General features: G+C 42.4%; 5 protein-coding genes, 1 long non-coding RNA gene and 1 other non-coding gene across 11 annotated transcripts; 1 reads left to right on the top strand and 6 right to left on the bottom strand.

Moving 5' to 3' along the window:
- Window positions 1–21,458: 21,458 nt before the first annotated feature.
- Window positions 21,459–279,321, top strand: Kiaa1549l (KIAA1549 like). 4 transcript variants are annotated; one of them, XM_077797483.1, is made up of 21 exons: window positions 21,459–21,705; window positions 171,017–171,361; window positions 173,942–174,547; window positions 176,503–176,618; window positions 181,226–181,445; window positions 182,384–182,517; window positions 187,879–188,041; window positions 189,451–189,510; window positions 195,079–195,230; window positions 200,055–200,226; window positions 208,180–208,343; window positions 214,845–215,029; window positions 221,428–221,552; window positions 230,736–230,917; window positions 233,745–233,962; window positions 240,148–240,277; window positions 256,061–256,411; window positions 268,590–268,687; window positions 270,989–271,137; window positions 273,169–273,320; window positions 278,122–279,321. In XM_077797483.1, the coding sequence occupies exons 1-21, from the start codon at window positions 21,459–21,461 to the stop codon at window positions 278,401–278,403; spliced, it is 4,251 nt and encodes a 1,416-aa protein (XP_077653609.1). In that variant the 3' UTR covers window positions 278,404–279,321. The 4 variants fall into 4 exon arrangements, with proteins under 4 accessions (XP_077653609.1, XP_077653608.1, XP_026260410.2 ...); XM_077797482.1 differs by having other exon boundaries at window positions 221,425–221,552; XM_026404625.2 differs by having other exon boundaries at window positions 171,017–173,512; window positions 221,425–221,552.
- On the bottom strand, window positions 228,915–293,986 carry LOC113193845 (uncharacterized). Its single transcript, XR_003302191.2, has 3 exons — window positions 293,753–293,986; window positions 246,881–246,975; window positions 228,915–229,126 (listed from the first exon to the last, which is right to left on the bottom strand). It is a non-coding gene; the product is annotated as an uncharacterized LOC113193845 (long non-coding RNA).
- Window positions 293,987–299,568: 5,582 nt separating this feature from the next.
- On the bottom strand, window positions 299,569–302,730 carry C4H11orf91 (chromosome 4 C11orf91 homolog). Its single transcript, XM_026404787.2, has 2 exons — window positions 301,219–302,730; window positions 299,569–299,917 (listed from the first exon to the last, which is right to left on the bottom strand). The coding sequence occupies exons 1-2, from the start codon at window positions 301,706–301,708 to the stop codon at window positions 299,832–299,834; spliced, it is 576 nt and encodes a 191-aa protein (XP_026260572.1). The 5' UTR covers window positions 301,709–302,730; the 3' UTR covers window positions 299,569–299,831.
- Window positions 302,731–314,529: 11,799 nt separating this feature from the next.
- Window positions 314,530–334,773, bottom strand: Cd59 (CD59 molecule (CD59 blood group)). The gene is made up of 4 exons (XM_026404736.2): window positions 334,681–334,773; window positions 325,736–325,820; window positions 321,782–321,883; window positions 314,530–315,652 (listed from the first exon to the last, which is right to left on the bottom strand). The coding sequence occupies exons 2-4, from the start codon at window positions 325,800–325,802 to the stop codon at window positions 315,426–315,428; spliced, it is 396 nt and encodes a 131-aa protein (XP_026260521.1). The 5' UTR covers window positions 325,803–325,820; window positions 334,681–334,773; the 3' UTR covers window positions 314,530–315,425.
- An 8,222-nt stretch (window positions 334,774–342,995) lies between these two features.
- On the bottom strand, window positions 342,996–374,776 carry Fbxo3 (F-box protein 3). Of its 2 annotated transcripts, none has more exons than XM_026404192.2 (11): window positions 374,652–374,776; window positions 370,484–370,573; window positions 367,983–368,146; window positions 359,830–359,944; window positions 358,401–358,605; window positions 357,680–357,725; window positions 354,145–354,229; window positions 353,194–353,316; window positions 350,902–351,017; window positions 348,933–349,123; window positions 342,996–344,166 (listed from the first exon to the last, which is right to left on the bottom strand). In XM_026404192.2, exons 1-11 carry the CDS (start codon window positions 374,753–374,755, stop codon window positions 343,993–343,995), a joined length of 1,413 nt encoding a protein of 470 aa, XP_026259977.2. In that variant the 5' UTR covers window positions 374,756–374,776; the 3' UTR covers window positions 342,996–343,992. The 2 variants fall into 2 exon arrangements, with proteins under 2 accessions (XP_026259977.2, XP_077654284.1); XM_077798158.1 differs by lacking the exon at window positions 342,996–344,166 and adding an exon at window positions 347,694–347,835.
- On the bottom strand, window positions 363,338–363,476 carry LOC113194214 (small Cajal body-specific RNA 21). The gene has a single exon (XR_003302250.1).
- Window positions 374,777–463,656: 88,880 nt separating the features above from the next.
- Lmo2 (LIM domain only 2) lies at window positions 463,657–474,377 on the bottom strand. Its single transcript, XM_026404426.2, has 4 exons — window positions 474,337–474,377; window positions 473,985–474,213; window positions 469,124–469,339; window positions 463,657–464,632 (listed from the first exon to the last, which is right to left on the bottom strand). The coding sequence occupies exons 1-4, from the start codon at window positions 474,341–474,343 to the stop codon at window positions 464,413–464,415; spliced, it is 672 nt and encodes a 223-aa protein (XP_026260211.1). The 5' UTR covers window positions 474,344–474,377; the 3' UTR covers window positions 463,657–464,412.
- Between the last annotated feature and the right edge of the window lie 229 nt (window positions 474,378–474,606).

The raw sequence follows: 474,606 nt of genomic DNA, 5'->3' as shown, positions 1-474,606 counted from the left end.
GTCTCATACATACATAAAGTAATAATGTCTGTTTCATTCTGCTATTCTTTCTATCCCACATCCCCTCCCCTCCCCTCTCTTCACTTCCCTCTACCCAATTTGAGGTAAAACGCTATCCTTCTCTAGAGCCCCCTCCCTATTGTGAATTAGCATCTGCATATTAGAGAAAACATTTGGCCTTTGGTTTTGTGGGATTGGCTTATTTAGCTTAGCATGATTTTCTCCATCTCCATTTACTGACAAATGCCATAATTTTATTTTTCTTTAAAACTGAGTAATATTCCATTGGGGGAATATATATATATATATATATATATATATATATATATATATATCTCGCATTTTCTGTATCCATTCATCTATTGAAGGACACTTAGGTTAGTTCCATAGTTTAGCTATTGTGAATAGAGCTGCTATAAACGTTGACATGGCTGTATTACTGTAGTATGCTGATTTTAAGTCCTTTGGGTATAACCCAGGAGTGGAGTAGCTAGGTCATATGGCAGTTTCATTCCAAGTTTTCTGAGGAATCTCCATACTGCTTTCCATAGTGGTTGCACCAATTTGCAGTCCCTTTTTTGTGTGTACCTTTTTCCCCCACATTCTCACCAGCATTTATTGTTGCCTGTATTCTTGATGATTGCCATTCTGACAGGAGATGAAATCTTTGTGTAGTTTTTATTTGCATTTCTCTTATTGCTAAAGATGTTGAACACTTTTTCATATATTTGTTGATCGATTGTATTTCTTCTGTGAAGTATCTGTTCAGTTCCTTAGCCCATTTATTGATTGGGTTATGTTTTTGTGTGTGTGTGTGTGTGTTAAGCTTTTTAAATTCTTTATATATCCTAGAGATTAACGCTTTATCAGAGGTGCATGTGGTAAAGATTTTCTCCCAATCTGTAGGCTCTCTTCTCACATTATTGATTGTTTCCTTTGCTGAGAAGAAGCTTTTTAATTTGAATCTATCCCACTTATTGATTCTTGATTTTACTTCTTGCACTTTAGGAGTCTTGTTAAGGAAGTCAGATCTTAGGCTGACATGGTGAAGATTTGGGCCTACTTTTTCTTCTATTAGGCCAAGGGTCTTTGTTCTAGTGCCTGTCTTTGATCTGCTTTTTTGTTGTTGTTGTTGTTTTGTACTGGGGATTGAACTCAGGGGTACTTGACCACTGAGCCACATCCCCAGCCTTATTTTGTATTTTATTTAGAGACAGGGTCTCACTGAGTTGCTTAGTGCTTCGCAATTGCTGAGGCTGGCTTTGAACTAGCAATTCTCCTGTCTCAGCCTCCCAAACCGCTGGGATTACAGGTGTGCAGCACCACGTTCGCTAATCCACTTTTGATTAGCATTCTTGAGTGGACCTCACTGAGGCATTCTGTGACCTGCTCCCCCTGTTACTTTTTGGCTGTACTCTATTTTCTTCACTTACCCTAGATGAACTTATTTAGCTGTTTTATCATTCCCACCATAAGATCCATAAGAACAAAAGGATTTTCTGTTCTGTCCACTGATAAATGTCCAGTATATAGTGCTCAAGACATAGATAGTTCATAAATATTTCGAGTAACCTATGACTTAACTATGAAGCCTGTCCTAGTGCCTGTGTTTAAAAATCAGTCCACTATCCCAAGGGGAGTAGTTGCAGGGTGGGTGGAAGCTGGAAGACCAGTAGGCTGTTGTTAAAGGAGTCCACCTGACAGATGGAGGAATACCAATCTTTGTTTAAGAGGCTTGTTTATATTATGAATATTTTCTTTCAGTTGTGACTTATCCTTTCATTTTCCTGACATAGTGTTTGAATGAGCAAAGTTTTGAATTTGGATAAAGTTCATCTTATCAATGTTTCTTTTTATAGTTTGTGCTGCGTGTGTGTCCTAAGATATTTTGCCTGTTGCAAAGTTACAAAATCATTCTCCTGTATTTTAGTTTTATTATTTTTGCTTTTATTAGGTCTGTGGTCCATTTCATGTTAGTTTTTGTGCCAGACTTTTATTGTGTTATCTGAGACTCTACACAAATCTAATTGGAAGTAGGGTTATTTGGAATAGAAAAATGAGGTGTTAATGTTTCATATTATGCCAACATAAAAATAATACATGGTTACAACATGCTTCGAAAATTCAGAAAAACACTTTCAAAAAGTCACAAAAGTTTTCAGGTAGTTAATATACAGGCAAATTAGCTTCCAATATTTTGTACTTTAGTTTATAACATAAGCATTTTGCATGTTTTACAAATTTCAGAAACATTTGAATGCCCAAATACTCAATTTAAAAGGGATCTGCTTTGTTCCCATAGCTTGTTTCTTGAGTGATGATGGAGAATTCCAAGAACTCACTTTTTTCTCCCTATACAGATTTTCTATACCTTTGACAATTTCTCTCTTCCTTCCCTCCCTCCCTCCCTTCCTTCCTTCCTTCCTTCCAACCTTCCTTCCGTTTTTTCTATCCTTCCTCTCTTTGTAGTGCTGAGGATTAGAACAAGGGCCTCTTACATGCTAGTCAAGTGCTGTATCACTGAGCTATACACCAAACCCTAGTAATTTTGTATTAAATAAATACTACAGCAAACACAAATGACACCACCTATGTTCATCAGCTCACATTGCTTCATTAACTTTATACATTGATATGTAGTTTTCTAATTGAACATTTATGGATAATCACACTTCTCAAATTCTTCAGCATGCATTTGTAAGAATAATGACATTCTTCAACTAACCATGAAATCATAACCTCTAGGAAAACTAACAATGCTGTAACATTTGTCTGAATTTTCAGTCTGTAGTCAAATTTTCCATGTTGTTTCAAGAATATCATTTATAGTCTTCTCCCCCCACTCCAGGAGCCAGTCAAGTTTCACTCACCGCATTCAATCATGGCATGTCTCTTGACTGCTTTTTAAAATTTTTTAAAAAATTTCTTCTACTTAGTTGTACATGACAGCAGAATGCATTTCAATTCACTGAGACACAAATGGAGCACAACATTTCAATTATCTGGTTGTACACGATGTAGAGACACAGCATTTGTGCAATCATACATGTACCTAGGGTAACAATGCCCATCTCATTCCACCATCTTTCCTACCCCCATAACCCTTCCCCACCCTCCCTTTTGCCCAACCCAAAGTTCCTCCATTCTTCCCATGCCCCTCCCCGCATCATAGATCAGCATCCACTAATCAGAGAAAACATCCAGCCTTTAGTTTTTTGGGATTGGCTTTACTTCCCTTAGTGTAATATCTCCAACTCCATCCATTTACCTGCAAATAATCTTGACTACTTTAAATTCAGAACTGTCCTCCATCTTTTTTTCTTAATGTCATTTTTAAAGAATTCAAGCTAGAATATTATACATTCTGGATTTGTCTGATATTTTTTTCATGCAAACCAGCTCTGTGTTTTCTATAAAGTTGAGCTGGGTCTCCAGCCTTGATGAGTGTGAGCATTCATTTTCAAGGATAGTTGCAGGAGTTGCGTCCTTATTGCATCAAGTTGGGAAGCACATGATGTCAAGTTGTAAACTATCAGGGATGATACTTGGCTCAAGAGGTTAGTAGTGAATCTCATTGTCATCCTTGGGGCAATTTAGACAGCATCAGTAACATTTTATTCAGGGTTTTTAACATCCATTGAGGTCTGAATTGATTATTACATTGGAGGTTGCAAAGCGGTGGCTTTGAATTGTGTCATTGTATGTTCATGACCTCATGTTATCTACAAAAACAGACTTCTGGCTTTTCTCCTGTGCATGTGCTCTCTCTCCTTTTGCTCTCTTTTTCTTTTATCATTATGGATTCCTGAATTTTGTTTTATTCAATAAAGTACTAATTACCTTTGGCTTTTCTTTTTTTTTTTTTTTTTCTGGTACTTGGGTTGAACCCAGGGGCATTTTACCCTGTGCTACATCTCCAGCCTTTTTAATTTTTTATTTTGCAACAGAAGCTCACTAAGTTGCCCAGGCTGGTCTCGAACTTGGAATCCTCCTGCCTCAGCCTCCCAGGTTGCTGGAATTTCAGGTGTGTGTGATCATGCCCAGCATGACTTGAGTTCTTTTCACACCACCTACTTAGTCTGAATATTTCCTTGTTTCTGGCCCAGTGAGGTGTCTTAGACTCCTCTTAAGCATTTCTTTCCTCAATTCTGGAATCAATAATTTCTTCAAAGAGCCCAAGTTTCAAAGGATGAAGTTTGAGAATTTTTATGAGTTACATATAAAGGTAATTCTTTTCTCTTGTACTTGTGTCCAATTGGGGTGTCCTGGATATCACTGACCAAGATTAGCTTCTACTCTTCTCTTGGTTTAGTTTTATTTATTTTTTTTCTTACTTTTTTTTATTGTTGGTTGTTCAAAACATTACATAGTTCTTGATATATCATATTTCACACTTTGATTCAAGTGGGTTATGAACTCCCATTTTTACCCCGTATACAGATTGCAGAATCACATCAGTTACACTTCCATTGATTTACATATTGATATACTCATGTCTGTTGTATTCTGCTGCCTTTCCTATCCTCTACTATCCCCCCTCCCCTCCCCTCCCCTCCCCTCTTCTCTCTCTACCCCCTCTACTGTAATTCATTTCTCCCCCTTGTATTATTTTTCCCTTTCCCCTCACTTCCTCTTGTATGTGATTTTGTATAACCCTGAGGGTCTCCTTCCATTTCCATGCAATTTCCCTTCTCTCTCCCTTTCCCTCCCACCTCTCATCCCTGTTTAATGTTAATCATCTTCTCATGCTCTTCTTCCCTACTCTGTTCTTAGTTACCCTCCTTATATCAAAGAAGACATTTGGCATTTGTTTTTTAGGGATTGGCTAGCTTCACTTAGCATAATCTGTTCTAATGTCATCCATTTTCCTCCAAATTCTATGATTTTGTCATTTTTTAATGCAGAGTAATACTCCATTGTGTATAAATGCCACATTTTTTTTATCCATTGAAGGGCATCTGGGTTGGTTCCACAGTCTTGCTATTGTGAATTGTGCTGCTATGAACATCGATGTAGCAGTGTCCCTGTAGCATGCTCTTTTTAGGTCTTTAGGGAATAGACCGAGAAGGGGAATAGCTGGGTCAAATGGTGGTTCCATTCCCAGCTTTCCAAGAAATCTCCATACTGCTTTCCAAATTGGCTGCACCAATTTGCAGTCCCACCAACAATGTACAAGTGTACCCTTTTCCCCACATCCTCGCCAGCACTTGTTGTTGTTTGACTTCCTAATGGCTGCCAATCTTACTGGAGTGAGATGGTATCTTAGGGTGGTTTTGATTTGCATTTCTCTGACTGCTAGAGATGGTGAGCATTTTTTCATGTACTTGTTGATTGATTGTATGTCCTCCTCTGAGAAGTGTCTGTTCAGGTCCTTGGCCCATTTGTTGATTGGGTTATTTGTTATCTTATTGTCTAATTTTTTGAGTTCTTTGTATACTCTGGATATTAGGGCTCTATCTGAAGTGTGAGGAGTAAAGATTTGTTCCCAGGATGTAGGCTCCCTATTTACCTCTCTTATTTTTTTTTTGCTGAGAAAAAACTTTTTAGTTTGAGTAAGTCCCATTTGTTGATTCTAGTTATTAAATCTTGTGCTATGGGTGTCCTATTGAGGAATTTGGAGCCCGACCCCACAGTATGTAGATCATAGCCAACTTTTTCTTCTATCAGACGCCGTGTCTCTGATTTGATATCAAGCTCCTTGATCCATTTTGAGTTAATTTTTGTGCATGGCAAGAGAAAGGGATTCAGTTTCATTTTGATGCGTATGGATTTCCAGTTTTCCCAGCACCATTTGTTGAAGATGCTATCCTTCCTCCATTGCATGCTTTACCCCCTTTATCAAATATAAGATAGTTGTAGTTTTGTGGATTGGTTTCTGTGTCCTCTATTCTGTACCATTGGTCCACCCGCCTGTTTTGGTACCAGTTCTTGGTTTAGTTTTAATCCCATATTGCCATTGCCCAAGCTCATATGATTCCCGTGTCTATGGGGAGACATTGCTTGCCCTGCAACTACTGTGCACGCCTGTGACTATTACTGATCTAGACCTCTTCTTGACTCCAGAGAGTAATTACAAAGTCAGCACGAATGGGGGAGGGATGTGTGACAATTTCGGAGGGCATCCATGGAGGAAGTAATCTAATAAATGTAGTGTTTAGTACTGTTTCCCCACTACTGAGCACTTATTTCCAATGAATGCCAAATAAATGTGTACCCCTAGGTTTGAGGGCATTACTTAGTAATTTTTTTTTCCTTCAGTACTGGAGATTGAACTTAGGGGCTCTCTACCACTACAAGGCCCTTCTTTTTATTATTATTTTTTAGTTGTAGATAGACACAACATCTTTATTTTTATGTGGTGCTGAGGATCGAATGCAGTGCCTCACATGTGGAAGGCAAGTGCTCTACCACTGAGCTACAATCTCAGCCCTTTTTATTTTTATGTTAAGAGAGTTTCTTCCTAAGTTGTTCAGGCTGACATGGAACCTGCAATCCTCCTGCCTCACTCTCCTGAATCCCTGGGATTACAGGCATGTGCCACTGCACCTGCCTATTTGGTAAATCTTGGTGATATTTGTATTCTATTTGAAAGGATGATGAACTTGACCTAGATGAGGAGGAGAGAGTGGGACCTCGAGAGTGCATCACCACGATGACCCCCCTCATCCCTTCTTTCAGCATTTTCACCATGTTTCTTATGATTTCCTATCTTTTCTATTTTTCTCCTGTAGAGTCTGTGTCTTTGACATTTTGCTATGTCTGAGCACAGTAGGTACTAAAGCACTCATTAATAAAGGGATAAAATCATGCTTCATATGTTGGAATTTAGGAGGCCCAAGTTGAAATCTACCTTGCTGTTAATTAGGTAGTGTGATTTTGAGCAAGTTTGGGCTTCAGTTCACTCATTGGCAAACCAGAGAGCTTGAGGTGACAAATTTAGCAATACAGCCAGGCAGACCAGTGAAGTGAAGCCAACCCAGTAGGGACCATAGCAGAGTAGAGAGTAAGCCTGGTGCAAGGGAATCTGGAAACGCACATTGAATGGCAGATTCAATACACACCAACTTTTAGATTTTTAGAAAAAACAGAAACGTTGGCCATCAATTCAAAGTTTCAAATATTAAAAAATTTGAAGACAGTGTATACCAAGCAAGTATCTTAAGGCCTGAGTTGGTCTGTGAATGTCTCATTTGCTAGCAACTGAGTTTCCTTTATGTTTTGGCATTTGGTAATTCTGTTTAATCCCCTTCTGCTCTGCTGTATTCTGGCCAGCAGGGGGAGAGAGAGTCCTCTAATTTTTCTTACAAGTTTGATTACTTAGAAACTTTGAGGAAAATAACAAAGCAGAAATTCAGGCAGTGTAAGCTATATTCCATGGGCAATATGAGAAGTTTCTAATTTTTATAAATATATTTTGAAAGGTGAAAGTATTACGAGCCTCAGAAATTTCAGGAAATTCTTAAATTACTACATAGACTGATTGTTTTGTCATGGAATCAAAGGAAGACATCCATTCATCCAATCATTCCTCCACTGCCAGGTAGTCAAAATGTGTAGATCATTTTTATTTCCAGTAATGGAAATAAAACGTAGGACTTGACAGCTTTGGGAAGGGAGGCCTAAGGTAAGAGGAACAGAGTAACAGTCATTCAATACCTAGATTTACCAGACAGAGCCTTTGATATATACCTTATACCCTTCCTGTGCCAAAATCTTTTTTTTTCTGTAGTTTTAAAAAACTTTACACAAGAAGAAAAAGGCTTAGAGACACTCAGTAGTTGATTTATGAAGTACATAGAAAAAAACTTACAATGTTGAAATTTTGGGGCTCTGAATCCAGTGGTGGTCTAGGGGCTATCCCAGTAGGGATGGGGAGGGAGGGCTATATGCATATGTGCTTACATGTTGTTATAAATTCTATTCATATAGAGAATATGCTAGCACATCACTTAGAAATGAAAATAGAGTATTTGACAGTTTTTATTTCAAATCCATATTCTCATAGAATGAGTCAAAGGAAATTGATTGAGTGTTTGTATCTATAAGCAAGGTTATAACTCAACCATGATTTGACAAAATCAGGCAAATGTTTGGTTACTATCAGATTTAACAAAGTCGCTCATATTACTGATGAACAGGTGTAGTCCTGACATGAATGTTCCCTGTCATTTTCCTTTACATTTATGATCAAAGTGAAGCCACAGAGACATATTGGAAGTTCACTTGTTCATCAATGACATGAATGAATTCTTTGCTCAATCTGATGATGGCGTTCAAATATTGGAAGCATATGCTTTCCCTCAATTTTTTTCCTGTTTGTAATGTACAGCTGCTGATAAACACTTTTACATTTAATTTGCATTAACATTTTTCTCTATCATTTTAAGTCTAGACAATCAACAAACCATAAATCAATTTGCAGTGATTGCCAGTTTCCAGGTTTAAAAACTCCCATCATGCACAATTTCAGGCTGTCTGGGTGTTGTCACTGAACATAGAGTTGAAAAGAGAAGTGCACCATCACACAAGACACAGCAGATATAAGTAACTGCGAGAGCACACCATAGTAGCAAAATGAACATACTAACTAGAAAGAGAATAGTTTTGAGCACAAGCAGGCCTCACTTTGGACAGTAGTGTGGAACCATAAAAGAGACTGTGCCAGCTGAAGCCCTTCAAAGTTATTGTCATCAACAGAAAAAAAAAATCACAATTGTTCTATGACCTTTAACATTTTCCCTAAGGTATTACAAAGTCTCTTATTGTTGGTGATAAGTGTGGAGGGAAATGAAAAAATAATAAAACTAATTTTATATATTATACTTATTTAAAACACTAGAAATAAAGTGTTCTGTTTCTTTTTTAAAAAAAACATATTCATAGTTTAAACATTGTATTCTCACCATATAACTTGAGATGCACCTTTTCTATACTTTGGCAAAGTGTCACACTCTTTTCTAAGTTTGGATCAACTCCTTTGTGTTTTGAATGTCATTGAAACAACTCTGGGAAGTCCTTTTACGGGAAGTTGTTTTTTCAGGATCACTTCCTCTCTGGGATAGCTCTATCCTTTTTGTCAAAACCACTTTGCTCATTTACGTTGATAGGTCTGCCTCCCCTGAGCTCCTCTGGCTGCATCTGTCCAGTCTCCTGAACAGCACACGTGTCTACCTTTCCACCATCAGCTATTACTTCTATAAATCCATTTACTCTCGGGTCCAGTTTTACTGCCAGCTTTATCACTTTTCATTTCTTTGTTGTACTTTCACCTTGGTTGACCAGTTCTCTCTTTTGGTTATCCATTTTTGTAAAACGTTGTGTGGGCTTGTCACTGGAAGATAAGAAAGTAACACAGCCACCCGCTTTGCTGTCTTCGTGAACTGAATGACAGATGATCCGTCTTTAGAAGACTGTCCATGAAGCATGTCTTTTATTAGTGATTTTTGGCCTGCAGGCTTGTAGTCAAGTTTGTGCTTTGTGCAATCATTCATGGTTACTAAGCTTGGTAACTAAAACTTGAGTTGTAGGCAGACTGATATTACTTCACTAAATTTGTGCGTATTGGAACCATGTAAAGTGAGGGCTGCCTGTATTAACTATTGTTTCAAATATAATTTAATGGTAGCTTCATGCAGTTTACGTAATGACTCTATTTAACAACCAGTTCAAAAAATTCCTGAAAATGTAGTGGTCAGCTCTCCCAAGGTGGTACAAGCCAGATCCAGCCCTTTCTTGGAAAATCCCATTAAGTACTTAGTATTTCATTATGTTGATGGTGGAGGGGCTGTGACTTGAGTTCACAGAAAGACTAGAATCCTCCCAAGGTCTTTCGATGTTCTTTAAACACTTCTGAAAACTTACCTTAAAATAATCTAAAGAATTACAATGAGTCTACAGCCTTATTTTATAGCTTCTTGGTATACATAAAGAAGATGTTTGAAAATTCAATAAGTTTTTTGGCAGGGGCACCAGGGATTGAACACAGGGATGCTTAACCACTGAGCCACATCCCTAGCCCCTTTTAATGTTTTATTTTGAGATAGGGCCTTGCTAAGTTGCTGAGGCCAGCTTTGAATTTGTGATCCTCCTGCCTCAGTCTCCCTAGATGCTGCAATTGTAAGTCTGTGCCACCACACCTGGCTCAAAAATTCAATAACTTTTAAAGTACAACATTTATCTTAACTATACTATGTCTGTCCTAGCCTTATTTCTTTTCATTAATAGCTGATAGAATTCATTAGTCAGCTTTTGCCTAGGTGATGCTACAGTGACAAATAAACCCCAAAGTCTGAGTAGCTAAAACCAACACAAGTTTCTCTATAGAACTTAATATGTTGGTTCCAGACTAGTAGTAGCAGCTCTACTCCTGGTGACAGGTCACTTTAAACTTCATGGGGTTTATTCATTTTCGGATTGTGATTGAGGAATCCTGACTGTTGGACATACCCTCCTAATGCAAGAGGGAAAGGAAACAGATTTGGACCTTGCAATGGTTCTTAAGGCTTGTGAGTAGAAGTGGCCCACTGTCCCTTTTGTCACATACCATTAGCCCAAAATACCAAGCCTAACATCGGTGACTAAGGAAGAACTATCAGGACAGGATACACAGGGTAATTGTGGAGAAGTGCAATCATCTTGTGTGGAAGTAAACAGTAGAAGTGCTGAGGGCCATTGCCAAGTAGGAATGACGCATCAATATTTCCTTGCCAGCGTACCCCATGTTAAATGGACTTGCCTTGGAAATTTGCTGTGACCTTGCATGTGTGTTTGAGAAAGGTGACCCTGCTCAATGACCAGGGTGGATCCAGGATTAGGGTGTATCCTGCAGGTTTTAGGAAGTATCTGGGTTTAAGATAATTTGGGTTTAGGGCGTTCCCGGTTTAAGACAAGTTTAAGGCATTCCCGGTTTAAGACAATAGGGGTTTTCAGGAAGTTGGAGGTTGAAGATTATTGCTGCTGGGATTAGGGTGTTCCTGCTGCTTGTTCCCGTTGAGTTCTCGTGAGATTCAAATGGGATTTGGAAAAAAGCCTTGTGGAGTAGGTGAAGCAGGCGGGCAGATTTTGATTTTCCCCAGAACGTGTTTGTGTAGAGGCCGGTGTGAGTTCGGGAATAAAGAATTGCTGTTTGAATCTACAAAGTTGTGAGTGGCTCGTGATCTTGTGCCCAGCCAAGACTGCGGCATTCATTAGCCCAATGTCTCCCTCTACGGCATCGTGGGCAAATACCTGGTATTCTATTCCTTTGATTTCTAGTTTTGTTAAACCCTCCTCTTATGGGGCAACTCCTTTTAAAATGTCCTGTTTGTTCACAATTATAGCATGTTTCTGGCCTGGCATCTAAAGCCTGTTGTACTGCAGCTGCCAAGACTTGCCCTTGTTCATTAATATCTCTACATAATTTAATATATGTGTTTAAATCTTCATGTCTCCATGGTCTAATAACCTCTCTGCAGCAACGATTTGCTTGGTCATAAGCCAGTTGTTTTATTAATGGCATTGCTTTTTCTGTATCCCTCAAAATTTTGGCAGCTATTTGAATAAGCCTATCTACAAAGTCAGTGTAAGGTTCATCAGGTCTCTGTATTACCTTACATAGCTGACCTTGTAAATCTCCATGTCCTTGTAAAGTCTTCCATGCCCTAACTGCGTCTGCAGCAATTTGTGCATATATAGCAGGATCATATTCAATTTGTTGCCGTTGACCCTCATAAGGTCCTTTTCCTAACAACATATCTAGATTTCTTTGAGGGTAACCGGCTGCTGCATTTCCCCTAGCTGTCTCCTTGCAAAATTCCTCATTGGCAACCTTCCATAACAAATATTGTCCTCCATTTAGCACAGATTTACATATGTTAGCCCAATCTGCTGTCGTCATGTCCATGTTAGTAATGGACTCGACCATGCTTACTGTAAAGGGAGCTTGGGGACCATAGGTTGTTACAGCCTCCTTTAACTGCTTCACTGTTTTAAAATCTAAAGCACGGTGAACTTGCTGCCCTCCTACCTGTTCAAGTACAGGGCATGCTAATCTTTGAGGTCCTGTCTCAGGATCCCACTTATCAACTATGGGGTTTGAGGGCCACTCAGCTGTCTCCATCGGTGGGGCTGTTGGTTGAATTATGCCCTCTGGTAATAAAACAGAATTAGTAACAGCCTCCTGTTGTGGCCTTTTTCCTAATAACCCCTTTTCCTTTAAATTTTCTTCCTCTGTCTGACTAGCTCGAGAGACCTTCTCTTTTGCTTGATCTAAAATGTCTTTCTCCATGGTCTGAACCTCTAACAATTTACTTAACACCTTTTCGGTTTCTTTTTTACTAATTTCTAATCTTCTATAAAGATAATGCAACTCAATAAGATAACACAAAACAAAACCGAAACTGAATGAAACAAAAACGGAATAAAAATTAGCTGTATCAATTTTCTCTTCCTCAGGGCTGACAAACTTCAAACCTTGAGCCAACCATTTTTCCCAGTTTGCCTGAGAAATTTCTAGGGATAAGCAGCTTGAAACCAAAACGAAATAAATCAAAACAAGAACACATTGTTTTTTGAAATGGTCACCCATTCTCTCGCCTTCTCTCAGGGGCGAGCAATTTTACTCACCTCCAAGTTTCAGACGTTCCGCATACGGACCACCAAACACAAATAGGACATTTTAAAAGGAGTTGCCCCATAAGAGGAGGGTTTAACAAAACTAGAAATCAAAGGAATAGAATACCGGGTATTTGCCCACGATGCCGTAGAGGGAGACATTGGGCTAATGAATGCCGCAGTCTTGGCTGGGCACAAGATCACGAGCCACTCACAACTTTGTAGATTCAAACAGCAATTCTTTATTCCCGAACTCACACCGGCCTCTACACAAACACGTTCTGGGGAAAATCAAAATCTGCCCGCCTGCTTCACCTACTCCACAAGGCTTTTTTCCAAATCCCATTTGAATCTCACGAGAACTCAACGGGAACAAGCAGCAGGAACACCCTAATCCCAGCAGCAATAATCTTCAACCTCCAACTTCCTGAAAACCCCTATTGTCTTAAACCGGGAATGCCTTAAACTTGTCTTAAACCGGGAACGCCCTAAACCCAAATTATCTTAAACCCAGATACTTCCTAAAACCTGCAGGATACACCCTAATCCTGGATCCACCCTGGTCATTGAGCAGGGTCACCTTTCTCAAACACACATGCAAGGTCACAGCAAATTTCCAAGGCAAGTCCATTTAACATGGGGTACGCTGGCAAGGAAATATTGATGCGTCATTCCTACTTGGCAATGGCCCTCAGCATAGAAGCAAGATGGTTTTTGTATTTGTGAGAAGATAGGAAATAGCTTCTCAAAAACCTCCAAACTCAAGAACTTTTTAAAAATTCTTTTACTGAGATAAAGTGTATGTTCTCTAAGATTACTCAAGCATGGTCTGTTGATTAGCATGGGCATCCCATGGGAGACTGTTAGAGACACAGTCTCTTGTGACTCCAAGGTTCAGAATCTTTATTTTCAACAACAACCCCATGTAGTCTGCGTGCAGACTAACTTGACCCAGTGAACATCACCTCTAGCTATTTAGCTCTCGTATTCATTTCCCCTAAAGCTACTTTTTATCCTCCCTGTCCTCTCTCCTGTCCTCTCTTCTCCTCCTTGGCATCATTAGTTACCCTCTCAGAGCCAACGTGCTTCCTGCCTCCTCACCATCCTCATTCAGTTCCAACCCAGAAACTTGTCTGAACTGGATTCACTTCCTTGCTTCTGGTCTACTCCTCCTGCATGCTGGTGATCTTTCTGGAATTCAGTTCTGATCAGGATCATAGCAGTGGAGGTGACAGGAGATGCTTCGGGTCATGGAACAGGTGCAAGTAAATATACGATATAAGCAAAAGCAGAGGTCTGCATATCAAATCAGCTTCAACACAAGTCCTTGACAAGTTTCCCTAAAGCTCAGAAATCCTGACTACCGTGGTGGTGCACACCTGTAATCCCAGTGACCAGGGAGGCTGAGGCAGAAGAATGGCAAGTTTGAGGCCATCCTGGGAAACTGAGTGAGACCCTCCTCAAAAATAAAAAGGAGGATGTTGGGAGTATAGCTCAGTGATAGAGTGCCCCTCAGTTTAATCCCCAGTACCAGGGAGGGAAAAGAAGAAAACCCCCACAACCACAATAAAAAACCCAAAACTCCACTATCACTTTCAGATCAATGTCCAAATCTCCTAGGAGGACACCAACTTCTCTGTGATGTCCCTCAGCTGCCTCATCAATGGAAACTTCCAATGCTCCTTACTAAACAGCTGTGTTAGCAGCCTGGTGTCATTTAAAGATATCTGTGGACTTATCATTCTGCACATTTGCAAGGCTGGAACACCCTCTTTCTTGCCCTCATCTTGTCTGCTTGTCATGTCCCAGCTCAAGTGTCACCTCCTCTGCAAGCCTTCTCTAACCCAGGAAGAGATTTATTATCTCTTCCCTGATGCCATTTTACCTGTGGCATAAATAATTCCTTAATAATTTTATTTTCCTCTAGCTCTATCCTGAGACCCTTGAGGATATGGATTTTGTCTAATTTATCTTCATAGCCCCATGAGCCGAGTGTTGGACATACAGAGTAATGAATGGAGGAAGGTGGAAACAATGGCTCAAGTTAGGCATTATGAAGAAACGATAGGTGTGATTGGGTTAGTACACAGGGAGTATCTGCTGTCTGGCACATAACAGGTGTTGGAGGATGGAAAATGCTTCAGTGTACTCATTGCCTCTGGAGGGGAATGATTTAATCCAATCTGAAGGGGCATCCATTGGGCCACCTAATTAAATGGAAGTGTTTTTGCGAATGAAAAGGGGCCTTGGTAGTCTGAGGGAATGACATTTATTGCTAGTGTGCCAATATGTGTTATCTATAATACACTTCTTACAGACCTTTAAAAATGATAGAACTTTAAGACAAAAATTTAATTATGAAGTCCTTTTCCTTTTATATGCTTGAGGAAGACTTTATATGACAATAATATCTAAGATTTATTGAGCACCTTGTGCAAGGCTCAGTTTTTGATTTTAGAACAGCTTTCTTAAGACATGATTTATATAATATAGAATTCACTGGCTGTAGGTGTACCATTCAATGAATTGTAGTATATTTACAGGGTTGTATAATCATTGCCACAATTTAATTTTCGACCATTTCTATCACCCTCAAAAGAAACCATTTAGTCACTCTCCATTTTTAAAGTTATTTTATTTATAAAAATATATATTTAATTCAGGTATAATTTTATATGTTCTTTTTTTTTTTAAAGAGAGAGTGAGAGAGGGGAGAGAGACAGAGAGAGAATTTTTTTTTTTAATATTTATTTTTTAGTTCTCGGCGGACACAACATCTTTGTTGGTATGTGGTGCTGCTGAGGATCGAACCCGGGCCGCACGCACGCCAGACGAGCGCGCTACCGCTTGAGCCACATCCCCAGCCCAATTTTATATGTTCAATCCCATTTTTGCCCCAGACAACCATTGATAATCTACTTTTGGTCTCTTTGGGTTTGTCTTTTTTTTCCCTTGGACATTTCAAATAAGTGAAATCATATAATATGTAGCCTTGTGTGATTGGATTGTTTAATTTGGTATAATATTTTCAAGATACATCAGTGTTGTAGCATGTATCAGTTCTTTGTTCCTTTTTACTGGGGAATAATATTCTGTTGTACCAAATTCATCTTTTCACCAGTTGACGTATATTTGCATTATTTCCACTTTTTGGCTATTGTGAATAATGCTGTTTACAAATACATTATGTCCTCACAATAGATAGATATCTCTGGATTTCTGGAAGGGATACTGAGATACGAAGTTTTAAACTTTTTCCAAGGTCACTAATTATTAGGTGATGGAATTAGGCTTGAACTCAGATTGGACATCAGTGAGATTTTCAATGGCCAATCCTAGCTCCTAGCCTACAGAGCCAGATTACAAGACTAAACACAGTGAAGTAGGAACTGAAGAGTGAAGAGATGGTAAAAATGAGGTAGCCTCCTAGTGCCCAAGGCTGGACTAGAATCCCTGCTCTGAATGAGCCCTAGAATTAGCAGAAATATTAGCCAGACATATTGGTCCTTGATCACTTAAAAAAACAAAAACAAAAACTTTCTCCTCCTACTGAAGGATTTAGAGGATAATTAACTAGAACCTGGGGGAGTTGGAATGTCATCAACGGAAGTTAAGTTCAAGTCAACAAAGATGAATTGCTAGGCTGCGGTGGGATCCTCCATGAGGACTGAAATGAGCCTCACCCACCTGGAGACTGGCAGCTGGTCCAGGTGGATGCTGTCACTGTTTTTGCTGGACCTGTTGTCCTGAGCCTTGGGACAAACGTGGGAAACTGTTTTTAAGGGAAACCAGGAAACAGAAGATTAGGGTCGAGGCTCAGAGTAGGGTGCTGGCCTGGCATGTGTGAGGCACCAGTGCCTCAGCTCCCTTCCCCCATGGGAAGTAAGAATGACCTACATTTCTGCAGTAACCTCCTCTATCTCACCCTCCTGTAGCCCATTCTATTAAGAGGCCAGTGCCATCTTCCCAAGAGTCACACTCGCGATTCCTCTGCTCAGAACTTTCCCATAGCTCCCTGCTTCCCTCATTAATTCAACATTAATTCAACAGCATCTTCTGGCTCTCTAGGGCCATTCTGGTGTTTAGGGCACCCACATGGCTATGTTAAACACTTTTCTCAGACCTAGGACAGTGAGACCCAGTGAGTGCTTCATCCCAGTTATATCCAGAGTTTTCTCCAGGGCACTGGAAGCAAGGAAAACCATATTTAAATTTCATTTTAATTTTCTTCTTTTAAAAAAAAAAAAAGCTGGGCGGGGTGCCGCAAGCCTGTAATCCCAGCAGCTTGGGATGCTGAGACAGGAGGATTGAGAGTTCAAAGCCAGCCTCAGCAAAAGCAAGGTGCTAAGCAACTCAGTGAGACCCTGTCTCTAAATAGAATACAAAATAGGGCAGGGGATGTGGCTCAGTGGTTGAGTGCCCCTGAATTCAATCCCTGGTACCCCCTGCCCCCAATAAATAAGGAAACCATAAGATGCCTGAAATATACCCCATGACACTGAGACCACCATGGTTTTTAAAGATACATTTTACTTCCTCAGCATGGTGTATGACTCTTGCTTGCCTCTGCAGCCCCCTCTGTCAGCACTGTCGAGCCTACAGAATCAGCATCCTGCGGGCAGATGAACAACTCTGTGTTTACTCCTCTTCCCCATTTGACTGTAAGAATTAAGCTCAGTGAGTACAGGGGCAAAACCTCACTCACTGTTGGAATCCTAGAGCTCAGGACAGACCCAGTAACATGCAAGCAGGAGTTCAGCGTAGAGTTTCAAGGAGAGTCAGTATGTGATTAGGACTACAGGAGAAAGATGTGCCTATTACAAAAGGAATGAAAGTAGAGGCCCAGATATTTCCTCCCTATCGTAATGGTAGGAATTTCAAGGGCTGGCCTGAAACCACTGCCTGGAGATTGATCTATCCCCCTCTCCCTGACAAAGAAATGCTTTGCACGAAAGATACTGACTTTTTAGAGCTATATAACAATGAGTTTGCACACAGGGAAAGTCCCCAAGCCCTAGTTAAGTAGACTAAAATGAACAAAGGATTTATGATTTTAGAGGGTTGCAATTCTCATATAATATATAAGACTGAGCGCTTACTGTGTGTCAAGTACATTTCTAAGTGATTGACAGTTACCAATTCAATCATTAAGACAACCCAATGAGGGAGTTGCTCCAATCATTCCAGTTTTATAGATGGGATTTACAGAGATTGTGTGCTTTGCCCAATGTTATATGGCTAGTAGACAGCCTAAATTTAAATCTGCACAGTTTTTAGTGTGTACATTCATTCACTCTTCTCTCAAGGACTCATCTCTCAAGGATCTCATTGAGCTTCCTGCTCCAGCAGAAAACCCTTCCAGAATTGTTCCTAACTGGATGAGCATAAGGAACAACCTTCAGATAGATCTCTGGCTCTTTGTATCTACCTCCAACTTAGCTCTCCTGCCTTGAAGCAGGATATTCCCAAGGTCCCTCTTGCTACCTTCACCAGGTACTTCCCTTCCCTGCAAAAGGCTGCAAACTGTCATGTCTGTCCACCTGGCTATTTGCTGTGCCTGGAAAGCTTCATTTTTAATGTTTTCTTCTTTACCTCACCTCCTGCTCTAGGCAGAAATAGCGCCCCCCTACCGATCCACAGTGATGAACGACCTGCCCAGATCTCTACTGCCTGCTTACCATGTTGCTCTACAGTTATCCATGTATATGCCTGTTCTGTTTACTCATCTGTGGGCTTTTCAAGAAAAAGGATGGTGTCTGGTGTTGAGGTCAGCCCATCAGAGGGACAAATTTCCCCAATCACTAGTCCAAGTCTGGAAAAAAAAATTGGGGAAGGGAATATCACATTTCCAACCCAGATGAAAACTTTTTGAGATATGCATTTGTTATCTCTCAGCCCCATGGCTGTTACCCCCCAAATCTCCTTCCTCTCATGGAGAACCTGACAGTGGCCGAGTCTTGCCTTTCTTGCTTTACCCACAGACTTCTCCCCTTCTGGGTCTTTTCTCTAAGACATCAACTATGTTCCTTTCAGGTGAACCAGGTCAGCTGGTGTTGCTGGTTACAGCTGTTAAAGGGTTCATGTTCTCCCTTGTTATCTCCACCTTTGTGTCCTCAGCCCTTAAATGAGAGACTGGTAAGGAATTGGTGCTACTGAGGGTCCCCTCTCCATTTCCCTCCCTTTGAAGAAAAGCCCAATGAAAGAACATTGGCTTCCATGTTCTTTCCCCTCTCTGCCTCCTATTCTCCCTCTAATATGAGTTCTAGGCTTCAAACAAGCAGCCCCACTCTGGGCCTGTTTGTGTGTGTGTGTGTGTGTGTGTGTGTGTGTGTGTGTGTGTTTGTACCAGGAATTGAACCCAGGGGTGTTTAACCACTGAGCTACATCACCAGTCGTCCCTCCTCCTCCTCCTCCTCTTCCTTCTTCTTTTTATTTTATTTTTTATTTTGAGGCAGGTTCTTGCTAACTTGCTTAGGGCCTCAGTAAGTTGCTGAGGCTGGCTTTGAACTTGTGATCCTCCTGCCTCAGCCTCCAGAAGTAACTGGGATTACAGGCGTGCCTCAAGCCCTCAATGCCCAGCAAACCTATTCTTTTCTTCCCCTCTTCCCACCTCTGCTCAGCTAGCTTCTCTCTCAGAGGTCCTGGATTCTAAACCCTGTGTCTGTCCCTGTGACTTTCGACTGCCTGCTATCCTTACCCCCATCTTCTTTCTGGGATTATTCTTGTTTTCTGATGCTGCCTGAATCCTTGCCATGAAATGACTTTCTCAATAGTTTCTCAGACCAGTTTCGTGGCTTGCTTTATTGCCTCAACCAGAAGAAAGTTTCTTACAACAAACTCAAACAGCAGAACTAATTTCATCAGAGTGTGATTAAATGATAACCTTAACAAGGCACGTTGAGGATCCTTTATCCAAAATGCTCAGTACCAGAAGTGTTTCAGTGTTTTTTTTTTTTTTAAGTATTTGTGTAAACTTTACTGGTTCAAGTATCTCTAAACTGAAATTTTGAAATCTCAAATGTTCCAAAATCTGAAAATTTTGAGCACTGACATGACACTACAAGAAGTTTCTTCAACAAATCTGAGACTCATTGTTGGACACATCTGACTTCTGAGAAGATAAAAATGTGTCTTAGATGAAATTCTATCTTATGCACAATAAATGAGATAAACACTTTTCCAGATCCCCTAATGGGCTTGCTGGGCCTTGAACACACCCAGCCAGCTCTGCCTCAGGATTTTTGCTCTTATTGGTTTCTTTATCTGAAATGCTCTTCTAGCATGGCTGTCTGCTCACCTCCTTCAGGTCTTTCCTCAAATGTCACTTCTCAGTTAGGCCCCCTTTCACCTTATTTAACATTGCAATATCCTCCCTGCTTTTTATTTCATTTTTTACACTGATTTTCCTCTATAGTATTTATCCCTGTTTGATTTTCTATTACTTACAGAGCTTTTGTTCATGGCTGTTGGCCCAGTGTCTGGAACAGGGCCTGGCAAATAACAGGCATTATTGTTGGATGAATAAATATTGTTGGGTGAATAGAGCTTGTACTTCACCAGGTTGGTGAGGGGATGTTTTTCCTTACTGCTTTTATTCCTGGCGCCTAACATAGTAGTTGGCAAACAGTGGGTGCTCAATAAATATTTATCGACTGAAGGATGTATGAAGTGCCTGCGAATTAGGTAACTTGTGGCAAGAGCAGGAGAACAATTAAACTCACTCTGGCAATTTGTCCCACAGGGTAGTGACTGCCCCAACTCTATTATTTTGGGGGCTGGGGGAGGGACTTTTTGGAAAAGTCTTCTCTCTGGCTTTCCTAATGCCCCGTGCACTGCTTTGCACGTTGTATGGTTGCACCAAATATGTCTAATGTGTTTTAATCCAGTGTTTTATTGCAAGTAGGCCACAGCCGCTTCAGCTCCTCCGGGGTAAAACCGGCATGCAGGTGTCCGCCCGACCCTCAGAGAAGTAGTGAAAGAACAGCACAAAGCGTTCCTGCCCCGCTTCAAAGAGCCAATCCAAAATCTAAGCTGAAGAGCTTTCTGGCCGCTTCAGCATGTTGACCATGACCACATATACCCCCTTCCCGGGTCAGACGACCTCTCCTGCCGACCTTCCCTCTATATGGGGGACTAAAAGAAAAACGAGGCGGAGTAAATCCCCCATGCGGACCTCCGGGATTTGGGAACCGCCGGAAGGGGTCCGATTCTGGACCTGGGGTTCCGCAGGGCGCGCGGGAGCGGGGGGCGCGCGGTGGATCCGCGCGGGGATGCGCGCGCGCGCCTGCCTCGCCTCCCTCGCCCGCTCCGGTGCTACGTGCTTTCTTTGTCAATGAGGCGCCGCTCTGAGCTGCAGTAGCAATCGCGTCCCGAGAGCTGGAGCCGGAGCTGGTCCCCGAACCCAGCAAACCAGCTAGAGAGGAGACAGCGGGGCGGAGAGGCGGCCACCAGCGGCGGGAGGGAAGGACCCGAGCGCGTCCGGCGGCCGCCAGCCCGGGATCTTCACAGCCTCGCCCCCTCGATCTGTAGGAGCCGGCCTCGGGGAGGGAGCCCCGGGCGGCGCCCGTCCCACCCTCGCTTCCCCGGGCGCGCCGGCGTGCGGTGACAGGCACCGTGGGAATCCCGGCCCGCGCCAGCCGCGGCTCCATGCGGCCCCGGCCCCTGCCCCTGCACGGGTGAAGCCGCGGCTCCCCGGAGCCCGCCACGGGCAGAGGCAGGACGATCGAGCAAGTCGCGCCGCCCGGCGCCCCCTCCCTCCGGCGCCCGGGCTATGGCCGGAGATGCCCGGTGAAGACCGGGGCGCCGAGGGCTGGGTTCCCCGGCGCGGTGTGGAGCGAGGCAGCGGCCTGGATGTGTGAAGGGTCCCCATGGCTCTGCAAGAGGCGAAGCCCCGGGGCCCGAGGGAAGCTGGGCCGGCCGCGCAGGGGCCCAGGGACCGGCCCCGGGCGCATGGGCTCGGCCAGGCCGGCTGGGGAGCCGCGCGCTGCCGGGGCGTGAGGAGCCCCGGAGTCCGTGGGTTCCAGGATGCGCCGCCGCCACCGCTGCCGCTGTCACCGTTGCTGCTGGGACTCCTGCTGCTCGTGGCGCTTCCAGAGCATTGCCGGGCAGACCCGGGTAAGCACTTGGCGGCGGTTCCTGGAGTAGCTGGGCTGCCCGTCGGGGCCAGCACCTGAGCGGGTGGCGGTGGTTGGAGAGATCTTTGCGGCACCGGTGCTGGGATTTTCTCCGCCCTTTGCTGCTGCAACAGCGGCGGAAGTCAGAAATCTGTCTCCCGGGAAGGCACCGTTGGGCGGGGAGGGAAAAAAGAGGCGCATTCCTATCTTCTTTCTGGACAAGTTGCATATCCTACCTAGTGGTCCCGCAGGCACGATAAAGACATGGAGTGTTTAGAACACCTTCAAAGGGATGTGTTTTAGTAGGACACGTTTCAGGTGGGGACGTCCACTAGATTTGGGGCTTACTGTTGAGAATGTCCACTTTGTCTTCACTGCATGGAATGGCTAGAGAGTTTTAAGCAATTCCATGTCGGCTTCCCCCAAATCATTCCCCCCCTCTGTGTGGATAGTGGATACCTTTTCTTTTGGGACGCAGGTACCTAAAATAATTGATTGCATCTGGCAAAGGAATTCAGGCATTGTTCAAGTATATAACCCACTGTTTGGAGGAGGCTAGTTAAAAGAAATCATTATTGGCTTCTCGGCTTCCTTTGGACAATCGCTAAGAAATAGATTACTGTAATTCCTTGGATATTTTTTTTTGTGTGTGTGAAATCTATTGTAACTGGGTGGAATTATTCTGCAAAAGTGCTTCAAAACTTATACTGTGTAGTCAACAATTGTCTTTGAAATAAGAATGATTACTATGGCACTTGTAAAGGGCAGGCTTTTGTGTTTGTGATGGAATTCTGGGCTCTTGGTACATTCAGTTTATCAAGGAATAGAGCTCCCACTTCAGGGAATTCATTCCTTTAGTTTTGGGGATTTTAGCAAGGGCTAATGAGGACTTTTTTTTTTTTTCTATGTGTGCCCCTCCCCCAAACTAGATTAGGATTCCTAATGATGAAGGAGCTCACACACTGTCTTAGATAAGAGGGTTTCAGGTTAAAAATATTTCTTTTCTTCAACAGCTTATTTAAGGCCCACTTTCCATGAAACACTTAAAGGGTCACTGTCATGAAGTATTTTTGTGGGTGTGCAAGTGATGGTTAAGGGATTTTCTATTGTGATTATGGTGGTTACAAAGTTCAGTAGTCAATGTGCTGAAGAATTGTAGCCCTCACTGTTTATAGTCTTTAGCTGTTTTCAGTGGTGTGTATTTAACACAATAGTTGAAGAACAAGTCCTGAGTAAGACACATATAAATGCCTTGGTATCCATTGGCTCAGAAATAGACAGTTTTTGTTTCAAATGTATCAGATCCTTGATAGTTTTGTAAATTGTGTATGAGATATTCACTTTTGCATGTTGTTCATTTGAGTGTAGATACCAAAAACTGTTCAGCCATCTGTAATATGTGAAATTTGGCTTTCATGTATTGTTCCTGTTCAGCGTGGTATCAGATGATTTCCTCTGATCACTTTTTCATTTCTGATCTCCCTTCCAACCTTTGTGCTCAGACCCTTCTGAACCTCTGTGATTTTGCGCGGCTCCTCTTTCAGACAGCCACAGTCTGACTTAGGGGACTTCTGATCTACATCTTCTGGTTTTAGCCCTGGTATCTTTTTTCTTTTTTTCTTTTAGGGTAGGGGTCATGGGGACACAGGGCTAAGAAAGACACTTTGATTATAATGGTGGTAAAACTCATGAAATTGATGTTGTTCCCCAAAGTCCTTCATCTTTTCCCTTCTCATTGGAGTGATTTGTTGCTTCCTCTGTGCTTTTTGGGTGTTCTTTTTGCTGTTACCCTTGATGATTAGTTTCCTGTGGTCCAGCCCACCTGTGGATCTACTGAGCTCCATCATTTCCTGTGTGTTTGCTGCTAATTTTATGACTGGTTTCTCAATGAAAGAGTGAAGCAGTGTGTTCCCTGACTTACCTCCTCCCTCTTTCATTTGTTCTCTGATTTCCACTTGCAGCAGCTTCATCCCAGGGTGGCTGAGTCTTGGGCTTCATACAGGCATCTCCAGGGGTTTTGGGAAGGAAGCAATGACAGGAGGAGGGCAAAACAGTTGCCACTTGCCTGGGACTTTGCCTTTCAATAAAGAACCTAGTCTAGAACTTTTTCTGATGGATAGTTGGGGTTCAGCACTATCCTCCACCGCAGAATGTCTAATGCCGAGTTGTGTGAGAAGCCAAACCTGTGACAACTGAGGTCCTACTTAAAGGGCTAGCTTGCTATGGACATGTCATTTGCAATGGCTACGTCACTGCATCATTGCTGTTCCTTCTTTCTTTTCTTTTTCCTCCCTCCTCCCCTTACCCCCCCCCACCCCCACCCCACCTTCTTTCTTTCTTTTTGTGATACTAGGAATTGAAGGAAGGGGTGGTTTACCCAGCTAAATTCGCAACCTTTTTGATTTCTTATTTCCAGATAGTCTTGCTAAGTTGCCCAGGCTGGCCTGAAACTTGCATTCCTTTTGCCTTAGCCTCCCAAGTGGCTGGCATTACAAGTGTGTGTCACTGTGCCTGGCCTGGTCCTTGTTTTCTAAGCAAGGCTAAGCCAGACACTTGTCTTAGTTGAAAAGTGGGCAAAAAATAGATTTGTTTACAGAAAATACTGCTGCAGTTGTTTAGCACCTTTGTGTCCTGGGGCCTCTGCAGTGTGTTCCAAGCCTGCTCCCACCCACACCACCCCAGCCTCTTTGGCTTTAATATCAGAGAAAGTTGAGGTCCTTCTCTTTCCCATACAAAGAATAAACTGCTGTCATGTTCAGTGTCCTCCTTCAGACTCCCTCTCCTAATTCCCTATCTCCACAGAACCCTTGCTTGCAGGCAGTTGCTTCTATTTTGGATGTAGGAGAAGTTTCTTTTTAGCAGGGAATGCTGACGCCCTCCATTCTCTCCTGCCATCCGGGCCTCAGGCAAAATGGTAAAGTTCAGATTTGGCTTTCCAGTCTTCTTAACTACCAACCAATTTGTTATATCCGATTCCTCCTGGTTTCCCTATTGCCTGTTACAAGGCCCAGCATGGGAACAGGAATTTGTTAAATTTTACAGCTTTCTTGTATCATCCCCTGCCTTAGCTGATTCTGTTAGATGCTAGAATATTATTTCATCTAAGTTATCCACAATAAGTTGTGAGTAGCTGCTTGATTTGAGGAATGTATTTGCATTTTGAAAGAAAGTTTATTTATTTATTTATTTATTTTAAAGATGGGTTTGTTGATATCGGGGAAATCTCTTGCCTGGGTTCGATCCTAGGTTCAATCCTCAGCACCACATAAATAAATAAATTACAATACATGGGGGAAACAACTTTTGCTCTGTGATCTCTTTCTCTTTCTTTCCCTCTCCAATTTCTTTGTACACATCATCAACTGGGCTTCCCATTCCACAGGTGCTACGTAGTTCATTTGTTCACTCGTTAATTAGTTCATTAGGCTTTGAGTACATTGATCTTCAGAGGAACAGAAAAGAAAAGCTTCCATTCTCTTGGTAACCAGAAACTAGCCCAGAGCTTTCAAAACTTTACTGTGCATACACATCACTTGAAGATTCTGTAAAAACTCAGGCTTTGATTCCATAGGTCTGAGGTAAGATCTTAAGATTTTGCATTTCTAACAAGTGCCTGTGTGATGCTGGTCAATGGGTCCTTTTTCAGTAGAATTGAAAATAAATAAGTGTAGTCTGGCAGTGGTAAGTTCTCTGAAGAAGAACAAATCTGGGGGCTAGCACCTGCATACGTGCACTTGTTTATAGAGGGTGGTGAGGAGAGGCCTCAAGGATGAGATGACGTTGGAGTGGAGAGCTAACTGGCTATCTTGGGAACAGATATTCCAGACTGAGGGAGAAGCACATGCAAAGGCTTGAGATGGTTGAGGGACAGCAGGAAGCCAGTGTGGAACTGAATGAAGGAGAGAGTGGCAAGAAACGGTGCTGAAGAGGAGCAAGGGCTGAGTCATGCAGCGCGTACTGGCTGTGGAGAGGACTTGGTATTTTATTCCGAGTGAGGTGGTAAGCCATAGGAACTTCTAAACAAGAGCAGACATAATCTGATTTCATAAAGAATCACCTTGGTGGGGCTGTAGCTCAGTGGTAGAGTGTGTGCCTAGCACGTGTGAGGCCCTGGGTTCTATCCTCAGCACCATGTAAAGATAAATAAATAAAAAATAAAGGTATTGTGTCCTTCTACAAAAAGAGAGAGAGAGAGAGAGAGAGAGAGAGAGAATATATCAACTTGGTGCCAGGTGCTGGGGCATATACCTGTAATCCCAGTGGCTCAGAAGGCTGAGGAAGGAGTATTGCAGGGTTCAAAGCAAGAGTGAGGCACTAAGCAACTCAGTGAGACCCTGTCTCTAAATAAAATATGAAATAGGGCTGGGGACATGGCTCAGTTGTTGAGTGTCCCTGAGTTCAATCCCCAGTACCTATAGTGGGAGGAAAGACTATAAGGCCAAGCAGGATACAGGCAAATCAGGTGGGAGGCTAGTATGGAAATCCAGTGTGCCAGTAAAGATGGCTGAGACTGGTTGTAGCAGGAGAGGTGGTAGAAGTGGTTAGATTTTGGACACGTTTTGAAGATAGAGGTGATAGTGTCATCGGATAGAGTAAGAGGGTGGGAAAAGAAGAGAGGAACCAATAGAGCTCCCAGGGTTTTTGGCTCAAGGAACTGGGAAAAAGTTACCATCAGTTGAGATGGGAAGGTTGCAGTTGGCTCAGTTTTGGGGTAGGAAGTACAGAGTTCATTTAGGGCATGTAAAACTTGAAATATTTACTAAGCAAAGATATAAGGTAATCAGTTGAACAAAGCAGTCTGGAATTGTAGGGAGAAATCAGATATAGAGATATAAATTTGGGAGCTATCATCAGGGAGCTGGAGAGTTGGTATAGAGAAGAGAGATCTGTAGTAAGCTCCCAAGTGCTGCAGCGTTTGTGGGTTCAGGGAGAAGCAGAACCAGCCAAAGAGCAAAGAAATGACCCGAGAGAGGTAGGAAGAGAAGAAAATGTATTCAGTGTCCCAGAACCCAAGTGAAGAAAGCATTTGAAGAGGAGAAGTCTATCAGCTTCCCAGATGCTGCTAAGAGTGGGGCTAGACCGGTACTAGCAATGCACATTGGGTTTCCAGACGTGGAAGTGTTTGGCATCACTAAGAGAGATGCAGACACAGCCTGATGGCAGTGGGTTCAGGAGAGCAGGGAAGAAGAGAAATCCAGACAGCAAACAGGACAACCCTATTAGAGTCTTTTCTACTAGAGAAAAGTAGAGTAATAGGAGAAATGGGTCCATGGAGTTTTAAGATGGGGGAAATGATTACATATATTCATACTTTCTTATTTTTTAACACTAATGTCATACAGCAAGAACATTTGAATGGTATTTTTTTTTCTCCTGAAGATACTTGCAAAATGTCCCAAATCTTGCCTCTCCCTACTCCCCACTTCCCATAAAGTAAAGATGATTTGGGAACACGATGCTTTCAATATTGATCTAAAATAGAAGTTGGATATCCCTCCCTGCCACGCATCCACACTGCTGTGGAAACCCTGAGATCCTGAGATTCTGAAGATGAGCGGAGAGCCCCTCAGAAGGCCCCTTATCCCAAGTCTTAAATTACTAGAATATGACCTGAGAACGTGCCAGAAGAACGTGCATGTTTCCCTTTTCATTTTCATTAACCTTGGAGCTCACATTGTGGTTTTCTTTCGTTCCTTTCCTACCCCCTCCCCTTTTAGAACAACAACTCTACTCTTCTCAGACAAAAATGAATAGTTGGAATGACCCTAAAACATTTCATTGCTTGACAACATCTTAGAGGGGATTTCTAAACACACAGAAGGACACATTATTCTAGGCTATGGGATGGCTGCCACAGATGATGACTCTCTTTGAGGACTTCAGGACCAAAGGAGCGGTCAGCAATCTGGATGTCGTAGATATCAGTTATTGAAGCTGGTGGGAAGGTGGCGAATGAGTCACATGCATTTGGCAGTATTTGCCATGCACCTGGCATCTGCCAGGCTCTTTGCTAGATGCCTGGTATTTAGTGGAAGATAAGCCCAGCCTGGCCCCTGCCCTCAAGCAGTCAGTAACCCAGGACAAGAAACCCTTACCCAGGTGGGTGGAGAGGCAGGTGGCAGTACCTCCATGAAGTAGGTCAGGCAGGGATTTGTGGCAAGACAGGAGGTGCCCACACTTCATAAGGAGGTTGCTCCTGGTTGGCTGCAGCCTGGAAGGATTGGAGCTCAGTGCTATGGTTCTGAATTCTCAAGAAAACTTGGATCTTTATTTAGAACCTCCTTGTTTTCAAGCTCATGAGTGAATTTTGACTTTTGAAATGTCATGCCATACAAAGAGAACACACCCATGAGCCATAAGATTTTTTTTTTAAAAAAATCAAATTTATGAAGGTATAACTTACATACATCACCATCTGCCTTTCCAGGTGTGCTGTATGTTGAGTTTCGACAGAAGTAGACCTCATGGATCCCTCACCTTTATCCAGATGTAGAATGTTTCTATCTCCTTGAAGGCTCTCTCCTGCCCCTCTGTAGTCAGTCCACCCTGCCACCCAGCATCAGGTCTTTGGCAACCACCTTTCTATTTTCTATCCCTGTAGTTTTGCCTTTTTCAAAAGATACTTGTAAAATGTCCCAAATCTTGCCTCTCCCTACTCCCCACTCCCCACTCCCCAGAAGGTCATATTAATGCGATGGCTTAGTAGGTAACTTTTTGTATCCAGTTTCTTTCACTTGGCTTCATGCTCTTGAGCATCATCCATGTTGTTGCCTAGATCTCCAGTTCTGTCCTTTTAATGGCAGAATAATGGTTCATTGTCCCCCAGTTGGCTTATCCATTCACCATTTGGGATGTTCCCAGTTTGAGGTATAATTGTCTTTGCATGGGCAGTTTTTTTTCCCCCTTGAGTAAATACCTAGAAGTGGGATCACTGGATCTTATTTTAGGTTTGTGTTTAACCTTATAAGAATCTGCCAAACTCTTCCAAATTGGCTATTGAGTTTTGCATCCTCATTAGCAAGGTACAAGAGTTTCAGTTGAGCTGAGTGCTGTGGCACATGCTTGTAATCCCAGCAACTTGGGAGGCTGAGGCAGGAGGATTGTGAGTTTAAAGCCAGCCTCAGCAATAATGGCAAGGTGCTAAGCAACCCAGTGAGACCCTATCTCTAAATAAAAATACAAAATAGGGCTGGGGATGTGGCTCAGTAGTCGAGTGCCCCTGAGTTCAATCCCCAGTACCAAAAGAAAAAAAAAAAGAAAAAAGAGTTTCAGTTGCTCTTCTGGATCTTCACTGAGACTTGATATAGTCAGCTTTTCCCCTATCCTTTTATCTTAAATTTCAGCACTCTAACAGTTATTTAGCTGTATCTCACTATGGTTTGCATTTCTCTTATTACTAATGATGTCATTTTGGTGTATCTTTTCACGTTCTTCCTTGCCATCTATGACTGTACTTTGAAGTGTCTGTTAAAATCTTTTGCCCATTTAAACTACTGGATCATTTATTTTCTTGTTATTATTTTGAACTTTCTGTATATCTTCTGGATACAAGTTCTTTTTCAGATATATGTTTTGCACATATTTTCTCCTACCCCGTGGCTTTTCTTTTTTATTTTATTAGTAGTATTTTTCAAAGAATAGCAGCTTTCAGTTTTGATTAGCTTTACTTCATCAACTTTTTAATTTAAGGGTCATGTTTTTTTTCTTTTATTTTTTTTTTTTAGTATCCTAGCATAGAAATCTTTGCCTAACCCAAGATCACAAACATCTACGATTTCTTCTGCAAGTTTTATATTTTAATTTTTACTTAAAGGTCTGTGATCCATTTCATATAATATATTGTTCAAGGTTAGAGTCAAGGTTAATTTGTTTCATGTGATGTTTAATTGCTTTAGTACCATTTATTGAAAAGACTACCCTTGCTCCATTGACTTACCTTGGCACCACATATGCATGGGTTTATTTCTGGCTCTAGTTTGTTTTGTTGATCTATACTTTTTCTGTTATGCCAATATGACCCTGTCTTGATTTCTTTAGCTCAGACTTCTGAACTTCAACATCATTGAAGTTCAAACAAAGAATTTTGAAGTCCAAAGAATTTTGGGCTTCAAAATTCTTTGTTGTGGGGGCTACACTGTGCATTGTGGGACATTTCTTGCCTCTACCTAGAAAATGCCAGTAACTCCCTGCTTCCCCATGGTGACAATCAAAAAATGTCTCCAGACGTTGCTAAATGTCTTCTGGAGAGTAAAATTGCCACTCAGTTGAGTTCCACTATTATAACTTTATAGTGGGTCTTGAAGTCAGGTAGTATAAGTACTCTTTGTCCACCCTTCTTTTTTTTTTTAAAAAAAAAAAATTGTTGGCTCTTCTAGGTCTTATGCTTTTCCACATAGATTTTAGTATCTTCTTGTTCATCTCTATTAAAAAGTCATGCTGCTATGAACATCGATGTAGCAGTGTCCCTGTAGCATGCTCTTTTTAGGTCTTTAGGGAATAGACCGAGAAGGGGAATAGCTGGGTCAAATGGTGGTTCCATTCCCAGCTTTCCAAGAAATCTCCATACTGCTTTCCAAATTGGCTGCACCAATTTGCAGTCCCACCAACAATGTACAAGTGTACCCCTTTCCCCACATCCTCGCCAGCACTTGTTGTTGTTTGACTTCATAATGGCTGCCAATCTTACTGGAGTGAGATGGTATCTTAGGGTGGTTTTGATTTGCATTTCTCTGACTGCTAGAGATGGTGAGCATTTTTTCATGTACTTGTTGATTGATTGTATGTCCTCCTCTGAGAAGTGTCTGTTCAGGTCCTTGGCCCATTTGTTGATTGGGTTATTTGTTATCTTATTGTCTAATTTTTTGAGTTTTTTTTATATACTCTGGATATTAGGGCTCTATCTGAAGTGTGAGGAGTAAAGATTTGTTCCCATGATGTAGGCTCCCTATTTACCTCTCTTATTGTTTCTTTTGCTGAGAAAAAACTTTTTAGTTTGAGTAAGTCCCATTTGTTGATTCTAGATATTAACTCTTGTGCTATGGGTGTTCATAGCAGCACAATTCACAATAGCAAGACTGTAGAAGCAACCTAGATGCCCTTCAATAGACGAATGGATAAAAAAAAATGTGGCATTTATACACAATGGAGTATTACTCTGCATTAAAAAATGACAAAATCATAGAATTTGGAGGGAAATGGATGGCATTAGAGCAGATTATGCTAAGTGAAGCTAGCCAATCCCTAAAAAACAAATGCCAAATGTCTTCTTTGATATAAGGAGGGTAACTAAGAACAGAGTAGGGAAGAAGAGCATGAGAAGAAGACTAACATTAAACAGGGATGAGAGGTGGGAGGGAAAGGGAGAGAGAAGGGAAATTGCATGGAAATGGAAGGAGACTCTCAGGGTTATACAAAATTACATACAAGAGGAAGTGAGGGGAAAGGGAAAAATAATACAAGGGGGAGAAATGAATTACAGTAGAGGGGGTAGAGAGAGAAGAGGGGAGGGGAGGGGAGGGGAGGGGGGATAGTAGAGGATAGGAAAGGCAGCAGAATACAACAGACATGAGTATATCAATATGTAAATCAATGGAAGTGTAACTGATGTGATTCTGCAAGCTGTATACGGGGTAAAATGGGAGTTCATAACCCACTTGAATCAAAGTGTGAAATATGATATATCAAGAACTATGTAATGTTTTGAACAACCAACAATAAAAAAAAAGAAAAAAAAAGTCATGCTGGGGGCTCTCGTTGTAGCTCAGTTGTAGAGTGCTTGACTCGCGTCTGTGAGGCACTGTAAGGCACTGGGTTCTATCCTCAGCACCACATAAAAATAAAAATAAACAAAATAAAGGTATTGTGTTCACCTAAATCTAAAAAAAAAAAATTTTTAAAGTCGTGCTGGAATTTTTCTTGTTGGAATTTTTTTTAGATCTAGGTCATTTGTGGAGGACTGATATCTTAATAATACTGAATTTTTTGATCTGTGAACATATATCTTTCCATGTATTTATATAATCTTTTCTTCCATGAATGTTTTATAGAATTTAGCATATAAATTTGTACATGTGTATTTCATGTGCTTCAAGACTTTGATAAACAGTACTTAAATTTTTTATATTGTATAAACATACCAAAAATCATTTACCTTATAGCACATGACCCGTCTATAAACTCATTTTAGTTCTAACAGCTTTTTATAGAATCTTTGGGATTTTTCTAAGTAGAAAATCATGTTATCTGTGATTAAAGACAGTTTGGTTTGTTTCTTTCAAATCTATATGCTATTATTTCCTTTTCTTGCCTTATTTCCTTGGCTAAAACTTCCAGTACATTGTTGAATATGAATGAGGAAGGTGGACATCCTCGTCTTGATCCCAGTCTTGGGGGGAAACATTCCGTTTTTCACTATTAGTAAGATGTCAGCTATAGTTTTTGTTTTTCGTTTTGTAGAGGTCTTTTATCAGGCTGAGAAAATTCCCTTCTACATCCGGTGTGCTGTGAATTTTTGTCATGCATGGGAATTGCATTTTGTCAAGTGTTTTCTCAGTATCTTTTGAGGTGATCACAAGATTTCTTCAATCTGTAAAAAGACAACTTAGTCTATTTTAGAATGTCGAACCAAGCTTAGTCATGGTGAATATTTCAGCTGGGCCTGACTTTCTAATTCTTTCTGGTAGGAATTTTTAAAGTCTTATGTTTGTGTGAGATATTGGTCTATAACTATTTTTTTTGGTTGAAAAGTTTGTTACAGTTTTATATGAGGGTGATGCTGGACTATAGACAGTACAGAAGTATTTCCTCTTGTGTTTTATGGAAGTATTTGTATAGAATTGGTATTACTTCTCCTTTAGTGTCTATGGTCTTACAGATGAGAATGAAGATCATTCAGGGTTTCTTTAGTTAAAATCAGGGACTTCTAGTACTTTTCTTGTTTCCCAGGGCTACAAGACGCCACAGAGATTTGGTTCAAGGTCTAGAAAGAATAGTTGGGATGAGGAGAAATTGCTTGGGACATGTTCAGGAAGTTGAGATCACTGCTGGCTGATTGTTATTTATAAATTCACTTCATTTTTCAGGGAATTTTATCCCCTGTGACTAAGAGCCTCAAGATTCTCCCAGCTTCTCCCTGTGCCTGGCTGTGTGTTTATGAGCTGTAAGCAGATATCTTGGTGGGATTGCCCATTGGGCTTCTTACCTCTTCCTCCATCCATACCATACACATAATAAAGTGTTTAATGTACTTTATTAAATTTGAGCAATACTCAAGTGAAATGCAGAAGGCCCTGTTGGCCTCATTGCTATTCCCTAGAGTTGTGCTGGGTCCTTCCGGATCTTTTTTCTTGCAAATATTTATATCCATATCCATAGCCTCACTTACATTTTTTTTCTAAGATATAAAGGGTGTAATATTTAACACCTTACATTTTTCACTTGACACTGTATGGTGGCTGTCTTTTCAAGATAGCTAAATCTTGTCATGAGAGAATTTGAACTTCTTCGGGAAACATATCGAAAAACCTTTTGCTATAAAGAGATTAGCTTTAAACTCACAGCTCAGATTCAAACCTAGAATTAAAACATCTCTTTAGACTCTTCCTTCCATTTTCACTACTTCTTGGCTTCTTTCCCTAGAAGAAGCTCCCACAGATGTTTAAGGGAATTCATGGATTTTTTTTTTTTTTTAAACACAGTGGGTTTGAGCACCATGTTTGAACCAGCTAATGTAGATGTAAATAAGGCCAAGCGTTGCCTCTAGCATAGCTCAAGGTCACTGCTGCACCTGCCTCTCTGTCCAGTCAGGCGAGGCCTTGCCTAATGTGTCCTAACCACGAGAGGGGGATTTGATTTATATATGTTCAGTCTATTCTTAGCTTGAAAATAAAAAAAAGCCTCCTGATGCCAGAAACACAAAATGGCTTTGGTATTTATGCAACATCAGTAGACCGGAAGGTCTAGAATATTTCTAAGTTTACTCTCTCCATGTGGAATGTGCAATTATTAAGGGCCTCCAATGAAACTAGGGCCCCCACACCTCAGCCTCTACCTGTGCTCCAGGGAATGAATGCCACCGCTCTGGCACGTGTTTTTATTTACCAAACGACAACAGCAACCTCAAGAAGATCAAAAAAACAATGAGAAGACTGAGAAGAAAAATGTGTTGAAATTAATAGTGCAGCTTATAAGTCCTTGTGGAAAAGAGCTGAGCAAAAACATCTCCAAACCCACCTACTTCATTATCAATGAATGAGTCTTTGTTTTGAGAAGAATAGGAGGATCTGAATCAGGAGCATTATTGTGAATATGATTAAAACTGGATGAAAGTGTATTAAAAAATCAGCACCACAGAGCTGTCCTTGGAATTTTCCTGTTATTAACTTATTAATAATGGAGATGAACACATAAGGCAAGCTGGCAAACCCTACAGACCCTGAACTTTTTTTTTTTTCAACAGAATGGGGACTATATCTTGTGTCTGTTTCAGCAATAAAAGTATCTTAAACAAGCATTTTTTTTTCCATTTTTGTGGCTAATGTAATATATTTACTTTTCCTTACAGGCGGGTAAGGAAAACAGTGCCCAGAGTTTGGTGTAACACTTCACAGTTGTTGAAGCTCCCAGTCTCTTTTCTCATTTGAATCTCTTGCCACTTCTAATGGAGGGCTGAGGAAGTGATTTGCTAAAGGTTGCATGGTGGTCCTGGGATTTTTTATTTTTCCATTATTCTCTGATTCAGGGACCGACGCCTAGCTATACAAACTAGCTCAAGTATGGGCCTCCAGGCCACAGGGGAATCTCTTGTGACATATTCAGAATAGGAATGAAATATAACTGGGCCATGTGGGTACTATAATTAATTAACAGAGATAATAGCTTACGCTTTTGAGTTTTTACTGTCTGTATCAGCTCATTTAATTCTCACAACAACCCTATGAAGCAAGTTCAGTTATTAATCTTCCTGCTTGAGATGAAGAGATGGAGGCAGACTGACTTAATAGTAACTCACTCAGTGTCACACTGTGTCATGGCTTAGATGTGAGGTGTCCCCACAAGCTCATGTTTGAGACAATGAAAGATGGTTCAGAGGTGAAATGATTTGATTATGATACTATAATCTAGTCAGAGGATTAATCCACTGATATGGATGAACTGGGTGGTAATTGTAGGCAGGGAGGGTGTGATTGGAGGAGGTGGGTCACTGAGGGTATGCCTTTGGGATTTATATTTGTCCCTGGTGAGCAGAGCTCTCTCTCTCTGCTTCTTGTTTGCCAAGTCCTGAGCTCTTTCTTCCTCTACACTCTTCTACCGTGATGTTCTGCCACACTTCAGGCCCAGAGCAATGGAGTTGGCTGTCCGTAGACTGAGATCTCTGAAATTTTTACTCCTCTAAGATTGTTTTGGTCAGGTCTTTGGTCACAGCAATGAAAAAACTAACACACACAGCTAAGTGTTGGAGACAGGATTTCAAACTAGGCTGTTGGATCACACTCCTCATTCTGTTTCGTTGTACTCTGTGTCTCAGGGTCCCATCCATCTTCCTAAGGCTGGGCTCATCTTTCCACCTCTTTCTGCAGACTGGCTTTCTCTAATGACCCACATAGCGGGTTCCCCATGACTGAATCTTGCATGGGGCCTTTGCTCGCCATAGCCAGAGTTGGCAGGACTTTTCAGTTTGAATGTCCAGCATCCAGTCTCTGTTCTGCTTTCACATTCCCAGGAGGAGAATCAGGCTGCTGCAGTCTGGCCAGTGGAGATAGGGATCTACCCCTCATCTGATCAGCAGAGGCCAGAGAAAGAAGGAGCACATGTTACAAAAAGGGCCTTCTTAGCCTAACCTCTCTTTCAACCAGAGGTCAGTTTTAAGTAAGATTGAATGGGTGGGACAAACTTCCCAAAGTTGGTTTCCTCCTTCACAGCAATAAAAAAACAGGTTTCCGTGTTGGTTTTATTGCTGCCTTTATGGAAAACAACGAGTGGCTGGATTTATAGGGTTGGCTAATTTCATGGTATAAATATTCCCATGATGACTGATTTCAAGCTACCAATGCAACAGTAGTGCTGGGAAGCGAGGTGTCCAATTGGCTCAGCAGGGGTGTGATCAGGTCCTAGCCCAGCGATGCTCCTATCCACAGATGGACTGCAGGCACGGCAGCTTGCACAGGAAGTGCACCATGAAGCCAAGGGGTTCACAGGCCAACCCACCAGGCGGATTTATCATTCAGTCCAAGAGAATAAGATCTCCAGGTAGAGGGGGTGAAAGCAGCCCCCAATAGCTCGAGGTATATAGTTCTAAGTGTGCAATCTTATAGTCCCACAAAGATGCTTTCTAAAGCATGGCAGTTTCTTTTGATTATAATGTCTCCCTTGTGACATGTAGTTAACCCTTTCACTGACTCTAAGATGCCAGACCTCATTTTCTTGGATGGCCTTTGGTTTTGTTTTCTGGTACTGGAAGGTGTATTTTTTCCTTGCGCTCAGACGTCAGCTACTCCTCCTCACTTGGTGGTGTCAAGAGGAATCTCCTTTCTCCTACCTTTCAAACCAGAGGTAGGAAATCCACAGATGTGACTCAGTGGTTAAGTACCCCTGAGTTCAATCCCTGGTGTCAAATAAATCAAAAGTCTGCCCTGTGAGACTCCTTTCAGTTGGTTACACACTATCAGTCTCAGTTGCAGGCTTTATTTATGATCAGGAGGCCATCTCTTAGTTCACATAATTATACCAAAAGCCAAGACAGTCTTGTGACTACCACTTCTGAAAAGGCGTCAGACGCCATCAGAGCTCATGGCTTGTGTGGTTGGCTCCTTCCCCCTTGCACACTGGCAAGGAGATGGTGAGTCTTGGTTTCCAAGGCCACTTACCATTCCATTGATGTTCCCCATCTTTCCCTCTGATGTGATCGCTGCTGACCCTGGCCAGGTCTCACAAACGGTGGTGTTGGCCACCAGGAGACAGAGTGAGAAAGTATCAGCCATGTGGATCCATCACTCTCCTTAGACATGGAACTCCACGTGTCCTACTGATGGAAGGTCAGGGTCTGTACCTATAAAAATAGCACAATTAATTTATCCTTTTAATTTCCCTTGAGATAGACCAAGAGAAAAATGTTACAAGATTCTTATTTTATGTTTTAGTGAAGATCTGTCCTAGTTTGTGGATATGTTGACTTCCGAATAAAAGGACTAACAATTTATGAAATGATACTGTGATGTGAGGTACTGGATCTAGGATTTTGTCTTGTTTAATCTCCATGACCACACTGTTAGACGGCTCTTGCCCTTTTTGCACGGAGAAAGTTAAAACTGAGAGGACTTTGGAGAATCTCACTGGCCTGAGGGCACCTTGCTGTTAAGTGACACAGCTTGGATTTGAAAGGAGATCTGACCACTGTAAGTATGTTTGCCATTATACCATGCAGTTCTCCTTTCTCCTACCTTTCAAACCAGAGGTAGGAAATCCACATTTTGTGGAATTTTCCAACACCTAAGAGGGTGGAAAGAACTATGGAGTGAATACCTAATACACAGGTATTCACTATATAGGTATAGTTTTCTTTGCCTCATCATCTATCTGTTTCTCTATCCATCCTCAATTCATCTTATTTTTTGATGTATTGAAAAAAAAAAGACCTCAGTACTCTTCACCCCTAAATTCTTCAGCATAAGTGCCATTCATTAGAGTTTAATATTTAGGTTTTTAATTTTATTTGTTTATTTTGATACTGAAGATTGAGCCCTGGAGATTGAACAAGTGTGGTTCCTTCTTGACCAGAGAGAAAGACTGCAGCCTTCAGAGTAACCTGATCCTCTAGCAGAGGTTTTCCTAAAATGTATCTACCCAAGCCCTTCAGTACAGCATCCTCTTTCATAACTTGGTTTACTCCCATTTCGTAGCAATCTGTGTCCTTTATGAACCAGCCACCTCCAATTGGAGATTGAACCCTGGGGTGTTTTACCACTGAACTGCATCCCTAGACCTTTATTATTATTATTATTATTTAATTTTGAGGTTGGGGCTCCCTAAGTTGCTGAGGCTGGCCTTGAACTTGTGATCCTCTTGCCTCAGCTTCCCAAATTGCTGTGATTAAAGGCATGTACTGGGTTGGGACAGTGGCTCAGCGATAGAACGCTCACCTAGCACGTGTGAGGCCCCGGGTTTGATCCTCAGCGCCACATAAAAATGAATAAAATAAAGATATTAACAACAACAACAAAAAAGGCATGTACCACCACACCTGGCTCAATATTTATTTATGGTTCCTTTTTGAAGTAAATATTCCATATAATGAAAGACAGAAATCTTTAAAAAAATAAATATATATTATACATATTTATATATGTCATATAAATATGTACATATTTATATATCATATATATTTATTTATTTGATACCAGGGATTGAACTCAGGGGTACTCAACCACTGAGTCACATCTGCAGCCCATTTTTTAACTTTTAATTTTGAGACAGAGTCTTGCTAAGTTGCTCAGGGTCTCACCAAATTGCTGAGACTCACTTTGAACTTGCAATACTCCTGCCTCAGTCTCTTGAGCTGCTGGGATTACAGGCCTGGCTTAAAGATATATTTCTGAGTATACACCTGTGTAACCTAAATCTGTCAAGATACAGCACATGACCATGACCCTGGGAAGTAAGTTCCCTTTTGCCCCTCTACAAACATTCCACTCCCTACTTCCAGCCTCACAAACCCCCAACCCTGGTGATGTTTTTCTCCATAGGTTAGTTTTTATACTGTTGTTTTTTGTTTTTATATCTTATAAATTGCTAGTTTTCTTTGTTTAATAAATATCCATTCCACATTAACAATAGAGATTTATCACTCCCAGGTGATAATTTCCCTATCAGCATGATATGCCATGCCGTCTTAAATAATGAAGTCTGTTGTTACCAAATTGATTTTCCTTATATGTATTAATTCAGACAGTCTTTATTGAGCACTCGGTATGTGGCAGGTAGTGGGCTTCCCCTCGTCCTGCTCATCTCTGCTGATAATCATATTCATGACATGAGCCAGCTACTCACAGGGATAAGTGCATGATTGATGATTGCCAACAGGATGGTTACTGTGACCAGGAAGCCCAGGGTGTTGAGGGAGGTTAGAGGAGGGGACTGACACTGGAGGGCTGGGGAAGACTCTCCAGGAAGTGGCATTTGAGCCAATGTCAGAAGGATGACTAGAGGATAATCAGGCAGGGATCTGGGACAAAGGGAGAAGCAGGTACTGTCCTCTCTGGTGGGAACAAGTGTGGTTCATTCTTGAACCAGAGAGAAAGACTGCAGCCTTCAACGTAGCCTTATCCTCTATCAGAGGTTTTCCTAAAATGTATCTACCCAAGCCCTTCAGTACAGCATCCTCTTTCATAACTTGGTTTACTCCCATTGGGTAGCAATCTGTGTCCTTTATGAACCAGTCACCTCCAATGTATACTCTGTAGCTAAATCTGCAGTCTCTCCGCCAAAGCCCTTTCATGCCCCTTACATTTTATCCTTTCTGTCCGGAAGTCCTTGCCGGTCCTGTCTGCCTGGGTAACATCAGCTCTTCCTTCAAGATTCAACTCCAGGACTGCCTCCTTCGGGCACCCTTCCCTGGCATCCTCTCTACCTTCACTGTAGGTGTTAGGTGCCATCCTAGATGGTCTAGTGGCTTGTCTTCTCCATCAACCTGAGAACTCCTTAGAGCAGTGGTTCTCAAAGGTAAACCCAGGTACATGGGCACAGGCAACCCTTTCTCAGCTGTGATCAATGTGTAAAGCTATCTCCAATATAGCTGAGGACATAGTCTGTTAGAGCCATGCCTGTTAGAAGAAACAGTGAGCTAGGTGGTTAGTGAGGCCACTTGCTCAGAGCAAGAGGGAAGAATAGAGTGAAGCCAGGCCCAAGAAACAGCCGAGACCATGCTGAGGAGGAAGGTCAGGAAGCAGTGCTGCTTGAACTGATTGAAGGTGGGATAACGGGAGTCAGTTTAAGTTCTAGAGTCGGAAACCTCTAAAGCTCAAGAGTCACTCTCTTGAAGGCCGAGATGGTGTCCTATTTGTCTTAGCACATGGTCTTGCTCATACACACAGGATAACTGAAGTGTACGTAGAGAAAGAAAGTGAATATTCTGGTATGTTCTCACTTCATTAAAAACTTGTAGAAAACCTTCCTCCTTCACATTTTTATTAGTGCCTTATAGTTATACATAATGGTAGAATTTGTTGTTACATATCCATACATGCATACAATATAAATATATAATTTGGCAAGTATATATCATTCCCCAGTCTCTCCTCTTCTTTCCCCTGATCCCTTTCCTCTGTTCTACTGATCTCCCTTTGGTTTTCATGAAATTCTCCCACCTTTCTTCTCTCTAATTTCCACATGTGAGAGAAGACCTACAACCCTTGACCTGAGTTTGACTTATTTTCACTTAACATGATGGTCTCAGGTTCCATCCATTTTCCTGCAAATGATATAATTTCATTTTTTTCTTTATAGCTGAATAAACCTCCATTGTGTATATGTACCACATTTTCTTTATTCATTTATCCATTGGTGGACACCTTGGCTGGTTCCCTAGTTTGGCTATTGTGAATTGTGCTGCTATAAATATGGGTGTGCATATCTCACTGTAGTATGATGACTTTAATTCTTTAGGATAAACATCAAGGAGTGATATAGCCGGTCATATGGTGAGTCCATGCCTAGTCTTTTGAGGAAGCTCCTTGCTGTTTTTCATAGTGGTTGTACTAATTTACAATCCCACCACAAGAGTAAAAGTGTTCCTTTTCCTCCACATCCTCTCCAGGATTTATTATTGTGTATATTCTCGGTGGCTGCTATTCTGACTGGGGTGACATGAAATCTCAGTGTAATTTTGATGTGCATTTCTCTAATTGCAAATGATGTGGAACATATTTTCCTATATTTTTTGGCCATTTGTCTTTTTTTCTTTTGAGAAGTATATGTTTAATTAATTTGTCCTTTTATTAATTGGATTATCTGTGTTTTTTTGAGTTCTTTATATATTCTAGATATCAATCATCTGACAGAAGAGTAGCTAGCAAAGTCTTTCTCCTATTCTGTAGGTTCTCTCTTCACAATCTAGCCTTTTCCTTTGCTGCACAAAAGCTTTTTAAATTTGATGCCTTCCAGTTTATTAACTCAGCATTATTTCCTGAGCGTGGACTTAAAACCTTTCTTGACCATTCTGACAACCAGGTATGACTAGAAGAGTGGTGGGACGGAGTGTAGGGAGCACAAAACCAGGGACCGTCTTCAGTCTACAGATATGTTTTAGAAATTGAACACTTGCCAAATGAAGTAGAAAAAGAAATATGTCTGTGTCTATGTGTGTGCACACACACACGCACTGGGATGCAAACCCGGGACCTTGTGCACACTGGGCAAGTGCTCTGCCACTGAATCCCAAATGAAAAAAATCGTGTAAAAACCAAGAGCTTTTCCATAACACATCAGGAATGACAGGTTCTGTTGAAATGATCGGAAGAATAGCCACCGTGGGAATAGCAACATGGGGCTGAAGCTGAGTTGTGGGGTTTCCTTTAGATAGGACATCTGTCCCTCCGGCTAAGATGGGCTAGCTGTCGCAACAAACCAACCCCAAATCTCTAATAGCTCTAAGTCATAGAGTTTTGTTTTGTTTTGGGTACCAGGGATTGAACTCAAAGGCACTCAGCCACTGAGCCACATCCCCAGTCCTGTTTTGTATTTTATTTAGAGACAGGGTCTCACTGAGTTGCTTAGCAGCACTTCGTTGTTGTTGAACTCATGATCCTCCGGCCTCAGCCTCCTGAGCTGCTGGGATTACAGGCATGTGCCAGTGTGTCCGGTAGCGTGTTATTTCTCACTCACATAGAGACCCAGTGAGAGTCCCTGATTGGTGGAGAGCTCCCTTCTAAGCTCCAATTCTGGGGCCCAGGATCCTTCCATTCTGTGGCTTTCTCATCTTCATTCTGGGGCTTCCAAAGCTGCTGTGCTTGCCCTCAGCCAGCAGAGGGAAGGCAGAAGAGAAGGGGTAACAGGTCTGAAAGTGACGGGCATCTACTCTATTTCATGGATTCAGACTTTATCTCATCCCTCCACAAACCAATCAGCCACTTGACCACATCTACTTGCAGATTGAAGCTGGAAATATGATCTGAGAGGGCGCCCAGAAAGAAAGGAAACAGGTTTGGTGAGCAGCCAGCTGGTATCCAACTCCACTTATTTATTTCATCTGCTTGACCCTTTGGGCATTGGATTTGTAGTTTCTAGTTTAACAGCAACAGACCTTTGAAAAAAAGAAACCTGGGTTCAAATCACTATCATGCCAGCTCCAGCAAAGAAAGGGACTTAATCTGTTTTGTTCATTGCTCAATACTCAGAGCCAGAGCAGTGCTTGGCACATGGTAGATGCTCAGTAAGTCATGAAGGACTGCTACCTTGGGCAATAATGATAGTTAATATTTACTTGGTGTTTATTAAGTATTTAACTGTTGGTAAACTGGATGCTATCTTAAGAAAGAGATGCTAAGATTCGAACAGCATTGGGAGCCATAGGATTAGAAAGAACGAAAATGTGAAGATTATTTGCATTTTTTCTTCTTTTGCATGTTCAGTATTTTTCTGGCATTCCCTTCCATCAATATATTGATGAAAAAAAAATGTAACACATTTGCTTCTTGGTTGACTGCTAGGGTGAAAAACAGCTGCTTCCAATCTCTTGCAGTTTTGGTAGACAAATGGTTTCTACTTCAAGGTAAGATTTTTCTTCCTGTAGGTAACAGATTCTGATTATATTGAACTCAGTTGTACTCCAAATGGATCATGATCTGCAGTCTTCTGTTTGTCAAAAAAGTTAACATTACTTTTCAAAGTCACCTTGACATCTGTCAGCAGTGCACAGCATGGAGGGCAGAAGTCTGATTGTTTTCCTACCTTTTGAGTTCCTGCTTGTGGAACGCTTGACATGAAGTTTGGTTGTTATTGCTGTGACTCTCTGATTTATTTGGGAGCAGGTTTGAGACTTGAGTGGAAGCCATTGATTCTATTTTTCTCCTTTCCCCATAGGTCTACAAACAAAATCCTTCACCCCTTCTCGTGCCTGGTGCTGCATCTTTGCTAGTTATTGTAGCACTGAACAGCTTGAAGACTTCACCCAGAGCAGTTGGGGGTGACAGCGCCCGTGTTTGGGCAGCAAGAAATGTGATTACCTTTGCGAGAATTGTCTTTTATCACATGACCACGGCTCACTTATTGAAGGGGCTGCTGGTGTCACAGGTCTCCTTGTTTCTCCAGACTCACTTCAATTCCTTTTGCCAGAAAAATATCCATGGGAAGATGGGAAAATAATGTAAAAGTAGAGCTATGTAAGCAATCCAAAGAAGTAGATTATTAAGATAGTCCCAGAAGGGTTGTGAGAGGAAAGGGTTAATGTGGATTGTGCTGGTAGAATTTCTGATGGGTTGGTTTAATCAGTAGGACTTCGGGGGTTGACTGGAGAGAACTGACCTGAGTGGATTGTTCTGTCACCCTGGGTAACTCAAAGCCTGAGCCAGGTGTATTCGAGAAACACACCCTTTCTGTCCCCTTTAACTTATTTGCCGCACTAACTTTCTTATTTCTACCTTCAAATAGCTTCAAATAATGAATTATTATTTGCTTTAGTGTTTACTCCCTGTCCAAAACTTCATCATTATTTCTCTAAAAGTGAAAAAAAATTCTCCTGTTTTTACAAGGTATTTCACGATAACATTTACATTTTTTTTTTTAGTTGTAGATGGACACAATACCTTTATTTTATTTATTTATTTTTTTATGTGGTGCTGAGGATCGAACCCAGGGCCTCACACATGCTAGGCAAGTCTCTACTACTGAGCCCTAGCCCCAGCCTTTCAAGATAACATTTTTAATAATATATATTCCCCCCTTTTTAGTACTGAGGATTTAACTCATGGGTGCTCTATCACTGAGCCACATTCCCAGATTTTTTTAATTTTACTTTTTATTTTTTGTATATGGACACAATATCTTTATTTATTTATTTATTTATTTATTTATATGTGGCCCTGAGGATCGAATCCAGTGCCTCACACGTGCTAGGCAAGCACTCTACCACTGAGCAACAACACCAACCCTATCCCTGGATTTAAAAACATTTATTTATTTTTTAAAAAAACATTTCTTTATCTTTATGGTTTCTTTCTTTCTTTTTTTTTAAATTAGAGAATAATAATTATAAAAAGTATTTGGGTTCATTTTGAGAAAATCATTTATGCAAGGAATTTGAATTCAATCCCCATCTCCACAAGGTCTTGCTAAATTGCTGAGGCTAGCCTCGAACTCTTAATCCTTCTGCCTCAGCCTCCTGAGTAGCTGGGATTACAGGTGTGTGTGCTATTGTGCCTAGTTGATAATAAAGTTTTGGAAGGAGAAAAATCACCTAAAGATTGCTTATATTGATGCTTTTAGTCCTACAGATTTTTATCTAGTTTGAACACTAACATTTCCAAATCAGTCAGCCATTAAATAATAACATCAGGGCGTGAGTATATGGCTCAGTGGTAGAGTGCCTGCTGAACCTGCACAAGGCTCTGGGTTTGATTCTCAGCACCAACAACAAAACAAGAAAAGGTAACATCAGACCCACATCCACTCTACAGTTATTCGTCTGCACTGCTTCTTACCAACCTTTGGTGAATGAAGTATTTAGAAACATTTACAGCAACTGCCATAGAATTTTTGAGACATTTGGGTGTAGGATGAGTAGGCTTGTGCCTTAGACTAGCTTGGGTGTGATTGAACTCACATGGTTCATGGCAGATGGTATGAGCTGTAGAATCACAGGTTGGATTTAGAAGGTTGGTTAGAAGGTAAAAACAAAGCAAGAAACTGGTCCTTCCCCATGGACAGGACTCTACACTGCTGGCTACGCCACGGTCACTCACTCCTCCATTCACAAACTAGTTAGAAGAAGAAGAAAAATTTCCCATAATCCCAACATCTTACAGCCCCTGAGAGGATCGATGTCTTTCCTCTTACCCTCTCGTCTTTTCTTTCTGCCTTTTGCAATCACATGTGTAACCCAGTTCATCAAGGTTTCCCACTCCTTGGATACATGTTTCTAGTTTACACGTTATGGGCAATTTTTGTGTTTTATATGTAGTCTAAGTTAAGCATTTAACCATCAATTATGTCTCCTGTCTCTCTTCAGCTCCAGTTAGTGGACACAATACCTTTATTTTATTTATTTCTTTTTTATAATGCTTTATTTTATTTTTTGGGGTGGGGGGTGGGAGGGAAGGAATGGGAAATACCTTTCTTCTCTGTTCTAAAATTTGCAGGTTTATTGTCATGCAACTGAAGGAGAACCTTGGGAAAATAATTCAAACCTCTTTACCTTCTTAGGATTCTATTTTTATTAACCCCAAGGGTTACAGTAAATGCAGTTTCATCTGCTGTTAGTTTTCTCTGTTCCAAGAAGATAAAATTCTTACAAGTCACCAAGTTTACCTGGCGGTTGAGCCCCCAGGAGGTGAGCTGGCCATCTGGTGAAATGGACATCACCTCCTACAAATAGGCATCTCCCAGGGTGGAATGCCATCCAGAGGGCCCTGGTTCTGAATCCCCCTGGCTCTGCCCGCTGCCCACCTGCCATCTGTTCCCCTTGCCCCCCAGGCTTTATCTTGGCTTTGCATGCTGTCTGCTGAGATCTCTTCTGAGTCACCTGAGCCCACCTTGTTTTTTTTGTTGTTGTTGTTTAACTTTTCAAAGAATCTCTTTCCACACCTTGGAAATGGTTCCAGATTATACTCACTCCATGTTGTGAATTCAGAATGACAAAGCTGTAGAAAGAGGAGAATGGCCCTATTTGGATCACATTCTTGCCCTCTAGCTTCATCTACCCAGGAGCTCAACTTTTTGGCTAATGGTGTGGTAAAGCCTAGCCTTTGCTGGAAAGGAGCTAACTCTGCTCATGCTGATAGGAAACCAACTTTTGATTCCTCGTCAGTTAGTCAGTTTTCTCAGCCCATCTTTAAGAAGACATTTAATCATATGTTCTGAATTTAGTGTTAATTAATAGAAAAATAATTTCTAGGAAAGTCTTGTTAGCTTCTGCCTTTTAGGCACTGCATATAGTACAGGGTAAAGGATACCTGCAAGAGTGTAGAAAGGAACCAATCAAATATTTACACGACGTGTTCAATGTGCTAAATAAGACCGCTGCTAGAGGAGGTACCAATAGCACTTTTAAGGAGCATATGCAAATATATGATTGTCTGAAAATAACAAATTGACTAAGGAAGGTAAAGTACCCAGGCACAGAATAAGTGGTGCAGAGAATGAATGTTAGAGGAATTCATCTCATTTTATTCCTATGGATGGGGCATCAAGTTTAGCATCCACTTTACCCTGGATTACAATGGGAATGGACTGCTGGGGTCCCTAATGCTAAGGACTTGCCTGAAAGGGTAAAAAATACTGTGTTGCTGTGATTTGGGACCTTATGATCTTAGGACAGGACTAGGTACCCCAGGAATTCCGATTAGTTGATTTTTACAAGCAGATCTTAGAGAACTGTTCACCAGCCATAGAATCTTTAAAAGAAAAGTTGGAGCTGGACATGGAGGTACATGCCTGTAATCCCAGCTACTCAGGAGGCTGAGGCAGGAATATGGCAAGTTGGAGGCCAGCCTCAGCAACTTAGCAAGAACCTGTCTCAAATGAAAAATGAAAATGTCTGAGGATAAAGCTCATTAGTAGAACAACCCTGGGCTCAACCTCCAATGAGGGGGAAAAAAACGGTTTTTATTTTGCTTCAGAAACATTGGAAATTGTGGAATAAAAGTATCTTTAAAATGTTCTTACTCAAATAACCTTAGAACTGTAGAATATTTTTACCAAACAACTCTGTTATATCTACACCTAAGTTATAACAATAGTGATGGCTTCTTATTCTGTCAGCAGTCACTGTGTTTCTTATACTGTGCTGGGTGCTGGACATGTTTATTGTGGGATTTAATCTTCACAACTGGTTTATGAAGTAGAAACTGTAATTATTCACATTTTACAGATGGGGAAGCTGAGGCTTCGAGGGGTGATCAAAGCCCCAGAACCACACAGCATGATGTCAGATCTGTCCCTGTGAATCCAAGGCCCGTCCATGGCTGTGTTAGGTGTTCTCCTTGACTGTCTGTTCCTTTTCTGTCTGGTGAATTGCATCGCAGACCTAGGGAAAAGATAAGGCAGTTTTGCCTGATCAGCACACATTGTGGTCTGCATTACAGAGGCTGTTGATGTCCGCCATCTTTGTCGTACCTTCTGGCAATGGCCACAAAGTGAGCATGGCTGTGGCCACAAGGATATCCACATTTCTGTCTCCTGGTTTTATATTTCAAACAACCATTAAATGATATTATTTCTAATCTGCTATTATTGGGGATAATGAGAACTGATGAGATTATTCTGCCTTTCCCCCTTCTCCCCATGGTGCTTGAGATTCAAAGAATTCTAAAGAATTTTTATGAACTCCTTCAAAAATCATATATAGATGGAATCAATTATGTTTTGATCTTATTTCAAACTTACACACACACATACACACACACATACACACACACACACAAAAACACACACACACACACACACAGGCCTGAGTCATAGTGTGGCCACATCTAAATAAAATTTAGTTGCTGTGGGATATGGTCCTGAACTTGCTCTTTGAGCTTGGTGAATTATGAATTTGTCCTAGGGACCTGTCATTTTTTCCCTGCCCTTGGTGGCTGCTACATTTCTCATGGTGGCAATATTGAAAATAATGTTTTGGTTTCCAGCTACTTTTTATGGAATTCATATAAATTTATGCCAGAGAACTAGATCTGAGATGGGATGTTAGAATTTCTGCACTTACATACTCAGTTTTTAAATTTCCAAAAAATTTCTTATACCATGCATCTCTTTAATGGTAATTATTGAGTGCCTGCTGTGTGCTGGGGCTGTGCCCCCCTTGACTTAGAGCCGTACCACTTCTTTTATCCAACCTGTTTTTCACGGTGGCCACTAACACCATCTAAGAGATCTGCAGTACTCACCTGTCCATCAAACAGTTACCAGATGCCAGCTAACTGTAGGGATTGTTAGTTGTTAGGGTATAGTCATAAATATCAATAATATGTTAGGCTGAATCTTGGTCTGGGGGAAGCTTGGCCCAAGAAGTGCCTTTGGGCATTAGAATACAGAAGAAATCTCTTAGAGGCAAGTCAACCCGCCAACCAAGCAAATAAGTGAAAAATGTTGGTTGAACAGGTGACCATCATTTCATCCATTTCCTATTTTACAGATAAGATACTAGGATCAAAGAAGACACATTCTGGTCAAATTAAGTAACCAGTAATGTTGAAGTTTTCATTTTAGGGTTTGACAACCTCTTTAAGCACCACCAGTAAAATGAAGGAATAAAATTGCCCTGTAAACCATTTTTTCCTGCTTCGATGATCATATTTTCCTAAAAAAATCCAACTGGGGTGAGTAATATAAGTCTCAGTTTCTAGAAGAATAAAATCAGACACACATGGATTGGATGACATGCTCATGGTTGTTCAACCAGATAGAGCCCTCGTGTCCTGTCCCCCGTCTACATGTCCTGTCTGGAGTAGAGTTCTTGCCTGTCCTTTGGAGGTTCGTGGCATAGGCAGAAGACAAGAAGAAGGAGAAGGGAGAGAACAGATTGTAAGTAGAGGGAGAGGAACACACAGGGTATTTTGGGACTTGATGTATGTATTTTGAGTTCTGTGATGAGGTTGCTTGTTCTCTGGCGTTGACTGGAATGTGCAGGTGGGAAGCTGTTTTGGAATTTTCTGGTTCTCTCTGCGACCTCTATTCTTTCACTTTCATTCAAAGCCTCCTCTTCCACTGGGTTTCTTGCCTTCTCCCTCCTTATTGCTGTCACCACCTGACTTTACAGGTCTCTGCTTCATTTATTGAAGGGCTGATATGGTTCAAAAACCTTTCTCTCCATGCCAACCATGCCCTGCTCTCTGTCCAAGCAACACCAGGATCCATGTTTTATAATCCAGCTCGCTTCTCTAGCTTTAAAATGCTTCTTACTTCTTAACATGAACCATCTTTGTTTTTTTGTTTCAGTTCAGCCACCCTTTCCCAATGACCACTCTCTGGCCCATCTCGGGAACTTGTGCCACTTCGGAAATCTCAGACTCTCCTCACCCACTGTCCTCCCCCCCCCTCCCCCCCCCCGCCCCCAGTCAGCTTTCTTTTTCCGCCCCATCCAGCCCCACTGGCATGCATGTCTCTGCCTCCTTGTCTTTCTGTCCCCAGCCTACATACCCTCAGCCAGGGGCTAGTCCAGCCATTCACTGTTTCTCCTTAGCCCACAGGCTGCTCACTATGGAACATGTAGTTTTGTGACCTTATGGTGGTGGTTTCCAGTAGTCCTTAAGTCAGCTGGTCCAACCCTGCTTACCTCAGCAGGCTGCTCAGTGCCGCTTTCAATCCATCCATGAATTTTGTGTCAACACCATTGTCCATCTCCCCAGATGGTACTTTCACGTGACTCTCTTTGAGCCTTTTAACCTGCTTATAGCCACCCAATTTATCTTCTCAACAAGTGACTTTTGTAGCACCTTCTTCATCTGTTCACCCCTCCAGTGTGGGTGGGTGTGCCTAGGGTTCTGTCCCAGCCTCCTTGTCTTCTAGCTTCAACAGCATCTAGGTGTGGATGACTCAGTCTCCAGTGCAGTATGGTCTGCACTCCGGCCCTCTTCTCCTTTCTTATGGGCTATGGGCATTTCCAGTGAGAAGTTCTCTGTTCACCTCATGCTCGGCTGTATCCCAGCTTGCTCTCCTGACCTGGTCCACTGGCTGCATTCCCATCTTTGTGAATGGAGCCTCTATCTGCTTGGCCACCCAAGCCAGAAACCATATAGCCATCATGGACCTTTTCCTCTCCTTCATCCTGAACATCTCATTGGTCCTGTCAGCTCTGACTCCTTCATATTTCCTGTGTGCACCCCGCCCTCCCACAGCCTTGACTCAGGGATACCATCTCTCATCTGGATGGTTTCTGTAAGCCTCCTCGCTGGCAGTTCTGTCCCTAGCCTCCCTCCTTGTTCCACCTCAGTCCATCCTCCATGGATCTTCTACATCATAAAACAAATCATTATCTTCTTCCTCAGTCTGAGGCTGAAAACTATTCATCCCATAAATAGTTGACTTGACTCATAGTGCTAGTCTGTACCGTGTTTAAAAATATTTTCTTTGGCTTTATTTGCCTATATTAAAGAGCAGAGAATTTCATACAAAGATCTAGATCAGTGGCTTGTCTTTGAAAACCAGAAGTTGCAAAACCCGGGTCCTACATTCTTCTTTGCCCCTTAGATGGGGTGTACTCTTTCCAGGTAACCACAGATTCCACCCTCTCAGGTGCGCTTCTCTCACCTGTGCCCCCCACCTGGCTCCTAAAGCACTTGAGTTTTCAGCCTTCAACTATTAGGGTCCCACTCTGGTCCTCACACCCTGCTCCAGTAGAGCTTAATTTCTTGGAGGACCTCAAACTTAGAGTTCTGTTTCACACTTTCATCTTGGCACATATCCCTCTTTGGGCTACAGCTCACACAAAATCCAGTATTTGTTTCTGAGGTGCTGGGTGAGGCACCAAGTAAGGTGACAGTTTCATCCTTAATTGTTTGTACCCATGGCACGTGAAACTGTAGGTTAGTCTTTTCTAAATTATTTTGATGAAAGTGCACAAGAAGAACTACATTTTAAATTTTGATCAGTATACACACACACACACACACACACACACACACATACACACACACACACACACACACAAAGGTGGGGGGTCCAGGAAATAGCACTTATCTTACCTCTCCTCCCCCTTCCTTTTGCCTTTCTTTCTTTCCCTTTCAAGCTGGGCGTGACCTGCTAGATCAATTTTGTGATCCACTAATGGATTACAATCTATACTTGGAAAAACACGGTGTATGTGGATGTCTATAAATTCTTGAAATTATATGTTTAAATTTGGTGCACACCATACCTGTGTTTTTCTGTGAGAGAGGGACACTTTTTCTGCTGTTGAAGGAGCCTGTGATGAAAACAGATTTCATAACCACCAATTTAGATATTTTATTTTCAATGGCATTTGAAGGCTCCGGGTTCAGGCACCCAGTGCATGGAAATTAGTGATAATTATTTTGAATGTGGGTCCTTTGTGTCAGATCTCTCTGATGTGTCCTATCTTGTTTGTTCTTAAATGAAGCTAATATTTGCAGAATCTCAGGGACAGGGGAATGGATCCTTTAAATCTTTTGTACATACGAGAAGGTGAAAAGCTGGGTGAGGCACATAAAAAGGATTTACTTGGTGAAGGAGTTTTAATAAAACCTTCATTTAAAGCCAGATAAGTTCAGCAATTCACTGAAAAAAAAAAACACCCAACAACAACAGAAAGAAAATGACATGAGGGTCACGAACAGATAATACCTCAGCATTCAGGTTTAACCAACCAAAACTGTACAGAATACTTATAATTACAAGAATCATGGGAAAAGCAGAAGTTATTTCAAAAGAGAAAAAATAAAGTCAGATAAAATAACAACTCAGAAAACACTTTTTCTTGTTTATTTTTTTTTTTGGAGGGGGATTGGATTTGGTTTATATCAAATCATTTATTCCACAATTGTCCTTGGTAATTGGAATGAAGTGAATAGTGGCAAACAGAATAAGCCTTCTTGCCCTCCTGGATCTTTCAATGCACAAAAGAAGAGTAAGAAATAAAAATAGAATATCATCAAAGCATTGATGTAGATAGAACAAATATCATAAATACATCAATGCCAAAATATATAACAGATAAGCTCTCTGTGGTAATGACCATACATAGAGGTAATGGAAAAGATGTTATGGGATGACCAACATTATTTTGAGCTGCATAATTGCTAAACAGTGATTTTGAAGAATATAGGATTTATTTATTTATTTATTTATACATACATGCAATTTATTATAAGGCTACCAAAGAGAATTTCAAAAGCCCTAAGTCTATCCTTAATTTGTCACACAGGCTGAAAATTTTGCATGAGCTATGTCCACCCATAATGGCTAATTTTCACTTTTCCTGAACCATTTTCTTTTTTTTTAAAAAAAATTTAAATTAGTTATACATGACAGTAGAATGCATTTGACACACCATGCATATATGGAATAAAACCTCTCATTCTTCTGGTGGTACACGATGTGGAATCACACTAGTGTAATCATGTATGTACATAGGGTAATAATGTCTGATTCATTCCACAATCCTTCCTACTCCCTTCTCCCCTCTCTGCCTAATCCAAAGAATAGAGGATTTAAATGAAACTTCTGTAATAAATTAAGCAAATGAGCTCAAGAATAAACATCTTTTCTGTTGTACCTCCCTACAGGTGCATTGGGAATAATCTCTTATTTGTGTTGTAGGATTCATTAGCTCCATTCTTTGGGAGAGGAAGCCTGTTCAACAGGCGTCAGGGCCTGGTCTACTACAGGAAGGTTAATGGCTTTTCCAAGTAGGGCTATTTATTATCACCCGGGTGCACCCCTCCTTTGATGGATTCCAGCATTTGGTGCAAAGCGGATTCATTACAGCAAGAGTCAAAGAATGAAAAATGGCCATTGTGATGAGCCTGTCTTTTTCACTTTAGTAACATGATTAACATTTTATTATCATTTTCTGTTGATATTGTTGTGAGTAGGACAAGACCTTGTTGCTCCCCCCAAACAGGCATGCAGGGAAGAGGGGAAAATATCCAGAATCCCATGGCCCCAGCACACCCACTGTTCCCCTTTCTGGTAGGAACCCAGTGTTGCTTTCATTTGGTTGGCTGGCTTGCAGGATGGCTGTGAGGGGAGGGGGCTCCTGCAGGCTCCGACCTGTGCTTCCCACGTGCACGGGCCATATGGCAACACGAATGTGCACATGTAGAGGAGGGGTGGAGGCCTTGACCCCTGGGCTTTCCATTTGGTGCCTCTGTTTTCCAGGGATCTTTGGTCTAAATCAAATGACCTCATATCTTTTAGAGCCAGGTGAATGCAAGCTGGGGAGCCAGGCACGCACTGAAACCCTCTTTGCTAACACTGAGATGCCTGGTTGTAATTCAGGTAGAGAAGCAAAGCTGCTTGGAGTAGGAGTGTGTGAAATTCAGGGCAGGTCCACATTTTTTGTCTGCCCTGCAACTCCTTTTTCTTTAGGCCCTCCAGCCCTAGGCTGCCCCCGAGGGGTTAGCTCCCTCTTCTGTCTTTTTTCACCAATGGAATTGAAAAGAACCCAGCACCTTCCAGGAAGCAATTACTTTGCTACTGATTTTTTGTATTCTGCATTTTCATTTTTTGGAACTCTTTTGTTAACCTTGGCTTTCATATACCCAGCATCAGATGAAGTCTTCTTGCTGGGCAAACCCTACTTAGATTAGTGCCCGCCCTCCTGTGGAGGGATAAGGCTCTAAGACCTCTGCATATTCCCCAGGCCTAGCTCTTGGGCTCACCGCTGCCTTTGAGCTGCTGCTTCCATTGAATTAGCTCTGTTCAGGGTGCTCCATCCCTGTTCTCCCTATATCTAGCTAGAAAGACGTGGAGTTCTGTCCTTTCTCTTCAAACTGTCCACCTTAACATTTACAGGTACTTCAAGGATTGTAATGAGAGAGAATTTGCATTGCAAAAAAGCAACTGGCTTTGCAAAATTAATGCTGTGCCTCTCTTCTGGAAAGGTCTGGAAAATTCTAAGCACCCTAAAACCTGCAGCATTCTGCTCCAATCTCTCCCTTTCGTCCCTTACCCTTAAGTTCCTCATGAGCTTTCACTCAGAGATGTTGAATTCTTTGGTCAGCTTTCTAGTCTGTGTGACCCATGTCTGCAGGGTTACCTTTCAAATCCCAGAGCTCATCAACGCCCCCTCTCCAGGGCTAGGGGTGTGCTCAGTGATAGAAGGTTTCATAGCTTGTGCATAGCCCAGGGTTCCATCCCCAGCACTGAAAAAATACCCTTCCCCCCAAGCAAGATAGTTCCATCCTTAAAGTCTGTTAAGATAATAGCATTTTTTCCCTGTTACTGACATACTTTCTGGGGGGAAAAACTACAATGAATTCTATTCTAAATAAGGAACAAATATTTATTATCTACAAAACAGAAAGATTGGAAGGTGTCTTTCACAACACATTTTTTTTTTTCTAGCAATAAATGAGTTCCCATACATTCTGGAACTGGAAGGGAAGCTATTTTAATCACTTTTTTGGGGGGGAGCAGGAGGCAGTGGGAAGGAGAGATGAAATTCTAAACTAGGGATGTAGTTCATCTAGTTTGCCTTTGGCAGCTGTAGGACCTAGGCTTTGGGCTGATCACTTGCCTGCGTGTCCCCATTGGCAAAATTGGATTCAATGATTTCCAATGTTCTCCAACCCTAATTTTATATGTACTTAAATTTTAGAGCTTCGCAAACTTTCAGGGAAGTTTTCAACACATAGATGGTTATATGAGCAAGTTTCTCTGGCTTTCTGTGCCCCAGCCCTACCTGCCTAAGGTGATTTGGATTCTCCTCCATTAGAGGGCGGCTGCCTCACTTCCTGACCCTATGAGATAGGCATCCCACCCTTAAATGAAATCTGAAAAAGGCCCCAAACTTGTGTAGGAGAAATTTTACTTAAAATAACCCAACAGTCCGAGGTTAGGTAAAGCGAATGCTGGATGCTGGGAGCAGGCAGGTGGCCTGGCATTTGTATTTATTCATTTTTTACTTTTTCTGGAAGGGTTCGTGAACCTTGAAAAGAGTCTCAAAACTGTGCTTCCATCACTAAAACCAAATCGTGTCAACAGTGACACTGCTGACTTTTCAAGGTCCTCAGGTGTGAAAGGATTAGTTTGATGGCTTTACAAAACCCTTCATCAGACTGCCAGAAAGGTGATGGTTTATAATTTATTGTTCTCTTAAGGGCCTTTGATGGGGAAGGAGATGGATGACATTTACCATTGAGAGAGTTTCTGAGTTCTTGTTTTTCTTGTTGGTTTTCCTCGTGATTAAAGTAGATTGCGTTTCTCCCAAGATATTTCCCTCCTCTGTTGTGCTTCATGGACATTTTTGTGAATCCACTAATTTCATTTAGGGCAGGCTCTCCTGTCACACACTTTGCATTGCGATTTTCCCCATAAACAAGCAAGAAGGTGAAAGAAAATCAATAAAGATCAGTTGTTAAATCGAGGTCATTCTGCTTGCTTTCTCTTTTCTATCTCTTCACTCATTTACCCTTTTTTTGTTGGAAAGCACCCCTTTGGGGTGACTCTGTGTGATCATTATCATCCATCTCCTTTCTCAATTTAAAATGGAAACTCCCAAACTTGCTTTTCTGAGGTGTTCTCACCCTTTCTTCCCACCTCTCTCCCTGTACTTTTTATTTCCACGGTAGTTTTCTCTAAGTCCTCAGGGCATTTTGAGATGAGATTTGGAAAGAAAATTCAATGCAATCTAAAGTTACCTTACAGTATCTCAGAGTAGGAAGAATACTTAAAACAGCCAGGAAAAAACCCCGAGGGAGTCTGGGATGGGGAGCCACAAAGAGCATTTTGTCTGTTCTGATATATCTCTGAGTCCGATATCACTGCCTTCCTTTCTGCCTTGTTTTTCTTTGTTCATGGACCTCCCCGGTGTCCCTCCTTCTCCTTTTGCATAGACCTGGGGAATGTTAGCTTTGGAGTCTGGACCTTGGGAATCACTAGGGCCAACGCCCTTATGTTTTGGAAAAGGAAGCTAAGCCGGTGGGAGAAGTTATCATTACGAGAGGCAGTGGATTGTCACTGAGAGATTTCCCACCGACTTTGGGATGTGAAAAAGGGTGGATGCAAATCCTGGTTTAGCCACTTACTAGCCGGGTGGATGCTCCTTGGCAACTCTCTTAATGGTATTGCTGATGTATGCTGTTGTAACTGGGGACGGCCATGTGTTCCTCATGCAGATTTTAGGAGGGTTAAATGAGATATTAATGCCATGGTCCTAGGCAAGTACCCAGGAAATCACTCAAAATCCCTTGCTGTTATCGAAAGCTCTTTAGGGTAGTGCCTAGATTAATTCTTCTAACAGGTTTCTTACTATACGAGGTACTATTAGCCATCTTGATTCTGAACACTGCCGCAGTCCATCTTGTACTCTGTTTTCCAGTGTTTTTGGTCTTCATGACTTTGACCTTGAGGTTGGCTTCTCAAGGTCATGGCTGCTATCGTTTGGATATGAGGTGTTCTCTTGAAGCTCACATGTGATACAATGCAAGAACATTTAGAGGATAAATGATTGAGTTCTGAGTCTTAACCTAATCATCGAAATTAATCCCCTGGTGGGATTAACTGAGTGGTGACTGAAGGCAGGTGGGTGTGGTCAGAGGAAGTGGGCATTGGGGACATGGCGTTAGGGTATGTATTTGGTATCTGGCCTGTGGAGTCTCTTCCTGCTTCCTGATCACCATATGAGCTGCTTCCCTCTGCCACACTCCATGATGTCCTGCCTCACATTGTGCCCTGAGGAATGGAGCTTGTCACATATAGACTGAGACCTCTGAAACTGTGATCCCCTAAATAAGCCTTTTTTCCTCTACAGTTGTTCTGATCAGGTCTTTCAGTCTCAGCATCAAAAAAGCTGACTAAAACAATGGCCTCATCTCACTCCTTAGAATTAATATTGCATCTTAAATTCTACTGGTTTGCTGTGGGCCCGTGCATGGAATGCAGATGGGTGTCGTGAGTTGGTAGCACTTGATCTTGTCCTTGAAGTAGAGGTAGGATTTGGGACTGTGGAGAAGACAGGAGGGAGCTCCAGGAAAGGGAACAACATGAGTAAAACCAAAAGCAGGGACTTGGAGGATGTGTTTAGGGAATCATTTGTTGGGAACTAAGCCATTTGGTGGTTGGAAGACTATTTCAAGAAGGTAGATCTGCCCACCCTGTTAAATGCTGCAAAGAAGTAGAGGTGAGAGATGAAGAAATGTGATTGAATTTGGCTACATAAGATTCATTCATGGGCTACTTTAGTAGGGTGAAGAGGGCACAAACCAGGTTCTAAGGGCTTTCAAAAAGAGTGATAGAAAAATAATAGAAGTAAAAAAATTGTGTGTGTGTGTGTGTGTGTGTGTGTGTAACAATGGAATAGAAGAGAAAGCCCAGAAATGCATCTACACATGTACAATTGATTTTCAACAAAAGTTCCAATAATACAATGGGGAAAGGACAGTTTCTTTAGTAATTAATGTTGAGAGACTCTGTATCAATATGCAAAAGAGTAAAATTGCATCTTTGTATTATACCATATGCAAAAATCAACTAAAAAAAAGGGTGGTGGGCTGCGCGCAATGATGCATACCTGTAATTTCAGGGGTTCTGGAGGCTGAGATAGGAGAATGGTGAGTTCAAAGCCAGCCTTAGGAAAAGCAAGGCATTAAGCAACTCAGTGAGATTCTGTCTCTAAATCAAATACAAAATATGGCTGGGGATGTGTCTCAGTAATTGAGTGCCCCTGAGTTCAATCCCTAGTACTGCCTCCCCCACAAAAAAAAGTGATGGGAAGTACTGCCTGTTGGTGTAGACCAGATGGCCCAAATGCTGGTCGACAGGCTCTTTATCCTAGGTCGTTAGAAGTGAAACAAGAAATGCAACTTAATATAGAGTGTTTTTTTATAAGCCTGATTTCATTTATTTAAAAATTTTTTTTAGTTGTTGATGAACTTTATTTTATTCATTTATTTATATGCAGTGTTGAGAATTGAACCTAGTGCCTCACAGGTATGAAGCAAGTACTCTACGCTGAGCCACACCCCCAACCCTGATTTCATTTTCTTTTTTTTTAATATATATTTTTATTTCTTAGTTGTAGTTGGACACAATACCTTTATTTATTTGCTTTTATATGGTGTTGAGGATTGAACCCAGGACTATGTACATGCTAGGTGAGTGCTCTACCACTGAGCCACATCCCCTGCCCCATTTCATTTACTTTTAATGGCCGTCTTGTAACCTGAAATTAGAACCTTATTTTATTGGTTTTAGAATGCCTTTTCTTTTAGAACCTGATGATGGTTCTCAGTCCTGGCTGCACATTAGAAACAGTTGGGGAGCTTTCAGACACATTGGGGTCCTAACCCCACACTAGAAACCTGAATCAGAATCTTGGGGCATGCCTGCTGCTGGTTGGTGGCCCTCGCTGTCTAGGTGACCCTCTCCAGTAGCTAGATGGTGCACCTCTCTGCTAGTGCATGAGAGTCATTGTTGTTTAGATTTAATGTATGAAGTGACCTTACTTGGCAAAATTAGAAGCTGGAAACTCTTGATCCGTTGCCCAACTTTGTTTATTTTGTTCTATTTTTTTGTTTTTGTGTTTATTTTTTGCCTTACTGATTGGTGTAGTTCAAGTGGCAGGGACCCAGGTGCAGATTCCTTTTTGGATGACAGAGGAGAGTTTGTTATGATGTTGCTTTGAAAGAGTCAGCTCTCCTCTTGTTTTCTGACTGTCCTTGGGTGCGTGTACACTTTAAGAACTTATGCTTCATGAAGGAAGGCTCCCCTGTGTTCTCAGATCAAGTATCACTGAAGATCATTGAGAAACCAAGTTGGAGGCTGGTTGCAAAGTGCATCCTCCATTTGGGTCCCTCCTACCTTCCTCGTTGGGGGCAGGGTTCTTGTGGTCCAGCGGTGCCTCCTGTCCTCGCTGCTCATGGGATCTTGCACTTTCTGACCTTGAAGGTGAAACATCCTCTTCCTGAGAGCTGCGGGTCTGAAATGTAGCATCGGATCAGTGACACATTCTCATTTCTGCTTTGTGGGGCTTCTAGCTGCTTTAGTGTTTAGAGGTCAAAGTAGGAAACATCTCAAATGCAAAGCATTTAATTTCCATTAGAGTTAAAAGTTTCTAAGTCTGTGTTATAGCCAATAAAAGCGGTGACGTTGAAATCAGCTAATGTTCTCTTTCTTACATGAATATTTTATGTGAAGTATACAGGAAGAAAAATCTATGTTTATCCAACAGTGTGTCCAGTAGCTATCGGAAACTTGTCTTCTTGGGTTATTAGATGAATAACTTCTGTTATGTGTATCCAAATTGTGAAAAGAATTACACGCATTGTTCTTGGGGCTTGTTTTGCAGACCAAGTGTGCGGGCTAAATCTTGCTAATATAGGCATTCCCTGAATTACTAACATCCTTAGAGACTTGCTATAAATAAGACTGTGTGGGTTGGACTATGCTGAGGTTACCAGGAGGCAAGCAATGGTGTTTATGGCACTGCTTTCGAACAGTAGTGAAGTGCACAGTGATATAGGGGAGTCTCTTACTTAACATACTTCTACTTAACCAGCTGGTTGCATTAATTGGTGCTGGTTATTTGCTCCATGGCTAATGGCATAGTGTGCTGATTACCCATGGTTGGAAGGCTGATAACTTCTCCCACAGGTGAGGATCAATTGTGTTTGTACCTAAATGTGTTGCTGTCTATCCAACTTGTTATTGTGATTTCTTAAGTTGTTGAAATATTATGTGAACTGGTGAAATGTTAGTATATTACACAGCAGCAGTCCCTTCTGAAGTAGGGGCTACTCTCCTTTTCATAAACAAGATGGCTGAGATTCAGAGAGGCTTAATAACTTGCCCAAGCTACTAAGGGCAGTGACAAGGTTTGAACCTGGAATCTCTGATTCCAGCATTAGCCCTGACCAGTGTCCTCCATTGCCAGGGCGAAACATGATCCTGGTGTATCTGAAGGCTTTCCAAGAGAGATATGAATAAGATTTTCTGGAGCCAATTCTGGGGAAGCATGAATCCTATGGAGTCTCCATTTAAAAGCATCTCCTTTTCAGATGGCGAAGGGAAATGCTGCAGCAGACACCCCATGCTAAAGATAAACAATTCACCCTCACCTCCTAAAACATGAGAAGCTTGGCAGCAAAGAAGCCAGATTTACTTCATTTACCTCAGAATTTCCCAAGCTTATGGAACATGGAATCCTTCTATTAAGAATAGTTTTGAACTTGGCAGAATAGTCAATGGGGGATGAATTTTGTCAGAGGTAGAATAATTCTAGGAGAAGATGCATCCTCTTAACAACCCTAAGTTAGGATTGTTACACATTCACTTAGCAAATAAGTAATTTTTAAAACTTCTGAAAACTTTGCTCTTTTTATTTTTAATTAATTATGGTATAATCTATGAAATTGCTTATTGTTTTAGTCAGTTTTTTTTTCCTGCTGTGATGTGACCAAAAAACTCGTTAAGAGCAATTTTAGGGGAGGAAAAGTTTATTTGGTGCTTACAGTTTCAGAAGTCTCAGTCCATGGTTGGCCAATGCTCAGGTGAGGCAGACATCATGGCAAAAGGGTGTGGCAGAGGAAGGCAGCTCTGGACACGGCACCAGGAAGAGAGAGAACTCTGCTCATCAGGAACAAAATAAAAAAACCCAAATTATGCCTCCAGTGACCCACCTCCTTCAGCCACACTTCATCTGTCTACAGTTACCCACTCGGTCATCTATTCAATGGATTAGTCCACTAATTGGGTACAATTCTTACAATCCAATCATTTCACCTCTGAACATTCTTACATTGTCTCAAACATGAGCTTTTTGGAGACAACAGGTATACAAACCATAACAATCACCTTTACTTATTTGTTGTATAAATTATTTGCCCTTATTAATAGGTCAGGTGCTATTTTTTTAATATTTATTTTTTAGGTGTAGATGGACACAACACAATGCCTTTATTTTTATATGGTGCTGAGGATTGAACCCGGGTCCCACCAGTGCTAGGTGATCGCTCTACCACTGAGCCACAATCCCAGCCCAGGTGCTTTTTTTTAATATTTATATTTTAGTTGGACACAATAGTTTTACTTTGTTTAATAATTTTATTTTTATTTTATTTTTTTTATGTGGTGCTGAGAATCGAACCCAGGGCTTTGAACATGCTAGGCAAGTGCTCTACCACTGAGCCACAACTCTAGCCCAGACAAGTGCTATTTTAGGCACAGGAGAAACAAAGAAAGTGATGCTTATAATGAAAATCTAACAGCTTTGGGGGTCCTCACCAACTGTTGACACAGACTTCTGCACAGCACCGAGGCTCAGGTGTCACATCCATCTTTGCCTATTTGTCCTTTCAGACTGTCTTATTGCAGAGGGTGAGAGTGTGGGTATGTCTGGTGGCTCAGGTTGGGGTGTTCATATTTACATAAAGAACAATTTCCAGGATCTGGAGATTTATGGAAACAGACTATTTTAAATTCCCTGGAAATGCCCTGGAAACTGAGATAGCCATTGGCAAAGCATCTGTAACATTATAATTTCTGAATTCAGTAAATCATGCTACCTAGTATTTTTATTAACCACCACTTTTCAATTATCACACAAGCAAGGAAGTCTGTTAAAATCAATAATTCATAGGTATGAATATCATCATTATGAACTAGTTATGCACCATCCCTAAGTATCTTCAGAATCTTATGAAAAACTATGTGCAGTATAGATTTAGCATAAAGTATTATTCTATAACATGGTAATTTTCTAAATGAATATTCTATGGATGATTTGATAATCTTATAAAAGGACTTTTTAAAAATGATGCACAGGGACTGGGGTTGTGGCTCAGTGGTAGAGCGCTTGCCTAGCATGTGTGAGGTACTGGGTTTGAGTCTCAGCACCTCATATAAATAAATAAAATGAAGGTTCATTGACAACTAAAAAAAATTATAAAGAGATGCATAGTATCTATATAGGCTTAAAATGTAGTTTATTTACTCTTTCTTCCATGGATTTATAGATGACTTTTCTTTACCCCTACTGTAAACATGGGATGAAACATTTCCTATAAATCCTTGGCTGCATCTCTGATTTTTCCTTCAGGATAAATTCCTGGACTAGAGTTACTAGATCAAAGGTGCACATGTTTAAGGCTCCTGGCCCAGGCTAGCCAATTGTCTTCTGGAAGTGTGTGATCAATGCAGAAGGGAGGCCGTCCTCTGCACCTTGCATTGCTGGACATTGTCATTAAAACAACAACAACAACAACAACAACAACAACAACAACAACAACAACAGGCCTTTGCCAATCCAATAGTTGAAAATGACATCATATTGTTTCATGTGCACTTTGAATACCAGTGGACAGCTTGAACTTTGCCTTACCATATGTTTATTATGTATTTGTGAGGACTGTGTGTGTGTGTGTGTCCTTTGCCCATATTTCTGTTAATGTACTTTATGTTTATAGAATTGCAATATTAAGTCTTTATCGTATGTTGTAGGCATTTTTCCCAATTGATAGGTAGCTTTTCACTTGCCTTTTAGTTTTTATGTTTTGTTTTGCAGATAAGACAATGACTTTTTAAAAGCAAACTTTTTATTGAAATATAACATAATGCAGATATGCAAATAATTCACGAAAGTGCAGCACTGAATTTTCAAAATTTCGGAAGTGAACACACTCATGGATCCAGCACCCTCGTGAAGAAATCAAACATTTTTGTCTCCCCAGAAGTCCTTTCCATGCCTCCCTTCATCACTGCTCCCACCCAGGTGACCACTGTCTTGACTTCTAACTCCATGGACTAGTTTTGACATGCTTTGAACTTCATACAAATGGACTCATAAGCATGCATACTTTTGCAGCTGTGTTTGTCAAACACTGTGTTTCTGAAATGGTCCACATTGTTGCACATGTGACGATTTGTTTAATTTTTATGTTCTTTTTAATGTCTACCACCAACAAATGTTTAATTTTATGATTTTTTTCCTCTGTGCAGAGGAAGTTGGTGAAATATCGGGGAAGGCAAGACTACCTTACCCTGTGTCTTATTCCATTTCAGAAGGAGAAGTTGTAGCTCTATTGGGTTAGTCCAGGGTGTTACACATTTCCTATACAATCATTCATCTATTTCTTCAAAAATATCGAGTGCTCATCGTGTCCTGGGCATTGTATTGGGCACTGGATTGCACAGTATGTAGCTGGATTATATGAATATGGTGTCCATCCATGATGGATTTTCACAAACGGTTCCAAATATTCTACCTCGTTGTTAGTTTTAGGCATCCGACAGCCTGTTTTGAATTTGGCTTCTGAATGTATGGTGTGCTGTCCTTGGTTTGCATGCTCAGTGGTGGTCCTTCTTTGGCTGCCTCTACCTGAACCAAATACATCATCCAGATCTGCAGCTGGAAGGGACTAAGGTCCTGCTGCAGTGGGAAGTATGAACATTGCTCTTTCTGGTTGTGACCAAGAGGGAGCAGCTTCTGTTTGGGGTTCTCCAGTGGAATAGCCACATCCCCATCTGTCTCTCTTCCTGGCTTACACTGCTCATGTTGGCCCAATTATTTTGTCTTTGTAACCTCAATGACAAGTCAAAGCCCAGGATAGGACCCTCATATCCATGGACTTCTTATTGTTACATGTTAAGTGAGCAAAAGTGAAGAAGCCAGCCAATGCTAATGATTCTTCTACATTTAAAAGACCCCTTTCAAGCAGCAACCAGCCCCAGACCCCACAGACTGAGGACCCTTCCTGAATGAGGGTGGCCATCCCTGAGCTAGGTGTCATAGTAACCCTCCCTCTGATGGGTCATTGCCTTCTTGGACTGCAGAACTTCTGATGAAAACATTGCTAATCCTGAGAGTCCAATGTGGCAATTTTACACCTTCCTTGGATTTGGTTTTAGCCTTTGCTCAAGGGCTGGAAATGAATTTTTAAACGTCCCACTATTGGCTGTCCCCAATCCTGATATGCTGTTCTTTGGGATTCCATGAATTTTGTATTTTTTTCCTCCTATAAGTACTTCTCACTCAAGATCAACAATGTGTGGGTATTTATTAATAGCTACTTTATGGAGCAGGACCTCAAGGCTGACACTTAACAGCCTGTGTGTATGGCTGGTGGATGTTAGTTTTCAGTATATTTTGGTTTTAACTGCAGCTGGATGCCAGCTGGGTTGTGGGACAAAATAAATTCAGAGCCTTCTATTCAGATAATCCATTCATCTACTCATTGTGGACACACTTGTAATTCCATCAGGGCACATTAGAGAGCTCACAAACTCCGAAAGAGAATGTCAAGTAACTTTGTCCTTCAAGAGTGCTTTCATTGTTCTAATGGAAATATTTTAGGGTTGTTTTATCCAGTTAAGTAGCTACTGGCTACATGGGGTTATTGAATATTTGAAATGTGGCTAGCACAACGGAGGCACAAAAAATTTAAAATTTGTTAATTTAAGTTTCAATAGTCACTTGTGGTTAGGGGGTGTTGGGTTGGACAGTGCAGATCTATAAAGTGCTGCATTTATGTTTTTCAAACTTTCTGATTGCAACTCACTGTAAGAAGCATGGTGTCTATGGCACCACAGTATGGATGCGTGTTTGTGTGAGCACCCTTCATACACATATTGCCAAATAATATTCAGTTAGTGTAGGGAGTGCACACTAGTCTTGACTTTTCTTTTATTTCTTTTCTTTCTTCCTTCCTTCCACCTTTCCTTCCTTACTTTCTTCTTCCTTCTTGCCCCTCCCTTTCCCTTCCCCCTTTATTTTTATTTTTCTTTTTTCTTTTTTTTTTTTTGGTACCAGGGATTGAACTCAGGGGCAGTCTATCACTGAGCCACATCCCCAGTCCTATTTTGTATTTTTATTAGAGACAGGGTCTCACTGAGTTGCTTAGCACCTCACTTTTTGCTGAGACTGGCTTTGAACATGCGATCTTCCTGCCTCAGCCTCCCCAGCCTCTGGGATTACAGGCCTGCATCACTGTGCCCAGCTACCCCTTTCTTTTTAGATGGTACTCTCACCATGTGATGCTAGAGGAGAAGGTGGACAAGCCCCCATCCTCTTGGAACATTGATTTGTTTTTTGTGTCTCCGCTGTGTCTGGATCCAGGAACGATGCTCTGGAGGTGGTCTCTGTGCAGCAAGTTCCTAACTTGTCAGAGCCCACTGAGACCAGAACATCCATGCATGTAAGAAGTGACATGAAGGGACAACAGGAGTCTAGGAGTCATTGTCAATCAGTCCTCCAAGGCTCAGGAAAGATACCTGGGGTGGAGGAAGTCTCTTCTGTGCACACCCCCCACCCCAGCACTGCAGCTGGGGGCCCTAGAAAGCAAACTGTCCAGGGTTTTATGTCTTCCGGGAGGTGCAGCTCACTGAGCTGAAGCACTGAAGACCAACCTGTCCCTAGGGGGCGCTAGCCTGGGCCCTTCTTGCCAGTGCTTTCCTATTTCAAGATGTTTCATTCCCAGCCTGTGCTCCAGCTATTCCTGAGAACAATAAGTGAGAAAGGGGGAGATCTGGGTTGGTCCAAGTCTATCTGGAGAATTGTCCTGTAGTCTGGATAGACATGAGTCAACTGAGCAGTCGTGGGGAGATTTTGTATTTTTTCAAAAGTACAAGCAGCCCTCTGGTAGCTGTTTGCAAGTCCAGGAAAACAGCTTCAAACAGAATTTTACATGGAATCGCAGGTGTGTTAGCAATGGACCTAAGCTTAGCTTATTTTGTAAACACTAGGAGAGTCTGAGACTGGAGTTCAGGTATCTCATCTCCATGGCAGAAATTCTCGCTTCATCTCTTTAAATTTTCTTCTCAATTTAGAAACTAAAGTGGCCAGCCAGAAAATGATCATGACTTCAGTGCTGGGTGGCAAGTTTATGAGAACTGAGTAATGGGTTTGGGGGATAGCTATGTAATTATCATCATACTCTGAAATTTTTATTAGTCAGTCTTTATACGTGATGGATTCTGCTTACGCTACAGATATCTCGGTGGTTCTTAAATCCATTTTGAAGACTCCAAGTGTTTCTATTCTCAGTCTATTTTCTCTCATCTTTTCCTTATAGCCAGGATTATTATTCCTTGAGCTTTCTCTGGTCCTTTGTTAAAGAGTTATCAGAATGGTGCTATGTTTTTTTCTCCTTTGTTGAGTGTAGACATTAAATATAATATGGTGAAAGATTTGTTTGGTTTTATTTTTTTTCTCATCAGGAAGAACCTATCATAATATTAGGCTTCTATGAATTAAACAGTTGTGCTGGGCCAAGAAGTTCAGAGCCTCAGAGCCATCTCTTTATATTGTACACTCAAGCTTTTAGCTGCATAAATTTTACAGTACCTCATCTGACGCTATTTGTGATAAACATTCCCTAGTGATTAAATCATCATTTTATGATCTTGTGCACAGAGAGAGCATTTTCACCGCTCCTCCCTGCACTCTGAGCTCAAATGTTCAGGATCCAGATTTGTGTCTCAGAAATCTTTTTATTAATCTTAGTAGAGCTGTTCTAAAGAGGTCATGTGGATTTTCATCAAACAACTTTATGTAATAACTACCTTTAGAGGGAAGGATGAAGACAGTGGAGACTGAACCACCTTGCAGAGAAAAACCAGAAAATGGAACCTTCAGGCAAAGAGAAGGCTGAGTCTTGATGGCTATGGTTAGTCCATATTTACAGCTGAGTCTCAAGCTGCAACTCTGCAGGTTTCTTTGCATAAACGTTTCATAACCACAGACTATTCAATGAGCTTGTGAAATGGGCGACAGGTACGTTGTACAGCAGGTTGAAACCGTTCTCCACTTGTTCGAGAAGTGCAGAATTCCAAGCATTACTTTTTTTTTTTCCCTCACTGAATTAACGCAGTGGTCCCAGCTGGGATTTTGTCTGTTCTTGTCTGATGGAGGGTGACAGGGGTCCCTCTCACCCTGGGGAATGCCTATTGATTTGCAGCCTCAGATGAAGCTAAAGCTAATAGATTGTTTTAGATAATGGATAGTTAGCTCGGCAAACAAATGAGCTGCATCTTCTTGCCTGGAAAAGTCCCTTTGGAGGTGGAAGGAGAGTACTTGGGGAAGTGCATTAATTCCCTCTGAAGGCATTATGGGCATAGGATGCTCTGCTGCACCCTCTTCTCACTCGGGATTGAGGAGCAGACTGCACTTATGGAGATACCTACTCAGCGGCTAAGAGAAAGAGGAGTGGGGGCAAGGGGGCGTGAGGGTGGGGACTGTGAGCAGAGGAGCTGTTACAACAGACTGTGGGGCTGGGGAAACAGACCTGAAAGGAAAGCCTAGCTGATGGAGAGATGATGGCCCACAACAGAGACTTAGACTTCCAGAGTCATGAAGATTCTTGCTCCTCACGGTGTGGACCATAGACCAGCGGCACAGGCTTATCACCTGGGTACTTGATAGACATGCAGAATTCTAGGCCCAGCTTCAGACTTAAAGCTTCAGATCTGCATTTTAGCAAGATCTGCAGGTGATTTGTGTGCACACTAAAATTTGAGAAATACTGACTTAACACTTTCACTTTAATACCTTACAGACCTTTGGACAGGCATTATTTATTAATGATTTATGAAGCAGATGAGCCACTCATTTCAATATATACTTGTCTGCAATCAATCCTTTCTGTTGTGGGGAAGAGGCTGGATAACAGCAATCAATGATAATGTGAATTTGGCTGGGAATGGAATTGGTGGGAGTTTTGATAAAATTTGGCCTTCACCTAACACCACCAGTCTGAACCAGTGGTGCTGCTCCAACCTGAATAGGGATCAGAACTACTGGAGGGCTTGGTAAATCAGATTACTGGATCTCACCCCAGAGTTTTTGATTCAGTGGATTTTAGAATTTGCCTCTCTAAGAAGTTTCCAGGTGACACTGCTATTTCTGGTCTGGGGACCACACTTTGAGACCACTCTCCTCCAGGTATAATATAGAGGAGGAAAAGTTTATTTGGCGCTCAGGGTTTTGGAGGTCTCAGTCCACAGATAGCCGAATCCATTGCTCTGGCCACACATGGTGGCCGAAGGGTGTGGAGGAGGAAAACAGCTCAGGACACAATAATCAGGAAGCAGAGAGAAAGCTCCACTCACCAGGGACAAAATATATACCCCAAGGACCACCCCCTCCAGGTACACCCTACCTGCCTACAGTTACCACCCAGTTAATCCCTATCAGACTAATGCACTGCTTAGGCTGACTCTCACAACCCAATCATTTCGCCTCTAAACTTTCTTGCATTGTCTCACACATGAGCTTTTGGGAGACACCTAATATCTAATATCTAAACCATAACACCTGCTATGGGTACTAATGAGAAGGACAAACAGAAGAGAATCAAGCAGGAGAATGAGGATCTTCATCCAAGCTTTAAATGTACAGTGTGACCCACCCCCAGTAGCCATCACAGAACCGACCTGCTTCTATAGAATCCCAGATTCTGTGAACTCGGGATGGGGAGTGTGGGTGGGGAATGGGGTCGGGGGAAGTGTTGCCTTTCTGGACTTTGTGAGAAGAGCAAAGGAGAAGCCTAAACTCCTTCAGTCCAGAGACTGTGGGTCTCCAGTATCTCTGCACCCCCCAGCATAGAGAATAGAAAGCAGGAGGTAGGGGAGAGTCAAAGCTTTTCAAATGAAAGAATGAATGAAACCTTGACTCTGAATTTCAGTCTAGTCTCAAATCTACCTCTTTATGTCTCATTTGCTTCATTTGGTAGGGCAGGGATATTAAAATGTGATCCAATTCTATCTCGAGGAGCTTGTGAGAGACTAAGATGAGTTAACTGATCTGAAGACGTGCTTACGGCTGTTACCTAGAGCAGAAGAGAAGTTTCCCTGTGTTTCTTAGCGCTCTTCTTCTTGATTCTCAAGGCCTCCTGAAGAATTTTATTGATCAGGAGGTTCTTGGTTCTCCTGGTTAGCTCAGTCTCTGCTGAGGTGTTCTCTGTATCTGCATCAAGTGAAGTGTGGGCTTGGAACGTGTCCCTGGGTCACCATCATGCATCAGGACCTTCCTGCTAGTGTCTGTTTCTCTGATAATCGTGTTTTTTACTTTGCATTGTAGTTTTCATTGGAGAAACTCTGGGCTTATAAGAGTGATTTATTATAGTATTTCCTCTTAGAAAGTAAGCTTTGGAATAAGATAAATACAAGAGGGACATCCAGGAGAAGTCATGAGAGTGGAAAGAAAATAGTGTTTGGACTGGGAGCACCCAAGTCTAAGTCCCAACTCCACACCTCACTGGCTACATGTGGATAGTAACATCTACTGATGTGTAGTTGATGACATCTACTTGTTTTTATTTACTATTAGGAAGGACTGGGATTCTGTTTCACTTTGCATCAGATTTGATCTAGGTGGAGAAACCCAGCAAACACTGCCTTGGCCAAATTAGTGAAGGTTCTATCACCAGTAATAAGAGGTGACACATAGGATAAAACATCATTTCTGGGGGATTTTTATTAAAAATGCACAATCTCAGTCTAACCACAAGGAAACATCAGACAAACTCAAATCAAAATACCTGACCAGTCAGTCCCTTCACCAGGAGTCAAGGTCAGCAAAGACCAAGACTGAGGAACTGTTACAGATTGGCAGAGGCTAGGGAGACTTGGTCACTAACCGCACTGTGGGACCCTGGATTGGAGCCTCCAGAAAAAGTCCACTAGAGGTGATGCTGGTGTCGTTGAAATAAGGTCTGTGGAGCCGCTCGTAGTAACTGATCAGTGTTATTTTCTTGGTTTTGACAATTGTGTTGTGGGTATGTCAGATGTTAACACTAGAGGAAACTGAGGGGAGGGTATTGAACTTTCCATGCTGATTTTTTAATTTTTCTGCAAGTCTAAAATTCCTTCAAAAGTTAAAAACACGTTATTGGGCTGCATGGGAGAGTTTTGTGAAATGCCCTGTTTTATAGGCAGTTGAGGGGGCTTCCTTTGTCGCTCATGAACTTAAGAGCTAGAAACACAAATTTATTCTGGAGCTCAAGTAGTCAAGCTGTATCTTGGGTGATCAAATCCCTGGCGGTACATTGAGAGCAAAGAGTGTTAGCTCTGAGGTGGCCTTGCTGCCACACATGGGGCGGGGTGCCTGGATGTGAGGGTGTTTTGGACCTATCACCTTTCACTTGGTCCATCTGGCCCAGCTGACTGGCTAGTAATGACGATTCTGCCTCAAATCGAATTCTTTAATATGCTAGAAACGGAGTGCTAAGTGCTTGATCGTCATTAATCCTCATGGCATCCTTGAAGGGCAGGCAATATTCCCCCACTTTATTCTACAACTCAGAGAGATTCCATGATTCAAGCTCACTCAGCTGAAGTGCTTTCCTGGCTCCCAAGCTCAGTTCTGACAGCTGGGCCCATTGGGTTCCCTTTCCTCTTGATGGGTGCACCCCAACCCGCCTAGTACCCGCACTGCAGGCGCCCAGCCTATGATCATTTGGATAGAAAAGAGAAATTAAGGGTTCTAGTACTTTCCTATCCCCTGTTATCTGTTTAAGCATAGACTAGCAATTTATGCAGGTTCTTTGGGGCTTTTAGTAGGTTTCTATGGCCACATATGTTTAGGGAAACTGGGGGACAAATCTATTCAGAAGCTCTCCACCTTTACCCAGGCTGTGAGTGTGGCTGGAGGAAACCACAGCTGCCTGGTCTCATCAGTCCATTTCCATGGACCTCCTTGGCTCTCTGTGCTGCCCAGCAATGCCTGTGTTTCCTTAGCTGAGCCACCTGCCCACTCCCCTTGGAGACTGCTTCAGACCTTCTTCTCACTCCCAGAATCTCCCGCTATCTCAGGGAAAGCAAGTAGCGCTTGGAGGATCCCTGCCTTGACCCCGCTGCCTGGTTCCTGCCCTCTTTGGTGCTTGTGCAGGAGATCACACGCCCTCCTGTCCTCAGAGATCCCTGGCAGCCCTTCTCCTGACTCTGTCTTCCTCTTTCCAACCGCAGATAGGCAAAAGGATTTCACTTCCATCTCGAAAAGCCCTCCCTGAACAGCACATCCCCTTCACCACGTCCTGCATTTCTCTTCTCCTTTTTGGCAAACCTCCTTGGAAGAGTTTTCTTACAGACGGTCTCAAATTCCTCTCTTACCAATTTGCCTTTTCTTAATGGGAGTGAAATCTACTTGACATAAAAAGGGCCATTTGGGTGTTGAAGTCTATGATTCAATGGCATTCAGGTCATTTACAATGCTCTGCGACCACCGCTTCTGTGTAGTTTGGGACCTTATCATCTTCCCCAAAGGAACCCCATGTGTGTCCAAGAGTCACTCCCTGTTCTCCCCAGCCTTAAGCAACCACAGCTGTTTCCTGTCCCTGTGGGTTTGTCTCTTCCGTATGTTTTATATATATGGCACCATCCAATGTGCGCTCTTATTCCACTCAGCATAAAGTTTTCAAAGTTCATCCATGCTGTAGCATGCATCTGAATTTCATTCCTTTTTATGGCTTAGTGATATCCCATTGTATATAGCACATTTTGTTTATCCATTCATCCACTGATGGAAGTTAGTTGCTTCTGCCTTTTAGTTATTGCATTTAGCACTTCTGTGAACATTCGTGTTCAAGGATTTGATTGGGTATTCGTTTTTAATACTTATGGAAATGATCCTAGGAGTAAAGTTGCTGGGTTATATGATAATTCTAGGTTTCACATTTTTTTATTGGTGCACTATAGCTGTACATAATGATGGGATTTGTTGTTATATATTCATACAAGCACAGAATAAATAACATAATTTGGTCAATATCACTTGCCAACACTTCCCCTTCCCTCCCTCCTCATCTTCATAGCCCCTAACCACAAACAAAGTGGGCAGCTTCAGACCTTTTCTTATATCTCTATCCATATATACTTATATCTCCATCCTTATATGTTTAAATGTCTCCTTGAAGTCCTCAGCTCAATTTGTCTTTCTGACTTAGTTTCCCCGAGTGACTGGGACTATAGGCAAATGGATCAAGTGTAGCAGCTTGGATCGAGTGACCACACCATTTTGTATCATTGCCAGAAATACATTCTTAATAGTGTTATTTCCTATTTTTAAATTTTTTTTTATTTTTAGAGGGGGAAAAGTTCATTTTGACTCATGATTCCAAATGATCAGTCCATGGCTGGCTGACTCCGCTGCTCTGGACCCGAGGTGAGGCAGAACAGGGTGGGAGGGCGTGATGGAGGAGCTCTGCTCAGTCGCTACAGCCAGAAGGAGAGTAGGGGGAGAAAGGCGGGGGGATAGCCCTATTTTTTAAGTTTTTATTAGGGCCACCTAGTAAATGTGAAGTGGGATCTCATTGTGGTTTAAGCTTGCATTTCAGTAATGACCAAAATGGCCATTTCTGTATCTTTGATGTCTATTCAATTCCTTTGCCCACTTAAAAATAGGTTGGGTTGTCTTTTTATTCTTGAGTGTCCCATTCTCTTGAGCTCACTCTAATCAGGCTTCAATCCCACACAGTTGCCCTCATCCAGGTCACCCGGGCCTCCTGCTTGATCTACGCACGAGTCCATTGTCAGCCCTCATGCCACCGTCCTCCTAGCAGCCTTGAAGGACAGACACCCCTCTCTCTTGAGACGCTTTCCCCCTTCCCTCCAGATGCCACACTGAGTTCTTCTCAGGCCCCTGTGCAGGTCCTTCCCCGTCTTCATGGCCCCTGCCCACAAAAATCCTCAGGGTCCGGCTTTCAGACCTCTTCTCCACTTCCTGGGCGACTCCATCCTTCCCACTGTTCAGTTGACCTTGCCCTCTCTCTTTTTCCTGCTCCACCTGGCTCCAACTTTCCTCATCAGTTCAGACTTTGATTGCTGCTCCCAACCTCCACTGCAGTCACCTAACCACCATCACTTGTCAGCTGGAATTTTGAAGTAGCCTGTGAACTGGCCTACCTGCCTCTTCCCTTCCCCTCCACCGTCTATTCTATGTGTAACACGGCAGCCAGAGAGATTCTGGTAAAACAGGATCAGATCTTGTGACAACTCTGCTCAAAGCCTTCAGTTGTGTCTCATTTTAGAGCCAAATTCTCTATTTGATTGGGCTGTGACTTTCTTTTCCAACTTATCTCCTATCCTATCACCCTCCTCTTTGCTATACCACATCAGCCATGCTAACATTGTGTGTATCAAACCTGACAAATAAACTCCTACCTCAGGGCCTTTGCATATCCTGTTTCCCCCGCCTTTCTCCCTCCCTCTCTTTCCTGGCTGTAGAGACTGAGCAGAGCATCCTCCAGAAAGCCACATGGGGTTTTCTCTTCCTGTCTTGGCTCAAATGTCACTTTGAAAATAGCAATGTCCTCCCCTTACTCCCATCTCCCTTATTTTGCTTTATTTTTCTCCTCAACACTCATTTATCGATTGATTTCCCATATTTGAATGTCAATGATGCCTCCGAAGCAAGGACTCTGGTTTACTTATTCACTGCTTTAGCTGCAATACTGTAGCTTAGCCTGGTGCAGAACATTGATCCTTGGGCTTTTCCTGTCTTGCAATGTGCCAGTGTTTGTTATGAATCTCAAGGGAGAGGATATTTTTGCAATATTCCCCTCCACATTCTTTCCTTCTTTCCTCCTTTCTCCTTCCTTCCTTCCTTCTCCTTTTTCCTTCCCTCCCTCCCTCCTTTCTCTGCTCCCTCCCATATAGGCTATTTTCCACAAAATACTTCTGGGAAATGCTGAAATAGACTCTTATTTGCAATAAGTTCTGTCTTGGGTGATGTAGGTGTGGTGGATATTATGTAATCCAAATCTTTCCCCCAAAACTAATAAAACATCACAGAAGGTAGGACGACTGTGGGTGCATCCAGAAGGCCTGAGCTTAACCTGAGGCTGTTCTTAGGGAAGATCAGGCCAATTATTCTTTGGTTTTGGAAAGTGGTTTTGCATCAGAGTATTTTTGCATAGTTTTATCATCGTAAGCAAGGCAGAGGGAAATTTTAAAGCCCTTTCTCCTAGAAGTGTCGAAACAGTTCTAGTCTGCTCTGTCTTTGCTTTTATCTCTATTTCTTAGGGACAGCAAGGTCCCATAGGTGGCCACTATCATGTTCTAGGACCAGACTTATTTTGACCCTGTCAGAAGCAGCTCTGAAAGAGCAGGGAGTATTTATGTCTTGTTGGCCACAGTACACCCAAACACCCAGCTCCATGCTGTTCACATAGTAAGTGGCCAATTAATGAGTCATTGAAGTGACATCTGGGAGATCTCATTTCATTTGAACCTGCCTCATGATGACTTCTAATTAGGATACAGCTTTGGAAAATTGTATTTGGAAATGTGTTTGGGAATGCAGTCCCAAGTATGTTTTATAAATGAGAATTTAAAAAAAATTTTTTTTTAGTTGTAGATGGACACAATATCTTTATTTATTTTGATGTGGTACTGAGGGTCAAACCTAGTGTCTCACAGTTTCGAGACAAGTGCTCTACCACTGAGCTACAGTCCCAGCCCTATAAATGAGAAATTTTATCTGGTCCTTTCTGGGCACAATGATAATTATGTCCTCTATAAAACTACTGAGATTCTGAATGAAAATCAAAGTATCTTTTCCTTCTATTTCCATTACCTAAGCTCAAAACAATAACATGGGCATTCTTGGAAAGATTTTTTTTAAGGTAATTCAAACAGTTTGTGATCAATAGATTTTAAAAAATGATTCCACTTGAGCATGTAGTTGGAAAGCCTCTAGAAGAGAGAGCCACTTGTATGATGAGTGTTCCCAGAGGAAAGTCACTCTGATGCACTGTCTGTGTATCATTCTGAATTTAGAAAGATAGAAGGAATGATGTCAGCCCACTATGTAAAACTGTAGTTTGATATTTCTTTTACTAGAAATAGTCAAAAGAAAAACCATGCTGTTTCTGGAAGTTGGAAAAATAAAACATCATTTGGAAAAACCCAGGACTTTGGTCTTTCGACCTGTTTTCTTAGGCACAGAACGATGTACCCTTTCCCTGTAGCCTCTCCAAGGGTGTTTCTCTGGTTTGCACAGCAAGAAGAATTGCAATGCCTGTGGCTCATTAACTCTGAGTCCTAATGCCTGATTATTAGCGCCTTCACTTAATCGAATTAAGTTCAGCAAATTCAAAGGCCACCTGAATAGGGATGAGATAGGCATTTGCTTTACAGAGAGGTGGTAAAACCCAAGGTGAGGAGGCAAATGGGGCTGTAATTTAGACCCTGGTATCAGTTCTTTTTTGGTAGTTTTTCTTAGATGTCACCATAGTTACAGTCCCTGTAAATCACACATAGATTATGGTAGGGAAAATGAAGAAACTCGTGATTGCAAGTGAAGTCACCTACATTTTTACAGTTTTGTAGCCTTTAAAAAATGTTTTTCTTCTTCATATTTTTTATGCTTCTTTGTATTTTCTGCTTTTATAATAATACTATTTAAGAATTTAATTATCATATAGTAGCTCTACATACTTATGAGGTATGATTTTCTTCAAAAGATTCATTGGACTGGGATGTTAAATATTTAGGGGCCAAATGTATTTATTAAGGTCTTAAAATGTCTTGGGCTCTTGCCTAACAGTATTTCTAGTTTAATTCCAAAGTAACCTAGAGAGGGTGCATTAGTCTGGGTTCTCCAGAGAAACAAAACCAATGGAATGGAGAATTAGTGATAAAAATTAACATATACTATACAGATGCTCCTCTACTTACATTGGTTATGTCTTGATAAAACCATTATAGGTTGAAATACTGTAAATTGAAAATCATTTAATACACTTGACCCACCCAATATTATAGCTTAGCCTGACCTACCTTAAACATGCTCAGAATTCTTACATTAGCCTAAGGTTGGACAAGAACATCTAATGCAAAACCTGTTTTATAAGAATTGATGAATATTTCATGAGATTCATTGAATACTCTACTGAAAGTAAAAAACAGAACGGCCATATGGGAATTCTTTGCACCATCCTAAAGTCAAAGAATCACAAGTTGAACCATTATAAGTTGAGGACTGTCTGTATATATTATATATAACCAACAGGCCATGTATTATAGCTTATGTATAATATGCATTATTACATTGTTATACATAATGTGTATTAACATGCATTGTAATATTATATATTATATATTATATATTATATAAGCATTGTATGTTATATATATGTTAAGGTATAAGATATTATATATATAACATAATATATGTAACATATATTTCATACAAAGCATATATAAGATATAATATACATTTTGTACAATACACATATAACATATATAATACATATGTAGTAGGTCAACATATAAGATACTGGCTCACGCAGTTAAGGATGTGAGAAGTTCAACAGCTATGGTAGGTGAGCTGAGATTCAGGAGAGCTGACGGTGTGTCATTTCCAGTCTGAGTTTGACCCTGAAGACAGAAGAAGACTGTCAGGCAGAAAAAATTCTCCCTTTCTTGGCCTTGAATTCTACTCCATTCTCCAGTGGGTTGGATGAGGCCTGCCCACAGTGGGGAGGGCCGTCTGCTTTACTTAGTCAAAGGCTAATCGCATCCAGAGACAATCTCACAGATGCACCCAGAAAAAACGACAAGTATCTGGGCACCCTGTATCTGGCCGCCCCAGATTCAGACAGTCTGGCTGGGGAAACTGAGATGGGGAAGGAAGGTTGGGAAAGAGGGAGTGGAGGAGTCCTTTACTGTGCTAAGGGCATCAACTAGTCAAGAGTCAGACCTAGGATTCAAACCTAGGTCTCTCCTGATTCCCGACCCAGCTCCCATGAGTCCTTCAGTCCCACGTGAGATACCCTCTGCATAACATGAAAGGAGAAGGGGGAACTTTCCGTGATACACCTGAATTGTGACAGCTCTCTGTGCAGTGGATTCAGCTGCCCCCACCCCCACCCCGTTATCATGTTGCAAACTTGTGTGTGTAATATTCCAGTCCTAAAATGTTCTCCATTGAGTTGGCCTGCTTGGACAAGTGCAGTAATTATTTTAATATTCTACCCTCCCTTTCTAAAGCACTTCAAACTTTTTAGAGCACTCTCCTATATACACATTATTTTAAAATGGATTAGTTTGACAAAGTGGATTTACTCTGGAGTTGTGGCTTTTCATAGATGTGAACAGGAATAATAGAAAAAAGGCTTTTACCTCCTCTCAGCCAAGATTAGAAAAGAAAAAAATGAGTTATGAGAAGATGCTGGAAGAGGAAAGAATGGATATTCAAGAAATCTGGTCTCTGGGAGGCATCCATCTCTGGTGGAGATTGGAGAGCCTTGGACCAGGAGGTGCAGTCCTAGAAATCAGACATGGAAGCCTGCCTGTTCTGGGTTTGAATCTTGGCTCTGTCCTCTAGCAAAGAGACATATGTGTCACTTCTCTGTACCTTTCCTCATTGGTAAATGGGAAATCACGCTTTGTACCTTATGAGATGGTTGTAAGAATGAGAAACAGTTGTCCACTGCATGGCCAAATGGTACCTGTTACAAATCCTCCCCTCCTCCTGGTAGGGCCTGCTGTTAGAGCCCTGAGCTGAATGTTCACACCGCCTGCTCCTTCCCACCCAGCTCCTGCTCCCATGGTGACCAGACCTGACTAATACTTATTAGGATCCTTTTGTCCTCCAGTGGGCCAGCTGGGAAGTCATCCTGTGGTTATGGGTCAGGTGTATGGAGAACCAGGTGTTTGTCCAGAGTGGATAAAGGGACCTCCTCTCTAGTTCCTACTTGGCATCCTGGATTCCTCTGGACCTGGTCTGCCTGTTGGTCCACTGCCACGTGCCTACTGTTCCCTATTCTGCCATGTACGACCACGCAGACAGCTAACTAGAGGTCGCTTGAGCGAAATTCCTAAGGCATCAGAATAAAACACAGACACACAATTTACCTTTAAATCAAGCCTCAGGGCAGCTTGTCTGCTGTCGGCCTCAAGCTCCCCCAAATGGGAGAGCGAGGAATCTCACCAGAGGCTGGGCGAGAGCGAGCGAGCACGTTTTGGAGTGGACTTTATTGGGAGGACTCTAGATTCTTTAGAAATTTCCATCCAATGAAGGTCAAGAGGGGCAGGGTTACAAGGACAGGTGAGGTAACTCGATCCCTGGGGATGTGGGAAGGCATGCCCAGGCACGAAGAAGATACATTTGTGTTTTCTCAACCCTAAAGATTGGGGTTACTTTCTTTAGTCACCTAAGCAACCAGATCACAGGGTGACGGACTGACCATGCCACACTGATCAAAAAGGGAGGCAAACACTGGTCACATGCTATGTTGGCCTCCCACACTATTCCTGTTCAGACCATTTTCTCCTGAGTGGTCCTGGTCCCATCTCTCCCAACTCTAGACATCAGAATGAGCAAATTTGAAAATCTTTAAAAAAAATTTTCTTTTGGACAAGGAATTGTTTTGCATGGGTCATTTTAGAAGAAGGCATATGCTTTCAAGAGTTAATGGCATCCAATTACTGGTCATTTCTGGAGGAGAATCACTTAAGCTTGTGGTTTACTGACTCTGTTGGCTGGTGGCTTCACGAGTGTGACTGGCCTGTCTAATGGAAACGGGGGAGCTGGTCGCCAATGCAGACTCAGATTTGGTGTCCCACTCTGGTTTTCACCCTGGTTTCTCCTTATTTCGTGCCTGGAGTATAATGGCAGAACTCCTTCGAACCCTGGTCTTGTCTATATTTTTTGATAGTCCTGGCAGTGTCAGCAGATGGAAGCCAAGACTCAGCTGTGGTGGTGGGTGACGGGTGGAGGGCTGCTGCTTCTGGCAGTGCCCCCAAGTGCTGGGCCAGTGCTCACACTGGCCAACAGGCCCAGAAACACAGTGATGCAGATGGTAAGTAGGCCTTTCGTGCCCACCAAGAAGCAGCACATTGAAGCAGAACTTGTGACCTGACGCCATGTTACTTTTTAGAATTGTGTCACTTGAACTTTCTGAGTAGGGATCTGGGTATACGAGTCTCTGCTTTTCATGGGAAAGCCCTCATATCTTGGCTGTACCTCCTGAAAGCACTTTTCATGGTATGAAAAGTGTTCTTCCTCTATTAACTTTCCCCTTTCCTACTCCTCTGTGATCAAAGTGAAGGGAATTGAAGGTCTTTTAAGATGTAGTCTTGGGACTCTTGGAAACTGTGACTCTTGCTTGGTGAAGGCCCATCCGATCCATCATATTTATTTATTTGTGAGAGAAAAAGTCTTGGATAGAAGGTGGAAATTATTTAATATTCTATTATAAAAGAAGCCCGATAATAATATTTCACAAATGGATATGGCGATATTACCATTCCCTTGGAAATTGTAAGTTTGGGTGTTTACCTTGAAGAGTTTTATTTCATTTGCATATAGAATTATATATATTATCCTGTGAGTTGCCATGTAAATTATAACAATTACGGTTTGCATGAAAATAAAAACATAAGTTATGTCTAACATCTCTTAGTTGAACAATTCATGGTTATCCTCGTCTAGCTTTTCCTTTTGGGAATAGTAGGTCCCCAACTCGCCTCCTCTTTCTGACTAGTATAGTTTGGACGTGACTGGCTCAACCAGAGTGGGCAACTGTGTGCCCAAGCCAGCTTTCTGAAGAAGGGCACTTGGCCCCCCATGAACCCTCTTTGAAGGAACACAATTCTGTGGTCAAAGTTTGGTTTTCATGGTCACATAACACCTGGCTGTACCATCAACTGTGACTTTGTCAACCTATTAGCCTCTCTGAGCCTTTTTTTCACCACATGTATAACAAGTGCCTACCTCATAGGGTTATGCCTACCACACAGCTTAACTTGGATTAGTTATTTTCATTATTTTTCCTAAGGATACCTAAATAGTTGTGTGTGTGTGTGTGTGTGTGTGTGTGTGTGTGTGTGTGGTGCTGGGGATTGAACCCAAGGCCCAAGGCCTTTTGCATGCAAGACAAGCACCTTACCAACTGAGCTATATCCCCAGCCCTCTAAATAGTTTTTAAGTAGTCTAAGCTTTTGCTCACTGAATGATGTTAGCGGATTTTTTTTTTTTTTTGTGGTGCTGGGAATCAAACACAGAATGCTGTGGGTGCTAGGCAAGCACTCTGCCACTCTACCCCTCACTGCAGCCCTGTCAGTGTCTTTTAAAGGGTAGAAAATTATATTATTTGACTACTGTGACATGGAAATCATGTTTGCTGTTCAGTAACAATAATGCTGAATCTCCTAAGTTCACAATGCACCTATATATCTCTGCTTTTTGAAATGTCATATAAGAGTGTGTGCATTTGCATTTGTATAGTTTCGAGAAAAATAATTAAATTAATACGTTTGCCATGTGACTTCATGATAGAACAATTCTGGTACCTTTGTAGCCTTCTTGATCCCATTTCCCTTTTTCATCCACAGACAAAATCACCAATCTGAATTTTGTGTTATTTATTCCTTTGCTTTTTCTTTTGATCATTTGATTGCCTGTATATTTATCCCTTACATGCTGTTTTCGCCAGCTTTTTCACTTCTGTGACTAAAGGACCCAACCAGAACAACTTTAGGGGAGGAAAAGTTTATTTGGGAGCTTGCGGGTTCAGAGGTCTCAATCCATAGACAACAGACTCTCCTCCTCTGGGCTCTTAGTAGAAGAATGTGGCAGAGGTAAGCAGCTCACATGTTGATCAGGTAGCAGAGAGAGAGGTCTCTTCTGGCCAGATACAATATATACCCCAAAGCCACACCCCAATTCCCACCTCCTCCAGCCACACCCCACCACTTCAGTTCCTGGTTAATCCCTATCAGGGGATTAATTCACTGATTGGGTTAGGGTTCTCACAACCCAATCATTTCTCCTCTGAACATTCTTGCATTGTCTCACATATGAGCTTTTGGGGGACACCTGACATCCAAATCATAAAAAAAACTATATTAATTTTTGCTTAGAGGGCTGAGGCTGTGGCTCAGTGGTAAAGCACTTGCCTAGCATGTGTGAGGCACTGGGTTCGATTCTCAGCACCACATAAAAATAAATAAATAAAGTAAGTAAGTAAGTAAAGCTAGGGGCTGGGGATGTGGCTCAAGTGGTAGCGCGCTCGCCTAGCATGCGTGCGCCCCGGGTTCGATCCTCAGCAGCACCACATACCAACAAAGATGTTGTGTCCGCCGAGAACTAAGAAAAAATAAAATAAAATGTTAAAATTCTCTCTCTGTCTCTCTCTCTCTCTCTCTCTCTCTCCCCCTCTCTCTCTCTTTAAAAAAATTTTTTTTGCTTGGTTTTCATTTTATATGAATGAAACCACACTGTATGGATACTTCTGTTCCTTGCTCAGCATTATAGTTTTGAGTTCCAACCATGTTGATATGTGTAACTGTCACTCATTCATTTTTAACTCTTTGGCAGTGTTTTATTTTATGAATATGACATAGCTTTCTTATCTATTCTGTTGTTGGTAGAGATTTGAATTTCCAGTCTTACTGTCCTGGACAATGCTGCAAGTACGAGTCTACTGGGGTACGTGTACATGTGTTTCTTGGTATACCCCTCGGTATTGAATTTCTGGATTGTTAGGAATGCCCATGTTTAACCTGATAATGCTAAACTGTTTCAAAGTAGTTGCTTCTGTTTACAGTCCTGCCAGGGTATATGTTACCCTCCATCGTTACTATCACTTGACATTGACATTCTGCTTTTTCGCTTATGGGTGTAAAAGTGGTATCTCATTGTGACTTCGACTCATATTGCTCCTGTTACTAAGGAAGTTGAGCCTCTGCTCACATGTTCATGGGCCACTTATTTCTCCACTTCTATGAAATACCTGTTCGTGTTTTTTGCCCATCTCCCCCTTTTCTTTATTAACTCTTAGGCAGTCTTTATGTCATCTGGATGTTTATTTCTTTTGATAGGTGAATTATAAATATCTTCTCTCAGTTTATGAATTGTCCTCTCCCTTGGTTTCTTGGCATTTTTGGAACAGAAGTTCTTAATTTTCATGTAGCTGAATGAATCTTTTGTATTTTATAAAAAGAAAACCCTTCCCTATTGCGAGTTCATGAACGTATTTCTATGATTTCTTAAATGTTTTAGAGCTTTTTTCTTGTCATGTTTACATCCTTCATTCATCAAGTATTGATTTGTTTGTTTACTTTAGATAAGAACTCCTCTTCCTCTTCTACACCCGAGCCCCATAAAGCCAATGGAATGGTTCATTCTGTCCTCAGTACTGTCATATATGAGATATCTATGTAGTTTCAGATCTCTTTCTAGACTTTTAATTTTCTTCCATTGGTCAGTTTATCCTTGTCCACTACAATTGTATCCTAAATAATAAGCTCTTACTCATGAACGTGGTAGACTCTTCTGTTTCCCGCTTTTCAGAGTACTTTGGCTATATACATTTGAAAATCAGTCTGTTGGGGTTTTATTGAAAATGCACTAAATCTGTAGAAAACATCTTGTACATTCTTTCCTTTGATTTTTCCCATCTCTGTTTTAGGTGTTATAAAAGAGAAGACTTCATAAATCATATTTTCTCATTGTTTGGTGCAACATAGGGAATGCAGTGTGTGCAGACTAATCTTAAACTAGAAGACATGCCACATTCACTTAATGGTTCTATTAATCTGTAGATTCTTTTGAATGTTCAGTATAAACAATATTATCATCCATTGATCCAAGAGTTTTCTTTCTTTCTCTTCAATTCTTTTTGTTATATGATTCTTATATTTTTGTCCTGGCTAGAATCATCCTCGTCATCTTCTTGATTTTAAAGAAAATGGTTCTAATTTTCAAATATTAAAAATACTTATTTTGTTATTAGGTTCTTTTTTTGTAGATACTTTTCATTAGATTAAGGAAGTTCATTTCTATTTCCAATTTTCTAAAAATTATGAAAGGGTGCTGGATTTTATTTGAATGTCTTTTCTTTGCATCAGTTGAGATGAGTACATGGTTTTCCTTCTTCATTGAATTAATGAATGAGTGAACTGCATGGATAATTTTCTGTATTGACCAGGTTTGCATTTCCAGAACAAGCTATCTTGGTCATAACATATATTGTAAATTTCATACATTGCTTAGATTTAGTTTTCTTTTCGTGCTGTAAATAGTACTTTATATTAGGAAGTGGGTCTCTCCTTTAGTAGCGATGAGTTTATACACAACTGGAATTATTTGTTTCTCAAATATTGGTAGAACTCTGCTATAAAATCATAGGCCTGGAGTTTCTTTTATAGAAAGATTTTAAGTTTAATATATTTAATTTAATTTCTTTATTTTCTATAGGATCTTTCAAGATTTCTATTTCTTCTAGAGTCAGTTTTGGTAATTTTTACAATTCTAGAAATGTTTGTATTTCATAAATTCCAAATGTTAGTATACTCTTGTAAATAATATTCCTTAATATCTTTGAATCTATTGCATCTGTTGTTTTGTTCTGCTTTTCAATTCCTAATTCATTTTCGCCTTTTTAATTTTTCTGGATAAATTTTGTGAGAGGTTTGTCAATTTTAGTTTTTGAACTTTAGCTTGATTCATTTCTATTATATCTTTTGCTGGATTTTTTTTCCTTTTCTTTTTTTTTTTTTTTTGGTACTGGGAATTGAATAGAACGTCTGATCCATACTAAGCATGTGCTCTACCAGCGAGCTACACCCCCGGTCTGTTTTGACTTTTTATTACATAAACTTTAGGTATATGAAAAAGAAAAAAGAAGAATATAAACCCTCATGTATCCATCACCCAGACTCTGTATTTTTTCAATTTATGTCCAATCTCACTACATCTGAACCATTCCTTCTAAGTTCTTTTGAAATAAATCCCAAGAATCATATAATTTCATCTGTAAATATTTTGGTATATATATCTAAAAGATATAGACACTGAAAAGACCATAACCACAATATTATTAATACCTAAAACAAAATGAACACATTCTCACATGTTTAGTCAGTTCATATTTCTTCTATTAATTTCACTTAAATTTTTTTGTTACAGTATTTCTGTTTGAATCAGATCTAAATGAGATCCACACATTTGATTGTTGATTTATCTCTTAAGTCTCCAGAATTATAATCTTTCCTGTTTTAATTTTGCTTGTATTTTCTGTTTAATTAATTTCTGGGTTTTTTTTTTAAGTTTTTCTTTCACTTTTGTTGGTATTTTGCTGTTTTTTCCTTATTACTTTCTTTCTTTTCCCTCTCTCCCTTCCTCCCAACCTTCTTCCTTTTTATTACTGAGAATTGAACCCAGGGGTGCTTTACCAGTGAGCTACATTCCCAGTTCATCTTAGTTTTTATTTTAAGATGAGGGTCTCACTAAGTTGCTGAGGTTGGCCTCAAACTCCTGCCTCAGTTTCCCAAGTCACTAGGATTATAGGTGTTCATTTCCATGGTTGGCTGTCCTAACTTTCATATTGGTTGCAGGTTCATTAATTTTAAGCCTTTTTTTTAATATTTATTTTTTATAAGTGGACACAATATCTTTATTTTACTTTCATGCTGTGCTGAGGATCAAACCTAGTGCCTCATGCATCCTAGGTGAGCACTCTACCTCTGAGCCACAACCCCAGCCCTCAGCCTTTTTTTTTTATATCTCTTACATTTAGAATTATAGATGTTCTTCTTAAATACTACTTTAGTGCTAGCCCCTTAATTTTGATAAATAGATGTGTTTTGGTTATTGTTTAGTTCTAAGTATTTTCAAAATTTTAATTTTGACATTTTTAGGTCCCTTCTGTTTTAGCATATTTCAAGACGTGAGCTTTAATTTTATAAGTTATTTATTTGTTAGTGATTTCAGATTTAATTGTGATAATAATTCTGATAATGTGTTTGCATAATATTGAGTCTTTGAAATCTATTGAGATTTTATTTGTTGTGTAAAGCATTGTCAAAATTTATAGTTATAAACACATATGCTTGAAAAGACTCTGCATTCTTCACTTCTTCAAAGTAATGTTATATGTCTGTCTATTAAATGAGGCTTGATACCTATGTTGTTACAATCTTCTAAATTATTTGCTATCTTTTTTCTTTCAGTTACTGAGAGGTATGGTAAAAACTTCCCATGATGGTGGGAATATTTTTTCTTCTGTCAGTTTTTGCTTTATGTATTTTGAACCAATGTTATTGGGTTCATGAAAGTTTAAAATCTTTATTGACCTAGTAATTGATTTTTTAAAATTATGAAATGATTCTCTTTATTTATGCTTTTTTTTACTCAAAATTTATTTTATCTGATATCAAGATAGCCATACCAGCTTTGTTTTGGTTGTTATTTTCTTGATATATCTTTTTGTACCCTCTCCTTTCAACCATCTTATTTTATGTGCTCTTTACCTTACTTTTTCTCTTTCCTTTTGTCCCCTTTCTCTTTTTTCATTTATTTTTTTAACATTTTTTCTATTCTTTTAGTAATTAACTTAGAAGTTTTAACATGAGTATTAATAAGATGATTAAATTAATTAACAGATGTTAATTGAATAGCTTTATCTTCTTTCCAAGTAAGATATGAACAGGCCGTAGAATCCAACTATCCTCATCTTGACTTAACGTGACATCAAGGTTTGGATGTGGTTTGTCCCCGAGGGATTTAGGTGTTGAAACCTTTGTCCTCAGAATGGCAGTGACACCTTTAAGGGGTGGGAGGTTTTAGACTGGGCTGTCCCCTTGCTGAGCATTCCTGTCTTACCACATTGAGGGTCTCACTAAATTGCTGATGCTTGCTTTGAACTTGTGATCCTCATGCCTCAGCCTCCTGAGTAGCTGGGATTAAAGGCGTGCACCACCACGTCTGGTTTTTAGTGATTTTTTGATTGTAAGCTCATGTTCCTGGAAACTTCATCTCTGGGAATTGTTAGAGTCCCCTGTGATTAATTTGACTTTCTCCAGAGAGAATGGATTTGCACTTGTTCCAGCCATGGGACAATGCCAATCCAGGGTTGCTTTAATCACATTTTAGTTCAGGTTGTTGTTATTATTCTTCCAAACTATATTGGCAGTGTAAATTCTGGACCTAAACTTGTATGATTGGGGCTGTTGGTTAGAGATTCTCAGGGGAGACTTTTTCGAAGTAGTTTATTTTTCTTGATGCCCCAAACAGACTCACTAGCAGCCAGAGAATTTTAACTCACTAGGAGCCAGAGAATTTTACCCCTTTTGGGGGCCAAGAGCCCCTGGGCAGTCTAGTGAAGCTCTTGGATCCTTCTTTGAATGATAGTTTTAGTACATAAAACAAAAAAAATCATAGATTTATAAAGGAAACCAACTTTATAAAGTATAACTTTATTCACAGGGGTATCCAGATGATTAAAGTATGTGATGTTATTTAAATCCTATCTCTGTTTGTGATAGAAAAAATCGTTTTGATATAACTGATATCCTCAATTTTTTAGAATAAGAAATGGAGCTGGCACCAACTATACAGGGGCACTTTGGGTCCACAGTCCCATATATTTGAGTAAAGTGTTTCTGCTGTGTTAACAACATGGTACCCTATAAAGGAACATCCTAAGTTCTTACTTTTGTACCCAAAGGGTTTCTGGTATAAAGTTGGACGAGATGGGTTCTACCTGAAGTTATCAACCTTATATGTTAACAGTGGCCTCAGAAATCAACCAAAAAGAAGGGAAAATGAATGAAATCAGTTCATCTTGGAAAGCTGTGATTACTTATTTATTATCTGTCCCAGTAGAATGAAATATTGTTTCTTCATTGTTCCTTTTAGGAGCTAAGAAAACATCAAACTGCTTTAAATAATTGGAAACAACCTAATTGAATATCTTTAGAAGATTGGTTCATTATGTTATATCCATGTAATCAAAATCCTCTGAAGCTATAAAAAGGAATAGATAGATGTGCTCTTAGAGATTGAACTCTGTGTCATTAAGTGGACAAGGAAAGGAGTGGCTTGATACACAGTGTGTCCTCATTTGTGAAAGGCCATCCTTTCCTAAAGCATGTGATGTTTCTGGAAAAAGACACTGGCAATTGGTAGCAGTGATTGTTTCTGGGAAGAGAACGTGAGGTCTGGGAAGAGACGAGACGGGAGAGACTTAATTTTCATTGTGTATCTATTTGTATTGTTTAACTCTTTGGCCACATGCATGTGTTAGTGTTCTAATTAATTCATTAAAAAAAATGAACGGTCCTTGCTTTTAACAGCTATTGATACTGAAACCAAGTGAGAGCCTATAAAGAATGTGCACTCATTAAGCCTGTCAAGTAGCAGATCTCATTAATACCTTAATGAGAAATTCTCAACAGCTATGCCTGTCCCGAATAAGACCAATGGAGGAGGCTGTGAAGAGGGGGAGGCCAAGAGCGCAGAGTGCTCCCCAGGCCTTCAGAGTGTCTTTGGAGGCCTACTCTCTTGTTTATGCTACAGAATCACTGCTTTCTATCTGGCTGTCCTCTCTTCTGCTCCTTTTCTTGGTCTGTGACTCCTGGAGGCATGGGTCTCATTGAGTGGCTGGCACAGAGATGACCTATAATAAACGGTGGAAGAAGAGTCACTCCTTCTCCTGCTGGGAATGAAGGCGAGGAGTGCAGAAATGCACAGAAGGCTGGAGGCTTCCTAGAGTGGAGCAGCCAGCACCACCAGACCTCATGTCCTGGAAATTCTCAGTTGGATGAGAGGCAGAGGGAAGGGCCGTGGGGATGAAGAAAACCCAATAGGCACCGGATCGGATGAGAGCACCGTTCCTTGATATCCTCATTTCCTCCTCGGTCCTCGGTTGTGGGGGCGGCTGCTGGTGGGGAAGACAAAGCCAACAGAACAGTGGGGAGCAGTAGGTGGCAGAGAATCAGAACTTGGATCACAGCCGTTGTTCAGTGAAATTTCACAGGGCCTTTCAAGAATGAAATCCGATTTATATTTAGAATTTGATTTGAAACCAGAAGAAACAGACAAACTGGTTAATATCGAGACTCTGAGAAATAATTTGTCAGTTATTGAGAGGATCTGTAATCAAGTGTGAGTGGGGTGTCTGGTGTTGCTCAGTCATTTACTCTACATTTGTGGTCCCATGAGGCAGGCAGGGAAGAATTAGATAGGTTCTCTGTCCTCAAGTAGCTTATCACCAAGAAATAATTCCACACAATGGTTAAGAGCGATAGGTTGGGTTCAGGTTCCTGAGTTCAAAGCCCAACAAGGGGTTGTGCCACCTTGGCACATTATTTAATCTATTTGTTGCTTAGTTTTTTCTTGTTGTTGTTGCTAACGCGTGTATAGTCGTCTAACAGGATTATAGGATTAAAGTACTTGCAGCAATACCTGGAACAATCAGGACTCAATACGTGTTGTCAGGGTTGTTTTTACAAAATTTCATCGACTCATCAAACATTTTTGGACTCCTGCTCCATGCCAGGATTGCTGTAGGTATTGCTGGGAACTGCTAAAGAAAGAAGGGCCCAATTCCCGTCTCCATAGAATTCAGCTGTTGGTTGATATATTAGTTATTTCTTCCTTTATAACCAATTATTCAACACTTGTTAGCTTGAACCATGATAGCTATTACTTGGGGCTCACAGTCTCTGGGAGTCAGGAATTCAGAATCTGCTTGGCTGGGAGGCTCTGCTCAGCATCTGTCATGAGCTTCCAACCAGGATTGTTGGCCAGGATTCCAGTCCTCTGAGGGCTTGTCTGGGCTGGAGGATGCATTTCCTAGGTGGCTCATTCATGTGACAGAGAAGTTGCTTCTTTTCCATGTGGGTCTCCCCATAGAGCTGCCTGGGGCTCTGGTGACTGGCTTAGAGGGGGTTATCTCAGGGGCCAAGCCAGGAGCCACAGTGCCTTTTAGGACCTAGCCTCGGATGCCAGCCACCATCAGTTTTGTTTTATTTCATTGTTCTCCCAGCTGAGCTCTGAGTTGCTATGGAAGGTAACCGTATGAAGGAGGTGAGGATGGCCGTGCACTCTCTTGGAGGCTTGGAGGGGAAGACTCTCAAGAAGAGAGCTGTAATAGAAAACTTCCACAGGGATCTTCTTTTGGCAGCACAGTCTCTTCAGGAAAGGAGAAGGTGAAACTTGAGCTCAGTCTTAAAGGAAAAGAAGAGGTTTGGCCTCCTGTGTGAGGGCAGGAAGCCTCCAGGGCAGAAGGAACTGCAGGTGGGTGCTTGAAGTACAACCATTGGGGCCTGGGGTAAAGGATTTGGTGGGAAGAGGCCAAGAAGATAAATATATGTTGTTGCTGTCTGTGCCTGTATGAGAATAATTTGGTGACAATTAAGACAGGTCAGGACAGCTGCACATATGCTCATAAATTAATGAAATGATTTAACATTCCGTCAGGATTTCCTCTGTGAAATACGTACGTGGTATTCAGGATAACTGTTATTAACTGTATCTTCAAGGTCTCTCACAAGTCATGTGTTAAAAGATTTTATCACCAGCCTGTGGTGCTATTGGGAAGTGTTGGAACTTTTAGGAAGTGGAGCCTTGTACAAGAATTTCAGGTCATGGAGGATATTGAGACTGCAGCTCCTCTTCTCTCCCTCTTTTTTCTCTGTATCTCTCTTTGCTTCCTGGCTGTCATGAGCTAAGCAGCCTCCTCCACCACATGTTCCCACCAACATGATATACTTTGCTGCCACACACACCCAAAAAACCTTTCTTCCTTTTAAGGTGATTATCTCAGGTATTTTGTTGCAGTGATGGAAACTGACAGATACCTATGCTTCCATTCCATCTAATCCACACATCCAACTAATCAATTTTTATCTATCGTACGTATACATGTGTGTGTGCGTGCACACATAATTTTAGCATCCTCTGCATTACTTTTCCTTCACATCACTAAACCCTACTTGTTTTATGTTTATTGAGTCTGTCTCTAGATATAAATTCTAGGATGTCAAGGATTTTGCATTTACACCATCATACTCCTAGTGTAGAATCATGTTTGGCACGTATTATGGGCTTAACCAATCCCTCTAATCAATACGAGAGTGAAGTGAGGTGGTAGAGTATGCAGAAGATGCTGTGGAAACTTGAGGGGAAGAAATCTCCAGGTCTTCCTGGGGTGAGGGAGGAGGTGATTAGAGAAGGCTTTGCAGAGGATTTGCTGTATGAATCAAGCTTGCCAGGTGGATGATGAATTGAGGATGGGCATTCAAGACAGGATGTCCACGTGCAAGGACTGGAGACGTGCCAGGTCATGGCTGCCTAGACAATGCTCATCTATGCAGTGTGTGAAACCAACTCTAGAATCCCAAGACCCAAAGAGCATATTCTAGCTGCTGCTTTTATTTACTGATTGATATTTAAAAATGACACATGAGGAAGCTTCTTGGGAGCTGTTTTTTAAAACTCTCCTGGTTGGGCTGGGGAGTAGCTCAGTGGCACCGTGCTTGTCTGCATGCCAGGGCAGAGGCTCTGGGTTCAATTCCCAGCACCAAACAGGAAAAAAACTACAACAAAACCCTCCACTTGTTAATAGATGTTCTTTGTGCTGCAGCCATCACAGCGTACACAGAGACATGAATACCAGAGTCGCAGGCCCTTCCCATGATTGAGCCTTGCCCTCAATACTGTCTGTGTTTTATCTCTTAAAATATATTTTCCTGCTTCATTGGCGAGACATTTTAGTTTTCTCTATAGAGTCGACATGAGATGTGGTTTTTGGCATCTCTGTTGACTTGAAGATATTGTTATGTCAGATCAGCACTAAGTAGAGCCACGGTTTGGGATATTGTGAGTAAGGAGGATGGGATGAACGGGGTGTTGCTTATGCTGCTGTGCTCCAGGGCCAGCTGAGAACCTCTGCAGGTCTTGCCCTCCCAGTGCTCTTCCTCAGTGCAGGAATGTTGGAAAGCACTTTCTTGTGGCTCCCTGCTTGCACCTTGTCTGTGAACTTCAGGGAACAGCTGCTCAGAGGAAAGATAAAAACCTTGGTAGATTTCAAAATTCTGCATTTATGAAGTTCCTCCGTGTTCAGGTATTCTGAAAGCATTAACACCACCTTTGAAAACCATTTCAGAGCAAGCAACTTGGCCACAGGAATTTTCATGGCTCTCCACTTTTTACCCATTAGTAACTCACTTGGGTGTTTTTTTCTTTTTTCTTGTTATCCAGCTCTGCTCACATTTATCAATGCAAATGGTTAGAATAGACCTTCATGTTTTACAGAGGCGATTAATTTTTGGTTCTACTGGGAGAAAAAGGAAGTCAAGTTTGACCTTAAGTTAGAATACAAAGTTAAGAGTAGTTATCTTTGTGTGGTAGGATTATGGGTATTTTTTTTCTTCTTTCTACTTTTCATTCCCCACACTCCTAAGACTCCTAAGTAATGAACACACATTGTTCTTTTGTAACAGAGAGTTGAAACCAAGGAACTTTCCAGAAATTTGCTTTTCAACATTTGGACTGTACGTGATCTCTGGAGATTGTTTTTGCAAACTGAATCCTGATTACTCCCTCCTTTTCCTCTTTGGAGTTCACTCTGTAGTGCCAGAAATGGTGGATTGAGTGACAGCTTCAATAGTAGAGGACAGATCTCATTTTGGGTGAAAGATCCCAGGTTTTGGGTTTGATCCCAGGACCTCATGCATGCCAGACCACTAAGCTGCACTCCCAGCCTCTCACTTATTACCTAAAATCTGCCTTGAGAAGGTTGCAGGGCAACGACAGAGCCAAATAAATGAGACCACTTTCATTTATGTCTGATTAGTATTAAATAGAGCCACAGTTGGAAACCACTTGAATAAATCCATTCAAGGATATATCAGACTTCCAAAGAGGAATATTTATTCCATACCTCCTGTCTCTCAGTTCCTATCAAGAAATTCTAGAAATGACAACTTTTCCCCCTTGTATCTCTCTGTTTTTAGCAATTATGAGGCTACCCAACCCAGTTTTGCCCTGGTATGTGTCTGCGAGTCTGTTCATGTGCCTTTTGGTTGGTGCTTTGGACGTATCATCTTCTGAACATGACTTCTGACCTGATGGTCACATCCTCTTCCCACGAAAAACACAAATGTCAGGGGTTTGTGGGGATGCTGTCCATGACTGGGTCAATGTCACCAGATGACTAGGGGACATATCAGTTGAAATCCTAGATCTGGAAGAAAAAGAAGATAGCAGTTTTGAGCAAATATAAAACAAGGTTGAAGATAAATCCTACATGTTTTACCAGCTCACCAATTCCATACCCCCCCACCCCCTAGGCTCTGATGCAGCAGAAAGCATACACAAGTGACAAAGTAGAAGGAATCAGCTTTCCAGACAACCCACTTGCCATGTATCACTGTTTGTCTTGAGCAAATAACTCCTTGCAAAGATGCATCAGTGGCTTCATGGTGGTGTGGCTTAATGGTCTTCTTATAATTTTTCAGTAGATGTTAGTTACACCAGGAGTCTGAAAATACTGGAGTCACTAAACACATCATTAAGTGATAACTTCACACATTTCTTCTCTTGAAGATGAAGAAGGACAAAAATAAATCCTTTGATACACAACCACTTGGGATGAAGATGGGCAAGTATACATGTTTAATCCAGGTGCAATTCACAAACTATCCTTAGGAAACCCTCCGGAGGGCTCTCTGCACTCCTCTGAAGTCACAACATGTGGTCCTTGGCTTTAGCATTGCAAAAATCTCCAGCCCTCCCATGCCTGAGAGGCAGCACATCAGGTCCCTGCTAGCTGTTTTCCAGAAGTGTTATGGACAGACCATGACAACGGTAAAGTCTCCAAGGAGGAGTTCCTAAGCTTCATGTATACAGAACTGGCTGCTTCCCCAGGAACCAGAAAGACCCCAGTGTCCTTGACTGCATGATGAAGAAACTGAACCTCAGCTGTGACGGGCTGTTAGATTTCCAAGAATTCTGTAATCTGACTGGTGACATAGCTGGGGCTTGTCATGACTCCATCATGGCTGGACACTCTGCAAGCAAAGCAGAAGAGTGCTTTGGCATAGCTTCCAGACCCACCCACTGTGTCCAGCCTCCAAACCTCCATTTCTCTTCACTGCCCACACATAACCTGAGCCCAGCTCATCCACCACCCCATACGGGCCACTCCTTCTGGTGGCAATAAAACAATGTATTAAAATACACACACAATGCACGCACATGCTCAGGTTTTAAATCATCCATTAGGTTTCCTGTCCTCTGTTCTTTTAGCAGCTTTCTTTATAGGGACCTACTACATGCACCTCAGTGAGGATTCAAAAAGGATGAAGATACAGAGTCTCCCTCAAGGAAGACATAGCCCTCGCAGGGCAGATGGGACCCACTTACAAGAAGATTTTATGAAATTGAAAGTGGATGTTGCCTCAGGGAAGGTGTAAAATGTTATGGGCCTTCCTTTCAACTATTTACAAGAGGACAATATCAACAACCAACCTGGATTTATTTATAAGCATTCGCGCACACATAAAGAAGCATGTTTATTTTCCTGAAGTTTCTCTAACATATGGCCATCTCCCCCTACATTATTTCTATTTATTGAACATACAGTGGCAAATTGATCATCGTGCATAAATGTCATTAAATTCTGCTCACTCTCCACTTTGAGTTAATTTGTTTGCTTTGTAGCTGAAGGGTTGTTCTGATCTTGTCTGGAAGACAGAAAACAGAAGTGTCTCATTGTGACAAGTCCGCACCCTCCTCTCTCTGTCAGCCTTAGTTCAGCAGAAGCAGACTGAATTTCTCTCCAGAACGTGTTCCAACGTAAGGAACTGAATCAGACAATTTAAAAACACTCAAAAAACCCCCAAAGACCTTCCTCTCCCTTGGACAAATCTTCAAATAACCAATTTCTTTTTCTTTTCATTCTTTTAGACCTTGCTAAACTTCCCCTAGAGTTCACAGGAAGCTAGAACAATTAGCTACCATTTATTGAGTGCTAACTGTGTCCTGGGCATTTATGTTTATTTACCTCCAATTCTCTCACGATCTCAGGTGAAAAAATTGAGGCCAAGAAGGTGAGTAATGTGGACAAGAGCACTTCAGCTAGAATTTGCACCCTAGTCTTCCTGACTCCAAAAATGATGTTTTTCCTATCGCGCTGTGCCATTTCTAAATCAAAGAGCCCAATAAGAAGTTGCCCTCTAATTCAAGCAAAATGAAACAAAACTCCTCCAAACTCCATAGACTAAGGAAAAAAAAAAAGAAGCCTGCATTCACCCAGCTTTCTCACACGATAGTCCTTTGGTTCTCCTGCTCTTCTCCTGTCCAGGAGGTAGGAGAAGGCTGGGCAGAAATAGCAGGAAAAGGGAGACACCCACCATGGCTGCCCCATGTGAAATGGAGAGTTGAGAAGCCCTGTGGGGATTGGCTGTTGATGAGCTGGTTTTGCTTCTTGCCCCACAGCTTAGCCTGTTAGGCGTTTCTCTGAGAGCCCCTCACCCCTCACTGTATGTCCCACCCCTAACCCTTCCTGCTGGAGGCTGGGGTAAGTAGGTACAGGCTGGGGCTAATGCCCTCAGCTAACCTTTTTATGAAGTAGGAGTTTTCCTTCCTATTGCCCATCCTGGTGACTCATTCATGGCCTGAATATACTCATGCTTAAGCTTCAGGAGAACTCTTTCCAGCCAGACTCCCAGTTGTGAGTTCTCTGATGAATCCCATTATTTCCCAGGAAGCCACATGCACTTGGTGCAGCCTCTTAGGTTAGCATTGCTCTTTCAGGCTAAAGCTGAATCCTTGCCGATGCCACAGGATGGATGAAGCCATGCCAGTGAATGACAGAGCTGTCACAATTTGAGATTTTACAGAGTAATAATTTCTGGAAGGAACACCTGTAACGATGGTGGGAGGGGAGCTCTACATTTTTTGGGAAAGAGTTTTAGTTTTAGTTTTTTTCCCAAATTTTAGAATGATCAGCAAGGACAGAAAATAGGGGGTGAATAATTATTAAAGTAAGACTGGAGGGCAAAGCATCTAGTTGATTATGAGTTTAAATGTGCCTCAGTAGTGTGATGGGGCTGCCTGAAAGAACTAATTTGCTCCTTGGCTGCATTCATAGAAATATCTAGAATCAGGGATGTTATTTTTTCCTCATACTTGGTGATGTGGGAAAATGCTGCTGGGATACTGGGTTCATTTCTATAATTTTACTAGTTCAGTTCTGTTTTGCTTAGGGAATTCTAGACTCTTTCCGGGTCACTTTTTTGGGCGTACAAAGCAAGAATTGTCAGGGGTGACAGGCATCTGATTAGATTACAAAATATAATTAAATGTGGCTAAGAGAATTAAGTTTCAACTTGAATTCCTAACAAAACAGATGGAAATGGTTAAGAAATATCCATCCTTAATCTTTGTTGAGCATCTGCAGATTCAGTTTAGAGTAATGTTTATCTTTGAAAACCATTTTTTTTATTATGCATAACCTTTATGAAAATTAAGTCAAGAGTCAAAAACATCATTAATTTCACCCAACATTCATCCAGTTGATTCTTTGCAGGTGAGTAATGCTAGGCAAAATATTGTAGGCAGTAAAAATAAGAATAATCTATTCTTTCTCCTACTTTCCCCAGGTTTTTACTCTTGTTGCCAAAATGCTTATATTCTATTTGGGGAAACAGTAATACTGAGTAAAGAGTTAAATAACAATTAAGAACAAGAATAACATTCCTCCCAGCCGAAAACCAAGACCTAATGTACCTGCTAGGCAACTTCTCTGCCTGAAACTAAGTAAGCAGAGGAGGCTCTGAGCCGAGGAAATAGATATTAAGTGGTCCTGGAATTAAAATTGAAGTTTTCTGATAACGCTTCATACCCTTGTTTATACCCTCACTATTCTTACTTTACAGACACTTGTAACTCCAGGTCTAGCATCTCTAAGTTAGCAAATCAAAGACAACAAATGATAGGGGGAAAAGAGGCCACTATTGACACAAGCAACAACTACCTTTTTGAAACAAGGTAGGCAATAAATAAATATAGGCAGACAACCTGACAGTAATAGAGCTTGACATTAATAGCTAGGCAACAGATGCGACAGAAAGCTATAAAAATCTGTGCCTGGAGTAGGTCTAAATAGTCCCATGGAGCTCAGTGACCCTGAAGCCTTCATTGCATTAAGGTGCATTATAGTAATTGATGTATTTCTTCTGAGTTTGATAGCCTGTGTTCATAACAATGACCCTGAGGCCTGCAGGGAAGATTAAATTATGCTCAGTGGATGCTGTTTAAGAAGGTACATGTGGGTATTGTATTTTTTTCTTAAACCATTTTGGAAAGATATCCATCCTAATGTCTTTAACAGTGGCATGGTCATAGAAGAAATAACTTCTGAAAGGAAAAAAGAAGATGAAAAGGAATCGCTGCTTAGAAAAAACTTTGAAAACCATTTGTCAAAATAAAGGTTTAGTTATTGCTCCTTAGTTTTCCAGAAAACATGATAAGCTACACAACTCTTTCTTCAAGGGAATTCTCTCCATCACCAACAATGACAAGTGATGTCAAACTATACTATCCAAAATGGTTACATATGATGACTATTTGAACTTAAATAAAACAAAGAATGCAGGGCTTCAGTTGCACTAGCCATATTTCATGTGCTCCCTATTCACTCGTGGCTAATGGCTACCATATTGGACCTTGCAGATGTAAAGTATTTCCATTACTACAGAGAATTCTTTTGGATGTTATTGCCTTATAAAGTCAGGAGGAGACAAGATTTTTGAGGGCTGGAGTACATCAACAAGGTTTCATGTGAAGATTAAAGCATTTTACATATATATATACCTTTCAGCATTGGTTTTTTATTTGGTTTGTGTCATTTAAATATTTGAGTGTGGTTCTTTTAGTATCAAAGAAAAATGCTATTCCTGGATGATTTCCTGGGTATAAAGTTTCTGCATAGTTTGGGGGCAACCAGAAAAAGGTATTTAAAATGTGAGGCTTCTAATTGTGTGGAAGGTTCTGGAAGAATCACAGAGGTCACAAGGTTCTCGGTTAATTCCATGCTAAGTAGTTGGTATGCTTCTCTACATTTTTTCAAGGCTCATCCTGCTAGATATATGTTGGAAGGAGTTGGGAAATTTTTCAATCAGGCCTTCCAAACAAACATTTTAAGGTCAAATACTATCATGTTTTAACTTATCTGAGGAGGAAATGTTCTCCAGTTCACCAATGGTGTGCTCTGTGAGTGATGCTCATGATAAAGAAGTTGTCTCTTAGGAAAGGTGAAAGAGCAGTGAGTTATGGAAGAGATAAAGGTATTCAATTACTGACCAAGGGGAGTCCTCTTTAGTTGGTTGATAGTCTTCATGATGTATGTGAATTGAAAATGAAAAGAGGAGGAACAAAAATCAGTTTAATAGGTGACTTACAATTTGAGCAGGGAACAAAGTGACTTTCTCAGTCTTACAAAACCCAAATTGATGACCTAATTTATTTTTCCCCCAAGGGCCTGGTGCAATGTTGGAGGTGGGGTCATGAGAATCTCATAATGATCCATGTGTGTCTGTAGCTGTCTGAGTATTTTATACATGGGAGTTAATGAAAGTCTAATTGGCTTATCGAACATGCTGAACTTGGTAGGGCATGGGTAGACCATTTTGCTGTCCTTATATCCTTCCCTTTTCATCCCTAGGTTTCCTAGGTACTCTCAAAGAAGTCTCTTTGCTCAGATATTAAAAAATATCAATCCAATGTAAACATCAAAATCCAATTTGATTGCACTCATCCAATCTAAAAATTCTCCCCATCTTCAACTCCAGGCTCCCTTGGTCTGGGTATGGGTCCTGGGGTAGGGAGAGGCATGTAGTGGGCTTCATTTCTACTTTGTGCTCCCCAGCCTTCCCTTAGCTGCTGTAGGGAGGGTGTTGGGGATGTGGGAGAGGACAGTCAAGGATCAAGCATGAGGCATGCTCTTCCTGGACAGCGTGGTCTGCTGTCAAGCCTTCTAGTTGTGGACTTGTTCCAGAACACTTTTGAGGGTTCTGTGGGGCTCTCATTGCTGAGCCTTCTTAATTTCCAAAGTGAGGGAAACACTTCATTCCCCTCATCTAGGGGAGATGGATGAGGGTGTGTTGAAATATGAAACGCACTGGTAATTTTCTTCTTAGTGAAATCTTTAACTTCTTACAGAGCTTGGAAGAATTGGCAGCTCAGTTTCCTAGTAAGTTCTGGCAAGGTGGTGCAAGATATGAGAGCTTTGGCATCTGTTGAATGGCTTTGCCCTGCGGAGCTGCAATAACTCTGAGGTCACAGAAGTCTCCTTTAACAGCTATTAAAACTCCGAATCTCCCAGCCAGGGGAGGTCAAATTCCACAGGCCTCTCACTGTGAATCCACTTTGTATGTGTTCGATGGGGAACCAGGAGCTCATGGCATTTCAGCTCAACGTGGCTACTGCCTACAAGGTCTAAGTCTCTTTTAAGAGAAAAAACTAATAATCACAAGTTCAGTCTCTACTATAAGTCATCTGTGCTCACAGGATGTTTCCACAAAATTCATTGAACAAGTAAGTATTCATTAAGCCTATTGAGTGAGGGGCTGTTGGTCAGGGAAGATGTCCCACAGATGGGGATATCTTCTGAGATAGGTTTTGAAAGTAAAACACGAAATGCCCACAGAGGTGAGTGGTGTCATCCTTAGACTTGGGCAGTAGGTGTCCTGCTGTGGCCCTCCTTGATCTGTATTTGCAGAATCAATGGGCCAGTTCTCCCTAGGAACCCACGCCCGACCTTCTAGAATCTAGAACCTATGTTAGGTTCTGGGTATGCAGGACTCTGGAATTCTATAACACCAGTGTGTATACTCTTATGAGCCAATGACAAAGAAATGGCTGTCTGAGGAGGTTGGGATAGAAGTTTAAAGACTGACTCCAGGTCATTATGAAGGAATCAGTATCAAGATAGGATAGAACCTACTTTATTTTAATAATTTGTCTTGATTTATAACTTTTAAATATTTACATTTATGGCAGCTGGGCTGCCATTTGTACTCTTGCCTCAAGTTCTGAAAATGTTAGGAGTAGAACTGAAGGTAAACACATTAATTTGGATGATTGGATGGCTTCAGGTCACAGGGGATAGAAGGTAGGAATCCTAATTAGGATTCTTTCAATCCAAGAATCAGATGAACTTCAGGTAAAATCTGCACTTGCAGGAAGGCTTGGTTTGCTGATGTAGGACTGGCTACTGGTAGGGAGATGAAGGTCTCCTAGGGGAGCTATGTCAAACCTGGCCTATCTTGGATACTTGCACAGAGCAGCACTGAAGAATAACTGTTGGTTGGTAGCTTGATGGGTCCCTGTGATTGTAGGACCAATCACATTCAGAGTACAGGCAATGGAAAAAGAAGAAGGAAGGAGGAGCAGGTGGTACCTATGCAAGTGTGTTTTCCGTTAATGACTGCACCAATGGAGTGACAGGTGCCACTGAGCTGGTGGTCAGGATGAGAGCTCCAGATGACCACTGGGCTGGTAATTTTCTCCCCCACAGGAAATTCTATGTAGATTAAAGGAAAGCAGAGAAAATGAATAGTGTCGAGCATTTGGGAAACTGGTGTTTGAAAGTGATATCTGGGATGGTAGGATTGGCGAGATGAGAAGTCTGAAGCTTCTTAAACAACGTGTTTATTACTTACACTGCTTTTTTATAATCCCCAATCCCCCACGTTTTATTGCAATTGCCAACTGCTATAAGGTGGACTTTTAAAATGGACCGTGAATGAATTTGGGTATTTGGATGTTAGCACAGAACTTAATTCAACTTTACAGCAGTTCAAATTGATCATAGTGGAAAAAAATGCTGGGCTTCACCCAGTAAACCCAGACACTGCTATTTTGACCTTCTTGGGGGGTGGTGGTGGTCACGTCTGTATTCACCTGGATCCGCACTCATAGTCCACCCCTTTAGAGGTCCATTTCCCCATTTTCGTGTGTATGCTTTGGGAGAGGAAGCGAGCATGGCAGGTCCTTTCTGATGGGTAGTTTGTGTCAACTACTTTGGAAGTGATTACACATCTAAAGCCATTATGTGACAGATCTGCCACCTAATGTCACATTGCCTTTGGCTATTTCTTTGTGCACTGTCTCGCATAAGTCCTATCTCATCATGCTCAGCCCAAAGGGGTTTGCTCGGCGCAACAATATCCTATTAACAGCATAACATATTACTTTTATTTGCCATTCTAAAAGGAATGAGGAATTGAGAAAACAGTGTGTGGGAGGATATGGAAAACGATTCTGATTCATGGCCTCCATTCATACCATCTATCAGCCCTTTCCCCTTGTTTGGCTTGTAGAAATAGCCTTCATCCATCTGCCCCTTTTATCTTTATTTCTTCTCTCCCTACAGCACACCTTCTCTGCTCCTCACCATGCTTTCTACTTTTCATGAGAGCAGTTCCTTTCAAAGAGTGTGATTAAAATGTATGAACACTCACCGACCATGGCTGCTTTTGGCAGGGTTACCTGTATTGCTCCAATATAGCAAATAACAATCAGTCCCACATGCTTGCTGGCTTTAGGAAGGGACCCTGCTTCACTGGAGTGGAAATGGAAAATTGGCTTTTCAGCAGGACCTCTCAGTGGGAGATTGAGGTGAGGTAGGGGATAGGGAAGGAGGGTGCATGTCCCTGACTCTGAAGAGCTCAGAACTGGTCGCTATACAACAGTGAAGCTCAAGTCTGCTGCCTGGCATTGTGAGGATGGCCATGTAGGAAGGAAAAGAAATCCATTTGGCAGGATTCACATAGGTGTGTGTATATATATGAGGGCAAGTTAATGGGTTCTCGGCATATTGGGGCCATCTACTGGTTAAAAACATGGAGTGGTATATGGAAATCAGTATGGCAGGTACTCAAAAGACTAGGAATGGAAGCATTATCGTATGACCCAGCCATACCACTCCTTGATATTTATCCTAAAGAATTAAGTCAACGTACTATAGTGATACTTGCATACCCATGTTTATAGCACCACAATTCATAATAGCCAAATTATGGGAACAGCCTAGATGTTCATCAATAGATGAATGGATAAAGAAAATATGGTGTATGTACACAGTAGTGTTTTATTTACCCATAAAAAAGAATGAATTTATGTCAATTGCAGGAAAATGGGTCTAACTGGAGAACATCATGTTAAATGAAATAAACCAAACTCAAAAAGTCAAGGGTCATATGTTTTCTCTCATATATGGAAACTAGAGAGAAACAAGGAAAAAAGGGGATCTTGTGAAAATAGAAGGGAGATGAGTAGAAGAGAGGAAGGGTATGGGGTTAGGGAAAAAGGGAGGTCAACGAAGGTCCTAGGGAATGCAGTTGACCAAATTATGTTACGTGTGTGTATGAATCTGTCATGATGCATCCCACTACTATGCATAATTATTGTGCAACAAATTTAAAAAACACATTTAAAAAGAAAACAAACAAACAAAAAGACCATTAAGTGGTACGTGTGTGCTGACATGTTCAACCATGTCTTTAGCTGGCTTGAGTATGTATATGTCTACTGAATTTGTTCCGCTTTAGCATCGATTTGTGAATATGTGTGTATTTATCTTCCTGAGACCTGTTACATAATGTTGGTGGCAGGGAGAGTTACTCATGTTGGAGAGGCTGTCAGCCTTGGGAGATTATGTTTAATTAAAAATAATTCCCTTACCTATGTGCTTTTGCTAAATAAATATGTGAACAAAAAATCCCTCTTAAGCATTCACATTTTGTTCCTTGCAGAGACTGTGCCAGTGAGGGAAATGGGGTTCCTGGTATTTGCTGTGTGGGATTGTTAAAAATGAGTGTGCATGTATATGTGTATGTTCAGAGAAAAATATTCTGGGAGTGTAGACACCAAAATGCACAGTAGGGTTATGGCACATTACTTTTTCCTCTTATTTACCTATATTTTCTCTCTCTCTCTTTTTTTTTCCTGCTTTTCTGAGGTACTTAAAAGTAGATTAAAATGGCTTGAAAATTGAATTAGAGGGTTGATATACATACATCATTCTGTCTCTGAAAAATAATAAGTTCTACTTCCTGTTTTTACAAGAAATGGTCTTTTGGGTGAAAAAGAAAACATTCTATAGACCACCATTTCAATAAAAAGGAGAATCAATATTTGAATAAAATCTGGTAGACTGGCATAATAATAATATGTATTAAATAATGAACATACACAGTATGCCCAGCACTTTACACATGTCACTCCCAGGTCTAGTGCCTCTGCATGCCAGATGATGTCATCCTTGTTTTATAAACAGGGTGCAAAGAGGTTAATCAGCCTGTCCAAAGCTGTGTAGCAAGTGAGTGCTCAGCTGGGATTTGAGCAAATGCCTGACTCTGAAGTTTGGTTTTCCAACATCCCAGGCTGCCTCCTCAGCATGCAGGCATCCAGGATCACTGGTCTTGTAGGTGTTTGCTGTACCTCGTGATTGCTGTTTGTCCCCAGGCATCTCACTCGGCCTCATGCCTGAATAGCAAAATGGCTCACACCTGTGCAACATTTTCTCCCAAAGGACCTGAGTGTTACTCTTGCTAAATTAATTGTCTGGTAAAAAAAAAAAAATCTACCCCAATAATAAAACCAGTCGACATTTATAGAGTGCTCACAATGTCCCAAATGTACTAAGTTTTCTATGTGAATTGTCTCATTACATTGCCATAGCAGCCTTGGGAGGTATAGTATGCTTCTCACTTTGCAGACGCAAATGTGGGGGCATCCGGAGATTTTTTCTTGTCTAGGACCACCTACCCAGCAAGTATCCGAGCTGGTTTTAGGACACAGGCGTCTCCAGAGCTTGATAACTCATCCGGGCATGCTGCTGAAGGAAGTCTGTGTTTCCTTCTTGCTGTCCAGGGTTGCTGAGCCTCATGTTGGAGACTTTCTGGAAGAGAGCATGGTATGTGCTGAATCCCAAAGAGCGTCTGACTCAGGTGGTGTCTAGTAAATTCCTAACTCAAAAATGGAACACTATGTGGATGGAGTTTATTAGTCAACAGAGCTCTTTGCTGTAGGGTATTTTGAACTATCTAATACATCAGTTTCTAGTATAGGCCAGATGAAAATCAGTGATATTGAGGGAAGATAATTGAAGAAGCCTATTCTTTCTCTAAATGTGGTTAGTTTTATCCAAATTCATAGCAAACCATGAGAGGTGACACTCTTGGACTGCATGATCTTAGTCATGGAAAATTATCTTCATCAGCCTGTGTTTCTATATTAGCCTAACTGTTCTTGAAGGTCTCAATAAAATCATCTGCAAGAAACCCATTACGGAATATCTGTAAGAAATTTCCCTCTTGGGTCTTGAATTAGGAAAATCTTTGGCTTCCCTAAGAAGAGAATTCAACCTGTGTCCATTTGTACCATTGGCCAATGGCCATCTTTATCAAGGCTGGCGGGACACTCAGCACTAGGAAGACACAGTGATCAGGGCTCTGAGCTCTTGGGTGCAAGATCCAGTTCTTGTATTACCAACTGGTAGCCTCGAGCAAGGTTCTTAACTTCCTTGTTTTTCAATTTCTTGCCTGCAAAGTAAAAATGATCATGCCACCGTTTCCTTGATTCTCAGCTGTACCTTCTGTGATATTTTAACATCTCCAAACTCACAGTGGTTTTTTTTTTCATGGTTTAATTGGCAGCTTTTTTTTAAAATGATGCCTTGCATTTATTAAAATGTGGCATCTCCCTCATTGGGTTATTAAAATAACTGCAGGAAGTACCATATAGATACACCACTTGGCATGTGAATGTCATGAAATGTTGTTACCTTCTTTTCTTCTCACTCTGTCTTGGGGAATAGTCATCCTTGTTGACTCATCTGCTTTCCTCCTCTTAATCTTTCTCCCTCTTATATTTCAACATTACTTATTTTGTTTTGTTAGTCTTTTTTGAAAGCCAGTGCAAATGAATTTTTTAAAAAAAGATAATTGGTGCTATGGGATGCATTAATTACAATTGCCACTAGTTGAAACCACTTGGAATAATAAATCATGCTGAGCACCAACTTCTAGTGCAGAAGAAAAACTCATCCTTACTCACATGTTCTTGCATTGCAGGGAAAGAAATGACAACTATCTGTTCTCAGGATAATCCCATGGATACCATTGAAAAAGTGGCTTGGTTGAAATTAAGGACTGTTTTTTTGTTGGTAATTATAGGTCACAGATAGTCTGAGCCTTTTCCTACTCAGCTGAGTATAATTAGGGGGGACGTTTCTATGTCATTTTATATTGCTCTCTATGCCACCCTGCCTAGATGCTTTAACTTATTGGCTCTCAACGACTCTTAAAAATTCCTGCTGTGTGATGCCTCTGTAGCTGCTGTAACAAAGATTGGCCAATTCTTTTATCAACAAGGAATTTTTCAAAAGTGTTCTTTTTTTTTTAAAACAGTATTGAGATACCTTAGAAAACTTGTAATGGAACCACCATTTGACCCAGCTATCCCACTCTTCCGTCTATACCCGAGGGACTTAAAAACAACATACTACAGGGACACAGCCACATCAATGTTATAGCAGCACAATTCACAATAGATAAACTGTGGAAATAGCATATATGCCCTTCAATAGATGAATGGATAAAGAAAATGAAGTGTATACACACAATGGAATATTACTTAGCCATAAAGAAGAATGAGATTATGGCATTTGCAGGTAAATTGATGGAGCTGGAGAATATCAGCTAAGTGAAGTAAGCCAATTCCAAAAAACCAAAGGCCAAATATTTTCTCTTATAAGTGGATGCCGATCCATAATGGGAGGGGGACAAGGGAAGAATGGAGGAACTTTGGATTGAACAGAGGATAGGGGGAGGTTAGGGAGCAGGGAAAGATGGTAGAATGAGACGGACATTATTACCATTATGTATGATATGATTGCACTAATCGTGTGACTCTTCATCGTGTACAACCAAAAAAATAAAAAGTCATGCTCCATTTTTGTAAAAAAATAAAATTTAATTAAAAAAGTATTCTTTTATAAGCACCTCAGGTAAAATCTAAGAATCTCGACTTCAGAGTTTCTCTCTCCTCTGGTTGTACTTCTGGAGCCCTGTACTGTGCCATGGGGAAGGAGGCCAGACAAAGTGGAAAGGGGTGGAAATAAGTTTGTTCTGTGCCCACCATCCTATGCCCCACCCTTGCTTGGGGCACTGTCTCATTTGATTCTTATGATAGTTGTAGGTCATTATCTTCTTTTTATAAGTGAGACAGTCATTGCCAAGTGGTTGAGTAACTTGTTCAGTATCACACTGTCAGTCAATCCTGGATCTATGATTTCAATGAAGACCCACCTGGTTCCACAGCCCATCATCGACCCATTAATACATCCCGGGGGCCTTGGTGGTCACTGGTTCATGCATCCTTCCACCCATTCACGCAGGTACTCAAGCAGACAGCAAACACTTGTTAATTGTCAGACACTGTGCAGGGCCCAGAAGGCACCGAGGAGTAAGACCCCTCTTACATCCTGATGGAGGATGCAGAGAAGCCAGCCGTGATTCACTACAGCTTGAATGCTGCAGCGGTGTGTGTGTGTGTGTGTGTGTGTGTGTGTGTGTGTGTGTGTGTCTGAGACATACCTGGTTATATAAGTTAGCATTCCCGTCTCCCTGTCTCTCTCATGTTCTTGTAAATTCACTCTCTATATTGCAGCCAGAATGATTCTTCTAGATAGACATCTACCCAATCCCTTTCTACTCTCTAATGCCTCTTGATGGCCTCAAGATAAAATCTACGCTTTGTAGCGGGGCTTGCTAACCCCTTCTTAATTGCCCTCCATCTTCCCCTCCTTGAACTGCCTGACTCTGCTCTGTGGAATTCCTGGGATGCTCTTAGGATTCAGCCTGACCCTTAGCTCTGCCTCCTCCTTCCCCCGCAAGCCTCTGATCCAGTTCCAGGGCATGTCTTACAGATCTAGGAAACCTAAGAACAGGTCAGATGTCTCTGAGCCAGAGATGTTCTCCCTACCCAAAACATCCTTCCTCTACCACCCACCCCAAGCCCCCAACGTCAACTTGACCTTCTCGTCCTCCTTTACTGTCACCTCCTGTAGGAATGTGGTAGGGACAGTACCGACACTAATATATGATGCTTCCTGCTGAACATCATACTGCCCTGTTTCTCTGTGAGAGAATCCCATGACAGGAAGAATTCCCTGACTCCAGAGCCTTGATCAGGCCTTTCCTGCATGTGACCCAGTCGGAGCATTTATCACAAAAGTTTTCTGACCCTGGGGAGACTCATCTCCTTCCTCTATTGGCCTGTGTGTGCTTTGCAGGCAGGGGCTTGACTCTTTCTCCATTGAGTTCTCAGTAGCTGGCACCCTGACTGCACGTAGAGGAACTTGCTAAACATTACTGAGTTAGTAGACCATAAATTCATATGCCAATAGGAAGCCAATAGGAACTGCTCATACTTTCATAAAAATATGCATTGAAAAAAAAACCAGTTAGCTTTCCTCTACGTTTTTAATGGCCTACACCTAAAAAACAAAAGAGTACTTGCTGAAATTTTGAGTTATCAGGAGTCAGAGGAAGAGGTTAAGGGTTGGGAAAGGCAGTCTAGAATTTGTTGAGATGAGGATGTCAGCACCTTTTGTTCTACAGCAAAGTGCGTTGTGATGGACGAGTAGGGAACAGGACACAGGCACACCCAGGCCAATGAAGCAGGGGAAACATTTCTGGAGAGAAGCACCTGTCGAGGGAGTGACCGTGGCGCAAAGGCAAGGTTTCACCCTGGAGTGAGGAGAAGGACGTAGGGGTGGTTTTGCAGCGTGGGATCAGTGGTAGGAACAAAATAGATTAGCAGATTTGCTTGGTAAGTGTAGAAGTTCCACGTGGGAGAAGGAGAGTTTAGCCAAGGATCTCAGCTGCCCGTGGAGTAGTTTGCCCTGCTACCCTGGGAATTTGGATGCCCACCCAAGTCCCCAGCGTCAGATCCCAAGAAGAGTTGCCATTTGTATTTTGTCTTCTTTTCATTCTCTGGCTGGGCCACGTAGTCGATTCCATTTTTTTTTTTTTCCTAGATCAGCTTTAATGAAAGTGTACCGTGGGTGACAGAGGATGACTTTATTTTGAGAATGCAGAGAATAAAATAATGGTGACATTTGGCAGCGACACAGGGGAAAAAACCCTAGAAGCCTGGCTTGCTTGTCTCATACCCTCCCCGAGTTCTGGTGAAAAAGAACGTGGGAAGCCTCGCGGTTAGAACAAAACAAAATCCAAACAGAAAAGCGTGTGTTTTGAACTCCTTCGAGCAGGGATGCTGTTTATAGCCACCCTTTCATTAATTCTCTGGGTGTATCTACAGCCTTTTCCAGACGGCCACATTTTTCCAATGACAAAACATTTAATTCTCAGTGACATTTCTCCATCATTATAAATAGCAGGGAGTTTTTAATCATTTTTTAAGTGCCAAAGCATTTTTTTTTTCCTTCGCCCAGTGGGGCTACAGCAGTTTGAGCAAAACCATTTGGATTCTAAAACAGATCAATTGGCACATATTACACTCTCGCGCTCCAAAGAGAACTGCTGATTTTAGCACGTTTGGAAGTTTTACAAGGGGTATGCGTTCTGATATTTTTCTCCTGTCAGTAGTTTCCATGGCACCAAAGATTTTTGTGGAACAGTTGATGCTCCAGGGTAGCTCCAGTGATCTCGAAGGTGTCACAAGGTTTTTTTTTTTTTTTAATCATCAAAAAGAAATCCAATTCATTTTACTTATGGGGAAATACTAAATGCAAGGAAGGAGTATTATGGGCACGGGGCCAGCACTTGGTGTAGCACCTGCCAGGACCCACCCCTGTGTCATTTCAGACCTGGGCCATACCTGTGGACTCAGTTCTATCATTGTCACCTCATCTGGAATGATACTTATCTTCTTCCAGTATTCTGATTCTATGTCCCTTCCTATCTGATTGTCCTCTTTTATGGACTGGTGAGTGATGTGGGTTATTTATAAGACTTGAGTAGAAAATATCATGTATGCAGTGAGAAGATTCAAATTTGTGAGTGTTGATTAGCATTCTCAGCACTGCTTTAAAAATATGTATTGTAATGAACCTTTCCTGGCTAAAATATGGCTTTCCATAATCATAATTCTGGCTTCTGTGTCGTTGTACTTTCGTTAAGTATGCTTTATTGCTCTCTAGTCCTGCATGGAATGAAGAGAGTGAGCTTACTTAAAAAAAATGTTGTAGGAACATCAACAATAGTTTTCAAAATGTCCCTAGGAAGGTAGGAAGTAAGAATTGGAATACAATACAACAAGGTGCCATGGGCCTCCAGGGCTCTGGGCAGAAGGGGGCCCCCCTGGGGAGGGTTTTGTTCATTTGTTTAATTTTGTTCTTACCTAATAGCTCATTGAGATGTAATTTGTATATTGTTCAATTCACCTGCTTAAAGCATACAATTCTGTGGTTTCTAATATATTCCTAAAGTTGTGCAATCATCACCACTATCTAATTTTAGAATATATGCATTTGTCCCAAATTAATCTACCCATGAATCCACCTTCTTGTCTGTGGGTTTGCCTGTTCTGCACCCTGCATATGAACTGAATCATACCATGTGTGGTCTTTTGTGCACAGCTTCTTTGACTTAACGTGATGTTTTCAGTGCTCCTCCATGTTTTAGCAGATATTTATACTTCTTTTTCTTGCGGAATGCTATTCTATTGTATAGGTGCAACACATTTTATTTATCTGTTTGTTGGATGGTGGATGCTTGTCCCCACCCTCAACTTTTGTTCACTTGTGAATAATGCTGCTATGAGGATCCATGTATGAGTTGTCCACATAACACAGAGAGAACACATGTGTTTTCTGTTCTCTTAGGTAGATACCTGTGGGTGAAATTGTTTGGTCATATGCTAGTGATAATTAACCATTTGAGGAAACAATACTAATTTCCAAAGTAGCTCCAACATTATACAAGCTCCCCAGCAATGTGTGGGGTTTCTCATCTCTCCACATTCTCTTCAGCCCTTGTAATTGTCTATCGTTTTTATTTTAGCCCTTTGGGTAGATGTGAAATGGTGTCTCATTCTGGTTTTGATCTATTTTTACATCTTCTCTGGAGAAATGTCTATTTAAACCCTGTGGCTACTTTTTTATTCTTTAGTGCTAGAGATGGAACCCAGGCCTCACGTTGGCCGAGCATGTGCTCTGCCACTGAGCTACCCTCCTAGTCCTCTGAGAACGTTTTAAAATTGAGATGCTCTGGTTTTTTTTCCATTGGTTAGTTGGAAGGGTTCTTTGTATATTCTGAATACAAGTCCCTTATCAGATGAAGAGTTTGCAAATATTTTCTCCCACTCTGTGGGTTCTACTTTCTTGATGGTGTCCTTTGAAAAAAAAAATTCTAGAATTTTGATGGAGTTCAGTTTGTCTATTTTTTTCCTTTGTGGCTTGTGATTTTATTATCATATCCAAGAAACCATCGCCCAATCCAAAGTCATGAAGATTTACTTCTGTTTTTTTCTTCTAAAGTTTCTATAGTTTTATTTCTTCCATTGGGGTCTATCACGCATTTTGAGTTCATTTTTTTTTTCTCTTTGGTGTGAAGGAGGGGCCCAACTTCATTATTGTACACGTGGATACCCAGTTATCTACCACCATTTATTGAAAAGATGATTATTTCCTCCATACAATAGTCTTGGTGCCTTTACTGAAGAGCAGTTGGTCCTAAATGTAAGGCTGTAGTTTTTGGAGTATTTAATCTGTCAAACACTTGTGGAGCATCTGTTAGATGACAAGAAATCAAGGCTTCTAGAAATTCAAGGATGATTAACTATAGTTGCTACCTTCCAGGAGCTTCCATCTGGTGGAAAAGGCAGGAAGCAAACAGAGAATTTGGATATTAAGTATAGTAGAATCAAACTTGGATGCTAGAAAGCACCTCAGAGGGACCCCTAACTCAATCCTGGCACAATCCTACTTCTTGGAGGAGGTGATGACCAAGGCACGTGGTAAAGGTCTTGTAGGAGACAAGTCAGAGTGGATGGGAGGAAGAGAAAGGCAGGGCTCATGGGTGGGGGGCATTATCAGCAGCTTCAAGTGCCCTGAGCTTAGTTATTTTCTCAAAACCCATTTTGTCATCCCAGCCTGAGCCCAGGAGCCTTTTATAATCCCCTTTGTCTAAAAGTGTGGTCCCCATCTCTCTAGTCCTTTGGTCCCCTAGTCCTTCAGTGTTCTTCCTCATTCCCTCAACATATTTCTCCTTCTTCATCTGGGTCGTTCACCTGGAACCAACTTTTTCTATCTCCTCCACTGGTCAGTTCCTGCTTTCTGTTGGGAAATCCTCATGAAGATGTCACTCTACGTGTGAAGCCTTAAATTCACCCCGGATGGGACTTTGCTCATCTCCGTGATCCTAGTGCGAGTGCCTTTCATAATGCAGCATCGATCACATGCAGTCTTATAATCTAAACACACCCATTTTCTTTGCCATTGTTCCTTGAGAAACTTGAGGGTGGGGAGGTGAGGCTGATTCATCTTGATGTCTCGCACCCTGCTGGTCGCATATGAGATTCTAAGAGAGCCACCCGAAAGAGCACCCTCTTTAGACCCGGCTCTGGGTTTGACTCTTTGTCATTAGCACTGTGCCTTGAGGAAGGCCTTTACCAAGCTCCCTGTAAAAAGGAGATCATGATACTAGTCCGTTTGGAGATGGGTCGGACAGTGAAATGAAACGGCGAACGTCAGTGAAGTGTATTGCTTAGAAACTGGCACCCAGTAAGTGCTCAATAAACCTCTGTCAAATTAAATGTTGGCAACTTAATTGCCGCTCGGTTTCTTTTGGTCCTGCTGCTTCCAGGCCAGGGCCTGTCATCTTCATACACACTGAAGGGTAGGGAAAGACATAGAAATCCTAATTATTTAGGGGTTTGACATTTTTTTTTTTTTTTGCTAATTAAGGAGGGCTGCACTATTTTAAACTTTCAGAGGAATATCCAAGGGAATTGGAAGCCTTACAGAACATGGATTTTCAGAGAATGTGATGTGAAAACCCCTGATCGGGTGGGTTTGCTGTGGAGCTGTGAACATGTAGAGCTGTGGGAATAAAGAGGAGGCTCCTCATTCTCCTGCAGGGATCTGCAGAGCAGGAAGTCAGGGCTGAGAATACTAACACCTAATTCCTCTCCTCCTCTTCTTAAGCAGCCTGAATGCATATAAGGAGGGGATAGTTTTGCCTCTTTGGGTACTGTGTCTGCTAGTGTACAGACCAGTGTTTATTTTTTTACTTAGTCTTGTTCAAAAAAAGGATTTGCAGTGATGAGCTTACAAATATAGCCTATTCTCCCCAGCTCCCCAGTTCTAGCGGTCCTTAAACAGAGGTGCACATCAGAATTGGCTGGTGTGCTTTTAAAAAGATTTTCCCTGCCCCCACCCCACTGTGATTCATTAAATCTGGGGTGTTTCAGGAACATCTGAATCCTTCCAAATCTCCCCAGATGTGCCCAACCCTGTGTGAGAAGCTTTGCTTTAGATCATCCCCCCCCACCCCGGCCATAATCTTTTGAAACCTGGCCCTATACAGGTTTCAAAATATTATGGTTGGGCTGGGGATGTGGCTCAAGCGGTAGCGCGCTCGCCTGGGTTCGATCCTCAGCACCACATACAAAGATGTTGTGTCCGCCAAATACTAAAAAATAAATATTAAAAAAATTCTCTCTCTCTCTCCCTCTCTCTCCCTCTCTCTTTAAAAAAAATATATATATTATGGTTTAGGGTGCAGTCCTTGGGAAGGATGCACTTGGGAATCTATTACTGTGCTGAAATGGCAAGATGCCAATTTGGCCACTGTCAAGGAAATGAGAATCTGCAATTTTGTTGAAAGAGAAGTTTACTCTGCAATCAGGGATGTTGCTAATGAGCACAGAGGCCATGCTGATTATGGAATAAGGCAGCAGGATGACTGAATGGGGGGTGTGCTCCTAGTCATCTCTTACTGTGCATAGGTGGGAGACTGGAGCAAGACACGGCACTGGAGAGAATCTCAAGTTTATAAGCCAAACGGTCAAGTCTAGAGAGGTTATCCAAGAGGACAAGGATTAGATAAGATGCTCTAAGGCCAAAATTCAGAGGACTTTTGATGCAGTCTCTTTTAAAAAACTTAAGTCAGAGTTTTGAAACCTCTCCAATGGGTTTCCAATATACTTAGATCCAGATTCCTTAAGATGACCTACTGGCACCCACCCCTCCTGTCCTCTCTAACCTGCCCTTCTAGCTCACGACCCTCTAGTTTCCATGTTGGATTTTATTAAACTCATGACTCTCAGGACCTTGCAGTTCTGTCTTTTAAGTTCATTACCAACCCCCAATCCATATGCACCCCGGCTCCTCTTTATCATTCAGGTCTCAGCTCAGATGTCACCTTAGCGGGGCCTTTCTTCTGTACCCTATTAAAAACAGCCTCATCGACCTCACACAGAAACACATCACCCTGTTTTATCTTTGATTTTTCATGGAACCGTCACTCCATGGGCATCTGTCATTTCTGTGTTTACTTGATTACTGCTTGTCCAGCGTCTGTTCCCTCCCATGGGAAGCAGGTTCCACGAGAACACACCTGTGGGTCTTGTCGGGCGCTCTATCCCTGGCTCCTGGAACAGGCCTAGGTATAGAAGGAGAGCTCAGTAAGTGGGAGAGGGAAGGAATGAGTGCAGATGGCAAATCGGAAGTCAGTTAAGGAGAGCGCAGAGAGCCGGGGTGTTCATGAAGGAGGCTGTCATGCGTAACAGCAGGACGACCGCAGCAGGGGAAGAGCTAAGTCACCCTCTTCCCTGAGGAGTCTCCCCACAACCTCCTTGGTAGGACCTGAGCCCAAGGGGGCGGACGTGTGTCCATCGGAGGAGACGGCCTCCAACTTGGGCGCACTGTGGCGGAGAGGCAGGCAGGCTGGCCCTCCAGAAAGAGCGAGCGGACACTTAACAAGATGTGGAAATCCAGTGAGGCATGACTCACAGAATGCTCCTTCTGACCTTCTGCCCAATGGGACGGAACACACTGCATCTCAAGATGTGAGACGTTTAATGTGAAATTTTCAGAAAGCCATCGCAATGAATCATCGGCCGTGGAGCGTGTCTGCGTGGGGGACCAGGCGCACACACACCTTTGCACACGGTTCTCTTTGGCTAACTTCTCACTTTTTTTTGAGCCCCTCAAAGGTGTCATTTGCTTTGGGAACCACAGGAGACCGGATCGGGATCACTTGGAGGGTGATCCCTTCAGATGGCAGCGTCTGAGCACATCCTACCCTCCTGGGATTGTCACCTCTAAGCTCCTTCCCTTAACTGCCTCCCAGAACTGCGAGCTTCTGTGTTATTCTTATATTCATGTCGCCCAGGATCATGCCTGACCCACAGTAGGTACTTAATAAGTGTTTGCTGAACATATAAATTCACACACAACACACATCACTACAGGAACCTATTTAAGCTCTCAGAATCAGGGAATAGTGTACCTGCTCAACTAAAATACTGTGTGATGCGGAGACCTGTGAACTACAGGGAAGACGGGTGGCCAGTGAGACAGAGGGTCATGGTCCAGCCAGGGGGATGTTGGCTTGTCACATTAGAGGACGTGATTTGAATTTACTTCCTTACAGGAAAAAGGCATGGGGTCAGGGACCCGGGCAACATTGAAATCACTGACTTCTGTGGCCTGTAGATGCTCCTGACCTTGAACTCACTGATGACATGGTATCAATTTCACACCACCTGCCACTCTGCAGCAGCAGCTGCCGGCAGACTCTGTGCTCACGGGCTCCGAGAGGCACGTTCTGTTTCAGCCTGATGGGCCTGGCTGGCTTTGCAGCTCTTGGATGGGCAAAGGTTTCAGCAAATTTGTATCTTGCAGGGATTGTAGTTTTGTCTTGGAAAAAAATCACAGATTGGCCTGAATCAGTTGAGGGGAGGAACACAGAGAAAGAGGTGGTTTCAGGCTTTGCAAAGCTGTCATAACCACATGGAGCAGATTTTCCAAGCTAAGGCTCCGCCTGCAGAAGGCTGCATAGTAACAAGGGAGGAGTTCTCCATTTCTGTCCTTTCAAAGAGCTGGTCACATCTGATTTTTATGTTGTCCCTCATGTAAAGAGTCATCTATGATTTTGCTTTATGCAAACTAATAGAAGGACTACATTCCCAAGCCTTTCACTTGAACTATCTCATCTAATTCTCAAAATATCTCTAGGAGCAATGACTATTATCAGTCACACTTTCACCAATGAGGAAGCTGAGGTTGCATGCTGTCTGTCCCCTGAAGTCACCTGATCAGGAAATGACACGGTCAGTGTTTGAACTCAAGCCATTAATACATACAGAGGATATTTGCAAATCTGCAGATCTTCCGAGTTTTCTTTTTCACCAGGGCTTGCTGAACTGTCTTTGTCCCCTCTGCCTTGGTTTGGGAGAAGCGACAGAGCCCGGGTCAGGGAATTGGGCACCTTCCGTGGATTTGCCAACTGGAGCTGGGCTGGGGGCTCCTGGGGTAGGATCCTTCAGCTGCACTTGTGGTGACCCGGGAGGCTCTGAGGAGAGGCCAGAGGGCATTCAAGACCACCTGGGAGCCACCACCTGGCCTTTCCTCATCTGCGATTGGCCAGCGTCAGGAAGAGAAGCCAGAGCTTGGAGTTTACAAATGGCTTGTGGAGGGAGGGGACTGGGGACATCCAGGGTGAGAGAGGTTGGCAAGGGGTGAAAGGAATCTTCATCCAGAAAGTCGGGCAGCAGTGGGCAGGAGGTCTGGACTGCACAGATGACAAGCTGGCCCTTGATGGGGCTGAGCCAAAGAGAGAGGGTAGGCAGTGCCAGGAATGGAAAATCAGTGGGAAATTTGAAAGTGGCATTCAAAAATCTGAAACGAAAGCAGCCGCGGCGGAGGAGAGAAGGCTTTCTGTCGGGCTGGCCTTGAAGAGGGGGAGTGTGTGGCTCTCAGGCCTTTCCTCCCGTCATGGAGAGCAGGACCTTAGGTCTGGGAGGTAGACCCAGGTGGACGTTTTTAGCAGAAGAACTGTTGGGAGGGGAAATAGGAGCCAGTGTTGGTCACATTTTGATAGAGGATGAAACTGATTTTTCAAAGGGAGAAAAAGAAGGAGAAAAGGCAGAACTCACAGGACCAAGCGAAGGTGGGAGAACAGAGGCTCAGAGCCTCCCTGGGGTCTCCGTTTCAAATCGAGATATGTTTAACAGGCAGGAATTGTTCCAAAAGCCTGGGCTACAAGAATCAGCCTGTTGGCTTGGTTTCCTAAATCAAGTTAGATTTGACTTCAAGCTATTTAAGAAGGCTGGAGGGAGGTTCATATTAATGGTGTCTATTTGTTTAGATAGCTTTTTTTTTTGAAATATAATTCACATACAATGCAGTTCTAGTCCATTTAAAGTATATAGTTCAGTGACTCTTAGTATAGTCAAAGAGTTGTGCAACCACCACCACAATCAATTTTAGGACATTTTTATTGCCCTGAAAATAAACTGTACCCAAACAAGTCACTCTCCATTTCTCCCCAATTCTCTCAGCCCTTAGCCTCTGCTAGTCTCTTTCCTGTCTCCGTGGATTTGCCTGTTTCATGGGTTTCTTTCACTGAGCATATTGTTCGAAAGGTTTATCCATGTTGTAGCATATTGAAGAACTTCATTCTTTTTCATGGCTGAGTAACATTCCATTATATGAATATGCTCTCCTTCATTTTCCCATTCCTCAGTTGAAGGCCACTTGGGTTGTTCCCACCATTTGTCTATTATGTATCCTGCTGCTGTGAACATTAGTGGGCAAGTTTGGTTTTTTTTTTTGTGTGTGTGTGTGTGTGTGAATATGTGTTTTCACTTCTCTTCTTGGTCTTTTGAATCTGAAAACTATCCTTGATCAGATACTGTCCATGATTTTGAGACCTACATATGGCTTTAGTGTAGACCCAGAAGTGTAATTCCTGAGTCAAATGCAACAAAATGTTTCGGATGTTGTTTGTTTTCCCCAGGTAGTAACAGAGTTATAAGAGAGTTCTAGAAATTTTGGGGAAGGATCTCTTGTCTTCAGACCCATGATGCTTGTGGCTCAACTACTACTGTGTCTTCTTATTCCCCCGTTCTGGACTTTGCATTGAGACCATCATTGTTTGCCAAGGCTGGGGTCCTTACGGCTCTGTTCCCTACTAGCATGCCTCCATCAGATATCTGTCTCCCTCTTAGGATGGAAGTAGGAATTGGCCTTCACTGTTACTCAAGAGATGTGGCACCATCTCTGCCCTCAGCTTAATCTACCATCTGCAACTTACTTGCTTTTTCATAGAACAGTGCCAGCACTGAGTTTTATTATTTTAGTTCATTAATATATTAAAGCTGTTTTAGTTTGTTTTTCTTTAGTACATTTCACTTTATTTGTTTTTTGTTCCTGTTTAGACTCCTTTGGGTTCAGTGGACTATTCTTCTCTGGTTCACCTTATGAATAGAATGTGGGCTTTTGGGACACATTTATATACATACTTTCAATGTGCAGTTTTGAGTGGTAAAACTTTTTATCAGTTATGTTTGTTATATTTCTGCCTTATTTCTTATTCATTTCTCAAATCCATTGATCTTGCCTCTTTTATTTCTTTGATAGTAAGAATATTATCTCATCTTTTCATTTTTAATACAATTCAGATGGTTTCTATGCATAATTTATTGCCCTGTTTGAAATTTGTAATTTTGCAACAACAGGAAATAAAGTGCAATAAATCATTTTTACTTATGTTGGAATTTAACCATAGTTCTTTTCTTTGACTGGTTTGAAGGCCTTTGCTTCATAAACTAACCTAGCCAATAATACCATTACTCTGTTATATGAGATCCTTTCTAGAAAAAGGGGCTTGGAGAAGTTCTCCTGGGAGGCCAGAGGTAACAGAGATCTTATTTGACAGGGTGAAGGAGGTTGAAAGTTGTCGAGCAGGAGAATCCTACACTGTTGGTGCCCTTTGGGAAGGTTGGTGTACCAGTCTCAAGCAGAATGACTTCCAGGGCAGATGTGGGCAGAACAACTGTTCAGAGGTTGAGGCAGTAGAGGCCATGACACTTCTAGATGGTGAAAGAGACATCGTGGAGGTGAAGGTGTTCCCAGTTCTAGCTGGGCACAACAGGAAGGATGAGGGACAGACAGATGTTCTCTGCTCTTGCTTATCTTGCTCACTGAGGAAATTTGCTCAGCCATTGATCTTGGTCTTTTGAATCTGGAAACCATCCTTGAACAGATACTGTCCATGATTTGAGACCATGATTTCCAGATTTTTTTTATTTTCTAAATTGTGAAAGTTGCTGTCTTATTTTTCTATTGTTTCTAAAATTTATTTTCTATCATTATTATTTCAACTTTCAATTTTGGGGGCGGTTTGAGAATGTGTTCCTTGAATTTCACATTTAGAAACATGGTAAGTGCAGATCTCTAGACCTTGCTTTGACCTTGATTCTGAGGCTAACTCTGCAGCCCTGTTCACTGATATCTGCCTGTCTTTCAGACAGGGAGTGTTGGCTACCATCACAGCCCTCTTATAATCTTGGGATTGCTGCATTTATTTTCCATTTTCTCCCCCCTTTTCATGTGGTGTGGGTCTTCCTTCTGTCTCTAGTTGTGACCATGTCAGCTGTGTGGAAGGCTGAGCATGATAATGAGGAAGGACTCTGCAGCCAGACTATGCAGGCTCTAAAGCCAGCTCCACCACTTCCAGCCAGGGTGACCTTGACCATTGCACTGAACTCCCGTGTAACTTTCCTTCTCCAACTCTATGATAGGATTTATGGCTGCTGTCATCACAGAGTTGTTGTGAGAGTGAAATGAGATTATTTATATAGCGGGCTTTGTACAGGGAAGAGTAGAGGTGAGGGTAAGTGTGTTCTCCTCGGGATCATTGCTGTATCTCACTTCCCTTTTCTTCAGTCCCATTCTAGATTTTACAAATCTACGCTGGTTTCTTTACTTCACTAATATCGATTTGATAATTTATTCCTTTGTGCTTTTTTAAAATAAGTAGATGTGCGTCATAACCTTCCTGATCTTCAAAAAGTCCCAAGATAATTAATCCAGTTGAAACCATTGTTTGGGACCAACTTCTCATCTATTTGATTCCAGTAGGCTTGGTCCCTTTTCCAACTCCCTCCCAGATTCTTTTACCCCTTGACTTTGATACCTGTCATTAGTCAGGTGCAGAGATGGCTCTTTGCTACTCATGACCTAGCGTCTTACACCTTAGGACCCATGCTGGGGCCTAATTTGCTACAAGAGCAGTGTAGCTTTCCATCCTCTTAGGTAAAGACCCCTAGTCCCAGCCCAGCCTGCCCATTGGAAAAGTTGGAGCAAGAGGTAGAACATTTGGCCATCTCATCAATTGGCTCTGTGGAGTCACACAGATTTTGAGAGTCTGTTACTTTTAAGCTTGGCTTTGGATCATATTTGCTCCAACTGCTTTGTTCTATTATCATTTCTCTTGGTTTAAGACAATTTACGCATTTTTTTTATTTTGGCACATTTGAGTCCAAGGAAATCCCTTGGGGTCCTGCTTCTCAACTTGAAAAAAAAAATTTAACTACTTATGCATATATTTTATGTGTGAAATTATACTAGCCATAGTTAATTTAATTAAGCCTTTGTCAAAAGTGATATTGTATTCAGAATAATATTTCATTAAAGGCTAATTAATGATTTTTGATAGAAGAGACACCACAAGAGCTTTTTATTTGTTATCTCACGAAGGACAAATTATTCTTTGAACGGCTGCCTACATCAAACAATCCTTCTCACATTTTTCAAATATCAAGGTCTTTTCAGATTTAAAGAAAAATATCTGTGAAGAACTCAACCAAGGAGCTTCCCGAAACACTCAATTTCTGGTGGTGTTTAGGTATGTCACGGGAACCGGATCACTGCTGATGGCACGGGTATTCTCAGCCTGTTTAGCCAAGACCTACGTGAACCCATCAGTTCTTGGGGAACTACTACATTGCCATCACACACTTTATGGACCCATGAAAGCAAGTGGCTTTCAGCATTCTCAGCAGAGCCTGTATGTGGTGAATATCAACAAGTATTATATGATGGCCTTAGTCATTAATTATTTATTCATAAATAAGTTGTATTTTTCACTTTGCCTTGACCTTTAGGATGCCCACTGATGAGAAAAGGATAATGTCTCGTAATGGAAAGACTGGTTGTTTTGTTCGATGTCAAGTATTAGAGATCAGCCTCCTGCAAGGACAATCTCATGTGATGAGGCTATTAATTGTCTTTTTTAAGCATCACCTGGAGATGATGTGCAAGATTCTTGTGGATCATAGAGACTCCGACTGGAAGGGCAGGGCTGAGGAGTGGGGAGGTGGTTTGTACTGATCAAGGAATCCTCCAGTTGAAGACGTTTGATAGATGATGAGCTATGGAGGCAGGAGCCATGGTCCCTGGCTCTTGTACCATTGGCATCTTGTAGACAGAACATCTTGAGTGTTTACTGAATGATCGAGTGGAAACCAAGGAGCTTCATGGATTGGGATAGTCTAGCAAATGTCTAGCTTTCAATTTTGGTAGCTATTCTTTTCCCTCCTGCTCTCAAAAGTCCATAAGCCAGAGCATTGTTTTGTAACCATGAATGAATTTTAGAATCACTTGGGAACTTTCCAAAAAGTGATTCTTGGGCTTCATCTTCATGCATTCTCATTTACCTAGTCTGTCCCCGGCATTGCTATATTTCAGAAATCTTCTCCTGTGATGCCAACCTGTAGTCAGGGTTAAGAACCCTTAGAAAGGAGTATGGTGTGAAGCTAAAAGACCAAGACAAGGGTGTGGGATCCACAGTTTCTCAGGGAGGGCTGGGGAGACTCCTGGGGAAGAAGAACTCCATCTTTTATGTGGTTAAAGTCTTGAAAGTTGAATGTCCTAGAATCATCTTTCAAAGAATTTTCATTTGTTTTAAAATGTTCTTTGCTTTCCATTTTCCATAATTCAGGAATTGGGCATTCAGAGACTTGGATTCTGATCCATCCTTTTGTGGTGGTGATCTTATTATCAGTCATCTTGGTCAAATCACCTAACATGTCACAATCTTAGCTTTCTCATTATAAAATAAAGACTTTGCATTTTAGAATTTCTCTGGTAAGTATGGACTTTGGTGTGATCCACTTTTGCAGTTGTGAGTCTTTTATGTTTATGTTACTCACATTCCTTTTTAAGAAAATTAGTCACACTAGTGCACCACTGTAATCCCAGAGGCTAGGGAGGCTGAGGCAGAAGGATCACAAGTTCGAAGCCAGCCTGTGCAAAAGCGAGGCACTAAGCAACTTAATGAGACTCTGTCTCTAAATAAAATACAAAAAGAAAGGGGGGGGAGGGCTGGGGATGTGGCACAGTGGTTAAGTGCCCTTGGGTTCAATTCCCAGTACCCCCCCCCAAAAAAAAGACAGAGAGAGAGATGGAGCAAACGGATCATCCTATGTTATATTTGTTTACCGTCCTCTGACCCACACTATGGGTCATTCATGAATGTGAGACAGTCCATCTACAAGTATGTTCTCAATTTTCTTGAAGAACAAATATTAAAAGATGACAAAAGGACTAAGCCTAATATTTTAGTTGTCAAAAATATTTATACAGCCATCAAATACCGTATGTTTTATTGGGAAGAGAGAATGAAATGGGCCAAGTAGGGATTTTGAGTAATTGATACTTATAATTCTTATGTCCTATTTAATACTAATAGTAAACAATATTTATTAATTGCTTACAATGTACCAGATGCTGTTTTAGGAGCCCTATATTTATCAACTTATTTAATATTCATAAGAATCATATGAAGTAGATTCTATTATTATCCCAATTTTATGAATATGGAAATTGAGACACATACGGGCTAATTAACTTGCCTAAGGTTTCTAACCAGGAAGTAGTGGATCTGAGGTTTGACCTCAGAAAGACTGGTTCCTAACCACCAAGTCACATCACTTTCAGAAGAATCACTTTTACTTCTAGATGCATTTATCTACAAGACTTCATCTTATCTGCCTTAGAGCACTGTGTTTTATATATATATATATATATATATATATATATATATATATATATATATATATTAGATGGGCACATTTATTTGTTTATTTAACTTATATGTGGTTGTTTATTTATTTAATTTTTTATTGTTTATTTAATTTATATGAGGATCAAATCCAGTGCCCCACACATGCTAGGCAAGTGCTCTACCTCTGAGCTACAACCTCAGTCCTATGTTCCTCTTATCTCTATTTTCTAGATCTGTTCAGAGTGTGAATATTTTAGAAGGTCTCCCAGTTGGCATGCAACCATGCTGGGGTTTGAACTTGGTCCTGACTCCTCCATCGGATCTTCTTTTCCATCTCTCTACATATGCACACAGCTCTTCACAGTTTACTATAGAGTTCCACATTTGTTATGCTGTGAAATCCTCCCGACAACCTTGTGAGGTAAACTGTGTAAAATCGGAATGTTGTGCTGGCCAGCTGTATCCACTGTAGGAGATGGACCCTGAAATGTCTGACTTAACATTTCTTTGTCAGGTTGGGTTTCTGTAAGGAAATACCATAGCCTGGCTGGCTGTAACAGCAGGGATTTCTTTCTCAGTTCTGGAGGCTTAAAGTCCTAGTCAGAGTGCCCGCATGGTTCGTTTCTAGGCTCTCCTTGTGGCTTGTAGACAGCAGGGTTCTTGCTATGTGCTTACATGACCTTTCCTTAGTGCATGTGTAGAGTTTTTAACTCTTTTCCATCTTAGACTCCCCCAGCTTCCTGACCTTATCTAATCCTAACTATTTCCCCAAAGTCCCATCTCCAAACACCACCACACTGGGGACTAGGGCTTCAACATATGAATTTTGGCTGAGTACAAAGTCCAAAACAACACAATAGTTTATTTCTCACTCACATATAGTCCAGTCCGTAATGAAGGTACTTATAATGGAGACAATATAGTTTTGCTCCATAGAGTCATTCAGGGATCCAGGCTGGTGGAGATGCTGCCATCTATATCCCATAGTTCCCCAAATCACCCTGGAAATTGACATCTGGTGGCAAATGGGAAAAAAGAGTGGAGGCTCACACAGGAGATTAAATGGGCCAGGCCTGGAAGTGACGTTTGTCTCTTCCTACTGTGTTCCACTGGGCAGGACATTTCTTGACCACTCCAAATAGAATAGAAAATATAGCCTTGCTATGTGATTAGGAAAATGGGTTTGGGGAACAACTGGCCAGAGTCTACTGAAGCAGCTAATAATAATGAAAACATCAAACACCATTGATTGTGGTTACATAGTGAACACTCAGTGATCTAGTAGACAACTTGCACACTATTATCTCAATAAATTCTCATAGTAGTCTTTGAGATAGGTCTTACTTCTTACAGCAGCAGAAATTGAGAGGCAGTAAGAGGAATTAAATGACTTGCCCAAGGTCATTAAGATACATGGTCACTCTGGAGTCAGTATTCATAACCACTCAATAAGTTTTGTATCTTCCCAGGGCAAGTTAGAAGATCAGCGTTTCCATTTCTCTCTCTCTCTCTCTCTCTCTCTCTCTCTCTCTCTTTCTTTCATTAATAGTATACCATCGGACTTGGGTGATTAGGCAGCAAAAAATGTTGGGAAGGACTGATGATCTCTTTTACCCAAGGCTCAGCCTGTGAAGGTTCTGTGTCTGCTGTGGGAGTTAGTAGAACTACTTTATTTACTTCCAAGCAGCCCGATTTTCCTAAATCCTGCATCCATAGACATTCACACAGATGTAAAATGTCTTCCCTCTGATCATTCCTGGCACCTCCTAGTTGCAGCTGCAGTTAGAAATGTGAGCAGGGGACCCAGGTGCCTGCCATTTCATTGACATTGAACACCATGCTTTTCAAACTCCAATACGCCCGTGAATCGGTTGCCCATGGCCTTATTAAAGTGCAGATTGCACTTCAGCAGATCTGAGAGGGGGCCTGAGAGTCTGCATTTCTAACAAGCCTGCAGGTAATGCCCACAGGTAATGCCCACTAGTCTGTCAACCACACTTGGAGCAGCAAGGATCTGGTACTTGCGTAGCAAATAAAGTCAACCTGTTTCCTCCTCCTTTTTATTTATTTATTTTTAGCACTTTGTTCCTATCTGTCATTTCTCTTCCTGTTTTTTTACTGAAGCCAATGGCATAAGTGCCATTTTCCACACCTATAATCTGAGTTGTTTGAGGGCCGAGACCATTTATAATTGAAACTTTTATGTCTGGCTTAGTGCCTGATTCATGAGAGTTGCCGAATCCATGTGTCCTGGGCAGATGACTAATGACCACACAGGCAGGTGTGACAAGAAGCTTCATGGAATCCTGGCCTTGAGGTGTCCACCGTCAAGGGCGTAGCACTGTAGAGTGCTGTATGAAAACTGTCCGCTGGCCGTGGGCAGGTGCACAGGGTGTTAATCCTCTTGGGTGCCCCACTGTTCACTTAGCCCTACAGTGTGATGCACGGCCAAAGGAAGGGATATGTTAGAAAATGCAGGGCTCAGGTTGATTTGGGGGGTGTGGGAAGAAGAATCTGGTCTACACGATCCATAACTTTCCAACCAACCAAGAGTGACTAACGGCAGTTCCTAGATGTCTATTTTCCTGTAGGTCCCAGGCTTTGAACCTGGGAGTGCTTTTGTAACCCCAATAATGTAAACACAACCCTTTTGTCATTTTAACTCTTCTATAGAGAAAGCTCTGTCCCCTTCTCCTCCAAGAAATCGGAATCTCTGAGGTTCATAACTGTCTGAAAATGGAGGGGTATCAGTCCACTACATGAAGACATTCCCTGCCCCCGCCTTGGGCTCCTGAGGCCAGTTGTCTGCCCAGATCTGGCCAGTGACAAACCACTGCCACAGATAAAGAGGACGTGGCTGCCAATGGCTAGAATAGAGAGCTGGCTTCTGTCACAAGTTTGAATGCCTTGGAGACAAAGGCTGTGTGTAGAGGGTGAGGTCCAGCGAAGTGGTCAGAATAGGGGAGGAGGTGAATGTGGAGTTTCCCTGGAGCAGTGGGGTTAAGCACTTTTGTGGGTCCTTGACCGTCTCAAGAATATCTGTTGGGACTGATGAACCTCCGCCCAGGGGACACCTACTTGCAACATTTTACAAATGATTTCAGTGAGTTCAGGATGTCCTTGAGCCCCAGATTAAGGACCCTTGGAATGAAGGGACATGAGGAATAGGGTATGGGTAAGAAGTGGCAGGACTTAGGAACCTCTTTCCTTCTCTTTCTCTCTCTCCCCCTCATCTGATCCCGCATGTAGCTTACATGGGTGGTTGCTCTCCCTCTTGTTATTTAGGTTACTCAGGGGAAGTTTCTTGACTTCTTTTCAAACGTTGAACTGATGTTGAACTGACCTCAGGGACGATTGGCGATGTCAACTGCTGTCTAGCCTAGGTCACTGTGTTAGTTCGGCTTCTTTATCGAGATTAGATTTATTATTGTCCCAGGCCTGGGTACAATGTTTCCTATCAAAAGCTATCCCACACACCTTATTCATTATTCTCTCTGCCTGCAGTACTGTCACCAGATGAATACCAAATCATGCTGGTGGATAATTCCCAGCACTGATCAGAGTAACTTTTTTTCTTCTTTGTTAACATTAGTATTTGCAGAATAATGTGGAGGAAGAGGGAGACATCATACAGCTTGTCTTCATCATCAGGAAAACACAATGCTTCCTCTTAGTGTGAGGCTGTGTGGTTGTCATAGTTTCTAATTTACAGGTAGAAAACAGGATTTCTCACTGTCTGACCTGCATTTCCAGGTTCTGAAAGTGAAGTTGGACAGGTTGGTGCTTCCCCAGGGGCTTGGCTCAGTGCAGCTTGGGGAATTCTGCATTCCAGTTGCAGCTGGGACTGTGCATCTCACATCTATTGCCCTGAGTTCTTGCTCTGTTGAAAGGATGGTTCGGTAAAACACACAATTCCAGAAACATGAGGACTATTTCCCATAAAAGAGCATGTATTTGTACATTAATTACATTACTGCTGTTATATCTGGAATAATGATGGTGAATTGGTGTTTCGGCTGCCTAACATCTATCTTCCTTCCTAAGATTTCTGTCTCTTTTGGAAGAGTTTCTTCTTCCTCAGTCCTGTAGTCCAGGGGATCTGGACACCAGGTGCCTTGTCCTTTTATAGCCAAGGGGCAGACTTATGAATCAAACTAAGCCAATTTAGCTTTAAACATCATGACTCAGGACTGAAGATGATCGGATACAGTCACTACTGATAGTTGAGAGCAGCCATATCCCAGGCCAATGGAACCAGGATCTCAGAGGATGGGGTCAAGATATCAGTATGCTTCAAAAGCTTTAAAATCTCCCCTGGTAATTACAACGTGCAGCAAGAGTGTCAATGCCCCAGCTGCTTCCAGAGCCTCTAGAACTGCACCAGCTTCCATACCTAATTCACTGCTTGTCTCCTTGATCCCGAGTTCCTAAAAGTCTTCCTTGAAATCGTAAGATTATTTAAGTTAACCAGAGTTGATTTTGTTTCTTGTAGCAGATGACCCCAGCTTTGAACCAAAAAGCTATTGTTTGGACATGTTTTACTGTGTGTGTGTGTGTGTGTGTGTGTGTGTGTGTGTGTGTGTGTGGTGCTGGGGGTGGAGCACAGGGCCTCGCACATGCTAGTCAGTTGCTCTACCACTGAGCTCTATCCCCAGCCCTTGGATATGATTTACCATAAACCTAATGCATTGAGCCACATTCCTAAGCAAACCAAGATGAAGTGATTTGAGAAATTCAAGCAAACAAATAGTCTTCCTCTCTTACTGGAAAGGCCAGATCCACTCATGGAAGATAAGCTCATTATTCCACTAATACAAAGGACTAGGACTTGCATGGTATTAGGAAAAATTTTAAAGACTCCCTGGAAGGCTTAAGTAAAAGGACACTCTAAATACCCACGTTTCTTCTCCCTTGTCTAGACCTGCTAGAGGTAAGTTAATATATAGTCGCACAGTTACTTCTTGGCAGCAAAGGGTGAAAATTGGGCACTTTTCAGACACTCGAAGAAGGCTGGCAACAAGGGCTTTCTGGAACTTCCCAGAGTTTCTAAGTGCCTTAGGTTTTCCAGTTGGCATCACAGGAGGGAAAATAGGGCTTTAGAAAATGAGGGTGATAAGTGGCCAGTGAAAAGGAAAAAATTTCCAAAAGCTAGATTTCATTTTGATCATGTGGCAAATCTGGAAAAATAAAGCCAGTTTGACTGGAGGCTCTCACGCCTGGATGCGTGGCTGAATTTCAGGAGCTGAACAGAGGTGCAGAGACATCTCACACAGCTTTTGTGTGAGAAGAAAGAATTTGTAATTTGGTAGGCTATGCCGTGAATAATTTATCTGCATTTAGAGTCTCATCGCTTTTAATCATGGTCAAATGTGAAGCTGAGTGAGTTTGATAGGAAAGAAATACATTCCTTGTTAAGTGCTAAGAGAGGAGAGCTGAGCCTTGTTGTAAAGATGATCCACACTCATCCAGGCCTTGGGGACCCTTGTCAAGTGTATCCACCTCCTTCCTAGGCCACTTTCAGAGATCAGAAGTTAGATGGCAATTGCTCCTTTAAAACTGTCACATCTCTTTCTTCTGTAGACAAACCAACTTGAAGGGGCTGAACTACTTCTGTCTGTGAGGTAGGGGCTTAGGATCCGGGGGTCTCTGGATTGGAAGGCACAAGAGGGGCCATCTGTGGCAGCCGTTTTTATAGTCTGGAATTGCTCCTGCAGACATGCTTTCCAGTCTAATACACGTCTCAGATTAACATGCCCAAAGCACAGCTCTTGAGTTCTACTCCCAGATGGGTTCTTCCTGTCTCCATGTGGATGGCTTCCAAACCCATCCCCTTGTCAGTAGGGCCATGCCATCCCCTGGGTTCAATTACTATACATCTTCCCAGGCCACTGTCACAACTACCTAACAGCTTGCCTCAATTCCACCTTTGCTATTGTCCCCGACTTCATCCCCCCAACACCACAATCCGTTCTTTCCCATATATTCAGGGTGTTTTTCTAAATATGCAACTTTGATTGCCAATCACTACCACTTTTTCAAGTTTTGGAAGCTCTCCATCTCTCTCTTTTTTCTTTTTCTTTTTTTTTTTTTTTTTTTTGATGGTAGGGGTACCAGGGATTGAACTCAACCACTGAGCCGCATCCCCAGCCCTATTTTGTATTTTGTTTAGAGATAGGGTCTCACTGAGTTGCTTAGTGCCTGGCTTTTGCTGAGGCTGGCTTTGAACTCTCTATCCTCCTGCCTCAGCCTCAGGAGCTTCTGGGATTATGGGCATGTACCACTGCATCTGGCTGATAGCTTTCCATCCCAATAAACAAAACCCCAAATGTTATGGTGACCACAGGCCCTGTGATCTGAGCCTTTCCTCATTCCAATATACTTTGTCTCAGTTTTCCCTTTGCAAATCAGGCTCACGACACAGTAACTTGTTTTGGTCCCTTCAACACATCAAGTCTACTCCTTGCAGTGGATGTTCTCTCTCCCTGGACTACCTTTCTCAAATTTGCCCCTTGCTATTCCTTATTGCTGAGATCTCAGCTACAGTGTCATCTCTTCTGAGAAGTTTTCCTTGACTACCCAATTTAAGGTATCCTGACGCTCCTCAGCATATTGTCCTACTTCCTCTTCTTCAGAGACTTACCACTTTTCTGTCCTGTTCAACTCTTTTTCTCCACCAGAATTACACCACCACAAGAGCAGGGACTTTGTAAAAAAATTCCTGTGTCTCCTATATTCCTTTCTAAGACATTCCTGTGTTTCCAGTATTTAGGATGCTTCCCAGAACAAAGTGGGGGACAGCACACCCCAGAGTAAAGCCCCAACATTCTTCAAATGACTTAGGTTGCCACAGCCAAATACATAACCTTATTAAGAAACAAGTGACATTCCTTTTGAGAAAAACTAAAAAGTCATTATTACAGTTAGTTTTAAAGCCGAGATTTCTTGGAGCCACATTTAGGTATGATATCACTTTCAAAGAAATATCAAAACTCCAAAATAATAAAAAAAGGAAATAGAATCTTTACTGAAGTTTGAAGTAAAAACCCCAAAGTACTCTAAAACTTCTTAAACATCCTCTTTATTCATTTTGTTTTTTCTTATTATCTCTAAGGGTGGAGGATTGCAACCTACTTATTAATATTTTCCTTTTCCTCCCATGTACATTACAAAAATACATTTTGAAAATTAAAATATTAAAAACCCCACACAACATAACAAGGCAATATTCCATCAGTATAAACACATTTTGTATTTATTTAGCCTTCTTGCAAAAGCACCAGTGAATTTTGTGCTGAATAAATATGTTCATGGAAAATTAAAGTCCTTTAGAATTTAAATATGCAATTAAGGTAACAGCTGTTGCATGACAGTTGCCAGATCTTGATGTTGATTCGTGAGCTCCAGGCCAGGCTGTCCTGGATTCAAATCCCGGCTCTAACATTTGTTAGAGTGTGATCTTGAACAAGTCCCGAACATGTGTGCTTTCTGAGCCTTGTCTCCTCAGCTAGAAATAGAGATACTAATAGAAATGCTCTTATAATATACTTTGTGAGAATTAAATGAGATCCAGGATGTAAAGGATTCTGGGCTTCTGATAAATCCTCAATAATGGTTAATTTCAGCACAATAAGTTTCTCTTGTCAATGGGACTTAGGAATAATGTCAAAGCATACTAGTATAATCCAGGGACTTCCCAGAAAGCTTCCCTACACCCTCTGTCTCCACCACCACCCACAGAGCTTGCCCCAGATTCACTCTGCCCTCCTTCCCTTTTCTAATCTTTTCTTAGTGTCAACCCAATGACTACACTGAGGATTTTCAGTGGTGGCTCCTGCTCCGGTTGGAATATGATGTATGGTTTGACTCACTCAAGCTGGCTGGGCCCTTCATGCCCTTCTGATATATGTCATTCCTCAGAACCCAGTGGAGATGGCTAGTGTATACTTCATTATGTCCTGGATGGCTTAAACAGCAGAGGACCAGCATGGATAGCTCAACTGGAGTCATGTCACCAAGTTTCTCCATTCCCCTCCACCTGGTCTCTCCTCATGGAAGCTTGGGCTTCCTCAGAGCATGGAGGTTTCAGGGTAGTTGGACTTCTTACATGGCAGCTGACTTCCTTCCAGTGATGAAAGCAGAAGTTGCCAGGACTTTGAAACCCTGGACTTAAAAGTACTGGGATATTTCTTCTATCACATTTTATAAGTCTAAGCAATTATAAGTCCAGCTCAGATTCATGGGGAGAGAAAGAGACTTCACCTTTTGATGGAGCATGTACATATAGGGAAGGGAGAAATTATGGGAGCTTTGGAGGTGATTTACCATAATGTGAAAATACCCATTGCCTCTCGGTAAAGGATTGAGGAGAGGGAATAGATGCTTCACATACAGTGGACTTCCTGCAAGACTCCACTGGTAGTCCCTAGTCCTCTTACTTTAATCGCAGAGGGTAGTGGTGGTGGTGGTGGTGAAGCTGGGTCTTCATCCTCTTGACTACCAAAGAGCCCTGTAAAGAGTCTGGCAGATAGCTGACCTTGAATAGGTATTTAAGCTTCTGAGTTTAAATATGAATATGTAGAATCTTTTTTGCTCATTGTTTTCTGGCCCACTGCACTGAACAATTAAAAGACGAAATCCTGCTTGACACCCCACTGCATAGAAAAGGTCTTCTCCTCCTCTTGGTTGTTCTCTTTATCCAGTTTATTTTGGCAAGTAAGCTGCTCTATCCAAACTCAGGAACTGAGTGGATACAATTACTTATTAAGCAGATCCCTGCCCTCTGAACTTTGATTACTCAAGAGAACTTTTGTTATTCTTTTGATGAAGCTCAGAGAGTAGCCAGTGCTTTGGGTGACACCTCTCACCATTCAGACTTGCATCTGGATGCTCACTGGTTTAAATAGTGAGGGCTGCTTATGGTGTACTTATTTGGGTGGCTTTGAGGGGGTGGGATATGTATTCCTACACTGGAATGTAAACTTTATTGAAGACAGGGTCTGTGTTTGTCCTACTTCTGTGGCTTAGAACCGTGCCTGGCACACCATAGGCTCTCAATGAATAGTTGCTGATTGATTGATTGACAAGAATGACATATGCAGAGGCGTACTCTTCCTTGAAACCAGGGTAAACACCTCCATCTCTCCATCTTAGTTTTGTGCAGTGAATTTTTGGATCAAACTGTAGGACCTTGATTTTCTTTTTAATTTCCACTTTAGATTCTAGACCATGATTGCAGAGGCTACCGTTTTGGATGACACCTCGGTCATTAGCTGCATTCTAAACTTCATCAAAACCATTCTATTGCAGGGTGGCCAGCACCCTGCCAGAGTAGGTTCCTGCTCAGGAGGTATGAGTCTCCTGGAAAGCAAAGAGTCTGAAATAATTAGTAAGAAATAGAGACAGACCCAGAACTTAGATAAAGCAGAGCGCCTGATAGGTCTTCCTTCCAGTCCTGATAGGAGCTGGAACTGAACAACTGAAAAATAGCTCTGAATCTTTATTTAAGGGGGAGTACATCGAAGGCAGAGATAAGGTTTCAGTGGGAGGGGTCTTGCAGTAAACAGGTTGATTGGCATTTTGGCAAGCCATACCCATTTCCGAGAAGTTGTGTGACTCCACTGGGTCACCCCATCTCCAATGCTGTGCTGAACTTATGATGGAGCTACTTAGGAAGCCACATGAGCCAGGCATTCTCAAAGCAGCAGGGTTGTTGCTGGGAGTTCCCGATACCAGGCTTTCCTGCCTAATGGCTTCAGCACCATTTTAGTTCATGCACACTTCACAGAGAGCTCCTGGCACCATTCATTTGATAAATGTGCATTTATCAAGTATTCACTATGTGCCACCCCTATGGTAGTTACTATTGGGCTGAGAGTAAGAAAGAAATAGAAAACATGGTCCAGGCCATTAGGGAAGATTTTTAAGGCTTTGATGTATTTGAATGTTTTGGTTTGACTTTCCCAGCCCTTTGGGATTTGGCTCATGCCCTTCCCCAGCCACATATCCAACCCCTGCATCCTAGCCCTCTCCTTTCCCTGGCACCAGGATAGTATCATTTCCTCTCAAAATTGACACAGTTATTCCTTTCTTGGTGCTTGGCTGCTTCCTACCTCCCACTTGACCTACAGTAAGCAGTTGTTACCCAAATCTACATATAAGGATAAAGAGACATCTCAGGAAGAGGAGTTTTGGTCTGGATTTTCAAGGCTAAAATAGGAAAGAATGTCTCCATTTAATAGATTTTGAAAAGAGGCTTTGGAAGTGAAGTTACTTTCCAAAGGTGAAGTTAATATTTGAATCTAGGGTTTTCTGGCTCTAAATCCACTGTCATTACAGTATTGATATGAGAGTTAAATGAGAACACACACACACACACACACACACACACACATATATTCCCAACACAGTGCCTGGCAAATAACTATTAATTTCCTTATAGAGAAATCAAGTTCGTTATAATAAAGGAAGCAAAAAGACACATATGAATTATTGTCCTTTAAAATTCCACACAGTACTTATCAAAGTAAAGGAATTTGTATGGGGTCTTCCTTCACTCTGAACAAGTGAGTTCCTCATGTTCTGAACCACACAATGAAGTGTTCAAAAGGCCTCCTGACTGTGTGGTGCTGTCCGTGGTGCTGAAGCATCACTTGTCCACTCCTAGGGATTATGCTCTAAATGTCAGGATGGGTGGTAACAAAGAGAGGGGGTAGGGACACAGAACAAAATGGACAGAAATGACTGAAAGGGGCTATTTTCTTGCAGAATTTTTCAGGGAGAAAAATAGAGACCTTTGTTTTCCGTTTTCTTCAAATACAGACATCCTTTGTCATTCAAAAGCAGAAACCAAACAGCTACAAAGCATTTTCAGATGAATCCTTTGCTCTCCAAACTCTGGTTACTGGTGCTATCAGAAAGTCAGGAATTAAACATATTTGGCTAACATGGTATCTTTCAATGTCCAAACTTGCTGTTCAATCTCAGAAATTAAAATAATTTGGATGATGAAGCATAGTTGTAATTGCCCTTCATTTATTCTGGTAATGTTTATTGAGTCTTCTGTGTTCTAGGAACTGTACTTGACAATCAGACATAGAGTAGTGAACAAGAAGTATAAGGTCACTGTTGTCATGGAGATAACATTTTTGTAGAAGATGACTGAAGATAAATAAACATAAATACTTGAGATACTAGTAAGTACTATGGAAACAATAATCAGCAATTATCAAGAAAGTGTTTATCTTTTTACTTGAGAACTTTATGTATGGAAAATATTATATGTAATTAATAATAATAGCAACTACTAAAATCTACTTAGTGCTATGTGCCAGGAACCATTCTGAATATCTTACCTATGTTTACTCATTGAATAACTAACAACTCTATGAGGTGACTCCTACTATTATCCCCATTTTTTTGGTTTTATTTTATTTATTTTTTAAAATATTTATTTTTTTAGCTTTAGGTGGACACAATATTTTTATGTGGGGCTGAGGATCAAACCCAGTGCCTCACATGTGCTAGGCAAGTGTTCTACCACTGAACTACAATCCCCCCTATCATCCCCATTTTATAGGCAAGATAACTGAGACACAGGAAGGCTGAGTACTACTCAAGGTCATTTTATAAGTCAGTGGTAGACTTGAGATTTGAGCCCAGATCGTCTGGTCTCAGAACCCAGCCCAGAATCAGAGATACCCAGAAGCCATTGGTGAGGGAGGTATGGGAAGCTGAGGGGTAGTATGAGAAGACAGACCAGGGAAGCAAACTCTCCAAGCACACTGGCAGAGAAGGATTTCAGAACCTTGAGAGAAGGAGGATTTTCAGAGATGCTCAAACAGAACTTTGCGTCTTGCTTTCCCAGAGGTTAGGCTTCTAGTCTTCATGAATCAATCTTCATTTTCCCACTTGTTACACCAGTGATTCTATTGCTAGGGCATGATTCCTAATGAGATTCTGCTCCACTAGCTTCTGAATAGAACTACATCCCATCACTCATGAGAAGTCAGTTTTAATTGGGAATTTTTATTTTAGTACTTTCAAGCTTGGAGAGTAACTTGAGAGACAGGAAAAGAGTCTGAGTGGCAGTTTGGTTTATGGAATGTTTTTTATTGAAAGTTTTTAACTCTTCTCTAGCTTGGTGATATATGAACTGGTTCTCCCTGATCTGTTCTGAAGCACACTTGCTTTATGAAACTCTTCAGTTTTCCAAGTTGACCTTGGAACTTACTTTATTAGGTGCCATTTATCAAGGAGTTTTAATATTTTTTGGAAAATATCAAACAATAGATAACATTGAATGAGAGTATTAGTATTCCCACTTTAAATACTAAAGAAACCTGATAAAAGATTGTGAGTTGACCCAATCACACCTTTATAACTGGGGGGGGGGAATCAAGATACTCACCACAGGGCTCTGTATCTTCTCTGCAGAAGTATACAACTTATAAAGAGCAAAACATCCCAAGCCCAAACTCTCCAAAGTGAATCTTAACATTTGAACGTTCTGTTCATTTAAGTTTATTAGTTGGTTGCGAGGAGAATCTTCAGTGCATGATTCTTTTTAAAAATAATTATTTATTTGTTCTAATTAGTTATACATGACAGAATGCATTTTGATTCATAGTACACAAATGGAGCACAATTTTTCATTTCTCTGGTTGTACACAAAGTAGAGTCACCCATTCGTGTCAACATACATATACCTATGGTAAGATGTCCGTCTCATTCCACCATCTTTCTTACTCCCATGCCCTCCCTTTCCCTCCCTCTCCTTTGCCCTATCCAAAGTTCCTCTATTCCTCCTGTGCTCCCTCCCACCCCCATTGTGGATCAGCATCCACTTATCAGAGAAAACATTTGGCCTTTGTTTTTTAGAATTGGCTTACTTCACTTAGCATGATATTCTCCAGCTCCATCAATTTACCTGCAAATGCCATGCTTTTATTCTCTTTTAATGCTGAGTAATATTCCATTGTGTGTATGTGCCACAGTTTCTTTATCTATTCATCTATTGAAGGGCACCTAGGTTGCTTCCACAGTTTAGTTATTGTGAATTGTGCTGCTATAAACATTGATGTGGCTGTGTCCCTGTAGTATGCTGTTTTTAAGTCCATTGGGTATCAACTGAGAAGTGGGATAGCTGGGTCAAATGGTGGTTCAATCCCAAATTCTCCAAGGAATCTTCATACTGCTTTCCATATTGGCTGCACCAATTTACAATGCCACCAGCAATGTAAGAGGGTGCCTTTCCCCCCAAGTCCTCACAAATAGTGCATGATTCTTAGCTGTGCCTTTAATCATTGATGGTCAAAACTCTGCAACTGTAAACTCCTAGTCTCTCCTGTCTCCTCTCTCCTTGCTAATCAGCTCAATATTCTGATACCAACACAACCTTTCTCTCCTATTACTGTTACTTGACATTCACATGCTGATTTACAGGGGATTCCAAATCACTTGTAAATTTGTGTGTGTGTGTGAGAGAGAGAGAGAGACAGAGAGAGAGAGAGAGAGAGAAAGAGATAGAGATATATATATATAGAGAGAGAGATCCAGGTTATCCTCTGCTCCTGTCCTGTCCCCTCTCCATTTCCCTCTGATTGTCTCTTGTTCCCACTGTCACCAAATTGAGTCTTCACTTCTTTGTCTTTTCCTTCTCCTGTTATTATTTTCAGTCTGAGCAAAGCAAGCAATGGGGAAGTTTCCTTTCTTTCACTATCTTATGCTCTCGGGGAGGTTAATATACCAATGTTTGAAACACTTAGTGAAAGGGAGTCTTCTTTTCCATACTTCCCACCTGTAGGTACAGTTCAGCATTTGTTTTTTATGGCCAGATTTTTGGCATCTGGAATCTTGATTTTAGGACTACAAACTACTTCTGTAGCAAAGTCAAAGATTCTAATGTTATGCCTCCACAATAATAATAGCTTATAGTTGTTGAGTACTTATCACGTGCTGCTTGCTATTCAGAGCGAATTATGTAAATCATATGACATATTTTATTAACACAACAACCCTGTGAATTCTGTTGTTTTTCACATTCTTTTTTTTAAGAATTTTTAAAAAATATTTATTTTTTAGTTTTCAGAAGACACAACATCTTTTTTTTTTTTTGTATGTGGTGCTGAGGATCGAACCCGGGCCACACACATGCCAGACGAGCATGCTACCGCTTGAGCCACATCCCCAGCCTGTTTTCCACATTCTTTAGATGAGGAAATTGAGATCAGAGAAGTTAAGAAATTTACCCGTGATCATCAGCTTAAAAGTAGCAAAGGATTTGAGCCTAGGCCACCTAATTCTAGTAATTGCTTTCTCATTTTGCTGCCCTGCCCTGATATATTGAGCTCTGGAAAGAGCTCTGTATTTGAAGTTAGGAAATTGGGATGGGCCCTTACCCTACCCTTGATTAGCTGGCCACTTAAGAGGAAGGGATGCTCAGTTCCCTTATTTATAAAACAGAGACGAGTTGAGTTGACATGACTTTGAATGAAGGTATTGCACGTTACAGTGTTTTGCGAGATATAAAGCACAGGTTAGATAGAGCATTATGTGTATTGTCTCATCACAATAGTCTCCTTGACTTATGGTCCCAGATTAGATGTGATTAAAAACACACAATGGAGTTGCAAAGCACAGGAGTTAGAAAACCATGTGATACTCTGCTGCACGGATGGGTTGCTTCATTGCCTTACCTTCACATTCTAAAACACCCAGATTAAAGTCCATTGAAAGGCCACAGAAATGTTTGAAGAGTTTCTGAAAATAGGCTCCATTTGAGATTGGAGTTCTGCTTTCATAAATTTACATTAAGGTAGACCTATGTCAACTTTCCATTGGTTGCAGGAGCCTCACTTCCCCCGACCCCAGAATCAGGGCCAGAAGTACAGATGGAGCCAAGGTGCTAGGAAGGAATACTGGAATATTACTCAACATTAAGGAATCTCCATACTGCTTTCCAGATTGGTTGCACCAATTTACAGTCCCACCAGCAATGGGAGTCCTTAGAGGGTTGGGGCCCCCTAGGGGGAATAGTATGGGCCACCAAATGCTGCAGTCTGGCTGGGCACAATTCAGGAGTCATTTGTCAAAATAAACTAACTTTATTTTTAGAACCACACAGGCCAAACAAAACAGCTCCTCAGGAAAAACCCTCAGAGCCCAACTGCCACCACCGGCTTCCCACACGCCTCTCACACAAACACAAGCCTCTCCACCTCCCACAATCCTCCTGCTCTTGAGGCCGATTGGCTGGGTTGTGTGGGCGGAGCCAAAGAAGTCCCCCAATGAGCATCACTGCAGAGGAGCCAATCAGCTAGATGTTGCTGGGGCCGCTGTGAACCAATCATCAGCTGGCAGCTGGAAGTTTGCTGGGGCCCCTTCGGCTGTGGCTCTCAACAGGGACCAACTCTTTTTAATTTTTCTCCACTAAGCTACTGAGCTACTCAATCCAGGGAAACTGACTAATAGCTGGTTGGTACAGTAAGTAAAAAAGAGCAAGGTATAGTGGGAAGGTCATGGGGACATCAGGCTTTGCTGACCCATGACTCCCCGAAATGCCACCCACTACTCAGGCAAGGCTGGATTTCTTGCTTGCTTCACTTGGGTGAGCCCTGCCTTGATGGAGTCTTAGTATCCCAGAGGGTGGAGAGTTGACTTGCGGCTATTTTAGAGGTTTTGAGGGGGGTCTTGATTAGGATTGGGTGATGAACATGATATAAGAGTTTAAGATTAATGGACACAGCAAGGCAAGTGTTTTAAAAGTCTTGGTTTGATGCTACATATTGAAAAATTGAGCAGTTTTTGGGAAACCCCTAAAGTGAATAATGAGATTACAGTCACATGTCACTTTACAGTGGGGATACATTCTGAGAAATGCAATGTTAGGTATTTTTTATCATAGTGTAAACGTTATAGAGTGAAATTACACAGACTAAGATGACCACATCACTAGGCAATGTAATTGGGTCACCATCATATACTCGGTCCATTGTTGACTGAAACATTGATATAAGATTCATGACTGTGTTTACCACTTTCATCTTGCTGGCCAAGAGTTTCCTGGAAAAGCAAAGTCATGTTGATGAAGACAGTGGAATTAGAAATTCCTGTCCATTAAATCAGCTAAAGATTTACATTGGCATAGACAGGAAGCTGCGTGGGTGTAGATTATTTGTGGTCCACTGTCGGAACCCTGGAAGTATCTATCAGTGGTGTAGCTCAAGTCTTTATCATCCCTATCTTTCAAGGTAATTTTGAGCTTTGAGTCATATGATATGTATAAAATACCTTGAACAGAGGAGCACTTAGCTGTTAGTTCCTTTTCTTCTTATTTTATCATAAACCAGGGCTCATTACAAGCAAAATTTTATTATATTAATATAAGACTCTGTTAGGGCTCACTTTCAGACAATTAAATCCACTGTGGCTAGTTTATACAGGAATGGGATGGATTATAACTGTTAATACTGGGTTTGTTTACTGAATCTTTGGGAGGTCTGAAGAACAGATTCTAAGCTGAGCTTTTAGGAATAACATTCAAAACCATCTCGAGGAGCGAGGCTATCAAGGTAGCTAGCTGACCCCTCTGTAAAGTCTCGAAGCTGCTACCATAGCTGGTGCCTCAAGGATCATTCTGCTGCAGCCACACCCCACAGCAGCAGATGGACGTGCTGTGCCCCGCCTTGCTCTGCATGGGACTTAGACCTAAATCGAAATCTTGAGCAATGCATCTGCTTGATGGAACTCAATTCATACACAAAACCTCAGTTGCCAAGGTCTCTGGTTAATAAGGTTTTTAGCTTTCCAAACGAGAAGGGAGTCGAACTGGTATGGAGCAAGCCCATTCTTGTAATCCACTAAAGCCTCACCCTCCAGGATTGGCGGTTTCATGGATGAGGAGCTGCAGGTGCCCCTCTCTCCTCTTTCCCTTATCATTTTACTGCCCATTAGACTCCTAACCTCAAAGGGAGCAGAGGCAGGGAGAGGAGGAGAAATAAATTGCCCTACTTTGCTCTTCACAGATCAAAGACGAAAGGTGAAGATTAATGGCTGTTGGGATAATACACAGGGCGCCAGAGTCAAGAAATTACACTTGAGTGCTTACTCAGGTTCATTGTCCTCTTTCTGCCTACCCCCGACTTTGGACAAAGTGCTTTCCCCCAACACAGACACAGCTCACGCCCCTCCCCCCTGCTCTCCACCGTGTCTGTGCTCATCCTACTCTTCTTTAACATTTGTTCATCATGCCACATCACACAGCTGCATGGGTACATCTGTAGTGCACCCAGGAGGTTTCCTGCCACCCCCTTGGAAATTCCATGGGAACCACTCTCTTTTTTATTTATTTATTTAGGTGGACACAATATCTTTATTCTTACTTTTCTGTGGTATTGAGGATCGAACCCAGGGCCCCGCGCATGCCAGGTGAGCTCACTACCGCTTGAGCCACATCCCCAGCCCCAAGGGAACCACTCTCTCAATGCAGAGAGAAAGTGTGGTGTCAGAAGAGAGAGGAAACCCACCCCCTGTCTTAGAGCGGCAGCCCATCTCTTTGCTCTTAGGGAAGTTATTTAACCTCTGGCTTAAATTTATTTTCATAATCCGCGTGAATCAAACGTATGAAACATGATATGTCAAGAGCTTTGTAATGTTTTGAACAACTAATAAAAAAAATTTTTAAAAAATTTAAAAAAATTATTTTTGTCTAAAATGAGATGGTTGGGGCATTTGGTCTCTGTGGGTTCCTTCCAGCTCTATTGTTCCTTTGGGGAAGATCTTAAATGACTATTGGGGGTGACTTGTTTTCTGAAGTGAGCCCCCTTCTCTCTGACTCCCCATTATAGATCTCCTTCCTCCCTATTTCTGCCACTCTCCTGGCACTTTCTGTACTCACTGCCTTGTATTTATTATTATTATTATTATTATTATTTAGTATTTTTGTCTCCCCAATGGCAACAGTCTTTAAAAGTAGGACCCCTTTCTTATCTTCTTAGCTTTAGGTCTGAGAGGATATTCCAAATCTCATCTCCATGATTTGCAAACAGAAAATTCCAAAGCCGTCTTCTAGGTCCCTCTTTGGTTTCTGTTTGTGCACTTTACCTCCCAAGAGCCTTGAACCCGTTCCACACTTACCCCACGTCTCACTCTGTTACCAAAAAAGACAGCTTATTTCATTTCCAGAGATAAGAGGACCACATCAGGTAACACTTGAGAAGCACCAGGTCCAGCCAGCTCCCCTTTATTACAAAGATGGAGAACGGTCTTTGCCGGGCAGCAGAAAGAAGGCTCCATGGAAGTGAAGGTCAACGTTCAGCTTCACAGTGAAGTATCAAAAGGTCAGAAGGAACTGTGAAATGTTCACAGTGTTTATGCTGTCTCTTCTCGCTTGGCCCGCACTCTCCATCATCTAAGGCGGGAGGTTTATGATTTAGAACCTTAGCTGATCTGCATAATCCATTAAAATGTCACTCTTTTAATTGCAGAAGTCATTCCTCTGAAGCGCACACCTGCTGCCGCTGGAATTTATAGCCAGGACACGGTGTGATGTGTGTTTGGAATGAATGTAGCTACCTCTGCCATCCCGGGCTGCCCTCAATAATGTTGTTCTGATCATTCTCAGAAACTGGAGGCGAGTCGAAATGACTCCCCACCAGGCTGTTCTGTATTCTTCTCCTGGCACCTTTGGGGACTCGTTTCTCTGCTTCAGTAATTGCTCTGCTGGTGCCGGGTTTATACAGGGGAGAATTCTGTATGTAGCATCAAATGAGAGTAAATTTGGAGGGAGGCTTTGGAAGCCGGCGGCTTATAGCACATCGGTGATCACAATGGGCCAGGAGAAATGCCCAAAGAGTCTTCATGTGTTTGTGTCATGAGGTCTGACTGGGATGATATAGGGCAGGACCGAGTGTGCTGCTAGAATCCAGCCTATCCAGATAATGTACTCAGACTCCTGCGATGCTCACTGAAGCTGGAGGGCTCCGAGAACTGGGGCAGGCATCCCAAAAGCAAAGGTGCAGTGATGCTGGTCAGGAGGTGGATTCAGCAAGAGGAGGGGGAGGCCAGGACACCTAGGAAAACCACCCAACATAGGGGGGCCTGAGGCTTTGAGCTCATGGAATATAAGAAACAAGATAAAACCAGTACAGGGGGTGCCCCCATTGGCCCTTCCTCAAGTGTGGATGGCCCAAAGGTGGACAGTTTGGCCCAGTAGGCAGATGTGAAGCCAAGACAGGCTGCAAACCACCACCACAGGCCATCACCAGAAGCTCCATTTTCTCCACCCTCTTTTCAAGCATGCTTTCCTAGGCCTCCGAAGCTGGAAAGCTAACATTACTTTTTTCCATGGCCTCCGTTCAACAAGGGACCTTGTAGGTCAATCTGATGAGCTTTCATGACAACCAGGAGCAGAGGCCTCTCTTCCTTACCTACTGCTGCTCCTCTAGCAAGTGCGGCCATAGCTGTGTGGCTTCTTGCTGCTGTGTCTCTGGTGCGACGTTGGGTGCTTCCTGGAAGCTTATCTCTTGAGGCTATTTCTTCAGCCTCCCAACCAATTCCTTAAAGTCATTTATTATCCCCAGTAAACCCCTTCCTGCTTACTCTACCTTCTCTGTATCGGAAGGGGATATGTGGGGACAGTAATACCTCACTCAAGGTGCCACTGGAAGGATTAACGAGATAGCATATGTCAAACATCTGTAAGTACTTGGTGCTCTGTAAAATGATTTCCTTTCAGAAAGGGACTAATTTTCCAACTAAAAGATGCTAAGGGAGACCACTGAAGGATCCCCTGTTAATCAGCGAATCCGCCATGCAGTGTTACTGCATGCCTGTGTGCAGTTCTGTCAAACATTGAAACTCACGGTGGCCCAGGTGAATCTGAGCTATCTGGTCATATACCACAACGTGCAAAACCCTAGCGCCCACCATGGAAACTTCTAAAGTCTCAGACCCCAATACACTCTGATATTATGGTGCTCTTGAGAGCCCATGGGCAGAATCCCCTTGGACAGAGCAGAGGTCAAGGGCCTGGGCTCTGGGGACTGAATGCACCATCTCTCAGATAGCACAATTACCCTCTTTAGCTTAGGTTAGTAGCATCACGCCTCTGAACTAGAGCTTTCTCATCTGTAAAATGAAGTATATGGAGGGCTGCTACTTGCAGCACTGCCATGACCTACCCTGGCATATGGTGAGTGTGTATACAGCAAGTGTTAACTATGCCCTAGCTTAAGAATAATCATTTCTCTTGAGCTTCTTTTGAGGAAGAATTTTCCTTCATGTCTTTTTTCCTTTTTTTTAAAAAAGTAACTTTCCTATTTCTTCTGGATAATCTGGTTAATGTACTATACATATATGACAATATCAGATTATTAATTTTAGCACTGTAGATGGTCAGGAAAAATTCTAGCAGCCAGGGCTGTTTATTTTAATGATTAGATCATGTGTGAGAACTTTTCATTAAAAGGCGATCAAATTTATAGCTTTAAAAATAGGCAAATTACAAAGATTGCAGAATCACATCGGTTACACATCCACATTTTTACATAATGCCATATTAGTGACTGTTGCAATCTTTGTAATGTTTTGAACAACCAATTAAAAAAATAGGCAAATTAAGATTATATGTGTAGACTTTCTGATTTTTTCCCCCAGTACTGGGGATTGAATTCAGAGGTACTTTACCACTGAGCCATATCCTCGGCCCTTTTTATTTCTTATTTTGAGACAGGTCTCACTAAGTTGCTTAGGGCCTTGCTAAGTTGCAATGGCTGACCTTGAACCTGTGATAGCCTCCTGTTGTAGCCTCCAGAGCTGCTAGGATTCTAGGTGTGCACCTGGTGAGTGGGTGGATGTTTAAAATCCTGATGGACATAGCAATTATTCTACAGTAAGTTCATTATTTTTTATAAACACAATGAAACTTTTGAATTTGACTGACCTTCTTGACGTTTTTACCTTTCGATGTGCCATGGTGGCAATAATGATTAATCAAGGCAATAGTCGATTTTTTTAAAAGTGGTTCCTAGGAACTAGGCAGTATTCTCAACCCTTTTATGCATCAGGTCCCTTACTTCTCACATCAGCTGAGGGGGCAAGTTCATCAGTGAGAATACCGGAGCACAGAGAGAGGTAGAGTAACTTGCCCAAGGTTACACAGCGAGTAAGGAAAGAGCTGGGATTTTAATCTTTATCTGTCACATTCTGAGGCTCACGTTCATTCTCGGTGAGAACGAAGAGAGAAAAGACAGCTAAGAGAAAATTGCACAGTGTTGAGAAATCTGAGAGCCTGTAACCTTTGTCTGTGTCACACTGGCTCCAGTCCCCTCCTGCCAGTGCTCCCTGGCTGGCTTATGTGGTGTAATCGACCTCAGGCCATGAGGACAGAGAAATCAGCAGCGCCTTCTCCCGGTTTCTTCCCACACTCTGGTCAGAAGTGTGGGCTGGGAAACTTTCCTTTCAACCTGTAGATTTTTTAATAAAACCACATCTGGCATTTTCAAGAGAAGCATAATTTTTAATGTTACCAGGTGTTTGGACTGTACAGAGCTGTTCACAAATAGACTGCAAAGTGGGGTGAAATGGAAATAAAACAAATACCTTTCAACTAAATAGAAAATCCTATGGGAGAGAAGGGAAACTTTTAAAAAATTTATTGTTTCTTTTTAGGGATACATGATAGCAGAATCCATTTTGATAAGATTATACAAGCATGGAATATATCTTATTCTAGCTGGGATGCCATTCTTATGGACGTGCATGATGGTGGGATTCACTGTGTTGTTTTCATATATGTACATGGGAAATTATGTCAGATTCATTCCACTGTCTTTTCCTGTTCTTATCCCTGCTCTCTTCCATCCATTCTCCATTGTCTAATCTACTGAACTTTTATTCTTCCTCTCACCCCAACCCCCTCACTGTGGGATAGCTTCCACATATCAGAGAAAACATTTGACCTTTGGCTTTTTGGAATTCACTTAGCATCATGGTCTCCAGATCCATCCATTTGCTGGCAGATGCAATAAAGTCATTATTCTTTATGGCTTAGTAATACTCCATTGTGTGTATATACCATATTTTCTTTATCTATTCTCTGTTGAAAGGCATTTAGGTTGGTTAAATAGCTTAGCTACTATGAATTGAGCTGCTATAAACATTGATGTGGCTGTGTCACTTTAGTATGCTGATTTTAAGTTCTTCAGGTATATACTGAGTGAAGTCACTAGGTCAAATGGTGGTTCCATCTCACATTTTCTGAGGAATCTCCATACTGCTTTCCAGAGCAATTTGCACTCCCACCAGCCATGTGGGAGCCTCACCAACATTTATTGTTACTTGTATTCTTGATAATTTCCATGCTGGAGTGAGATGGAATCTCAGTGTAGTTTTGATTTGCATTTCTCTAATTGCTAGAGATGTTGAACAGTTTTTCATATATGTATTGACAAATCATATTTCTTCTGTGAAGTGTCTGTTCAGTTCCTTTGCCCATTTGTGGATTGGGTTATTTGGTTATTTTATTTTATTTTATTTTATTTTTGGTGTTAAGTTTTTTGAGTTCTTTATATATCTTGGAAATTAATGCTATAATTGAGGTGCAAGTGGCAAAGATTTTCTCCCATTCTGTAGGCTCTCTCTTCATGCTCTTGATTGTTTCCTTTGCTGTGAAGAAGCTTTTTGGCTTGATGCCATCTCATTTATTGATTATTGATTTTGCTTCTTTTGCTTTGGGAGTCTTGTGAAGGAAATCAGCTCCTGAGCTGATATGTTGGAGTGTTGGGCTGACATTTTCTTCTGGTAAATGCAGAGTTTCTGGTCTAATACTTACATCTTTCATTCACTTTGAGGCTGAGTTTTGTGTAGGGTGAGAGAGAAGAGTTACATTTCATTCTCCTACATATGGATTTCCATTTTTTTCCAGCACCATTTGTTGAAAAAAGGAATTTTCTTTTCTTCAATGTATATTTTTGGTGCCTTTGAGAAAAGGAGTCTTATTATGGAAAAATGGATATTTTTTTTTCCTACAGAGGTGAGGTATGGTGGTGATGGTTTATAAAATTGTATATCATGCTTGAACCACTGGTGTTGCCTGAAGGGAGTCTTTGGTAGCTAGTAACTTTCATCCTAGATGAATCAGGATGGAATTTTATTGGAAGACTTCATGGGTATAGCATGGAATCCCAGAAGAAATAGTGCTTCTGAGATTGGTGAGAGAAGATCCTCATATCCAAGGTCAGTACTATGGTTTAAGTATAGTTTGCATGTGTCCTCTGTGTGTTCATGTTTTGCAGCCTGGGTCCTTAGACTAGTGGGAAGTAGCATTAGGAATTTGGTGTAGATCTTTAAGAGGTTGAGGCCCAGACAATCTGATTTTTGTGAGACCAGAAGCAATTGCCTTCCCTTGGGGGAAACTAGTTATTATTGGACCAGGGGATGATAGTGACCTTCATGACTGCAGGATGAGGGCATTTGTTGAAGAAGGGAATGCATGCTAGAGAGAAGCTCTAAGTAGTGTCTTTTATAGACATAATTGGACACCAGAGGACAAAATGAAGGCCATTTATTGGTCATCTGTCTGTACAAGACCCTTTACCATCTGAAAATTAAAATCAAGACTGGATTGACTCTTCCTAGTTTATTTTACTCATATTCCAATCTAAGGCATCTTCAGGGGCTGGTGTCTAAGGAAGTAAATGAGAAAGATGTTGATGCTCTAACCCTCTGTGCTGGTTCCAAGGGTACTTTGCTTGGGAAGGTTAAGTCTTGTTGCAATGTGAGCTACAAAGCCTCTCCTCACCACTGGAATTATCTTTTTTTTGAGATGTCTGGTCTACTTAAAAACTGACGACCTGGAAAAGCACCAGAGGCTCATCTCTTTGGAGATCAAGCACTAAATGTGGTTTTGGAGCAAACAAGAGTAATAATAAACAATAAAACCAGAGTAGCATTTTATGCAAAATCACTGAAAAAATGTAAAACAATGTAAAATTTCATCTGGGGATAATTTGTCCCCCAGAATTTGTGATGGAAACTAACCCTTTGCAAGCCGCATTCTTTTTACATGTCTACTGTGGCCAGTGCTGGTGACATCGCCACAGATTATTCCCTTCAGTGTTCTCCTTTTCTCTGCCAGATTTGGAAGAATTTATTGAAAATCCAACCTTTACAGAATGTCTTCACCTTTTAAAAGAGCTGGTTTCTCCTGACTTCATCATGCTTTCATAAAAGAAGGCAGTCTTTAAATGGCTTTGCCTGGTGTCTTTATTTAATCACAGTTTTATGAACTCTTCCTATGTCAACCAGCCAACTTTGCAGCCTCAGAATCATGTTCAGGAGACAGACACTGATTTTTTTTTCTGCAGTTGATTTTACAGGCTTTACCATCTGGGATTTTTAGTAACTCCTGAATAGTAACTGGATGCCACATTTTTAGGATTTTGCAGCCTGAACTCTAGGTTCATTGTGTATGAAATGCATGGTAACAATAGAAACTTTGGATTGTGAGGCTAATCATGAAGACAGATTTTATATTGGAGATATCTTATTTAATTTGATTTATTGCCATAATGCTTACTTGATGTAGAAGAGGCATATTTTATTGAAAAGGTATGTATATTAATTTAGATTTTCTGATGTTATGGAGTCCCTAATAGACCACCATTTCTCCTCTCTCTCTCCCCCACAACAGTGTCACTGTGTCTATAGACAATGGAAACTAATGAAAGTTCAGCTGATTTAGCCAGTGGTCAGGGGTTTCCAAGGACCAGAACTGACCTGAGGCATTTGAAACACAAAAACTTAGATTCTGGGAAGCTCGGAGTATAGAAAGGTTCCCCAATAATATGGAAGCAGGGAAGCTAATCTCTCTAGTTTCCTTTCTTAAGGTCACATGTTCTCTTGTAGCTCTTTGTCTCTGTTGCATCCTTCCCTCTCTCTTCAAACCAACATTCTCTATTATGGAACCAACATGGCTTCCCACTTTAGATCACTTCCTTAGTCAAGCACCCAATATCAAATGACAGGTGTCTCCAGGTCCCAGTTTCAAATTCTCAAGGAAAAGTCCAACCAGCCCAGCGTGGACCAAGTATTTATCCATTCCTGGTCTCAGCATCTGTGGCCAGGAAGCCACAGGTATGTGACCAGCAGTCAGTCTGCCCAGCCAAGGCCAAGAGCAGATGCTCAAGGATAGAGGTGGGGATCCAGGTAGATCATTTAGGTGGGTGGACAGAAGGAAGCTGTCAGTAGGGAACTTGTCAGTGTCTTTGATTCGCTAGGTGTGGAAATACATAATTTGTAGAGCAACTGTAGCCTGGAATGCAAGTCTGTTTCCTGGCTCATCTCTATCAATTCTGCTGATTTTTTTCTCTTTTTCATTTAGTCCCTCAATCACTCTTTAACATTTCTCCTTGGCTTCTCCTCTCTTCATTGATCTTCTCTATTTCTTAGTCAATGTATTAGAAAAGTAACATGGTGCATCTATTACAGCAGTGGAAAGAACACTGTCATAGGAAGTTCAAGACTAGCCTCTAGTTCTGGCCCCAGACCTCAGGCAAGTCACAGAAGCACTCTTTGGCCTAGTTTCGTCTTCAAAAGATGAATGGAGCTGGACTAGATTCTGGAAGAAACTTTGGTGATCACCTTGTCCAGGGATGCTAAGTCTCTGTCTACTCATGTTGCTACTCTGCAAATACAGCACCCTTGGCAGGCATGGCTAATGGATCCTTATACCTTCCCTGCTGATATGGAACTGCACTTAGGATCCTTCACAACAGCCCAGGCAAGCCACTGCCTATCAGTTGGAGGAGGCCCTTGAGATAGGATGAATTAGCTGTCTCTAAGCAGGGAATGGAGGCCCACATGTCTACCAGCCCTTCTTCCTCTTTCCTTCCTTATAGGGATGGAATATGTAAAGCCATTGTCCTATTTCCCTGAAATTGTGAAGGAAAACAAATGTTCTCCTCTGTCCTTTTTTTTTTTCTAAAAAATGTCCTACAAATAGTTATTTTTAAAAACCCTGTTTATTTTAACTTTTATCCAGTCCAGCCTTTAATTTCTCCTGTGATTTAAGAATTGAATATATATATATATATATATATATATATATATATATATATAACACCAAGGTGTGAAATCAGCCCTGTGTGCCTGAACTCCTCAGAAGTAGATTGGTTCACTTTGCAACTGTGTGGTGGCAGGCAACAGGGAGAGTTCTTTTACTTTTCAAAAATATGTTTTCTGAGGTTATATTTAGACTGAAGAAAGATCCTTGCATTCTCAGCTCAAATTATCTTCAATGTGCCTAATTGCTGTTACTCTCAAATATGATATGGAGTGAGGTCGCATCTTCAATTCACGTTTCTCGTGTATATTTACAAATGACACAGCTTTGGAACATCTGCTCTGCCCAAGGAACACTCATTTTTGCAGATGATGCAGCTGTAATGGCTGGTGGCGGAATCATTTCTTCGACAATTCTGGGGAACATCCACCCCTTTTCGCCTTTCCTGCTAAATGCTGTTTGTAGAGTTGCCTTCTGGAGTTCAATTTCCCCAGGAGAGATGGGTTTAGACTTCATAGGAAGCCTGTCTCTATCATTTCTGCCACCTTCTGTGACACACCCACCTGTAGGTCTAGGAAGAAAGGAGACTAATGCCAATAGAAGAATGAAGGGAAACCAGACCTGGGATGAAATCCATGTCTCCAGTGCCTAAAGCCCAAAGCTGGCTCCCTTGGTGTTGGTGGAGAATTGTCTGTTACACCTCACAGCCCCTTGGAAAAAAAGTCACACCCTAGGCAAATGAGGAAAAGTGGGGATGTGGCTCATACAATCTGAATATAAGTGCTTGCTGTTGTTATTTACTTCTTACTTACAAACGTTGTAAGTTAATGCAAATGAGGACTTACATGCATCCATTTCTGGAACCAACTTCCTATTTTCAGGAAAGAGAGCACAGAAGGGCATGTTGAATTGCACCATGAACGTGCACCAGCATAGTTCAGACTGGGGGATACTTTCCAGGTTCAAGGCCCAGGTTCTTCGTTGGAAGAGGATAAAGGCATGGAAGGAAGGGGTAAATGGGGGAGACTGACAGATTTAAGAGAGATAGCAAATAAAAATTTTTGTTGAGCAAGATTAATCTATGTCCCATGATAAAAACTACATTAAAAATAATTTCCTGGGGCTGTGCTCCGTGATTGAGGACATGCTTGGCACATACAAGGCTCTGGGTCAAATCCAGCACAACCCCCACAAAAAAGATTTCTTGGTTTGAATCATACTAAGATCAGCAGCTCTTACAGGTGACTCGGTTTCATGTTTTTATGACACAGAGGAGGATCTCGAGGTTCACTGAGGCAAAGTGGTTTACAAGGAAGCAGGTGGGGAGAACCACGGTTGCAGTCTGGATTCTCTGGCCTGTGTGTGGTGTGTTCACTGTTTCCTCCATGTGTGATCCTATACCATACATTAACTTTACCTTTGAGTTCACTGAGGTAGATAAAATCACTGCAGATTGACTACATATTGGAGACTACTTTGTGCTAATCTGTTAATTACTTTTGCAGCAAGATTAGCTCTGGTGTTGTCCTGTCCTAGTGGCTGTAAGCCCAGGATCTGTGAGATTCTCTGACTTTTGGAGTCACAGAACAAAGTTATTCTTTTACTTTCTATTTACTTTTAAGTTATAAAGTCAGATTCATTGTTCAGTGCTATTAAGATGCTCTAAAGTTGTATTTAAAGATATAAGAATAATCTTTACCTTTGTTATTAAATTTCATTTTTCCTCAGTTGTTCTTATGACATTAAATTACTTGTTTTCACATGTGTAGTACTTTTTCTTGAGAAACCCATTCTTAAATAGATTGGATGTTTTTAAAAATAGAAACTGATATAGGATGACATGACAGATAACCAGTTAAAATTTCAGAATCCTGAATAAAGACATCTGCATCGCTATCATGCAAACAATTCAGCCAACAGATTCATCCGACTGAGACAAATTTAGTTATACAGTATTTCAATCCATTTTTTTGGAGAGAAAGTAAAATTTGAAGATGACTATGAAAAATGTTGATTTCTATATGCTTCAGTGGCATATGCTTGACGTTAATTATTTTTATTTTTTAAAAGAGGTAGGATCTCAGACTCAATTACATGTAATTAACAACCCAACCCGTGTGCCACAAGAAACATTCAATTTCTCTTGGTATTTGTAAGAACTCAACAAAACATGCCACTACTTCACCGGTAAATGGTTCTAACAATTATTTACTCTGAAAATAATAGTTAACAATTACTTCGGGGTTGGAGATGGAATTGTAGGTTATTTATCTTGAGGATAATAGACTTAGCTTGAAGAAGCAGAACGTGTGTAAAGACACTGGAGCAAAAGGTGTGGAAAATTACAAGCTGCAAAAACCCTCAGGAGAGCTATTCTTTCGTTAGGGGCCATCAGAGGAGGAGAGCGACGTGACATCTCCTAGAAAGTCTTCACTTAGGCTGTTTGTCCTGGGTCATCCACTGCAGCCCCTCAGAGCCCTTTGAGCCAGAATATTCTATTGAGGTCGCTGTTCCTGTGTCAGGCCCTCCTTGCCTTGCCTTTCAGCCTCCAGTGTATCCACCCAGTGTAAGAAATTGGAGATCCCTTTCTTGTGGTACTTAGCTATCAAAGAAAATGTCATGTCATCATCTTTTTTTTAAAGCCAATTTCTTGACTTTCAAAATGCTGAACATACTTAAAACAGGCACCACTTGTGTTTGGAGGAAAGCACGTACCCGTGAACCATCAAGCCATCATCACTATCAATGCCCTAAATGTATCCATCATTTCCTAATCTCCTTTTTTCCCTGTTGTAGTAGTAGCACTTGACATAGGATCAGCTCTCTTAGCAAAGTTTTAAGTGTATGACCCAGTATGGTTAATTGTAGGCACTATGTTGCATAGACTGACTCCAGATCTTAATCTATTTTGTGTAACGAAAGCTCGGCACCTTTTAATCAACACCTGCCATTTCTTTCTCTCTCCTGTGCCCCTGATAGCCATCATTCTGCTCTCTTCTTCTTTGTGTTTGATGGTCTTAGATTCTACATATAGGTGGGGTCGTGCAGTATTTGTCTTTCTGCTGTAGCTAATTTCACTGAGCATAATGTCTTCAAACGGTTAGTCATTGATTTTCAGACTCGGAAAGCTCGTGGAACAGTAATAACAGTAAAAATTGAAAAACCCAGTGAGATCTGCTAACTTTTACTTTTATCCAGTAAGAGCATAGACAAAACAATAGCTGCACGTGATAACTATTCTTTAGAAAGAAGAGGAGATTTTGACACTAAAAATAGAGGGTACCCATTACCACCCCCGCCTCTCCATTGTAGTTATTTTTCTTGATTGGGTGAGAACATTGCATCAAGGGTTTGAATTTGGACTGGTATTTGGAAACCTTATGCTAAATGATTTGTTTTTAAAAATTCACACCTTGAAAAGGTGGAGCCTTTTCTAGTTCCTTAAGGAAATTGTCAAACACTCAGAGGTAGAGACCTCATGCTATTTGGGGCTCTGTAGTGAGGATGGAAACAGTTGTGGTTAAGAATATGGACTCTAGCCCACCCTAGGCTAATATCACAGCTCCACCATGTGTAGGCTATATGACTTTAGGTAAGTCATACCTTCCTCTGCATCTAAAACAGGAGTATTAGCACTATGCTGATAGCACTGTTGTGAGGTTTAAATGTGTTCACAATGGCAAACAGAGAACTGCAGGACCACAGGAAATATTCAGTAGGTGTTCCAGCCTGGCATGTGGTAGGCACTCAGCAGGTTTACTGAATCCCTGTAGAAAGCCTGGGTTCATGTATGCGGCAGAATGCTTTGCCTGTGGAGGACTCCTGTCTTTCAAGTACGTGGAAGTTAGGCAGACGAGGGGTCTCCCCCAGATTCCACCAAATGGGTATAGTGTGGTCTAGGCTTTTCCTGGAGAAGAATGGTATCTGTGTTAGCTTTTCATTGCTGTGACCAAATTACCTCACAAGAACAACTTAGTGGAGAAAAATTTTACTTTGGCTCATAGATTTAGAGGTTCAGTCCATGGTAGGACAACTCTATTGCTTTGGACCAAATGTAAGGCAGAACATCATGGTGGAAGGGTGTGGCAGAGGATTGCTTCTCTACTCATGGTGGCAAGAAAGCAGAGAGAGAGAGAGAAGTGGGAAAAAGGGGTCTCAGGGAAGATGAGCCCTTCCAGGGCACTCCCACAGTGACCCACCTCCTCCAGCCATACCCCATCTGCCTCCACGTACCATCCAATCAATCTATTCAAACTAGGATAGACTGATTAGGTTACAGCTCTCCTAATCCAATCATTTAGAACATTCCTGCATCAACAGGAGCTTTACGGGGACAATTCATATTCAGACCACGACAGCATCTGTATTGGTTAACCCAAGTAGTGAAAGCAACGGTATTCTGGCTCCTTCTCTATAGACACACTACTTCCAGCCAGACATCTTGAAACTCAGTTTCTAGTCACAGATTGGCCTGAAGGGGACTAAAGGTTTGGGGGAAAATCCATTGCCAATATGGGCTGGATTGTGTAATTCAATCGTGTCTAATGGTATTGGTATTACTGTGTAAGATGAAGCATTGAGAGACACATAGAAATAGAACTTTTTGATGAGATTTTAAATTTAACATATTAGTTTATACTAAATAAGAGAAAAATGTAGCCTCCACTAGTGAAGTATCTGAATTATAGAATTTTAAAAGTAAATGCTATTTTGAGATGACCACATATGTAACCACCTAGGGCAAATAAGCTGTAAATAAAAAGTATTTTCTAGGAGCACATTGGATATCTTTTTGAGTTTGGATGCTTTTAAATGTCTTAAAATTATTTGCTTAAATGAAATATTTAATTTATTTTTTATCTTAGAGGCAATCAGTTTAATTATTATTCAGTCCTAATAAAGTTGCACTTTAATTTCTTTTTATAAAAAAGAATCTGAATTAACACATCCTGAAATAGTGTTATTCATATTAATGGAATTAGGCTTCTGTAGTAAAACTGACACCTGATCATCACCAATGAATATGGAATTAAGAATTATTAATAATTTTTATTAATATTAGCAACATATTTTGCTTCTTTGGCCCCGAAATGGATACTTTCAGCCTTTAGTGTCTAATTGCAAGAAGAACACCAACATCCATGAAACATCCCTTAGACTTCTTTAGCGGATCATTTTTCTTGTGTCTCTAGTCAGAGGGGAAAACAATCAGGTATTGCTATTATCATCTTACCTAAACGGACTTAATGCCACAAGAAATGTAGGCCCCATCCGTGTGCTAATGCTGGTCCTTAACATCCTAAGTTATAATATATTACAGATTCCTTTGTGTTCATCTGTATGCTGACTCAGTGCATTAATAATTCACGAACAAGCCTGATAGAAGACACAGTGAAGCAAGCAAATAGAAGACTGTCAGCTGTAGAGTGACAAAGAACATGTTTCTTAATTCCACAACGGATTCGGTCCACCCATCAATTCTTTGCTTTTCCTCTCTTGATGTCTGATACTGCTCACGGGCAACAACTTTGACTCTGAAATTATCTAAGCTGGATTCTCTTCAGGTGTTTTTCAGAGCCGTGGTTCCTTGGGATGTCAACTGGTATCACACACACAAAAAGACAAAAAGAACAAAGAGTTCCACAGTCAACTCCTTTGGGGATTTTCTGGGTTCAACAGAACTTTTGTTTACCACAAGGTTTTGCAGACTTTCTTTATTGTGCTTGCACCACGTCCCTAATATAAAAGGGTTGTTTTCAAACCACAACATACTCTGAAAACCAGACTGAATAAAGTTCTCTGCCTATCCTGTAACCATGTACATGATACAAGACAGGGGTTACACAGGATAACTTTTGGGAAAACATTAAGAGTCCAGAGTTGGTCTAGGATCATACTACTTGGTCCCCTAAGTATGTGACAAGTCTTATATTATCCTTGTGTGTGTGTTTGTGTATATGCCTATGTATGAGTTTGTGTTGATTATTAAATTGTTATTATGTAATTGACAAGATACATATTATTAAATAATTTACTATTATATACACACATAATTTTTTATATACTTGCAGAAATGTAATCTTAGAGTGTAATAGGTTCTGGTTTTTGTTGCAATCCTTTGTACCCTGACCACACTTTTTTTTCTCTTTTTTATTGGTTCTTTATAGTTATACATAACATTAGGATTCATTTGGACATAATTATAAAAGCATGGTATATAATGTGTTCTAATTCAGCCCCAGTACTTCCTGTTTCCCTCCCCTCCTCCTTCCAGTTGTTCTCTTCCCTCTACTTTACTGATCTTTCTGCTATTTGCTTATTAGTGTCCTGTGGATGCACATGATGGTGAGATACACTGTATTTTAATTTGTGTAGATAAGAAAGTCAAGTCAGATTCATTCCACTGTCTTTTCCTATTCCATCCCTCCTCCATTCCCTATTCCCCTTTGTTTACTCCACTGATCTTCTATTTTTTTTTTAACCTGGCCCACCTTATTTTGGTAATATGTAGCTTATATGTAGCTTCTACATATCAGAGAAAACATTTGAATTTTGACTTTTGGGGACTGGCATTTCACTTAGCCCGATATTCCCATCCATTTGCTGGGAAATGCTATGATGTCATTCTTCATTATGTCTGAGTAATACCTCATTGTGTGTGTGTGTATCACATTTTCTGTATCCATTCTTCTGTTGGCTTCATAGCTTGGCTATTGTGAAGTGTGCTGCTACAAACATTGATGTGTCTGCATTGCTGTAGTAGGCTGATTTTTCAAACTTGGATATATATGGAGGAGTAGGATAGCTGGGTCATATGGTGGCTCCATTCCTAGTTTTTGAGGCACCTCCATACTGCTTTCCAAAGTGGTTGCACTAATTTGAAGTCCCACCAGCAGTGTAGGAGTGTACCTTTCCCCCTGCAACCTCACCAACATTTATTGTTACTTGTGTTCTTGATCATTGCCATTCTAACTGGAGCGAGATGAAATCTCTATGTAGTTTTAATTTACATTTCCCTAATTGCTAGAGATGTTGAACATGTTTTTTAATTCCATAATATTTTTTCATATATTTGTTAGCCATTTGTATTTCTTCTGCTGAGAAATGTCTGTTTAGTTCTTTTGCCCACTTACTGATTGGGTTATTTGAGGGTTTTTTTTTTTTTTGGTGTTAAGTTTTTTGAGTTCTTTGTATATCTTGGGGATTAATGCTCTGTCTGAGGAGCAGGTGGTGAAAATTTTCTCCCATTCTGTAGGCTCTGTCTTCACACTTTTAATTGTTTCCTGTGAAGAAGCTTTTTAATTTAATGCCATCTTACTTCTTGATTTTTTAAAATTTTATTCCTTGTACTTTAGGAGTCTTTTTAAGGAAGTCAGTTTTGAGCCCGCATGTTTGAGTGTTGGGGCCTATATTTTCTTTTAAAAGTTGCAGGATTTCTGGTATATGCCTAGATCCTTGATCCATTTGGAATTGAGTTGTGTGCTGCATGAGAGATATGAAATAAATTTCATTCTATGACCTATGGGTTTCCAGTTTTCCCAGCACCATGTATTCAAAAGGCTACCTCTTCTCCTCTGTATGTTTTCGGTGCCTTTGTCTAGTATGAGATAACTGTATTTATGTGGGTTTGTCTCTGTGTCTTCTATTCTATTCCCTTGGTCTTCATGCCTGTTTTGGTGCCAGAACCATGCTGTTTTTATTATTATTATTATAGCTTTGTAGTATAATTGAGGTCTGATGTTGTGATACCTCCTGCTTCAGTTTTTTCACTAAGGATGGCTTTGGCTTTTCTAGTGCTCTTATTTTTTTCAGTGAATTTCACAGCTGCTTTTTCTAGTTCAGTGAAGAACATCACTGGAATTTTGATGGGAATTGCGTTGAATCTGTATAGTGCTTTTGGTAGTATGGACATTTTGACACTATTAATTCTGCCTATCCAAGAGCACAGAAGATCTTTCCATCTTCTAAGGTCTTCTTCAATTTCTTTTGTGTTCTATAGTTCTCATCATAGAGATCCTTTACCTCTTTTGTTAGATTGACTCTCAAGTATTTTTTTTTGAGGTTATTGTGAATGGGACAGTTTTTCTAATTTCTTTTTCAACAAATTCATCATTGGAGTATAGGAACACAATTGATTTGTGAGTCTTGATCTTGCATCCTGTTACTTTACTGAATTCATTTATGAGCTCTAGAAGTCTTCCGATGGAGTTTTTTGGGTCTTCTACATATAGAATCATGTCATCAGCAAACATAGGTAATTTGAGCTCTTCTTTTCCTATTTGTATCCCTTTAATTTCTTTCTCTTGCTCAATTGTTCTGGCTAGAGTTTCAAAGACTATGTTGAATAGGAATGGTGAAAGTGGGCACCCTTGTCCTGTTCCTATTTTCAGAGGAAATGCTATTGGTTTTTCTCATTCAGTATACTTGGGTTTGTCGTTTATAGTCTTTATAATGTTGAGATAATTTCCTTCTATCTCTGCTTTGTCAAATGCTTTTTCTGCATCTACGGAGAGCATCATGTGATTCTTGTCCTGATATCTACTTATGTGGTGTATTACATTTGTTGATTTCCATATGTTGAACCAACCTTGCATCCCTGGGATGAAACCCACTTAATCATGATGCATGCACTATCTTTTAAATGTGTTTTTGTATGCAGTTTGCGACTTTGACAGGGTTCCCTATTTTTCTATTTCATGAAATAGTTTGAGAAGGATTGGTATTAATTCTTCTTTAACTGTTAGAACTCAGTTGAGAATTCGTCCAGTCCTGGGCTTTTCTTTGTTGGAAGGCTTTTGATAGCTGCTGCAATTTCATGACTTGATATTAATCTGTCCTCCTGGTTCAATTTTAGTGGGTCATATGTCTCTAGGAATTTTAACATATCTTCAAGATTTTCTAGCTTATTGTGATATAAATTTTCAAAATAGTTGCTGATGATCCTGTGGATTTCAATAATGTCTGTGGTGACATTTCCTCAAATTAACAAAATTCATCTTGAATTTTGTTAATTTGAGTTTTTCCCTGCTCTATTTTTTTGTTTGTTTGGCTGAGGGTTTATCAATTTTGCTTATCCTTTCAATAAACCAACTCTTTGTTTCGTTGATCCTTTGTATGTTTTTATTCTTGATTTTATTGATTTCAGCCCTGATTTAATTATTTCCTGTCTTCTTCTGGTTTGGTGTTGATTTGTTCTTCTTTTTCAAGGGCCTCGAGATGGAATGTTAGATTATTTATTTGCTATCTTTCTATTCTTTTAATGTATGAGCTCAATGCTGTGAACTTTTCCTCTTAGAACTGCCTTGATACTACCCCAGAGATTTTGATATGATTTTTCACTATTCCCATTTAATTCTAAGAATTTTTTTATTTCTCCCTGATTTCTTCTGCTATCCATTTATCATTAGAAAAAATGTATTCATCTCCAGGTGTTAGAGTAGTTTCTGTTTTTTAATCTTTTCATTAAGTTCTAATTGTATTTCATTATCATCTGATAGAATAAAGGTATTATCTCAATTTTTTGTATTTGCTAATATTTGCTTTGTGGCCTAAACTACGATCTATTTTAGAAAACATTCCATGTGCTGCTGAGAAGAGAGTGAATTCAGTCATTGATGGGAAAAGTATTCTGTAGATGATTGTTAAGTCCATATTATTAATTATATTTTTTTAGTTCTGTAGAATCTTTATTTAATTTACATTTAGATGATCTATCCAATGGTGAGATGGGTGTAGTAAAGTCACTCAGTATTATTGTGTTGTGTTCTATTGATTCTTAATATTGAGAAGGGATTGTTTGATGTACAGAGATGCTCCATTGTTTGGGGCATAAATATTGACAATCATTATATCTTATTGTTATATGATTCCTGTAAGCAGTATGAAGTGACTTTCTTTGCCTTTTCTTAGTCTTGGCTTGAAGTCCATTCTATCTGATATGCTTGTTTACATGAACAATGTGCCTGGTACCTTTTCCCCCATCCTTTTACCCTCAATCTGTGGATATCTTTGCCTGTGAGGTGAATCTCTTATAGACAGCATGTTGTTGGGTCTTGTTTTGTAATCCAATCTGCCAACCTATGTCTTTTGATTGAAGAGTATAGACCATTTACATTCAATGTTAGTATTGAGAGATGATTTTTTATTTCCTGTCATTTTTATTTATTATAATGTTTAAATCAGGCTGGATTCTCCTTTTATTGACTACTCTTCTTTTATTGACTATTCTTCCCTATGCTGGTTTTCATTTCTTCTTCATGAAGTATTTTATTGACTATGTTTTGTAGTGCAGGCTTTCCAGTTATGAATTCTTTTTTAAAATTTGTTATAATTAGTTATACATGATAGTAGAATGCACTTTGACACATTGTACACAAATGGAGCACAACTTCTCATTTCTCTGGCTGTACATGGTGCAGTCACACTGGTAGTGTAATCATACATGTATAAAGGGTAATAATGTTCGTCTCATTCCACCGCCCTTCCCATCCCTACACCCCTTCCCCTCCCCTCACTCCCCTCTGAACAATTCAAAGCCCCTTCATGCTTACCTAACCCCCCATGATGGATTAGCATCTGCTTATCAGAGAAAACATTTGGCCTTTGGTTTTTTGGGCTTTGTTTATTTTGCTTAGCATGATATTCTCCAGCTCATACATTTACCTGCAAATGTCATAATTTCATTCTTTTTTAAGGCTGAGTAATATTCTACTGTGTACAGGTACCACATTTTCTTTATCTATTCATCTGTTGAAAGGCTAGTAATAAATTATTTTAGCTTCTGTTTATCATGGAAGGTTTTTTTTTTTTCATCTTCAATTCTGGAGCTTAATTTTGCTGGCTATAGTATTCTTGATTGGCATCCATTCACTTACAGAACTTGGTATATATTATTCCAAGTCTTCCAGGCTTACATAGGGCCTGGTTTGAGAAATCAGTTGAGATCCAGATTGGTTTACCTCTAAATGTGACCAGTTGTTTTTCTCTTGCAGCTTTTAAAATTCTATCCTTATTCTGTAAGCTAGACATTTTCATTATAATGTGTCTTGGAGTGGATTTATTGCGATTTTGTATATTTGGAGTCCAATATGCCTCCTATATTTGAATTTCCATCTCATTTTTAAAGTTTGGAAAGTTTTCTGATATTAATTATTTGAAAAGATTGAGCATACCCTTAGCTTATATGTCAGAGCCTTCATCTATCTGTCTTTGAAATGCTCTAATCTATTGGTGATGCTTTCCATTGAATATTTAATTTGGTTTATTGAGATTTTCATTTCCAAGATTTCCATTTGGTTCTTTTTCCGAATCTCTATCTCTTTACCAAAGCGATCTTTCACTTCCTGTATTTTCTCTCTAATGTCACTCCTTATTTCTTATTTGAGCTCATAGAACATTTTAACTATGAATTTCCTAAACTCTTTCTCTGACAGTTCCTTCAGTGTAGTGTCAGTTAAGTCAGTTTTTGAAGCATTATGGGTTGTTTGGGAGGGTTCCCTTGCTTTTTCACATTGTTTGTATGCTTGCCCATCTCTTGGTATAGTTCTCATTTCTTCTTTTAGGTGAAGGACTACTTTGTGAGCTTCTTTCTCTTAAGAGCCCTCTCAAATTCTGCTTTTCCTTTGCTGCCTCCTTTTTGCATTGTGAGGAGATTGGGAATCACTGCCTAGCTCACTTCTGCCATCTTCCATAAATGACCCAACCACTCATTTTTTTGCTTGGCTGCCCTGTATTCATTTACATATTTGGATCATTTTTAATTAAAAAACTATTTTTAAAATATCTATGTTGAATTTTATTATTAAAATTTAGCTGGGCACTGTGGTGTGTACCTGTAATCCCAGCGACCTGGGAGGCTGTGGCAAGAGGAATGCAAGAGGAAGGCCAGCCTCGACAACATAGTGAAGCCTGTGTCTAAATAAAAAAGTAAGAAGGGCTGAGGATGTGGCTCAGTGGTAAACTGCCCCTGGGTTCAACATCAAGTACAAAAAAAAAAACAAAAACAAAAAACAGTACTGGTTTTATAAAATTCAGAGGAGATAATTCCATGGACTTCAAGGACCTGAATTATTTTTGATAACATTGAAATTACCTGTTTTTAAACTGTTATATGGAACTCAGCTGAATATACCTGGCCTGGTGCCATCTTCAATAATAGTTTCTTTTTCCTAGTTGGTTGTCTGTTTAAATTTTCATTTCTGGATTAATTTTGGTCATCAACATCATTATTCATTTCCTCTAAATGTTCAAATGTTTTGCCATAGACTTGCATGTAGAATTCTCTTATGATTATTTTTATTTCTTTCTTATTTATGTTTTTTCTCTTTCCTAAAGTCTTATAGTTCTCTTTAGTTTTTTTAATTAAAATTTTTTTTAGTTGTAGATGGACACAATACCTTTATTTATTTATTTATCTATTTTTATGCAGTTCTGAGGATCGAACCCAGTGCTTCACTGTGCTAAGTAAGTGCTCTACCACTGAGCCACAACCCCAGCCCATCTGATTTTTCCCCCCTAATTTGGTGTATGAATGATTTAACTATCTTATTCTTTGTTTTTCCCCTAAAAGACTAAAGGACCAGCTTTTCTTTTCTTTCTTTCTTTCTTTCTTTCTTTCTTTCTTTCTTTCTTTCTTTCTTTCTTTCTTTCTTCTTCTTCTTCTTCTTCTTCTTCTTCTTCTTTTAGTTATAGGTGGTCTTTATTTTATTTTATGTGGTGCTGAGGATGGAACCCAGTGTCTCATGTGTGCTAGGTGAGCTCTCTACCCCTGAGCCACAATCCCAGCCCATGAAGGACCAGCTTTTGAATTTATTTATCCTTTTGACTGTTCTTTGTGTTAAAATGTGTTGGTTGAATCTTTTATTTTTTATTAACTATTAATTTTTTAGGATAGAGAGGATTTTTTTCTCTCTTTCTCATTTTTAAATATGAAAAATAGTTTTCTTTAAGAAAAATCTATTCTAGGCAACATTCTGGGCTATGAACTGTTCTCTAGGTATAGCATTGACTGTTTCAACTGAATGTTGGGGAAATGTTAAGAATTCTTTGAATTAAGAAAATATAAAGGATATGTAAAGTACACATATGTGTATGCATATTTTTCTGCCTCTCTTTCTCCTCTTGGCATTGCAGTTAAAACTGTAGTTAGACTTAGGAGGACTCTTCATGGGGAAGTATTCTGCTTGCAACCTTGCTGTGTAAATCCTCTTCAAAACTACATGCTTGGGGCTGGAATTGTAACTTAGTGGAAGAGGGCTTGCCTCATATGTGTGAGGCACTGGGTTCAATTCCTAGCACCACATATAAATAAGCAAATAAAAATAAAGGTCCATCAACAACTAAAACAAAAACAAAAACAAAACGAAACAAAAAATCTCACATGCTTGCTTGCAGAAATAAGAAGACTTTAGGGAGAAATCTAATGCAGAAGCACAATGCACCTCAGGATGCTTAGAAATCCAGATGGATTACATAGGCACTCATGAAGGTTTGCTGTTGAAGAAGAGGGATCCATTGTAGGAAACAGGAGCAGTTCCAGAGAAGATAGAAAAAAATTGTCCACAAACTGTTATAATTTAGGGAGAAGATACAACTCTAAAACCTCTTCATTAGATTTTGTGCTCCTTGATGAGAATCATAATAACTAACAGCTGACCACATTCTATGAGATGTTCCAAACACTCAACATGGATTAAAGTCTTCAAGTTTCAAAACATTTTTGGGAGAACAGCATCATTCATTTCTTAGAAAGGGGTGAACAGGCACAGAGAGGTCACATAGCTTGCCTGCATTCATCCAGCTGGAGCAAGGCAGTTGGGCCAGGAACCAGGCTACTCTGACTCCAGACCCCACGCCCTACACTGTGACCTTCATGGAGAGGTTTGCAGTCTCAACATCTTTGTGATGAAGTGTCCGAGAAAGCGTTCAATAAGTAGTAGTGGAATAAGTGACCAAGATAATTGAGCAGATAAGGGACATTACTGGCTGTAATATTAAGCAGAAAGGGGAAGGTTCTCTAGTAGAGCTAAAAATAAAGAGTCGTGGGAACAATGACATCTTAATTATGGGATTATCTCTTAGAAGAGGCTTACATTCAAATCTCTACCAAATGTGTGAGGACCAGTCATGTTGGTCTTCTTACCATCTCTCCAAACCCTCTGGCTGCTCTTCTTTAGGTACAGAATTTCCTGTGTCCCTAAAGTCTTTCTTGCCTAATGAATTGAAACAGACTCAACTCCCCGGACTTGGGCCTTTAACATAAAATAGCAAAAATTAATATGAAACTTTGGGAAGGTTTGCTGATAGGATTGTCCCACTTTTGCAGATTGGTTATTGGTGGTTAATTGTGTTTCTTATGATTGAATTTAAACTTATTAATGACCCCATCAAAAAGATACCAGGGGAGGAAGAAAGGGGAAACCTCCCAAATACTATTGTGTTACATTTCTGGATACAGATAATATTCTTCCCCTCAAGTGACCTTCTGTGTGTCTGTCACCCTAGTCCAGGAGACAAGGTCACTTGTGGCTGCCCTATTTGCTGCGTAAGGATTGCAACGCCAAAATTAAAAGGAGATGAGACCATTATTTATCGAACTGAACGTTTATTCATAAGCAACCTGTGTTGTAATAGTTGGAGGATATTCAGCCAAATCATAAGGGCCACATCTTAGTGGAAGTAACATGCAGCCTTACCCAATATGAAAAGATGATTTTAATATAATGTTAAAAGTTTTAAAAAAAGATATGAAGTTGGATGTGCAATGTGATCACAAGTCTATAAATAATAATAATAATTATTATTATTATTATTATAATTATTATTATTATTTTATATCAGGGATTGAACTCGGGGCACTCGACCACTGAGTCACATCCCCAGCCCTATTTTGTATTTTATTTAGGGACAGGGTCTCACTGAGTCGCTTAGTACCTTTTGCTGAGGCTGGCTTTGAACTCATGATCCTCCAATCTCAGCCTCCCAAGCCGCTGGGATTACAGGTGTGTGCCACTGCACCTGGCTATAGATCTATAAATTTAACAAACATGGGCTTTCAAAGCCTGTAAGTAACATTTCCTACCGCATGAATCACGATTTTCTGGATCTGCTAGAACATGCCTGTTAGAGGGGACAAAGGAGGAATAGGACTCTTCTTCTTTCCCCCTACTTTTCTGTTTTTTCTAAATTTTCTGTGATGATCATATAAACCCAGGTTTACAAAGTTGAAAGTGAAATTGTATTACTGGTCTCATGGGAGGGTGGGGATCAGCTTTATTTCTAAACCTGTTTCACAAAGGATTTGAAAGCCATAAACTTTTTTAGAAAGGCAGATAGCTGTGAAAGAGCTTTGAAAGTTAAAATGCTTCTGTCCGTGCCGTGCACAGAACCCTCTCTGCTGGCATGGATTCAAGGAATGGCAATTGGATTCTATTAACTGGTGCATTTCGTTTTAAAGAGCCCCAAGAGGAATCCTCTTCAGCAAGAGCATTTCAGGCACCTAACTCCAGAACTTGCCAGGGTTTGACGCATAAGTGGGTGTCGGGTGTGGGATGGAAGCTTCAGCATAGCAATGGCTTTTAATCCATCTCTTTTGACCTTCTGGGAATCGAAGCCTGACAGGTCTGTGTGATTTAGAGCTGTGCTCAGTAATGTTTGCTGAAGATGCATCATCCAGCTCCGAAGACAGAGGAAGCCATGTGTGGGCTCCATCTGTGGAGGTCACTCTGGGGACGCAGTGCACCACCCAGACCTGCACACGGAGGGAACCTTGCTTCTTGCCATGTGTTGCAGAGAGCTGCCAACCCTGCACTTGACCTCTCTGATCCCTAGTTTCCTCACCTGTAAATCAGGGATGATAATACTGATGTTCGACTTCATGGGTACTGTGAAGAACCAGATGATGGATATGAAATTATTCTGCAAACTACAATCCTGTTTAGATGTGCAGGATTCTGATAATGCAAGACTTTCAGGCATTTCTGAGTTGTGACTAGCATCCAGGTCCTCCGGATTCATGCCTATTCTGGGCTGAACATATAAGGATAATAATACCAATAACAGCTAACATTTTTTTCAGCACTGTGTTGCAGACACTGTTTTCAGACATTATGAGTATCCTTTCATTTTAATCCTTTAAGCAACTTTATGAAGTAGATACTGTTATTGTTCCCATTTTATAGTTAAGGAAACTGAGGCACAGAGAGGTTAAGTAACATGTCCAAGATCACACAGATCACACAGTTAGTTGAGAAGAAGATTTGGATTTAGGCAGCCTCTAGGGCCCCATAGGCAAATACAGATATTTTTCCCCCTCTGATACATAATAAAGGAAGGGTTGACATCGATGTTAACACTCATTCCTTGATTGCCTCAGTCTCTACATTAAAGAGCAGTCGATGACTGGCTGTGTGTTCTTAGTGTTATGATATGGAAACCTGTCGGCAGGCAGTGGTCCATCTCATGATTGTGGTTGGACCCAGCCCTGCTTACACCTGGGGTGACCTAGCAGGACGTTCTTTTCCTTAATGTCTCCATCAGTCAAAGAAAGGAACATTGCTGATTGGGGAAGGACTGTGACTGTGGTGGAGTGGTTCTGAGCAAACCAGCAAGCCGTCCAGGACAGCACTGAACCTGCACGAACACTCCTGAAGTAGCAGGCTCGGGGGGCTTTGGAAAGGAGGGTCTGGGATAAAAACAGCCACAAGCTGGGCACTGAGAGAGCACAAGGGGCGGAGGGAGAGAGGCCTGGAGGGGAGGGACCAGCAACAGAGGAGCTCTGTGTACCCGTGTGCCTTTTTAAGGTTCCAGTTCTGCTTGTCACATGGGGGAAATGGGCATAGCAACACCCCAGCGGGGTCCGCGTCTTGTGTACAAGTACAGACGATGATGAGGTGGCAACGCCAGGATGCTCGGGAAGACAGACACCTGAAGGGTCTGTCCCCCTGCGTCTGGGTGGTACCACGCCGGGCTCTGGGGTCTAGGGGCCCAGGGAGGCAATTTGCCTGGTTTTAGACACTAGTCAATGACAGGCTCTCTGTGTCCAGACCTGGCCCAGGTTCCTCAACTCTTGGGTCAGGTTTCACCTTGTTAATGAACTACTTCCTGACGCTTCTAGTTCAAGGCTAAGTTCTTGGGACTCTATGCAGACTTGCTCAGCTCACAGAAGCATTGCCACTGAACTTGCATGGGCTGGCTTCTGCACGCTGACCCCATTTGTGCAAGTTATTTTTAAAGCTGATGTTCTTCCACGAGTGACTGTTACTTCCTAGAAGGTTTGAGAAGGATGATTTTATTTAAAGCTGGTTCGAAGAAACTTAGCTTAAAATGCACGTGTATAAATTGTTCGTTGAATCGGGTTTTGTAGGACCACCCATTCTTGTTTCCTTGAGATGGAAAAAGACGGCTCATTTTCACATTTCAGTGTTCTGAGAGGCCTCATCTTGCTCGCTTTTGTTCTTATTTCCAACATAAATCCATCTCCTCTCCATTTTCCTAATCCACGTCATTCTAAGAAGAAAAAAGTCATGTTTTGGGGGGAGGGATGAGGGAGGATTGGGGAGTCAGTGGGAGTTTGTTTAAAAAAAACCCAAGAATTTGGTACTTGGAGTAGAATAGCTCAATATTTTTCCCCCTTTGAAAAATGGGACTTTTGAAATAAGAGTTTTCAGCCTGTTCTCAAAGCACTAATCCCAACATGGTTTGCTGCTGTGGCCTTATTTCTGCTCCTGCAGGGTCCTGTGTTCTATTCAGGTAATTTCTCTGTGAGTCCCAGGCTCTGTATTAAACTTCTCATTTCACAACCCATTCCCTTCCATACTCCACTCAAACTTGTGCTTCTTTTTTTAAAATTTTTTTGATATGTAGATGGACACAATACCTTTATTTTTATTTATTTATTTTTATGTGATGTTGAGAATCTAGCTCAGTGTCTCACATGTGCTAAGCAAGCGCTCTAACACTGAGCTACATCCCTAACCCTAACCCTAACCCTAACCCTAACCCTAACCCTAACCCATACTTGTGCTTCTTTTGGACTGTCTGGACGTCAACCTGTCACCATCCTTCATGCTACTTTTTATTCCGGTTATCTTGCCCTCTGTTTCTTCTTCCTACAGACAACCTTCCATAGCTCCTGGCTTCCTACCTGGGTTAGTTTTCTAGTGCTATGTAACATTTTACCACAAACTTTTAGGACTTAACCTTTTTTGATTACCTCACATTTTCCCATGGGTCAGGGGGTTGGGGCCACTTTCCCTGAGTCCTCTGCACAGGGCCTCAGACGGCAGTCACGGAGGTGGCCGGGTCACATTGTCATCTGGAGGCATGGCTGGGGAAGAATCCACTTTCAGCCAGGTCAGCAGCAGAATGTATTTCCCGTGGCTACACACGAGAGTGCCAGCTTCTGTCTGTCAGCTCCACGGGTCTCCTAGAGACCGCCTGCAGGTCCTCCAGGCCGCCCATGGCTCTTTCCCACGAGGACCTTTACAATATGGCCTCTTCCTTCATCAAGTCATCCAGGAGGGCCAGTCTGCTAGCAGGTCCAGGTGACATAATCACACGAGTAACATCCCAGCACCCTCACCACGTTCTACCAGTTAGAAGCAAGTCACAGGTTCTGCTCATGCTCCAGGAGAGGGATCACAAAAGGCATCCTTGGCTGCCCCTGCTGGCCCCTGACCCACCCTCTGTAACTTGACCTTGCCCTGTACTCCAAAATTGATTTTCCCTTCTTAAGAAACACCTCCCAGCTCTCATTGCCCCCTCAAAATTTTTCTTCTATTCTTTTGCTTTTTGTGATTGAACTTTAATTAATACGGATGTCTATTTTACTTAATTCTCATAGATATGATTATAACATCTTGTGCATAAGGAGTATTTTTCATGGAAATTAAGGGTTCCTGACTATTTTTTGACCTCTGATTCCTTTTGAGCATCTGATTAAACCTATAGTGTGTCTCAAAAGGGAGGGACACCGTCCCATGTGTATTAACTTCACTTATTGTATTTCTGTGCAGCCGACCACCCTCGGGATTGTTATGCTCATGGATTGGGGGATTCGTATAGAGTGATGGGGACAAGTGTGTCTCTGTGTCACGATGTCTGGGCCTTCAAGGGGGAAGATTTGAACGGCTGGGGTGATTCAGAGAGTTGGGGGTAGAATGATCTGGAAGCTGCTCCATTCTCTTGCCTGGTGTCTGGGCTGGGGTGCTGGGGAGGCGCGACTGAGCCGGAATGGGGGTTGGAGTGGCTGGGATGGGCTCTGCTGGGGCGTGGGCTGTGTGTGGAGGGGCGTCCTGGTTCCAGGAGGGAGTGCGAGGGACCCTCCCAGGCACCCAAGTGGCTCTTCATGACGTCCACTGATATTGTTTCCGCCACGCTCTGGCTGAACAAACTCAAGCGCATTCAGATTCAAGGAGAAGGGGATATAGTCTCCCCCTCTGAGTGGGGGGCATCAAGGGGAATCTGAAGCCACTTTTTAAAGCTGTATTTATATTTGTAGAAATACAAATGTGAGGAAAACTAAAATGCTTAATTCTGGGGATCAAAAGGGACCATTAGGGATTATCTATTTTCATCTCCCACCCATGGCTCAACTCTTCTTTACGACGTTCCTATTATCTCGTGCCTGGTCCTCTGCATCTTATGACTCCTGTTATTCACTCTTGCTGTCAGTTTTTCACTCCACAGACAAAATGATTCATCCAGCATACCAATTTGCTCCTGAACATCATTTTCCCTCACCCTCTCCATTGAACTAAAACCCGCAGTGCCCCAGTGGTCTGGCCAACCCACCTCTGCAGCCTTATCTTATGCCCACCTTGCTCTTCCCAATCTAGCCGTGGTTACCTTCTTTCGGTTCCTTGTCCTCATACTTTTTCCTGCCCCAGGGCCTTTGCCTATGCTTATCTCTCTATGTGGAATACTTTCCTTTATCCTCTTTGCTTGATTAGCCCTCTATTCATTCTTTGGATCTTGATAGTCACTTCCCCAGTGATGTGCTCCCTCATTTCCTTGATCGAGTCCCATTGCATGCTCTTAAGGATGATGCATCTTTCATCTGTCATTTTTATACTTGTGAGAATGTTTGCTTTACATCCACATCTGCACAAGAACTGTGAGTTCTATGAAGCCATGGACTATGTATGTTTTTTTCTTTATGACATTCCTTAACTCAGTGTCTGGCATACAGCACATATTACAGACGGACAGAAGAAATGGAGGCGGGAAGGAGGGAAGGTGGAGACGAGTCAATCTAAAACATGCCCCTTTGGGTTCTTCTAATGGTAGAGAACTCGCTGACCTGAAGCCAGCTCATTCTGTTCTCCATAGTTTTAATAATTGGAGAAACCTGTTCTTATCGGGTCTAATCTCTCCTTGTGCCTCTTCCCCCGGCTCTGGTTCTGTTCCTGGAGTGCTAAATCACACAGCCCCCTTTCTGCATGGTTTAGACAGATTTGGGTCCTCTCCACTCAGCCTTTTAAAGCATCTTGACTGTCAGAATACTCTCTGAATTGTGGGGAAGGGTAAACTGACTCTCCAGGGTCAGCCTCAGGCGCAAACGTTTGTCCGCATGCCTTGAAGGCCCTAGTTTTCATGTGACTGTTGTATCCTACTCAAGATAATGTTTCTCTTCATAAATAAGATATTCCAATAAATAGGTATTCCAATAAAATGACTACCTCAGCATGCTGATGAAAAACTCCACAAAAAAAGTGAAGAAAAATGGTCTCTAGTGGATTTATTTCTACTAGATTCTGCTGCTTTCCCAATTAGAATTTGGTGCTCCCCAAGATAGCTTTTATTAAAACTCTGTTTCAAACACCTCCCGGGGAAAAGTTTCCACAGACCATTTTTGAAAAGATTTGTATGCTACCCTCCCCTGTGAGAATCCCGGATGCTGTTCACCATGTATTTCTGTTTCCACCTCCTGAGCGGGTGAAGTTGTGAAGTTTCGAGGCTAAACTTCAGGCTACCTTTGGGGTTGGCTGGGACCATGTGACTGGTTCTGACCAATCAGGTGTGGGAGGAAACGGTAAGCTTTGCTTGTGGGGTAGGACACTTAAATGCTGGAGGAAGATCCTCACTTTTTAAAAGGAAAGAACTGTTCTGTCAACAACAACAACAACAACAAAAACCCTAGAAATATTATATTCCTACAGGTTGTTGCTAAATTTGAAAAAAAAATGGAGGAAAAGAAAGAAACTAGAAGTGTTAGACATGATTGCTGGTTTTCTGGTCTGGGTCCCTTGGGGATGAGTATAAGCAAAAGACCCCTCTGACAAAGGATGAACAGGTTGCACGAACAAGAAACTAGCCTGTGCTGTCATCGTAGTTTGGGTATTTTTTGTTATTGAAGCACAATTTACCCTAGCCTATTTAGAAATTGGTTCCAGAGTGGAACTTGATGTGTGTATATTTCCATGTACATCCAGTAAGATCTAAGACTAAGATCTCTGAAATCATGAGAACTCAGATAAACATTTCCTCCTTTATAATTGTTCTGGATGGGTCCTTTTAGTCACAGCAGCAAAAAAGCTGACTAAAGCACATCTCTACCCTCTCTTCTTGTGGGTTAGCATCCATATATCAGAAAGAACATTCAGCTTTTGGTGTTTGGGGACTGGCTTATTTCACTTAGCAAAATAGTCTCTAGATCCATTCATTTACCAGCAAATGCCATAATTTCATTCTTCTTTATGGCTCAATAATATTCCATTGTATGTACACACACACACACACACACACACACACACACACACATTTTCTTTATCCATTCATCTGTTGAAGGGCACCTAGTTTGGTTCCATAGTTTGGCTATTGTGAATTGAGCTGCTATAAACATTGAGGTGGCTGTGTCACTGTTAGTGTGCTGATTTTAAATACTTTGGGAGATGTTTTACATCATAAAGAGGAAACCCGTTTCTAAAGAGGGGTGCTAATTCTCAGACAGGAGTGAGATTCCTGAGGTACTCAAGGCTTCTCAGTTAGATACAAAACACTTACATTATCACCCAATGACCCATTCTTCTTCCATCCTGTTGGCAAGATTTTTGTGCAAGAGTTTGTGAGTCATCTTACTGAAAGCAAAAGGTACTTGGCTTACAGCATTCTTTTTGAGTTACAAGGCTATTTATTTGAAACAAGATAAATTCTTGTTTTGACTCTTGAATCCATGAATTGAACTCATGGTCAAATCTATTTCCGTGAAAGTACAAAAGAAGAAATCATGCATAAATATTACCCAACATCTAAGCAACAAAAATGGACTCTAAAATGTAACTGGAAAACATGAAAATGCTGAATGACCTTATATAGATTCTATATTCACCTATGTTCCCAGACTGCATGCAAAGTGTGAAGCTGAGGCTACGAACAGGAAAGATTGAGGTGTGAAAGCAAGATCGGCCCTCCACGTAACATTGCAACTGACTGGGGGTGAATGGCTCCTTGGGTTGCATGTGGTGATATAGAAGCACATCCATTGCAAACTATGAAGCATTTCCCAGGGTTTGCATGTACTTGAACGCAATACTGTGTACACTTTGGTGTCCTCAAGCTATGTACCTCTTGCCATTGACTTGTGTTTAAGGTGAGCGAGGTTTGGCTAGCAGAGGCCAGAGGGAGCTTTGCCTCTGCAGGTAGGAGCCCTGATGATTCTGATCTGGTTATAAGGAGCCACTCAGGCTAAGTGGGGCTTGTTAGATGGCTTGCCCAGAAGGGTTTGGTATTGCTTACAAAATGGATCATCAACAAATCCTTTAAAGATGGTTATAGTATTGGCTTACACCCCAGCATGTTCTAAAAATGATTTGAGGACAATTTCTTGAGCATCTGTAAATTCCAAGAATGGGAAATTTTAAAAACAAGAAAGCAAAGAGTCGGGAAATTTTTTTTTCACGTGTTTCCTTAATTCAGAGTGAAAGATACTCCTTACTTTTCCAAACCTTACAAAAGGCAACGGAAAAAGATCATTTCAAGGAAAAATTTCTACTTAGCTTTTGGGACTGCAGAAAATCTTGCAGATTCTAAAAGCTCCAATGTAATAAGACTTTAGCTTTAGTTGTTTGCTCTTTTGGTTGGCAGAATGCCATGTGAAGAATAGGTACCAACCTGAGAAAAGCATGGTGGAGAGGAAGCCCCACATAGGAGCGAGGAGCCTCCACATCCAGACCTGCTTCTGTCCCTGATCAGTTATGTGGCTTCCGGCAAAGGGTGTCCCTTGTCTGGACCACAGTGTCCTCTTTCATTGAACACTCAAACATAGGGCGCAGAGCCTGTGACAACAGCTCATTTGTTTAGTGCGTCTCTGGAAATCTGTCCTTCCGCAGCAATTTTACATCATAAAGAGGAAACTGGTATCTAAATAATGATTTCATTTGCTGCTCACCATGGCCCAGAGGGTAGTTTGGATGTGCTTGTTGTCACCATCTCCATGTGACAGTCGTGCAGACACTCACATGCAGCTCCAGGGGACTGAGGATATGAGCAGACCCATAGTTTCTGACTTCACCTCTTGACGTGATTATTTATATCAAATAGCCCTAGGTAGAAGGTTCTAGAAGAATCTTTAAAATATTAATTAAGGACATTTAGCCACTCTGCACCACCAATCCTCAGGAACTGTGGAAAGGGGAATCATCAGACAGGATAGGTGAAGTTCTCAGCTTCCTGAGATTTCATCTCCCCGTTTCCTGTGGAGCTCCCCCCCTCCCCTGCCTAAGGTTTCACACATTAGTTCTGACAGCTCTGGTCTCCGCAGGTGCTTATAGTGACACCAGGCCTTGTGAGAGGTGTCTCCTGTCCTAGGGTGGGTGAGTCATTTTTCTTTCTGAAACAGCCTAATCTGAAAGCAATCTCCTTTGCTACTTGACTCGGTGTGAAGGATAGCATCAGGGATCCTTTTAAACCCAAGAAGAGAAATATGTTTCATCGGCGCCATCATTCCAAACAGGCAACCTCAGATATTTCTCTAAGATGCCTTAGAGACCTAAAAGAAGATCCACGCTCAGATGCATAGTCCTTTAAGAGTGTTGGGCATATGAGTTTCTTGGAGGAGATTTACTTTTGGTGTCATTGGTCATGACAGGTAGCTACCTTTTTTTCTAAGTTGTGAGTTTTATGGTTCAAATCTCATAGGTGCTACAAGCTATTTTTTTAAAAATGTTTCTATGAGTTCATTATAGCTATTCATCATGTTGGGGTTCCTTTGGACATAGTCACATGTGCATGGAATGTCATTTGTTCCCAGTACCTCCTTCCTTCCTCCCTCTCCTTCTTCCCTGCATCCTGTTCCCCCTCTTCTACTCCACTGGCCTTTCTCCCATCTATTTATTGTTTTAATAATTGGTACTTTATAGGTAGGTATGAATGAAGGTAGATTTAAAAAAAATAACAATACGTGAATATCTTTCACATTTTTGCTTAAATATCCCTTCATCAAAGAATGCTCTCACCAACCCCATCCTGTGGATATTTGTAGAGATTTAACTGGTTGTTTGAATAAGCTCTAAGACCAGGAAGGGCCTGTCTTGCCCACTCCCCCAGCACCTTCCTGATTCCAATGCCTTACTGCAAATACTTTGTTTCACAGGAGCAGATAATCTGCAGATCCACGTCACCCCAACCCCGGAGCCATTTCCTCATGGGAAGTTGTTACCAATTTCACCAACATGGCCTTTCTCGGAAGTCAAGTCTTCTTTGGCGGTGGACAGAATCAAGAACGTGCTGGAACAGTCCCCTGATAACACGAGCTTGCTGCAGTTAGCCCGGACACCTCCGCCCAGGGCGCACCGCAGGGCCAGGGCTCACGTGGACTTCTCTCCTTCCCTTTACCAAGGAAGCGGACAGAGCGCCTCCCTGGAGCCCTCTCAAGATTCCAGCGAGTCCCTGGTCCAACCAAGGCCTCCAGGGGGAAGAGAAGCAGCGGACGTGTCAGGTTTGCCTCACGCCCGCATGCTTCCCCCGTGGTCCACAGTCCCATCGGTGACCTTGAGTGCCGTCCCCCCATCTCAGCCGCGGGTAGGGACTCCTTCCCTTTCGGAGCATCCCCTGAGATCAGATATGCTCCCACTTCCTCCTCCACCTTCATCCGCTCCATTGACCTCCAACTCACCTCATTCCATCACCTCCTCTAAGCCAGCAGAGCGTCCCACCCCTGTGCCTTTGTTGCCCCAAATAGCTCCACCCGACTCCTCCTCAGCTCAGACTGTGGCTAATGCCCTAAACCCAGCTTTTGACAAAATGAACCACATTCCATCCCCAAATGCCCAGGGTTCCATAGGTGTCCCTCATCTAAGTTTTTCTGGATCCTTAACAAAGCAGTACTCTGAACTGTCCCCGAAAGAGGGTCCCCACTCTTCAGGCTCACCCACACCTGGGGGTTTGAGCTCCATGGCAGAACTGGCCCGTCTGCCTCCCCTGACCCTAGCACCTGGAGGTCTTCCTGCGCTTCCAGGTGGGACCCCCTCATGGTCCATGATGGAAGTGGCTTCGAATCCTGCATCCACCCACCCAGTCCACACTTCGCGGGCTAAAAGAGCGCACAGTGGGGTGTCTTTGCCAACTTTTAAGAGCACGGCAGCAGCAACCCAGGCGGCTGAGCTTTCATTGTTTCGGACTGCAGAATCAGTGACCATAGAAATGACCAGCAGAAAGCTAGCCCCTGCTACTACTGCAAGTGACCCTGCTAACCCACCACATTTGTCAGCAGATCCAGAGAATTCCAGAAGGCCTGCCCTTTCAGCCGAACACACATCTTTGGTGCCTGCTCTGCTGCCTTTCACTCCTCTGGGTCAAGGGCAAGCCGTCCTTTCTGGGACAGTTCCCGCATCGCCATCAAATGGGAAAGGCAACCTTTCCTCCATGATCGCTGTCCTTCAGCCTGCAGAAGAGCGGACCTTGCCATCCCTTGTACCTGAAATGCCCACACCTCAAGAAGGAGGCCATGACGGGGCCCCTTCTGCAGCCACAGACTTGTTCCTCTCAAGGAACCTTCCTGATCTTCTCTCCACAACTTGGACATTTCCCCTGCAGAAAGAGGTCAGCGTGACAGCCTTTTTAGGGAAAAATAAAAAGGCAAATGTGACTATTCCAAGCAAAGAAGTTTTGAGTCCTCACACTGAAAATGGATTCCGCTCTGACTTTAGCTCCAATCCAATGTCATCTCCCGTCATTACAACATCAGGAACAAACCTCCTTCCCTCAGGTTCACCTCCAGCCTCCAGGCCCACCATTCAGACCACCCACATGGTTTTCCCATCTCCTGGCTTTGCCAGCACCAAGTTGGAGACTGACACAGCTGCTGGGGACCATTCTGAATCGCCTGTTTCTGCTTCCAAGCAGGTGACAGCATCTCCCTCCTCCACTGATGCTGATGATTTCTCAACAATGGGAGACATGAAAAAGCCAACAACCACAGATGTTTTCTGGAGTTCTCTTTCAGCAAAAACAGGAACCCTTTCCAGAGATTCCACAATATCTGGCTTGCAGCAGCAAACAAGTGATGGTCCAAATGGTCACACAATTAACTTCGCCAGTTGGGAAGTTCATTCAGCTGCCACTTCTCTTCCCCGGGGTTTAACTTCAGCTGCCAAAGCAGTAAAATCTCAGAACATCAAAGATACTGCTGGGCAATCAGTGGCTGCAGAAGACTTCAACATCCAAGATCTGGTCCTTAGGACAAGCACCAACCAGCCTGTGCAGCAGTCGGATGTCACCTTGGTGGGAAATCATACAGACCTCTGGCCCACAAGCCATCACAACCGTCCCAGAGACTTCCAAACAGCCAAGGCTGAATATTATCCATCCACAAGTCAACATTCTGCCCAGTCAAGCCTTCCTCTTTGGCTGACCTGGCCACATCTATCTTCTACAACAAGCTTGCAGGACATGCTTTCCGATGGAACGGATACAGGGTCCCACATTTCCAGTGACATCTACCCATCACCCAGAATAACTGCTTCCACGTCATTCCGGAGCAATCTTGGCCCTCAGTCAGCTGCTGAATCTCCTCCTCTGTCAACCAGTGCCTTCCCCAGGACCCCCTCCAAAGTGCTGCAAGCTTCTCAGCACCCCAAGAAATGGACAGGTGCCACCACTAATGCAGGTAGTTTGTTTCTTGGTACCAAAAAAACAGGTATGACTGCTTTCGGGACCAAAGCATCCTCAAGCTCAACACCCAGCTTTGCTCTGAAGGCACATACCTCCCCTTCAGAAGTGAGAGTCAGCAGCCCAAGTAGACACGTAGTTGATCCTCTACCCACTTCATTTTTTTTTTTGTTGTTGTTGTTTTGAGAGTGTTCAGAATTTCTGCCCTTTTTACCAACCATGGCTTGGCTGTAAGCAGCATTCTCATTAGGGTTAATTACCTTAATGAGCCTAAGTTGTTTTGCTTGCCATCCCAGAGAGCTGCCACTCCTCACCCCAGCTAACCCATAGGTTCCCTCCATTCATCATCAGAACAAATGGCGTGTGTATTCCCGGCCAGTGACGAGCTTTGCCTCTTCTCTCTTTACAGTGGACTCCTCGGTGTCATCCAAGGTGGAGCCAACAACAGCAGCAGCAGCGGCCGCGGCCACATTGTTTCTGAGGAAGTCGAGTCCACAGGCGCTATCTGCGGCCCTGGTGGCCAAGGGCACCGGCAGCAGCGGCTTAACCAAGAGCGGTTCCACCACTGCTCTAGCTAAAAATGTCACCAACAAGGCAGCATCTGGCCCAAAGGCAACCGCAGGGGCGATCCATACAGCCCTCCCGTTCACGCCAACCTACATGTTTGCCAGAACAGCACACACCATGAGCACACACACAGCCATGCAGGGGGACACGGGTGCTGCCTCGGGCCTGTTGTCCACAACACACCTCCCCAGGAAGCCACAAGCCATGCACACAGGCCTCCCAAACCCCACCAAGCCAGAGACGCCAAGGGCATCCACCCCTCGCCCGCTGACAGTCACCGCAGCGTTGACCTCCGTTACAGCATTAGTGAAGGCCACCCGCTTGCCCCCTTTGCAAGCAGAAAACACGGATGCGTCTCTCCCTGCTTCGTCCACTGCGGTGGTCACAACTGGCAAAACGGCGTCCAACCTGGAATGTCAGATGTCTGATAAACTCCTGGTGAAGACAGGTGAGAGGCTGCTGTCCTTCCGGTTGGACTTGAAAGCCACAGCCTGGCCTCAGAGAGATCAATGTTTCTCATCCGGGGTGACCTTGTCTTCCTTCCCTCAGGAGACATTTGGCCACATCTGGAGACATTTTCAGTTATTGCACTTGGTGAGAGGGGGTGCTACTGAGCTCAAGTGGGATAGGGATCTGGGATATTGCTAAATACCCCACAATGCACTGGACAGCCCCAGACCAAAAAAAGAAAAAAAGAGAATAATCCAGCCCAGAATATCAGTATGCTGAGGTTGACAAACCTTGATCTTCAACAAGTGTCAAAGGAGGGGAGGAGCATGAGGTGACATGGATTCTAGTTCTAGGATCAGTCCTGACATGAGAGGCCCCTGGGACACAGTGTTTCCCGTAGGTCTAAGAATGCCAACGTACATCGTGTTTTGCCTGCAGAGTGCATCAGGGATGTCTCGCATGAATAAATGATGTGATTTGTTTAATACAAAGTCTTGGAAAGGGCTGCAGAATTCAGAAAAGCTTTTTGTCATGTTTTCTTAATCAGCAGATACAAAAAGCACAGCTACGGTTTACAAGGTGGGAGCCCCCGGATTTATTTTTCATGTTTAAAGGGGAGAGTTTCTTGAAAAAGCTCTGCAGGCAGCCCTAGAACCGTGGGCAAAGCGGGATGCTGTCTTTTTAGCCCCGGTTCCCCGTGATAGCAGAGCAGCCCTCGAATGCACAGGTTGCTTTTAATAGTGCAGTAGTGTCTGCTATAAAAAGCATTAGACAAATTATTTGAGAGAGCATGCCAATGCTGAATGCTCGCATCCCGCCTTCCTCCTCGCCCCGCAAAGAATTAAATGAAATTATATCTTGAGACATATCCTTTTCTAAAATGGGAAATCGTGAAACTAGGCCTAGCAGAAAGTACAGTATCTCTTTCTGCTTCTTAATAAATGATCCCATCTGGTTTTCCGCTCCCCCTGCCCACTCTCTCCAGACCCATGCCTTCTCCTCTGAGGGGCAGCCTCCCACCCCCATGCATCCTCTCTCCTCTCTCTTCTTTCCCTCCCAACAGCCCCAGCCATGTCTAACCAGCCACCAGCTGCTTTCAGTTCTCCCTCCTGAAAAACGCCGTCTCTCATCCTGGTTCACACCACCACTTCCTGGGTTCACGCTGTCGTCCTCATTCACCGAAATTTCTGCAACACTAACCACATTCCTCTCTCTGCCTGCAGAACCCCACCCTCCAATCTGCTTTGGAGTCTGCAGTCAAGGGAACCTTCTCAAATGCATTCCTTTGCTGAGAACTCCTCTTTTCTTGTTGCCCTAAATTTGCACACTGAAGTATTTCACTTCTGTCCCCTGCACCTTTACATTTGGCGTTCCCTCTGCTGGTACTGGGTGGGGGCAGTCCCTCCCCTCCCCTAGCTCACTCCTATGATCCTTTGAGACTCAGCCAAAGCATCAGTTCCCATGGAAACCTTCCCTGATCCCAGCCCCTTGTTCAACTCAACGCTTGGATGCTCCTCTCAGAAGCTCTAAAGCATCCTGGGCTTCCCTTCCAATAGCACGTGTCACATTCAATCACAGATGCCTCTTCCCCATCCTGTATCTCCATCCCTGTCTCCGTCCTTCCCGTTTCAGGGTTGTCTGGGGCTGCAGCATCCAGAGCAGGGCCCCGCCCCAGAGAGCCTAGCTTTCAAGGTCAGAGGCAACACGTGTCAGAGATGAAGTGCCACCAGCGTGATCTTTGTCTTCAGGGCCACACAAATGGCTAGGACCTTCTTTCTTTCAAACTTTAGCAGGACCAACAAAGCCTCTGTCCCAGCCAATCCCCTCATTGGTGGGCCTTTGCTTCTCAGCTTTGTTCAGAATTTGTAGGATATGGTGGCCAGAGGAGGGGAGGGCATGTTCATTATGAGGTTTGGACCTTACTCTGATTACCACGCTTGTTTCCTCCCACAGTTCTCTTTATAACCCAAAGGAGAGGGCAGAGCCTTGAGTCCTTGAAGCTCAATGTAGCCAGAGGGCTCACGCAGGCATTGCGGAAGGCTTTCCACCAGAACGACGTCTCTGCTCACGTAAGCTCCTCACTTTGCACCTAGCTAACCCGTCTCCATCTGCCTCAGGGGTCCAGGTGTTGTTTAGATTGTCTTCATCCTCCCCCCAACACCCACATTTTCCAGAAGTGGAATCTTTCTTCATTTTGGTAAATGACTGTGGCTGGAGACGGGAAACTGAGACTAATTGCCTATGTTGATTTTTTTTTTTTTTTAAAAAAAGCCTGGATATATTGTTTTAAACGGTTCCATTTTCCCATTGTGTAGGGAGAGCATTTAATATTGTCTGTGTAATTTTCAAGAAACCATCCATTGCTTTTTCTTTTATCTTTCACACCATTTTAAATAGTGATTTATTTCTGGACATTTAAAAATCATTCTGGGTCAAATCATGGTTCCATTCCAAGTTTTCTGAGGAATCTCCATACTGCTTTCCAGAGGGGTTGCACCAATGTGCAGTCCCACCAGCAATGTATATGTACTCAATTTTTTGTAAACCATAAAACTGCTTTAAAACATAAAGACTATTTAAAAGCTGGGCGCAGTGGCACATGCCTATAACCCCAGCAGCTCGAGAGGAAGAAGCAGGAGACTCAGGAGTTCAGGGCCAGCAAAAGTGAGGCCCTAAGCAACTCAGTGAGACCTTATCTGTAAATAAAATCCAAAACAGGGCTGGGGATGTGGCTCAGTGGTCAAGTGCCCCTGAGTTCCATGCCTGGTAACCCCAAATAAATAAATACTAGTTAAAGAAGAAATTTTTAAAATGATGGAAATGATTAGAAAAGAATTAACGATTATTGAAGATAGGCAAAAAAGAGTCAAAGTATGAGTAATAGTGATCCCCAACAGAAACTAAAGAGAAATGGAACAAGTACCAAAAACTGTAATTTAAGAAAACTTTCTCAAAATATATTAAAAAAAAAAGTTCTGAAATTATGTTTAAACAGCACACCAACCAGTGCAATGATGCGTGCCTGTAGTCCCAGCTACAAAAAAAAAAAAAAAAAAAAAAATCATTCTGACTTGTAAATTGAGTCCAACTTTGCTAAAATTGCCAGCAGCACACAGGGAAGTAAACATTTCCACCCCCCCTCTGAACACTTCAATGCCAAGTACTGTTTAACAACTGCTGGCTGATTTGGGTGGCATGTCCAAGTGATGGAAGCTTTGTTTTACACTCTTTTGGTTTGACTCCAAGTGTTAGAGCAGTAAATGTGATTGGCAGTCAGTGGACTCCCTTTTATACCACTTAGAAATATTGTTCCGGCTTCTTCCTTTGATGTTCTGACCTACAGCTGTGTTCAGCTCAGTGGTCCCCTCTCCGCCCATCACACCAAGGACTAGCAATGGGTTTGGCACATAGTTTATGGGTCCTTGTCAGTTTCTCCTCTACAATTCTACAGAAGAAAGAGAGAGATAAAGAGGGGGGGGAGAGAAAGAAAGATGGACGGAAGAGAAGGAGGGAGGGAGGGAAAAAAAGGAAAGAAACAATAGAAACATACTCCATGGGATAGTTGTGTGGTTTCTGCTCCAGAAATTTTACTTGACCATTGAAATGTGAATGTTCCCATTTAGTCGCCTGATAAAGTTTTCAATAAGCTTTAGCCGTTCTCCAACTACCCACACAGCTTTCGTCTTTTCTGCACCTCACCTCAGACCCAAATTGGTTCACTTTAAATTTGTTTCTTTCAGTTCTTTAAATATATTTTTTGTTAGTTCTAATTGATTATACATGATAGTAGAATGCATTTTGGCACATCACATATAAATGGAGTATAACTTCTCATTCTTCTGTTTGTACATGATGTAGAGTTAACAGAGATCGTGTAATCATATATGCACACAGGGTAATAATGTCTGATTCATTCAACTATCGTTCTTGTCCCCATGCCCCCTCCCCTCCCTTTACTATCCCCTGTCTCATCCAAAATACCTCTATTCTCTCTCCCTCCTTGTGAATTAGCATCCTCATATGAGAGAAAACATTTGGCCTTTGGTTCTTTGGATTTGGCTTATTTTGCTTAGCATGATATTCTCCAGTTCCATCCATTTACCAGCAAATGCCATAATTTCATTCTTCTTTAAGGCTAAGTTCACTTCAAATTTTTTAAAACTATTTTTTAGTTGTAGATGACCACAATACCTTTTTGTTTTATGTATTTATTTTTACATGGTGCTGAGGACTGAACCCAATGCTTCACATGTGCTAGGCAAGTGCACAGCTGAGCTACAACCCCATCCCTCACTTTAAACATTTTAAATGCATTTCTTTTGAAAGGATATTTGCTATTACCACCAAACGTGGAAATAAGGATCATTTGCCACAAATAAAAGATAGTGGCAAAATGAGAATCATGGGACCCAAACAGCTTGTTAAATCCAACGCTATTCCTCATGTCTTTGTTTGTTTAAGAGAAGAACTAGCAAGGGTCAGGGAGGTGTTGAAAGCAAATCGTTCCTGACCTGGCTTTGGCTTGTTCTTTGAGCTAACTAGAAGGGTTGAAAGGGGAGTGATTCTCTCATTGGGTGAGTTGGCTGTCATTTCAGCCTGTTTACGGTCTGCCCTGAAGCTTCTCTTGTTCCACCTATAATCATCTTTTTTGTTAATTTATTTATTAATTAGGTATATATGACAGTAGAATGCATTTTGATTTATTGTACCAACTACAGCACAACCTTTTATTTCAGTGGTTGTATATGATATAGCGTCACACAATATGTGCAGTCATACATGTACCTAAGGTAATGATGTCCATCTCATTCTATCATTTTTTACACCATCTTTAGTAAAGAACCAATGATAATGCACCTTGGAGGGACCAAACCACACCCATCCTGTTGCAAAATCCATTACCTTGGTTTTTTTTTTGGAAAACACACATGACACTTTTTATTTTTATCTTTTTCTTTTTGTGGTGCTGGAGCTTGAACCCTGGACCTCATGCATGCCAGGCAAGCTCTCTATCACTGAGCCATGTCCCCCACTAGTCCCACATGACTCTTCTGGTGGATATGCAAGAATGAGGGGGAAAGCAGGCCTTGAAAACACCCTGACATGAGAGGTTCTGTTTTACAAGATGAAGAGTTCTGGAGATGGGTGGTGGTGCTGGGTACCCATTATATATATTTTTAATACCATTGAACTGTAATAAGGTAGATGGTATGAGATGTGTACTTTGCCACAGTAAAAAAAAATTGGAGACACTCTGCAAGTGCTCACTAAGGAAAGGTCCCATGAGCACACAGTGAGAAGGCAGCTGTCTGCAGAGTGGGAAAGAGTCCTCCCCAGAATCTGACCATGCTGGCCAACCATGGTCTCAGACTTCCAGCCCCCAGAACTATGAGATAATAAAATTCTTTTGTTTAAGAAAAAGAAATGCCAATCAACAAACAAACAAACAAAAAAACACTGGGGATATAATTCAGCAATAGAGTACTTGCCTATCATGCATAAGGCCCTGGGTTCCATCACCAGCACCACCAAATAGATAAATAAATAAATAAAAGGGGGAAAGAGGAGGTTATGAAGCAATATCTAGAGTGCATGCATATATGTATATACATGCATATATTTATATGTGTGAAATATACATGTATTACTAGGGGGACTGAAAGGAAATAAACTTAGAAGTTGTTGTATAATTATATTACAGTGATGGTAGATATATTAGAGGCAATTGTTATTCTGTCTTCCAGAAATGCTGATTGTATAACAAGCATTATATTTATATATATAAAGAACAAAAACACTCAGAACTCTCATATAAACATCAAAAAAGGAAAACAAAATAAGAATAAATTCTGAAGCCTCCAAATGTTCCTGTTGAGATAGAAAGAGCTCAGGTCATTGGGTGTCCCTTGACTCAGCTGTGAGACAAGGTCTCTGTGACTTGTCTGTGCCCTGGCCTTGAACCAGTGTCCCAGCCAAAGATAGAGCCAAGTCTGAACAAGCCAAGTCTCTCTGCTTCTAGATTAAGGAATTTACTTTGTTTACTTCTTGACCCATCTCCTGAAGATGCCCCACTTAATTTATCATTTCTGCCTTTTAATTCTAACAAATGAAGAGAAACATAATAAAACTGTTTTCCCCAGCATCCCATTCGCTGGAAATTTTGTCTGTCCATTATCTCTTCTCTTCCTTTCAGGTAATAATGAATGCTCACAGGATTATACTGAGGCACTTCAAAATATACAAAAGCAGATTTAAGGACTGGGGATGTGGCTCAAGTGGTAGCGTGCTCGCCTGGCATGCACGTGGCCCTGGGTTCGAACCTCAGCACCACATACAAATAAAGATGTTGTGTCTGCTGAAAAAAACTAAAAAAAAATAAATATTAAAAATTCTCTCTCTCTCTCTTAAAAAAAAGTCACTTTTTAACCTTCATTTTTTTAAAAAAAAGCAAATTTAATTCAGTCCTATGTAGATTTGTTGTAAATTTTATTTTGTTGTATTGTCATACTTCTGCTTTAATCCATGCATGATGTACAAGAGGGTTAGAATGTTTGTGGAAGGAGAAAATCCTATTCCCCTGCCTTGCTAAGTAACAGTTGTGGTTCTCAGAAGCACTAAGAACTTAAAGTACTGCGGAAATAAACAGTGAGTTCTGGGGGGTCCATTTGTTTTGTAGGTGGACATTCTGGAACATTCTCACAACATCACAGTTGGTTATTATGCTACCAAAGGAAGGTTGGTATACTTGCCTGCTGTTGTGATAGAAATGCTGGGTGTTTATGGAGTCAGCAACGTCACTGCAGATCTGAAGCAACATACCCCAAACTTACAGTCTGTGGCCGTCCTTGCCTCCTCATGGAAGCCCCAGCCTGCAGGCTACTTCCAGCTGAAAACAGGCAAGTAACTCAGAAGGAAAGGATTCCTATGCAGTCTAAGGTCAGGGGCGGTACTGAGTGGATACCTGTCTAAAAACTCCATTGCCGTTTTATATTAATTTTCTCATGTGATGCTTCCTTGAGTTTTTCTAATACACTTACTATTTTAAGAATTCAAACTAGAATCTACTATGTAAAATGTATCAAATGTCTCTGCCATCTTTTAAAGTCTCTGTGTACCTTCTTTAAAGTATCCTGCTAATCAAATGTCCAAGTGCTCAATTCATCAGTCTAAACTTTTCTAACCTGAGGTTTATTAGAAATGTCCCATATTAGGAGCTTTTCTTCCCAACTTATAATTAGTACATATGAGCACTGAGAACCATATTGCTTTTTTTTCCTGTATTACCAGTGGACACCAATAAAACTTGAGTCTCCATAAAATCTGTAGTTTGGAGCTGTAGATCCCAAATATCACTGAATCAGAATCTCTGAGCTTAGACCTTGGATTCTTTCTTTCTTTCAAGCTCCCTGGTGATTTCTGATTTGCAACGTTTGTAAACCACAAGAGTGGAGAAACCATTGAAATGGAAACAATCAACTTAGTAATGGAGGTCGATTGATTTTTTTTTCTGTCCCTTCAAAGAAATAGAAGTCATGATCTCTCTCAGGTTATTATTTGTTGGTCTTTGAGCAGACGTGTGTATATTCCATCCAAATAAAATCACAACGTCTTTTGCATTGGAGGGACTCTCAGGTTAGATCATGCTTTAAATTTGTTCTTTGTTACAAGTCACTTTCAAAATCAAACCTTGTCTGGTCTGTTTATTTGCCTAATTTCTCTAACCTGAAATCATACTGTTTTAGATGACGGTTGCAACTAGGAGCTATTAGGTATCCACTCAGAGGAACTGAGATGTAAAGCTTTGGTGAGTGCTGATTTCTCATTCTCATTCTAGTGCTACAGTTTGTGAGCCAGTCAGATAACATACATTCCTGCAAGTTTGCTCAGACCATGGAGCAGCGGCTGCAGAAGGCATTCCAGGATGCTGAGAGGAAGGTCCTGAATACCAAAAGCAACCTGATGGTTCAGGTAGGGAGGAGGGGCTTTAGGCTGTGTAGTTGACAATCAAAATACAAATGTTGGTAAGGAGTGACTTGGGTCCCCTATTTCAAAGCAGTCTTGTGTAAGTGTAACTTGCTACTTGGATGGATGATGTAGACAGTCATGGCATGGGTGAGGCTGTCTGGGGTCTGGCCATGACAGGAGGGATGCTGTGTCACTGAGTACCTGCTGTGCTTTAGGGTTTTATATTAATTTTATCATGTGATGCTTCCTGAGTCTTTCTAATACACTTACTATTTTAAAAAATCAAACTAGAATCTACTATGTAAAATGTATCAAATGTCTCATGTGAAATGAATCCATTTCAAATAGCTAACTCATCAAAGATTTGCCTGTTCTCTGATTTACATTGGATTGTACTCCTGATAGCCACGTGAACAATCATATATCTCTCTCTCTCTCTCTCTCTCTCTCTCTCTCTCTCTCTCACACACACACACACACACACACACACACACACACACACACATACACACACACACACATTTTGTATTGAGGGCTTACAATATGTTGGGAACCATGGTGGGTTTTACAAATATTTTGCTACAAAATACTCAATACATCTTTCTGAGCTATCCTTACCCTCATTTTATATGACAGGGAACTAAGAGAGAGGTTATGAACCTTCCAGAAGGTCATATAGTTGGAAAAGAATGGAACAAAAACTTGAGCCAAAAGATCATCCTCTTATCTACTAAGCTGTACCAGGGTCTCTGCAATATGGCAATGAGGGCCTCCACAAAAGTTTTTGCAAACACATGAATTCTTTCCCAGGGAAATCCCCCTCCTGGTACACCATGTATTTCAGCTTCCTGGATAACAGTGCACAAACCACTGACATCCTTTCTCAGACCCAGTTTCTTCAATTACATAGATATCATCCCACTAAGGACAGATGCTTCTTAATGATATTCATCCACCCCCCAAATTTCTCTAATTAACTCTACTGTTCAATGTCTCTGTTTTGACTACTGACTAAAGCCTTTGCAATTAGACCCAGAGCTTTTGAAATTGACATTTAGCATAAGTGAATTATCAGCAAAGCCAATATGATGTAGAAAGCATACAATTTAATTTGAGTGAGCAGCTTTCTTTTGCTAGTTTCATCCAAAGTGTATAGGGAAGTGTCTCATTATGATTTAGTTCATATTAGACTAGGATCTAAAAATATGTCAGAGACTTAAGATTTATGTAAGGAGTGTGACTCAGCTGTCTTGTGGGGATGCTTTTTCTTTCTGATTGGATTTGTGATTCTCACAGGTGCATGAGCCTAGTTAGATCTTGGCAGCAGAGCATACTTTAATTGTATTCAGGAAGCACAGACTTATTGAGTGCTTGCTATTTATCAATCACTGGGAGGGACACCAAGATAAATAAGCTGCCCTTGGCCTTAAGAAGCCTCTCTTGTGTTGTTAGGTACTAATTATGCACCATTAGATGAAATTTTGTCAACCAACTAACAAAGCTTCCTTGGAAAAGACTATAACAGTGATTTGAACATTGCATCTAATAGATTTTAGATGCTCTTGAACATTTTGAAAACTATTGAAATTAATGGATAATCAAATCAATCATTTTATTAACTATTTTGCTTTTTGATTTGGATGAGAGGTAACCCAGAACCCAATCTGTTGTATAACTTCAGCAACCCTCTTGTCCCTATGTCACGCATAGATAACTGCATGCTAACCACATCCCTGTCTTTTTATCTGTTTTTCTAGGATGTGCTTTTGTAATGAATAACTTTCCATTTTATTGTATTAAATAAAATGTGCAAGGTACCTTGAATCTTTTATGGAATATGATCATGTAAATATTTAATTAAGAGTCACTGAAAAGATGACTTTTAAATTTTGTCTAGCTTTGGTATTATGGGCTAGATTGCAGTTGATTCAATTACGACTGCTTTGTTTGTGACAGAATCCAAGCTTATAAGGCCAAAAAAAAAAAAAAGAGGAAGCAATTAGCTCACACAGCTGAAAAGTTCACAGCTTAATTACTTTAGGCACAACTAAATCCAGGTGCTGTAGTGATTTCTTCATGATGTTCTCTCTTCGTCTCTTGGCTTGTTTTTCTCTGGTTCTGTCTGGTGGCCTCTGGTGCCTCATCCTTACTGCTTATAGTCTTGTGGTATCAAAGTACCATTTTTGGTGTCATTTCAGTCAAACCCCTGGGATTGGTTCTCCTTGGATCCACGGTGTTCATTTCTGAATCCGTGACTGTGGCCAAGGAGATGAAATGTCCCAATCACCCAGGCCTGGCTCAGATGCCCACTCCTGGAGCCCCGGTGGGGCAGCCCCATCCAAAGCACATGGACAGAGAGGGAGAGGAGAGGTGGTTCCCAAAGGGTATTGTGGTGCTGTCCTAGAAGAAGGGAGAATGGGTGCTGGGCAGCCAGAACGACGTCTCTCGGCTCCATCAGCCTGAAGGACTAATTAGCGAAATGAATTGTTGTGTGAGTGAGTGAGAAGTCAGAGACCAGGTCAGGAGCTACAGGCACCTGAGAGTAAAGATGTGATAGGAAAGTGTCCCCTGCAAGAGCTGCTTCTATTTAAGGACAGGCATGACTCTCAGGGACCAGTGCTGTGGCTTTGGTCTCAGACCTATGGACCTCTTATTTTTGGAGCTTGTGTAGCTACCAAGAATGGTCACCATTTTCTTGGTTATAAAAAGTGAGTGTATTCAAGAAGATCAAATAAATGGAAAGGCATCCTATGTTCATGGATTGGGAAACTAAAAATTGATGTCAGTATTACCCAGGGGGATCTATAGATTTAATGCAATCCCTATCAAAATCCCAGTGATCTTTTATTTGCAGAAATAGAGAAACTCATCCTAAAATTCAAGTGGAATTTCGAGAGACCTTGAATAGCCAAAGGAATCTTCAAAGAGGACAAAGTTTGGAGGTTTCACAACTTCTGATTTCAAAACAGAAATCAAAAAGCTATGCTACTCCAAAAAAACATGGTTCCAGCATAGAGACAAACAGAGACCAACAGAATAAAGCAGAGCTCAGAAATAATTCCTCTTGTATATGCTCAAATTATCATTGACAAGGGTGCCAGGACTATTCGGTGGGAGAAAGGTTAGTCTTTTCAACAAGTTGGGAAAACTGGATTTCCACATGCAAAGGTATGGAGCTGGATCCTAACCTATCATCTCCTCAAATTGACTCAAAGTGGATCAAAGACCTCACTAGAAAACCTAAAACTGTAGGACTCAGAGGAAAAACTTCATGACACTGTATTTGGCAATTTGTTGGATAGGTCATCAAAAGCACAGGTAACAGGAGAAACAATAAATAAATCAGACTTCATTAGTTAAAAACTTTGTCCATCAAAAGACACTACCTACAGAGTGAAAAGAGAACCCACAGAATAGGTAAAAATATTTGCAAATCATATATCTGATAAGTGGTTAATATCCAGGACATGTAAGCATGTAAAGAACTCCACCAACCCAATAATAAAAAAACCCAAACAATTCAATTAGAAATGGAGAAAGAACTTGAATAGATATTTCTCCAAAAAAAGATATATAGATAGCCAGTAAGCACTTAAGAATATGGCCCACCTCATTAACCATTAAAGAAATGTAAAGCAAAACCACGAGCTTCTCTTCACATTGATTAGGATGATCATTCTAAAAAACAAGAAAATATTACATGTTGGTGAGGATGGGGAGAAATTGGACCCCTTGTGCATTGCTAGTGAAAATATACATAGGGTACAGCCACTGTGGAAAACCAAATGGTGAATCCTTTAAAAATTAGACATAGTATTGTCTTATGATCCAGAAAGCCCATTGCTGCATGTATATATCAAAAAGAATTGACAGCAGGGAGTCAAATAGTTCTTTGTACACCTGTATTCATAGCAGCATTGTTCACAACAGCCAAAAGGTAGAAGCAACACAGGTGTCCATCAAGAGCTGAATGGATAAATTCTTTTACTTTTTGGTACCTTGGACAGAGGCCTGAATACTTGGGTATTGACTTGATTTATCTTTTTCTTTTCTTTTGGTACTAGGGACTGAACTCAGGGCCACTCAACCACTGAGCCACATCCCCAGCCCTATTTTATATTTTATTTAGAAACAGGGTCTCACTGAGTTGTTTAGTGCCTCGCTTTTTTTTGCTGAGGCTGACTCTGAACTCATGATCCTCCTGCCTCAGCCTACTGTGCCCTCCGCGTCTCCTCAATTTATCTTTAATTGTGGGAATATGGCTCTGGGTTAGAGAATTGAAAGAGAACTTCAAGTGTGGGAAAAAGTGGGAGGTAAAGTGGAGAAACTCATCTCAGCAGCCTTCTTCAGGGTCAAGTTTGAGAGGGATGCTGTCTTAGCACAAAGGTCTGAGAAAGTCCAGGTGTCAATTGGCCCACTGGCCCAAGCCCCCATTAGCCGAAGCCAGCAGGCACAGGAGCCCATGAGGTGGTCCACAAGGGTCTGCCCTGGGGACATGATCAGGACAGACAGATGGGTGGCAAAAATGGCTCTGGAGGGGGAGGGACTGCACGGAACCCAGCAAAAAAAAATGTCTCGGCGAGTCGAATGACTTCCCCTGTGTGTGTTTTTCAAATCTCATCTGGGGATATTTTTGTCCATACATTGACCTAGAAAAGTTCATTTTTCCAGCAACCAAAAAACTGAATTGGACACAAAATATGAAAAGAAAACCATGCCATCTCAGGATTTTTAAAATGTTCGATATTGAATTAGTAGATCACAAGGAGATGTAATTGCTCTCAATTCTGAATCAAGTCTGTTGTGCCATGATAACGTTGGTGACCCGCTCTGTGACACCGTACCTTCCTGGTCCTTTCAGACTTAAAACTCTGCAAATTTGGCTCTAGCTTTCCCTGTCTGAGCAGTTGTGTCTTCCTTATATTTAACATTCTTATCGTCTGCTTTATATTTCCAGAATCATAAAAGTCAATTTCTCATAAATGAGACAAATTAGCCCCCAGGAAAGATAACCACACTCGTTAAGAGTCTGAAGTCAGATTTCCTGGGTTTGAATCTTGACTTTGTCACTTTTGAGCTGTGGGACCCCGGGCAAATCCCTTGGCCATTCTGGGCCTCGGTTTCCTCATCTGTAAGGTTGTGGCGAGGATGAAAGGAACCGATGCTCCCTCAGCACAATGCCTGGCGTGCAGCCAGCAATCACTGTCGATGATGGTTGTTATTCTTGTCTCTTCTTGCTGTTTTCCCTCCTCCCTCTCATTCCTACCCTGACCTTCTGCGTAAACTCCCCCTCCACGGCCTCCTGGAAACAGACCCTCATCTTATCTGCACGTCTCCCGCCCCTTTCCTCCTGTGTCAATTCAGATTGTGAGCACGTCCAACGCCTCGCAGGCTGTCACCTTGGTGTACGTCGTGGGCAATCAGAGCACATTCCTCAATGGCACGGTGGCCAGCAGTCTCCTGAGCCAGCTCTCGGCCGAGCTGGTGGGATTCTACCTCACCTACCCACCGCTCACCATTGCTGAACGTGAGTACATCACGTCACCTCCAGGGGCCCTGTTGCTTCTCTGGAGCCTTTCTCCATTCCATGAACCTCTCTTGTGCCAGACCACATGCTACCCTTACTGTCATAAAATAACCACCCAAACGTGCAATAAATGGAGTCTGAATTGATGAAAAGTATGTTGCACAAGTCTCTTGTCTCATTGAGTTCTCAAAACCATCCTATAAGGCCAGTGCAAATTTAGAAGAAGAAACTGAAGTTCCAAGAAGTCTCACAAGATACCTACTCTCGCATAGCTGGTGAGAGCTGTCACCTGGGTTTGAACCCTGGCAGTCTGCCTTCTGACTTTATCATACTGCCTGCAAGGACAGCTGTCCTTGAGCAAACTAGGTTTCTAGGCATTTCTCCCACTTCTGCCGTTAACAAATGTTCCCGGAACTTCAGGCCCTGCCCTGGCTATAGATATCATAATGCAGCCCATTTGTAGTCAACGTTGTGACTTCACTTGATGAAATCTCCATAGTCTGTGGCCTCACCTCCCTTAATTCTTCAGTTACGTAATCCTCATTACCATGCGGCAGGCATCAACAACAATGCAGCCTACATTCTGTACCGGAACACTTACTCAGGAGTCAAAGGAAATAAAGGTTTGTATTCCTAAATTTAAACCACTCTTACGTTTCACAGGGTCAGTGGGCAAGTTTTTCGGTAAACACATAAATTGTTTCATAAGTTCCTTCTACTGTTGTTTCTGAGGCTATAAATAAATGAGATAATGTGTAGGTGATGTACTTAGCACATAGTAGCCACTGAGATTAGTTTTGAATATTTAATATATATTTGGTGAGCTTCTGCAAGCTTCCATGTGGTGAGGAAAGATGCATTTTATGGGAAAAGACGATGTAAAAGGTGACATTCTGTCACATGGAAGCATGTGAAAATTTGCTTTCTCTCATTCTTTTTATATTCTCATAAAACCACAGCTAAGATTTATTGAGCATGAACTATATACCAGACACTGTACTGATTCTTTTCCACCTGTTAACTCTGAGAGTCATGATACTGGTAAAGTAGCAGGAGAACTTTTGTTACAAGCACTTGGCTACAATGTAAGTTCTTGGCATTGGAAAAAAAATCCATTCAAGATATAACAGTTCCTGATGACTTTGTTGGTAGCTGGATGGTTTTTAAAGAGCAAACACCAGCTAACACAGGTGGCAGCTGCGGCTCTTGATAATGAAGACTTTCCATTGGAGAAGGTTTGGATGGAAAAACCTGAAAGAGTAGAAACTCAAGAAGCCCTAAACACTTTTTATAGGAAAGTTCACCTTTAATGGAGACTTTTCATTTTCTGAACAGCAAGTCAGTTCTCTGTTTTATATTTACATGTAAAACCTATAAAAGTAATTCCGTGTGTTTCTTGTTGGTTTTAGCACTGGAATATCCCAACCTTGATACATCAGAAACAACTAGAGACTACTGGGTGATTACAGGTAATCTCTCATTCTGTTACTCCCCCTCTTCATGCTGTGGGGGTTGATTTGTTTGATTTTTTTTTTTCAGTGAAAGGATTGGTCTTTTTTTTTTTTTTTTTTTTTTTTTGGTCCTGTCTTATATGTCAAGGAGTTATTTCTCCAGGACCAGAAGTATGTGGAAACAAGCCAAGGGAAGCCCTCACACTGATGGTGGTTATTGAACATTTTAAAACTGTTACCTTGGAAGCCCACCTCCAACCCCAGTGCTTCCTCTTTGCAAAAACTCCACCTATCAGAAGTTACCTTGTGGATGCCTAGGACACGTCCTTGTGAATGGCCCTGTGTGTACAGATGGTAGTTCTTTCTGCACTGCCTTGTAAAACCTAAAATAAAATCAGAGGAGGGCTGGATGCTCCTCCTGCCCAGTGGGAGTCCCACCCCACACCCGTCCTGTCCTGGCACACCCTGACAGTGAGGGCGTGTGGATGCATAGGGTGTTTGGGTGGTGTGTCCTTTTTTTTTTTCTTTTTTAACCTTGACATTTTGCAGCTGAACTTTATGAAACAGCCAAAACGTTCCATTTATGTCTTTCAAAAGCCAGACAGTGCCTTCTGAAAATGAGGGAAACAAGAATTGAGAGTAAAGGGAGAGAGCAGATGTTTGTAGGAGGTAGAGTGACCCGCCCAATCATCCAGGGGAGAAGTGTGGAGAGAAGAATCTGGGTGTGCTGCGGCTGCCACGGCAAAGCACGGCAGGCTGGGGGCTTAGACAGCAGGAGTTTGCCGTCTCACAGTTCTGCGGGCTCCAAGTCTGAGATCGGTGTTGGCAGCGATAGTTTCTTCTGAGGCCTTGGTTTTCCCTCTGCCGGTGTCCTAATTTCCTCTTCCTATAAGGACACCAGACATGTTGGGTGAGGGCCCACCCCCATGACCTCATTTTAACCTCATTACCTCTTTAAAGACTTTCTCTCCAGGTGCAGTTGCATTCTGAGGTACCTGGGGTTTGGACTTCAACATGTGAATTTGGGGAACACAGTTCAGCCCATTTCAAGGAGGGGAGAATCTCCTGCAAGGCTTGGAATCCACGTCTGGGGGAGGAGGCTGGTCTCCAACGTCCCCTGCACACTATTGTCCCACACTAGCTGCAGCTGGGCTGTACCTAAAATACCAATTAAGGGGTACCTGCCTCTGCTGGATGTGGCCTACTCAAGACCTCTTCTAAACTTCAGAAAATTCTCCCCACCACGCACACCGAGCCTTCAATATACAGATTATTTCACCTGGTAAAATAGAAGGCAAACTAAAAAGACATGTCTTAAAAGAAAATTAAAAACCCACCCATCGGGGTTTATGCCCATTGAGAGAGACAGTGCTAACCCAGCGACACAGTTTTGGAACCAGGAGGTTATGTAACATTTGCAAAACTGTGTTTCCTCCTCAAGGAATGGTGCCTTTTCATGGACAGCTATTTCCCCCTTCTCTGACTTGAAGGTTTGCCTTGGGTGATAACGCAGCCACTCTTGAACGTGGCCTGTCCTTGACAGCCACCTGCATCACCCTTTCCTCCTCTTGCAGTGTTTGCTCTGCCTTGATTTGAGTGCCATGACATTAAGAGGAAGCCCCCCCACCACCACCAGTGTCCTGCTTCCAGGGCTCTCCTGGGTCATCCCCCTGCCCACCCACTATGCGACGACCCTCTTTCCGTTTTGCTATTTTTGCAGTTGGTGATCAGAATAGAGCTGTCACCATCACTGTGTTTGGGGCTGGTTGGATCAGTTGATTTGTGCTTGGGAAGGGCTGGAGCCTGGTTTCAGCCTGGCCTTCTGCCTTTCCTTCCACCCAGGACTACTTTCTGAATACCTGGGTGTCCACCTCCAATCTGCCCATCACCAACAAAAGGGGAAGGAGACAGGGAGCTGAGAGATGAGAGAACTTTTTAGTCTTTCCTCTAGGGCATTATAGGTGCCGTGTCTTCCACTGATGCTAATAGCCGCAAGTCCCCTTTCTGTTTTTTATATTTTAAAACCCTGACATGTTTTCCAACTAAACTTATATTGAATATGTCTTTGCACACTGTACACTTCTCTCCCAGAGGGTGAATCCCTCCTTGATGGAAAGTCATTGGCTGAGGATGACCCTGCAGTTCCTTTACAGAGAACACAGGGGCTACTCTGCCCTCCAGGGACCCAAGTTCGGTTTGTGTATATGAGGCAAAATAGAAAAATCCAGCTCGATATTGCTACCTAACAGAAGTAAGATTCCATCTCAGGCTGCTTCATCTTTTTAATTCACTCCAGAAGCAAAATGAACAAGACCCAGGAAGGGATGGATCAGTTCTCCAGTTCTGCTCTTAGTTACCCTGGTGTCCTTGAGCAAGTCAGTCAGGCCCTCTGTGCTGCACACTCTCACCTTGAGGATGAGGGAGAGGTCTCAGCTGATCATGAAGAATCTTTGTTCAACCACAAATAAAACAATTCAACTTGAGCACAGGAGGCTGAACAGGGCCTGGTTGTGTGAATCTTAGAGCCTGGTATGATTGTAAATAAAGGAGTAAGAGAACGGTGATGGGAAAGTCATGGAATCTTCTGGATGGAGTTCCTTTGAACATAGCGAGGGACCTGTCTGCCTGCCCTAGGCTGAGTCAGTGGTGGGGGCTGAGGTGGGTGGCCGGGGATCCGGCGGAGGTGCTGAGGTGTTTGAGCTTCTGTGTCACCCTGAGAAAGGTGGGCGCACCTCCCTCACCACTGCCCACAGGGTGGACGGAGAGGCCCAGAGGCCCCAGGCCTGCCACACTCCTCAGGGGAAGGGAGAGGAGCCATATAGTTCCAGTCTTCTCACTTTATTTCTTCCTGTAATAATGAGAAGGGGCCCATTGTGACAAAGGCAATAGCTACCACTTATTCATATGCAGGCAAGTGCCTTAGAGCACTGCGTTAGAAGAATCATCTGCTCTTCACAAAGATCCAATCCTAAGGTGTTCAGATGAGGGACTAAGGCCCAGAGGAACCAAGTGACATACCCAAGAACACTCAGAAGGGGGAGCCAGGACTCAATCTCAAGCCTCTGCATGCAACTCCTCAGCCCTCCCAGCTGCTCCCCCAAGAAGAACCTGTTCTTTTTTAGGGGAGCTGGCATGAACCATGGGGGAACCGTCCAGGTGTTGACTTCTAGACCTCTGCGGCTCCCACAGCCTCCTGTGCTCCTTAGAGGCATTTTCAATTTTTTAGTATAAAATAACTATTTTAACCTCTTTAAGTGTATAATTCAGTGGCATAAGAAATATTCAGTATTGAACAGACATCACAGTATCCATTTCTCCGACTTTGTCATCACCTTGGGGTCTTCGACTCTTGCCTTTATTTAATGTCTGCCTTTGAGTCTTGGCTGAAAGTTCCATAAATAATCCAAAAGGGGTCCCCTCTCTCACTCTCATCCACTGATCAAGGGAGGCCAATGTAGGAGTAAGACTCCAGCAGTTTGATCTGTGATTTTACTAGATGAACTACCTTTGGACCAGAAAGTTCCCATCCCCCAGGTAGGAAGCACCCAAGGAATCCTGAGAGTCCTCTTGGGGCCCTCAATCACACAGCGTAGCAGTTTTGTCTGTGCGGGAATTCAGCTGACAGATGAGCTGGAGTCTCTCACAAGGGCCCTAAAAAGAGAGCTGCTGTGCGCCCTTGGGTGGGGGGGATTATTTGGCATTTATGGCTTCAAAGAAGTAATTTTGGAGACCTAGCGGCGGGTTTATTTCTCTCTTGATCCCTTGCAGCTTCACGCTCTGCGTCTTGTTATTGTGTGTGTTGTGGTGGTTGACTGCGTTGTCTGGCCCCGTGTAGGATGTGATCCTTGGGGTGGCCCCTGGCAGCACCCTGCTGTCCTGGGTGCCATAATGACAACACCCTTTTTATCTACAAGCTATTTCCGTACCTTGGTGGACGGGCGGTGTTAACCATGCTTGGCCACACTGTGGTCAAATGAACTCTGTTAAATGAAGCTCTTCGGTTACATTCCCAGCCCTTGTCAGTTTTGGTCTCTTAAGAAAGTGATCGTATTTTTAGGACTTAGAAGTTTTGGTGTGGCTGTTTGAAGGCTGCAGTCGTTCATCTGAGGTGAAGTGTGCTTCCAAAGGGACATGGAGCAAAGTCTAGACTGGGGAAGTGGCCTCAGCAGTCCTAAAATGGCTTAGTGTTTATTTTTTTAATAACTTAATTAATTAATTAATTAATTTTTATGTGATGCTGAGGATGGAACCCAGTGCCTCAAATGTGCTAAGCAAGTGCTCTACCGCTGAGCCACAACCCCAGCCCCAGGCCTAGTGCTTGTTAAAGCCCCCTCCATGTACTACCCATGACGTGGAACTCCCCTGTCAACACCTACATGTTGATTATAGATACTGAGTGTTGAGAGCCCCAGCCAAAAGGGCCCCAGCAAACTTCCAGCTGCCAGCTGATGATTGGCTCACAGCGGCCCCAGCAACATCTAGCTGATTGGCTCCTCCACTGAGCTGCTCATTGGGGGACTTCTTTGGCTCCACCCACACGACCCAGCCAATCGGCCTCAAGAGCAGGAGGATTGTGGGAGGTGGAGAGGCTGGTGTGGGGGTGAGAGGCTTGTGGGAAGCCGGTGGTGGCAGTTGGGCTCTGAGGGTTTTTTCCTGAGGAGCTGTTTTGTTTGGCATTTGTAGTTCTAAAAATAAAGTTAGTTTCTTTTGACAAGTGGCTCCTGAATTGTGCCCAGCCAGACTGTGGCAACTGAGTATTACCAAAACCTAGCCATGGATGAAGGAATCCACCTTAAAAAAAAAAAAAAAAATCCTGTTTTTTTTAAACCTCAGAGTCCACTAGGAATATGTTCACTGGAAATGTACACTTTTTTATTCCATTTTTAAAGAGAAAAACTTGGACCCAGAGATGCCCAGTGGCTTGTCAAGGGTCCCACAACTGGCAAGAGCCAGTGTAGAGAGTTTATTTTCTCCATTAAGCTGTCCTACTCTTTAGCTGGGAGAGGACCTGGGAGACTCTAGGTAGCTATAGGGGCGGGCATCAACAAGACTCTGCAGAAGAGAGAGAGATGGGGATACTGAATGTGCGGTTTGCCCAGATGTAAGGGGCTGAGTTGCAGGATGGAGTTGAGATTCCTCAGCAAAGCTGTTGAGAGGGAAAACATCAAGGTAGCCCTGAGCCAGGGCTTCTGAGTAGGAACCAGCTCCCAACCCAAGTCGCTGACCTGCAGATCTGATGTGTTCCCATATGGAGGACTCTTAGCAATGCACATCATCTTAAATGAAGTCTGGGTTTGACAGAGCCCTGTAAGAGAGGCCACTGCTCCTGGAGGAAAGAGCCCAGGATTTGGAGTCAGGGCTGCTAGTTATAAGGTGTGCAGACTTAGACAAGTCAATTAAACTTTTCAACATCTATAAGAGGTGGATTGTGATTCCTAACTCCTGGACTGCTGTGAGGGTGAAGTGAGGTAAGGATGAGGTAGAGCAGAGTGACCCTTAGGGCTATCTAGGGCAGATGGTGGTTGTGGTCCCTGGTCAGCAGGGCGTCTGCCCTCTGAGCACCCCCTCTGCCTTCTGCCTCCACAGTGCTGCAGGGCGTGGACAACTCGCTGGTGGGCCTCTACAACCAGAGTTTTGCCCGGGTTATGGAGCAACGCCTGGCCCAGCTCTTCATGATGTCCCAGCAACAAGGCCGGCGATTTAAACGGGCTACCACCCTGGGAAGCTACACTGTGCAGGTAGGTGTGGGAGAACTGTGAGGGACTGTGCATCCTGGGCTGTACAGAGGACATCCACGCTGCCACCAGCTGAGCCATTTACTCTGAGGTTTGGGGGGAGTTGAGGCTCATAAACATCCTCCTACATTGTCGAATAGCTAGGTTATGAGGGAAGGAGATCTCAGAACAGAGTCTGCATACATGGAGATATTTCTGAAATGAAGTTTCATCGTCTGTATTAGTCAATTAAAAAATAGAAGCCACCAAACTGACAGTGAAGACTTGAGCACAGAGTGATTTAGGCAAGAGATGTAGCAGGCTCTAGGGTTGCCCTCACACCCTCTTACCATCATCAGTAAGTATGCCTGCCGGAATTTCAACAGCCAGCCGAGGAACTCCACTGCAGGGATGCACTTGGGATGCTGGAACCCGCCTGCCCAGGCCATGATGGCTGAAGTGCGTGGGAATTAGACATACCCCATCTCCCTCACCTCTTAGAGAGGGGAATTCTGAAATGTTTCTTTAAGAACATTTTCAGAGTTTTCCCACAGAAGAAAGCTTTAGTCACCCACTGCGTCACGGACTCTTTTCCCCATCCATGCATCACCTCTTCACCCTCCTGTCAGTTTCCTGCACCTCTCAGATAAACTAAGAGCATGAAACTCCTCTGTGGGGTCTGTTCAAGGCAGTCGCCATGCCCAAGGTCAATGTTTCTAAGCCTCCCTAGATACCCAGTTCCCACAGGAGTGGGAGTGTCTCTAGCATATTCTAACCCATCCACATATCTTGAATACTCCTGACTTCACCAGTGAGAACCCGTTTCTAACATCTGTTATGCTAATTAACTAAAATTATCATGCTGAGCATGATATCAAATTATAGAAGTGCCTCTGTACACGTGGGCCTCCCTAATTGGAATCTAGCAGGCTGCCCCTGGCAGGTGACCTCCTGATTGATAATTGACCTCATCTAGCCCACTTGCCTAGTGTCACACAATGAGGAAAGTCTTGAAGGAAATTGCAGACACCGTCACAGTCCGCCTGCAGATCACATCCCCGTGCAAGCATAAAAGTTAAGCAACCCATCTTCTCTCCCTGCGTGAGTCAGCATCATGCCCCTGACACCACGCCACGTCCCCTTATTCACAGTTGGGAATCTGGCCCCTTGTCTTATTGGTTGCTGCTTTGGTTCTGAAAATCTTTGTGGTCTGTGACGACCTCATCACAAAGTAAAGGGACAGTTAATTTCACATGCTGGGTTTGTGATTTTCCCTCTGTAGGTTCCATAGAATAAGCCCTATAATCCACACTTCTCCAGATGGCAGACAGGAGGTCGGATGTCTGTGCAGGGAGATTTGTATCAGCCAAAGGAGGAGAAAAGGACCATACAACAGTCCTGGTGTCATTTGTAATCCTAAGAAACCTAACACATTCTGCATGTCTAGAAGGGCTCCAAAGGTGTTTTCTCTCACTTTTATCAAGTGCACAGTGCCCTTGATCCTATAGCTGCCCACGAAGTCAGTGTGAGGCAAGTAGGGGTTTGTTTCTGCAGATCCTCTGACATCACCCCCAAACCCTGGGTAGAAGAAATTGAGTGACGTTCATAGATATCTGAATGATCATTCACCTCTACGTGGTTGCACTAACTTCTCCACCTATCGGGAAAGGAAAAGCATGCCCAAGTTTCCCTCCCAGCATTTACTCTAAATTGCTTCAATCATCCAACTCAGAGGCCTTTCTTCTGTACTCAGAGAATTTTTAAAAATGACCTTCCTTCATGAACATGGAGATTTAGATATCTAGAATTTAAAGGTATTCCTCTAGTTCATATATTGGGAAGAAATTGGATCCTAAGAAGAAACCATATAACCTGTAAACACTTTTAAATGTTTGACTCCATCTGTAATCAAAGCCATGCAGGCCTTAACTACCATTTAGATGTCATTCTTATCTACCAAAGATTAGTAAAATGTCCTATCCAGCATGGGTGAGGACACAGTGACACGGGCACTTCCACACAGAGAAACTGGTATGAAATTCCTGGAGGCAAGTGAGTCACAGACTTCTAGATGTCTTTAGCTAACTCCCAGAAATTTATCTCAAGAAGGTAAAGGTGAGCACAAAGACAAAAAAGTGAGGGCAATGTTTTCCAGGGAGTATCTAGAAAATGGTTCTGTAAGCTAAATAGAGGCAGAGGGGCTCGTTTGCTAGATTGGTCTGAGCAACACTGCAAGACTGCATCTTATAACTCCTTCTTGAAGATTCCCAAAGTATATTTGCATTCCCAAACTCTTAAAAAAAAGGGGGGGGATCTTTTTAATCTCCTTAATTCTGTTCAACATACTTATTTCCAAATTTAACCTGTCAGTAAAACCCTTATTTTGCATAATATCTGTTTTATGAACTCTTTTTCAAACTCACAGCAAAAGTTGAAAAAATTATACAGTGAACACTCCTATACTCATTATAGAGGTTCTAAGATTAACCTTATACTGTTTCCATTTTATATTTGATAACATATATTGTTTCCATTTACTTCCACATACTTTCCACAACACACATGTTTCCATAAAATCCAAATCACAGATTGTTTCTGAAGTTCTTGTGTTTCATACATATGGAATTGTATAGTGTATTACTTTTGTATAAAACTTCTTTGACTGAGTATTATATACTGTTTTTGAGATTTATACATGTTGCAATATCAAATATACTAGAGGAATACCTTTAAACTCTAGTTATCTAAATCTCCGGGGTCATGAAGGAAGGTCACCTTTTAACATTTACACATGTTGTAATATCAGGCTTCTGTATTCATCTACATTGATTCCAGTAGCTGAGAATAGCTGAAATATATTCTCTTGTGTGAATGTAACCATTGCTTATATGTTCTTTTGTTGATAGATACCTGGTCTTTTTCTAGTTTGTAGCTATTAAATGAGGTTATTGCTAATGTTCTTCTATACATTTGTTGTGGTCACACATTTTCATTTCACTTGGGTTAATAGGAGTGGAATTTATGGTTCACGGGGTTTGTTATACAGTAGTTCTATAAGAAACTACCAGACCTTTTTCCAAAATGGTGGTACTATTTTACATACCTGCCAACCAGGCATGGAGTTCCAGTTGCTTCATATGTTCATCAACACTTGGTATTGTCAGTCCTTATTTTAGCCATCCTAGTAGGTAGATAGTAGTGTTTCATATTTTTAATTTTAATTTCCCCATTGAGCATTTTTATGTGCTTATTGGGTATTCAGAAATCTTCCTTTGAGAAGTGTCAGATCAGATGTTTTTGCCCGTTTTTATTGGACTGTAATAATGTCCATTTTTGAATCTTTATATAGAGTCTATGTTCAGAAGAATGTATACTAATGAAAAGAAGTTAGAACCCAAAGGTCAGATCATTACCCTTTCTTACTCCGGAAGGGTTTTATGTGTCTTTGATGATACTCTCTTCCCTCCTATTGGAGTAAAGCATGATTCTGGATTCCATATTAAATTATTACTATATTTTCTGTGTAGATTTTACCATCTATGTGTGTATCCTTAAATAGTGTATCATGTGGTTTGCCTGTTTTGAATTTTATGTTCTGTGATTTGTCTCTGTCACCCAATATCAGGCTTCTATATTCATCTACATTGATGCCAATAGCCACAGTTCATTCATTTTCACTGATCTATAGTATTTCATTAGGTTGCTCTACCATAACTCATTTATCTAGTCTACTAGTGATTTTTGAATTTTCAGTGTGTTCACTATTATGATGAAAGCTGCTCTGAGAATTTTGCAATATCTTTTAATACTTTACAAAATTCCAGATATATAGTATATACTTTGGAAAATACTATGCTTCAGTTTAAATGTTTATTTATTGTTAGTTATCCGGGCAGAAGTTAATAACCTAAATGTGCACTAATAAATGGTTAGTTAAGTTTACCAGGCATGCATACAGTAGAACATTATACAGGCATTAAAATTCATGTTTCTGTACTTATGATTATCAATTGCTAATTACATGAATAGAAAAGTAATAACTATCTAAATTATTAATAATAAGGGATTTGTGAAATAAGTTTATGAGTTAGGCATTTGAGATGCCGTGCAGAAATAAACATTTAAGTTCTTGAAATATTTTGTCACTTAATAATGGAAGTAAAACATAGTGGTACATGATATAGGGAGTATGATAAATAATTTGTAAAATAACACAGAAAAGGTTTGTGTGGAAATAAAGACTAGAAGCAAATACTCCAAAATGATCACAGTAATTAGTGGGTAGAGGAGGGATTATAGATCATTTTTATTACACTCGTTAATGCTTTTTCCATATTTTCAAATTTTTCTATATTGAGTATACATCACTTTCAGAGTAAAGAAAAGCAAAAAAAATATCATTTTAGAAAATGAATTTAGTGTTGTCAAGAATTGCTTTTATCAAAGATAGCTTGGAATGCAGACTTATAGGTCATTTTTTTTTTCTTTCTGGCAATTGCAGATATTTGAAATTAAAAATCTTGTCTGAGAACAACCTAGCGTGCCCTGAATTAACGTGAAGTCCTACTTTCTAATGAGGCCAGAGCTCTGTGGGGGCTGGGAAACATCACTATCGCATGTTTTCATCTCCAGCTTCAAACTGTTCTTTCCAGATGTTCACATCTTCCTTCTCCTCCCAGTCTCCGGCTCCTGCGTTAGCAGACTTCTTGAGGCGCTGGCTGTGGGGAGGTAACAAAGGTGGCTGTGTAACATGTAGGGTGTGGGGCCACTCAGCCTGCTGACCGCCCGGGGGCCTGCAGGAGCCTTGCAAGATGCCCTGTAAACACGTGGCCTCTCTTTTTCTGAAAGATGGTAAAGATGCAGCGTGTTCCAGGACCAAAGGACCCAGCAGAGCTGACTTACTACACCCTGTACAACGGGAAGCCACTGCTGGGGACCGCAGCTGCCAAGATCCTGAGCACCATTGACTCCCAAAGGATGGCCTTGACCCTGCATCATGTTGTCCTTCTGCAAGCTGACCGTAAGAGAAATGTCCTCTCGTTCAGTGTTTTTAATGCCGTTCAGTGTTTTCTGTGAGTCAAAGTGATTCTCAAAACTCATTTTAATGGTGTCAGAGCTAAACGTATTTCTGTTCTGGAAGGTTCTTGTGTGCATGCGTGTGTGTGTGTGTGTGTGTGTGTGTGTGTGTGTGTGTGGTGGAAGGGGGTGCTAGGGATCCATCCCAGCACCTCACACATGCTAGTGCTGCCACTGAGCCACACCCACATCCCTGTTCTGGAAGGTTCTTAAATCAATCAGCGATATTGACTGTGTTATTTGAAGCAATAGGTTTTGGGTAAGGGACGTGTTTTGTAATATCCAAATGATGGAAATGTTATCTCTCTGCCCCCAAGTGCTGCTTACTCTTCCTCCTCGTATAATTAGTGAACAGCTTTGAAAAATTACTACAACTGAGATTACATTTGTGTGCTGGGGGAATTAAAGATAATTTTATACAACAAACATTTATAGAGTCCTGCATGAACTGAGCTGAGTGCTGAAGGACATACAGAAAAGGGCAAGACCGGGTTCCTGCCCTTAAGGAGCCAGGGAGTTCATGCAGGTCCAGAGATGTCTAATGCAGGACGAGCCTGGACCAGGCAGTGTGACATGGGGGTCAACAGAGGGAAGGTTGGTTTTGAAGGGGCATCTGAAATTAAGCAAAAGAGAAAAGAATAAAACAATAGCCACCTCTCTGACCCCCTCCCTGTGGCAGCTACTCTGCTAATTACCTAGATTCCCTTGCCTTCTACTCTCATTGGAGCATTGTTTATTCATCTGCAAAGGAGAGGAAACTGAGACTCCAAAAAAGCAAAATAACCTGCTCAGCATCACAGAACCAGGACTTAGGTACCCCAATACAGATCTGGATCAGCCTGACTTCAAACCTGTTCTTATCTTACTGCACTCCAAGAGCTCAGCACAGGGAGAAGAGGGACTGTGCATTCCGAAAGGAGAACACCGTGAGCAAAAGAATGCAGAGGAAAAGTACCAGCTGAACTTGAAACACAAGGGATTCAGAGGGCCTGGGGGGGCGGGGAGAAACAGGTGGGGGATTTGATGGATTTGGAAAGGTGTATTGATTGGAAAACTTAGGTCTTGAATGGCAGAGGAAGGAGATGGTACCTATTGGGCTGTGTGGAGCTTTTGAAGATTTCTGAGCAGGGTCGTAACCTCCTTGGAACAACCCTTTACTTATGGAGGTTAATTGGTCGGCAGTGTCCAGGATGGGAGAAGACAGGAGGTGGCAGCAGGTGGCAGGATCAGTGAGGAGGTTCCCTGGTGTCTCAGGCACTGGGGACCCAAACCAGTGCTATAATGAAACAGGAGAGGTAGGAAGATGAGAGATTGCATGTGGCAGAAATCTCAGGGCTTGGCAACCCTGAGCATGGAAGGTCATGGAAGGTCATTTCCCACGGGTTTCCTAGCCAGTGTCCATGCTCCTCAAGAACCGGGCATCTGCCTCATTATTTTCCTCTCCTCCTCACCTCCATCCTTCATTGGGGATGACTTTTGCTTCCAGGGTGATGGTGCTGCCCATGGTTGTCATGCTTGGCCAGAATAATCCTCAAGGCACACCTTCGTGTAGGATGAGGATGGTCGCTCTGCAATCTGGTTTTTGAAATGACATTTGGAACAAGATTCTTTTCCTTTGCACCTCTCCCTTTCCTTTTTGTAGGCTCTGTCTTCATCTCTGGTCAACTACCTGCTTTCTCTATTTTGCTGCACCTTCTGTGTGGATTCCCAGGCGCTGCTCACAGCTCTTTCTCTCTCTAGGTGGAGAATAAGCCATAGATAGAGAACAGGTGCCAGGAGACAGTGAAGGTGCTAGAAGCAGAGACTAAAGGAGTAGATGCATTTGGGAAGTGGGGGACGGAGCTGGTGGGGCAGGGTAGTGGCTTCCCTGTGTGGCAGCAGGAGGAGGTGGGAATCAGAGGACGTCAGGATGACTCCTAGTGTTGCCTTGAGCGTGTGTTGTGAGGCTGTTTGGCCAGATGCAGAAGGTGTGGGACAAAGAGGCTCAGCAGAGCTGGAGTGGGAATGGGAGAGATGGAGCTGGGAATTTGGTTTTAGGCACGTCAGGTTTGAGATGTCTACTAGACACCCGCATGGAACTTAGGAGAGATAAACTTGGGCGTCAACATACAGGTGACATTTAGAGTTAAGGGACTAGGTGAGGGTAACCAGAAGAGTCTAGCTCGAGAAAAAAGGATGAAATTGATCTTGTGGAGTCTGCGTGTGGAAGAGTGGCAGGGGGCTGGGAGGACACCCAGGAAAGAGGGGTTCAGAATGCAAGCCCAGAAAGTGAATCTCACAGAAGTGGGGTGGGGGGCTTATCCATTTATATGCTCTAGAGGCAAGGCCCAGTGAAGAACTCTTGGTGATCTTGGCAGGAGAGGTGTCTGGGATGAGGCTGGCCCAGGAGCACTGTGATAGGGAAGTGGTGATGACAAATAGGGAAATGAACAGGGCAGTTGTTGGAGGGGCCCCTGGGAAATGCTGGTGTGAGTTTGGATATTAGTGGGGGTGCTGTAGTAGAGAGGGAGGCTTTGACAATGCAGGAGAGAGAGGAGGGTTGAACCAGCAAAGTCCTTGTGTGGATAAGGGGCTGGGATCTAGCTTACCGGTAGAGGGTAGAAGGGTCCACAGGGGCAGCTCATCCTTTGTAATGAGAGAGAGAGCCGAGTACAAGGGTCTGTTTGGTAACGGAAGCCTGGGGACACATTCTTTGACCATTTCTGCTCTCTTGGGGCATACTGAATGGAGTTGGCGGCCGACGTGGAGGTTGTGTGGGGCACGTGAGCAGGGGTGGCAGAGCAAGCTGGCCAGCAGGATGACAGGTTTCCAGGACACCCCTCCTCGTCCTGCCTGCTCTGTCCAGACCACTTCTTCTATTCTTTCAAAATCCCAGACCTTTCCAAGCTCCTCTTCCTCACTACATCATCTCTAGACACACACACACACACACACACACACACACACACACACACACACACGGGCCCCATCGCTCCCTGAACATTTTTGCACCTGGCCCATTGTCTCTTCCTGTCCGTCACTCCTCCCGTCCCAGTCCATCTACTCCTTTAGCCATGGATCTGAGACCCCCTCATTTCTGTTTCGGGCCTCTGGTACATGGAACAGATGAAGAACTGACCTCATTGAAGGCAAGAGGTGAATATGTGTCCAGGAAGAGGCTGAGGCTCAGGGGACTTTGCTGATGACCATCAATGAGGACAGTGGAAGGAGCTGAGAGCAGGGGTTGGAGAGGGAGGGCATATCAGGTTAGGTGCATGGAGCCTTTGGACGTGAGCCTGGGTGGGGAGGGATGACTCGGAGGTTTGACTGTGGCTCGGATTTCAGACCCCAGCCTGCCCAGCTCCAGGCTGCTTCCCTTTTACTGCTGCTCCTCTATCCCCTTCAAACCCCTCAGTCCTCTCAGCTCCCTTCTCCAGTAACTTGCAAGTCCACTTCCTTTTCTCCAATTCCTCATTCCTTCCTGCTCAGCCTGGGGCAGCAGCTTCCTGAGTGACAGCCTGTCACTCTCCTGGGCAACCACCTGTGGTTATAAGACTCCTGCAGAGGGAGGTGTGCAGAACTCCGAGGTCAGGCTGCGCTGTGCATATAGATCTGAGTTAAGATTAGAATGCCCCCAGAATGTAGGTGCTTGGGAAGGGAATATAGCTAAAGGATGGAAGAGGACAGAGTCTGGGAAACGCCTCCATTCCCAGGAGCCGATGAGGAAGAAAATAGGTCCAATAATAGGAAAATAGGTCCACATTTTTTTAAAACCCTGCCTTCTCAGGGATTTGAAATCAGCCTCCAATGTTAATCCCAGGTCAGATCTCTGAATAGAGGGTCCCAATGTGGAATGCTTTGTCCCACTGAAGAGAGAAGGTTAGCATCCTGTGTTTTAGGGCCTTCTAAATTGCTAGTCCCAGCATCAAGACTGGAATCTGTGATGCCCGCTTGAGCCTCACCACCTCTGGAGATGAGGTGGCATTTGACATCTTAGGAAGCAGCTGATTTCCCTGGGGCAGGCTGATATCAGCTCCATTTACAGATCTAGAGTGAGGAGTTCTTCAAAGCAGTTGGGCAGCTAAGGGACTGGGGAACATTCTTCCCATGAGATGCAGAGTGGTTTGACTTCTGTGGCCATCAGACCGTCTTCTCAGAAATGCCACTTAAAGGACATAGTAGAGTGGAGCGTTGAGGACTCACTTTTATTCATTCCCTCGAGGAATATTTATTAAGCACCTACTGGGTGGCAGGCACTGCCCTGGGCACTGTAGAGTGTTAGTGAAGGAAACAGAAAAAAAAGAAAATCCCTGCGCCTGTGGCCCTAACATTCCTGAATGGGCAGAGTAGTTGCACAGAACAAGAAAAATGTTAGATGCTAGTGACATGGAGAAAAAGCAGGCAGGGATGGGATGGGCAATGGGGAGGAGATACTAGTTGCAATTTTAAATTGTTGGGGGTCAAGAACAACATCAGGGAGGAAGTAACCCTGGAGAGACACCTGAAGAGAGAGAAGGGAGGCAGGGAGCAGCCCTGAGGACACCTGGGGACCAGGTTCCAGCAGTGGAGGGGGCTTCAAGGCTCAGCGAGGAGGTTACTGAGAGGCAGAGTGGTGTGATGAGGTCTGAGGCACAGATGGGGCCACAATCACTAGGCTCACAGGTTGGACCCTGAGTAGGATACGATGCCACCGGAGGCATTGATTAGATGCCACCGGAAGGAGGAGAACGACATGGGCTGAGTACTGGTCCCTGGGCAGAGTCTCCCCGGCATCCACCCACCCAGCTGTGGACTTAAATGGCCACAGAAACGAGCTGCAAACAGTTTTGAGTGGATTCTTCCTCCTTTCAACAGTTGTCCACATGAGAATAGTCTATTCTGTGCTTAGATTATTTAGACCCTTTGACTTCATTCCTTCTGACAAATACTGTGTGTGTGTGTGTGTGTGCACGTGTGTATGTGTGCTCACACTTCTGCTCATATGTTAATTCAGAACCAACTTAAACTATTTGTTTTAGAGAAATGACTTCCTATCAAAGTGTCCATCCTCCCTGGGCTCAGTTTCCTCACCTGCAAACTGGAATAAGAAGAGCTCACAGACAAAGGACCCGTCCCTGTGCCCAGCACAGAGGAGGCACTCAGAACCCAGCATCTCCTTTTCCTTTCTGTCCTCTCCTGAAATTCTTGCAGTTTAAGTAACCACTGTTCCTTTTCATCTCAGTGCATGTCTTTGTACCTTCAGATCATGTGCCAATGAATATATTGGGTTTGGATGACTTCAGTTGACCTAACATTTTGATCATTAAATGAATTTATTAATGCACATAAGATAAGATAAATCTATTCTCTTCCCCACTGAAATAGAGGTGAGGGAATTTTACAATTGCACCAAGAAAAATGGCATCCACCAAGACAATAAAACTGAGTAAGATCAGAGCATGCAAATATTTCATTCTAATGGATGGGAAAAATATATATATATATATTCTATTCCATGTAGATATGTGCTTTTTTGGGGGGCGGGTATGGTATACATTTTTCTCTATCAGGATAAAATAGCCTAGCCAAAAGAAGTATATTGATATTTTTCATAGAAGCTCTGAGTTTTAAAAAATGTTAATGGCACAAAACTCACATATAAATACTGAATTGCTAAAAGCAGTAGCAATTAAGGGTGTAATGTCAACAGAAGCACATTACCTAATGAGCTGTTTTCAGAAGTTAATAATGTGATTAATCACTGATTGATTAAAAACTGTAGACGAAGAAGTTCTTTGGTACTAATAGTACTTGAAGCCCAAGGGCAGCCAGATGACAGGTTCCTTGGTTAACAAGGAACCCGCAGAAATCAGGAGGTGGTTGGACTCAGAGAGAGAGGAGGGCTGGCGGGCTCCTCAGACAGGCCTTCCCCACGTGGTGCTTACCAGGGGGGGTCTTTCTATTCCAGGGTCTAGGTCCTGAGCATTAAAGTCTAGTAGTCTTCAGAGTCGAGGAGGATAAGGAGGATCAGCTCAGGCTAACCAGACTTTACAAGAAATGAATACACAAACTAGAGTTAAAATATGGGCTAGAAATACAATTACCACAGAGATGGGACTTCTCCTTCTAACTTGCTGATACCCTATCTATCTAGTTAGAAAACCTGTTGGGTGGTACCCAGGGACAGCATCACCAAGCTGAATCAGCCCGTGGCAGCCATCTTGCCACTTGCATAGACCTGCCATTGACCAGCTCACCCACATCTGCCATGGAACACATCCCCAGGATGAACAAGTCCTTGCCTACCCTTTAGTTTTTCTCTGGATTCCTACAGACCCCACTCCCTTTCATTAATTTAGACTGTAGACTATTACTTTCTTCTTTTTCTTCTTTTCTTTTTTTTTTTTTTTTTTTTTTTTGGTACCAGGGATTGAACTCAGGGGCTCTTGACCACTGAGCCACATCCCCAGCCCTATTTTGTATTTTTATCTAGAGACAGGGTCTCACTGAGTTGTTTAGCACCTCACAGCTGCTGAGACTGGCTTTGAACTAGCGATCCTCCTGCCTCAGTTTCCCAAGCTGCTGGGATTACAGGCATGCTCCACTGTGCTTGGATGTAGACTGTTACTTTCTTTTAAAGTTACTGTTACTTCAGTTCTGAAAACATATTAGTCCTTTTGATTGGACTGACATGTTTTCCAAGAATCCCCATCAGTGATTCTGGGGGAGACTTCTTCATCTCCTGTTTCTATCATTTTCCTAACCAATTTACCAAAACATTGGAAGAATTGTCAGCAAACACCCATGTACCTACTGCTTGGAATCCACAATTCGAATTTTACTATATTTTTATCATAGATGGGTTTAACTATTCCTCCATCCATCCATCTATGTATTTGGAGGATGCAATTAAAAGTGAGTTCCAAACATGAGGGACTTCTGTCCACTTCAGTATTCCTATCATTGATTAGAGATCAACATTCATTTGTGACTTGCTTTAAGGAAAAATTTACATACAGTGAAATGTATGTATCTTCAAGTGCATTACTTGATGATTTTGGACAAACACAGCTGTGTCGCCCAAATAGCCCTCATGTTACAGAAAACCATCACCCTATAGCCCTTCCCAGGTTCATTCATTCCCGCCCAGCCCCATAAAGACACCTGCTGCCCTCAGCACTTTGTCCCTGCAGACAAGCACTCTGCTTACTTTTTCCTTGCTCTAGTTCTGAGGACAGGCTGATCCTCTCCATTGACTGAGCCATTCCTAAGTTTTCCAGGGGAGATTCATCTGCTCATGTTATATTTTATTCATTGATCATTCATGGAGTGACTTCCCTTCAATATTTAGAGTCATCTCTTGGTGGCTTTTTTTTTAAAAAAATATATTTTTAGTTGTAGATGGACACAATACCTTTATTTTTAAAAATTTATTTATTTTTATATGGTGCTGAGGATCAAACCCAGTGCCTCACACGTGCTAGGCAAGCTCTCAACCACTGAGCCACAACTCCAGCCCCTCTTGGTGGCTTTTGCCTTCTGTCTCCAACACATACTTCTAATTCTCAGATTTTTTTTTCTTCTCCCCTTTTTGACCCTTGGACATGACCACTGAGGAAAATCAATACTGATCATGTTTTATTTTCTCCTCTTTTTAAATAATAGTAGAAGCTAGAATTTATTGAGCACCTACTAGGGAGCACAAGAAAACATCACCCTAACCTATTTTACAGATGAGGAAACTGAGACTCAGAAGACTTGAGTCCCTTGACTAAGGTCACACAGCTGCAGCTGCAGAAGCAGAGGCGTTCTGACCTTGAACCCCTCTTAATAGCGGCGGCTTCCTGCCATCTCCTGACTTGGGGCTGGGAGGATTTCTGTCTGGGTTCCCTCTTCCCAGTGCTCCTTGTCACCTGCTTCCTGCTGGCTCTCTCCACAGCTGTGGTGAAGAACCCCCCTAACAACCTGTGGATCATTGCGGCAGTGCTGGCTCCCATCGCCGTGGTCACGGTCATCATCATCATCATCACTGCTGTGCTCTGCAGGAAGAACAAGAACGACTTCAAGCCAGACACTATGATAAACCTGCCGCAGAGAGCAAAGGTATGTGGGGGCAGTAGGGAGAGGACAAGCACTGGGCCTGCAGAGGCTCTGCCTGCCTTTCCCTCTGGGTTCGTGTGGCCACTGCAAGTGTCTTCAGAGCCATTGTTATAGTCCTTATTTATTTTTATTTTTTTAATTTGTTTTTGGCACTAGGGATTGAACCCAGGGGTGCTTACCACTGAGCTACATCCTCAACCCTTTTTTATTTTGTATTTTATTTTGAGACACGGTCTCACTATTTTGCTTAGGGCCTTGCTAAGTAACTGAGTCTGTCTTTGAATATCTGACATTTCTCTCAGCCTCCCAAGTTGCTGGAATTACAGACAACCGTCACTGTGCCAGGCTATCATCTCATTTTGAAGGAGACCCTTTATTTCATAATCAGGACAGGATAATTAATGTTTATCTGATGCTCGCTCTTGGCCACAAATGCATCCAACCGGTTTTCAGATAGCAATTCTCTAATCCTCACAGCATTGCTTGGAGGAAAGACCATTATGTGACAGATGAGAAAACTGAGACACAGAAAACTAGGAACTAGAGAGACCTGAAAGGACTTTAGAGATGATTTAATCAGATTCCCTTCTTTTACGTGTGAAACGTAATTCCTTCAAGGGTTCTCGAGTAGCAGAACTGACCATAGCATCAAGCGTGCTGTGGTCTGAATATTTGTGTTTCCTGCATTCATACAATGAAATCCCATGCCGTGATGTCGGTAGAAGGACCTCTAAGAGATGATTAGGTCATGCAGGTGGAGCCTCTAGGGATTAGATTAGGTCCCTTGTAATAGGAGTCCTAGAGCTCTCCCTGCCTCTGCTCTCATGGGAGGACACAAGAAGTGGGCTTCTGCAGCCTACTAGAGGGCCCTTGCTAGAGTCCAGCCACGCTATCCCCTTCTCCTGGACTTCCAGCCTCTAGAACTGTGAGAAAGAAGTGTCTGTCACTGTCACTCCCTGGGGCACGTCAACTCTCAAACTGTTCCTTGTTCCGCCCACTGGAGTGACTTCTCTTCAGTGGCTGCCTTGATAGACAAGAAACATGGCCAGTGCTGGATGCCCATCAAGCATCAGTTCCAAGGCTCTCCTGACGCCTGGCCTAGAGTGCCTGCCGTCCCCTCTCTGTCACCTGCATATCTCTGCGAGTCCACATCTGGTGACTGGGAGGGGGCTGGACTGGGGAAGTTCTGAAGGCTGATTTCCTAGTCACGTAGCTGCTTCGTGATGTTCTCTGAGGGAAACAGCCTAACTGTGACACCCGGTGTTTAAATAATGTCTGACAATTTGCTGGCTCTTCTAGGTCTCTCACCCCATGTGTTCCTCACAGCAGCCCTGTGAGGTAGGTCACAGTCAGGGCAGGTTTTATTATCCTCATTTAACTGCCAAGAAGCCCAAGGGAAAGGAAGGCGTTGGGGTTGGGCCAAAGTCGTATAGCTAACAGCGTAAGGGTGGCTGGAGCCCTCATCTGCACATTCCATACCTACCTGACCCCTGATATGGGCAGGGAGCGTTAGCTGCCTGCTGTGAACCTCCGAGCTTGGTCTGTGTGGAAAGGGCCAGTCACCCTTCATGCTTCATATCCATTGGAATGGAGGTTGGCCATGGTGACCATCCTTGCTGGGGGTCATGCATTACATGCCTTCACTTTTTCTTCCTAATCACACCTCACTTCAGCAAATCAAGGGTTTTTTTTTTTTAATTGTTTCCTAAACCCACACACCTGTTGTGAAGCTGCAGCTTGATTAGACACTTTTCCACTGAAAAGCTGAACCCCAAAGAATATTGTTCTGCTTCTGTTGATGCAGAGGCACCTGTTTGCCAGACGCCCGCCGCAGGATGTTGGTTAAGGAGGGTACCAACTGTTCCAAGAAGAAGGATTTCACTCTGTCTTAGCTGGGTTACAACATGAGCCTTTCAGACGTGACAGTAATTACCAGAATCTAATTGCAGCTGGGTCCAGGAATGTAAAACATGCCACGTCGGGGTGGGAAGTGGCATCTTTGTGTTGCAGATTAAACCCAAACCTTACTCATCTGCCAAGATGAGTTGGGCAACACACGATTGCAGCATCCCTTCTGGCTTGGAAGCTGTCTGGAGCTGGGACAGATGACTGTGGCTTTCCACAGCTCCTTTGGTGTCCCATGCAGCATGCTTCCTAAGATACTTGGCTGATGTCAAACACCAAGTCAATTTATGATTGCTTTCTCTTGTGTTTGATGCTGCTGAATGTCTTCTCCCTCGACAAGGCTAGGCGAAGCACTTAAGATCTCCAAAGCCCCTTTGTCATGGGAAAGCAGCAGAGTGGAACTGCTTCTGTCTTACTGCAGTGCTGCTGTTGCAAGCCAGGGACACTGCGGTGTTTGAGAGAGCAGAGAGTGGCTGCATCGCTTCTCACAACCCGGCGCGTGTGTGTGAGCAGAATGCAACCATGCCAAGGGACAAGGAGGAATGAGAAAGCTAGCCTTTGCCACCAATCCATAGGCGAGGTGGGTGGCCCTGGGGACATCACTGCGTCTTTAGCATGCAGGATGCCGTGCCAGAGACGTCCTGGGGACCCTTCCTGAGACTCAGTAATAAACTTAACATGCTAAGCAGAGGAGGTGAGCGTGGTTTTCCTGGGAGCTGAGGCCAGTGCGTGGATCCTGCACCCCTTCTTCAGCGACAAGGTACTTAGACATCCCCCTGGTCACCAGGCCACCAACTGGGCTTCTGCAGGTGGAATGTCGAGAAAATGGTAAATGCGAGCAGGCCAGGGCTCATGATGTTTGTACCTCCCCTCCTCCTAGTTCTCTGTATTCTTTGTCATTGGATTTACAACCTCCCCCACCCCCGCTAACCCCAGTTTCCTCCTTATGTAATTAAAGAGAATATTGCTTCCTGGAACAGACATCCTTGGGAGAAAGTAGTTAGGGCCATTCCTGGTGCAGGATGGAGCTCAGAGGGCCCGCAATGGTTGACATGAATTCCTGCTGGGACAGAACATTCATCTCCTAAGTCAACTGTTTCCTCTTTTTTACATACTTCCTGTGTGAACTCAGGAAAGGTACTTAAAATTAACCTCTTTGTGCCTTGATTTTTTCAATCTGTAAAATGGGGGTGGTAACAATATTCATGGATAGGTTGTTGTGAGGAGTAAGTGGGTTAATATACGTAAACTGCTTTGAGCTCTGCCTGGTACATAATACATATTTCATACAAGTTGGCTTTTATTGTTGCACATGCTTTTTTTAATAGGTCTTGGTAATATGTCTGTCTTTGAAATCATTGGGGATTATTTTTATTTGACAATTTTATAAAACTCATTGCATTAACTATATATACTTCATGAGGTTGTATTACTCAGGTTGGGAGTCACTAGGGTGAGCCCAACAGGTAATTAATTAGTCTTAAGTAACCTGCAAGTTAAAGGTTGGAAGACAATTACCCTGGCGAGTCAGAAAAGTGAGGAAAGAGTCTTCATTTTTCACTGCTTACCTGTGTGATCTTGGGAAAATGACTGAATCTCTCTGAGCTTTTGTATTCCTGCTGGGAAAATTAAGACTGTGACATTTGTCCTGCTTGCCTCATGGGTTCATTGTGAGGACAAAATGAGGTATCAGTGCTTTGAGTGCTGTAAATATTGAACATAGGTAAGAATCTTTATGATGAACCTAATAACAACGGCCACCTTTTAAGATGTTGGTCCCTATTGGCCCTCTTCCCACACACCTGTAATTGAACTAGTCACCTGAAGTATCCAGGGAAGGGTAAGGGGCCAAATCCAGAGAGAGTTGGGAGAGTGGGGAGACAGGACCATAGCCTGCTGTCTCCATTACTAGATGCTTGGAAAATTTTAGCTGTTGGAGGCTTCCAGTGCCCCCCAACCAGAAGTACAGCAGAGCTGCCCAACCAAGATGGTACCTGCAGAAGGGAAGGAGGGGCCCTGGGATGAATCTTCAAGCAACGGGTAGATGTGCTGACCCTGGGTCACATGGATTCATATGCTGCCTCTATCACAGAGCAGCTGTGTGAGCTTAACTCCTCTAAACCTCAGTTTCTTCATTTATAAAATGGAGACTCCATAATACTTATCTTTTTATATTACATTGAGAATGCGTTGAGGTGATTTGTATGATGTGTCCACTCCTGGACCCGTAATAGTAATGAGACTGAAATCATGAGCTTCTTCAGGTGAGGAACCAGTGACTATGATCTTTACGTCTCCGTCCCCAAGCAGAGTCTCTGACACAAACCAGTGTTGCTGGACCAAAAGTGAAGAGGATCATGGGGGCAAGGAGGGGTGGCAGAAAAGGGGCCAACAGAAGATACGCCTGGGCAAGTGCATCTGGCCAAAATGCGAAGGGTCTTGAATGCCTTGCCAGAGAGCTTGGGGGACACAAGATATTTTTATTGAAGGAGTGACGCGAACAGGTATGGTTTTAAGGTAGCCTTGGAGACTTGTCAAGGGTGACTGTGGAAAGGAGTCCTATGGACGCCACCAGGCGGAGGCCAGAGACAGTGAAACAGCTTCCAGAAACATCCAGAAGTTGAATCTGAATGACCAGTTGGTTGTGGGAGGAGCAGGTGATTTGGTATTCTAGGGACTTCATCAAGACACCCAAAGGCTCCTTTGGTTCTGTTTCCTGTAGCACCCAGAAAGGGGAGGGAGGTGCAGGACACAGTCTTCCCTTAGCAAATACTATTTCAGAAACTCAAATCTGGTCCTGGCATCCAAGTGCCACCGGTCACACAGGGGTCAGAAAGTGTGTCTCAGAAAGGGAGACCACTCATCCCAGAGTGAGTTCCCCAGGGAATTGGGGAGACTGTCCACAGCAAAGCGATGGGCAGCCTTCTGTCTTTTCTGTAGAGATTCTGTACCTGGGAAGAACTAAAACAGATTCTGATTTTGCAAAACAGGGTAATGACAGGGATTTGAGTTAACTCTGGTTCATCAAAAAGCTAAGTTGGGCTCCTTCACATGCATGTGGCTGCCTGTCTTCTCTCAATCTTTGCTGGATGCATCAGGAAAACTCTAACCTGTTCGGGGACGCAGTTGTGAAGTTTGACAGGTTCACCACAGTTCTAGACGGTGGGTTGTTAAATCTGGTGTGCTTCTTAGACACGTTAGCTGCCAAGGGAGGAGCTCCTGGTCAGATCAAGTTCTGATAGACTCTAAATGGTAGGGGTTGACTCTCATCTCCAGATTTTCTGGAAGAGAATAGCTAAAGTTCATTTCACCTGAGATATGATTATTAGGAAGGTAGATGGTCATACCTAACACCAATGATTGAGCACTTACTATGAGCCAAGCTCTTAGCTAAATGATGAGCTTGACTTACTTAATCTTCATGGCATGGGGATTATTATCCCTATTATTATCTCCATGTTACAGGTGAAGAAACTGATGCCAAAGAATGTCAGTCACTTCCCTGAGGTCACACAGCTAATGCGTGGTTGGGTCAGGATCTGAAGCCTGCTTTTGGACCTGCCACTCAATATCACACTGTCCCACTTCAAATCTGTACCATACTGCATTGGGGTAAAAAAAATGGAATAGAGATGCTGCAGGAATTGTTTAAACAATCCTCCTGATTTTTCACTACCCTACTAATAGCTGCTTGTTGGATTTTGCCCTCAACTGTCTTATTCACTTGGAATTTCAGATATTGTACAATAAAAGCTTTGCTAACTTCCCAAGAATGAATTATAGCACAGCCAGTCTGCTCAAGGGAGGAGTCTAGATCAAAGAGTGATGCCCTCAGTTCCATGTTGTTATTAATCACATGTGGTACCATGTTTCCCTGTTTCCAGATTTGTGTTCCGCGTTGATACTCGGGGATGGTGGAAGCAAAGCAGATAAGATTGCCTTCATTTTTCACACGAGAAAATGGACATTCAGAAATCAAATGACTTGGAAAAGCCATGCACTTGTTATTACACAATAAATTTATATGGGAGTCGAGTTCAAGGGGAGTCAAATACTTTAAGGCAGGAGATAATAGGATCTGGAATACTTTAATATATCAATTAACAACTGTTCCAAATTATCAGTATCCTTGACTTAAAAGGAATGGTCTAATGCCAGACTTGGGAGGCTGAGGCAGAATCACAAGTTTGAGGCCAGCCTCAGCAATTTAGCAAGGCCCAAAGCAATTTAGTGAGACCCTGTCTCAAAATAAAAAAATAAAGAGGGGTGGAGATGTAGCTCAGTGGTAAAGTTCCCTTGGTTTCAATCCCAAGTTAAAAAAAAAATGGTCTCAAGTCCTGGAAGAAGTTTATTCTCATTCTTATATACCTCTTTGCATCTTGTTTACACTCTTCCTTTTTCTGAGCAAGTCTTTTCTGTAGAGGTTCTGTACCTGGAAAGAACTAAAACAGATTCTGGTTTTGCAAGACAGAGTCATGATGGGGATTTGAGTTAACTCTGATTCATCAGAAAGCTAAGTTGGGCCCCCTCACATGCATGTCGCTGCCTGTCTAGAAAATTTTTCTCTAGAAATATGACAATCCTTTGTCCTCTTTGCAGCCCGTGCAAGGCTTTGACTATGCCAAGCAGCACCTGGGCCAGCAAGGGGCAGATGAGGAGGTCATCCCTGTGACTCAGGAAACGGTAGTCCTCCCCCTGCCCGTTAGAGATGCTCCTCAGGAAAGAGACATCGCTCAGGACGGGAGCACCATCAAGACAGCCAAGTCCACGGAAACCAGAAAAAGGTAGGCACGGGGCCCACTGCTGCTTCTCAGTGTCAGCAAGAGAGATAATGGATGGAGAGAGGGACTGTGTGTCTCAAGTGAATTCTGCTGTTCCCCTTAAAAATTCCCCTCCATGCTCATTTTGAATATTGAAAAGGAGACTAAGGGAGATCACAGAATCTCAACACCTGCTCCACTCCAGCTACCCTTTGTGAGGCTTTATGTTGTGGCTCAACCTCAACAGTGGAGATTCAGCCCCTCTGTTTGCTCTAACAAATTTGGCTGTAATATCACCCTTGTGTTTTTAGTGTCTCTTAAAAAGCAGTGCCTTTGATTCAGGATTGTTGTGTTTTCTCTGATTTCAGCAAAAACTATTTATTAAGTTTTTACTATGAACAGAGCATTTGACAGGCATTTGGAGGCCTACAAGAATGTGTAAGATTGATTCCTGACCCCAAGGATCTCGTGACGGAGGAGACAGAGATAAATAATGGGACACTGAGCATGCTGATGTGTGGGTGCCCGCAGTGGGGTCTGAGTAAAGGGCTGTGGCATAGACAGGAGGGAGAACCTCGTGCTGTGCAGGGAGACAGGGTGGAGCAGGTTGTTTTGGCTCAGCCCTGAGGGCAGGAAGGGTCTGAGTCCTGGAAGAGATCAAAGCATCCATCTGCAAGAGCTGGGAGGGAAGGACAGGGATGTCCTCTGAATGGTGAATATTCCTGGAGTTTAGAGGTCACAGTGATTGGGATGTAGCAAAGGATAAAACCAGAAGATGGATTAATGACTGCCAGACTGAGATGGACCCTTATTCTCTAGACACTGAAAGTTCTCCAGGGAGACAGTGATGGCCAGCCTGCATTTTTGAAGGACTACTTTTAATACAATCTAGATAGATGGGAGAGGTTAGGTTAGAGACCCAAAGACTCATTATTAGGACTTGGCCTTATAAAGAGGTCATGAGCCCCATGGCAGGCACTGTTGCCTGGCAAAACCAACACTCATGCCAACCCCCTTTTCCTTGCCTGAGATCACTATCAAGGTAGAAAAGCCACGTCTTGCCTGCATCCAGCCTTCTTTCCTCCCTTTATCGAACAGTTGCTTATTTGCTGTCTGTCTGTCAGGCACTAGGAATACTTCACCGAACAAGGCAAAGTTCCTATTCTCACAGAGCTTACAACCTGGTGTGGAGAAACAGGCAATAAACAAATAGAGGAATAGAAAAGGTCTATTTCCAGGTCCAGTGGATAAAATAAAAAAGAAAACTATGTTGGCAAGATTTCTGTTGTTTTGACTAACATACCTGAAAAGAACACTCATAAGAAATTTATTTTGTCTTGTAGAAAGACTCTGCCTACAGTTAGTTGGCTCCAAGGTAGACCATCATGGCAGAAGGGTAAGGCCGAGGAGAGCTTCCCGGCTCATGGCAGCCAGGAAGCAGATAGAGCACCACAGGACAGGCCAGGGATAGATGTAGTCCCCAAGGCCAAGCCCCCAGTGACCTACTTCCTCTAGCCGTGTCCCACCTGCCTGTGGTTTTCACCATACCTCTGTAGACCATTCAAATTATTCATCCATCAAGTGAATTAATCCATGGATGATGTGGGATCCCTCATGAGCCAATCTTTTTATCTCTGAACATTGCTGTATTGCCTAATGTCCCCCTAAGCTTTGGGGGGACATTCTTGATCCAAACCATAACAAAAACTGAAATGCAACAAAGGGATGGAGGGAACAGGGCATAGCACTGTTTGAGGTGGGCAGCCAGGGAAGACCTCTCTGATAAATGACATTTAAGAAAGACCTCGCACCCATTGAAATGAGGTGTCAGCCAGGAGGCTGTTTGTGGGAAGAATGTTCTAAGTAGACAGAAGAGTATGTGCAAAGCCCAGAGGAGGGAACTTCTTGATGTGCTTAAAGAAGAACAAGAAGGCCAAGGAGGCTGGTGTGAACTAGGAAGGAAGGAGTGGTGTGAGTCGGAGAAGTTACCTGTGGCTGCTCATGGCAGACTTTACAGACCAAAGTCAGGACTGGGAACTTTATTGAATAAAGGTCAGAAATCATTGGAGGGGTCTGAGAAGAGCAACAACACAACATGACTTAAAGGTGCACTCTGGCTTTATGTGGAAAAGAGACCGCAGGGGTGCAGAGTGGAAGCAGAGAGCCCTGTAGGAGGTTATGGCAGTGGTTCAGGTGAGAAGGCATGGGGACCATTGGGCCATTGTGTGAGAAAGGGGTGGATTCTGGAAATATTTTAAAGGAAGAGCTGACAAGATTTGCTGATAGAATGTTGTGGGATTTGGAAATTGAGAAGAGTGGATTATCCATTTATTCTGTTGGAGACTGAAGAAGACGATTGTTGTGGAGGATGATCACGAGTTTAGATATGGGCATGGAGAGTTTGAGATGCCTAGAGATATGCAGGTAAGTCAAGCAGGAACCTTGTATTTTCTTTCAGAAATTCTTGATACCTCAAAAAGAGGGTTGGGCTTCACCTTGTTCAGGAAAGAAGGTTGAAGGAATGTGCAATAGTTATCTGTTGTTCTGTAACCGCCCACTCCATAGCTTAATTGCTTAAAACAACCACCATTTATTTGGCTTATGATTTTGGTGGTCTGATAGTTTGGGCTGAGCTCCACTGGTTGGTTCTTCAGTCTCAGTTGGACTTGCTCCTGCATCTCCAGTCAGGTGACAGAGATCAAGTCAGCTAGGCTGACTCAGTGCTGATAGCCCTTTCTGGGGGTAGCCCAGGTAAGTGGGACCTCTTTCCACCTCGTCTCTGATCCTCCAACAGGCTAGCCCTGGCTTTCCAAGGTTCCCAGGGCAGCAAGAAAAATAAGCCCTCAAATGTAAGCATTTCTCAAGTCTCTGCTTGCGTCATGTTTGCTACTGGCCTGTTGGCCAAAGCAAGTCACATGGTCAAGTTCAGAGACAGTGTGGGAGAAGAGGCCACAAAACTTGGTTACAGAGAAGTATAAACAAATTGTGACCGTTACTGCAATGGATTAAGCAGGTGGGAGACCCTGAGCAGAGCAGAGTTGAAATGTACAGAGAAGCAATAGATGATTTATCTGAACTGACTTGCAAGTAATATTACCTATAGCAATTACCCTCATCTTTGCCAAGTATGATAAAGACATATTGACAACTTATTTATCACCTAGTCAAAAGATACTGAAAAGAAAGAATTAGTATTACTAAAATTATGATATTAACACTTCCAGGAAGAGGTCTATTGGAGTTAAATAAATTACTGAAAGATTAATTTTTTACAAAATTTTAGAATAAGCATTTTTTTTAGATTAGTAAGGAGTCACCTCTTGCTGAGTTCATTTATTTACTATCAAATTCTTATTAAGAAATATGATCTTATGAGGTAAATATAGATAACTAAAATAATGCCTATACTGCTGCATAAGTTATTAGCTTCATTATTTTACTATAAAAATAGAATTTTACTAAGGATTGACTATATCACTGCCTAGGCTTTGGGAGAAACCTCATTTCTAGTCAAGTCATGGCTCAAGATCATTCAGAAAGATTTTAAACACCAAATCCATGCTTCTGGTTTCCCTATCTTGCCACATCCGTCTCCTCATTCCAGCTTGATAAGGACTGTAGGGCCTCACAGGATGGGTGTGTTCGATGACCAAAAAAAGGTTTGCAGATTAAAAATAGAGGAAACCAATTAATTGGTAATTATTAATATGTTTTTTTAAATTATTTTAGAACAGAAATTTGAGGATTCATTCACTTCTAGATAGCCTGATGTGTGGCAAAAGGATCTTTTTCTTCCATCTAGGGTCTTGATGATGTTATTTTGTTGGTCTCTGGCTGGAATTGATAGGCCAGAATGGAGAACCAACCTCATAGGAATATTCAGCCATTTGCAAAGGGCACTTAAATTAATGACTGGCCATAATTGTTCATCAATTGATTAGTTCCCACCCCAAAGAATTCCTCTCGTGTCCACCTCTACATAGCTTCAGAATGGGGACCATTGAGTTCAATAGTGTAAAACTACAATCCCACAGGTGGTGCATTTGTGCTTTCAAAATCACTTATATTACTGTTATGTGAGTGCCTGTGTGCATAGGAATTTTGAACAGGAGGTTTTTAAAAATATTTTTAAGTTGTTGATGGACCTTTATTTTATTCATTTAATTATATGCAGTGCTGAGAATCAAACCCAGTGCCTCACACAGGTGAGGCAAGTACTCTACCACTGCTCCACAACCTCAACTCTTGACCAGGAGTTTTGAGTCGATGACTTCATGTAAACAGAGCTCTACAAACTGATGCAAAAAATAAAGCAGACTTAGCTTTTCTCTATAGAAATTTGCTCGTTGACACTTTTCCTTGGAATGAGTACAAGGAGTCAGAAAATTGATTCAGCATCAAGGAATGGAAAGGGTATGAAAATACCACCAAAAAATCATTAAGTAATTTGCAAATGTAAAAACAGATTACAAAGAGATTTTTTTCCTTCCTGTCTGGACCTATATGAAAACTTTTTTGCTCCAATAAAACCAATGGGGGGAGTAGGTTCCTTTAACTATGAGATTCTGAAAACAATCCAGGGGCATGAGTCTTCGCTGTGTATGTGAATTTTGACACCCAGCATTCAGTGAACAAATAGTTATTAGATAAATAATAATACATATTCAACAAATTAATACCCGATCCATGTTTTTCTAGAAAATACCTTTTGTATTAGTGTTTTTAAATGATTTTAAAAGGTTTCATGGTGAAAGAGACTTATGGCTAAATAAATTGGGAAATGCTATAGTAAATGCTAATGGAACTAGATGAGCCTATTTTTGACAGAACTGATCAAAGCCTTTTGTATGCTAATGTCATTTAGAATCCCCAAAGGAAAAATATAGTGAACATTTCCCAAACTGAGAGGGGTGTGTGGACCTTTGGCTCTAGTGTTCTATAGAATATTCAACAGATGCTGTCTTGTCCTGTAAGTATCCCAACATTCACTGCAGGTGGCTTTTAAGGTGCTAATGTATGTAGAACTGAGAACTCTAAATTCCTGGGGAAGGAAGAGGAGGAGGAAAATGAGTGTCTGCAGGGCACACAGCTTCTACCTAAGAAGCTGCTTGTCTACAGGTCAGGGGCTTTCATTCTAGTCAATTTTCTGTTGTAGGATCCAGATGCCAGTATTTTGGGCATTAGTTGGACAATTGACAGTAGAAGACCAAGAGGCTAGTCCTATCTAGGTAGCTGCCTGCTGACCATCTTCCACAGAGAGGAGGCAGGCGGTTGGCCCTTGTGCTCCATCTACCCACAGTGGCAGGATCTGAGGGCTCAGAGAGTGCCAATCTATGGGGGACTTTTGAGAGCCCACTTTTCCAGAGTTCCAGAAGGCTGGAGTCTAGCCCTGAGGAAAGGAAAGAAGGCCATGGCTTGCCCTCAATGGGGTTGCTGCTGTAGACAGGGAAGGAGGGTGTTCTGGGGTGTGGGTGGAAGGGCAGCCCTGGTTTCCTGGCTGGTTCACTACTGCCCAACTCTGCCCCAACAGCTCTCTTCAGGGTCATGAGCTTCATGTTCCCCTCTTTGTATGAGGCTGGCCATCACCAAATCAGGGGATCATTCTAGTGACTCTTGACCAGTTCTGGAAGTACTTGGCATAGTCCTTGGCACACAGAAGATATTCCTGATGAGAGTGCTCAATATGGATTGGCACCACTGTGTCTATAGACCTGTTTACCTGGTATGATGCTTGGCACAAAGAAGGGGGACCATACATATTTCTGAAGGGACAAATAGCTCAAGTTGGCAGTTTCAAAATAGAAGTGCTTACTAGTTCCTATAGTTAAATTTCCACACACCCCTCTCAGTTTGGGAAATGTTCACTATATTTTGTGTAAGTGTGTGTGTGTGTGTGTGTGTGTGAGAGAGAGAGAGAGAGAGAGAGAGAGAGAGAGAGAGAGAGAGAGAGACTTGACAGAGTGAAGACCCTGTGGGGTGACTTAGTCTGTAGTTTCTAAGGTCAATACCATGAAGAGAATAGCCAAAGAGAACTGTGTTCTATACATGTCTGAAGACGCCCGGGGGATTCAAACACTCAGCATCAAAAGTGCTCTGTGTTGAAAGGAGGACGTGCTACACAATCACGGTGGCCATTGTTTCCATAGTCACCAGGGTGTTAACGAAACCGCGATGGGACTGAGGGCTGCGCTCCCCTAACTTGTCTGCGGAACCGGGCATGGGCGAGTGCGCTTCAGCACCCCCAGCCTCACCCATGCAGCAGTGTGGGTGGGTTTTGTTGTCTTCTTTTCTTGTATCATTTCTTCTTTGCCGGTAAAACTGGAACGAAAGGCTACAGACATCAACTGTGCAAATAACCTTGAGAGGCGGCTGTTCTAGTCGAAACTTACGGTCTCCCTTGTTGCTATGGTTACCTCCAGCAGGTCGCCCAGTGAGACTGGCTCTGTCATCAGCAACGAATCAGGGAAGCCCAGCTCAGGGAGACGCTCACCCCAGAACGTCATGGCACAGCAGAAAGTGACAAAGGAGGAGGCAAGGAAGAGAAATGGTGAGACGCCTTCCCGCCAAGCACCACCAGCCCCTCCCACGCGTGCCCGCGCACACGCCTGCGCATGTGTCGCACGAACCGGGTCCTCCTCTTCTGCAGGATAAGGACCCCCAGTCGGCTGTGAACCTCTTGGGTGATCACCATAGCTCCTTCTCTGAATTGCCCCGTCCTCTTCTCTCTGCGCTCTGTTCTTAAGGAATTGTGCTGTTCCTTAGAAAATCCCTCTGCAGGACGACTTGATGCTTGCTTAGAGATTTTTCAACTTCTTCAGTGAATCCACATGATTTCTAGCTTCGGGTCCATTAAGGTAGCAGGTCTCAGAAATGTTGCCCTTCTTTGAGATTTTCTTCAATTTCTCGCCCTGATACCCCTGATGAGTTTCAGGGGGTTCAGTCTGTACCAGTGAGTCGAGATATTGCAAATACATCTGGGGCAGGGGACCATGAACAGATCTGTGATTAAAAAAAAAAAAAAATCAGCTTTATGCTGAATTCTTCTGGGAAACTTAAGTGTTTGGTTTCTGTCTCACACAGATCATTTCATTTCCCATAAAGGATGTGTTTGAGGTCTATTTCTGGGTTGCCTGAGCTCCCTTATTGTGCTATAGATCACCTCTGTTGGACATCAATGTGCATTCCCCCTCTCCTGATCCCACCTTTGTTCTGACCCTCATCCCCATGTGGTCCTTCTGCTCGTGAGGCTGCATACTGGAGAGCAGAGTACAAGCGATTGGTGCTGCTGGTTTCAGATCAGGGAAAATTCCTTTTGGATTTCAAAGGGTTATAGGTGGAGCTGTAGAGAAATGCCAGGTGAAAAGCTAAGCAATCTGGCACTGTGCTTGGCTGCACTTTTCTTTTACAGGAATTTGATGAAGTGAAGTTCAGGAACTCTCTCTTGAAGCTAGTGCCAGAATATTATTTTGTTTTCAAATGTCACTTATTTCTTTTTTTCTGGAGAGAGAGAGAGAGAGAGAGAGAGAGAGAGAGAGAGAGAGAGAGAGAAATGAAAAAAGAAAGATAGACACACAGAGTGGATTTGCATTCCAGAGAGAAAACATAGTCTCCATCCTTATTTCCAGTTATTTTGTAAAGCACCTGTTTAAACTGTCATGTCACCTAGAGATGATCTGAAGTACATGGGAAGACATACTATGCCATTTTATGTAGGGGACTTGAGCATCCACAGATTTTGTTATCTGTAGGTATTCTGGAACCAACCCTCTGAGGTACCAAGGGATACAAGTTCTGCAGTGGTCACTGACCCCTAGTCCAGATGATATTATTCTACCCTCCCTCCCCACTCACCCTCCTCAGGCCTCATGTAACCCTGAATAACTCAGTGTATGTCTTTCTCCGACCTTTTTACTATGCATACAATAACATGCACTTATCTTTGTGTTTTGTTATCTTGCTTTGTTTTCTTTTATGAAATGGAATCAATGTACATATTATCCTATGCCCTTTTTCCTGCTCAAAAATGTGCAAAGTACAGACTTCTCTGACAATGAGTAGACATTCATAACATGATGCCCTTTGCCCTCTCCTGTATTTAACCCATGGAGGAAGAGGAAGCAGCCAGTTATTGATCGAGTCACTCCCCGCCCCCCTGGAGACACTGTGACCTGCTCTAAGTGTCCCTGCTGTCCTTCACTGTTCCTGTTTGTTCACCTGCTCTGCCTGCCTCCTTATTATGTTTAAGTCACTGACTATTTAAATAGGTGGTCCATCTTATATGAATACATCATAGTGAATCCCACCATCATGTACATCCATAAAAATGGGGTCCTAACTAGAATAAGATACATTCCGTGCTTCTACATTTATTTATTTATTTATTTATTTTTTCAGATTATGTTACTATTCTTTTTATTTTTTTTCTTATTTATTTATTTATTTATTTATTCATGTTCTTTTCTTTTTTTTTAATGAACTTCCATTTTTACCCTGTATACAGATTGCTGAATCACATCAGTTACATCAGTTACATTTCCATTGATTTACACATTGCCATTCTAGTGTCTGATGAATTCTGCTCTCTATCCTATCCTCTACTATCCCCCCTCCCCTCCCCTCCCCTCCCCTCTTCTCTCTCGACCCCCTCTACTGTAAAACATTTATTCCACTTGTATTATTCTTCCCTTACCCCTCACTTCCTCTTGTATGTAATTTTGTATAACCCTGAGGATCACCTTCCCTTTCCATGCAATTTCCCTTCTCTCTCCCTTTCCCTCCCACCTCTCATCCCTATTTAATGTTAATCTTCTTCTCCTGCTCTTCATCCCTACTCTGTCCTTAGTTACTCCCCTTATATCAAAGAAGTCATTTGGCATTTGTTTTTTAAGGATTGGCTAGCTTCACTTAGCATAATCTGCTCTAATGCTATCCATTTCCCTCCAAATTCTATGATTTTGTCATTTCTTAATGCAGAGTAATACTCCATTGTGTATAAATGCCACATTTTTTTTTTATCCATTCATCTATTGAAGGGCATCTAGGTTGGTTCCACAACCTTGCTATCGTGAATTGTGCTGCTATGAACATCGATGTAGCAGTGTCCCTGTAGCATGCTCTTGTTAGGTCTTTAGGGAATAGACCAAGAAGGGGAATAGCTGGGTCAAATGGTGGTTCCATTCCCAGCTTTCCAAGAAATCTCCATACTGCTTTCCAAATTGGCTGCACCAATTTGCAGTCCCACCAACAATGAACCAGTGTACCCTTTTCCCCACATCCTCGCCAGCACTTGTTGTTGTTTGACTTCATAATGGCTGCCAATCTTACTGGAGTGAGATGGTATCTTAGAGTGGTTTTGATTTGCATTTCTCTGACTGCTAGCGATGTTGAGCATTTTTTCATGTACTTATTGATTGATTGTATGTCCTCCTCTGAGAAGTGTCTGTTCAGGTCCTTGGCCCATTTGTTGATTGGGTTATTTGTTGTCTTTTTGTCTAATTTTTTGAGTTCTTTGTATACTCTGGATATTAGGGCTCTATCTGAAGTGTGAGGAGTAAAGATTTGTTCCCAGGGTGTAGGCTCCCTGTTAACCTCTCTTATTGTTTCTTTTGCTGAGAAAAAACTTTTTAGTTTGAGTAAATCCCATTTGTTAATTCTAGTTGTTAACTCTTGCGCTATGGGTGTCCTATTGAGGAATTTGGAGCCCGACCCCACAGTATATAGATCATAGCCAACTTTTTCTTCTATCAGAGGCCGTGTCTCTAATTTGATATCAAGCTCCTTGATCCATTTTGAGTTAACTTTTGTGCATGGCGAGAGAAAGGGATTCAGTTTCATTTTGTTGCAAATGGATTTCCAGTTTTCCCAGCACTATTTGTTGAAGATGCTATCCTTCCTCCATTGCATGCTTTTAGCCCCTTTATCAAATATAAGATAGTTGTAGTTTTGTGGATTGGTTTCTGTGTCCTCTATTCTGTACCATTGGTCCACCCGCCTGTTTTGGTACCAGTACCATGCTGTTTTTGTTACTATTGCTCTGTAGTATAGTTTGAAGTCTGGTATCGCTATACCGACTGATTCACACTTCCTGCTTAGCATTGTTTTTGCTATTCTGGGTCTTTTATTTTTCCATATGAATTTCATGATTGCTTTATCTATTTCTACAAGAAATGCCATTGGGATTTTGATTGGCATTGCATTGAACTTATAGAGAACTTTTGGTAATATCGCCATTTTGATGATGTTATTTCTGCCTATCCATGAACAGGGTATATTTTTCCATCTTCTAAGGTCTTCTTCTATATCTCTCTTTAGGGTTCTGTAGTTTTCATTGTATAAGTCTTTCACCTCTTTTGTTAGGTTAATTCCCAAGTATTTTTTTTTGAGGATATTGTGAATGGAGTAGTTGTCCTCATTTCCATTTCAGAGGATTTGTCGCTGATATACAGGAATGCCTTTGATTTATGCGTGTTGATTTTATATCCTGCCACTTTGCTGAATTCATTTATTAGATCTAATAGTTTCTTTGTAGACCCTTTTGGGTCTGCTAGGTATAGAATCATGTCATCTGCAAATAGTGATAATTTAAGTTCTTCTTTTCCTATTTTTATGCCGATTGTACATTTATATCAAAATGAATTCTACTGTCAGATATAACTAAAAGGAACCCAAAACAAACAAACAAAAGGCAGGTCCAGAAATAGCAATAGACAGATGTGTGAAGAAAATGCAGTTACTGTACCAGGTTGAGGTTTTTGTTTGTTTTATTAAGAAACTATCCTTCCCAGGTTTAGAGTGCTTATTCGCTCACATTTTACTTTTGCCAAGTAAACACAGTGAATTTTCAGTGATTGTTTCTGTTTTACTGTAAGTTTCCATTCAGTGAGGTTAAAGATTAAAATTTCCAACTAGGAATGACAGAACCAACTCACTCATTTTATATAAAACTCAATCAGTGCAGAACCACATTGGCATTCTAGAATCAATCTTTTATGAAATCCACATTTGTCTTTTTCTAATCAAAGGGCTCCTTTTTATTGTAATACTAGATAAAAGTTAACCAATAAACATCAATAATGTATTTGGATTAGAAGATGGATGGAAGGGAGGGAGGGAGGGGGGAAAACACTGAATGGGATTGTGGAGAAAATAGAAAGGCGTGTTTTTGTCACTTTGCTAGCCTGCAAAAAGTATTGAGCTCTTCTCGTTTGGCCTCTGAGTACAGATTCTTCTGTTGGTGTGGAACATTCCAGTACTGTTGTCTTATGACTTGGTGTGTGTTCTAGAAGCTAGGGTTACAGAGGTTAATTAATGTTAATGTGCTGGGCTGACATTCTAAAGCTAATCTTATTTTCCACCAGTTTTGTTGCACCAGTTTTTGTAGCTTCTAATATTCTTCTTTTGTGAAAATAAGAACTTTAAGAGGAAAAGACACTCTCCTGCTAGCAAACATCACTTCCACAGCTCCTTGTAGCCCAATGGCCTCTTAGTGACCATAGCTGCAATGCAGTTTCATGAAAACGTTGAAATATAAATGGGAAAGTTAGATGTGACAACAAGAACAATTGGATGTTTTCCTCAACCAAATATAAACATTTTCACTTAAACCTAGTGTCACCTTTGAAAGGTGTTTTCCAAAAGAGAGTTAAGTTCAAATATTTCAGTCCCTTTAGGAGGAAACAACCTCCTTAAATCCTGTGTCATTCAGATTTCACTATCAGGCCCAGAATCTAACATCCATGGGCAAATGAGGCATTAGAGTCAATTGCTTTCTCAGCAGGGGTCTTAGGGAAAGGTCTAGAATTAGGACATAAAGGAAGAATGTCAGAGATACTAGCTCAAAAACACAGTTTCAGTTCTCATTTATTCTTTGCTCTCCCAATGATGTGGAGGCTTGCTTTTACTCATTTTGGTTTTCACTGGCAAATGATAATTGTAGATATTCATAGGGTACCATGTGATTTTTCAGTACCTGTATATGTGTGGAATGATCACATCATGGTAATCAGCATATCAAATCACACCAGAGGGCAGTGATTCTAGTTGTAGATTATTTATTTGTCTTTGGCTTTAATGAACATTTCAGAAAGAACATGTTTGAATAGCATTTCTGCCTCCAGTGGGAGGGTTTTCCCCATGCCAATTGAACATGAAGAGTGAAATCTTTTTCTAACTTGATTTACTGAAATAAAAACCAACAATGCAAATAAAGTACAACAAGATAGGAAATGGTGGCGTAGTAGCATCTACTGTATTGATAGCATCCCAAAACCCTTCCTCGGCCTAACTGTGGCCCTTGCCCTTAGCATCCTTCCATGCTTTTTACTTTAGGGACTAATTATGATTTAAAATCCCCATGAACCTTCTGTTATCACACAACATTTAATGCATTAATATTTAACATGATGTCTTTGAATGTATTTTTCTGTAAAGTCTTTTTGGAAAGAGGATAACTAATTAATCTTAAAAACCTAGAGGAATTGTTGTACAAATCTGGATATGACTTTTTTTTTCCAAATTGAAGTAGAAATAGAACTGTAACTTATACAATTTCTAGGATGTCATTTTCCTGTCCTGTTATAATCATGCTGCCCACAGCATGAGGGGTGAAGGTGTCAAACCCAGAAGCAATAAAAATGCTCCATGCCATCTCTTCACCTCTGAATGGTTTAGTGATAGCATGACTTTAACATCCACATTGGCACCTGTTTTTCTGGCCCTCATATCTCCTTTCCCAAGTCAAGAAAACTGAGCCATTCATTCAGTCATTCATTTATTCACCAAATACTTATTGAAAGCCAGATCCATGGGAAACACCATTGAAAGGCAAGAAGCATCAGCCTTTGAAAAGATGGGCAGGAGTTGAGCTTCTGTGCTAGTGGTAGGGCAAGGGCACATTGTCAGTACATCAAATCAGTAATGCTAAGAGCAATGAAGAAAGTATAACAAGGGGTGGTTGTAGGCTGGTGATTAGGGAAAATAGTATTCAAGCTGCAACTTGAAAAAGTAAGAAGGTACTGGGCATGGAAAGATCTTTAGAAATTGCAGTCTGAGAAGGGGAAGGCTAAAGCAAAACACAGAGCAGGTGAAAATAGAAATGCATGGTTTTGTCACTTTGCTAGACTGCAAAAAAGTATTGAGCTCTTCTTGTTTGACTGGCCTCTGAGAAGGTCACTGTGATGGAGCAGAATGGATTAGTGGGTAGGAGATGGGCTCTGTGAGGTGGCCAGCACCAGCTCCCCCCAGGTCCCTGTAGGGGAGAGATGAAGTCTGCAGACGGTTCTGATCAGAGACATAATGTGATCTTGTTCCCTTTCAAAATTCATCCATCCTTGCTGCTGGGGAATATGCATTTAGGGGTAAAGGGATAAGAGTGGAAATGCCAAGGTAGGTGATTGCTTAGAAGGTATACATGTAACAAAATTGCCCCTATACTTAGTGACCTAAAATGACAATCTGTATTTATTGTCTTTCATAATTTCTGTGGGTCTGGAATTTAGCAGTGGCTTAGCTGGGTGATACTGGCTTAGGGTCTCTCATGAGATCATGGTCAAGATGTAGGTGTAAATTGTAGTCAACTAACACCTTGACTGAGCCTGCAGATGGCTCACTCACATGTCTGTTGGCAAGAAGCCTGTGTTCCCTGCCGGATGGACTTTTCCATAGTACTGCTTGAGTGTCCTCCTAACATGGCTGCTGGTTTTCCCCAGAAAGCAAGGTGGAAGACATCATGGTATTTTTTAAATTATTATTTACTCTCGCAGAGTGGTGTGCAATCACCAGGAATTTCTTGCCTGCTCAGAGGGATAATCCTCCTGAGAAATTAAAGTTCTAGAATAATTAGTGAAAAACAAAAGACAAACAGTGAGAAAGGATAGTTTTAAAGATGGAGCCCTATAGGTCCAGTCCACACAGGCGCTGGAGCTAGACAATTAGAAAATGGCTCCTGTGGTTTATTTAAGGGGGTACATCAAAGGCAAAGGTAAGGTTTCAAGGGCAGAATTTTGCTTCATGAGGTCTCACAGTCAGCAGGTTGATTGGCATCTTGGCAGGCCACACCCATCTCAGAGGGGCTGTGCAGCTGTGGTTGTAGCAGGTCATCCCATCTCCCGTGCTGTGTGGGACCTGGGGAAGAGCTTAAATAAGGCTCATGATGTGTCTGGGCAGTCGATCAGAGGAAATGTCCACTGGAAATTCCCAGAGACCCAATTCACCTATGCATTGGGCTGCGGTGCATGATGTAGTCCACACACAGCCCACAGATGGCTTTCCACAATTTACCACCAAGCCTTGGAAGTAACACACTGTCATTTGTGCAATTTCCTCTTGGTTTCCTAGATCAGTTCTATTCATTGTGTGAGAATTAGGAGATGAGAATTATTAGGAGCCAGCTTAGAGGCTGGTTATCTCATATGGTTTGTTTACCACGTGCAGGTGGGAAATGGTAGTGGTGACCAGACAAGAGGTGCCCAGCTAAGCTACCCTCTAAAAATATATACACATCTAGCAACATGTCTGAATAGAGATTGTCCTCTGTCATTGGCTGCTTGGTGAACTACTCTTTGCAAATCAGTCCACAAAACTCTAAAAAAGAAAAAAATCTAATTATAACCCATTGTTAGACTCGGAGGTGTTTTATCCACACTGTAAAATAACAATTTACTTGGCTTAATTTGACAGATCTTCTGTGATTATGATAAGTGACAGAATGATACATACTATGTGTTTCTCAATAATTTAAACATCATCCCAGTCTCCTGAGCAGGCAGGAGGAAAGATGAATACACTTCCATTACATTCATATTTTATATAACACCTATTTTGCTTCTAAACTGTCTGCTCGTGTAGTTGTTTGAACAGGCTTAATTTATCTCTTGCGGAGCCACGCTCAATAAGCTGTCATTCCTATAGTTACTTCCTAGGAATATGCTTTAAGAACAAGGAAATCAGCAAGATACCACTGGCCCCGGATACCACTGTCAAGCTCAGTTGGGAAAACACAAAGCCAACTGGTGTCTTTCAGCCATCACAGCAGAACTATCTGTCAGATGGGAAATTAATTTAACCAAGCATTGGTGGTAATCAGTCTATTTAATTAGTTATTTAATTAATTTGTTTCTCTGGTGGTTATTTTATAGCTTTCTTTTGTTTTAAACAAATGAAAAAACCCAAAACCCAAATTCTCGGAGAACGAGCCTTCAGAAAGAAAAAGAAAAGAAAAAAAAAAAAGTATTAACAAGAATGAGAGTAGCCAGTGGACCAAGAGAGACTTGCCATCTTGGCACCATGCAAAAGGTTGTCACTTTGATGACCAGGACTGCACTGCACGCTTGCCTCTGGTGATGGTAGATGTTAAGAATAGTTGTGGGGTTTGCCCAATTTTTTTTTTCCCATTTCCAACTCAAACAGAAGACAAATTTAGTTTTTATTCATTTTCAAATGTGTTTTGTCACAGTTTTGGAAGAATGGTGTTTGCTGTTTAAATTCAAACTTTTAAAATTCTTTCTTGCCCATGGATAATGCAACGGGAGGGGGCAGATAAATAGCACCGATCTGAAATTTAAAAGAAAACCACAAGCAGCCATGAGCCCTGGACACAAATCCAGATGCTGTTGTCTCTGATGTCGTTTTGAGTCAAGTGGCATCCTTAGGTGCCAAGACTGCAGCCTGTTCTCTCTGGCCACGAAGCGCCCGTACATCATAGTAAAATCAATGTGTTTATGTTATGCTTCAGTGCCAGCGAGTGATGAAGAGGAGGGACCTGTCCTCTTTGACAATTCTGGCAAGGTGGCTGCTGATCCCTTCGACACGTCCTCTGGGTCTGTGCAGCTCATCGCAATCAAACCCGCAGCCCTCCCCGTGGTGCACCCCACCTCGGACAGGAGCCAGGAGACCTCAGCCGTCCTCAACGGGGAGGTGAGCATCCAGGGACCCTGTGCAGAGTGTGGCCAGACCTCAGGGATTCGGAGCTGACCTCAGCCTCTCAAGGTCATTTTTGCCTCTGCACGTGGTAGACTTCCATGGTTGACGCCTTCAGAGCATTTTCTGCCTTCTCTGAAAGCCCAGAGGGAGCCTTTTAAAAAGTGTGGTGATGAAGAGGAACATCAGAAATCCCACTTCCCCTGCCCCTCACGCATACAGCCTTCTGCCTCACACCCCCAAATTGCCATTAAGGATGTCATTGTGATGGTGATGGGAGGGGGGTGAATTGAGAGGGAAGTGGAGAATATATCATTGTGTGGACAGGGATGGGGCCCGCTGTAGGCTCTGAAATGGCATTTATTCGTTCCAGAAAGCTCAAAACAACCCATTGGCTGCTTTGAGGAGAATACCAATGGGTAACATGATATTAATCAACTTTCCTTGGAGTTTGAAAAAAATTGGTAACGTATGTTAGGAAGCGATGATTTACCAAATAAAATTAGATAGAGAGATAACAGATGAGGACAGATGATAAACAGGTGATAGGTAATTGATAGATAATTGATGACTGACAGATGATGGGGGGAGGGGCAGAGCCCATGCTATCTCCAAGGGAGAACAAGAAGTCAGGTAAAAATTACCTGCCATCCTCTGTCTTCTGCAGAAAAATGGTCAGAGGGTTAAAAATGTTTATGAACCTTTAAGAAGGTGTATACGGAACCCGCTTATGAACACTTATGCTACGCAGGGGTGCGGGCATGTGAGCACACACAAGCACTCACACTCTGATGCTTTCCTCTGATGCCAATCCATTGAGATGATCATGCCTTTCATTTGCTTATGCCCTGATGTTACTTCCAACAGGTGGGAGATTTCTGAAGTTTTAAAGTCTTTTTACTACCATACCTCAAGAAAGTGTCGCAGTCCCTGTACCACCGGGTGTTGTAAACATCCATCCGGGGTTGTCCTTATTCCACCATCCAGGATACTTACACGAGCATTTTATGAACCTGATTGAGTAAGTGCCTCTGGGCAGAAAGACTGAGCTGGCGTAAAGTTGTGATCGTTGACTTTTAAAAACAACCAGTTATATAGACTCATAGAGCATCCATTCCACCTTCCTAATTTTTTAGATAAATAAAACTGAGCCCAAGGGATCAGATGGCTTGCTCAAAGTCAAAGTGAAGATTACTGTGGTAGCCATGATGTTCAGGTGCCCTGGCTCCATGTCCAATGTTCCTTCATTCTCTTTAAAAAAAAATTTTTTTCAGCCCATTGGTGAAAAAAATAGTATTGGTCTCTTGAGCTATACCACAATGGTTTGAATCCCAGCCCTTTCATTTGCCATCTGGGTGACCTTAGGCAGGGTAGTTAAATCTTCTGTACCTCAGCATCTTCATCCATAAAATAGGGCTGCTCTGAGGCATTAGGTAAAGCATTAGAACAATGCCTAACTCACAGTAAGCACTTTATTATTACCATCAATCAACAAGGATGGATTAGTTGATCATGTACTTTGTGCCCCTTGGCTCTATAATTTGATAGCTGGGATGCCTTCTCAAAACCCCTGAATCTCCATGGGCGCAATTCTGCCATCAGACATGCAGGGTGCTGAGGCCAATAAGAATTAGCTGCTCTTAATTAGGACCCTCTACCTAATTATGGCTGCTTTGCCTGGGTCTCTTTGTCCCATCTTAATCATAAGAGCATCATGGAGACAGACTCCAAATCTGGGAGAGATGTGATTTACCACTCCCTTTTCCTCCCAGGCCCATCACCCTGTCAACAGAAGGAGAACAGATGAGCATTTTCCTTGTCCAGAAATGAATTCTTGCTACATTTGGGTAGTTAAAGGAATGGACCTTGCTGGCATTTGGATTGGAAGAGAGCCCTGAACTGTTCTCTGTAATTTGCTGCCTTGTGGAGCTTGACACAGATTGCTTTATAATTTTCTTTCTTCTTTTCTCATGGGTGACTGGTTTAAATGGAAAAAAAAAAACATAACCCCAAAGCCATAAATTTTCCTTTTATGAATTACAGGAAATTCTTTTAAAGATTACTTTAAAGAAAACAACCACAAAGAAAGTTCAGCAAAGTGGGCGTAAACTCCTTATCATTCTGTTATTTATTAATCATGGTCATCTGCCTGTATCTTTCACAGGTCAGAGGGACATTAGCCATGTTCCTTTCTAAAAAACCAGACTGGCTTTGCCCCATCCAGCAGGACCTGGTTGGCATTAGTAGCCAGATGAAGCTTCAAAATGGTCTCTCTGATTTACTGAAATGTTCATCCTTGTGCAGTTTGATAGTGTGGCCTCAGGAGCAGGACACTTGTCCACCCTTCCTTCTCCAGTCATCCCAACTCACAGGCCTCAGGGACTAGTGGTCTCATCCAGCTGGGCCTCCAATAGACGGCCAAGGGAGGCCACCGGGTTTCTCAGGGCTGGAACTAGACTCAGAACATAAAAACTAGCTGGTGAACCAGGTCAAAGGTCCCCACATCAAGGAACCAAAAGAATGAAGAAAGAATTAGACCAGCACCACAAAATGAAGCGTGAAGAGTAAGACCTGGGCCTGAGCAGCACCCAGGACAGTGGGTGAAGGAGGTCCTGATGGAAGGGGTCAGGTGACCGAGTGAGAGCCAGGCTGCATGCTATTTGTGGGCTGGTGTGAAAAGGGGACCCAGGTGAGTCTGGTTGGCTCAGAGGACCAGAGGTGAAGCCTAGGCTGGCTTTTCCAGGAGATGTGACCTTCTGGTGAAAGCCCCCCAGATGTTGGGCATGCTGGGTCAGGTGTGGCCTAAGACTGTCTCTCCCTCCAGGTGAACAAAGCCCTGAAACAGAAGTCAGACATCGAGCACTATCGGAACAAACTGCGCCTCAAAGCCAAGAGGAAGGGGTACTATGACTTCCCCCCAGTGGAGGCAAACAAGGGTCTGACTGAGAGAAAAAAGATGTATGAAAAAGCCCCAAAGGAAATGGAGCATGTTTTGGATCCAGACCCGGAGCTGTGTGCTCCCTTCGCGGAGTCTAAAAACAGGTGCGGCTCTAGAGAATCTGCTTTAGGTTGCTGTATCATATGTGGGATGAGGGCTAAGGATGCCCTGGGCAATACAGACCTGCTCCCTTGATCTGGTGCCTGAGGACTGTGATCTTTGCAGGCTGCTGATCTGGGCCTCGCCAGAGTGTGCAAGCAGATGCTCTATGATGAGTCAGGAAGAGTGTAAAATTGAAGCCATTAAAAAAAAAATACCAAGGCAAACAACCATAATTGTCCTTTGCCTTAATGGTATTTTCAAACCAGTAGCCATTTCAGAGCTGGGTGAAAATATAATTATCACCTACCATATTAATGCAACTTCTAGATCAAGGGACATTGTATTTTTCAATTATGTTAGTGGCTGTTGCATAAGAAAAGCAAATTTCATGCTTCACCTTTTTATTCGGGCTTAGTAAGTGGTTATCACATTGCTGCTCAGTGTTCCATGCTGGTTCATCTTGTACACTCATAGATTTGTTCAATTTTTCAACATTTATTGTCACCTGCTATGTATTAGGTACCAGTCAGGATGCTGCATACTGTCAGGACCATGTGTGTTCTCATTTATTCCTTCAATTCCTTCAACATTTTATAGTGGACCAGACAGGCTGATTGCTGGAAATTAAGGTCTGATGGGAGAGAAATATAATTACCCTAAAAATGCTAATCACAAGTCTGATGGGTTTTTGAAATTCGGGCTGTCACGGTGATCTAAAGGGGGCACCTAGCCTAGTGAGGTAGGGCTAGTGTAGGTGGTTTGAATTGGTGTCTGTCTCAATCTGTTCTATGATGCTATAACAGAACACCTGAGACTGGATAATTTTTAATGAACAGAAATTCATTTTGTCACATTTCTGGAGATTGAGAAGTCCAAGGTCAAGATGCCAGCATCTGGCAGGAACATTCTTGCTGCATTATCACATGGCAGAAGGTAGAAGGACAAAGAGGGCAAGAGGAGGCCAAACTCACCCTTCTGTAATGACATTAACCCATTTTGTCCCATTGCCCTTGAAATGGAACACCTATGCATATTTAAATATAGTACATAACATATAATACAATTACATAGGAAGAGTATAATTGTATCATAATATCTTCATGTAGTGCTAATTAATATAATAACGTTTAAGTTCTAGATTATGATTTTCAGCCTATTTTAATGCATCTGTGCCAATTTCATTGAAAGAACTGAAAACTTGGGGTTTCATGGGTTAATGTCATCCACATGGGCAGAGCCTTGGTGGCCCTATCGCCCCCGAAATATCCCGCCTCCTAACATTGCCAAAGCAGCAACCAAATTTCAACATGGGTTTTTGGAGGAAAAAGAACATTTTACCCATAGCAGCTGCCTTCCAAGCTACCTCAGCAGAGTGCCCTCGCATACCTGGGAAGAGGTTCAGGTTAGCGAAGCCAAGCACACCCACCTTTCTCCCCTTCCTGCCTCCCTGAGCCTTTTTTATGGTTCAAGACTGCCTCTTTCCTACACCCACTCTCTCCTTGGTGACTTCCCTCCCCCAGATTTGAACATGCTGCCACTGTCACCTGTCACAGAGCCACTGCAGGTCCATGCTCACAGCTGGGGCTCACTAGGGCAGTTTCTGGCCTGAATGGGGTATTTATCAAAAGGAAAAATGACTACATGACAGGCTTGGATTAAAGCCACAAAAACCAACTTGAGAGGGGGAGTGAAAATTCATGAATAGAATCAGCATAACTTATTCTTTACAAAGAAAAAGAGGAAACTCTCAGCCAGAGCTTAATTCACCATGCTTCCAATTAGGCTTGGTTGGTATGGAAGCTATTGACATAAAGTGACACCATGACAGGGTTCACGATGCATGTGCTTTCCTGCACTTGATGACTGTAGGAAAGAAGAGAAGATATGGATTTTGTCTGGAGGCTGGAGGTTACTTCAACTTTTACTTTGCAGTTTGGGACCCCTTACTCTAGTGGTCTCTTATAGTCTGGGATGAGACCTCCCTTTACTCAGTTTCTTGCTGACACTCAGGGAAAATGAATCAATGATCATGTGCAAAGAAGAGGAACTTAGTTTGACAGTTACTTGAGCAAGAACAATTTCAATGCTGGCTTTTTTTTAATGAAAAGATAATGAACAAAGAATGAATGGACCTGTCTTCTGCACTACCCAGCATAGGTTCAGGCCAGATGCGGAAGGCCTTGGTCGGTGGCCTGCTGCTGCTGCTGGGCATGTGTCACTAATTCTCAGTACATGTTCACTGAAGAAATGATTCAATGACTCTTGAAGCACCAAAAACTAATTTATTTAAGAACTTTGACCAGGTTATGGAACAATAATAATGGATAATCACAAACTGGGTGACCTGGGAATAGGAATGGAGATAGGATCCTTAAGAGATGGGAAGGGGAAGAAAGATCATCAGAAAAGAAGAGGAGATAGACTCCCTGTAAGCTTGAGGGTGTAATTCTTGACACATTCTGCCCTTGACTCCAGAGGCTGCCTACTGTTTATCTGTTTTCACAGGTTAGAGTTACCTGTTAATTGCTATTCTCTCTACAGCTCTCCAGAGACCCAACCACAGCAGGCGCAGGGAGAGAAACATTCTCCAGGCCAGAGGTAGCATCAGTAATTTTACCTTCAGACTGAAGCTCAGTCAAAAAAAAAAAAAAAAAAAAAGGCTACAAAGCTTAGATTCCAAATGTTGACTCATCATTAAATCTTTTAAAAGATTTTTCATGGCTCTTTTTTTTCCTAGAATCAGAGAAACACTCCATTTTATACTATAAACTTTTACCAAGACAAAGTGCACACTAGTGCGTAGGTGCGGTAGTGCAGGCTCCCATCTCGCTGCCCCGGTTCACGCCTGCATTCTATAAACCTGTAGGAATCCCACCTAACAGCTTTTCTCAGCAGTGTGAGTTGTTAATGTGTTATGCAGCATCCTCCGTTGATGACAAATGGGAATTGATGGATAAATAGCCCTGGCAGGGGAACTCTGAGGTGTCAGCTATGCTGCTGTAATAACCACATTTTCTAGTTTCTGTATTCGGTGCTTAGCCCGAGGAGTCTTTGCTGACTCCAGAAAAACCGTCCCTCCCAGGGCTGCCCAGTTCCTAGTGATAGGAGAGGACTTAACCTGCAGATGCACTTGTCATATGCAAACCATCCCATCCAGAACCCACGCCTTGGTCACCTCCTTTAGATGATCTCACTGGCTCCCCCTCTAGGCCATGATCCACCTGACCAAATCACCCCAGGGCCAGGTACCAGATGACTGAGCCCTCTTGCCTTAGGATCTGCCCAAATTATCCAAACTAGCCCACTACCAGCCTGCTCCTTCCCTGCCCATTATTTCCCACGGAAACCACAAGAAAGGCTTTGGCCCATGTTTTCTCCTGACGCCCTTGGCCTCCTCACCAACCTGGTGCTTCCCTCGGTGGCCTCTCCAGGGTGGGGTACATCCCCTCCTCTTGAGATCTGCGAGTGTAACAAGTTACCTTTTCATCATCTCCTGATCTTCCAGCCTTGTCAGACCTGAATAATAACTACACCTACGTTTTAAAGCAACCATCTCCCGCGCACTTCTCCAGTGAGTTTGAGCCCCAGGTACCCAAAACACTCATCTGCTCCACAGTGGATGGCTTCCCTCCTTTTCCTCCCCATTCCTCTGGCACTGCCTCACAAATTAACCCCTGGCACTCAAATCACCATAGAGTGCACATCTGGGGACCCACCTGAAGGCGGTCACCTATAAAGACAGAGTTGCTCTGATGCAACCTCGAGGCCATCTCAGGGTTCAATTTGTGAACTACTTTCTTAGCAACCCTGGGATTAAAAAGCTCTTCAAAAGCCAAATGAAACTCATCATTATCCACACAACAATATTTCCAGAGGTAAAAAAACTTACTTCTCAAGTTTGTTCTAAAATTTATTAACTTTTCTAAAATACCAGCAAAAAATGAGTCTACCTAATGGAACTCCATTTAATCAAATTAGGCCATTTCTCTACCTGAAAGCCTAATTCTAAGTAGCTATCCATATACCAGGCACATATTGGGGATCTGGTCAGTGGAGATCTGTGTTGAACCTCAGGTGGAGCTGTGCATCCTAATGGCACATCTTCTCTGAGGGAAGATTAGACTCCAGTGTCTTGGTTCTTACCCATGTTCAGACTTCTTGAAATGGCTTATACCATCTCCCTATTGTATTTCTAATACTTACACAATAACCTCCTGAAATCTCCGTTGTCAATCCTACTACTTACTTGGCCACCATCCTTATTAGTGAATCTTTTCTCAATGAGTTAATTGGCAATCTCAGGAGAGTTGTGAAGCCTGCTTTTTTAAAGATATCATTTGTAATTAGGTCAGGATGGGAATTCTTCAGGCTCTAAAGTGTGAGTCACTCAGAACCGATTTTGTCTCACAAGCCCACTGAGGTTGGGTGCCTTTCCTAAAGGAAGCCTGTGACTAAGAATAACTAGAGGACACAGTTTATAACATCAGATTGAAGTTCTGATATTAGTCAACATCCTTGTGGTTGCAAATGGTGGAAATCCAGCACAAACTGGTTTAACAAAAAGGGGGTGTAGTATTAACATTGTTGAAAGGTCGAGGTTTCAGTGTGGCTGGATCGAGGAGGACATGCAATGTTTCCTGCATTTGCTCTTGCTCTCTCTTTACTCCTTGGCAGGCTGGTTTGAAGGCAGGCTTTAACCTCATGGTGGCAAACTGGCTGCCAGTAATTCCAGGCTTGTGTCCCTATCTTCTTAAAAACCTCAATGCCAAGAGAATGCCCCTTTTCTTAGTTGCCCTAGCAAAAGCTCAGGGACTCAGTCTCATCAAACCAACTTGGGTCATGTGCCCATCCCTTGACCAGTCACATAGCCATGGAGATGCAGTGCTGTGCTTGGTCCTGCTCATCAGTTGAATTTTCTAGAAGTAGCTGTGTAGAGCCTCTGAATGTGCTACTCCCTGGCCTGAAATACTCTATACCCACATCAGCATAGGGCTGACTCCATTTAGGACTTTGCCTAAAAATGCCACCTCCCACAGAGGTCTTCCCTGACCTCTATCTGAAGTCATCTCCCATCCCAGTCACCCTCTGTCATAGCCCCTGTTTTTCTCTATCACACTGTCCTTCTGAAATTGTCATGTTAATTGTCTCCATCATTAGGATATAAACTCTGAGAAGTCGGGGCTGTGGATGCTCAGCATCTTCCATGGTGCCTGGCACATAGTAGGCACTCATTAAAGAATGGATGGATGGATGGCCCTGTGTTAGCTTCCTGTCAGTGTGACAGAATAACTGAGATGGACATCATGGCTGAACAAAGCCATTCATATCATGGCAGCCTGGAAGGAGAGAGAGAGAGAGAGAGAATATGAAGAGAAGGGGCTGAGATAAAATAGAGCATTCAAGAGCACACTCCCAAAGACCTCTTTTCTTCAAGGAGGCCCCACCTCCTAATTTACCACCACTTTCCAATAGTCCATTAAATTATGAATACACCAGTGGATGAATCCATTGATGGGGCCAAAGCCCTCATGATCCTATCACCTTCCAAAGGCCCCACCTCTGGACACTGCTGGTTTGGGGGACCAAGCCTTCAACACCTGAGCTTTTGGGGGACACTTAAGATCTAAACCATAGCAGGCCCCAAATTGTCTCTCCATTTATGGCTTCTTAAGCCCAATTACTCTGGTAATTGTAGAAAAGAAATTTATCACTAATCACAATATTAAGCAGCCCACTGGCTACAGGGTTTATTGACACATAGAATCCTGCACTTGAATTCAGATTGAGTAAAAGGAACCAGAGACCTGCTCAGTCAACAAAGTCAGCAAAGGCAAGTTGGTTGCGCCAGTGTTAGCTGTCCTGGAGGGTCCAGGCAGAGCCCCTGGTCTTGCCATCAGCAGAATTTTAGATGAGGTTGCACTGTTGCAATTGATTGTAATTACCTAGTCTCCATACGAAAGAACATTTATAATTCAACCATATAGTTCCAGCCTCTGGGGGGTGGGGGGGGGAAATCTTTATTCTACTCTTTCTATAGCCTGTTCTGGCCAGGGAACAAATACCATCAGTTTTGAGATTTGTGAAGCAAATCCAAACCCTTCATTGGTTGCCTGTAGTTTTGGATCAGTGGAGAATTCCATCTGTCAGGGCATTTGCTGCATCATAACAGTTGTTGAAATTTCTTCAGGCAACAGATGAAGAACTCTGTCTACCGAAGCCGGCAGTCTCTGAACAGCCCGAGTCCAGGAGAAACCGAGATGGACCTTCTGGTCACTCGAGAGAGACCCCGGCGTGGCATCCGTAACAGTGGATACGATGTAAGTCTCTGGTGGGCTGGGGTGAGCGCGAGCTTTGCTTTCCCCCAAAAGCAGAGAGGATAGAACAGCCCATAATGTTTCATTTACTACCTGTTTGTAGAATTTTGAAATGCATTCAAATGTTTTCAATTTTTTATTATCTCTTTTCCAAAGTAAGCCTCTTTGGAAATATGTCAGAGTAACAAATTATTGCAGAAAGGATTGATTGCTATAAATTGCTACCCTAATTTCATTTTCCTATCTTACATTACTGGCCTTAAATTCAATGGAGATTCTAAATGTCCTTAATTCTTTCCCCCCCTCTGTCTTTAGAAACTCAGTAAGACCCATGAAAAAGAGTGAGAATTCATTTGAACGTGGGTTTCTTTTAATCCATAGCAGTGATGAAAATTTGGATTTGTTCCTGATTTCATAACTCCTCATATGCCATGGAAACAATGAGATGTCCAACAGAGCGAGTAGATGATTTCATGTGACAAAGCACATGCTTATGTGCTGTGATAGATCCAAACTGCAGAAATTCTGCTAAGCCCTTCAGACTTCCCCAGATGAGAAGCTGCAATTGGATGCCTCCTGTCAAGTATACATCCTGGACCTGGAATTGCACCATGAGCTCATGTGAACAGTTCAATAATGCTTCTCCCTCTCCCACAATTTGAAAGGGGCTTGATATACTCTGAGGTTTTATAGAACATATTTCTTATCAGGCATGGAGGCACTGGCCTATAATCCCAGCAACTCCAGAGGCCAAGGCAAGAAGGTCACAAGTTCAAGACCAGGCAAAGCAACTTAGTGAGGTCCTAAGCCACATAGCAAGACTCTGTCTCAAAAAAAAAGAGGAAGGTTAAAAAAAATAGAAGTGATGGAGGTGTCGCTAAGTAGTAAAGCACCCCTGGGTTCAATCCCCAATATCATAAAACAGAATCAGAATTCTTTCTCATTTCCATAAAATGTTCCTCTGATTACAAATTGAAAAGTTTCTCTAAGAAGAGTTATAATTTAAATATGTCTAGAGAAAGTTGTTACAATTTGAGAAACTTTAATTTGAAAATCACACTCAATTTCTTAAATATATCATACTGATATGTAGGCAAGACTATCTTTTCCTCTTGGGATCAGTCACTGCTTGCCATACTGTCATTCTGAGATTATCATGTTAATTGTCTGTCTCCATCATTAGGATATAAACTCTGAGAGTGTCGGGGCCATGGATGCTCAGCATCTTCCATGGTGCCTGGCACATAGTAGGCACTCATTAAAGAATGGATAAGTAGATGGCTTTGTGTTAGCTTTCTGAGATTGCACTGTTGCAATTGATTATGGTTTGTAGTTTTGCCACAAAGTTTAAAATGAGATTTTTTTAATGGTTTAATCAAAGAATAGGGATATTCTGCTTAATTTCCTTTTCTGGTGATCTTTTTTACACTTAAGCTTGATGTTGTGTTGGTGGGGAGACTCGTTTCTTTCTTTTTTTCCTTTTTCCTAAAATTGTTTGATAGCTTAGTTTTTATAAAATTCTAGAAAATTTTTTTAAAACTTAAAATGGACCTATATTTTATTTATTTATATATGTTGCTGAGAATCAAACCCAGCGCCTCACACGTGCTAGACAAGCACTTTATCACTGAGCAACTACCCCAGCCCCAAATTCTAGAAATTTTGAGCACATCTTTTTTTGTTAGTTTAAACTATCCTAGTAGATCATTTTTTTTTACCAAATTCGTTCATTGATTTGATCATCAATGTGCAATTAAAAATCAGCATAAGTTTCGTGTTTCCAATCAACCTCCGAGAGTGAACAATCTTCCTGGAATGCTTACTGAGTTTGAGGAACTTTTCTTTCTGCTTAAGCACCTGGGATCAAAGATTTTTAGTTTATCTCAAGGTTAGTATTAACAGGTTTCTTGTGAAAGTCTAGGCAGGGGCACTTTTAGCAATGACAAAATGGACCAGAGATTCCCTGAGACTCTTTGTTTAAAAAAAAAAAAATGCTTAAATGAGAATCTGACATGACTTGCAGTACTTACCTGATACCTTTAGAACACTGTGTTAGTAAATTGCCTAGAACAATAGGAGAGAGAGAGAATTTTTAAATTTTTAAAAGGAGACTGCTCACCCCTCACGGACATGTACAGATATTCCAAATACAGATAACTTTAGGGAGAATCTCTTCATTCTAATAGAGTTTTCAAAAATCTACATTTCTTTGAGAAGTATTCATAATCTCAAAAACAGAAATATAAGCTTCCTTAAGAAGAAACAGTTATCTGCAGAACAGCTTTGTGAATTTAGGCTATTGAGGAACAGTTTCAAAATTTAGACTGTTGACCCTAAGAATAGCATTGCTAGCTGGGCAGGGTGGCACATTCCTGGTTGTCCCAGCTACTAGGGAGACTGAGGCAAGATTATGATGAGTGAAGCCAGCCTGGGCAATTTAGTGACACACTGTTTAAAAGGAAAAAAAATGAAATCACTGAATTGTAGCTCCTCTTCTGTTTTTTATACTAAACGTATGAAAAGTAGCTGTCATTTACTGACCGCATGCTATAGACCAAGCCTTATTGACATTTTTTATGTATATTATCAAATTGAATTTTCATGGTTTCCAGGTGAGTAGATACTCTTATTTTGCTTATTGCATAGATGAGGAAACTGATGTTCAGAGAAGTTATGATTTGTCCACCCAGATCCAGGGCCCATCCTCTTAACCATCATGCGATATGGCTTGTATGTACACCTCTCCTTACTACGTGCCTATCCTCATATCCCGTAATATAGGTTCTATATTTCCATACCTCTGAAAGTGACCTCTGTGGGTCTCAGAAGGAGTCCTACATGCATAAGTCACCCAAACAAAAAATAGACCGGCAAATAAAGTAGAAAAAGAAGCAAGTCATAGTTTCAAACAATGCCTTCATTTTCTGAGCTCAGTCGTTTTCTAAAAATAAAAAATGCCAAGGTCCTCCTTCCTGGCAAAAGAATCCATTAGCCCAGCAGTGAACCTGTCATTCAGTTGGAACATGTCATTCTTCCTACTGGGTCTGGGGATCTCAGAAGCAGGCCAAAATACCCAGTCATTTCTGCCAGGTTAGGAAAGATTGACAACAGTGAAACAAAAGCTCCAGAAGGTTTATTTGATTTTGAATTTCTCAAGAGTTGACAACTCCAGAGTTGTCCTAAAGGAAAAGTCTGCGTGTAAAAATGAATGAATAAATACATAAATAAGCAGACAGATACAGCTTCCTAGGCAAATCCTAGCCCCAGGATGGATGGCAGCCTGGATCGTTTGCAACGTTTCCCATAGAGCGAGAGGTGTTCACACCTGCAGAAGAGAGACTAAACCCCAAGGAGTTTGGATTCATTGTGTTTTGCAGCAATAATTCACAACCTCTTGGTCACTCTATCAACCAGTGTATTCCCACTGGTAACTGTGGCCCAGGTGGTAGTAATTTTCTAAGAGTCCACACCCCTGCTAAGAGAATGCAGTATTTTTTTACACAATACCTTTATTTTATTTATTATTATTTTTTAATGTGGTGCTGAGGCTCGAACTCAGTGCCTCACACGTGCTAGGCAAGCACTCTACCTTGGAGCAACAACCCTGGCCCGAGAATGCAATTTAAAAAAAAAAAAAAAATGTCCCAAACTGATTAGTCCTACGAGGCCAGACTATATCATCAAAGTGACTCAGGCACTGAAATGTCGTGGAAAAGAAAATGTCATTCTATGTGTAAAAGCAAAAAAGTATTTTCTAATGTTGTATTCTGAATGCAAATCATGTAGAAAATAACAAAGCAGTGAATAAAAGCCTCCTGATTGCAAGCCGGGGTCCCAGCATGTCCTGAACACCTGTTGGGGTAGAGAAGGAGGCAGGATTGGACAGAGTTAAAAGCTCAAGACCATGGTACAAATACCACAGGGTCTTGGCTAATCCCACAGGGTGCTCTGTGGCCCAGATGGCACTGCAGACTTATCCCAGGTTTGGGCAAAACAGCTGGAATTTTGTACAGTAGTATGGATCAGTCATTGGGTGGCCTTGGGTGAGGTACTCTTTTTAGCCAAGGACAGATACCTAGCAGGAGCTGACATCGGAGACCTGGTGGCTGGCAGTGTGCCCTGCCCCTGGGTGAACCAGTCCTCCAGTTGTGAGCAGCATGACCAGAACTATTAGTTCCTCCCACTCCCTTATGCTGCTTGGTCCACTTGAGGCCCCCAAACCTCTGTAGAAGCCAGAGAACAGTGGACAAAATAAGAATATCCCTTGGGAGTTGCTATCCCTTTCACTGCCTCTAGCAAAGGTTTATTGAGTTTGGTGAAGCCTTTACAGCAGGTGTGCATTTAACATATGCGAATTCACCAGTAGAAAAATAAAAGACCATTAAATCCATGCTAAAAATTAGCTTTTTTCACGTATGCTGTTTGTATTATCCATTGCACATTTCCTTTTCCCCATTACTCCTAAGATGTATCCACAAAAGACATTTGAAGGGATTTCAAGGGTTTGACTCTCCACAACTTTTACCTTCTCCACCAGCATTAGCATCTAAGCACCCCATGGAATTCCACCCTACCTACCTAAGTGAGGCTCTGCGGAAGGACAAGATGTTCGAACTCTATGCCTGCCCTTGGGGGTCACAGATGAATGGAGGAGAAAGGTCACAACCTGCTGTGACCATGAACTTGGATGAGAGGAGGGACTCCTCTTGCAGGTCTCTTCCTCCCTGTCTATCCCAGGGCTGCTGCCTGGTCCAGTCCCCATTACTCACCAAGCTAAAGCTGCCAAAACGCTGCTGGGGGAATCCTGGAACACACCATTGCTGCAAATCCTCCAGTGGCTCCCAGCAGCTTTGAGCCCGAGACATCTAAGCTCCTGACCTGGGACTCACCTGCTGTGGAGCCCAGGCATGCCCTGCAAGCTGATGCTCCTCACTCCTTAACCCTCCCCGTGGCTCCAGGCTGAATGCCCTTCCCCACACTTGGCGTTGGGTTTCCTGTCTCATGTTGGTGCACAAGTTCATCGATCACAACCCCCTTCTCACCTGCTTCATCAGCATCAAGTATTCTCAGCACTCTCACTACTGACACTCGGGCTGTGTATGGAGGGCTACCCTATGCACCCCTGGCCTCTACCCCATAGCTTCCAGTAGCCCCTCCCAGTTGTGACACCCCAAATATCTCAAGACATTACCACATGTCCCCTGGGAGGCAAACACATGCACTTGGTGATGCTTTCAAAACTTGGCTTAAACATCATCTTCTCCAGAATCTTTCCCTAGCCCCCACACCCATGGCCCTGGCTTAGATGCCCATCCTTAGCGTTCCAGTGTAACATGTAGTTCTCACCCCAATCAGTCCCTCACCCCAGCTTCCTTTTATTGGTCTATTTGTTTTATTTCCCCATTTGACTCCTCAAGGGCAGGAATCATGTTTTATTCATCTTGGAAACCTCAGCACTCAGAATAGGAACTGGCATAGAGAGGATGCCCAGTCTCTATTTGTTGAGCAAATGAGCAAACAAGTGTGTCAACGAGAAGAGGTGACTCCTAAGCTGAGGAGTTATAAATGTGCCCCATTTATAACTCTGAGCCACAGAAATGGTTCATTTGATTGACTATCAAAACTGTAGATCAATGTAAATTACTGTTTGGAGTTCAGTTTAAGTGGTAGTTATCAGTTAGGATGCTTTCAATAAAAGTAACAACAACAGCAACCAAAAAAAACCCAACCTGATTCAAACTGTCTTAAAACATAAAGGGAATGTGTTGGTTACATTAAATGCAGACATGGTTCGCCTGAAGATCCAGGCCATTCCCCTGCATTATACAGCACTGTACTCTCTTATGCCTGGGCTTCAACTTCAGGTTGGCTCACTCAGGCAAGAAATGGCTGTAGTAGTCCCAGCTCTCACATCTCCGTCCTGCATTGGCCAACACAAGAGAGAGTTCTCTTTTCCGGATCATGAATCAATGGTATACGGGTTTTATTCTGAGTAAGCCCCCATAAGTCAAATGCCCAACCCTGTATCCGTCACTATAGCAGCAGGGGCTATGCTGATTGATTTACCTGAGTCAGGCCTCACCAATGGACCTGAGACAGTCTTATGCCCACCCAGAACTCCTGGCTGAGACACAAGGAAAGGTGACGATAGATGCTGAGGCCACCACTTGAGGAACACTTGTGGTTGACTTTCTAAGGAGCAAACCCAGTGCACCCCTCCATGTTACCTTGACCTCTGGTGTCAGCCTCTCATCTTTTGGTGAACCTCTAAGGTCACACTTTCCCAAACACAGCATAAACCATAAGGCTTCTTAGTCAAAACAGATGAGATCTTGTGACCTGCTCAGGACTGAAATCCCCACTGCCCAGTTCCAGGGGTAGAAAGACAGGAGCTGGAGCCAGGTCCTGAGACTCCTGCTGCCGGCTGGGGCTGGTTTACTTTAGGAGCGGTAAGTAATCCTGAGAACAGCGAGTGCCTTCTTTTATCCCTGACAGTCCTATCTGCATGTTCTCAGTGTAATTATGGATCATTCTTTGGAAGAAACAGAGTTTGTCCCTCTCTGCTCTCAAGTCTGCAAGAAACCCTCTCATGCCTTTTTGGCTCACCTGAAACATAGAACAGCTGCTGTCTTCATAGCCCCATACCTTCCAGTGATGGAGGGTCATCTTGGAAGACAGGCGGAATGCAACTGCATGTTTTCCTAAGATTAAAAAATAAAATAAAATTTCATTTACACACTTTTGCAAAAGAGAAATCATCAGACCGTTATTTGAACCCCCATCTGTTCTGAAGGGAACCCATCTCCCTTTATTGGTAGAGAAGCTCAGTAGGAAGCTGCTACAAAAGTCTCTCTGCTCCTGTCATCATGATCATCCTCTTCAGCCCACCAGGCAAAGAGAGAACTTCCTGAAATTTGGTTTCCAGAAGCAACTTTCTATATATGCATCTGGCTCCTCAGTGGGCAGCAGCATGTGCGATGGACCCTTTACAGCCAGAATCGGCATTAAGCAGGGAAGCAGCATGGTTTTGTGTGGCTCAGAGGACCCTAATTGGTGGGAAGAGAAATGGACATGGAGCCAGATTAATTTCATCATGGCCAGATGGCCCAGAAATGTATCTTGCTGAAACCCCCACCTGGTCGTAGGGTCCTTGCCAGGAAGTTGCAGATTTTGTTCAAAATCTGTTCTCCTTGCAGGATGGAGCTATGATTAGTACTAAGTTGAAAATCAGGGATTTGGGGCAACTTTTCAAGAAGGCCTTCAGATTTTTTGTACTCTGGAAATGAAGTGCCCGGCTGAGGCCAAGTGACGTTGTGTGTCCTGGGAAGTAACGGCAATGTAAGACATCTGCCCACTTTGGGGCTTGTAATTTAAGAACTTCTAGAATAAGTGGTCTTAAGGGCCCTTCAGCTCTCCTCTCCAACTCCATTCTAGATAAGACTGTCTCGTTCATTACAGACACGTGGACATGTCATTTACCGTTGAAGATCTTGCAGCAGAAATTCCTCGGGCTTTTAGGACTGATTTCCACTCATTCACAGAAAGGAAAGCAGGCACAACTTGGAGAATTACAGGGCTGGTCCAGGAAGCCTCTCTAGGGAGGTGACTTCTGAGCAGAAACCTAAAATGAGGGAGCCAGGCATGCTGGTCCCAAGGGAAGAGCATTCAGAGTGGTAGGAACAGCTAGTGGAAGGGCCCAGAGCAAGATTCGCTCTGGAGGAGCTCAGAGAGCATCAAGAAGACCCGTCGTAGCACGGTTTCCCTTCTTGGTAAGGGGTCTCGGCCTCAACTTCTTCCTTTCCTCCACCTGCCACATCTAATCTATCAGCAAATTTTGTCGGTTCTCTTCCAAAAGATACCTTGAATTCACCCACAACAACCACCTAATGTCGTCTCTTTTTGTGTGGATTACTGCAAGAGCCTCCTAAATGATTTCCCATAAATTCCAATCATACTTCTCTCCTGCTTAAAATTCTTCACTCCTTTCCTCTTATCTGTTGAAAACAGTCCAGTCCTCAGGCCCTTAAGACCTTGGACAATCTGTCCCATCTCCTGACACCTGGGACTTCTGCACAACGTACATGTATTTGTTTGCTAGGGCACCGACTAGGTGGCTTAGACAACAGAAACTTATTTTCTCACAATCTTGGAGGCCACAAGGCCCAGATGAAGGTGTTAGCCAGGTTGGTTCTCCTGGGGGCCACGAGGGAAGGATCTGGTCCAGCCTCTCTCCTGGGTTTAAGATGGCCATCTACCCCTGAGGCCCCACCACATCTTCTCTCTGTACATGTCTGTGTCCAAATGTCCTCTTCTTAGAAGGACATCAGTCACACTGGCTTAAGGTCCACTCTAATGACCTCATTGCCACCTCATTACCTCTGTAAAGACCTTATCTCCAAATATAGTCACATTCGGAGACCCTGGAGACATAACTATATGCAATTCATTCCATAGCAGGTCTTTCTCTTTCTCAAATTCTACTAGCTCTTTCCTACCTCAGAACTGTTTCTTAAGCTTTCCTGTGACAGTTACATGGCCATCCCCCTTCCTTCAGGTCTCAAAAACTAACACCTCTTCAATAGGCCTTCCTTGACCATCCCCATTAAAGCAGCTGTGTTATTTCAGCCCGTCCTCAATGGCACTTGACCACTGAGCCACATCCCAGACCTATTTTGTATTTTATGTAGGGACAGGGTCTCACTGAGTTACTTAACGCCTTGTCATTGCTGAGGCTGTTTGCTTTGAACTTGCGATCTTCCTGCCTCAGCCTCCCCAGCCACTAGGATTACAGACATTTGCCACCACAAATGGCTACCATTTTGATTTTTTTATTATGGCAAGACTAATATATGGGAAGATGTTAAAAAAATATTTAAGCAATACTGAGAATCGAATCCAGGACCTACACTAGGCAAGCACTCTATCACTGAGCCACATCCCTAGCTCTGTTCAAATCTGTAGTGTATACAATGATGAGCTTCAACAAATGTGTATACCCTGTGACCACCAATCCAGTCGAAATATAGAGCATTTTTACCATGGGTTCCCTACTCCCCAAATTTCCTCACTCTTCCTTTCAATCCATCTTTATCATCCCATGGGAATATCTACCATCACGGTTTGGCCTATTCTTCCACTTCAGATAAGTGGAATTATCCAGTATATACTGTTTTGTGCCTGGCATTTTTATTAAAGATTCATTGATACTGTTATGCATATCAATCAATGTATTATTTCTTTTTTTTATTAACTGAGTACTGTTCCACTGTTCACATCTGATACTCTTGGCTTATTCATTATCATTTTGTTGGACATTTGGCTTGTTTCCAATTTGGAGCTATTATAAAAATAAAAAAACTATAAACATTTCCTACATTTTGTGAACATATGTTTTTATTTGTCTTAGATAAATATGTAGGAGTAGAATTTCTGGGTTGTAGAATAGGTTTATTTTTAACTTTTTAATAAACTGCCGTCAGATTGCAAATAACGTGTACTATTTCCCCTCCCTCCAACAGTATGATGGTTCTAATTCTATTCCACAACCTCACCAACATTTTCTGTCATTAGTTTCCTTAATTTTAGCCACTCCACTGAGTGTGGAATGATTCAGCTTCCCTAGTTACTAATGATGTGGAGTACCTATGCATGTGTTTGTATCTTCTTTTACTGAGGTGTCTTTTTAAGCCTTTAACTTAGGATGTCTTCTTGTTCTTCATTTGTAGAAATGATTATGCATGTTCTGGATAATGAATCCTAATATTTTCTCTTATCAGTAGTTTTTATTTTTCATTGGTTGTCTGATCAAAAACTAGTTTTTAGTTTTGATAAATATTGAGGGCTACAAGATATGTCCTGGGACTAGACGATACGTCTGTTTTCCAGAAAACAGACACTGATGGGTTCTCAGCAGGGCTGTGGGTCCTTCAGCTTTGTTCCTGTGGTGTTTCAAAGAGAAGCTGAAGTTACATGGATATGTAGCCATGCTGGGCCATCCTGCTCCTGTGGACTAGTTTGCTCTTTTGAAAACAACATGGAAAGAATAGCAGGTGCTTGTTCTATCCAGTGGGCACCATAAAGCACAACACAGGTATGGGGCCCAGGTGTACATGTGTGGAGAAGGAAAGGTCTTAATTTCTGCTGAATACCATGGTCCTTACTGCTGAGCTACAATGTACCGTAACTACCCCAATCCTTAAATATATGCACATCCTCTGAACAAGTAATTCTACACCTAGAAACTTAGCCTAAGGATGCATTCAAGATTATATGCAAAGTTTGAATCAAGAGGAAATCTCCTCCAGCTTTGTTTTCATAGTAAGATATTGGAAACCACCCAAACAGTGGACTGTTAATTATAATTCTGAAAACTTCATCTATTGGAATACTATGAAGTCACTTAAAGTTCTTCCCTACAAATACATATATTTATTGGTGACACATTGGTTTACAATATTGTTGCATTAAAGTTTTCAAAATGTCGCTTATAAAATAAGCTGCTTTTTAAAAATGTCCATATGTACATACATACATACATACAAATGTGTGTGTTCTATTTCGAAAATCATGACCCAGCCAGGTGTGGTGCTGATACACACCTGTAATCCCAGCAACTCAGGAACCCGAGGCAGGAGGATCACAAGTTCAAGGCCAGTCTCAGCAACTTAGCAAGGCCCTAAGCAACTCAGCAAGAGCCTGTCTCAAAACAAAAAACAAAAAAGGGCTGGGGATGTGGCTCAGGAGTTGAGCACCCTTGGATTCAATCCCTGGTACCAAAATAAATAAATAATAAAGGAAGAGAAAGGGAAATGATGATGACCCAAAGAACTATGACTATGCTAACAAAAGCAATTTTAAAACATCCTATTGCTTTATTCATGGTTTTCATATATGTGAATGCAAATACATCATGCCTGGTAATACATTTAATTCCCTTATTTTCTCTCCCATGCACATGCCACCTAACTGCTTCTGAACCTCTCTGGAAATTCTCCCCCAAAGTCCTGCAACCCATATCACTTCTGTCTGAAGTATCACACCCCCCACTCCCTATTCTCCATAACAAAGCCCAGAGAATCTATGTGGCAAAGGGTGGCCCTCCCTTGGAAGAAGAGAGGCTGACAGGGGCCAAGTCATTGCTCTCTGTTGTGGCCTGGGTGGGAGCTACAAGTTGGGGCAGGGGGCAGGGAGTGGCACTGTACAGCACTCCGAACCTTCATCCTATGTCATAGGCATCAGAAGCATCTGGAGGGACATGCAGGAAGGTCAAAATATTAACAGCAGTTATTTCTGGAGGTTGGATTAGAGTGGATTTTAATTTTCTTCATTTTGCTTATCTATGTTTTCTAATTTTTTTTCATATACAGACATTCCCTTGATTAATTTTTAAAAATTTTATTGAAGTATATCTTGATTAATTTATAAACGAGCTTTAAAAAAAAATCCCCTGGCACTTTTCAAGAACATGAGGTTGGAGAAGCAAGTATGGTACCTTCCAAGGTAAAGAGATTTAAAAATGTATTCTCTCTCCTATGTATGGCCCCAGACATTACACCCAAGCCAACCATCAGCCAACACTGAGGGGTTTTGCTCTTGTCTCCCCAAGAAAAAGGCATATTCAGAAATGTGCAAGTGGAAAAAAAGGGTTCAGAACAAGTTATGTCTATAGGCACGGTTTTCCTTATCTGAAAATGGGCTCATCTGCTGTACGACCCCGAGTGAGGGGACACCCATGGAAACCCCTCCCCCACCCACATGTGGGCTGGCACATCACAGGTCCTCAAATAGATGTGAGCACCTGCTACATGAATTTCTTTCACTGGACAGCCATTGACTGGCTTTAGCTCTGGCCAGGCCCTGGACATCAGGTCTATAAATACAACAATTAACAATACACTGGCCCAACCATAAAGGAGCCCCCAGTCTATGCAAAGAGGCAAATAACAACAATTATAGGCAACATTTAATAAACGCTATGTGCCAGATCTGCATCTGTATTTGGCACATAGCAATTATTCATATTTACATATTCATGATTTTCATCCTCACAGTCATCTCTGAGGTAGACTATCTCAATAATTATTATCTTCTGTCCCCCTGGTCACAGAAATCTGTCTGTCCTTCATCCAGAGCCCACAATGGGGTACAGTAATGGACCTGCTTTGATTTGTACAGTGGGTAAGAGCTTGGGCTTTGGAATCAAACTTTTTGCCGGCTCTGTCAACAATGCGCAACATATTTGATCTTTCAATGCCTCAGTTTCCTCATCTGAAAGGTCAGAATGATCGTGCTTGTTAATATTACCTCATAGGTTATTATAAGGATGGAAAGAACCAAACTCTTAGAATAGTATCTAATTATATAAGCTATTAAGAAAGGTCAACTGGTATTATTATTGTTGTATTTATCTCCTCCTTTAGGGAGCTCGCTGAGAGCTGGGTCATGATATTCTTTCTTACAGTATTTACTACCCCAACTCAGGACTTAGCATAGAGCTGAAACCACCACTTGTCTATTAAGTAAAAGAGAAAACATATACCTCTCGTGTGTTGCAGGCAGGGAGGGTGAAGGGGGTTTCCCTTCACAAGTAGATATCAGGGGGGGTTTTTGTGTTTTTTTTTTTTTAAAGAATGTCAATTGGAGTAGTACTGTAGCACCTTCCAGAGCAGACAGAGCCCACAAGGTGGCAAATATCAGATCATAGTTCAGCCTTCCCATGACACAGATGAGGAGTCTGAGGCTTAGGTCTGTTCATGCTTAGGATCATGCAGCTCATTAGCATTCAAGAAATGTGTTAAGAGAAGGTGAACTTTCTATCTTAACCTCAAGCTCAAGCCCTGGGAAATTGGACAGAATTTTTAATTTCAGGTCAAGTTCACAAAGCTTTGTTGAATGCCAAGTTCTTCCTGCTAAGCTCCCAAGAAACTGGTGCAGTGGGCTCAGGGAGTGTCTAGTTTGGCACAAAACAGATATTAAATGAATCTAAGTGTGATGAGAGGAAGCCAGGGTATAGTGAGAGCTAGTCATGTTTCTGTCTGTAGATACTGAGAGGCTGAAATATCGACAGAGAACAGAAAGAGAATAGGAGTTCTTTAGAATGTGGCTTGAGAAAACCAAATGAGATCATACTTGAGTTGTGACTCTGGACCTTCCAGTTAACGCCCCCACCCGAATGCAGAATGAAAACCCTGTGGGGAGGAGAGAGGTTAATTTCTGTGGAGGTATCATGGGGTGGATGGCAGTGGAAACCTGGAGAATAGTCTCCTCAGGGGCCTCTTCCCACCCACCTTGCTCATATAACCCCTCCCTCTCTTCAGACTCTGAAATTCAGTTCAGAATATTCTGTGCATTATGAAGAAACTTTCTTTGCATGTTACAGAATTCTTTATCCTAGAAGGTACCACCAGGCAAAAAAAGGTGGGAATGAGCATGCTTGTTAACATTATCTCATAGGCTATTATAAGGATGGAAAGAATCAAACTCTTAGAATAATGTCTAGTTGTATGAGCTATTAAGAAAGGCCAACTGATATTATTATTGTACCTATCTCCTCCTTTAAGGAGGAGATAAAGGTTTGCTGGACTTCAGAGACCACACTTCTCAGATAGCAATCACAAGCCTTTCCCTGCAGATCCCCTAACAGCAGAAGTAACAGCACAAGAGCCCAATGTGTCCTCCAGCCCAGGGCCTGGGGACATGCACCCATCGTGACATGTCTTTGAATTCTTGTTATTTCAAGGGTAATTTTATATTTGACTCCCTAATCCAATATAAAAGCAGTACTTTAGATTTCTTACAGTAGATGTTTGTTAATAAATCTAGAAAGTTGATAGAGAACCTTACTTTTGATCTTGAGCTATATAGCCAAGTCCTAACTCTGGGTGATCAGATTACAGGAAACGTCGAATTTCTTTTATGTGTTTTCTGTATTTTCAGTATCTTCTCTAATGAGCATGTATTAATTGAATGCTACACTTTTAAAAATGAAATATTTCACAGTTTGACCTTAATGTGTAATATTTAAGGGCAGAAGAATAGGAATGATTTTCCTAATGGCATTTTCTTGATGTGCTCATTTTATACATCCAATTCTTCTACACAAGGTAATTACAAAAGAATGTCTGCATTTGAATGAGTAAAAGTAATGATGATGATGATAATGACAGTGACTACCATTATTGTGTCTTTACCCTGTGCTACTGTTATAAATCTTTACATGCACATTTATTTTATCTTTATAAAACCCTTAGAGGCAGTATTATCCTCATTTTAATCAAACAAACTGAAACACCAGGCTGGGATGTGGCTCTGTGGTAGTGCTTTTTTTTGGGGGGGGAGGGTCAGGGGGGTCCCAGGGATTGAACTCAGGGGCACTCAACCACGGAGCCACATCCCCAGTCCTATTTTTTGTATTTTATTTAGAGATAGGGTCTCACTGAGACCCTGATTAGGTTCATGCAGCTCTTTAGCATTCAAGAAATGTGTTAGAGAAGGTGAACTTTCTATCTTAACCTCAAACTCAAGCCCTGGGAAATTGGACAGAATTTTTAATTTCAGGTCAAGTTTAGCACCTCACATTTGCTGAGGCTGGCTTTGAACTAGTGATCCTCTTGTCTCAGCCTCCTGAGCCGCTGGATTACAGGCATGCGCCACCACGCCCAGCTGTGGTAGTTCATTTGCCTGGCATGTGTGAGGCCCTGGGTTCAATCCTCAGTACTAAAAAAAAAAAAAAAAAAAAAAAAAAAAAAAGACAAAACAAAGCTGAAACACCAAAAACCTAAAGCAACTTTCCTGGCTGCATCATCTTTAATGCCTAGTCTTCTAGCTTCTCAGTGCCCCTCGTAGATCTGGCTCCTGCTATGGCAAGCACTGCAAAGCAGAGGACGATGTTGCCTGACCATGCCCTTCTCTCTGGCTTTTTGCATTCTTGCATTCTGAGGTTTGTGCAGGGTCACTCTGGTGGAATGGACGCCCACAGGCATCCCAGCTAACAGAGGCAGGGAAATCTCAGAACAAAGGGCAGACACTTACGAGTCCAGCATCCATCAGCAGGCCAGCAGAAGTTGCCAGTCCACAGAGCATGCTCTGGGAGTCGATGAAGTCCCAGCTCTCTGCCCACCTAGGCCCTGCAGCTGTTCCCTGAATGAAAGGACCCATGGGGGAAGGCAGGAGAAAGTTCTAGATCACTGGATCTCAAACTGGAGCAGACATCAGAATCCCCTGGAGTGCTTATTAAAACCCAGATTGCGGAGCCCCATCTCAGAGTTTCTGATTTTTCCAGCACCCCGCCTTGAGACCAGCAATCTCAAAGTAGCGTTTTGTTATTCTCCGATAACTAGCATCGGGCATCCAGAAATTCCCTAACCAATTGGCTAGACGCAGGACCATTTAAAGAGTTTGTCTAAAAGTGCCATCCCTTGGGGTGTTGATGACAGGATGCTCCAGATTCTTATACCCAAAGGTATAAAAGATTTTAGACGATAGGACTAATTTCATCAATGAAAGCCATTTCTAATGGTTATGCTAATCAGCCAAGTCTGCGGCACTTGGGTCTCTGGTTGGAAAGCCCCCATGTACCTTGACCGCTGGAGGGTGGCCCTTCTCACATCATGCGTGCTGACAGCCCCTCTCATGTGAATTCCTGGGGAAGGCACCTAGGATATGAGTTAAATTAGCACTGATTCTAATATTGCCAATCCGAGTGAAGATTTTAGAATAAATCTTACAGGCCACCTTCATGGGAGAGAGCTTCACCGAGGAATTAATGAGCTTTGTTTGGTCCCACAGACTGAACCTGAAATCATAGAGGAAACCAACGTTGACAGAGTTCATGAGCCCCGGGGCTACGCCAGGTCGAGGCAGGTGAAAGGCCACTCGGAGACCTCCACGCTGAGCTCCCAGCCCTCCATCGACGAGGTCAGGCAACAGATGCACATGCTCCTGGAGGAGGCCTTCAGCCTGGCGTCCGCAGGCCACGCAGGCCAGAGCCGACACCAGGAGGCCTATGGCTCTGCCCAGCACCTGCCCTACTCGGAGGTGGTGACCAGTGCACCGGGGACCATGACCCGGCCCAGGGCCGGGGTGCAGTGGGTGCCCACCTACCGCCCAGAAATGTACCAGTACAGTCTGCCCCGGCCGGTAAGTCAGACGTCCCCCTGCCTGCCATCATCTGTGGGTTCCAAGGACTTCTAGTGATAAGCCATCTTGGGATTTAGAAACAAAGATTTTTCTCCATCCCCATCATATTCTTCACCCATGGTCCAAAGCCAAGCCTTTTATTCCTGTTGAGAATCCCTTATGTCCAACCATAACACATTTAAGAATGGATCTTCTTTTCTGCTGTCCCTCCTGGGAAGGCCTGACCTCATTCTTCACTTGCTGGGATCTTCCTACACTTTCAACTGTGAAACCCAATTTAAATGTCAGAAGGCATCACAGAGCCGCGTGTGAAGGGGTTGTGCAGGCTGGTAGCCCAAAGTCTGGGCTTCAGCCAGGTGGCTTGACTTTGAATCCCAGCTTTACCACCTGCTGGCCTCCGGACTTGGGCAAGATACTTACATTCTCTAGCAGTGGGAAAAAAAAAACGAATATGAAACTTAACCTACTTCCTAGAGTTCTCATGAAAGTTAAATGAGTTGATATTTGTGAGGTACCAGAAGAATGCCCACTTCACAGTAACCCTGCAGAAGTATTATTCATAATTATTTCATTTAGTAGTAATTGCTCCCATGATTTAGGATAACAATCTGAATTAGTTTGAATTTCATTTATCACCATACCTATATCTTTATAAGGATCTGTAGTTGGATAAGCCATAGATCATGCTAAGACAATGCTTTGTGCATATATAGATTCCATGCCTCATCCCGGGAGTTGCTCCTAAATAGAGCTTAGTAAATTGTTATTGTGACGTGTACGTGTGCCATGGCTTTACTGATATTGGGTACTGATCTCAGTGTTCCTTGTGTGTTAGTTACTCATTGTGTCCTAACAACAAGCCTCTGAGACAGATACTAGTTTTATGCCTGTTTCACAGGTGAGGAATCTAAGGATACACAGTTTGTTCAAGGCACAGAGCCAGGAATGGGTGGAGCTGGGACCCAGGGCCCAGCAGTGTGGCACCAGAACTCATGTTCTTAACCGGCATGTTACATCACCTCTCCATCCACATTATTTATTTCATTTGTAGTAGTCTACTTAAGGCACCTGTGGGTTTGTGCCGACCTCAACGTCTGCATTTCTCTGGCACTTAATAAATTGCTGTCCTCATAAGCCTGCACCCTAGGGTGAGTTTCCTTACTGCTCTCGTTTGCTCCATGTTCCCCCTTTAAGGCCACTGAGATGTCTCCCCTGGATGCTGCTCTTTGTCCCTCAGTCTCTCTTTGCTGGCATTTTGAGTCCTATCTCCTGCTTGGCACCCTTCTCTGTCACCTGACTATCTTCTCCCACCCTCTCCCCAGTGTGTTAACAGGAGAGCCCTAAGTTTGTTTCAAATTGGACCCCCTGGGGAGAGGTGGCAGTGCTTGGAGTCATGATCCACACAAGGCTTTGTCCTTAGGTTGGCAGGTTGAGCATTTCTGTCTTGTCCCTTCACTCCAGAGGGATCACATCCCAGGAGTTTGATCTGGGCTGATTAAGTTCTCAGCTGCTTCATTCTTAAAAATGTTAACTTACCCACCTGCAGCGAGAGGCAGGAAATGGGGTGGCCCAGGCCTCTCAGGCTCGCTGGTCTACATGAGGTAAACACCAGCTTGGGGAAAATAAGACATGATCAGAAGGAGAATGAACTTGTTGTCCTGATAGTCATCTTCCTAGTTCATGACATGCAAATCCAGGGTATAAATCATAAAGGAAATAAGGTAAACACAGGCTTCTTTTTTACATCATTCTTTGAGATACGGGTAGAATATAGAGAAATTTTCTTAATATAATTAATATATATAATTGTATATAAATATGATTATAATATAATATACAAATATGATTTTTATTTTGATTGTGGTAAAGTATATGTAACATAACATTATTTTAACAACTTTTAGTACAGTCAGTAGTGCTAAGTACATTCACATTGTTGGGCCACCAATCTCCAGAACTCAATTCATCTTGTAAAACGCATACTCTGTATTCATTAAAAAATAACTCCCCTGACCTCCTTTCCCACAGTTCTGGCAACCACCATTCTACTTGTTACTATGAATGCAGCTACTCTAAATATTTCCTACAAGTAGAATCATTTAGTATTTGTCATTTTTATGACTGGTATGTTTCACTTAGCATAATGTCCTAAGGTTTCGTCCTTATAAGCACACACCAGAATTTCCTCCTTTTCAAGCCTTAATAATGTTCTACTGTATGTATACGCTACATTTTGTTTATCCATTCATCTGCCAATGAGCACTTGGGTTGCTTTTGCTTCTACCTTTTAGCCATTGTAACTAGTGCTGCTATGAACCTAGTGCAGGTATCTTATGTCCTTGCTACATGTTCTTTTGGGTATATACTCAGGAGTAGAATTTCTGGGTCATATGGAAACTGTTCTCAATTTTTTGAGGGACTGCCATATTGTTTTCCATGGTGGCTATACCATTACATTTCTACCAAGAGTGCACAAGAATTCCAGTTTCTGTACATCCTCACCAATAGTTGTTATTTGCTGGTCTTTTTATAGTTGCCCTTCTGATGAGCTTGAGGTGGTGTCTAGCTATAGTTTTGATTTGCATCTCCCTAATGGCTAATGATGTTGAGCATCTCTGTTGGCCTCTTCTTTATGTAATTTTTAGGATAAAATAGACCTTGGAGCAATGCCCAGATCTCAGGAACACAAGTTTAAGTCTGCCATCAGGGAACTTTGGTGGGTACATTCAAGAAGCACTGCATTCCAGCAACTCTGAGGCCACCACTGGCCACATTCCCATCGTTCTGAATCTATGCACCCTTTATTTTTTCTCAGAAAGACTTAGAAAAATTCTCACTAGGCTTTACAAATCTGTCATCTCAAAATACTTTTCATGACAGTCATATTCAGTTTCCAAGATTATGGTATTCTACTAATTGCACATTAAGTTGGTACCTGCCTTTTTGCAGGGAGAGGGAATTTCCTCAGTGAGGTTTAGAAAACACTCTAATTTTTTTTTATACCATGTTTATATGTACCTCTTAGGTGGCTGTCCTCTGAAAAAGCTTACCTATATCCATTCTATGTTGATTATCACCAACTTCAATCTCATTGATTCATCCTTCCTGGTCACCTCAGCTCAAAGTAGGATGATGCTTACCAACTGACTGATCTTAATGACTGCAGCTCAAAACCTCAGACTCTTCTCAAGATGAAATGCTAATTCCTGTGAAATGCTTAGCATGGTTTTCTTGCCTCATGAGCACTCAATATTTTTCTTAGGTGGTACTATTCAGAGGGCCTGGTATTGTGACCAGCACATCAAATTTTTCAACAAATGCTAGCCTTATTATCAAATTACTCCTTCCCTTTCCTTGGGCCCACTATGTATATACATTTCCCACATTTCCTAACATTTCTGAGAACACAGCTCCTCCTTTTACTCTGTTCAATTCTTTTGTGCCCTTGGTGCCCCAACTCAGAGTCCCAGAGAAGCTTTGCTTCTCTATGAAGATACTTCTCAAGAGTAACTGGGCTCCTCTGGATGGATGCCAAATTCTGGGAATCCAGAATGAGATCTGGGTGTCAGAGAGAAAAGCTTGGACCAGCAGGACAAGTCTTCCAACCAGTGACAAGAGAGAAAACCCCATACCCCATCACCATTACACCTCGACTTAATAAAACCATCCCCAAAATGTATAGAGGGACATATGAACAATCAGATGCTTCTGCTTGCTATAATAGGGGATTATAAGTTATTCCACGAAGGGCAAAAAATTAGCATTATATATTTTCAAAATTAAGCTACCTTAAATGGAAAAGGACTGAGACATAACACCGCAGAGAGATGAACCGTTAAATGCAAACAACATTGAAGGTGGTTAGGATTTCCTTCTTTGCCAACAACCCATGAAGTCTCCGTGTCCATGAAAGCAGAAAATACCTAACCATACACAGTAAAAGTGATTCTCGATCCAAGTTCTCAAGGAGCCTCCTTGTGCTATGATAATGTGGAAATCAATAGAAAAGGTAGCAATTTAGAATGATAACTATGATTACTTTTCAACTTCCAAAAAGGAAGCGCTTTGAGCTCTGCCAGGGGATAATTGGAAGCTGGTGGTTTCGATGCACTGGGGCAGCCGGATGGCGTTTATATCATGGAAAGAGTTGCTGCTGGCCGCTTAGGATGTCTGTAATGCAGTTCAGGAGACTTTGATCATCTTTCACCGCTTAGTATTGGTAAAGAAATTGGACTCAATGACCAGTCCAATCCCGCTAACAGCCATGATGGCTCTGTGTGAAGTGGAATGAGAACATCCCACCATAACCTTCCTGGGATTCCAAAAAAGGCATCAGAGGAAAACACCCTCCCAACTAGACTCTTTACAGGTGGAATTAACAGTAAAAAATAACCACCACCACAGCAACAGTTGCCATCTGCTGAGCTCCCATGGTTTAGTGTGAAGTGCTGGATGGATGTTATCTTTTCTAATCCAACAACCATCCTTTGAGGTCAATGTTATTATCCCCAAGTACCCAGTGAGGAAATTGAGGCTTAGAGAAGTCAAGAAATGTGCCCAAGTTCACATAGCTATCCCTTAATACTCACAAGGATCCCCCAAGGATACCAAAATAATTGGACACTCAAGTCCCTACTATAAAATAACATCGTCTTTGCATGTCTAACCTACACTCATTGTTGTATAAACTTGAAATCATCTGTAGATAACTTAAGAGTACTTCATACTTAATGTAAACGCTAATGTAAAAGCTGTATAAATAGTTATTGTATTATTTAGGAAATCATGACAAGGGAAAAAGTCCACATGTACTCAGTACCAATGCAATTCCCCCCCCCCCAAATATCTTCCATCTGCAGCTGATTGACTCCTAAGACGTGGGAACCCTGGATACAGAGGGCCAACTGTAGAGCTATCGATGGCAGAACTGGGGCGAGGAGCTAGAGTGGTCTAACATGGAAGCCCGCACCCTTTTCATCCCCTGTCAGAGTGAGTTATAGGGATGCTTCCAGGCTGTCATTGGAGCTGAATCTCCAAACTATTGGAGTATCATCCTATAAGGAAGCTGACCCCCTGTTTAAGGGAATACTGTCCATCCCTGCCATTGGATGAGTAAGGGAGACATTTCCATGAAGAGATTTGTTTTTTCTCTCCTGTCCAAATCAAAATAGTAAGCCCCCCAAAACCTTTGTGAAGGATGAAACATGTAGGCATATCAGGTGTGTATTTGCATCTGCCCCAACATCTGGGCTCTCCCCTCCCCACCTCCCCCTGTCTCCCTTTCTCCCCCACCCTTCCTCCTCCTCTTCTTCCTCGTTCCCCTGAGACCTACCTTTCCTTTCCCTCTCCCCTCTCTGGCACCTTGCTTATGTTTTTCCAAATAAGATTCAAATCTGTCCTGAACACCCTTCTGGCCAGTATGGGTGGGAAATTGGGGTCGGGGAGTCCACACCAGTCACTGCTAATTGTGCATTGTCTCCCTCTCAGGAGGCCTTGAAGACAGGTTCCTCTGTCCTAACTGGCCTCCCTGGGCATGGGCACTTTGCCTTTGGACTGCCCTAAGAGTTCATCCCTGAATATCTGGCAAAGGCACACTCCACTCAACTTAGACACACCACTCAAGTGAATAACACCCACAGTTTACATAGAGATGGGAAGAGGGAGTGGGGAGAAAGCGGAAGTCTAGAGAATACTTAGCCTGTAAACTCAGGTGTGGAAGAAAAGCCACTTTGTCCCTCTGCAGTCCTCTCAGCCAGGCTCAGGCTGTTCCTCTCTGTTCTCCAAGGACCTACATGTGCAAAGCATGGGGGTGGGGTGGAAGGAGGCTGTAGTGCCTGGTCCCAGTTTTCCTCCTCTAACTCCTCTGGTTGGCATCCCTGGAAAAATCCTTGTGCTGTGAGTCCTGGCAGAGGACAGCTGGACCCTCATCCTCCTGATCCTGAATTCTTACCAGACTCCTCTGTTGCTTTGCTTGCCTGCTAGCCCTGGGTCTCCTCTCTCCCTCTTCCCTCCCCACCTCTCCTTTTCTCCCCCACCCTTCCTCCTCCTCTTCTTCCTCGTTCCCCTGAGAGACCCACCTTTCCTTTCCCTGTCCCCTTTCTGGCACCATGCATGGCACTGCCTCATGCCCTCTCACCAGGCTCCTGAGCAGCCTGCTCTTCTGTCCTTCACCCTGTGTGTGGAGGGGTTGGGGACAATCCTGTGCTATTGCGGATTCCTGGGCTTTCCAGAGGTGGGCACCCGTCCTGGTTGGCACATTCCCTAAATCTCTCCTCTACCTCTTCCTTGGGGTGTGAGGCAGGACACAGCCTCTTTTCCAGACCCTTAGCTCTGTGTCCTACCCCCCAACTCTCCTCTTCTTCCTATCTGAAGGGTGTTTCCCAAACACAGGGGCAGAAGAGTCCAAATGTCCCTCACTTCTTCCAGATTTCTTTTTATGGCATCCATCTTAAACCCTGAGTGGTTTAGGACTTAAGTTCTTGAGAGTCAAAATCCTGGGTTCTTTCCGTTTAGCAGGTTTGACTTGTGAGCTCCGGTGAGAATCGACCCTTGGCCAACTTCATTTTGCTATGATCTTCCCTCCCTGGGGCAGAAAGGTGGGCTGTCCCAGTTGCTTGGAACAGAGAAAGGCTCCTAGAATTGAAGAACCATGGAAGAAAAAAAATGAAATCTTAATTTTATCAGAATAATTTTCTGTCTCAGAAAGAAGGGGGATAGCTTGTATTGAGTACCTAGTGTGTGCTAAATATGGCATTAACATATAAATCCTATAAACAACCAGTAAAATAAAATAAATAAATAAATAAAGGCATTGTGTCCAACTACAACTAAAAAATAAATATATATTTTTTTAAAAAAGATATAAATCCATTCTTTTAAACAACTTTGAAATCCAGATACGATGCTATGACTTCGGCTAATAAGAAAGCAGGCAGAGCGGGTGGGGCTGGGGCTCGGCGGTAGAGCACGTGTCTGGCATGTGTGAGGCCCTGGGTTTGATCCTCAGCACCAAAATAAAATAAAAAGGTATTATGTCCACCTACAACTAAAAAAGTCTATTTTTTAAAAAAGAAAGAAAACGGGTTCAGGAAGTTAAGTTGCTTGAAACCGAGTAGCTGGAAAGGACCAAAGTCAAGATTCAGGCCAAAACCCACGGCCTTTGCCTCACTGAACCCTGAGCTCAGACTTTCAAGACAGCCCCCTTAACTGGCAGCATGGTTTTGAACAGGTCAGTTGACCTCTCTGAGCTTTCGTATCCCCATCTGTCAAGGTAAGAGGTCTCAGTGTCTCCTGTTCTCTTCCCAACTTGGACCTTCTTTGATCCCTGAGGCCTCAGAAACCTCAGATAATGCTCCATCAGTAGCTCTTAGGTCGCTGTCAAGGTAAGCACTGGGTTGGTTTGTTTTCTCCACCTTGGAGTTAAGACTTTAATTACCAAGTCCCTGCTTTCAATTAAATAAGAACTGTTTTTCTAGAAGATTCTACCCCTGTACCAGGATATGGAGTTACTTATAGCTGGATTTGAACAAGGTGGATGTTATTCTGCCTGGAGCAGCACACTTGGGATCAGCACACTGCTGTGAAGCCCAGTGTAGCCATTGGCTATGGAAAGACTGGAGCTTCCACTCCAACCTGGGGCTAACTTGCTGGCATCAAACAAGGGCTTCTACTATAGTTTGAATCTGGCCCATGTGTTAATAGTTTGGTGCCCATTCGTGGTGCTATTGGGAGGTGGTGGTACCTTTAAGGGGTGGGGCCTAATGGGAGGTCTTCAAGTTGCTGGAGGTATGACCTTGAAGGGTATGGGGGGATCCCAGTCTTCTTCTCTTTCAATTCCTGGTCATGAGGTGAGCATTTATTCTGTCATGATGTGCTACCATAGGCCTTAAGCACCAGGGCTGATTATAGACTGAAATCCCCAAAACTGTGAGCCAAAATAACCTTTTCTTTTTATAAGTTGATTATCTCAGGTATTTGTTATAGTAACAGAAATTTGACTAATACTGCTTTTCATGAAGGTGGGTTGGCTTTGGCCTGTGGGTCTACTTTCGTCCACCAAAAGCCAAAAATCCCTTCGCTTGTGCCTTCAATGGCAAGCTGCCCTTCAGCCTCACCCCTGAAGTGAGTCCCTTGAAGTTTCTGTCTACAGACCCCTCCTCCTGGGTGGATGCACATTCACAAGGAGGACACAGTGGGTCTTGCCTGGGCTCCCTCTCCATTGAGATCACTAGAGAACATGGTTCTGATCCACTCCTGTCACCCCTCTACTCCAGCATAGTCAGGCCTGGGACTTTGAACAGACTGCTCACCTTCCTTCCTTCGATTGCTGGATTCTAGTCACACCCAGACACCTACTTCCTTGAAGACCCATTTCCAAACAGTCTTCCTTCCAACCTGAGTCTGGTCTTTATCCTGGTCAGAGGCAAGGATCCCAAAAGATGGTGTCCTTGAGCAGCCACTGTCACGGAACAGAGAATTTGGAACCTGGCCATCATTTTGAGTAATGGCTTCCAGTGGGGTCCTAGTCCCAAAGCAGCCAATAGAAGCTAGATTCCAAGTACCTGAGGAAGGGAGCCGGAGTGCAGAGGAGAGAGGACTTGAACCACAGGGAGCCTGTACATGGGAGTGGGGGGTGGGGGTAGGAAGACCCAATAAAGAGGATTCCCTGGGCTGTGAGCACATGGCATGGGCTGCGTCTCTGGTTTTTATGTTCCCAACCCCCCACCAGGCTGCTCCAAGGGTCCAAGGATACAGCCTCAAGGTGACATTCTGGTGTCCTGCTTGCTTTCCTCCTGCAAAAATCTCCCTGGGAGAGCACTCCCTTGGTGCTAGTCAGAGGTTCAGAACTTTTAATCTGCTCTAGGACAGACAGGCACAGGAAGCTTTTTCTTGGCTGGGAAATCATGTTGATTGCAGAATAAACCTTCCAAGAACCAGGGATAAAAATAGGTTGTCTGCCTCCCCTGCTGAGCACCGCAGCAAGGCCAGAAGAGAGGAGAGGGGATGGGAGCCCCTTTCTCTATTTCGGGAAAGGAACACCTCACTTGTCAGTTTATTGATAATTACGGAACGTAGAACTTGAAGGGCATCCAGAAGAATGCTTTTGAAACTGTCTGTGTGACTTTAGGGTTCAGGGACGCCCCCAGGGAGCACCATGAAAATAAGTGAAGGGTCAGATTCACCAAGGAACTTCCTCCCAACAGCAGCCAGAAAAGCTCTGCTTTCATTCTGTATCAGCGTCTTTCAGGATGGTTTTGCGACTGAAGTTAGGTTTGGAAGACCATGAGCCAGGCCAATACCTATTTCATAAGGAAAACAAAACGAAACAACAGAGAGACAAGGTGTCGAGAGAAGGGGTGACCTTTTCTTAGAAAGTGAATGGCTAAATCAAGATGAGAGCCTGGATCTTCTTATTTGTGGTTCACTCAGCAGCATTCAGAAAACAGTAACTTAGCACCACCAGGTGCGAAGCGCTTTGGTCATGAAGGGGTACCCTGAGGAGATGGACACTCTGTCTAGTGGAGAGGCAAGATACAGTTCCCAGATAACAGCCTTTGCATACATAGCTAACTGATTCTCAAAAAAAAAAAAAAAAAAAAAAAAAGGGAAATGCAGCTCAGTAATACAGTTCTCCATATTGATTCAGTCAGTGCTTCCAGATCTGGGCAGATGTTGTCTTTTGTTCTTCTACTGAAAAGTTGGTATTGCTGATACACTTCAAGGTCGACAATGATTTTCTTTGAGCGCTTTTGCCTTTTATGTCTTCTGAGAGCAAATGAGAAGGTATCTGTCAGCCTTGTTGCCATCTCTTTGTGGGTGGGATGCCTCTTCTCTCTGTCTACTGTTAAGCTTTTCTCTTGGCCTTTGGTATTCTACCACTTCACTACAATGTAGTCAGATGTATGTTCTGTTTGAATTTGCTTATGCTGCTTGAGATATAATTGTGCTTCCTGAAAGTGTTAACTTACTTATTTAATCAATTCTGGAAAATTCTGAGCCATGGCTTTTTCAAATATTGCCTGTCCTTCAGTCTCCCACTTTTGTCCTTCAGGACTTTAACTATTTTGCATCTTAGATCTGTTCATTCTATCCTCTGTATCTTTTATATTTTCTATCTCTGTCTCTTCGTGCTTAATTTTTAGTAATTTCCACAATCCTATTTTCAGATTTGTTAATTCTCTCTTCAGCCATGTTAATCTATTATTTAATTCCCCTACATTGAATATCTTATCTCAATAATCACTTCTGAAAGGTTTGGAGGTGTTTTTGTTTTTGCTTTTTGTACTGGGGATTGAACCCAGGGGCTTTAACCACCAAGCCACACCCCCAGCCCTTTTTTATATTTTATTTAGAGATAGGGTCTTGCCGAGTTTCTTGAGAGCTGACTAAGTTCCTGAGGCTGGCTTTGAACTTGCGATCCTCCTGCCTCAGCCTCCTGAGCTGCTGGGATTACAGGCATGTGCCACTGTACCCAGCTAAAAATTGTTTTTCATGTATGCTGGGTCTTTCCTGATAGCATCTCTCTGATCAATTATTTGTTTAAAACATATCTTACATTTTTATTTCTTGTTTTGTATCTGGAAACTCCAGGCCCTGTACATCTGGGTATTTTTTTCCCTACAGTCTTTCATTTTTCTCTCCTGGTTTGTTTTATGGTCTTGGATTATGACCTCCTCTTTGCTTCATCTTAATCTGTACTAATCCTGAGAACCTACTTTGAGACACTTCAAAAAGGACTTACGATCGCTTCTACTTGCCAAAGTACCAAGACTGGACCTTAGTGTCCCCAGTTGAGCTGCCTTGACCTTCCCCTGTTCCAAGGCTTGATCTCTTAATCGATTATCAGAGTGGCATTTATCATCTGGGTAATCTCCCCTTTTATATTTGCTTTCTACTTTCTATCTCCACCTCTAGTTTCAGCTCCTGGTTTTGTTTTAGTTGGCTGAGGTGTTTGGGAAAGGAGGTAGACAGAGGAGGTATTATTGAAGACTTTCCTCACAGCTTGCAGTTTTCACAGTGCATTTAAAAGTACACGTCGCCCAGAGCCTCATTGCTTCTGCCTGGCGTGGCCCTTCCAGGTGGGTAGACTGCCATAATGCTGGAGGGGGAAAGACCTCATTCAGCTTAAAGAATCCTGCTGTGGATTCCCAGGGCTGCAGCTTTTGATGCTGATGCTTTCAGGTTTCAAGTCCTGTCATCCTGTTCTTTGAGAGCTGTGGTAGGCAAGATGCCTGAAGAAAGACATGGATGAGAAGCACTACTTAAGCTTTGTCTTCCCGGAGAGCTTTTCTATATTTTTCTCTTGCTAAAGGAAGCGGCGGCCTGACTCTTTCTGATTCTGTCCATCTCTACCTATCTTTCTTTTATCCCCTCAAATTTGGATGAAAGTCATTACTTTGGTAAGAGTTTCAATCCCTTATCCTTGAATAGCACTTTATAGATTGCAAAATCCTTGCACAAATGCTCATTTGCCTGTCTTCTTAGTTGCCCTCTGGGTAGAGCATCAATGTCTCCACTTCTGAAGAGGATACAGGAGTCCAGAGAAGTTCACCTGATTTGCCTAGAGATGGATCTAATAAAATCTAGTTATCAGAACCTCCACACATCCCTCCTGACCCCCAAACCATTGCTTTTTCCTTTGCTAAACCTGCCTTTCATAAGAAAGTCAATCACATTCATTCATCCAGTACTTACTGCCTGCTGTATACCAGGTACTGTTCCAGGCACAAGGATGTTACTGACAACAAAGCCCTTGCCCTTACAGCCTTTAGGTTACAGTCGAGCCAGTGTCAGGTAATAAATAACCAAGCAACATTACAATACCAAAAAGCGGTCTTTGCCAAAATGAAAGACCTTCTCCAGGGGCAGAACTGCGAGATGAGCATCCCCAGGAGAAGGAACAGCAGGGAGCAAAGCCCAAGGCGGGAAGGAGCTTGGCTAAGGCAGCTCCGAGCTAAGAGCTTGGCTATGTTCTAGGAACACTGAAGGGCTCTTAAAGACAGTGGCCCGAGCAAGGATAGGGTGGTGAGAGATGAGGCAGGAGAGGTAGGGCAAGGCGTTCAGGGAGGAAGGAATGTCAGGCCCTTGGAGCCTCACTTCCTCCTTGCATAGGAGGACCCTGCGTGCCGACTGACGCTGGGTTTTAACAGATCTCACTCCGTTTGTGTCTCTTCCACAGGCCTACAGGTTTTCCCAGCTTCCTGAGATGGTCATGGGCTCTCCCCCTCCACCTGTACCTCCCCGGACTGGCCCGGTAGCTGTTGCTTCTCTCAGGCGGTAACACGCTCCTTTCTTTGCTTTGTTTGGAATATTTGGGAAGGTGTGGTCTGTGGACAGCAGCACCAGGAAATGTCTTTCCTGTTCTGCGCTTTCAAGGCACCCACCTGTTCAGACACCTGTGTATCTGTGGCACCCCAAGTGGGGCCCGGGGAGGGTCGGTGGACCAACTCTCAGGACATCCTAAATATCCTGAATAGAAATCCTTGCACATCTACAGTCAAACACACACACGCACACACACACACACACACACACACACACACAAGGTCAACTGCCCCATACCTTGAAAGCCCAGACCCTGACCTTGAACATCTAAAAATGACTCCAACATGGCTGCCACAGTGGCTGCTACAAGTCTGAATGCCTCCTGCAGCCACATTGGACACTCTGCAGCGGCTGCTCTGCTATTTAATTGTGGTGTCCAGGGAGGAGTGCCTCTGGTCAACTCCTGATGTCTAAGAGGAAGGAGCTGAAAACATAGGAACTCGGATCATATGAGGCATGTGTTAAACCTTTTCTCTGCTCTATAAAGATATAAGAAACACTCATTTTTAATAAATATGGACAAGAAATATAAAAGCCATGAGTAGGAAAGGTTGGGATAATCCTGCTGTCCAGAGTTCTGCCCTGGGGGGTACCCATGGGCCACATCCCTGGCCTTCCCTCCCCAGCCTCCCCGCCAACACACTAGTAACACTCATCTATGGACCACAGGCCTAGATTCTGAAAATACTGAAGAAAATAGGAGTGGCACCCAAAAAAGATCCCGACTCAGTTCCAGTGGTTTAGAATGTGGAGCTGTATAGATGCCACCCCTGGGTGCCAACGGAGACCAGGGTGGGCTGGGGAGCAGCTGAGCAGGGTTCCGGTCCCTGATCTACCAGGAATATGCTGTGTATCCCCAGGCAAGTTGCCTTGCCTCTCTGGCCCCTGTAATGGCCTACATGATTTCAAAAGCTCTGGAATTCCCAGAAGGGGGTCTCAGAAGAGTGTATGGAATAGAACCCAGCAATTTTCCTAGGATGGGGCTTTGGAAATAGTAGCAGAAGTCGGGAACAGCATGTGGGGGAACCCAGGGGAGGGAGGGAGGCCGGAGGGAGGTCTGAGCCACCACCACCCACCCTGCTGGATATCAGATCATTGCAACCCCCACATCTAACCCTCCTGGGGAACAGGAGGGGGCTTCTCTGTTATCCCCAGAGCTCTGGGTTGGAGGGCCTTGACGTCACCATCTGTGCCATGGCCAACGTCTGTTCCTTCGTCCTTCTTTCCACCCCCGTCTCCTCCATCACCCTTTTGCACCATTTGCCATCCTTGCCAAACGTCAGGCGGCCAGAAACCCAGAGAATTAGATCAGGAAGAACATTCGAGGCGGAGTTGTCCACCCCTTTCATTTTACAAAGAGGAAACAGGCTTAGAGAAGAGGCGAACCCAGACCTGCCTCCTGTCTTCTCCCTGCAGTGGCTCTTCTCTGCTCTTACTGTGACAGCCACTCCTCTGTCTGCAGGGGTGGCCCTGTGGGCTGGCAGCCTGCCACCGGCTGTAGCCACCTCTCTCTCCTTCCCATTTATCTGTAGAGGAGCCCAAAGTCCCTTCGGTGACAGGTTGCTGATGAGGAAAGTCGCCTTGGGGATGCACCTTCTGTAGCTGGCGGGACGTCTGTATCCCCCCACCAGGCTGCCACTCTTATTTGCCTACTGAAATAAGATGTGTTAAGTGGACCTGATTCTCTGGTTGTCTGTGGGACCGAAAAATAGAGGGGAGGTTCTTTTATTCATAATGTTCACAAAGTGCTGTTTCCTTGCTCCTGAGAGCAGCCTGAACTTCCCAGTGTCTTGGGCTTCCCACTTCCTGCCATAGTAGCAAATGTGGCCCTGCAGTCACCAACCTGGTCACCTGTGCTAGTGTCGGTGAATCGATGCCCCCTTCCCGCCCCCACATTCTAGATGGAGCCTTCTCATTGGCTGCCAATGATGTCATCACCTCCTAAATTGACCAACCCCAGCTAACACCCAGTGCTAATTGCTTTGCTTCTTTTCCGGAAATTAAATGTTCTCCTGCCCAGAGGCACAAGAGCCACCATTAGAGAAGAACTGACCTTGAACATGTAAAAGGTACTCCAGCTCTGGTCACCCTACGGCTCCTACAAGTCTGAGCTTCTCCTACAAAGCTAGTCCCCAGGACTCCACCCCCTTGGGGCTTGGAGGTCATAGCCTCCTACCAAAGGTATTAGGGATGCTGCACCCTGCCCCCTGAGGTCTGGGGACCATGCTAACAGAGCCCCTCTGCCCTACCCAGGTCCACCTCAGACATCGGCAGCAAGACCCGAATGGCCGAGTCCGCAGGTCCTGAGCCAGCCCAGCTGCAGGACAGCGCCTCGTTTGCACAGGTGTCCAGAGGCCCCGTGTCTGTGACGCAGTTGGATCAGTCTGCTTTAAATTACTCAGGTGAGCAGGAGGAGGAAAGCTCAGGGCCCTGGTCCCTACTGCAGAGCCCCTCCCCATCCTGGCCCCCAAATCTACTCCGCCTTCCACCTGCCACCCTCGGGAACCAGAGCTTCCACATTTCTGAGTCCCCTCATGACTTCACAATCCTGACTAGAAGAGCTACTGATTTTATTTCTTAAAAGATCTGAAACTGTACAAAACACCAAGTTTTGAAATCAGGGTGTATGTTGACATTTTTCCAGTTCTGTGAGGGGTTTCATTTAAAGCATTACAGCTGGGCTCAGTGGTGCACACCTGGGATCCCTGTTACCTGGGGACGCTGAGGCAGGAGACTCACAAGTTGGAGGCCAGTCTCAGGAACTTAACAAAATCCTGCCACGAAAACTAAAAAGGGCTGTGGATGCAGCTCAGTGATAGAACACGCCTAGGTCCAATCCCCAGTATTGAAGGAAGGAAGAAAGGAAAAAAGTAAATTTGATTTATGCTTACAGCTATCCACCCCCTTCTTAATTCCCTTTCCCCAAGATATTCGCAGACCATAAGCAGTGGGTTTTAATCTTTTGCCAAATACATGTCTACATAACAGTATGTATTCATGTCATGCATTTTAATTTTACATAAGTGATATGCTATACATTTCCTTTTGCATTTTGTTTTCTTGATTCAACATTGTTTGCAAGATTTCTCCAGACTGCTACCTACATACTAACTAGCTTATTCATTTAAACTGCCATATGATGTTCTGTGTATGATACGCCACAATCCGGCCTTTCCCTCTTGGTGGACATTAAGTGTTGTTTCCAGTTTTTCACTATGACAAGCAAAGTCCAAATGGAACATCAAGGTTTGTACATGACGTAGTTAGTGTTTTAATTCATTCAAACCATACCTTTTAGATTAAAACTGCAAACACCCATTTGACAACATTTAGTAAAGCCTTCACAACGTTCAGGAATTCCACTGGTGAAGTCCATTCCTTTCAATTCTTTTTCATGGACCTTTAAAAACATGCATTCTCCCGGCCTCTGGGGAGGCTGAGGCAGGAGGATCCTGAGTTCAAAGCCATCCTCAGCAACTTAGCAAGACTCTGTCTCAAAATAAAATATTTTTAAAAAGGGTTGGGGGAATGTGGCTCAGCGGTTAAGCACCCCTGGGTTCAATTCCTCATACCAAACAAACAGACAACAACAACAACAACATAAATCCCAAACATGCATCCTCCTGGGAGGAAATCACCCAGACACTGGGGTGTCATTTCCTCTTGCCAGCAGGTCAGGGTGTTGGGATGGGGATGAGAGAGTTGTAAGGGCTCAGTGGGGGAGTTTGGCCGTTAAAGCTTAGAGAGCCTGTCAGTTACAGGACAGGTTGCTCTCCCCTACTGCAGGTAACCGGGGTTGTCTTGCAGGAGGAGGTTTCCTGCTTTCCCTGAACCCCATCTCCAGGACGTTTTCCTCTCATTCTCTAGCTAGGGCCCATGCCAGAGTCCCCCCTGGCTCCCCAGCTTCCTCCAGTCTGAGCAGAGGCAGGCCCCATGGCTGCCAGCTGGGCCTACCACTCCCTCTTCAGGGGATGGGATGGTGGGAAAAGTTCAGAGCCCAGCAAAAGTCTGTCCTTCCCCCATGAGAGTGCAGATCCCACACCTGGCAAAAGGGCACAGCTGGATTTAGCCCCTCTTTGGCCTCTAGGCCCGGTTCCCTGAGCATGGCACCCCCCTGTTGCTCTGCACAGTGTCTCTAAATAAAATATTAAAAAGGAGCCGGGTTCTACAAAGAAGGAAGGCCTGGTTCCCTCTCCTCTGCCCTGTTACTACATTCCCTGGAGCCTCGGCCATCACAGCTGGGGATCACTGTAGCTTAGATAGAGCTGCACCAGCGTCACAGCCCAGAACAAGTGCCACTCCATCAGATCTGATCTAACAAGACCTCAAGCCCAGCTGACAGCCAGGCGTCCTGTGAAACTGGCCTTATGGTAGGCTCTGGGCGGCACTGGATCCCAGAATCCAGCCTCTCCTGATCTGCTCTTCCACGCCAGGTAACACGGTGCCGGCAGTGTTCGCCATCCCAGCTGCCAACAGACCTGGCTTCACTGGCTACTTCATCCCCACGCCTCCCTCGTCCTACCGGAGCCCAGCCTGGATGTCCTACGCGGGAGAGAACGAGCTCCCAAGCCAGTGGGCCGATTCGGTGAGACCCCTGCTGATGCCCTCATAAAATTCACCATCTGGCACACTTTCAGGAGATGCTGGGGTAAAAGCCTGAGCCCCAGAGTTGGGTTATCGCAGCACCCCCCACACTAACCAGATGGCCAAGCCAGTCACTTAACAGACACAGTGAGGGAAGACAGGGTGTCCTTTGGCAGAGGAACTTGAGACCTGTTTCCACCACAGATTCTACCTCCTAGCAAGAGACCCTAATCAAGTGAATTTTTATAATAATAGCTACCAGGGGTTGAGTATTTTCTATGTGCCAGACACCATGTTAGATGTCATATGTATAGAATCTTATTTAATCTTCACAGAAATCCTATCAGGTCGGTATTATTGGTCCCATGATAACTCCCATTTGGCAGATGAGGAAACTGAGGCCCAGTTAGGTGGTGTGACTTGTCTAATACCTACACAGTGAGTAAGGTGCCGATGTCAGAATTTATACCTGCACCTGTATGACTCCAAAGTATTCATTAAACCTGTTTCTTTTAGCTGTCAGAATTGATAAAATTTTAGATCCAAGGCCAGCAAATGAAGCATTAGAAACCCAAGACTGAAATTACCTTGTATATACATCCTAAGACTTCCTGCCTGACTTCCAGCCAAGGACTGGCTTGTCCTGATCCTTTGGTTTCTTCCTTCTTTACAATTAGGAGTATATGGCACAGTCTGTACCTACCTGGTATTCAAGCCCAAACCTGCCTTCTGGGTTACCTGCAAGGGGGCTTCTATGAGGGGGAAAAAAGCCTAGTGGTGGCCTTTGGAGTGGGTCATCTAGTCCCTGGGTGACACTGCTTACTGTGGATGAGAAAGGCAGGCTGAGCCTGGTGGTTCCCTGGTGCTCTAGGTCATTTTAGGTTGGTCTCAGCATTTGGAGTTAATCCTAGAGTTAGGAAACACCCTGACACCAGGGTCTGGCTCACCTTCTCCCTAGAGTCCAGACTCTCCTCCTACAGCTCCAGCTCAGCTAATCATTAGTGTCTATCCTCCCTCCAGTGGTATGACATTTAAATGACAGCACCTACATGCATTCGCTTTCCTGTTGATCAAAGCTAACTTCTTTGATTTCCAAAACATTGAAAACTGTATGCCATCTTGCATATTTCTGAAATGAATCCTATTCTTTCCCCTTCTTTAAAAGAGGACCTGACATAATTTCGTTTGTCTTCTGTGAACCATTCAGCATCGTTTGGCCTCACTACACCAAGAGAACATTCGTAGGATGAGCTCCAATGGTTGGTAGGATTATTGCCCCTAAGTCAAGTATTTCCAAACTACTCCAATTTGGAGGGTTATTGCCGTCCCTCGTATGGTTCTTCTTTGCCTGATCTTGCTCCCAGCTGGCACTTTATATTGGTGTCCATGTCCCCACTTCCAGTAATACAGATTCTTGAATGTGTTTTTCCTAATGTGCTGTTCTCTGCAAATGAAGCATGTCTGAGCTCATTATAATTGTTTATAAAGTTGGAGTAAATAAGCTCTAAGAGAGGATCTAGAGGGAGTTCCTGCTGCTTCGTCTGTGAATCTTACTGTGGAACTTTATAGCATCTATTTTGGTTGTTAGGGGGCTTCCCCCCCCCACCCCCGTTCTTTTTTCATTCTCTGCTTTTCTGACATCACTGGCTATGATTTGTTTGGTTCAAAGCTTATTTGACTCCATAAAATCGTCTTAAAAGTCTACAAAATAATGTAATACCTTCAGAAAGTAGGTACACACATCTCTAAGTTATACAAGCCGGCAGTAAGCCCACAGCTTTGACAGCTCACTGGCCGTGTGCAGTGTTAACACTGGGTGCTCTGAGAGAATTGGTAAAAGGAAGTATTTTCCAAATCCTTGACCTTGCTCTCAAGACACTTTCAAATGAGAACTTAGCTAGGCTTGTAGCTGTGTTCAGATGCTTAGAGTTCCTTAGATGTTCCTTAGATGTTCCTTAGAGTTGAAGGAAATGGAGCCCAGTAAATGGAAGCCTGACCTTCCTGACAGAATGACTGGATCGTTCTGGGCTCATCCCCCTCAGTGTGAAAGAGAATGAATTTCCTACCAGTTGCTTCTAATGGAGAGAAGATGATGCTGCAGCCTAAATGGTCTTTCTTGGAGCCCAGATACCACCTGCAAAGCAGGGAGGTGTGCCCGGAGCTTGGAGCAAGCTGGGCAGGACAGGATTGAGAGCACGTGAGAAATCATGCAGGAAGCTCAGAGGGACCAGTTGTCAGCTTAAGAAAGATAGTCCCTTGGGGGAGGGTTGATCACACTCTCCACACCAGTGCTAGAAGGAAAAGCAGCCCAAAAGCACCAGCCTGTATATTCTATCATCTTCCCTGCTTCTGGATATTACTAAGGCCACCCCAGTAGACTCAGGTGTCCCTAGCTTGTCCTAGCCACCAGGTCTTGATGCCACAGAGAAAGGGGTCTCAAGAGTCGGACATTGACTCTTTTCACACCAGCATGTGCAGTTAGCTGAATTTAAAATGAGGACGAGGGGATGTGGCTGCTTCCTTCTCCACCCTTTGACACCTGCTGGTCATCCTTCAGTGATTAAGCCCAGGCTCCAGGGGACCCGCTGCTGTGTGATGTGCAAATTATGACCACCAGGGTGCAGTAGTAAGCATGCAAGGCCACGTCCTGCCTTCACAAAGTTGATGACCTGTGACAGGCAATGGCATCAGGAGGGATGACTGTCACAATAGAGAAACTGCAGGAAACACCTAACAGGGGCCTGGGCTAATGTCAGCCTGGTAAAGGTCCCCAAGAGCAAGGAAATTTGAGCTGAGATCTGAAATGTGCTTCCTGTGCCCTGGCCTTGGTTTCAGGTCACCTGTGCATTCCCAGCTCTTGTGGCCCAAAGACTCTGACAGTCCAACTCTGGTTTTCCTCTACGAGGTAGAGAAACCTACAAGTGCTACATAAAGAGACCTGCCATTGCCACCTATTTCCTCCTCTGTATTTCTTTGTTAGGTCTGGGGGGCGGGGGCGGGGAGTGAAAGCCCCAAACACAAACTTAGGATATCCATCCAATGACTTCTTACCCTGCTTGCATCCTGGACCACCGGGTAGCCTCAGAATGCATCACCCCCAGCGGATCCTCCCCAGAGTGTCCTTCCCAAAGCACAGACTCCCCCACTGCCTGACACCCAGCAGTGGTTCCCACGCCAGGGTCAGCTGTGCATCTTTGAAGCTGGCCTTCTTGGTAGGGGTCATCAGAACTTCCAGCAGGGAAGAGAGGGCTCTGCTTTCCCACCATATATTCCCTCATCCAAGATTTCTGATTCATCACCCAACCCCATTGCTATGGTCTGAAAGTCTGTGTCCTCTTCTTCGAATTGAAAAGTAGAATCCTTTCACCCCAAGATGATAAAGGGGCCACACAGGAGGCGATGAGATCACAAGGGTGGAGCCCATGTGAAGGGGATTATAAGAGAGATCCCTCACCTTCTACCATGTGAAAGTGAAAAGATCATTGTCTATGACCCAGGAAGCAGCCCTCTCCAGACATGGATCTGCCAGTGCCTAGCTCTTGGACTTTCCAGCCTTCAGAACTGTGAGAAATAAGTTTCTATTACTTCTAGACACTTCTGTTTGTGAGATTTTGTTATAACAGCCAAACAGACTAAGGCAGACATCCGGCTCCATCTTCATCCAGTGCCCAGATGAGCATGTCTGTTTCGAATGGGAACGGGTTGTGTTCCTCAGAAGTGTGATACAGAAAATAGGTAGAAGCACCAGGGAAGCTCAATGTCATGGTCTGGCATTCAGTGGCTTTTGGACCTGCACCTCCCTGGGGTCATTGACCTCCCTGCATCCCTCCCCACCGCCATGCCTTTGAACTTGCTTTTCCCTGTTCCATCTTCCTGGAAGTAGACTGACCCCTGTGGCCTCTCCCAGAGAGCTGCCCACACATGCCCCCTTCCCCACAGCACCCTATGCTGTGGCAGCAGTGTCACTCATTCTGCAGTGATCCAGCCAGCATTATGGAACGTGAAGCTCTCTGTGGACTAGCCTAGAACAACATCTGCAGCTGTGGCACCCTTTCTGTGGAAGAGTCACTTCTGAATTCCATGTCCTTGCCTTGTCCTTATTCCTAAGAGTTTCCATGTATTTAAGTATAGAACAATGTGTCTTTCATTTTTAAATGAAAAGAGAACATTTTTTTTTTTCAGGAAACTAGATCATATCCTGTATCCAAGACACCATAGTGCCGGGTTTAATTCCCAGCCCTTGGAGCCAGGTGCGGCTGTGCAAAGCATGCCCCAGTGGCTTGCTGGCTTTTACCACTTTAAACTGGGGGCACACTTTGCTTCGGTATTCTCACCTGTTAAACAAGGATAACAGTACCCACCTCCTGGGCTGCTGCCGAGAATTAAATGAGATAATGTGTGCAGATCCCTTGGCACAGAGTTCCAGGATTTGTAGCTATTATAGAGAAGAAACCCCTGCACTCCCAAGCAATAGTTCTAGTGACTGGATTATACTTAAATTAATAAGGAAGCCAGGAGGTTCAGATGGAGACTCAGATATAGTCCTAATGTTTTCAGCAAGATTTAAAACACCTATTTAATTCATCCAACCAGCATATTCAGTGAGTCCAAATGACCTGTTTTCTGAATGCATTCTAGATCTTGTATCCGTACAGTGGTACTTGGCTTCCATTTTTCTGTGTTCTTTTAAACCCCTTTTTCTTGTCCTCAGTCCCCTCCTGCTTCCAGTACCCAGCGTGTCCTGTGACTTGAGCTCCCTCCTAACCCCGGGCCCTTCTCTTCTCTCCCAACGTCCTCCACAGGTCCCCCTCCCCGGGTACATCGAGGCCTACCCCCGGTCCCGGTATCAGCAGAGCTCACCCTCCAGGCTTCCTCGCCAGTACAGCCAGCCCACCAACCTGCACCCCAGCCTGGAGCAGGCCCCCGTGGCCTCCGCAGCGGCCTCGCAGCAGAGCCTGGCAGAGAACGACCCCCCTGACACCCCCCTGACCAACATCTCCACCGCGGCCCTGGTGAAGGCCATCCGGGAGGAGGTGGCCAAGCTGGCCAAGAAGCAGACGGACATGTTTGAGTTCCAGGTCTAATGCCTTAGCCCCGTGGGACTCTGCACTTCTAGACTCCAAGGAAGCAGGCTTTGGGTCACTCACACCCAACGTGTGGGGACTTGAGACATGGACAATGGGTGAATCTCACCCTCAGTTTCAGAAACGGTGAACAGGGGGGCTTCTGAGAAACAGAGGACGTTCATGAACGCCTGGATTCTTGGTTTGTGCAACTGACGGTGGGTCAAGACGTCCCTGCTTGGGACCATGTGAGTGATACTCTGTTAGGCCGAGTGTTGGAATCATCCTTACGGTCTATTTCTCTAAGGAGCCTTAGTCACGAGAGGCACTAGCTAATGTACAGATTCCTGTCCAATGCTACATTTTAATAAATCACCAGAAGGGGGAGAACCCAGCTCTATCTTCGGTGACCTCTGCATGTTAACTCTTTCCGTGTTAAAGGCAATGTAGGAGTGTGAATTAAGCACCAGCCTGTACTCTCTCACTCAGCCACGACCATGATCACTAACGTCATCTCTAGCCTGTAAGGGAGACACCGACTGCAGCCAAGAAACTTGAGTCCCTTTGCTTTTAAAGGCTCAGATTCAAAGTCAAATGAATTGGATGAAAATCAGTACCAGTGGCTATGCCTATAAATAGCCGTGATCTCTTTCTTCCCTGTGAATTCAAGGTGGAGAAAGAGAGAAGATGAGCAGGAAGGGTGGATTTGTGTTGACAGAGTTTTTAAAAGGTGTTGTCATTTTGGAAATAGAGTACCCTCCAAGTTGGGATCTAATGGAAAGAGAGAATCAGTGCCAAGAGCTTTTAGAGTCCTACAAAAGAAAAACATTATTTGTGGAGGGTTTTCTTTTGCAGACTTTGAAGGTGGCACAAGAACAGAGCTTCTGTCTTTGGGGGGGATAATAGATGCATTGACTTTTCCAAGAAAATCTTATCTGTTCAACAGCGATGACCAGCATGTGCTGCCGAATGGTGCAAAAGGAAATAGTCACTGGTTCCTGTTAGAAACTCGAGTCGTAACCTCACAGTCGTCCCAGGCCGCGGCCTCTGTTTATAGAAGCTTCCGAATATAGGAAATCTGTTGATAGGAGTTTCAACATAAATAACTTTTTACAAAGTGTGTGGAGTTTACCAGTTCTCCATAGCTGATGGATGTAGGAAGACACTTGCTGAAGTGACAGGGGTCCTACCTTGTGACCAGGACGTTCCGTGTCACCCTCCCTGGCATGGAGATGTTGATCTCCAGACCTCTGGGTGGAAGACTTCGCCCACAGCACTGGGTGCCAACCACTGATTACCTGTCATGCAAGCAAGACAGCTACTGACTGTGGGTCACAGAGGGACCCGGGGCACTAGGCTCCCTGCCTGACTTTGGGAGCCACGTGTGGTGTTGGGGGCTTGCTTGGTGTCTGTTGGAGAACGAGGTCCTGTCCTGCCTTTACCCATGATCCATCAGCTTCAGCTTGCCCATTCCCTTCTGAGCCCACCTTCCCATTGTCCTCATGAGTTTCTTTGGTCTTTACTGAAGGAAGCAGGTGAAAATAGGAAAGTCGAGGAAGAGTAGGAACAGAACCATATTTGAATGGGAGATTCAAGCTGTCAAAGCACAGGCTTTTTCAAGAAGCTGTTTTTATTTCCCAATGGCAAATAGCCCTTGTTTAGAGATGATGTGTCATGGAATTCCCCAAACAAGACTCTTGTTCGGATGATATTAGGTAGTGTCCTTTTAGTATGCTGGTTGATCTTTCATAGTGTTAGTTTTTTGTTACTTAAAAAGAAATCAGCTATAAATAAAATGTATTTTTGTAATTTCCACGTTGTATATATGGTATATTTCTACCAATGGCCAGTTGTTGTAGTCCAAAACCTAAGTCAGCTTGCAGAACACTGTGGACAGTGCGAGATTTTACTGACAGATTCACACGATGCCTAAGGCTATCCAAATAGGCATCCAATGCACTTGAATGAACAAAGAGCCAAAGAAACTCAGCCTTTTCATGCAAATGGTATGAGTCTGATAAAATCAGCTACATTGTCCTGCTTTATCAATAATATCAATATTTCATCAGTGCAATGATATTAACCCAGTACTTTGTCTGCTTGGTAAATGCCTGGAAATACTGTATGCAAAAATGAAATTTCAAGACCTGAGTGTCGTTGAAATATATGTACATGTTTCAAAAGACAGTGTCTGAGCTTTGGATGTTCCAGTGACACACAGACCATAAATCTATAGTTTGCAGTGGTGTGACTCCAGATGGCTAAGGGGATGAAGCTCTAGATATCACAGTCTTTGCAGAAATAGGTGGTCCCCACTTGAAACGCTTGAGAAAACTCAAATATAGTGTGCTATATCAGACACTCACTTAAATCAGACGTCACGGGTTCAAGAAAAAGTCTTTGAAAGGAAAAACTTACATTGAAAAGAAATCTGTTCATGTTTTCCCACCAATGGGGAAGCAGAGTCATTGTGTGGTTTTCTGAGACTAAGATTGTGGTCCCTTCTCTGAAGAGTCTCCTAACCTTATGGAGATGACAGATGCCTGGGCAGGTGACTCTGAGAAAAGACAGCTAGTCAAAAGTGCCTCATGGAGGTAAAAATAGGATTCCGTGAGAGCTTAGAGGAGGCAGCAGTGACCTCCGTGTTCATCGAGATCCTCCAGGCAGACGCAGAAGCCATCATGGACCTCCATGACTTGGAGGAGGAAGTCTGGACAAGTGGAGGAACTGGCCTGAGGATTCACCATCCAACTTGCTCTCCATTTTCCATGCTGCCTGCACACATCTGCGACACATTCCTTTGTGCCTGCAAGTTTAAAAAATAGACAAGGGTCCTATGAGGGACTTCTTAATGTTCTTGCCAAGGCAACATATGGTGGAGTATGTCAGGAACTTTGGATACAGAGGACAATACCTTTGGGGCCTAATAAACATTTTCTCATCACTGGTTTTGATGCAAGTTTTTCTGCATTCATGAAAAAGAACTGCATTTTGGCTTTCCCCAGAGAGTCCTATCCGGGAAATGGTGTCCTCCACTTTTGTTCAGAACTGGGGTGGGGAGGGGGTGTGTGAATTCTTATCTTGGCACAGGCAGGAGAGCACTGACAGCTTGTCATTGTGAGAGAGCAGATGCTGTGCTCTGCATCTGGGGAGGCCATCCAGAGGTGCAGGAACACAGAGGTCTATTGTGTGGCCTGGCACCTGTGATCTGAGGCATGTGCAATAACAAGACAGCAACTGTTACCTGTGGGGAAGAGCTGCCTCTTCAAGGGTGGATTATATAAGAATCAATTCTCTAGTCCGGGGAGAAGTTATCTTGTGCGTTTGTTATTTTAAGAATCCAGCAAAAGGGCATGTAGTTTCTGAATAATCTTGATGGAAGAAATGAAATCATTTGATATATGATTTAAAAAAAAAAGAAAAAAGCTCTTCTGAGAGAGAGAGCCTGTAGAATAGAAGGGGTGAGGAATCTAAATACCTTCTGGAAGAAATGCTTTTCTAACTTTAAGGCAGAAATTGGAGAAGTGGATCAAAAATTTTAATACCGATTAATACTGATTACATATAAATGAGCTTCTTTTTTTTTTTCTACGTAGCACACAGGTGCTCAAAGTTCAATGAATGCATTTTTTAAAGTTTGATGACAGGATCTGAACTTAACCCTAAATTCCTCCTACCACACACCAGAAAATAATTTGGAGTTCCCCCACAAAATACAGCTAAAGACTTTAAAGAAGGATAATAATTTGGCTTGGAATAGGGACTGAGTGGGGTCTACGTATTGGAAGTTAAATTCTGCCCTTCAGTCCAACCTCAGAGGTATTCTGGTCAAGGAATTTTGCAGGGACGAGAAACCCATTTACACTCGCACAATGTGGAGGTTGACTGAAAGAATTCAGGAACATTTCACAGAAACTAAACGCAGCTCCCTGGCGGCAAGGGATGGAGGCAGCCACCCTGGCGCGCACTCTCTTGCTCCTTCAGGGTCTCTCCTCATGGAGCTCATCCGTTTCTCTCTGCACATCTGCTCGGATCTCTTGCTTCCCGTGGCTTACTCATTAGCAAATATGTAGCTAACGAACCCACCCCAGGACTCACACTACTTGACCTTTTCTTCCTTCCCAGAGCCCACCCCTCTGACTAGCATCTCTGTGCCCCCGAAGGTAAATTCTGAAGAATCTGATTGGTCCAGTTCATCTGGCTCTGGGTGAGCCTCCTTGGGGTCAGGTGCCTGCCTATCCAATCAGCCATGACCTGGGAGTCAAGGTCCTGTCATACAAGCATGGCTTCCTGGGTTGACTCTTTCAAGGGGGAGTTTAGAGGTGGGGAGGATTAGTACCCAAAGGAAGGAGTATGACTGGGCAGGACCTTCTAAGGGAACCTACTGCACACTGGAAATGACGAGTCCTGCTAGAATGCTACAGAGAAGGTAATATTCAGAGGGCAATCCCTATGGATGCTGCCAAAGAGAGAAAGAGCATTCTCACTTTCCTATAGGTGAGAGTACATCCACTTGGGACCCTAGTAGACTGGCCTGAACTGCCCTGGCCCCTCTGACCCCAACACCAGTTACTGAATACTGCTGCTGGGCCTAAGAAGGGATTTCTGACCAAGGCCCAGTTAGCACCATGTCTTGCTCAGCAGACAGTAAATACTTGTAAATTGAATTGCATGATCTTAGCTCAGGTGCTATTAACGTGGCTCATGGCCACACACTTGCATGGATGAGAAAACCAATGAGCCTCTCAATAGAGTCTTTTGAAACAAAATTGGTTTCAAGTGAAACTGATATTATAGTGGCTCTGACCTTCCGGATATAATAAGTTAGTGTCCTGAGAATTGAAAGGTCTCTTGATTTCTTAGGTGAACTGTTAAAGAATGCTAGACTGTTGTGGGCTGAGGATATAGCTCAGTTGGTAGAGTGCTTGCCTTGCATATGCAAGGCCCTGGGTTCAATCCCCAGTACCACAGAGGAAAAAAATGCTAATTGATAAATACTAAAATGTAGGGTGTTTCTGAGAAGGAATATTTAGGAAATATAATTGTGCCAGAAACAAATTCTCTTAGGAGATATTGAGTCACTTTGGTTCTGCAGGTTTTAAAGATAAAGAAATTTTTAGTAAGGCAGAATTTGTCTCCAAAGGTCAGACCCATACTTTAGTGAGAGCCATTATACAATAAAATCTAGATATTGATTATTTTCATTCTCTGACCTTGGTCACAGACTTTTGTAAATCATGGAGGGAGGCCATTGATGTATTTTACATAAATTAACCCTGGGCTCGCCTTACTTTTCCTCAACTCTTCCTTCTGTCTAAACTCACCTCCACCCCCCACACACACAATTTGAGTGGAGAAAAAAAATTGTACCCAAGAGAATCAGAGGAGTATCAATGGACTGGAAATTTTAAAGAGATGTAAATATTCTAGACTTCGAGCAACTCCCTTTGAATTTGTCTTTAATTCCTCATCTATCAAAAGGGTATAACATCTGTACTTCCTACCTCCCGTGCTGGTTGTGAGGAACCCATAGCATAATGTATCTGAAAAATGTCTGGGCATGGTGGCTCATGCCTGTAATCCCGGTGGCTCATGAGACTGAGTCAGGAGAATCATGAGTTCAAAGCCAGCCTCAGCAACAGTGAGGAGCTAAGCAACTCAGTGAGATCCTGATTTAAATAAAATACAAAATAGGGCTGGGGATGTGGCTCAGTGATTGAGTGCCTCTAAGTTCAGCCCTCAGTACCCCCCTAAAAATAAAAGTATCTGAAAAATGGTTTGAGAAATATGTTTGAAGGAATTCCCACTAAAGTATTAGCTTCACAGTTCAGTTTTATCCAGCAAAATAGTTCAGCTCCTCCAACCACTGAATCGATTTTTATTATCATGGGTTCCATGACAAGACTTAAGGAAAAATAAAGAAATTCCTAAGTTTGGAATTGCTCACAAAAGCCAGCCCCGCTTGGAGTTGGAGGGTGTGTAAGTTCGTGTAAGTACGTGTATGTGTGCTTTCACTCTGGGTGAAAAGCCCAGACCGTGATTCTTTCCAATCACGTTAGACACATTGGGCAAAGTACTGAGCAGAAGCTTTGAATGTAGCTGTTGTTATTTTAATGCTTTGCTTTCTAATTAACTTTGTACGTCCTTTGCCTCTGCCGGGAACAGAGTGTTCATATGCTGTTAGAATTTTTTATTGTAAAATAAAATGACAAAGGCTTTCATACCCCACACCTGCCTGCTTCTCCTTCTACCTCCTCCAGATGGTGAGGTGGCATCTCTTTCACACCCCAGCCCCACAACGGGACCTGCTTGGGGGTGCTGAAGAGCAGGGGCAGGCCTGGGGGACCCCTGGTGGTTCCAGAAGCCATCCCACTTGGGGCATGAGCTCATGGACCCAAAACAAAAGTGTGCCCTCGGCAGTTCACAGGCCCCAGAGAGGCAACTGGGACCCCAGGGAGGAAGAAGCCAATGTCTGCTCAGATGTCCTTCTCAGAGCAAAAGTCAGTGGCTTCCAAGGAGACTGGGGGTGGGGGTAGGGAATAGGACACAGACCCCCCAAACCACCTATTCACACCCTGTGCTAGACCCAGCACTTCTGACACCTGCCTATGTTCAGCCTCACCCAGAGGCCATGGTCTAGGCCGCCTGCTCTGCCCTCTGACTTACACTGATGGACAGGAGAGACCCAACCAGATTCTCTCTTTAGGAAATACCAAGATATGGAATCTATTAGCAGCACGTGTCAAAACCGAATGGTCAAAACTCAGAGAAGAGATAAGAAAGTCTGTCTCTTTTAACGAAGCCAATTCTGGAAGCTTCTGAGGAGTCCCTGTGCCTAATGTTGAGTCATAACCTCCGGGCTTTGGAGAATCTAGGAGACTTGGACAGTGGCTTCTCACTCGACCCCAGCTTGCTGAAGCTCTCTAAGTCCTTTAAACGTACCTAAGAGACTGAAGGAACAACTTCTTACTCCTCTCTTTGCTCCTGTGGAAGGAGGAATCAAATATGCACAAAAGATAATCCGAAGCCACTGCCTCTCGGCAATGCTGAGGGCGAAGCTTTTAGTGAAACCCCCAATAGGATGGGGACCATTGCAGAGGAGGTGGTACTGGTGATCCAGGGACTCAGGGGCTCGCTACGCCTCTTTATCCTTCCTCCTAGACCCTAGTGGCTCTTGGCTTTCAGGACAAATGAAAAGATCAAATGAAAGCAAGGGATGATGCCTTCTTTAGTCCCAGGAATGGAAGGTAGACACACACCCAGGGAGCTAGAAAAAGCTCATAGAAATCTCCCTCATCCCTGCTGGGTCCCCTCCAGAGACAGGACAGCAACCTCCATTCTGGACTTCTGTGAGCAAAGTGATGCATCTGACTCATGAGCTCCACTGACCACTGGAACCAGAAAGAATATGCTGTGGAACCAAAGCACGAGTGGAGAGCAAGCACCGGCAACACGTACCCGGAGAGTGAACGGGTGCCAGGGACTGAGTGCTTGTGTGTCCCCTCCCCCAGTTTACATGTTGAGACCTAACACCTGATACGAGGGTATTTGGAGGTGGAGAACTAAGGAGATGAGATTATAAAACAGAGAGATCCCTGCCCTCCTTCCTCCACCTGTGAATCAGAAAGCAGGACCTTGTCAGATGCTATATCTGCTGCTGCCTTGATCTTGGACTTTTCAGATCAGAACTGTGAGAAATAAATTCCTATTGTTTCTATGCCACTCCGTTTATGGCATTGGGTATAGCAGCTCAAACAGACCAAGACACTAGAGGATAAGTGCCCTGGAGTCTCTCTCTGACCTCTTGGAGGTACAGTTAGGACCAGTTTTGGCTTACACAGTTGCTTTCTCAACATCTCAATGTTTGAGTTTGCCTGTGCACAAATCCACATTTGGATAGAGGCCATCTGGCTCATTGGAATGGAAATGAAGTTTTGTTAATGGCGACAGTTTCACTGTGAACTTGATCTGCTAGGCTCTGGACCCTGAAGGGCCTTCACTCAAGGTGTAACAGAATTTGCTTTTCTCACGAAGTCCACTCTATCACCAGCTTCTCGATCCTGGAGGATGAGGCTTTGGAGACACCCACGGAGCCTGTGTGAGTCACGCCCTTGATGCTGCATCCTTACAATGGCAACGTGACCTAAAATAAAAGTTAAGGCTGCCACCAGATGTCTTGCCTATGGAACACCGGAAACAGCTAGACGGGGGGCACGGGGTCTGCCAGTAAGCTGAATGTGGAGCTGGATTTTTTTATGCTTTATCTCCCTCTTCTGGGATTCATAGAGATGAAGCCAGAGGTTGGTTGTGAGCTCCTAAGGAAGTCCATTTTCTGGGTCAAGTTTCAGCAGCATGAATGGAAGGGGCTGGGTAGGTTTAAGACTGTGAAAAGCGAAGAGCCTTCAAATCGCCAAAGTTGCTTTGTGTTTTAACATTCAGGGACCCTGGAGACTAAAAGTTTGCTTCCCTTTTAGCTTAAGCCTTCTTTGTGACCAATTCTTTTAGAAAGGGACCTAGTAAGGGCTGAGACCAGAATCCAGACACCGTAACTGAGCAGACGTTAGCTCTGGAGAAGGGCTTCAGGGTTGTCCTTCTGTTAGAACTGTCTTTCTCCCAGGAACATGCATGCTTATCCTATTGATCTTTCATTTAAATTTCTGGGAAACTCTGATAGAACCTTTGAGGGAGCCATCCTTTTTATCCATCGTTGAGTGAACATTTCCTGAGCGCTATTGTGCCTCAGACTCAGTGCTAAGGGACAGAGATTCAACAGTGAGCAGACGCAGCTCCTGCCTCTTAGAGCTGGTGGTCAAGGAGATCAGTCCTTGTGACCCAAAGCCCAGCACATTAAGGGCTCACCATTCATTCAGAGCCTTTTCCACCCATAAAAGCCAGCCAGAGGAAAACCCAAATCCACTTTTTTCTGGAAGCATTTAGATTTAGAAAAGGACACACTTTGCTGTTGCATCTTCTGATTTCCTTCTCAATTTTATCTTGAACCAATTTGTAAGATGCCCACAGAATCTCCCCCAGGGGGAGAAGGAGAGCAAATTTCCAACCGCCAAGAATCAGCAAATGTTAGTTACAATCTCAAATTTCTGGGCTGTAGCCACCCAATGAAATCAGGAGCCCCTGTGTAAGAGAAGGGATGGCCGTGTGGGAACTATTCTATGCAATCCAAGTGGGAACATTAGGAAACGTATTCTTTATGGATGAAACATAGTCCCCCAAACACCCTCATTTTGCCCGTATACATAACATGCCATTCAAAATGTATCAGATGATTATTTAGCCTCTGAAACATATCATTCTATGGAGCAAATCCAAACAGGCAAACTGGGTCGAATTTTTCACTAATTCTTTTCTTTGCCACACAAGTCCATTTAGCTTAATTGTGCTTATTTCTTGGCAAATTTACATGTGAAATAAAGCACATTGTCTTACTGGTAACCTTACTTCCAAAGTGTCGGCCGATATTTGTGCTTGCAATTTTGTCTTTTCTCACAATATTTCTTTCTCCCATTTCCCCCACAAGAACAATATTTTAACGAGCATTTACAGTGTTCTCAGGGCCTCAGACATGGTCATGGGATGAACCAATGCGGCTTGCTGACTTTGAAATGATAGAATCCCAGGCTCCTTGAGTTGGAAGGGGATTTGGTGAGATTTATCCAACTTTGGGGTTGGATTAAAAGCCATCACCAGGATAAATCTTATATGTGATATCATTTACCTGGTCAGAGATTAAGCCATAATTAGAGCTTCAAAAAAGGCAGGTACTCAAAATAAGAGGGAGTAGAATAGAGAAGTGAGAGAAAGATGGGGAGGGTTTTTGTTTGTTTGGTTTTGGTTATTTTTAAGGGAAAAAAAGGATAGTGTGGTGGTGGATTCAACTTTATTGAACTTCTTTATCCTTATTTTAGCATTTAGGATTGTTTTTATTTTAAATTACATGTAGGATTAAAGGCACCAAAATCTTTGTATTGTGGGACGTGAAATGACTTTACACTGGCTCCGAATCTACGTCACGAGCATGGGGATCACACTTGAGAGGGATCCCTGCTGTGTGACTCAGCTTTTCATCACTGTGACAAAATACCTGAGAAAATCACCTTAAAAAGAGGAAAGGTTTATATGGACTCCTGGTTTCAGAGGCTTCAGTCTATGATCAATTGGCCTTGTTGCTTTGGGGCTGTGGTGAGTCAGCACATCATGGTGGGGTGCACCCAATGGAACAAGGCTGCTTACCTCTTTACCAGAAGCACACATGTCCCATCCCACCTCTTTGCAGAGATACCCCCAATGAAACAAAATTTTCAACTAGGCCACACCCCTTAAAGTTTCCACCACATGCCAAGCTGGGGACTCGGCCTCTAACACGTGGGCCTTCGGCAGCCATTCCAGATCCAAACTGTAACGCCCACCTTAGGATTTGGGGCCTTCCAGACCTTGGTTTGACATTTGCCTTGACCTCATTCTGACTCTGTGTGACTTCAGGTAACTCACATCTCCTCCCTGAGCCTTTTCTATGGAATGAAAAGAAGACCCAGTGACCACAGGCACTGCAGAGGGGGGAGAAGAGAGTGCGTAGCTGACCACTGCACAGCACTGTCCACAGTCAGCACGACAGAGTGCTGATTTCTGTGTAGCCTCTGCTGGGATCCCTCTAGCCATGGGGAGCTCTGTGTCTTCCAGAGCTGCTGCCTCACCCATCGATCACCTAGGAGTGGCTCCTGTACTCAGCCTCATCTGACCCACCCACTGTGGGCCACCTCCTTTTTCAACAGCCCGGGATACCAATAAGCCATCAGTGCAGAGGGCAGCCTCCCACCTGGGCAGACGTGAACAGTGATATGAAAGGGAAGCTCCTCACCTGGCTGAGATGACACAGAGGGGACCCGCCCCCAGCCTCCACATATTCTTGGTGATAACTCCCTCCCACCCTGGGAGCTGTTCTGGGCAATCGACGCCCCAGGACGTAAGGCCCTGGTCCCAGCGTCTCCATAAGATGCACCTGGGCACGGTGCGTTTAAAGGAGTAGCAGCAAGCTTAGAATGGCAGAAACCAACTCCCAGAGTCCTACAGTGAGCAGATGGAAATAAGAGTCCATCAGGGGAAATCCCATACGATTGCCCTCCTGCCTGCAGCTGTGTCCTGAAGGTGGAGGTCACCCCCCTGTGATCGGAGAAAACTTGCTGGTCCTCACTTTGGAGTCCCGTCTCGGTGATCGTCACATTTGCCCATGCAGATGTCCTTCGTATCAGCTCACTGAGGTGGGCACAAGGAAACAGGGAGACAATAATGGTTTGAAGCCAGTTACTAAAAATTGAGCTGAAGGTTTAACACCTCGGGCTTTGGAGCGGCTCACTCAAATCCTAGCTGTGTGCCTCTCGGTGCCTCTGTAAAATGGGGTCGAGAACATCTTCCTCGTGAACAGATGCTGTTCATGGAGTGCTGAGCACAGGGACAGGCACCGGGCAATGCTTCACTGTGGACAGTTGGCATTGGCGGTTGTGGTGTTATGGTAGAGCTTGAGAGAAACTCCACCACCCTCCCATCCTGTGCTCAGACCCCAAGACACTTTTTCCAATGCCCGCTGGCCCTGTTGCAATGGTTGCATTAAGCATCTTTGCTCTGTTCCTAAGGACCATGCAATGACTTCAGTCCTTGAAATGCACCTAAACTGTGATGTGGGGTCTGATGGGCATAGTTCAGATTCTCACATCACCCTCGTTCCTATGTAACAGGCTGTATATGACCTCTGCAAAAGGCCTGCTCATGCACGCATATGTACATGCATGCTCACACACACTGATACACATGCACACTCACACACGCTCACACACGCTCACGCGGAGCACGACGAACAAGTAAGCCTGTCCTGATCATCAGATGACTTGCTAAGTCACCTCCAGGAGGGAGAAGAAGGGAACCTGGATTCCTGGAGGCTTACCTGGTAGAAGGAACTACCACCTGGAGCCTTGGAGATGCAGGGAGGCCACGCCATGGACCCTCCGGGTCACCTTAGGCAGTGATTTTAGTTCTCTGAGCCTTATTATCTTTTTTTCTGTCTGCCCCCACAACAGTGAACCCCAGAAACCCACCCTTCATTAAAACTCAAAGCTTCCCTCTTTCCAAACAGCACGATCTAATCAATCATAGAAAGGGAGAAAATGGACCTCAGCTGTCCATGATGGTAGCTACTAACTCTATGAGGTTATTTGATCTTAATTCTGAACAATTAAAATGAAATAAAATTTAAAATCCAGTTCTCTGTTGCAAATACCATATGTCAAATCTCAATAGCTATGAGGCTAATGGCTACCATTACTAAATGGCACAGATAAAGAATATTTCGATTGTTACAGAGAGTTCTATCAGACAGCACTCATTTAGACCATCCAGCCATTATGGATAATAACAGTGACAGATAATAGTCATTAGTTCTAGTATAGATATTAGATGTACACCTGCAAAATAGGAACTAGGGAGCTAAACAGCAGAAGAGCATACAGTTACTGGGTACCTACTTTAGATAGTGCTGTGAAAGGAACCTGTCCCCACCTTGCCCCTGGTTCCCATACTGAAACCCCAATCCCTAAAGTGACGGGATTTGGAGGTGAATTATTGGGAGATAATTGTGTTTAGATGAGGTCATGAGGGTGGAGCCCTCCTGAGGGATCAGTGCCTCTATAAAAACAGGAAGGGACACCAGAGCTCTCTCTTTTCCATGTCATTCGAGGACACTGTGAGATGTGGGGGCCATCCATAAGGCAGGAAGAGAGTCCTCACCAAGAATCAAATCAGTTGACACCTTCATTTTGGACTTCCGGCCTCCAGAAATAGGAGTCAATGAGTCTGGTCAAGCTTCTGTAATTCACATGAACTGGGTTCTTCACCCTGAAACCAGTTTTGAAAAGAGCACATCTTCCTGGGGGGAATACCCAGCGTGCCCTGTGGCTCTCAGCAGGAGGCCAACTGCAGCCTCTGGGAAAGGCCAGGGCCGTCCCTGTGTTTATTTTTGCAATGAATGTCTTCAGTGGCTGCAGTGTCTCCACCTCCCCAAAGGTTTCCAAATGGATTTTCTTCTAGGTAATGATGAACAGACAGCTAAATGTCAGCCCTGGATGTGAGAAGACTAGAGGGTGGGTTGGGGGGTGGGGGTGGGGTTCCGTGCACTTCTAAATCTTTACTGCCACCTGGTGGTCAGTTTGTATTAGGAGACTGGAAACCTTGATGCAAATTGCTCAGTGCACCCAAAGAGGCAAAGAAGAGGGTGTGAACCTGGGCTGCACCCACATCCAGAGCCAAGCAATGAATGTATGTTATCATCTCAGTCAACTGACAACAGCCTCAGGCAGGGAGAACTTTCCTGCACACTTTCGAAGTGAGAAAAAGGGCTCAGAGAAGCTGAAAACCTATTTTATTTGAAGAACATTTGCATGAAAATTTACATGCATTGTTCCCAGAGCTACTGAAGGTTTGCACTGGATTTAGTTAAACTCTGAGAGGAGATTAATAATCCTGGGTTTATTCATGATTATTATTATCCTTTTTTGTGAAAAGATCAATGGAGTAACAAACATTTATTGAGTATGTGCTTTAAACTGGACGTTATTCTAAGATTCCTGCACATTAACTTACTTAAACTTCATTCTGACCTGTGAAGTTGGGTACTGTTAATCCCCTCATTTTTCAGATGACAGAATGAAGACACAGAAAGGTTAAGTAGTTTTTCCCAAAGTCACACAGCTTGTGTATGCTGGGATTTCAATGCAGTCTGGCCGCAGAGCTAATAATCTTAATCACTACATTATATACCATCTCCCAGACAAGAAGGGATATCTAAGGCCCGTCCCTAATATCAGTTAAAAAAAACTCAAGGCACCGTGAAATCTATACTGTCATAAAGAGCCACCTGACCCAGATGGTCCCTAGGATATTGTTATATCTAGATCATCCTTTCTTGTGACTTTGTGATCATCCTTTCTTGTGATTATGCAAATTAATGTTTCAACAGATTGGGCCATAAGTCACACTGTAAGACCAGGAGCCGTGTTTCCTTTTTTGGTCCACAGCCATCCACATACTCAACAAGCACAGGAGTGTTGTGCAGAAACCCCAAGCTCAGGAGGATGATGATGACAGCAGCCCTTGCCCCAGTCACAGAGGAGCGGGGGAGCTGGTGATAAGTCCCAGGAGGCAGGAGGCTCCGAGTGCAAAGGAAGCTCAGAGCAGGGACACAGAACCCAAGCTGGGGAGAAGAATCCAGGAAGACTCCCTAGAAGAAGTGACACCCCAGCCATTGGGAGGGGAGTACATCTCGGTTTCTGCTTCCTTCCAAGGGCAGGTTCTACCTGGCCTGTCTCTGGCTCTTCTTTCACTCAGCACTCAGAGTTGGAGAGGGACTTATGTGATTCACAATCTGGGGACACATAAACCAGGGTCATGTGACCACACACTGCTCTTCTTTAGAGAGAACCTCCTGCTCACCACTATGTCCACCTGGAACCCAACGTCACTCCTCTGAGCTACCCAGGAGCTCAGTTGTGAGGAAGCTGACTGCAAAAGGCAGGAGGGGGCAGCAGAACAAGATGGGAGGTGAGTGGCCTGGATTCCTGGTGGCTCCCAGGCAGATGCCAATCCACGTGAGGTTCAGGAAGGGGACATGCGGTGGCATTGTCTGCCAGAGTCCTTGTTTGGGTAGGAAACTGCTCTCCAGCTCCGAGTGGTTCGAGGTGGGGAGGGGCTACAACCACAGAACCCGCATCACTCTCCAGCGTGGACAGAGATGGCAGCGTGACACAGTCTGGGCCAAACGCATTTCTCCAAGAAATGGCAGCTGGAGCCGAGTTGGACAGCAGCAGTGTCCCCTTCTGTTCCTCCTAAATGTTGGCACAGCTATTGTTGAAGTTGCCCTTGGTTAGTTTCTATTCTTATAACCAAAGAGCCCTACTGTCCGCCATGCTCCTTACTTGGACGTGAGATGCCATCCTGCCTGGGAAGAATGTTCTGGCTCGCTCTAGTAGAGTTACCCCTGCCCCAGCCTGCCTCCCTCCAGGCACTCACCCCCTCACCACTGGGTGAGGGCTGAGCTCTAGGGTGGGGAAAATCCAGCGCTTCTCCATTCCTGCTGGCCTGGCCTCCCTCCAGCTCATGCCTGGCTGCCCCCACCACTCCTACACCCCTGCAGCTCAACAGTGAGGGCTGTGTCCTCCGCAGACTGGGACTCCCAATTCGTGGAAGTTTCGCGTCTGTCGTCTTATTTGTCGTCCACCCCCACACACAGCCATCCTGGGAGAATGGTCTCCATTCTACAGATGAGGAAAGAGGTTCAGAAAGGTTAGGTAACTTTCCTAAGGTCACATACCTGGTGAGTGACAGAATCAGGATATCACTGAAGGGAAAAGGCCAGTGTCCTGAGGCACCAACATAGCACTCAGTGGGAGAGGAAGCTTTGAAGCAGCCACTGGATCTCTCTTCCTCCTGTTCCCAGAAACCAGGCCTCACAGTCCCTCAGGCCTGACTCCTTTGTCACATGTCATGAGGCAGAGATGACTAAGATAGCAGAAAGTTTTTCCAACATGCTGGAATCTGTATTGCTGTCAGGATTAAGGGTCAGGATGGAAAAGAGAGATCATGATACAAATAGCTGGCTGCATGTTCTATTAGGTTTCATGTTCCATCCTCCCTCAGCTGCCGCTGGAGGGGAAGGGCTCAGCCCTCCTCTACAGGCTGTTCCTCTGCTTACCCTGGTTTCTGGAAGGTAGAAATAGCTAATCTGATAGGTCAGGTCTAGAACATTCCTTGGCCCCATTTCCATCAGTAGATAGTCAGTACCATCCTGCGTTTTTCCATCCTCTCCTTGAGTCTGTATAATAGGCAGACCCAGGTCAGCCTGTCATCGCAGGGAGGCAGGACCAACTTCTTTCCTGCCTGTCCACATCTGCCACTAAGTGGGCAAACCAGGCTGGAAGCAGCTGCAAGCCTCACTTCTATTTTCAGCTCAACTTTGAACATTCTGAAGCAACAGTCTCTCAACTCAGCCATAAAATAAGTGGTGCTTTTGTCCCCCACTTAGCAGGAGTTGTGCTAATAAGTGTTAAACACCCAACTCTTGTTGGGGGGCAAAAACAACACTGATCTGCCAGTTTCCATAATCTGACAATTTCCATATGTACATACTCTCACTGTGGCCAACTTCAAGGTGCCAACACAACATCATTAGGAAGGCATTCACATTGGCATACCATTACGTAGTTATTGCCAACCTACAGATGCATTAGGCATAAGCAGCCTCAAGAGCAGAGATAATAGTAAAGTATAGCAATATACATATACATAGACAGGAAATGATGAACTGTCAATATTTATCTTAGTTTTAAATATAGTTTAATTGTAAGTTAATGCCATTTAATTTTTTAATAATAGTTGTGTTTAACAGTTCACAAAATTCTTGAACATTGGATAATCTGCTCTTGTGAGCCACACATACTGCTTCCTCCAAGCCACCCTGCTTATCCAGTATACCTGGCAATGGGTGTTCCTGCCATCACACTTCCCAGTGCATATTTTCCTTTGGGGGAACAACCTCTTCCATTCCATGTTGTTCTGGAGAAGCTGACAATCACACGATCCCCATCCTACTGGATGCTGATAACAGGAGTTATGACCAAAACTGGGCAAGCTGTGGGGCGAGTGGTAGATGCCAGGACTGGGTCCGTGCATTCCTAGGAACTCACCCCACTCACCCACCCTTACTTGGTAAGTTGTGGGCAGCAACCCAGACAGCCCAAACACATGCCTGCTAGTATTCATGCTTATTAAAATATCCTGGACCTACTCTCCTCACCCTGATCTCTTGCAGGTTGTGCTCCTTCCCGGCAGGGTCACTGGGACTGATTGTGGCTTTATGCAAGGGCCACACCTCCTGTTCTGCAGGGTCTCTTACCACAGAGGCTCTCTGTTCCTCCCTCCCCTTACTCTTGCTGGTGGTTTCCCACCCTACCTTTCATAGTCAAGAGCCTGTCTTTGTCGGTGATGGGGAGTTATATTGGATAGCTTCTAAACAACAGGAGCTTATTTCGTACAATTCTGGAGGCTAAGTCCAAGATCAAGGTGCTGCCAGATTCTGTCTGATGAGGGTCAGGTTCCTAGATAGTGCCTTTTAGCTGTGACCTCACATGGTGGAAGGAGGGAAGGAAAGGCCTTTTGGCTGAGATTGATACCCTTATAAAAGAGTCCCCAGAGAGTCCCCAGAGAGGGGACTCTTTTATAAGGGTATTTATCTCATCCGTAAGTGTCTTACCTCGAGATCTAATCAAACTTCTAAGTCCCTACCTCTTAAAACCATCATCGGGCATAGGTCTCAACATGTAAGAGGCACAGTCAGTCAGTCTGTAATACAGTCCCTTTATTTATTTGAGGGCTGGGGGTGAGGGAGTACTGGGAATTGAACCCAAGAGTGTTTTACCACTAAGCTATATCCCCAGCGCTACCACCCTCCTTTGAGACAAGGTTTTGCTAAATGGGTAAGGCAGGCCTTAAACTTCATTTCAATCCTCCTGCTTCGGCCTTCTGATTTTAGCTGAGATTACAGGCGTATGTCACCGCCCCTGGCCTAGCACCATTGCTTTATTAAACTCTTTTGAATTATCCAATTTTTGTGTGTCACTGTTTCCTGCCAGAACCCAATTTACCGTCACCCACACTTCCTACTCTGCTCTGTTCAGGGTGTTCGCATGGGGGCTTTGTGGCCCAGCAAGTAAGAACACAGGCTCTGGAACTGGCCCCTGTCTGAATTGTACTTACTAGCTGTAATATTGTGGCCACATTACTTTATTTCTTGGTGCCTCAATTTTGGCCACCTATAAAATGAGGATAGCAGTCTCTACCCTACAGGATCATTATAGGTACTAAGTGAAATGGTCCATATATAAACCTTAATGTGTGATGCCTAGAAATTGCCAGTAAGTAGAGATTATATTGTTTTAACATAATATATGATTATTAACTATAGTCACATGCTGTACAACAGATCTCCAGAACCTGAACATTCTTTCTGAAATTTTGTGAACTCTTCTTTGGCCTTTTCCAGATTCTTTTTCCCCTGAAACTGGAAACCCAGAATTTAAACCTGGGTTGAAAGGACATATGCCACATGGACAGCACTTAGGCACCCCTGCCCCACCCATACCCCTGGCTCCCACTGAGCCCACTCAAGGCCTCCACAAGAACTCCCGAGTGCTGTTGGGAGCTGGGACTTTAAGACTAAGCTGTGAACCTATTTGCTTCTCCAGCTCTGGTCTGCAGGAAATGGCAGGTGGGAGTTGGTGGGAATGAGGTCTAATGGCAGCTGCCTGGCTCACCTGTGCTGTAGCAGAGGTTCCTGCTGCAAGTTCATTTACAGCTGTGTGTGTGGGCACTGAGGCATCAGGGCTGAGAAGATATGGGGATCATTGTCCTTGATGGCTTGCCCTGTCACCTGTTATTCCCAAGGCACCAAGAGATGCAAAGGGATCTGAACTTCTTGAAAGAAATGCCAGATGCTTCTGTTTTACAGCTCCCTGGAGCTTCTGCATCTGTACCTCACAGAGGATCATTTGAGCAGTCTTACAGACCTGAGTTCCACCCTGGCTCTGCCGTGTCCTGGCTCTGTGCCTGAGGGTAAGTCACTTGACTTCTCAGAGACCCTACTTCCTCACTTTTAAAACATGCCAAGAATAGGACCCATCTGTCACAAGGTGGTGGGGAGCAGCAGATGAGATCACTCACATCAACTGCTTTCCTTGTGCCTAGCACACGTGGGAACTTACTAAATGGCCACTTTATATGTTCTGGGTTGGGCTGTCTGGACTCTGAGAATGGAAGAACAAGGCCCCCTGAACATATCTGTCTCCATATGATCTCTGAACTGGGTTTTCTCCATGCTTGGTTTATTCTTATTCTCGTTAAGATTTTTCAGCCCCTTCCCATTACTGGTCTGGTGAGCCTGAAATTTTCTGGGAAAGCAAAAGAGCTTCTCTAGCAGCAATCAGCCTGGGCTCGAATCTGGCATCTTCCAGGAAGGAGAGATAGGGCTCCAAATCCCCACGCAGGGTGGGAGGGCTCCTGTAGGCAGAGCTGAGTCTGCCAACTCTAGGGAGAATTTATATAGTCTTTATTTGGTCTATGTACCTGCATAGTGTTTTGCAAACATCTGAAGTCACTGCTGAGATTGAGAAACAAGGAGCCCTTACTTACCCTGTACCCACATTCCTATCTTGGCAATACTGACTGGAGCTAGGTGTCTGTTCCCCATAGTCTCCCTTGGCTTCCTGTCTTCAGTTGCAGGGTTTCCAGACTTGCAAGCATGCGCATTTGCATCCGTAAGCTGGAGGTTGCTGCACATGCTTCTGTGTGTGAATATACAACTCCCAGGGTTCCCACCACCTGACTTTCTCACTGGCATCTACACCCCCATACCATAGATGTAGCTTCCTATCATTGCAGATGGATCATCCGTACTCTCCTCTAAAGCCAATCTCTCTGCTAGGAGCTAAATCCCACCACCACCACTCCCACTATGGTCTGTTCCTGTTCCCTCCAAAATTCACGCTGGAAAATGAATCCTCAATGCAACAGTGTTGGGAAGGGGGCCAACACATAACCTGAAGGAAGTCTTATACCATATCTTAAGTAATTTTGTCCATAAAATACTTTCCTGATGTAAATTTTCCACTATGGTGTCACATATGCTCAAAAAGTTTTTGGTTTTGGAGCATCTTGGATTTGGGATTAGAGATACGCTATAATTGGCTCTCTTTCTTCCTACTCCCTTGCTGGTCTCACTTGATCTCACCCTTCAAATACACCTACACACCCGGCAAATCTGCAACTTATAGCCCCAGTCCAAGCCTTCCTCTGAACTCCAGGCTTAAATAGCCCCCAGCTACATAGCATCTCCATTACCAAGTCTAGATGTCTAGACAGATGAGCCTCACTTATCTCAGACTAAATAGCTGATCTTCTCCCCAAAACCTGTGGTCTCCTGTCTCAGACCTCAGTAACCCTGTATTCCAACCCCCTCATTGCAGCATCATTTTTTTTTTTAGGGCCACTAGTCACTACTGCCTCTTAAATGCTCTTCCCATGTGCCAGCTGAAAGCCCTATGGTCTATTCACAGCGCATAGGAAGAATCTTTAACCTACAAGTCAGATCATGTCACACCTTGGCTGAAAGCCATCTAACCCCTGCCACTTGGAGTAAAGGCTGGTGTCCTCATCAGGGCTGTAAGATCCATGGACCCCTCTGGACTCACCCCCACCACTCTCTCTTCGTGCCTCCTGCTCCAATCATCTGGGCTGTTGGCTGCCTTTCAACAATGCTGGCATGCTCCCCCTTAGGCCCATCTGCCTGGAACATTCCTCCAGGTTCTACATGGCTATGACCCTCAATCTCTTCCAAACCTTGTTGAAAAGTACCTCTCAAGAAACCCTATTTGAGCTGGATACTGTAGCACACCCTGTAATCCCAGCAGCTCCGGAAGCTGAGGCAGGAGATCTAGAGTTCAAAGCCAGCCTCAGCAACAGCAAGATGCTAAGCAACTCAGTGAGATCCTGACTCTAAATAATATACAAAATAGGGCTGAGGATGTGGCTCAGTGGTTGACTGCTGCGGAGTTAAATCCCCAATACCCCTCCCCTCCAAAAAGAAACCCTATTTGAAATTCTACTTTGCCTTCCTCTGATCTCTCCTTACCCTACTTTGTTTTATCCTCCTAAGCATGTTATCTTCTTGATACCATATTGTGGTTTGCTATTTTAAAATACTACCTGTCAGTCTGTCTCCTGACCCCATTCTAAGGAAGGGGCATGGACATACAACAGCACTTGACAAGTATTTCTTGAATACTACACATGAATTTCTAGGAAGAATCATGGCTCTGATAAGACTAGTAGAGAGTTTTGTGTTCCAAAAAAAATATTTTTAAACAAAAAATAAAACACTAAACATTCGTATGGACTAAAAGATGTTTTTAGGGGAAAAACATCTGGTTTTAGTTCTGGTCCTCAAAGAACCTTTCTGAGCCTCTAGAGATACAGCAGCAGAACTGAATATCTATTGCCCTTGGTTTCTTCTAATTCCCTCCTACACATCCATCCTTCTGGTTTGTGTGAATGTGGTGATATTGGGGGGCCCTTCCTCTCATGTCAGGAAACTCTGAATGCTGGCTTAGCAGCAGCTTCAATACCCTATAAGGGACTTCCCCCAGCAGCGGCACAGAGGAGAGAGACCATGAGATTTACCACACAAGTGGGTATTGTATGTGAAGTATGTGCTGGGAGCAACAAGAACAGCAGTAAATACAGAACAGAAAATAACCATCTTTGAAATGACAACAAATGGGAGACATTATCTAAGCACTAACACCTATGGAGGCGGCTGCCCAGCTCTGGAGGGCAGCAGCTCAGGACAGAGAGGCCGACTTCTTTCCAGGTTGCCTGGTCTTCAGTCCTTGTAACTTCTCATCTTTTAGCGCCTTCAGGAATTTATCTGCAGGAGAGCAAAACAAACAGCTGTAGTAGAAAGGAGGACTTTGCCTAACTCTTCCTAAGCAAGCTTCTAGGAAGCAACTGTGCTCCCTACGTGAGCCCCAAACCATCTGTGATCCAAGGCAGGGGTGGGGGATGGGTGGGAAAAACCCAAAAGCCAAAACACATCTAATGGGGAAATACAGTGTCAAGAAATCCAGGAGTTTGGGCTGGAGTTGTAGCTCAGTGGTAGGACGTGCCTAGTACGTGAGGCACTGAGTTTGAACCTCAGCACCACATACAAAATAAAGGTATTATGTCCATCTATAACTAAAAATTTAAAAAAATTTTTTTTAAATAAAAAAATCTAGGAGTTAGATAAACCCAAGTTTTCTAGGGATTGTTTTCCTTCCATGGCTATAAGAAAAGGTATGTTACAGGGTGTCTGATGAATCAGAACTATTCTCATGGCCCCATGGACCTAAGCACTTAGGTTATTTCATAATTCCCTTCCTTGTGTGGCAAGGGCAACCAGTTTGGTTTGTGTGAATGTGGTGATATTGGGGGGCAGTTGGAGTGGTCTTTAGCCAGAACAGGGATGGGAAAGGGCAGTTTATGGCTACTGAACACTCTACTGTGCAATAGGCCCCAAACCATCTTACCCTTCGACATGGAGAAATTGGCTCCCACACCAGAGGATACCTGCCCACATGAGCACACCAAGTCTGGCCTGGTCCATATCCCTAAGACTTTGAATCTAAAACCAGATGGCAAAGTCCACTTGGTGAGGGACTAAAGGGACACAGGGAGGCAGCCCTCCAGCACTGAAAAGTGAATGTCTCTGGGGTTCCCCTTACAGACACTACAACTGATCCTCACCTACTTCCCCCACCTCCCTCCAGAAGACTCCAGTTTAAGAGTGAACATTAAAGGTTAACTTCTCTAGAGATAAGAGCTGTCCGTGGTAGGTGAAGCTCCCTACTCAGGGATGGGGTATTATTGTGCAGGATTAAAGTTCAGAATGCGGGTAGTGGCTGGTGAAGTTTCAGGTGTGAGGTTTAGAATCCAGATTAATAGAATAGTTCAGGATGTAATTTGAGACTAAAGGGTCCAGAAATTTCAGATGTGTGGTTGCAGGGAGGAGTCGGTTGAAATCCAGGATGGGGGTGCGGGTCTGGGTTCTGGGGGACAGATTTTTGGATCAGGGACTCCTGGGGACTGGAGTCTGAGCCTAAAGCCACATTGTGGGGCTCAGCATGGAGCCAACGAGGGAGCCAGGGCAAAAAAGGATGGGCTCAGGTGGCCCCTGAGGGGGTCACGCACAGCGCTGGGAGTCGAAGCCATCCCCAGTGATGGTGAGCAGCTCCAGCTCCTTAATTCGGATCTCCAGCTCGCACAACTCCTCTGGGTGGGAGGCGGAGGCAAGCCGTGGGGTGGCGGGGCCGGGGGCCAGGGGTGAAGCAGCCCCCTCGGGGCCCGGCGGCGGCGAGTAGAAGAAGCGCAGTGGCTCGTAAGGGATGGAGGCCAGGCCGGAGGGCCACGGCGGAGGGCAGGGGCGCTCGCTGGGGGGACCGAGGCCAGGCGGCGGCGGAGGGGCCGGGGCCGGAGGTCCCTGAGGCAGGGGTCGGCCCCCAGCCACCCCACCGGCCGGCGCCCCGCCGGCCTTCAGCGGCACGAAGAGCTTCTTCCAGATGTTGAAGTCGCTGAGCGGGGACGAGGAGATGCCGCGGTCGTAGAGGGAAGGGAAATAGAGGGGCGGAGCCGGCCGCTGGCTCATCGTGGGGCTCTGACTGCCGCGCCGCCCCTTCGGCATCTTTTGAATGAGAGGCTGCGTGGGAGGAACCCCGCGCCCAGAGACTCGCGCCGGGGCCCCGTGTCGCCGGGGTTCTCGGGTTCCACAGGCCACGCCCCGACGGAGCGCGGCCCCACCCTTTCTCTCCAGCCCCGCCCTAGACAGGCGGTGCTCTGAAGTCCGGAGGCCACGCCCCAGAACGTGGCCCGCCCATTGACGTCAGGGCTCGCCTCTATGGTGGGAAGGCCACGCCCCAAGGCCTAACCCGCTGGTTAACGCAGCGCTGCCTTCCAGCCTGGCCGCTTGGCTGCTCCAGCTGCTCTTCGGTTCCTCCAGCCTGTACGTGTCTATTCTTACCCAGAAACAGGAAGCAAGGAGTTGGCCCAGGCTGCGAGAGAAAACCTTTTTCAGCCTTTCTCTCCTTTTATCAGGGAGAGAAAATGTTTCCCAACAGTCTCCCCCTGCGCCAGCACACTTCCCTCATTGCCTTAGTGACCACTCCTCCCTGCAGATCCCCGGAGACAAAAGTGGCTGACTGCTCATTCCCCACAGTGGCGAAGCAAAGGAGAAGAGGATTGGTTGGGAATGGCTGTTAGAACCAATCCATGTTTCTCCGGCACACTTAGCAGTGTCGTAGAAGATTTTGGAAAACAGAATTCTGGTCTGGATTTGTAATGGCCCTGAAGGAAATGATGAAGTTTTGTTCTCTACCAAATGTACAATATCAGGGGCTGACAGGTAACACGATAACCACCAAAGGAAATCCTGCTGGACCCACCTCAATCAGTTCACTTGTTCTTCATGAGAGACCTGGACATTCTGTCCAAGGGACGTGCCTAAGTATGCATATGAATAGCCTGTGAGTATTAGTCATAGACTGGGGGAAATAAATTTTCCTTGAGAGCCTCAGCCTAATGTTCGTTGGTGTAAATGCATAAGGAGTCAAAGTCAGAGTCAGTAACAGCTCTACAAGTGAATGCTATATATACACATGCTGTGTGTGTGTGTGTGTGTGTGTGTGTGTGTGTGTGTGTGCATGTAGCTACAAAGCAAACAGATGTCCAAGCTGGATAACTTTTGGCAAGTTGTTTGACTTCTAAGTAAGTTTTCTATCAAATAGAAATAAGAGAACCAGAATGCCTCCTTGAGTTATTTGTGATTATCAAGCAGAAGAACAGTGCTTCAATGTGTGAAGCACTTGAAACTTAGAAACTATGCCCAAATGCAAGGGGAAACTCTCCCCACAGAGAGGCTTATCTGCAACTAGGGAGCCCCCCCCCCCCACACACACACACACACACTTAGCTGTGAGCTTCTTGAGGGCAAGAATCCAGCCCAAGGATCCTCTAATATTGAGCGTATAATAGGGCCTCTAATCCCAGCAACTCTAGAGGCTGAGGCAGGACATCCACCTCAAAACTTAGTGAGACCCTGTCTAAAAATAAAAAATAAGAAGGGGTGGGGATGTAGCTCAGTGGTACAGCACCCTGGTTTAACCCCCAGTACTACAAAAACAACCAACCAAAAACCTCACAGGGAACTGATAAGTATTTGAAACTTTTTAAACAGTGTTATATGTAATGGGAACTAAAGGAGATACCACCCTAAAATATGCCACTTATGGTGTAAAGAATTATTTTGAGGCAAAAGCAATTGAGAAACAGCAGTCATAAAAGAAACCCTGTCTGCCCCTTCCTGCCTAAAATCAGAGTATAAATTTCCCATTGTGAAGATGTCCTTCCTCCTGTCCCATGCCAAGAAAAGGACAACTCATTACTGAGAAGGTACTAACTTCAGTCTAACAAATCTTGCCTTCCTGCAGTTTCTCCTATTTGTTTACTTTACCATAATTGATTGTCCCTAGAAACTCAAACATTTTCCCCCTTTCTCTGGTCACTTTTCCACAATTTATAACCCTTTTGTAAGTGGCATATATAAGTTCTCAAGCCTAACCACTTCTTTGGGCTTCCCCTTCCTTTCTACCCTATGTACATGTGAGTAATAATTCTTTTCTTCTGTTACTCTCTTTTCAATTTAATTCACAAGCCCCAGGTACAGATACAGGAACCAAGAGAGTAGAGGAAAAATGTTTTTCCATCCTGTAGAGAACCATCATAGTGGTAAGAGCCAGGTATTTGGACTTACACCTGGGACCGAGTCCTGGATTGACATGTACTTGGTTGCGTGAATGAAACTTTTCTGGACCTCAATTTTGTTTTTCAGTGTATTTTTTTAGTTGTTGGTAGACACACTACCTTTATTTTACTTTTATGTGGTGAAGATCGAACCCAGCACCTCATGCATGCCAGGCAAGCGCTCGACCCCTGAGCCACAGCCCCAGCCCCTCAGTTTTTTAATCTATATAATGGAAATAGTAATGGCACCTACTCACTTGGATATTCTAAATGCCTAATCATGATATTTGCTCAGTAAAAGTTAGCTTTTGTTATTATGTATTGAAGGTCCTTAGAAGGGAAAGAGATTTTGCCATTATGTTTTGTAAATGATGAAATATAATCACATTTTTACATTTATATATCCTTTTGAAGAGGAAAAGCTTAACAGATTTCCCACCCTTCCTTAACTCCAAGATAATCTGAATAGATTTTATACTGGATAGCTTAAATTATATCCATGTGGTTATTGCTGGTAGTTATTTAAATAAGAAACTGATGACAAAAAGTGTTTTCTCTAACAACTACACAATAAAACTCAAGTGTCTCAATCAACAAACATTGAGATAACCCCAAATCTGAAGATAAAGTCCATAGGGGGTAATAAGAAATCACAGTAGATAAGGCAAAATTCTATAGGTTGTTTTGTTATGGCAAGATTGCAATAAATCACCGAGTTGATTTTAAAGCAGGAGACAAAACCATTTTTATTCACCAGCCAGCAGTCCAGATTCACCAGCTGGTGGGCCAAGGGGCAAACTGCAAGTCTACACCCTTTGACACCCTCCAAGAATTAGAGTACACCTTTATAGTCGTATGCTATGCTAAGCAACTGTTGATGGGACAGAGGCAGGATGTTCCCACCGGAGAAGCATTTCCTACATGACATGGAGTCTCAGAAAAAAAATAGAGTCTATTTAGTCATTTCCCATATAGCCTGGCACATAACAGTTTGTGCAAATAAATCTTCTGAAAACTCAGGTTGGTGGTGCAGAGATACAGCAGGCTTAAATACAACTTAAATAAAACCCTTCCCTTCTTGGGTTTCAAAGCTCTGTGTCACCTGCCTCTTACTCACATTCCCCATTAAGCACCAGCTGTTGGAGCTGGATCCAATTCCAAACACTCTGAGCCCCACCTTCCTGTGGAACCAATGGAAAGGCCTTTGCAATAAAGGTCAGCTGCAAAAAGTGGCTCTAGATCTGGAAGGCCGTGGGCTTGCTAATAGCACTCCTCTGGACAGAGCCCTCTCACCCAGTGGAGGGTTAGGAAAGCCACAGGCTGGGCTGCAGCCTTTCCTGTTAGAGCAAAGAACAGGCCACGGTCAGGCAGGTGGGTTCTTTCTTCGCCAAACTCATCAGTCGGTTGGAGCATAGAAGTTCCTCTCCAACACTCTGACTTCCACTCTCTGTTTAACTCAGGCTGAATCACTGCCGCTGCAGTTGGCATTTGGAATTTTTGTTTGCAGAGCCCTCTCCAGCCAGGAGGGAATGGAGCTGCTGAGTCATTCGCCTGCTTCCCTCCATCATCCCATTGCTTCCTTTGGAGATAATATAGAACGCCCCCTCTGGCTGGTTCCCCTAGGTTCCCTCCATTGCTTTAGCTCTGCGTCTGGACACCCTGCCAGCCATGGGTGCTTGGCAGTTTTTGGGGGGTCCTGTAGTGTTTGTGGCTTGGAATGCAGGTTGAATAACTCTTATCCAAACTGCTTGGAACAGCCGGGTGTGGCGGCACATGACTATAATCCCAGGGGACTCAAAAGGGTTGAGGTAGGAGAATTGGAAGTTCAAGGCCTGTTCAAGGCCTCACCAGCTTGGTGAAACCCTGTCTCAAAAATTTTAAATAAATAAATAAATAATAAAAATGCTGGAGCTATAACTCAGTGGTACAGTACCCCTGGATCCAATCGCCAGTACTGGAAAAAAAAAAAAAAATTCCCAAATCGCTTCAGACCAGAAGTGTTACAGATTCTGGAGGTGTTTTTTTGTTTTTGTTTTTTGTTTTTGTGTGTGTTTATTTTTGTGAGGTTTTTTAATTTGATTTTTTTTTTTTAGGATTTGCATAGACTACAGATTGAATTCCTCTTAATCTAAAAATTTGTAATCCATGCTCCAAAAGCTGAAACTTTTGGAATGTAGATATGGCTCTCAGGAAGTTTTGGATTTTGGAGAATTTGGGATTTCTGGATTAGGGATATTCATCAACCTAGACAACAGAGTTGTGTTTGAATCTAGGATTCTGTGAACATGGGATTGTCAGATCAGTTCTCTGAAGTTCAACTTTCTTTTTTCTTTTTTTGGTACTGGGCATTGAACCCAGAAGCACTTAACCACTAAGCCACATCCCCAGCCTTTTTGTGTATTTTACTTAGAGATAGGGTCTCACTGAGTTGCTTAGGGCCCCACTACTAAATCACTGAGGCTGGCTTCAAACTCATGATCCTCCTGCCTCAGCCTCCTGAGCACCCAGCTCAACCTCAACTTTCTGATCTATAAACTAAATAACTGCTTCATGGGGGTTGATGTACTTGATGAAAATAGGCATAAGCAGTCCTGGAGACACATAGTAAGTGCTTCCTAAAGTATGGCCGGGGTTTTGATACAGTTATATATAACCCAGTGCAGGGCCTGGTTAGGCAAGCCACAGGCTGGGCTGAAGGCTTGAGCACTGGTGAATTGATGAGGTCAGTGGAGCAGAGGGGGTATACCACCCCTAGAAAACCAAACCCACTCCAGATAATTTGGCAAGGCCCTCCCTGAGAAGCTGAGTATCTCTGACAATGATAATAGGCATAGAGAGAAAGGCCACAATGTCTCAGGTGCTTGTCTTAACTCATATTTTTCTAACCCAAAGCCGTAGGTGCCATTTTTCCCATTTTACAGATAAGGAAACTGAGGCTTGGCAGGTAACTCACCCAAAGTCCTATGGAGGGTTAGCATCAGAGTCAGCAGGCTGGCTTCAGTGGTGCCTCTTCACCCTCCACAGCTGCCCCACTGTCCCCCAGCACCCAAGGCAAGGCTGTGTTCATGACCTCTGGACTGCCACCTCTCTTCTCAGTAGGAGGCTGGTTTTCATTGGAAGTTGTTTGTACCAAGATTTAAGGGCCAATCTAGTCTGAGAAACCCAGAACAGACTTCCTTTATCATTGATTTGAATGAACCATTGTGTGGGTCTAGAGGTGGGAACTCAGGCCCACCTCCCTTTACAAGTTTCTTAAAAATGCAGTCCAGCCCTTATTGCTGTTATTTGGTAGATGTGTTCCTACACAGCTGCAGAGTAAGAAAAAAATTCTTTTTTAGTAAACTGAACCCTGAAAGTATTTTCATGAAATAGTGTGCGCAGAAGCCTAGAAGATAAACAGGCTGGGTTTAAACCCCCTGACCAGCATCAACTAGCTGGGCTACTTTGGGCTGTGTCGCCAACACTTATTGACCATGTACTTACGAGTTCTCATATTGCCGACTGAAAGAAATAGATGTGTCAGAATGTTCTGTCAGTATCCACAGAATTGGACACAGATTTTTACCAGAGGGCTATAAGATGACTCATGGAGTCAAAAGCTTAAGAACTAGCTTTTTTCAATGGTGCAGAGACCAGGGCAACTTCAGGAATTCAGGAACAGGAAAAATCAAGTGCTCAACAAGGTTGGCAGGCTATTCTCATCTACTTAAGGCCCCTTGCTGCTTTCACCCACAGAGGCTGGAATAAGTAAATGCTAGCTTTGCCAACGCCCACCCCTCAAGACACAGCTCCAGCCAGAGGATATGATCAGAAGATAGTTGGGAGTTTTCTGGGGAATATTTTACTTTCCTAGTAAGAGAAACAAAAATGACTGAACTTTCCCCTTCATTTTCTCTTCCTGCCATGAACTTGAATATAATGCAAAAACTTGTGCAGTCATTTTGTGCTCATAGGAAAAAACCAAGAATATCACTGAGATTCCGGCCTAGATATTGTCAAGCAGTTGAGCCGAGGCTTGCAGTTGCTTATCTCTAGATCGGTTATGGAAGAAAATCAGACTCTATTGGATTAAACCATTCTAAGGTGGGCTTTGTATTGTTTACTGTTAAATACCTTCCTGAGAGACTCATAGTCCAACTCCCCCCACCAAAAAAAAAATAAATTTCTTTTTCAGTCCTTGCATAACTCCATGCAAGTCAAATTTTGGGAGAAATTTTGGTTAGAGGAGTGTAGGTTACTTGTATTAACAGTCTCCCCAACATAAAAAGATAGATGTAATTCCCCCAAATTTCTGGACAGAAATTTTTGGTGGCCAGAAACAAACTTTCTCAAACTAGTTCAAGGAATAGAAAAGGGGAGAGGGCATTAGAATAAGGCTAGATCTTACTGAATCCAAGGGCAGGCTTCTGAGCCCCAGTCAGTAAAATTGTGTTGCCATCTATAATCTGTAAGCACTCTTAAAGGTTTGCACTCTTATATTATTCATAATAAAAATTCAGAAAATCAAGTGACCTGGTATATTAACAGTGCTTAAAGTAGGGCCTGGCACACAAGAAGCTCTCGAGTTATGACCACTATGTTCCCTGGTCCCACTAGGTCCATACTGGTGGAGAATATGAATTACAATACAAAATTCCAGTTCCGGCCACAACACCAGATCACACTAAATATGACAGCTACTTAAACCAATAAGGGCCATCCTATTGGTGTAAACACTTTAGGTGGCCTGATCGACCTATCTGTAAGCCCACAACCAGGTTGGTGGGGTCAGTGGAGACAATGAGCAATGATTATATGTAGGCTCAACATACTGAAGCTATAACTAAGAATAGCAAGGGCAAGAACAGCAATGCCCTAGAGGAGCTGATCACAGAAAGGAATGCCCCACCCACAGCTGAGGAAGTTGGAGTTTCCCAGTTTTCTGCAGGGCACATCCTTTCCCTCTTCTCTGGAGACTCAGAGATTCACCCAGCAGCTGGGGAAAAAAGAAAACATCCTTACCGCCAGTGAGCACTGCAGACCCCTACCTAGAAATTAAGGCACTTAGTTGAGTGTAGTGACACTTGCCTGTAATCCCAGCAACTTTCAAGGCTGAAGCAAGGATTGCAAGCAAACAATACACAGTCCAACTTAGAGTAGTATCATCTGACAGAGTCTGATTTTCTTCCATAAAACATCCAGAGATAAGCAACTGCAAGGATTGCATGTTTAAGACTGGCCTCAGCTAAATTGCAAGACCCCATCTCTAAATTTAAAAATAAAATAAAAAGGTTGGGAATGTAGCTCTGTGGTAAAGTACCTTTGGGTTCAACCCCCAGTACCAAAAGAAAACAGAAAAAAAAAAAAGAAAAAAGAAATTAAGGCACTCAGTGTGTTCATTTATCTTGCCCCTAAATAATAACGAATGTATACGAACAGCTTTAGTTTAGACAAATAAGACTATCTATTATAAATTTTTACACTGAATAATAAAAGAAATTTGAAAAGAAGACCTCTAGTCAGTTCCTACTTATGTCAGCCAGTGCAATAAATGCACTATGATTCACTGGAGGTTGAAGACCTCTAGTCACCTGTCCATTGCTGTGACAAAATAACTGAGATAAACAACTTATAAGGAAGAAAAGTTTATTTTGGCTGACAGTTTCTGAAGTACCTGACCATGCTCCACTGCTTTTGGGCCTGTGGTGAGGCAGAACATCATGGCAGGGAGCATATGGCAGGCAAAGCTGCTCACCTCATGGTGGCCAGGAAGCAAAGAGGAAGAGGAAGGGGCCAGAGTCCCAGGATCCCCTTCAAGGGCTGTCCCAGTGACCTAACTTCGTTCTACTAGACCTCTCCCCTAAAGGTTCCGCCACCTCCCAATAGCACCACCAGCTGGGGACCAAGCCTCCTTCTACACAGGAGCTTTTGGAAGACACTGAAGACCCAAACCATACATTCATATATTTGAGCATCTTTATTATTGCCAGACCCTTTACAAGTGCATTCTTTTGAGCCTCGCAATTCTTGAGGTAGGTGCAAAAAGCCAATGCTTAGAAAGGTTTTAAAAAAAAAACAACAAAAAACTTTTAATCAGAGATCTAGCAAATTAGTGTATGATACAGAACCCAATTTCCCAACTACTAAACCCACACACTTTGCTGCCTTCCTTAAATGAAATCTCTCTGAGAAGCAATGGACATTTAGAAACAGTAGCGGACACTGTGTTCTGAAATGATCTTCTGTTTCCAGAAAAGTCTAATGTGGTCCTGTGAAGCTCACACTGTTGGGGAATTTTTCAGTAACAAATGACTGCATTTAATGTTTGCTTTCCTAAGACAGCAATTGATTTTTTCAAAGCACAAAAGCACCAGGGGTTTATTCCAGACTTCCTTTCAAAGTTAGCCTGGAAAGTACATTAAAGTCAGTGTGCAAATGGGTAGGTCAGTAGAGTGGTTTACCTAGGGAGCTGTGAAACTATTGCCTTGGTGGCCTTGAGCCATTCAGCTAACTTCTCCAAGTGTAGTTTCATCTTATGCAAAGTGAGATCATAGTATGGATGAAAAGGTACGTAAGACACTGAGCTCAGCCCGGGGCGATGGCATATGTCTGTAATCCCAGAGGTTTAGAAGGCTGAGGCAGGAGGATCACAAGTTCAAAGACAGCCTCAGCAACTTAGTGAGGCCCTAAGCAACTTAGTGAGACCCTGTCTCTAAATAAAATATACAGAAAGGGCTGAGGATGTGGCTCATGGTTAAATGCCCCTGGAACAAGGGGAGAAAAAGACACAGAACTCAGAGCCCTACACCAAAAAGCTGCCTTCATCGAAATGAATGTCAGGCAGCTTTGCCTTCTCAGCACAAGAATCCTTTAACAAGAAGAACTGTTAGCATTTAATTCAGATCTGTTTGCAAGTAACAGAAACCTATGTGCATCAATAGGTATGAACGCCGATAAAGAGTTGACTTACTGTGCAAGATAAATCATTGGGTCCTGCTGAGGACTAAGATGTATAAAGCTGGTCCATTCTCTCAGAAAGCAGAAGTCCAAAACTTGTGAGTTGGGCAGACTCATATCAGGACACACACCACATGATGTTCAGTCATGGGGCTGACTATGAGGACACAAGAAGAATATACCCATACCTTAAATCCCAGTACGTCCAAGATGAACTTGGACAATGATCAGCACCCTTCAGGACATAAATGAGTTCCACTTACCCACCCATCAGATATACCTTGCACACAAGGCTCATTCCTCAAAAAAGACCCAATGGAGTTGTCACTAGCCAATACTGACACTATGACAGTTTCTGTAAAGCCATGCAAAGATCACTAGATTTAAGATCTTCTAGATCACACTCAGCTCCTCTCTGGCCTTTTCATTGTTGCTTTTGGGTCCAAGACTCAACCTTGGTCTGTGGCATTATCATAGCAATGTTCTACACAAAGAAATCTCAAGGCTTAAGGCAATCTATATGGTGCTTACTGAGTTTAACTGATCAGCAGCCCTCTACCCACCTAGCAGCACCCAGATTCTGCATTAAAGAACTACCTTTTCCCCAATGTACTCGGGCCAAGAAGTGAATACATGTCCCAAGAGAACAGGCAGACAGTCTCGTATTGGAATCTGAATCTTGAGAGAGACTTTTCAGGGACTGTTGGCTTTGGGGAATCTGGAGGCATTTCCCCACAAAGTTCTAAAAATTTCATTTTCTGCATAAGTGAGTCAAAATCAGTTCTTGTTCCTTAAAACTCATATAAGAGACTCAGTCAGTGGGCACTTCCTCAGGCAGAAAAAGGCCTACTGAGGAAAGAGTCCTAACTAGTCATGTCTTGAATAGATGATGTGAAGAAAAACAGTGTTGCCATGGATCACTCAAGGCAGAGGTGAGGAAGTCTCTGCTTTTCAATATTTAGGTAGTGGCATCAACGGATGAAAGCCAATACTGCCCAAATGTCCTTCTTCAATATGTCACCGCTGAGCATACCGCATCTGGAACAATAAACCACACTCATCCATTTGATTATATTCTATTTTCAGAAAAGCAACATTTTTTGCATTACCATTTAAAAGACTACACAATGCATTTCACTTGTAGAGCAGATATAAAATCAAGAATTTTCTAGTTAATCAATAAATTCCTCTTGCATCTGCATAAACCATGCTATGCTATTAAATACAACCAAGAACACAGGAATACACATGTCATTAAGCCTATGGGATCTTAAGAATCATACAGTAACAACCATGGGGAAAAGGGAAACTTTTGTCCTCCCAAAAGGGATATACCATCGTTTAGGAAATAGGAAGAGCTTCCAAAAGCTTCAACATTGGTGACTATGATTGATATGGGTAAGGCTATATGGGCAATGACCAAAGAGACTCCATTTTTCCCTGAAACTCCACGTCATGTAAGAAATGCTTCTCCCAGGGAAAGCCCCACCTCTGTACCCCCATCAATAGTTGCTTAGCATAGCACATTTGGCAACACAAAATGGCAATCCTTATATAATGTAAAAGTGTTCTCTCTTTGGCTCCCATTTTTCTTGGACAATGTACCCTGTCAGAAATTGACTGTCTTTAACTTGTACTCAACTAGGGATGTTTTGACCCACTCTCTTCTCTGCTTATGACTTTAGATCTCATGACATTTGTTTATGGTTTTGAATCATAGCAACAGCCACTTATGCTTTAATATGGTTTTGGACTATAAAACCATATTAAACCCTGGAAGGGGGTGGAAGGGTGTAGACCTGCAGCCTACCCCTTGGCCTGCCAGCTGGTGGATCCCGATGGCCAATTGGTGAATAAAGTTTGTCTCCTGCTTTAAGATCAACTTGGTGATTTATTGCAATCTCGCCTTAACGTGATAATAGCCCACATGAATGTATTTTATATCATCTGGGCTGAGTTAACTAGGAATCACCACACTGAATGCAGACAGGAGGGCAAAATATGCTTCCAGATCTGTTGCTATTAGTGTTGGCATTGGGAAATCACACATGGCTGCTGCAGTCCAGCTGCAGCAAAATAGCCGGGGGGGGGGGGGGGGGGTGACAAAGAACTTGTATACATTGATACAGGAGGAGTGGGAGCCGTTTATTGTAGGACTGGAGGGATATTTATACATTCCACAAAGCTTATCTAATTAACATAAACTAGATACAGCAGTCAACCAATAAGGAATCTCCACATTTGTTACTTCACAAACCACTCCCTCTGGCATTTTGCCAGGCGTCATCCTGACTTGTTTACAGACTCTAACATTTCCCCCTTTTGTTTAATTTAAATAACAACCATAGTGGTTTTTACAGAAACACCATAAATAACCTGCTACAAACAGAAAGGGAGAATACAAAATGCCACAATACCAAGCCAATTGATGGCTCCATGCAAGAAGCCCTTGGAAAAATTATACCAGCAATGACACCGTTAGCAAAGATACTGAGTTACAATTTGTTGTAGATTACAGTTTGTTGTCTCAGTCCAGGTAAAGCAGTGTCTCAAGAGATTAACGCACAGTCCAGGTAAATCACAGTCCAGGTAAGTTTTGCAGGCAGCTAGCTTAAATCACAGTCCAGATAAGTTCTGCAGGCAGCTAACTTGATTTGAAGTCTCGTCCGGTTCTCAGCAACACTGGAAATTCTTCCACCCTCGTTTTCACCGGCACTGGGATGAAGGCAGGAACTCCGGATGGCTAAAGAAAATCCTGTAGCATTCCACTAAGAAAACAACCTTCTGAACAATTTAGTACATTATGCTCAAGGTTTTTTACATTTGAAATAAGCCTTCCTGCTCCCCAGGCGGGGGTGGGGGGGGCAGAGCCGGCTGCCACCGCTTGGAAGGTCCTTGCTGCGCCATGACTGGCTTGCACACGTGGCAGCCGCTGCTCCAATTCATATACCCTCCGGTAATGAAAAGTATTCAGCAATAGCCTTTTGCTGCAACTTTTTTCCTGATAATCCTTCTTCTGAACTTTCTTTTTCTTTCTGACTAGAGTTCCTGGGTTTCTGTCAACACATGCCCTAACTATTCTTGGTTCCACTGGGGTGCCTCCTTCCCTTAGTAATTTACTTCTCACCCCTTCCATATTCTCATCACAAAGACAATACAACATTCCAAGACAAAACAAGACACAAACATAACTGTATCAATCTTCTCCATTTTCTCAAAATGGCCATTTTTCCTCTTGCCCTGTCTGCCTAGGGACGAGCAGATTTGCTGCTGTCCTATCTATGGACGCGCAGCTTTCTTTCGTCAACTTACCCCGGAGTGTCCCGGGGCTCCCCATAACGGGCCACCATCTGCCGCAGCCTGGCTGGCTGGGCAAAATAACTGGGGGGTGACGAGGAACTTGTGTAGATTGATACAGCAGGAGTGGGAGCCGTTTATTGAAGGACAGGAGCAATATTTATACATTCCACACAGCTTATCTTAATTAGCATAAACTAGATACATCAGTCAACCAATAAGGAATCTCCACACTTAATGGCTCACTGGTGTTACTTCACAAACCACTCCCTCTGGCATTTTGCCAGGCGCCATCCAGACTTGTTTACGGACTCTAACACATGGCAGCCCCAAAGGCTATTCCCATTGCATGCATTCCATACATGCATGAGCACACACACATATGCACATGTGCACGCATGCACGCACGCACACACACTCACGTCTTCCTAACAGTAACAGTTAAAATAGGCATATTTAATACTCCCAGCCATGTGGTGTGGAATAGAACGTTTATTCTTAAATTACATGTGGCAAAGTCAAGATATCCCACTTTTCCAAGCAGGGTGAAAAAGGAGGGAATAGAGCTTAAATACTCATTAAGGCAATTAAATCTTTCTAGTGAAAGACAACAATGCCCACACAAAATATATACACATGGAAAACCTCAAGTTCCCCAATTCTCTCTAAAGACAAAGCCTGTGTTTGTACACCCTGCCATCTAGGAATCTTACCCAGTCCCTGCCATATGTCTTCTAGCTGAGAACAGAGCCATGATCCCACTCTTTCTGCATTAAGAACCTCATTGCTCTGGCATCGGGGAGGTAGCTCACTGGTAGAGCACTTGCCTAACATGCGAGAGGCCCCTGGTTTGATTCTTAACAAATAAAAAAAATAAAGAAAGAAAGAAAAAAAATCTCATTGCTTCTTATTGACAGCCAACATCTAGAATATTCAGCGGGCCTACTTGGCAACATAGAAGCTGTGAGGTTTACAGAAGCATTTCCTGTGACGGGGAGTCTTCAAAAGAATCCCCCTGTCCCCTGAAAGTACTGCTCATGCTATTTCCCAAGGAACCAGAGGGAAATGCCTAAGGGTTGCTAAGAACCCACATAAACTATCCCCACACAGCTGGTTCTCCCAAGAGCAGAGGCAGGAGCATGTGACCTACAGAGTTGCACATGCTTCACTCAAACCTCTGTCAAGTGCACCTTCCCTGAGCACAAGTCTCTTGGAGTTCCTTTCTTTTATCCAAACTGTTCCAAGATGGACAATTTTATTCCTTCCCAGCAGGATCCAGTTGAAAAAGAATAAAGGCTTTGGAGGGCAGCTGCCAGGAAATGGGAAAGATAGAGAAGGGGACAGCCTGCAGAATCCTTCCTGGTGTTGAATCAGAGAAAACAGTTCCAGGACGTGACCAGAACCAGCGGCACCACCAGTATGGTTTTCCCTGATAAGGTGACTGTCCCTCCTTTTCCTCTGACTGGTTTTTCGAAGTCGCGGTTACACAGCTTCTCCCGGCAGCATTTATATGTTAGCTCAGGCTCTCCTAATCTTTTAGAAAACTCTTCATAAGTGCAATCCTTATACTTCCAGCACTGGTGATATAATCGTGGCCCTGTGGGGAGACACACACAGGGTAAGAAATCAACTGTGTAGAGTTCTGAATCTGCCCTTGAACCCTCCATTCTACTGCTGGGAACTCACTCTGTGGAATTAGATCTAGTCAAAAAGGGTGCTCACAGCTGGGGCGTCAGAGGGACTGAGAACTCTTCCATAAGACCCATCTTGTCAGAGCCAGTGGAGATGAGTGGGATGGAAGGGGTGGGGAAGAGGGGGGAGGACAGCGTATTTGCACATTTAGGCATTTATATATTTAGGAAAGAAATTTGGTATTATCTGCCAGGATTTTAAACAAAATCCCTTTTGATTCAGCAATTCCACTTTTAGAGTTTACCCTATGAAGTAAAAAGGTTATGGTGTACAAAAGGTAAACAAGAGAAGCTCAGGAATTAATGGTCACTGAAGTACTATCCATAAAGCAAGAAGAAGCTGAAAAGCAAAGAGTCTGCTAATTAAAGAGTGTTTGAAGAAATTATGGAAGGATTTCATACAGAGGTGCTCCATGCAGATAAGGACTAACACAGGCCTGTTGGGGCCCAACAAGTGCCTGAGTTTAAAACAAAACACAACTTCCCTCCTCCCCAAGATAAAAGCTGGTATCACCAACATCTCCCTTCAGTCACCACACCAGGTGGTGATGAGGTGCGTCAGACATTTACCCTGTCTGGGGGACTGCAGATAGGCTGTGCAGGCTGTGCTTAAGGGTGGAGGATGACACAGCAAGAGGGACAGAGGTTGGCACTGGTGAGTCTCTTTTTGGCCGAAAAGCTTCTACTGAAGGCTCGAAGGGTGAAGGTATCTATGCACTGCTATCTCTGGGGTTGATGTGTCATGAACCATCACTTGCTGGAAACCAGCCTCACAGAACAGGCCTATGAGAAGTACATCAGAGATCACATGAAATCCATCAAAGGTAAATTTGAAGAACAGACCAGAAAGAGTAAAACCTTTTTTTTTTTTTTTGAGGGAGGAGGGCAAGTACTCACTCAACCACCGAGCCACACCCCCAGCCCTATTTTGTATTTTATTTAGAGACAGAGTCTCACTGAGTTGCTTAGCGTCTCACTTTTGCTGAGGCTGGCTTTGAACTTTCGATCCTCCTGTTTCAGTCTCCCGAGCCTCTGGGATTACAGGTGTATACCACCTCGCCCAGCCAGAGTAAAACCTTTTATGACAGGAGGTGCAGAACAAATCCAGCACATCCCTGCTTATTTCAAAACTACCCCATCTTTATTGGTAAAAACTTGAATCTAGATGGAAGGTTTGCTCCCTCAGGCTACAGTGAGGAGTGGGTGACCCCATGCATGATTTTCTTTATGGATGCTTTAGAAATGGAAAATGTTAACAAACTTGACTTTGACCAAATTGGCTGCTGCTTATTAGCTGCACAACATCAGGAATTAAGCCAAATGGGGCTGATGTCAGCCCTTCCTTGATTCTGAAAGTGAAAAAAAAAAAACCAAAAACATGTCATTAGGTTGTCTAAAAATAAAACACATTTCAACTTTTAAAAAAAGGATTCAGAAAAATAGATACACCGGACTACGTCAAAGTTTAAAAACTTTGTGCTTCAAAGGGCATTATTGAAAAAATAAAGACAACATGCAGGAAGAGAGGAAATGTTTGTAAATTAAGTGATAAGAATTTAGTAGCCAGAATATATAAAACATCTAGCTTTTAGCAGAAGCACAGAGCTGGGGGAGGAGGAAAGTAGTTTTTTCGTGTGTGTGTTTTGTTTTTAACTCAAGCTGTTTCCAGACCAAACTTACAGGCCTGTGTCATTCCTTATCTGCATGGAATACCATGGTATGAAATTCTTTCATAATTTCTTCAAATGCTTTATAACTCCAGAATAAAAAACCAACATGCCAATGGAAATATAGGCAACAAATAGACATTTCTCTGAAGAAGACATACAAATATAGGCAATAAGCACATGAAACGATGCCCAACATCACGAGTCATTAAGAAAACCAAAATCAGGGGCTGGAGTTGTGGCTCAGAGGTAGAATGCTCGCCTAACATGCATGAGGTACCGGGTTGGAGCCTCAGCACCACATGAATATAAAATAAAAGATATTGTGTCCGCCTATAACTAAAAAATAAATATAAAAAGAAAAAAAAAAGAAATATCACAATGAGATATCACTTCATACCTGCCAGGAGGATAAGATCAAGACAATCAAGAAAACAACAAGTGTTGGCTAGTAAATGGAGAATCTAGAACCCTCAGACATGGCGGGAGGGAATGTAACATGGTACAGAGACCTTGGGAAAGTTTGGCTCTTCCTCGACATTGAGTTATCATATGATCAAGCAATTCTACTCCTGAGTCTAAATAACCAGGAGAATGGAAAGCTATTCTCACACAAGAGCTTATGCTTAAATGTTATAAATATATATTTGGCCATATCAGGAAGTAACATACTGATAGCTGCTCTAATATGGGTGAACCTTGAAAATATAAGGCTTAATAAAAGAAGCCAGTGACAAAGAACAATACTCTATGGTTCCATTTACATAAGTGCCCCAAACAGGCAAATGTACAAAGATCAAAAAGTAAATCTGTAGCTGGCAGGGTATGGGAGGGAGGAATGGAAAGTGACTGCTAATAGGTAAGAGGTTTCTTTTGGGGGTGACAAAAGTATCCTGGCATTAAACATTGGTGATAGATGCACAACCTTGTAAATATTCTAGAAGCTACTGAATTGTACATTTTAAAATGCACAGTTTGTGGCATATGAATATCTCAAAAAAGAAGACGAAGAAGATAGACATGGAAGAATATGTAGCATATCCATTTGCATAAATGAATTATTTATGCATGGGGTAAATGCAATATTTTTTATTTGGAATGATTCCATGTTACTTTCATGGAAGAGTAGTCTTCATTTACATTTCTACATGGAACAAGATTTTTTTTAAATTATCATATGAATGACTTATTTTTAAAATATTTTAAACTTCACTTAAAATCATTATACTACTCAGTAGTATAGGAAAAATTTCCACAAGCATACACCATGATATTTTTAGAAAAATGTCCATGGGCATGTGGGAAACTAAAGGCAGAAATATAAATGATGAGGATTTTATAGTGTTTTTAAAATATTCATAAAAAGCATGTTGAATGAAAAAAATTTATTAGTTGACAAAGAGGTGTTATGGAATATTCTCCTCTTCCAATAAAAAGTGTCCATATGTCAGATTGTGTGCTAGATACTAGGGATTTGCACACATAATAAGGTATCCTCTTTGCCCCAGAATCATTTTCTTATCTTCTATGCTAGTGCCCATTTCCTTATTTAAGATGTGTAACTATTTCATCTATTTTCATTCATAGCTTGGGGTTTAACAAAACATCTCTAGGTTCATAACTGCAGGTATATATAAACTGTCCTGCCCTCTTCCTCAGGGAGGATGGGTACTGGGATTGGATTTTAATGATCTCTTAGTCCAGAAGCAGAAGCTAGCCATCATTCCCAAAATGGCTCTATTTGCTTGAGTCATACCTATTAAAGTAGATGCTTCCAATATTACAGGAGAGGCTAATGTTCAATAGGACAAGATACTGCTTTATGTAATAGTAATTAAGTATCGGAGCTTCAAAAGCATTAAAGTTGCCATGATTTTAATTAGAGAAACCTAATAGCTTGAGAAGAACAGAGAGCAATTTCTTAATAATTGCTACTAATTAATCACTTACTATGCATCCTGCGGCATGCCAAACACTCGAATTATCACATTCGAATGATAAACCACATCAGAACTGCCCAAAGTCAAGTGGATTCTATCAGTCTCACAGCATTAGAGGCTCTCTCTGCTTGCACGACCTCCCCATCTTAAAGACTTGATTCAAACTTACTGAAAGCAATAGTTTCTGTCTTAAGCACCTCTAGGTGTGGCCCTTATTCAGGGCACTGTCATCATCCTCTAAGACTCTAAGTACATTTAACAGGGTTACTACTGTCAGGAGGCCACTGAGTGGTGGCTGAGTTAGCATCCAATGCCTGACTCTCTTCTAGACTTTGCCCCATACTATCATATTCATTCTCTCTTCTAACTGCTCCAGTAACCCTGGAGGTAAACATTCCCATTCTACAGCTGGGGGGAAAAATGAGGTCCCAGGACCCCTTGAAGATGCCCCAAATCTGAGAATGTGCAAGTCCCATACATAAAATGGGGTAGTATCTGCACATAACCCGTGCACACCCTTCTGTATCTCTAGATCACTTATAATGCCTAATATGATGTAAATGCTATGAGAATAGCGTTGTACTGTATTGTTTAGGGAATAATGACAAGGAAAAAAGTATGTACATAGTTAGTGTCGACAAGATTGTTTTCAAATAGTTCTGCTCTGTGGTTGGTTGACTCCCCAGAGGAGAAACTCACAGATATGGAGGAATGACCGTATTTCAAAAAACTTCTGGTTATTACATGTCTGGCTCAAGTTTTGGGACTTATGTTTATGAGAAGAAGAAAAATGTTTGAGATTTACATGACCTTTAAAGAAAATATAAATTGCATTCCTTTGATCACTTTTAAGTTCACAGCAAAACTGGGCAGAAAATAGAAAACTGTGACCCAAACACAACCTCCCCACTAGCGACAACCAACTGGTGTGACAGCACTTGTTATGAGTGATGAACATACACGGACTCATCATTGTTGCCCAAAGTCCACAATTTATGTTAGGGTTTATTCCTGGTGTTGTGTATTGTATTGGTCTGTTTCCCTACTTTAATGAGATGCCTGACATCGGCTGACTTTATAAAGGAGTTTATGCAGCTTACAACTCAAGAGGTTCAAAGTGAAGATTGGGCCTCCTCATTGGTTGGGCTTCTGATGAGGGCCTAAAGGAGGGTGGCATCACATCATGGTAGGGGCATGTGTGGGAGAAAGGTTCATATCTCGAAAAAGGAGGACAGAGAGCTGGGTGGGGCCAGGCTCAGCTAATTTATAATAACCCTCTCATAAGAACTACATAAGAGCTACTTTAATTCCTTTTAAAGGCTCCTACCCAACTGCCCAAGGGACTCTGTACTAGGCCTCACCCCTTAAAGGTCCCACTTCCCAACATTGTCATACTGAAGGCTCAGCCTCCAATACATGGATCTTGTTGGTGGGGGACAAACAATATCCTAACAATTGCATAACTCTGTGAGTTTTGACAAATACATAATGACATGTATCCATTATCATACAGAGTAGTTCATTGCTCTGAAAATCCTCTGTATTTCCCCTATTCATCCCTCCTTTTGCTATAACCCCTGGCAGCCACTGACCTTCTTATTGTTTCCATAGTTTCATCTTTTCCAGAATATCATGTCACGAGAATCAGATAGAATGTAGACTTTTCAGGTTGGCTTCCTTCACTTAGTAATACATTTAAGATTCCTCTGTGTCTTTCCATGACTTGATAACGCATCTCTTTTTAATGCTGAATAAAATTCTAATGCCTGAAAGTACCACAATTTATCTATTCATCTACTATAAGACCTCTTGGCTGCTTCCAAGTTTTGGCTATTATCAGTTAAGCTGTTGTAAATCTCCACAGGCATATTTTTATGTGGGTCTAAGTTTTCAATCCATTTGAATAAAGAATGAGATTGCTGAATCAAAATGGTGCTTTTATAAGGCACTGCCAAGCTATAATCCATGGTTGGACCATTCTGCATTCACACTAGCAATGAATGAGAGCTGCTGTTTCTCCCCCATCCTTGCCATTATCTGATGTTGTCAGTGTTTGGGATTTTGGCCACTCAGAGGTTTTCAAAAATTTTGGAGGCAGCACAGTATCACGGTTTAAAAGCACAAATTTAGGAATCAGATGAATTTCCATGTTCAAATCCTGACTTGGTTACTTGACCTTAGTCCATTACTTAATCTGAGCCTCAGTCTTCTCATTGATTAAATTAGGATAAAAGATCATCCTGAGAGGTAGATGAGAAGTATTCAATAAAAAAATATATGGCAAATGCTTAAAAAAGTCTTATCTATAGCTGGTGACAATCATTGAGAACTTTACTTGTTGAACAGGAGCTGAATAATGAGAGGCACATGTTGGTCAGGCTCCCGTGGGTTCATTGCACTTTGGAGACAGGGAATGGGAAGCTCTTACCAGCCTTAACAATGGCACACGCATCCAAGTCTAAACGACAGCGGGTGGTTTCGTTGCAGAAGGAAACAGGATCAACACAGCTGTAGCACTGCAGGGCACTCTCTACAATGAGAAAGAAAACCTGTCAGGACCTGTTACACCGATACTGACTTCACCCAATAAAAGTTAGGCAGAGGTTTCTACCACCACAAGTACAGAGTGAGCTCAGCACTTTTCCTCCCTGACAATCGGCCTCCATCATGAACCACAAGGTAACCACCCAGACCAGGATTTCATGATCAACAACCTACTTTGGAGGAAACAAATGGTTGTTCATGATCCTCCCTAAAAATATTCTATTCCTCTCATTAGCAAACATACAGTGTATATTTGCAGTCAATTATTACATTGTGAATTTTGTACATCAATATTTTTTGTTTCCTCTCTTGTTACTTATATAAGAGCCCACATAATATACTTGATTTTGTCTCTTAACCTGCAAAGCCTTAAATATTTACTGCCTGGCCCTTTATAGAAAGTGGGACAACCTCTGGGATAGGGTATGATCACTGACCTGTTCCCTACTAAGGTACTAACCCAGGGCCAGCAGTACACATGGTCATGGGCAATACAGCAGCTGCACACTAAACCCTTGTGCATGGGGCAGCAGGTCACAACAGACACACTGGAAATGGAGGTCAGCTTACATGACAGGCCACTGCCCCACTGCCTAATTCAAAAAACTATATTGCTCCACCTCAGGTTCTTAGGACTCATCTTTGCCAGCTAAACCTTGGGTTTTCCTGGGTTATTATTCCTTCTCTATTTTTATCATAAAAGTGACCCCCCCCCAAAAAAAAAGAAGAGGAGGAGGAGTTACAGTCAACATTTGTAATGGGGAGAAGCTGAGGAATCCAGAGTCAAAAGGAAATCTTCCTGAGTCATGTGGATACGCCCTTCTCTAGTACCAGAGAGAATGACCTTCCTGCCACTACTCGGCTTCTGCTATGACCTCAGTATTTAGTGGCGGCTACCTGTAAAAAGACATTTTCAAAGATGAAACGTGTGAAATCTCACAGAAGAAGGTTAGGATTAAACCGGGGTGGGTTTTGGAGCCTGAGAGCTGACTTCTAGTTCTAAGGTCATCTCCAGGGGATGAGGAGATTTTTCCAGAAGTCCAACAGAAAGTGGGTCCTCACTGCCTGAGCACAGTGAAGAGTAAAGCTCTCTATAGCATCTTAAATGGTCAAATCTGCTTTTTCAGGTGTGAAATCCCACCCACAGGAGATCCTGTGGTTTGGGAAGGTTCCAGATAAACCTCTTGAAAAATCAGGGCAAAAAACTCTCCCTCTCAGTTTACAGATGATTGGAGAGGGGAAGTGACCCAACTAAGGACAAGGACACTCTGCTACAAAGCAGCAGAGCTAGAGCAGGCCCCCAACCCTGTGGGCAGGGCTCCATCAGACTGCTCTGCCCCAGGGGTAGCACTAGCCATACCTGGGTGAGTGGAGAAGTATAATAGAAGGCACGTGAACACCATTTCTCATAGTCTCTTCCTTGTGCCCGATGTGTATGTACACATGAGAAGAAAGAATAGAACCGGGCATGGTGGTACACGCCTGTCATCCCAGCGGCTCTGGAGCCTGAGGTAGGAGAATTTTGAGTTCAAAGTCAGCCTCAGCAACAGAGAGGCACTAAGCAACTCAATGAGACCCTGTCTCTAGTAAGACACAAAAATAGGGCTGGGGATGTGGCTCAGTTAAGTGCCCCTGAGTTTAATCCCTGGAACCAAAAAAAAAAAAAAAACAAAACAAACAAACAAAAAAAGAATGGAAGACCCAAAGAGCTGGAAGAGGGAAGGTGTGGTATTCATCTGGCTGTCTGAGGGCCATTTTAAAAGATCACCCATAGGTGTCAATCTTATCCTGGCTGGAACCAGAGCTTATTTGGCTTCTTGACAAACCTTTAGTTAGAGGGGTTGAGGCCCATATTTGGAATTTCTGCAGGGCAGAAATTTTCATATGTAATATATTCATCTAATGTCCAAATGTCTGTGCACTTATGCATTAGGCCCTTCATAGAATTGTTATAAGATGAAGGTGTCAAGGGACTTCAACTCCATATTGCAAGAGAAATCTATGACTAAGATGTCAACTAGCCCACCCAAAGTCACACAGCTGCTAGGTAATGGAACTGAGACGCAGACTCAGGCCACCAGTTCTAACACCCAAGTATGGTTTAACCAAGACGTTCTTCTAATTGTCCCGAGTGGGACAAGTTGGAAAGGGGACATGGTGGGGGGAAAACCGGGATCAAAGACAAGTAATTAGTGGATGGTTTGATATTCTGACTTCTAACCAAAGGCAGACGGGATTTGACCCTCAGGGCCACTGGTCCTGGGACATTTTCCCCTGATTCCTAAAGGAAGTTATCCTATGTCTCAACCTCTGTAACAACAGGCACCTTTGTGCTACTTGATTTGCTTCACTGTAAGGATCAAATGTCATTTTCTGCCAGAGAGATGTTTCTGCTTATGACATAATGGCCTGTGTCACAAAAGTTCCCCCAAGGTTTCACAGTGTCTTGGGCAACAGCAAGAGCACTCTCTCTCTCCCCTCCCCTCTCTCTGTCCGTCTCCCTTTTTCTTCGTCTTCTTTCTCTTCTTCTCTCTCTCTCCCGTGTGTGTGGGTGAACTTCACATTCCAATTACTATTGTAATTACAGGCAATACACTGGGTAGAAGAACTGAGGAAGGAACACCGTGCTGTGACACAGGGGGACCACATTATAACCTCCTTACGGGAGGTGATGAGGAAGGTGGGTGAGGAGGGGAATCCTGACTTCTCTTTTTTCTCAGAATAGGAGAGAGCAGTCAGGTGTGTCCTGGGGCAAATTACTTCTCCTGCTGCAGTCTCCTCCACTGTCCAATTAGCACAAGAGCACGGCCCCTCATGGAGGACTGGGGAGATCAGATGAGGTAGGCTTTGTCCTGGTTCCTAGTACACAGTAAGCCGTCAATATGTGGTAGCTACGAATACACCCAACACTGAAGAGACCTTTTTTTTTTTCCTAAATTATTCATTGTATTGCTACTTCTTTTTCTCCCTTCCACCCCAACCCCAGGAGGAAAGGCATCAGTAGTGGCCAGGATGCTGTACCAACAGGATACAAGCAGGAAGAACGTTTGATCCTTATGATGAAACAAAACCAAGTGGCACCATTGTTCTATTACAGAAGACTCAGGCCAACTTCCTCCAGGAACCAGGGGAAGGGCGGTTCAGAAAGGGGCAGCCCAGGAGAACAGGCATCCCAGGAGGCGGGGCTGGAATAGGTGTGAAGACAGGCACCCAGGGTTCACATCTGGTGAAACACTTCTGGGTGTTCTTGAACAAGTTATTTCTTCTCTTTGAGTCTCAATCTTGTCATTTGTCCAACAGGGATAACACAGTACTCACTCCATTGGGTTGACATGAGGGTTAAACACGTAAATACAAGGACCATGACTGGCAGACTGATCAGCACGGAAGCGCTCTAAGCTTTAGCTGCTGCTCTCACTATGATTATCATCACTGTTGCTAAGGAGAAGCCACAGAGTGGAGGATTGAGCTCAAAAGGCTCTGGGGACAGTGGGAAGGACCTGAAGGGACTTGCCCAGCACTATAAGGCAGACTTCCACTGCAATCCTCAGGTAGCTTGTGGTGAGAAACCATAGGCTTCGGTGAAACCTAAGCTGTTCAGTTCCCCTGCCCAGAAAAAGGCAGCCCTGTAACTCAGGAAGGTGTCCCACTGACAGCAAGGTCACAGCTTAGGAAGGAGGTGTCATAAAACCTCAGACCTGTAACCCTTGGAGGCAGAAAAACCAAAGCCAGGCCTGGAAGAAGGACAGGGGTGGAAACAGGCCTAAGAGGAAGAAAATTCAGGACCAAGGCAGGCAGGATGGTGGGTATCTGTGTCCAGAGACTCTCTACCACTCACCTGAGTGGCAGAGGACAACCGGAATGAACAGGACTCTGAGGAGGGTGAGTCCTCCTCCGCTTCCCATGGTGATGGTCCACAGAGTCTGTAAGGAAAGGACAACAAGAGTTGTTATGGAACCACGAGTGGCTGCTGGTTATCTCAAAACCAAGAGCACAAGGTCAAAGGGGCCTCAGAAAACATGGGAAGGTGCTAACAGACCAATACCAGGAAACTTCCAGGCTAGGATGCCATGAACCCAGGGGTCCTCTTGGGTAGGGCAGTACTGGACCTCTTCTCCCTCCCCAAGACCTCAGCTCACTGGAAAAATGCTGCCCGACTTGGGCAAAGGGGCAGCTATGGGGGAATCCAAGCTCACTGGGCTCAGTCAGGAATAACTGGACCCCACCCCAGCTCTAACCTCAGCTAGAATGTACCCTCGAATAAACCCAGTCCCTACAAGCCTCAGTGTTCCTTACCACGCAGTGGGAATACTACTCTCTTGTCCAGAAGGTTGCTCTGTCCAGTGAAAATACCAGAAAATGAATGAATATGACAACTGCAGTTCCTGCTCTGCTGGCACCACCCCAACCTGCTGGCTGAGCTGGAGGGCCAGACCAGGCCACTAAGTAAAGAGGACCAAGAATGTCCCCACGAGGCAGCAGCATGTGTTCAGCAGCAGAACAGGTGGCAAAGGCTTAGCATGCACGGAAGCTGTGGCTCCCCACCCTAACAGATGCCATGGGGACACGTCCTTGTTCCCCCTGGGGATGCAAAGAGAGGGTCTGGGCAACCACAGTGACTAGTCCTCATTACATAAGTGACTAATAAAGCAGGAAGCATCATCTGAGAAGGGAAGGCTGAGTGCTTTGAGCCCTCTTTTCAGTCAATAAGGAAAACAAGGCACAAAAGCTTTTTAGACTGGCCTAAGTATAAAGCTTTTTGGTAGCAGATTTAGGGACTCTCCCAACACCACCCCTTGACCCCTGGGCCTATCCTGAAGTAAGGAGGTGACAGATGCTGTAAGTGAAGGTGCTGTACATTCTACTCCCCTAAGCCCGATAGGTCTGGCAGACAGATGGGGCCTTGGTGGGGAGAGTCACCTGCCCTCCTCTGAGTCAGGAAGGCAGCTGTCCCTAAAGCTTTTGGACCATAATCTCTCACATCTTTGAAGGGCAGTGCTATGCAGGAAGTGGTAGATGAAGGCCAGTGGAGGACTGAGAAGCTGGACAGGGCAGGGTCTGGTGATGGCCACAAAAGAAAACGCCGAGTCATGCTCAAGAGTGAGGATGTTGGGCTGGGGATGTGGCTCAAGAGGTAGCGTGCTCGCCTGGCATGCGCAGGGTGCTGGGTTCGATCCTCAGCAACACATAAAAATAAAATAAAGATGTTGTGTCCATCGAAAACTGAAAAAGAAATATTAAAAAATTCTCTCTCTCTTCTCTATCTTTAAAAAAAAAAAAAAAAAGAGTGAGGGTGTCAAGGACAACCAGGGCCAAGCCTTTCCTTACAAGTGGAACTTCCTCCAGCTCCCTTGGCACCCTGCCAGCTTCCTGCTTGCTTCCCCATGCTCTGGGGTTTCTGGGTAGAAAGATTTATAGACTCAGGTTAGTCAAGGCACCCAAGAGATAGGGGTATGGATCCAAGGTCCCCAAAGAGCAAAAGCACTTCAGGCACTTTCTAAAAGTTCAGAATAGGTGCTAGGTCAGGATTCCCATCAGAGTAGGAGGGAAGGAGCCTCCTTACTTGGGTTAGGCACCAGCAAGGTGTCAGGTCGCTGGACCTGCTAGCTCTAGGTCTTTGACATAAGTAGCACTGTTATAACACACTGGATCCCTTCCCCAGAACCTTTCTATGACAAAGTGGTGATAAAGTGCTTTAGAAAACACTGGCCTGAGAAGAGAGCCAGGAACAAGACTGTGAACTTGTCAAGGGTGTGGCTTCTGAGACTACTCTGGAGGCTTTTGAACAATGCCTTGAACAGTTCTGGCTCTGCCACTTATTTGCTGTATGTTACTTGGGACCTCCATGGGGACAGTTATACATGCTTCACAGCACGACACCTGGCCAGAGAAGGCACTCCAAAAGCAGCAGACACTCCTGGTATTACTGAGAAATCATGAGATTATCAGGAAGAAGAAATCAGAAGGGAGGGAGTCCTGGAGGGTGAAGTGGCGGGTAGACAGAGGGTAGCACTGGTCGAAGAAGCAAGATAAACTCTCCAGATGGCTCTCCAGATGGAAGGCCCAAACCTAAGGCAGCCTTCAGGTTTCTGGGTTGCAAGGGGAGTGTGAAGCCTTAGCTTGGACTCTGCAATAACTAGCTAGTAGTCACTGGAGCTGCTTCCATGCCGAGGCTGCAGGAAGGCAAAGATGGCAGAAGGAAGTGGCCAGGGTGATGTTGATGCCAGGACTGTGCTATTCAGATCAAAAGGCTGGGTCTTTATTCAGCACTACTAACAGGGGTTTCCCAGAGCAGCATGGCCGTATGGCATGTGTGCTGGTGGGGAGACAGAAAAGGGAACAGCTGATTGGTTAAAGCGATTTTATAAATATCCCAAGATGTTGACAGCAGGTACCATTAAACAGGATTATTTGTGACTTTTTCTTTATGATCCTTTACCTTTTGTCACCCATCCCCCGAATAGTCTATAAGAAACCAAGTATTAGTTTTATCATCAAAAGTATCAGGAAAATACACACGTTGCAGATGTTTCCCTTTTTAAAAAAAAAAAAATATTTTTTGGTTGTACTTGGTCACAATATATTTTTTTTTTTCATTTTTATGTGGTGTGCCTCCCACATGCTGGGCGAGCGCTCTACCACTGAGCCACAACCCCAGTCCAGATGCCCTTTTAATAGTGCCATATCAACTATCTTTTGGTAAATTCATTTCAGAATTTAAAAGAAAACAAAAACTCAATTTGATGGTTTGAACCTCCTCCCTAATCTAAAATACCCTCCATTATTTAAAAAAAAAAAAAGGCACCCATACGTTAAGTGTAGATAACACAGTGGCTAAACCAGAAGTGCTATTAATATCCACCCAGAAGGTGTCAACTTCTCCCTTTTCTAAAAACATCAAGACTCAGTAATAACAGTGAGTCCGTTCCTACGGACTATTCTAACAATACTGACATAACTATTCTAATAATATTGATCTTATTCCCAAAAAGGCTTAGTCCTTCCAAAGAATGCACTACTGACGATCCCCAAATAAGACAGTGACACGTCTTTTTCCTCTGAGGGTAGACAATTCTCAAAAAACAGCCCAAAGGTATTCTGACTGGGGTCCTCAGAATGAGATGGGACGTCTATTGAAAAATACCATTTGGGGGTTGCAGATCACACTTTAAGCCAGCCTTATGTCTAAGGACACATTTTTCTGGGTACTTGACTCTAAAGTAAATTCCTTAACGGGCAATGGAAATAGGCTTTTCATCACAGGAATAAGCAAATAACAAAGTTAAACAAACATTGTTTAAAGGAGCAAAAGTCCAACCTATGGGGTTGAATACACAGAGGCATGAAGAATTCCTGGAATGGAAGGTGCTCACAAGGTTTGATCCAGTTTAAAAATAGCTATAATTTATTACTTTTTCTTTTAAACATATTTATATCTATCTATTTACACACACACACACACACACACACACACACACACACACACACACATATATATACACACACATACCCCTGCATAAAAAAAAATGTTTGGAATAATGTATCAATTCTTCTGAATATTTTGGAAGATGTTTAATAGAGTGGTACAGTTAGGAGCAGTTTGTTCCTGCTTAACTTTTCTTTTTTCTAACACCAAATATTTTTTATACAAAATCTCTCAAAACAAGAGAATTATTTTAATGTACTTATGCATCATTTCATTGCTGGTTTCTTAGCTTCATTTTTCTACTACTCTGCCTGATTAGGTATGAAATAATATATACAGGCTCTCAAAACTGTCTGATTAAAAACCAAGTTTTGTGTGTGTGTGTGTGTGTGTGTGTGTGTTTTCTAGATCTGAAATATAACAGACCATATTTGTAAAAAATGAGGACCTGGGTGATTTTCTAGTCTTTCCTAAAAGTGACACCTATATTATAATATTGCTTTGCTTCCAATTACACAACCTTGAAACAGTCAAATCCTTTCCCTCAGTTCTTAATTTGTAAAGTGGTCAATAATGATTTTATGTGAGGATAGAATACAAAAATAAGATGTGAAGGTTTCAAAAACTCAACCCAGATTATAATGCCCTGTGTCAGTTTCAGAGACAAATAGACGAATGTACATATAGACGAATGTACACACAACCTTGGAGTTCACTCTGTCCTGGCTCAGACTTGACCTGGAAATAATATTTTAGTCAAGATGCTTCATTTCTGAATTTCTTCCAGTTTTACAGAATAGCAAAACAGACAAATAGAATACCCCAAACATTTGCTACTCAAAACAGGACTGTGTTCTATTTGAGAAAGTGTACCAGAGAGAGTTACTGACTCCAAACTGCTGAGGAAGATTCTTTTTTATGGGGGGTGAGGAGGTGAGAGGATTGAACTCAGGGGCACTCAAATATGGAGCCATATCCCCAGCCCTAGTTTGTATTTTATTCAGTTTTATATCTTTTTAGAGACAGGGTCTCATTGCGTTCTTAGCACCCTGCTTTTGTTGAGGCTGGCTTTGAACTCATGATCCTCCTGCCTCAGCCTCCCAATTTGCTGGGATTGTGCCACGGCATCTGGCTCCATGTAATTTCCAAAGACAAAATTAGGATCAACAAGGGAAGCATTTTGGATTTCTTGAACATCAGCTGTTTGCCCTATCTGCCCTGCTACATGCCAGGGTGGGCCCTGGACTAATGGTCAGCACATCTGGAAGGCAATTCTCTTGATGGAATGTAAAAAGCTTCCTATCAGTTGGAAAGACTCAGGCAGCAGAGGTTGCAGATCAGAGATGCTGCAATTAAGATTCCTACAGAAGACAGTAAGAGGCAAAAACCAGATTGCCCAAGGACTGAAGACTCTCATTCTATAATAAAAACTACTTGACAATTATTTATTTCCACCAACCTGAAATGCAAGGGGGAACTAAACAGTGGCAAGATGATTTACAAATATGGGCATCCCTTACTGAAAATGTTTTGAGTAGCAAATGTTTGGGGTATTTAGGTAGAAAATATAGTGTGAGCCTACAGCCCATTGTTTTATTTTATTTAATTTATTTATTTTTTTGAGAGAGAGAGAGAGGAGAGAGAGAGGAGAGAGGGAGAGAGAGAGAGAGAGAGAGAGAGAGAATTTTTTTTTAATATTTATTTTTCAGTTTTCGGCGGACACATCTTTATTTGTATGTGATGCTGAGGATCGAACCCGGGCCACACACATGACAGGCGAGCGCGCTACCGCTTAAGCCACATCCCCAGCCCCAAAGCCCATTGTTTTAAATGGGAAAACAAAAATGTGGCACTGACCATCAGTGCCACAAATAGCACAAATAACACAAACATATGATATCTGAACATATCATTAAAACTGTATGTGTTTACCTAATTTGTATATACCTAAGCAACCCAGAGATGCTTGAGCAGAAAGCACTTAATGCTTTAAATAAAATTTAGTGCTAGGTGTGGTGGTGAACACCTGTAATCCCAGTGCGTGGGGGAGGGGGGCTGAGGCAGAAGGATTGTGAGATCAAAGCCAGCCTCAGCAAGAGCGAGGTGCTAAGCAACTCAGTGAGAGACCCTGTCTCTAAATAAATATAAATAGGGCTGGGGATGTGGCTCAGGTCGAGTACCCCTGATTCAATTCCTGGTATCCCCAAAATGAATGAATTAATGAATGAATAAATAATGATTCAGTGATGGAATGAAGGCATCCACAGGTTGGTATATTTAGTACTAGGGAGTAGGTTCACTCTTGACCTCTGCCTCCTGGTCATCCCTTCAATAGTAATTCGTGAGCCCACTGTGTATGTGCAGGTGCGTGCTGGGCACTGGCTATTGCTGTTGATCAAGGTCAGAGCCTAATACTCTAGTAGGGGTGGGCACCAATGAGGGACAAAAGGAAGAAAATAAAGGGGTGGGGGTTACAGTATTAGTTGTCAATTTCACTGAACATCCAAATCACAGATTGACAGACCCCACCCCACCCTATACCTGGGATCAGTAGGTCTAGTGTAGCGCCCAGGAAGATGCATTTCTAGCCGGTTTCAAGGTGCTGGGCCAGAATTCACACTAGAAACCACTAGGCTACAGTGACCTGGTGCAAGGGCGAGACTACTTTATATAGGGTGTCCCAGCAGGGCTGTAAAAGGAGCTGCTGATTCTGATTAAATAATGAAGAGTTTCTTCTCTTCAGGCTGCATGTGATCACACCATTGAATGCAATGTGTTACCAAATGCAAGCTATTTGGCAAGTCCTTGTTTCTGTGTTAACTTCTATGTAGTGAGCAAATATTATAGGTCAATTGCTATGCTGAGGACTTTTGCCATAGTTACGGAGTTAATCTTCACAACAATGCTATAAAGTAAATGTAATCTCTGCTCCAGTTATAAGAAACTGAGGCTGGAAGAGAGCCAGTTGACACAATTGTGGTATTCAGAATACTACCTCTTGCCCCCAAAGATGTCTGCATTTCTAATCTGTGACTAGAGGCAGCTTTCCATGGCAAGTGGCTGTTAGATGAGATTAAGATTATAGAGATTATTCTAGGTTACCCAGGGGGCCCAATATAATCATAGGATCATTCAAAGAGAGGATACAGCAGATTCTGTCAGAAAATGTGACAACAGAAAAAGAGGGAGGAGAGATGAACTCAACTCCCTCTTGTTAACTGGAAAGCTTCCACGCCAAGGCATACAGGTGACCTCTGGAAACTGACTGATCCTTAACACACACCCAGAAAGGAAATCAGACCTGTCCCCCTCTCACAAGGATTGTATTTGCCAGTAACCTGAGTGTGCAAGCATGTACTTCAGAAGCTGAATTCAGAAGTCTCCCCACCACATCATTATGATTCAGAAAGGAGCACAGGCTGCTGCCCCACTTTGGCCCCCAGTGCCACCTGTGTCAGGCTCTAGACAGAGGACAGAACAGCAAGGTTAATAAGTCTGTATTTTTTTAAGTTGCTAAACTTGTAATTTTGTTTCCGAAGCCAGGAAATACCAATATAAATCAGACCTGGCGGGATACTCCTGTAGTCCCAGCTACTCCCATAGCCTCAGCTACTTGGGAGGTAAGGGTGGGAGGGTGGCTTGAATTCCAGAACCGCCTAGGCTGTGCAGCAGGAACCCATCTCAAAACAAAACAAAACAAAACAAACAAGAAAAAGAAAACTAACATAGCAACCTCATTACTGAAAGGCGGTGGAACACTATTTAAACGGAGATCTGAGCTCAGAATCATAACTCTGTGGTGGGAGACTACCGAGTTCCGCTTCTGAAATACATTCAGTTGAAGGATATAAAGGAAAGAATCCTCTTCTCCCCTCAAATTTTAACATTTGAAATTTCAGTTACTCTCCTGGGAGCCTGGGCCTGATGATCTTCAAGATTAGACAGATTCTAAAACTCCTGATGTCCTCATTTTATAGGAAATTAAGAGAGGCCCCCTCCCAGAGGGGGGGGTAGTGTAGGTGTGAAATTACCTATCCTAGGGTGATAGGAAAGTTGCAAAGCCACATTGGATTCATCTTACCTCTACTCATCAGAGTCTGGTAACTCACAAGGGGCTTAACAGAACCTGGGGTTAGTAGTGTCAGGGACCTAAAACATCTGTGCCCTTAAAACCTTGGACATGCTATTGCCAAACATGCTGAGGCACCCCAAGATCAGTTACTCAGTTCAAAACACTAATGACATCAACAGGGAGAGGGGAAAAAAAAAAAAAAAAAGCACCATCATAATGGAAAAGCCCCTCCCAGCCACGCAAAGGGCCAGAAAGAGCCACCCCAGACCTGAAAGCACACAAATCTGCAGTTTCCCATACAAGGGTACCCCTATAATTTGTTCCAGGAACTCAAATCTCTGGTCTCTCATCCAGGTCCTCCCACCCTAAAAAATCCATCTTTTATCTTCCAAACCTCTCAGCAGAAGGAAATGTTTTCCTTAGAGCAAAGTTTCTACTCTTCACTATCAAAGTACATGCCACACATTTCAGGAAAGTTGGGTTTGTACTGAGGAACTCCTCCTCCTTGCCTCCCCATTATAAATTACCCACGAACTACCAATGGCCATATTGGGGCAAATGTTGCCACCTCCCTGACAGAGATTTGTGTGCTTTCTTCGAGGCAGTAAATTCCCTCCAGTGGGGAATCTGAAAAACTGCTGAGAGATCACAGGGAAAACTGAAAAAAAAATTGCCACAATTACCAGGTGCCAGGCTGGGCCTTTCTGCGATCTCACTTAGTCCTTGCCACCACCAGATGAAGCGAGGTCCACGGTTTTACTGATGAGAAAATGAGGTTAAATAGCTTGCGGCAATTTCCTAGGGAGCACCTGTTCTCCGTGAACCGCACTCCCTAACGTTTTGTCAAAAATTCGACCTTCTGGCTCTAAAGGGGGTGCAGCTGAGCAGATCTGGGAAAACAAAGGTCTCTCCTGTGCAGTTCCAAAATTCAACCTCCAAGGGAAGAAAAGGGCATTGCTCGCGCGGAGGCTGATTCGGGGATCCTCCTCTCTACACGGCCAGAGCTTCTCTGGAGGTAAAGGTCAGGACGGGTGCTCAGCACCCCAAAGGGATCGAGCCTCGGATCGAGGTCCCGCAGCTCCGCCCACCCCGTCCTTTTTGGAGCCACACCCTGCTCTTTCTCGGTGTCCCACCCTGGCCTTTCTGGTTGGTAAACAGGGGCCACCCGCTCACCACGCGCCCTTCTGACGCACTGCCCAGCTGAAAGCCGGGGCGCAGGACAGCGGGCACACCCGCGGGGGCTGCGCACCGGGGACGGAGGACAGCGGGCACGGCCGGGGCTTACCGGAGTCGCCGGGGCGAGGAGGCTGCAGCCAGCGCGGCCTTGGTACTCCGCGGCGCTGCTGGGCGGGCCAGGCTCGGCCCCGCCTCCACCCGCTCCGGGCCGGGCTCGGTGACCGCCTCCTTCCCCCGGGCGAGCGAGCGCTGCCGCAGGGACTCGACTAACGTTTCAGACCCCGGGGGACCCAAGTTCTGAGCTGCCTCTTGGGTTTTGTTACCGAAAATAAACACAAGCTACTCCAAAAGACTTCGGATCCCCGCCCCCCACTAAAAAAAAAAAAGTTTATAAATATATTAATGTTTTCCAAAAGGTGTTTGTATTCAAACTGCTCCTGCCTTGTTCCCACGTGACCTGTCTGGGACTTTGCCCTGAGGCTCCCTCCTGCTTTCAGACTCCGAGTTCCTCAACCACAGCCCCATGGATGCCTATCATCTGGCTAGGAACCTGGACAAAATTCTGCTCTGGGTTTAGAAACTTACAGTTTAGAACTGTAACAGGAGTCCACTTTACCTTTTGAATACAGCTCCTGCTGCTTATTTTAAAAGGGACATGTTTTTCTTTTTGCTTCTTCTCCCTCTCCCCTAACCTGGAGGCAGGGAACCAGATGACCTATTCTCCATAGGAAGGAGATGTCATGAGAAACACTAGGAAGTGACTATCTCCCCAAATTCACAAGTGCATTTCAACACTCCATCTGAGCACACCTGAAAGGTAGCCTTTCAAAAAAAAATTTTTTTATTCTGATTTGTTATACATGATGGCAGAATGTAATTTATTTCGTATTATACATATAGAGCACAATTTTTCAAGACACTGATTGTACACAGAATATTTTCACACCATTGGTGTCTTATACTTAGGGTAATGATGTCTAACTCATTCCACCACCTTTCCTATCCCCTCCTTTCCCCTCCCTCCCCTCTCCCCTATCTAAAGTTCTTCCATTCCTCCCATGCTCCCCACCAACCCATCACCATTATACCTCTGTGTCCTCATATCAAAGAAAATATTTGGCCTTTGGTTTTTTGGGGGGGGATTGGCTTGCTTCACTTAGCGTTATATTCTCCAACTTCATCCATTTACCTGCATATGCCATGATTTTATTCTCTTTTAATGCTGAGTAATGTTCCATTGTGTATATATACCAAATTTTCCCTATCCATTCATCCACTGAAGGGCATCTAGGTTAGTGCCACAATTTAGCTATTGTGAATTGTGCTGCTATAAACATTGATGTGGCTGTGTCCCTGTAGTATGCTGTTTTTTAAGTGCTTTAAGTAAGTGTAAACCAAGGAGAGGGATAGCTGGGTCAAATGGTAGTTCCATTCCAGGTTCTCTAAGGAATCTCCATACTTCTTTCCACATTGGCTGTACCAATTTGCAATCCCACCAGCAGTGTATGAGTGTGCTTTTCCCCCCACATCCTCGCCAACACTTATTGTTTGTATTCTTGATAGCTGCCATTCTGACTGGAGTGAGATGAAATCTTAGTTTTGATTTGCATTTCTCTAAGCTAGAGATATTGAACATTTTTTATATGTTCAAGAAGTGTCTGTTCAGTTCCTTGATCTATTTATTGATTGGGTTATTTGTTTTTGTTTCTTTTTTCTGTTAAGGTTTTTAAGTGCTTTATGTATCCTAGAGATTAGTGCTCTATGCGATGTGCTTGTGGTAAAGATTTGCTCCCATTCTGTAGGCTCTCTATTCACTGATTGTTTCTTTTGCTGAGAAGAAGCTTTTTATTTTGAATCCATCTCATTTATTGATTCTGATTTTAATTTGCCATAGGAGTTTAATTCCTAGGCCCTTGATCCACTTTGAGTTGAGTTTTGTGCATGGTGAGAGATAGAGGTTTAATTTTATTTTGTTACATGTGGATTTCCAGTTTTCCCAACACCATTTGTTGAAGAGCCTATCTTTTCTCCAATGTATGTTTTTGGCGCCTTTGTCTAATATGAGAAAACTGAAGTTATGTGGGTTAGATTCTGAGTCCTCTGTTCTGTACCATTGGTCTACAGTCTATTTTGGTGCCAACAGCATGCTGTTTTAATTACTATTGCTCTGTAGTATAGTTTTAGGTCTGGAATAGTAATGCCACCAGCTTCATTCTTCTTGCTAAGGATTGCTTTGGCTTTTCTGGGTCTCTTATTTTTGAGATGAATTTCATGATTGCTTAATCTATTTCTATGAAAATACCACTGGGTTTTTTATTTGAATTGCATTGAATCTGTATAGTGCTTTTGGTAGTATGGTCATTTTGACAATATTAATTCTGCCCATCCAAGAATAAGATAGATCTTTCTGTCTTCTAAGGTCTTCTTTAATTTCTTTCTTTAGCGTGTTGTAGTTTTCATTGTAGAGGTCTTTCACCTCTTTTGTTAAATTTATTCTCAATATTTTATTTTTCTTGAGGCTATTGTAAACGGGGTGGTTTTCCTAGTTTCACTTTCAGCGGATTTGTCACTGATGTACAGAAATAGCTTATTTCTGTATGGGTGTTGATTTTATATCCAGGTACTTTGCTGAATTCATTTTAATAAATTCTAGGAGATTTCTGGTGAAATGTTTTGGGTCTTCTGGGTATGGAATCATATTGTCTTCAAATAGTGATAAGTTTTTCTTTTCCTGTTTGTATCCCTTTAATTTCTTTCATCTGTTTGATTGCTCTGGCTAGAATTTCAAGAACTACGTTAAATAGAAGTGGTGACAGAGGGCACCCCTACTTGTTCCAGTTTTTAGAGGGAATGCCTTCAGTTTTCCTCCATTTAGAATGATGTTGGCCTGGGCTTAGCATAGTTAGCCTTTACAATGTTGAGGCATGTTCCTGTTATCCCTAGTTTTTCAAGTATTTTGAACATGAAGGAGTGCTGTATTTTATCAAATGTTTTCTCTGTATCTATTGAGATGATCATATGATTTTTATCTTTGAGTCTATTGATGTGAGGAACTTCATGTTGGACCAACCCTGCATTCCTGGGATGAACCCTACTTGATCGGGATGCACTATCTTTTTGATATGTTTTTGAATTTGATTTGCTAAAATTTTATTGAGAACTTTTGCATCTATATTCATTAGAGATATTGGTCTGAAGTTTTCTTTCTTTGATGTGTCTTTGTCTGGTTTTGGAATCAGGGTGATATTGGCCTCATAGAATGTATTTGGCAGTTTCCTTGTGGGAGACCAACCTTGCACATGACTGAGTCACACTCCCCGGCTGGGTGCTGAGGCGCTCAGTCACAGAAATGTGGCAGAGCTTTCCCCACCCTTCTTGGGTTCAAGGGTCAGTGTCTCGTGCATGGGTGTGTCTTGCTACAGCCCCATGGGTGAAGCTATGCTCACTTGTTCTTTGTAATATAACCCCTTGCTCTGTTTAGGATAGAATCTTCCATGGAAGTGCCTTGTGTGTGTGTGTGTGTGTGTGTGTGTGTGTCCCCTTCTCTTACTGTGCCCTTGGGTGTGGCCTATCCAGATGTCAGTCAACCTGCTGACAGTGGACATCATGAAGATAGACTCAGCCCCCTGAAACCTGACCTCTTGCCTCATTTGAATAGCTTCTCCTCAATAAAATGGGTCATCTCATGCTCTCGCTCTCTCTTCCTATGGACCCTTAAGGTAAGAGGAGCCATTACAGCGACCCCAAAGAAAAAGGTATTTGTGTCTCTTGTGTGGTTATTTTGTGCAGCCCAGTCAGCCCAGTTCAACTGGAGTGACCCCTGAGCCTTTTAGTCACGAGAACAGAAACCTGGCATTCCCTCTTTTTCTATTTCATGAAATAGTTTGAGAAGTATTTGGTGTCAGTTCTTCTTTAAAGGTCTTGTAGAAATCAGTTTTGTATCCATCCTGTCCTAGGGTTTTCTTGGTTGATAGACTTTTAATGGTGTCCTCTGTTTCCTTGCTTGAAGTTGATCTATTTAAATTGTGTATATCATCCTGATTTAGTTTAGGCGTACTATATGCCTCTAGAAATTTGTCAATGTCTTTGATATTTTCTATTTTATTGGAATACAAATTTTCCAAATAATTTCTAATTTTCTTCTGTATTTCTGTAGTGTCCGTTGTAATATATCATAGATATTAGTAATTTGAGTTTTCGCTCTCCTTCATTAGCATGGCTAATGGTTTATCAATTTTATTTATTTTTTTTCAAAGAATCAACTTTTTGTTTTGTCAATTTTTTTTCAATTGTTTCTTTTGTTTCAATTTCATTATTTCTAATTTCATCCCATTGTGGTCTGATAGAATGCAGGGTAGTATCTCTACTTTTCTGTATTTACTAAGATTTGCTTGGTAGCATAACATATGGTCTATTTTAGAGAAGGATCCATGTGTTGCTAAGAAAATGTATTTGCACATTGATGGATAACATACTCTATATTAATGTCAGTTAAGTCCAAGTTATTGATTGTGTTATTGAGTTCTAAAGTTTCTTTCTTGAGCTTTTGTTTGGTAGAAAGAGGTGTGTTAAAGTCACCCAGAATTATGTTGTGATCTATTTGACTCTTGAACTTCAGAAGAGTTTGATTGATGAACGCAGATGCTCCAGTGTTTTAGGCATATATATTTATAACTGTGATGTCTTGTTGATGTATGTTTCCATTAAGCAGTATGAAATGTCCATCTTTATCCCTTTTGATTAACTTTGGCTTGAAGTCTACTTTATTTAATATGAGGATGGAAACCCCTGCTTGTTTCCACAGTCCATGTGAGTAATATGTTTTTTCCTAACCTTCACCTTCAGTCTGTGGGTGTCTTTTCCTATGAGTCTTTTGAAGGCAGCATATGGTTGGGTCTTTTTTTTAAATCCAATCTACCAGCCTATGTCTTTGATTGGTGAGTTTAAGCCATTAACATTTAAAGTTATTATTGAGATATAATTTGTATTACCAGTCAGTTTTGTTTATTTTTGGTGTTTTGCCTGACTTGGTTTCTCCTTTGGTTGGATTTCCTTTTATTATAGTTCTTCCCTTCGCAGATTTCATTGTTTTAAATTTCCTTTTCATGGAATATTTTGCCAAAAATGTTCTGTAGGGCAGGCTTTCTTGCTGTAAATTCTTTTAGCTTTTATTTATCATGGAAGGTTTTTATTTCATCATCAAATTTGAAGCTTAATTTTGCTGGATATAAGATTCTTGGTTGGCATTCATTATCTTTTAGAGCTTGGTATATGTTGTTCCTGGATCTCCTAGCTTTGAAAAAATCTGCTGAGATCTGAATTGGTCTTCCCTTATAGGTAATCTGATTTTTCTCTCTTGTAGCCTATAAATTTTATCCTTATTCTATATACTAGGCATTTCCATTGTAATGTGTCTTTTGCGTAGATCTATTGTAATTTTGTACAGTTAGTGTCCTAGGCCTCTAGTATTTGATTTTGCAATTCATTCTTCATGCTTGGGAAATTTTCTGATATTTCATTGAAGAGATTTGCATTCCTTTGGTTTTAATCTCTGAACCTTCCTCTATCCCAATGAATTTTAAATTTGGTCTTTTGATGGTATCTCATAATTCTTGGATGTTCTGTTTGTGGTTTCTTACCATCTTCACTGTGAGGTCAACTTATTCAAGAATCTATATTTTGTCTTCATTGTCTGAGATTCTGTCTTCCAAGTGGTCTAGTCTGTTGGTGATGCTATCTATTGAGTTTTTTAATTGGCTTACTGTTTCTTTTATTTCGAGGATTTTTTTTTCAGTATCTCTCTTTCTTGAGTAATCTCTTGCAACTTGTATTTGTTGTCTTTTCCCTTTGTTGGTGGGATGGATGCTCGCCTGAATTTGTTCCCTTATTGATTTGGTGAAGGCACTCCCCCTCCCACTGTCTTGACAATGTCACAGTGATGATAAGTGCTAGCAAAGCCTCACTGGTGGGAAACCGAAACCATGAGACCCTTTTTATGTAAATTTGACTTTTCATTTTCATGCTCATATTCCTGACAGGAAGCATGAGTATGCTTAATGCCAAGCCAAATTAAATTTCCGATAGCTAGAACATAACAGGAAGTTCATGCCTTGAAAGCTGTTCTACTACTTCTCAGCATATTGAGGACAAAATAGAAGGTTTTTTTCTACTATCTCAGCACATTGAGGACAAAACTGATAATAAACAACAGTCATTCTCCAAAAGGCCATGAGAACTTTAGGCACCTCCTTGATAATTATATCAACTAAGAACCCAAGCCCGTAACTCTGGCCCCTTATAAAGCCTAATTATTATGCTTATTGCACAAACCCACCATATGTAGTTTTATTTGATTAAGGGAAAGTCATGTTATACACTTAGGAAAGTTTAGGCAAATAAAGATACATTCCCCCCTTTTCTATAAATCTTCTTTTACCTCACATAGGGACTTATGATGAGCATAGTTAATATTGGCGGTTAGTGGACTGATGTTCGGAACTTGCCTTTCAGTGAAAGAGATTACAAAGGTATAAGAAATAGTGCACCTTGACAAGAAACTCCTTGAGAAAGTGATCAACCCAGCCTAATTCCCTCTTAAGATTGGGAACCATCTCGCCACAAAGGTATGAAAAGTTAATTTTGGTTTTATTATAAATTACTGCGTTTTCTAAACTTGCTTGGAATGCCTGCACATGCCTTGAACTCACCCATGCCTGGTTTTCCCTGACCAGATAACAACCCTCTCTGAAACTCTAGTGGTGCCTCATAAATTCTTATGTTGGGATCTAAATTTACTCCCTAAGTGCTGGACCATTAAACCTACTACCTGCCTTTGTGTTATGCTTGTCAAAATCCTATTTAAGTTCTCAAGACACTTCCCCCTTTTTGCAACTTTCTGTGCTATAAGCTGCATTCCTAGAGAGCTGCGGGGCCCTGGACACAAGCTTGCTTTGATTTAAATTGGAGTTGGTGGTCTTTTCTTTGTGTTGTGCTTTAACAAAAGCAACTCAACCAATTTTATGAGAATAAATGTAGGAATTAATTAAAGTAGCTTTAAAGACACATTTTTAGAATGTTAGAAATATTATTTTAAATTCTTAAGTTTAGAATTCTTAAGTTTTCTTAGCTGTATGGGTCCTTAAGATGCTGTAAGAAGTTTATAGACTTTAGGATATTTTAAGTGTCATTTAAGGGGACTTCTTTAGATGGGATCTTAGTACAGGTGTACTTTAAAGGTTAACGATAGGTTGGGAGACTTAAATTACGTAGTTTGGCATCTGTTAATAAGAAAATAGTACATCTTGGGGAAATCGAAAAATGCAAATTAGTGACACATTTTATTAATGATTTTGTACCCATAAAATTGATAAGGAAATGTCACATCCTGGGAAAATGTAAACTGATGACACATTTTTCTATACCCATGATGATTGTTAAGGAAATGTCACATCTTGGGAACATCTGGAAATTGTAAAACCAATGATGTATTCTGAATCCATAATGATGAGAAAAATTGTAATAAAAGATGACCCGGAGAAAGCTGCATGAGAGCTCTCTCTGGAGATTGCTCCAAAGGAACGACTCCTTGTCTCATCCTTGGCGCTGACACCACTCATCCTTCAGGACTCCCTGAACCCTGCTGGGGAAGGACCCTGGCAATCATGATGAACTTTGCTCCCTGGTCTTCAATTCAGGTCATTAGAAGTTTCTCTATACCAATAGAAACCTGTCTTGAATTTTTGCTAGTCTTGTTGGCTTCAGTGAAGCAGATCCTTGAACAGCTTCCATCACTTTGTTCTTGTTCTTCAAGATGGTAGCTATGGTGGGATGGCTGACTGGTGAGCAATAACCATTACTGATTTCCCACCTCCATAGTCCTCAATAACTTCATTTGCAGGTCAATCACTTGACATAGATAGCCTCTTATTGGCAGTATTAGTAGATTCTGTTTGCTTAGAGGCCATGGTGAACAAAACAACATGAGATTAAATCAAGCACGAGAGAGAACGCTGTATTCAAGAGATGTGGTAAACACAAGATGTATGAGGCTGCAGACCATTGTATATATGGTCCGTTGTTGACTGAAACATCATTGTGCAGAGTATGATATATATGTGAAAAATAAGCAGGACAAATGACTGGCTGTATTTTATGTTTTGTCATGAGTCAACAGAGAAGGGGAAGTTTTTCTTCATGGTCCCTGATTACAGCTGCTTAGCCTGAACACTACTCTCTCTTTCTACTATTTTCTTTACAAAAGAACCCTTCCTGAAGAAAATGGAAGGTGGAGCACAAGAGGACACAAAGCTAAGAGATGACTCTGCTATACTCTGGCTGCAGGCCAATGAGTGTCAATGCCACCTTCCATCTTAAGAGTAAAGGCTTATTAACTTTAACTTATGGGAAACAGGCAATTACACAAAATACAGGATTGCAACCAAACTTTGTTTTTAAAAGATGAGTTTTTGACACTTAAGGATTTCATTCCAAACTCTCAATTATATAATTACAAAAAAAAAAAAAATCCATGTTTCAGGAAAACATCCTTAATCCTAACATAAAATTCATGTCACTTATCACAAAGTTAGACGGTCAAGTGTATAAATGAGAAACTAAACAGAAGCAGTATTTACAAATTTAGACAACATGAGACATAGTGAAGAAACTTGTGGTAATAACACACTACATACTTTCACACACTACATTTCCAAGTGATACCTTTGTAAATAATAAGATAAACATCAGAGTGTGAGGACTTTAACTTAAATTCAAAGTCATCATGTTGAGGACTTTAAATTCAAGGTTGTAATTATGAAAGCTTTAAATTCAAGGTCTTAGTGACAAAGACTTTAAATTCAAGGACAGATTGTCTAAGAAAGGACAAACCATTAGCATTCAAGTTATTTAGTCAATTAGTTCCCCGTGAGTACAAAATATTAGGAATCACTAAATGAGTTAGTCTAATTACAAATTTTTTTTTCATTTCTAAATATTTCACAACTGTAAGAAGTCTTTTCACAGAATCATTCAGTCACATAGTTTCTCTCTATCCTTGAGTAGGTATTTCTGCTACATTTTAAATCCTTATTTCAAAACAATTCCCTCTCTATTTCTATATTTTTTGTAAGTAGAAAATATTTTAAAACAGAGAACTATCTGTTCCTTAGCTAGAAATGGGAACTACCTGTTCCTTTACTGACTCCTGGAAAAGAAAATTCCCAATTCCTCTTCTACCTCAAAACCACAAAGCAAACCAAAACAATCCAATTCCTAATGTAGTGTCGCCCAGGACTCAGGGCCTGGAACAATATTTCATGCTAGTTTCCTGCTATATGCCAAGCACAATTTAGTTATTTTACATTATTGAGAATTCTATTTAACAGACTAGAGTCATCCAGTGCTTCCGCCAGCAGAAGGCGGGCTAAAAAAGGCGGGAGCAGCGGCGCCTGCGAATGGGAACGTCAAAGACTCTCCTCCTCCTCTCCTCCTCTTCGTCTTCATCTGATTCCTCCATGTCGGCTGACTCATCATCATCTTCTTCTTCCTCCTCCTCCTCTTCTTCTTCCATCTCTTCATATTCATCAGGACCCATTTCCTTGAAAGAGAAAACAATCTTTTGATAAGATTATTGTCCATTAGTTTTTTATAGTAATTTAATGCAAATTCTCATTTATCTAGAATCCATACATGCCCAAATGAGTTTTGACAGACTGTAAGAGTGTAGTTTTCATAATGCACATGCTGATGCAGACTCTAAAATATATATTGTTATGATGGTAGACATATTTCACTAAGACAATACTTACTTCTACACAGTAGTTGTAATTCATACAATATAGCAAGTAGACTACTAACAGTCCAAGATAAAGTTTTACTGAACTTCTCCTACTAATGTACTACATAACAATTCTTGGTTTCTCTATATACTTACAGAAAAGAGGATGTGAAAATATCAGGTATGACCTCTATTGGTAACTTTAATGCACTACCAGAAAGAGGTCTCAAAAGATTTTTATTGAGCTCCTACCAAAAAGACACATCATTTTAATTCAAACATCGGTAGCCTCTAACTTTAAAAAAGTTCTTTATTTTTTTAGTGACTTAAAACAACAACAGTCATATATTATCTCTCCTGGTTTCTGCAGGTTGGGTATCTGGGAAGTACTCAATGGGGTTGTTCTCGCTTGAGCACTTGTGATGTCACAATCAGATGGTGGTTGGAACTGGTGTCACCTCAAGGGTTTCTTCACTCACATGTCTGGTACTGGGTTGGGGTAATCCAAGTCTCCAGACTGAAACAGCTGGGGCTCCTAGTACCGCCTTCTCTCTATGTGGTGTCTCTATATGGTCTCTCCAGCACGGCAGCTTCATGGTAACTAGACTTCTTGTGTGGTGGCTCAGGGCAGCAAAGGCACGTGTTCCAGGAGAGCGAGAACTAGGATGAAGGCGTATTGCCCTTTTCAAAATTAGCTTCAGAAGTCAGTGTCACTTGCCAATTCACTAGAAGTGTACCACTAAGATGGATCCACACTGTGGGGAAAGGGCAGCCTCTGCTCTAACAGTCACTTGTTGGAGGCTCTAGAACAGGACAGGAGTGATGATGAACGTGCACTATCTAAACATCTCTTGGAAATTTCAGTTTTGCTCAAGCAATGCCTCTAAGCAAGCCTTGACTTACTCCTGACTGCAAATTTTCTCTGTCTGATATAACAACTCTTAAATGTTGTTATATCAGACAGAATTCTAGTTGGTAATCTGAGAAAAACTGGAAACTTCAGGCATGATGTCAGCGAAAGTCCTTCCATCAGGGCTCTTATGGCACTCTATGATCCAGCACCCCTCGCCCTCTGACCTCACCTCACCAGTCTGCTCCCCTCCTCGTTCACCCAGCTCAAGCCGTACTGGCCTCCTTGGTTCACATACCCGCCACACAACTGCGTCAGAACCTCCGCACCTGCTGCCCCTTGGCTGAATATTCTTCTTGCACATATCCACCCGGCGCCCTCTGCTCCTTTCATGTCTCAGCTTACGTGTCACCAAGGCCTTTCCTGACACATCTTTACATCAGAGCCCAACAGGACACTCCTTATCCCCTGACTGTTCTCCAGGCACTCGTTACTACTTGACACAAGCACACAGTATTTGTTACAGCTTTTCTTCTAATTGGAATGTAAATTTCAAGGCAAGAATTTTGATTGTATTGTTGACTACAGTACTCAAATATTTGTTGAATGAGAAAATGAATTAATGTAGGAGAAAGGATTTGGGTCACTTAGAATTTTATTTTCATACTAACAATAACAATCCGAAAAGATACACAGATGTGACGTATAAGATATCCCATTATTTGTTTCCGTTTTTTTTTAATCTAAGGAATGACGACTTTAAAATTCAGTAGGTCCCAAAGGCAAGAAGGGGAAGACTTTGAAAATACTAAAACATGAGCTCCAGGTAGTATGATTATTAATTACGATAATGAAGAAAACAGAAAAACTTAAGAGATCCATGTGGCTAAAGAGGGAGATGCTCAGATGAAAGTGCTCGTGCATCAACAGCAGATAGAAAGAGGAACACAGCGACAGAAATAAGTGAGAAGCAGGAGCTTCTACAACACCCTCCGACAAGCACAATAAATGAACAACCTGCCTGCAAGGAAAGATAAAGACTGACCAACAGCATTTTTTAAAATGGCAGAGTATAACGAAAAAGGAAATGTTAAGCCTTCTAATTAATCAGACTGGTAGAGGACAAAAGAAAGGAGCAAAACAATTGAACTTATATAGCAAGAAAACTAATATAGAAACAAAAGGTTGACCAATTCAACCCCCATTGCCTTTTTTATGTCAGTTAGAAATATGTCCAGAATTCTCATTTATCTTTACTGATTTCTCATCCTTGAGAAGAAACGTTTTCCATAAGGCAGGTCAAGATTTAATATATTTATTTGTGCTTAAGAAGAAACTGAAACTCTAAATAAATAAATACATAGTTGAGAGGGTTGAGCATGTAATGGGTTTATTTATTGTAATTTTAAAAGGAACTGCTAAGTAAATGTTGTCAAACTTCTCAGTTTTAGCTTCTAATATGATAATTATCAATGTAACCCATGTAAGCAAGAGTTCTTTGGAGCCCTTACTGAATTTAAGCGTCTGAGAGGGTCATGAAACTGAAATGTTGGAGAATGACTGTCCTTAAGTAGAGAGCACTTTACACTTGCCCCAACGAATACTGAAGAAAACAATCCTCAAAAGGATCAAGATGACCCAACAGTAGCTTAGCTGCCAAACAAGCTTTAGTGCTCTTTAAACTTCAGGACAAAGTATGTTATGGAGATGAAGAAGGAGTTTCATAATAATAAAAGAATCACTTCATTAAAAAGACACAACAATCCTAAGCACATTTGTACACAATTATAAAGCTTCCAAATACATGAGGCAAGTCTGACAGAACGGAAAAGAGAAATAGACAAAAACTGTAATCTTAGTTGGAAATTTCAACAATCATCTCTTCAGTAGTTGACAGAACAAAGGTCCCCCTCCCCCCAAAGCAATAAATATACAGATATCTGAAAAACACTGTTAACCAGTTAGACCTGTATATATTAATATTCCCCTCAATGGCAGAATATACATTCTTTCCAAATACACAAGGATCATTTACCAACATATGTAAATTCTTCACATAAGATTGGGCCATAAAACATTTACAAGTATTGAAAATACAGAGGAAGTTTTCTAACCACAATGAAATTAGGAAACAATAACCAAAAGACAACTGAAAAGTTCCCCAATTTTAGAAATCAACACACTGGTAAAAAAGTCACAGGTCAAAATTAAGTTACAAGGGAAATTTGGGACTATTTTGAACTAATGTTAACAAAAACACACCAAAATTTATGAAATATAGCTAAAACAGTGCTTAGAATTTAAAATCAATAAACTTCTACTTTAAAAAGCTAGAACAACAAATTAAACCCAAAGTAAAAAAAGAAAGATAACTATAGAAATCAATGAAATAGAAAAATGAATAGAGAAAAATCAGTGAAACCAAAAGTTGTTCCTTTAATCAACAAAAATGATAATCATGTGATGAACAAAAGAGTAGATATAAAATACCAATATTAAAAACAAAAGAGGACATATGTGACTACAATTCTTGTAGCCATTAAAAGGATATCAAGGGAATATTGTGAATAACTTTACGCCAATAAATTCAACATTTAGATGAAATGGACAAATTCCTTGAAAGGCACAAATTACCAAAACTGAAACAAGAAGAAATAGAAAATATGAATATTAAAGAAATTAAACTTATATTTTAAATTTTTCCCACAAAGAAAACTCCAGTCCCATATAGCTTCACAGATGAATATCAACCATTTAAGAATAAGATAGACCAATCTCAGACAGATACTGGGCTAGTGAAAAAATGGAAGTCTGTCACAGGAAGTGGCAAATTTCTAGTACTGGAAATACAATTTCTAGCATTCCTCCATCTGGAAGAAAATTAAAATTTCACTTCCAAATCCAGACTATAGTTTCTTTTCACCATAAAACAAGTATCATGGCCTAAGGGCTCATCATCATCCTTTTCTTTCAGAATAGGAGTTGAGACTGTCATCTCAGGGTCAGGTTAATATCACATCCATCTTTCCAGACTTATTTCAGACCCACCCATCAGGACCAGTCCAGGAGATGGGGGCATTATCTGAACATTCAGTCCTACAACTCAGTTGCATTCTGCATATACAATTCATATTTTATTCCTATTGTATAATGAGCTTCATAATTTTCCTTTTATCATTTTATAGTCCATAAAATTGGTTACTTTATGCCTGTTATAAGGTAACCCTAAACATGAGGTTTTAAAAATATACGTGGTTGACTTGAGAAATGGTCCCAGAAAGAAACTGTTAAAAATACAAATCTACCCATTTACCCTCTTTATCATAATTGCTACAGAATATTTGTTTATTTTACTACACAGGGAATTTTAGCAAAAAAAAATTAACTTCCCAGTCTTAATAAAATAAAGTCAATTCTAACTGGTCTAGCATGGTACTTCTCATACTCTAACATATCTAGACCACAGAATTGTTTCTGGAAATAGTGGAAAAGAAGATGACTCTTTAGAACAGGTTAACAGTAGTTTCTCTGGATGAAGAGTAGTGAGTTTAGTTTATCTGCTGTTCATCTCCCCTAACATATTCACCTGCCCAAGATACTTCCATATTTCCCCAGAATGTCCAGGGTTCTGTAGAAACTCACTTACAAATTTCTTGTCTGCCTAACCAAAGATCCTCTGTAGAGTTAATTTTACAAAGTCATATACATCAACACTAGAGGGGAACATTTAACTTACCAGTCGGGCTATTGACACCCTGAATGTCGGACATGCCATATGGAATCGGGGAATGGCAACATTAAAGATCTTGTCTTTAAAGTAAAGAAAATGGAAGGTATAATATCCTTCCATATATCCTGATGTCGTAGAGAATGTGGTACAGCTGGTGTACTCATATACCCGACCTGGGCTGATGATAGGGAATTCACCTGCAGAGAAAACAGTAAAAATACACCAAAGTAGAAAACTTAGCTCCCCATTACAGTAAATAAGGTCTGTTCTCTAAGACACTATGTAAAGTATGTGAAAGTAAGTGCACAATTTAGGGGTTGGGAATAACTTAAAAAGACACACAACAAAATGTTAACAATGAGGGAATTGTAAGCAAATATTTTATTCCGCTTTACATTTTTCCTATATTCTCCAAATTCTCTACAATGTAGCAGATGGGGAATATAGCCTAAATCACAACAAAATGAAAAAAGGCACATAAATTCAAAGTGTTTTACGGCATCAAAGATGAAATATTTAAGACATGAGTAATAAGCCAGGTGTGATGATTATAGGTCCACACCTACCATCCTAGCAACTCAGGAGGCTGAGATAGGGAAATCTAAGTTCTAGGCCAGCCTCTGTAACTTAGTGAGACCCTGTCTCCAAGTTATGAACAAAAATAACAGGAGATGTAGCTCAGTGCTAAAGCATCCCTGGGTTCAATTCCTAGTACCAAAACAGACATGAGTAATGAAAAAGTGTCCCAGATAGTAGCTCAAACAGGGATAAGGGAAATCTGTTTAACAGCAGCAAGAGAATAAAACATAAGGTTGAGAATTTCATCCTAAGTATTCAGAACAGACAAAATGTCAAAGTGTGAGTCTTTACACCAATAGATCAAATAATTAAAAAAAAAATTATGGCCTTAATAAACTTCCTTAGCACTAGATTCAGTCAAAGAAAAATTCACTGTATAAACAGGAAGAGGTGGGTACAGTGGCAGATACCTGTAATCCCAGCAATTCGGGAGGCTGGAGCAGAAGGCCATAAGTTTGAAACCAGCCTTGCCAACTGTCTCACAAAATAAATAAATAAGAAAGAAAGAAAGGAAAAGAAAAGAAAAGAAAAGAAAAGAAAAGGGGCAGGAGGTGTAACTCAATGGTATAGTGCCCCTGGATTCAATCCTCATTATTGCAAAAGATAAACAAATGGAGAATATTTATTCACAGCAATGAATTAGAAAACGTTAAACTGAATGCTATGTACATGCAGGACTAATAATAAGAGTATACAGCTTAGACACTATTTTCCTAAAGCACATATTGAATCCTAAATATTCTGATGGTTCAGAAACTTAGGATAATCTTAATTTTTAAATTTTTTTAAAATTTATTTATTTAGTGGTGCTAGGAATTAAACCCAGAGCCTTGGACATACTAGGCAGGCACTCTACCACTGAGCTACATCTTTAGCCCCCATCATAATTTTTTAAAAAGTTGAATGTCAATAGTAAGCAGAACTAAAGTGAAGAAAATTCAGATAATTAAAACATCTGTGCTATTAATTTCAACATCTCCCTCCAAACTTCAAAAAGATTACCAACATTAAATCTATTTTCTCTGTTTATGCCCTCTTAACTCACAAAATATAATAATGAATAATCAGTTTTTAAAAAAGAACAATGAAAGCAAGAATATTAACCCCAAATGAGCCTCAGGAAGAGAAATCAATGCCTGAACAATGGAGTTTGGTATAATTTTAGAAAAGTTAACTGTGCGTGTGTGTGCGCATGCGCGCGCACGTGTTTGTTTTGCTAGGGATTGAACCCAGGACCTCACACCTGCTGGGCAAGCACTATACCACTGAGCTACACCCCTAGCCTTAGAAAAGTTAACTGATAACAACATCTATACAACACATTTATAAAATGGAGGCAAAGTCTAAAATTCCTTTGAATAAACTGATGTGTAAACCTAAAACTTCAGTTACATACCAACTACTCCAGGTCCTTGAACTTCTTCTACATCACCCTTGGCATTTGTTATTCTCCAATAGCGACTGTCCAACTGGCATGCTTTCTCAGGAAGTGCATCCTTTGACATTTCAATCCTGGAGAAAAATGATAAAAGATACAAATCTGAAATTTGTGTGTTTTCTTTTGTTTAAGAGCTACAGTATTAAGAGTTAATACATGAAAGAAAATTTCCAAAGGAAACTAGGAAACCCAAACAAAAGTCAAATATTATCTAAGTTCTAAGTTTTTCTAAGTTTCTCTAAGTTCTCAGAGATATTGGCTTAAATAGTTTAGTTCCCCCACAAGAAATGCTTTCACTCAATTTATGCACTTAACTTTCAGTGAGGATCAACCTTACAAAGGGCAACATAAATATAAAGAAATACAATGGGGGGCTGGGGATGTGGCTCAAGTGGTAGCGTGCTCGCCTTGCATGCGTGCAGCCCGGGTTCGATCCTCAGCACCACATACAAAGATGTTGTGTATGCCAAGAACTGAAAAATAAATATTAAAAAATTCTCTCTCTCTCTTTCTCTCTCTCTCTCTCTCTCTCTCTCTCTCTCTAAAAAAAAAAAAAAAAAAAAAAAAAGAAATACAATGGCAAGAAGTCTCTCTTGCTGTTCAAATAAAGATCTATTCAGCAAATGCTTTCTAGAGTATATTGCCATTAAAAAATATCCAAAGAAGTGATGGTATTTCTTTCCCAGTTTTGTTTCATTTCCATCAGCTTCTAAAAACCTCAAAGCAAAATGTCAACAGTTAACAGAATTAAACTTCACTTCTGTTTCTTCATATTATCATCTCCCTCTTTCTCTAGGAATCTGCTATCTTTTATTTTCACTTTGAGTGCCCTATAAGTACATATTTTAAGTGTTTCTTAATCCTACAAGGATTTCAATTAAATAAAACAAAAACCACCTATACCTATATTTGAACATTTTAAAGGCTACATGTAATACCAAAATCCCAGGATGCTTTCTCATGGGTATATATTATTAAAATACCTGAAGTATGTATAGAAGCCCTTTTTCTTTGGCAGGGACAGGGTGGGGAGGCAGCCTGGGGATTGAATTGAACTCAGGGGTGCTTAACCATTGAGCCACATCCCCAGTCATTTTTAATTTTTTTTTTTATTTTGAGAAAGGGTCTCACTAAGTTGCTTAGGGGCTCACTAAGTTGTTGAGGCTAACCTCTAACTTATGATCCTCCTGCATCAGCATCCAGAATCGCTGGGATTACAGGCATGCACCACAGTGCCCAGTTTACATGCATTTTATATACTAAAGTATATAAAAAATATATTTTAGGGGCTAGGGTTGTAGCTCAGCAGTAGAACACTCGCCTAGCACGTGTAAGGCCCTGGGTTCAATCTTCAGAACCACATTAAAATAAAGGTATTGTGTCTAACTACAACTAAAAAATAATATTTAAAAAAATACATTTAAAAATTTTACATTTTATATATGAAATAAACAGCTTAATATTTTCTATAGATATATTAAAATGAAATATATATTTAACATATGTAATATATTTTATATATTGTAAATATTCAAATTAAATATTTCCTTTATAAAATACGCATCTTATATTAGAATATAAATATCCATAAATATTTTTCTATGGAAACATACATATTTTATACATATAAAATATACATTTAATGTATAAAATATATAAAAATGTATTTTAAAATAAAGTATCCTTACTCCCTTGGAGATTGTCATAACAGAATACTTCTAACAAAAGTAAGTTAAGATTTGCTTTTAATCAAATCCACAATAACAAGTATAACCTACATACAGCACTCAGGAAATATTTATTAGATTTTTTCAATTGAATATAGACAAGAGAGATGAAACTTAAAATGCAAGGTTTTATGTTTGGCAACTGACAGCTTCTAGAGTTCATTACAATTCTAATATAGAGCTTTGATGATTATAACTCAGTTATAATCACAGTACCTAGCACAATACTTTATACCCAGTATATGGCCAAGAAATAATTTAAATAACTTAGAGGTTAATAATAAAGTCAAAGTCCATTATAAAAACTCTATGTATCTACCTTTCTCCAAATTTCAGCAAGAAATTATCTTTCAAAATGCATTTTAGGGCTAGGGATGTAGCTCAGTAGTAGAGAGCTTGTCTAGCATACACCAGACCCGATGTACAAAGCCTTTTATATATCACATCAAATGGGGCAAGAGCAACCCACTTATTGGATATATTCCACCATGAACTGAAAGGCAGCCCCATTTAAAATTCTCACCTGATGCGGTATGTAAAGAAATAGTGGGGTGGGTGGACAGAGCTGAGTTCTGGCAGAAATGATGTGGAAACTGACACTGTTATATCCCCAGTTGTTGCCACGCACTCCGGATCGTGAACATATCTAGAAAATTTTAAAAATTAAATATGTTAAAAACAATTTCAATTCCACAAAAGGTTTAAAAAGATACAATGCACAATTGCTTATACTTTAGGATGAAAATTTAAATTGAAATCATTAAATTTAAAACAAAATTAGAAACATATTAAACTCTGGCTTAGTAATGACAGCAATCAAGGACAATGACCAGTGGTTCAAATAATGGATTGCATTTGGTAATTATTTTGGAAACTAAAATAAAAAGAAAATTTTGGAAATATCTGAAATCCAGCTACATATGCTAAATGATGGCTCTGACAAGAAAAAAAATGTATAAAAAATATATATAAGTATGTACTGTGAGCCTCTAATGTATAATTAAACTACTGTTCCTGTCCCTATACCAAAGGCATCTAATAAGTAATTAATATTTGTTTCTGCCACAAAAGCTACTATGAACCAGTATCACCTCTAATACTAACTATAACACTTAAATGCTCCAGTTAGAGATAATAAAAAATATTTGCCAGGAGTTGCTGTCTTGCCTTTCATAATAAATCTATTCATTGGCAAAGAGTCTTTTTTTCCCCCAGAGAAACTATATACCTAATATTGATTCACAGCTTCTAAATTAAAGTCAGTTTTCTGTCTGCATGTTCCAAGATAAGAAAAATCCTAACTGATTAAGTATTTAAATGTTTTGGCTTTGAAGTTAAGAATAAAATAGTAAGATTCAAGATAATGAGAGGTTCTGTTATTAACCTTCTTGGGGAAACTTCATCTCATGATCTGTGATAAATGGCTTTTTCTGAATTTTAATCATTTCTATCCAAAAAGCCCCAAATGAAATACCTGAAAATTTGGTCTCTGATGATGGGGAAGCCACCTGATACAACATTGTTGACATAAGAGGTAAACCAGTCAGTAAAAGTAGCACCTATAAGCCAGAAAGGGAGAAAAATGAGAAAAGAAAAAAAAAAAAGGACAAATCATTTTTGCAAAATCTACACAAGAAACAAATAATTATAATTTCTCTTTGCTTAAGTGTGATACTAAAACTGGAACTATTTAGAGATATCTATTCTCTATTCTATCTACATTATTTCCTTAGAATTCTCTCCCTCTCCTTCCTCCCAATTTTTGTTTGGGAATCCCACAGCTATCTTCAAACTATTTTTTAAATGTACTTGATAACACTTTCTGGTACAATAATGAAAAACCTTCGTATAATTTCTAAAACACATAAGACAAAGGAGATACAGCAATGTCTAGGAAGAATCTATAAGAAAAATACCAGTACCTATTCGCAGATGAACAGTATACATACTGGTTCAGTTACATCCTGACTCACATTCAAAATTCTGGCACAAGCCAGGCTTAGTCTGGTCATCTACCAAGGACATGGCATTGTAGAGTTCTGGGCATCAGGCCAATCCCAAAGTGGTCTAGTTGCATACTACTACATATTCAGTCGCTCAGTGACCAGCTTGAAGCAGAAAAGAATTATGGGAACAGCTGAGTCCAGAATGTAGTAACAGGATCAATGACAAGTATTTAGATGAGTTATATTTATATAACTAGGTAATACAACATAGCTCCATCAGACCCTGTGATTTACTATTAATACAGCTCAATACCTAACACACATTAATCCCTTAATGTGTTCAATCAATTTCTTTGTAATCTGGTTTCGATTAACTCAGTTCTGCATCCACCAAACTGAATGTTAAATGCTAAATGTATAGTTCTTATTATCTTATTTAGGGTATGATAGAAGATACAATTTAGCTTAAATCTGAGAATACAAAGCTTTCAAATTTTAAAGGCACTAAGAGAAGGAAAACTATAATAGTTGGCTTTTTTCTCAATGTCTCCTAATGGCCCATCTGACTTGACCCATTATTTATTAAATGCTATTTTGTCCAAAGATCGCTGATCAGCCATACATTTTTTAATATTTATTTTTTAGTTTTAGGTGGACACAATATCTTTCTTTTATTTTTTTAAATATGGTGCTGAGAATTGAACCCAGTGCCTCACGCATGCTAGGCGAGCGCACTACCACTGAGCCACATCCCCAGCCCCAGCCATCCATTTTGAATAAGATATTAGGGAGGTATATGAATAATATCATTAAAATTCACAAAAGACTCTGGGTTTGATCCCCAGGTACAACAAAAGAGGAAAAAAAATCATAGAAGGTATAATTTTACATTTTATTTTTTATTCCTTGCATGTACCTCTTTTCATCTCCTACTAGATATCTTACTTTACATATTTTAATGTATTTTTACTCAAGTTTACGTTTTTAGAACTAGTAATTTCACTGAAGAGTTTTAAAAATCATTTTGTGTACCTCATGAAATGTCACATAAGAAATGAGTTTTTTATGGTTTGCATAAAAAGGAAATTGGCATGATATACTTAAGTGTACTTTAACTTATTACAAAACAAACCAATATATGTTCTTTAAGGTAAGAACAGAGTAGGCAGCATTCACTATTAAGCTCATCTTAAGTATCTATTAATAGAGCACTGAATGCCTAGAGCTATCATCCCATGAAACTGAAACCTAATTGAATTCAGATGCAATTTACATGTTCTCAAGTAATTTACCTTCTAAACTAAGCCCATGTGTGAGTTTCTTTGGTAGTAGTGGGTTTTGCGAAGATAATAAAAGGAAGCTGCTCTTCCCCCAGCACTGACTTCCCACTTCCTCTCTCCTCAGGGATCTCACATCTCTTTCCTTGCTCTCCCATTCTAGGAGAAATCCCAGCTTCTATGATAGCATTATCAAACTATTAGTACTCTATTGCAATGGTTTCTTCTGTACTGTATCAGATGAACACCAAACTAAGTAAGAAACTCAGAGCCACCAGCAGCTTACCTTATTGTTCCAGCAGCCTCTAGTTCATGAACTGAATAGCACTACTGAGCTAAAGCTGTGATGGTCATCTCTGAAGGTGTGTCATGCAAAGATGCCAGGGGTGGGGGGCGGGGACAACCAGCATGTGCACAATCTCCAGAAGGTGCTTAACTTAAAACCAGAGACCACATGAGTCAGAGTGACTTGAAAGCTAGGGCCTAAATTTAAAAGCTTTTTACAACTTACTAGGTAAGGCTTTCTTTTTTTGGGGGGTGCGGGGAGGCAGTACTAGAGATTAAACTCAGGGGCACATGACCACTGAGCCACATCCCCAGCCTATTTTGTATTTTATTTAGAGACAGAGTCTCATTGAGTTGCTTAGCACTTTGCTTTTGCTGAATCTGGCTTTGAACTAGCGATCCTCCTGCTCAGCCTCCAGAGCCACTGAGATTACAGGTAATGTGCCACCACGCCTGGTGAGATCTTCTTGATATTATAAAGAAACCTGGGCTATGTCACAGAATAGAACAAGAGGACACTAATTTTCTGCTTAAGAGTTCAATTAGAAGATATAATTAAATACTAAATACAGACAACTTAACCAGCAAGGCCTTTTTTTTTTTTTTTTTTGCTGGTGATTGAACCCAGAGCCTTGCATATGTTAACCACATTCTCTACCACTGAGTTACCCTCCCAGAACCCCTCTTTACTATTAATATGTTGGGATGTTTAATGTGCCAGCAATGCCTTTAAAAATCAGGACAGTCAGGAAGCTTCTGTTAGATAGATAGAAGGTAAACCTGATAAGACTGGATGAAGAATAAAAGGGTAAGCTGCACTTGCATACCAACTGAAAGGTTCTTAAAAACCATGCATGATGGCACACACCTATAATGCTAGCTACTGGGCTCAAGCAGGAGGATGGCAAGTTCAAGATTATACTGTATAACTTAGCAAGACCCTATCTCAAAATGAAAAATGAAAAAGGGATGTAGTTCAGTGGTAAAGGCCACTGGGTTCAATCTCCAGTACCAAAGAGAAACTGTAAGAAACACCCTTTTATGGCCAAGAAAAACTAGTTGTGCCAAGGAGTTTCTGAAGCACATAATTCATACTGGTCTTGAAGACTGCTGCTTCTTGAGGTCTCTATTGTGATTTATCATTATCTTACTACACCACTAGCACCAAAAGAGAAAAAGTATAAAGTCACTTTATATAACTCTATCTCCAATTATATATTAATATGATCAATGGAAGATGTATGTATGTGTTAAGGAAACTACACATACAGCAATGCCATGTATCTCACTGATCTATAAGAGCATCAAGAGCACAAGATCACATAGGGCACAATATTTTTTTCCCAATGATAGCTGACATGTAGTACTTTATAAACCAAAAAGCCCTAAAACATCCAAGTATAAAACTGCCAGCTGCTCATAACTGTAAAGGTTTTACCAACTCATTTTTTTTTTAAACTGGGAGGAAGAAAGGGAAAAAATGACATTTTTCTTCTCCTACCTATGATAAACATGTCAATAGCAGCTGGGTTCCGAGCCATTTGGTCCTAAATGAGAAAAAGAATGTAATTGATATAAATACATTTATTTCATTACCTGGATCTTTTCTTGGAACAAGGCAAAACAGATAATAATAAAAATTAGTGTTCTAACCAACATTCAGATATTTCTCACACTTTTAGTTCCAGTTCTTATACTTTAGGCTCTTTCTATAAAGTCCTTGGAAGAATGCAGGACACTTCTCAATAAAATAAACTTAGGTAGTGCTAATATTGTTCCAGTGAACTTAGGAAATTCTCCTTCAAGAACATAATTAGGAAGCTGAGGTTATAAGATATATGGCTTGTTAGCCTAGAAGAAAGGGCTTTTGGTTTCAGAGTCAAGAGATCTGAACAATTCTAGGATGTTCTAAAGCTAAATTTATTAAAAATCAGAAGCATATGATACAATTAATTACTTCAACAAGAAGTTCCTCATTACTTTCTCTTAAACTTAAAATGTCTTAACACAAATCACAGCTTTCGGTCTATATATACAATAGCATGCAATGTTTGCCCATGGTAAAATTTTCTTTTGGCATTCCATTCCATTATGTCAGAATATCAGCTCTCTAAAATGCACAATGCTCTGTATCTCTTCTACAACCCTGATAACATCTAAAACACACCTTTGTATGTTTATTAGTATGTATCCCAAAAAACACATTAACACTTCCTACTTACTGGACATTGGTAGAAAACTTCATTTTTGTTTCGGCCCTCCGCAGCTTCCACTGCTATGTACTGACTCAAACCAGTATGTATGCAAAAAGTTAAAGGGAGACAGTATTTCAGCCCCTGCCTCTGCTGGAATCCTCCGGCAGCCGTATCGACATCTAACAAATCTTCAGAACGATAGTGATTAGACAGCGCCATACTTCCCAACAACCTGAGGAGATGAAAATGAAATGAAAAAACTCACAGTGTCAAACAAATAGCTGTGCTTCATATTTTTGATGAGTAGTTTCATACTGATGACTTTATAAGTACTGATTAGCATAATTCTAAACAGGGAAAACCAAAACACTACAGTTCTACATATTCAAACTCTTTTTGATCAGACAGAAGGTTCTGATTTAAATTAAATGTCTAAATTGTCTAAATGTCAGCTTAAAGAAAAAAGAAATGTAATTTTATTTCTTTAAATAATCCATCTTGCCATGATCTATTCATTTGCCAGTGTTTTGCTATATGTATGGTTAATTTAATTTTTAAAGGGATAAATTCTCTGATAACTTTATCTTGATACATCCTTTAGTTTACTCCATAAAACCAGACAGTATAATCAGGCTAAACATTGTAAATCAGATAGACTGGCCTCAGCTATGTCCCAAATTTCACAAACTTGAAATCTGCAAGGTAAAAGAAATCAATCTTGCTTCACATATGTGGACAATAATATAGGTAAAGGGTTACCTGATGGTTCCTAATGTGATTCATCTTTTTAGAAGTCTTAAATAGGCCATTCAATTATATGTTGCACTTGAAAAAGATAAAATAAAACTCTTTTCTTTTTTTAAGAATTTTCTGGTACTGTGATTAAACCCAGGGTCAGGCATGCCTGGGCAAGCATTCTACCATTAAATTACATCCGCAGACCCAAATTATCACTTTTTTTTTTAACATGTAGACTAGATAGAATCCATATCAAACTCTCCAAACAATCTACCTGGCCTATAGCAGGATGAACATGTCAAGAGTTCTTAACAGTTTAATTACAACATATTCACAATTATACTTAAGCCCTCTCCCCTCTTACTCATTTCCCTCTTCCTTCACCAGACTTCACTTTTTTTTTAAGAGAGAGAGAGAGAGAGAGAGAAATTTTTTTAATATTTATTTTTAGTTTTCGGTGGACACACATCTTTATTTTATTTTTATGTGGTGCTGAGGATCGAACTCAGCGCCCCTGAAATGGTATCTTTATGAGATGTATTTATTTTGATAAACTTAAATTCAAGTTATAGATTTTATATAATGACTGCTGTAAGGAGGAAGAAGAAATTCTTATATATGCTTTAACTGTTAAGGGTAACTAGAAATACAATTTATTTACTTTCATTCTAGAAAGTAACTTACATCACTAAAATAACCATAACATTGAACACCTTACCCAGGAACCACTAACTTCTGCCCATTGTGGATTCGGTATGAGCACCGATAGTCATCAGGAAGCTTGCAACCAATCTGCGCTTCCACAGCATCTAGGTCTTCTTCACGAGCTCCCTCTGCAAATGCACACCAAAGAAAGAATTATGAAGATACAACGCAATCTGAAAAGAAACAGAATCTATCTGCTAACCTCTGAAACAATCTCTCAACAAGAGAATTCTGTCCAAATTGTATTACTGAAATATAGGTAAATGATTTGAAATTTATTTGAAGCATGGAATGAGCAAATTCTTTAGTTTCCTCTCAACAGGACTCATTAAAATGTGGAAAGGGGGTACCCATGAGATGCACAATAATTGTATTACAATACAGAACAAAGCTTGGGGTAGATCTTGTTTTTCTAAATCTGATTTTTAAAATCTGTTTATTTTAAATAAAATATTTTAAAAATCTGTTTATTTAAAATAAAAATTTAAAAATTCCAGAAATTCTCTAAACTGATATTGCTCTAGAGTTTTAACACAGTCTTTTTATGTGAAATATGGGAACATAAAGGTGTAGTTCATGCTATGAGGAGGCCACTAACTTGAATTTTGCATATTTAAAAACTTGCCACATATTCTAGATTTTATTTAAAGGTAGGAAGGAATAGCAAACACCTAGAGAAGAAGATACCCACTTTCAACAATGCCCCAAGTTGATCAACACTTTAGGTAGCTGTGCTGCATTGCTCAAAGGTTAAAAAAAGAAAGAAGAAGAAAAAAAGAAAGAATTAAAGAAAGAGAGAGGGATATCTAGTAAACAATAAAAAAAACTGGGTCTACATAAAACCAAGATCTGACTTGAGGTGGAAAAAAAAATATGTATACACACACACACATACACACAAACTGATTTTAAAAACACTAGTTTTTGTTGGCGAGGATCCAGAAGGGTCATATCCTACCGATAGGGGTGAATGAAAATAGATCAGTCCTCACAAAGAATAAAGCCCAGATTCCAATGTCTGATTGGAACGAGGTGATTTGTCCAAGGATGAGCTGCCAATCAAGAGCAGAAATAAATCTCTAGAAGAAAATAATGTTATTCCCCACGCTCAAGTAATATCTAGCAAACAATCAAAAAACCAAGGTCTACATAAAGCCAAGATCTGACCCGAGGGGAAAAAATACAGCCAAATCTATAAAACATCAGTTCCTGAAGTCAGGAAACATGACAATTGATGTACTCAATAAATTAAATGACAGGACTTTCAGGAGAGAACTAGAAATTTAAAACTAAATTGAATGAAAATCTTAGAGCTAAGGATTATAATAACTAAAATTAAGAATACACTGAAAGGGGACTGGGGTTGTAGCTCAGTGGTTGAGCACTTACCTCGAATGTGTGAGGAACTGGGTTCCATCCTCAGCACCATATAAATAAATAAATAAAACAAAGATATTGTGCCATCTACAACTACAAAAAAATTTCTTTTTTAAAAAAAGAATACACTGAAAGGGTTTAACAGCAAATTATAAGTTTAAAGATGAAAAAGGAAAAATAAACTGGAAACTGGATCAGAAGACAAAGAGGTGGGAAAATAAAAAATAAAAATAACGTAATATTTTAATATTATTTTTAATAAATAAAAAGAGAATGTAAGACACACTGGGAGGACACAATGAAAAGATCTGAGATACATGCATTGGAATCCTAGAAAGAGAAGAAGAAGAAAACCAAGAACAGGCAGCATTTTTGAAGAGGCAGTCGCAGAAAATATCCAAAACTGATGAAAATATCAAACCATGATACAAAAAGCACCCTACAATTGTATTGAGACAAATCACTGGTGAAACTGTTGAAAGTCAAAAACAAAGAGAAATCTTAAAAGCAGTTAGAGGAGGGGAAAGGGGATATAATAACTTTCAAAGGAACAAAGTAAGACTGACAACTGAATTCTCAAAAGAAACAATAGAAGTCAGAAGAAGGATGTCTTCAGAATGGTGAAAAAAATTAGTGCTGCCTAGAATTCTATATTCAGTGAAGATATTCCCCACTGGGGAAGATGAAATAAATACATTTCTAGACTAAGAAAATATGAAAACATTCAGAAGTAGCAGTCCCCTATTAAAAGAAAGACTGCTGGGCACAGTAGCACATGCCTGTAATCCAAAGCTTAGGAGGATGAGGCAGATCAGAAGTTCAAAGCCAGCCTCAGCAACTTAGTAAACCACTTAACAACTCAGGGAGACCCTGTCTCTGAATAAAATATAAAAAATGGGCCTGGGGATGTGGCTCAGTGATTAAGCACCTCTGGGTCCAATCTAAGAAAGGAAAGAAAGGAAAGAAAGGAAAGAAAGGAAAGAAAGAAAGAAAGACTAAAAGGAGCTGAGCAAGGTGGCTCATGCCTATAATCCCAGGGATTTAGGAGACTGAAGCAGGAGGACTGAAAGTTTGAGCTAGCCTCAGCAATTTGGCAAGGTCCTGTCTCAAAAATATAAAATGCTAGAGATGTAGCATCATGAATTTAATTCAATTTCTAGTACCACAGACACACACACAAAATTATATAGGGAAAAATAAAATATTCCCAGATGGAAACATGAACATACAGGTAGGAATGAAGAACAATCAGAAAAAGTAAATATGAAGGTTATTCTAAAATAATAGTTAATGTATATAAAGCGTTTTTTATGGATTTTAAAACTACCGAAAATTAAGATCACAAAAATTATAATTCAAGGGACTAAGGTTGAGCAAGGTCCTAACATGGTCAAGGCTCTGAGTTTGATTCCCAAAAGACTATAATACAAAAGGCAGGAGGAAGGTGACTGGAATGAAAGTACTCCAAAGTTCAATTTTAATTGCCCAGGAAGTGGTAAAAACACTGATTTACATTAGTCTTTAATATGTCAAGGATGTACATTTTAACATCTGAGGTAAGCCCTAAAAATGAAATTCAAAAGAGGGAAGGAATGGAACAAAACATAATTAGGAAGAACACAAAGAACAGTGAACATGATATTTAAATTCAAATACATTAGTAAAACACTAAACACAAATAGGCTAAATAATTTAATGAAAAGAAACTGACAGACCAGGTTAAAATGCTTAGCATTCAGGAAGCCCTAGGTTCAATTCCTAGCCCCACAAACAAACAAAACCCTCCAAACAAAAAGACCACCACACAATTATATACAAGAGATAAAACTTTACATAGATACAGAAGGGAAAAAAAATGCTGAAATAGCTCTCCTAAAATTGCACAACTTTAGGGCAAACAGCTTTATTGCAGCTAATGGAGGGCTTTTCTTAAAGACAGAAAGGTTAAATTCACTACACAGGTCATATAATTCTAATTTTATGAACCTAATAACACAGCCTTGAAATATAATTTTTAAAGTGACAGAACCAAAATGGAAAAAAAGACCTATCTACAAGCATACTGGGTATACTTGTTTTTTATTGCTGTTATAAGTAGCAGCTTAAAATACCTCATTTTTTTTTTTTTTTTTTGCTTTTCAAGTAAATGTGAGGCTAGGACAGCCCAGGTAAGGTTCCTTTCTTAAACATCTCTCCCATATAAGAAGACACCTGGCCTCTTTACTTTAGGCTCGACTGAGGGGAAGTGGAACAGGCTGAGTCCACCCCCAGGAAACTGAGCCAAGACATTCATTTATGATTTCAGTTTCTGTAGGTCAGAAGCCCAGCCACGACTCAACTGGATCCTCTGTTTAGGTCCTGCAAGGCTGAGATCAGGATGTCAATTGGGACTGCTAGCTCATTTTACAAATCTTTTGCCTGGGATCTTCATCCAAGTTCACTGATTATTGGTATAATTCTGTTCTTCTGGTGGCACTCCCACTTTGAATCTCTCTGGCTTCAGGAAGGGCCAGTCCTTTTTAAGGGTTCACTTGAATAAATGACACCCACTCAAGATAATTTCCCTTTTGATAAGGTTGAACTCAAATTCAACTAATTTGAGATTATATCTGCAAAATTCCTTTACTTGTTTCATATAATAATGGCCTAATCGCAGGTGTAAGATCAATTATATTCACAGTACTGCCTACAATCAAGGACAGATGACTATACCAGGCTTTGGGCTGCCATGAGCTAAGAAGTTTTCCTCTGTTGCTTCCTACCACTATGATGTTTCTGCCTTGGAATCAGCCAATCATGGACTGAAACCTCTGAAACTATGAGCCAAAATAATTCCTTCCAGGTATTTGTCAGAGCAATGAAAAGCTAACTAATACTACCATTAAACACAATAGCATTTAATCTCACAACCAAAACAAAAACAATTCATATGAAATACATATTTAACCATGCAATTTACATCAAGTTCAAAGAGAAAAAAAATTGCTGGCATTAGCAATCAGGACAGTTGGTTGACTCTACAAAAAAGGCAAGAGATATCAGTAGGCTTCTAGGTAGAAATGAGACTCTTCTTTCTTGATCTGGAGAGTATTACGAGGAATATGTTCACTTTGAATAATTCAGTGAGTTGAGCACCTGTGATTTGTGCACATTTCTGTACATCCATTAACATCATTATTGTACCCATGTATGATATGTGATGGGAGAGGTAGTTCAATTCTGCAAGAATCTTTCTGAACATCCCTAATTCCAGTCTAATGTTGAGTAAAATATCAGACAAAATCAATTTGAGGAATTTTATACAAAATACCTAATGAGTATTTCTCAAAATTGTCAAAGTCATAAAAAGACAAGGAATGACAGAATGAGAAACTGCCATAGACAATTACAGAAACATGACAACTAAATGCAATGTGCTATTCTAGACAAGATCCTGGAACAGATAAAGGACATTAATAAAAAAAACAAACAAACAACAACAAAAAAAAAACCTGGGTAAATCCAAATGAAGTCTAGGCTTGGTTAGTAGCAACATATTAATGATAACTTTTTAGTTTTGATAAATGTCCCATATGGTGGAATATTAGGAGTAACTGAAACTGAGGGTTATATAGAACTATCTTTGCAACATTTCTATAAGCCTGAAACTACTCTAAAACAAAAAGTTTATAAGGCACCAAGCTGAATGCCTGAACTAAATAAACTAACATTTGTAGATATTAGATATTTAACATATAAGATTAAGAAACTAAGAATTTCTTGAAAAGAGAAAAAAGTAAAAACAAAACAATACATAAAAAAGAGAAATGTAAAGAAATAGATATTTACAATATGGTAAAATCAAGATTGAAAGAGGCATACTACTCTGATGGAATTTGGAAGACAGACAGACAGTGTTCTTATCTTGGCTCTACTACTTATTGACTGGAAAGTTATTTCAGCTTTTTTTCTCATCTGCAGATGGGAATAATACCACCACCCATCTGAGAGAATTATAGTGAGGATTATATAAGATTTCATGTGCTTATTTAATAAAGTATTTTACTGGTATTTAACAAATATTCATTCACTTCCCTTCCCCCTTCACCTACTGAAATGAGGAAGCAGTGAAAGGCTACTAGAAGCCAAGAAACCCAGATTGGAGTTCTTCTACCTCCATCACTTACTACTAGTTATAGGGCCTTACACTAGGCCCTTTTTCACCTGCAAAATGAGTGTGCTAGTATAAACTAGGGATTGGCAAATTGTAGTCCACAAGCTAAAAATCCTAGCCTGCTGCCTATTTCTATAAATAAAGTATTATTGGAACCTACCCATACCCATTTGCTTATGTATTGTCTATGGCTGCTTTTCTGAAATAGCAAGGTTGAACAACAGACCATGTGTCCCAGAAAGCCTAAAATATTTACAATCTGGCTCTTTAAAGAAAAAGTTTGCCAGCCCTGGTCTAAATGATCTCTAAATGCTCTTTCAACTCCAAAATTCTAAACCAACACGTAAGATAAATATGAAATTTGAAGGTACGCTTCATAAAATGTGTCCCAAGCCTAATGCCTGTTTACTCACCAATTATCCTTCTTATCTGCCACTTCTATAACTTTGAAATTGAATCAGGGAATGAGGCACCTGAGGTGGGCAGCTAGACTCCTGCTAAAATTGTAAACTTCATATGCCCAGAGTTCCTAGATACCAAGGGTTTTTATCCTGTTCCACTCAAGGCAAGTCCTTGAGAACTGGCACCTGGCAATAAAGCAGGAACTGTCAAGGAGTTCTCTGACAACCCTACCTCCAACTGCTAGGTACAAAACAGCAGAGCCTAGGAATACCAAACTGAATGCAAAACAACAACAACAAAAAAAAAAAAAAAAAAAAAAAAAAAAAAAGAAAAGAGAAGAAGCTGTCTACATTCTCATATTCCAAATGTCCTAATGCTGGACTAGACCTTAAAGAGACTTAAGACATTCTAAACAAAATAGGATAGATCCTCTCTCCCTTCAACCAATTTGGTGGGAGTCAGCCTTATATTCAATACCCAGCTTTACCTTTTGTTTTGTGAAGGAAAACAATGTCATTTTTTTAATGCCTTAGGTAGCTCCCCTATAAAACAAAAATACAGCTGGGCTTAGTGGCTGAGGCAAGAGGATCCCAAGTTCAAGGCTAGCCTTGGCAATTGACTCTGTCTCAAAACAAAAAATATTTTGGGGATGTAGCTCAGTGGTAGAGTGTCCCTAGGTTCAAGTCCCAGCACTGGAGGTCAGGAGCAGGGGGATAGAATTACCTGTCTCATAGGATTTTTGCAAATTAAGTGAATTCTCACAAAATATTAAATTTAGTGCCTAGCTTATACTTAATAAATAATAGCTACTGCAAGCTATTACCTATTTAACTTATCACCACTAATACCTGTTTTTCAGAATTATTGTCCCCTTGAAATATTTCATACCACATACCAGCTGAATAATAATATTATTCTTTTCTTCCTAGCAAACATGTTATTAAAAACACTAACCAAGGTTCTTTTCTTCAAAGCTCTACTCTACCCTCTCTCTACTGAAATAATTTTCTTCTACCTTCTAGAAATTCAGTTTAGACACAATAGGTATGAAAGTGACATTTGCATAGGAAATTATAATGGAAATATGAAAGAGAAAAGAAATGCTATTTCAAAAGAGATATTAGTTCTAAATAAAGGAAAACATTTGAGAATGGATTCCAATTTTAGCTTAATAAAACCAAAAGGTGTACATTTCTTTCATTGAAGAAATCTGAAAAATGTTGGAAGACAAAGCAGATAAGTGGCAATATATCTATGCATTTTCATTGGTATTAATTAACCAATAAAATTACGATAACTTGTTAATATTTCTTGCCAAAATTGGACAATAATAGTATAGTAGAAAGTACACAGAATTCTGGGGTCAAATAAACCTCAGCTGAAATCTTAGTTTCACCACTTTGTGTAAATATCAAAATAAGCATAAAGTTTTATTATACTGCTCTTATATTCTTAAAGACCCAGGATTTTTCCAAATATTAGATTAACATTTACTTGTACTGAAAATAAAAAAATGCCGATACTATATGCAAAGTTTTCAAATAAAAAATTATCTGTTGGGCTGTGGGTAGTTCATTGGCTCACTATTTGCCTAGTATGGGTGAAGTCTTGGTTTGATCTCCAGTACTATAAACACACACACACACAAAAAAAAAAAAAAAAAAAAAAGAAAAAAAACTTTCAAAAAGAAATGATAAGCTGGGCGTGGTGGGGCAAGCCTGTAATCTCAGGCAAGTTCAAGGTCAGCAAGTTCAAGGTCAGCCTAAGAAACTTAGCAAGACCCTGTTTCAAAATAAATAAAAAAATAAGAAGAGCTATGGATGCCGCTCAGTGGTAAAGCATTTGCCAAGCATACACAAAGCCTTGAATTCAATCCCCAGCACAAAAAAAAAAAAAAGAAAGAAATCACAATAGTTAAACAATCTTAGCATTAGCATAGCATTACTAACTTCTTTACATAAAACAAACAAAAAGATGAAAGGAGTTGTTCAGCTTTCTCTTCTAGTAAATAACAATGTGGGTCCCAAGGCTGAACAAAAACAGGGCAGGCTCTACAGCACAGGTGCATTTAATAATATTGGTATTCTGCTTCCTTGGCCGAATGTGACTGGTGAATTATAGACAAGATTAGATTAGCACAGTTGCACAGATAATAGATTCAAAGTTACTTAAAATAATCTATTTATACTAACAGTAACCAAATGGAGGGGAGGGGGACCCTGCATTTCCAGTACCTTTCAGAGATAAGACCATCCGAGGACACCTGGGCTCCAAATATTTCTTGAGATCATCCCAGGCCTTTTTAATAGCAGCATAATGATCAATGTATCTTCCTACATCTGAGTAAGTATCTATGAAGAGAGATTTCCAACACTGATTCTTCCGTGTTTTCTCTTCCCTAAACAGATTTTAAAAATGAGATTAAAAAATCTTTTCACATAATACCAGGATATATTTTCAACACTTACCAACACACTTTATTGGGAGTTTGTGATTTGCCTTTCTTCTTCACTTATTTTAGCCACAATGGGAGACTAGATAACAAAAAGTAATACATACCTCAAAAATTGTAATAGGAATTACTGCTAACATGATGGGATTGAGTCACTATTTTCTTACTTTCTACTTAATTTTTTCTAAGTTTTCTAATCCTTAATAAAATATAATGTGAATAGTACCCCTACAAAATTTAAAAGTATGTTCTATTTTAGAGAACACTTAGAATCTAATGATAATAACAGAATAAGCCAGAGAATCACAAAGGATTAAAATAACTATATATTTAAACATTTCAATTTGGTATAATTCTGCAAACATTTAGCCACTGAAGGCATAAAAAATAAAGACACTTTTTTTGGAAGAAAGAATAAAGTATAAGTGGGAGAGGACAGAACAGCCACAGAGGACCTGAAGGTCACATACTAATGAGCTTTGGCTTTCTCCTGTAGAAAGCGTAGAGCCACTAAAGGAGTTCAATGGGGAGATTTAAAAAGCAGAATTGGGGCTGGGTTTGTGGCTCAGTGGTAGAGTGCATGCCTAGAATGTGTGAAGTACTGGGTTCGATCCTCAACACCACATAAAAATAAAGATATTGTGTCCACCTACAACTAAAAAATAAATATTTAAAAAAAAAAAGCAGAATTGTGGTTTTAGGTTAATAGGGGTAGATTTGAGGGATATAAACTAGACGCATAGAGAGGAATTAGGAAGGTTTTGCAATAGTCCTGATAAGAGAAGATGAACCAAACTAAGCGAGGTGAAATGAATAGGAAGACTTGAGAAATATACAGAAGCTAACCTCAGGAAGGTAACTAAAAGAATGTAAGACAGGAGATCAAAGATGATTCCTAATTCTGGTTTGGATGCCTAGACAGATGCAGCTGCCATGAAGACTAGAAACACAAAAGGATAGGTTTAGGACTGGGAAAAGAACAAAATGAGGTGGGCTTTTTTTTTTTTTTTAATGGGGGTTGAAGAGAAAAGGGAAGCATCTTTTTATCAATCTAAATTATACATACATATTAAAAATTAAAATATACATACATATTAAAAATTAAAATCAGGAACTGGGTTGGGGACAGCTCAGTAGTAAAACACTCACCTAACATGTATGAGGCCCTGATTTCATTCCTAGAGCCACAAAAAATAATAATAACAATAAAATAAAAGTAATTTAAAAGTACCAAAGGACTTGTGGTTAAAAAAAAAAACAAAAAACAAACCTAGTTTCCCATTCTAAGCCCTACCCCTCAAAGGAAATATAAGTTAATATCTCAAAGTGAAAGATAAGGACAGAGCAATACTTCAAATACCCCCTTCCCCGTTCCTCCTCCATACATGAGACAGCTCTGTTATTAATGTTTAGTCTGATAGAACTAAAAGCTTGCAGCTTTAAATAATAAACTTCTACTTCTTCCCCAACTTTTGTTACTATCCTTGATAAGAAAGGTGTTAGTATTCCCATCTTTCCTTTCACCTTTCCCAACTCTCACTGTTTATCTACACTTTTATTCTGTCAAATTTATTAACCTGTGTGGAACAGCCAAGAGGAAAGTCTAGCAGACAACAAGCCTAGAGCCTGGGGTTGGGTGGTGGATGTCAGTGGGGAGACTCAGGTCTGGGAGTTAGGAGCACTCTCAGGTGGTCACCAGGAACTGGAACAACACATGCAGAGTTCACAGAGGGAGAGAATGGTGGGCCAAGAACTGAGCATACCAATATTATTGGCAGGCACAAGAACAGCCATCAGAGGAGATACAGAGATACAGTCTAGAGATATAGAGATACAGTCTAGAGAGAACACAGAATAGTGTTATAAGGATCAAGTTTTGAGAGTGCATGTTCCCTATCAGCTGCTAGGAAGGAAAGAACAGAGGGGAATCAGATGGAGCTGAATGACAGGTACCAAGACACAGTTAAGTAGGGAATAAGTTTGGGTGTTCTATAGCATAGTAGTTTGCAACAATTCATTATATATTTTATAATATTTTATAAAGAACTAAAAGAAGTTTCCAGATACAAAGAAATGATAAATGTTTAAGGAGAGGAAAATACTATTAGCCTGATTTGATTAATATACATTATACACATGTATGAAATTATTACACCACAGCCCATAAACATATACAATTATTACAAATCTATTAAAACATAAGTTAAAATTTTATTCTAAAAAATTTAATCCCCCCACCCCATTCACACATTAAAAAAAAATACCTGATCCCTGAATACTTACTCAGATATCAGCCAGTATTTTTTGCAATGTCTTCTCCACAGTGGATCATGACTTGATAGCTGGCTAAGTCTTCGACTGACATAGCAACAACTGGTGGTAACCAAATTCACAATTAGTACAAAATAAAAATTTTTAAAACATTTTAAAAATAAAGATGAAAATAGTCTATTAAATTGTTTTATTCCTTTTACTTATTTTCCACTTGCTGTCCTTATAAATACAAACAATACTTTCTAAATTTTGTTTAATGTGTTAGTATAACCCCTTGTGAGTAGTAAAATCTTTAACTATTTTGATTCACACATAAATCCTGAAACCACTACAATTGCAATTTCCAAGAGTCTATTAAAAATAAATACATATAAAATTAGAGTTAACATCAAATCAAGGAGCTTTTCTACATTTATCAGAGTAGTAATTATCAGAATAGTAATTATCTCTATGTATTGGAAGAAACATTATTCAGGTGTAAACAAAGTGGTTTTCAGGTATTTTTCAAGATCTGTAAGATGTATGATACTAAATGTATAGGCCCTTTGCTTTGTTCTAATTTTTTCTTAAAGGAAAAAAAATACTGTAGCTAAAAAATATTCTTTCATTAAAGCAACTATTGGATAGTCCACCCCTAAAAAGAATATCTACCTCATTATAGTTCTATTTGGCATTTATGGCTATACAAGTTATCAACTGCCCTAAAACATGAACTACTAGAAGCACATGGTTTTCTTATTATATTGAGATTTCCAACACAATAATGCTCTAATCCCATAATGCTACCCTACATAATTAATTTGTAAAAAGAACTGAATCTAAGATTAGGAAAGTGGATTTCTATCCTTTAGAAATCATAACTTATAGAAAGTAGATATACAAAGATCTCACTTGGGCAATAACTAATCAACTCATGAAATCTTACATTACATGGAGTTTGTCAAAAGGCCAAAAGCAGGCATGTTAAAAACTGATCTATCTGTGATAAACATAACAGCCTTTGATTTTCAAATTTTATAGAAACAGCATCCTCTTCCTTTTCTGTTGAGCTCAGGGAATAACCAAACTAACTTTTGTAAACACAAGAATTCCTCTAGTTTTACAAATTCAGGTTCCATTTTCTCTGTTCTTGATTACTCTCCCTCTACTTGCCCCAGTAGTTAAACAACATAAAAGAATTGGGAATGAGAACCAAAGGTGACTTTGATGCACTTCAAGGTTGAAAACTACTGCTCTAGGGTCTGATTCAGTTGGCTTAAAGTGAGAGCTGTACCCCAGGCATTGGGATGTTTAAAAAGTGCCACTAAATATAGAATGAATCTGACAAAAATTATGCAATATGCATGTATAAACATACCACAGTGAGTTCCACCACTGTTCATATCTATAAATGCCAAAGAAAAAAAATGAGTGAGCCAGGAAGCAATGGCCCATGCCTATAATCCAAGTGGCTAGGAAGGCTGAGGCAGGAGGATCTCGTGTTCAAAGCCAGCCTCAGCAAAAGCAAGGCACTAAGCAACTCGGTAAGATCCTGTCTCTAAATAAAATACAAAATAGGGCTGGGGACGTGGCTCAGTGGTTCAATCCCCAGTACCCCATGTCCAAAAAAATAAGTGAAAGGAAGACCAGTAGAGGATAGGAAGTGGGAGTGGAAAAGAAGGAAGGGACAAAGGGAGCACTGGGTATTGAAATGGAGTAAATCAAATTCCACGCACATATGATTTTGTCAAAATAAATCAAACCATTATAGTTTGGTTATAACTATTATAACCACAATGCATTAATAAAAGAAAAATTTTTATTAAAAAAAACTTGCCACTGGTTATTGTGACACACAATGAAGGTAGAAAATGGTGTGTGATAAATCAACCTGGAATGGAGAAACTATGTAACTGATATTATACCAAGAGCCCAGTGAATTAATCCAATCTAAACCAATACAGTTGAGCAAACACATCCTAGACCTGTCAGTGCTTGGCAATTGGCTGGACATTTGTTAAGTTGGACTATATGGTACAAGGATGAAGCATAAGTACATGGACACGTCTGTGTAAAATTCAATGGTATTCAACTCAACTGATTTCCACAGCATTTATCAAGGGGTCAGGTGCATCTGTTTAAAATTCTGATTGCTACCTAATGCATTTAGAATAAAATCTCCTCCCTCTGGCTCACAAGATCCTACATGATCTCACCAGCCTCAAGTCAGTCTGCCTGTGAGTCACTGCCTACCTCCAACAACACCAGCCTTCTAGCTCCTCCAACAGGCCATGCTGTTAAAGTCCCATCAGTCTCTGAAAACACTGTTCCCTCTGCCAGTACTGCACTATGCCTTGCTTCATATGTGGCAACTCCTTCTGCTGTGAATCGGTTGTCTCTTCTTCCCAACTTTTAACAGAGCAATCTATTTCCTTCCAAGCACTAAGCACCTCTTATGTACTTGTCTTTCCATCTTGCCCATTAGTCTGTAAGCTCCATGAGATACCTTATCTGCATGGTTTGCTACTGTATCCCTAACGTTTAATAGGCTGGCACACCGAAGGTACTCCAAAAAACAAAAATCAGTTGAATACACGATGAATATAAAGATAAAAACATTTTTTACATTTGAGAACATACCATATTTTTGGTAAGGCAAATAAATTCTGTACAGGAAGGAAGAAGGTAAAGGAAGGTCTTAGAGGAATTTCACCTTGTCAGGTTAAGAGGGGAGCAAGATATTTCCAGCAAGGTCAAGAGCTTAAGCCACAAAATGAAAAAGAAGCAAGTACACTGCATTTGCTTCTGCTATCTGAAAGGCCTTAGAAAATAAGCCAGATGATAAAAGCCTTATATGCCCCACAAGTTTAGGTTACAATCTGTAAATAAGGAGTAATGAAGGTTTTTAAGGTTTTTATTCGTACTGAGAATGACAGCCAGATGCCTTGGGACGATCACTCTGGCAGCAATCAAAAGGGGGTGGGGTGTCTAGACAGCAAGAGGTCATAGCAACAGAATATTCCAGATTAAAGCAGTTGGAGCTGAACAGCCTTTCCTGAAGAAAAACGATTTCTCTTCTTTAATACAGCCTGAGTAGGGGAAAAAAAATCATTTTTCTAGAAAAATAAAAGCAGTAGCAGGTACTAGTAGAGGTGCCAGAAAGAAACTAGAGATATCCCTCTGAAACCACTTAGCTAGGCCAACCAACATCTAGCTATCTGTTAACTCCAAGTAATATGTATATCTATAAGGACCCTTAATAACACAAACCACCATCATCAACGGCTAGAACCAACGGTTATCCAAAAAAACAAAACAAAACAAAAATCGAAACAGGCCTTGCCTACCAGTACAGAGCGACTTTGTCTCCTCTGCAAACATTCATGGTAGGTAGCACAAAAAACTCAAAGCCACGCTGTCAAGGATGTAAACAATCCTGACACCCGAGGGTCGAGGAAGCGCCTTTTCTTCCTCCATTCCAGACCATCCCAATTTCTTAAAGGAATTGAACCACCTTTACCAGCAACCGGTGTTTATTTTTGGAACAGATGTTCTAAAGTGGGAAACCCTGCAAAAGACAGTCACCTGTATCGCATCACCGGAAGTCAGAACCAAAACACAAAATTCCAGCGTCCAGTCATAAGGAGGACAGTTGAGAACAAAACAATTCTCAACACACAAGTCCGAAGTAACCTCTGCCAGCGACCACCATGACGGGTGCGCGGCACCTGAGGGGTCAGGGGTCGCCTGCCTCCTCGCGCGTTCTACCTGCCCACGCTGGCAAAGGATTCTGCAGGCGAGGAGGCCAACAGAGACAAGCGACCGCCAGGACAGGGGTTTATCTACGGCGTCCAGGGCTGGGCCAGACCCAGAGGGGCCTCTGCGGAACCAGCGGTGGTCCACGGGTCGCGGCGGGGCGGCACCCGGGCGATACCTCCCTCCCTGCAATTGGGCCTCGGCGAGGCCTGGAAGAGAGAGCTCTTGTCTCTCGGGGCCTGAGGCCTGAACGGGAGGAAGACCCCAGGGCCGGGCCCTCTCCTCTCGGTCTCCCCTGGCCCAGCTGGCTCTGCACGATAAGGACGGCCCTGGCGTCACCTTCTGGTGCCGCCGGGGTCCAGTCCTGTCGGCGTCCCCAGCCTCCTTCCCTCCTGCCTCACCGCCTTTTCTCCCACCCCGGCTATGCGCACCGCCCTATTACTTGATTAGGTCCCGGTAGTCCAAGAAGGATAAGATGAGGAGCAGGGGATCGGTGGGCAGCGACTCCAGGGTCATAGGCACCGTCTCGGCCTCCATGGCCGCCATCTTGCCTGGCCCGGTGCAAACCTAGTCCCGCCCCAACCCCGCCCCGGCCCCGCCCCCGCCGCCGCCCGAGCCGCTCCCCATCGGCTCGCACAGGTTTGTTATGTAACTGCCAGCTAGCCCCGCCCTCAGGGCGGTCCCCGGGGCGGCTCCCGGGGAGGCCCCGCCCCCGTCTCCGCTGCAGGCTGCGGGCGGGCGCTGGATTCTCCGCCGCAGCATTTGCTTCTGCTGATATTCCCACCTACCCAGATCCCTCCTCTCGTTGCAGCTCCTAAACCTGCCCAGCTCTTTGTCAGCCTTTGTTCCCGAGTCCTCTATGGCAGCCCCTCAGTCCCTCATGGGCAAATTTACACCCGGAATCCTCAAAATCTCACACTAACTACTCCCTGCTCTTGGGCCCCGAAACCCATCGCTTCTCTTCGTTTTCCCAACCGGGAACCCTTCGTTTCCCACTTCAGCCTCCCTGGTCGCACGTGTCCCTCCCACACAGCAGGGCTGGTCCCAGGCTTGTCCATTTGATTGGAGCAAGACTAGGAATCAGCCAGGGACGCTGAAGAAGGCTCTTCTCCTCGAGCAACAAGTATTCTTAACACTGACTCAAGTGTCGGCTCTGTCTCTTAATTTGGCTATTTGTCAGCCTATTAGGGCAATGCAAAGTACATAGTAAATGGATTTTAAAAATTCATTTATTTGGCTAAGGTTTAGATCTCTGAGGATTAGAGGGATGCACTGAGACCCCAGGAGGGCATAATGACAGAGGCACAAGATGGCTGTTTCTTCAGCTTTGCCAGGATGGTATTAAAATGGGAGTGGAAGAAGTAAGTGTAACAGATCCTGAACCAAAGAACACATGCCTTGTCGGATTTCTTTCCCGTTGTTTTTCTAGGAGCAGTATGGTGTAGGGATAGGTGAAGGCTTGGGGAATCCATGAAGACCTGGACTTCAAGTACCTGTCATTTATTTGACTGTTAGTGACATGTTGGACGAAGTAACCTTATCTAAATTCTATGAGCCTGCTTCTCATCTCTAAAAACCACCCCTCCTAATGTGAATTAAAGATGATAATAACCCTTTGTTTTTATCAAGTGCCTGGCTAGATACCCAATAAATATTTCCCAAGCTTATACATACAGCAGTCACTAAGTTTGCCGAACTTGTTCTTGAACCAACTTGGATTTAAATTTTCTACTTGTCATGTCCTGAAGAAAGTTTCTCCGATATTTGGAAAAGTGCAAATAAACTCCTTCACTCTCTCCAAAAAAAATGTATTTTCTCAGTTCACTATGTCATTAATGCCTTCTATTTATGGTTTTGTTTTTATAGTTATAACTCCTACCCTTGCCCAGAAAAATGAAATAACCTCTTGCCCATATCTCTGAACTTCCAAAGTATTTATGCATATATATTATTTACTGAATTGGGTTCAGGTTGGTTGTTCTTTGTCTCTCCAAACTGTAAACTCAGACTTATTTATCCTTGTAAACTCAGGACATAGTACGGCATTTGATAAGTAGAAAATTTAAATCTAGGTTGGCCCAAGACAGCAGTCTTTTCTGTTTACTAGGGAATCATGTCTATTATGTAGGTAAATGTTTATAAAGGCAATTGATCCTAATTTCTATTTATTTCTATTTCTCTCTCAGGCTACTTGTTTTAAATCCAAAAGCTGGTGGGGTTTTCAGGTACACTGCATTTGCTTCTACTATCCCATTGCTCTTGTACTTGCTCTAAGCTGTGACCCAATACAGAAGACCAAAAAATGAAGTTATATTACTGTCTTGACCAGGACTAAGGTAAATTGAGAGAGGCACTTGTCTAGGGCATAAAACAGAAGAGAAGAGCCAAAAAAACACCTCAGTAATCAAGAGAAATAACATTTTAATGCCATGTCTTTAAAAAAAATCAAACTTGATGCAAAAAAATTTCCATGAAAACAAAACACTGAAATCTTAAATAAAAACAAAATCAAATAAGGTCATCCAAGCCATAGTAAAGTCTAAAGCAAAAGGGAAGATCTGTATCTCTGAACGCATGTTTTTATTTATTTTAAAATGGTTAATTCTCAGCTGGGTATGGTCATTCATGCCTGTAATCCCAAAGACTTGAGAGTCTGAAGCAGGAGGATCAGGAGTTCAAGGCCAGCCTCAGCAATTTAGTGGGGCCCTGAGCAACTTAGTGAGAACCTCTCTCAAAATACAAAATTATAAAAAGGGCTTGGGGATGAAACTCAGTGGAAAAGGGCCCCAAGTTCAATCCCCAGTACCAAAATAAATAAATAAAATAAAATAAGTTAATTCCCACCATGAATACCACTAAAAGGTGAAAAGCAAGTCAGATGAATGACTTGCTTTTCCCTCATGACTGGGTCCAGAGTTCCCACTATGCGCCTTCAGCCTCTCTTTTCTACACTGCCACCCTCTGCCATTCCTTCTTTGGAAGATACCATTGGATTGCCAGCCCCTTGTGCCACAGACCAGGCCTTCTTGAGGAGTAGCCTCAACCCAGACTTCATTTTTCTCTCCAACATGTTATGAGACAGGTGAAGGAGGTTGGGGAAGCAATGCAGGTAGTTAGGATCCAGGACAGCTCTTCCTTTCCTGGGTGTTGGCTTCCTATTGACCCCACTCTGCCACCAATAATGGCTGGACAAAGGGATAGGAAGGAAGAGCCCAGGACTTGTTAATCCAGGTCTTCTATGCTTTAGGAAGAGGGGAAGGAACTGGGCATGGTGGTGCACACCTGTAAACCCAGCAACTTGGAGTTTAAGGCAGGAGGATCATAAATTCAAAGCCAGCCTTAGCAATTTAGCAAGGCCTTAATTGACTCTTTCAAGCAGCACTATTTATAATTAATCGAGGAGGACTGTCTTTAAATGCAAGCATATATTTGATCACACCAATGCAAACACAGTTAATGCAAAAAGTGTTGGGTGTGCTGGAGCACCCCAACTAGCATTCAATGCCCACTAAGTAAACACTAGAAGCAAATCACACAATCCTAGGGCAACCAGGAGCCTCAAATTACTTCCCGATGCCATGCAACTTCTCTTAACTGAAGAGCAGACGTTGTTGTCTGATGGTTCTCTCCAGCCGACTGTTGGATGTCAGGGAATAGTGGATTCAATCTGGGGACAGACAGCAAGGCGGCCAGTCTCACTGATATCTTCAGAGCAAAGCTCTTTGATGTGGCAGGGCAAACAGTTGAAACATAATTCCAAGTTGGTGTTGTTTGTTGGTTATTAGTTACACCTAGTGAGACATTGGTTTCACCCAATGTCCATTGGTCATGTCCAGTGAGATGATGTAATTACAACAGAGCATGTTCTTTGTGCATGTCCATGGAGCTGGCTCCTTATCAATTGTAACCAATTTTTGCTAAGCATGCCTATGACCAGTGCCCCTTATAACTCCTTATCAATTGCAACCAGACATGACTAAGCATGCCTATGGCTGCTGTTCCTATGTTCGTATGTGGAATTTATTTTTAAAGTTTCCTTTTTTTCCTCTGGAATAGAATGAACAAAGCTTGAGAAATAAATATACTTACATGCTCCTTCAGGACCCCAGTGTCACCTTGACTAGAACAGTCCTTACCAGACAATACCCTACTTCTTGGTAATCACATTGTAGCTTTGGCTACAATGAAGTTCCCAAGGGCCATTCAGTTAAATTCTTCAGATATTAATTCACATTTTATCATGTGTAGCATTTGGGCTCAGGAACTGAGAAGAAAATAGTGCCGGGACTCCTCTTTAGAAGGTGAAAAGTATACTCCCTAAAAGCTTGGTTTGGGACAGACAGATCCAAATGGCCCTGGACCTTCATTTTCCCCCTCGTTTTCATGGTTTGGTAACTGGCTGCCTCAGCAGAGTGAGTGAGCTTGGGGTATGACAGGAAGTCAGGAGATGCTGAGCTCTAGAGAGTTCTTCTAAATAATGGGCTAATGTACCCCCTCCCCATATGTAAAACACAATAGTTCAGGGTCCAGCTCCATTGGCAGCTTTCTGGGATGTGTCAGTCTTACTCTGCCTGATCCTAGGGGGTCCTACAAATGGGACAAGAGAGCTGAGAGCTAGGATGGGCAATGGAATGGACAAGAGGATGGTCTGCATTCTCCTCCTTCTCTGTTGGGCCCTGAATTCCAATTTGCAATTATAGTATGTACCCTTGGATTTGTGTGCCCTCAGCCTCTGAACTGCAGCTACATGTTGGTTGTGCCCCAAGCTCCACATTGACTCAGGGCTAGTTAAATGTTTTTGGAGCCATCTGGGAGTCCTGGAAATGAGGGACGGGAGGACAACATTGAGACCTTAATTTCCCAAATAAGTGCATCTCCCTCCCCAAAAAATTTCAAAAAACAAAAAAATACCTGAGCTGAAAGGCTGCTGGTGATTGGTAAGAAGACCCACCTCTTCAGAGCCCAGGAAAATTCAGCAGTGTGCTGAGATCAGGGAGAAGGAGAAAAGTACTGGGGTGATGAAGAATGGATTTAGCTGCTCCCATGGAGCAAAACCACAGCCAATTTCATGGCCAATGAGAATCATGAAAGGGATGTAAAAGATTTATAGGCACAGTTCTAGCAACTATTCAAACTGAGTTCTGGGACTTAGTTGCTTGCTCCCTTCTTAGGCAGAAACTTTATTCCTGAATTCACCAAATGTCACTTACTTTTTCTTTTGTTCATGTTTTCTTACAGCCCATGAACCTTCTGGAACTGCCATTTGGATATATTTTAAGTGTTCCTTATTTGTGTCTTCTAATATGGTGGACTAAGTGTGTCTACAGCCAAGAATGGCCTGCAATCTCAAAGCCTGCCAAGATTGCTTTATTGAAATAAAGTCTCCCACCAGGCAAAGACAAAATGCACTATTCTCAACCAAGATGTAATACTGACCAGGGTGCTGAACACCACCACCCGCCAGTTCAATAGCGCTACAGGGCTGGGGCCCTTAGTGTCTAGAGTCTGCCTGTGTCCTGTGGAAGCTTAAGCAGTTCAGTGGCCACTGTTGATCTTGCACTGACACTTGTACATAGGCTTGCATGGGCAAGTATTTGCTTTTTTATACTCTACAGGAAGAGAAGAAAAACAGGCTCTATCCCTCTCTGTACCCCAGAAGACTGATCTCTACAATCTCCTTCACCTGGGCTTCCTTGTTAATCAGCCTGGTGGGGCTTAGTCAATGGTAAGCATTGGTGGGATAGGAGAGGCTGCCCATGCCTCACCAGGAGGTCCTTCTTCCTGCCCAGGAGGGTGTAAGCCACCAGAAAAAATAAGTCAGAAATGATTCGTGAAGAACAAAAGAGACAGAGTCAGAAAAATAGTTTTAAAGCAAAGACTCTGATAGATCCAGCTCACACAGGAGCTGGGGCTGGACGATTAAAAAAATGGCTCCTGTGGTTTATTTATGGGGATGCAGCAAAGGCAGGGATACGGTTTCAGGGGAGGAGTCTTGCTTCATGGTGTCTTGCAGTCAGCAGACTGACTGGCATCTTGGCCAGTTACACCCATCTCTGAGAGGTGGTGTGGCTGCAGCAGGTCACCCCATCTCTGGCGCTCTTGCATTTGGGTGATCTATTATGATGGGACTGCCATGGGAAGTTTCCAATGCCAGATCTACCCCCTCACTGGTTATGATGCTGATGTCATCCACACACAGCCCACAGATGGCCCTCAACAGTGGGATACTGGGGAAGGAAAGAGAAAAGAGAAATCAAGGCATTTACTGTCCATCTGTGGAGGTTTGGGTTGTGACTGTGTTCCTCTGTGCAGACTCCTCTGGTTGCCTGGTGCCCAATGCCCTCTTTCCTATCTTCAGATCCCCTGATCCAGATAACACTGCCCCCTCACATTGCTCTTTCAGGATAGTAACAGCTCCCTTCTGGTGCTAACCCCTGGGCACCTCACTATCCTTAGTCTAGCTCAGAGCTCTGTTCGTACTCTCCTCACTGAACACCGTTATGTTCCTTGGAATGCTTTGTCTATTTCTTGAGAGGACTGACATCATTTGCCTTCATCTACCAGGGCAAGTGGTGCTGTAACAAACTCCCCAGTATACCTTATCAGTGAGTTGAACAAATGCCAATATAGTGACAACTGCAGGTTTGGGCCAAACCTTCCACTCTATTGATGACACCTCCACTGAGTGTACTTGTGCATTCCACTGCACCTTATCTTAGAAAAGTTGGCCCAAAATGAATGGGTTTCCCAGGAAGAAGAAGTAATCCTGCCTCCCAGGTGAACTTCTCAGGGACTTCCTATGCCACAGCCCAAAGAGACATCCTGATAATCTATTAAAGACAAAGTTCTTCTCCTGTGGAGGATGGCAGGGATGGAGGCCCAACCTCTCACTGTCCCGTTTTGGAAACAGCACTCTCCATATCTAAGAATTGTACTATAGGATTTGCATAAGAGATAAGTAACTACATTGGGGGCGGGGGCCCGGTGGATACCTATGGCAGAAACCTTGAAAGCAATATAATCATCAGCAAAGCAAACCATGTCCTGGAGTCTTCCATCATCATCTTCAGACCCATGGAGTCACAGATTATAGGGATCAACCTCACAGTGGATTGAGACTTTGGAAGTGGGATTCTACTTTCTTACCAGTCTAGTCCACAAGGGCTTCCTTCTGCTGCCAAGGCTGAAACTAACCCCCTCTGGGAAAAGAGAATATTACTGGAAAGGAAATATGAAGATTCTGACACCTCATATCTTCACCTCATGTTGAGTCATATCTGAATGGAAATACTCAGTTCTGTAGCAAAATGGAAATAGTACCTGCAAATAGAGCTTCAACCTGGTCCCTGATACCTTAATCAACATTAGGAACAGGTGGTGATCTACCCTTCAGACACAGGAAGTTGCACCCACTGAAAAACCTAGCCATTGGGCTCACTGGGGACTCTTTGGTAAGACTTGCATCTGACAGGCATGGCTCACTGATGGCTTGTCTCTGAGATCAGGAAACACACACACCACTGTCATAAATTGTTGGGGCCCACACACTCGATATGCTGAAACATCAGCCAAATGCCAGGTGCTATTTTTGGCTATAGAATAGACAACTCCAAGATTGATGGAAAGAAACCTTCACATTGTATTTCAATTAGAATCCTCCAAGAACTAAATGCCAAGACAGGATTAAGTTCATGAAGGATAAACTGGTACAGGAGTGGGAAGGCTTGTGAGGGACAAAAGGGAGGGAGCAGGAATAGCCTTGAGACCATGACACAGGCCTAACACTTGTTTTTGTTGGGAGGGGTTTTGTTTGTTTGTGGTACCAGGAATTGAACCCAGGGGCACTTGACCACAGAACCACATCCCCAGCAGGGTCTTGCTTAGTTGCTGAGGCTGGCCTGGAACCTGCAATCACAATTAGTGGTGGTTACTTGTTTGTGACTTGGACCTTGGACCAAAGAAAGATTTCTTCCTTTCTTGACTATGAAAACTCAGGACTATCAATGCTCATTTCTTCATTTTGATCTAGCCTCATCCAAATTTGTGGAAAACACCATATGGGATGGTCTGCAGCTTTATGTGGAGATACAATCTTCAGCTATCTTGCATTTAAGTCACTTAAGCTTTAAATGTTGTGATAGAAAAATAACTCTAACTGCCAATATTTTATAATTTATGCAAAGAACAAGCTGAATACGGGGCATGTAGGGTACTCTGGCAAAGTCAATACAGAATACAGGACTCACACACTAAACACTAGACCTCTCCAGATTATAGAGGTCCCTGATAAAGCCGCTCAAAGGGGCTGTCTCCTGGTTGGTACTTGGACCTTTGACAAGGACAATCTCACAGTGGGTGCTTTGGATCCTGAGAGGACACCATCGGGCTGAATATCAGAGCACTTGAGAGCTCTGAAGGGAGGCTGGTAGAACTTGGAAACAAGAGAATCCCCCAACTCCTGTAGCCTTCCAGTCTCCCATTAGTACCCCCCACGGACGGTATGAAACAGAAGTTCAACATCAGAGAAATGTAGTTTTCAGCCCTGCAGGGCTCAGCACCAAACACATTATATAAAGGTAGTTAATGCAAAGCGCAACGCTACCCTCCTCTTTCCTCACTGTGTCTTTAGAGAATGGAGGGAAGGTTCTCATAACTCAGATCAGGGACGGGCTGACTTTGCTTCAGATAAATCCCAGGGTAACTATTCCTTGTTTTATTCAGTTGTTACAGCAGGCTTTGTGAAAAAGCAAAAGTCATCATGAACTAATCTGCAATTTGCATATTTTACAATGAGCTCCAGGCTTCAACAGGACCTTGAATCTTCCTATGTCTCCCTGTTTCTTATATTTCCTTTCATCCAGGCTGTCAGAATAGCTTCCCAATTGTTCTCCTTGAAATACATAATTATATTTATCCACTATGTGGTAAAATATATATATATATTATCACACATAGTTCTTCCCAAAGCAATGATTTCATTCTTTGCCTTTTAAAAAAATCTTCTACAGCCAAATGAGGTGGCACATGCTTGTAATGTTAATGACTAGGGAGGCTGAGGCAGGAGGATCACAAGTTTGAGGCCAGCCTCAGCAACTTAGCAAGACCCTGTCTCAAAATATAAATAAATAAATACAAAGGGCTGGGGAAGTACCCAGTTGGTATAAATAATAAATAAATAAGTAAATAAATCTGCTACAGTGTTAACCACAGAATATTATCAAACCTCTTTAATTTAGCTTTTGAGGTCTTCTACAAACCTCTGTTTATTCAACAAACAGTTCTTCTCATTACATAAGTAATTTGGGGGAGTATAAAAAGGAAAAAAAAGTGTCTTTTCCAAATCTCATTGCATCTTAGTTGTGTATTTTCCTCATACAGGCATATAAGAAATGTTGTGGTTTTTTAAAAGGGGGTTATGCTTATATTGTTGTATAAACTTTTAAAAACAAATTATGAATACTTTTCCTTCTTAGGAGACATTAATCTGCATTTAATACAAATGCCTGATGAGTATTGCTTAATATGAATGCATCATATTGTATTTAATCAGTCTCCTATTGAGATAGTTAGAAATTATCCAATTGTATTGCATTAAACAACACTGTGATAAATATTCATATACCTTTGTTGTTGGAATTGTTTTAGTTGTGTATATTGCACACATTTTAGATGTGGAATTACTGGGTTAAAAGTCATAAGCTTTTTTCATTTGTCACATATTTCTAAGTGGCTCCCAAAATACCTAGAGACAAACATGGAGTTCCAGATATAGCAGTTCAGACCATATTTTCTGGCCCAAATACAGTAAAATCAGGAATGTATAATAAGTACGTGATCCAAAAAGCCCACTGACCTTAAAAAAGTGAATAAAAACATCCTCTTAATTCTTTGGTCAAAAATTTAAAACAGATATTATAAAATTATGTGGCAGTAAGACAGAATGACATGCAATTTTATTTCTCTGCCAACACTGTACCTAGAGCAAATTTAAAACCTTATTTTTTTGAGCAAGAAAGAAAATATATATTAAGCATTTTGCTGAAATTAGAAAAGAACACCATGCGTGGTGGTATACACCTATAATCTCAGTGGCTTGGGAGGCTGAGGCAGGAGGATCGCAAGTTCAACGGCATTCTCAGCATCACATTACCAGACCTCAAATTATACTACAGAGCTATAGTAACAAAAACAGCATGGTATTGGCACCAAAACAGACGATTCATATTTTGAGTCGTCTTTGAAGGAACTTGCGATCCTCCTGCCTCAGCAGAGACAAACCCACATAAATATAGTTATCTCATACTGAACAAAGGCACCATAAACATACATTGGAGAAAATTCAGCCTCCTCAACAAATGGTGCTGAGAAAACTAAGTATGCATATGTAATAAAATGAAATTAGACCTCTATCTCTCACCCTGCACAAAACTCAACTCAAAGTGGATCAGGGATGTAGGCATTAGACCAGAGACTCTATGCTTACTAGAAGGAAAAAATAGACCCAACCCTCCATCATGTCAGGTTAGGAACCAAACTCTTCAACAAGACTTCTAAAACACAAGAAGTAAAATCAAGAATCAATAAATGGGATGGTATCAAACTAAAAAGCTTCTTCCCAGCCAAGGAAACAATCAAGAGCATGAAGTGAAAACCTACAGAATAGGAGAAAATCTTTGCCACTTGCAACTCAGATAGAGCACTAATCTCCAGGATATATAAAAAAGTCAAAAAACTTAATACCAAAACCCAAATAACCCAATCAAATAAATAGGCAAAAAAACTAAACAGACACTTCACAGAAGAAAAAAAATACATATGGTCAATAAGTAGATGAAAAAATGTTCAGAAGCACTAGCAATTAGAGAAATGCAAATTAAAACTAACACTGAGATTTCCTCTCACTCCAGTCAGAATGGTAATTATCAAGAATACAAGTAACAATAAATATTGGTGAGGCTGTGGGGGAAAAGGTTCACTCATACATTGCTGGTGGGACTGCAAATTAGGACAATCACTCTGGAAAGTAGTATGGAGATTCCTCAGAAAACTTCTAATGGAACCACCATTTGACCCAGTTATTCCACTCCTTGGTCTATACCCAAAGGACTTAAAATCAACATATTACAGTGACGCAGCCACATCAATGTTTATAGCAGCTCAATTCACAATAGCTAATCTATGAAACCAACACAGTTGTCCTTCAACAAATGAATGGATAAAGAAAATGTGATACATATACACAATGAAATATTACTCAACCATAAAGAAGAACGAATTTATGGTATTTGTCATTAAATAAATGAAACTGGAAACTATCACAGTAAGTGAAATAAGCCAATCACAAAATACCCAAGACCCAATGTTCTCTCTGATATATGGATGCTGACTCATAATAGGTGCGGGGCTGGGGGCTGGGGGAGGGATGGGAAAGAATAGAAGGAGTAGGTCATAACTTTCCTATGTTCATAAACAAATACATGACCAGTGTAACTCCATACTCTGCACAACCAAAGGATGGGAAGTTAGGCAGGGTGTGGTGGCGCACGCCTGTAAACCGAGCGGCTCGGGAGGCAGAAGAAGGAGGATCTCAAGTTCAAAGCCAGCCTCAGCCACTTAGCAAGGCCCTAAGCAACTCAGTGAGACCGCATCCTTAATAAAATATAAAAATGGGCTGGGGATGTGACTCAGTGGTTTAGCGCCCCTGGGTTCAATCCCCAGTACAAGAACAAACAAAGAATAAATACACCCAGGGGAAGCAGATACAGATAAATCAAGGTGAGATGAGAATGGAAGGAACCGGGGACAGGAAATAGTGAAAATGGCAAGTTCAAAATCTTGCTGTGTATGTACATGTGCACTCACGCACTCACACGCCTGGAATCAGCCCACATTTTGGTGATGGTTCAGCAGACAAGAGAAACTTGCGTGTGAGAGACATTCACAGTGGGATATCTGGGATAACATCATTGCCAACACAAGCGCACAGGTAGGTGGAAGTGATTAATTTAGTGGGTACATCAGTGAAGGGAAGCTTTGCACAGAAGGTGACAGCTGAGTTGAGCATCTTGCTAAAGGTAGGATTTGCCAAGTAAAATGACTGCAGAGACAGAGGTGTGGCGGTATCTAGGGGGAGTGGTTTCAAGGTCTAGAATTTTTTTCCATGCCTCATCAGTTCTAGACTGATTAATTATACAATCTTATCAATTTTAATAATATGCTTTCTTTTACAGCTGGAATTCTTTTGATTCGGGTGCTCTATTTTTAAAGGCTGTTTTATATTATTAGTAATTATTATAGAAATAACTTCCTAGAAATTAACTGTGCCATTTTATTTCTTATCTGTAATTAGCTGAAGATGTTAGCATGCAAAGATATATTCAGTTCCAGGTTACCATATGCGAGATTTAAATGTGGTTGAGGAATAGAAGTCCATAAAATCCCAATGGAAATACTTTTTTTTTTTTTTTTGGTACTGGAGATTGAACTCAGTGGCACTCAACCACTGAGCCACATCCCCAACCCTATTTTGTATTTTATTTAGAGACAGGGTCTCACTGAGTTCTTAGTGCCTCACTGTTGCTGAGGCTGGCTTTGGACTCTTTATTCTCCTGCCTCAGCCTCAAGCTACTGGGATTTCAGGAGTTCACCATCGTGCCCAGATCCCAATGGAAATACTTTAATTTTAAATTTTTAGGCATTTATCTGTTGGGTATCCCATGTCTACATTATGGCATTTTAAAATAAGTATGCAATAAGAATGAGGTATAGAGCACTTCTTTTCCTAAGAAGTTACCTCAACCTCACAATTATTGCTGATCCATCTTTATGTCCCCTATAACTCTAATGAAATGTCACTCGCATAGTTAGTATTAAAAAGCACAAGAGTTGTACAGGAAGCAAAGAAAGTGGAGAAGACCATGCTCACAAGATGCTTCTAGTCTGAGTGGGCAGAAAATATGTATCAAGTTGAACTGCAAAAAAACCTTGCAAAATAGAGCAAAGGCTCTCTCCAAAAGTGCTGTGCAATAAACCATTACGTTACTTGGTAATTTCTTGAATAACAGCATGCCCTAGGTGGCCCCAGAGTGCAAAGAGGGAGCCACACTGTAGTTGGTGGATGGATGGAGGAATCACCCACAAAGCCATTGGAGGAAAGGGAATGGGAGAAGGGTGTGACTTGATACCCTGTTAATATTAGTAGTAGAAATTTAGGGTAGAGTACTGAGCTCCTCCCAACAGGAGACCTGAGGGAAAGAAATGTAACCAAAACAGCTGAGCAGAGTACCCTGCCCCCTTTGAAAAAAAAACTTTTGGCATAGCTTCCCCACACTCATGAAATATTATAGTTAGTAAAGTTGGGCCTCAGAGAAGCCAAGAAACACAAAGACACAAAATTAGGAGGGGCTGTGGCTAGAAATGAAACACGGATCCACCTTCAAAGCACCTCCTTCTATTCCACCAGGCTGCCTCTCCCAGCAGCAAACAAGGTGGAGCTAAGTGGAGTTACACTGGTCGTGTATTCATATATGAACACAGGAAAGTTAGGTCTGATTCATTCTATTGTCTTTCTTATACCTATCTCTTCTCTTCCTTTCACTCCCCTTTATCTAATACAATGAACTTCTATTCCCTCCCCCTTATTGTGGGTTACCATCCACATATCAGAGAGAACATTCAGCTTTTGTTTTTTGGGGATTGGCTTATTTTGCTGAGCATGATAGTCTCCAGTTCAAACCATTTAGCAGCCAATACTATACTTTCTTTCTTCTTTATGACTGAGTAATATTCCATTGTAGTTTTAAGTTGCATTTCTCTAATTGCTAGAGATGTCGAACATTTTTTCATGTTTGTTGACCAGTCGACTTATGGACGCTCTTGTCCTTCAGTTCAATGAGTTTTAATAAGTGTCTAACTCTGTGTAACCACTGACACATGTTCTCCATCCTCATCTCCCTCAGAGATCCCCTCATCCTGGCTGTCGCTCCTTCCTCCATCTCCAGACCCAAGCACCTGATCTGCTTGCTGTCTCTATAGGTAGTATAGAGACAGTTTTAACTGTCTTCTAGACAGTTTGACCTCTTCTAGAATTTACTATGCATGAACTCATCATCTTGCATGTCTGTTGTATTCAGTGTGAAATATTGAAAAATTCCCTTTGAGACTGAGAATGAAACAGGGCTATCCACTATCACTGCTTCAATTCAGCACTGCACTGAGGGATTTAGTCAGTGAAGTAAAAGCAAGATAATAAAATACATGGTTAAAAAAAATCCTGGAAACCAGCAGAGCACACCTGTAGTCCCAGCTACTCAGAATGCGGAAGCAGTGGAATTGCTCATTGGAGGCCAGCCTCAGCAACTTAGCAAGATCCCGTCCCTGTCTCAAAATAAAAATTAAAAAGAGCTAGGGATGTAGCTCAGTGGTTTTCAATCCCCAATACCAAAAAAATAAATAAATAAATAAAATAAAAGCTGTCATGATATGTAGATGATTCAATTATATGTTTAGAAAATTAAAAGGAATCTACAGAAAATTTTTAGAATATGAATGTGTCTTAAGTTTTCTCAGTATAAAACCCACATAGAAAATTGCATTTCTGCCCATGAATAAAATTAGAAAACTGAAATTTAAATTACATTCACTATAGCAATGAAAAATAGAAAGCACCCGGAAGTAAATCCAACAGATATATGCAAGATTATTTGGAAAACTATGTAAAGACATTAAAGAACACTTAAACAAAACGAGAGCTTTTACTTTTAAAAATTTATTACAAATACATTTGAAGCAGTAGTAGCACCAAAATATAAATGATCCAAAATTAATCTGAGTATTCAACAAGAAAAATACAAATCCCAACAGATATCTTACTAAAACTTGACAAGCTTATTTGAATATTCATATGGAAGAGGAAAAGTCGAGAAGTCAAACCCCTTGACGAAGAAGAGCAAGGCGTGGGGAATTGTCCTACCAGATATAAATCTACTGCAACTAGTTCAGTGTGATATTGTCCCAGGGACAGAAAACAAAGCAAACTAATGCAATAAAACAGCTCATAAGAGCACGAGATGTGTGAGAATATTGTTTCTTATGGAAACGGTGCTATCTAGAGCAGGTCGGTAGAGGAAAGGTTCAATTTTTTTCAGTAAAAGGTTCTGGGATCACATGGATCAAATGAAATAGACTAGAGGAACAACAACAAAAATACGTAAGATGCGTACAAAGTGAATGGCAAAATGGCAGACGTAAATCCTACCAGATACTAATTGCATAAGTATAAATGGGTTAAACACTTCAATTAAAAAGTAGATATTGGCAGAGTGGACTAAAAATCCAAAAAAAAAAAAAAAAAAAGAACTCAAAAAGCAAATACAATCCAAATATATGCAGACCAAAGTGAATACTTCATTTTTCAAAGAAACAATTAGGTTGAAAGTATAAGCATGGAAAACGTATACCATGCAAAAAATAATCAGAAGAAACCCAGAGTAGCTATGCTAATGAAAAACAAAATAGACTTGAAGAATTGCTACTGCAAAGACTTAACAGTGAGCCAGGCGCCGTGGTGCATACCTGTAACCCCAGCAGCTCGGGAGGCTGAGGCAGGGGGATCAGGGGTTCAAAGCCAGCCTCAGCAATTTAGTGAGGCCCTAAGCAACTCAGTGAGACCCTGTCTCTAAATAAAATATAAAAAGGGGGGCTGGGGTTGTAGCTCAGCAATAGAGCACTTGCCTCGCACATGTAAAGCAGTGGGTTCAATTCTCAGCACTGCATATAAATAAGTGAATAAAATAAAGGTCCATCAACAACTAAAAAATATTACTACATTAATTTATATTAAAATTAATATATTATTTATATTTATTAATAAATCAATCTATATTTAATTAATGTTATATTACAAATTAATATACTCTATTGATTTATATTTCTATTAATATATTATTTATGTTTATATATGTGTGTATATAATATATATATTAATTAAAAAGGGCTGGGAATGTGGCTCAGTGGTTAAGTGCTCTGGGTTCAATCCTTAGTACCAGAAAAAAAAAAAAAAGACTTAACAGTGAAAGATCAACCCATCAAAAAGATGAAACTATTATATATATGGAGAATTCCAAAGCATGTGAAGCAAAAACTTAGAACAATAGTTGCAGACTTCAATACCCATTACTAGACAGAACATGGAAACGGAAAATTTGAGCAATACTGTAAACTGACCAGACCTAACAGACAGCTATAGAGGACTGCACCCCAAAATACCAGAACATGTTCTCTCACATGAGACTTTCTCCATGACAGACCAGAGAACAATCTCAATAAATTTAAGAAGACCAAGTGTGTTCATGGACCACAATGAAATGAAGTTAGAAACCAATATAGTTTATTTCTATTGGTTTCTGGAGGGTGGGAAGTCAGGTCTAGCTGTCTCACAGGGCAGAAGTGTGGAAACATGGAAGAGACCAAAGTCCCTCTCTCGAGCCCTTTACACAAACAGCCATCCACACCTGACCTCGCTGCCCTCCTGACTCATCGCCCGGCAGAGGCCCAAGAATTTAATATTGTTGCCCTGGGGGTTCATTTTCCATGAGTTTGGAGAGGGACACAAACAACGGTATTATAGCACATTTGACTTCAGTGAAGCTCCACCCCCGTGTCACAGGCCAGTTCCCAAAGCACAAGGACACTCCATGGCCTCAGCATGCTAATGAGGGTGGACGAGCTCATGGGCACACATCCTGGATGCCAGCCAGTGCTCATTTTGGTTCCAGTAGCCTGGTCACCAAAACCAGGTCACCCTGCTCACTGCTGCAAAAAGGCGTCCGCAGCCCTGGGATCTCAGACTCTCCGGCAGCAGCTGCCTACAGTGAGAGCACAATGTGGGGCATGCCAGCACCAGGAGCAAGGAGCGGCTGTGTTGCAGAAATCCAGGGGAGCAGGTGACAATGTCCTCCGTGAGGGAACTCAGAGAAGCCAGATCTGGGCAGAGGGAAGGAAGGGCAGCCAGGTCCCACAGCCCTGTTTACTGTCCCTTCAGCACCCCGTACCAGGCTCTGCCTCTCATTTAGAAAAGAAAAAAGAAACAAGAACATCTTTAAGCCTTTGAACGTGGCTTTCCAATTACAATTTTTTAAAAGTTAAAAAATTAAAAGTCATAAGCTTCTAAATAATTACACATGTTCATAATGCGGGGGTGGGGGGTGGTCCAAAATTCGCAAGTCTCTTGCTTCAGATGAAATACATGAATTCTCTCTGGTTTGGAATTCTGTGTCTGCCAAGACAAGGGGCTGATACAACATACCACACGAATGAATTGGGAGGTGGTTTACTCCTGTTATGTTGGAGCTGATTTAGAGAAACACTCCTGTACAACAGCCTCAGGAGTCAAGAAAACATCTTCTCTGCTGCACTCCCCTGAGGGGAGGTTAGGGAACCAGGAGGCCTCCTGGGATTGGCCCTCCACTCCAATCCCTGCACCCGTGAAGCTCCACTTTCAAGCGCTTTACCAGCGCAGGTTCTGGGTAAGATTTTCCTGCCCAAATGTTGTCTGTGGCTAAGGAAAACTTTAGAGCTCACTGAACCGTCCAAACCCTTCCCTGCAGCTGTTTTCATAAGTAACAAAATCATCTTCCAGGTTTCTAAGCTTGCTCAAAAACAGTGCCATACACGCACAGCGTATCCTTCCTTTTGAAAACGGAGAGCCAAGCCAGAAATCAGAGGAAACAGTAAGAATGGACTTCCACAGAGTAACAATGGCTGGCCGACGGGATTTGTAGCATCATTGGAACACATTAAATCTAAGTGCATTGGAGGGCTCACCAGGGGAGCTGGAGGTACAAAGCAGGAAGAACCTTGGAACTCAGTAACCACAATTTAACTCAGGATCTCTGTTTTTTGTTTTTTCTTTTTTGTTCCACATTTTTTTATTGGTGCATTATAGTTGTACATAATGATGGACTTTGCTGTTACATATTCATACATGCACACAATAGAACAATTTAAATTTGGCCAGTGTCACTCCCTAGCATGTCCCCTACTCCTTCCCCACCTTTACCCCTTCATGGTCCCTTCCTCTGCTGATCTCCCTCTGGTTTTCATGAGTCAGCCCCCACCTTTCTTTTTCCTTTTTCTACTCTAGCTTCTGCATATGAGAGTAACCATAGGGCACTTGACCTCCTGAGTTTGACTTATTTTGCTTAACATAATGGTCTCTAGTTCCACTTTCCTGCAAATGCATAATTTCGTTTTCCTTTATGGCTGAATAAAATCCTATTGTGTGTATATATATATATATATATATATATATATATATATATCCCATTTTCTTTATCCATTCATCTGTTGATGGGTATTGTTTTAGTCAGCTTTTTTGCTGCTGTGACCAAAAGATCTAACAAGAACAACTGTAGAGGAGGAAAAGTTTATTTGAGGGCTCACAGTTTTAGAGGTCTCTGTCCATAGACAGTCATTGACACCTTTGTGCTGGAGGTGAGGCTAATCATCATGTCAGAAGAGTGTGGCAGAGGGAAGTGGCTCACATATCCATCAGGAAGTAGAGAAAGCTCTACTTGCCAAATACAAATATCTACCCCAAAGCCACACCCCCAGTGACCCACCTTCTCCAGCCACACCCCACCTGCCTGAGTTAACACCCAGTTAATCCCATCAGATACCTAGGCTGGTTCCATAGTTTGGCTATTGTGAATTGTGCTGCTATAAACATGGGTTTTCATGTGTCACTGTAGTATGATGACTTTAATTCCTCAGGACAAATACCAACTATAATTGGGTCATGTGGTAGTTCCTTGCCTACTTTTTTGAGAACTCCATATTGATTTCCATAGTGGCTGTACTAATTTACAATCCGACAAACAGTGTAAAAGTGTTCCTTTTCTCCACATCCTCTCCAGCATTTATTGTTTATATTCTTATAGACTGCCATTCTGACTGGTATGAGATGAAATCTCAGTGTAGTTTTGATTTGCATCTCTCTAATTGATAATGATGTTGAACATTTTTTCCTATATTTGTTGGCCATTTGAATTTCTTTTAAGAGGTGTCTGTTTAATTCATCTATCCATTTATTAACTGGGTTATTTGATTTTTTTTTGGTGTAAAGTTTTTTGAGTTCTTTATATATTCTAGATATTAATCGTCTGTCAGAAGAGTAGCTAGCAAAGATTCTCTTCCCATTCTGTAGCTTCTCTCTTTATATTCCTAATTATTTCCTTTGCTGTGCAGAAGCTTTTTAATTCGATGCCATCCCATTTATTATCTCTTGGCAATATTTGCTGAGCTTTAGGGGTCAGTCTATATGCTGGAGTGTTGATCCTATGTTTTCTTCTAGGATTTGCATAGTTTGCCTCAGTCTATATGCTGGAGTGTTGATCCTATGTTTTCTTCTAGGATTTGCATAGTTTCTGGTCTAATTCCGAGATATTTGATCCATTTTTTGAGTTGACTTTGTGTAGGGTGAGAGGTAAGGATCTAGTCTTATTCTTCAACATGTGGATAACCAGTTTTCCCAGCACCCTTTGTTAAAAGGCTGTCTTTTCTCCAATGTATGGTTTGGGGACCTTTGTCAAGGATCAGATGGCTGTAGATGTGTGGGTTTGCCTCTGTGTCTTCTATTCTGTACTATTGGCCAAGGTTGGCCAAGGACCTCTATTTTATCATCGCCAGCTATAGAACCACTATTAGAAGTTCTCCAACTGTAGTATGGGGGCAGGAAGACTGTTAGCTGAAAATACACAACCCCAGCAGTAAACTTCTGGTTACCCAGAAGACAGGCAATGAAAGAAGAAAAGTGCTTCAAACCATCATTTGCATGAGAACATTGTGCAAATGCAGTGGTTAAAAAATTGTGCAAATGCAGTGGTTCCTTTAAAAGAATGCAGTGAAAAGTTGCTTCCACCTGAAAAAGCACACACACACACACACACACACACACACACACAAAAACCCTGCCTCCCCCCTCCCCAAAAGCAACACAACAAAATAGCCAAATGAACCCTAGGATGTTCAAAAAATTCTCCTGTGAAGAGGGATGCACAGGTGAAAAACTAAGTGAATCCACCTGGTTTTAAATAAAAACATACCCTTCTGTCCCTGGAAGGGATGAAGCTGGTCTAGGAGTCTTACAGTTTGTCTCATAACTATGCAAAACACCTGGGGGAACTGGTTTACCCTGGTTTACGCTCAATCCAAGCACCAAAGAACTGGGATCAAAACCAACTATTAGACCAAGAGTGATGGTGACAACACTCAAGGAATAGGAAGCTTTAGTAAATGACTTGTGGAGAAATAATAATTCAAGGACACAGGAGCATTATCAAATGGCAGATTTTTTCTTCACTTCATTCATAATTTGTGGTTTTTATTTAAACATATGAAACAAACATACCCAAAATGTTAATCATCAAAATACACGATGCTGGTATAGTGATAGTACATATATTCCCTCTTCCAAATCCTCAAATCATTTCACCAATTAACAAGTGTCAGTGAGGTCCATTATTCCTTCTTCGTACCCAAACTAAATAGTCCCAGGGTGAAAGTCAAGCACCATAGTATTTGGCCTGGTGATCTCGGAAGGCAGACGAAACTCAATTGGACTCTCTGGAGATGTGGTTGACCTTCTGGGATGAAATGAAGAGATCTCCGGGTGGTGTGTACCCACACCACATGCTGGAAGAGAACCCCACTCCGTTCTAATACTGAAGCTTCTGTATCCAAAGATGAGAAGGGAGGATCCTGAAGTGTCCTGCTGGAACAGTGGCTGGGGAGTTCAGGACATGGGCCCATTGCATCAGAAAAGCATCCTGAGGCAGCACAGTGTTATGACTTTTGATATAACCTATTGGGGAATTTCCATTCTTTTACTTTATGGAAGAAAAAGCTGAAATAGCTGGGCATGGTGGAGCAGACCTGTAATCCCAGTGACCTGGGAGGCTAAGGCAGGAGGATCACAAGTTCAAAGCCAGCCTCAGCAATTTAGCAAGGCCCTAAGCAACTTAGCAAGACCCTGTCTCAAAATTTAAAAAAAAAAAAAAATGGGCTGGGGATGTGACTCAGTGGCTAAGCACCCCTGGGGTTCAATCCCCGTACCAAAAAACTAAATAAATAAATAAATAAATAAGTCAAAATAGAATTCCAAATGAATATGAATACCTCTTACTGACTTATTAAGGATTCTGAAAAGGAGCAGTACTTTTGTTGTGATAGCAATAAAAAAATGAAAAGTTTTGAATTGGTTTGAGTACAACAATATACTAATAAGGCTAATTACACACACACACACACACACACACACACACACACAAAGAAGTACTTAAAAACAAAGGAAAGAATTTTGCCGTTTTCTAAAATGAAACCAGGAAAAAAAAAATAAAATCCATTTTTGGGCTGTAGTTTCTCCCTTCCCCTCTTTGCTGCTGGAATTTCCCAGGCATTAACTATGGGCCTCCCTGAACACTGCTTTAGGGTCAACAGAAAGGTCCAGAAGGTTCATGGCTACCAGTCAGTTCTCAAGTACCAGAAGGACTTTACCTATGTTACTTGGTTCTTTGCTACTGTCACAAAATCCCAGAGATAATCAACTTAAAAAGAGGAACATTTTGTTTGTTTTTGGTTCACAGTTTTAAAGATTAGTCAGCCCAGCTGCTTTTTGGCCTGTGGAGAACACCACCACCCAGGTAGGAATGTATGGCGGAGGAAGCCAGTTTATCTCCTAGTCAGGAACTAAATAGAAAGAGGAAGAGACAGGGGCCCCACAGTCCCCTTCAAGGGCATGCCCCCAACGACCTAAAACTTTCCAGTAGTCCCTCCTCCTAAGAGCTCCACCATCTACCAATAGGGCTACAGGCCAGAGTTCACACCTTTAACACTTGAGCCTTTCTGGGACATTCTATGTCCAAATCCTTTACTGAACCCTGTTGCCTGCCAGGTGCTTCACATGCATTATCTCCTTTTATCGTCACCAGAAGCCCAGGATGTAGGGGGGGTTTACATCCATTTGGCAGATGGGCACAGAGAAGTGAAAGTGAGGTTAGGAATTTGCTCACCAAAGCTAGCTAGTAGTTGAGCTGGGATTCCATCCCTACCTCTCATTCCACTGCACAAACCATCTTCACTATGTTGATGGCAGGCCACGTGCTCACTGCTGCACCTGGAAGTTCTCTGAGCCCAGGCTTATAAGGCACCCAGGATCACGAATCATCCTAGAATTTGCCCTTTCCAGGGACACAGCTCAATTCTGACCAATCAAGATCATTCCCATCCACCTTCCAGCACATCCCAGACTTGAGGGGAGATGACACCTGCCAAACTGTTGTGTCAATTTCGGGCTGTTGAGAGCCACAGCCAAAGGGGCCCCAGCAAACTTCCAGCTGCCAGCAAACTTCCAGCTGCTGGCTGATGATTGGCTCACAGTGGCCCCAGCAACATCTAGCTGATTGGCTCCTCTGCGGTGATGTTCATTGGGCTGTTTCCCTGCCCTTCAGACTACGGAACTGCTCATTGGGGGACTTCTTTGGCTCCGCCCATGCGACCCAGCCAATCGGCCTCAAGAGCAGGAGGATTGTGGGAGGTGGTTTGGTTTGTGGTGGGAGAGGCTTGTGGAAGCCGGTGGTGGCAGTTCGGCTCTGAGGGTTTTTTCCTTTGGAGCTGTTTTGCTTGGCGTTTGTAGTTCTAAAAATAAAGTTAGTTTCTTTTGACAAGTGGCTCCTGAATTGTGCCCAGCCAGACTGCGGCATTTGGTGGCTTGCACGGGGAACGACTGAGGGTAAGTGATAAGGTAAACTGCTCGCCCCTGAGGGCAGGGCAAGAGGATGGGTAGCCATTTTAAGATTCTTCTTTTGTTTTGCTTCACTTTTGTTTTAAGTTGCCTGTCCCTGGAGATGAGTGAGACGGAAGAAAAACTGCTCACATCTGAGGAAAAACTATTTGTGTCTGAGGAACAGATAGGGAGAAAGGATGGATGGACATTTCAGGAGGATAGAAAGGATGATATAATGATTTTGTGTTATTCCATTTTTATTTCACTCTGTCTCGGTTTTGTTTGGTGTTATCTTGTTTGGTTGTATTGTAGTAGAAATATGGGATCAGAAATTAGTAAAAAACAAACTGAAAGAGTGTTAAGTAAATTGTTAGAGGAAGGAGGCATCTCAGTAAAATCAAGAACAGTCAGGGCATATGTTGATACAATACAAAAATGTAGCCCATGGCTTTTGGAGGAGGAGTTGTTAAATATATCACAATGGAACCATCATGGTGAAGATTTAAAAAGAATAGAAAAGAAAAGCCCAGGGACTCTGCCAGTTGGCACATTGCCATTGTGGACGTTGGTATCTGGTTTGCTTAGTCCAAAACCTTCAGTTCAGACAATGGTAGAGGAAGGAGAAGACATATTGATTCAAGTAAAAGAGAAGGTCTCTCAAGTTAGTCAGACAGAGGAAAAGATACAAGTAAAAGAGAAGGTCTCTCGAGCTAGTCAGACAGAGGAAGAAAGTTTAGAGCAAAAAAAGCCATCAGGGGAAAAGTTACAACAGGAGACTGCTACTAATACCTTTCTATCACCAGAGGGTGTAAGGGTCCAACCAACAGTGCCACCTCCATATGCTGGGAGGCCCCCAATCCCCGCAGTTGATAGATGGGATCCTGAAAAAGGACCTCAAAGATTACTATGCCCTATATTTGAACAGGCAGGAGGGCAACGAATTCGCCATGCTCTAGATTTCAAAACAGTGAAGCAGCTAAAAGAGGCTGTAACAACCTATGGTCCTCAAGCACCCTTCACTGTAAGCTTGGTTGAATCCATTACCAACTTGAACATGACGCCATCAGATTGGGCTAATATGTGTAAAGCTGTGCTAAATGGGGGTCAATACCTGTTATGGAAGGTTGCCAATGAGGAATTTTGCAAGGAGACGGCTAGGCGAAATGCAGCAGCTGGTTATCCTCAGAGAAATCTAGATATGTTGTTAGGAAAGGGACCTTATGAGGATCAGCAGCAACAAATTGCATATGATCCTGGCGTATACATACAAATTGCTGTAGATGCGGTTAGGGCATGGAAGACTTTACAAGGACATGGAGGTTTACAAGGTCAATTATCTAAGGTAATACAAGGAGCTAATGAACCTTATGCTGAATTTGTAGATAGGCTTATTCAAACAGCTACAAGAGTTTTGGGGAATACAGAACAAGCAATGCCATTAATAAAACAACTGGCTTATGAGCAAGCAAATCGTTGGTGCAGAGAAGTCATTAGACCATGGAAACATGAAGATTTAAACACATATATTAAATTATGTAGAGACATTAATGAACAAGGGCAAGTCTTGGCAGCTGCAGTACAATAGGCTTTAGATGCCAGGCCAAAAACATGCTACAATTGTGAACAAACAGGACATTTTAAAAGGAATTGCCCCATAGGAGGAAGGTTTAACAAAACTAGGTATCAAAGGAGTAGAATACGGTGTGACCTTTTTACCACAAGTTAATCTTGGAGACAATCCTAGAGGACTGATATCTAACCATATTTGGCAGATGGACATTACACACTTGCCAGAATTTGGAAAATTAAAATATTTGCATGTTACAGTTGATACTTCTTCTGGATTTTTGATGGGCTCCCTTCATGCCAGAGAAAAAACTAAAGATATTATAGCTCATTGCTGACAAAATTTTGCCACTGTGGGTGTTCCAAAACTGTTAAAAACAGGTAATGGCCCTGGTTATACCTCTACCTCTTTTAAACAATTTTGCTCATCATTTGGCATTATTCATATAACAGGAATCCCATACAATCCACAGGGACAAGGCACAGTTGAAAGAGCTCATCAAACTATTAAAATGTACTTATTAAAGCAAAAAGAGGGAATTGGGAAGGGGTATATATCCCCCAAAGATAAACTTAAAATAACCCTTTTTACTCTAAACTTTTAAAATTTGAATTCATCAGGGCTTAGTGCTGCGGAAAGGCATATGTGTCCAAAAAATGTATAAGCCCAAGTACTTTGGAAGGATATTCTAACAGGACAATGGAAAGGTCCTGACCCAGTGATTGTCTGGAGTTGGGGGTCTGTTTGTGTGTTTCCACAGGGAGAACAGCAGCCGATTTGGATTCCAGAGAGATTAACTAAAGTGATTTCTACAGACCAAAAAGAAGATGATTTGGCTCAAATCAATAACAGCTGATATCCAAAACTCCAATTTGGCTATCCTTACATCTGCGACAGAACCAGGATGCTTTTTTCAATATCTGTTTTATTATTGCCCTTTCCCATATCATGAAGTTCTATTTTGTTTTTTGAGCTCATACAGACCTAGGTTAATGTTTTGCTGATCAGTTCTATTTTTTTTTTTTGACTATAGAGTTTTTAAACATTGCAATGGAGATTTCACCTGTAAAAAGTTATAAGGCCTTTACTATTATGTTATGTGTTGTATGTATTATATTATGTGTGCACACTTGTGTTTTGTGTTGTATGTTTGTACGCACATATGTCCATATATCATATATGATGAGCGCTCATGAAAAAATGGATCCAAATATTTTTTTTTATTCACGTGATTTAAATGGTTTAATTTAAATTGGGTAAACAGCTGTTGAGGATTGTTTTAATATGTGAACAAAAAAGAAGGTTAACAGATCTGTTTGTTTACTTTCACCTTTCCTTTTCATTATATTTAATAATTCTGTTCAAGATAATGTAAATTGTTAAGAAAATTGTTTTCTTTTAGTGCCTTCTGGAATGTTACACAATGTTTTCTTTAGCCATTATTGCCAGAATTTCTATCTTCATCCCAGTGCCAGTGAAGACAATGTAAATTGTTAAGAAAATTGTTTTCTTTTAGTACCTTCCAGAATGTTATATAATTTTTTCTTTAGCCATTATTGCCAGAATTCCTATCTTCATCCCTGTGCCGGTGAAGACAAAGATAAAACTAATCTACAGTTTCTGCAATAGCCATCACTGAACTGCTTACAGAACTTGCCTAAACTATGTGTCACTTGTATGCATTGTAAACTCACTTGTATGCATTGTGAACTATCTGTTGGTACAGCGACTTGTGGTAGTGTTGGAGTATTTTTGCTGATGATGTCATCGGTGGTACAATTTTTCCAACAAGAGCTGTCAATTGGCTTGGTATATCTTCCTCCCTTCTGCTTGTCATGATCGTTCAGCTATTTGGGGGCCAACAGAGGTGAGGCAAAGAACCTCACCCCACCGCTGGTACCTCTCCACAGCTGTGGCTGTATACTGGACCGGTAGTCAATGATGGGTAAGATCCAATTACAATGGTACCAACCTAAGACAGGAGGCTGACGCCCTGAGGTCAGCTCATCCGAAGACGGGTAAGGACCATATGTAGTATTGGACAACCTAAGGCAGGCACGGTCCCTAAGCCACATGCTTGTTGTTTAAACAGAGAGGGGGAGATGTTGAGAGCCACAGCCAAAGGGGCCCCAGCAAACTTCCAGCTGCCAGCAAACTTCCAGCTGCTGGCTGATGATTGGCTCACAGTGGCCCCAGCAACATCTAGCTGATTGGCTCCTCTGCGGTGATGTTCATTGGGCTGTTTCCCTGCCCTTCAGACTGCCGGCTGATGATTGGCTCACAGTGGCCCCAGCAACATCTAGCTGATTGGCTCCTCTGCGGTGATGTTCATTGGGCTGTTTCCCTGCCCTTCAGACTACGGAACTGCTCATTGGGGGACTTCTTTGGCTCCGCCCATGCGACCCAGCCAATCGGCCTCAAGAGCAGGAGGATTGTGGGAGGTGGTTTGGTTTGTGGTGGGAGAGGCTTGTGGAAGCCGGTGGTGGCAGTTGGGCTCTGAGGGTTTTTTCCTTTGGAGCTGTTTTGCTTGGCGTTTGTAGTTCTAAAAATAAAGTTAGTTTCTTTTGACAAGTGGCTCCTGAATTGTGCCCAGCCAGACTGCGGCATCGGGCTGTGGCAATACTCTGTTCCTTTTTCTGCCATTGTTTCAGCATCCAAGAATATGTGTTAACAAGCTTTTATTCTCTACTCCACCTAAAAACAGATGAAGAATCGAACACATCAATGATTCACAGCCAACTAAAATGAAAAGACTAATTTTTTTAAAAAAGCACACCATGATTTGTCACTTTAACCACTTTAAAAGTGTTTTTAAATACCCAAAATATCACTGCTTTCCATTTTGAGGACTAAAGAGTGCTATTTCATATAATAAGGTAAAGCAGAGTATAATGTTCACACTAATAATTCATGTAATGGGAATGTTTTTATAAGACAACACAAATTAGGTTAGAATAAAGAAAAATCAGACACCAAAAGTAATTCATACAGCTCAAAAAGAAAAATCTACAGCTTTTCCCTCGTCCATACTGTGAGACTTTATCTAAATGTTAGTACTGAACACGGACATTATCTTAGTGACTGCTCAAAACATCAGAGATCTGAATGCTAGTCTCCACTATGCCATCTCCTGGCATCTGGGGGGAAAGCACATTTTGCAATGGATGGTAATACCCATTTTGTAACTTGTTTGCAATATCTCTTGATGTTTTAGTGTCATCCCTTCAGAAGGTGTGATATTGTGAAATATATATTTGGTCTTCCTGAGAAACAGCTCCTAAAATCCGTGACATCTTGGAAGTCATATTGTCATGAAATGACTAGTGGCTGGAGACTAGTCACAGTAAAGATTAGAGGGTGGGACTTTCCCAAATTCCAAAGTCCAAAGGAAGAGAGAAGAGCTAAAAGTTGTATTGATCACCAATGACCAAGGATGTCATCAGTCATGCATATAAAATGAAGATTCCACAAAACCCCAACAGGACAGGGTTCAGAGAGCTTCTTCATTGGTGAGGACATCCACATCCCATGAGGATGGCCAGCCTCTCTTTGTACAGATATGCTCAGGATTCTCCCAAACCTCACCCTGTGCATCTTCTCATTTGCATGTTCATCCGTATACTTTACTAAACCTTTAATTGATAAACTGAAGTGTTTCCCTGAGAGCTGTGAGCTGCTCTAGCAAATCAATCAGATCCAGCAAGGCTGCTGTTTGCTTCTTGTGAGGATCTGAAGGTTATTGGTCAGGGCTTGATCAGCTGACCAGGGGAACTAAAGAGCAGCCTCTTAGATCCCAACCACTGCCTCTTCCAGGCCTTGGGACCAACATGGTAGAGGAGTTGGAGATGAACTGGCCTCTGGGCCGGGCTCTAACGCTGACCCTGTGTGCAACTTGGCAGACCCTCCACCTGGTTTTACCCATTGGTTTCTTTGGCTGTTCTTTTAAGAGACTCAATGACACCAGGGCAAAGAGACCTTGGGAAACTCTAAAGGACTGTCTGCATTCAAAGGTCAAGGAAGCCTCTGATCAACCTGGGGGTTTCCACAGGGGTCCAGTCCCCTGTAATAAAATCAAGCAACTTGAATCATTGTAATTAGGTCCTCACGGTATATTTTTTAATGTCATGAAATCAAAACATGTTTTTAACTTCTCATAAATCTAAACCCAAACAAATTACAAAGAGGTGAACAAAACGAACTTCCAAATAGACTTCTATAGTAGGTGAGATATGGCACCCACTCAGAGCACATAACAAAAACAAATTTTAAAAATAACTTAAGAGACTTGAAAGAAACCAAAAGCATGGTGTGGATAGTGAGTAAGAGTAAATCTAATGACAACTGTTTCCCATCAGCTATTTTTAAAATGTTTTCAGAAAAAAAAAAAGCTCAATTTCCCTTGTTAGCAATTCCATTAATCTTTTAATGCTCCAACTTCCGTTTTTTATTGTTTTGACACTGATGTGGCTGGAATATTTTAATAAAAATTCACAAAAATTTAAAACCTTTTTGAAAGAAAAAAAGACTTGGGGGTGGGGGCTGGGGCTTAGTGGTAGCACGCTTGCCTGGCATGTGTGAGGCACTGGGTTCAATTCTCAACACCACATATAAGTAAATATATTAGGTAAAGGTCTATCAACAACTAAATATATATGTATAAAAAGAAGAAAAAGACTGGATACTACAGTTTTGCCTGGCTGCATATTAATTCTGAAATTCAGCAGCATCTTGGGACTAGTTACAAGTTTAACAAAACAATTGCTTTCTAAGAAATAGAGAAATCAAACATGAGAACACATGACATTATTATGAAACAATCAGGATGCTGTATCTGAGAAATATATGCCCCTGCCTCAAATCCAAGCTAGTTGTTAAAATATATACTTTCATCATAATTTTATCTAGTGGTTCACTCATCAGTCTTTATTTCTTTCCATTCTGCAGTAACTTCCAACACACAGGAGGCTTCCTGATGATCATGAATTTCTCAGATGAGTGAGTACCTGCCAGATCTGGAAATATCCTTAAGGTGGAAATAGTTTTGTTTTTGAAATTCATCAGCACCAACTGTCAGAACATCAGCTATAAGAATGACTAGAGTTCAGACAGTGAACGTGTCAACTTGCATTCTCTCTTGATTTCCTCCTTCAAAACCTCAGCAATGGAGACACTTTCACAGAGATCTGAAGAGACAGGCCACAGAGGCTGATGCACATTTCACCTTTACTTCTGGTTCCTGTACTTGTGAATGTATTTGATATTTTCAAATACATTTTTACAAGAAATATGTATATGTCTAAGTTACAAAAATCCAAAATTTACATGCATGTATTTAAGGAAATTCATATGTATCTTGCTAGGCTCACTTTCAGAATGATAGTCCTCTCCTAAAAGAGAATATATGCCAAGAGATGTGCACAGTGAATAGAACATAATAACTATTTTTAAATTAGACATATCATAAAATAGATTCATTTCACTAAACTTTTCTTCATCAATTTTAATTGAGTCCCAAACAATTCTGTTTCAAATTGGAGGAGACTCATTGTTCTTTGGAAATAGGTAAAATATACTTCAATTAAGTGTGAGTTCAAATAACAACTTGGGCCACAGTAAGAATTTCATTTGGCTACTGCCCATTCCCCACCCAGCCTTGCCTTGCCCCTACCATCCCATCTCACTCCCTAAACCAGCACATCTAGAAGGTTAACCTGCACAAATTCAATGACACAACAGTGATGAGTTCTGGAGTATAAGTGCCATTTCTCTGAAGCACAGGACAATGTGAGTCCATATTATTCAACTATGCTTTGAAATGGTGATTCCCAAGATGATTCTTTCTACTTCTTCATTCCCAACCCAGTGACCAAGCCCTCTGCAATCAGGATTGTGTTGCCACAACTGACTCCATACAAATACTTTCCATGATGTCCCCCAAACACCAACTAACTCCCAGACCCTGTGGAACCCTCCTTCCACAAACCCTTCCTATGGAAACTTCCAGGGTTCTCCTTCATTCAGAGTGCGCTTCACTTGCCTTCCAACCCCGTCCGCCATCTTGGTCCCATCTACCAACATCCCCACCCAGCTCCCAGCCTCCTTTATGTATCCAGAGACTAGGAAGGGTGTCTCACTACCTCCCTAATCTGGAAATCTGATCTCCACCTCTAGAGACACTCTGGGTCTCTCCCAGACAACATCACAGAATCATGGCCCTCACATAGCCATGCCCAGTCCAAACATACTCCCTGGCCTTCCACTTCCCCTGACACAGCTTCACCCTCCATGCAGGCCATTAAACCATGCTCCATTATTTCTCTCCCTCCAATGACTACAGACAACCAGAACTAATGATTATCAGTAGTTGTGACAAAGGAAAGGTTGGGAAATAATGGCAGTGAGTAGCAGCTTTGAGTGCTCGCTATGTGCCAGACACTCTGCATTTATTCAATTACATATTCAATGTGTATTTATTCAAATAGATATTCAATGACTCATGCAATTGCATGGCAGGATCACCATCTGCAACCTTCCCCCAGTAAACCTGGAGCAAGACTACAATTGAGGCAGATGTTTCTGGCTGTGAATTTGCACCCTAACACTTACACATGGTTCAGAGGTTCTCTTTACCTGGCCTGGGGTAGGAACTGAGCCTCACCATCAGTATTTTTGAAACCTCTCCTGGTGACTGTATGTGTGGCCAGGATGGAGAATCACTGGACTGGAATTGATCTTGATCACTCTGCTGTTCCTTAAAATCTACTCCCCATAGTGTATTGCCACTTCTCTTCCTCCACGTTTTCCCAGATGCCTTCCCACTGTGTGGAAATCTCTACCTCAGGAGTTCCAAGGTATCCAAGAAGTGAGAGCTCATAGGACCCATCTGTTGAAAACTTCCCTCCATTACACAAGTTGGTTGCAGGCCTTTGGTGATCCATTTACTCCACTGCCAAATAGTAGCTTCCTCATTAGCTTATTGGTCTATGAGACTGAAGCACAGATGCTATGCCTTGTGGCCTGTATTCCTTAGCACCTGACTTGACACAGATGCTCAATAAAGTAAAATGTGAGTACATGAATCTTCACACCGTTTTTTTTGTTTGTTTGTTTGTTTTCTGGTACCAGGAGTTGAACCCAGGGGCTCTTAACCACCAAGCCACATCCGCAGCCCTTTTTTATATTTTATTACAGTCAGGGTCTCACCGAGTTGCTTAGGGCCTCATTAAGTTGCTGAGGCTGGCTTTGAACTTGTGGTCCTCCTGCCCCCCCAGCCTCCTGAGTTGCTGGGATTACAGGCCTGTGTCACCGTGCCCAGCTTTCACATAGCTTTGAAGTAACAAAGGAAACTCCACCATAGTCCCTCAAAATCTGATGGTTACATCTCAAGACTGAGATCTCAGCAGGTTACAATATTTTCTAGAGATGGACCAAGTACACATCTGGATGGGGATGAATAGAAGTGTGCAACACCACAGAAAGAGGACATGGATCAGGTCACAGGAATGGGACTCGAAGATGGATTAGGAAGAGATGGTGCTGGCTGGGATGAAGGGTAGGGTTTGGGCCTTGCAGTGGGCCTGGAGAGCTCAGAAGGGTGAAGGAAAGGGAGTAAGACCAGTTGCTTCCACCAGGATGAAAGTAGCAGTGGAACAAACCCAAGATATAAAGGCAAGATGGAATCATCCAAGTGCACTAAAATAGCAGGCATTCACAGAATGGTTAAGGTGGGCTGGGGTTGTGGCTCAGTGGTAGAGCACTTGCTTGGCATGTGTGAGGCCCTGGGTTTGATCCTCAGCACCACATATAAATAAAATAAAGGTATTGTGTCCCCCTACACAACAATAATAATAATAATGGTTGAGGCTCACTGTTGGGAGCTGAGTTTAGCCCAGCAACATGAAGTCAAATGCTTGGTCATGGAATAGACAAGGCTGCAGCTGGGACCTGCCACAGTCTGGCTGGGCAAAATAACTGAGAGGTGACAAGCAACTTGAAGGTTGAAATGGGAACTACTGTATTGCGAGTGAACTCGGCGGGAACTGAGCGAGAACTCAAAGTAGCGGGCACCTGAGGTAGCAGGAGCCACTTTATTGCGGGACAGCAGAGGTATATATACCCAACTGATTATGCACAGCTTGACTCAATTAACATCATCTAGACACAGCAGTCAGCCAATAAGGAATCCCCACCATCTCAATGGCTTGCTGGCGTTGCTTCACAAACCACTCCTCCCTGCAAGCTGCCAGGCGCCATCTTGACTTGATTTGCATCCCCAACAGGGACCAAGCCTGGGACTGGGCATGTGGCTGAGGCCGGTGAATGGAAAAGGGCTGAGCGCACCGATTCAGGCACATGCCTTCATGATAGAAAAAGTGGCCATGGGAAGAGGCCAAAACTTGCAGGCCAGGACTGGAAGGCCAGCCAAGAAGTTGGTTGGAATGGGTCAAGAGTGTGTGGCAATGTTTGGACATGAGTTTAGTCCAGATGGATAAAGCCAAGGAGGTTGGATGATAGGATGGGAAGAGGTCAGGACAGGGCTGGGCTGGGGCTCGGGCTGATGAGTAGAAAACAGTTGAGGCCTCTGATTAAGGCTCATGGATTTTGGTGGCAAAGGTGACAATGGGGAGTGGCCTTACTTAAGAGCCAAGACTTTTAGGCCAGGGATATAGAGATCTATTTCCAAAGGACCAAGTGTTTAGGACAAGGCTGAATGCCAACAGCATGAAGCCAATGGGGGTTGAGGCCGGGGTGGACAACTGTCAAGGACAGGATGGAGGCCCAATATTCCAGGAGGAAAAAAGTGCAGTGGGTAGTGGCCAATCCGTATAGAGCAAGACTTGAAGGTCTGATCTGTGAAGCCAGCTGGAATGAACCAAGTGGCTTCAGGCCAAGCATTGGGGAAATAGCTTATCTCAGTGGCATAAAGCCAAGAGGGGTAGATCAAGGGAATGGGCAGGGGTATGCACAGGACTGGGGCAGGAGATTGTTGACTGGATAATGGTTGAGGCCAGCAGTTAAAGCCGATGGCTTTAGGTAGGAAAAATGGCTGTGGAGAATGGCCAATGCTTAAAGGCCAGGATTATAAGGCTCCAATGGACCAAGTAGTGAGGGCCAAGTATTCTGGACATGATTCAGCCCAGCAGAATGAAGCCCTGGGTGTTCCATCATGGGAATGGTATGGAGAGGGCTGGGGCTGGACCTAGGCCCGGGGTGGGATTCTCCACTCACAGACCAAATGCAGACTCCTTACACAGGGATGAGGGCTAAAGGATCAGAGCTGCCACTCCTACTCCACAGCCTCACCTCACCTCCCTTCCAACTCCCCTCCCCTCAATAGGTCCCCCGGCCCCCAACCCAGGACTCAATCCAGGCATCTTTTCCCCAGAGGAGTTCCAAGAATACAAACTACAAACTACAACTACATTGAGCTTGGGTCTCAAATAATCTGAATGCTCGCACTAAATAAGCTAATTAACCATATGAAAGAAAAAATAAACTACACAAAATTACCTGTATTTAATGTTAAAATGCAGGTCTGTTCCCCTTGGGCTTCTGTTTAAATGAGTTTATATTTGCAATTTGTTCTCAATGACAGAAGCAAAGCTAATGTTCACATTTTCCTGACAATAATGGGAAAAGGTCTAGTATCCTTAATTTATGCATTGGAAGCAAAATGAGACAAACTATAGTAACAGCTGAAAGGAAAAACAGCACAGGGCATTTCATTAATTCACAAGGAAATGTCATGATTTAAAAGCAAAGTATTCATTTCTGAATCACACATATGCCATCTGAAGCCAGGCATGGTGGTACTTGCTGTATTCCCAGCTACTCAGGAGGCTGAGTCTAGAGGGTCACTTGAGCCCACCAGTTTGGATAAAATAGGGAGGTCCCCCCACCACCCCACCCGCATCTCAAAACAATAAATAAAACAGATGCCATCCGGATGAGATATAATTGAAAATGTCACCTATCAGGATAAACAAGTTTTGTGGGGTTTAAAATCATCATTTATCTGAGTGATGTTAGAAGGGAATTCAAATGGTTTCTCTTCTCCATTCTGATGGAAGGAAGCACAACTTGCCACATCTTTTTGGCATCTCAAAGATGAGTATGTTCAAACACATAAAAGCACGCACATAAATGCTCCAGGAATGCATCCTAGGAATCCTGGATTTGTGTGAACTTGAGATGAAAAACTGGAAACTGTAGGAATCCCCAGCAACTGGAGACTGGATAACAACTTGTGGCTTATACAAAAAGCAGCAAGGGCAGATGCTTTTCAACTCCAGTAATTTATTTGCCAAATTAACTGCCATTCTGTGCTTTCCTGTAAAATGCTAGTGGCTGACAGGACTCTCTTGGCCAACCTGCATATGTGGGCTCCAAAAACCTCAGCATCATGCCATCTAAGACTCAGCCATGTCTTAGATGAGCTCCTCTTTCAGCCTGTTGTACTTGGTTACAAGCGTGGAGAAATGTGCAAACACTTCAGCAGGTAGCCATGTCTTTTCTGCTCTCCATCCAAGTTACAGAAATCAAAACTGGATATGCTGGGTATGGTTTATGCAAGAACTTCAAATAAGTGACCTTGATCTGCAAGAAAGAACTTTCAGACCACAACCAAAACATTGGTGAATGAAAATATATTCCTTTGAAATTAAAATGAAGTATCTAGATATGATCATTATTATTATTTCTTGTGTTAATTCACTTTATTTTTGGTATGGGGCCTGGACCCTGGGTGCTTTACCATTGAGCTACATTCTCCAATCCTTTTTATTTCTTATTTTGAGACAGTGGCTAAATTGCTGAGGCTGGGCTTAAATTTACCATCCTCCTGCCTAAACCTCCCAAGTCACTGGGATTACAGGTATGTGCCACCAAACAACTTGATTCACTTTTAAAATAATGACCTTGTATAATTCTCCAACAGATCAAAAACACATATTGCTGCTAAATACATGTAGTTAAGAAAAAAAAAAAAAGACTGACATAGGGAAATATACAAAGAAATTAAAAAGATTAGAAATGGAATGTATAGTGCATTCAAATATTTTTAAAGTATGCTTTTATTATTTAGAACTAGTTATAAATCCAAAAGGAATATATTACAAAATTCTCAAAATTCCCCTGAGATATTAGGTAGCAGATGATTTTATTTTGTTTTTGTAGAATTTGCAAGTTTTTCTACAACTAGCCAGGTACTATAATCCCAGTGACTTGGGAAGCTGAGGCAAGAGGATTGCAAGTTTGAGGCCAGCCTCAGCAACTTAGGCCCTAAGCAACTAAGCAAGACCCTGTCTCAAAATAAAAAGGGTTGGGAATGTTGCTCAGTGGTTAAGCACTCCTGGATTTAATCCCTGGTACTCCCCTACAAAAGATATTTTCTACAACTTATAAGATTACTTCCAAAATCAAAATAAATGTTACCTGAAGTTTTGTTTAGTATTTCAAACTATTTTTTTTTTGGTAGAAATTCTACTAAGTGGATAATCAAAAGAGGGATTCTGATTGAAAAGCCTGAAAGTTGGAAGAGGCCCGCCAACAAAGGTCATTCAGCAAGACAAAAGAGTGGGGCTGGGGATATAGCTCAGTTGGTAGAGTGCTTGCCTAGCATGCACAGGATCCCAGGTTCCATCCCCAACACCAACCCCCCAAAAAGACAAAAAATGTTTCTCCAAAGAAGAGACAGTGGTCTTGAAGAGTAAGTTCCTTGACAAGATGAGCCACAAAGGAACAAGAGGCCCACAGCACATCTGTGACTTTGGCAAGGACGACAACTAAGACATAACACCAGAGAGGAAGGCCAGCAGGGCCGAGCTGGGGGGCAGCTCTGGCCACCTCCTAACTTTCTGGACCTGCCCAGACCAGGTTTCTGCTCACTTTCTTGCTTTTCATCTATCAGAGCTGGTCACATGGCTCAGGGATCCTGAAGTCATGTCCTCAGGGGAAAGCTCATTCAGTGAGTAGATGAATTCACACAAAAATGCAAATCTTAGAAAGGCTTCAAGAAAGAGAAACAAGGTTGCAGACTAGAGTACTGGGGGGTGATTTAGGATAGGGCATGGACAAGCCTAAGGAGACCCACTTGAGTCTCAGGAATTCAGGAAAGGGAGCAGCTGAGACCGCCAGGGATCAAGTGCAAGACAGTGGGGGTGTGGCCATGTGGAAACACTGGAAAGCGTAATGCATACCATTCTGTGCAGTCCTCACCATCATCATGCATTGGCTCCAGTGTGGGAAGCCATTCTCGAACGTGATTGGGCACCTCCCTGATTGGGTGTGAGGCTCTCTGGCCAAATTGTGTTGGAGCTAATCCCCACCCTCTCCAGGTGCGAGAGCCTGTCCGTGTGGGGGTGTGACTAACCATTGACCCTGAGACCAATCACTGACCCTGACCTTGGAATGCTGCCCCCCCTCGACCTTCACTGGATGGAATTTTCCCCTGAATTTCTTGTTCCCCAATAAAAGGCCACTCCCTGGCGTGCTCTCTCTCTCTCTCCTGCTAGTCCTGAGTAAGCCTTGCTGCCCCACCGGGTTGTTCGAGGTGAGAGCCAGAGGAGAGAGCCGTCTCGGATCTGGTCATAGAAAAAGGTAATTGATTACACATCCACAATTTTACATAATGCCCTATTATGTAAAATTGTTATGATTCTGCAATCTGCATTTGGGGTAAAAATTGGGAGTTCATAACCCACTTCAATCTAATGTATGAAATATGATATGTCAAGAGCTTTGTAATGTTGTGAACAACCAATCAAAAAAAAAAAGAAAAAGGTAATTGAGTCTGTGTGTTTATTTCCATCTCACTAGTTAACTTCTATGCTACGAACCTCTTTAATGAAACCAGCGTGCTGGTTGCATGGTGGACTCCAGCCCATAAATTTGTATATAATTGCATTTCTGGAGATTTCTCCTTCTAAGCAAAGGGCACAACTGGGGTCATTGCCCAAAGTAATGAACATTGAGAAGATTTCCCTTCATGACTGTCTTCCTAGGATGTCCCAGAAAGTGACAGAAGTGCTACAGATGTCCACTTGTGGGTGGTGCCTGCGTACAGTGCCTGGCCATCATCAGAGGCCATAGGTATCCTATACACTTCCCTTGGGATGTGACGCTATGAGCCTTGGCATAATTAGTGCTGATGCCAAAGACTCTCAGGGATTTTATTCATCTGCCCTGTGTGGTCCCCATCCATGAAACACACTCATGCCACGTGTCCTACCACACACTGGGAGCTGTTCAGTCCACCCCTTTACTTCCACTCCTCCTGAGCTGAGCCTTACCTGTAAGCTTCAAGCATGGAAGACCTGCCTACTTTTAAATTTTCTATAAATATTATATATATAGATCACATTGAGATGATGAAGTAATACTTTCAAGCATACTCTTTAATTTTATGTTAAGCAACAATCTCCCTCATGTTTTTAAGGCTTACAACCATGTGTGGAAATTTCCATGGTGTATCAAGCGGGCAGGAGTTTGGAGAATTTGGAATCTGTAAAGGCTCCTTGGCTCTTGACAGAGACTTGTCTATTAGTACATTAGATATTAGAGACATGTCTATTAGCCAAGTAGTGTGGTATGGTGGGCAGGGATTGCCCAGGCTCAGAGAGATGATCTTGCCCAAAGTGATGATGACTGGTAAATAATAATAAAGCTAATGCTGAGTATTCCTTTGTCTAGGCTCATTATCTTTACTCTCATTATCTCAAACCTCCTGCTCGGCTTTGCTCCTCCCTAAGCCTATCACCTTCTCAGGCCCCCTTATACCCAGTCTATGGGGCTAGAGGGAGTTTTTCATGCTTAATGCTGACCTGACTACCTATTAGGCTCACTTTCCCATGTATGTATTTGTTTGTTGATGTAGTGCCGGGAATCAAACCCGAGGCCTTGCACATGCTGGGCAAATGCTCTTGCCCCTGAGCTATATCCCCAGCCTTTTACTTTATTTACCACGGGGGAAAGTGGCAAGGGGGAATACCTGTGAGTCTGTGACCCCTGGGGTTACAGAGAAGCCAGGCTGCTCCTCTTCCTCCTTTCTCTTCTATCTTTCATTACATTTTTCCTGCTCCAGTTTGCAACCCTTAGATGCAGAGAATTCTGCCTGAAGTAAGAGGCATGACCAGCAGGGGACAGCATGAGGCCATAACTTTGCCTGCGTAAAAAGTAATTTTTTTTTTTACTAGAAATAGGGTCTCACTATCTTGTCCACACGGGCCCCTAGAACTCAGGATCCTCCTGCTTCTGTCTCCTGAGCTGGGATTATAGGCACGCGCCACCATGTGGGGTAAAATCAGCAGATCTTAATTGGCTGTTCTCCCCTGCCATATCTGTCACTCTCAGGTTCCCAGCCCTGTCTGCATGACAGAATCATCTCAGAAGGTTTTGTTTGCTTTTGAGACAGGGTCTGACTATTTCCCCAGGCTGGCCCTGTGCTCCTGGGCTCACAGGATCCTCTTGCCTCAGCATCCTGAGAAGCTGGGACTACAGGTGCCGGCTATCGTGACCAGCTGGAAGAGCTAATGGCTGGTGCGTGGCCTCCACCTCACGCCGGTTGCACTTTTTATCCCTGGGAGCGGTGGCCCAGGCACTGCCATTACTTTAGAAGTTCCTCAGGTGTTCTTGGCATGCAAAGTTGAAAAGCGCTAATGGAAAACACTGAGTCTCTTAAAAGTGTGAATGCTTTTAGGAATCAGTTAGCCCAGCCCATTTGTTCCCATTTCACAACTCTAGGATAAACAGTGGGCTTAGGAGTTCCTGGGAGACAGAACCACAACCCAGGGACCCTGACATTTGGCCCAGTTCTCCTTCCTCCATAGCACATGCTCTTCCATATTTAAGCTGGACAGACCCTGAGAGGACACTAAGGAATGTCTCTTTCCTCCCCTCTGCGCTCAGGGTTGAGAGCCCTGGCTCAAGGACCTCCTCATGGGCAGGAGAAGTCCAGACTCGCCTGTAGGAATCACCTGGAGAACAGTCCCAGCCATGCAGGGGCCTATGTATGTGTTCCAGGAGACCAGAGGAGGGAGAGAGGAAGAGCTATAATTCCAGAAGTATTTCCTGGAGATTGCGGCAGAAGTGAAAGATTGATTGGATTTCCATGGCCCATGAATGGTGGGGGTTACATTTCAAACCAGAGGATCAGGATACATCATGGGCATTGATGAAACCATCTAAGGCGTGGAGAGCCATGGGCATTGCCACCATAGACACAGAAAGGGCATCGCATGTGGACACTGACCTTCTTGACAGGAGACCAAGGAACCAAAGATCTTCATGAAATGTGCCAGGGTTCAGCCTGGATGCAGTGAAGACTCAGGAAGGTTTGAACCTGGGAGGGAGGCAGGACAGCTGGGCCTTAGAAAGGTGCCTCTGGGGGAGGATGGGCTGGGGCAGAGATGGGGGCAGCATCCAGGGAGTTCCCTTGGGATCCTTCCTCTTGAAACCCTCAGAACATGGAAGGGATGTGACCTTCCTGGGGACTCTTCCAGGTCTGACAACTTATGAGAGTGTCACAACCTCAGGATGGTGGTGCTAAGAGTGAAAGGACACCTTTCCCCTCCTCCTTCTCTTCTAGTCAGGATGTTCTTAGCCCCAGAAACTCCACCCTGAGCAAGCTCCAGAGTGCGGCATTAACCCTCCACCCCACCTGCGTCTTCAGAGTGCATGATGGGCTATGTCCAGGCCAGCTCTGCCCAGCCTCACCCTCCTCTCTGTACGACGACAGGTCTCCCCAGGCAAACTCTACCCTATATTTACACCACATGGCACTAGTGTTATGTGCCCTTGTCCTTCTTCCAAGACATCTGGCCACCACATTTTTCTCAATGCTGTGTGTTTCTGGAAAGGGCCTTGTTCAACCAGGTTCCCGTGTGGGTAATGTTTGGCTCATAAACATCCTGGCAAGTCCTGATGTTTTATAAGATCAGGGTGGAGAGAAATGAGAGTAGCCAATTAATGTATCCTCTGTTTCTTTTCTTTTTCTTTCTTTTCTTTCTTTTTTTTTTTTTTGTGCCAGGGATTAAACTTGGGGGCACTCGACCACTGAGCCACATTCCCAGCCCTATTTTGTATTTTATTTAGAGACAGGGTCTCACTGAATTGCTTAGTGCCTTGCTTTTTGCTGAGGCTGGCTTTGAACCCACGCTCCTCCTGTCTCAGCCTCCCGAGCCACTGGGATCACAGGTGCTCACCACAGAGCCTGGCTGTATCCTCTATTTGTAAGACAACACAAACTTTTCAGAACAGCTTGTCTGCTCCCTCTTTCATTGTTCACCAGAACCTTCTGAGGTAGGCAGGGCAGACCACAGTGGGCAAGGATGCCAGTTCAGTCTGGCCAGTCGGGTAACAGAGAAAAGGTGTCCTTTAGCAGGCATTGGTGGAATTCATGGAGCTGAGGGACTAACTGTGTGTGGGAACAAAATGAACAGACTACAGCTCTAGGCATTAATACATGGGTAATTTCACAAATATATACATGGAAAATGATTCTATTTGTGTCAAGTAAGAAGGAGGAGGAAAGGGCTGGGGATATAGCTCAGTTGGTAGAGTGCTTGCCTTCTGTGCACAAGACCCTGGGTTCAATCCCTACCACAAAAAAAAAAAAAAAAAAAAGGAAGAGAAACATGTAAGCAGCATTGTTCAGGAATAAATTCCTGTGTAGTAAAACAATAAAGAAAAAGGTGTAGGAACATTTCATACAACCGCCATATTGATAGGTCTTCTGGGCAGGGAGTAGGACGCTCACTTTAGTCTTATTCTTTGAACTGAGCATGTTACTTTGTTATGCTGGTATATGTGTGTATAACACATTTTACAATAAAGCAAATGAAAAAAATAGCATATAGGAACTGAGAAATTTCTGTAATCTGGCTGGGCAAAATAACCGGGGGGTGACAAGCAACTTGTGAAGATTGAAACAGTGGGAGCCGCTTTATTAGGGGACAGCAGAGGTATATATACCCAACTAATTACACATAGCTTAACTTAATTAACATCATCTAGATACAGCAGTCAGTCATTAAGGAATTCTCATCATCTTAATGGCTCGCTGGCGTTACTTCACAAACCACTCCTCCTGGCAAAGTGCCAGGCACCATCTTGACATAGTTGTGGCCCTCAACATCTCCCCCCTTTTGTTTAATTAAACAACAAGTATGTGGCTTAGGGACCGTGCCTGTTTTAGGTTGTCCGATACTACATATGGCCCTTACCCGTCATTGGATGGTCTGACCTCAAATCGTCAGCTTCCTGTCTTAGGTTGGTATCATTGTAATTGGATCTTACCCATCTTTGACTACCGGCCCAACACACTTAGTCATACTTGTGGATAGTGGTTTTTAACCTGCTAGAAGCAGAAAGGGGAGGATACAAAATGCCACGATACCAAGCCAATTGACGGCTCCTTTTGGAAAAATTTTACCACCAATGACACCATCAGCAAAGATACCCTGGTACTACCACAATTTGTTGCATTAACAAATAGTTCACAATGCATACAAGTGACACACAGTCCAGGTAAGTTCCGCACGCAGCTTAAAGCAAAGGAATCCACTAATATGTCTATTTCTTCTTGAAGTAAATATTGTTGCAGAAGCTGTTGCAGCAGCAGCAGAAACAGCAACAGCTGTGATGATGGTGGCTGTAATTCCGAAGTCTCGTTTGGTTTTCAGTAACACTGGAAATCGCTCCACCCTCGTCCTCACTGGCATTGGGACGAAGGCAGGAACTCTGGCAATGATGGCTAAAGACAATCGTGTAGCATTCCAGCAGGACTAAGAAAACAACCTTCTGAACAATTTAGTACATTATCTCAAGGTTTTTTACATTTGAAATAGGCCTCAATGGTGCTCATTATTCACTGGCCTCCAGGTGTGGGAGAACCATTATTGCAGATGCAAGGATCTTTTTGGTCTGTAGAAATCGCTTTAGTTAGTCTCTCTGGAATCACCCAAACAGATCCCCAACTCCAGACAATCACTGGGTCAGAACCTTTAATGATAATAACTGTAAGCTGATGCAGCTATGGTAAAAGCTGTAAATGCTATCACCATAATTGAACACTGGAGTTCAGCTGTTATGGATTTGAGATATTGCTAACCCTGCATTTATCCACAGGAATATCGAGAGTCCCATGGCAGCACCTGCAGCAAATAGGGAAAAACTGACGACTCATTAGTTATTGGCATTAGAAATGGCCAAACTTCAGGGGCGCTGGGCGCATCCTCCGCTGCCAGCTGTAGCATCCCCAGGCAGCCCCAGACGGCCCCGGGGAGTGTCCCCGAGTCAAACTGCCACCCGGCACATGGAGCAAGAGCCTGTGAGACTGTGCCTCCAGGTCAGGTCTGGGTTTGGGCTCATGGCAGTGGTGTCCCGCTCCCCAGGCGGGGGGCGGGGAAGGGTGGCCGCTGCCGCTTGGAAAGTCCCTGCTGCACTGTGACCGGCTCGCGCATGCGCAGCCGCGCCACTTCACACACCCTCCAGTAAAGAAAAGTATTTAGTAGTAGCCTTTTGTTGCAACTCCTTCCCTGATAGTCCTTCCTCCTCTGAACTTTCTTCCTCTTTTTGACTAGAGTTCCTGGGCTTTTATCAACGTATGCCCTAACTGTTCTTGGTTTTACTGGGGTGCCTCCTTCCTTCAGCAATTTACTTAACACCCTTTCGGCTCGATTTCCACCAACTTCTGATCCCATACTTCTGTAACAAAGACAATACAACACACCAAGACAAAACAAGACAAAAACACAATGTATCAATCTTCTCCATTTTCTCGAAATGGCCATCCTTCGTCTCGCCCTATCTGCTTCTAGGGACGAGCAGGTTTGCTCCCGTCCTATCTATTTCTAGGGATGGGCAGCTTTCCTTGTCACTTACCCCCGAGCGTCCCGGGGCTCCCCGTACGGGCCACCATCTGCCACAGTCTGGCTGGGCAAAGTAACCGGGGGGTGACAAGCAACTTGTGAAGATTGAAACAGCAGGAGCTGCTTTATTACTATGGGACAGCAGAAGTGTATATACCCAACTAATTACACACAGCTTAACTTAATTAACATCATCTAGATACAGCAGTCAGTCATCAAGGAATCCTCATCATCTTAATGGCTCGCTGGTGTTACTTCACAAACCACTCCTCCTGGTAAAGTGCCAGGCACCATCTTGACTTAGTTGTGGCCCTCAACAAGAAATTGGAGAAACAAGTACAGACACTTTCTCTGAGACATCTTCTATTTTCACAGCCACTTAAAAGTCATGCCAGTAAGCTAAGCATGCCTTCCCTGAGTCCCCCTGGCTGTGTGGCTCCTCTCAGATGGTAGACATTCCAGGGGTCTGTTTAATCTCCAGCTTCCCTCATAGGGTTGATGCACACTTTGCTTCTAGCTATTCTCACTTTTCTTTCTCTTCCTCCCTCCTCCCCTCCCTCCCTTCCTTTCTGTGCTGCTGAGGATCTGCCCCAGGGCCTTGGGTGTCCTAGGCACCCTCTACACTGAGCTAAACCCCCTAGCCCTCTCCTTGCTTTTCATTTCTTGGCTTCGAGTGTATCTTCTGGTTTTGCAGTGCTGGGGGTTGAGCCCAGGGCAGGGCGCTCTGCCCCAGGCCACATCCCAGCCCTTCCTTCTCATCTTTGTGGACCAATTCTCCCTCGTTCAGTTATTTATAAAATGTCCCATGAGCTTATCACTGGGAGACAGGAGGCAATGCAACCCCACATTTTTTCCTCTGTGTGAACCAACCATGGAGAGACTTTATTTATTTTTTGCATCATACATTAATTAGTTCATCGAAGAGAAGTCATATGGGGAAAAAAAGCATCCTATATTTTTAAGAAGCACATGCTTTTCCTAAACACATAGGAACACTAGACAACACCCCATTTTTACTCAACAAATACCCCTCAATTCCTTATGGAAACATGTGTCCTGCGTTTCTGATCTGAACTACTCACCAGTGAGACTTTGAAAGAAGTGATGTGATTGACTTCTGATCATGATCTGGATCTGTCATGATCAGATCTGCAGCATCTGATTTGTGCCCTGAAGAACTATCAGCCACATTTGTATTTTATGAAACCACTTATGGTTCATGTATCTTTATTTTATTTTACTTTGAGACTGGAAATTGAACCCAGGGACTCCTCACCACAGAGCCACATCCCTAACCCTTTTTATATTTTATTTTTTGAGACAGGGTCTCGCTAAGTTGTTGAGGCTGGCCTCAAACTTGCAATCCTCCTGCCTCAGCCTCTTGAGTTGCTAGGATTACAGGCATGTTCCACTGTGCTTGGAGGTTAAGATACTTTTATAACTAAAACTTGGACTGTGTTATTGGGTTAAATAACCTGGTGTTATTAACCTAATCTGTGGTGACTGACACTTGTACATATTGGAGCAGTGCAAACTGAGGACTGCCTATAAATATATAAGTATGTGTGTACTTATATATACAACATACTACATAGACAAAACTTATGTATATTATGTACACATAATTGATGTCCTATATACACTTGGGCCAATGGTGCAGCTTATTGCTCCTGGGATACACAACTGTGCATCATGTGACTGTACTAAATTCTGTAAGCTATTGTAACACAGTGGCAAGTATTTGTGTATCTCAACATACAAAAAGTATTGTAAAAAATATATAGTATAAAAGATAAAAAATGATGCCATCGGATGGGGCACTTGCCCTGAGTGTAGCTTAAGGGAATAGAAAAACTGCTCCATCACATGGGCAAGTGAATTCAAAGGCTGGGGACAAGACGATGCACTATTGTAAGTTTCATAAATGCTACACGCATACACTATCTGAATTGAACATTTTTAAAAATTTCTTCAACCATAAATTAACCTTATAAAATTTTAAGTTGTTAAAAACTTTTTGACCCTGGTATTGCACTTAGCTTACAAATTCATTGTACAGCTATACAAAAATATTTTCTTTCTTTAGATCTTATTCTATAAATTTTTTTTCTATTTAAGTTTTTTTAATTTTTAATTTTTTTTTACTTTTTAAATTTTTGTTGTTGTTAGAAATTAAGACAAACACACATTAGCCTAGGAGCACACAGGGTCAGGATCATCAATATCCTGCCTTTATCGGGAGATCTTCGGGTCTTTGTTACACACAGGGAGCTGTCACTTCCCATGAGAATGATGCCTTCCTCTGGAACCCTTCCTGAAGAAACTGTCTGAGGTTGATTAATTTTTTTAAAATTATTTGAAAGAGCACATTCTAAAGTAATGCTTAAAATGTTTAGTAAACACGTAAACCAATAGCACAATCATATATAAGTATTACATATTGTACGTAATTTTGTGTTTTTTTATGACTGGCGGAGCAAAAGGTTTGTTTACACCAGTGTCACAACAGTCACATGAATAATATATTGTAATGCCACAATATTACAACAGCCAGGATGTCACTAGGCCATGGGAAATTTTTAGCTCCATTGTAATCTTATAGGACCAAGGTCATATACAGCCCGTCACTGAATGAAATGTTGTTATAAGGCACATGACTCTCTCTCTCTCTCTCTCTCTCTCTCTCTCTCTCTCTCTCTCTCTCTCTCTCTCTCTCTCATACACACACACACACACACACACACACACACACACACACAAATGGCTAAGGTCAGGGGGGGGAAATCTGACCACATCACGCGTGCTGCACCTGGAAACCCCTAACAGACTGCTACTGAGATGAAAAATGCTACGACCACTTTGGAAAACAGTTTGGGAGCTTCTAACGAAATTAAAAACAGGTGTTTACTCAAGGGAAATGCTAACATATGTCTACACAAAGACTTATATATGAGCCAGGCACAGTAGCACACACCTGTAGCCCCAGCTATTTGGGAGGTTGAAACAGAAGGACCACAAGTTAAGAGTCACCCTCAGCAAAGCAAGAACTAGTTTCAAAATAAAACACAAAAAAGTAGAAAGGGCTGGGGGTTAACTCAGTGGTCAAGTGCCCCTGGGTTCAATCCCAAGTACACAGGAAAAAAAAAAAACCCAATGTGAATGTTCACTGCACTTTTTATTAATAATAGCCAATCAGCAGAAACAACGCAACTGTCCACCAATAGAATTCATCAGTACAAATAAATACAACTGTGCTCTTTCCACATGAGGGAATTGCACTCAGCCTTGGGCAACCTTTGGGGTGACGGTAGCAATAATTACATGAGCATATGCATTTGTCAAATGCCGTCTCACTTTACACTTAAAATGGGCACATTTTAAACCCACAGTATACTTCAATAGAGTTCCGCATGATTTCATTACTCAAAAATGAGCCCGTAAAAGGGGAAAATTGATGCAGGTGGACAGAAGTCAAATTGCAGAAGGGGCATCCTTAAACAAGAAGTAGGGTGGGACCCAGTGCCTAAGCAGAACAGCAGGCTATTAGTAAAGTCAGGACGGTTTTGTGTTTTATCCGTGACACGGGAGGCAAAGCAGCAGTGGGCAAGACCAAGAGGGGCCACTGGTAGTGGGCTGTGCAGAGATGGAACATCAGTGCACAGTGAGGAAGATAAAAACGGTCCCAGGTCTGCAGCTCGCCCCCTTCCCCCTTCATGGTGACCTCTCCGCCTCCCACTCCTTCACCCCGTCACTGTCACCGTCACCGTCACCGTCTTGATTTGAGCAGCTTCACGAGGCAGCGCCTTCAGCTTGCCGCCATCCTGCGGGAGCTCCGGGCCTGTGGCCTGAGATTGGCTTTGCAGGGGCAGGTCAGGGGTCTGTGGAGTGGGTGGCCAGTTTCCCTCCCTCCGTGTTACCGGTGGTGTCCTGAAAAGTCTCTGCTTTGGTCCCCAGGTCCCTCCAACTCCCAAAGCTCTGGGGTCTGGGGTAGGCAGCAGGCTCCCAGAAATGGTCTCCAAGCAAGAGCTCCATTAACTTAGTGGATGCTTTGGGGGGGGGGGGCGCCTCAGGAGAGGGCCCTCCAGGAATGGAGTGACAAAGGTGGTGACAGGAACAAAGAGGAGGGGCCTGGCTTGGCAGGTTCAGGGCAGTACTGAAGGCCAAGCTGTCTGCCAGGCGGGGATGTGGGGAGGGAAGTCCTGATGCTCAGACATGGTTTCCCCCCTGCTCCTTCTGACCCCTTCTTCCCAGCTGCCTTTAACAGTGACTGTGCAAGAAGGCAGCTCTAACCAGAGCTCGGTTTCCCAGCTCTCAGAACCATCCAGCGCAGTGTCTTCCTGAGCCCTGGTTCTCCCTCTCCACCCTCCCACCGCTGTCCCGGGCCCACCAGCTCCCACACTGGGCTCTTCCAGTGGCTAGAGGCTGTGGGCTGAGCTTTTCCCAGGGCTGCCAAGTAGAAGTGTAGCCAGGGAATCCGACGGGCTCTTCCAACCTGCTAGAGGATGCCAACTCCAACCTAATCCATGTGGACCAGTTCCTCATGGGGTGGGGGATGGGGGGGGATGTTATGGACATCTGTCACTTCTTCAACTTTGATTTCTGTCATGTCTGACCCTGAGTGGATTCTTACTTGGGTCTTTCCCACCGTAAGAGAGAGACAAGCCTTCTGAATCTTGACTCGTCTGTGTCTATGGACGCTTGACCTGCCAGAGTCCACTCTGAGCTTTGCAGTTTTAAAAACAGTATTCACCACTGAAAGCCACCTAAGCCTGTGGCCTGAAAATAAAGCTCTCAGTCGCCATTTAGTAGTTATGGACCTAGAAGACCATTAGAAATGGAAAGTTTTTAAACAAGCTTTTTTTTTTTCTTCTTCTAATATGTTTTTAGCTCCCTAAATAATCATCAGTTCAGGGTGGCTTGTGAAGCACAGGGCCACGGCCCCAAGGTTGGCAGAGACTGGGACCTGGGTAGACTTCCTTCCCTGTGGCCCTCCAGAGGGTGGGCAATAGCACTGGGACTTCATGGAGTTATTTGGCTCAAGGAACGTCACTCTTGAGCCATTCATCTTTGGTGCCAGGTGCTCCTCAGGCAGAGGTGGTGCCTGAGACCCAGGTGGGACCGACAGCAGCTCTGCTGGTCCAGCGTGTTCCAGGACAACTTGGCGTTGCAATGAGTCACCCCAAGTCACCTCACCCGCTCCCCAGGGGAGAAGCAACCAAGTTGCACATTCAGAGCCTCAAACAGTTCTGGATCTTCTTCCTGATGCGGACAGAAAGGCCAGGGAAGGACACTGCTGGTTTCCACCAGCCCTGTATGGTCCAAAAATGCGGTAGGAATGAAACCCCTATTCAAAATACCAACCCTCCCCCAACAAACACATGAATTAGCATCAGAGAAGTCATTGCCAGGCCCTGGGGAATCTGTTTATTTCGTTGAACAGGGCAGTGGGTATTCAGGTGATATCCAGGCCCCAATCTCCTTCTCTGATGGCCAGAGATGGGGCTTTCCCGCCAGAAACATGCAGCAAACTGGGACCCTGGATGCTCCCAGGAAGTGAGAGGACAGAGGAGGAGGAGGAGAGACGAAGGAATTACCCGGGAGAGTGGGAGATGAATGGACCAGATCTCACCAAGACCCCACTTGACTCACTTGAGGCTAAAGACAATCTTTATAACAAAAGTCATGACAAAGAATCGTGCCACTGTAGCCCCCTGAGATTTGAAGAGGTGTGAGGATACTTCAAGGTTGGGTTCCACTACTGTTGCAGTAATTCACTTGCAGGTCAGCATGGGAAAACAAAGAAAAAGAAGAAGCAGAGCAAGCAAAGCAGCAGCAGAAAAAAAAGTCCTTTATTGTGTACAAGCAATCTTTTTATAGTATTATGAACAAAGAAGGCAGCCTTCCAACATCAATAAATCAGGTCTTTCAGCTAATTAAACATAGCACATAGAAGTTTTACTTTCTAATCAGAAGTGACCCGCTTCTCATGGCTAATCTACTTTCGGCCTGGAGTATGCTGAGCTCTGCTCTTTGTTTTGAACAGATAAAAAATTTTTCTTAGCACCCTCTTAGCCCACTTGGCAGAACATCCTGTTTGCAGGCAAGTTCTCCCAAGGTCAGCAGACATCTCCTTTTCAAGCATGTCTGTTGTTACCTATCTAAACCTTGAAGAAGCCTCTCCTTTGCGAGCAGACTCTCCCAGGGACAGCAAACATCTCGTTTTCAAGCATGTCCGCTGCTACTTATCTATACCTTGACAGAATATCCCATTTGCAGGCAGACTCCATCAAGGACAGTAATAGTAACACAGTCACATCTGATTCTTTACATTTCCCTCCTTTTGTTTTTGTAAATGAGCCATAGCAGAAGCGATATGGGAGGTTTCATGTTTCAATTGCCTATGCTTTTTCCAGCGTTGGAAGACTATATACAAAACAAAACACAAAACAAGAATTATAACAGTGTTACCTAAAGAAGCTGACAACAAGGTAGAAAAATGACTTAAAGGATTTAAATTAGCAATACTTGAAGACAATTTTTGTAAAATGTTAGATCCTGTTAGTTCAGGTAATGTCTTACTAAAGGTGTCCATAATAGTTTTTTCCAAATTTATAATTTTTAAAGTTAAATTTTGATGTCCATTTAACCGTCTTTTAACAGTTTCCCAGGAAATCACTGGTATTATATGGCACAGGAGTTACACAAATATGAGAAGAATTCCAATCACACTTCAGTACACTTTTAGTAGCCAAGATAGTCACTTGATCGCCAAGCCAGGAAACAGTATGTTGTAAATTGATCACATCTGTAGCCAATTGAGAGTTTAAGTCCTTTTGTTGTTACCATAATAAATGAGCATCTTGATGCCATGTTCTCACGAAATCCGCAGTTTGAATGCCTTGATGTAAAGCAACGCCAGCTACTGCAGCAGTGGCAGTTACAGAAGCAACTGCAAGGATTGAGGCTATAACTGTTCCTATTAATCGTTGAGAGCGATGTAACAAAACTTGAAGAGCATTGTACAAATGAGTAACAGACAATGAATCAGACCAAGGACGAGTCAAATTAACAGGCACCCACAATTTTGTGCCAGCTTTAACAATAACTAAAGAATAAATATTAATTTCTATTAATTCCCAATTAGTTCTATTTACACATTGAGTGAGATAACAGTCTATACATGATATTGTTCCCCAAGTTACATTCCATTCCCAGTTTCCAATCATAAGAGAATAAGGGAATTTAACACATGTAGAAGCAAAATAAGTCAGATTATTATGTAGATGTACTTCAAAAGGAGAGGAACGGGATACATCTAATGTGAAATTTCTAGTCCATACAGTGAGTTTCCCAGATACTGCCCATAATTTCCATATATCCCCTTGAATATTGGGAAACTTTATGTGCTATAACATTGGAGGGACCAAAGCATAATGTTGCATTTTAATTGTCTCATTACCCCAAGCATTTATTGTTCCATTTTAATAAGAGATATTTTGTTATTTGTAGTACACAATTAATCACATTAGTTTACCATATTATGAAAATATAGTGTCTAAATATTAGGGATGATAAAGAACCATTTATTTATTTATTTATATTATTTACCAACTTAAAAAATTATTAATAATGTTATCTAATGTAATTTAAGGAGTTAAAAGCATTTAATGGTATATTTAACATTTAGCATATTAACCTTGTAAATCAATCAGATATTTAACAAATATTTATAAACAAATAATCTTATGTCTAATTAATTTACTTATTTTATTAAAACATTAGACAAGTATAATGAACCGTGTTAGCCATTTTTTGTTGTTGTTGTTGAAGAAAAGTCCTAGAACCAAAGCACATCAGTCATTAACATGTTAAAGACATCTTATTTTTTATCTGTTTACCCAATTTAAATTGAACCATTTAAATCAGTGAATTAAAAATATTTGGATCCATTTTTTTTTTAATTTTTATGAGCGCTCTTTACATAATATTAATCTTTATATCATGTACATGATATATGGACATACACACAAACAGACATACAACATATAATACAAATGTGCACACATAACAATAAAGGCCTTATAGCTATTTTAGGTGAAATTTCCATTGTAATATTTAAATATTTTACAGTCGATCAAAAATAGAACTGATCAGAAAAACATTAACTTAGGTCTGTAGGGTCAAAATTATGAGCTCAAAAAATACAGAATCTAGGAAAAAGCAAGAGTCCTAGAAAAATTGACCGGCCAGTAATTAGACAGTATCATAAAATTTATTTATATATTTTATTTTATTTTTTATAATCCCTTTTAAAATGACCTGTTTTTCCACAATTGAAACAAGTTCCTGATTTATTGGGTTTAAGGGCTCCAGCTATGGCTGCAGTAAAAACAGAAAATTTGATGTTTAATTCTTCCCACTCCAGCATAAGCTCTCACATTTACTCAATGAGGTGTTTTGCCCTTTTAATGGCCCCAAAATATGCTTACATTTAGGATTTGCATTTTCAAATGTTAATGTTTCCAATAATACCTTTGCTATTTGATCTTGACCCATTGCCTTCATAACAAAAGTACGAGGTCTTGCAAGAAAATCAGTGTAAGTTTCAGTAGCCCCTTGTATAGTTTTAGTAAAGGAAGGCTGTGCCTGACCAGTGGGTATCATACATCTCTAAGCTTTTAAGAAAACCTGTCAAACTTGTTGTAGATCTGGATCTGTATATTGAGCCTGTCTCTAAAGGCATGGTAATTATTTTCCCCCATTAACTTATCCTCCATAGGTCCCGGGGGATTTTGAACTTCACTCTCTCTAGCTTGTTTTTGTGTCTTATCTTCCCATCAACTTCTCAATCGTAACCATTGAGATCCCTCCAAAACTGTTTTGGCTAATGCCTCCCAATCCAAAGGAATAAGTAATTTAGAAGTTCCCAAATTTTCTAACATACCTAACACAAAAGGAGACTGAGGGCCATATTGAAAGACTGTAGCTTTTAAATCCTTTATAAACTTGTATTCCACTGCAGTATAGTGAACATCAATCATAGGGGATTTTGAAGGTTTTGTTGTCTAGTTATAGGAAACAAATGTTGTGGATCAACAAAACAACCAGGAGGGGCTGCAAGATCATCATCATCATCATGTATCATAGTAAGAGGAAATGAAAAACATTGTTATTTTCTACCCACATTAACTCTATACTCTGTCATTGGAAAGAGAGAAACATTAGAAGGAGTAGTAGGTTTAAGAGAGGACCTTTGCTTTTTAAATTTCATATTATCCATTAAGGCCCTTCATAATTTCTTTTATATTGAAGTCACTATCTGAACTTTTTGAATCTTCCTCATTGCCCAGATCTGATTTAGGAGAGTCATCTATAGTATCACAAATATTTTCTTAGGGCTTCGTTTTGTTAATCTTATTATCAGATTTTGATGTATTAATTTGTCTTTCACAAAGAGAGCCCTTTTTATTATTGCTTTCTAATAATTGTAATGCTTGAGTAATAGCACTACACAATGCCCAAATCTTTAAAGAAATAACATTCCCAGCCTGATGCTGCTTACGGAGCTCTTTTTGAACCAATTTTTATTCCCCTAAATTTAATTGGACCTTAGTTTGATACTGGAACCAGTGACAATGACATTCTATAATTTTAAATAACTCCTTGAGTCTCTTATGAGATGTTTTCACACCTATGGAATATAATAATCCTTGTAGTAACTCCATGTATTGTTCCTTTAAGGACGGGGAGTTTCCCATGTTAGTTCTGAAAGTTCCCCCTAAAGTTTCTTTCAACCTGGGGTGATACCTTTCGATATTTTGTGAATCCCAAAAGTCCCCCTTTCGTTTTCTTAACCCGGGGTGCTTACCCTTTCCGTGCTGGATCCTGCCGACTACGCCAATTGTAGCAGTAATTCACTTGCAGGTCAGCATGGGAAAACAAAGAAAAAGAAGAAGCAGAGCAAGCAAAGCAGCAGCAGAAAAAAAGTCCTTTATTGTGTACAAGCAATCTTTTTATAGTATTATGAACAAAGAAGGCAGCCTTCCAACATCAATAAATCAGGTCTTTCAGCTAATTAAACATAGCACATAGAAGTTTTACTTTCTAATCAGAAGTGACCCGCTTCTCATGGCTAATCTACTTTCGGCCTGGAGTATGCTGAGCTCTGCTCTTTGTTTTGAACAGATAAAAAATTTTTCTTAGCACCCTCTTAGCCCACTTGGCAGAACATCCTGTTTGCAGGCAAGTTCTCCCAAGGTCAGCAGACATCTCCTTTTCAAGCATGTCTGTTGTTACCTATCTAAACCTTGAAGAAGCCTCTCCTTTGCGAGCAGACTCTCCCAGGGACAGCAAACATCTCGTTTTCAAGCATGTCCGCTGCTACTTATCTATACCTTGACAGAATATCCCGTTTGCAGGCAGACTCCATCAAGGACAGTAATAGTAACACAGTCACATCTGATTCTTTACACACTACACTCAAGCCGTGTGACCTTAAAAAAAAAAATCACCCAACTTCTCTGACCCTCTCTTTCCTCATTGACAACGAGGACGCCAAAGCACCCCTTCCGCTGGGTTGTTGTGAGCATTAAATGGTGTACTTTGTAGGCCAGCGCCTCCAGTGCACGGGAGCACTAGAGTTGGGAGTGCCACTTGGATTGCGAGTCCTGTGGTCAAGGTGGTTCACGGGCACCCGTACTACCCAGAGAATCCCCAGGCAGCACCGAGCTGGGCCTGAGCACCTGCAGTCACTCCACTTTCCCAGTTCCTGGACTCCTGCAAAGCCCGCCCCCCAAGTCACCCCCCCTCCCCTGGGGACCCCCATGAACAGCTCAGATATTCTCACAATTCCTCTCTGGCTGAGCCAAGCCTTTGCTCTGAAACAACCTCCAGACACTCTTCTGGTCAAAAAGTCAGCCACTGGAGCCTGGCCTCAAGGCCCCTCCGGATGAAATCTTCCCCAGGCACCTCCCCAGACTCCCACACACAGGTTCTAAAAGGTTGGCCCCAGTCCTCTGCCTCAGGCACAGAGAGTCTGCAGGGTGGCCCTGCCACTCCCACGGTGCCATTCTCAAGCCTAGGAAATACAGTGGGGACCCCTTCCTTTGCAATGTGGCCAGCTAAGCCTCAGCTTCCTGTCATCTCCTCCTCTGCCCCTAAATTATGGAGTCCTTTGTATAAAAACAGTAAATAGGACCCTCCCCTGCCATGTGGAGTGACGGAATCCAAGCTCGCCCTGCGGCCTGGCTGCCTGAAGGCTCTAGGAGTCCCCTCACTCAGTTCTTCCCTTTCTCCTTCAGAGAAGCCATGGAAATGGACTCCTCTTTCCTCACCTCCAGCCTTTGCCCTTCCCGGCTTCCCCGGCCCGAGGCCAGCCTCCTCAGGACACCCACCATCCATCCATCTCCTCCTGTCTTTGGGGCTTTGCCCCCTCTCTGCTGGAACCTTCCCGTCAGTGTCTGAATAAGCTCCAGTCTTCAAACTCCAAGCCAGCCCTTGACTTTCTCCCAGGCTGAGCAGGCTCCCTCCCTACCCCTGGGAAGACTAGACAGAACATTTGTACCTACTGTGCCCTAGAGTTGGGACATCAAGGTCAGGTGGACCCTGCCCAAGTTATCAACCCTTTCCCATATCTCTTCCAAACCATTGTCCCACAGTGCCAGCTGCCTGCTGGACGTGACTGTCTAGATGTCTTGCACGCACATCAAAGCCCACTTTCCAAGCTGAGCTTCCTTTTCCCCCTCCCTCATACAGATACCCTCTGGCCCAAGTGTGAAGTTCTTGCTGAAGCAAACACCTCATCCTTGCCATTGCCAGGACTTCCAGGTTCTTCTCCGGACTAGCCCTTTTCTTTTTCTTTCTTTTCTTTCTTTTTTTTTTGTTTGGGATAGGGTCTTGCTATATTGCCCAGCCTGGCCTCCAACTCCTCGGGGCTCAGGTCATCCTCTCATCTCAGTCTCCCAAGTAGCGGGGACTACAGGTGCCTGCCACTGCGCCCTGTTTGGACTATTTCTTGATTCTGCCAAGGTCATCTCAGCTGCATGACCACCTCTACCTTAGGCCTTGCCTTGATGCACCGTGACTTCCTGGGTGCACAATTCACTTCAGAGTTACAGCATCCCTTCCTGAAACTGCCAGTCTACCTGTCAGTCTGTGTGCTAGACTGTGAGTGGCATCGCTGAAGATAGCATCTCTGTCTTGCTAAATTTGACTCTCTAGTTAGTCCTAACAATCTGTCCTGTACCTCGATGGATGGGTGTGTGGATGGACAGAGCTCCGTCTGGTCTGGTCACTTGTTTTCTCTACCCCCTCTCCCGGAGCCCTGGTACAAACGTACGAGCAGGTGAGTCCCACCAGCTCACCAGATACCTGGCTCCAGGTGGGCTTCAGGTAGTTCTCCCACAGAGAAGAGGGACCCGGGTCTCTTTTGATAAGGTGATAAACTCCTTCTCAGCTATTAATTTTTTCACAAAAGACCCTTGTCCCTCTCCAGTGTGTAGCTCTCACTGAAGCAAAACACCATTGTCCCAGCTCTAGAGCCTTCTCGGCTCTTCTTTTCCTTTCATCTGAAACGAAGTTCCTGCAGCTGTGGCCCTGAAGTCACCCCTTCCCATTTCCCCAAGAGTCTTTCCCCATTAACTGCTTCCCACAACCTCTTCTCCATTTCTTCCTGATTTGAAAACCAGTCCCATACTCCCACTCTACATAACCACCAGGGGACCCCTTCATGCCCCCCCCAAGCTGTTGCCTCATTCCTCACCAAAGTTCTTGGACAGCAAGCTCCACCCCCACATCCCTTCCTCTCTCTGCCCTGTCGCCCCCCATGACTCCCATCAGTTGGCTCCTCTTCCCCTTAAGCCTACTGCCTCTTCTTGGTCTTCATGCCCCAATTCCAACTGCACCTCTGTCCAACTAAGCAACCTTGTGCCAGTCGCTTCCTGCCTGGGAGCCTCACTTTCCTCATCTGCAATTCTGAGCTGAGTTGCATGAGATAATAGCTCCCCACAGCGTTGCATGAGAATGAATGAAATAATGCTCTCATGTGTTCCATGTGTACTTCCTGTGGTCTTCCTGTCCCCATTCTCCCTATTAAAACTCTCCTCCCCTGTCCCCAGACTTCAGTGATGTTGCAGTACTTAGTGCTGCTGAGCGCCTTTCCCTCCTGGTGCACTCAGAGCTGGTTAACACCATTTGAACTCAGTACCAACCAAGCAAAGCCCCCCACATTTTCCTCTATGTAGACATTGTCACAGTAACCCGTTTAACGGACGGAGGCATTAAGGCACAGTGAAGGTACTAACAGCCCAAGAACACACGGCCAACGAAGGCGGATCAAGTTCAAATCACTTTTAAGGCCACACACACACTAGGCTATTTGCTACTCCTCTCTTCTGCCTCCGGTTCCCTGAAGGATCCAGGCTGGGTCTTGGGCTCCTCTTTCCTCCTCAACAGCTCTCCCTTTCCCTAATTCATTTATTTGTGTATTTATTTCCCAAATCTCAGTGCCCAACCTGGGCTTCCCACTATGGGTTTGCCCTCAGTTTCCGCAGGACTCCGGCCACCTCCCGCTGCCTCATCTCAGAATACAATAAGAACCTGTGGTTCCCCGGGCTCTGAGCACCTGAGTTTGCAGCTCAGTGAGAGAATTCCTCTCGCTCAGCCCTCCCTGCAGGGTAGCTTCTTGCCAGCTTGCCTGTGCCCTGTCTTGGATCACCAGTGTCTTCTTAGTGACCCTTTCTGCTACATGCACAGTAAATGAAGATGAAACTCTGTCCCAGATCATATGCCTCCCTACAAGGCTATTTCTGCTCAGGAAACTATTAGGTATTCTGCCCTTGCCTCACTTATTTTTTTCTTCTTCTTTTTATTTGGTACTGGGGATTGAACCCAGGGGTGCTTAACCGCTGAGTCACATCCCCGGCCCTATATTTTATTTAGAGATAGGGTCTCACTAATTTGCCTAGGGCCTCGCTAAGTTGCTGAGGCTGGCTCTGATCTCATGATCCTCCTGCCTCAGCCTCCCGAGCCTCTGGGATTACAGGTGTGCACTATCACGGTGCCCAGCACCCTTGCCTCATTTGTGATCTCTGTTCCCCACAGCCCACCTCTCTGGGTAGGACAGCTTCCAACTGTCTCAGATTCTTCCCAGCTTCCTCATTCCAACTGCCCAACTGCCATCCCAGCCTTGACCTTTCCCTACCTGACCACCACCACAACGGGGCTCTGCCTCTCTCCTGGTTTTTAAATGTTGATTCTAATAACATGAAGTCATTAAGAAAAATCCCCAAACACACGTACCCCGAATACAGCTGTGGGTCACCCATTCACTCCCTGTGGGCTAAAGACTAATAACTGGACCTGGGAAGGAACGTCTTGACCGAAGGGTGCTGTTGGGTTCTGCTCTCGATGGTCCCAGTGATCGCTCCCTCCTAGTTTTCATGCCTTTGTGTGGCTTCATGGAATATGGCAGAAGTGAAGATAGTGACCTATCCCCGCACCAAAAAGCTCACTGTGAGGGAAGGGTGCTGCTATGTTGCAGGGACACTCAGATGGTCCGTGAGGTGGGGCCTTCTATGAAAAGCCATGTCACGTGAGTGACCTACCTTGGTGGCAGATCCTTCAGAAGACTGCAGCCCAAATCACCCAGCCAAGCAGGCTGCCCTCGGCTTCTCGGCCTTCAAAAGCTATGGGATCATAAGTGTTTGTTACTTGATCGGAGGGTAATTTGTTATCTGGCAATAGATAACTATTATAGAAAATGGGATCCGTTCCCATTCATGCCAGCACTTCATAGATCTCTTTAGAGCTACAACGGGTCAGGTGCCTCCTGGGAAGGCAACAGGAAACAAATGCTTTGCCATCCTGTACCTTTTCACCCTGGCTGGAGGAGGCAGATCATTAAGAGAAAGAATGAGATGCCAGGTGGTCCTGCTCACGACGTGCGTGGGGAGCGAGTAGGTAACCGTGGGAGGTGTAGGCTGGGTGGAAATAAAGACTAGGAAGTCATATTAAGAAATAAGCACAAAAGGCGAGAATTATATATATTAAAAGCTTGATGGGTAGGAGAGACCTAACAAGGAGAAAAGCCCACGAGTGCTTTATTTATAGTGGCACACACCAAAGGGACTCAGTAGGGAGCTTCTTCAGGAAAACAGGATGAGAGTGGGGAAAACAGGTTGTTGGGTGGTTGGCAGGTCACGCCCATCTCCGGGCGGCTGCCTTTGAACCTAGGGCTGTGAGCTAAGTAAGGCAGGGCACCAGCATGCTCTCGGGCTTCCTGCCTTATAATGGATGAAACAAATCCATAGCTCCTAGACGGCTTCCAACAAGGTGACATTAAGTGCTATGGAGAAAACTCAGTGCGAGGGAGAAACCAAGTCATGCATCATATGGGAAAGAGATGCTGCTGCTCCATGCAGGCTGGTGGGGAGAGCCTTCTCTGTCAAAGTGCTACTTGAGCAGAGACCTGAAGAAGATGGACAGGCACACATAGGGAAGAGCACAGAAGGCCAAGTATCTGAGGTCACAACTTGTGGCGTGACATATACTTGCTCTGAGGATAGGTTGTCTCGTGTCTGGTGGAGACTGCTGACACAGCCTCCTCTCTTCCTGCCAGTGTCTTGCCTATGAGAACTTTCAATCTTAAGTAATATCAATTCCTTTCTACTGAAACCTCACAAGGATTCTTTGTTTCATACAGAATAAAAACTGAAATTCTTTTTTTTTTTTTTTTTTTTTTTTGGTACTGGGGATTGAACCTAGGAATGCTTGCTTAATCACCGAGCCACATCCCTAGCCCTTCTTATATTTAGAGGCAGGGTCTCTCTAAGTTGCTTAGGGCCTCGCTAAGTTGCTGAGGCTGGCTTTGAACTCACGATCCTCCCGCCTCAGCCTCCCAAGCTGCTGGGATTATAAGTGTGTGCCCAGCTGAAATTCTTCTCTTGACCTGTTACATAAGCCCTAGAAAAACTGGCTCTCAGTTACTTCCTTGATCCTTTCAGCCAGTCATATTAACTCTCTCACTTGCTCTACCCCAGTTAGTGGGTCTCCTTGCTCCTACAACTTGCCAGCAAACTCCTACAGGAGACCTTCACTCAACCTGTGCTTTCTGCCTGGAATTGTTTTTCCTCCTTATTTTCTAAATGTCTTTTGTTTGAATCTCATCGTCTCAATGAGGCCTACCTTGACCACACTATTGAATTCTGAAATCTGCCTCCCACTCTGGGTCCAAGCTCATTACATTTGATCTATTTTTTCTTTTCTCCATAGCACTATCCTCTTCCAATTCTAAACAACTTATTATATTTTTAATTTATTGTGTATTTCCACCCATTAGAATGTATGTGAAAAAACTGAGAATATCCTTTTTTAATTTCCTGGTGTTTCCCAAGTACCTGTGCTCCAGGCACACAGTGGACACTCTATCCGTATTGGTTAAATAAGAGAATTAGTGAATGATTGAATGTGTGTTCCCATTTTCCCATTGATTGATTTGTGACATGGAGCAAGAAACTTCTCTAGTCTTGCTTCTTCTTCAGAAGAGTATGAGAGTGGTACATATACACAATGGAATATTACTCAGCCATACAGAAGAATGAAATTATGGTATTTGCTGGTAAGTGCATAGAACTGGAGACTATCACGCTAAGTGAAATAAGCCAAATCCCCAAAAAACAAAGTCCGAATGTTCTCTCCGACATGCAGATGCTGACTTACAATAGCTGAAGGGGTAGGGGGCTGTGGGGGGAGAGAAGGGAGGGGGAATGGGAATGGGAAAGATAGTAGAATGAATTGGGCATAAGTTTCCTATGTTAATATATGAATATGTGATCAGTGTAACTCCACATACAACCACAAGAATGGGAAGTTTTACCCCATGTATGTACGATATGTCAAATACTTTCTACTGTCATGTAAAACTAAAAAGAAAAAAAAACAAATTTAAAAAATCCTTACTTTATTAAAAAAAAAAATTGGTATACCTGCACCAACACATACACCTAGAGCCTGTGTTTTTCAATTTCCAATGTCTTCTAAATCCATGTCTTTGGTGTTCTAAGTCTGCTTTCAGAGAGCAATTCTCCAATCCATTATCTTTAGCATAAAGAATTATGGGCTGGGGTTGTGGCTTAGTGGTAGAGTGCTTACCTAGCATGCTTAGGCACTGGCTTCGAACCCCAGCACCACATTTAAAAAAAAAAAAACTAAATAAACAAAGGTACTGTGTCCATCTACAACTAAAAATATTTTTTTAAATAATTATTGTGTAACTGTCTAGCTGACAACTTTGATTTATTTTCTACTGTACTCTCAAAAACACTATAATCTCCTCCTCATGGGTTACAAGAACTTGCACGACTTAAACCTTTGCACACTCTTCCTTGCTCACCACACACCAGACACACTGGCTTTCTCTCAGATCTTTAAACCTTTCAAGATCTCCTGCGACATCTCAGGACTTTGGACATGTGCTTCCCTCACCTACACCTCCCTCAGTTGCAGGATTCTGCTTCTTTATAGAGAATTCTTCTCAGCCTCTATACTACTGTTTTTTTCTGTTGTTGCTGTTAAAATATCTCATAGCCCTTTCTAACTTTAATCCACTGCAATGACTGAAAGTTATAAACACACATTCATTCGTATGATTATTGCCTTTAAATATGCATCCCCTAGTGATCTTGAAGCTTCAAAAAAGCAGAATCTGTGCTTTGTTTGTGTCTGTATAGTTTTGGGGATATAATCAGAAGTCAATTATTTGTTGAATAAACAAATGAATAGATGAATTAAAAGGAAATAAGATGACGATGTCTTTACTTGTGATATTACAGTGCCTAGCAAATAAATATAGCCAAATTATATTGTTATATTGTATATTGTGTAACAATGAATGCCATCAGTATCATCAGTATGTACAACTACAATGCACCAATAAAAATGTTGGAAAGAAGAAAGAGAGAGAGAGAGAGAGAGAGAGAGAGAGAGAGAGAGAGAGAGAGAGGGAGAGAGGGAGGATGAGCCTGCTCTCTTCAAGCTGTTCTGGGTAACAGCATCCTGCAAAATCTACCCAGAAGATGGACAAAAGATACGGACAATGAGATCTCAACCCCAGGATTTCGACCATTCGTCCCTTCATATTGCACTAGGGGGACAAAACTCACGGAAAAACATCTCTTGCTGTAGGAACAGTCAACTGACTTGGTCATGTACTACACCCCTCCATAATGCCCCACTGTGTAAAACTTGGGGTGTGGATATACAGACCAGCAAAGGAACTGGGGACTCATTAAGAAGCACCTTTGAAGGACGTGGATAATCCAATGACAACTGTGAAAATTAAACACAGAAAGCCATAATGATATTCTTCTATTGGTTGTATACCCACATAGAAAAGTATACTATATGTGAGAACCAATCACAAATTCCATTAAAGTGGCTAACTCTGGGGTTAATGGTGTCAGGCAGGGGTGCTTGAAGTTGTAGGCCATCGTTGTATCTGCAATGTTTATTTCCCGGGGAAAGAGAATTCTGAAGCAAATATTTCAAAATATCTGTCAACGTTGTTAAATCCAATGGACAGCCTTCTGGTTTTATGCCTGCTCTCTATTTGACATGATTTAAACTTGAAAGAGCTATTTTTAAGTGCCTACCACAGAAAAGTCACCCTAGCACCTGCTCAGATCATAGCTGAGGCAGGTTGTCTCCACCAAGTGGGAAAGAGCACGCTCTGTGGTTCCCCGTAGGAAACCCGGGGATCGGGTCAGAATTGTGATCACCAGAAAACAAAGGTGGCGCTCTGGTTGCTGCATCCCATGCTGCATCCCAGCCTTTGTTTCCCCCTCCTGGCCTGCTTTGTCTGGGAGAATAGGACATTGAGGTGAGTCTCTGAGATCTGTACCTGTCCATCCCAGTTAATAAAAAATGGCCATAAAACCCACAAATATTGACTTCTTTGGGTGCTGAGGTAGCATAACTAGTGAGAGCCTTAATGCCCTCCAACCGCATGGCATTGTCCAGCAGCTTCTTTTTATTGAGCAATTACTATGGGGGCCAAGCTCTGGGTTAAGCACTTTACGAACACTAATTTCTGTACTGCAAATTGTACCTTAAAATATACTTACATGAGTGGCTGGGGTTGTGGCACAGTGGTAGAGCACTTGCCTAGCATGTGTGAAGCACTGGGTTCGATTCTCAGGACCACACATAAATATATAAATACAATAAAGGTCCCATCAACGTCTAAAAAGTTTTAAAAACATATATACTTACATGATTTATTCTAGGACTTTGAAAGTTTTCTTTAAAAAAAATATATTGTCACAGCCAGGCACAGTTGTACACTCCTGTAACCCCCAGGAGCTCGGGAGGTTGAGGCATGAGAATGGTGAGATCAAAGCCAGCCTCTGCAACTTAAGAGAGACCCCAAGTAACTTAGAATAAAAAGATCTGGGAATGTGGCTTAGTGGCTAAGCACCCCTGGGTTCAATCCCTGGTATGCCTTTCTTCCCTAAAAGAGTCATCTTTCATCATGATTATAAAACACACACACACACACACACACACACACTTTTTATTGGTATATCACAATGATTGCAGAACCCCTCTGTGCAGAGCTCAGCTCCTATTGTCTCACTTGGGGAGACAGCAGGGTGGAGCAGAAATAACTAGGCACTCAGAAGTTTCCAATCAGATCATCTAAGAGAGTGTTGCTTTTTATTAAAAAAAAAAAAAAAAACACTTATAAGATGAGGGTGGCTCCAATCAGAACTGAGCAGCTTTTTTATTTTTAATTTTTTTTTATGCCCCAGGTTGAGACCTGGTGTCAAAGAATCAAATATTGGTTAATATTTCTTCCCCTTTATCCTCTGCACTGGATGTTGGGTACAGCCTCTGTCACCATGCAAGTCCTTCTTATTAAGCCTACCTCTCAACTGCACCCCCACTTTCCCTTTGACCTTTCTCCTCTACCCTGCTGCCTCCCCAATAGCTGGACTGAAACCCCTGAGTTCCAGCGATCCTCCTGCCTCGGTCTTCCTAGAGGCAGGGACTATGGGTGTGGGCTACCAAGCCTGGCTATCTAATAACTATTATTCATCTAATAACTATTATTCATCCTCCTCTTAATCATCATCATCAAACCAAGTCGATACTTAAAACTGCACATGCATTATAAGAGAAGGTGTCAAAACCTGAACCCTGGACAGTTCGCTGCATTTTCCCTTACCTTTCTATTAAATACTAAACCACACTGATATTTGTTTTCTTTTTGGTGCTGGGGATTGAACCCATGGCCTCTGGCATAAACTCTACCACTAAGACATACCCTCAGCCCCCATCCCCGTAAATGCAGCCAATAAAACATTGTCCTCAGCTTGTGTGAGCAATACAGTCATTTCAAGATATTAGATCCATTATCTCCGACTCCTTGCAGAGACCGGGTCTCTCTGCGTTCCATCTGGGAGCGCGACTCTCCTGCGGCTCTGGGGGCGCCCTGGAGCAGCTACAGAGTGAGACCTGGCCCCTGGGACCTGGAGAGGCGCCTCAAAGGCGAACCTGGAGCCGGAGCCCTGCTCGGGCTTGAATCCTCGCTCCCGGTCACCACCACCCTTCTCCTCCCAAATATCAAGTCGGGCCCCCTTGTCTCTGCATACTCCTGTGCCCTCCTGTTGCTCACCTTAGCCAAAGGGGAAGAGTGACCCGCGATGCCCCGAAGGTGGAGCAGCGCCACGGGGCGTGGGAGCCTCGGGGCTACCCCTCTGCGCTGGGCACTTGGAGCTCCGCGGCAGCGGGCAGGAGCCACCACGCCATGCAAAGAGCCCGCGCGGAAAATCGCCGGGGCTTGTCCACGCCGGGCGAGGTCACCCTCGCGTTCCCTCCGAAAGGCGACCCTAGGAGGAAATACAGAGGCCGGGAGTTGCTCAAGGCAGGGGTAACGGGGATAGTCATCTTGGCCTCTGGGCTGGGAGAGAGGTCCCAGCCCACGCCCGCCGCGCACACCTGGGCGGAAAGCCAAGCGCAGGGAGGAAACTGTTCCCTGGAAATCAGATTACTAGGATCCAGGTTTTCTTTGGATGCTGAGATCCTTGAAGTTGCAAGGTTCCGTCCTTATTTAGCGACGCAGCGGGGTTAACGGGACCTTCCAGGATTGGGACATTGCCAGAGAGGGAGCACCCCCTGGTGGTCAGTGCGAAGGTGGCAGCAGTTATCAACCTGAACTTCACAGGGAGGGGCGAGACCAGACTCCAGCCACTCTTTTCTACCCCATCCAGACCCCACCCCTCTATCTACCCCCAGCTCCATCTGGCTCAAGCGGACTCCAAAGCATATACATGGACACGTTGGCCACGTTAAAGCTCTGTCCACACCGTCCTCAGAGCCTAGGACGGCGCATCTGAGGGTCCCCTTAATCTTGGGATAATTGATTAAAAGAGGGTAGCTCCTGGCACTGGAGTTCCTGCCATGTGGACGGGGAATCCGAGTCCTAATTGGCCAGTGAAGGGTCACAGGCCGAGGGAGGACAGCCCTTTGCATCCATGATGGTGGGGTCTCTCGGTGGGGACTAAGGACAGCATTGTCTCTTTTCATATTTCTGCCTCTGTCATCTGCACTCCTGGTAATCCCACCTACTGGTGAGACTGAGGCAGGAAGATCTCAAGTTCCAGGCCAGCCTGGGCAATTTAAGGACACCCTGTCTTAAAAACGAAAAGGGGCTGGGGATGTGGGAGGCCCTGGGTTCCATCCCCCCACCTCCCTAGGGGTTGGAGAATCAAAAAAGAGAAGAGATAGCTCAACCCAGCCCTCCACTGCCTCTCCACCCACTTCTTGTGATCCAGGTCACCAGGTCTAGTGGCCCCTGCCAGGACTGAGCTTCCTTGCTGGACATGTTACCCTGCTGTCCTGCCCTGTCCTGTCTCGGGTGCCTGCTGGATGCTCCTGTCTCGCTCAGCCTTGTCTCTACCCAGTTGCCTTTCCTCTAGGTCTTTGCCTCCTGATATCCTGCCTCCTGGGCAGGATCGGACTCAATTAGCCCCTGGGGGGAAGCCTTCCCCAGGCCCCATTCCTACCTCCTCAGAGTTCACACAGTGCTTTTAGGACAACATAGCTAGTGGGCTGGCCGCAGCTTGGGCAGCTGGGGCTGGGTAGGCCCTGGAGTAGCCACAGTAATATTAAATTTCACCATTTGGGAGTCAGAAACAGACTCACTTGATATTTACTTCAAGTGCCTGGGGTTGTGTGATGGGGAGTTTGCATCGCCCTGCCATGTAAGATTCTCCTACTTGTGGAATTAGAAAATATACCCACGGATCTTGTTTCTAAGCAAGGTAGGGCCAAGGCCACGTCACCCTTTTCTTTGTGAGTTTGTGAGTTTGCACTGAAGCTTTACAACTAAGATGCTCAAAGCTCTCTCCACTCCCCTCGCTTTAAGTTCCTTTGTTTAGGAAGCCTGCGGGCTCGACTCCCTGGTTTTAGGGAGAATGTTTTTTTCCTTTTGAGAGTTTGCCTGGGCTCTCCCCTGACCCCTCTTTCACTTCCTGCAGGGTCAGTGGATTCAGCCCTGGAGAGATTCCAACTGCAGCTCTGCCCTCTGTCCTCCGGCAAGTGATGAAAGTCTTGAGCTCCCAGTGTGACTTGCTAGAGTGGGTGGCCCTCTTTAGAATTGTTGGCTATGTTCCCCCTCCCCTGTTTTTCCACCCACAGTGTGGCTGAACATAATCAGATTCGGCTCCATGAAGGTTCTTACAGTTATAAATTTCCTCCTTAGGCAGAAGATGGAAAGCAGTGCAAGTTAACTAGAGATAGAGATGGGTTGGGGGCAGCCAAGTATGGTTGTCTAGGTTGGGCAACATACAAGTGCTCTTTGTCTAAGAGGGCACAATTCACCTTTATCTGAGTATTTTTATACAATTATTATGTTTACAGAAAAGATGGATTTTTTTTTTAACAACTTCCCGGCAGATGGCAGTGAAGTGTCTTGTTTTAGAGGCTTAGTGTTTTCTATTTTGCTTCTGCTCACAAAGAAAAAATGAATCAATCATCAAAATCAACAACAGATCTAAAATAAATTCTACCTCTAAACAGGAAACTACTTTTTGTAAATCATCTGTTGATAGATAAGTACATATTACAAATTTTTAAAAAAATCACTGTTATTAGTGTACTGGCTAATTTAGCATTCCATACAATTGTATTCCATTTCACATCATTTCACTGTTTGCTGTACCCAAAAAGTGTTGCTGAATTCTCATTTGAAACTTAAAGGAACTTTCATTTTTATACGAATTACCATCAAATTACATATGCTTAAATAATCTGCAAAATAAATCTTGTGACCATAAATTAGAGATTACCACTTAATGATCTGATAATTAGGTAATAGAAATTGCTTGTTGTGGATATCCTGTTGAAACTACTGATACCATTTAGAAATATACACGAGAGAAGATTATTCAGGAAAATAGCACAATGATGGAAAGTGTCTTCCTTTGGCAAAAGCTTACATAATGGCACACTGACATCAAACAACACTGCACTTTTAAAAAAAAAAATTTTTTTGTTTGTTGATGGACCTTTATTTTATCCATTTATTTATATGAGGTGCTGAGACTCGAACCCAGTGACTCACACATGCCAGACAAGCCCTCTACCACTGAGCCACGACCCCAGCCCCAACACAGCACTTTTTTAAAAGTATGAAATACAAAACCAGATAGTTGAAACTGCAGCAGAGGCAATGAATGAATACATATTGAGCAAAGGTTAGAGATGCTGCATATTACTCTGGATTGTTTTAGACACAACCTCTGATAAAGCCACAGAGCTCAGATAAAGCTGTGAGGACTGTGGCTGTCTAAAGAGAAAACATTTCACTTGTGGATGTTTGGGTGCGGGAGCGTGTCCCTTAGAGGAGAAGACAAAAGAAAGCACGGAAACTGTCGCGGGCCAGCCACGGGCTGTGTGTGCGAGCTCTGAGCATTTTGAGCACATGGGAGGACTGGGCTGGTGTCACTGCACTGTCAGGGCTCTGCCATGTACCTGTCCTTTTTGCTGGCTCCGCCTTTTGATCCCACACAGCACCTGAGATGGGTGTGACCTTCCAAGATGTCAGTCAATCTGCTGATGGAAAGACCTCAGGAAACTAGACTCCACCCCCTGAAACCTGACCCCTTGCCTCATTTGGGTAGCACCTTCTGAAGGGTCTTCCCCTCAATCAAAAGGGATTCAGACCATGCTCCTGGCTCTCTTTTGTCTGCTCCCCTTGTGGGAGCTGTGGCTAAGGAGCTGTCACTGAACCCAAAGAACAAGGTACTTTCTGTGTCTGTGTCTTTAGTCAGTCCAAATTCACCTGGAGTGACCCTGGGTTCAAACCCCAGCACCAATAAATAAGTAATCAAATCTAAAGGAGAATCACGTACAGGAATGCCACCAGAAAACACAAGATGTCTCAACAGAAGAGCCTAAAGAATATTCTAGGGCATTGTGTACTTTTTGTTTTGCATCTTTACATTTGGTATTGAATGATGCAGCACAAAATCTAGTTTGACAAGACTGAATTTTTTAATATCATCCAAGAAATTATATAACTATGCCTTTTGCCTCAACCAAACATTGGCATACATTGAAAAGGCATTTACGGAACATAAAATTTGAAATCATTGTTGAATATGGGATGAGAAAATTGAGTAGAGGTCATCTTACTGCTAAAACTTAATTAGAGGGAGGATGAGATGCATGTTGATGATGGGAACAAAAACGTGGATTCTAAAATACAAGTATGTATACTTCTGCAAATATCATCTTTAAAATGCATTGCTGTGGGAGGCAATGGTGCACACCTATAAACCCAGTGACTCAGGAGGCTGAGGCAGAAGGATCACGAGTTCAAACCCAGCCTCAGCAACTTAGGCTCTAAGCAACTCAGTGAGACCCTGCCTCAAAATAAAAATAAAAAGGGTTTGGGATGTAGCTCAGTGATAAAGTGGCCTGAATTCAATCCCTAGTACCAAAAAAGAAAAAAAAAAAGTATTGTTCAGTATTGATTAGGATGGATTATAAAATTGTTATGAGCAAAACAGATAGGAACATAATGTTAATGTGTATCATTCCATTGAATGTATATGGTGAATCTAGAAACTCAAGAAAAATTATATTTACAAAAAGATATTATTGCTGCTAATCAAATTGCAGAGTTTGTTGACACTGATCCCAACTTCTCCAATATAAAAACACCAGAAGGAGAAAAAAGATTCATTTAAAATGTTATTTCCACAATCATTCCACCTATGATCCAAAGTCTGTACTTGTTTATTTTTTTTCTATTTTGTCAATAATATTTATTTATTTACAGATACTAATGAATGAACCCAGGGCCTTGTGCGTACTAGGCAAGCTCTGCATCACTGAGCTACATCACCAGCCAATCATATTATCTTTAAAGGAAATGTTTATTTATTGATTGAGATGGGGTCTCACGATGTTGCCCAGGCTGGTCTCCAGCTCCGGCAAATCAGGTGAGCCTCCAGCCTCAGTCTCCTCAGTAGCTGTGGACTATCATCATGGGCCATATCACTGGGTTTAAAGGAAACGTTTCTGTTGCTGAAAAAACACCATGATCTTTCCAGGGTCTTTTTTCAGTACTTCTCATGTTTAAATGCCTATAGAGCACTGAGGATCTTATTAAAACGCAAAATCTGATTCAGTAATCTGCATTGGGACCCGAGATTCTGCAATCTAACAAGTTCTTGGTGATGTTCTGATGCTAGGACCAGGGTCTGGATAGCTCATGGTTTTTGAAGAATTGCTGTGGATATGAAATCGAAGTCCAGATAAAAATATATCATTGAGGAGCTTGGGTGGTAGCTCCCTGGTAGAGTGCTTGCCTAACAAAACATGCCCCAGGCCCTGAAATCTATCCCTAGAACTGCAAAAAAAGGGAAAATAAATGAAACAAGTCCAGTTGAAACTGGCGATAAGTATGCTAAAGTATGTCATTTGTCAATGTATGTTGTTTAAAAAGCTGTCTTTTTAATATCAGGGGCTGGGGTTATAGCTCAGTGGTAGAGCACTTGCCTAGTATGTGTGAGGTACTGGGTTCGATCTTTAGCACCACGATTAAAAAAAAATAAATAAATAAAGGTATTGTGTACATCTACAACTAAAAAAAAATTTTTAAAAATCTAATATCTTCATATAAAATATCACAATGTTTTTGTGGTAATAATTTACCATATCCATTTGCAAATAACATCGTGTCTTTCAAGCGGCAACTAATTTTGCCCATGATCTATCAGTGGAGAGTGTGGCTTATCAAAATTAAGTGCAGCAGCTCTCTCTGTTCCCGGTTACTATGAAATGAGCAGCTTCCCTCCACCATGCCCTTCAACCGTGATGTTCTGCCTCACCTGAGGCCCAGTGTAGTGGAATCAGCCACCCATGGACTGAGACCTCTGAAATTGTGGGGAAATGAAGACTCAAATATTCAAATAGCCACGCTAACCAATTCAAAGGCAGATTGGAGGTAGACCTGAAGGTTTCAGAGATGACTCAGAGATCCCTAATTTAGTCATCATTCCGGAACAGAGAGCAAGATGTGGAAGAACAAGACCCAACAAACATCACGCTCTGCCAATCAGGGAGGAGAGACGTGCTGGACCAGTCTCCAGTTATTCCCAGGGCTCAGCAAGTCTCAGTGCATGATGGATGCTTGGCAGCATGTACTGAATGGAATGTGGATGTGTTAATGTGGAGATCAACATTACATTGTGCATACTTTTTTTTTTTTTTGAACACTCTAAGCAGGCCTTACCTATTGGTATCCATAAGGACATTTAACTACAAAAATAAAGACTTCACTGGGTGCAGTGGTGCGCACCTGTAATTCTAGCAGCTCAGGAGGCTAAGACAGGAGGATCTCGAGTTCAAAGCTAGCCTCAGCAATGGTGAGGTGCTAAGCAACTTAGTGAGACCCTGTCTCTAATTCTGCCGTTCCTCAATGTGCCTCCTTTTTAAAGGACTGAGAACTTAGATGCAGAAATGTTTCAGGTGGATGCTATGATGCACCCACACTATGCAGAGCAAATGAGACATTTTCTGTTATTCTTCCCAGTTATATTTTATTTATTTGGTTTGTACTTTGCCTCTTCCTAAAGGGATTTGATATTCCATATGAAATTATGTGGGAGACCAACCTCGCACATGACTAAGTCAACTCCCCTGCTGGGCGATGTGGCGTCAGGCACCCATGCTACTAAACTGCCACGCTCTTCTAGGGTTCCAGTGACTTGTGTCTTGCTACAGCCCCATGGGTGGAGCTATGCTCCCCTGTTCCTTTGTAATATAACCCCTTGCCCTGTTTAGGATAGAATCTTCCATGGAAGTGCCTTGTGTGTGTCCCCTCTCTTACTGTGCCCTTGGGTGTGGCCTACCAGGTGTCAGTCAACCAGCTGACAGTGGACATCATGAAGATCGACTCAGCCCCCTGAAACCTGACCCCTTGCCTCATTTGAATAGCTTCTCCTCAATAAAAGAGGTCAGCGCGTGATCTCCCTCTCTCTTTTCCTGCGGACCCTTAAGGTCAGAGGAGCCGTCACAGTGACCCCAAAGAAAAAGGTATTTGTGTCTCTTGTGTGGTTATTTTGCACAGCCCAGTCAGCCCAGTTCAACTGGAGTGACCCCTGAGCCTTTTAGTCTTGAACAGAAACCCGGCAAAATTACGTTAATATAAAAGTTACAATTAAAAAAGAATAAAACAGCAATCACTTAAAAGGGATCGAGGAGGACAGGCTTCCTGGCTGCCCAAATGAATTCTTTGTTATAGCACAGACACGGATTTTGCCTCCACTCTGTTTCCTAATAGTCAAGGCAAACGTCAAAGAGGGCGGATATAATTTTTGTTGTTGGTTTAAAAAAAAAAAAAAAAGTCACATTCATCTGGAGTGAAAACTTTTCCAAGAACCAAGATCTAAAAGGAATTTTCATATAGATTCTCATGTAAGAGGTTCCAGAGCAGATGATGGCTTCGGAGGAATGTCCCCCCGGGAGGAAGGCATTGAAGTAAGAACCCGGGAGACGTTGATTGCCAGGGAGCTAGTTGTGTCCTTTAAAAGTGTCTATGCATTTTTTTTTTAATTATAAAGGAACCCATTTGGATAAATTAAGAAGCAAAATATAATATAATAAAACTCATTTGTAACTTTGTCATCACAGTTAATAGTTTGATATATTGCCCACAATGAAAAAATACATGAGTCCAAACATACTAATTTAAATTTATATAATACTCAGATGTGTAAATGTACAAACATGAACACATATAGTGTTTATAAGCCTTTAGAACTGATTTATTTACATAGATATAGTTTGTATTTGTCTTCCCCTTAGTAATAAATCATGACCATTTCCCCATGAAAATTATTTTAATGGCTAATAATTCTTCATGTGAATAAGCCATAATTCAACTGTTTCTTGGTTGCTGGGAAATTTATAGAGTATTTTATTTTATTAAAGATATTACTTTGATATTTATGGCAAATATTTTCATAGTCTATGATTTGCCTTTTAGCTTAATTTTTCAGTGTCGGAAGCAGTAGTCTGTCTTTAGTCTTCTGCATCGTGATTTTGCTCTTTGCTTTTTGCCTATAATGTCTTTCTCCTTAGATTCAGTTATTTGTTCAGGTTCAAAAAGCTGGAACTTGGATGTTCATTGTTCTTACTAAAACACAGACTTCAGCAAGTAATTATTTTTAATTAGAAAAAGGTAATAGTCACAGCCAGAGGATATAAATTAAAATAGTGAGGAGGAAAAAATATGACCAAAAGGACAAAGTACCAAGTCTTCCTAAGAAGACTGTTTCCATATGTTCTCTTCCTTGCTCACACCCTTGGAAAAACCCACCCTCAACACAATTCTGAGTATGCAGCTACCTTTCCTTCTAGTCCTTTCATAGTCTCTTCTCTTACACCTCCTTATATCCACTGGGATTATTTAATCTGGTGTCTTGAGATCTATTTGGTTTCAAATTAGTCTTACTCTGAATACTATTTATCAACAGATTGACCTTTCCTACCGATTGGAAATGATATTTGCCAATGTTCTATTACACTCGGTTTGTTACAATTCTCCCCCTCCTTCCCTCCCTCCCAGTATTTATTACCAAAATTGTTTGTAGCTTTCTCTTTACCTCTTACATTTTGTCAAAAATTCGACATTGCCAATATACTGATTTTATTAAACGTTTTAAAAACAGTATTACACATGGGCCCCCTGGTGCACACTTGTAATTCCAGAGACTCAGGAGGCTCACACAAGAGGATCGCAAGTTCAAGGTCAGTCTCAGTAACTTAAGGAGACCCTGTCTCAAACAAACAAAGAAAACAAAAAGATCTGGGGATGTAAAGCACCTGGGTTCAATCCCCAGTGCCCCCCTAAAAACAGCATTACACACTTATTAATACTCTCAGAGTTCATAGAACATGAAGAGTATCTTTGTTCCTTGACACTTGAAGAATGTCACTTATGCAAGTTGTATCCCAGAGCCCGCCTTGTAGGCCATTCCTCAGATTTAAAAATTAACAACTATAGCTAGGGGCCTATTAAGATATTTCACTTCTATTGAGTCTAGCTTGATTATATTTTCTAACAAAACTACTATCACAGACAATATTTATAATTTTATATTTTAAAATATTTATATAAAAATTTATGTGTATTCTCTTATATCAAGTATTCTCTTATAATTAAAAGATCCTGTGTCTTGGTTATATGTGCATTCTCATTAGTTTAAAAAAATAAATACATCAAGGGCTGGGATTGTAGCTCAGTGGTAGAACACTTAACTAGCATGTGTGAGGCACTCGTTCGACCCTCAGCACCACATAAAAACAAATAAAATAAAAATACTGTGTCCAACTACAACTAAAAATATTTTAAAATAAATAATACCTCAAAATCATGGTGAGCCCACAATCAATTAAAATTAGACATCTTAAATGTGTTTAAACCAATGGGAAGTCCATAAACAACTAGCAAAGTTTGCCCATCTGATGATCATGTCTATAAAACATGAGCTATCAAACAAATAAGCTTTAAAACCATAAAAAAGAATCTTACTTTCTTGAAGACAGAAGTCTGACTGTTTTACGCCAAATTATTAGATCTGAGTGATTGTGAGCTTCTAATAATGAATCATTTTTAATTTTCCATTGTTTTATAATGAGTCACTTATATAACTTATGTAGCACAAGTGTCTTTAATAATTGCTATTGAGGAATCTAACTTTTTTAATGTGAGGAAGGGTTTGCTAGTCACCTTTCTGTGGCTGTGACAAAAATACCTGAGGAAAACCACTTAAGGGAGGAAAGATTTATTTTGGCTCACGATTTCAGTCCTTGGCCTAAAGTTTCCACTACCTCCCAAGAGAACCACCAGCTGGGGACCAAGTTCTCCACACACGAACCTTTGGGAGGCATTCCAGGTCCAAACTATAGCAAAGGGGTAGCTCTACCAAACGTGTATCAAAGCCCATATGGGCTGCTGGTAGCTCTGGTTTGGTGCCGTAGTCCAGCTGGCAGAATAACCGGGGGTTGACAAGCAACTTGAAGGTTGAAACGGGAACTACTTTATTGCGAGTGAACTCAGCGGGAACTGAGCGAGAACTCGAAGTAGCGGGCACCCAAGGTAGCAGGAGCCACTTCTCTGCGGGACAACAGAGGTACATATACCCAACTAATTACACACAGCTTAACTTAATTAACATCATCTAGATACAGCAGTCAGCCAATAAGGAATCCTCATCATCTTAATGGCTCGCTGGCGTTGCCTCACAAACCACTCCTCCTGGCAAACTGCCAGGTGCCATCTTGACTTGATTTGCATCCCCAACATCTCCTCCCTTTTGTTTTATTAAATAACAAGTATGTGGCTTAGGGACCGTGCCTGTCTTAGGTCATCTAATACTACATATGGTCCTTACCCGTCATTGGATGGTCTGACCTCAAATCGTCAGCCCCCTGTCTTAGGTTGGTACCATTGTAATTGGATCTTACCCATCTTTTGACTACCGGCCCAACACACTTAGCCATACTTGTGGATAATGACCACAGTGATTTTTACACATGCACCATAAACAACCTGCCACAAGCAGAAAGGAGGAGGATACAAAATGCCATGATATCAAGCCATTGACTGCTCCAAGTGAGAGATTCCTGGAAAAACTGTACCACAGATGACACCATCAGCAAAGATGCCCTGGTACTAATTACAATTTCTTGTATCAGTTCATAATGCATATAAGTGATACACAGTCCAGGTAAGTTCTGCAAGCAGCTTAAAGCAGAGGAATCCATTAATATGTCTATTTCTTCTTGAAGTAAATATTAATGCAACAGTTTGTACAGTTTGTGTGATAGCTATCGCAGAAGCTGTAGTAGCAGCAGCAGAAACAGCAACCGCTGTGATGATGGTAGCTTGTTGAGAGCCACAGCCAAAGGGGCCCCAGCAAACTTCCAGCTGCCAGCAAATTTCCAGCCACCAGCTGATGATTGGCTCACAGCGGCCCCAGCAACATCTAGCTGATTGGCTCCTCCATGGAGATGCTCATTAGGGGACTTCTTTGGCTCTGCCCACGCAACCCAGCCAATCGGCCTCAAGAGCAGGAGGATTGTGGGAGGTGGAGAGGCTGGTGTGGGGGGGGGGGGAGAGGCTTGTGGAAGCCGGTGGTGACAGTTGGGCTCTGAGGGTTTTTTCCTGAGGAGCTGTTTTGTTTGGCGTTTGTAGTTCTAAAAATAAAGTTAGTTTCTTTTGACAAGTGGCTCCTGAATTGTGCCCAGACAGACTTCGGCAGTAGCTGTAATTCCGAAGTCTCATTTGGTTTTTCAGTAATACTGGAAATTCTTCTATTTTTGTCTTAAGGTAGGAATTCTGGCAATAATGGCTAAAGAAAATTGTGCAGCATACCAGCAGGCACTAAAAAACAATTTTCTGAACAATTTAGTACATTATTTTGAACAGAATTATTAGATATAATGAAAAGGAAAGGTGAAAGTAAACAAACAGATCAAATAGTTTGGGTGGCATATTCAATAAAGAATCAAATGACCCAAGAAACCCATTTGCCTATCTCAGGCTCCTGGCATCCTGAAAAATCCTGTTTCCCGTATTTGATGAAAAGAAACAAAATATAGTCTGAGCCAGGAGGAGACTTTACTGAGCCTGGTAAGGATACGTAGGGTACTAAGGAAAACAGGAATCTTGGCTGTGGGTCTATCTCTTGCATATCCAGGAAAACTGACCCCGTACACCTCCCAGAAAAAGAGGAGCTGTGGCCCTGCCTGGCCCAGAAGCCTAGAATTGGAAGCTTGCCTTGAGCCTGCGGCACCTCCAGCTCTGAAGTGTCTAGATCTCCAGTCACTCAAGTGCTTCCTTCCCCTGCTCCTCCCTGCCTCTTCCCCTTCTCTTCTGTCTCTACACCTGTTCTCTGGGTGGCTCAATTCATGGGAGAGAATCCACTAGGCTAACAAGGCCGCTCTTGCTCCTGCTGTACAAATCTCTCTTCACTGGGACCCCAGGCGTCGTCCTGCTTAGAAGGGGCAGCGGGCAGGAGTGAGCCAGAGGCTGACCAGGTAGTGAGCCTTTTGAAAACTAGTCCTTTCCTTCAAAAGCACTCTGGAAAGAAGTTATCTTTACAAAGAGCATTTATTTTGCTGACGGTAAAAGTAACGCCTGTTGGTTTTTGAAAATACAGAAAAAGGTAAAGACGACACATAAAATGATCACTGTTCATTTGGGGGTATATTTTCTTCTGCTTAATTATGTATGGTGTGGATTATCTCTGTGCATATTTAAAAACACATAAATTTGGGGTTATATTATGTATTCCTCTTTCAACGATGTTGTGAAATTTTCCCTCTGTCTTAAAATGATTCTTCAAAACCACCCCTGCTAATGAGCTCCCTCCTATTCCAACAAGAGACGGGCTATTGTCAGCCGAATCACGAGGATAGGACAGATGTCGATTTGAACCAGATTCCATCTGTATGAATTTCCAAGTACAGGAGGGGCGGCTGTGGGGACAGCTCGGTTCGTTGGTGCTTTGGGGTTTTACCCCCAGGCCTGATTGCAAAAAATAACTGGCTTCTGTGTCCAGGTCTCCTCTGGCAGCTGGGACGCCATTCACCAAAAAAAGGGGGAAGGCCTGGCACGGGGAAGGGGCTGGTGGCAAAGGGTTACAGGATTAGAGAGCTAAGCTGCAGGGCCGCACCTGGAGGCAGCCCCACGCGCTGAATTTACAACAGGGGCCTGGGAGTCGTATAAATGACTGATGCTTCCTGATGCTCTTTTCCAAGCGAGCTGCAAAAATTGGCAGGGGCCCTTCAGTGTGCTGTCGATGTGTCTGGAATTCAAATAATTTGATTCCGAGATACAATGACAACGGGAAGCAAGGCGTTACCTTGAGAGAATGATGCAGAGACGGCTGCAACCCATATTCATGGAAGAGAAGCACTCGGGGCTCTTTGCCACTCGTGGTCCACTTGGAAATCTCCATCATGCCTCCCTGCCGATGCCCTTACTCAAGGGCATTAAATTAAAAAAGTAATGTGGCTGGTAATTCTTTTTTTTTTTTTCCTTTTTCCCTCACCCAGTCAGTGAAGAATGGGAAAATAAAATAAAAACCTTGACTGAAACTGATATGTCTCTTTAAAAAAATGATGCTGACATTAGACACAGCTCAGGAGAGTACAATTTGAATACCGGCTTGGCATGGCAACAGAGCCGCAGCCCTCGCTTTCTCCTCTTGTAGATTTGTCTTTGTTGGCTGCGCACGTTAATATTTTTCCAAGGTGTAATAGCTGGGAGGATTCCATCAGTAATAACAGGAGATCTGGTGAGCTGGTTCTGTTATCCTTCGAATCACAGGGCATTCTGCTTGGGCTGGTTGTCATTTCCATTAGAGGAACTGATAAGCAGATTCTGACTTTATTATTTGCCCAAATGGAGTGCTCATGTTTGTAGAATGCTCAGTTTTTCTGAATCACTTTAGTTTTTAAGCCTTTTCTTTTTTTAATGGCATTGCATTCTGGAGAAAAACTCTGGACAGGGACCATTATTATCTATTTGTTAGGATTTCAGGCTTCCCAGCGTGGCTTTCTCTGTCCATCTAGAAAAAGAAAGTGCTGATCTTTCCCCTCCCCAACTCCCTGATTCTGTTATCTCATGTGACCATTTATCACCCATGGAGGCCTTGGCAAGTTCCCAGGTAGGTTGACTCCATCTTTCCCACAAAAATCACAAGTCATTTATTGATCAAATTATGCTGTGTGCATGTATGAATATATCACAATGAATTTCACTATTGTATACAATCATAAAATACCAATAAAAATTTTTAAAGGTGAATTTAGCAAATTTAACCTTGGAGGGTTTTTTTTTCCCTTAACCTAATGGTTCTCAGAATATGAACACCTAAAAATCATTTCAACCAATTAATCAAATCTCAGTATCTATGGGGATGGTGGCTCCAGGATCCTTCTTAGACACCCAAGTCCTTAGATGCTCAAGTCCCTTATATAAAATGGCACAGTATGCAAGGCATGGTAGCGCATCCCAGTAATCCCAGCAACTCAGGAGGCTGAGGTGGAAAGATCGCAAGTTCAAGGCCAGCCTTGCCAACTTGGTGAGACCTCACCTCAAAATAAATAATAGAAAGGGATGAAGATGTAGCTCAGTGGGAAAGTCCCCTAGTTGATTCCCCAGTTTCACAAAAGCAAAACAAAAAAAACCACGTAAGTATTTGCATATAACTTATGCACATCCCACATGTTTAAAATTCTAGATTACCTGAAATTCTAGATTACCATTGAATCATACCTGATTCAATGTAATAGCATATCAATAGTTCTTATACTGTATTAGGGAGAATGACAGGAAAGTTTGTACATGCTCAGTACAGATCCAGGGTTTTTGCTTAGTTTTTGGTTTGGGTACTGGGGATTGAAGTCAGGGGTACTTTACCACTGAGCCACATCCCCAGCCCTATTGTGTATTTTATTTAGAGACAGGGTCTCACTGAGTTGCTTAGCACCTCGATTTTGCTGAGGCTGGCTTTGAACTCATGATTCTCCTGCCTCGGCCTCCCAAGCCACTGGGATTACAGGGGTGTGCCACGGCTCCCTGTAGGTTTTTAAGAAATATTTTCGATCTGTAGTTGGTTGAATTTGTGCATGCAGAACCCAGGACAGAGGCACAAATATACCCAGCATTCGTTCACTGGGCAGCAGATATGGTTCCAATTCTTTATCTCTCTGACAACCACCCTGTGAGGTACGTGGGTGTGCAGGGATTGTTATTCTAATTTTATAATTGTGAGAAATAATTTATACAATGCCTTGTTTCTGCTACAGAGGTACGTTGACAGACTGTCAAAAAGGGATGAATAGATAAAAATTCATCAACAACATACCCCCAGATCCAGTCTTTCTAGTTTCATGAATTTAGGGAATTTAGAGAACTTATGACATCAGGTTCATGCTCAAATAGCCGAGATAAATTCGGCAATAGAATCCATTCAGTCTCATGAAACTTGCCCAGGACTGTGGTCAGAGGTCCATACTGAGATGTTCTGATTATCTTAGAGGTGTTTTGCCACGGAGTCAGAATTACAGCCGGCCAGCATGGAGAACACTAGTCCTTACCAACCAGCAATTGTTTCATTTGCAGCTGTTGTTCCTGGAGCAGAGCAACCCAACTGGCATGCTGGGGAGCCTGGGGTATGCCTGGAAAGGGTGACGTTGGGTCCTATATGGTCAATACCCATGGAAAGGCTGCTGGGCCATAGGAAGCTTCCCCCTTTACTGCAGGGGTTCTGTTGGGGCTGGGGCATGGAAACAGTCGGGAAACACAGGTATAGAATGTCTTCTTTTTACTTGTTCTTAACTGGGAATGAGAATTCAACCAAAATGTCCATTTCAATTGAAGGGCAAGATTCCTCATGGGCACACAAATGAGAAAATCATTCATAAAACAAGTCTCTCGAAAATAATTCAGGATTATGCCTGTTCTGACCTTGAAGAGCTCCTTTAAGAAAATCATATTTTGGTGGTTCTCTCTCTCTCTCTCTCTCTCTCTCTCTCTCTCCCTCCCTCCCTCCCACCCCATGTGTGTGTATTTTTAAAGTGACACATAGGTCAGCTCTCTGGCATTTATTGCCGCCCTCTTGCCTTATTACTAGGCCAGGATGGCCTACAAGAGGTGCCGGGGGGGTCCACTCAGCCAGGCCTCCTTCATTCCACACAATCTAGAGAGTCAGGTCCTCATGCTTGCAGTTAGCCACAGACATACCATCTTACTGGCATCCCAGAGATACTAACCAAACTTAAGAGAGATTAAATTATAACCCGGAATACAATTTTAACATTCTAAATTCAAATGATTCAGGGAACTGGATGTTCCTGGGTCCACTCTCCCTGTAAGCAACCCATGAGGGAAGGCAGCCATAAGAGAAGGCAGCTGAGTGAGTTGAGGAGGCTGTTGAATAAGAACAAAGGCAGAAGGCTTAGAAATTGCTCTGACATTGTATAAGGTGATTATATAATGTGTGTGTGTACATATACATATACACATATATAATTTGTTTAATTATATATTATTTAATAATAATCTGTAACATTCTGTTATTACTCTTGTGTTATACCTGAGGAGGAGACTAAGACTCAGAGAATTAAATTACCCAGTATCACACAGCTTTATGTGTGAGAGTAATATGGTTCAAAGATCAGAAAAGTGTATATTCATATATTCTAGTTCTATCAGTGAGAAATCTAACATTTAAAAATAAGTTTTATTGAGATATGATTTACACATGACAAAATTCACTGTTTATTTTTTTTACACAGAGCTACCGATTGAATCCAGGGCCTCGCTCCTGCTAGGCCCTCAGCCCAAACTTCACCCATTTTAAGTATTCAACATGTCTTAACAAATTTGCAATCATGTAACCATGACCACAGTTATAATAGAGTATAACTTCACTCTTCCCTCATCCCCAGATCCTAGCACCCATTGCCTTGGTTTTTGATCATATGGCAGTCCCTTTCCTTGAGTTTGTATAAATTGAATCACTGTATGTAGTTTTTGTGTCTGGGTTCTAGCTTAGTGCAAAGCTTTTGAGGTCCATTTATGTTTTGTACATCAGTAGGGTTCTTCTTTTTTATTGCTGAGTAATTTTCCATTTGTATATATTCTTTAGTGAAGTTATCTATTCAAATCGTTGAGTTCCCTTCTAATGAATTTTAAGAATTCTTTATGTATTCAGTATGCAAGTCCTTTATCGGATACATATTTTGCAAGTATTTTATCCTTGTGTATACCATTTAGAGAAAGTTTGTGCTTACTTCTTCCTAGTGAGACAGGGAAGTCACTGACCCAATGCAAATTTTTATTATAATATCTTGGACCAGGAGTAGTGGTCATTCCTGGACCATGTGTTATAGATCCAGAACCTGTACAATTGGTGGCCTGAGGTTTGGAGTTCTCAGGGGAGACTTTTGTCTCATCCAGCATCCAGGCAGAGATCACAGACTTCCTTGGCATCTCTGTCTGCCTATAGAATTTTTAGTCCACGCTTTAACTGTGGATATGGCCCTTTTCCATCTCTATTTTACGTAGGTTTCTCACTCCGGACCTCCCGTATACAGCAATCCTCAGCTCTTATCCTTGCATGAAACTGCAGAGTAGTGATCAGAGGAGAATCTCAGCAAGTTTTCTGAACTCTGCTCTGGACCTAATAGTTTCTATATTTGCTTTTTCTGCAAATCAATTTTGCATTTAAAATATCTTTGAACTTACAGGCAGTGTAGGCTATTGTAGGTCTCTGTCTTGCTCAAATGAAACATTCTCCAGTTTAGATTTTACTTCATCTTTGTATACAGCTGGTCTAACTCATTGTATCTTCAGTTGTGCTGGGTTGGTTCCTCTCTGGTCATCTTCTTTTCATATCAGCCATGGTGGGTGGCTTCCCAAGATTCACATTCTTGTCTAATGATCCCAATTGGCCAGCAGTTACTATGATCTTGTCTCCTCAATTACCAAATAATGCAGGAAAGATTGTGTCCATATTCAAATAGACTTTTTCTTTTCTCAGCTCATTCCTTCTGATCACATTAAGCAATCAAAACTTTAGAGAACAAGCAAATTGTTTTGTAAGAGATACTCTAAAGCAATATTTCTTCAATGAAACATTATGCCCAGGATGGTTTAAAAGCTTCTAGTAGTAGTGATGATTAAAAAAAAACAAAACTTTTTTTAGTGCCTATTAAGTCATCTTGGCTACCTCTGAAAGCTTATCTGAATCATTTTTCTCCATCTCCATTGTAAATACCTAGTCCAAGCTACCACCATCCCTCACCTAAATTACATAATAGCCTACATCCGTTCTGTCTAGAGTCCTGCAAGCACACAGCAGCTCGAGTGATGTTTTAAAACTCTTTTGTCAGAGTATGTATGTCACTCTCTCTGTATCCCACATCTGTAATCCCTGCGGCTCTGGAGGCTGAGGCAGGAGGATTGTGAGTTCAAAGCCAGGCTCAGCAATTTAGCAAGGCCCTAAGCAACTTAGCCAGATCCTGTCTCGAGATAAAATATTAAAAGGTCTTGGGGATATGACTCAATGGTTAAGCGCCCCTAGGTTCAATCCCTGGTACCAAAAAGGAACAGAAGAAAGAAAAAAATCATAAAGGCTCAGCACTTCAGTTAGAATAAAATCTGAGATCATCTGCAGATTTAGAAGATTCTGTGGGATTTGGCCTCATGGACCTCCTTTCCTTTCTGGATACTTTGGACTTCTTGGTGTTCTTTGAACTCTCCAAACTTGTTCTTGAATTATGACCTCTTAAATTATGGCCGTGTCTATTCCCTCTGTTCTTAAGTGTCAAAATCCAGGAAGGCTGGATCCTTTCTGGCATTTGGTCCTAGCTCAAAGCCACTTCCACACGGAGGCCTTCCCCAACCAGCCCTTCCCAAGTGAAAACATCCCTCCACACCCCTTTGCTGTCTATCACATGATCCTCTCTTACCTTCTTAATTTCATTTGCCATTATCTGAAATGAACATGTTCACTTGTTTGGGTACTGATTTATTTTGTCTCCTCCCTCTGGAAGGTAAGTGCTGTGACGACAGGGACTCTGTCTTGCTCACCCCTGTGTCTCCATCACCAAGAACAGCGCCTGGCCCACGGGAAACGTTCAATTCATATTTATTGAATGCATGCGTGAATGCCAGGAGCTATTCTCATTGCTTTCAATAGATTTACCCATAATTTTTACAATAATATGCTAAAGTAAGTATAGTTGTCATCCCCATTTTATAGATGAGAAGATTGTTCATAACTAGACCCAGGTCCACTGGTCTCCAGAGCCCATTCGTCTACACTACAGCCTCTGCCATTTTGTCAGGTAACATTAAATGTCATTAAAAAAAAGTTCCATGATGGCAAATGCTTTGGACATTGTTTTCATTGATTACATCAGGATTTGAATTATATATATATATATATATATATATATATATATATATATATATTAGGTGTAGGTGGACACAACACAATGCCTTTATTTTTATGTGGTGCTGAGGATCGAACCCGGGACCCACCGGTGCTAGGTGATCGCTCTACTGCTGAGCCACAATCTCAGCCCCAGGATTTGAATTCTTTGTCCTTGGAGAAATAATCTCCAGCAGGCAGAGAGAAAACATCTCTCATTTTGTCATATGAAATGAAATTGGGTTTAAATAAATCAATGAAGCTAGCAGCCATATAGTGTGTCTGGAGTGAGATGGCTGGATTGGGTAAAGTTCAGCCTTTCCCCCAGCCTCAATTTATCTCTTCTTTAAAATTAGAAAAGAAGTATCTTCTGCTTAGGGTTTTGGTAAAGACCATAATATTCATAGGATGGTGCATTTGCATGTCAAATGCTTAATAAACATTGATTGTGATAATGCTGCCAAGAATCAGAATTTCATTGCTGGAAAACTCTTAAGAGACAGATCGAGAGCTTAGACTGGATAATCTCCACAGGCTTTTTACCTCTCCACTAAGACTGCATGATTCTGATCATTGCTTTTCAATCTCTCTGTGGGTGGGACCCATTTTAAAAAAAAAAATTGAATTCACCATTGACTGAACTTTTGTATAATGCCACAAAAATTGGATGACTAGAACCACACAACTTTTAAAAAGCCACTCAAAATAAAAGCCCCAAATGGTTATCATTAGATGCAACAGACATGAAATTACTTCTTCAAATTGCTATAAAAGTTTCTAAATGTGTTTTAATTATAGCTCGTTGCATAAGAAATTACCCCAAAACTCAGTGACTTAAAACAACAATTATCGATCTTACACAATTTCTGTGGGTTAGAAATTCAGGAGCAGTTACGTTAACTGATCTGGGAGTTTCTTGTGAGAGTGTATCAAGATACAAGCCTCAAGGCCTGGAGTGGAGGCTCTGCTTTCCAGGTGGCTCATTTACATGATTGGCAAATGAGTGCTGACTGTTGGCAAGAGGCCTGGGTTCCTCCTTCACCCACAGGGACCTCCCCACAGGGCTGTTTGTGTGTCTTCATAGCGTGGCAGCTGGTTTCTTCCAGAACAGTGATCCAAAGACAGCAAGTTAGAAGTCGGACCGTCTTTTCTAACCTACCCTCAGAAATCACATTTCATCAACTGTTCGGTATCCTACAGGTTAGACACAGGAGCCCTTCTTGACATAGGTGGAGGAGGCAGCAATCACTGGGGACATCTTAATGAACGGCTACCACAAATGCTCCTGACTTCCACATTTACCTGTCTGCCACCCAAGTTCTGAGTACCAAAAATTCCTAGAGATAATGGAAGTTCCTTGTTCTGCAAATGAGGAAACTAGAATCTGATGAAAGACATGTCCCTAAATGGTTGCAAAATCTGGACTCTTGATTTCAGCGTCCTCTCACGTAGCCTTCATATCTGTTTCACCGACTGTATAACGAATGGGGAGCTTTTGCTTCGAGCAGCTCACTAAGCAATCGGAATGACTGGGTTAGGGTGGGGACACTGACATGCTGAGATACTGCTGCTGTGGGTTCTCTTGGGATCACCACAAAGCCATCTTCAAGGTGGCGGTCAAATAGGACTATTCAGTGAGCCAAGTTCAAAAGTGTCACAATGTGACAATGGGAATTGATTTAAGCTTCAAAGATTCTTATTAACTTAGAGAAATGATGATTTTTCCAGAAGAATTAATACACAGCCACTGGTAGAGAACAGAAGAGACTTTAGGGCTTTGAAGCATCTTTTCACTCAGTTCTTAGATGTACACATAAAGTGTGCTAGTTTAGATTCCTCTCCCAATAATACGCACATTTCATGGCCGAGTGATTAAATCTTGATGCTAATCACAAAGGAAATGTGGACATTTTTGTAAGCTCATTGAATGAGGTTGAGAAATAACCTGCTTTATACTAAGCAAATCCTCCTGAACACATTGCTCACATTATGCGGGTGTGTGCAGAGGGGTTACTTGCTTGGGATAGAGTCTCTATTTATATGGTCGACAGTACATTAAAATTGTGACAAATGAATATGGTGTATTACTCAATTCTGGACTATATTTTTTTTCTCCTTCATCTCCCTTGTTCTCCTATTGAATCAAAAACCCTAAACAAGAAAAAGCAAAGAATCCTTAGTTTAAAAACAACTTTATGTTTGGAAATAGTTCCAAACGTAGAAAGGTTACAAGGTTATAAGAATAATAGGCATGTCTTTTCTTAGATTTGCTTTCTTTTTTTTTTTTTTTTTTTTTTTGGTACTAGAAATTGAACTCAGGGGCATTCCACCACTTAGCAGAGTTGCTTAGCACTTCACTTTTGCTGAGGCTGGCTTTGAACTCGTGATACTCCTGTCTCAGCCTCCTGAACCACTGGGATTATAAGGGCGTGCCACTGCACCCGGATAGATTGGCCTTTTGTTAATTTTTTAAGTACTGGGGTTTGAACCCAAGCACATTCTGCCACTGACCTACATCCCCATCACTTTTGAGATAGGGTCTTGGCTAAGTTCCTGAAGTACTCACTAAATTACTGAGACTGGCCTCAAGCTTTCCATCCTCCTGCCTCAGCCTCCCAAGTTGCTAGGATTATGGGTGTATGCCTCAGCATCTGGCTCATCTCCCTATTATAGAATCACCAGGCTTCCCTCTTACCTGTTCATCCCATAAAAATGTATTCTTCTTTTCCTATATGTGTAACTTTGGCCTAATGCCATCGGTGATGGTAAAGAACTAGGTGCTTTACAAATATGAACTCCTGGAATCCATATAACAGCCTCCTGGACAATTCCTATTTATTGTCACCACTGAGAAAATTGAAGCCCAGACAGGTTAAGGAACTTGCCTGAGGTCCTACAGCTAATAAGGGACAGAAGTGCCTCAACCAAGGCTCTTAACCCTGTGCTCTGCTAGTTTGAGAAAAGGCCTTCTTCCCAAGTGAAGTTTTAAAATACAGAACAAAATTTAAAAGAAAACAAAGTATATTAGGCAATAAATACTACAAAAGTTTCTGAGCGTCTAAAATCATTTCAACACATACCATGTGTCAGGCAGGGCTAGGGTCTGGAGAAACAGGGACAAATGAGTCCTCTCTCTCTCTCTCTCTCTCTCTCTCTCTCTCTCTCTCTCTCTCTCTCTCTTCTCTCTCTCAATGGAATCTTCCTGTGTTGTCTGGCTGACCTTGAACTTCTGAATTCCCGTAGTCCTCTGGCTCAGTTTCCCAAGTTTCTGGGATTATAAACTTGTGCCACCGCACTTGGCTTAGCTGCAATTTCTTTTTATTTGGGTGGGGGTATTGGGGATTGAACCCAAGGGTGCTTTATTACTGAGCTACATCGCCCAGCCCTTTTTATTTTTTTAAATAGGTTCTTGCTAAGTTGCTGAGGGCCTCACTAAATTGCTGAGGCTGGCCTTGAACTTGTGATCCTCCTGTCTCAGCCTCTTGAGTCGCTGGGATTACACCGCACCCCACTGGCTGCAATTTCTTAGTGAAATCAGGAAACAACTTAAACAAACACAAGTGAAGGAAGGGGCATTGCTCAGGAGGGTATAGATTGCTGGACCTCAGGTGAGAGAACTTGATCCTGTGGATACACAGTTCAGCCCTGGAGCTGGCCTATTTCTAGCCTCTATCCTCTCCTATCAATTAGGAGACTCCTAGGCACTGCAGTCTGAGACCCACCAGGTGAGTAGCTGCAAATGGGGTCATTGAAGAGGAGGAGCTTGAACTGAGAGTCCAAGGTGAGGTGAAGTCAGAAATCAGCAGTGTTCACTCAGACCCATGTCTTTGCCTGTAAAGGAACTGAGTTTACATGTCACCCTGCCAGAAAGTCACAAAATCATGATTTTTTTTTTTTTTTTTTTAGCAGTGTTGAGGATCGAACCCAGGACCTGCTGCATGACAGGAAGCACTCTATCACTGAGTGACAGTGGTAGCTTAGTTCCAGAAGAGGAATTGAAACCCCTCACCCAGATGATGGCCTCAGCCCCTCCCCAGCCAATGCCCAAACCACCACCCATAAACTCTGGGCTTACCTGCAGACTTGCTCTGCCTACTTAAGGCCTCTGATCTTTGCCCATCCTACTCCCAGGACTAGGGCCATTTCAAATGTCACCTCCTCTTTACTTCAGACAGCTGCCCTTGGGCTAATTTTCCCCTCCTCTGTGTTTCCATAGCAGTTTTTACATATCTTCATTACTGTGCTTTGTTTCCAGTTCTGGCCAAACTAAATTCAAATAGCCTCCAATAATCTGGGGCGAAAGGTCTTGGTTTTCCTTTTTCTGTGGATGAGAAAGTGCCTGTCCAGTGAGGCGAGCTAGTGGAGGCAGCAGCGTGCAGGGCAGAGAGCCCTGGGTTTAGCCAGCTGCTGCTTATTGGCCACAGGACCTCAGAAAGTGACCTCACCTGTCCAGGCTTTGGTTTCCTCAACGGTGACTGCTCAATTGACAACAAGTAATAATCAACACAGAGGGCTATTATGTGGATTCAAGGAGTTAATAGTTATAAAGTGACCTAGAAGAATGCCTGGAATTCGGGAAGTGCTGTGTAAATGTTTCTGAAGTCGATGGTTCGTCATTGAAGATCTAGTTCAAAACTTGAGATGTAATGCTCTTCACAAGTGCTTTACTTTAACTTTGTAGGACTTCCAAGTTTTCCTGAGAAGTCTGATTCTTATTAGAGGCAGCAACAAAAGGAAGCTGGTTTGAGCAGAAGACACTAATGAAGTGGGAGAAAGAGAAATGTTGCTGCAAACTGCTGACCTGGGGAGGGAACAGGTGCCTGGCACCGGGTCTAGGGCGTGCAGTGACACAACCAGACATTGACCACTAGAGGGGACTCCAGGAGATGGTTCCCTCTTTATAAGTCTCTGAATGCCCTTCTTTGCAGGTCATTTGTAGGCTAGACATTTTGGCACCTGGGCGACTTGCTGCAAAGACTCTGCCTGAGCATTCGTGATTCTGCAAAATGGTGCTGCTGACAACTGCCAAGTATCAGGTTCCTGCTTTGCTGAGGATGGAGAAGGGATTGGCTGATTTCTTAAAATTTACAAGTGTTGCTACAATAGGGATTAGGAATAAAGCTTACATTTCCAAGGCAAGAAACTTAATACTACTTATAAGATCATTGCATAGATAAAAATCAATAATTATTATTACTAACATTGATATGATTTAAAATGAATTGCAATTGATCTGGTAGGCAAAGCCCAAGATGAACGTTAGCTGAGTGTTAAAGAATATGTAAGTTTTCGGTTTAGGGCTCATGGGTAAACAGTGTTTGACAACATATAGAAGAGTTATTCACTGATTAATCTGCTTGTCAAATACTGATTATTAACTTAGAATGCAAGTCTTCCAACCTGGGGGATGATTTAAAGCAGCCATTCTCAAATTTTTAAAAAATTTGTTCAGTTGTTGATAGACCTTTATTTTATTCATTTATTTATATGTGGTGCTGGGAAGCAAACCTAGTGCCTCACACATGTCAGGCAAGCGCTCTACCACTGAGCCACAACCCCAGAGCCCCCCTCTTCTCAAATTTGAGCATGAGTCAGAATCACCCTCAGAGCTTGTTAAAACACAAATTACTGAGGCACATCCCCAAAGTTTCTGATTCAGGGTGTTAAGGTGAAGCTCATGAATCTGGGAATCTTTTTAGCAAGTTCCCAGGTGATGCTGATACTGCTGGTTCAGGGACCGAAGTTTGAGAACCGCTGAGTTGGAGCAAATGTCCCCTCGCCGGCAGCACATCCCCACCACCTGTGCTGGGATGCGATCTAATTGGATTTGTTTTAAATAGGCCACCTTAAGCAGTCAAATTTCCCAACCACTTTTTGTGTGTTACAGGCCAAAAGAGACATTACTTCATTATTTCTCTAGAAGGAAAAGAAAAAAGAAAAAAGCCTTAGTGATAGAGCCTTTAAAGGACTCAGTTAATTAGCTGTAGCCCTAGCTGCATGTTTCTGACATCTTGATAATTAAACACATTTAGACTTCTTGTTGTTTGCCAATCTTTTCATGAAATAATTGAAAAGCACATTCTTGGTGGAGGCTTCTCCTTCACCCGGATGCTCTGGGGCCAGCGTGCTGAGAGGTGAAGACCAGCAGGTGGCGCTGGGAGTCAGTTCATGGTGGCAGCCAGGATGGAATGAAGGCAAAGCAGCCAGGATGCCTGCTTTAAATCCTCCAAGTAAGGTCCCCTTAACCGCTTGTCATAAAATACCCTGAGACACACGTCTTGGAAAATCGAAGTGTCAAGCTCAGCATCTTTGCCACATTTCAAACTAGGTAATTACCTTCTCTCCCAAAGGGAATCTGTTTTATGTATTTGTGTGCTTTCTAGGTTACAAGTTCCCCAAAGGCAATGATCTTGCTGCCTTCCTCTCCCTCCATACAATGCTGAAGCGAAATGCACATTTTACAATAACAATTTAATTATTCTACATCCCTCTGAGCTGCGTGATGACCTGTTATATAATTGCCAGTAATATGGAAACCTATATAAACCTCATATACACCCTTGCAATCAATTGAGGTTTTTATTTGACCTAGAAGTAAAAGGCTTATTTACTCCTCCTTTACAACGGAAAGAGCATACCATTTTCCCGCCATCCCAGATTGTAAGTCATTATCAAATAAACAACACTGCATTTTGGTTGGTCATTTTTATTGTCTGCAGAAGTGTTTGTTTTTTTTTCTTTACTACACACAACAAATACTTTGATATAATCTAAGATAATAAAATAGTTGAACAACTTTGATTTTTTTTTTTAGATTTACATTTGTATAGAAACAATCTGTGGAACACCTCACCTTAAAAACAAGTGATTCATTAGCATTGCTTTAAATAATTGGATTAAAAGTGGTGATCTCTATTCCCAACTGAAATGTGTCTCCATGCAGTTTCCCTTGGGTCCAAAGTTTAAGGCCTTGAGAGGGTGGCCAAGGACAAAAAAGATGGCCACTCTCCTCTCTGTCCTTTCCCTGTGTAGAGGAGAGTGATTGGAACAGGGTTGTTACAAAAGCCAGGGACAAATGAAATCAATTGCACATCTCTTGTTTGCAAACATCAAAGTCATAAAGAGTCTTTATACAGCAACTCTCATCTATAGATGGGAAATTCCATCAGGATGGCACAGTGCCTGCTTGCCCCCAAATGTCCCATTCTTCCTCTAATCATGTCAGTTACTATGGATAGGCTGTGGCCATCAGTTCTCTCTAAGGGCTGCTCCTTTTGTCACACTGAAGTCTTGGCCCTTGGATTATTTCAATCAGATGCTACAGCTTGGTGCCCAGTTAAGGGTCCACCATCCCCCAAGAGATGCCTTGCCCTACCCTCAAATCCCCAAAGTGCCTAAGAGTGAAGACCCCTATGGAGACAGTGTCTTTAGTGAATACCTCCCCAAAGATGCCTGGGGACTCTGGCCTATATCATCCCGTTGATCTTAGTCCACTCGTAGATGTCCTGTTCGCACACGATGTCGGAGTTGATGAGGAGATATCTGTCCCCAACACAGAAGTGCTTCTGACAGGCGGCGCATTTGAAACACTCCAGGTGGTACACTTTATCCTTCACCCGCATGGTCATCTCGTAGGCACGGATCCGCTTGTCACAGGATGCGCACAGACCATCTTGGCCAAAAAGCCTGTGACAAAAAGAAAGAAAAACTAAGATTCAGGGCAGAGGCAATACCAGGAGAAGGGGCTGAGCAATGCAATGGGTTCCATCACGAAGGTTAAACTCCCGGGAAGCCAGGAAGCTAGGGAAAGCTGGACCAGTCTTTTCCAGGATGCAAAGAGTAGGCTGAGTGACACTGTGGCATTTCCTTTGGTGTTACTCCTTCCTCTTCTGAGCCTGCTCCCTGCCTTCAGCAACCACTCGCCACACCTCTAGGCTGCCCAGGCTACCACTGTGGAAGAGTGTCCCCTCCCAGGGGAACTTGCGCTGTAGAAGGGGAGATGGAATGAGAGCCTTGGGCTCCTTTGAGAGGCGACCCCTCAGGAGTCTTTCTGAAGCCCCCAACTCTACCATGTTGACCGCCACTATTTTACCCACAGGGAGGAGGGCCTTGAATTCCCCACAAGTTGCCAAGCCCACTGCCCCGGCTGCCAGGAGCTGCAGGAGTCTCCCTGCAGACACATGGGAGGATTAATTGTACCTCAGAGACCTAGAGAACTAGCAAGCAGCATCTCTCTACAATGAACAGAAGGTCTTAATTCATGGTCCTCGCCACCCCTTTGGCATGAATCTCTGGGGACACCTCTCTTCTAACATCTAAATCAGGACTCTCCCTAGCCTCAGCCGTTTAACCACTTATTTCAAGCAATATTCAGTATCAGGGTGGGAGATGCGACTTGGGAGAGGTCAGTGTGATGCTTCTCAAAGTACTGGTCCCAGGAACCAGCAGTCAGCTTTGCCCAGAACTTAAATACACATTCTCAGCCCTGTACCCCAACCTGACAGAAATGCTGGGGAGAAGGTTCAGCAGTCTGTGTATTAATGAGCCTTTTCAGAGAACTCCAATGCAGGCTCAAGTTTGAGAATAAGCCTTCTGAAATAGAATAATACAAGCCTGGGATCAGAAGACCCAGACTCCAGAACCAGCCCTGGGTGCCTATGTGACTCCGGTCTGGCCTTCGATTTTTCTGAGCCTCAGTGAATTGGCAGCAGTCTTAGTATCTTCCTCACTCCTGGCTATCAGAAGCATCATAAGGGCACATCAGGGCACCAAGAATCCAGGGCTAAGCCAACACCAGCTATATTTGCACACATCCCAGGTGTGATCCCAGCCATGCCTGTCTGTTGCACATCAATTTTCACACATGGCTGGTTACATAGCTTGTTAGCAGGTAGTTTCCACCTAAGACCTTTAGGACCATTTTAGGTAGATGCTTGTTCTTATGGGAAGTTTTTATTAACTTAAGAAAATTGGAGAATCCATTGGTTCATTCTTAGAATTTGCAGGGAGGTGAGGGCAATTGCCAATATTTGCGCAAAATGAGTGACTGGCCTCAGAAGAGGTGGTCTGTGGGTAGAGAACTCACTGTCAGCACCAGGGCCAGTTCAGTTCCCCCAGAATCCAGCTTTCCACTGGGTGATCACCAAGTATTTGCACCGCCTGGGAGCAAACTCATTAGTGGGGGAGAACATTTTATCCCACCGTAGCAGATGGTGGAGCTGTAGGTAACCGTAGCATTGGAGGTCACCGAGTGGAACGAGTTCTGGTTTCCTGACTGTTCAGTAAGTAAAGCTGGGGCCTAAGCAAAACGTACAGCCGAGAGAACAGTGTACTTGGATCTGAGTCCAACTGCCTGAGGTGCGGGAACCTTAAGGAAGGAGGGAGCTTATTAGAGGGCAGTCAGGGGGTAAATTACAGCACATCAGGCAGCTAATGAAGGGAAAAACAAAGAACAAATATTTGGGAAACAAGTTCAGGTCCCAGCATCACGTCTAGCCAGGTGACTTCAGCAAATGACATCCCCTGCTCACACTTCTCTGTCTTTGGCTATAAAGCAAAGGGCCCTGTAGCCCCTTCCAACTCAGGTACTCTGAGAGTCTAATAGTGGTAAAACTAAACCAGGATACTTAACTGCAGCATTAACCTCAGGAACAAAGAATTGGTGTCTCAGGCTGGGTATCCCAGGAGCAGACCCTGTGGTGAGGATTTATGTGCAAATGATTCACTAAGGCTGCCCCAGGGGAGAGGTGGCAGAGGGGGAGGAAACCAAGCTGTTGCAGTCTCAGGAAGAGCCCTTGGAGGTAGCTCTGGCCCAATGCTCAGGGAACTCTGCAATGTAAGTCACAAGTCACATTTCCAAGTCTCCCTGGTCCTAGGCAAGGCTGTGGGGCTCTGGGATTCCTGCAGTGTGTGTCTCTGGCTAAGGCCCACAGGGGTCTGTCTGGTGGAGACCTGCACACTCCGGCTCTAATGATGCTGGTTAGATGCAGGTGCTGGCTGCTGAAAGTATACCTACAGGGGACAAAGGGGTGCTGCACACAAAGAATCGAATCCAGGGATGTGGGTTGGGCACCAACTAATGGCTGCAGTTATGTTCCCAGCAACACAACAGCAGCAGGGTTTAAGTTCTTTATGAGGGTCTCATGAGTGTTTGAGGCTAAATGTCTGAAAAGGACTGTATCAGGCGAGTCAGCCATTGGAAATTCCCACAGGGAGATTATTCTAGGGTAAAGAGGGACTGAACCCCATTAGAGGACCCACTGAGTCATTCCTCCAACTTCCCTTGTTAAATCCAAGATACCGCCAGATATGCTAATGATGCTAGCAAACAAGTCCCTAGCTAAAGGACCATCCCTGCAGCAAAAATCATTTTTCTCCTCTGTCAAGAGGTGTCACATCTTAAGCTTTCTGCTGCCCATTTTAATAACAATAATATAAATATTAAAGGATGGAGGCGACGCCTGCCCTAACGCAGAGTTAATTAACATGTTGCCTGGGAATGTAGCGGGGAGAAGAATTATTTCATGTCACCAAGACACAAGTTAATTAACATTGGGTTCTCCCAGACTATTTTTTTCCTCTCCTTTTTGAAAATGGAAAAGATTAACAAGCCCAGGCAGCACTGATTTTATTCTTGAATGTTATATAAAACCGTGGAGATAGGGAGAAACCCGGCTCTTTTGACCTTACTGTATCTGCACTTCATTTAATAAGATTCAAATGATTCGACAGGGATGTAGTCAGGGGCCCAGTGGGAATCATTTACCCAGTCTGCTTTCTGACTGATTTGGCAGACTGGGACTGAGCAAAACCAGGTCTGTATTTATTGAGTTCTATTTTCTGGTGACTTAAAAAAAGAAAAGAAAAATGAACAAAATGATAATCATGATCGTTGGGGGAAAAAAAACCCTATTTTTTCAGAACAGCTAAATTTATAAGAACTTTATCTGGGAATTTTTTAGTGGAGGGGAGGGAGTTAATTCTATCTGTTTTTGAGTAAATAGATAAGCTTCCTTCACTGTGGAATTACCTGCAGCATTCCCCCTGCCCTTCACATGTAAAGTGTTTTTAGGGCAGATTAGGGATGAACTGCCCTATGGTAGCTTCCATGGGCTGGATGGGCCTAATGTTTTAGGGCTGCATGCAGACCCTCTGCCACAGGAAGATGGCCAAGAACTGACAGCTACACAGTTGATCAGATCTGACAGCAGAGGGCACAGAATCACCTCTGTGCCCTAATATGGCACAGCTAATATGGAATTATGAGATACTAGAACATTCCAGGCAAAGGTATTCATTGAGAGCTGGAAAATTCCCATGACCAATAGTATGACCCAGGGCAGAGAAGATGTCCTCAGCTCCCGTCCCACTCTGTGTTGTCAACTTCCTAGTCTACTCTTCCATTCTTTCATCTTCTTGTCCATTAGATTGGAAACTACTTCATGACACTGTCATGAGGGCCAGTTATAGAGGCAGCTAATGTCTACTTGACATGCACACACTTAGCCAAGTCCTCCACATGTATTATTCCATCCGCGCCTCCCCACTTCCTTAGAAGCAGGTACTATTACTAGCTCCATTTTGCAGATGAGGAAACTGAGGATTCCAGAAGCTTGCCCAAGGTTATGGAGCTAGGAGATAATGGTGCTGGAACTCAACCTCCCCTGACACGGGGGCCTTTGCCTTTATGCGAGTTGAATGCCGCCTTCCTACCACAAGAGTCAATGCTTGGAGCTCCATGGTGAGAATATGCTATTATTAAATTTCTCATCACATAATATTGGAATCATGCAAAAGATTTTTTTATAACCTATATATGTTTTGAAGTATTAAAATGAGCTCCCAAGAACCCACCCCCAAACTTCTTTACAGCGCCCCTCCAGTTCCTATGGCACTCCCTTATGTCCCTCCCCAATCCCATCCCCTATCTGCCTCCAGGGAGAACCACTATTCTGACTTCTGAGTTTATTCTTCTCTCGCCTTTAAAAATATTGCATTTTACCATATTGGAAGGTATCTCTGGGAGCATAATCTTGGCTGGAGGAAGAGCTGCTGCTTCTCTGCAGATTCAGCCTCCACTGCCCAACCTCCTGCGGGCAGGCACCTCAGAGCCCAAGTGGGAGCTGGGGCCATACCCCAGACTCAGATGTGCCAGGGCTTGGGAGGGTCGGGAGGTACCTGAGATAGTCCCTTCGGCAGAGCTTCCGGCCCAGCTTGTAGTAGAGGCGCCGGCCCACCTCACCCAGCCGGCAGCCACAGAGGTCACAGCTGAGGCAGTCCTCATGCCAGTACTGGTCGATGGCCTTCAGGAAGTAGCGGTCCCCGATGTTCTGCTGGCAGCCACCGCATGTCAGCAGGGATGGGGGGATCTGCAGCACCTCATCCACTGGTTCCCTGGAGAGGAGGCCAAGCATTAGGGACAAGTTTACCAGGAGGAAGAGGGGTCCTGGGGCTCAGAAATCTCTCTGGGCCAAACAGGGAAACTTACTCCATTGCTTCTGGGTAACAGAAGGAGAGGGGACAGGACAGCACACTTCAAGGTCAGATTGCCCAGAGACCCGGGGAGTCCTGAGTTAAGACAGAAGAGAGCTAGACCTCACGTCCTAGATCCTGGAAGTAACCTCAAGGCACCCAGAGGCATCCAAGGTGCCTGCAGGTGGCGCTGGACCTCTACCCACCACCCAGCACCATTGTGGACACCTCTGGCCTCCCTTTTGCTCCTTCCACCTTCTCCTCCTAGTGTCCTATGTCTTCCCAGTCCTCCCTCTTTTTGTTCCTCCCATACCCAGGACCCTAGGCACTGCCTAAGCCCAGAGAAAGCATCTGGCACCAAAGGAGTTGCTTGCTGTGGGGACATCCGACTACTGAGAGTGCTAAAATCTGCAAATCCCCCACTGAAGCCCCACGTCAGTGCACCTTAAGCCCCCCCACACACCCCCAACTCACAAAAGCAGAGAGGATGCAGAAAGAAGAAGGCAACTCAAATGATGTTAGGTTGCTTTCTCTTTCCAAGAGAAAAACTTCATCAGGATAAAATAGGAATTCTCATTTTCTTTTAACAGAAATTCTACATCCCATCCTTTCTGAATGAATCCTTGGGGGAAAATCGCAGATATTAAGGCCACAGTCAAACTGATGTAGGACATCAGTTACACTTTCCTTACATGAAAATTTTTACAACGGCAAAACTGATTTGAATAAAGATGACTTAGGAAAGAAAGTGGGAAGGGGATGAAAACAGTGATCTTAAAGAAAAGAGTGGAAGGCAATTAAACAGCCAAAGGAATCTCAATCCAGGCAATTCCTTCACAATGAGGTTTTTTTTACAAAGCCATGCGTACGGGCTCCTGTTCACTTTACTTCACTAGAACCTGAACACTTTTGATTTAAATTACTGCCAAAAGAGAAAAGGAGTGGAAGGAATGATTCTAGCACCTGCTGGGAGATAGGAAAAACTTGTTGGTTTGTAATAATTAACATGTGCTGGGGCTGGGGATGTGGCTCAAGCGGTAGCGCGCTTGCCTGGCATGTGTGCGGCCCGGGTTCGATCCTCAGCACCACATACCAACAAAGATGTTGTGTCCGCCAAGAACTAAAAAATAAATATTAAAAATTCTCTCTCTCTCTCTCTCTCTCTCTCTCTCTCTCTCTCTCTCTCTCTCTCTCTCTCTCACTCTCTCTTAAAAAAAATACTTAAAAAAAAAAAACGTGCTGTCTGGAATCTTGTTCAAATACAAATCTATTTTTTTAAGTCTATTATGTTTTTAAAAATGGACCTTCTTCCAATTGTGAAATTCCCAAAGGGACTTTCCTCTTGGGAACCTTGGAACTATAAATCTGTGTCTCCTATTTCTAGCTGGCACTCTTACCAGGTGACCTTGTGTCCTAATTGGCCTGAGCCCACAAAGCTCAGCACCTATTATACTTAAGGACAATAAGACTCAGGGCATCAGTGTTTATAGCACTTTTACAACTTCAGGTGACTCTGTCCAGGAATGGATGAAGTACTCCTTAAAAATAGTTAATTAAGGATGCTGGAATTAAATCCATGCTTTGCAGACAGAGTATAAGATTGTCTTCTTTAAATAAAAGGAAAAGTGAATTTGAAGCCAGTTTCTTTTTTTTAAAGTATTTTATTTTTTAGTTACAGTTGGACACAATACCTTTATTTTATTTATAATTATATGGTGCTGAGGATCAAACCCAGGGCCTCAAACATGCTAGGCGAATGCTCTACTGCTGAGCCCCAGCTCCCTGAAGCCAGTTTCTTTGGGGTGGGGGGGGGATCAAGATCTTAAATATTTTTAAAGAATTCACTGAGGTCTTTGTTTTTATAGATTATCCATAAGAACTTTGATTCTGCCTTCTGAAAAATAGTGACTACCTTTGGCCATTTCTCCTGCATCAATTTAGAACTGCTTCTCTTCTTTCCACAGCCCAGTCTTACTTTGGGCTTTTAAAGCACTCATGGAGCCACAACCATGCTGGATGCCCCTGATGCTGCTGCTCACCATCTGTAAAGGAGGAGAATTTGCACTCAACTGATGCAAAACTGTCTTTAAAAATGAACTCCTTGGATTGGGGTTGTGGCTCAGTGGTACAGCACTTGCTTTGCATGTGTGAGGCACTGGGTTTGATTCTCAGCATATAAATAAATGAATAAAATAAGGGTTCATCAACATCTAAAAATATTTTTTTTTTAAATGAACTGCTCTTGTTACAGGGTGGCAGAAGGGCCACCAACTGCATGACAGAGGAAATCTCTGTGTTCATGAACACTGGCTGGCTTTCTGTCTATAAACTTCATTTACATATGCCTCGGAAAGTTTTTATCTGTATTTGGAGGTATGAATGTCATGACTCAAGTTGGCTTCCAGCAAGCATGCAAGAAGCATCTAGCAAGGCATCAAGACCCAGTAAAAATGTAAAGCAAAAAGAGCAACAACAACGGTGATGGGCTGAGATGAGACAGAGGACAGACTAAGATACTGGCTCCAGCTATCTTTTTATAATTAATGATAAAGTTGGGGCTGGGGTTGTGGCTCCGAGGTAGAGTGCTTGCCTAGCATGCGTGAGGCACTGAATTCGAGTTCAATCCCCAGCACCACATAAAAATAAATGCATTCTGTCCATCTACAACTAAAAAAAAATTAATGATAAAGTCACATTATTTTGGGGGGAATGATTCAAGCCAATGACTGAGGGAGATTCACCCTCAAATTAGTATTTGACATCCTCCCAGAGCCTATCCTGGATTTCTGATAAAAATTCTCAATAATCTCCAAGAGAAAAGAGGAAAGATGGGCTGCAGCGACTTCTCACCTGGGCACACAGCAGAGGAAGGATGGGATACATATACCCCCACAGCAAGTATCTGCTGTGTTATGAAGTTAGGATGTTTCCATTTTCTAATCTCAGGGCGAAAAGCACAAACTTTGGAAAGAGCAAACTTCCTTTAGGTAACCAAACCCTCCAGATGTATCTTCTAATAAAAGGATTAGTGACTAAGTCCTGCTGCCTGGAAAAGACACTAGGCACAAATTCCTAGGATATGCTCCCTTACTGTATGACTATGGTTTTGCCCAGTCTCTGAAAACTCAGGGCTCAGGGCTCAGTTGTAATTCTAGGTGTATATATATATATACTTTAAATCCACTGTTTGCATATACTTAAAAAAAAGGAATGTTATTTTTCTCCTGAGAATTGGATTAAGGAAGCTGGGTCTTTGTTAAAAGAAACCTAGCTCCTCATAGAGCTGGTGTCTTAACCTTCAAGACTCAAGAGTAATGTTTATAATCTCATTGGATCCTGGTACTTCCTGTGTTTTATGAGAACATGCTGAGTTTTTATGTTGGCCACTGAGGGTAAAAACCCAGGTAAATAAACACCATAGAAGGCTGAAATTGGGGAGGGGGGTACGTGACTTCAAGCAGGAAAGCACAATTCTTTTAAAGCAGGAAAAGAAAAAACAAAACAAATGCCTCTTAAAAGCACAAATGGACAAGTCATTAACCAGCTCCTTTGGTCTTGTGTAACAAATCCCTTCAAAGGATTAGATGGGGACTTCAAAGGAATAAAAATTCAAAACCAGACAGCTAATGACTCTTAAAAGGGCATTTGTGTTGAGGAAAAATGATACGTTAAACACCCCTTGCTCCCCATGTTAACACTAGAGAATGGGTTGGGATATAGGTTGGGAATAGGGAATGTTCAACACAAACCAGAGCAGGGGTTCGAAAATTTGCAGCACATGGATATTGGAGCTCTGGTTTCTCCACCCCGCAATCCTTTGAAAGTGTGACATAAAAGAGAAAAAGAAAAAAACTTGTGAGACTCCACTCTCCAGAAAAAATACACCTATGCTACACAAAATGGTGCGCTAATTTTTAAGGTTCACAGACTCCCATCGGTGGATTCCGGGTGGGGAGCCAGTGCAAATACCCAAATTGATTCCGGATTAGTTGTTCTAGAAGTCTCTGGAGCCCAGAGCAAGCTCCCAGGTGAACAGGTGGACCCTCTGGTGCGCTGGTTACCCACGCTGCTGACAGCCGCTCCACCTGCGGACCCAGAAAGGGGCCGTCGGGGACTCCGGAGGCCTTCACTTGAAATATCCCCCTCTCCAGGACCAAATGGACAAAGAGAAAGGGAGCCAAGAAAGGGCAAGAAGAGAGAAGGAAGCAGAATAAAGCCCTGAACACTCTCCGGGCTCCACCTGCGCTCCTCCGAGCTCCCCGGTGCCCGCTCCAGTGCAAACTTTCTGGCCCGCGGTGGCTTTGGGGAACGTCCCAGGTAGCCCACTGGGGGCCCGCAGAGGGACCGGGCCGGATCAGGTTCCTGCCCCCTTCCTCCCGGTGGGTCTCCTGGTGCCCTCAGAGAGTCACTCGCGAGGAAGGGGGAGCCCCGCGCAAGGCAGAAGGGTCCAAGGACACGGTGCAGGCGCGCACCTGGAGCCCCGCGCGGGCCGCCGGCGCCACCCGGTCGCTCCGGGGCGCGTGGCCGCGGACACCGTGGGTGGCAGGGGCAGGGGCGCCACACTTACTCAGACGGGTCCAGGCTCTTCCTCTCGATGGCCGAGGACATTGGGGAGGGAGGCGGCGTGCCGGGCGGCGGGGGCGCTCCCTTTGTGGCGCGGGGCTGACCGGCTGCTGGGGCTCGGACCCCCTCGGGTGCTCGGGCGCCGCCGCCGCCGCCGCTCCTGCGCCTCCTCTTGCTCCGGCGCTCCGGCGGCGAGCTCGCCCCTCCGCGCTCAAGGACAGTCACCGCGCTCCCTTCAAACGCCAAAGAGAGAGAGCGAATCACCGGGCTGCGGGCGCGCGGCGGCCGAGACGGGGGCCGGGGAGCGCAGCCTGGCCCCGGGCGGCTGCAGCAGCTGCTGCTACTCAGGACTTAACCTTCCATCCCGGTCCCGCCGCCGCGCCGCCGCCGCCGCCCGGTCCCGCTCGCGCGCTGTCGCCAGCTCCGCGTCGCCCGCGGGGATGGTGCGCGCCCGCCCGGCTGCCGGGAGCCCCTCGCACCTTCGGCCAGTGTCGCGGCGCGCCGCTCGCCGCCGAGGGCAGAGAGGGGGCGGCGGCCTGGGGGCGGGGAGGGGACCTAGCCTCTCTCCCCGGGCTTCCTCCTCTCTCGGGAAGGTCTATTTTCGCTCAGCTTCCCTCTGTCTCTGG

This window comes from Urocitellus parryii, chromosome 4 (genome assembly GCF_045843805.1).
Source record: "Urocitellus parryii isolate mUroPar1 chromosome 4, mUroPar1.hap1, whole genome shotgun sequence".
Taxonomy (NCBI): Eukaryota; Metazoa; Chordata; class Mammalia; order Rodentia; family Sciuridae; genus Urocitellus; species Urocitellus parryii.
Note: the sequence above shows the minus strand (reverse complement) of the source record. Positions and strands in the feature narration are given on the sequence as shown.

Bases quoted from the DNA above. Each gene is read 5' to 3' on its own strand.
- C4H11orf91 (XM_026404787.2), bottom strand. From the start codon at position 301,708: ATGCCGAAGGGGCGGCGCGGCAGTCAGAGCCCCACGATGAGCCAGCGG. The intron at 299,918-301,218 runs GTGCGTGACCCC...GCTCTCCTGCAG, and splicing joins TGGCTTCGACTCCCAGCGCT to ATAAATTCCTGAAGGCGCTA.
- Kiaa1549l (XM_077797481.1), top strand. From the start codon at position 21,459: ATGGCTCTGCAAGAGGCGAAGCCCCGGGGCCCGAGGGAAGCTGGGCCG. The intron at 208,344-214,844 runs GTATGTGGGGGC...TCCTCTTTGCAG, and splicing joins ACCTGCCGCAGAGAGCAAAG to CCCGTGCAAGGCTTTGACTA. The intron at 221,553-230,735 runs GTGAGACGCCTT...GTTATGCTTCAG, and splicing joins GGAGGCAAGGAAGAGAAATG to TGCCAGCGAGTGATGAAGAG.
- Lmo2 (XM_026404426.2), bottom strand. The intron at 469,340-473,984 runs GTAAGTGTGGCG...CCTCCTCTCCAG, and splicing joins AAGAGCCTGGACCCGTCTGA to GGAACCAGTGGATGAGGTGC. The intron at 464,633-469,123 runs GTACCTCCCGAC...TTTTTGTCACAG, and splicing joins TGCCGAAGGGACTATCTCAG to GCTTTTTGGCCAAGATGGTC.
- Fbxo3 (XM_026404192.2), bottom strand. From the start codon at position 374,755: ATGGCGGCCATGGAGGCCGAGACGGTGCCTATGACCCTGGAGTCGCTG. The intron at 359,945-367,982 runs GTACTGGAAATG...GTGCATTTGCAG, and splicing joins GATGGTCTTATCTCTGAAAG to AGGGAGCTCGTGAAGAAGAC. The intron at 353,317-354,144 runs GTATTTCATTTG...AAAATTTTCTAG, and splicing joins ATCAGAGACCAAATTTTCAG to ATATGTTCACGATCCGGAGT.
- Cd59 (XM_026404736.2), bottom strand. From the start codon at position 325,802: ATGGGAAGCGGAGGAGGACTCACCCTCCTCAGAGTCCTGTTCATTCCG. The intron at 321,884-325,735 runs GTGAGTGGTAGA...TTCTCATTGTAG, and splicing joins GGTTGTCCTCTGCCACTCAG to AGAGTGCCCTGCAGTGCTAC. The intron at 315,653-321,781 runs GTAAGAGCTTCC...GTCTCCCCACAG, and splicing joins GTGTGCCATTGTTAAGGCTG to GGCCACGATTATATCACCAG.